The 576,716-nt window shown below is 40.1% G+C and overlaps 1 protein-coding gene across 2 annotated transcripts; it reads left to right on the forward strand.

The window, feature by feature from the left end:
* The first annotated feature begins 55,415 nt into the window (after positions 1–55,415).
* LOC117427084 (contactin-associated protein-like 5) lies at positions 55,416–455,752 on the forward strand. Of its 2 annotated transcripts, XM_034045447.3 has the most exons (24): positions 55,416–55,646; positions 123,017–123,127; positions 127,191–127,384; positions 225,573–225,720; positions 225,895–226,098; positions 226,625–226,812; positions 233,320–233,463; positions 257,985–258,249; positions 258,733–258,876; positions 269,347–269,518; positions 324,731–324,837; positions 345,987–346,106; positions 348,222–348,422; positions 370,008–370,164; positions 370,625–370,752; positions 378,269–378,439; positions 378,901–379,119; positions 379,876–380,115; positions 390,739–390,963; positions 397,349–397,482; positions 422,064–422,151; positions 432,072–432,290; positions 436,442–436,507; positions 452,541–455,752. In XM_034045447.3, exons 1-24 carry the CDS (start codon positions 55,562–55,564, stop codon positions 452,735–452,737), a joined length of 3,927 nt encoding a protein of 1,308 aa, XP_033901338.3. In that variant the 5' UTR covers positions 55,416–55,561; the 3' UTR covers positions 452,738–455,752. The 2 variants fall into 2 exon arrangements, with proteins under 2 accessions (XP_033901338.3, XP_033901339.3); XM_034045448.3 differs by lacking the exons at positions 397,349–397,482; positions 422,064–422,151; positions 432,072–432,290; positions 436,442–436,507; positions 452,541–455,752 and adding an exon at positions 391,636–392,049.
* Positions 455,753–576,716: the final 120,964 nt, after the last annotated feature.

Raw genomic sequence — 576,716 nt, forward strand, 5'->3', positions numbered from 1 at the left:
CCAAAAGAGGGAAAGAACAGTTTAATAGGCAACTTCACCACACTAGAAGTAGAAGTACTTGGCCCACCACTGGCCCGCCTGGATTCATCATGTTTTACTTGGGTCACTTCAAATCCTTTAGACTGGGACTCCAAAACTTTAACCCTTTGTGGTCCACTTATTCAGCGCGTCTCAGGCGCGTCGGGTCCAACTTATTTTCACACACGCAGTTTATTTTAGACGTGCTGTTTAAAAGTATTTTTTTAAAACTGGTTTAAAAGGCACTGCATATTAACAGGACACTCAGTACTGCATCTCCAGCCCTCTTGGTAGTAGTGCATACCAATAAATCATCTCCTGATCACTCGTTTTATCACCAAACTCTTCAATAATGTGATCCAAGTCATTATTTTATTATTATAACATCTAAAAAAAGCTCTGCAAATGTCTGTGGTATTCTTTGAGCGCTGGATGCAGAAGCAGCTATCTTGTTTGTTTATGTCCGTGTTATCTATGTGATGCCGGGGCTATCTGTATTCATGAGATACACCCCTTTTTTTCGGCTTCTCTCGGCTCCTATCGATCTCACTCAGCCATTGATTGGGTTTCTCGTCTTTTTCCGGAGAAAAAACAACTAGAGACCTGTTTTTTTAGTCTTTTTGATTATGTTGGACAGGGTCCGACATTGGACCAGAAAGGGAAAATTGCAATGTCGGACCAGGTCCGACATAGGACCGCAAAGGGTTAACAATTTAAGTGATTAATAATAAATAATAATCGTAACGTAGGCCCGGACCAAATCAAAACTTTGACCCACCCACTAATCGCAAATTACAAGCCCCTACAAATGACGGGTTCCCTCTGAGGTAGAAGGAATATCCCTCTGACAAGCAAAAAAAGTCGCCATCAGTACCAGGCTTGTAAGTTGCATGTGGGTCAAAGTTTTGATATGGTTTTGTTATTGCTGCTGCTCCTGATGTTTCCTCATTGCCTGCAAGAGGTGCTGCTTCCTTCCGCCTGATCTTGTGCATTTCTTAGCCACAGCAAGTCCTGTGCTATTTTTGTCAGAGGATTCTGGTGTACAGCATCTAAAATATCAATTTAACCACAATGTAGCTCTAACAGAACCTTGTGGACACAAAGTTATTAGAGACTTATTTTTTTAGAAGGAATAAATACTAAGTTATTAAATAAAAAAATCAGACTTGTCAAGACTACTGAATTGGGATAGCATGCTATCTCACACTCCCACGCATCCATAAGCTTAACTCACGCATTTTTAATAAATATGTAAAGATATAAAATACAGTAGGCTCCAGATAACTTGAATATCCATGGACTCTGTGACAACTTCGACTTAACTTCAACAACATATCTGAAGTTACCATTCTGACCCAAAACTACAGTGTAATTCCCCCACCCTAACACCAACCCCCACATCATCCCCTCTCACTCTCACCCCCACCACCCTCACACACCTCCTGACCCCCTCCATCTCACTCCTACCTCACCACCGTCGCAACCATCAGGAAAATAGATTACAGTAGTACTAGTAATTATTTTTTTTCTGTTATCATGTACTTCAGAACTCTGTTTACTTCATAATATCCTTAACATAACATTTATTTAACATATCATGCAGATTTACTGCTCATTTGTTCTGCCATAATTCTGAGGACAGCGGTTGGAATATCCACTCCACCAATGGTTCCAAAGAAGGCAGTCTGACAAAATCAAAAAGGAGAGTAGTTGGCTTGGGGTTAAGTTATGAGCTAGAATGACCTGTTGCTATCAGCATGCTTGCAAGACTGCAAGTGTTATGATGTGTTAGTTCTTATATAGCTAAAAACAAATATCCATCTGTAGTCAGGTGCAGTGGTGCAGTAAATAAATCAAGTCCACACAATCCTTTCTCCCAAAACAGTCTGTGGGTTTTAATAATAATAAAAATAATAACAAATAACACAAAATAAGTCCACCCCTTTACCAGCGATGGTCTTGGGGGGTACACGGCAGCTCTCTTAAAAAAATAAACAAAAACAGGACTTTGTCCGTCCCCACGTTCTCTGTGCACGCAGTGCTCTCGCTCCAGAGCAGCGTGGTGCCGTGAGTGGTGCGGTGCGGTGCGGTGCTGTGCAGTGCAGTGCAGGGACGTGCTCTTTATAATTGCCGGTCCGCGGCTCACTCCTCCTCTGCAACACGAAACACACGTAATCCAAAATCATAAAAACAATACAGGCACCGGCCATTTGTGTTTCATTCTTAGCGCAAGGGGAGGTTTTGACATAGCTGCTTCCAACGCGTTGCCATGATTTCTCCAATAGAGGGCTGCCCCGCAGCTGACTGCAATGGAATCGTCCTGAGTACTTGCAGCTACGCGCCCCTCCTAATATGGTCACCTTCCGGTTTTCACCTACCACGAAGGTGGTAGATCTAGGAGGCAGCATACCTTCCCCCTTACACGGCGCCCTTTCTAATCGGGAGGGAGATTTGCAGCATCGATCCTTTCTCTCTCTACCACACCATCTTATACACTAAAGCAGAAATTAAATATGGTTTTAAACGTAAGACAGCAATGTTTCTGAGATGTGCTCCCATAAAAAATATATTTTTGGTATTATCAGTCGACATTTTTTTCTAAATTTGTCCCTAACAGTGGTTGGTATAGTATTTAACACTTTGCAAAGCTAAGTGTGAATGGATTTAAATGTAACCGCTAAACAAGAAGGTTTTGTTAGCAATACATCATTTTGTTTACTCTATCTATCAGTTGCTCTATCTATCAGGTGAAGCTTGGTTCAGGTGGGATTTTTTTTTAAATTTGTAGGATTTTCTACTGGTATATCACATAACTTATGTGGTATCATAATTTTTATAATGAATATTACCATTTGGTCCTTGCAGCTCTTTTCTTCTCAAAGTTGTTCAAGGCTGTCCACATGTTCAAATGTATTCAGTGGCAGGGAGACATAATCTGGCAATGCCACCTCAGAACCGCTGTTGAACTGCTTTGCTATATTTGACACCATCCTCTTCACAATAGTCAGCTCACTTTTGATCGCCTCTAAGGAGGTCACAAAGTGATGGTTCCTTGCTGCAGAATTCAAAACTTTTATTAGCTATGTAACAGTTTTCACTTATGACTGAGCATTGCTTCTCACAATATGAGCCACCTGGTATGTGAAACTGTGTATAGTGTGGAAGCTACTAATCCCACAGTAATCATTTGAGATAGCAGGCAATTTGGTGTCATCAACTTCAATTTTTAAAAAAGCAGTCACAGATTATTTAAGATTTGTTTTTATCTAAAAATGGTTTAGTACAGTGACCCTGAAGTGCAAAACACAACTGCAAATTCAAAAACACACAATTGCAAATGGTGGTGGTGTTGGTGGTGGTGGCGGCACAGGAATTGAGTCCTTTTTCCTTCCTACCGGTGCTCCTTCCTCACTGTCTTCTGTTACGTCTAAAAAAAAAAAAAAAAATCATTAAACAACTGTGTGGAAGGGTGGGGGTATTCCCTGACACGGGAGACAGAAGATTTTATTTGCAAACACCGCACAGGTGCCCAGATTTATTTATTTTCTTTTTATTTATTTTAGCCCGCAGAGGGTGCTGTTGTCCGTGGCTTGTATACTGCCGACAGTAAAACAGGACCACAGGGTTACCAATACAGGTATACCATTCCGTGCACCTACAAGTGCTCGAAAATAATAATGAAAACAGAAGGCGAAAGAAAAAGGGAAAATAAAACACAGTAATAAAACCTCAAACAAAAGTGCTGCTTGCCGCTAAGCCGGTCAGAACGGGTCTCCGTCCTACACTCAGTTGTTCCTATACACTGGGGTTGGCCAGGGTTCCCCGTATATCTACACACTTCCCCTCGGGTATGTAATTATTTCTTTTACTTTGTAGATTTATTTTTAAGGAAGGCTGTACCCCTCAGCCGGGCTCGCCTGATCCTTGTTTCACTCTGGCCTCTTCTGCCAGTGTCGCTGTATATCCCCGAACACGGCCACCCGAGTGCACAACCAAGCGCAGTTCTTATGGGCCGAGCAGTCTCCCAAGGCCTGCCTCTCAGCCACTCAGAGAGAGGGAAAGCACACACACCCTCTTCCCCACCTCTCCGTGTCATCGCCATGACCGAAAGGCGGATCATACGAGACTGCTGCCCTCTACCTGCAGTCCCACGCATGTGTCAGATAGTCAGTCCAGATCTCCCCTGTTACACATCTTCCCCCTCAGAATGGCACCACCGGTCCATTCGAAAATCCTACAACCCCATGCCTTCCTAAGAGAAAAAATCTGCATTTTGATGCAGTTTCCCTGCTCGGTGGACTACCCTGAAGGCATAGGGCTGCAGGGCCAAGTACCACCGCGTGATTCTGGTGTTGTTATCCTTCCTCCGGTGACGCCATGCTAAGGGGGCATGATCTGTAATCAGGGTGAAGTGTCGCCCCAGGAGCTAGTACCGGAGTGACTCGACTGCCCATTTTACTGCGAGACACTCCTTCTCGATGGTACTATAGTTTTTCTCGCGGGGAAGGAGCTTCCTGCTGATATACAGGACCGGGTGCTCGCTTCCCCGCACATCCTGAGACAACACTGCCCCGAGACCTGTCTCTGACGCATCCGTCTGCAGGGTGAACCTCCTACTAAAATCAGGACTGCATAGCACTGGCTTGCTACACAGCCATCGCTTCAAAGCGAGAAAGGCTACCTGGCACAGCTCCGTCCACTGAACCATATTTGGGGCAGCCTTCCTGGTGAGGTCTGTCAAAGGAGCAGAAAGCGTGGCGAAGCGCGGGATGAACTTCCTGTAATAGCCCGCTAGTCCCAAGAAAGAGCGCACCTGGGTTTTGGTTGTAGGGACCGGCCAGTCAGCCAAGGCTTTCACCTTAGCAATCAGCGGTCTGATCTGGCCGCTCCCTACTCGATACCCCAAATACTCCGACTCACTCTTCCCAATGGCACATTTCTTTGGGTTAGCCGTGAGCCCAGCCTCCCGCAAGGATTGCAGTACCGCCGCCACCTTACCTAGATGACTTGGCCAGTCCTCACTGTGGATAACCACGTCATCTATGTAAGCAGTGGCGTACTGCTGATGGGGCCGCAAAACGCGATCCATCATCCGCTGGAAAGTGGCAGGGGCTCCGTGCAACCCAAAGGGCATGGTCCTAAATTGGTACAACCCGAAGGGAGTCGAAAACGCCGTCCTCTCTCTGGATTCTGGGGTCAGGGGTATCTGCCAGTACCCCTTCGTTAAATCCAGTGTCGTCATAAAATGAGCCGTGCCAAGACGCTCCAGCAACTCATCTACCCGGGGCATGGGATAAGCGTCAAACCTCGATTTCTCATTAAGTCGCCTGAAGTCAATGCAAAACCGAGTGGACCCGTCTGGCTTATCTACTAAAACTATCGGACTGTTCCAGTCACTTTGGGACTCCTCTATTACACCCAGTCTGAGCATCTCGTCAATCTCCGCCTTTACTACCTGCCTTTTGCGCTCAGGTATGCGGTACGGCCTCTGGCGAACTAGCGCCCCCGGATCAATCTCAATGTGATGGTGGGCTATTCGATTCTGCCCCGGGACAGGAGAAAACACATCAGGAAATTCCGCCACCAGCGTCCGAGCCTGACATTTCTGTGTTGGTGTCAGATTATCTGCAATCTGTACCAACCCCTTTTTCGCCAACACAGAAAGATCATGTCCCAGGTCGGTGACGTCATCTGCTTGCGTCACTAACAAAGCCTCCTGCTGTAACCAAGGCTTCAACAGGTCTACATGGTAAATGTGCTTTTCTCTCCGTCGCTCCGGCTGGCAGATCTCATAATCCACCCTCCCAACCCGGCGTGTAACCTCAAACGGTCCTTGCCACTTCTCCAGAAGTTTGGACTCAGAGCTGGGTAACAATAGAAGCACCTTATCCCCCGGCTGAAACGTGTGCAACCGGGCCCCCCTGTTATATTGGGTCTCCTGTCTGTGCTGAGCCTGTTGCAAATTGTCATGTGCCCATTTCCCACAGACTCAAGACGTATGTGCAGGTCCAACACATACCAGACAGTATTGGTCGAATTGTCCTGCTGTTCCTCCCACATCTCTCTGACCAGATCGAGCACACCCCGGGGTCTCTGCCCATACAGCAGCTCGAATGGTGAAAACCCCGTAGAAGCCTGGGGTACCTCTCTGATAGCAAAGAGAAGGGACAGAATCAGCTGTAGTAGCGCACGTCACTGTTTATAAATCTACACAACATGTTTTTGAGCGTCTTATTAAAACGCTCCACAAGACCATCAGTCTGGGGGTGAAAAACCGAGGTCCTAATGGTCTTAATCCCCAAAAGTTTACATGTTCAGCGGACTAGCCGGGACATAAAGTTGGTGCCTTGGTCGGTCAGTATTTCCTTGGGGATCCCCACCCGGGAGAAAACCTTCACAAGCTCATTGGCAACAGATTTAGCAGATGCAGATCGGAGGGGAATGGCCTCTGGATAACGCGTAGCATAATCCAAAATGACCAATAGGTGTGTGTATCCTGCCGCACTCCTTTCTAGCGGTCCCACTATATCTACTCCAATACGCTCAAATGGAGCTTCCACTAGGGTCAATGGCACCAGGGGAGCTAGTGGGACGGATCTAGGGCTAGCTTTCTGACATTCCCCACAGCGTTCGCAAAAAGTCTGACGTCACCATCCAGCCCCAGCCAATAGAACCATGTCACGAGCCTCGCTTTAGTCTTGTCCCTTCCCAAATGACCAGACAAACCCAATTGTACTCGCGACACCTGCTGGCCAATTTTCAGATTTACATACATTTTGGGATAAGTGCACACATCCCCATGAATACATTTTATATGCACCTGTCCCGTTATTTGCTTATGCCCCGGTGAGATTAAGCTCTCCTGTATTAGGGACTGACTACACCCTGAATCTAAGAGAGCCTGGGTTTGTGTATCATCCACTGACACAGGAATCACAAAACCCGTCTGCTGGAGTGACTGATGGAATGGAACAGTCTTACCTGGTCAAATGAGGTCACATCCCATAGCGGGGCAATCCCGGTCGATGTGGCTCACCTCCCAGCTTGTTCCACACATCAGTGAACTGTATTACAAGTTCCTATTATCTGAAAAACACATTCATTTGACAAAAGTTGGAAATGGGTAATTTCTAAAACACTATGACAACAGTTATTAATGGTTTATCTCTGTTTAACATTGACAAAAAACAAATACACAATTCTCTGTAGCAACTTTTAATTGTACATTTTGCTTAATGCAAAACAAAAATAAATTAAATAAATTGCACAACTATATACATTACTTTCTAGATCATTGATTCCACTGCAGATCGTCAACGTCACTCTGCAGATCAGATTCCACCTATGCTTTGGCTGCTTTTCTTCTGGCCTTCTCGTAGTCTGCTGCAAGACAAATAATAAGGCATTACTGATGTAGGTGTCTAAGTGTGTTTTCCAATGGAACTGTGTGAAGGCTGTGATTTTTAAACTAGCAGTCGTATATATGTATGAAAGGATTAGGGGTTTTAAATAAGATAATAATAATAAAAAACTTGACCGGTAATGGAAGTGGTGGCACAAGTGGTGTTTTAGTACAAGTATATAAGTCATGCATGACAATCACCTTATGGCAGTATCTGATGGCCACAGATTCTGTCAGTATCGTAGGTAGAACGATGGGGCTTAACAGCGCCATCAAGTAGGTGTTTTCAATACTTTTATTTTATTTCTACTAGTATGGTACTAAACAATTGATATATTACTTAGGATACTTCATTTCAGTATAATTAATTTTGATATAATATGTAAATTATTTTCTAATAGTTTCCTAATAAACATGTATAAGGGGATTGTAACTGAGCATTACAAATGTATATTAAGTATAATAATCTGTTTTGGTGTGGGGGAACTGAAAGTTTAAACTTTTTGCCTCACAGACAGGAAGCTAACACTCTCATTCAGATGCGTCTCTTGAAGTCATTTATTGCAGAATGAATTAACCCAAACAAAAAGCTACAAATATATAGTTGTTTAGTAACATAGTATAGATTTTACTTTGTTGCCTGATTTTGTCTTGTACAAAGTAATACAGTTGCTGTTATACAAATAAATGAAGCTAAACAGATAATTTGTGTAGGCTGGGGGAAAAACCTAAATAAGGAAAGATCCCTTCTGACCTCCTGGGGAGGGCAGCACCTTGACAAACTGCTAGTCAAGCAAGATATTTTGCAACTCCTTATAAATAATATGAATTTAACAAATTAACCAAAAAAAATAAACTTTCAGAATGTTCAATAGTTTAACACATTTGCCAGCTACAGATATAATTTATCAATGTAGGTTTGTAAGTTTTTGTTCTTGGTTTAAAAATGAAGTTTACCTGTTTCAGCCATACAATGCACAGAGTACATGCTCCATGTGTTGTCATCAGGCTCTTCATGTGTAAGGAGGGCCTTCCGCAGGCAATTTGTGGACATGTATGGAGGCCAGAAGCATTTTCTTGCCCCTCTCATCCATTTGCTGCTTATGACTGCCACCTCATTTCTTCCAATGAATTCTGCTATTTTTGTACATTTCCATCTGTTTAAACAAATTGTCCTTAATTTAGAAAATGAAAAGAAAAAAAATGTGTAAAGGCCTTTTTATTCACGCCGGGTAAGCGTGTGTGTAAGTGTGATATGTTTTTATTTTCACAGATTACTTAGTGTTCACAGATAAAACAGATACTGTGATGAAACAATTCACAAAGTCTCTTCTTTCATTTAAAGCTGATTTGAAAATGCTAGCTGCTGTATTGAAGCATTTCAAGCCCTTTCAGTCACCCCAGGTAGCCTTTTCAGTTAACCTCAGAGACTGAACATTCTACCGTGAAACTGGTGCTCATTATTTAAGTCCGACTAGCGAACTTCAGAACATTTCCCCCCATCATTCTCCTGCTCAAGTACCTATGGTAGGGATGATGGGGAATGTAGTGCATTTCAAGCAATTTTAATTCATGTCGGGTATGTGTTTACGTCCACAGTAGCGTATATCGAACATCAAGCTAACTTTACCTCGGTCCTCCCCTGCTGTACTGAAAAAAAGACTGCTAAATACGCTACACTGACACATTTGACAAAAAGACACTTGAACAGCTGTTGTTATTTAACACGGCACACATAAATTACACTGTCATAATTTACAGTTTTCAAGTTATATAGCTATACATTTACCAATTAAAGTATACAGTATCCGTACCTTGAAAAACATTGTCTCTTTTTCTGGCGTTTTTTAATAATATAAAAAAAACTAACTAAATCTAACTACCTATGTAAATCTAACTATCTATCTAATCTACCTATGTGTTAGCTATAATCTATTAAATCTGTCTATCTATGTTATTAAGATATTATCACTCACTCTGTCCTCCTCTCTCCAACTGTCACCAAAGTCTGCGAATTCGCTTGAGCATCACCTTAATTTAAGCAACTGGAGACGAATACACCCAAATACATTTAATACTTATTTAACAAGCTGAGCCTATTTAATAATGCTTGAGAGTTTACAGTTTACACTTGCAATTGCAATGTTTAGACAGTCAGCGAGCGCCAAAGCTTTTTTTTTTTTTTTTTTTTTTTTTTTAATGGGAAAAGTGGAGGTCAATGAAACAAATCAGTGAACGGCTAAGAAAAAGCCTTTAAAATAGAAACTATAATGTATGTATCATTCTAATTTAGTCCTATTTGAAGTACATTTGTACTTTAATTTTGCTGTTATATTATAATGTTATTTTATAGTGTTAGTTATTGTGCTTTTGGCATCAGAAAAAATCATATAAATATGTGAATTAACACACGTTTTTTTTCTACCGTAGTTATAGCTTCAGTTTTAGTGTGTACTGGCCCAGCATTGACTCAGCTATGGTGGCTGTATTCTGCTGTACCTGAATTGGGCCAGTGTGGGTTTTGCATGGGCTGAACATGCCCATGGTGCCCATGTTTTGCCCTCTTGGGCCCATACGTAAATGTCTGCTGGGCCGGACTACACACTAACAATTCATAATATAAAATTATTTTCTTCGTAAATTTGGATTTAACAATGCCACCTGTGGCATCCCAGAAAGCAGGACTACTGCATGTTATTCATGCCATAACCGTATACCCCCTTTAGTAAAACATATAGCCTAACTTTAAGTGGGACCACTTGTATAATTTGTACAAAGCCTTTAAAACACATGCATTTTTTTTTTGCATTGTAAGTGCTATTATTTCATTGTTATCAGTTAATGTGTTGCTACGATCTGATTTCATTTTTCTTAAGACATCAGCATCTGAACCAGTCTGAATTTAATTTGATTGCAATCATGAATATTACTTTTAATATGTGCTGTCTGTTTTAAAGGGTACTCTTTTTGTTTTCCTGTGAAAGTAAAACCTGTATGTGCTGCAGTTACTTGTAACTGACATGTCTCTAAACTAGACAAAACCAAATGAGTCTGTGCTACTATCTTTGTTTAAGAGAATACCTAAGCAATCAAAATGGCACCACTGGTTACAAATGTCTGTTACTTTTATTGGGTGATTTACAAACACAAAATAATTTCTTTTTTTAACACTTGTTCTGTGATCCACTCATCACTATCTTTTTTATAAATTTTTCTTTTAACTTTTTGGTTTCTTTGACATTTCTCTTCAGTTTCTTCATAAAATAAAACATTTGTGTCAATTTCAACATGTACTAGTTGAAACTACATCTACTAACATTGTCAACATTATTTTCTGATTTTAAAATATTCACCTCCTCTACAAGTGTGTGTATGTTGTTTCTATTTTCTTTCCATATTCTAGACAGCAGTACCTGACTACTGAAAGCTGCAGGTCGTGTGTGTGGCCAATTGATTTTGCTACAGATTGCCAAAATTCCATGTTATTTATGCCTATATCAGTAGTTTCCTTTATGTCATGTATTGCATTCGCTATTTGTTTGTAATCCAAATTATTTTTCTTCCCATTACATTTCTTATGTTTAATACCACTGCCTCCTTTTAGTTCAGACAAAGTCTAGAACAAAAATCTGGATTATTAATAGAATTATATTTTGTTTTACCATCTCCACATCGTGCCTCACCTTCTCTCCGTCCTGCCACACCTTCTCTCTGTCCTGCCTCACCTCTCCGTCCTGCCTCACCTCTCCTTCCTGCCTCACTTCCTCTCCATTCTGCCCCACCTTCTCTGCCTCCTGCCTCAACTCTCCTTCCTACCTCACTTCCTCTCCATCCTGACTCACCTTCTCTGCCTCCTGCTTCACCTCCTGTCCATCCTGCCTCACCTCTCCTTGCCATCTTACCTGCTACTATCCCTTCACATCTACCTGACTTTATCTGAACTGTCACACTTCTCTTTTTCTCCTCTCTTTCCCTTCTCCTTTCCCTTTCTCTCCCCTCTCTCCTGCTCTGGCACCTCTCTCTGACCTGGCCTGTATGCCTTAGGGTAGCACACGACATCAACGTCAAGGATACTGCAAACATTGCCACCATTCACATCCTGAAAGTGGACGAAAATCATAACTCTCGATGGTAAAAACAGAAAATAGATATAACACACTTTAATAAAAGTGAGATTTATATCAGACACACTTTTAATTATATAAAAAAAGACAATAAAAATATATTACTGATAAGCATTTTTATTGATGGCATTTACCATGAAAAACATAACAAGAAAAACAAATAGCACAACAAATATAAAAGCTGTAGAATTAAAGGATGATAAAATATATTTCCTGTTATTGTAAAGTATTGGATTTTTTTTCGATGACATGAATGTGTGCAGTTTAACTTTTGTATTACAAAAACACAAGTTAACATTAATGTTTTTATTATAAAAAATATGACATAGTAATCCAATCAATTAATTTATTTTAGCATGTGGTATGGGCTAAAAATGATTAATTATAATTAACGACATTTCAACTGACATAAATCTTTCTTAATACAATATCTTAGTGCAAAGAATTTAAAAAAATGTATGTTATACTTACAGAGTGGAACCGTCTGCAATTACTATTCGACGTCTTCTTACTCTGTCCTCTTGTCACCTCAGCCCATGATTAAGGATCTCGTCTCTGTGGTGGTGCAGCTGGTGTCCCTCTCACCACCAGCCACGGGGTCACTCTGCGGATTGCTAATTGGCGTGGGTTATTTAAATGTCAAAAATATTCACAATTGCTCCTACATACCTTACGTTCATGCTGGCTGCAACTCGATGGTACTCTTGTCGCAACATGTCTTGATACGGGAACTCCACTGTCAGCCGGTTTGGAAAATCAATTACCACTACCTTTTAAAAACAGAATAATAACAAATGTATTTATTTATTTTAAAAAATGGATTAAAATAATAAAGTGTTCAATTTATTACCTTATTCCATCTACCCTGGGCTGAACGGATAAGGCTGGCAAACTCCTTCCCTGCTTGATGGATGGTGTTTTTCGAGAGGTTGTTCCCTGGTGCAATGAGGCACACCAGGTCCGGCTCTTCAGGTAGGGTTTCATTCAGCACCTCTTTACGGAGTGCAGCTGCACAAATGCCTGGAGTGCAGCTCTATCCAAAGTGCAGGTCACTCTCGGGCATCTGAACGTGACCATCTACCAGGCTCCTCAGATGCGAGTCGCCAAAAACCATAACAAACTAAAATAAAGAACACAAAATGGCCAAATCATTTTATTTAAAAACAATCTCTAAATAAAAAATTAATTGATAGATTATGCTCGTTCTTTAAAAACCTTTGAGTTATTTCCTGCATTCTCAGGGAAAGCTGCCTTGTGGTAGTGGTTGGTGACTGCTGATCTTGGCCACTGTTGGTCTTGTGCCATTTACCACTACCATACAGCTGATGAATATCCATAGCTAATAAAGTACAGAAAAAGTTAGTTCTTTATTAGTAGCATTCATTATACAATGCAAAAATGGATGGATAAAAATAAATTAAATAATAAAATAAATTTGATGTACACAAAGTTTAATTTATTTATTTAAGGAAATGATATTTATTGTACTGCATTTTTATTGCATATACATATAATCACATACAATTAATACAATTTAAAGTAGATATTTAATATAAATTTCAATATAACAATGAAAATAATATAATATATATCATATAAATATAAAATATAAATAGTCGTTTTAAAATATGTAATTACCTTGTACGGATTATTGTAGACCTTCCACGTAGACTTGAAATATTGCTATTTTTGTGCTGTTATTTCTCTTCCAATTGGTAAGTGTGCTGTTATGTTTGCTGCTTCTTTCTCCTCCAACCGTTAACTTAGAGTTATATGAGAGAAACTAGACTTTTATCTGGGGGGGAAAAAAATGCCGCTTCTGGAGTGAGATGCGGAAATAAGTTTTACCGGAAGTTGCTGCTGTTGCTTATTGTTGCTAGCTTCACATTCCTGCCGACTTCCACCTAACCCTTGGAATTAATTGTCTGACCATCCAGTCGGGGGCACTCTGTTCCTTTTACTCAGCAACCTCAAAGTCGGGAGGGAGATTTATAACCAAGATTCATTCTTTCTCTGTCACATATCCCAAGCTCAGAGTGGAGCCAAGGGAACACTCAGCGAAATTTACTTTTCCCATTACTTCCCCGTCCCGGGAAAAATAATCCGCATTTTGGTTCCCTGCACGGTGAATCATATAATACACGAAGGGCTGCAATGCCAGATACCACCAAGTTATCCGGGCACTGCTGTCCTTCATTGTGCTTAACCACTTGAGTGGGGCGTGGTCAGTGACAAGATCGAATGAATATCCCAGCAGGTAGTATCGTAAAGAGTGAGTAGCCCATTTAATGGCCAAACACTACTGAATAGTTGCGCTCCCAGGGGAGCATATTTTTACTGAGGTACATGATGGGGTGTTCTACTCCTTCTACCTTTTGGGACAGAACCGCCCCCAGACAAACATCTGAAGCATCGGTGTGGAGGATGAATCTCTTGTTAAAATCTGGCGTGATGAGGGTGGGGGCCTGGCAAAGTCTCTGCTTGATAGTATCAAACACCCCCTGACATTCTCCGATCAAATTTAGAGTGCTCTTTTTAGTGAGGTTTACTAAGGGATTGACCACTGTGGAATACTCGGGGATAAATCTTTGGTAATAACTGGCCAACTCCAATAGAGACCTTACCTGGGATTTGAATTTGGGGTGTCCATCAAAGCCTGGACTTTGGTGACAACGGGTTTCACCCGTCCATTTCCCATCATAAATCCCAAATATTGAGTTTCTGGTTTGGCAAACGTACATTTTCTCAAGTTGTCTGTCAGCCGGGCTACCCTTAGAGATTGAAGGATGGCCGTAATCCTAGCCAGATGCTCTCACCAGCTAGAGCTGTAAATAACCACATCATCAGATTATTTTAGCATGGTTAGTATAGGAATGATTTTGTCCCAGTGGTTTTGATCACTATATGGGGTTGATTCTTATATCAGAGATTCCTATAAATGGAGTGCACTTTATATGAACATAAATATGGAATACCTAAAATAAATAGAAAACATTGGATTTGTTACATTTTGACTTATCCTCAATGCAATTTGAAAAGAACAAGCTCCAGTCATTTACTTAACACGATTCATCAGAACTGTCCTTTTGGAAGTGTGGGCTTTTTAATGAATTGCTTTACTGAAGTCTGAATACTTAATTCGCAGCTTGTTGATGGCATACACTAAAAAAAGAAAATAAGCATATATTAGTTGTATTAGTTATGACAGTTTTAAATCACTTACATTTAATAAAATTACTTTCACTTACATTTTAATGCTGGTATTACAGGATTTTTCACCAACATTGGCTGGGTTTACATGCATGTGAAAATCGACTCTATAGTCATGACTGTGTGATGTTGTCACGTGAAACAGCAAAAGGATGTCCTTTTGGCAGCGCGACTTTAAGGGCAGGGTCAATCGCTTTCTCACGATAAAAATAGCTGTAAAAACCCATGTGAACCTGAGCAGGAATCGTGCTTGTGATTCGAGATTTCAGCAGTGAAGATCCAGTTCTTCTGACAATCTCACGTAATCTCCAGCAGAAAGGCCATACAAAACACACACACACAAATACAAAATGTACATTTATGGAATACTGTAACGCTAGAACCGCCGCAGTTATACTCATACCTACAACCACCAATGGCAGTCATTATCACGATACATTTTAAACATCATCAATATTAAAATGAAAGACAAACTATCGGATACAATTCAAAAGTTTTATTCAAGCACATCATATCAAACGTCTGCACAGCCGAAACACCATATTTAAATGAACAATTAAACAGAAAAGGGTTTATTTTCTAACTTACCACATATAAAGCACTACTTCAAAAAATGAAAAACTATAATAATGTAGTGCGCCTGCTGCTGCCATCTGCAGGGCTGACAGGGAACTGTTGCAGTGGCGTCCCAGCATGCCGTGCGGTCGAGCAAACTGCACTGTCCTTGTTGTTGTTGTTGTTTATTAATTATGAGTTATTGAATGTGTTTATTTGGTTGCCTTTGATGCATTTGTTATCTGTTGTGTCCCCGTGTCCCCCCTACCATGTGTGTTTCCCAGTGTTGCCCTGGCCAACCCCAGCTGGCTGTCTCCGTTCAGGGGTGGCCTTCCCCTCTCATTTCTGTGTGTGTATCTCTGTCACTGCCTAGTTCTAGTACTTATTAGTGCTACTGTAAGCACATGTGCAAAAGTGCTGCTTGGACAGCTTAATAAAGAGCAACCATTGTTAAGAATCTTGTTTGTTTCCTCTGCTTGAACTACGCCAGCGCACTGGGCGCTTGTGATGGAAATATGAGTTCTGGTTGTAAATCTCCCTCTCGACCTGTGTGGGTACTAAGTAGCGAAAGGGAAAGGCTTTGGACAGGTTGGCCCGACAGTTCATTCCCTGGGTCGGGAAGTCAGTCAGCCTGAAAGAAGGCGAGACTCCGGTGCAGGAACGTATTGACCTGGAAGGTAAACGAGGTAGCAGCTTCAGGCAATAGAGTCAGCTGTAATCGTTTACCAAGGAGTCATTATTAATCGCATAAAAGGGGCCCAAGAATTGTAAATCTTTTCCTTCGCTTTGGTTTCAGAGATACGAGGAGACTGGAAGGACCGGGAGATATCCCCAAAATAAAAATAAAGAGTTTGTGAGTGTTTTGTTGGTATTTTCTGTTTAGTAACTGTCTGTGTTTTTTTTTGTTAAATAGCACTAGACGGCTAAACACAATTCCGGAGCTTTAATTTCACCCGTATTTTGTTGTCTGTTTGTTATTGGAATTACTGCATCCGCACTGCACCTGATATACACCTGCAACCAATCTACCACTTTGCCACAGTGCTACAATAACATAAACATTTCAAAAGAAACTAGTGTGTAAACAGGTTTATGTACATACAAAACTGTAAAAACAAAAGTAGTTTTTAATCTAAAATGAAAGTAACAAATTATTTCTTGTGTGTGTATGTGTGTGTTGTAAGACAGCAGGGAGGGGGTTAAATCCTCGCTGAGGAAAACATGTGAATATGCACGTTTGTTTATTGTTTAATTGTTTTGCTTTGTTATTAATCAGTTTTTGTTAATTGTTTTATTGTTTAATTATTTCCTGCACCTGGGCGGTAATTGGGAATTGGGACCAGGTGCAGGGTATTTAAGAGAGGCAGCTAGTATGCTCGGGACTGCTGAGTAGAAGGAGGCAGATGAGGTGCTCTGCTTTCGAGCAGTCCTTTAGAAGTAAGTGCTGTGAACCCTGCGTAGTTTTTGTTTGTGTTGTGGTGTCAGGTAAACGGCTTAGCCATCCTGCAAGTTAGAGAGGGAATAACCTGTTTATTTAGCGCTCCAAAACGGAGCTAGGTGTTTGTTTTGTGTTTTGTGTTTGTTTTGTGTTTGTTTTTCTTAATTAAAAATAGCGCGTCAGCGTGAGAAAATCAATTTCTGTGTACTGGGTCGTATTTTTAAAGGGGCACGAACCCGTGAGTGGTGCGAGTCTTTTACAGTGTGTGTGTGTGTGTGTAATGTTTCTGCTGAAGCACTGTGGCTAGCTTCAAGATGAAACCTCTCCTACTGATATTTTCCCTGGTGCATTTCTTGTACAAAATGAAGGAATCGATGGCTGCTAGGTCCAGTAGAGATAACAACAGGCGTAATTCAGAATGTGCGCGACAACGCGTGAATTCATTTCTCTTGTTAAATGTTATTATCTTCATGGCAACGCATGAAGCTCTCCTCACGATATTCATAGTCATTGTTTTCCTACTTGGTAAGCAGACACGGACATTTAAAGATCCCCTCCCCTAAATGACTATGAATTGAGTAATCTGCATTGGTAAGGCCGATTTTTTTTTCCTAAATCAGAAATGCATAGCAAAGCATTTCCTGAAAAGTATGGCAAACACGTCATGAGGAAAACTGTCATGACTTGTGCATGTAAACACCGCCATTGATGAAGTTTTCCCTGATCAAAAGCTTGGTCCTTTCTGTTGACACTTAGCAAGCGTTCCTTGGAGCAATGGTTTTGAGACAGCCAGTTCCGTTGATTCAATTTCCTCATATCCCTGAGGACATAAGTCATCTTGTTTTAGTATAACCTGAAACATAGTATGCATGTGATTAGATATATTTACTGCAATAAATATACTACATGCAAATTAATTAAGACACTATTAATAACTAACATTGTATTTTAAAAGCATCAAACTAGAAAGCGAATTGTAAAATGGAAACTATATGCAGTGGACATTAGTGGGCATTTCAGACTGCTTGGTTGGTTTCTCTCGGGCCCTGTTACACCCAAGCAGTCCATAATGCCTGGTAACACCTGAATATTATTATTTATTATTTATTTATTAGCAGACGCCCTTATCCAGGGTGACTTACAATTGTTACAAGATATCACATTATTTTACATACAATTACTCATTTATACAGTTGGGTTTTTACTGGAGCAATCTAGGTAAAGTACCTTGCTCAAGGGTACAGCAGCATTGTTCCCCACCTGGGATTGAACCCATGACCCTCGGGTCAAGATTCCAGAACTCTAACCACTACTCCACACTGCTGCCCTAGGAGTTGCTCTATATAATCATGGTACATAACAGTGTTTGTAAAACTGCAAAAGTTTATTTGAATAAACAGAACAATGATTGCAAAAATAATTATGTGCATGTGCACACTTTTCATTTTAAAAAGTATTTTCTTGGTAATGGATTTATTTCAGGGATTATATCCCTCTGTTCAGCAAATCTGAGTGCAGGAAATCTAATACAGTGTAATACTACAGCAGAATAATTATGTGTGGGGGGTGGTACTTAACATCAAATGTACATCTGTATTTTGTTTAAGTTACAAAAGAAATGAAGAAATACAGAGGTCTGTAAATCTCCATATTTTAATGTTTGGATGTTCACAGACACAATGTCCTTTTCACCAGTAACATCCACAAAATAACACATACGTTACCACTAGAGCTTTCCTCCGCATTTAATTTGGCTGCTGCTTCCAAAACTACTGTTTTGGTTGACACATCCATACTAAAACAAACAAAAAATAAGATTTGTATATAATATGTATATCAATCTTGTTAACAGCAAATCTGACATTGAGATTGGTGGATACACATACTTAGTTACATAATAATAATAATAATAATAATGATAATAATAATACAATCGTTAATTTATAAGTGACATATAAATTAAATGTGAATCTGACCTCCTTTTCTTTCCCTCCTCCTCCCCCTCCTCTGATCTCTCTATCTCTGTTCCTCTGGAATCTACCACACTCTCTCCCTCTTCCTCAGCTAAGAACCTTGGAGTCACCCTGGACCCCTGCCTCTCTTATTCCCAGCACATCTCCACTCTGGCACGCACTTGCCGATTCTTCCTGAGCAACATCCGAAGAATCCGACCCTTCCTCACCAACTATGCTACCCAGCTCCTGGTCCAGGCCCTGGTACTCTCCCGCCTAGACTACTGCAACTCCCTCCTGGCTGGCCTCCCTGCGTCCGCCACCCGTCCTCTCCAGCTCATCCAGAACTCTGCTGCCCGCCTGGTGTTCTCTCTGCCTCGCTTCGCCCACGCTACTCCACTACTCCACTGGCTCCCGATCACCGCTCGCATACAGTTCAAGACTCTTGTACTAGCCTACAGATGCCTTGACCAGACTGCACCCAGCTACCTCCAGACCCTCATCTCTCCCTACACCCCCACTCGACCTCTCCGCTCCGCCTGCACTAGAAGACTAGCTCTACCTCCGCTACGCTCCCCTGCCTCCAGAGCCCGCTCCTTCTCCATCCTTGTTCCGCAGTGGTGGAATGACCTTCTTATAGATGTCAGAACTGCCCAGTCCCTGACCACATTCCGGCGCCTCCTCAAGACTCGTCTCTTCAAAGAGCACCTGTAGAACTCCTCTGTTTGTATCCTGGGACACTATCACCCTTCATGTAAATGTGCTTTATTTTGCTCTTATCTGCCCCCTATTTTACTGCATTTAATCCTGTACTTCAGAATAATGTAATCTGCCAAGTGTTTAACCTGTAGTACTTTGTATTTAATCACATCCTGATGTAACTATCACTATTTAATCATATCCTGATGTAACTATCACTATTATCTGCTGTATTATTGAATTGTGGTTTGTCACACTTGTACTTTGCTTGAACAAAAGTTATTGTATTTCTTGCTCTTATTGTATTACTTGTATTGTAACACTTGAAATGTATTTGCTTACGATTGTAAGTCGCCCTGGATAAGGGCGTCTGCTAAGAAATAAATAATAATGATAATATATATATATATATATATATGTGTGTGTATATATATATATATATATATATATATATATATATATATATATATATATATATACAGTACTGTGCAAAGGTTTTAGGCAGGTGTGAAAAAATGCTGTAAAGTAAGAATGCTTTCAAAAATAGATTATATTTATCAATTAACTAAATGCAAAGTGAGTGAACAGAAGAAAAATCTAAATCAAATCCATATTTGGTGTGACCACCCTTTGCCTTCAAAACAAGCATCAATTCTTCTAGGTACACTTGCACAAAGTCAGGGATTTTGTAGGCATATAGTCAGGTGTATGATTAAACAATTATACCAAACAGGTGCTAATGATCATCAATTCAATATGAAGGTTGAAACACAATCATTAACTGAAACAGAAACAGCTGTGTAGGAGGAATAAAACTGGGTGAGGAACAGCCAAACTCAGCTAACAAGGTGAGGTTGCTGAAGACAGTTTACTGTCAAAAGTCATACACCATGGCAAGACTGAGCACAGCAACAAGACACAAGGTAGTTATACTGCATCAGCAAGGTCTCTCCCAGGCAGAAATTTCAAGGTAGACAGGGGTTTCCAGATGTGCTGTCCAAGCTCTTTTGAAGAAGCACAAAGAAACGGGCAACGTTGAGGACTGTAGACGCAGTGGTCGGCCAAGGAAACTTACTGCAGCAGATGAAAGACACATCATGCCTTCGCAATCTGAAGATGTCCAGCAGTGCCATCAGCTCAGAATTGGCAGAAAACAGTGGGACCCTGGTACACCCATCTACTGTCCGGAGAAGTCTGGTCAGAAGTGGCCTTCATGGAAGACTTGCGGTCAAAAAGCCATACCTCCGACATGGAAACAAGGCCAAGCGACTCAACTATGCACAAAAACACAGGAACTGGGGTGCAGAAAATGGCAGCAGGTGCTCTGGACTGATGAGTCAAAATTTGAAATATTTGGCTGTAGCAGAAGGCAGTTTGTTCGCCGAAGGGCTGGAGAGCGGTACACGAATGAGTGTCTGCAGGCAACAGTGAAGCATGGTGGAGGTTCCTTGCAAGTTTGGGGCTGCATTTCTGCAAATGGAGTTGGGGATTTGGTCAGAATTAATGGTCTCCTCAGTGCTGAGAAGTACAGGCAGATACTTATCCATCATGCAATACCATCAGGGAGGCATCTGATTGGCCCCAGATTTATTCTGCAGCATGACAACGACCCCAAACATACAGCGAAAGTCATTAAGAACTATCTTCAGCGTAAAGAAGAACAAGGAGTCCTGGAAGTGATGGTATGGCCCCCACAGAGCCCTGATCTCAACATCATAGAGTCTGTCTGGGATTACATGAAGAGAGAGAAGCAACTGAGGCTGCCTAAATCCACAGAAGAACTGTGGTTAGTTCTCCAAGATGTTTGGGCCAACCTACCTGCCGAGTTCCTTCAAAAACTGTGTGCAAGTGTACCTAGAAGAATTGATGCTGTTTTGAAGGCAAAGGGTGGTCACACCAAATATTGATTTGATGTAGATTTTTCTTCTGTTCACTCACTTTGCATTTAGTTAATTGATAAATATAAACTATTAACATGTCTATTTTTGAAAGCATTCTTACTTTACAGCATTTTTTCACACCTGCCTAAAACTTTTGCACAGTACTGTATATATGTGTGTATATATATATATATAAATATATACATATATATATACTGTATATACTGTGGATGGAGACGCATATGGATCACATTAGTTTACTGTAAAGCTACGTCTTAGTTGGTGCTTATCTTGGCGAGAGCCGAGTTCAAATCAGCATGAAGTTTTAACATCTACTCTCGTGTAATGGAAATCATTATATATATATATACACACACAAATGTACTACATTTTAAAACAGACTATATACACTATATTAAAATGTTGTATATTTTATAAATGTACTCAAGCTATGTAAACTCACCTGTAAACTGGTCTGATTCATGCCTTTCCAACAGAAGATGCGCAAGCCGTGTTGAAGCTCTTCTCCTTGAATCCTGTACAGCTCATGCAATCTGCCCAAGACCTCGTAGCTCACAGAATCTGTTCGAATTGATGTTCAACTTTCCTGCACTGCGACCCCCTTCTAGCAATAAAAATGGCTACGCGAGCCCATCTGTCCTGTGTTATTGCAGAATAGTTAGTATTGATAAGTAAAACATGCATGCATTGCAAGACAATATCAACAAAACTAATATATAACATATCTGTCAGTAGAGATGTTAAAATATCTATTTAGTTCAACTCAGCATTATAAATCTGGAGACTGAATACTGGTCCCCAGTCGAACTTCTTTTTTGATTTTTTCTAATTCTTAGATTTTTTGGACTTATTTGCATAAAATGAATGTCCATATTGTTTTCTTTAAGTACATTAACCAGCCCATGCTGTAGTTTTTTTTCAATCTTTGTTTTCTTCTATTTCATTTATCTGTTCCTCATCTACTGTTATGTTTAATCTTGCTTGTACCAGTTATGTGGAGTTTCATCCCCAAATATATTAAAGGAAATAGGTGAAATGTCACTAATTTTTGGCTGTGTTTTTGTAACTAATAACAAATGAAATGGCCGTTTGTCATGGAATTTAGAATGTAGTGATTTATTCAGTGTGAAGCGGCTCATTAGTATGCAAGCCATGCTATCTATCTATCTATCTATCTATCTATCTATCTATCTATCTATATGTGTGTGTGTGTGTGTGTGTGTATGTGTGTTACTACATATCCCATTAATAAGTCGGTTTCATTTAGCTCAGTTGCTTACGCCTTCTAAGGGAGACGTTAATATTTTATCAATTAAAATTGTGCATTTAGTAAGGAGATAAATAATTTAGCTAATTCAATTACATTGGTTTTTTATAAGGTATTTGTAAATATTTCTTGTATTCACATAAATGTTTTGTCCTCCACCCAGATGGAACATAAGCATTTTGACTTGGAAATAAACTGTTTATTTTGAAATTAATTCCTGGTGTTGAATTTTCTTATTGATATACAGAATAACTCAGTGTTTTTGAACTGATGCTTGAGTTCTAATGAGCTCTAATGTCAGAAAATAGTATATATATATATATATATATATATATATATATATATATATATATATATATATTCAAGAACAAATCCCTTCAAAACTTTTCACATTTAAGAATCACAGTTACACTACTTAGGATATCTTCCTATTATTATATAAAATCAGTACCACATATATTTTCTCATAAAATCATTGTTAACCAGAAAAAAAAACTTAAAGGTTAGCCACTAGTGGCAAACAGGGTTGTGGGTACAAGCACAGAGCACAGTTATTGTATTAGTCAAATGCTTCAGACCAGACATAGCCCAGTCCCACAGTTCTATTCTTATAGCATAAATGTCACAGAATCAGGTATGCTAGTTAAACCGCTTTACTCCAGCACAGCTCTCCGAGATATTCAATAGTAGTAACTATTACACCCTATGCTGCTTTATGTGGAGGACATGCTTCACTTACACACTGGCAATGTCCCTTTGAGTCTCATGTGATGCTGAATAATGCTCCTGCTTTGACACTTGGTGGTTTAAGCTGTGGAAACAGTTACCTGCATTCAGGTTTGCATGGTACAGTACAATAGGCACTTTCTGTACTCTGTTTAACAGGATTCTGTTCCTTTCATGGTGTTTTTACACAACATAAAAAGATGTACAGTTCTATTGTAAAGTTTTGACGATCCCATTGTGATTTATGATATCTGTGTCCATTCCTGTGTGTGTGTTTGACAGAAATAAATATAAAGCAAGGATGCTGTGAGCTGCTATATTTCAATTTAGATGCTTTGTATATTGTTCCAAAGTATCTTTTTTTTTTCTTCTCCTTTTGTTTGTGTTTGTCACACGGCTGGCTGAGTGGTGCCGTCAGATCCAGGAAATGAATACACAGAGACAGGACAGATGAGGTGAAATGATGAAAGCGCTGTTGTGCGGTTTATTATAAATAAAAGGTTTAAACAAACAGAAGACAGGTAACGGCACTTTACGCCAAAATAAATAGACAAACAAAACAGACTAACACTTAAACAAATGGTGGATGCACAGACAAACGAACACGGTGAGTTTTAAACAAGTATCAATTATTATTTTAGTTTATTTCCCTTAACTTTACCTCCTTCTCCACACCCGTTCTCCACTCACCGAACACACAACCCCGAGTGAGTAAAACGTGCATCTATATATACTGTTGTGCTGGGATTCAATTACTAATTAATTATTCACTTGAATCCCAGCACGTGAATTAATTATGTGCAACCTCGTGCTCACATATTAAATACTTTAAATGCATGTGAAATGATGTGCCATCCTCGTGCCTAAATACAATTATACATTTTAAATAACTCGTGCTGCACACACCCATTTATATCCCGTGCAGCCATCTCTATACACCAACATTAACACACCACATGCAACATTCAACACAGAAATGCACACAGGGGCGGAGCACATTGCCACAGTGTTGGACAGCCATTTATTGTGGACAAAAGGCTGCACTGGAGGAGTCTGAAATTGAGTAATGATGAGCTTGTGTAACTACCTCTATTTACAAAAATAATACTGTACACTTCTGTATAGGTGTATGACAAGCGGTTGGATTGCATACTTCCCTGTATTTTGAAACACATACATTGTTTAATTGCAAATCTGGTGCATTGCCTTTCCTATACAAAGTCATAATTAGTCATTAAAATGTTGCCTCATACTGGGCTTGTTTTTTGTTCTCTTGTTCCATTTCTTTTAAAGAAGAAAACACCATTTTGAAGTTAGAAGCACTTGGGTTAAGCTCTGAGTTTTCTTACTTAAGCAGTAGAACCTGGAGAAGGCTTGACCCTCTGGCCTTTAAATTGTATTTTCAGTAACCTCAGCAAGTATTCTCGTGAACCAAAACTGTTATATTGGAGTACAGAAAACTGAAGTGCAGAGGAATCAGATAGAAAAATAAGGGCTGGTGAAACAGGTTTCAATGAAGACTTTGAGTCAGATCAAAGAAATATGTTTCTCTTAAAGAAAAAATATATATACACTATAAAGTTCAGCCATTATATTCAGAGGTCAGCCTTTCTGTTATTACTCAGTAACAGAATGGCAAATAAAGCATGGCTGAGAATGTGACACTAATTAATGACACCCGTTCTAAAACCATTGCTTACTCTGATGAATTGTTTCAAGCACCAGTCTCAAAGGTTAACTCTTTCAGTGGACTACAGTGATTAGCTCAGACAAACAAAGTTAAATAAACAATTTTAAAAAGCGGTAGTATAATAGTGATAGTGGCATTCCTGTGTTGTGTTCTTGGTAATAATGGAACTGACTGGAGAGTGCCATTATAATCTTGTAATCTTCCTTCCCTCAGACCAAGGCTTTTCATGGCTCAGCAAGACTTATTTATGGTTAAATGATTTGTCTGCTTGAATACAAGATTCCCCTGTGCCTGAAAACTGATAACAATTATGTAAGGTCAGGAGGAAAGATTAATTGGCACTGGTACAGGGCCCAAAGCGGTTAAGATAACTTCAATGAGAGAATTAAAAAACTCAAATATGAAGGAGCAAGACATTAACACATCTCTTAGAATTTCTAAATGAACCTTTTTGTTTTTTAATATTTCATACTAAATATTTTTATAAAATGTACAGTATGTTATTTCAGAGTGTCATTCAATATATATATATATATATATATATATATATATATATATATATATATATATATATATATATATATATATATTTTCATTGTTTGAAACTGGTTGTGGTTATTTACAGTTGCTCAACAGATTCCAAAGCTGCTTCTAGAGCTGAAATAGTCGATTACTTCACTATTAAATGGCCATGGTTGGGGTACTAAATGTTGGGGGTGAACTGAAAAGTATCGCAGAGACTCCATTTAGGTTTCTTAATTCGTACTGACTGGGGTTGTAACTGTAGTCTATTGGCAGATATGGAAGAGTTAGCTGTCTGACTTCGTTTAGTGGGTGTTTGCTTTGCATTGGTCTACAGCAAGGGTGTCAAACTCAGAGGGCTGCAGTTCTTCTGGCTTTCGTTCCACCCAAGCTCTTAATTACTTAATTGGTCTAATTATTTGATTAAATGGATTTGGTTTCGCTCCCTGATTCACTCTCCTTCAAAAACCTTCAAACCAGGACTGAAGTTTGACAACCCTGGTCTACAGTATTAGGAGAGAAGCCTATCTGGCTTCTCTCCTAATGATTTAGTTTCATAATGGGTTCAAGTATGTGCTCTAAATATTAGTTTGGCAAATTAACCTTTGTTATTTTTCTGTAACCCCAATAGAGCTTATATTTTGACAATTTCCTTTTTTTTAAAATTTAGAATGACAAATTATTATTTTGTATTTATTTCCCCCCAATTTGAAATGTCCAATTATGTTTTTTCTCCTCACCACAGTGAGTCCCCGCACAGCACTGACGTTCTCAGGGTGTGTGAGTGTCCTCCGATCTCACAAGCCTCAAGCCAGAATCGTAATCCAGAGCAGAGGTGGCTGGGCTACTAATCCTGGAAGAAAGAGATCAGCCCTGCTTCTTATTCACTCTGAATATGCTCGGTGTCTGGCCAGTAGAGTTTGCTGTTGCGCAATGAGGAGGCTAAGTCTTTGCCGGTTTCCCATGCCCACCTCTGGGAGCATCAGAGCCAATGTGACACCCCCTTTGGAGTCCCCAGCAAAGTTGGCCTCTTTGCACAGTCTGGACGTGAACCAGCGCCAATCCAGCTGTATGACTCATCCTGCACTCGCCACTGCAGCGCTTTAACTGGATGAGCCACTTGGGAATCCCTCAACAACTTTCTTTATGGTGTTTTTATATCTAATAGTCCCAAAATGTTGGTCTACTTTTTGGAGTCATTTTGGAGTCATATTTAGTACATATATAGTCCAGTGTTTAATTGTGTTTAAAATTAGATCATAATATAAATCAAGCTCCCTAAGCACTCTCAGGTTGTTTGTTTCTCATTTTGTAATATCAACAGGGAATTTCCTTCTTTCAAAAAATAAGATTTAGCGAAACACGTTTTTCAGTTTAATGAATGAAAAATATGACAATAGTTGTAGTCAAAAGTTTACATACCCCAATGGAAATTTATCATTTCTAGAAATTTCTCGCAAACAAATTTTAGGAAAAAATCTTTTGTAGCAAAGGTTTTGCATTTATGGATGAGGAAAAAGTTACAAGAAATAGATGTCTACAATTATTTATTTCAGCAATTTTTTTGCAAAACTTCAAAAATGCTAATTCAAAAGTATTCATACCCTTTGATGCTATGATAGTATTGTCTACAAGGTGCTAGAAATTTCAATATGATAATGCAGAACCTAATTCTAGAAAAGTCTAGAAAATACTGGATTGTAGGTGAACATTCTTAGAGAGTATAAAAGGGTTAGGCATAGGATGATTGCTGTCATTACCAATAAGTCAATATGGGAAAAAGTAATGAGCTCTCTGAAGACCTTAGGCAGAACATTATTATTGTCATAAAGCTGGAGAAGGATACAAGAAGATTTCCAAACATTTGAGTATCCCAATTTCAACTATTGTTTCTATTACAAGACTTGTACTGGTACTGTCACAACGTTCCCTCTGTCTGGAAGAAAGAAGGTTATTGGAGGTGGATGATGTCACAGACCTGGAAGGAACACACAGACAGGCAGTACTGAGGTTGAAACTGAGGCGCTGCGGTGCTCAGTGTTTTATTAATTAAACAAAACAAAATAAAAGGTTTAACAAAACACAAAAGAAAAAGGCTTGTTGGCTACACAAACAAACAGACGATAAACAATAACAAGTATCGTGCTGGTTTATAATTCAGCATGTTTTAGCAATTGTTATTCTTTGTTTTAAATCAATTTACCTCCTCACTCCACTATCGTTCTCCACTCTGAACACCTCAACTTATGCAGGTGAATTGCAGGTATTTTATAAATCTGTCCGAGGGGTTAACTAGCTTAGTAATTATCTTATTGCCCTTCAGCCATAATCTGCACGAGTTTAATAAGGATGTGTGACTGTCAGCTAATTAAATACTCAGTCGCTGATCAGTCACGCTTCCTCACAAGGTTTCTTAAAATAATAAAACAATAACAAATAATGACAGACAGCTTTTTGCCCCCCCTGTAAATAATAATATATTATAATACCAGCTTTTTGCCTGTCATACATTTACAATAAATCATAATACACAATACACATACACAGCAACAACAATAATAATAATAATAATAATAATAATAATAATAATAATAATAATAATAATAATAATAATAAGTGCACACACATTTATACACAACGGGATGGGCAGTTTGCCACAGGAAGGTAATAACAATCCAAGACTGACTGCCAAAGATATTCAAAGTGAATGGGCTGCAAGTGAAACTGGGGTTTCCATTTCAACCATAGGTCGAGTATTGCATGGTGAAGGTCTCAATGGTCGCAGGCCAAGGAAAAAGCCACTCTTAGGAAAACGTCACAAGGACAATCGCTTAAAGTCATTTGAATGATTGATATACGTTTTGGTAAATGTTTTGTGGAGTGATAAAACCAAAATCGAGCTATTTGGTCACGCTGATAGTCGTTACATTTGGTGAAAGTCTGGTGAGGCATAAAAAGAAAAGAACACTGTACATGGAGGTGGTAATATCCTTCTATGGGGCTGTTTTTCCTCTAATGGCACAGGACATTTAGTTCCAATACATGGTAAAATGGATTCCATAGCATACCAAAAGCTATTGGTCAATCATCTGAAACCCTCTGCTACAAAACTTGGTTTAAAGTGCAACTGGACATTCCAACACAACAACAATCCAAAGCACATGCCAAAATCTACTTCAGAATGGTTCAAGAAGAATAAAATCAAGGATTTGGAATGGCCTCGTCAAAGTCCCAATCTAAATCCGATTGAGAATTTGTGGTATGAGTTGAAGAAGGCTGTGCACAAGAGACGTCCTCAGAATTTGAATGAACTACAACAATTTTACATTGAAGAATGATCAAAAATCACTAAAGAATCATGCCAAAAGCTCATTGACAAATATCCTAATTGTTTAAAAGAGGTTATTATTACTAAAGGTGCCTCAACTAGCTATTAATTTCATTTTCCTTGGCAGGCTATGAATACTTCTGAATTTTCATTTTTGGAGTTTTGCAACAAAAATTGCTGAAATAAATAAGTATAGATATCTATTTCTTGTAACTTTTTTTCCTCATCCACAAAAATAAAACTTCTGCTACAAAAGATTTTTCCTATAACGTTTGTTTTTGAGAAATTTCTAGAAGTTATAAATTTCCATTTGGGTATGTAAACTTTTGACTACAACTTTATATACTTCGATTTGATTTAAAAGTAAACCATTTTTAAGTCGCAACACCTCACAACACTCAACACTGCCCATTACACTCCCCCTTTAATCTCATCCCATTACTCTTCCTCTTAAACTCGTCCCATTACACTCCCTCTTTAACCTCGTCCCATTACACCCCCCTTTAACCTCGTCCCATTACACTCCCCCTTTAACCTCGTCCCATTACACTCCCTCTTTAACCTCGTCCCATTACACTCCCTCTTTAACCTCATCCCATTACACTCCCTCTTTAACCTCATCCCATTACACTCCCTCTTTAATCTCGTCCCATTACACTCTGATATCCAGGTCACAGTACAAATGTAATAGGCAGAGGCTGGGTGTGAACTACCGACCACACACACCACAAACACGCATTTTAACCACTATGCAAAAGAGCCGGGCTTGTCTGCATTCAACTCACCAACTGGGGCCAGAACTGGTAGAGCACACCACTGCCCATTACATTACCCCTATTGGCTGATATTTGTTCAGCCAGTAACATGCTGTGACACCAACATGACCAAGAAAGTGCAAGTGTAACAGAATTCCTGAGAGAAAGGCATGGAAACTGTGAACTTTCTTTAACCTAGTGTAGTACCAGATATCATTTTTTAAATGAAAACATTCCTTTTAACTGTCTGTTTTGACCATATTTATTGTTGTGGTCCTTGTATATGAAGCAACAGCACAATGCAGTAGAGTTGTGAAACAATACATTTGATAAACATTTTCTCTACCCAATTATTTTTCTGTGTTACAGGTAATAGGACCCAAGATGAGCCTTGTACTTGATTTATATGCTTTACCAAAAGGCATGGCGAGTCCTGTCAGAATGGTTAGTGAGCCAAGCTGCAGTAAAATAAAACTTCCTGCCTCCCTTTTTGTAATTTCATTCCAAATAATATATTACAAATGTCAAAACTATGTCTTTCTCTATGTATTCAGTTGAACACATTAAGAGAACATTTTGTGAAATAATTGTATATATATTGTGGCAGACTAGGGGGAATAGGGGACAAATGTAGTCCAGGAGAGGCCAAAAGACTACATCCCCCAGAATGCCATGGGAGAGAAAGACAGGATGAGGTTCACCTGGCTCTAATTGAGAATGAATGCCACCTGCCTGCAATTAGCAGGCAGGTATATAATTAAAAAAAACAGTTTGTTCTGAGCTGTCTCCAGTATGTGTGAAGAGAGGCTGGCACAGTGAAGAGACCTATGTGGTCTGGAAAAAAAGGGACTGTGTGGACCTTTTCTGTTTGTGTTTTTTTTTTATTTATTTTTTTATAAATTTAGTCGTCGCCAATTATTTTTACCCCGGTTTTCACCCCAATTTAGCATGCCCAATTATTATCTGTATCCCCGGCTCACCGCTCGCAACCCCCCCGCCGACTCGGGAAACGGAGGCTGGAACACGCGTCCTCCGAAACGTGCTCCTTCCAAGCCGTCATTTTTCGCACTGCAGATCCACAGCAACGCCACCAGACCTATAGTGCCGGAGGACAACACAGATCTGGCGGCTCCGTTGCAGAGCCACAGGCGCCCTATCGGCCACAGGGGTCGCTGATGCGTGGTGAGCCGTGGATTCCCCTGCCGACCTAAGCCCTCCCTACCCGGGCAGCGCTCAGCCAATTGTGCGCCGCCCCCTAGGAACTCTCGGTCACGGTCAGCTGTGACATAGCCTGGATTCGAACCTGCGATCTCCAGGCTATAGGGCACATCCTGCGAGGAGCGCCTTTACTGGATGCGCCACTCGGGAGCCCTTTCTGTTTGTGTTGTGTGTTTAAAAATGTTTTTTGTTTAATCAGGCTTAGTCGTCAGGTTTTAGTGAGGGATTAAAAACAGTTCAGTTAATGCTCCGTGTGGGAGTTAGGTTTTTATTTAGTTTTATTTTGTTTTTGTTATTGTAAATAAAAGTGCGCAAATGCGCTGAAAATTGTGTGTCTGGGTCTATATTTTAAAGGGGCAAAACAAACCTCAGCTACAAGGCTGTGTTACTATATATATATATATATATATATATATATATATATATATATATATATATATATATATATACTGTATTAATATAAACGTGGAAAAATAACAACCTGATCACATGACCAATGTATATATAGCATATACGTGCAGCTTGCATATTATTGAGCTGCTTCCCAATCAATATGAACAACAAATTCCATTCCATGATTTTATTTATTAGCTATAAAACCACTGCCACAAAATGAGTGACATTCCACCCATTTAATATATTTAGGGATGAAACTCCAGAGAACTGATACAGCAGCAACTTTCCTAATGAAGACAGTAATCCACCTGAAAAAAGTAAGTGCTACAGAAACTGTCAACAGTAGACACATAAGATTAAATCACAGCTAAATGAAATAAATGAAAATAAAATGAAAAACATGAAAAGAAATACTAAAAAGACTACAATGTATGTATTTATGGCTTAAAGAAAGAAATACGGACATTCATTTTAAGGAAGTATGTCCTGAAAACCCCAACAACATTTTGAAGGAATTATATGCCACTGCAAGTACTTCAACTGGCGACCAGTATTCAATCTCCAGTTTTTTAACACTGAGAACCCAGTTGTACGGTGCAGAACTTTATTGGTCAAAACACCCTCCCGATGTAACAGCCTTTTACCTGCACCCACTCAGAGCTCCTCAGTGAGTCCTGAACACTAGCCCTTTGCAGTCAATTTATTATGTGCACGTCAGGCATGTCAGGTCCAATTTATTTTCACACGCGCAGTTAATTTTAGATGCGCTGTTTAAAAGTATTTTCTTTCCACAGTCAAACAGGTTTAAAAGGCCCTGCATATCAACAAAGCACTCACTAGGCATCTCCAGCCCCACCCCACCCTTTTGTTCGCTATAGTTTTCACATATGCTAAGAAATAAATAATAATAATAATAATAATAATAATAATAATAATAATAATAATAATAATAATAATAATAATAATAGTCTATGTGACAGTCTGGCTCGCAGTGGTGAGGTGGATGACGTCACGGACCAGGAAGTAACTGACACCAAAACAGTGGATGGGCGGGTGAAGCTGAGTGCAGTAGCACTCAGCGTATTTATTAACAAACAAAATAAAAGATTTAAACAAAACAACAAAACACAAAACAAAAGGGCACAAGGACCAAACGAATTAACAAACAAACAAGTAAGTGTCGTGCTGGAGAATCCAGCACGTTTTAGCAATTGTTTTTTCAAATGTGACTCGCTCTCTCCGCTCCCCGTACTCTCCTCTGTACACCCAACAACAAGTGCAGAGAGCTGCAGGTTTATATACTCTGGCCGAGGGATTAACTAGTTGGTAATTATCTTATTATCCCTCGGCCAGAGTCTGCACGCGTTTGGTAAGGATGCATGACTGTCAGCTATTTAAATAATCAGTAGCTGATCAGCCATGCATCCTCACGGGGTTTTTAAATATAAAATAATAAAAGACGCGGCGCTTTTACCCGCGCCGTAAACAAAAATACAAATAATAATACATAGAGGCGGGACACTCCGCCACAGTCGTACATACCGATCAACTCCTGATCACTCGTTTTATCACCAAACACCTCAATAATGCGATCCAAGTCATTATTTTATTACTATAACATCTGAAAAAAGCTCTGCAAATGTCTGTGATATTCTCTGAGCGCTGATGCAGTCACAGCCAGCTTGTTTCCTTATGGCCTCCATTATCAGATGCCAGGGGCAAGTATGACTATTCATGAGATATGCCCTTTTTTTTTTCGGCTTGTCTCGGCCCCTACGCCTTGCGTCTTTTTGATGATGTCGGACAGGGTCCGACATTGGACCGGATAGGAATAATTGCAATGTCAGACCAGGTCCGACATAGGACCACAAAGGGCTAGACGCTATTGGTAATCCTGTGAACCGATGGGAATACATTTCCTCAGCGAAAAGATGCCTAAACTAGCAACAAAGCCAGTCTCTCGCAACGCTGTACAAACCACTGTTTGAGAAGAACAGCTGGGCCATGTACCTACTTTCAGAAGCCAGGCTTGCATCAAGGGAAATAATGTCTGCAACCAGACATCGTTCTGAAAGCAGTTTGCTAAGCTACTGGACTCCAACACTACAAAACAGAAAACAGCAAAGTTCAATTTTATCACCAAACTCACCTCTAATCCGATTCCAGACTTCATTGCAGCTGTGCAATTTCCTTCCTTAGTTTAAAGAAACTCCACCCAGAAAAAAACATTGGTTGTACAGTATTCTGCCCTCTACTTATGAGATGCTGCTTTCGTTACAGAAATTCACAATAAATGGAAATGTGCAGTTTATTAACAAGTACAATTTAAAACAAATTATTGAATACAAATTAAATGTTTTCTCCTTTGGGACTATATAACACTGTGGATGTACACATAATGAAAGTGTATTGGTTTTCATATTTAAAAAGTGTTCTAATTATTTTTCATACCCCAAACGACAATTAACTTGGAAATAGCCATTTTATAAGTGGTATAAACCACTTCAGCCCATGCAGTTCCCATGAAATATGCACACTTCTGGGTGGTTAAAGGTCCTTGGCTTCGCAGCGGGCCTAATCACCACCCAGGCGTGCATATATTTCATGGTAACTACACGGCCCATCGTGGTTTATACTATATATATATATATATATATATATATATATATATATATACACACACACACACACACACACAGTTCCACAGTACCCGTGTGCCGGTTGCAAGAAATAGATGTCTACAATTATTATTATTTATTTCTTAGCAGACGCCCTTACCCAGGGCGACTTACAATCGTAAGTAAATACATTTCATGTATCACAGTACAAGTAATAATAAAATTAAGAGCAAGATAAATACAATGACTTTGGTTCAAGCAAGTACAAGTGTGAGAAAATACAATTCAATAATACAGCAGATAACAGTGTCAGTGATAGTTACATCAGGATATGATTAAATACAAAATACTACAGATTAAACACTTGGCAGATTACAATACTCTGAAGTACAGGATTAAATGCAGTAAAATAGGGGGCAGATAAGAGCAAGTAAAGCACATTTAAGGAAGGGTGATAAGTGTCCCAGGGGAAAAACAGAGGAGTTCTACAGGTGCTGTCTGAAGAGGTGAGTCTTGAGGAGGCGCCGGAATGTGGTCAGGGACTGGGCAGTCCTGACATCTGTAGGAAGGTCATTTCACCACTGCGGGGTGAGGGTGGAAAAGGAGCGGGCTCTGGAGGCAGGGGAGCGTAGAGGAGGTAGAGCCAGTCTTCTAGTGCAGGCGGAGTGGAGAGGTCAAGTGGGGGGGTGTAGGGAGAGATGAGGGTCTGGAGGTAGCTGGGTGCAGTCTGGTCAAGGCATCTGTAGGCTAGTACAAGAGTCTTGAACTGGATGCGAGCGAGGGTTGGATTCTTCGATGTTGCTCAGGAAGAATCGTCAAGTGCGTGCCAGAGTGGAGATGTGCTGGGAATAAGAGAGGCAGGGGTCCAGGGTGACTCTGAGGTTCTTAGCGGGGAAAGAGGGAGAGAGTGTGGTAGATTCCAGAGGAACAGCGATAGAGAGATCAGAGGAGGGGGAGGAGGAGGAGGGAAAGAAAAGGGGGTCAGATTTAGAGAGGTTGAGTTTGAGGTGATGCAAGTGCATCCAGGATGAAATAGCAGACAGACAGGTAGAGATACAGGAGGGGATGGTGGAGTCAGAGGTGGGGAAGGAGAGGAAAATCTGAGCATCATCAGCATAGAAATGGTATGAGAAACCATAGGATGCGATGAGGGGGCCCAGGGAGCGGGTGTAGAGAAAGAACAGGAGAGGACCCAAGACTGACCCTTGGGGGACTCCTGTTGAGAGAGGGCGAGGTGTGGAGGTTACTCCACGCCAGGTTACCTGGTAAGTGTGGTTGGAGAGGTAGGAGGAGAACCAGGCCAGAGCAGTGCCAGAGATCCCCAGGTCAGCGAGAGACGATAGTAGAATAGAGTGATCAACAGTGTCAAAGGCAGCAGAGAGGTCGAGGAGAATTAGGACAGAGGAGAGAGAGGCAGCTCGGGCAGACTTTAGTGAGTTGGTGACAGACAGGAGGGCGGTTTCAGTGGAGTGAGCAGAGCGGAAGCCAAATTGGAGAGGGTCGAGCAGAGAGTGGTTGGACAGGAAAGCAGAGAGCTGGCAATGTGCAGTCCGCTTGAGGGTTTTGGAGAGGAAGGGTAAGAGGGAGACAGGACGGCAGCTCTGGAGGGAGGTGGGGTCAAGGGTAGGTGTTTTGAGGAGGGGAGTGATAGAGGCTTTTTTGAAGGCAGAGGGAAAGAGACCAGAAAGGAGAGAGGTGTTGAGAAGGGAGGAGATGAAGTGAAGTAGAGCAGGAGCAGCAGCTTGAAAGAGATGAGCGGGGAGGGGATCCAGGGCACACGTGGTGGGTTTGTGACCCTGGAGCAAGGAGGAGAGGTCAGAGTCTGAGAGGGGCGAGAAGGTGGAGAAGGAGGGTGAGTTAGTAGGGGATGTAGTGGGTGTAGGGGTTGGAGCAGGAGGGGGTGCGGGGGAGGGAGAGGTGTTAAAGAGTTTGCGGATATCTGAGATTTTAGAAGAGAAGAAGGAGGCAAAGTCATCAGGGGAGATAGAGGAGGGAGGAGGAGGGGGAGGGTTTAGGAGGGAGGAGAAGGTAGAGAGTAGTTTACATGGGTTGTTAGTGGAGGCTTGGATTACAGATTGGAAATAGGTACATTTAGCAGAGGAGAGAGTAGAGGAGAAGGAGGAGAGAAGAGTGTGGTAAAGGTCTAGGGCAGTAGGGAGTTTGGTTCTCTTCCATTTCTTTTCAGCAGATCGCAGTGTGATTCTTGCTGAGCAGAGCGCAGAGGAGAGCCAGGGAGGGAGTCGAGGGAGGAGGTGAGGGAGGAAAAGAGGGTGGAGGTAGCAGAGTCTACGGAGAGTTGTGAAAAGGCGTCGATAGGAGGGAGGTGAGAGAGAGCAGTGGAGGCAAGGACAGAGGGGGAGAGAGAGCGAAGGTTACGGCGAGAGGTGACAGTGGGTGTAGGAGGAGCAGGGAGAGAGGGGAGAGACAGAGAAAAAGAGATGAAATAGTGATCAGAGAGGTCCAGGGGGTGACAGAGAGGGTGGAGGGGCAGCAGGCCATGGAGAAGGTTGGAAAAGGAAATGATTTAAGCTTTTTTTTTGCTAATTCAAAAGTATTCATACCCTGCCAAGGAAAATGAAATTACTAGCCAGTTGAGGCACCTTTAGCAATAATAACCTCTGTTAAACGAAATATTGGTCATTGAGCTTTTGGCATGATTCTTTAGTGATTTTTAACCATTCTTCAATGTAAAATTGTTCCAGTTCATTCAAATTCTGAGGACTTCTCTTGTGCACAGCCTTCTTCAACTCATACATAAGAACATAAGAACATAAGAAAGTTTACAAACGAGAGGAGGCCATTCAGCCCATCTTGCTCGTTTGGTTGTTAGTAGCTTATTGATCCCAGAATCTCATCAAGCAGCTTCTTGAAGGATCCCAGGGTGTCAGCTTCAACAACATTACTGGTGAGTTGGTTCCAGACCCTCACAATTCTCTGCGTAAAAAAGTGCCTCCTATTTTCTGTTTTGAATGCCCCTTTATCTAATCTCCATTTGTGACCCCTGGTCCTTGTTTCTTTTTTCCGGTCAATGAAGTCCCCTGGGTCGACATTGTCTATACCTTTTAGGATTTTTAATGTTTGAATCAGATTGCCACGTAGTCTTCTTTGTTCAAGACTGAATAGATTCAATTCTTTTAGCCTGTCTGCATATGACATGCCTTTTAAACCAGGGATAATTCTGGTTGCTCTTCTTTGCACTCTTTCTACAGCAGCAATATCCTTTTTGTAACGAGGTGACCAGAACTGAACACAATATTCTAGGTGAGGTCTTACTAATGCACTGTAAAGTTTTAACATTACTTCCTATGATTTAAATTCAACACTTCTCACAATATATCCGAGCATCTTGTTGGCCTTTTTTATAGCTTCCCCACATTGTCTAGATGAAGACATTTCTGAGTCAACATAAACTCCTAGGTCGTTTTCATAGATTCCTTCTTCAATTTCAGTATCTCCCATATGATATTTATAATGCACATTTTTATTGCCTGCATGCAATACTTTACACTTTTCTCTATTAAATTTCATTTGCCATGTGTCTGCCCAGTTCTGAATGCTGTCTAGATCATTTTGAATAACTTTTGCTGCTGCAACAGGGTTTGCCACTCCTCCTATTTTTGTGTCGTCTACAAATTTAACGAGTTTGCTTACTATACCAGAATCTAAATCATTAATGTAGATTAGGAATAGCAGAGGACCTAATACTGATCCCTGTGGTACACCACTGGTTACCTCGCTCCATTTTGAGGTTTCTCCTCTAATTAGTACTTTCTGTTTTCTACCTGTTAACCACTCCCTAATCCATGTGCATGCATTTCCTTGAATCCCTACTGCGTTCAGTTTGAGAATTAATCTTTTATGCGGGACTTTGTCAAAAGCTTTCTGGAAATCTAAATAAACCATGTTGTATGCTTTGCAATTATCCATTGTCAATGTTGCATCCTCAAAAAAGTCAAGTAGGTTAGTTAGACACGATCTCCCTTTCCTAAAACCATGCTGACTGTCTCCCAGGATATTGTTACCATATAGGTAATTTTCCATTTTGGATCTTATTATAGTTTCCATAAGTTTACATATAATAGAAGTCAGGCTTATTGGTCTGTAGTTACCAGGTTCGGTTTTGACTCCATTTTTGTGGATCGGTATTACGTTTGCTATTTTCCAGTCTGTCGGTACAACCCCTGTGTCAAGAGACTGTTGCATGATCTTAGTTAGTGGTTTGTAAATAACTTCTTTCATTTCTTTGAGTACTATTGGGAGGATCTCATCCGGCCCAGGGGATTTGTTTATTTTAAGAGCTCCTAGTCCCTTTAACACTTCTGCCTCTGTTATGCTAAAGTTATTTAAAATTGGATAGGAACAGGTCGACATGTCGGGCATGTTGTCCGTGTCCTCCTTTGTAAAAACCTGTGAAAAGTAATCATTTAATATATTTGCAATTTTTTTTCCTTCATCTATGATTTTGCCATTTGTGTCTCTTAGACATTTAACCTCCTCTTTGAATGTTCTCTTGCTGTTATAATATTGGAAAAACATTTTGGAATTGGTTTTAGCCCCCTTAGCAATATTGATTTCTATCTCTCTCTTGGCCTTTCTAACTTCCTTTTTGACTTGTGTTTGCAGTTCCAAGTACTCTTTCTGTGTGCTTTGTTTTTGGTCCCTTTTAAACGCTCTGTAAAGTACCTTTTTTCGCTGAATATTTTTTTTAATTGATCTATTAAACCATTTTGGCCATTTTGTTTTAGATTTAGATTTGTCTACTTTTGGGATGTAATTGTTTTGCGCCTCTAATTCTACATTTTTAAAAAACAGCCATCCGTTTTCTGTGGATGTTTTCTCTATTTTACTCCAATCTGCTTCTGTTAGTCTCTGTTTCAAACCTTCATAGTTTGCTTTTCTAAAATTGTAAACCTTAGCTTTAGTCATTACTTTTGGGGTTTTAAAAAATATTTCAAATGAGACCATGTTGTGGTCTGAGTTTGCCAATGGCTCTCTGACCTCTGTTTTAGTTATTCTGTCTTCATTATTTGAAAAGACTAAATCAAGGCATGCCTCCCCTCTAGTCGGTGCCTTGACAAATTGCATTAGGAAGCAGTCATTTGTCATTTCCACCATTTAAATTTCGTCCATCGTGCCCCCCATCGGGTTTTCCCATTTTATAGAGGGGAAGTTGAAATCCCCCATTGGTATGGCTTCTCCTTTTCTACATGGATTTCGAATGTCATTGTATAACAGATTATTTTGATCAGCGCCTGAATTTGGCGGTCTATAGCATGCTCCTATTATTATGCCCTTTGAATTTTTGTCCATTATTCTGACCCATATTGATTCTGCATTGTTTTCTTTGACCTGATTTAACACCTGGGCTTCAAGACTATTTCTTATGTATAGCACTACCCCTCCGCCTCTTCTGTCCTGCCTGTCATTCCTATATAGTGTGTACCCACTAATATTATATTCGTCTCCATCACTCTCAGACAACCAAGTTTCTCTTTGTTTCGGAGACTTCTAGCATTAAGATAAATACATTTAATAGTTGTCTTACCTGAGTTGTTGCCCTTGTTTTGATGTGGTCTCCCTTCTGTTTTTTTTTGTTTTCTCCCCCTTCCTTTCTAGTTTAAATGCTTCTGGACTTCCTCAAGGATCCTTTCTCCGAGTAGTTTTGTTCCCTTTCTGTTTAAGTGCAGTCCGTCCCACCTATATAGATAGTCCTTGTTGTAGAATGTGCTCCAATGTTCAAGAAAGGTGAAGCCTTCCTGTGTGCACCACGATTTCAGCCATGCATTTTGATTTTGTATTTCCAGCTGTCCATATGGTCCTTTGCAAGATGCCAGCAGTATCCCAGAAAATACCACAGTTTTGGTCTTGTCTTTTAATTTCCTTCCTAGCTCTCTGAATTTGTTTTGCTGGGATCTTGGTCTATTTCTTCCAATGTTGTTTGTACCGATGTGGATGACTACTACCGGGTCGTCTCCTGTTCGTTCTAGGAGCCTGTCCACATTCTCAGTGATGTGCTTGACAGAGGCTCCTGGAAGGCAGCACACTGTTATAGTAAGGGGGTCCAAACTGCGAAGTGAACTTGCTGTGTTTCTCAATATGGAGTCCCCAACAATCATGACCTCCCTTCTTTTTGCTGCCTGGCCAGCACTGTTTATAGGGTCCTGGATATTGTTTCTTTCATTCTCTTGTTGGTTTTGGTCATCTAAATGTTGAATTGGCTCACATGTTGGATGTCTGGATTTCTGGTGGTTGTGTTTGATGAAGTTTCTTTTTTTCCCTGCTTCTGCCTATCTGAACCCAGCTGTTTCGACTCTCTTCCATCTCCCTGGTGGCTTTCAGTCTGCTAGTGGTGCAGACTTCCATGAATTACGGGTGTGTCAGCTCCTCAAGCTCCTGTTGCTGTCTCATTTCCTCCAGCTCCTTTTCTAACAGGCTTAATCGTTGAAGCAAGTCCTGGATCATGCGGCACTTTACACAAACTTGGTTGAGCTCTGTTAGGTTTTCTCGGATTTCCCACATCATGCAGTTGTCACAGATTACTGGCTTGAAGACCATGGTTTTTTTTTTTTTTTTTTTTTTTTTTGGGAAGTTTAGTTTAGCTTCTGCAGCTGTCAGCCTGCTTTCAACTGCTTCTAAATGCGTTGTACTTGTCCACTAGTACTTCTCCCACGATGTCGCTTCTACACGCTGTCGCTGGGAAAACAGCCTGCCTTTTGTTTGTTTGTACTGCGCGCTCCGCCCCAACCCCGTGTCTCAGAACGCCACGGAATTTGAATCATCTGCTCCGAGTTTCAGCTTGTTATTTGAAAAATACACGCAGCTGTAAGGCTTTAAGCTGCAATGTTTTCTGATTAAAGCAACTCCAGATTTAAAGATGTAATTCCTCCTTTCTGCTTCTAACTGCATTGTCCACTTGTACTTGTCCACTTGTACTTCTCCCACGATGTCGCTACCAAAGATTCTTAATCAGATTTAGATTAGGACTTTGACTAGGCCATTCCAAATCCTTGATATTATTCTTCTTGAACCATTCTGAAGTAGATTTTGGCATGTGCTTTGGATTGTTGTTGTGTTGGAATGTCCAGTTGCACTTTTAACCAAGGTTTTATAGCGGAGGGTTTCAGATGACTGGCCAATAGCTTTTGGTATGCTATGGAATCCATTTTACCATTAATTGGAACTAAATTTCCTGTGCCATTAGAGGAAAAACAGCCCCATAGAAGGATATTACCACCTCCATGCTTGACAGCAGGTACGGTGTTCTTTTGTTTGTACACCTCACCAGACTTTCACCAAACGTAACGACTATCAGCGTGACCAAATAGCTCGATTTTTGTTTCATTACTCCACAAAACCTTTTATCAAAACTTATATCAATCAATCAGATGACTTTAAGTGACAGTCCTTGTGACGTTTTCCTTACAGTGGCTTTTTCCTTGGTCTGCGACCATTGAGACCTTCACCATGCAATACTCGACCTATAGTTGAAATGGAAACCACAGTCCCACTTGCAGCAAATTCACTTTGAATATCATTGGCAGTCAATCTTGGATTGTTATTAACCTTCCTCACAATTCTTCTACTTGTTCTTGGTGAAAGAACCTTCTTTCTTCCAGACCAAGGGAGCGTTGTGACAGTATGTGAATAGGATGGCTTGAGCGGTAACGTCAGACACTGGAAGAGAAACACACAACAGGCAGTACTGCGGTTGAAATTGAGACGCTATGGCGCTCAGCTTTTAATAATCAAAATTAAAGGTTTGAACAAAACACAGAACACTGAACAATCAAAACGGTACAGTGGCCAAAACAAAGAGACAAACCGAGTGAACGAACACTAAACAAACAAGTACCATGCTGAGGTGGTTTAGCACCAGTAGCAATTGATCACAAACTGAAACTCTGAGCAGCTGGTTCAAATTAAGCGCCGTTATGAGACAAGGGGAAGCTACCAGCACAACAGAACACAACAAAGCGAGGCAGTTCTTCCAGCGACAGTGTGGGAGCGACGTCGTGTGAGAAGTGCATCGTTTTAAAAGTGCTGAGTAGTTAGAAGCAGTTTGATAGCAGGTTGACAGCTGCAGAAGCTAAACTAAACTTAAAAAAAAAATTAACATGGTCTTCAAGCCAGTAATCTGTGACACCTGCATGATGTGGGAAATCCGAGAAAACCCAACAGAGCTCAACCAAGTTTGTGTAAAATGCCGCACCATCCAGGACTTGCTTCAGCGATTAAGCCTGCTAGAAAAGGAGCTGGAGGAAATGAGACAGCAACAGGAGCTTGAGGAGCTGACACACCCATAATTCATGGAAGTCTGCACCTCTAGCAGACTGAAAGCCACCAGGGAGATGGAAGAGAGTCGAAACAGCTGGGTTCAGATAGGCAGAAGCAGGGAAAAAAAGAAACTTCGTCAAACACAACCACCAGAAATCAAAACATCCAACAAATTTCAGCGACTTCAAAATTTAGATGATCAAAACCAACAGTTCAGATCGCAGTCTGGACCCCCTTACTACAACAGTGTGCTGCCTTCCAGGAGCCTCTGTCACGCACATCTCTGAGAACATGGACAGGCTCCTAGAACGAACAGAAGACGTCCCGGTAGTAGTTGTCCACGTTGGTACAAACAACATTGGAAGTGACAGACCTAGATCCCTGCAAAACAAATTCAGAGAGCTAGGAAGGAAATTAAAAGACAAGACCAAAACTGTGGTATTTTCTGGAATACTGCCAGCACCTTGCAAAGGGCCATATGGACAGCTGGAAATATAAAATCAAAATGCATGGCTGAAATCGTGGTGCACACAGGAAGGCTTCACCTTTCTTGAACATTGGAGCACATTATACAATAAGGACTATCTATATAGGCGGGACAGACTGCGCTTAAACAAACAGGGAACCAATCTACTTGGAGAAAGGATCCTCGAGGAGGTTCAGAAGTATTTAAACTAGAAAGGAAGGGGGGAGAAAACAAAAAAACTGAAGGGAGACCACATCAAAACAAGGGCAACAACTCAGGTAAGACAACCATTAAATGTATTTATCTAAATGCTAGGAGTCTCAGAAACAAAATGTTAGAACTTGAAGCTACTGCACTAACAAGTAACTACGATGTGATAGGTGTTACAGAAACTTGGTTGTCTGAGATTGATGGAGACAAATATAATATTAGTGGGTATACACTCTATAGGAAAGACAGCAGGACAGAAGAGGCGGACGGGTAGCGCTATACATAAGAAATAGTCTTGATCTGGACAAAGAAAACAACGCTGAATCAATATGGGTCAGAATAATTGACAAAAATTCGAAGGGCATAATAATAGGAGCATGCTATAGACCGCCTGTGAGAGGGGAGGGATTTGGACTGACCGTCAGGTGCATGCGGGAGCCTGTAGGTGGTTCGTATTCTCTGTGTATTCCCACACGTCAGGCAATGTTTTGTTGACAGGACTCAGCTGTGAGGAAATCAGCTGAAGTTCTGTCATTGGCTGGGGGTTGGGACTACACGGGGTGAATGGGGGGCGGCAGCCATTTAGACGGGCTGTGGCTGCGGGAGCTCCCGGTCCGAGAACTGGGACGGGGTGGGCTGCCCCACGGCCGATCGCAGTGTCGGGCCAGGGTCTCGGGCGGCCACAGCATCATCGGAGCCCTTTGATTGCTCCAGTCTTTCAACCTCTGGCAGAGGCTTCAGGGAGAGAAAGCAGACAACCGAGGTGTTGGACATGCCACTACCTGGGTCACCTGGCTCGCGACTGCCCCGCCATGGAGTGTGACCTCGCTGGGTCAGGTAAGCATGTTCAATTATCTCAGTCACTCCAGCAAACAAGTTTTGTTCTTCCTGTGACAGTGGAAGAAGGGACACAAACTTGGGCTTTCTTGGATTCAGGGTGTAGTCAGTCTCTGATACAAGAAGGGTTGCTCTCACCGGGGCACAAGCGATTGTTGGGACGGGTTAACATTAAATGTATACATGGGGATATTCGCACCTACCCTAAGGTCTGGATAACACTGGAATGTGGCACTGAAACAACACGCATACAGGTAGGCTTGGTTCCTCAGTTGCCACATTTTGGGGCGGGACTGCCGCAGTTCAATGATTGGGTAGTGGTTGCGGTTGCCCCGCCTTCCCCATTTGGTAGAGAAGGAGGAAGTAATTGGAGATATCTTTCCCTTCCGCGACCCAGCTTGGTTTTGCCACAGATTTAAACCCTGTAAAACAAAAAGGGAACGCCGGGCCGCTAAGAATGGGGGGCTGGCAATGGAGGAGTCCGTTCGGGTGGGGGCGGTTGGTGAAGATTCTGGGGGGGGGGTGCAGGAGACAGCACAGGAGCCTGGTCCTTCCGCCTCCGCTCGGGATTGACCCGACCCAGAGTTGGAAGCCATGGGAGCTGATTTTTTAGTTTGCTCCAGTGAGAGTCGACTTGAGCAAGGACTTGACGACGCACTAGGTCGGCTATTTGATCAAGCGGTGGTGGTTAATGGTCGGGTGGTTGAGCCTGGTCGTGTCGCCGCGTACCCACACTTTGAAATTGACTGTGACCTGTTGTATCGGGTTGATAAATTGCACCAGACCGCAGAGGTGCGTCACCAGTTGCTTGTCCCAAAGCCTTTTAGGGAAGATTTATTGCATTTGGCTCATGCTGTTCCCGTCTGGTCACTTGGGTAGGGACAAAACTAAAGCAAGACTTGAGGCACGGTTCAATTGGCTGGGGTTGGATGGCGACGTGAGGCGGTTTTGTGAGCAGTGCCCAGAGTGCCAACGTGCCAGCCCCAAAGCCGTGCCACGAGCCCCCCTTGTGCCATTGCCACTTGTGGAAGCTCCGTTCGAGCGTATTGGGGTAGATATAGTCGGACCGCTGGAGCAAAGTGCGTCGGGATACAGGCACCTGTTGGTTATTCTGGATTACGCTACGCGTTATCCAGAGGCCATACCACTCCGCTCTGCCTCCGCTAAATCTGTCGTTGACAAGCTTGTTAAAGTTTTCTCCCGAGTGGGGATTCCCCGAGAAATGCTTACCGACCAAGGATCCAATTTTATGTCACGGCTGGTCTGCGAATCATGTAAACTTTTGGGGATTAACCCTTTGCAGTCCATTTATTAAGTGCGCGTCAGGACCAATTTATTCACACGCGCAGTTAATTTTAGACGCGCTGTTTAAAATGTATTTTTTTCCACAGTCAAACGGGTTTAAAAGGCCCTGCATATCAACAAAGCACTCACTAGGCATCTCCAGCCCCGCCACACCCTTTCGATCGCTATCGCTTTCATCTATGTAAGAAATAAATAATAATAAAAATAATAGTCGTACATACCGATCAATCATCTCCGGATCACTCGTTTTATCACCAAACTCCTCAATATTGCGATCAAAGTCATTATCTTATTACTATAACATCTGAAAAAAGCTCTGCAAATGTCCATGATAGTCTCTGTGCTTGTTTACTATGACCGCCCCATTATCTGATACCAGGGCCATATGTATGACTATTCATGAGATACGCCTTTTTTTTTTTTCCGACTTGTCTCAGCTCCTGTCGCTACCACTTGGCAATTGAATGGTTTTCTCGTCTTTTTCCGGAGAAAAAACGACTAGAAACCCGTTTTTTGCATTGCTATAATGATGTTGGACCCAGTCCGACAAAGGACCTGAGAGGAATAATTGCAATGTCGGACCCAGTCCGATAATGGACCGCAAAGGGTTAAGACTATCAGGACATCAGTTTATCACCCTCAATCTGATGGTTTGGTGGAGCATTTTAACATAACTCTAAAAAGCATGATGCGTAGGTTCATTGAAAGCGATGTGCACAACTGGGATAAGCTGATTCCTCCCCTCCTTTTGCGATTAGAGAGGTACCGCAGACTTCCACAGAGTTCTCCCCATTCGAGCTGCTGCATGGGAGGAGACCTCGGGGCATGCTCGATCTCGTCAGAGAGATGTGGGAGGAACAGCAGGACAATTCGACCAATGCGGTCCAGTATGTGTTGGATCTGCGCAGACGTCTTGAGTCTGTAGGTCAATGGGCTCGTGACAATCTGCAGCAGGCACAACACAGGCAGGAGACCAATTACAATAGAGGGGCCCGTTTGCACACATTTCAGCCGGGAGATGAAGTGCTTTTATTATTACCCAGCTCTGAGTCTAAACTCCTAGCAAAGTGGCAAGGACCCTTTGAGGTTACACACCGGGTTGGTATGGTGGATTACGAGGTCTACCAGCCAGGATGAAGGAGGGAAAAGTACATTTATCATGTGAACCTCCTGAAGCCTTGGGTGCAACAGGAGACGTTGTTAGCAACACCCACAGATGACTTCACTGATTTGAGACCTGATCTTTCTGTCTTGGCGAGGGTGGGGTCGGTTCAGGTTGGTAATAACCTGACACCAAGACAGAAATGTGAGGTTCACAATCTGGTGGCTGCTTTTCCTGACATGTTCGCTCCAGTCCCGGGGCAGACTCGAGTAGCCCATCATCATATTGAAATTGAGCCGGGGACACGAGTTTGTCAAAGGCCATACCGCATACCTGAATGTAAAAGACAAGTAGTGAACGCGGAGATTGAGGAAATGCTCAAGCTAGGGGTAATAGAAGAGTCCCAAAGTGACTGGATTAGTCCAATCATTTTAGTAGATAAGCTAGACGGGTCGACATGATTTTGTATTGATTTTAGGAGAGTCAATGAAAAATCAAAGTTTGATGCTTATCCCATACCCCGGGTAGATGAATTGCTGGAGCGTCTAGGCACGGCTCACTTTATGATGACACTGGATTTAACAAAGGGGTACTGGCAGATAGCCCTGACCCCAGAATCATGGGAGAGAACAGCGTTTTTGACTCCCTTCGGGTTATACCTGTTTACTACCATGCCCTTTGGGTTGCATGGAGCGCCGGCCACTTTCCAGCGGATGATGGATCTCATTTTTCGGCCCCATCAGCAGTACGCCGCTGCTTACATAGATGATCTGGTTATCCACAGTGAGGACTGGCCGAGTCATCTGTGTAAGGTAGCGGCAGTACTGCAATCCTTGGGGGAGGCCAGGCTCACTGCTAACCCAAAGAAGTGTGCATTTGGGAAGAGTGAGTCGGAGTATTTGGGGTATCGGGCAGGAGGCGGCCAGATCAGGCCGCTTGTTGCAAAGGTGAAAGCCTTGGCTGACTGGCCGACTCCTACCACAAAAACCCAGGTGCGCTCTTTCTTGGGACTGGCGGGATATTATTGTAAGTTCATCCTAAACTTTGCTACTCTCGCCGCTCCCTTGACAGACCTAACCCGGAAGGCTGCCCCAAATACGTTCCAGTGGTGGAGCCATGTCAGAGGGCCTTTCCGCCTTCAAGAGGAGACTGTGTAGCAAGCCAGTGCTGTGCAGTCCGGACTTTAGTCAGAGGTTTACCCTACAGATGGATGCATCTGAGACAGGTCTCAGAGCAGTGTTGTCTCAGGAGGTGTGGGGAAGCGAGCACCCGGTCCTGTATATCAGCAGGAAGCGCCTTCCCCACGAGAAGAACTACAGTACCATCGAGAAGGAGTGTCTCGCAGTAAAATGGGCAGTCGAGTCACTCCGGGACTACCTCCTGGGGCGACACTTCACCCTCATCACAGATCATTTCCCCTTGGCATGGCTCCACCGAATGAAAGATAACAACGCCCGTATCACATGGTGGTACCTGGCACTGTAGCTCTATGCCTTCAGGGTTGTCCACCGAGCAGGAAAACTGCACCAAAACGCAGATTTTTTTCTCTCAGGAAGGCATAGAGGTGTAGGATTTTCGAATGGACTGGTGGTGCCATTCTGAGAGGGAGGATATGTGAGAGGGGAGGGATTTGGACTGACCGTCAGGTGCATGCGGGAGCCTGTAGGGGGTTCGTATTCTCTGTGTATTCCCACGCTGTAAGGCAATGTTTTGTTGACAGGACTCAGCTGTGAGGAAATCAGCTGACGTTCTGTCATTGGCTGGGGGGTGGGACTACACGGGGTGAATGGATTAATAAAAAGGCGCTGTTTTGTATCCTTTCTGGCTCATACAGGAAACATAGGGAGCGTGACTTCAAGGCCGAATCCTGAAAAGTCAGAGGCTTTGGAGCAGCGACTCGGAGAGACGGAGTGGCAATTCAGCACGAGGCTTACAGACCCGAGGTGCAAGCAAGCCACACGGGTTTATTTACTGTGAGACTGTTTTTAGTTAGTGAGTTTAGTGGGCCTGAGCCGTCCCACAGTGTATGAGAGGGTGCAGAACAGTGCCTGTTCGTCAGGGCTCCCACCACTAGAGGGAGCAACGAGCCGCGGTAAAAACCCACACACTTTATTTTGTAGTTTTTCCATAAAGTATTTTGTTTTCCTTTTTCCTTTCGCCTTTTCACTTATTGTTCCTTTGGATTACACATCTGTGTGTGTTGTATGAAGACGGGGCACAATACCATTGTTGGTAGAGTGCCCCGAACTATAACAAAACACCTGCCAACCAAGCTCACCCTAATAAATCTGGGCGCCTGTGCTGGCATTTCATATTTGAACTTTGTATCTGTCTTGTGTCTTCCCACACCCTACCACACTGCCAAATTCAGACACCGAGCAAAATAATCTGTTATACAATGACATTGGAAATGCGTGTAGCAAAGGAGAAGCCATACTAATGGGGGATTTTAACTTCCCCCATATAAAATGGGAAAACCAGGTGGGGAGCATGACGGACGAAATTGAAATGGTGGAAATGACAAATGACTGCTTCCTAACGCAATTTAAGGCACCGACTAGAGGGGAGGCATGTCTTGATTTAGTCTTCAAATAACAAAGACAGAATAACTAAAACATTTGATGGATAAGCTCATTTATTGCACGTATGTATTTGGTTTACAATACAACCCCAGCTCCCATTCAATCAAACACATAGAGGAAAAGCAAAGGCCATATGAGTGTTCCTCAAAATTTAAAAGGACATTAAAATCCAGATGTATTACATAGTGGTAGATAGTAATGAACCCCTACCAACCTAAGTTCCCCTACCAATACATCAGTATTGAAATATTACAGACTATGTCAGCTGCCATCATAAACACACATTTGCGCACGGGCACAGTTGAGCTGTATACTGTGCCTCATGTTGCGCCAGAGGCTGTTACAATGCTTCATAAGAGGTCTTAAAAAGGCCCATGCATTACTCTCCAGAACTTCTTTAAAATCAATCAAACATGAATGTTCAAAGTTTACTCTTTAAAGCTACTCCCACTCTTACACCACCATATTGAAATGAGCAAAATGTATAATTTTTTGTTAATTCTGTCTCAATAGACTATTAAAGGGGTGATACAAATTGAGCCTTTAGTATCATTGCTGTAGATTATTTTCATTTTGACTACAGTGTAAATCAAGTGATTAGAATTAAACATAAAGGGGTCCTGTGACAGGCTGGCTCGCAGTGGTGAGGTGTGGTGACGTCACGGACCAGGAAGTAACTGAAACCAAAACAATGGATTGGAGGGTGAAGCTGAATGCAACAGCACTCAGCGTTTTTAATAAGTAAACAAACCAAAAACAAAAGATTTAAACCATCAACAAAACACAAAACAAAATGGCACAAGGGCCAAACGAATAAACAAATACTGTTTAGCAGTCGTTTTTAAATGTCGTTATTTTTTCGCTCGCTCTCTCCGCTCCCCGTACTCTCCTCTGTACATTCCAACCCCGCAGCACGGGCAGCTGCCGGTTCTTATACTGTGGCCGAGGGGTTAACTAGTTGTTAATTATCTTATTACCCCTCGGCCAGAGTCTGCACGCGTTTGGTAAGGATGCATGACTGTCAGCTAGTTAAATAACTAAAGTTAATAGCTCTCCAGGCGATGCGGAGCAACAGGCAGCCCCAGGCGATGCGGAGCAACAGGCAGCCCCAGGCGATGCGGAGCAACAGGCAGCCCCAGGTGATGCGGAGCAACAGGCAGCCCCAGGCGATGCGGAGCAACAGGCAGCCCCAGGCGATGCGGAGCAACAGGCAGCCCCAGGCGGTGCGAGGCAGGCATCCTTGGGCGGTGTGAGGCAGGCATCCTTGGGCGGTGCGAAGCAGGCATCCTTGGGTGGTGCGAGGCAGGCATCCTTGGGTGTTGCGAGGCAGGGCAGGAGCAGTCCTTCCCATGACGGTGGATGTGGAACCAGCAGGTATTCACCCTCTGCTGATGGAGGTGAGAGGGGAAAGCAGTCCTCCCACGGCGGCTGAGGCGGAACCAGCAGGCATTCACCCTTTGCTGGTGGAGCTGGGAGCAGCAAGCAGTCCTCCCACAGCGGTTGAGGCGGAACCAGCAGGTATTCACCCTCTGCTGATGGAGGTGGGAGGGGCAAGCAATCCTCCCACAGTGGTTGAGGCGGAACCAGCAGGAATTCACCCTCTGCTGGTGGAGCTGGGAGCGGTAAGCAATCCTCCCACGGCGGTTGAGGCAGAACCAGCAGGCATTCACCCTCTGCTGGTGGAGGTGGGAGGGGCAAGCAGTCCTCCCACGGCGGCTGAGGCGGAACCAGCAGGCATTCACCCTCTGCTGGTGGAGCTGGGAGCAGCAAGCAGTCCTCCCACGGCGGTTGAGGCGGAACCAGCAGGTATTCACCCTCTGCTGGTGGAGGTGGGAGGGGCAAGCAATCCTCCCACAGTGGTTGAAGCGGAACCAGCAGGAATTCACCCTCTGCTGGTGGAGCTGGGAGCGGTAAGCAGTCCTCCCACGGCGGTTGAGGCAGAACCAGCAGGCATTCACCCTCTGCTGGTGGAGGTGGGAGGGGCAAGCAGTCCTCCCACGGTGGTTGAGGCGGAACCAGCAGGTATTCACCCTCTGCTGATGGAGGTGGGAGGGGCAAGCAATCCTCCCACAGTGGTTGAGGCGGAACCAGCAGGAATTCACCCTCTGCTGGTGGAGCTGGGAGCGGTAAGCAATCCTCCCACGGCGGTTGAGGCAGAACCAGCAGGCATTCACCCTCTGCTGGTGGAGGTGGGAGGGGCAAGCAGTCCTCCCACGGCGGCTGAGGCGGAACCAGCAGGCATTCACCCTCTGCTGGTGGAGCTGGGAGCAGCAAGCAGTCCTCCCACGGCGGTTGAGGCGGAACCAGCAGGTATTCACCCTCTGCTGGTGGAGGTGGGAGGGGCAAGCAATCCTCCCACAGTGGTTGAAGCGGAACCAGCAGGAATTCACCCTCTGCTGGTGGAGCTGGGAGCGGTAAGCAGTCCTCCCACGGCGGTTGAGGCAGAACCAGCAGGCATTCACCCTCTGCTGGTGGAGGTGGGAGGGGCAAGCAGTCCTCCCACGGTGGTTGAGGGAGAACCAGCAGGCATTCACCCTCTGCTGGTGGAGGTGGCGAAGGCAGAGGCAGCTCTTGCTGCTCTGCTCCTGGTGGTGGTGGAGACAGTGGCGTGGGCTCCTCACCCTCTAACGCTGGAGACGGCAGCAATGGCTCCTCTACCTCTGGCGCTGGAGACAGCAGCAATGGCTCCTCTCCCTCTGGCGCTGGAGACGGCAGCAATGGCTCCTCTCCCTCGGGTGTTGGAGACGGCAGCAGTGGCTCCTCTCCCTCTGGCACTGGAGACGGCAGTGATGACTCCTCTCCCTCTGGCGCTGGAAACAGCAGCGGGGCCCCTCCCATATCTGCAGCCAGGTAGTTGAGCACCATGGCTGCGATGTCTGGGAGGGATGCTGGGTGGTGTTCCTATTCCCAGGCCTCCCAGCGCTCCCCATCTCTCGCCCACAGGAGGTTGATCACCTATTATTATGCCCTTTGAATTTGTGTCCATTATTCTGACCCATATTGATTCTGCATTGTTTTCTTTGTCCTGATTTAACACCTGGGCTTCAAGGCTATTTCTTATGTATAGCGCTACCCCTCCGCCTCTTCTGTCCTGCCTGTCTTTCCTATACAGTGTGTACCCACTAATATTATATTCGTCTCCATCACTCTCAGACAACCAAGTTTCTGTAACACCTATCACATCGTAGTTACTTGTTAGTGCAGTAGCTTCAAGTTCTAACCCGCTGCTGTTGCTGCGCCTCCTGCTGCTGTTGTTGTTGCTGCTGCTGCTGCTGCTTTCTCCTCCGGCTACTTTTCCCCATTTTTTTTTTTTTTTTTTCAAAGAAACACACAAAAAAAATACTTTTTGAAAAAAAAACCAAAAAATGTCCTTTTCCTTCCTGGTCCGACTGTTGGAGGCGTTGTTTTGTCCCACGCAGGACACCATATGTGACAGGCTGGCTCACAGTGGTGAGGTGTGGTGACGTCACGGACCAGGAAGTAACTGAAACCAAAACAATGGATGGGAGGGTGAAGCTGAATGCAACAGCACTCAGCGTGTTTAATAAGTAAACAAACCAAAAACAAAAGATTTAAACAATCAACAAAACACAAAACAAAAAGGCACAAGGGCCAAACAAATAAACAAATACTGTTTAGCAGTCGTTTTTAAATGTCGTTATTTTTTCGCTCGCTCTCTCCGCTCCCAGTACTCTCCTCTGTACACTCCAACCCCACAGCACGGGCAGCTGCCGGTTCTTGTGGCCGAGGGGTTAACTAGTTGTTAATTATCTTATTACCAGAGTCTGCACGTGTTTGGTAAGGATGCATGACTGTCAGCTAGTTAAATAATCTGTAGCTGATCAGTCATGCATCCTCACGGGGTTTCTAAATTATAAATAATAAGAAATATGCGGCGCTGTTATCCGCGCCGCAAACAATAATACAAATAATAATAATAGAGGCGGGACACTCCGCCACAGGTCCCGAAGTATCTCTCCCGGTAAAATCATGGTAGTGTGGGTCATACAGTCGGAACTCAGTACGCATCCTGGCTGTGTGAAGTCGCTGCTCTTCTCTGGGGATTCCAGGTGGAGCATCTCATTGGCTCTGGCACTCCTGTGGGTTATGGAGCACAACAGTGTAACCTATAGACCAGGTGCCTGAACTCAAGCAGACAGCTACAAGGCTGGTCTTTGTCCTCCAGAGGCGGATAGCCCACCGACAGCCACTCTCGACTTGGGTGTAAAGAGCCAATTGGCTTGGTGTGGGATGGGAGGACGCCCACTGACCTTCAGTTCTCCAGAGCTGTTGTAAGGATTTGAAATACTGAGGGAATGTTATTGAACATTTTTATTTGGGCAGTAGTCACTAAAATGTGTTTATAATATGTTGCATACGATTTATGTTTAATTTGTATTATTGGTATAGGTACCTCATCTAAAGCCCATATATGTGCAGCACATAAAGTGAGAGTGGACATGGTGCTGCTCATGGAATTAATGCAATGTGTGGTGAAAGGACAAATGAGCTTTGCCCCAGTAACATGTAAATGATCTATAGCAAAATGATTAGGGTCTTGACATTAAGTTGTTATGCTAATGAGGGGTCTGTAATGTTTTTAAATGACTTGATTATTATCCATGTAAGTAATTAATAAGATTCAATAAATTATTACAAGCAAAATTTCCAGATATGTGTAGTTAATAGAATAAGTTAAATATTAATAATGGATATGCTGCTGGGTACAGTAGTTAATTAAGTAGTCCTGAACAAATGGTTCCTCATATTTTGATTAATATTTTTATGAAGAGCGTCAGTGCTGACAAACTTATGTGAGTGCATGTGTATTTAGTCAGATCAGGTGGACTTGGATACATGCAAGAGAACACAAACCATAACATTCTCAAAAATACAATGATGGTGTGCAGATACTTTGCATACTCATTTACATCAAATACGTACAGATATTACAGATGGACACAAAAAGAATGCACAACGAAAAGGAAAAGTGAAGGAATCACAAGTTGCTAGCTTCTGTCTTGTGTAGGCTGAACTTTTAAATTATATAATAATATAATAAGGTGAATTCATTTAGTAACAGAGAAATGTACAGTGGAAATAATACCCTACAAACCGTTTTGAAAAATGCCATCTGTCAAGATGTGTGTGACCCTGTGATATTGCTTCACTTTACTGTTACTGTTACTTCACATTAATCTGGACAATGAAACCCTATGTTAAGACAAATTGAGCTGTTATTGCAATATCACTTAAAGATGGCAGCTATGGGCCACCTCATGACCCACGGTTACCCATTATCAAATCCATCCACTCACCTGACAAGCTTAATTGTATTGTGTTGAATCCTCAACAATTGCCAAAGGTGGCCAATTAACTGTACATTCCACTAGCTATTAAACTCATTTTTATTTAGCTTCAATCAGTAGTTCACTGTATTGGCACTCATAGTCTTATTGTGTGCATTAACGTTTGTGATAACATACTGGTACCTATTTACAAAGCAGTTAACACTGTGCTATGTAATACCGGTTGATGTTAAAAAAGCTTCATATAAAAAAAAAAACTAAGGGGTTAATGTAGCAGATCTTACATGTAGTTGTTTTTCGCTAGTTCTGTAACATTACCCCTTAAAAAAAGTGGTGCAATTATAGCATGATGTTATTTTATTAATATGGACCTATAGCTAGCAATGCCCAGATAGGGAATAATCAACATAAATACAATAGACAGCTGTATTGCTTTAGAGCAGTGGTTTTCAACCCCAGTCCTCGGGGACCCCTGTGTCTTCTGGTTTTCTTTCCAAATGAGCTTTCAATTACTTAACTAAGCCCTTAATTTAAATAATAATTAGCTTAATTAGGCCTTTTTAGTTGTTCTCAGCTCCTAAAGTTGCAGATTTCAAGTCAGTTATAACATTTTATAGTTAAGTTGACATCTCTAACTATTTAAGAGCTGAAAGCAATTAAAAAGGCCAAATTATGCTAATTATTTCTTCATTAAGGGTTTAGTTAAGGAACTGAGAGCTCAGTTGGAATAAAAACCAGAAGACACTGGGGTCCCCGAGAATGGCTATCTTTACTCCAGTTCTTTATTTCCACCATGCTTCAGCTTATAGCCTCATCTTTCTTGTACTGGTGTTGTTAAATGCTATTTGCACATTGTTCTGCAGTCTTGCAATTCAGAAGACTTGCACCATATGAAACAAATCCTCACGTTACATTCAGAGCACTTAATACAATCCTCTGCTGGGGACACAGCAAACAAAAGCAGACCTTTACTGATACAATGTACAGCGTTCCCTTTTTATTCCATTATTTCATATAATAACGGTAGCCTTAACAGTATTGTAAATGCGCCCCTGTCAGAAATGCGAATATACAGAGCTCAAGTGCTTTTATTCGAAACGTCGTGAAATAGATTTTTTTTTTTTTTTTTTTTTTTTTTTTAAATCATTAAACATTTTGTGTACATATTCAATTATTAAGTAGAACCGCATTGTGTGGTAATACAAGTTAATGTGAGCGCCTGTGCATATGAACAGTACATGCTGTACAGCGCATACAGGTACAGGTATATTTGATTACATATTCTTTGCTCGATATCCTCCCGTGCTGGAGAGCAGCCTGGATCGTTCCCCTCAGCCAGAAGGTGTGTTTGCTGTTTCACAAGCAGGCTGCACCCTGTCCGCCGTGAGGAGCTGTTCATTGCCTTGGTGCTGAGCAACAATCTGAGCCAGCGAGAACACTCGTTCAGGGGTACGCTGTTCGGGAGGAGCTACGTCTTTAAGAGGGTCTGGGGGAGGGTGGGGGGAGTGGCTTTGCTATTTCATTAGCGGCTGCCTGACTGCAGGGTAAGTAAACGAGTCAGTCTAACTGAAAGGATAGAGAACAAACCCAGTGGAGATATTCCTTCCCAGACTGAGGATTACATTTGCCTGGTTATTCATAGTCCCTGGCAGCGAAGATGGAATGTCAGTCCTCGCCTTTGCCCTATGTCTTCAGTTTGGTGGTGTTCAGTCTTTGCAGCCTTGCGCTGGCAGCTAACAATTGTAAGTACTGTTGAGATGTAACATATTACCAGCCCAAAGCAGGTGCCTTTGCTCTTAAATATCTTGCTAACTTGTAACTTAAATGTTTCTTAAGTACTCTACCCCCCCCCCCCCATAGTTGTTACGCATTAAAAAGCATATATTCGTATGATATTTATATAAAAGGGAAAAACGGAGAACTGTTTTACTTCTTTTGCATAGACTTTTACTTGGGAATACAAAAAAGAATCGTTTTTTTTATGTTTGTGCATGTTCTTATAATCTTGTTATGCAGTAAAGTATTCATAATTGTGGTGTTTTTTGTGCATTTTTTAACTAATGCAGTTATATATGAAACATGAAAAATCATATATTGGGAGAATCTCCTGATAACTGTCCCGACAAACCCTATGGTTAGTGTAGTTATGATTGTCAGACGTTTAAGCAGCTCTGGTTGGTTGTCGCGTTTTAATGTAACGTCTTTTATTTGCAATGTCCCAGTTTATTGCTAAAAGCCCTGTTTACATTACATTTTATTTTGAGTGTCATATAGACGACACACCTGCTTTACAGATATCATTTGAACTACATTGATTAATAACCTACTCTATCTGTAAGCGAACTGCAATTAAGAAAACACTACCGTTGTGAGGAAAAGGTTTGTACATTGTAATGCTTTTTAATGTTTTGTGTTTTGCTTTGTGGAGTGCTATGAGTGAAATACTAAATTGAAGACATATAGTTAGGTATGGGATTAAGGCAGAACACGGATAGTATTGCTTGAGTGATTATAACTGACAGTAACTAATCAATGTACAATAAAAATATTAGATATATGAAATTGCCAAAATATCCCTTTGAGGTATACTGCATAGTTTTGTGTAATATTTTTTTTTTCTTTTTGCATTGTTAAAAAAAAAAAACTCTGTAATTTCCTGTGCAGAAAAGTTACCTCAAAGTGAGTTTTAAGTAACATGGATGGATTTACTAACCATTTATTCAGACAAATAAATTCCACATATAATGGTAAATTGTCCTTGAAAAAGCTGAGTAAACCAGTCCTATTATCTCACAGATAAATGCAAGTCATACATACTCATTAAAGGCAGTAGGTTTGCTGTCTACTTTATACATTACATGGCATTAAATTGTTACTGTAATAATGTATTACGCAATTACAGTATGTTTCGTAGATTAGCATTTCCAGATTATTAATGGAAATGTGTCTTGAATAATTGACAGAAAAAGTGTAATACATTGCAGTTCCAGATACTGGCATTGCTGTCACTAGAGGTCAGTCTACTCCTGTGCATAATGCAGTACTCAGTCTTCCTTACCTGACATTGTTGGTAGAACTTGGTGTATATATATATATATATATATATATATATATATATATATATATATATATATATATATACATATATATAAAGTAATACTAAGCTAAACTTGACATTCCCTTTCATTGCCAATTTGACACTTACAAGGTGATAGGGACATATATCATAAAACCTGTTGGATATATATATATATAATTTTGCTGACTCCAAATGTATTGATTTATTTCTAACCCAACACACCCAGCTAAAAACCAACACCCATCTTAAAAACTGTTTAGGCCAGAGTCTGTATTTGTATCAGGAATAAAAATGCACCATGTATGTTCCATATAACTATCAATCCAGTCTTGGAAACAATTTTGTACATAGCGACAGAGGTTTCATATGTTAGGTACTCTAAATACGCCAAACAAATATACAGTCATTTATTATTATTGCACTGTACTTTCATTAGGACTAAGAGAGCTTGAATGATTCTTATACACACACACACACACACATATCTATCTATCTATCTATCTATCTATCTATCTATCTATCTATCTATCTATCTATCTATCTATCTATATATATATATATATATATATATATATATATATATATATATGAATCAGTCCTTAGAAGCTCTGGCATGTGATTGGTTAAAATCTCATCACATGTCCAAAAAAAGATCTACCCATTGTCCTGTGATGCTGTTTTCGGTCAATCATTTTTTTCTCCCTCCCTCAAATAACGTCATCACGCTGAGCGTCCTCCTCTCCATGCACAACAAAGCAAAATGCCGGACAAACCCACATCTGGAAATCGATTTTGTGACATAACAGAAAGTGAATTACAAAATATACTACAAAACAAAGATGCTGCAAACACTAAAATCGCCATTAAAAACCTTGCTTTCAGTGTTTTCTGACTTCCAAAAATCTAAACAAAGCCAACTCGACAATGTAAAAATACAATGCAATGAGAAAGTCAGACTGACAGTTCTATGGCAAAAAAAAAAAAAAAATTGATAATGTACTATTTAAAACTAAAGCTACAAATTATTGTAATTTACTTGAATGATTCATAAAACAAATATGGACTGCAGACCTTGGCTCATAGTGGGAAACTAAAGGTTTCTTGGGAAGAACTATACTTACCTCCAGGGGACAATGTCTTCAGCCTGCGGCTTCTATATATCTATAAATAGTATAATATATGGGTCAGAATATATTACCACCCAAAAATATGTCTTTCATAATGCCACTCGTGAATTATGGTAATATATTCTGACCCATAGTATTATTATATACATTCTATGTTTCTTTTTTTAAAAATTTCAGAGTGACCAATTATTATTTTTATATTTTTTTCCCCCAATTTGGAATATCTGGTGTAGTGTTAGAAAGTGGTACATCATCAGAAATGTGGTACGTGCACCAAAACTTGACATGTGCAATGCCAGAAAGTGGTACGCTGTCAGATTTTGATACAGGTGCAATCAATTGCGATCTGATGGGTGTTTTCCTACTGTCAAAAAGAGGTATATTTACCATTAATTATACATATTTTTTTTTACAAACTTAAATTGGAAACAGACAATCAATTTCTCTAAAAAGGAAAAAAAAAATCACAAGTCCACCACAAAGTTGCGCAAGTAAAAAAAAAAAAAGTAGAAGCTCGAATGTATTGCACATGATAAATATTGCATACTATTTTCATAATGGTGGAAAAATATGATCAATTACATTAAAACAATGTAAGGGACTGGAAAATATGATCAATTCTATTTAAAAATGCAAAACACAAAAACAACATAATGTACCAGATTTGAATGGGCGCTTCCCTGCTTTCTTAGTGGAAGTTGTTTAGGTGAGCAAGCGCAGTGCGCTGAGTACCACTTTTTAATGCATACCTGAAAATAACATTACACCGATAAGAAATTATATTTACTTTCATCTCCGACTATAGTATCTACTTTGACTTGAATTCGGGTAAACTCCGCCAATCTGATTTAGACACTGCCGGAAGTGTATATATTGTGGTGTTTTTGGGTTCTTCTGGGACAGAAATGAGTGTAACGGTGAGTAAATGAAGGCTCAAGCCATATATTGTTGTACAGCAATTAATGAATAAAATAAAATCAAAAAGTAGGGGATGGGAACTGGGAGTCAAAAATGAAAATAAATTATTAAAATTTTCCTTTACTCTACCCTTTCCAAATCTATCTCTCTATCTCCCCCAAACACAACCTCTCACTCTCTTGTCTCCCCCAATCTCCCAGTCTTTTCCATGCACCCCCTTATATCCCCTTGCTCCCTCCACCCCTTACTCAGACCTCCACCCCCACGTCTTTTGTGCCAAACCTGCACCCCAATTCCCCTACACACACACGCAACATGCAACCCCTGCATGCATACACCCACCATGCAACCCCTACACACATCAAACCCCTGCACGCACATACCACCATGCAACCCCTGCACGCATACCTCCACCATGCAACCCCTGCATACACCAAACCCCTGCACACACATACCACCATGCAAGTCCTGCACGCACACACCACAGTGCAACCCCTTGCATGCACACACACCTTCTATATCCTGATTCTCCCCCCTCCTAGCAAGATCACTACAAAATACTGTGTTCTTAAATAGTACAATTAGTATTATTTTTATTATTTGTTTTGCAAAACAGAAACATTATGTTTCACTTTCATTGTATTTGCACTTTTATTAAGTCCGTAATACAATGATGCATTTACGAGATTGTGCTTCAGTTCCTTTGATTTCAGAAATGTATTTTTTTTATCTTTTCTCGTTTACACAGAAACATACTATATGTATTTCCCCTTTGTGTAGATACATAATGGAATTAAAAAGTGAAGTTCACACAGACAGATTTCTAGCTTGACGCTGCATAGCGTATTTTTAATGTGTTTTCCCTGCATCCATAATAAATTATTTTCATTTTGATAAATGAAGTGGTATTAAGTTATTCTGTCGTTCTTTTTTTGCTATTAATCAGTCCTTCTGTCATATCAGTCTAATATATCTGCCTGTTTGACGGTAGGCAATTTTCGATTTTAGACTTTAGTGCCTAGTTTTACACTGAATTTGCCAGGTGAATTCATTAACGTTGCTTACAAACAGTGATTGCGTGTGCTGGGAAAGAGTGGAGATTAGAAGCAAAGCACAGAATATTTAATCACACTGACTTTCTGATATGAATTGAGCTCTAAAAGTATGAATTTAACTTATATGATTATTTTCTTTAAACTGTTCTATTTTTTTCGTGCAAACAAGTACATTATATTCCAGAGATTCAGGGAGCTCAGCAAAATGAAATTACATATTTTTCAAGAATGCAGTTTTAGAAACGTATTTCTACAGTGCTTAAAAAACTTAGAACACAGTTTAAAGTAGTAAAGAGAAAGGCTTGTTAAAGCCAAATAATTGCTTACTTGTTTACCATTCTGACATTATTTATTGCTTATAAAACTTAATGCAAAAAAGAGAAAGAAAAAAAAAACTTGGTCTGCTGTGGTCGCAATTGGATTTGTGTGGGGGTGTCTTTATGCTACAACTCGTTTCCAATTTCTTATTCTTACTATGATTGGCTGCAAAGACAACAGGGCTAACCAGTGATTGGATAATGTTTTGTTGGGTGGGGTTATATTGTGCACAGTTTCCTAGTAACTGTAACATTACTTGTGTAATAGAAAATAAAAAGGACTCGTTAATATCTCACAGTCACAGAACCCAAATGTTTGAATCCGAGTCGAGTCTGAGTCTTTTGAGGCCGTGACGAGTCCAAGTCCGAGACCGAAAAATGCGACTCGAGTCCTACAAGTCTGCTGTTTGCATAAAGTCTGCTGTGTGCATAAAAGGCCAGTGAGTGAAGTATATACAGTACATAAAATGCCAGGACTATATTAATCAAATGCCAGGGAAGATAACTATATAAAAAATCCAGGGAAGTGAACACGTGTCTTTATTTTTCAGTTACTGTCATAGGCAAGCTGGCTAAAATGCTAACAATCTGTTAACTTCTCCTCATCTTAAGTTACATTCTCATTTTCATAGAGTTGGCCAGATGTGGATTTTCCAAATCCAAATGCAAATAGATTTGACTGTTCCTTCAGTTTCTTTTACATTTTATTTAGGCTAAGTAAGAGATAGTTTGAGAGAATGTTTTTTTTTTATTTTTATTTCGCATGCCTTCTAAGCTGATCAACCGAGCATGTCAGGGAACCTCAATGACCTGTAGCGCAGCAGCGCTCCTGCAACACAGAGAATGTTTTTAAAGCTGTGTGGTTATTTTAACCCCCCTGTTTGTGCCTTAAGGCAGCAGAGACACCTCAACTCTCCTTTCGTCCCTTGTTGTTGTTGGGGTGAGGGGAGTCTACTTATTTTTAAAGTTTTTTAGTTTCTTAATTTTCTTTAAGTTGGCAATAGCTGTCTCTTCCGAACTGCAGACAATGCAGGATGAATTCGGAATGATAATTCCCGCTGTTCTACCCTAACTTGATTGGCTGTTGTGCATTACTATGGAAACAAGAAAAGGGGTCTGGTTCCACGAAAGGATTAGGTCTGCGAGATCAACAGGGCGGTGCAGATTCTGACAGTTAAGCAGAAAGCCTTTATTACAGAACCGAAGTTATATACTGTAAATGGTTAGTCCCCAAAGTGGTAAAATCTACTGGCCATATTAAAATTGAAGTTTGCATTTGGCGACCGGGCGACCTGATTTGAACCACCTTACGCAATAATATGTCTCGAGTTTTGAGCTGCAATGCACAAGATACATATTTTTGTGTGATAATATATTCTGGCCCATATATTATTCCCTAGATATTTTATGTTTCTTACCTTTTAATAAACTGTGGCGCACTGCTGTAGAAAGTGCTCCATTCATAGGTATGTCTGTGCAGGTTACGCTGCTATGCTTCTGAGAGAAATGTGTTCAAAGTCTTCCAGATTTACTTATTTTTTTACAGACAAGATAAAATTCAAAAGGTGTATGTACAGTATGTCCAGGTCTTTTTCAGGTAGCTGGTGAAATGATCTTGTTTCTCCCACTGAACGCAAAAATACGACATAGTGCACTTTACAGGCTTGTTGTTAGTTATAAATATGGCTGCTGTTGACATTAAGCAGAGCAGGCAGTTATGACATAGGAGTCTGTTAAAAAATGGTATTAGCTATGTACATACATATATGGCAAAAACTGTTAAAGGGGAACTGTAATCAAAATAATAAGGCTCTCTAAATGCTCTATATTCATAACAAATGCATCTCGCTGCGCCAATTTTGTTAAAAAGTAAAGCGTTTGACCAGTTTTTCAATTTTTTTGTCAGCTTTCTGGGTCAGCTGGAAATGCAGGCTGCCACCATATCAGAACCTTTCTGGCACCGCTGTTACGTCATATCGTTGACAGCCACCCACACCAGTGAACGACACCGCCAGGGTGAATTATGTCGGAATACAAAGCGTTCGGGTGCAAAAATAACAAAAGGAAAAACAGTAACAAAAAGTATTTCCTAGAAGAAGAAAGTTTACAAACGAGAGGAGGCCATTTGGCCCATCTTGCTCGTTTGGTTGTTAGTAGCTTATTGATCCCAGAATCTCATCAAGCAGCTTCTTGAAGGATCCCAGGGTGTCAGCTTCAACAGCATTACTGGGGAGTTGGTTTTTGTGTGCCTAAGTCTTAAACCAACAAACGGCAGCCATAACAAAACAATGGCTACATAATATAGCAACGGGACATACGTGCAATAGAATACTATGTGTGACTATAGAGTGAGTTAACGACAGGACGTCACACAAAGCGCGACAGAAGAGAGCTCCAATACATTCAATGTTAATTTGTTTTAATGGTTTTTATACGATATACTGCTCAAGGAGAGTCTGAAAATGCATCAAAAGCTTTAGTTAACATGTTTTCTATTGAAATGGTTATATATTCATTTGCATTACAGTTCCTCTTTAAAGTAACGTTAAGATTTGGTTGCAAAAGTCAAAAAGGTTAGTTAATTGCAAGTTAAGGTAGCCATGCAACCTTAACTCTGCACCCTTATGTGTATGTTTTCCGTCACACTTGACATCACATATGACATCATCAATGACATCAGCAATGACATCACTAAGCACATGACAAATTATCCATGAAGACTGGCCATACAAACTACAATGTATAACAAACCAATGGAATTCACTCTTATTGACAAATAGTCAACACCCACGGTCACTAATTAAAAATATACCTACGGGACAACTCCTGAGGGTGAAAAGAAACTGCAGTATGGAGCTGCAGTTTAATGAGAAATCATTAGAAATGTGTTCCATGTCAAGGGTGTATGATGATAATACCATATTAATGGCTGTAGAGAGAGCAAAAGGAACCAATAGGAATCTGCTCCTCAAAAATAAAAACAAAAGTAACATTGAAAATCAGGGGAAAGAAAATTAAATGATAACCTTTTCCACGGAATATAGTCATTTAGCTAATGATATGAAAAGAATAATCTTCTGACACTGGCACATTTTGAAGAGTGGTAATTCGTTAAAGGGAATAGTACAGGACAGAACTCTGAGGATAACATTCAAATGGGCAAGAAATGTAAAAGATAGAGTGGTACAGTCGTTTAGCCCCAGAATAGAAAATAGAACATGGTTATCAAATATCCCAGATGGGAAATTGAAATGCGGCCACTGTGTAAACCGTTCCAGTATGACCAATACAAAATTCTTCCACATCCAAGATCAGGCAGAAAGAGTAAGATCAATGGTTTTATTAATTGTAATACCACGGGTGTTGTTGTCTTGTATACATAGAGCAAACAAAGAGACCTCTTAAGATACGCATAGCGCAACATAAAGCTGCAATAAGAAATAGTAAAAAAGATTACTTGAACGCAAAACACTATATTCGTGCTGGGCATGCAGCATCTCCACACTCACTACACTATGTGGGTATTGAAAAGGTTAATATATCTGCTAGAGGGGGGAATATAGTTAATCAACTTCTACACAGAGAAGCATATTGGATCACAATGTTACAAACACTGGAACTGTATGGATTGAATGAGGAACTCAACCTATGTCCTTTGATTTAATGTGATAAAGCTTGTGGGTGAAAAGACTGATATAGCATATATTAAATCGCTAATTAATACTAGTTCTGTTAACTATATGGCCCTGCTTTTAAACAATATCATTTAATTGAGGATCTCTGAATAATACTTAATGTTGAATGAATCAAATGAAATATTTATTATAATTGATTTATTGGGAACCAAATGTTCTGAGAAACTGACAGCACCAGAGGGGATGACAGAGGAAACCGCTTCAGCAAGTACAGTAGAATCTGCCAGAACTGACAGACGCTGAATCTACTAGGTTGGATAGTAATGAGAGCATAAAAAATACAAAAGAAAAACGAGGGAAAGCAGATTTTTTCAGCAAAGCTGGGGAACTTTGTATGAATGGATTTGAATATTCGGTTTGTCAGAGCCGCCAGTGAATGTTTTGCTATTAAAATGGTACTATAGTACTGTATTGGTATAAGAGAAGGGTGTCTTAAAAAGTAATTTCAGCTTCCAATCACTTAAAATATGCTGACGATAATGTAAACAACATAAGAACATAAGAGCGTAAGAAAGTTTACAAATGAGAGGAGGCCATTCGGCCCATCTTGCTCGTTTGGTTGTTAGTAGCTTATTGATCCTAGAAGAAGCTTCTTGAAGGATCCCAGTGTGTGAGCTTCAACAACATTACTGTGGAGTTGGTTCCAGACCCTCACAATTCTCTGTGTAAAAAAGTGCGTCCTATTTTGTGTTCTGAATGCCCCTTTATCTAATCTCCATTTGTGACCCCTGGTCTTTATTTCTTTTTTCAGGTCGAAAAAGTCCCGGCCCAGGGGATTTGTTTATTTTAAGAGCTCCTAGTCCCTTTAACACTTCTGCCTCTGTTATGCTAAAGTTATTTAAAACTGGATATGAACAGGTTGACATGTGGGGTATGTTGTCCGTATCCTCTTTTGTAAATACTTGTGAAAAGTAATCTTTTAATATATTTTTTTTCTTCGTCTATGATTTTGCCATTTGTATCTCTTAGACATTTAACATCCTCTTTGAATGTTCTATTGCTGTTATAATATTGGGAAAACATTTTGGAATTGGTTTCAGCCCCCTTAGCAATGTTGATTTCTCTCTCTTGGCCTTTCTAACTTCCTTTTTGACTTGCGTTTGCAGTTCCAAGTACTCTTTCTGTGTACTTTGTTTTTGGTTCCTTTTAAACGCTCTGTAAAGTGCCTTTTTTCGCTGAATATTTTTTTTAATTGATCTATTAAACCATATATACACTGCTGTGCAAAAGTCTTAGACATGTTGCATTTTTCTACTCTGATGCATTATGAGCATCAACAATTTACTCAAAGCCTCCACTAGTGTTTTCTACTATTATAACAACCTTGACTTGCATAAAGATGGGAAAACATTGAGTGAAATAGCTTTTATCAATTGATTTTCAAGGTGTGGTATCCGAAGCATAATCAACAAGTACAGAGAAACATCATCTTTTAATTGACAAACCCAGGAATGATAGACCCAAAAAGCTGTCTAACAGGAAGGAGCAATACTTGAAGATAATATCCTTAAGGAATAGAAAGAAGACAAGCATTGAATTGACAACAGAACTGGCAGAAGGCACAGGTGTTGTTGTCCATCCATCAACAGTCCAAAGCATCTTTGACCATTGTTCCATAGTCCAATTTCTGTGTTCTTGTGCATATTTTTCCCCTTTCTTAACAGAGGTATTCTTACTGCAACACATCCTTTAAGTCCTGATTTCAAGAGTGGCCTTCATACTGTTGATTTGATGGACAGTACGAAGGATATTATCTTCAAGTATTGCGAATGAAGAAATTAAAGGTTTGCCTGGGGATAACACAAGCTGGTGGGGGGGACGGGGCGCAGTTTTTGAACACATCACTAGTCATTTCCATTCCTTAGTTTAACATAAAATCCTCTACTTTGATTTTCAGTCTTTCTCATTGAAATAATATATGGTGTTATTGTTATGTATACTGTATGTGTTGTTTAAAATGTAATTAACATGCCTTAAGTTTATTGTATTGTAGTAGGCAAATAGAAGATAGCATTGGCCATGGAGGAACTTGTAATTCATTTTTATATGTACTTTTTAATTAACTGGGCTAGGGTTTGTCCTTGGGTAAAATGTAAGCTTCAGCAAAAGGCTAGTGCTCCGTATGACATGGATTCATTGTTGTATGAATTTTTGTGTCATAGGAGGTGATTGATCCACCTCTATTAATTTATCTTCTGGCTGTTTAATTATTTCCCATCCATCTTGTACAGTTGATTAATCTCACTGATGTATTTAGTTTGTAGGTGACAGCAAGTTTATCCCTGTCCTCTTCCAGACCCATCTTCAATCTTAGTATGCTCTCTTTTGATGCAGTTTGTATCACCCTGTGTTAAGAATTTAAAACTGAACTTCCCTTGTACAGTTGGCCACGATTGCTTGCTGACATCACCATTGTTTTTCTCTGATTACAATGTCAAACTTCCTTCCTCTCCCCAGATGCCCTTTTCCAGGGCAACTTACAATTGTTACAAGATATCACATTATTTTTACATACAATTACCCATTTAAACAGTTGGTTTTGTACCCTTGCTCAAGGGTACAGCAACAGTGTCCCCAACCTGGGATTAAACCAACGACCCTCCGGTCAAGAGTCCAGAGCCCTAACCACTACTCCATATTGCTGCCCTATGGACCAGTTTGTACCATTGATATACAGAATGTTTTAAATGTTTGCATTTCATAGGAAAATCCAAATGATTAGAAACGTGTTGACAGTTCTTATTCCATATGACCCCGTCGCTGGTTAATGTATATGTCAGGAACGCTCTCTATGTCTTATTGGAGTGGGAATTACACTGTGTGAGGCAAAGCCAATCAAAGTGGGAGCTATGTGGAGGGGGATAGTGGATCTTCACAATAATCATTAGACACATAACCACAATACACTTTACCAATGAAGCTGCTATTGAACACAACCAAATGTGTGACAAAAATAATGTAGTAGTAGTAATAATAATAATAATACTTGCTAAAGATCGAGAAAGGCAATAAACCCTGCCCACATATGTACGTGATATGTTTATACTGTGTGTTCTGAAAGCTCTAGTATAGAAAAAATGTAATGGGGAAGTCCATGTGCAAGCTGTTCTTATGGAAGCTACATTTCAATTCCAAAAACACTGTCCTGTTTTTTTTTTTTTATTTAGGCTTTTCCAAATAACTACCTACAGATAATCCAATTCGCTTGAAAAACTCTTCTCCTTTTTCCAAACATCCTTCCTTTTTGAGTTCAGATTGTATTGTAATAAAAACTTGACAAGGACCAGTTTCACAAGGAGTATAATCAACTGCCAATGGTAGAACGTGGCGTTTACACTCCTTAATACCCCGCTGTGATAGAGAAAGAATTAATCTTGGTTATAAATCTCCCTCCTGACCTGTGAGGGCGCTGTGTAAAGGGAACAGAGTGCCTCGGACTGGATGGTCTGACAATTCATTTTAACAGAAAGGTGGAAGTCGGCCATCTAGAGGGGGTGGAGCTACGGTACACCAAGTCATCACCCCAGAAAGGAAGCGATGTGGCAATCGCGGATTGGAGGAGAAACGGTTGCACTCGCTAACCAAGGGGGCGTGACTAGGTGATCTCTTCCTTTTGTTACGGTTAAGATCAAACCGAGAAAGGAGAACTGTAAAATAACCGTGAGTGGTTTTTTTGTTTGTCGTGTTTTAATTACACTTGTTTGTTCTTGTTAGACAGCTAACACGATCCAGAGTTGTCACTTAAGGCCAGCACCAAACCCGGACAACACTTAAATAAATTGTATTTCACTTTAGCACTCACTCTGGTCTTGTGATCGTGTGTGTGTGTGTCTTTGTGTGTGTTTTACTGTGTATATTCTTTCAGGACTGTAACACATTGTTTTGAAACAGTGCAATACACATTGATGTGTATTGCCTGGGATTATTCTTTGCGGTCACCAGACGGTGATTATAAATACACGTTTCTGTTTGGATCATGAACTTTGTTGTCTGTCTTCTGTTATGTAATCACATCACCCCTACACCTGCGCACTGCAAACCACTTTGCCACACCCACATAATACCCTCATGGTGTGATATACATTGGGAAGTCTGCTGGTAATGCGCTGGGTAGAAAGGTTAGTTGTGTGCATAGGAGCCTCGTGCTCATCAAGGGGTTCATCATGCGTAAAATAGAAACAAAAGTGACCAAAATACTGTAATATATCTTGCACCTTTTATTTATTTAAGTATTTACATTTTTATAGTGCTTAGCCAAGGCACTTTACAAATGTATAACAAAAATGGTACAGTCAAGAAAACTGGGTGAAGAAAGAGGGTAAGTTTATTGGGCTAGGGTGATGAGATACAAATGTGTTGCTTTAGGAGATCAGAGGGCCAGAGGCAAGGTCAGGGTCGGGGCAAGCAGAGCCATAACAGGAAATCGGGGACCAGGAGTACCAATAGGATGGGCTAGGGAGTAGAGATGAGTTTTGAAAGAGGAGCGGAAACTACGTAGTGTAGGTGACTGTTTTATGACAAGTGGAAGTTTATTCCAATGAAGGGGAGCAAGAAGGGACTGGGTACAGGGCGAGGATGATAATAGACAGGGAGCCAGTGTAGTTGGAGGAAGAGAGGGGAGGTATGGGAGGAGCAGGGAGGTTGAATATGATACAGACAGAGGCATTCTGAATTTGTTGTAATGGTACAAAGGCGCAGGAGGGGAGGCCAAGGAGGAGGGAGTTACAGTAGTCGAGGCAGGTGAAGATGAGAGAGTGGTAGTAGCAGAAAAAGAAATGGAGGGGTGTATTTTGTGGATGTTGAATAGGTGGAGATGGCAGGTGTGTGTTATGGCTGAGATATGGTCAGAAAGGGAGAGGGTAGAGTCGAAGATGACGCCGAGGTTACGAGCAGAGAGGTGGGGCAGGGTGGGGGAGAAGAGGGGGAAGGAAAGAAAGATTTAAGTTTTTGATGAGTTGATAAGGCGATATCCACACGCCATTTGAGATTGGATAGCAGCCAAGCAAGCTGATATACAAGTGGCAAGGTCGGGGTTAAAGGAGGGAAACAAAAAGGAAATCTGGGTGTCATCAGCAAAGAAATGATGGGGGAAGTTAAATGAGGAAATTAGAGCTTCACGGGGTGAGGTGTACAGGAAGAATAGCAGAGGTCCGAGAACAGAGCCCTGGGGGACATTGACAGTTAGATGAATGTATTTTGTTTTGAGCACAGACATCGCAAAGAACATTGTGGATTGTACACAAGATTTAATTTTCCATATAACACCTTGTGACGGTGTGGTGGTGGAACAGACGTCACAGAGTCCCGGGTACAGGTGCAAACAATCCCAATACCAACAGTGGTAGAGAGGCGTACTTTATTGATGAGGAACACAGTCCAAAGAAACAAAAACATAAATCATAGGTCTCAATAGAGCAAGTCCCTCTCAGCTCTTTGGTGCACTTTCGGTGTGGTGAAAAGTGCAGGTGCTCAGGTGCTGAAGTGTCCAGTTCAGTAGTGTGAGGTGTGTGATGTTCAAGGTGAAAGTGCTGGCAGTAGTGTGGCAGCTCCTTGGCGTGACAGATCACTCTGACCCCGGTCCTGATGATAAATAAGCAAACACACGTAGCACACAAACAACCACATGGTTCAGCAACACAGGTTCAGTGTTACATCAAAGGCCCCGCACTTACAAAATGACAGCCCGTATATACTAGGAGACTCCATGATCAGCGCAACTCAGCACACCTGCCTATTGTCTAATGCAGCACAGCTGATCACAGTAATCTTGTCCCCTAATATAGTCATTCCGCCCTGTACTAAGATGGCCGACTTCCGTTTCTGCCTCTCTCCAAGCCGCCCCATCTCGGTACAGGTGTGTGAGTACCTCTGCTTAGCGCCCTCTTGAGTCGGGAGGGAGATTTGCAGCTCCCATCCTCTCACTCACTGTCACACACATTTAAAAAATGAACACAATGCAGGACAGATAACATTATTTATGTGAATTGTCTAATTGTTGTAGTAACATAGATAGTTCATACACATATAAGAACATATTAAAATTCCATATACTAGTACAACATTTTTGTGGTACACTAGATGGGTAAAAAGACAGACGAGTACATTATTAATAAGGTTGAGAACTTAAATAAGAAAGATGGGGAATAAGGAAATTCGCCTGCCAGTGCATAATTACCATACTTGGTTGTGTATTCATAAAAAAGCCCTTTTTGGTTGGCAGTACATAGTCTCATTTATAGGAGACTAAATTCACACAACCGTAATATTTATCAACCCCTGGGAATTGAATATATGATCCTGGTAATAACATAACACTTATTAATCTGTTGAGTGGCCTTCGGTATTTTAAAACTCCTCTGCCATAATTTTGTTGATAAATTAGGTTTGTTACTGCTACCCCATCTTTCTAATCTCATGGCTGTACTGTATTTCTATCACTTGATTCAACCAGAGGGTTAAAAAGCAAGATGCTGGATTTGAACTAAGTACTGTACTGCTGAAGTGTTCCTTTATTAAAATGATTTGTACCTCTGTTAGCAGTGGTTGGTGTGGGCGAACCTGCTGCAAATTGTTTTACCCCTCCTCTCACTTTCAGTTTATATTTGTTACCTTTGAATAGGAATGTCTTTAAATGATTCATTCAGAGCCCAAGTTTGCACAAGTCATGTGGAGCACAATGAACAAAGATGATCTGGTTCTGTATAATAAACTGCAGTCTGGAGTATAAATGACTTACTGAGACGACCTTGACTGTGTAAACAGAAGTGATTGCAAAATAATTGCTATGTTATTTTTTGCAACCCCATACAAGTGGCAACTTTAAAATGGGTCTGTTGGACAGTTCGAATGCCAAGGATGATGGTAGGACAAGGTCTCATTTATTTTGTATTGTATTGATTTTCTGCCCTTGCGAGTGAGACTGGAATTTGGTATGCTATATTCATTTTATGCTTATGAATCCAGGCAGCTGAAAATATATACTGTAATGCAAATTGCATATTACACTCTTAATAGACTTGTGTTTACACAATGAAATACCATGAGGAGTGCATAAAATACCATGATATCACTTCCCTTTTAGATTAATCTATTTGTTTTGAGCCAAAACAGGTTCTTCATTGAAAAGTCTTGAATAATAACTTTTCATTGAAGTAAAGATGCTAATCATATGTAATGTTCACTACCCGGGGAGCTAACCTAACTTGATAGTGAAAGATGTGTAATAATCTAAATTAATAATTTAAGGGGTAGATGTACTAAGATGGGCCAGTCACAGCGCAAACATACCACAATTTGAATTTTCGTTGCAACAATTTGCAAAGTGTACATTTTGTCATATGTACTAAGAGAAAAAATGTTAATGAAAAGAGTTGCAATATACTCATTTAAATATTAGTTGCGTCTTCTTAGCGAGATCTCTAGTATACATTGGCAGTTTAATCCCATCAGATTCTATAGTGGGGCCCCAACCTTCACCCCCAAAAAGCTTTTCATAACCATACAGTAGCCCCTCGCTAAACCGGACACGTTTGTCTGACATAAGGAGGTGTCGGGTTTAAAAACAATACAATAAAATCGCACACACATTTATAGTTCTCGATGTATTTTAATATAAATCATTGCGCTGAAATAACACCAATGTGCCTTGGGTAGGCTACACATTACATTATGTAAAAATATAAAGCTGTACAGTATTTATCATTATTATTATTATTAATTTCTTAGCAGACACCCTTATCCAGGGAGACTTACAATTGTTTCAAGATATCACATTATTTTAACAGTAGGCCAATACAGTATACAGTACAGTAGTAAAATCAAATGAATACCTAGCACACTTTCTTTTTACTATAGCCTACTGGTAACACAAAATAAATCATGCTGCTGCATTGTGCACATTGGTGTAAAAATGTCTAATTAAGCAAATTATTAGTTCAATTAATATTCTCTAAAATCTCATTATTCATCCATGGCGCCAGTGAAATAGAAAAGGAATCTTCTGCTTTATGTACTTCATTGAACTGCAGAAATCTGTAATTCTACCTAAACATTTCAACGTCATAATTGGCTTCCAGCCATAAGATTATGTTAGCAAGAATTCTTACTGAACTGTAAAGTTTGAAAGAAGAATGGGTAACAGTGCAAAAATAAAATGAATAATAATACTGTAGAAAATGCAGTGACTCCTTTTGCCATGTGAAACAGTGTAGTTCATACAAGAAAGCCAATGTTGTGGATTCCAGTATTAGAGTTTGGAGAAATATGGCTTGTGGAAGGTCCCAACTAATTAATTAGCTCTACTGTATTCTATGTTAATTGGTTTTATTTAGAACACTGGAGAAATAATGAGCTTGACAGCAAAGATTGTTGGAATGCAGTTACTGAACATGTTACCAATCACAATGACTTCCGTATGGCCAGTCTTCGGGGAGAATTTGTCATGTGCTTAGTGATGTCATTGCCCATGTCATTGATGATGTCATATGTGATGTCAAGTCTGACAGGAAACATACACATAAGGGTGCAGAGTTAAGGTTGCGTGGCTACCTTAACTTGCAATTTCCTAACCTTTTGGACATTTGCAAACAAACCTTAACATTACTTTAACGAAGTTTTTGCCATTGAAAGTAATAAGCTTTGTATGTGTGTGTATGTGTGTGTTACTTATACTAACTGGCATACTCATTACGTTTACTTGTTTAAATTCATTACTTGCCAGACACCTCATTTTACCCAGTCCAAAAATAAAGATGAACAGACACTTGCAGCACAGGGGATCTGTCTGACTAGGATCCAGTTTCTTATACCCCTTTTCCACTAGCCACGCTTGAGTGCACCTCGTTAAGTCCGTCTGAGTCCGAGGTGTTTCCACTCAGTCTCAGGTACACCTCCGCATGGACCCAACTGGTTTCAGGAGGTACAGTTTCGTATATCGCACCCACTGAGTCCCACTTAAGTACCCTTACGTTCACAGACGTCACTGCATTTTGAAATTTTAACTTCAACAATGGCGGACGCAATCGATGTGAGAGGTGATACTTTTTTTACCAAAAAAAAAAGAACATTTGTGTTTACCTTGGGAAGACGATGAAATTAGAACGCTTATTAATGTATGGTCGGAAAATGCCATACAGGAGCAATTGCTTGGAGCAATAAGAAATTTAAAAAAGTGTTTGAAAAGATTGCGAAAATCCTACTGGAGAAAGCACTGCATCGGACTGCAATACAGTGCCGTGACAAAATAAAGAAACTAAAAATACAGTACAAAAAGGTTAAAGACGCCAACACAAAAATGGCAAAGCATGTTTGAGGCAATGGACAACATACTGGGTGCCGTCCAGTACACGCTCTGGAAGGTATTGTTTGTTCCAGACCAGCGGAGGACAATATTGCAGGTATGTGGACTTTGCAGTTGTTATTCTACAGCTTTTTTTGTTATGTAACCTTAAACAAAACTACATGTTTATTATTATTTTAAAATCTGAGCTGTGTATAGCAATGTACTTTTACACAGTGTTGGTGTAAAAGTACATTGGATTTGGTGATTTCGATGCCAACTACCTGCAATTTTTTTTTTCCTGATACCGGAAATTCCATGTTTGATATCAGTATTTTTTATCACATTGTTGATATCAAAAATGGAATTGTTGATATCAGAATTTAAATTGTTTATCAAATTCTATGTTATGTGTTCCTTGTTCTTAAATGTGGTTGTTTCTCTAAAATGTTTAATCTGTTATTAATATATGTATATACAATAAATATGTTTTTAAGTATTAATCTCCAGTATTCATTCCAATAGTGACACATTTCTTTATTTAAAGACGCAAAACATTTTTTTTTCCAAATACAACAATAATATATTTGTGGAGAAGTGGTAGGGCTCTGGACTCTTGACCGGAGGGTCGTGGGTTCAATCTCAGGTGGGGTCACTGCTGCTGTACCCTTGAGTAAGGTACTTTACCTAGATTGCTCCAATAAAAAAAAAAAAAAAAAAAAAAACTGTATAAATGGGTAATTGTATGTAAATAAATAAATAAATAAATAATGTGACATCTGTATAATGTGATATCTTGTAACAATTGTAAGTCGCCCTGGATAAGGGTGTCTGCTAAGAAATAATTCATAATAATAATAATAATAATGTAATATAAAAACACTAGCATTAAAACCGAATAATTACAAAAAATTAAGTACATCCACTACAATGCTAAAGTAATGCCCTGCTGCAAGGTGTAATGGCAAAACATGTCTGCTGTCCACTTGAGAGGTATCTTGGTTTTCTGGCATTACATACACTGGTTGCTGCAGCTGCTCAGAGCGGGTGAAGCTTGACCAGTCCTCAAAGTACTTTTCCCCTTCCTGCTCACAAATGTTTGTTTTTACAGATTGAATTTTCTACATATAATCTATTGAAAAGTACTAAAAATATATATATATATATATTTTTTAAAATTTTCAGTGTTTAACATTTAATTAGATTTTTTTTTTTTTAATGATTTATATTTACATAAGCTTTAGATGCTGGATGAGAACACTACGTTTCACATTGAGGGGAAGACAAAATGCAGAAATACACGTTATTTTTCTTTCAGACCACAGTTGGAATGTCTAGAGGGATAATCCATCCACCTTTTCCAGAGTGCTAGGCAAATTTAAGGATACTAGCATAACTGATGTTGGCTGAGGCTTTCCCAAACAACGTTTCATACTGAGTGAACTCAGCCATAAGAAGAGGACTTTGCTGCCCTTCCTCTGACATGTTTTTTGGTTTGTATTTTTGTGCTCCACAAATGTTATACAGTGATTACTGCTCTCTGTACTCCTAACTGGAAGGGCAGCACTAAATAGACCGATGCACTCATTGAGACCCTCATTATCACAATTGCAGTTCATTATTTGTGCCTGTTGAGTAATTTGCATTGCTCTTAAGCTTACATAGGGCCCAGTGCAAAATAATTACATCTACCCCTAAATGTCACATAAAGTAACTACAATTTATTTTATTCCATATTTTTAAGGCAATATTGCTGAACTGCTCTCGTTGACACACAGTCAATCGCAGTATATCATTTTTAATGGCTTTCATTGTAGCACACTTCCATTGGTTCATTTAATATAACTAAAGGCTGCTACAGTTTTGTATTTTTTATGTTTTATTAATCTCTATGCACAGTCTTACCAGACTACTGCAGTAAAACGTTATATTTGGTGCGATATGGAACACATTGACAGTTCTTTCTACAGCTCTTTAATCAATGATGCATATCATATGCTGTGTTATTGATCCCATCATGGGCTTAAATGATTCCCATGTAGCTCAAGGCACCATCAGTACCATGCTGCATATTATGTAACATAAACCTTTTGAAAAGTTTGATAGCATGACTCATTTATTATGTTGAAACAATCAGTAATGGTTCTGCTTTGAATTTGCTCATCATTTTAAGGACCCATTCACTGTACAATGCTAACAATGCTAACTTCTCAGGAAAATCAATCTATTAGTGCTGAATGCCAACAAAAGCAGCCTCAGTCTCATGTCCCTGGTGTCAGATGTTTACTATTTTAAGGGCCTGTGACAGGCTACCTGCAGGGATGACGTCAGACCAGAAAGGAGTACACAGACAGGCAGTAGTGATGAGTGAAACTGAGCCGCAATGGCTGCGTTCAGTACATTTATTGCAAAATAAAAGGTTTAAACAGAAAACAGGACACGGCATTTGAGGCCAAAATAAATAGACAAACAAAACGGATTAACACTAAACAAACAGTGGACGGACAGACAAACAAACACGGTGAGTCTAAACAGTTATTCTTCTTCTTCTTCTTCTTTTTATTCTCGTATATTTTACCTCCTCTCCACACCCGTTCTCCACTCACCGAACACACAAACCCGAGTGAATGAAACGTGCATCTATATATACTGTTGTGCCGGGATTCAATTACTAATTAATTATTCACTTGAATCCCTGTCCAAAAATGTAATATCTCCCACACATGTAATAACCATCTGCCCACAAATGTAATTACTGCCCACAAATGTAATAACCACCTGTTTACATATATAATGTGTCCCACAAATGTTGCATCCATGGTAATGCCCATGAATTACTTAGTACATATTTATGTATGTATTTAAATAACAGTTTAAATGCTCAAAAATAAAAATGTAATAAAAATATTTCTCAAAAAGATATGTGTCAGAATTAGTGGCACCCCTAAAGATAATTATAACTAAAATCACACAAAATTAAATCTGCATAAAACATTCTACTTCTTTACGTTCATCTTAGTCTTAAGGAACTGTATTGTGGCCTTCCATGGCTTCCTGTTTCACTGGGGTATAAAAACGAGGTAACACGCATATGAAATCCATTTGTCATCCATCACCATGGGGAAAGGCAAAGAACTCACAAATGAACAGAGACAAATGGTTGTTGACCTTCATAAATCAGGCAATGGGTACAAAACAATAGCTATAAAAACTAAATATACCACTTACCACTATTAGGGCAATAATTAAGAAGTTCAAAACCACTGGAACAGTGGTAAACTTGCCTGGTAGAGGACGCAAGTGTATCTTGCCCCTACGCACACTGAGGCAGATGGTTTGGGAGGCAAAGGGAAATCCAAGGGCCATAGTTGGAGAATTACAGAACTTGGTTTTATCTTGGGGTCACCAAGTCTCCAAATCTACAATTGGACACCACTTCCATGCCAATAGGCTATTTGGAAGGGTTGCCAGCAACCAACAAATGTAAGCACCTGGAGTTTGCTAAACAGCATTGGCACTTCGATTTGAACCGGGTGCTATGGTCAGATGAGACGAAAATAGAGCTCTTTGGCCACGCACACCAGCGGTGGGTTTGGCATCGAAAGAAGGATGCATGTGCAGAAAAGAACCTCATACCTACTGTAAAATATGGTGGTGGATCTTTGATGTTATGGGGCTGTTTGGCTTCCACTGGTCCTGGGGCCCTTGTTAAGGTCAACGGCATCATGAACTCTACCCAGTACCAGGACATTTTAGCCAAAAACCTGGTTGCCTCTGCCAGGAGGTTGAAACTTGGCCACAAGTTGATCTTCCAGCAAGACAATGACCCCAAGCACACATCAAAATCCACAAAGAAATGGTTAATTGACCACAAAATCAACATTTTGCAATAGCATCTCAGTCTCCAGACTTGAACCCCATTGAAAACATGTAGTTTCAATTGAAGAGGGCAGTCCATAAGCGCAGACCGAAGGATATCAAAGATCTGGAAAGATTCTGTATGGAGGAATGGTCTAAGATCCCTCCCAATGTGTTCTCCAATCTCATTAAACATTATAGAAAAAGACTAAGTGCTGTTATCCTTGCAAGGGGAGGGTGCACAAAGTACTGAAAACAAGGGTGCCAATAATTGTGACACTTCATTTTTTTTGGAAATAAATTTATAATTTGAGAAATGTGTAATTTTAGTTTATTCCATTGAATCATTAATAAAGTCAGATATATTCCACATGTTGGAAAATTACAATATAGCTCAGTACTGGTATTATTTATTTTATACAGTCTTTTTTTGCTCATCTTGATCAAGGGTGCCAATAATTTTGGAGGTGACTGTATATTAAAAAAAAAACAACATCTTATACGACTAAGCATAGACGTAAAAAGCTAGTGTTTCTCCCTCTGTTACATTGTCTATTACAAAGGCAGACACACAGTTTAAATCAATGCCATTCTTCACAAGTGTCTTAATAACAGCCTGGCCTGCTGTGTGGTTAACAGAGTCAAGATGCAGTGTATCTACTAAGTAAGCAGTAGATTCAAGATTACAAGTTGAGCAAATCAAAATCCCACCATCTACATGCAACGTCCCCTTTTCATAGCTCTGAACACGATCTTCTGTTGAAATTATTTTAGCTGTTTTTGATGTGTCAGCTGTCTGCCTTTTTAATGTTAATCATGCACTGCAAGCTAATAAATCAACACAATCTAAACAACCATTTAAAACATCCCGCCTCTGACTCGCATGTTACATCATTGTACAGTATGAGGAATTCACCAATCATGAAGCCGGTGTTTGTTTGACCCCGTTGCCATAGTAACCAAATGCTTGCCATTGATGCCTTCTTACTGTGTTATATGTAATCAAGTGGTTTTTGATTAGTAAAAAAAACATTGTACCATAATAATGCAAATATAGACTAACCCTCACCCTTAACCTAACCTTAACATTAGAAAAAAGTGTTTACTTTTCAACAAAACAAACCGTGGCAAAAGTACGGAAGATGAATTGCCAGACCACCTGATTGCATATAGTACAATAAGCATGGGATGCAGAAGTTTATGGGATGCAGAATATTACACAAGACTGCACCGTGTACAGCTACTGTAGCACTGCTTATACTTGATAAAAGTATGACATGAAGGGTAATGTAAAATACTGTAAGGAAAATAAAATGCATATTTTTCATGGTAGTTTGTGAAATTCGTGATATTGTGAATTTTCCGGGGCCCTACATATAATGCTAGTATGATCTGTGCTCAATCTGTATCTTGTTATTACTTCCTCCTCACACAGCCCTAGTAACCTGGTCCTTGATGCTTATTCTCGCTCTCCTCTGCAGCTCTTCTGCTGGTTCTATGACACTGCCTGGTTTCAATAAGCTGTACTTTTAACACACGCTGAGGCACCTAGTAAAGTTAGCATTATTCATCATATTGGTAACACTTTATATTAAGGTACTGCTTATTAATGATTTATAAATGTTTTATATGCTTAATAACTATGTTATAGAGTGTTAATAAACCATTGTAGATGGTTTATAACCATGTGTGACAGAAATCAAATTATTCTTGGTGTGAGATCTCCCTCTCGACCTATGAGGGCACTGTGTAAAAGGAACAGAGCACCCTTAACTAAATGACACGACAATTTATTCCGTAGGGTAGGTGGAAGTCGTTCATTTAGGAAAGGGGCAAAGCTACGGTATCCAAACTCAGTGACCCAGACGGTAAACGGAGTGGCATCTGAGGATTGGAGGAGCGGATGTGCTCGTTAACCTAGGGGTCATGAGCGAGGATATAAATAGGGGTCATAGCTGACATGATCTGTTCTTTTTGTGAATGGTTAGGAAAGAACCTAAAAGGAGTCCCTGCATGTAAAAACCATGAGTGTTCTGTCTGTCTTGTAAATGTTGTTTGTTTGTTTCGTTTGTCTAAAAGATTACTAACACGATCCGGAGCTGCACAAGCACTTAAATCACGCACCATAGGAACTGTGTATGTTTCTTTGTGTTTTGTGTGGGTGATTGTGACAGCGATGACGAGTGGTCTGACGTCAGGGCAAAAACAGGAACACAAACGACAGAGAGAGGTGGAGTTTGGTGGAGCTGAGCGAATGCTTTCGCTCAGCATTTAATGAATAAACAGACAGAAAATAAAAGGTTGGAATACAAACACAAAAAACAGGACACGGCACTTGAGCCAAAATAAACAGACAAACAAAACGAACTACACAGACAAACACGGTGAGCTTCTTTTACTACTTATTTTACTTTTACAATACCCTCCGTCTCCTAACCCGTTCTCCACTCACCGAACACCAAAACCTAGTGAGTGAAAACATGCAGCTTTTATGCAGTTGTACCGAGATTCGATTGCTAGTCAATCATTCAATTGGAATCTCGGTACAACTGCACGTGAATTAATTAAAGTGCAATTCCCCGTGCTCACATATTACTTTTTACTTGCACGTGATGTGATGTGCCATCCCCGTGCCTAAATACAAATATACAATTTACACACACGTGAAACACAGACCGCTTATATCCCGTGTACCAATGCCTAAACACCAACATTTACACACAACACGTAACATATAACATACACAGGGGGGGCACTTTGCCACATATACCCCCCCTTGTGCAACGCACACATGGCCTCAATGGCCACCTCCCCCCTCAGTCCCAAAGTCCCGGAAGAGGGGGAAGCAAGTTGTTTCTGGGGGTGGCCATGGTGGAATGTCTGGCACCCCCCAATTCTTCGTGGCTGGCAGCTCCCTCTTCCGGGGCTTCAGCCACACTATCTCCTGCCGCGAAAGAGCAGCTGGGGGAGCTGGTCTCCTGACCTCCCCCCCCTTCTTCATGGCCGGCAGTTCCCCTCCGTGGGGCTCCGGCCACCCAATTTCCAGCAGCGAAACTGCTGCGGGGGGAGCTGGTCTCCTGACTTCCCCCCCCCTTCTTTGTGGCCGCCAGCTCCCCTCCGTGGGGCTCCGGCCACCGTGTTTCCTGCCACGGAAATGCGGCTGGGGAAGCTGGTCTCCTGACCTCCCCCTCTTTCTTTAAGGCCGGCAGCTCCCCTTCATGGAGCTCCGGCCACAGTGTAGCGACCCGAGGCAAAGCAGAGGCCCCGGCGACCCCAGGCGAAGCAGGACCCTCGACGACCTCAGGCGAAGCAGGATCCCTGGCGACCCCAGGCGACGGCAGCAGCAGCGGCCCCTCGGGAGGAGACGGCAGCAGCAGCGGCCCCTCGGGAGGCGACGGCAGCAGCAGCGGCCCCTCGGGAGGCGACAGCAGCAGCAGCGGACCCTCGGGAGGCGACGGCAGCAGCAGCGGACCCTCGGGAGGCGACGGCAGCAGCAGCGGACCCTCGGGAGGCGACGGCAGCAGCAGCGGACCCTCGGGAGGCGACGGCAGCAGCAGCGGACCCTCGGGAGGCGACGGCAGCAGCAGCGGACCCTCGGGAGGCGACGGCAGCAGCAGCGGACCCTCGGGAGGCGACGGCAGCAGCAGCGGACCCTCGGGAGGCGAACTTGGGAGGGGAGCCCCTGGCCATAGAGGCGGCAGCGGGAGCTCCACTTCTCCCTCGCACCCTGCACCCTGTGTGGAGCAAAAGGCAGCCCCAGGCGATGCGGAACAGGCAGCCCCAGGCGATGCGGAGCGGCTGGCAACCCCAGGCGATGCGGAGCGGCTGGCAACCCCAGGCGATGCGGAGCGGCTGGCAACCCCAGGCGATGCGGAGCGGCTGGCAACCCCAGGCGATGCGGAGCGGCTGGCAACCCCAGGCGATGCGGAGCGGCTGGCAACCCCAGGCGATGCCAGACAGACATCCTTGGGCGAAGCGTGGCGGGCATCCTTGGGCGAAGCGAGGCGGGCATCCTTGGGCGAAGCGAGGCGGGCATCCTTGGGCGAAGCGAGGCAGAGAGTCAGGACAAACTGGGGTGCGGGTGTTGGCCCGCTTCTCGTCCTCTGCGGCCGGGCGGTTCTTCCCCATGCTTCCCTCAGCAGCCTATGCAAGGGCTGCTGAGGACCGCCAGCATCTAGTCCTGGTTTTTCTCGTGAAGGGAGAGGTAGCTCCTGCTCCTCTCCTCGTGACGGTGGGGGAAGTGCTACCAGCAGGCATTCATCCTCTACTGGTGGGGGAAGTGATACCAGCAGGCATTCATCCTCTGCTGGTGGGGAAAGTGATACCAGCAGGCATTCATCCTCTGCTGGTGGGGGAAGTGATACCAGCAGGCATTCATCCTCTGCTGGTGGGGGAAGTGATACCAGCAGGCACTCACCCTCTGCTGGTGGACAGGGACCCAGCAGGCATTCACCCTCTGCTGGTGGACATGGCGGAGGCAGAGGCAGCTCCTGCTCCTCTGCTCTTGGCGGTGGTGGAGGCAGAGGCAGCTCCTGCTCCTCTGCTCCTGGCGGTGGTGGAGGCAGAGGCAGCTCCTGCTCCTCTGCTCCTGGCGGTGGTGGAGGCAGAGGCAGCTCCTGCTGCTCTGCTCCTGGCGGTGGTGGAGGCAGAGGCAGCTCCTGCTGCTCTGCTCCTGGCGGTGGTGGAGGCAGAGGCAGCTCCTGCTGCTCTGCTCCTAGTGGAGGAAGCGGTGGAGGTGGCGGAGGCAGAGGCAGCTCCTGCTGCTCTGCTCCGTCCGGTGGAGGTGGCGGAGGCAGAGGCAGCTCCTGCTGCTCTGTTCCTGCCGGTGGAGGTGGCGGAGGCAGAGGCAGCTCCGGCTGCTCTGCTCCTGCTGGTGAAGGTGGGAGCAGCATGTAGTCTCCTGCCGATGGAGGTGGGAGCAGCGTGTAGTCTCCCCCTTTTCCAGGGGACTGGTGCTGCTCTGCCTCTCTTGCAGGGGACTGGTGCGGCTCCGCCTTTGACGGGGAAACCAGCAGACATTCTCCCTCTGCTGGCAGCTTGGGTCCTGGAGCTGTGGAAGCCCCGACTTCCCTCTCTTCGGTCTGTGGACGCACCGACTCCTCCCTTTTGGGCTGTGGACGCACCGACTCCTCCCTCTTGGGCTGTGGACGCACCGACTCCCCCCTCTTGGGCTGTGGACGCACCGACTCCCCCCTCTTGGGCTGTGGACGTTCGGGCTCCCCCCACTCAGGCGTAGGACGTTCGGGCTCCTCCCACTCAGGCGTAGGACGTTCGGGCTCCTCCCACTCAGGCGTTGGACGCTCAGGCTCCTCCCACTTGGGCTGTGGACGCTCAGGCTCCTCCCACTTGGGCTGTGGACGCTCAGGCTCCTCCCACTTGGGCTGTGGACGCTCAGGCTCCTCCCACTTGGGCTGTGGACGCTCAGGCTCCTCCCACTTGGGCTGTGGACGCTCAGGCTCCTCCCACTTGGGCTGTGGACGCTCAGGCTCCTCCCACTTGGGCTGTGGACGCTCAGGCTCCTCCCACTTGGGCTGTGGACGCTCAGGCTCCTCCCCTTCAGGCATAGGACGTGGCAACAAGGGCTCCTCTTCTTCATCCTGCATGGGGCATAGGGCCACCGTGTGCCCATATGCCCCACAGCCAGGGCACCACTCCCCCCATCCCAGTCTTTGGGCCATTGCCTGTAGGGTCCTGTGGACAGAGCAGGGTATGGTGGTGTGGCTAGTTTGGCCACAGTCGAAACACCACAGCCCTGCTTCCGCCTTTCTCCCTTTGCCCTCCTGTGCTCTTCTCCAGCCTCTTCTCCCCATTTCTTCTCCTTTTGTTTTTTTTTGTTTTTTTGTTTTCCAAAAAAAAAAAAAACTGCGGTTCCCGCTCTGGCCTGAGCCCTGGAGGCGCTGTCATCCCACTTCTGACACCACGTGTGACAGCGATGACGAGTGGTCTGACGTCAGGGCAAAAACAGGAACACAAACGACAGAGAGAGGTGGAGTTTGGTGGAGCTGAGCGAATGCTTTCGCTCAGCATTTAATGAATAAACAGACAGAAAATAAAAGGTTGGAATACAAACACAAAAAACAGGACACGGCACTTGAGCCAAAATAAACAGACAAACAAAACGAACTACACAGACAAACACGGTGAGCTTCTTTTACTACTTATTTTACTTTTACAATACCCTCCGTCTCCTAACCCGTTCTCCACTCACCGAACACCAAAACCTAGTGAGTGAAAACATGCAGCTTTTATGCAGTTGTACCGAGATTCGATTGCTAGTCAATCATTCAATTGGAATCTCGGTACAACTGCACGTGAATTAATTAAAGTGCAATTCCCCGTGCTCACATATTACTTTTTACTTGCACGTGATGTGATGTGCCATCCCCGTGCCTAAATACAAATATACAATTTACACACACGTGAAACACAGACCGCTTATATCCCGTGTACCAATGCCTAAACACCAACATTTACACACAACACGTAACATATAACATACACAGGGGGGGCACTTTGCCACAGTGATAAAACTGGACTTTTTTGTTGCGGGTCAAACCCGTGGGATTTTACAAAACCGAAGTGATACACGCTGCTGTAATCACTTCCAGCATTATTATTTACAGGTGTTTTGCCTTAAGGCTCTGGACATTGTAGTAATTTATCAATAAACACCCTTGCACCTTTTAGTAATTGTCCGCGTGATTTGTACCTGCACTGCACTCACTGTATCTGCTCACCACTTTGCCACACCATGCAATAGCCATAGACAGAATTACAGTTTTATAAAGGGGGCAGTTTCTAGCCAGCTATTCTACTTTGGGGTGTTTAACCATACAACAGCCATAGACAGAATTACGTTTTTATAAAAGGATAGTTTTTAGCCACCTATTGTACTTTGGGATGTTTAAACGTAATTCCATCTATGGATACTGCATGGTTATAAACCACCTATAATGCTTTATTAATACTCTATAACATAGTTATTAAGTATCTATTATATATTTATAAAACATCAATAAGCAGCGCCTTAAAATAAAAGGTTATCATTATATTTAAATGACTCAAACGTGGTACTTTTTCCACACGCTTTTTTCCAAGCTCTAGGTTGCCTGCCACAGGATAGTGAATACAGCAGGTATACAAAGCACTCAGTAAAGGGGATTACTGCATGCAAAACACCATTTAGTGCCTAAGTGAGGTGTTTTTCAAGAAGTGCACATGCCAAGCTGCTGAAGTCAACTTTCTTGAGGTAGAGATATAGTCTGAATTGGCAGGGGACAAGTTAATGCAAATTGCTTATACCTCCACATCAGAAATTACCAGTGATCAGGATCGGTTACTGGCAAAACTGCTCTATAATATCAGGTCATTCATGGTGTGGTGAATATGCCATTTTATTTATGTTTTGTATTGTTTTTGATGACTGTAAGGATTTGTATTGTTCCACTGGGGGATGGTTAATCCTTAAAAATATTTTATATTTATCCTTGTGGTGCATAAGGATTTAACTTCCAGGATTATGGACCCGTTTTTAGCCAATACAATTGTGAGTTTTCCAGCTGTTTACATTTAATTAAAACTCAGTTATTACTAATTGTACATCTGATCACTGATGAGATTATGGAGATAGTGTATAGTCACTAAAATGAAATTCCTTTAACCCCTTGTCTACTGAGGCCCTTTTGATGCTGCGGGCCACAAGAATTTTGTGATTTTGTGAGTCTGCTGTTTTACACCAAAATTACCATATGCTCAATTTAACACTAGAACGGCAGTCATTTTGATGGTTTGAGGTTTTCAAATTGAAATTACTCTGTGTGTCTGAAAGTTATACAGTTGTCCGTTTAGGAAGTTATAATCCCACCCACCTAGAAATGCCAAAGCAGTCACATTGACTGCCTTTTACAATACATGTTTTTATTTTGAATATAACCTACAATATTCTAATTTTTATATACAAGCCTGTTGTTATCGCTACTGGACCTGGCAGCCATCAATTCCTTTGTTTTATACAAGGAATGCACCGGGGAAAATATCAGTAGGAGAGATTTCATCTTGAAGCTAGGCACAGCGCTTTGGCAGAAACATTTCGATCAGAAAACTGCAAAGCAACAGGCTGCAGCACCTCATTCAGTGCTTCACCGAGTGACACACGCAAGAGAAAACATGTTACTTTCTTTTTAAATATATATATATATATATATATATAGTTCTGTATGTACATATACCTGTTTACACACTAGTTTATTTTGAAATGTTTATTTTTATAGTTTTTCATTTTTTGAAGCAGTGCTTTATATGTATTAAGTTAGAAACTAAACTATTGTGTGTTTAATTGTTCATTTAAATACAGCGTTTCCGCTGTGCAGATGCTTGATATGAGGTGCCTGAGTAAAACTTTTGAGTTTTATCCAATAGTTTGTCTTTCATTTTAATATTGATTTGTGTAAAATGTAACCGTCCTAATGACTACCAGCGGCGGTTTTAGGTATGAGTATAACCGCAGAGGTTCTAGTGTTAAGATACCTCAGGGAAGCTATATATATTGAGCTTTTCACTGATGACACGTTTTTGTGAACAGTTTTTCATGAAATGAATCATCCTTAGTCCCTAAAATCCTTATGTTTGATGTAAGATTTTAGACTTTTAAGCTGCTTGATTAGCCTTTGTCTTTATGTAAATCTTTGTATTCATTTTGGGGGTATTACGTGCTCTAGGCTGACACCAGGCCACTTTGACTTTCCTACTTCGAATTATGCAGCCCATGCTGTATATTACCCACCCCAATTTCATGTGCCCAGTAAGCCACCAAAGAATGAGATACTGTGGCAAAGTGGTTGCAGTGCGCAGGTGTAGGGGTGATGCAGTGTTCAAGACAATGACAGACAACAAGGAACTGGTGAAATGGAGGTTTATTTTTATAATCCAAAGTCTGATGACAAAACAGTAAACCATAATGATAACATACAATACACAATGGTTGGCGTATTAATCTGTTGTAATCTACGGGTTGGCCCCGAAATAATATTCCCGATCTTTAAACACCCAGACATAACACAAACACGATCCCAAGTCCACAGTGAGTGCTATAGTGCTTGTGGTGCAAATACAGTTAATCGTGATACAAGTGAAATGTTGTCCATGTTTGGTGCTGGCCTTTAGCGACAGCTCCGGATCATGTTAGCCGTCTAATAACAACAAACAAACAATTTTTAGACACGACAAAACAAACAAAACACTCATGATTTACAATACGGTTCTCCTTCCGGTTCACCGTTAACCATAACAAAGGAATGGATCACTTTGCTACGCCCCCTTTTATACCATCAATCATGACCCCTTGGTTAACGATTGCAACCACTCGTCCAATCCATGGCTGCCACATTGTTTCCTTTCCAGGTCAATGATTTAGTGTACCGTAGCTCTGCCCCCTTTCTAGATGGCCTACTTCCGCCTAACGCTAGGAATAAATTGTCTGGCCATCCAGTCCAGGGCACCCTGTTCCCTTTACACAGCACCCTCACAGGTTGTGAGGGAGATTTATCACCAAGAATCATTCTGTCTGGTGAGATCTGGACCATGTACATGCCAAGCTTCTTATACCATGCCATGGTCTTCCTTGCAGCATTGTACGGCTCCAGCATCTGGTCTGACCTATCTGCGCCTCCCATGTATTTGTTGTATTTTTTTTTTAAATAGATGAGGACACAAAAATACAATGAAACCAACAATTACAATCAATTTTTTTTAAGGGAGAAAAAAAGATACCCTGAAAGGTTTAGAGGGCTGGGGGAGAGAAGAAAAAAAAAATCAATAATTACAAAATACATTTTGAATAAAATGGTTAATTATATGTGAATTACTATTAAAAAAAAATACAAATGGGGGATGGTAGACAAACAAAATTACATCAAATATAAAATTATAAAAAATAAAATAGTCAAAAAATTATATTTTACAAAAGAAGATCAATCGAAAATTAGCTGAGCTCGTTTCTCTCCAACATCAACTCAACTAGACTCAACAGAGTCTGAGATACAAGGTTGCAAGTACAGGAACTAACAAAAAAATATGTGGTTCCTTTGAGCCTTTGTTCGCGGACCTCAAATGTCATTGGAGAAAAAAATTATGAAGCCACATCATAGAGTATCTTTGGCCACATGTTTCAAGTGCCTCCCCACACAAGTGAGAAGTTTTAATAATGTCGACGTGACAACCTCTAAAGTAGGAGAGTCGTTCTGTATTGTCACATCAACAAAAGAGAATGCAGTGCCAGTGCAGAGAAATGCAAGTGCGTCACTGCAAAGCTAATTCCACGAAACACAATCTGGTAACACGATTTACGGATGCATCATAGGGGTTTTGTACCCGCAAATCACTTTGCACGTATCCTTACATCCCCCATTATCTGTGAAAGCTTCTCGATCGACCCAAGTGAAAAATCCAGCTTGTTTTAAAAACATGTTTTTAATTAGGATGTAACTCATGCATTAGGCAGCACTGAGCGAGAGTTTTTGAGGACGAAACTGTTACGTTAGGCAGCATCAACTAGTCCTCACCAGTTTTAATTTGCCTTGAGCGAACGGGCAAGCGTAAGTTTCTAACCCTGAATGAAATTTCTTTTAACAGTATTTTGTGTTGAACCCCTAGAGCCAAAGTACTACTTCATGCACATATTTAAATGTTTTAAAGTCTGGCAATTAAGATAACTTTAAAAATCAATTCAAATAAGGATTGTTTTTCCTTTTTTCAGACATTTTTAAAGTGTCAATAGCAATTTTTTAAAGGATAAATAACACCCTTTGAAGTTACAGACTGGAAGCAACTAAGGAATTTAATTAGGTATTGTAAGTATCTAATTTTGTAATATTAACTTTTTTATATTTTCGGTAGGGATGCATCGAATCCAAGTTTTTGGGATTTGGTCGAATACTGAATCCATCTCAAAAGATTCGGCCGAATACCGAATCTACAAAATTGAAATTGAAATTGAAGAAAATTGAAGGAAACTGAATGAAAAACAGACTGGCAGCTACTAACAAGGGATGCGCACAATCTATAGTTTTGAGCCTTTTAGTTCATAGTATTTTTATTAACCCTTTGCAGTCCATTTATTAAGTGCGTGTCAGGTGCGTCAGGTCCAATTTATTTTCACACGCGCAGTTAATTTTAGACGCGCTGTTTAAAAGTATTTTTTTCCACAGTCAAACGGGTTTAAAAGGCCCTGCATATCAACAAAGCACTCCGTGTTATTGTCTGTGCGCTGATTCAGTAACAGGCAGCTTGTTTCCTTATGGCCGCCCCTATCTGATGCCAGGGGCAAGTATGACTATTCATGAGATACGCCCTTTTTTTCTTTTTTTTCCGCTTGTCTCAGCTCCTGTCGCTCCCACTGGGCAATTGAATGGTTTTCTCTGCTTTTTCCGGCGAAAAAATGACTAGAAACCTGTTTTTTGCGTTTTTTTGATGATGTCGGACAGGGTCCGACATTGGACCGGATAGGAATAATTGCAATAGGACCGCAAAGGGTTAACAAATGGAAATATATCCCTGAATACGATTTCAGTTTGAAACATACACAATTTACTGCTAGCTCCCTCCCCCCACAACAGAAACGTCAAAATACAGAACTGTTTACTTTACCTTTATAAGAAAGGAGAGCTACATCTTTGCCTAACCCACTATTTTCTTTAATGATGTTTCAACCTGTATCACCTGATCTGAGAGCTATGAGGAAGAAATTACATGATGAGTGACCTTAATTTTCCTGCGAAATAAAACCCACGTTGATTTAAATGCTATGGGGTGCCATGTGTAAAAAAAGCGTTAATATTTTTTCCCAGATTTAACTTAAATCTTGTATTTTTTCCACAGATTTATAAATGTTGTGAAAATAAATAAATCTTGTTTTAAATGTGTACATTCAGATATAATTTATAAATCTCGTTACAAGATTTAACATTTAGCTAAATATTGAACTAAATATTAAATCTCTTAACAAGATTTAACATTTAGCTAAATATTTAACTAAATCTTAAATCTCTTAACAAGATTTAACATTTAGCTAAATATTTAACTGGCTAGCTAAATCTGGAGTTTGTATGCAAATGAGCCCCGCCCGCTTTGTGCTTTCACGCGATTTGATTTGTCAGAATCTGAACTCTGCTCATAAAGTAGGTATTCGGGCTGAATCCGAAACTGAATCCTGGATTCGGTGCATCCCTAATTTTCAGAAAAAAATGGTGCTTAAGGGCACTCGAGTAAATGACTTTGTAAAAAATATAAAATCTTGAAAATGTGACTTTTATTCATTTTATAAAAAGATGAACATGGCAGGTGAAGTTCAAAGGATCATTGGAAAAGGATAGGTATATGGCTGCTATGGATGGCACAAAGTATAGTTGAGCCTTAATTACTATCTGACATTTGTTTTCCACAGTTTGTCATGATCCATGCATAATTAATAGAATTTTCAGTCCAAGTACAAGAACATAATTAATCACCGGTAGCAACCTTCTTGGACTTCAAATACATGTAAGACTGCATTTGTTTTGTGCATTTACTACATTAAAGCACATAAACATGTCTATTTATAATATATGAAACTATAAATTGTTTATTGATTTGAATCACTTTGCAGTACATTAATTTAAATTGAAGCACAAGGGATGTTTTTACACATGTAGAGTAGTAATAAAAAGAAACAAAGTCAATTTAGACAAACATTTTACTGATAAGGCTTTATTTGTCTTGATCTAAATCCAATTCAGAATCTTTGGTATGAGTTGAAGAAGGCTGTGCACAAGAGAAGTCCTCGGAATTTGAATGAACTGGAACAATTTTGCGTTAAAGAATGGTCTACCCAGTCACAAGAGTATTAAACATTTTATTCACTTTGTGGATTCACATTTATTGATTGGATTAGCCTGGATTTGAATAATTTGTGCACTGTTATTGATCAAAAGAAGGAGAATGGCCGCAGTTTGAGATCAGAAAATGCCAGCCTTATAGTAATCATAAGATTCAAATGAAAGATTGACAGTGCCAGGGATTTTGGTAATGTAACCATGTTCCAAAACCCTGTAATTCTTACAGTGTCCCCTGAAGTGCTGAGTCAATAATTTTAAGACTAATGACTTATAGAACAATCTTTTGTTTAACTGGTGTTCTAGTTGTCCTTTTGGTTTGTAAACTACCCGTGGTCTCAGTTTGGCTCCCCCGATATGACACAAAGCAGTTCCAACTGAAAGGAGGAAGTTGGCAGTTATTGCAGTACAAAAGCAGGGGGAGAGGATGAGGCGTGTCAAGGCGGTGTCCTAGGATAAGCAGGGAGAATGGATGAGATGGAACAGCATAAGATTGGCTGGCGAGACCTGTGGACAATGGAACAGAGGAGGATCCACTTCCTAATCAGGTCCACATATAATGTGCTTTCATCACCGCAGAACCGGAATGTGTGGGTAGGAGAGAATCCTGCATATCCTTTGTGTTAATCTCCGGCTACCCTGAAGCACTGGATGTAAGGTGGCTCAGAGCCAGGGTCACTTCATTTGGCATCATGGCCAGGTGCTGCAATGCTTGGCATTAGTACTGTAAGAACGCTATAATAAGAGCAATAGCTCATCTCCAATATCAGCAATAGCTGCACACAGAGAATGACATTCCTCCATCCAGGAGAGCAACCCACAGGAAAGGTTATAGAACTAAGATTTGCTGGAGCTCAGGAAAAGAACTAAAGGCTCATATATTACAGTGAAGATGCGTCTTGGTTGGTGCCACAACTACTGTGCTATCTAATTTGTGCAATATTAGCATGCAGTAAATAACAACTACTCTAATGTAATACAAATCAATATACACTAACATAAATACACCGTATTTACTTGAATTTAAGTCGCAGTTTTGTGGCCAAAATAAAAGTTCAAATTTGAGGGGAGAGACTTGGATTCAAGGTTTTTAGTTAGGGCACCAATTTACATTTGCGCATGTAAATTATTCTGGTCCAATTGAACAAGACCAACTGTACACAGTACTGCCCACTACTCTTGGTACAGTACCGGTATATTAAAATGGCTGCACAGCGAACTTCATGGACATTTTTTGATGCAGCTTTTAAAAGAAAAGTTATTTTGTTTGCTGAAGAAAAGAGAAACTGCAGCATCTGAGATGTGTCAGAAGATGGAGATTCAATCGAAATGCTATGTAATACTATAATATTACCAGTACAGTATTTGTTGAAATGATCAACACGGGTCCGGCTTCAAAATGAACAATCATTTATTTATATATCTTTCTTTCTCTATCTGGAGGAGCACGAGAAACAGGAACACTAAAGTATGTACTCTCCATCGCTCTCTGATTATCTGATTTACTCACTGTTATTATGGTCTGTGTCTAGTCTTTTTTTTTTTTTTTTTTTGGTGTCCGTATTTGGCAAATGTAACAAAAGGTACTAAAAGTCACTTGTTGTCAAGGTCATATTACCCATTTATAAAATCCTTATCTTGTGCAAAATATGTACTTATATATACTTATCTTATTATTTGGTGGAGTAGTGGCCATTTGAAATCAGGGTGGGTACAATAGACCATAGGCTGCGTTTTTCAAAGTGGCAAATTAAAAGTGGCCTGGTATCTGTCTAGAGCATGTAAACCCCCCAAAACCAATGAAAAAATGTCCACATAGGCACAGACACATCCAGCATCTTAAAAGTTTCTACATTCTTACACCAAACATTAGCATTTTAGGGACTAAATGTGATGCAGGTATAATACATTTTATGAAAAAGTTACATTTTGTTTACAATATAGCTGCATTTTTTGGTCACATGACCAAATAAACCACTAAAAGCACCAATAGAAACTTCAGAGTCTGACAAAAAAAATATATAGTTTGCCAGGGGTACCTGAAAAGGAACATAGAGTAATTTTGATGTAAGCCAGGAGAGTCCCAAATTCAAAAAATGCCTGTAGTACAGGGCGTTACAAGGGCCTCAGCAGAGAAGGGGTTAACCAGCGCTAATGAGCGGTGAGAGACAATGGCGCAGTCAGGCATTATGAAAGATTTGAAATAGAGTGCATCTCAATCCTGATTTGAAGATATAAAAAAGTTACTGATAAACGCAGCAGACAAAGCTGAGGCCCTGCACATGTACCTAGTGCAGGGGTGTCCTATCCTGGTCCTCGAGGGCCGGTGTCCCTCCTGGTTTTTGTTCCAACTGGGAAATGCACTGTTGACAAGAAACTCATTCATTACTTCTCGTCTTAAATGTGCACACAGCTCTGTGGTAAGTGAAAATAAACAATGAGCATGTATTTACAACTAATGTAGTAGGATGAGAGCGGGATACATCAGATGAGAGTGGAAGATTTTTGTATGTTTACTGTCGTGTGCATACACATTTTAACAACACTTTTTTTTAGTATTAGGCAATGTTCAGCCTAATAGATTGTTGTTCAACTTATGTTAAAATTCGAGCTGTTACCGGAATCATACAGTGCAGTATAAAAATTACTTTAACTCAATGTAAAAATAGTAAATAGTTTAGAATATGTGTTAGCATAAAAGTATATCGAGAGTGTGTCAGTAGTTAAGCTAAAGCCTTAGTCTAAAGAACTAACCTGAGACGTTCAGTGGGAGTAGCACTCTCACTCTCGCAGTGGAGTCCCACACCCTTTTACAGTTTGTCTACTTGCTGTTTAACTAACATCCGGAATAACCCTTATTGTTAACCTCCTCCTCTACAACTGTCCACTCTAAATAATCAGTTGTTCCATCTCAGTGGTTCATCAGCCTAACATAATTCTACATGAATGCAATGCCACAGTTTTGTGCAGAGTGGAGAAAGCATATCATAAATCAGTTTGTTTTGAAAATGAGAAAAGGACTTGGAAAGGTGCTGACTAAGGTTACATTTTCTGTTTTGAAATCATTCATTTTTATGTCATTTTCAATTTGACATTCTAATTATTTAATGGCAAGTTGAGTTAATGTAGAGTGAAATTGTGTTGGAAGATGTTTTTATTAAGGAATGATAATGTAAGTGGTTTCATTTGTGGTCATTCATTTGTAAAATGCAATGTCAGTAGAAAAAATTACTTGGAAACAATACAGAATAATTAATGTGTTTGTGCTGTGGAATTGTTTTTTACAAAGAAAACCCTCCACAGAGATACATTTACTGAATGCACTGAGAATCACTGAAATTATCATGCAGAACACCAAAGTCAAATTCACCATAGATTCAGGAGTTTCAGTGAATATCATGGACAAAGCCACGTATGACAAACTACAGGAAAAACCAACACTGAGCAAGGTCAAGACAAATATTTACTCATACGGTTCAGAATAGCCATTACCGGTAATTGAACATTTTGACTGGTGGAATCAAAACAGAAAATATGCATAACATTCTTTGTAATAAAGGGTGGCAAAGGATGTTTTCTGAGCTATGCAACAGCAAAAACCCTTGGTCTAATTAATATAGTGCAAGCAGTCAACAGTAGCAATTCACAGTTTGAAAGTGAAAATCTCAGAAAGGAATTGACTTCTCTTTTTGAAGGAGTAGGCAAATTAAAATACTGTCAAGTTCACTTTGGTCAGTGCGACCCATTGCACAAGCACAAAGTCGGATTCCATTTCACTTGAGAAAGCAAGTTGAAGATGAATTGCACAGTCTGGAGGAACAGAATATAATAGAAAGAGCATCTGGACCAGCTCAATGTGTGTTCCCAATTGTGGCCATTCCTAACCCTAAGGAACTAGGAAAAGTGTGAATCTGTGTGGATAGGAGACTGTCTAACACAGTGAAAAAGTGTGGAAGACTTATTTATCCTACTGTAGATAACATTATTCATCTTTTAAATGGAGCAACTATCTTCTCCAAAAACCAAGGGAAGATAGAGAGATCAGAGAAAGAGACTACAACAAAAAGAACCAGACAAAACTATATGCTGACACAAAGAGACATGCTAAGGCCTCGTACCAGAAATGAACAAACAAAGCTTCAACAGTGTATTATGATTTATTGTATATAAATGACGGCGAATAGCTGTGTGTGTTTTTGTTATTGTTTGGCAGCATGGATAGGGTTAAAAGCCCCATCATAAAAACCTTGTTTAGAAGGTGACCATCTCCCATGTTAATTCAATGATTAATTGTTGCTAATCGGGAGATGGTCACCTGTATAAAAGCCTGCAGTTTTCTGCACTCTGGGTAGAAAGTAGTGGAGAGAACGAGAGTGAGAGAAGGCGTCTGAAAACAAAAGAAACTAAGAAATCAAGGATCAGTGATGGCTACTTATATTCCTTAGTGTTTGGGATTTTGTTTTGTTTGAATATTTATTTTTACTCTGTGTGTTTATTTTTGTTCAGACCTTTTATTTGATTGTTTGGAAAATAAACGGCGCCGCAGCGCCTTTTGCCCTGCAGCACTTGCGTCTGTGTTTGTTCCTGCATCTGGCTTGACATCACCACTCATCTATTCCTGTGACAGTTACATACAGTTAAATATATACCGTTTTTTATTTTAAACTGTAGAAGTGAGCAAACAAAAGAAATGTTAACTTCAGTTTTTGATGTTAAAAAAAGAAAAAAGAGGGATGACGTACAGGAAATGGGTGGGTTATAGGAATAGATATGAGTAGACAGAGAAATGGGGTTATCAGCCTAGACATGTGAACTACATGAAAACATATAAATAACGTTCACGTTCAAACAACAAGTCTACATTTGTATTATTTTGTGTAAAAGAGAAAACAGAACATTACAGCTACCACTGTACACTCTAGATACACACAGAAATAACTGTCACAGTTAAAATGACAAACATACTGGTATTTATTATTGTATACAGTGCCGTGAAAAAGTATTTGCCCCCTGTCTGATTTTCTGCATTTTTGCATATTTTTGACACTGAATGTTATCAGATCTTTAACCAAAACCTAATATTAGATAAAAGGGACCCTGAGTGAAGAAATAACAAAAAAAATGATACATATTTCATTTATTTATTAAAGAAAGTTATGCAACACCCAATTCCCCCGTGTGAAAAAGTAATTGCCCCCTTAGACTCAATAACTGGTTACGCCACCTTTAGTAGCAATAACTGCAACCAAACTCTTCCTGTAGTTATTGATTAGTCTCTCACAGCGCCGTGGAGGAATTTTGGCCCACTCCTCCATGCAGAACTGCTTCAACTCAGTGACATTTGTGGGTTTTCAAGGATGAACTGCTTGTTTCAGGTCCTGCCACAACATCTCAATGGGGTTTAGGTCTGGACTTTGACTAGGCCATTCCAAAACTTTCAATTTCTTGTTCTTCAACCATTCTGATGTAGACTTGCTTGTGTGTTTCGGATCATTGTCTTGCTGCATGACCCAGCTGCGCTTCAGCTTCAGCTCACGGACGGATGGCCTGACATTCTCCTGTAGAATTCTCTGATTCAGAGCAGAATTCATGGTTTCTTCAATGATGGCAAGGCGTCCAGGTCCTGATGCAGCAAAGCATCCCCAAACCATGACACTACCACCACCATGCTTGACTGTTGGTATGAGGTTCTTTCTGTGGAATGCAGTGTTTGGTTTTTGCCAGACATAACTGGGCCCATGTCGGCCAAAAAGTTCCACTTTTGACTCATCTGTCCATAGAACATTGTTCCAGAACTCTTGAGGATCATCCAGGTGCTTTTTGGCAAACTTGAGACGAGCATTCATGTTCTTCTTAGTGAGCAATGGTTTCCGCCTTGCTACTCTGCCATGAATCCCATTTTTGCCCAGTGTCTTTCTGATGGTTGAGTCATGAACACTGACCTTAGCTGAGGTGAGAGAGGCCTGCAGATCCCTGGATGTTGTTCTAGGGTTCTTTGTGACTTCCTGGACGATTTTACGCCTTGGTCTTGGAGAGATTTTGGCAGGACGGCCACTCCTGGGAAGATTCACTACTGTCCCAAACTTTCTCCATTTGGACAATATGGCTCTGACTGTGGTTCGGTGGAGCCACAGAGCCTTAGAAATGGCTTTGTAACCCTTTCCAGACTGATAGGCATCAACAACTTTTTCCAGAGGTCTTCAGGAATTTCTTTTGTTCGTGGCATGATGTGCCTCTAGAACCTGTGTGCTGACAACTTCACTCTGATGGTAAGGGCCAAAGTTAGTCAGATTTACAGTATATTGGGCAGGGCTGGCCCAAATCAGGTCTGGTTGTTAACCAAAATAATCAAACAGCTGACCCTAACTATCCCTTTAATTGGGTTGAGTTAACTGGGGGGGGGGGGGAGGGCAATAACATTTTCACACCTGAAGATTGCATGTTTAATTACCTTGCACACCAAACAAATGAAAGAAGCACCAAACTTTGGTGTCATTTTTTCTCTCAGACTCCCTCTATATACTACTAAAACCCACAAAAAAATCTGACCAAATACAATGTGAAAAATGTGCAAAATGGCAAAAAATCACACAGGGGGCAAATGCTTTTTCACGGCACTGTATATTATGCTGCTGAAGTAAGTTACCTTAAAATCACACAATATAGAATACTATAAAAATACTATATCAAACTGTTATTTAAACTAAAGCTTGAAACAAATTATTCCACATTGTGATTTATCAGTGCTTGTATTTCTTGTCAAACTGGTTGCGGTCTTGCAGAGCTCGGCATGTGACTCAAGTCTGCACAGAGCGCACTCTTCTCTGAGTAAAACAGTTTCTCCAGGGGACAATATTTGGTACAAAACCAATGTTTTTAAAAGATAAACAAAGCTTGCATTAAGAATACTGCTGTGGTTAGATGCTAAAGAGTTGTATCATTTTTAATTTAACAATTATTTTAATGTTCTAATGGCCAAAAAAGAAACTAAACTAAATACATCTGAGAAAAGTTGAAATGTGCACAAAATATCATACCTATCTATCAACATTTACTTTAATAAGTTGAAACTTTGGAGATTATTTAAGGAATGTTTTTTAAGGCTGTTTTAAAAGATCTGTGAATTGAATTGACTACACTATGTAACACAATTTTTGTTCCTGGGTAGTAAGTGTTATTTCCTAATTGCTTATGCCTCAAAAGTATAGAAAATGGCTATTCTTCCCCACAAACTTTGCTTTTGTGACCAGGACAGTGATATTTTGAAATTTACCTATTTCCAATGAGAAAACGGGCGAATTTGTGTCTTTTCGTTCACATAAAGTCAGAAAAAAACAACATATGAATCCAAATTAACATGTATTTATACTAAAGTAATACAAAAATGACTACAAAAGATTTAGAAGTGAGTAGTTTTTCGAGATTTACGATTATACTGTAAATCACTTTCACGAATCAGCCCCCAAATGTAGTCTCCCATCATGTTCTCGTTATACTGTCCTTGGTAGCGGCGTTCAAAGTCCAGTATATCCTGGTGGAAGCGCTCGCCTTGCTCCTCCGAGTACACTCCCATGTTCTCCTTGAATTTATCAAGATGAGCATCAAGGATATGGACTTTGAGGGACATCCTACAGCCCATTGTGCCGTAGTTCTTCACCAGAGTCTCAACCAGCTCCACATAGTTTTCGGCCTTGTGATTGCCCAGGAAGCCCCGAACCACTGCGACAAAGCTGTTCCAAGCCGCTTTCTCCTTACTAGTGAGCTTCTTGGGGAATTCATTGCACTCCAGGATCTTCTTTATCTGTGGTCCGACGAAGACACTGGCTTTGACCTTTGCCTCAGACAGCTTAGGGAAGAAGTCTTGAAGGTACTTGAAGGCTGCCGACTTCTTATCTAGAGCTCTGACAAATTGTTTCATAAGGCCCAATTTGATGTGCAGTGGTGGCATCAGCACCTTCCGGGGGTCCACCAGTGGCTCCCACTTGACGTTGTTCCTCCCCACAGAGAACTCGGTCCGCTGTGGCCAGTCCAGCCTGTGGTAGTGCGCCTTGGTGTCCCTGCTGTCCCAAAGGCAAAGATAGCAGGGAAACTTGGTAAAACCGCCTTGGAGACCCATCAGGAATGCCACCATTTTGAAGTCTCCTATGACCTTGATGCCATCTCAGAAAAATGCAGATATGTATCCACTTAGGCAGCTGGAACTAAACTGAACTGGTGGGCTTAAGGCCCCTGTATTTATACTACTATTTATATTACTGGAAAGTTCTAGAAAGTTCTAGAAGTTACTCCAAGTTTACTCAGCACTGAATCTATCTGGAATGTTCTGGAAAATAGGTACATTTCAAAATATCACTGTCCTGGTCACAAAAGCAAAGTTTGTGGGGAATAATAGCCATTTTCTATACTTTTGAGGCATAAGCAATTAGGAAATAACACTTACTACCCAGGAACAAAAAAAATAAATAAATTTGTTACACGGTGCTATTTATCAAAGGATGGTGTTTAGATACTGTAGCAAGCAAATTAAACTTCTGCGGTCCAATGAACACTAGCAATTAGCTCTCTGTAACGTGTAATTGGGGATTGGTAAAACATTATATGATGGGTTATATTTAATCCCATTTGTCATTGTTTTTTTTTATAATTGACTTGTATTTTTGCAGAGCACATATCATCATTGATTTTAATGTTTTCTTAAAAATAATTTAATTAGTGAAGACGTTTTACAGTAATTACATCCTCTAATCATCCCACAACTAATGGTGATAACAGGCAAGCTAACAACATTGAAACATTGACTGTTTTTAATGATGTCTCAGAATGTTTTGGTTAAAGTAATTAAGGACACAATAATATGTAAGCTAGAACCGCCGCGGTTATACTCATACCTAAAACCACCGTCGGTAGCCGTTATGACGGTTACATTTGAAACAACATCAGTGTTAAAATGAAAGACAAACTATTGGATACAACTCAAAAGTTTTATTCAAGCACATCATAGCAAACATCTGGACAGCCGAAACACCATATTTAAATGAACAATTAAACATAAAAGGGTTTATTTTCTAACTTACCACATATAAAGCAATATTTCAAAAAAAGAAAAACTGTAATAAAATAAACATTTCAAAATAAACTAGTGTGTAAACAGGTGTAAACAGATATGTACATACTAAACTGTAAAAACAAAAGTAGTTTTTAATTTAAAATGAAAGTAACATATGTTTTCCCTTGCGTTTGTGTCACTTGGTGCAGCACTGAATCCAGGTTGAGCTGCTGCAGCCTGCTGCTTTGCAGTTTTCTGATCGAAATGTTTCTGCCGAAGCTCTTTCTTGCAGCTGCTTTACCGTAGCAACTAATTTTTCTCTTTTGTCATTTTCCAGAGCCCCTTCACATACCTCCTTTAACATCGGGAAATGCTCAAGGTCTCCTTCTTTAATCTGAGCGATGTACACTTCAAGCTTGATCTTAAAACTGGCAACAGCGCACATTAACTTGTCAATTACTTTTCCTTCACACTGCAGTTGCAAATTCAGCTTGTTTAGATGCCCAGTGAGGTCGGCAAGAAATGCCACGTCTTCCTTCCAGCTGTCATCTTTTAATTCAGGATATTTATCCTCCTCACCAATTTCAGAAAGAAACTGCACAATTTCTTGAAGTAATGCAACAAATCTTTGAAGAACCTTACCTCGACTTAGCCATCTTACTTCTGTGTGTAACAGTATAACGCAGTATGACGAGTCAATTTCTTGAAGCAAAGAAACAAAACGGCGGTGTAGTAAAGGTCGAGCACGAATTAAGTTTATTACTTTCACAACTGTGTCCATTATTCCCTTCATGCGACCGTCTCCTAACTTGCTGCAGAGATGGACAATACAGACAAACTGAAATGACAACAAATGTGGATGCTCCTTTGTCATTTCAGCAAGTAGTCCCCAATGTTTACCAGTCATACACGGAGCTCCATCTGTTGTTACAGAAACAACTGAATTGAGCAGAACATTCATTTCACCGCAGGCTTGGCGAACAGCAATGTATACATCCTCCCCAAGAGTGCGATTGTGCAGTGATTGCAGCAAAAGCAAGTCTTCCGTAATTTTAAAGTTGACTGTATCAATGCATTGAATCCAAATGCAAAGCTGGGCCACATCTCCTATGTCTGTTGATTCATCAACGGCTAAATTTAAAGCTGCAGCAGAGGCAATCTTTGCTTTAAGTTGGGTAGCCAGTTTTTCCGAAAGATCTGAGATGCGCGACATACTGTGTCATTACTTAACTGCAGATTTTTTATCCTTCTTATGACTTTGTTTTTGTTTCTCAAATCATTAAAGAGACTGCGGATTCTAAAAAGCATTCTTTTGCTAGCTCCACATCACTAAATGGTTTCCCGTGTTTGGCAAGCATCCAAGAAATTTTGTATGATGCGTCACAGCGTCTGCTCCAGTAAATGTGGTACGCAACACTTGTTCATTATTTTGCGATTTCTCAAGATGACTAATTTTCAACATTCTATCTTCAGATTTCTCTGCATATTTAGTTTGAAAGTCCTGATGCTTCGTCTCAAAGTGCCTTTTTACATTGTACGTTTTGCACACAGTGGGGTCTGTATGACATAGTAAACAGAATGGCTTCCCATCTCTTTCTATAACTGCAAACATTTATTTCCAGTCATCTTTTACCTTTCTGCCTTCTACTGCCAAACTGCGATGCTTCTTTCCTTCATCTGCCTTTTTGCTTTCATTGTTTTCTGAAGCCATGCAAGGTTGTTTCTCTCCACAAACAACAAACTGATTTTTTTCTCATCTAGACTACTCAACTGCTCTGCTCGAAAAAACTCCAACTTTTTGTTTTGTTTTTTTAGCAGGCTGTCACATGGGTTGCAGCTGTGTGCTGATTGGGCCGTGAGTTGAGAACCACTGCTCTAGTGCATGCCAGGATTGAATGAATGTAGTCATTGTTTGAATATAAAATGAATCCTGGAACCGCATTATGTAGCAAAGCACTCAAACTGAAGGACGTGAATGGGAAGTTTATTTTTAAAGAACTTTCTGACGGTTCATTGGATAGACGGTTCATTGGATCTGCTGTCAAAGTGAGTTCCAGTATCACAGAAGTGCATCTAGTCTGTTGTACCACATGTGTGCTGCTAAACATGCTTTCACTTCTCAAAATACACTTTCTAGTAGTTCTTCTGCTAGAGACAACAACAATACAACAACAAAGGAAACCCGTCAGTTTCGACAGTCGATAGCTACCGACTGCAGACCCATTAACACTGTAGCTTTGCTTTATTTCAACAACCACAATATTATTTACAATTATGGAGGATATAACCGTTACCGTTATTTTATGTTTTATTTAGGCAATTTCAGTTATTAATAAAAAATAATTTAAAATTATTATTATTATTATTATTATTATTATTATTATTATTATTATTATTATTATTATTATTATTTAAACCGCAGTGAAAAACATCAATTTATGAGTAAAGGAAACTGTAAAGGAAACTGATTATTTTAAATGCAGTAACGTGAGTAATAGACTCAATTGTGATTTAGTAGTTGGTTCAAACAATTTAACAACAAATGCTGGATTGTAAATAAATATAAAACTATAAAGAGTAACCAACAAATAGGATCCAGAATCCAGACATAGGAAAACAGGATTTTTATGCAGTTTTTTTTGTTTTGATAATAATAATAATAATAATAATAATAATAATAATAATAATAATAATAATAATAATAATAGCATCAGTAATAAAACAAACTTAAATTAGATGGATGCAGTAATTGTATCAATTACATATGCGATTAAAATCAAGATTCATCGCGATTCATTGTTTTGATCGCTTGACAGCCCTAGTTTTTATGATTAGGTCAGGGGTCGGAGTGTTCTGTGAAACGTGCTGAAGTGCTTCATGACCTAGTCATTTGATAATAAGGACATGGCTGAAATAAAGACCTGGGTTGGAAGTGCCAGAACATTTCCTCAGACAGGGCTGCACAAAAATGGCAAATCACTGACTATTGTGTTAACAGGTTAATGTTCTACTACGCCACACCAATTTTTTTGTGCAGGAGAAACCTAAAACAAGTTTTAGTACATCCCCTAACACACAGGCTCGTTACGAGGCAAATTATTTATAAGAAGGAGTGCTATACCAAATAATACAATTCCAGGGAACATAAAAGAAGAAAAACAATATTAATATTGAACTGTTTTTATCAGGAGTCATAAATCAGTTATTCATTAATATGATATAATCCTCAATTGGTATTCAATTGTTTGTCTCCCCATGAATAGATGTATTACATTTAATACCCCTTATTAAGGTTATGATCTGATTTAAGTGATGATAGTTACATATCTAATTACAACAAATGGTCAATAAGTATAATGAGCATGCCAGACCCACAGGAAACCTTAATAACAAAAACTGGTGTGGTTTGCTTTTTTAGTTCTAGAACTTTTTTAGCAGAGATTTACTCAACATAAATTTAAAAGCTGTGGAAATATTCAATCGATTTATACCCTGCCGGAAGTGCTAGATTTTATTTGAGGACTGTGTAGCTAACCCCTATGGTATGTGGTAGTGGTACTTGTAACATTGCTTTTTTACTGAAACATATTGGCAATGTGTCATCAGCCTTTCCATTTAAAAATGTCGCCTCATGTCATCTCTCTGACTGGAAGTTACCCTTCACATGATGAATACTGTAACTGGCTTGATTTTGCACCTCTCTTCATCAAACTGCACACTCCTAGCCTCATATAGACATTTCAGATAGATTTGCCTATAATCCAATACATAATACAAATATTTTTTACCTGTACAGTCACTCCTTCACATTCTTAGCATTGCGATTAGGAGGACCAGCACTGTTTACAAGTAGTAGTGGCATGTTAACTTCTCCTTCAGTCCACATTAACACACAGATCTGTCTTATTGAGTCTATTCTTTGATCTCTGTATGCTGCTGATTAAATCTGAACCACCCATGTTTTTATTGTAAATGAGGCCTCCGTCTCAATGGGTAAATCTCCTGGTTAAACATACAAATAAATTAAATAATAATAAACACACATTTTGTATTAGAATTTACAAATAAAATCTATTGCATGTATAATAATCACCACATTAATGACCTTAACAAGACACAATATAAAAGGAAAATTATACATCAAAGTGCTATTTAGAATACAACTTGAAACAAATTGTTCTCCATTGTGATTTATCAGTGCTTGTATTTCGTATCAAACTGGATGCATTCTTGCACAGCTCCATATGCTCTGCTCTGAGAAGGTAAAAACTGTAGTCAACTGCACAGTATTATGCTAAGTAAAGAAAACTGGGGTGTTTTGATGCTCAGGCATTAAATTGTGATTTTAATTTTCAAACGGACAATAAGAGACTAAACAAAACATCCGAGAAAAGGTGGAACGTCCACAAAGCAAAGGCCAGCAAAACAAAAGTGAACTTTCATACCTATCAACATTTACTTTCAGGTGGAGACGGTTTTCTTTTTAAGTCAAGTGAACCGTGCTGTCTAATTAATATAGTGGAGCACATTCAAGAAGCTTTTGCTGATTTCACATTAATTAGTCAGAAGTGCACTGCAATCAACAGAATGAGAGAACCCCCCCCCCCCCCCCCCCCCATTCTAATTAAACCTCTTCTCTTTGCGTCAGTTTTTTTAAATTGAAAATTACCCAGTTGATATCTTTGGTCACCCTTAACATGTAATGCCATTAAAATATCCTAACCTTGGCTAGAGTTTGCTTATTCTACCTTCATGTCAATGTCACAGGCTGTCAGAGTTGTGAAATAACCCACCAGTAACCTGTAACTCTGTGAAAGGGTTTCACTTGAGAGCTTTGTCATTGGAGTTAAGTGTATTATAGCATCACGGTCCTAATTAGCTAGAGTGCTTGCCATCCAATACTTAGCTTCACTCACCTGGGGAACTCTTCTGACAACAGTTTCAGGTTAGGGTGGTATACAGAGTTTCAAATTGGTGGATCCCAGGAGGGACCATGAGGACATATAGGGCAGCAGTGTGGAGTAGTGGTTAGGGCTGTGGACTCTTGACCAGAGGGTCGTGGGTTCAATCCCAGGTGGGGGACACTGCTGCTGTACCCTTGAGCAAGGTACTTTACCTAGATTGCTCCAGTAAAAACCCAACTGTATAAATGGGTAATTTTACGTAAAAATAATGTGATATCTTGTAACAATTGTAAGTTGCCCTGGATAAGGGCGTCTGCTAAGAAATAAATAATAATTAGTATTTGTTTTTTATGTACAGTATGTACAGTATAAAGAGGTTTCCCTGAAAAGAGTTTAAGTATGAGTTTTTAATGGGCATGACAAGGGAGCTAAAACTATTCACGCAGCAGGTGGTAAACACAACAATGCATTTCTAATATATTCAATTATAGAATTCAAGAGACAGGGCTGGTAGAAGGTTGGTTGTGTGCTTGGCTGACTTCATTTGGACCAGACCAGTAAAGAAAATACCCACCTGAGGTGAGGCCAGAGAATCATGTGGAACACCAATATGTGGTGAGAACTAGGGGGACTAGCTTTTCAAACGAGACTCAGGACTTAAGCCTATAACATGTTCAGCCTATAACTCTGTTCAGCAGTTTCTCTATTGCTGTAAATGTTTAAAAGGTATCTAGTCTTTGTACCACTGATTGCAGGCTATTAGTTATGGCCTTTATGAAATGTGTTCCATCATCGCTGTCATACCCCTTTCTATAAATCCATGGCTTCACTTACTAGATACATGTCGTACCTCATAGCCTGCAATCAGCTATTCTCCGCATAGAACAGCAGTACATCAAAATATGGATATACAAGTCTATTATAATGTATTACATTGTATAAGAGACACTCTACTCCCGATGCATTGACTACTGGTTTTGTAGCTTTGGACTGCTATTATACATAGAAAGTGTTGAGCAGTATGTTTTATACACAGGATGAGATTTACTGGAATTTTCACAAAACCATAGCAGTAATTGGTTATAATTATTTTGCAGAAGATATTGTAGTAATCGGTACAACACAGCATGCAGCAATGGTATGTAATCTGTTTCATTGTACAGCGTGCTCAGTTATACTTTAAAGGTTAAAACAATAAAACCCTAAGATTAATTTAAAGACACACAGGTGTTCTTAAGTTGTATGTTTCTTCTTTCAGTTTTCTCATTTAAAGTCCTTGATAAATCTGCTCCACGGTTGGTTATTTTGACGCTCATTGTTTCCAGTGTGCAGATTTTTTGAAGTGCGCAGTAAATGTGTGGTACTCTATAATAGGAAAGCCTTCAAGAAAATTATTTTCAGGTTAATGCAGCTGTGCACATCACGCTGGCAGGAGATGTCAGGAGGCACCCTTCCACTCATTTAATAAATAAAGTGTTTAAAGATGCTGCATGCTGTGGTTGCGGCTGTTCAGCTGAAAGGCAGGAGACAGATTCTTTGAAGCACATCAGTTCCGAATGCATTAAAAGATCAAGAAGACTCATACAGTATGAGTGCCCAGGCATTTTTATTAGAGTGGCAGTAGCTGAAGGATTCATTGCACTTATTTAAGAGGTCCAGAGAAGTTGGAAGCAGAAATATTAAAAGCAAGTACATTCATTAAAAACAGATAAGTAAAAAAAAATCAATAAGACTACAGTTTGGAGACAGTTAGGAGGTCAACTACAATTATAATTTACAGAAAAAAACAATATGTAGACATGTAGACCAACAATACAAAAACTCACTTTCTGCAATGCTTGTCTTTCAAATTGTTGATAAAAAAAAACAGATTTTGATCACTTTTACCCACATTTTGTAACACTAGAATGACCAAGGCGGTCATTTTGACCGTTTTTGGAATTTAAATTTAAATTGCTGTGTGTGTGTTTAAGATAAGGAGCTGTGCTTTCTTGACTTTTCCTAAATATATGTACTAATTACCCTGACAAAGAAAGAATCACGCAGCTGCAGATTGACCACTACATATAAAACATATTATAACAATTAAATGTTGCTGTATTATTTGTATTTATCAGTCAGGACATGCCACCATGTATTGAAGTTTGATTATATCAGTCTGCATTCCTCAAGTGAGCGGTCTTCTAAAATTTCTATTGTTTCAATGAGCCTCCTGATAGCCCATCAATCAGCTTTGACAGCTCACGGCGTCTGGCTGTCTGTCTGTGTGATACTATCACCTGTGTGAGCCACTACTTTTCTCCTCTATGTTTTAGGTGCACTCTGGTTACTATGTAAGTCACTTGTTTTTCTAGATAAGAAGTCGGCAGCCTTCAAGTACCTTCAAGACTTCTTCCCTAAGCTGTCTGAGGCAAAGGTCAAAGCCAGTGTCTTCGTCGGACCACAGATAAAGAAGATCCTGGAGTGCAATGAATTCCCCAAGAAGCTCACTAGTAAGGAGAAAGCGGCTTGGAACAGCTTTGTCGCAGTGGTTCGGGGCTTCCTGGGCAATCACAAGGCCGAAAACTATGTGGAGCTGGTTGAGACTCTGGTGAAGAACTACGGCACAATGGGCTGTAGGATGTCCCTCAAAGTCCATATCCTTGATGCTCATCTTGATAAATTCAAGGAGAACATGGGAGTGTACTCGGAGGAGCAAGGCGAGCGCTTCCACCAGGATATACTGGACTTTGAACGCCGCTACCAAGGACAGTATAACGAGAACATGATGGGAGACTACATTTGGGGGCTGATTCGTGAAAGTGATTTACAGTATAATCGTAAATCTCGAAAAACTACTCACTTCTAAATCTTTTGTAGTCATTTTTGTATTACTTTAGTATAAATACATGTTAATTTGGATTCATATGTTGTTTTTTTCTGACTTTATGTGAACGAAAAGACACAAATTCGCCCGTTTTCTCATTGGAAATAGGTAAATTTCAAAATATCACTGTCCTGGTCACAAAAGCAAAGTTTGTGGGGAAGAATAGCCATTTTCTATACTTTTGAGGCATAAGCAATTAGGAAATAACACTTACTACCCAGGAACAAAAATTGTGTTACATAGTGTTATTAATAGGCAAATATTTCAATCACAAGGCCCTTGATGATAAAGCAGAAGATGGAGAGTGTTGCCAGGTGCAATTAATAATAATTTATTAATCAGAATAACACGGTCCCTGTTCGGGCCAAGACCACGCCACTAAAACAATAAAAAGACCCTAACTCCTTCCTTCACCCACTGACCCCCGCTTTCACTTTCTCGAGCTCTCACTCTCCCTCGGGCTCTCACCCCATGTCACTCCCAGGCTTCAGTGTCTCTCAGTCTCTCACAGGCCCAAACTCACTGGCTATCTCTCACAGGAATTCTGATTGCTCAGTCCCTCCAGACATTCAGCGCTCGAACCTGCCTAACTTTGAACATATAAATCATGAAATAATTCTAACCTATAATCATTTGTTTCGTAAAACATTTAATCATAGCAGAATAGCATGTACGGTAATGATGCATAATAAAACTAATTAATGATTTTCAGACACTTTAAGTGATTTTTTAAAAATAAATGTTTTTAACTGATCTACTCACCATTTGGCCATGTTGGAAATGATATGATCTCTTTTCATGATCACATGCTCAAAGGGCTGGCCTAAGGCATATTTTCACTAGGGGGGCAATACACTGTTTGTTAATGCATTGAAAACTGGGGACAGGTTTTAAATGGCTTTTTATTCAAAAATAAAAACAATATTTTAAAATACTAGTTCAACATTATACTATGATACAACATTTTTTTTAAAAAATGTTCTAATGTTTTAAAATGATTCCATAAAATACCTTTGTTTTGATGTGAAAGTATAAGAGCTGGAAGTGGGGACACTGCACTTTTATATAAAAAAAATAAACCCTTAAATGTTTATATTGCATAAAAATAATTATGCATATTAGCTAAATGTTAATGAAAACAGCTAAAGGATTAAATGTATATTGCATCTGACAAAACATTTTTTTTAAAATATTTCTAGTTCTTCTGCAGTTTAGAGTAGATCTCAGGGGGCAAACTGGAAGTGCTCAGGCCAGTTTTCAGTGTTAAATCATGGTCTAGACTTACAGATGATTATGTCTTATGCACGATTATTCTTAGCACAATTGGCACACAGGCATCTTAGAATTGCAGACTGTAATTCTAAATTACAGTAGGCCTGTTATGCCTGTGGTATCAATAATACAACAACAACAATAATAATAATAATAATAATAATAATAATAATAATAATAATAATAATAATAATAATAATACTGTAATTAAGAAGCAGCAGTCTTTTAAAAACAAGTGAGCACTCAAACATGCAAAATACAAACCCATCAGTAGGACATGCGAGTAACATTATTTTGTATTTTTCTTGTAATAGTCTAATCAGAATAAAACACAATGACTTTTGACTCAACGGAGCCCATCGCTACACTGCAATGTATTGTTATCTTGCATGTTTTCAACGTCTTGATTCGCCCTCTCTATCGAGCCCTTGGTTTGGCCGTGGCGAGGTTTGCCGTGAACGATTTTCATTTGTGGCCACATCTCGCACAGGGAGGAAACAACATGATTGCAGAATACCCTGCCATTATCAGACTGCAGAACTGAAGACGGTCCGATTATACATAATATGTCCATGAGATGATAAGCGACTTCCTCTGCTCGCTTACTTCTCAATGGACTGATGAAGACGAATTTAGTTAAATGGTCCTGATAAACCATTATGAATTTAAAGTCCTTATCGAGCTGTGACTGCATGTCAATTAAATCAACTTGGCCTCTAGAATTACATTCTGTGTACACCATTGGTCGAACAGTAAGACCCTTTTTTACTCTTTTTCTTTGTCTGGCAAGGTATACAAAGGGACAGATAGAGCATAGTCACCTTTCTCGGTATATTGAGGTACTTATCACTTAAACATTTTTCAAGTCTGTTTCGACCGTCATGGCCGATCGATCGATGTGCTTCATGAATTATACCAAAGACCTCCATGTCATGAGCGAAGTACTTAATTGATCAATTTGACTGACCTTTCTTTATGCCGCCATTCATCAAAATGCTGAATCGCTTGCTGCTTCTGCGAAGCAGCTGCCATCTGTTCAACTTCCTCTATAAGGAGTACTATCGGCAAAACAGACCTGAAGTTTTCATCTCTGCCAGCTGTACTCAGATATTTCTGTATTTGTCAATTAAATTCTACTCTAATGGTATTTTCCTCATCATTTTGAAGAGAATCGATTCGCACCAAAGCCATCTTTACTCCTCTCACACACTGAAGCCTACTTGCATGCTTTTTCGTGCAGGTATTGTGAATGGGTAAAAGTTGGACTAAGACAAAAGCTGCCAGAGTAAACCAACTCCGATCGTCCCAAAACCCGTGTACAGATAATTCACGTGTAATAAAAATACATGATCGACACCTTACAGTCATAACCTGTTTAAAGGTTAACCCTTCACCAGCTGAAAAACAAATGCTATAAGGAAAATTAAAGGGGTGCAGAAGGCATACATAGACACCAAACAAAAACGTCGGTTTACAAAAGTAGAAACAGACACATAAATACTTAAAACGTTCTTTATTGATCTTACAAACAGCTTTTTTAAAACATGTATCTGTGTGCAGGATGCTTTGTACCACTCAGAAGCATGATCTTCATTCTTGGTTTTGTTTAGTTTAACCCACATCTCTGCTCAGTAAATATAGGCCTTTTTGTATTATTTAAAAGATAACCGCCTTTCTTTCTAATCAAACTAATATATAGTGACAAAGATGTAACATTTAGTCTACATGTCAATTGTTGCCTATTTCTTTTAATCGTAGCCTCTATTTTCATAAGGATTGCTACGCGTATGATCACGTGACAGTACAGGGCCGCACTTTCTCATAGGATGCAGTTTCTCATGCTACACCAGCACCAATCGACTCAGCCTTGCCCGCAGCTTACATAGAAACAAGAACCATATCTTCATAGCACTTATAGTTTGTTTTATTCATTAAAATGCACCTGGACTAAGACAAAACCCGCTGGACTGAGCATTTAAAGGGGTCCTAAACCCGGCACCAATTGACTCCTCCTTGCCCCACAGCTTACATAGAAACAAGGTAAACTTGCAAGACAGATGCAAGGCAGCCCAAATTCTCTCTGCACATGGTGCTGAAAGAACAGCTCTCCCGAATCAAGTCCGATCAAGTAGTGGGGTCTATTTCATTTTCTTTACTTTCAACATGATTTTTTTCCTACGGATGCGTCCCAGTGCCAATGAAAAAAAAAAAGTTAAATCTTCTAATTAGGACTTTTTTATCTCCCACGTTGGACTTGTTATCTCCTAATTCTTTTAAACTCCTACGTATGACTTTTTAGTCCTAATTAGGAGATACAAAGTCCTACGTAAGAGATTAAAAGTCTTACAAGGAGATTTTTTTTTTTATTATTTGGCACTAGGACGCTTCCGTATTTTTCTTACTTTGCTATGGCTTTAGAATTTCTGTATTATTTAGTATTTCGTTTGTGTTTTGAACCTTTAACTGTCCGATAGTGTACCAATTTGATAATAAAAGCGCACTGAACTCTCGGTTGTTACATTTTTACATTTTTATTTTCTTTCTTTGGTTTTCGTGGCTACAATGTTGCAAACTTATAGGCTTTAACAATGTCGCAATGACAACGTTGAAACTTCACTTCTGTATGACTAAACTACAGAAAAGAAAGTGTTCAGGATGAGTAAGCTCTAGGAGCCTAGCGGCGTTGAAACTTCACTTCTGTATGACTAAACTACAGAAAAGAAAGTGTTCAGGATGAGTAAGCGCAGGAGCCTAGCGGCGTTGAAACTTCACTTCTGTATGACTAAACTACAGAAAAGAAAGTGTTCAGGATGAGTAAGCGCAGGAGCCTAGCGGCGTTGAAACTTCACTTCTGTATGACTAAACTACAGAAAAGAAAGTGTTCAGGATGAGTAAGCTCTAGGAGCCTAGCGGCGTTGAAACTTCACTGCTTTATCCCAAAAGGTATAGAAAGTTAATTGCCGGTTTGAATAGGTTCAGTCTGTTTCAACATAAAACCCACTGTCACGCTAAAGTACCTGTTTACATGATATCATTTTTAGTTTACATGGTGTACTTTCAGAAATAATGCTAGTGGTGATGACATGATTTATAAAAAATATTAGTGGTGCAATCGGCACCCTCATTTCATATTCGATTATCGTATAGACATTTATCAATGATAATCGATGTATTGATGTTTTATTTTTCAAAATAAACAGAAGATCCAATAACTAAAAACACTGTTGTGCATAATAGTTAAACAAAAAGGCACAACTTTTATTCAAATTAGAACATTTCCGATTGTAAAAAAAAGAAATACAAAAGGACTTAACAACAAAAGAATATAGGTCCCTCTACATCAGATGTCCCTTTAAACAGGGCCGGGCTTAGTCTGTGTGGGGCCCTAGACTTTTTATATAGAAATTCTTTTGATATAAATCTAAAATTATATTTGACTGATCTACTTATCAAATCCACTATAACATTTCACATGTGGGTACTGCACATACAGCTGCAGTTTTGAGTGCACTTTCATTTTTGCTGTGTAAGTGACACTAAAATAATATGCCCAACAAAACATCATGATGTTTTTTTTCAGAATATTCTAGCCATGAAGCAGCTTTATTTTATACCACGCTGCATTTACGAGTGTCAGACCTTTGGTGTGGTGGTCCGTCTTACTTTAATACACACAATTATCTATTAATAGTAGCCTACTCACTTTAAGAAGTAAAACTTTAAAAGATGATGCTGCACTGTCCTGCGCCGTGTCTTGGTTTTCTTCGGTGGAATGTAAAGAGGGTCAGGCTATTGATTAGCTTATCAGACAGCTAATCTTTAGATGTTGCATTTTTTAAAATTAATTTCTGTAATGCTTTATATTGCGTTGCATAATCTTAAATGGATATGCAATTGCATATTACATTAATATTTAATTAATATTTAACAAATATGCAATTGCTGGTTTCTTGCTAAATGTTGACCAAATGTCGATTGAAAATTTAATTGCATATCACGTCCATTTATATTACGTTTTGTTACCCTTGGAAATATGTAATTATTTCCCATTGTTTACATGTTTTTAATTGAAAATACAGTTAATCTGACTTAAATGTTAATGGAAAGTAACAAGGAATAATTTAACGTAAATGTTATATGCAATTGCATATCTATTAAATATTAATTTATGTCACGCAATATAAAGAGTTACCTAAATTTCTTATGATCGAGTACACTCACATGAGGACGTACACTTTTTCAGTCAGAAAGTGCAAATGTGGTAACGTTACATTGGTAAGCAGAAATCAATATTTTGGAGATGATTATTGTGAAGAGTCTGAATCAGATTCATTTGCTTCCCGAAGCAGGTTTTTATTTGCCGGTTTGTCTAGATACGACAGCAGAGCCCCTTGTTGCCGCTTGACTTGAATTTCTTTATATATTTTTATTTTCCTTTTACAATGGCCCGACTCGTACTTGAGACGGGGCCGACATAACACTCGCGAGACTGTTTCTACTCTGGAGACGTCATACAATTTGTGACGCGCGCGGGGCCCCCTTAGGTGTGGGGCCCTAGGCCACCGTCTTGTCTGGCTGGCCCTGCCTTTAACATTGTAGTAATAATAATAAAATACTATATTTTAACAGAAGTAATTTTTATCTGAACTATGGTTGTGCATTACTGTTAACATTTTATGTCCAAAAGAAAAGCAAAACATTTGAATTAGTCTCACCAATCCTGACTAATTTAACTATCATACTAAATTCCGCTTCTTTTTATATAATATTGGCATATAATCCAAACACAACATGCTTTGAAACAAAAGAAGGTAAGAACATAAGAAAGTTTACAAACGAGAGGAGGCCATTCAGCCCATCTTGCTCGTTTGGTTGTTAGTAGCTTATTGATTCCAGAATCTCATCAAGCAGCTTCTTGAAGGATCCCAGGGAGTCAGCTTCAACAACATTACTGGGTAGTTGGTTCCAGACCCTCACAATTCCCTGTGTAAAAAAGTGCTTCCTATTTTCTGTTCTGAATGCCCCTTTATCTAATCTCCATTTGTGACCCCTGGTCCTTGTTTCTTTTTTCCGGTCAAAAAAGTCCCCTGGGTCGACATTGTCTATACCTTTTAGGATTTTGAATGTTTGAATCAGATCGCTGCGTAGTCTTCTTTGTTCAAGACTGAAGAGATTCAATTCTTTTAGCCTGTCTGCATAAGACATGCCTTATAATCCCGGGATAATTCTGGTTGCTCTTCTTTGCACTCTTTCTAGAGTAGCAATATCCTTTTTGTAACGAGGTGACCAGAACTGAACACAATATTCTAGGTGAGGTCTTACTAATGCATTGTAAAGTTTTAACATTATTTCTCTTGATTTAAATTCAACACTTCTCACAATATATCCGAGCATCTTGTTGGCCTTTTTAATAGCTTCCCCACATTGTCTAGATGAACATAAACTCCTAGGTCTTTTTCATAGTTCCCTTCTTCAATTTCAGTATCTCCCATATGATATTTATAATACACATTTTTATTGCCTGCATACAATACTTTACACTTTTCTCATTAAATGTCATTTGCCATGTGTCTGCCCAGTTCTGAATGCTGTCTAGATCATTTTGAATGACCTTTGCTGCTGCAACAGTGTTTGCCACTCCTCCTATTTAATCAGTAGATTCAACAGATTTAAAAAAAAAAAAAGTATTGCCTTAATTTTTAAATCAAGAAAACGTGAATACAATAGGCCTACTTCTGATTTGGCTTGGCCAACGCGAATGTAGAGGCCTAAAGTGTGTATCCTAGCAATGCGCTAACCTACCGTACTAGCACTAAAAGCAGCACACTCTCACACACTCAATGCGAACCAGCAACAGGAGACTTCAAACTGGGTTCTAATTTGTTCCATCAATTCACCAATATGTAATCGAAGCTCGGGAAATTTAAGGACAGATGATCAATAATCGATGCATCGATTAATTGTTGCACCCCTAAAAATATATATACTAGGTGTATTGAACTTCAACAAAATGACAGCTACATTTGGGAGTACCCAGATATTTTATAAGCATGTTGAAGCAATGTCACAGCACCATGAACCATGGACGTGCGTCCCTTACCATAGTTAATCATTGCCATGCTTTGCATATGGCTCTGCAGCCAGACCTTCATAACACCAGCCAATCAAAGGCTCATTCAGCAGTTCCTGAGCATTCGGATTCAGAGATGTAGCCCTTCTATTCTATACCTCAAACAGCCACCCAGCAGGGCCCTGCTTTCCTGTCCACTCTTCCCTCCATTCCAGCGGTCCAGCAAGTCCCTGCTTCCTGTTACTTTCCAAACTCACAGCAAGCACCTGCTTTCCTTGCCTCCACCTTGAGTTCCCAGCAAGCCCCCTCAGTAGGTTCCGTGTTCCCACCTCAGCCGGGCCCAGCTCTCATCTTCTTTCCTTACGGCTATGGGAAGTCCAGCAATCCCCCATAGCCGCTCTCTCCTCCTACCCCGCCTTCTTAGCTGGCGCCCCCCAATTCACCCCAGCGCCGCAGTTTTCAGCTGTAGTTCAGTGTGCCAACCATTCAGTTACTCTCAAAACCTCCGACCCCTAATTATTCAAAACACTCACCATTTCCAAGTTAATTTTAGCTTTCAGCCAATTCAGGGACATCATTTGCAAAATCTGTCCCGACCACCGGCGTGAGCTGGATGATTATTTGTCCATAACTCTAGATCTGTCAGTTTTGGAAGTTCCCATTTTCTTGAATATCACAAAGCCTTTTCTTGCCAAAGCCCCTGCCTCCAACAATGGAACCAGAGGATCTACTGGGGTACCCTGGACCAAGACCTATTCACCTGTTTTTTTTCACAGGTCTCCGGCTCCTAGCATGCTTCGTATGCAGTTCCACTGCCCACTCCACTATTTCCTGCTCACTCACTGACCCGCCGCCCCGTCCCCTCATGTCAGTCCCTCGCAATCCTCCTCATTCTTTCATCCCCTCCAGATTAATACTAGCACCCCCATAGCCGCTTTTTCAATTCAAATTTAAATATCTCCGCATATGTGAATATCTCGTGCATGTCTGTTTTTAAGTGTTACTAAATATTTGAATTAAATACTCATACGGTGTTTCAGCTGCAGAATTGTTAAAATGAATAAGTTATAAGCGCTTGCTTCTTCAACCACCAGAGCCGCAGTTTATGTTGCATATTGAAATCAATACAATATAGCCGACAATTTAGTCTGGGCTTTGTAATAAAATCAACGTCATTGTGAAATAACGTATTATAATCCTGTTGAGTGCTTGAAACACGGATAAAAGTCATTCTACACATCATATATTATTATTATTTACACTACATTTCTCAGGCAGAACGACTGTGCCACACTGAGTGTGACGGTGCAAAAAAAAAAAAGAATGTGCGTATTCTAAGCTCTGCACAGATCAGTGACCACTGGGACTGATGCTAAATGAAAGCCAGAGACTGTTGCATTTTACAATGCAACGAAGTACAGTGTGGATATACTGGATCAAATGGCACGGCTGTATTCTGTCAAAGGTGGTACTCGCAGGTGGCCTGTGTCTGTTTTTTATAATGTTTTGGACCTGGCAGCCATCAACGCTTTGGTTTTGTACAAGGAGTGCACCAGCAACACAATCACTCGGAGGGACATCATTTTGCAGGTAGTCCTGGAGCTACAGCAGCAAATGCCCCTCAACCTTCAGCCAGCGCTATGCCCACTGGCACACAGAATAAAAGGCAATGCCAGGTTGCTAAATGCAATAAAAACAGAACATTTGATATCTGCGCCCATTGTGAAAAGGCAAGTCTGTGGCAAATGCACTGGTACAGTTGAAAGTGTGTTTTCTGCGTAGATTGTACTTAGAAAGCTGTAATAGAACTCTGAACAGACAGACAGCCTTTGAACTCTGTTTCACTCAAAGCACTTTCACGTTGCATAAGTTATGTTATATTTTTGTTTTATGCTATTTTTATAACTAGTTATTTATGTTTTATAATTTTATATGTGCATACAGATTTCTACACCTTTACACATAAGTTTATTGCATAAAGTTTATTTTATTACAGTTTTTCATGTTTGTGTATATGTGCTCTTTTTGAAAAAAATAAGAAAAAAGTTAAATTTTCAATGTAAATACTGTGTTTCTGCTCTGAAAATGTTATGTGTGATGTTCATAAATAAAAATATTAAGTTGTATCCGATTGTTTGTTTTTCATTTTCATATCTAAGCCATTTTAAAATGGAGCCCCATATTTTGCGGGTGTGGCGTTTGTATGTAGTCAGAAATCTCAGAGGTTCTAGTGTTAAAAGACGGCCAGGGACGCAATATTATATTCTCCTGTGGCTGCCAGATTTATAATAATTTCAGCAAAGGAATCTGCTCCTATCCTGCCTGTAACTTCCTTCATATATGCAGCCATTGCGGTGAAGCCCATTCCCAATTAGTATGTCCCGCAAGCCCAAAAAAACATCTCAAAACCAAAAAAACACTGCTAACGTTCCAAAATGACTACTGAAATTTTTGTCCACACCTATTAATATTCAAACCCTAGCCTCAGAACTACACAAGCACCCTGACCCTTCTTTGTGTCTTTCCTAATTAATGGTCTCACTAAAGGGTTTTCTACCGGTCTTTTTTGTCTCACCTATTCCACTTATAGCAAATACCTCCAATCTGCCATCTTAGACCCCGAATCTGTTAATATTTTACTAAAGAAAGAATTAGACAACCAGTTTATGATACAGATAGTGGACAAACAAATGGAAACACCAATGTAAAGTCACTTAATAGGGTGTTGGGCCACTATGGTATCCCTCTCTGTGGAGTTCTCGGCGGACCGTTTTTGATAAAACTGGCTGCTCTCGCCCCAGGTTGAAATTTGCAGTCAATTGATCTGCAGTTGCTCGCCTGTTTTGCCTTGCACTTCAAATTAATGCACGGATATCACAATCCTGGAGTATGTGCTTCCGCCCACTGTTGCCCTTTGCTGATGATGTCTTTCCCTCAGAGTTCCATGCCGACATCACCTTAGACACCATTGCTTGTGAAACATCAGCAAGTTAAGCTGTCTTGGTCACTGTCCCAAACTACTGAAACTGTATTATTTATTTTGTTGCTATTGTCAATTACCATGCTTCCTAACAATCCCAGCAAAGTTTTCAACTATTCAGCTTCGCAAAAGACTCCTGGGCCTATATGTATCAGTCATGTGTGCAAAAGTATTCCCTTCTAAATCGTGATTTATCAGTGCATTATGCTAAATAATAACGTTCTCATTAGGTTTATGTTATTAATTAAGTATTGATTAAATTGTTTGTTGCATATAATTATTTCATAAATGATTGCCGTTATATACCAAATATGATATTATTAATATTTTTATTAATATTTAGGCAGTAGTATCATATAAATGTTAGTTACCGCCACCATGATTATTACTTAATACATTATCGCTAAACCACTGTATATAAATATTTCATTTTTGTTTAGCAGCTCAACGGTTACAGTCTCACTATATTTTCTAAATTATCATTCACCTGTACGCATGCGCACGCCCTGGATAAGGGCGTCTGCTAAGAAATAAATAATAATAATAATAATGCGTAATTGTCTGTTGAAGTGAAGATAATAGCGAGGACTATGTTTTAAATGTAGAACATGAAAATGGCATTAGCAAAATAAAAATTGGAAGGGGGATGTTTATGTGGAAGTGAATTTGTAATTATGGAAACTTTTTTTTATTTTTTATTATGTTAATAATGTTATAATTGAAATGTGTAGTACTAAAAATGAACCAATTGTTGTAATGATTGTTGCATAATTAAATGATATTTGCTTTTCTGTTGAATTGTTCTGAATGTGGTTTGGTTGATGAATCAACAGTTTTCTGTGGATTCGTAGCACAAACTGGATTTGTTAATCAACAATATATCTGCCTGTGACAGGATGATGAGTGGTGACAGAAGCAGGAACCAAAAACTGACACCAGGTGCGCCGTTTATTTCAAATAATACAAAAATAAATAAAAGGTTCAAACAAAAACACTGTGCTCACAGAGCAAAATAAAAGTTTAAACAAAATAATCACGAACACCAAAACAACCCTTACGGTCCAGCTGGGCAGTAGTCTCCACGGATCCCTTTCTCCTCGCTCTCGATCCTCCTCTCAAACACCCACCCGGAATGCAGAGAGCTGCAGGTTTTATACAGATGACCATCTCCCAATTAGCAACAATTGCACAAATAATTAAACTCGGGAGATGGTCACCTTCTGCACAAGGTTTTTAAATTACTGTGGATGGGCTTCCCATCCACGCTACTAAGCAATACAATAACAAAACAACGCAGCTACGCCGTCATATTTAAATACATAAATCATAAAACAAACAATAACACGTCGTCAAATACAATAACTAAATCATAATACACAAATACAAAATAACACAGGGGCGGAGGGGTACCCCGTTCTCAAAATAAACAAACAATACATTTAAACAGCAGGGCTTTCTACCACCCTGCTACACTGCCCCACATTCCACTTCTCTTCAAAGCCACACAGTCACTTTTAGTTAGAAGATTTGTAGAATTAATCAATCAAAATATCAAAGGGTGACGTTGTAGACATGTTTTAAATATAACATAAATGTACATTAGAAACATATAAAAGGCGTCTGCCAAAATAAATAAAAAGTAATACCTTTAAATGTGTTCCTTTGATTGACATGGGATTTTTTTATTTAAACACAGCAAGAAATTTGTTCAATTAACAAGCCTTCAGTGTTGAAGTGTTGACTTGTTTTTGTGTGTATCACACAGATTTGACAGTACCTAATACAGTAGGTCTATACATCTGTATAATTAAAAGTATACATTACAACTATGACAACCTAAGAGATCAGCACTTCTCACTGTTCATGAAGGTTTCAGCACTGATAGAAAAGTGTCTGCATTGCAAGTAGGCACTATCTCCATGTTATTACTATATAGGCTATATCCTGTCGTTCAAATAAATAACTCTTAAAACAATGCAGTTTTAATTTATTTTGTGGTACAGCTAAAACAAATCAGACAAAAGCTTTGGATATGCCTTTTTTAAGCGATAGTGCCCATTGATGAAGGCTCTACAGTGTGGTAGTTGACTGCCACTGGGGTTATGCGTCCCAAGGCAAGGGCGCTAATGAAAGTCAAGGTCAACTACCAAATGGTAGAGCCTTCATCTAGAGAGTACTATTGCTATTAGAAAGTGATTTTACTCATTATTTTCTTTAAAACTAAGATTTCCCTTGAACTTTTAATGATTCGCCAGGTAACCTTCCACTGAGAAAAAGTTTAGGAAAAAAGTTTTCAAAAAATGTTCATAAAGGATCACATACATAATTAGAGAAAAAAAACAAATACCTTTAATAAACAAATCACTTTTTTCTTGTCAGAGCTGCTTATAGTTTATCTGGACAGTGCCAGAATGGAGCAATATTACTGAATTGTTTGTGTCTCAGTTTGTTATTGTTGAAAGATTCTGAGCTCCAGTCGAACTGACAGGCTGTGAATGGCTGATTCAGTAGTTGCAGTTACAGAACTGGTAGTTTTCGTCGGTACAAAGTATTGAAAGTTTTGGTGGAAAATTAAATATATTTGGACTAATTGTGTCTTTGTTTAGTATTTGCTGTCCAATTACTGCAAGTCAAAATGAAGAAGCCGGCACTTGATTTGACAATGCTGTGACATTTCAGCGAGCATCATCTGGAAGGTGATTGGCTGATGGTAGTGAATCACTTACCTAATTGTAATAAAAGTTGAATGGGTATTCTTTAACTCCAGTTGTTGAGAGTATCATAATCTGGGGGTCTATAGAGGCTGTGGCTGTCTATGTGTTAGTCTGTCACACATATATGTCCATGGAGCAGCAGTGTGGAGTAGTGGTTAGGGCTCTGGACTCTTGACCGGAGGGTCGTGTAGTGAAGAAATTAAGCTGACAATGGTTTGTGATTCAAAAACACTTTATGTACAAGAAAGGTATACCTCCAATACAATCATATACTGACTTTGGACAAGGCCTCAGTACAGCTCAGTGCATATGTTTGTATTAGAAAGCACAGATATCCATGGAGTCAATTCGAAAGAGATGAAAAGACTGACAAAACTTTACAATGTTTGGCATTTAATCCTTTGTAAGCAATTGTTGACTCCACTCCCATTTGTCTTACTTCTGTCCAATGATAGGTGTTTCCACTCTATCATTGTACATTCCCTCTGCGGGGGAAAAGGGGGGGGGGGGGTTGAATACCACATTGTACCTAGCAGGGTGCATCCCTCTTGTCATTCAGTTCCCCTCCCCCATCTCACACTATCTCTGCTAATATCCTGCCTTTTGGCGTTTAGCTCAGACACTTATCTGTGACTTTTAGTCGTGTTAGGCTATGCCAAACTGCACATAGCTGGTTTTGCCGATGAAAAATAAAAGAACTCGAAACTTACACAATACTGTATAGAAACTTAATATAAAAGCATATTAAAGCAACTGAATAAGTACAACTTATAATTAATAACATAATTAATACCTCATGCAGAAAGCCATCACTACAGTCGTGGGTTCAATCCCAGGTGGGGGACACTGCTGCTGTACCCTTGAGCAAGGTACTTTACCTAGATTGCTCCAGTAAAAACCCAACTGTATAAATGGGTAATTGTATGTAAAATAATAATGTGATATATGTATAATGTGTATAATGTGATAGCTTGTAACAATTGTAAGTCGCCCTGGATAAGGATGTCTGCTAAGAAATAAATAATAATAATAATAATATGTATCGAGAGAACTGCTTATTCAATAGCATTGAAACGTGCTAACAACATTCTTTAGCTTTGTGAAAAAGATGGCTTGTGGGTGACGTCAAACCAGGAAGAAACTGACACCAGTACTGCGGGATGGAGCGCTGCTGCGGGTATTTATTGTTAATAAAATATTTGAAGACAAAACAGAACGCTGCACACCAAACAAAACGGCACGATGGCCAAAAGAAATGAACACATACACAACACAGCGAACAACTATCGTTTAAAGCCAGCATGAGTAGCAATTGTTTACTTTTCACTTATGTTCCTCCTCTGAACAAAACCCAACAGCAACTGAGAGGTTCCTGCCTCATTTATGCAGCAGTGCCTGAGCTTGATTGCTTGTCAATCATTCAATCAGGCTCAGGCTCATTCTACACGTGAATTGATTTGGCAGGGGAGGCAAGTAACCCTTCCCTGCCAACCTAAAATAACAGTGCAACAATAAAATATATTTAAATCATAATACAGAAATACATATACAACATAATACAAAATACGCACAGGGGTGGGGTGTATCTGTCACAAGCTTCTTTAAAATATAAGATTTAGTATTGTTAAAAGGGCACTCCATTAAGTTTTGTGGCTGTCTTCAATCAAACTCTCCTACCTACGCCAGTACCTTTCCCCCCTGTGTTACCAAGACATTGGGGGTGAAATCTCAGATGACCAGAAAAGGCTACTTCTCATTGGGATGCACATTGAAATGATTTATAGCTAACAAAATACTTCCATAAATCTTACCTGTCTGCATTACCATTCACTATATACACTGCCTGACTACTTTATTAGGACCTGCCTACCCAATTGGATTTGGCATCGTCCTGGTGTGGGACATGTTATAGCCTGTGTCCCTTGATTACTCTGAAAAGCTGACAAAATGTTGTAGTTTACTTACGCCTCACAACAATGCTTCACATGACCCTGATAGCTCCTTTCAAGATGATAATGTACTCATCCAGTGTGTGTGAATAGTTTGAAGAGCATGACAGAGACTACAAGCATCTCCCAAGGCCACCACGATCCCCAGATCTCAATCGATATGACTGATATTAGTCATGTGTGGCCAGACAGTATATGTATCAAATTTGAAACACTTGTCATAGGAACATGCATTTCCATTAAAAAAAGATATATCTGGTACTCAGTAGTCTTGTACTTCCTTTGTCATTTCATCTGGAGAGTGAAGTTGTCCCGACGGGATCAATGCAGGCTTTCCTGTCATTAACCAGCCAGCTGTTTCTAATGACTGAACATACTGCTGAGATGAAATGACTCAGTGATTGGATAGTTTGTTTATTTGGCGGTGCCCGAGTCCAAGTGGAGTGTTTTCCCATTGGCTGTTCTCGTTCTGAGACGGCCCAGCATTCTCAATTGGTCCGCTGTTTTGCCCCTGTCGGCTGTATTTATGAGGTGACTGTTTTCTGTCCGAGGTGTCAAAACATTCAAAACCGTCTGGTTTGTACCCTCTTGGAAGACACCCCTGGTGCCAAAGGATTTATTCAGCGATGGTGAAGATAAAACCCTTGTCCAGTATTTAGTTTACAACTCTTTTTTAAAAGCATTCTTTGTCAGTGGGGGAGTTTGTGATAAGAAATCAAGCAGACACAGAGCATGGCTTAGGACACCCCTTCCCTGTATATTCAATTTCTGTTAATTTCATAAACAGAATGATAGTATGACCCAACCTGATGCATCCAGAAATCATTACAAAAAATGTAATGCCTTCAGTATAGCATGAATGCAAGTGCATGACCGGTAAGCTTTATGCAATAAATGTGTTAGCTGGAACCACTTCAAGACACAGCCACAAATAAACAGGCAATCTAAGTCTTTGGAATGGGTTTACTGATTTGCAACTACTTCAGATTCAGCCTGAGGTGTGCCTGTTGCAGTCTTCAGTACCTAGGGAGGCCTGTGCTGAATTTGCTGGTGTCGAGGGATTTCCAAGGTGTATTGAGCTGAACCTCATGCCGTGTGTCTCTCTTTCTTCACACACAGATAACTGTGATGATCCGCTGGTGTCAGCATTGCCTCAGACGTCCTTCCAAAGCTCCTCCGAGCTCTCCAGCAGCCACTCTCCCCGCTTTGCTAAGCTCAATAGAAGAGAGGGTAAGACAGCAAAAGGAATTTGTCTTTTTTTTTTTTAAAGAACAAGTAGCTTCAAATTAAATGTCCAACTAGCTATTAATTCTGAATGTTTCTGTGTTTAGGAGCAACTCTTCAATTCAAGCTGCCTGCCATAGATATATGCAACAGGGTCTAGATCAGCCCAAGTGACTTTTTATTAGTAAATGCCTGAACCACCTAGTTCACAGCGAAAATAAAAGCAAACTTGAACCACAGTAGCTGATCTAGATGGCATTTACCTCTGTAAGGATATAGAAATACTAAATTACAGTTAATAAATTCAAAGACAAACGTCTACCTTGAAATGTATCTCAGTGATATATTACGTTTCTTTTAGTATTTTTATGTTTGCATGTAAAGACACTTTGCTGATCTATAATACTGATTTCATACCTGCTGCTTCTGTACTGCGTTGGCTGAGCCGCTTCTGAGCTCAGTCCTTTTTAAAACGACACAAACAGAAGGAAGCGTAAACTTTAAATTCAACATCACCTGGTAACCTCAGGAATGATTACACTTTGCCAGTTCACATGATGTTTGATAATGCTGGCCATGTGTAAATATTCCCTCACTACCCAGGTGCTGCTACTTCATTATTCTGTTGACTCATCTTTCAGATCTTTCTTGTGTGTTTATAGTAGATACAGTGCCTTGCGAAAGTATTCGGCCCCCTTGAACTTTGCGACCTTTTGCCACATTTCAGGCTTCAAACATAAAGATATGAAACTGTAATTTTTTGTGAAGAATCAACAACAAGTGGGACACAATCATGAAGTGGAACGAAATTTATTGGATATTTCAAACTTTTTTAACAAATAAAAAACTGAAAAATTGGGCGTGCAAAATTATTCAGCCCCCTTAAGTTAATACTTTGTAGCGCCACCTTTTGCTGCGATTACAGCTGTAAGTCGCTTGGGGTATGTCTCTATCAGTTTTGCACATCGAGAGACTGAAATTTTTGCCCATTCCTCCTTGCAAAACAGCTCGAGCTCAGTGAGGTTGGATGGAGAGCATTTGTGAACAGCAGTTTTCAGTTCTTTCCACAGATTCTCGATTGGATTCAGGTCTGGACTTTGACTTGGCCATTCTAACACCTGGATATGTTTATTTGTGAACCATTCCATTGTAGATTTTGCTTTATGTTTTGGATCATTGTCTTGTTGGAAGACAAATCTCCGTCCCAGTCTCAGGTCTTTTGCAGACTCCATCAGGTTTTCTTCCAGAATGGTCCTGTATTTGGCTCCATCCATCTTCCCATCAATTTTAACCATCTTCCCTGTCCCTGCTGAAGAAAAGCAGGCCCAAACCATGATGCTGCCACCACCATGTTTGACAGTGGGGATGGTGTGTTCAGGGTGATGAGCTGTGTTGCTTTTACGCCAAACATAACATTTTGCATTGTTGCCAAAAAGTTCGATTTTGGTTTCATCTGACCAGAGCACCTTCTTCCACATGTTTGGTGTGTCTCCCAGGTGGCTTGTGGCAAACTGTAAACGACACTTTTTATGGATATCTTTAAGAAATGGCTTTCTTCTTGCCACTCTTCCATAAAGGCCAGATTTGTGCAGTATACGACTGATTGTTGTCCTATGGACAGAGTCTCCCACCTCAGCTGTAGATCTCTGCAGTTCATCCAGAGTGATCATGGGCCTCTTGGCTGCATCTCTGATCAGTCTTCTCCTTGTATGAGCTGAAAGTTTAGAGGGACGGCCAGGTCTTGGTAGATTTGCAGTGGTCTGATACTCCTTCCATTTCAATATTATCGCTTGCACAGTGCTCCTTGGGATGTTTAAAGCTTGGGAAATCTTTTTGTATCCAAATCCGGCTTTAAACTTCTCCACAACAGTATCTCGGACCTGCCTGGTGTGTTCCTTGTTCTTCATGATGCTCTCTGCGCTTTAAACGGACCTCTGAGACTATCACAGTGCAGGTGCATTTATACGGAGACTTGATTACACACAGGTGGATTCTATTTATCATCATTAGTCATTTAGGTCAACATTGGATCATTCAGAGATCCTCACTGAACTTCTGGAGAGAGTTTGCTGCACTGAAAGTAAAGGGGCTGAATAATTTTGCACGCCCAATTTTTCAGTTTTTTATTTGTTAAAAAAGTTTGAAATATCCAATAAATTTCGTTCCACTTCATGATTGTGTCCCACTTGTTGTTGATTCTTCACAAAAAATTACAGTTTCATATCTTTATGTTTGAAGCCTGAAATGTGGCAAAAGGTCGCAAAGTTCAAGGGGGCCGAATACTTTCGCAAGGCACTGTATATGCACTCAGATCCATACTCACTTTTGCTTTTCATTAAATCCATAGACCTCATTTTTAAATGTTGGTCCCCATGTTGACTTATGGACCGCTTATTTAATAATAACATTAAGAACTCTGGAATTCTACTACAGATCAATGTAAATACTGTAATAGCTAATTCATTACAATACAAATGAGCTGTGTCTGTAAACATCATTGTTGAAGCTGAGACTATTCTTTGGCATTCAAAAACATGTATTCATAAATGGAAAAGTTTTAAATGAGCTCCCTTTATATCTGTTTTTTTTCCCCCAAGGATGCAATGTCTGGCTGTAGATAAGCAAATAGGAAAGTGAAAGGCCTTCCACAGGACTGTTGTCAATACCTCCCCGATTAGAATAAATCTATCATTGGGGGCTCAACACTGTCATGTGGGAGCCAAATGTTTGATCACAGCTTTAGAAAAAAAATCTATGTAGCTGAAAGCCAGCGAGTTTTTATCAGGAAGCAAAACAGCTAATTCAAATGCAAAACTTATGTGGGTGCTTATGGGTAGACCCAATCTCTATGTTAGTTGAACATGTCTGCTGGGATAGCAGATGTTTCTCTTACCAGTACTGATAGTAAAATCCCAGGCTGCTAGTTGGGGAGAGTTGAATTAACAGACTAAACATTAAGTACAGTAACATTTAAACACAAAGGAGCTGTTCATTTTCAGGGATGTCCAGAGGCTTAAAAATCAGTTTTTTTACACATTATCATGAGCTACATAATCACTGGTCCCATCATTGTGATGATTTGAGATGCACAGCCTTGCCACTTTATTAAGACATGTTTACCCGATTAGACTTGGCATTGCCCTGGTGTGAGGGGCATGTGCTCTTAGTATACCCTGGAAAGATTACCCTGAAAATGCCAAATAAATTACATAGTTTACTTAAGTATTTTAGCAGATTAAGTTCACCCAATACTGCTGCACTGGTATCCTGGTGGTGAAGGCTACTTTCTACATGATCGTGCCATTATCCACTATGCCTAAATGATTTGAGAAGCATGACAAATACTTTCAGCATCTTCCATCCTGCATCTCAAACCTATTGAACAGATAAACTTGAATGCATTCATCATCACAATCCTCAGTCTACCTCTCTCCACCAGTTGCATGAAATATTAATGACTGAATGGTACAGGTCCTGGCCAGGCAGTGTATACATTTTTCAAGTAAAAAAAAAAAAAAAAAAAAAAAAAAGTAAAGCCCCCTTAAAAATTAAAAGAACTGTTAAATTCTTCGACTAGTTCGAATATCAAGGGATGAATCAGTAAAGAGGTTGATGAAAATTAGATTTTTTTATTTACCACGGAGGATACAGAATATATATATGACACTATGCCACTCAACCCAGCTTGTGCACACACATAGCTAATTAAGTTTTAGTTTAAGTTTTAATTGGTATTGATGAAGACGAGTAAAAGCAAATTCAGAACAGGAGGTTATAAATGCATGGACTAGCCTTACAGGTAACTCGTAAATCTCTTTTTTCTGGCCTTGATTTGGATAGCGCCCTTGTGTATTGGCACTTACTGCCAACACTTATTTCATATATGAACGGTATTTGAAATTACCATTGCTAATATGATGGTTGTGAAGCCATATTTATTTTAAAAGTTCACTGAACCTCCCTTAACAACCCTTAACAACCCATCTTTGGACCTTTTCCTGTAGGGCAATTGTTTTATGCAGTATTATACTATTTGTCTAATGGCCTGTTTGCATGACCTTTCTGCCAGGTTTTGGAGGCTGGTCTCCTCTGGACTCAGACAAGTACCAGTGGCTGCAGATTGACCTGCGGGACAGAGTGGAGATCACAGCGATAGCCACACAGGGACGCTATAGCAGCTCGGACTGGGTCATTAGCTACCTGCTGCTGTTTAGTGACACGGGGAAGGGCTGGAAACAGTACCGGCAGGAAGACAGCATCTGGGTAAGTGGCTCCTCAACATTTCCTTTAGAACAGCGGTGATAGCGTAAGAAAGAGACTTCCTTTTGCCATTTTATATCTTATGAGGTGTAATGAGTTTAAATGTGTACTCAAAAAAACGTTGCTGCTATATGTATACACCACCCTAGACCCTGCTTGCACTGTAGATTATAAAATGAATATTAACTAATATTTAAAAATGTCTTATCTTTTATTAGCACCACCAACATTATTACCAGCAACCACCCTTTTCTCCTGTAAAATATCTTGATTAATATTGCCAACTCCAGGTCCATTACTGGGTGATAATAGACCTCAAATTATGGAGTGCAGTAAAGTGAAGGTGCCAAGTGAACTATGAAATTGAAGGTCCATTATCGCCAATAGTGAAACTGTTTTGCTGTTTCAGTCTATATACGGTGCCTTGCAAAAGTATTCAGACCCCTGAACAATTCTATCATATTACTGAATTACAAATGGTACATTGAAATTTTGTTCTGTTTGATATTTTATTTTAAAACACTGAAACTCAAAATCAATTATTGTAAGGTGACATTGGTTTTATGTTGGGAAATATTTTTAAGAAAAATAAAAAAACTGAAATATCTTGCTTGCATAAGTATTCAACCCCCACACATTAATATTTGGTAGAGCCACCTTTCGCTGCAATAACAGCTTTAAGTCTTTTGGGGTAAGTATGTACCAGCATTGCACATAGTGTCGGAGTGATTTTGGCCCATTCTTCTTGGCAGATTTGCTCCAGGTTGTTCAGGTTGGTTGGACGACGCTTGTGGACCACAATTTTCAAATAGTGCCACAGATTCTCAATGGGATTGAGATCAGGACTTTGACTGGGCCACTGTAGGACATTCACCTTTTTGTTCTTGAGCCACTCCAATGTTGCTTTGGCCTTGTGCTTGGGATCATTGTCCTGCTCAAAGGTGAATTTCCTCCCAAGCTTCAGTTTTTTAGCAGACTGAAGCAGGTTCTCTTGCAGTATTTCCCTGTATTTTGCTCCATCCATTCTTCCTTCAATTTTAACAAGATGCCCAGTCCCTGCTGATGAAAAACATCCCCACAGCATGATGCTGCCACCACCATACTTCACTGTAGGGATGGTGTGTCTTGAGGCATGGGCAGTGTTAGGTTTGTACCACACATAGAACATTGAGTTTTGGCCAAAAAGCTCTAACTTGGTCTCATCTGACCACAAAACCTTTTCCCACATCGCAGCTGGGTCACTCTCATGCTTTCTGGCAAACTCCAGTTATGCTTTCAGATGGTACTTTTGAGTAACAGCTTCTTTCTTGCCACCCTCCCATACAGGCCAGTGTTATGCAGAGCTCTTGATATGGTTGACTGGTGCACCATTACTCCACTCCCAGCCACTGAACTCTGTAGCTCCTTCAAAGTGATTGTTGGCCTCTCTGTGGCTTCTCTCACAAGTCTCCTTCTTGTTTGAGCGCTGAGTTTTGAGGGACGGCCTTTTCTTGGCAGTGCCTGGGTGGTGTGATGCAGCTTCCACTTCCTGATTATTGATCCAACTGTGCTCACTGGGAAATCCAAACACTTGGATATTATTTTGTACCCTTTCCCTAATCTATGCATTTGTATTACTTTATCTCTAACTTCTGTAGAATGCTCTTTGGTCTCATTTTCCTTCAGATTCACAGCCTGACCAATGATCCTTCAACAGTGGGGTTTTTATCCAGAAAATGTGACAGCAACTTTAATGGTTCACAGGTGGAGGCCAATGGTAAGGTAATTGTGTCCTCGTTAGGGCAATTTCTTTCATCTGTGTAAACTGGGAGCTTCCACAGCACAGGGGTTGAATACCTATGTAAGCAAGATATTTCAGTTTTTTATTTTTCTTAAAAAATATTTCCCAACATAAAACCAATGTCACCTTACAATAATTGATTTTGAGTTTCAGTGTTTTAAAATAAAATATCAAACAGAACGAAATTTCAATGTACCATTTGTAATTCAGTAATATGAGAGAATTGGTTAGGGGTCTGAATACTTTTGCAAGGCACTGTATGTATATGGTGAAAGCTTTTAGATTAATGGTGGTTTGAACTTCTGGGTTGCCTGAAAATGCTGAGTTATAAAATGACTTGTGCGAAACTTTTCATCATTACAATTGTATTGATCTGTATGCTGCTGAAGCTGTCTTTTTAGTTTGCTTACAGGGAGCACATGAAAGGTAGACAGAAATATGATTCTGTAATCACATGGAACTTGGTGATATCACCAATCTAATATCATTAGATATTAGAAACCTGGTCAATTACTATCATTTTAATAAACAGATGAGAATTATTTTAAGACAAAACAGAAAATATTTAACAATGCTGTGATGTTAATTGTAACAGGGTGATGTGCTGAGCTTACCCCCACCCTCAATCACATTATTTACTTAGAAACACAGAGGTCTTTAAAATGCAGGGAAACAGCAACGTGGTAGTGTTCACAGATATAAATATTTATTTTGGCACTGGATACTGCACACAAATTACAACTGACTAACATTAGGTGCTTTCACACAGAGGAGTTATGACAGTTCAGAACCGCCACTGAAGCGGCTTATAGGTCCGTGTGAATTGCCTATAATGCCACAGAACCGTCATATTTTATGCCTTCTCTGAACCACCTCACTGAACCGTCATAACTGCCTGTGTGAAAGGCTATACCGCCACTGAAGCGCTATAGTGGGTGTGGTTTCAAAGTCAACATGCCACGTCACTATAGCGTAGGTACCTCTGGGCATGCAGAGGGGCAGCAGTGTAGAGTAGTGGTTAGGGCTCTGGATTGACCGGAGGGTCGTGGGTTCAATCCCAGGTGGGGGACACTGCTGCTGTACCCTTGAACAAGGTACTTTACCTAAATTGCTCCAATAAAAAAAACCCCAACTGTATAAATGGGTAATTGTATGTACAAATAATGTGACATCTTGTAAGTCACCCTGGATAAGGACATCTGCTAAGAAATAAATTATAATAATTGTCATTATTATTCTTTTGTCCTTAACTATTACTATTAAAGGCTGAAAATTAGCATTACCCCTTCTATTGGAAGATTCCCGAACATATGGCTATAACAAAACCCTTGGTCCACACGTATAGTTACGGCAACCTCATTAAGGGAAGCACCTTAATCTAAATACAGCAATACACCGTCATATATCAAACACACTTGATCAATGGCATGCAAAATACATAATAAACCACAGCTCTATTGCCAGTAGAATAACAATCACAATAATAATCACAATAACAGACAGTTCAATATAACAGTGAGGGTCTCACATCATGAAAGGTGTTTGATTAAGATGCTACCAAAGCCATACTTTATAGTTATGGCCATGCCATTGTTTTGATTGAATCCAGGCTAAATTGGTTTTAAAAGAAAAATAAATACATACTGGAAGCAGGATAGCCCACACAGTTGCAATGTGTACTTGTTTTAAACAAGGGCCCTGTGAGTTTTGTTGTTTCTTATAAACCGCGTGGTTAAAAAGTGTCTTTGTATATACTGCATTTTCTCAATTACAGGAAAATGCAGATGTATTTTCTAATGAGCCTCACCATGTTGATTAATGAGCAACAGAGTGCTTTTATCCAGGTTGTAGGTGAAGATTACATAGCACAACCACTTTATTCGATGTGTAGTTCCTATTGACAAAAGGATTTGGACGTGCACAGTGAGCATATTTGTGCATGATGATTAATTCTTAAGTCTGTACACTCACAATATATGCATAGAGCTTTTGTATATGAGCTTTTTGAGTATGTGTGCAACTTCGCTGTTCAAACAAGAAAACAAATCCAATGATAAAGCACTTAGAGACTGAACCAAATTGGAGATCCTAGGGGTTTTGATATAGGAAAAAAGAAAAAAAAGCTTTTATGAAAACTGGCTGATTGATGTGTTATGTACAGTAAACGAGTTACATTCTCTGAGTTGCATCCTGTAATATGTAAAGACTGCATCCCTCTGTTACAAGTCTATTTCAGACACAATGGGCAAGACAGCAGGTTGGCCGCTGTGGAACCAATACATACTTATGTTTCATGAGGTCAAAAGTAATTTGTTCCATTATTTTAACTCACTAGCAACATTATCACTGCTCCTCTTGTTTATTTTGCTGCTGATCGTTTTGTTCCTTGCTCATACAGTATTTATACTATATATATGCATTGTGTGTAGGGTGTCTCTTACTCTCATGCAGTATGGGTAAGAGGTCCGTGAGCGAAGCTGAGCAATGAGAACTGATCTCTGATATAATAAGAGACACCTTACATGAAATATTCATGTATAATAAATCACAAAAACAAACACTGTACTTATGAATGACTACTTAAGATAACAAAGAGTTTTACTTACACTAAAGGCACCAGGATACAGCAGTGTATCTTTAGTTGCCTTTGATATAGTTAGTATATCCGAATTACACATTAAAATAAGTGAGGAATCGAAAGTATTTTTTGTATACCTTCATAATATTTGGTGCCATTTCTGTTATGAAAATGGAAGGCAAGCCTGTTTGGTAGCAGCCAATGTGTCACTTGCTACTGTGGATTTTTAGGAATGAGGCAGAGAACCACAGCAACGCATTACAACATTAAACAAAATTTACTATGTAGTCCACACTACACGGATCATTACCCATTTGTGGTTCTGGTATATTGTTCTTGTGCTATAAAAAAACTAGATCCTTTTGCATGGAAAGCATCTGTTGTATTGGTGAGAGGCTGTTCACTGGGACCAGATTCAGCTGCAATGTGTTTACCCACTGATGACGTAGATGAAAAAGTAGGTTGGAAACCCAGTGACATGAAAAATAGTGAATACTGGCCTACTCCTGTGTTCTGGATGGGGGGAATACTTAAAATTGCCCTTTGTAACCAAACTGAAATGTATGAAAGAAACAGTTATTAGTCCAGAGCGATTGCTTCTGGTGGTGAAAGGCTGATTTTGACTAGAGAGGATAAGCACAAGTCTCTGGTAAAATGTGGATTTAACAAATGCCAAAGTGGGTTGTCAGTGATAAAGCCAAGACCTTGCTCAGCCTGTAGCCATATGGTAAAGCACTGCTGAATGCTATTTGAGTGTAGTGGCCCTGAAGGAATATCATTCTCCCATTTAAATGCTGACAATGTGAGAATGTGTTGGTTGTGAAACTGATCACACAGTCAAATAGGCTCATTTGGGTAAACTGGAGTGTAAAGAGGGATTCCCTGCCAAACTTATCTATTCATAAAGGGTTAACGCCTTTCGAAATGAGAAAACAGGAGTACATGATCGGATTTCATCCATAGCCGCTTATTTAACGGAGGTAATTCAGATGCGTCATTAAGCCCCAATGATTTTCTTCAAATAAAGCATGTTTTTAACAAATTGAGAAAAAGGTTAGTGATTACATCATTAGCATAAAGTTTTCATCAGTCCTGAGTGTCAACCTGCTATTCATAAGAGTGAACGACAGCAAAATGCTGTCGATAACTAGGAGTTATTGAACGCTTTCTACAGTCAAGTCTAAACTAACGACAGCATCGGCAGACTATTTATTAAAGACATATTTTATGACTACACTTGCTGTGTTATACAGTTTGACATACCCGTGATTAACACTGCCTATTTTGAAAAAAAAAAATCTGTAGCTTTATATAAAGAAAAATGTTTAATATGAATATATACTCACACAAGACATTCTCTGGCGTAATCATTTTGAAACAGCTCTGTGAAGCGGACAGCAAGTGAGAGACTGAGAATAGAGTTATTTTATTATTATTATTATTTCTTTGCTGTGATCCGCGGCTGACAGCGGTCCTTTTCTTTTCATTTCTTTTACCTGTGTTCACAATAAACAGTTCGGACAAATACTGCCTGTGTGAACTTGTTTATTTTCATAGAGCGTTACAATATACATTATACCAGTGCTGTTGATGCAGTAAGTGGGAAATTTGGGCTTGCTTGGTATTGCAAAAAGGTCAATTTTGTGTACAGTGTGCAATACGACGTGAAACTTTCACTGATTCATAAACTTGCCCCTGAATGATTCCCTGCTTTAAGTGGGGTTTATTATTATTATTATTATTATTATTATTATTATTATTATTATTATTATTATTATTATTATAGTTTTCAAACGTCCGCCTACAGTGCTTTTTGGTTAATTTCTTTTTTTGGTCCTGCAGTTAATGGAAATCTTATGTGTGTATATGGAAATGTGTTTACCAGTGTTTTGCGACAGTCGCCCGTATTCTCAGATCATTTTATGAATAGCAATATGGACGACTTTCGTTATTTTTAAACGGAATTCGTTTTATTATGGCATATATGAATAGGGCCCCAAGTGTCTTGTAGGTATCAAGTGAAGGCTGCTGTCACCCACACCTGTGATGTGAAAAGATGGCTGTCTTGCCAGGTTGTAGTTTTTATAGAACCACTCAGAGCTGTAACAGAAAGGGAAGTTGAATCTTGTTGGATTCAGGCTGATTTGCTGGACATGAACTGGATGCTGTAGATGAACTGTTGACATACACTGCTTAGAAATATGTTATGATATACTCTGTATTAGTTTATAGTAATATTGTAGTTCTATATTCCTTTTTAAATATTCTGAGTAACACGTAGAAAATATTATTAGTAGAACTGTATAGAGTCTGTATGGAAGGTCCATTGCATTGAAGGTCGTGTTAACCTGCTGACAGTTCCAGGCTTTTCTTATCAGGTGGAAGAATCTCTTTGGCTGGGTTTACATGCATGTGAAAATCGACTCTACAGTCATGACTGTGTGATGTTGTGACGTGAATACATTGTGAAACAGCAAAAGAACGTCCTTTTGGCAGCGCGACTTTAAGGGCAGGGTCAATCGTTTTCTCACGATAAAAATAGCTGTAAAAACCAATGTAAACCTGAGCAGGAATCGTGCTTGTGGCTCACGAGATTTCAGCAGTCAAGATCTAGTTCTTCTGACAATCTCACGTACTCTCCAGCAGAAAGGCCATACAACCGCCGATGGCAGTCATTATCATGGTACATTTTAAACATCATCAATATTAAAATGAAAGACAAACTATCGGATACAACTCAAAAGTTTTATTCAAGCACATCATATTAAACGTCTGCACAGCCAAAACGGCGTATTTAAATGAACAATTAATCATAAAAGCTTATAAAGCACTACTTCAAAAAATGAAAAACTTTAATAAAATAAACATCTCAAAAGAAACTAGTGTGTAAACAGGTTTATGTACATACAAAACTGTAAAAACAAAAGTAATTTTTAATCTAAAACAAAAGTAACATATGATTTCTCTTGTGTGTGTGTGTGTGTGTGTGTGTGTGTGTCACTTGCAGCACAGAATCCAGGTTGAGCTGCTGCAGCCTGCAGCTTTGCAGTTTTCTGATTGAAATGTTTCTGCTGAAGCGCTGTGGCTAGCTTCAAGATGAAATCTCTCCTACTGATATTTTCCCCGGTGCATTTCTTCTAAGTACAAGCATGACTTCATGCGGTGGATTTGGAAAACGCTTACAGTAGAGTTTCATGTTAATTAAAACTAACCTTGGCAAGAGAGCAGGTTGTCTGAAACCTGCTTGAACAGGGGATTTTTAAAAACAGGGAGAGGTCAAGCTTAGTTTAAGTGAATTGAAAAGCTAATATGAGACTGTTACATTTAACTATGTTTTCTATAGCCTGGATTTAAATGAAAATAAATGGATCTGCAACTGTAGACTTAGAAGTTTGCCATGAACCTTCTAACAGTCTTTGTCCAGTAGTATTTTGTTAAAACACATCTATACATATAACAAAGCCAGCCTATTGAAAATAATGTATTTGATGTTGAGGGAAATATAAAAATATCTCTCTATATACAGTATATTATCAATCTATGTTATCTATCTATCTATCTATCTATCTATCTATCTATCTATCTATCTATTTATCTATCTATCTAGCTCTCTGAGCTATATATATATATATATATATATATATATATATATTTTAGCTCAAAGAGCCAGCTGCCCAACGTTTCGATATGTTGTACATATCTTTCTCAAGGGAGCCTGTGTTTGAATCCAAACATTGGAGGTATTTATAGGTTTTTGACGGCATGACAACTACTTGTTATTGTTTACATTCAAATTCATGATTTATTCTTACATGATGTAATGGTGTTCTATATATTGTGACATCATTTTTACTTCTATCTTTGAATCTGTATTAATTCTAATTAACACTACTTTATATAAACTTATATTTTTATTATATCATGCAATGCTGGCTCTGAGGATCAGTCTAGATTTGGCCTCCCCAGCGCATCAGCATGCACAACTTTTGAATGAACTTTGTTTATTTATTTAAATGTTATATATTTATTGAAGTTAATTAGTTCATTCTTTTCTGTTGAGTCCCGCTGGCATAATCGTGTTCAGTCTATTTATCCATTTACTTTCTTTTATTCGTCTATATGTCGCATTGTCTAATTTGAGCTGTTCTAATACTACAAACTTTACATCATTTATGTCATGTCCCTGACTGGTGAAGTGCTGTACTATTGGTTCATTCATTTTTTTATTTCTAATTAATGAAAGGTGGTTCTGAATTCTTTTATATAAAGTAGTTCCAGTCTCTCCAACATATTTGATTTCATCACATTTTTCACAGGCTATTCCATAAACAACATTGCTATTTTTACAGTAGGTATTAGTTTTTAGTGGATATGTGGTGTTCTTATGTTTAATTATATTTTTACGTTTGTCTATGTATTTACACACTTTACATCTACTAGTGCATATGTTCGTAGAACCTATTTTGTCAATTATTCTTTTATGTTTACTGTGAACTAAAATATCACCTAAATTAGCTTCTCTTTTGAATGCTACAACTGGGGCCTTAAGAAATACTTTTTTTAATTTTTCTGAATTATGTAGAATCCGCAAGTGTTTCCAAACTATCTTAGAAATATTGGGCAAAAGTTTAGAGTAAGTCATTATTAATGGGACTCTTTTGACCTTTTTATCTCTATTTTTATAACCTAGTAGATCATCTCTTTTTAGTTTATCCACTTTTCTTAACTCCGTCTCTATAATTCTTTCTTTGTATCCTCTTTTTTTAAGATTTGTTTTTAATACATTTCTTTGTTTTACATAGTCACTTTCTTTTGAGCATATTCTTCGTATTCTTATTCCTAGACCCTTTGGGATTGCCCTTTTAGTGTGTATCGGATGTGCAGAGGACATGTGTAAATACTGGTGCATGTCAGTAGGTTTACAGAAGAGGTCAGTCTCAATTGAACCTTCTTCAAGTTTTACTATGGTATCTAAAAATTCTATTTCTTTCCTTGTCCATCGAAGGTCCACCTTAATATTACTGTGTATTTCATTTGCCATTTTATGAAACTGGAAAAGAGATTCTTCTCCATGTGTCCAAACCCCAAAAATATCATCTACAAACCGAATGTATTCTAAAGGTTCTCTTTCCGATTTTCTAAGTAATTGTTCTTCCCATTTCCCCATGTATGTACTGGCAAAATGCATTCCTAATTTAGATCCTATTGCGGTACCATCGTTTTGTTTGTAATTCTTATCAACAAATGTAAAATAACTGTTTTCTAAAACTATGTTGATCATGTTCAGTACCTCTGCTGTAGGTATTGATTTATCTAGTCTATTATCTAGTGCTTTTTGACAAGCTTCTAAAGTTTCTTTACGAGGGACACTTGGGTACAAGGATTTTACATCCATGCAAAATAAAATTGTATTCTCTGGAAGGTTGTGTTTTATTGATTCAAGTCTTTTTAAAAATATATATATACGCACACTTGTATTTTATTTACTTGTATTCTATTTAGTATTAAGGAACTCCATGGTACCGAGGAAAATAACTTGTGCTTCAGTGGTGCAAACAGATTGATACACGATGGTGCAATTGACAGAGCATTGTGTTTTGTGAATTGTGAATCATATCTTCATAAATAACGGTCCGTGTGTACCAGTGGCAAGCCTGTCGCATACCAGTAAACGTACACGTACCACGGGTTGAAAACCACTGGTCTAGCCGGACAAGTCAAGTCACTCCGCTACAACAGGTTGCGTGGAAAACTGAGACATTGAATTTTAGCAAAAATATTTAAAATCTTTATATATTTACTCAAAAAGGGCTACGGTTACCTTATATAGGCAAGGCAGATTTGACATTGACCATATCTTATTTAACTTTGTTGTTAATCACGGATTTAACTGCAATTAATTGACACCACCAACATTTACTCAAAATGCGTGAGATAATCTTGTAACGGTTGCTAATTTGGGGTGCCAGATAGACAATTATGACTACCAAAAAGAAAAAAAGTTAAGTGCAACATGCTACCAGGACTCTATTTAACAGGCCCAAACCCCACTCACAAATAACTCTAAACCAGGGTAATATGAAATTAAACTTACATGATTTTATTAGTAACATTGCACATTCTAAGTTATATTATATTTCTTAAAATATATATATATATATATATATATATATATACAAAAATAAAATAAAGACATAGTACCTACTTGATTGATTCAGATTCTCAGACTAACAAAACAAAACATATAAAAAAAACACTATAGCATACGATGTATGATGTATTAGATTATCATTGCAAGATTATATATATATATATATATATATATATATATATATATATATATATATATATATATATATATATATTCAATACAGTGCAATATAGTGCTCAATATGGTATAAGCGCATAGCAATAGAAATACATTTGATAATATAGCACTCAATATATCATATTTAGTATTCAATACACAATATAATATTAGACAATATTATATGATCAGAATCATTTATAAAATATGCTACAAATATTGTATATATGTGTTTTAAATAAAAAGAAAACAACTAAAACCCTTTTTCCTTTACACAACTGCTGAAAATGATCTTTCATCAGTCTATTGAAGTCACAGGTTCCAATTCTACAATAAGATAATGAATAATGCATTTACATTCATAACAGCAATCATATTGTACACGCAACCAAACGTGCAAATATGCAATTAAACTGTGTTGATAAATAAGACATTCAAATTCACACAGTAAATCCCATCTATTAATATGCAACACATTCAAATTCACAAACAATGACTATATCACATTTTAAATCAGATTCGTACAAAAATAAGCAATCATAAGATATACAGACGTGCTCAAATTTGTTGGTACCCCTCCACAAAAAACGAAGAATGCACAATTTTCTCTGAAATAACTTGAAACTGACAAAAGTAATTGGCATCCACCATTGTTTATTCCATATTTAATAGAAATCAGACTTTGCTTTTGATTTTTTATTCAACATAATATTGTAAATAAGAAAACAAATGAAAATGGCATGGACAAAAATGATGGGACCGCTAGCCTAATATTTTGTTGCACAACCTTTAGAAGCAATCACTGCAATCAAACGTTTTCTGTAGCTCTCAATGAGACTTCTGCACCTGTTAACAGGTAGTTTGGCCCACTCTTCCTGAGCAAACTGCTCCAGCTGTCTCAGGTTTGATGGGTGCCTTCTCCAGACTGCAAGTTTCAGCTCTTTCCATAGATGTTCGATAGGATTCAGATCAGGACTCATAGAAGGCCACTTCAGAATAGTCCAATGTTTTGTTCTTATCCATTCTTGGGTGCTTTTAGCTGTGTGTTTTGGGTCATTATCCTGTTGGAGGACCCATGACCTGCGACTGAGACAGAGCTTTCTGACACTGGGCAGTACGTTTCGCTCCAGAATGCCTTGATAGTCTTGAGATTTCATTGTGCCCTGCACAGATTCAAGGCATCCTGTGCCAGGCGCAGCAAAGCAGCCCCAAAACATAACCGAGCCTCCTCCATGTTTCACTGTAGGTATGGTGTTCTTTTCTTTGAAAGCTTCATTTTTTCGTCTGTGAACATAGAGCTGATGTGACTTGCCAAAAAGCTCCAGTTTTGACTCATCTGTCCAAAGGACATTCTCCCAGAAGGATTGTGGCTTGTCAATATGCATTTTAGCAAATTCCAGTCTGTTTTTCTTTCAAAAGTGGAGTCCTCCTGGGTCTTCTTCCATGGAGCCCACTTTCGCTCAAAAAGCGACGGATGGTGCGATCAGAAACTGACGTACCTTCACCTTGGAGTTCAGCTTGTATCTCTTTGGCAGTTATCCTTGGTTCTTTTTCTACCATTCGCACTATCCTTCTGTTCAATCTGGGGTCGATTTTCCTCTTGCGGCCGCGCCCAGGGAGGTTGGCTACAGTTCCATGGACCTTAAACTTCTTAATAATATTTGCAACTGTTGTCACAGGAACATCAAGCTGCTTGGAGATGCTCTTGTAGCCTTTACCTTTACCATGCTTGTCTATTATTTTCTTTCTGATCTCCTCAGACAACTCTCTCCTTTGCTTTCTCTGGTCCATGTTCAGTGTGGTGCACACAATGATACCAAACAGCACAGTGACTACTTTTCTCCATTTAAATAGGCTGAATGACTGATTACAAGATTGGAGACATGTGTGATACTAATTAAAGAAACTAATTAGTTTGAAATATCACTATAATCCAATTATTTATTATCTTTTCTAAGGGGTACCAACAAATGTGTCCAGGCCATTTTAGAATATCTTTGTAGAATAAGCAATAATTCATCTCTTTTCACAGCTTCTTTGCTTTATTCTATGACATACCAAAGGCATGCAAGTATACATGATAAAATAGCTTTTAATTTCATCACTTTTCAGGAGGAATGAAGCATTATTTCAATGAGCTGTAAGGGTACCAACAAATTTGAGCACGTCTGTATGTCATTCATGTGCAATAAAGCTATTGACGAATGAGAGTTTATGTAGAAGAGAAACTGCATTAGTAGGTGACGTATTTAGACAGCTTTTCTTGAATCTGAGTAGAGTTATATTGAAGAAAGAAGAAAATGGGACTTGCACACAAAATAAGTATCAGGACTAATAATGGAAAATCTTGAACCATAAAGCAAAACATAAGCTAGCAATACCAAGACTTAAACAATCAAGGCCAGTATCTATGCTATTACTAAAGAGCATTGAACAACAAGGCACGTAATAGTCTAACAAGAATATTGAGGTTTGAGAATCATGATGATAATTGTCAGCAATACTAGCTGAGGCTATATTAATAAAGAAAGTAGCCATATAATCATAGTTTATAAGATTGAGCAGAAATATGGTTACTAAATTAAAAAAAACAAAACAAACACAGCCTCCTAGAATCCCTGTAGTAATTAAATTTTCATTAGGATAACACTTACATTTTAAGTCTCACTATAATTGTCAGTACTCTTACTTAGAATACATTTGCATTACAGCCGTGAAATAATTTACAGCAAGCCAATACCCAAAAGTCAACACATTCTGCAACATCAAAAACAGTATCTAAACAAACAAAAAAACGAATGTTCAAGATTCAATCTCTCCAATTATAGAAACACAACGAAAACAAAAAGTATAATATCTAGGTTTTCCATCTCGTTAGCATCACAGCATCCAGGGAAAAGAAAAATAATATCCCTGAAATAGTCGCTAGTTTTATTTAACAGACAAAGAGGAAAATAATAATAATAATAATAATAATAATAATAATAATAATAATAATAATAATAATAATAATAATGTGCAGCTTTAGTTCTTTGGAGCCTATCTTGCTCGTTTGGTTGTTAGTAGCTCATTGATCCCAGAATCTCATCAAGCAGCTTCTTGAAGGATCCCAGGGTGTCAGCTTCAACAACATTACTGGGGAGTTGGTTCTAGACCCTCACAATTCTCTGTGTAAAAAAGTGCCTCCTATTTTCTGTTCTGAAGGCCCCTTTATCTAATCTCCATTTGTGACCCCTGGCCCTTGTTTCTTTTTTCAGGTCAAAAAAGTCCCCTGGGTCCACATTGTCTATATCTTTTAGGATTTTGAATGCTTGAATCAGATCACCCCGTAGTCTTCTTTGTTCAAGACTGAATAGATTCAATTATTTTAGCCTGTCTGCATACGACATGCCTTTTAAACCTGGGATAATTCTGGTTGCTCTTCTTTGCACTCTTTCTAGAGCAGCAATATCCTTTTTGTAACGAGGTGACCAGAACTGAACACAATATTCTAGGTGAGGTCTACTAATGCATTGTAAAGTTTTAACATTACTTCCCTTGATTTAAATTCAACACTTTTCACAATATATCCGAGCATCTTGTTGGCCTTTTTTATAGCTTCCTCACATTGTCTAAATGAAGACATTCCTGAGTCAACATAAACTCCTAGGTCTTTTTCATAGATTCCTTCATCAATTTCAGTATCTCCTAAATGATATTTATAATGCACATTTTTTATTGCCTGCGTGCAGTACTTTACACTTTTCTCTATTAAATGTATTTGCCATGTGTCTGCCCAGTTCTGAATGCTGTCTAGGTCATTTTGAATGACCTTTGCTGCTGCAATAGTGTTTGCCACCTCCTATTTTTGTGTTGTCTGCAAATTTAACAATTTAACAATACCTATAATATATCTTTTAATTGATCTATTAAACCATTTTGGCCATTTTGTTTTAGATTTAGATTTGTCTACTTTTGGGATGTAATTGTTTTGCTCCTCTAGTACTACATTTTTAAAAAACAGCCATCCTTTTTCTGTGGTTTTTTTCTCTATTTTACTCCAATCTACTTCTGTTAGTCTCTTTTTCATACCTTCATAGTTTGCTTTCCTAAAATTGTAAACCTTAGCTATAGTCATTACTTTTGGGGTTCAACACTTTTGGTGTTTTAAAACAATCTTAGGAGTGCGTGTGAGCATGAGATAGCATGCTAATGCGTGAGTCTCACGCCCAATGCGTAAGACTTGACATATCTGCAGGAATGAAGACAAAAGTGAAGTTTGGGAAAATAAATTGATTAGTCTCTGTCGTCGCTCTCAGGATAAAAAAAAATAGTTGTATTCCATGGATAGTTTAATTTGATCAGGATTTTAGATAACTGGATACTTTCAGGCTGGAAAATGGCAGATTAGGGTAACTATTCTGTTTCGAACAAACCACATGAGTGAGGTTTCCCTGTCTCTTCTTACAGACTAGAAAACTTTCCCCTCAAACACACCATTTCAAAAACACGCACGCACCAAGTAAAAACCCCACACGCCTCTCAGGAAGTAACCATCATATTCAAAGAGCACACAATTAAGGTACTTACAGCAATAATGATAACGATTAAGCCCAATAAACCCTTTGCAAAGGTGATTAGTAAAACACCTGAATCTAATCAGGATTTCAATGTGGAAGTTAAGGAAAGGTTCATTCTGTTAAAAAAGCGAGAGAGAGAAGTGCAGCGATAACCCATTAAACAAAAGGAACGGAATACTGACACTAAATTTATATAACTTCACCTAATTTAACCTTAGGAATCTGAAAAGCCCACTTTAACAACAAGGACATATTATGTCGCACACTAAATATAGTGCTTCACACTATGGTAATCAGAATGACCTTCGATGGACAAGAAAAGAAATAGAATTTTTAGATACCATAGTAAAACTTGAAGAATGTTCAATTGAGACTGACCTCTCCTGTAAACCTACTGACAAGCACCAGTATTTACACATGTCCTCTGCACATCCGATACACACTAAAAGGGCAATCCCAAAGGGTCTAGGAATAAGAATACGAAGAATATGCTCAAAAGAAAATGACTATGTAAAACAAAGAAAGGTATTAAAAACAAATCTTAAAAAAGAGATCTCAAAGAAAGAATTATAGAGACAGAGTTAAGAAAAGTGGATAAACTAAAAAGAGATGATCTACTAGATTATAAAAATAGAGATAAAAAGGTCAAAAGAGTCCCATTAGTAATGACTTACTCTAAACTTTTGCCCAATATTTCTAAGATAGTTTGGAAACACTTGCGGATTCTACATAATTCAGAAAAATTAAAAAAAGTATTTCTTAAGGCCCCAGTTGTAGCATTCAAAAGAGAAGCTAATTTAGGTGATATTTTAGTTCACAGTAAACATAAAAGAATAATTGACAAAATAGGTTCTACGAACATGTGCACCAGTAGATGTTAAGTGTGCAAATACATGAACAAAAGTAAAAATATAATTAAACATAAGAACACCACATATCCACTAAAAACTAATACCTACTGTAAAAATAGCAATGTTGTTTATGGGATAGCCTGTGAAAAATGTGATGAAATCAAATATGTTGGAGAGACTGGAACTACTTTATATAAAAGAATTCAGAACCACCTTTCATTAATTAGAAATAAAAAAATGAATGAACCAATAGTACAGCACTTCACCAGTCAAGGACATGACATAAATGATGTAAAGTTTGTAGTATTAGAACAGCTAAAATTAGACAATGCGACATATAGAAGAATAAAAGAAAGTAAATGGATAAATAGACTGAACACGATTATGCCAGCGGGACTCAACAGAAAAGAATGAACTAATTAACTTCAATAAATATATAACATTTAAATAAATAAACAAAATTCATTCAAAAGTTGTGCATGCTAAGATGCGCTAGGGAAGCCAAATTAAGACTGATCCTCAAAGCCAACATTGCATTATATAATAAAAATATAAGTTTATATAAAATAATGTTAATTAGAATTAATACAGATTCAAAGATATAAGTAAAAATGATGTCACAATATATACAACACCATTACATCATGTAAGAATAAATCATGGATTTGAATGTAAACAATAATAAATAGTTGTCATGCCGTCAAAAACCTATAAATACCTCCAATGTTTTGATTCAAACACAGGCTCCCTTGAGAAAGATATGTACAACATATCGAAACGTTGGGCAGCTGGCTATTTGAGCTAATATATATATATATATATATATATATATATATATATATATATATATATATATATATATATATATATACAGTGCCTTGCATAAGTATTCACCCCCCTTGGACTTTTCCACATTTTGTAGTGTTACAACCTGGAATTAAAATTGATTTAATTAGGATTTTTTGTCACTGATCTACACAAAATAGTCCATAATGTCAAAGTGGGGAAAAAAATCTACATATTTTTCAAAATTATTTACAAATAAAAAACTGAAAAGTCTTGATTGCATAAGTATTCACCCCCTTTGCTGTGACACCCCTAAAAAAGCTCTGGTGCAACCAATTGCCTTCAGAAGTCACATAATTAGTTGAATGGAGTCCACCTGTGTGCAATTAAAGTGTCACATGATCTCAGATTAAATACACCTGTTTCTGGAAGGCCCCAGAGTTTGTTAGAGAGCATATCTAAACAAACAGCATCATAAAGACCAAGGAGCTATCAAAACAAGTCCGGGATAAAGTTCTGGAGAAGCACCAATCAGGGTTGGGCTATAAAAAAATATCCCAAACTTCGAACATCCCCCGGAGCACCGTTAAATCCATTATTAAAAAATGGAAAGAATATGGCACAACTGCGACTCTGCCTAGAGAAGGACGTCCACCAAAACTCAGTGACCAGGTAAGGAGGGCATTAGTCAGAGAAGCAACCAAGAGGCCAATGGTAACTCTGAAGGAGCTGGAGAGATCCATAGCTGAGATGGGAGAAACCGTCCATGGGACAACTATAACCCGGACGCTCCACAAATCTGGGCTTTATGGAGGGGTGGCGAGAAGAAAGCCATTGCTGAAAAAAACCCATATCAAATCCCGTTTGGATTTTGCCAAAAGGCATGTGGGAGACACAGCAAACATGTGGAAAAAGGTTCTCTGGTCTGATGAGACCAAAATTGAACTTTTTGGCCTTAGTGCAAAACGCTATGTGTGGCGCAAAGCCAACACTGCTCATCACCCTGAGAACACAATCCCCACGGTGAAGCATGGTGGTGGCAGCATCATGTTATGGGGATGCTTTTCATCGGCAGGGACTGGGAAACTGGTCAGGATTGAGGGCAAGATGGATGGAGCCAAATATAGGGAAATTCTAGAGGAAAACCTGTTTCAGTCTGCAAGAGACCTGGGACTGGGGCGGAGGTTCACCTTCCAGCAGGACAATGACCCTAAACACAAAGTCAAAGCTACACTGGAGTGGTTTAAAAACAAGAACCTGAATGTCTTAGAATGGCCCAGTCAAAGCCCAGACCTCAATCCGACTGAGAATCTGTGGCAAAACTTGAAAATTGCTGTTCACCAACGGTCCCCATCCAACTTGATAGAGCTTGAGCAATTTTGCCAAGAAGAAATGGCAAAAATTGCAGGATCCAGATGTGCAAAGCTGGTAGAGACTTACCCAAAAAGACTCACAGCTGTAATTGCTGCCAAAGGTGCTTCTACCAAGTATTGACTCAGGGGGGTGAATACTTATGCAACCAACAAATGTCTTTTTTTTTGTTTAATTAACTTTTGTGTCACAATAAAAAATATTTTGCACCTTCAAAGTGTTAAGTATGTTGTGTAAAAATCCCAATTAAATCCATTTTAATTCCAGGTTGTAACACTACAAAATGTGGAAAAGTCCAAGGGGGGTGAATACTTATGCAAGGCACTGTATATATACATATATATATTATTATTATTATTATTTATTTCTTAGCAGACGCCCTTATCCAGGGCGACTTACAATCGCAAGCAAATACAAATACATTCAAGTGTTACAATACAAGTCATACAATAAGAGCAAGAAATACAATAATTTTTTCAAGTGTGACAAACCACAATTCAATAATACAGCAGATAATAGTGAAAGTTACATCAGGATATGATTAAATAGTGATAGTTACATCAGGATATGATTAAGTACAAAATACTACAGGTTAAACACTTGGCAGATTACAGTATTCTGAAGCATAGGATTAAATGTAGTAAAATAGGGGGCAGATAAGAGCAAAATAAAGCATATTTAAATGAAGGGTGATAGTGTCCCAGGATACAACAGAGGAGTGTATATATATATATATATATATATATATATATATATATATATATATATATATATATATATATATATATATTGTGAGACAGCAGGGAGGGGGTTAAAACCTCCCTGCAGAAAAACATGTGCGTAAGGCACATTTTTGGTTTTTGTTTAATTGTTTAATTGTCTTTTGTTAATTGTTTGATTATTAATCATTACCTGCACCTGGCTACTATTGAAAATTGGAGCCAGGTGCAGGGTATTTAAGGAGAGCAGTCAGTCTGCTCTGGGCGGCTGCTGAAGAGGGCAGAGGCCCAACTGTGCTGGTGTGGGGACAGCTGTAATTTGTAAAAGGTAGAGTGAAGCCTTTTTGTGTGTGTGCTGTTTTGTTTGTTTATTTTTGTACAGGTAAACAGCTTAGCTGTCCTGTTTAATTTAGGTTCCTGTTTTGTTTTAGTTAGTGCTCAAAGAGAGCTAGGTGTTTGTTTTGTTTATTTTGTTTTTGTGTTTATTAAAAATTGCGCAACCGCGCTTAAAAATCCATTTCTGTGTGTTGGGTCGGTGTTTTAAAAGGGGCAACGAACAGTGGTGAGTGTGATTCTCTCACAATATATATATATATATATATATATATATATATATATATATATATATATATACAGACGTGCTCAAATTTGTTGGTACCCTTACAGCTCATTGAAATAATGCTTCATTCCTCCTGAAAAGTGATGAAATTAAAAGCTATTTTATCATGTATACTTGCATGCCTTTGGTATGTCATAGAATAAAGCAAAGAAGCTGTGAAAAGAGATGAATTATTGCTTATTCTACAAAGATATTCTAAAATGGCCTGGACACATTTGTTGGTACCCCTTAGAAAAGATAATAAATAATTGGATTATAGTGATATTTCAAACTAATTAGTTTCTTTAATTAGTATCACACATGTCTCCAATCTTGTAATCAGTCATTCAGCCTATTTAAATGGAGAAAAGTAGTCACTGTGCTGTTTGGTATCATTGTGTGCACCACACTGAACATGGACCAGAGAAAGCAAAGGAGAGAGTTGTCTGAGGAGATCAGAAAGAAAATAATAGACAAGCATGGTAAAGGTAAAGGCTACAAGACCATCTCCAAGCAGCTTGATGTTCCTGTGACAACAGTTGCAAATATTATTAAGAAGTTTAAGGTCCATGGAACTGTAGCCAACCTCCCTGGGCGCGGCCGCAAGAGGAAAATCGACCCCAGAGTGAACAGAAGGATAGTGCGAATGGTAGAAAAAGAACCAAGGATAACTGCCAAAGAGATACAAGCTGAAGGTACGTCAGTTTCTGATCGCACCATCCGTCACTTTTTGAGCGAAAGTGGGCTCCATGGAAGAAGACCCAGGAGGACTCCACTTTTGAAAGAAAAACATAAAAAAGCCAGACTGGAATTTGCTAAAATGCATATTGACAAGCCACAATCCTTCTGGGAGAATGTCCTTTGGACAGATGAGTCAAAACTGGAGCTTTTTGGCAAGTCACATCAGCTCTATGTTCACAGACGAAAAAATGAAGCTTTCAAAGAAAAGAACACCATACCTACAGTGAAACATGGAGGAGGCTCGGTTATGTTTTGGGGCTGCTTTGCTACGCCTGGCACAGGATGCCTTGAATCTGTGCAGGGCACAATGAAATCTCAAGACTATCAAGGCATTCTGGAGCGAAACGTACTGCCCAGTGTCAGAAAGCTCTGTCTCAGTCGCAGGTCATGGGTCCTCCAACAGGATAATGACCCAAAACACACAGCTAAAAGCACCCAAGAATGGATAAGAACAAAACATTGGACTATTCTGAAGTGGCCTTCTATGAGTCCTGATCTGAATCCTATCGAACATCTATGGAAAGAGCTGAAACTTGCAGTCTGGAGAAGGCACCCATCAAACCTGAGACAGCTGGAGCAGTTTGCTCAGGAAGAGTGGGCCAAACTACCTGTTAACAGGTGCAGAAGTCTCATTGAGAGCTACAGAAAACGTTTGATTGCAGTGATTGCTTCTAAAGGTTGTGCAACAAAATATTAGGCTAGCGGTCCCATCATTTTTGTCCATGCCATTTTCATTTGTTTTCTTATTTACAATATTATGTTGAATAAAAAATCAAAAGCAAAGTCTGATTTCTATTAAATATGGAATAAACAATGGTGGATGCCAATTACTTTTGTCAGTTTCAAGTTATTTCAGAGAAAATTGTGCATTCTTCGTTTTTTGTGGAGGGGTACCAACAAATTTGAGCAAGTCTGTATATATATATATATGTGTGTGTGTGTGTGTGTATATATATATATGTATATATATATATATATATATATATATATATATATATATATATATATATATATATATATTCCTGTATTTTTTATTTTAAAACCCACAGTGATAGTGCAAGACGTGGTTGAGGGATTTTCTGTTTTGTTTATAATTTGATTTAAAGAAAAATAAACTTGCAGTTCTTCAGTCCTGAGTCTCTTTTCTGCCTCCTGACCACCATAGACACCCGGCCACATTACCACACTTCCTTATTTTAGTGATCATATGTGATCAGGTGGCTTGAGTGGTGCGTGTGGATGGTGCCGTCATACCAGGAATTCAAACAATAACAATGGTTGTACGGGCAAAACGGCGCTGCTGTGCTCGTATTTAATAATTAACAAAATAAACACTTTAAACAAAAGAACACACAAAACAAAGCAAAGGGCACTCTGGCCAAAGTAAAACAAACACTAACAATTCTAAACAAGTATATTTTAGATATAACAATTGTTTCTCTATTAATTTAGACTCACGTCTCGCCTCGGATGCTCTCTCCTGGAGCACAGAAAGATGCAGGTTTTTCTACAGATCTCCCGATTAGCAACAATTAATCAGTGAATTAACTCAGGAGATGGTCACCTTCTGCACAAGGTTTTTAAATAAATAAACAAAACACAAACGCATGGCTTTTCGTTGTCATCTTAAATAATAAATAATCATGTCGGATGGCTTTCATCTACCCGCACATAAACACAATATGTTTATATAATAATAATAATAACTAGATGGTAACTTTACAAGTAAAGTTGTGGGGCTTGCTTTATTGGGAAAGTGGTCAAAGTAGCTGATTTGTGTCAAAAGTCACATTGTTTACTAATTGTCTCATGCTTAGAATGTACTATAGTTATAATTCAACAGTGGGAAGTAGCCTACTGAAAGAAGTTGATGTGGTTACTAAAACAGCTGTACCTCTTGATTGGTAGACGCCATTCCTGTTTTGATTTCATATTTGAATAGCTGAGAAGTAGAGGAAGATTTCATTTCTCTAAGGCCCTGTCCACACTACATAACCGATCTCGAGAACCGTACTCGAAACCATTCTAATTAATCCAGCTCAAAGCGTCCACACTGAAGTACCGTTTCATGTTTAGTCAGGCTTAATGCGTCCACACACCATTAGAATAGTTCAGTTACAATTCTCAGCAGCTCAACGAACCGTGGAAATTAATATGACACTATCCCACCATGCACTGTATTTTATTTTAAAATAATTTGTTAACAGAGGTCCATATTAACAGAGGTCCATATTGCTAAAAAGAAATATAACAAGTATTGTGGCCAAAACAACATTGGAGTGGCTCAAGAACAAAAAGTTGAATGTCCTACAGTGGCCCAGTCAAAGTCCTGATCTCAATCCCATTGAGAATCTGTGGCACTATTTGAAAATTGCGGTCCACAAGCGTCGTCCAACCAACCTGAACAACCTGGAGCAAATCTGCCAAGAAGAATGGGCCAAAATCACTCTGACACTGTGTGCAAAGCTGGTACATACTTACCCCAAAAGACTTAAAGCTGTTATTGCAGTGAAAGGTGGCTCTACCAAATATTAATGTGTGGGGGTTGAATACTTATGCAAACAAGATATTTCAGTTTTTTATTTTTCTTAAAAATATTTACCAACATAAAACCAATGTCACCTTACAATAATTGATTTTGAGTTTCAGTGTTTTAAAATAAAATATCAAACAGAACGAAATTTCAATGTACCATTTGTAATTCAGTAATATGAGAGAATTGGTCAGGGGTCTGAATACTTTTGCAAGGCACTGTATATATATATATATATATATATATATATATATATATATATATATATATATGAAAAATGAAAGGCAGTTTAATCCCATCAGATTCTATAGTGGGGCCCCAACCCTCACCCCCAAAAAGCTTTTCATAATCATACTGTAGCCGAGGTGTCAGGTTTAAAAACAATACAATAAAGTCACACACACACATACATTTACAGTTCTTGATGTATATTAAATATAAATCATTGCTCTGAAATAACACTAATGTGTTTTGGGTAGGCTACACATTACATTATGTAAAAATATAAATCTGTACAGTAGACCTATACAGTATACAGTACAGTAGTAAAAACAAATTAATACCTAGCACACTTTCTTTTTACTTTAGCCTACTGGTAACACAAAATAAATCATGCTGCTGCATTGTGCACATTGGTGTACAATGCAAATAAAATATTATTTTAAATTCATTGATTGATTTTAGGGTTTTTTATTTTGTTGTTGTTATTATTATTATTATTATTATTATTATTATTATTATTATTATTATTATTATTATTATTATTATTATTGGCCTACTTAGTAGCCTAGACAGTTAACACACAATAATAGATCATGGTCCTACACAGATTCTCAGAATGAGTGCAGTCTATTGCTTGTAAGTACACCCTGACTTGAGTGAAAATTAGGTACTTGGGTGTTCATCTCAAAAATACATTGAGCACATCTGGCAACACACGAGAAAAAGTGGACTGGGAAATGCCAGCAACAAATGCGACTTTTTAAAACATGCTTTCAAAAGTTCTTAACAAATTGATGCAATTGTAAGTGTTGCAATTGTCGGTAGCTTTAGTACATCTCATTATAATATTTGAGAACCCTCATTTGCACCATCTCTGCCCCCTTTTTGCAAATGTGCAGGAACGCCCATAATTACATATTCATCTAAGGTTGAACCGCAAAGAAAAACTGCTGACGCAAAGCATTCCCTAAAAGGTCACTAAGTCATTTCACCCTAGACTTCCGACTCATTTGCAACTGGTTTGCGATTATTGCGACAGGCGCAACACTTTAGTAGACCTACCCCCAAGTGTCATCTACTGATCTACTTTCCCATTGCATTGTTGGCAATACACAACTGGACACTAGATGGTGATGGTGCTTACCAATATAAAGACATATGTTGAGCTAGCCTATGATACAATTTCTATGGCAACTAGAACTGAAGAGAATCTATTTAAGTCAGGTAAAAGCACAACAGGTTACCTTTGTAATTGCAAAACAAACCACTCAGAGGGATAGCAAACATTGTAAAGTAAGGGAAAGTAACAAAAGCATTTTGAAAAAGTATTTGAAAGCGTATTAAAGATATAAAAGTTGAATTCAATCTGCTGAATACAATACAAATGTTGACAGTGCTAGTTCACTACTATACCCTTTAAATATGCAAAACGTTACTATGTTGCTGCTGCTGCTTGGAAATTGAACTGTGTGATTAGTCGACCACCAGTTTCTGCGGTCAACCACCACTTTTCTACTCTTTCCTAAACCAGCACAGGTTAAATGTAATACTAGTTATTGCTGGAGAGGTTTAAGCAGCTTTCAGCCATGCGCTGAATCCTGTGTACTCAAATCCATCCTTAATGGGATTTCTGAAAGTGGAACGGAGAAAGGGGGAAGTAGTGATGACATTTTGATTGACTGGTGAAAATTAGGGTCATTACTATTTTAACCAAAGCTGGACCTGCTGTATTCAAAACCTGCTGACTTCTTGACAATGTAGATGAGCTTTCCTGCTCGGGTGTCACTGCTATTGATAAGATTGGAAAACAAAGTCACACTATCTCTCCATTCACACTTATTTGCCCTTAAAACTAGTGCATTCTAAAACTGTACATACGGAGGTTGCAGACCAGCAGGGGAAGCAGCTGTTAGAAGCCCTTGCTTCTGCAGCCTCATCCGTGGGAGGACCTTGCCAATGTCACCCAGCTGTCTTTACTCAGCTTTAATTCAGCTCCTCACTCACAGTATTCAAATTATCTGACCACTGAAATACTAAAGAATTTGCCTACCGCTTCTCTGACCTGAGGGGGAGGAAAGGGGTTATTAAAATATATGTACATTGAGGTTAGTTAGTACTACTTAAATAAATCAATGGTTAATTGAATTAGCCACAAATTATAATAACAAAAATCCCTATTCACTCAATATACAATCAACTGCTTGATGAATGTTAATCATGTCATTGGCATCTAATTGCCTCTCTCTCAGCATGTGTGCATATTCTTTATTTAGAGCTCCCAGCACTAAAACCCAGAGCATACTGTGCTTTAAAATGCAGTCAAAAAATGAAAGCAGTGCATTTAGACAGACTACACGATTTTCAAAAGGGATTAGAAAGGGCTTAACATTAGCTATGTATTATATCTGTATGTCAATCTTAAACATTGTTCAAGGTTTCATTTTTGGACATAAATGATGTGATCATATACCTTGGAATGTGGAGTGCCTTGCTTTCTCTATTGACTCACTCAGCGCTCCTAAATGTTGTGACAATTTCACATGTGCAGTCTTTGGCATTTTGACTGTTGAGCCGTGCGTCATCTATATGTGGGTGCTTGACCTGAGGTAAAACTACAGGATAATATGAAACAAATATCTCTTAAACACAACTTAACACTAATGAATGCAAAAGGAAAAATACCCTTCAGCAGGAAGTCTGGCCCTTCAAATCCAGGTATTTGTTTAAACCATATCCTTGATTGTTTTAATTAAATCATTAACCATTCAGGTCCCAAAGCAGTATATTATTTAATTGTACCTGATAAACCTGATATAGAATGGCCCTCCAGGACCAGAGTTTCCCATCCCGCTAAGAAACCGCTTCTTACGGGACTCCTGAGTGGTGTATCCGGTAAAGGCACTCGAGTGGCAACCTATACAGTATCTTGGAGATCGCCAGTTCGATTCTAAGCTATGCCACTGCCAAACGTGGATGGGAGTTCCCAGGGGGCGGCGCACAATTGTCCAAGCGCTGTCCAGGTGGGGTAGGGGTTAGGGCAGCTGGGGAGTCCTTGGCTCACCGCACACCAGAGACCCGTGTGGCTGGCCGTGCTCCTGCAGGCCAGCCTATACGCAATTCAGAACTGGGTGGTCCACCGACACTAAGTTCTGATATGGCTGCACGGCGGGCTTGCAGAGCAAAAGAAGCGGACAGCTGACGGCACTCATTTCAGAGAACGCGAGTGCTCGTCCTCATCTCTCCTGAGTTAGTGCAGGAGTTACAGCGGTGAGCCAGGTTGAATAATAATTGGACATTCCAAAAATTGGGAGAAAAATTGGAAAATTAATAAAAATAATTGTTAAAAAAAAGAAACTGCTTCTTACAATAGCTCTCAGACAATAACAGTGAAGAAGCCATACACTGAAAAGTTGGTCTGTCTGAAGTTATGGATAGCGCTGCAGTGTCGTCAGTGGTTATCGATCTTCACAGAGCATCTCAATTTAGTACCATGCCTGTTAGTGTTTACAATGGGTGGGGAACAGTTAGCTATAGGCCTAACATGCTGACTTGTTTTAATTTCCATTGAGATTTATAGCAACTCTGGTTTTGATGATGGCATTATTCTAATAGTCTGCACTAACGTTTTCATTAGCCTATTATAATTAGGTTTATTGCCTTGCGTAAATATTGTGGAAGTCTTTTAAAATGCCTCAGCAGTATGTAGTTCCTCCTGGGGGCCTTTTTGTAAAGGAAACAGGTCTCATCAATTCTGTTAATGGTCCACATGAAAGATGTTTTATCTTGTTTATATTTTTAGTGCATGTGCTTGTTTTTTCTCTGTCCTCACACAGTTTTTGCTTATTTTATGGCCGTTTATCTTGGAGACCCAAGAGGGTGTAGTGTGTTTGGTATACAATTTATTTAAAATTAAAGAAGTCTCAGTTGCCCACCTGGGGACGTCAAAATGTAACAAATGAGATATATGTACCTTATGAGTTCAGTATCATGCAGAACCATAATTCCCTTAACAATAATCGACATTCACACAACGTGTCAGAAATATAAAACAAGATTTTATTTAACAATAAAAAGAGTTCACAACTAATCTAATATTACTAAGGGTGCACAACTAATCTAATATTACAGCTCATTGATACCTTAGTCAAACGATTACAACGACCACAACATCATTAGCATACTTGGCTAAGATACTAATATTAATTATGGTTAATCACAAAGTGGTGTACTTTGCGTTAGTATTTTCAATACTCGTTTCTCGTTTTAATCAATCATATTTCATATCAAAATGCACGAGAATTAATTCATCTTCCCATTCAGAACGGAATCCAACATTCCAATAACTAATTTATCAAATAATTTAGATGTGATCTACCAAACTGACAATATGTTATCAACCTCAAATTATTCTATATGCAAATTAACTCAGAAATGGGGCAATGATCAAATTATCTGCATTTATTAGGCAACTCCTTTGAATTACACATTTCAACAAACAAAATACATTTCTTGCACACTCCAAAACAGGAAGTTATATGCCTAGAACAATGTATCCACTAACTTGATAGCATTAGCTACAGTTAATTTCTCGAGTCATAAAATGTTTTATATTTGATATGTTGAATACATTGATTTTCAACAAAGAAGTCAGCCTTCCTGGGGTGATGAGAACACTGCAGTTTCTCCCATCTCTCTCTATCTGAAGTTCCACCGAAAGAAAATGAGACGGTTGTCCTTGGGAATTAGGCATTATATTGTGTCAGCTCTCATCAAAACAATAGTTCTTTTCAAAGGGAGACAGCTGTTGATTTCTAATAGTCTTGCAACATTATCTTTGACTTGTCAGAAGGCTTCCAACTGGAAATAGTTCCATTAATCAGATGTAACTAACAGTGCAAGAATGCGTTGCAATTGAAAAGTTAAAGTGTTCTTGTTGCAACTCTTTTCTAACAGGCTACGGGACCTTTCAGAGGCACAGCTGCTGGCCCCTTGCTTTAGTTCGTTCCGTGATTTCATGCAGCGAAATAAAACAAAGACCCGCTTTCAGATCAATGCAGTGTCCTGTTTCCTGGTTCAGTCTCTCGCAGGGAATGGAGCAGGGCCCTCTTCAGAGCTGATTAGTTAGTTTTATTCATCCAGTAACACTCATTTACACAGGCCTTGATCCACAAGCGGACCAGGAACCCTGCTGTTCCCTCCATTCTTAAGAGAAGATAGAAGCTGACTTGCCACTCTTCCTAGAGTGTGCATTTATCTTATCAGACTAAAGTATGAGTTTTATGGCCTTTTATGGACAGATTTTACTCTGGAAAGTAAGGTAGGCATTAAAAAATGTGGATAAAAAAAAATGCTGTTTAAATGAGGAATGGAAAACTACATCTCCCTGCATGCCATAGCTATTCAAGAACACTGATTGACTTGCAATCAATTAAGCTAATACACCTGTTTGTAATTTAACAAGCCCGGCAGGTATAAAATAACAGGTTTCAAAGACAAAAGCTGTCTGTGTGAAGGTAAGGACCTGAATACAGCCCTGAATATGGCGTACGCAATCTGTGATTTATGACTAATCTAATTATAGTTAGTAAACCAGATCAGCGGTCTGACTGAAAGTTAGGGATCCTGTTAAATTTAGTTAGTGCTCCAAAACACAAGCTAAGATTAATTTTGTTTTGTATTGTTTGTAAAAGAACCATGTTCCCACTGGTAAAGGGACACCGCAGAACAAATTTAAAAAAAGGTACCGTCCTGTTTAAAAACATACTTTGTTGTCGAGAGTGCTTTATCCACCAAAGACAGTGTTAGGAACCCAGAACTGTGTTCAAGACTGACCAAGTCATGTTTACTAATACCATTAATAATAATAATAATAATAATAAAAAAAAAATCCATAATAAAAATGTATTTCTGCAGCAGCACCCAAAACTATCAGACAATAACAGTGCACTGACATCACAACCTGGATTCCATATTTAAAACTACCCCTGAATAGCTAATCTCCCCGTATTCAAATACAGTTTTGCAGACATTTAATGAAGAACAAATGCTCCATCAAAGTCTTTCTACATTTATTTATCTGTCCCAATTCTTGTTGGAGTGTATGCTGTGTGGTAGAGTAGGTGTTTCTGACCTTCTTTTGAGGGTTTAGGACCCTGGGGGTGTTGGGAGACATCTACTCCATTTGGTGTGGATGGCTGCAAGAGGTAGCCATCTTGGGAAGGTAATTAGGGTTATTGTGGAATTAGCTAAGGGGTTAATTAGCTAATTAAAACATCTGGGCACTCTTAGCCCCTGCATAAAAGGAAGGGAAACCCTGTAGTGGGTGGGTGCTGTGTCGAGGCTAAGGCCTGTGTGTGTGTGTGTGTGTGTGGGTGTGTGTGGGTGGGTGGGTCGGTGGGTGGGTGTTTGCGTGCGTGCGTGCGTGCGTGTGCGTGTGCGTGTGTGCGCAGACCTGAAATAAAAGGTATTTAATACTTCTGCTTGAGTAAGTTTTGGGTTTTGTGACCGGTAAACGGTTTAGCTGTCCGGTATAGTTAAAACTGAAGAAAAGTTTAGTTTAGCACTCCTGGAAGGATAGGCTTTTTGTTTTGGTTTTGTTTTATTTTGTGTTTAATAAAAAGTGCACTTACGTGCTTAAAACATACTTGGTGACTAGGACTTGTTTATTGGCGCACCCAAATAAAACAGTGGTAAAGTCCTGGACTATACCTGACATGAAGGGGCTTTGCCACAGCTGGTAGGGTTACTGTATAAAGTGAATTCCCCAGCACAGAAAAAAATCTTGGGTAGATTTTTCTTTAGTAAGTAGCTTCAAATGTCATTATAATTACTATATTGTTATTTCCCTTACTGTTTTGTAGTTTGCAGTAGTTTGGCATGGTTCTGGTTCTGCTGTTACAATATTGAGTATCTGCCAGCCCCATCTATTCTCTTGCTATAGAAATGAAGATTAGGTGGGGTTGGCAGAGGTGAAAGGTCACTGTCATATGGTGAAATTAATCTCCTAATGACTGTGTTAATAATACTCATTTCAGCATAAGAGCTGTATTTACCTCTCGACTACAGAGCCTGCTGTTTAATTGAATGGCAAGACGTTCGTCTTTGAACTGTGTGGTTTGCTTCCAGCCCTTGCCTTTCAATTCAATGGGCTGAGATTCCGTTTCATTACAGTTGTGCCCTATGTGAAGAATCCTGATGCTTGTAGTTGAAACAGGTCATTAATTATCCTTGTTCTTTGGATTATTATAGCTGTAGCATATGAGCTGGCTTGTAAGACACATGATTCTAAAGTCACTCCAAATCCTTGGGGATAGTAAGTGGTTGTTGAAAGCCCCTCCCTGAGCCTAGGTGGATGCGCACTTATGTTTATGCCCGAGGACATTCCTTGATTAAGATGGGAGAAAAATGTCATGAATCTCCTCCTAGCAGCTGATGATTTATTAATACTGACATCAGTACAAGACTCTGCCTTTCTATTCAATTCAAAAGTTTCAAACAAATCAAATATAGATAAATAATAACTCACCATTGCAAAACTAGTCAAGGATTAAAAAAATTCAGTGTAGATATAGTATAAATAGGTTCCCTTTCCTAGCTCGGTGACTCTGGAAACTAGTGAAAATTCTCAGTAGGTTTTGCAGCACAAACACCTCCATCAACCCGGCTAATTACATGGTGAGCTGCGTTCTATTTTGGGTTAGGCTGCTAGTCTCAGAGTTCAGGGCTTTGGGAAAACAAGCAAGGTGCGTCAGTGGGAGTTTAAAGGGGGTGTCTGCCATAAATGTGACTTCAATATCAAAAAAATAATGATCCTAATGATCAAATTTAAAGTGTGAAAGGCTGAGGGGCTGGGGAATAGAGACCGCACTAAACATCTCAATGTCAGGACCTGGGAGGAGAGCCTGACATCAGAAGTGAATTTGAGAATTATGGGGTCTGGTAAAAGGAGGCCTAGCTTAATAGCAGGCTCTGGTAATGATTCTATGTAATAGTATGTTAGATGTCAGTAAGAGGTTTGAGTGCGTTATTATATTTTAGTCTTTTACTGTAACAACAAATGTAACATAATTGCTAAGATACTTTTAGGAAGTAGTGGGTTATTCTATATTCTGTTAGATGCCAGAATCATCAATGCTAGGTTAGTGCAAATTGGTGGAAACATATTATTAAACTAAAGGATTCATTTCTCTCTACGGCTACACACTATGCTTGATGTACATGTAGGTTACACCTGGCAAACATAGGGGTCGGCAGTACAATGAGTGTTGTTGTCAGTTTTAAAAACTGATAAATTGGCCATGAACAAAAACAAAACATGCAGATACTGTATGTTTTAATACTGTATTTATTGTGAAAAATAGCTTTGTGATACAACAAATAGAATTAACTTTAGTGGTTTATTTTAAGACTGACTTTTCTGGATTGTGTTGCAAAGTGTCAGCATGACTGTGTGTGTGTGTGTGTGTGTGTGTGTGTGTGTGTGTACTGTACTGTACTGTATGTGTGTGTGTGTGTGTGTGTGTGTGTACTGTACTGTATGTGTGTGTGTTTTAGACATTGAAAGACCACAGGGAGAGGGTCATTGGTTTCAAAGACAGATAGCAACTTACATCTGTGCATAAATAACTTAGCAGTGCCATGTCTGTGTGTAATTGTGGCAAAGTGGTTAACAGTGTGCAGATGATCAATAATCAGACAAACAACGATAATCCAGGTGCAATGACGGTTTAATTGTATAATCCAATGCCTGATGGCTAATAGCAATAAACAATAACAATGTTAATGAACCAATACAGCGGCATGTATTGCTTATTTACTGTATAATCCGCGAGTTTGCCCAGAAATAATAACAGTCCCGTTTCAGTTCACCCATACATAACACATACACAAACACCAGTCCACAGTGCGTGCTCTAGTGCTCGTGGTGAATACAGTTCTTTAGTGACAACAAAAGTGCAGTGGTGTTGAGCCGGGTTTAGTGCTGGCCTTTGGTGACAGCTCCGCATCGTGTTAGCTGTCCAAATAATTACAAACACTATTATTAACGACAAACAAAAAACTCACGTTTCGCAGCACAGGTTCTCTTTCGGTCATTTAACATAACCATTCACAAAGGAACAGATCACATCACTACACCCCTTTTTTATAATGTCACCCATGACCCCTTCGTCAACGAGCGCATCTGCTCCTCCAATCTGCGGATGCCAAGCCTTTTCCCATCCGGGTCATTGGTTTTGTGTACTATAGCTCTGCACCCTTTCTAGATGGCCGACTTCCACCTAACCCTGGGAATAAACTGTCGCGCCACTTAGTCCAGGGTATTCTGTTCACTTTATGCAACTGCCTCGCAGGTCGGGAGGGAGAACTAACACCAAGAATCATTCGATCTCTGTCACAGTAATGCACAGCAGTTACAAATTCTGACCCCAGTCGGTAAGACAGGTTACAAGCTTTATACAACTACACAACTAATTCGCTTTTGCTTTAATAGCTTCTGAATGATGATACTGACAGATATGTGTATTATAGTTGACCTATTTACACTATGTTTGTAGTACAGTAATACTAAAATATTTTTTTCTTTGACACACCTTTTGACTATGTACCTTCTAAATTAAGGATACCCTGCTAGTAAGGCTACATTTTGTTGGTCCCTTGACTGGCCTAGTAAGGTTTCTGTGTTTATAACATGGTCAACCCTGATGTAAATATTTGTTTTTCAAGGGAAAAAAGTATGTACTCAACATGGTAGGGATGGGGTGAGACTCCCATGCCTGCTAAATGAGGTGTGCAGTGTGGCCATGTGCTAATTGGTTTATTTTCCATTCGCCCTGGCCACATTGTTTAAAAGAGGAGCCAGTTCATTTGTCCTGTTGAGTTGGTTAGTTTAGGAAGAGGCCTGGGAACAGCCATTTGGGCTCCCTGTCAGTACACTGAAATAGCATGTGCTTGGGTGGTTCTTTTCTTTATGTTGGATGTTTTGTTTGTTTAAAAAAATGTGTTTGATTTATACAAATAATAAAATACCTTTTGAACTCTAGTCTCCATCTCCTGTCTCTACCATTGCAGTGACCACAACGCTACCCTTCCACAGGCCGTCATTCATAGCTATATATTACCAGACCAGGCTTACAATCACAGTCACACCATATTTAATTCAAAACAAATTGCCATTGTCCAATATAGTCCAGCGGCATAGCTAAATTTTTTAAGAGAATTGTGCACAATGTGATACCAACATGCCACTTGGTACATTTGAAGAGGGTCATAAGACAATCTTTTTCTGATATAGTGCCAAGCTGGAAAATTATTGGTTGCCATGGAAACATGTTTTCAATGAGAACACCATAATACCTTCACTACAGATACACCATTACAGATACACCATTATATATCAATCACATTTTTTTAAAGTAACTTTTAAGATGTTAAATAAGTTGTGGTGAGTCAAGAAAGATGTATAGCTATGAAATAATAAATAACATCCACTTTTTTAAATTGAATTGAACCATAATACGTTACTTTAATGTGTGTGTGGCGGAGTGTCCCGCCCCTATTTATTATTATTTGTATTTTTGTTTGCGGCGCGGATAAAAGCGCCGCGTCTTTTATTATATTTAAAAACCCCGTGAGGATGCATGGCTGATCAGCTACTGATTATTTAACTAGCTGACAGTCATGCATCCTTACCAAACGCGTGCAGACTCTGGCCGAGGGATAATAAGATAATTAACTACTAGTTAATCCCTCGGCCAGAGTATATAAACCTGCAGCTCTCTGCACTCGAGGTTGAGTGTAGAGGAGAGTACGGGAGAGCGGAGAGAGAAAGAGCGCGAGGAGAATAAGACGTAATTAACAATTGCTAAAATGTGCTGGAGTATCCAGCACGACACTTACTTGTTTGTTTGTTTATTCGTTTGGCCCTCGTGCCCTTTTGTTTTGTGTTTCGTTAAAATCATTTGTTTGTTTATTAAATACGCTGAGTGCAATAGCATTCAGCTTCACCCGCCCATCCACTGTTTTGGTGTCAGTTACTTCCTGGTCCGTGATGTCATCCACCTCACCACTGCGAGCCAGACTGCCACATATGGTGTCCTGCGTGGGACAAAACAACGCCTCCAACAGCCGGACCAGGAAAGGAAAGGACGTTTTTTTTTTGTTTTTCGAATAGTGTTTTTTTTGTGTTTGAAAAAAAAAAAAAAAAAAATGGGAAGCGGCCGAAGAAACCAGCAACAGCAGCAGGAGGCGCATCGAGAGCAGCGCGGGCCCGGTCACAGGTCCCGTCGCGTCTCTACTACGCCGGATGTTTGCCTTGCCTGTCTGGATGAGGAAGGGTGGTGCTTCCTGTGTGGCGAGGTCAGGTATCTTCCACTCAGCCAGAGCTACGCATGGCAGGAGATGGAGGAGCCTGAGCGTCTGGCGTCAGGGGGAGAAGGCCCGCTGGCTAAAATGAGTTCACTCTCCTCTGAGGGAATCTGGGGCTGGCTGGTGGAGCCTGGGAGGAATGCTGAAGAGGTCCTCCCCGATGTGATCAACCTCCTGTGGGCCAGAGATGGAGAGCGATGGGAAGCCTGGGAAAAGCAACACTACCCAGTGTCCCTCCCGGAGGTTGCGGACATGGTAATCCGCTACCTGGCTGCAGATATGGCAGGGCTACCGCTATCTCCAGCTCCATCGGGAAAAGCCCAGCCGCTGCCATCTCCAGCGCCAGAGGGAGAGGAGTCATCGCTGCCTTCTCCAGCGCCAGAGGGAGAGGAGTCATCGCTGCCGTCTCCAGAGGGAGAGGAGCCATCGCTGCCTTCTCCAGCGCCAGAGGGAGAAGAGTCATCGCTGCCTTCTCCAGCACCAGAGGGAGAGGAGCCATTGCTGCCGTCTCCAGCGCCAGAGGGAGAGGAGCCATCGCTGCCTTCTCCAGCGCCAGAGGGAGAGGAGCCATCGCTGCCTTCTCCAGCGCCAGAGGGAGAAGAGTCATCGCTGCCTTCTCCAGCACCAGAGGGAGAGGAGCCATTGCTGCCGTCTCCAGCGCCCGAGGGAGAGGAGCCATTGCTGCCGTCTCCAGCGCCAGAGGGAGAGGAGCCAGTGCTGCCGTCTCCAGCGTTAGAGGGTGAGGAGCCGTTGCTGCCGTCTCCAGCGTTAGAGGGTGAGGAGCCCTCGCCTCTGTCTCCACCACTGTCAGGAGCAGAGCAGCAGGAGCTGCCTCTGCCTCCGCCACCTCCACCAGCAGAGGGTGGATGCCTGCTGGTTCTGCCTCAACCGCTGTGGGAGGACTGCTTACCCCTCCCACCTCCACCAGCAGAGGGTGAATGCCTGCTGGTTCCGTCTCAGCCACCGTGGGAGGACTGCTTGCCGCTCCCAGCTCCACCAGCAGGGGGTGAATGCCTGCTGGTTCCGCCTCAACCGCCGTGGGAGGATTGCTTGCCCCTCCCACCTCCACCAGCAGAGGGTGAATGCCTGCTGGTTCCGCCTCGACCGCCGTGGGAGGACTGCTTGCCGCTCCCAGCTCCACCAGCAGAGGGTGAATACCTGCTGGTTCCGCCTCAGCCGCCGTGGGAGGACTGCTTTCCCCTCCCACCTCCACCAGCAGAGGGTGAATACCTGCTGGTTCCACATCCACCGTCATGGGAAGGACTGCTCCTGCCCTGCCTCGCACCGCCCAGGGATGCCTGCCTCGCTTCGCCCAAGGATGCCTGCCTCGCTTCGCCCAAGGATGCCTGCCTCGCTTCGCCCAAGGATGCCTGCCTCGCTTCGCCCAAGGATGCCTGCTCCGCATCGCCTGGGGCTGCCTGTTGCTCCGCATTGCCTGGGGCTGCCTGTTGCTCCACATCGCCTGGAGAGCCACCAGCTACAGGGAACGAGGGAGAAGTGGAGCTCCCGCTGCCGCCTCCATGGCCAGGGGCTCCCCTCCCGAGTTCACCTCCTGAGGGTCCTGTTTTGCCTGGGGTCGCTACCAGTCCTGCCATGCGGCAGGAAATACTATGGCTGGAGCCCCATGAAGGGGAGCTGCCGGCCACGGAAAAGGGGGGGGGAGGTCAGGAGACCAGCTCCCCCAGCCGCACTTTCGCGGCAGGAAATACTATGGCTGGAGCCCCATGAAGGGGAGCTGCCGGCCACGGAAAAGGGGGGGGAGGTCAGGAGACCAGCTCCCCCAGCCGCACTTTCGCGGCAGGAAATACTGTGGCTGGAGCCCCGTGAAGGGCAGCTGCCAGCCATGAAGAAGGGGGGGGAGGTCAGGAGACCAGCTTCCCCCGCAGCAATTTCGCTGCAGGAGAAAGGGTGGCCGGAGCCCCACGGAGGGGAGCTGCCAGCCATGAAGAAGAGGGGGGAGGTCAGGAGACCAGCTTCCCCCCGCAGCAATTTCGCTGCAGGAGAGAGGGTGGCCGGAGCCCCACGAGGGGAGCTGCCGGCCATGAAGAAGGGGGGGCAGGTCTGGAGACCACCCCCAAAAATGTTTTGGCCAGAGGAGCCGGCCTGTGCGCGGGCCATTGGAACGCTACGGCTGTTTGGGTGGGAGGAGGACATCCCACCGTGGCCGCCACCTTTGGCCCGTTGCTGCCCCTGTTCCTGCGCCGGGACTGCTAACCGGGACTTTAGGGAATAAGGGGGGAGGTGGCCGAAAAGGCCATGTGTGCTGCGCACAAGGGGGGGGCATGTGTGGCGGAGTGTCCCGCCCCTATTTATTATTATTTGTATTTTTGTTTGCGGCGCGGATAAAAGCGCTGCGTCTTTTATTATATTTAAAAACCCCATGAGGATGCATGGCTGATCAGCTACTGATTATTTAACTAGCTGACAGTCATGCATCCTTACCAAACGCGTGCAGACTCTGGCCGAGGGATAATAAGATAATTAACTACTAGTTAATCCCTCGGCCAGAGTATATAAACCTGCAGCTCTCTGCACTCGTGGTTGAGTGTAGAGGAGAGTATGGGAGAGCGGAGAGAGAAAGAGCGCAAGGAGAATGAGACAGTTAAAAACAATTGCTAAAACGTGCTGGAGTATCCAGCACAACACTTACTTGTTTGTTTGTTTATTCGTTTGGCCCTCGTGCCCTTTTGTTTTGTGTTTCGTTAAAATCATTTGTTTGTTTATTAAATACGCTGAGTGCAATAGCATTCAGCTTCACCCGCCCATCCACTGTTTTGGTGTCAGTTACTTCCTGGTCCGTGACGTCATCCACCTCACCACTGCGAGCCAGACTGCCACAGTGTGTTACTGAGAAACTGAAATAACGCAAGTTATTCGGTTATATAAATTCTTTAAATGCCCTGACATAGTAAATTGTACACAACTATATCAACCTGCATCATACATGTTTCAGCAAAAAAATATCTTTGGGCTTCAGGTATCATTGTCATGTCTTAGCTCTTAAAAGCTACCTTAGGTGCCACATTTAAAAAACACCAGATAAAAATCATCCCTTTAATTTTAATTAAAAAATCATAGTAACAATGAACATAAAACTGTATAATCTCTAGGACACTGTCCATTACAGGGGTGCATGGAAGAACAGCCATGATGCACTTGCAGCGGGATCCACACCCCTTTTTACACTCACAGTGGACCAATTCATAACAAGATTTGGCAGCCTTTGGTAGGGTGGTCCACTTAGGTAGAAGTTCCCCATCTGCCAGTATCCATCCCCAGTCTGTGGGATTTGGCAGTGCTGGCATCATTACAGTAGATTGTCCCCACACATGTCCGCCCTGGTAAGTTGCCCGCCGAATGTGTTGCAGAAGTGCGGCCTGAGTTGGTGGGAGTCCTTCAAGTGAACAGGTGCATTCTAGCATCATTGACCTGTAGCAAATTTAAGTTTTTGATAAATAAAGTGGTGTTTTCCGTAAATCTGGTGTCTTGAGTAAATTGCAACAATACAAATTATTGTTTACAGCCATTAAGGCATAAATAAATGAAAAGCCAGAAAATGTATTGAAACCTAGGAAAATAAACCATTGCTTCTCAACTTACTTTATTCAAGGTGCTTGTTCTGTCATACATCAGCACCACAAATCTTTCAAGAGTTGCCAGGCACTCTGCTGATATTTCTGAGGGACCCTTAGCAAGCTCCAAAAATGCGCCAGTAACATCAGGAAAGCTCTCCCATGTTGTCATTGCAGTTTTTTCCCACATCCACAGAAGGATGAGGTTGTGTCACATCCACTAATGGCATGGAACACTGGAAGAGCCTTTGACCTTGCCAGACCCAAAGCCGCAGCGTATGTATGGGCAGGCAGCATTCTGTACTTATTTCCTGTCCCAAATGCAACCCAGAGCTCCTGCACACCCAGATTCTGAACAGCAGCCACAGCCAATAACACCACATCAGTATCTACTGTACGGATCAGCACACTGATGTCCTGTGGCAACTGCATCAGCTACATGGACCATCATGCAAGAGTCTGCTTCTTCATGTGAGCATGGTGACAGTTTGGAATGGCCATTATGGGGTGGGAAAGTAAGAACATCCTGCTCATCTGTTGCCACCACTTCTTTACCGTTATCCTCAAGCTTCTTTGTTTGATAAGTGAGGAATTTAAAGAGCTCTTGTTTTCCTCAATCCTCAATCTTGCCAGTTGCTTGGGAGTGGTGCAGAAGGTAGAACCCATCTTCTAGTACCCTTTCCTCTTTTTGATCTTGTGGATGCCTTTAGACTGGTAGGAAGGTAGGAATCCCAGACTATGTCAACTCTGATAACTTTCTCCACCCACTTAGACAGGTATGGTAGGAAGATCTGCTCACTGTACTCTTCAAAAGCCCTACATGCTGCAGGCTTGAGCATCTGCACCAGAGCAGCACCATCTATATTGGCTACAGTGGGTCTTGGATTGTCTTCAGTAATTTCAACCATTTTATCCAAACAGGGTAGTATCTCACTCTTTGTCCCAAGCCTCAGTGTTCGTCCTTCAGACAGAGAGGGTGGGCAACCTTGTTTTTTATCTTGAAGGTTTCCATCAAGGTTTTGACAGCCAATGTAAAGTTTTGAAAATAACTGGCAGTTATTCTTTTATGACGAAAGCTTCATCTTGTCTTTTGTCACTGTCTTTTGAGGACGTTTTTTGAAGACAGGAAGTTTGTTTTGATGGATTGTATCTGTCAGTGGTTTTGATCCGACAATAAGCCTCTGCTCCACAAAGGTATGGTACTGGTGTTTTTTTTTATCTCTCTCACAGTAGCATGGACTGAAGGATCAGCCATTTCCTTTGTTCTAAGTGTGAGGAGATCTCTTGAAATGTGTTTCTCATCTCTTCAATGGTTTAAACTAATGAGTCCACGTGAGTCTTAAATCTTTCCTGATTTGCTTCTGAATTTCATGGTGGACTGAGCTCTCATGTTCTTCCTGCTTTCTAACCCCTGCTCAAATTCTTTCACAATTCTGGCAATCTCTGGTCCAGCCACCATCCATCGCAACAGTGCACTGCGATTTTCAGTCAAACCAATGGCTCCTCCGTCTCCCTTGACCATTTAATTGTTTTGCTCATTTGCCTAGTCTAGAAGAATTGCAGAAAATACAGGTGTAGACTTATGAACAGTAAATTTACCGTTGTTGAACTCTTCATGTAGGCCAGAGTGCTTGTGTGGTAGTTCAAGCATGTCTCTGATATGCACTGGTAACCATCTGGCATAGTTGGTATTATCAAGGCCAAAAAAACATGGGGCAAGCTCATTCAGTGCTGCAGTGTACAGTGTGAAGTTTGACTCCCTTAATGATCTCACAAAAGTCATAATAAGCAGCTCTAACTCAAGAGTGAGATACCAATACTGAAAGTGTGGACTTTGTGCGGTTCTTTGGCTACACCATGCAGACAATGATATTACCTCTTCATTAGCAGAAGATTCAACATACTTGTTGTAAGCAATCTGCTGAAGCTGGTACAGACTTGCTGTTGTGACCTGATGCGCATATCTGGTGCATGTAACGTGTGAAGCCTGTAAGAATGAATCTGCCTTTCCAACTGTTGTCACTTCAGCAAGGACCAAAGCATCTGTCCAACCACTTCCATCAAGCCATGTCCCAAGGGCCTTCAGGCCAGCCATCTCTATATGTATCCCACCTAACATGACTACCATTTGGTCCTCATCAAAGTTGTCTGGCCAGGTCCATTGTATTTTCTTTGATATTTCCTGAAACAATTACAGTTTGGGCAGAATCAGTTTACCTGCTTATCAACCCATGTTGAGCTCTGTGTGTCTGCTGCTGTCTCTAGCTGTCTGCTGAAAAAAAACTCACAGACACTCCAGACCCCCTCCCCTTTCCTGTCAGGGTTTGACCCATGAGAATGAGTCCCTTGGAATACCAGAGAGGTTCCTAGTACCCAACTATATATGCTTTGTCTCCTTTGATCTTGCTCTATTTATTTAAAGTGAAAAACTGCTTTAAACAGTGTACCTGCTAATATCTTATTTACACTTAATTACTATCCTCCATTTCAGGTACCAGTTTGGGTAACAATGCTCAAAATTGTCAAAAAGTGCCCAAAATTTGGTCGGAAACTGAATTTTCTGGACCGCTCGATCAGCCACTTAATTCTTTTTGAGTGAAAACTCACTTTTCAGTATCAAAATGTGCACAATTTGTCACCTATGCGCTAGACTAATAGTGGGATATCAGAACACATAGTACATCACTACCAGTTATTGTTATATATGGAGACCATTAAATAACTCTGGTTGCTTGGATAGTACAGAATAAGCTTGCTGTTGTGACAAATATATATATATTTTTAAACATGCTGGCATTATATGCACTAAACAAATAAACCATCTATAGTATAAAGACAATTCTTGTGTGTGTTTTTATTACCGTAGCGTAATACACAAATGTGTCTTAAACATAAATGTGTCAGTGTCCTGAAAAGACGCCCATAGTTTTTTATACCACCATGTATCACCTAATATTTACAAGCTGTGTCTAACCAAGCTGTTTGTAGTGTTCACAGTGATTGGTAGGATATTTGCCTTTTAAAACTAATGGTGTAATGTGCTGCATATAGTGTAGAAAGAATTTAGATGAAGCAGCTCTGTGCTTTAAACCCTGGTCTGATGGTGCTTTGTCCACTCTTCAAATACATGCTAATGATTTTAATGAGCCAGTCGGTTAAAGAACAGTGGTATCCCAGCATGTCAACCATTGATTAGGAATGACTGACGTTATACAATACGTTCTGGTACTGGTTGTTTCAGGGTAACTGTCCTGGAAGATGTCCATTATGGGGAGACCCCCACTCTATAAACAGCGGTGAACAGTCTCAGTCACCATTCTAACTTGCAGATTAAACACAAACGTGGTATGTATATGAAATTTGTGAGATGGCAACTCACATTTGCTGTAATTCCTTAAAATGTTGTCCATTTTCTAGGAATACAGAACAATTGTGTGGGATTGTTTACTAAATATCTTTCTTGAGCACTAACTAAACACAACACAGGAACCTAACTATAAAACAGGACAGCTAAGCTGTTTACCTGCAACACAAACATAAAACATTCAAACAAGTGGGAAGCTGACTTTACGTGCATGGCATATTCTAAAATTGGAGGCAGTGAAAGTGTTAAACCCTTAATTCTAAAATCTGAATAAAACTTAAAACAAAAAACAGACCAACAGGGACAATGGTATAAAACAAGCAAGAAACAACTTCATAATTGTTACGACAACCATTAAAATGGGGTTAATGCTTTTGCCTTTGCACTTGCTTCAAAATAGGTCAGTTTATGTTTACCCTCAGGAATCAAATAGCATAGGCACTGACATTCAACACTACTGTCACCTGCCTGTTAAAAGAACAGCACTGTTTGTTATTTTGGTGTACTTAAAGCCTTTGTTGTGTGCTTGTTCCAAGTATAATATTTCTTATGTCATGCCAGCTGCCATAGTAAACAAGGCACTAGGTCTCAGATGGTTTCCTCCTGGCCAAATGATTCTAAATATACTAAATAAATAGCAGAGGTGACGCTGTCACCAGGGAGGAGAAATCTTTAATGAATGGCAGGAAGAGAAAGCACTGCCAGTTCTTATACAGTACCAGAGCAGAAATGATTAAGTCCCTGTGGAAAAGGTGTCATCATGAATGGGTACAGGGCTGTTTACACTACACGAGAAGTCAACTGCATGATCAAAGCTAATTGTAAGGATTTGATGAAGCATTTAAATAAAAAAAAGAATCAAATTAATAGATTTAGCACAGTAAATTTGCATGGTAATGTTGCAGTTTTTCCATGGTTATTATACTATGTGTGTTTACCATTATTTGCCATGTTTTGTGATATACCTTACCTCGCTCTCTGGGCTTTCTAATGCATACCTATAACTTTACTTTTCTTTCAATGTGCTTTATTACACTAGGCATTTACCATGGTAAACTTTCATAAGGAAAATCACCATAAGCAGTTTCCAGACAGGTGTGTAAGAATTACCCCAAACTATGAAGTTATGGCATTTACTTTGCTAACTACAAAATTATAAAAGAGGACCATCTAGCTAAATAGCATCTGGTAATATCAATCTACAGGTATTTGCTCAATTAATGGAAGTACTATTGTTGATACTAATAATTTAGTCAAACAAAATTAACATTCGGTTATACAAAGAGTACATCTTTCCCTTTGTTTTGGGTAAGTTTAGCTTTAGAAAACTCTGCTTATTAAAGATACATTTTAGGATCAATTTTCAAAGGCTGCAGAATTGTACCACGATGTAATGTTTTGAGATTATATCCCATTACATATCAGCACCAGTAATCTGCTGTATCAGGGCCAGTCTGAAATATCTGTTCTAAATCCATTGGGTGGTCACTGCTGCTAGTACTCCTGGACTATCTATTGTTTCTTTAGTTTCTATTTCTTAAATGCACACATGTTAAGTAACAGTACTACTTTAATTGGCAAAATAAACAGTAAATGACAAGAACATATGACCAGAATTGGCTATTAAAGAGAAGTATAACAACAAAATTATCGCCAAAGTAATAATGCACACTTGCTTGACATACTTGGAACGCAGGCAGAGTATATACTACAGCATATAACTATGCACCTTGTCACTACCTTATCTCAAGCATTAGAAATTAGTCTTAATGAAACTGAATTCAAACAGACTGTTGGTCAACTAAATAGTGCAAACAAGAAGCCCAGCCCTGTCATCTTGTGCATGTTAAATGAGTGTAGAGCTCTACAGTTTCTTCAGGATAGAATTGTAATTGCACCCCAATGGAGAACTCAAGCAAGTTTATCCAAAGCAGACTCCATAACACAGGAGGTGGCTTGAGGTCCCCGAACCTTTGTTGAGGAGACAGCCCTTTTGTCTAATTAATTCTGTACTGTTGAAAATGAACATGGTTTGAAGAGCTTTCTGATTTGGGTTTCAAAAGCTTTTTGAAAGCCATTACCAATGTTCTTTCCCTTCCAAATGTGTGTCTAATAAAAGCTTCAGCAACTAAATCTTTTCTATTTTGACCCGGATTTATAAGTGAATAGAGAAAGCCCTTGCATTAAAAAAAGACTACACATGACAAACACAAAAAACGCTGTAGCTATCTTCTCAAAAGTCAGATATTCCAAAGACATATTTCAAATGCTGTACTTCTGATGTAAACACTATAAACTGTCAGGGCAATGGCTCTTGCTAGTGTGAAAAGCAGAAGAGGCTATTGGGTTAACACACTGTGGGCCTCATTCACTAAACAGCGTTAACTTGTTTTGCACACAGTAAGCCCCTTTACTGCATGCTTTGTGCACCTGCTGTATTCACTAACCAGTGGCAGACAACCTAGCGAGTGGAAAAAAGCCAGTGGAAAAAGTACTGTGTTTAAGTCATTCAAAAATAATGATAATGATAATGGGGAGAAATGTATGCAAATTACGCCACAAAATACCGGGAGGATTTGATATGCAAACCATATTCACTTAAGGGTGCTAACTTTACTAGGTGCCTAAGTGTGTGTTAAAAGTACCGCTTATTGAAACCAGGTGGTGTCACAGAACCAATCCATCAATCAATAAATCAATCAACCTTTATTTAATACAGCACCTTTCACAAAAGCAATAAAACCTAAAAAGTGCTTTACATGGCTAAAACAGAAAATACAAGCAGGAAATACAATAATCACAGTAAATGAAAATACATGAGCAGGAGAGCAAATGCATAATTAAATAGTGTGAGAAAGTGTAGTCCTGGGGGGGAAAAGGACTACGTCTCCCAGAAGGTCACAGGCTTAATTTGTTTAATTGTTTAATTTCATTGTGTTAATTGTTTGATTAGTAATGATCCCCTGCACCTGGCTATCACTGTAAATTAGAGCCAGGTGCAGGGTATAAAAGGGAAGCAGTCAGTCTGTTCTGGGCTGCTGTGTGGAGAGCCTGCTTGTTATTGTGCACAAGCGTATGACCAGAAAAGGTAGTGTAAACCTGTTTTGTTTTGTTTGAATGTTTTATTTTTGTGTTGCAGGTAAACAGCTTAGCTGTCCTGTTTTATAGTTAGGTTCCTGTGTTGTGTTTAGTTAGTGCTCAAGAAAGAGCTAGGTGTTTGTTTTGTTTATTTTGTTTTTGGTGATTATTATTTAGAAAAATAGTGCAAAAGCGCTTTAAACCTCCATTTCCTGTGTCCTGGGTCTATTTTTAAAAGGGCAAAGAACCCGAGTGGGTGCAGTTTTGCTATAATAGATAAAACATAAGTAAATAAAAACAAGATCAATAAAACAATAAGAATGCAATAAAATTAAATGCATAAATAAGTAGATAAAACATATCAATAAAAACAAGATCAGTGAAACAATAAAACCATAGACGATAAAAGAAAACAATCATTTTAAGATAAAAAAGATTATAAAAATGTGTCTTCAATCTTATTTTAAAAGCTGCAACTGTTGGTGCTTCCCTTACAGAAATTGGCAAATCGTTCCATAATTTAGGGGCCCTGTAACTGAAAGCTCTGCCACCAATACTAGTTTTTAAAATTTTGGGAATAGTGAGCAGCGTAGCATCCTGGGATCGGAGAGGCCGCCTCGGAACGTATGGAATTAGAAGATCATTCAGGTAAGAGGGAGCCAGATCATGTAAAGCTTTGTAGGTTATGAGCAGAAGCTTGCAATCAGCCCGAAACAGAACTGGAAGCCAATGTAGGGCTGCCAATACCAGTGTAATATGGTCATACTTTCTTGTTTTGGTTAAAATCGTGGCAGCAGCATTTTGCAAACGAGATAAAAGTTGACTTGGAATGCCGGAGAATAGACAATTACAATAATCAATTCTAGATGTTGCAAAGGCATGCATCAGTCTCTCTGCGTTTTGTAGTGAAAGATAACGTCTTATTTTGGAAATACTTCCAAGATGAATGAAAGACACTTTAGTTACTCTCCTAATATGAGGTTCAAAAGAAAGAACTGGGTCAAAAAGTACACCCAAGTTTCTCATTTCAGCCTTCAGTGCAAAAGGGAAGATGTTTCCAGTAGATGCACAAAGGTTGGTCTTACTTAATAGTTTTTTTGAACCTAGCAACATTACCTCTGCAAATATGCTAGACCAGTGGTTATCAACCTGGGGTACACGTACCCCTGGGGGTACGTGATCGTCTCCTAAGGGGTAAGCAAGCTAACCTACATATTTGTTAAGTTCGGCATGTAAAATATTGTGAATATCAAAAATACAAACGAAACTTTCACAAAACGTATGGCGCTTCTATTAAGTAGATCGGTATATACGGTATTTTAGGGTAACGTAACTTACGGCTTACGTAGTTGCGTCTGTAACCAGGGTAACTGGTGAGGCGACGTCACTTAGCTAGTTTGTCACATGCTGTGTACGTGTTTCCAATTGTGCACTACTTTAATCTAATTAGCTAGCTAGGTTCTGGTGAAATGGATACATTTTTAAAACCCGGTGCTGGGAGCAGTAGCAGTGAAACCAATACACCGGATTTGGAAAACCCCAAAAAAGTGAGAACAGAAACAAAACACCGTCAGTTTCATGAGGATTACATTAGATTTGGATTTACCTCCACAACTGCCGATCCACCTCAACCGTTATGTTTCCTCTGTGGAGAAATTTTGTCAAACAGCAGCATGAAGCCAGCGCATTTACAAAATCGAAGAAGCCATAAACAATTGCAGAGGAATTAATTTTGCCCGCTGCTGTGGCGCTAGCAGCAACACAGACAATACAAGTGCCGACATTGAGGAGCATATACTGTTCTGCAAAAGTTTAAAAGCAAAAGCGACCGGAGAGGAAATCTTTAACCTGATTAATGATTTTTTCTCTGAACTCAGTTTGAGTTGGAATTCGTTGAAATATGTCTGCTTTGACAGGGCTGCAGTGATGACAGGGAGAGTGAACGGTGTCATAGCTCGGTTCAGAAAAGAAAATCCTTCTGTGTAGTGGTTGCACTGCATTATACACAGAGAAGCGCTGGCTTCTAAAAAGATGAGTACTGAGCTTCACGAAGTGTTAAATGACGCCATAAAAATACTCAACTTCATCTAGTCAAGACCACTTAATGCTCGGCTGTTTCACAACATGTGTGAAAACATGGGATCTGAACACCAGCAGCTGCTGCTCAATACAGAGGTGCGCTGGCTTTCCAGAGGGAAGGTATTGCAAAGGCTGTTTGAATTGCGAGCTGAAGTGAACACCTTCCTATCAGAACATTCATTCTCTCTTGCCTCTGTGTTTTGAAAACACTGAGTGGTTAGCGTGACTCGCCTATCTTGCTGATGCATTTAGAAAGTTGAATGACCTGAACCTGTCCTTGCAAGGCAGTGACACCAACATCCTGAATCTGTATAATAAAGTGTGTGGTTTTATCAAGAAAATTGAATTCTGGAAGACAAAATGTGGAGAGGGGGATTTTAGCTGTTTTCCTCAGCTTGATGCTTATCTCTCCGATGGGGAAATCGAGAGAGCAAAAATGTAACCAATTGTAGAAGCACATTTGGCCCAACTGACTTCTGAGTTCAAGTCATACTTTCCTGACATTGAGAAAAAATCTGCCCAACTGGATTGGGTCCGAAACCCCTTCCTTTTGCCAGACACCAGCAGCAGTAACTTACCTGCCAGCCCGCAGGAAAAACTTCTGGAGCTGTCCTCAGACCGTGGCCTGCAAATGAGGTTTGCTGACTCCACACTAACACAGTTCTGGTGTTTAGTCCAGAAAGAATATTGGGAAAGCATGCTTTGGTTCAACTGCTACCATTTGGATCAACTTACTTGTGTGAAGTGTCATTTTCTGCAATGTCCCAATTCAAAACAAAACACAGGAACAGACTAAATTTGGAAAAAAGCTTAATAACTGCTGTTGCCTCATTGCACCCCAGGATGACAAAGCTCATCAGCAAAAGACAGGGTCAAGTTTCGCACTGAACTGTATTGACTATTTTTCAATCACATAGATGAGGGACTATAAGAAAAACAATGTTAGTATTAATATGTTGCTGTACTTTCTTGTGCATCTATTCACATTATCAAGTTGTTTTGTGTGTGGTAATTTAGGGGTACTCAAGATGAACCAGACAAAAGAAAGGGGTACAGTAATCAGAAAAGGTTGGAAAACACTGTGCTAGACCATTTAACTACATGGATTTGTAATATAGAAAGTTAAACATGTGAAAGACATAACTTTGCAATGCACAGATTTAGTTTAAATTGGATTACATTTATAACATTTAAAAAATACTTAATATTATATAGATATTCACATTACCTGCTTTTTCAGTGGCAAATGCATTAATCCAATGTTGTACAATAACATTCTTTACAAATTATTAATATGTAAAATGTTGTTATTATGACTTTTTGACCCCAAAGAAATACTACAAAAAATGTTGCATAATGGGTATAATTATAGTTTTGTAACAGACAAATAAATGCCCTTTTAAATGCATTTTTTTTTTGCTGTACAGTGTGTCTCGGTGCCACGCCCTCCTGACAGTCTTGGCAGAGTGACAGATGTGTTTTTAGGGGTAGCATAATAATAATAATAATAATAATAATAATAATAATAATAATAATAATAAAAGATCTTTCAATTTAAAATCACAGTCTAGCTTGGAATGAATTTTTCTAATGAAAAGTTTCATTATTTTAGTGACATCTTTTATTTTTTTAAATTCTAACAGCTAAAGTCAGTAGAGTGCAAAACTTAAATCCAAGATGGCCACCAGGCAGGAACTGTAGTCGAATTTGGTGCGTAAAAAAAGCATTTTTAAACGTTTTAAAACTTTTTAATTTTATTTTAATTTCAGATATGTTTAAGTTAAGTAAAAACTATTGATAATAACCTATTTGGGGTTTTGTTTGTTGAAATCTTTGCCCACCCTAGTAGAAGCAGCACTACAGTAGCTGTACACGGTCCGGCGTGAATGCCGTGCATTTGGTTACTACGGCAACGGGGTCAAACAAACACCGGCTTCATGATTGGTGAATTCCTCATACTCTACAATGACGTAACATGCGAGTCAGAGGCGGGAAGTTTTAAATGGTTGTTTAGATTGTGTTGAATTATTAGCTTGCAGTGTATGATTAACATTAAAAATGCAGACAGCTAAAAAATCAAAAAAGATCAATTCATTTCAACAGAAGATCGCATTTAGAGCTACAAAAAGGGGACATTGCATGCAGATGGTGGGATTCTGTTTTGCTCAACTTGTAATGTTGGTACTATTGACAAGCATCTTGACAGCGCAGTACACAAAAACAAGAAAATCAAACTTGAAGTTCAGGCTAAACAATTACCGAACAAGCAGGTCACAATCTCAGGATTGTTTAAAAAGAGCACAGAAAGTGGAGAAACACGTAATGTCAACACGTTTTAATAAGTGGAAGCCTTTAGTGCAGTGAACATACCGATTCAATGACTAGTCAATGAAATATTACAATGTTTTTTTTAAAAAAAATCCCAAATTATGGAGCCATGCCTAACAGTAACACACTCAGACGAGAGTATATCCCTAAAGTGTATGCAGCCTACGAAGAATATTTAAGTGGCAAAATGAACTATTCTGAGTCTGTTTGCACTGTATGTGACGAGGCCACTGATGACCAAGGCAAAATGTGTTTTGTACATTATTTTCATCCCACAGCGCTTTACAACTGCTAATTCAGAGGAACTTCCTGCTTACCTAGTAGATGCGCTGCATCTTGACTCTGTTAACTACACAACAGGTCAGGCTGTCATAAGACGCTTGTGAAGAATGGCATTGATTTCAACTGTGTGTCTGCCTTTGTAATAATAGACAATGTAATTGTATGTAAAAAAATAATGTGTAAAAAATAATGTAATTGTATGTAAAAATAATGTGATATCTTGTAACAATTGTAAGTTGCCCTGGATAAGGGCATCTGCTAAGAAATAAATAATAATAATAGTAATAACAAAGTTCATTTGGCGACCATAAATAATAATCGCTGGCAATGTATTGCACAGTTTAAACCACAGGGTTCAGTCCCGAAATAATAAACCCAGTATAAACACACACAGAACACAAACACGATCACAAGTCCAGAGTGAGTGCTTTGGTGCAAGTGGTGGAATACAATTTATTAGTGAACAGTAGTGCAGTGCTGGCCTTTAGTGACAATTCTTGGCTAGTGTTAGCCATCAAACAACGACAGTTAGAACAACAAAACAAACAAAACATGGAACACACACGGTTATTTATCTCTGTACTCTCAGTCATGCCCCCTTCGGTAGCGAGTGCAATTATGTATCCTCCAATCCATGACTGACACATCACCTACCACATTAAGGCGATGACTTCTAGTATTGTGGCTTCGCCTCCTTCCTGGATGGCCGACTTCCAACTGACCCTAGAATGAACTGTCAAACCATCCAGTCTGGGGCACACTGTTCCTGTTATACAGTGCCCTCACAGGTCAGAAGGGAGACTGTTGACACAGATTAATTCACTCTCTGTCACAGTCTGCTTGTTACTTTTTTTTGCAGCCAACACAGACCATTTTAAATGACTCTTGTTTCCCAAAAACCAGAGTGTTTCAGCCTTGGTTTTTGGGTGGTGTTCTTGATGAAAAGAATAGAAAATGGCTATTATTCCCCACAAACTCTGCTTTTGTGACCAGGACAGTGATATTTTGAAATTTACCTATTTCCAATGAGAAAACGGGCGAATTTGTGTCTTTTCGTTCACATAAAGTCAGAAAAAAACAACATATGAATCCAAATTAACATGTATTTATACTAAAGTAATACAAAAATGACTACAAAAGATTTAGAAGTGAGTAGTTTTTCGAGATTTACGATTGTACTGTAAATCACTTTCACGAATCAGCCCCCAAATGTAGTCTCCCATCATGTTCTCGTTATACTGTCCTTGGTAGCGGCGTTCAAAGTCCAGTATATCCTGGTGGAAGCGCTTGCCTTACTCCTCCAAGTACGCTCCCATGTTCTCCTTGAATTTATCAAGATGAGCATCAAGGATATGGACTTTGAGGGACATCCTACAGCCCATTGTGCCATAGTTCTTCACCAGAGTCTCAACCAGCTCCACATAGTTTTCGGCCTTGTGATTGCCCAGGAAGCCCCGAACCACTGCGACAAAGCTGTTCCAAGCCGCTTTCTCCTTACTAGTGAGCTTCTTGGGGAATTCATTGCACTCCAGGATCTTCTTTATCTGTGGTCCGACGAAGACACCGGCTTTGACCTTTGCCTCAGACAGCTTAGGGAAGAAGTCTTGAAGGTACTTGAAGGCTGCCGACTCCTTATCTAGAGCTCTGACAAATTGTTTCATAAGGCCCAATTTGATGTGCAGTGGCTCCCACTTGACGTTGTTCCTCCCCACAGAGAACTCGGTCCGCTGTGGCCAGTCCCGCCTGTGGTAGTGCGCCTTGGTGTCCCTGCTTCCCAAAGGCAAAGATAGCAGGGAAACTTGGTAAAACCGCCTTGGAGACCCATCAGGAATGCCACCATTTTGAAGTCTCCTATGACCTTGATGCCATCTCAGAAAAATGCAGATATGTATCCACTTAGGCAGCTGGAACTAAACTGAACTGGTGGGCTTAAGGCCCCTGTATTTATACTACTATTTATATTACTGGAAAGTTCTAGAAAGTTCTAGAAGTTACTCCAAGTTTACTCAGCACTGAATCGATCTGGAATGTTCTGGAAAATAGGTCAATTTCAAAATATCACTGTCCTGGTCACAAAAGCAAAGTTTGTGGGGAATAATAGCCATTTTCTATACTTTTGAGGCATAAGCAATTAGGAAATAACACTTACTACCCAGGAACCAAAAAAAAAAGAAAATTTGTTACACGGTGATGATAACACATAGGCAACTTACATCAGTAGACTATAATGTAAATAGAACATTTGTTTTCTGGTGAGTTTCTTTAATAATGCCAGTTTTGTACAGCAGGTACTGAAAGCCCTGTTAAAACGCACGAGGAATTATATATATTATCCCAGAGAGACAGATGCTCTCCATGATATAAAAGTGGCCTTTTACGAAGTGTCCGCTTTCCAAATGTATTGGGGGCTATTGATTGTACCCACGTATCACTGTCATCACCCCAGGATATAGAACATATTTTTCGTAATAGGAAGCATTACCACTCCATTAATCAAATGTTTTATGGTGTGTGATGCGAAACTGAGGGACTCTGTGAGTCTTTGGGGCAAATAAGACACCACCCCACCACCCTCGCTCATTGTGACAAACTCAGAACCATACTTACCTTTTCTTTCAAGCACCCTTATATACTATAATAAAGTGTCTAAACCTTGTGCATAATTTTGCATGATATGACAGCTTGCAAATGAATCATTTAGCTCACTTTATTTGTGCATATACAGTTGTAGTCAAAAGTTTACATACCCCAATGGGAATTTATAATTTCTAGAAATTTCCATCGAAAACAACGAATTTTAGGAAAAAACTTTTGTAGCAAAAGTTTGCTAATTCAAAAAATGCTAATTCAAAAGTATTCATACCCTTTAATGCTATGATAGTATTGTCTACAAGGTGCTAGAAATTTAAATATGATAATGCAGAACCTAATTCTAGAAAAGTCTAGAAAATGCTGGATTGTAGGTTAACATTCTTCGAGAGTATAAAAGTGTTAGGCATAGGATGATTGCTTTCATTACCAATAAGTCAATAAAGCTGGAGATGGATACAAGAAAATTTCCAAGCATTTGAGTATCCCAATTTCAACTATTGTTTTTATTATCAAGAAGTACAAGACTCATGGTACTGTCACAACGCTCCCTCGGTCTGGAAGAACATGTAGAAGAATTATGAGGAAGGTTGATAACAATCCGAGATTGACTGCCAAAGATATTCAATGTGAATTGGCTGCAAGTGGGACTGGGGGTTCCATTTCAACCATAGGTCCAGTATTGCTTGGTGAATGTCTCAATGGTCACAGGTCAAGGAAAAAGCCACTCTTAGGAAAACATCACAAGGACAATAGCTTAAAGTTTGCAAAACGGCATTTGAATGATGCATATGAGTTCTGGTCAAAGATTTTGTGGAATGATGTGTGACGGGGTGCCCGCTTCCCCCTATATATTTGTATTATGATTTATTGTTATTGGTTGTATTTTGTATATTTTTCTGTTTTGAAAAACGGCTGTGTATTGGTTCAAATGCAGTTGTAATAGTGTTTGGCTAGGATGGGGTTAATTCCCATCCAGGGATGATTGTTCAGGTGCAGGTGGTCAGGAGTTTACTGATTGTTAATTGTGCAATTAACTCCTAACCACCTGCTATATAAACCCAGCTCCAGGCTCATTAGTTGGGTTGGAGTGAGAAGAAGGTACATAGACAGAGTTTGGAGAGTTTTGGAGAGTTTGAAGGAGATAGACAGCACAGCACTGTGAGAAAACGACTGCTACCTTTGTTTTGTTAAGGTATTTGTTCTGTTTATTACCTGTATTGTAGCTTTGTTTTTTTTTGCCCTTGTGCCCTTTTATTTTGTGTTTTGAAGTCTTTATTTTATTTAATAAAAAAACTGCGTAGCCACGCAGTGTTTTGCCCCGCATTCTGCCTTTGGTGTACTGTTTTCCTGGTACCTGACATCATATACATCACCACATCAGCCATCCTGCCACATGATGAAACAAAAATTGAGCTATTTGGTCACACTGATAGTCGTTACGTTTGGAGAAGTTCTAGTGAGGCGTACAAAGAAAAGAACACCATACCTACTGTCAAGCATGGAGGTGGTAATATTCTTCTATGGGGCTGTTTTTCCTCCAATGGAACAGGAAATTTAGTTCCAATACATGGTAAAATGGATTCCATAGCATACCAAAAGATATTGGCCAATATCTGAAACCCTCCGCTACAAAACTTTTAAAGAGAAACTGGACGTTCCAACACAACAACCATCCAAAGCACATGTCAAAATCTACTTCAGAATGGTTAAAGAAGAAATCAAGGTTCTGGAATGGCCTAGTCAAAGTCCCGATCTAAATCCTATTGAGAATCTTTAGTATGAGTTGAAGAAGGCTGTGCACAAGAGAATTCTCAGAATTTGAATGAACTGGAACAATTTTGCGTTGAAGAATGGTCATGATTCACTAAAGATCATTGACATATATCCTAATCATTTAAAAGAAATTATTATTGCTAAAGGTGCCTCAATTCATTTAATTGTCCTTGTCAGCGTATGAATACTTTTGAATTAGCATTTTTGAACTTTTGCAAAAAACATTGCTGAATTGTAACTTTTTTCCTCATCCACAAAAGCAAAACTTTTGCTACAAAAGATTTTTTCTATAATTACAGTCTAACTTCACTATAACGAACCCTTCTGTGACAGACTGGCTCGCAGTGGTGTGGTGGATGACGTCACGGACCAGGAAGTAACTGACTCCAAAACAGTGGATGGGCGGGTGAAACCGAGTGCAAAAGCACTCAGCGTATTTAATAATAATCAAACAAAAGATTTAAACAAAATACAAACAAAAGGGCACGAGGGCCAAACGAATAAATAAACAAACAAGTAAGTGCCGTGCTGGATAATCCAGCACGTATTAGCAATTGTTTTTTAAATGTTATTCCTTCTCTCCGCTCCCCGTACTCTCTACTCCAACACCCCAACCCCGAGTGCAGAGTGCTGCTGGTTTATATACTCTGGCCGAGGGATTTAACTAGTTGGTAATTATCTTATTATCCCCCGGCCAGAGTCTGCACGCGTTTGGTAAGGATGCATGACTGTCAGCTATTTAAATAATCAGTAGCTGATCAGCCATGCATCCTCACGGGGTTTTTAAATATAATAATAAAAGACGCGGCGCTTTTACCCGCGCCGCAAACAAAAATACAAATAATAATAAATAGGGGCGGGACACTCCGCCACACATGCCCCCCCTTGTGCGCAGCACACATGGCCCCAACGGCCACCTCCCCCCTCAGTCTTAAAGTCCCGGAAGAGGGGGAAGCAAGTTACTTCTGGGGGGTGGCCATGGTGGAGTCTCTGGCACCCCCCCATTCTTCGTGGCCGGCAGCTCCCTCTTCCGGGGCTCCCGCCACACTCTATCCTGCCGCGAAAGTGCGGCTGGGGGAGCTGGTCTCCTGACCTCTCCCCCCTTCTTCATGGCCGGCAGTTCCCCACCGTGGGGCTCCGACCACATGATCTCCAGCCGCGAAAGTGCGGCTGGGGGAGCTGGTCTCCTGACCTCCCCCCCTTTCTTCATTTCTGGCAGCTCCCTTTCATGGAGCTCCGGCCATCGTGTAGCGACCCCAGGCGAAGCAGGATCCCTGGCGACCCCAGGTGAAGCCGGACCCTCGACGACCCCAGGCGAAGCAGGATCCCTGGCGACCCCAGGCAAAGCAGGATCCCCGGCGACCCTAGGCGAAGCCGGACCCTCGACGACCCCAGGCGAAGCAGGATCCCTGGCGACCCCAGGCGACGGCAGCAGCAGCGGACCCTCGGAAGGCGACGGCAGCCGCAGCGGACCCTCGGGAGGCGAACTCGGGAGGGGAGCCCCTGGCCATGGAGGCGGCAGCGGGAGCTCCACTTCTCCCTCGTACCCTGTGTCCTGTGGAGAACAAAAGGCAGCCCCAGGCGATGCAGAACAGCCATCCCCAGGCAATGGCGATGGTGGGAGGGGAGCCCCTAGCCATGAAGGCAACAGCAGGAGCTCCACTTCTCCCAATGGTGGTGGTGGTGGTGGAGGCAGCTCCTGCTCCTCTCCTCTTGCTGGTAAAGGCGGCAGGGGCTCCTCCTCTTCTGGCAGCCAAGGCGGCAGGGGCTCCTCCGCTTCTGGCGGCCAAGGCGGCAGGGCTTCCTCCCCTTCAGGCTGCCAAGGCCGCAGGGCTTCCTCCCCTTCAGGCTGCCAAGGCCGCAGGGCTTCCTCCCCTTCAGGCTGCCAAGGCCGCAGGGCTTCCTCCCCTTCAGGCTGCCAAGGCCGCAGGGCTTCCTCCCCTTCAGGCTGCCAAGGCCGCAGGGCTTCCTCCCCTTCAGGCTGCAGTGGGGAAACCAGCAGGCATGCTCCCTCTGCTGGTGGTGGCGAGGGAGGCGGAACCAGCAGGCATATTCCCTCTGCTGGCGGAGGCGGGAGCAACACATAGTCCTCCCACGGGGGTGGAAGTGGCACCAGCAGGAACTCACCCTCTGCTGGCGGAGGCGGGAGCAACACGTCGTCCTCCCACGGCGGTGGAGGCAGAACCAGCAGGAATTCGCCCTCTGCTGGCGGAGATGGGGCCAGCAGGCATTCTCCCTCTGCTGGCAGCTTGGGTCCTAAGGCTGTGGAAGCGCAGACTTCCCCCTCTTGGGCTATGGACGCACCGACTCCCCCCTCTTTGGGCTGTGGACGCACCGACTCCTCCCTCTTGGGCTGTGGACGCACCGACTCCTCCCTCTTGGGCTGTGGACGCACCGACTCCCCCCTCTTGGGCTGTGGACGTTCGGGCTCCCCCCACTCGGGCGTAGGACGTTCGGGCTCCCCCCACTCGGGCGTAGGACGTTCGGGCTCCTCCCACTCGGGCGTAGGACGTTCGGGCTCCTCCCACTCGGGCGTAGGACGTTCGGGCTCCTCCCACTCGGGCGTAGGACGTTCGGGCTCCTCCCACTCGGGCGTAGGACGTTCGGGCTCCTCCCACTCGGGCGTAGGACGTTCGGGCTCCTCCTCCTCAGGCTGTGGAGGCGAAACCAGCAGGCATTCTCCCTCTGCTGGTGGAGACGGTAGCGATGGCTCCTCTCCCTCTGATGCTGGAGACGGTAGCGATGGCTCCTCTCCCTCTGCTGGTGGAGACAGAGGCAGCTCCTGCTGCTCTGCTCCTGGTGGTGGTGGAGACAGAGGCAGCTCCTGCTGCTCTGCTCCTGACGGTGGTGGAGACAGAGGCAGCTCCTGCTGCTCTGCTCCTGACGGTGGTGGAGACAGAGGCAGCTCCTGCTGCTCTGCTCCTGACGGTGGTGGAGACAGAGGCAGCTCCTGCTGCTCTGCTCCTGGTGGTGGAGACAGTGGCGAGGGCTCCTCACCCCCTAACGCTGGAGACGGCAGCCATGGCTCCTCTCCCTCTGGCGTTGGAGACGGCAGCAATGGCTCCTCTCCCTCGGGCGCTGGAGATGGCAGCGATGGCTCCTCTCCCTCGGGCGTTGGAGAAGGCAGCGATGGCTCCTCTCCCACTGGCGCTGGAGACGGCAGCGATGGCTCCTCTCCCTTTGGCGCTGGAGACGGCAGCGATGGCTCCTCTCCCTTTGGCGCTGGAGACGGCAGCGATGGCTCCTCTCCCTCTGGCGCTGGAGACGGCAGCGATGGCTCCTCTCCCTCTGGCGCTGGAGACGGCAGCGATGGCTCCTCTCCCTCTGGCGCTGGAGACGGCAGCGATGGCTCCTCTCCCTCTGGCGCTGGAGACGGCAGCGATGGCTCCTCTCCCTCTGGCGCTGGAGACGGCAGCGATGGCTCCTCTCCCTCTGGCGCTGGAGACGGCAGCGATGGCTCCTCTCCCTCTGGCGCTGGAGATGGCAGCGATGGCTCCTCTCCCTCTGGCGCTGGAGACGGCAGCAGCCGGGTCTCTCCCATATCCGCAGCCAGGTAGTTGAGCACCATGGCTGCGATGTCTGGGAGGGATGCTGGGTGGTGTTGCTGTTCCCAGGCTTCCCAGCGCTCCCCATCTCTTGCCCACAGTAGGTTGATCACTGCAGGGAGGGCTTCCTCATAATCCCTCCCCGGCTCCACCAGCCAGTCCCAGACTCCCTCAGAGGAGAGTGCATTCGTCCTCTTTGGAGGATGCAGGTCCTCCCTCACTGGACGCTCTGGCTCCTCTTTCTCCTGCCATGGAGGGGGTTGGTCGGGTGCTATGTGACCCACCTCCCCAACAGCGAAGCACCACCCCTCACCTTTCAAGCAGGTGGGGCAGACGTCCAGCATGGTTGAGCTACAGTGGGACCTGCGACCGGCCCCACGCTGCTGTAGCTGCTGCTTCCTCCGTCCGCTTCTTCCCATTTTTTTTTTTTCCAAAAAACACACAAAAAACACTTTGAAAAAAAAAACGAACAAAAAAACGAGCTTTTCTTTCCTGGTCCGGCTATTGGAGGCGTTTGTTTTGTCCCACGCAGGACACCATATGTGACAGACTGGCTCGCAGTGGTGTGGTGGATGACGTCACGGACCAGGAAGTAACTGACTCCAAAACAGTGGATGGGCGGGTGAAACCGAGTGCAAAAGCACTCAGCGTATTTAATAATAATCAAACAAAAGATTTAAACAAAATACAAACAAAAGGGCACGAGGGCCAAACGAATAAATAAACAAACAAGTAAGTGCCGTGCTGGATAATCCAGCACGTATTAGCAATTGTTTTTTAAATGTTATTCCTTCTCTCCGCTCCCCGTACTCTCTACTCCAACACCCCAACCCCGAGTGCAGAGTGCTGCTGGTTTATATACTCTGGCCGAGGGATTTAACTAGTTGGTAATTATCTTATTATCCCCCGGCCAGAGTCTGCACGCGTTTGGTAAGGATGCATGACTGTCAGCTATTTAAATAATCAGTAGCTGATCAGCCATGCATCCTCACGGGGTTTTTAAATATAATAATAAAAGACGCGGCGCTTTTACCCGCGCCGCAAACAAAAATACAAATAATAATAAATAGGGGCGGGACACTCCGCCACACCTTCTTATAATGAACCCACGTTTTTAACGATCCAAGCAGCAAGAACAGTTTTTTTTTCAATGGAAATTAGCCCCATTAGAACGATCGCTTTTACAAAATCCACCCGGATAAAACGATCTCGGTAGTGACTGACATTGAACATTCTTCAGTGTGAATGTGTTGTTCTCTCAGTGAAAACAAAGACCTTGGTAGGCTAATTCGAACATAAAGCTGATTCATAGATAACTTATTGTAGTGCGAATCATGTGTGACAAATGCAACTGTTGCCATCTTCACACAAACTGCAACCATGGCAACAGGCGTGACTCAGGTGACAAGATTGAAACAGCGTGCATTGAGAATAACATGAAAAATATGAAGCAATCTATGCTGGATATGTTTTTTCAAGAGAAAGAGCACGTAATTACTGTATTCAGCGTGTAAGTGTACTTTTTATTTTTTTCAATTCTTTACTGTTTTCCTTTAAATATACAGTTTAAATGTTGATCAACGTGAAGTTGTCTTGAAAGAACTACTGTAAACTGTATAAAGATGTTCAATTCAATTTGGGCATTTCTTCATTATTCTGATACAGCAAATTGCCAAACCCTATTATAGTGAATAACCTGATATAACAAACATTTCTCTAGGTCCCAGGGGGGTTCGTAATAATGAAATTAGCTGTTTTCGAGAAATTTCTAGAAATTATACATTTACATTGGGGTATGTAAACTTTTGACTACAACTGTAATTAGCTTATTGAGTGACTGCTGCTTCATTTTTGTGTGTGGTGTGGCTGCCACATGGTAATTCTGGTCATTTACCGCTGTTTAGTGAATGAGGCCCTGTGTCTCTTACCTCCTTGGGTTACAGTATCTTTGTTTATAAATAATGATGAGGATATACTGTCTCACTGGTAATTTTGGGAAGGAATTAAATCTGACTATATTGGCAGTTGAGAAAAAAATCTGCAAATTATTATCTGCCAATTTGACCACAATAAATAGAATATTGATGCTGAATAACATTGTGACAGACATACAATGATTCTTGGTTGTAAATCTCCCTCCTGACCTGTGAGGGCACTAAGCAGCGAAAACAGACTTCCCTGGACGGTCTGGCCTGACAGTTCTTTCCCAGGGTTCAAGGGAAGTCGACCAGCTAGAAAGGGGGCAGGACTCTGTTGCAATAACACATTGACCCGGAAGGGAAACGACGTGGCAGCGGGTTGGGCTGGCACTTTCCACAGCACCAGCCTCTACAGGAACACCAGCAATGTCGGCACAGAAGGCTCGGGCAATGAAGATGTCAGTGGAGGATGACCCAGAGGCGTACCTGGTCGCGTTTGAGCGGATGGGCACCACCGCGTCATGGCCGCGGGAGTTCTGGGTGAGCTAGCTGGGACCCTGCCTGATCGGGGATGTTCAGGCAGCCTACCAGGCTATGAGCGACCTCAACGCCGCCAGTTATGACCTGGTCAAGCTGGCCATCCTCCGTCGCCTCAATATTACGGCAGAGACCCACCGGGTACAGTTCAGGGAGTACTGAAGATCCCTGGAGACACAGCCCAGGGTGGTTGCAGAACGGTTGTGTGACCACATGGTACACTAGTTGACCCCCGTGAAGAAAACCAACCTGCAAATGGGGGAAGCAGTGATTGTGGAGCAATTCTGCCATGTGGTCAGCGCCGATACCCAAGCTTGGATACAGCGCCACAACCCCGACACCCTGGAGGATGCTGTGAAACTGGCCGAAGATTTCGAATACTAGTCTCCGCCCGGACAGGGATACTGTCGGAGCAGCCAAGCCCTTCCTCTCTCTCCTCCAAAACCACCACCACCATCAGCCCCGGGACCCAGACCTCCGAGACCGCCGACCCCAATGGGCCCCCTTGCCTCCCCTTCATGGAGACCAAGGTTGGCCCCCAGCTGGGGTAGAGGTGCTGCTCCTGCCCTGTTGCCATACCAGCAATGGGACAGATATTTAACCATTGCTCCCTCTGTCCCCCCAACTTGTTTTAGGTGCAACCAACTGGGACATCTGGCCAGGTCATGCCCCATTGCCATGGAGTGTGACGTGGCCATGTGTAATTCGGCACCTGAGATAGGTAAGCGCAGGGAAAATGGTCGGGACGGGCCTTGTATGATCGATGTGGTTTTCGGGAATGTGACAACCCACTCATTAGTGGACACAGGGTGTGAGCAGACCTTGATTAGAGCAGTTCTCTTTGGCGGTGTGTCGTGGTGGCCACGAGGTCAGGTGGCCATCTCCTGTATCCATGGAGACACAGCGGCATACCCCACACTAAAAGTGTAGTTATCGATAGGACCGGTAAACGTCACCTGGTAGTAGGGATGGCGGAAAGGTTGCCACACCCAGTTATTCTGGGCCGAGATTGGCCAAAATTTAAAGAATTAATGCAAATAATGGCAGTCTCAACCGCACATGTAAACATGGCAGAAAAAAAGAAAAGGGAACATATTGGTGATATGTTTCCTTTTCAAGCTGAAATGTTTTCTCCTATTTTCCGTCCTAGAAAAATGAATAAAGAGAGAAGGACCACAAAATGGGAGGGAGTATCACTGAGACAAGGCTGGGGTCTGGTGGGAGAGCGATCGGATGGTAACAAACGCCAGTCAAAGGGAGTTGGAACGTAGTGTGACCGAGAGGGCGAGGTTACTGTGCCATCTAGGGCAGATGTTACTCCCGCCCCTCTCAAAATACCAGACATGTGGTACTCAAGCGCAGACATAGTGTGGGGCCAACATAATGACCCGTCACTAGTGCACGCTTGGGGGCAGGTCTGGTCTATTGAAGGTAAAGATGTTGATGGCGTTGGGTGCTAGTATTTCCACACTTCAGTATCAAGGGGCAATTACTGTATAGGGTAAACCTAGCCGCGGGCACAGGAACAGTCTGTAACACAATTATTGGTTCCCCCGTCTTGTCGGATCAAGGTCATGAGGCTGGCGCATGATATCCCTTTTGCGGGGCACCTAGGAGCTGACAAGACAAGGGAACGGATATTTGCTCAATTTTATTGGGTAGGTTTTTATACCGATGTGTCGAAATATGTAGCCACATGCCTAGACTGCCAGCGAGTAGCGCCGAGTCGAGTGCGCCCCATCCCTTTGGTGGGAGGAGCACAAAGGCTTGTCCAAAAATGTAGTGAAGCATGTGCTCCTACTTTTAGATCGCCTGGATTTGGTCGGTCATTTGGCCCAGGACAACCTCAAATCAGCTCAGCACCGGCAACAGCAGCATTACGATAAAAATGCAAGAATTCGAACCTTTCGACCTGGAGACAAGGTAATGCTGCTGCTTCCCTCCTCAGAATCAAAATTATGTGCTAAATGGCAGGGGCAATATGAAGTGATTCGGGCTATAGGAAAGGTGAATTACGAAATTAGACACCCCGATCGCCGAAATGAACGTGAAATTTATCATATACATTTATTAAAGTCCTGGCAGGCAAGGAGTAGTATGGGCAGCAGTGTGCAGTAGTGGTTAGGGCTCCTGACTCTTGACCGGAGGGTCATGGGTTCAATCCCAGGTGGGGGACACTGCTGCTGTACCCTTGAGCAAGGTACTTTACCTAGATTGCTCCAGTAAAAACCCAACTCTATAAATGGATAATTGTATGTAAAAATAATGTGATATCTTGTAACAATTGTAAGTCGCCCTGGATTATGACGTCTGCTAAGAAATAATAATAATAATAATAATAATAATAATAATAATAATAATAATAATAATAATAATAATAAAGGGAGGCCCCAGGCAATGTAGGGGATGATTTAGGCCCCTGTCTAGAGACTCCTAGCACTAAAATAATTTCGATGCAGGAACAGTTGGTTCCGTATCAGCAACGGGAACTGTGTAAGCTTATTGAGGAGTTCAGTGATGTTTTTTCTGACTTGCCCGGCAGGACTAATTTAGGTGAATATGACATTATCTCTCCCTCAGGTGTCACAGTACGAGAGAGACCTTACCGGATCCTGGAAAGTCGACGAAGTGGCATTCGCAAAGAGGTATGGGACATGCTCGAACTTGGGGTGATTGAGCTTTCCAGGAGCGAGTGGTGCAGTTCAATTGTCATAGTGGCCAAGAAAGACGGCACCAACCGGTTTTATGTGGACTTCCGGAAGGTAAACGCTATTGCCAAGTTCGATGCATACCCTATGCCTCGGGTCGACGAACTTCTAGATGGACTGGGAAAGGCGAAGCTTATCTCTACTCTGGACCTGACAAAGGGATACTGGCAGATCCCCTTAACCCTCAGTTCTAGAGAGAAAACCGCATTTTCAACACCAGAAGGGCTGTTCCACTTTAAAACTATGCCGTTTGGGCTACATGGTGCACCCGCTGCCTTTCAGAGACTGATGGACCAGGTTTTACGCCCACATCATGAATATGCAGCAGCGTATATTGATGATGTGGTGATTTACAGCTCCACCTGGTGATAGCATTTGGCTAGGGTTACAGCTGTCCTTCAGTCTCTAAGGGTAGCCCGGCTGACAGCTAACTTGAGAAAATGTGCGTTTGCCAAGACAGAAACTCAATATTTGGGATTTTTTATGGGAAATGGAAGGGTGACCCGTGGTCACCAAAATCCAGGCTTTGGTCGATGCAGCGATCCCCAATACCAAGACTCAGGTGAAGTCACTACTGGGATTAGCCGGTTATAACCGCCGCTTTATCCTTGAGTATGCCACAGTGGTTAACCCTTTAGTAGACCTCACCTAAAAGAGTGCCCCAAATTTAATTAAGTGGTCAGCTGAGTGTCAGGGGGCGTTTGATACTATTAAGTGTAAACTTTGCCAGGCCCCCACCCTTATCACACCTGATTTCACCAAGAGATTCATCCTCCACACCGATGTGTCGGATGTGGGTTTAGGTGCTGTCTTGTCTCAAAAGGTAGACGGAGTAGAACACCCAATACCGTTCATCAGTAAAAAGATGTTACCTCGGGAGTGCAATTACTCCGTAGTCGAAAAGGAGTGTTTGGCCATTAAATGGGCTACTCACTCTTTACGATATTACCTGCTGGGACATTCATTTGATCTTGTCACAGACCACGCCTCACTCAAGTGGTTAAGCACAATGAAGACAGTAATGCCCGGATAACTCAGTCGTATCTGGCGTTGCAACCCTTCATGTACCACATGGTACACCATGTGCAGATTATTTTTCCTGGGAGTGGGGAGTAATGGGAAAGATAGATTCAAAGTGTTCCTTTGGCTCCACTCTGAGCAGTGGGATATGTGACAAAAATACAATGATTCTTGGTTGTAAATCTCCCTCCCGACCTGCGAGGGTGCGAAGCAGCAAGAACAGTTCCCTGGACGGGCTGGCCTGACAGTTCTTTCCCAGGGTTCAAGGGAATTCGGCCAGCTCGAAAGGGGGCGGGAACTCTGTTGTAATAAAGCATTGACCCTGAAGGGAAACGGCATGGCAGTCGCAGATTGGAGAGGCGGTTGCACTCGTTTACCAAGGGGTCATGTGTGACAGCATAAAAGGGGACGGAGAATCACAATCTGTTCCTTCGCTTTGGTTTGTGTTTTGAACCAAGAAGGACTGTGTGACAGAAATATAATGAGTTCTGGTTGTAAATCTCCCTCCCGACCTGTGAGGGCGTGAAGTAGCGAAAGAGAAAGGCTTTGGATGGGTTGGCCTGACAGTTAATTTCCTGAGTCGGGAAGTGGGTCAGCCTGGAAGAAGGCGAGACTCCGTTGCAGGAACGTATTGACCCGGAAGGTAAACGAGATAGCAGCTGGAGGCAATAGAGTCAGCTGCAATCGTTTACCAAGGGGTCATGCATGATTGCATAAAGGGGCCGGAGAATTGTAAGTCGCTTGGTTTTTATTGAGAGACTGGAAGGACTGTGTGAGATGCAAAGAAAGCGTACGGAAAATATTTGTGAGTGTTTTGTGTGTTTGTTCTTGTCTGTTTAGTAACTGTCTGTGTTTTTGTTATATAGCACTAGACGGCTAAACACAAATCCGGAGCTGTCGCCAAGGGCCAGCACAAAACCGGATCAACACTGCACTACAGTCATGATTAACATTGTTATCTGCACTTGTTCACAAGTGTAGAACATATTATATTGTACTTCACCATCAGACCATTGGATTAATAATCATTAAATCAACCATTTCACCTGTACATTGTTGTCTGTTTGTTATTGGGATTACTAAATCTGCACAACACCTGCTATACACCTGCTACTAATTACCACTTTGCCACAGACTGTGAGAGACCCTGTGTATTGAGAACAGTATTGTGAGTGTTGTATTTTGTTTGTTTGTAATTGTCTACATTACCAGACAGCTAACACAGTTCCAGAGCTGTCGCCAAGGGCCAGCACTAAGCCGGAACAGCACCACACCAATTGTCACTAAATAAACTGCACGCACCCAGGAATGGTGACCGTGTATGCATTATTGTGGGGCGGATATTATTGTTTATTAGTTGGGATTGCAACCCCGTTGTTATTTACACCGTGCAGTACACATTGTTGTTTTGGTCACCAGACCTTGAAAATAAAATAAAAACATTTCCAAACTGGATTAAAATTATCTCTGTCTGCTATTTTATCACTCCTGCACCTGTTTCCACTCAGCCACTTTGCCACACATATAATTTTTTTTTATTATTATTTGTTTATTTAGCAGGCGCCTTTATCCAAGACGATTTACAGAGACTCAAAGGTCTGTGTAATCTAAGGTCTCTGTGTCTCATAATACCAGTAGGCAAGCTGGCTTCAGAAATATCAATGGCTTCAGTGCAGAGCTGCATTTGTATAATAAGTCTGGTTTAAAATTGCAGACATGCTGTTTGCTTACATAATAGGCTTCATAATTTATACATACAAATAACCACTCATCAACATTTATTTTAAATGTTTGTGCCCGTTCCTAAATGTAACCTACTTTTGTGTGAGTTCTGGCCTCTGATTGCTTAGGCTGATCATTTTTTCAGTAATATAAAACCTTGCATTGTTATGCTTTAGCTGTGGAAACCAGTGATCTTCTTTTTCATGATACTGTTACCTGTAATGTTTCATTTAAACCCTTTCCTTCATTACCAATACCGTGTTTTCATCTTCAACATTTTGAGCACCACAATTTAAAAGGCAAATTCAGATCCTGGATGCTACTACAGCTCATGAATGTGATGAAAAGTCAGATGTTTTGGCTTGTGTCATGTGCCACTCTAGTTCATTGGTGCTCAACCTTTCAGCTCAATACCACCGGAGATCCCATTCTCCAGTGAGACTGCCTGTCACTTTGACCAGTGACCGTAACTGATACTCTACTTAGGAAAGAAAAGAAAGCTGTGATGATCCAAATCACCCTAAATCTTATCTGTAGTTGTCCTGTGTTAGAAATGAAAGTCCGTCTAGAAGCATATTTTCCGAGAACGGGCTATTAAGAAGCCCTTCCGGACCTAGAGGCAGAGAACAGCCCCCCTATGGCATCACACTGTGGAAGGGCAGGGTAGGGGTTCAAAACATTGGTTTCCATAAAGTGTAGCTGTGGAGTGGTCAGGAGACAAACTTTTGGGAATATTACATACCATACTGTATTGATCTGGCATCTCAGCCCTTGAAGCTAGGGTTAGGTGTAAATCACTAACCTCACTGTTTAAAGATGAACGTCCTGCCATTCAACTAAAGAGTCAGCTCTAATGCTGATGCCAGTATTATTAACTCAATACCCACTAGGAGGAGATGCATTAAAATACAATCCAATACATCATCATCACCATAACTACATTAAAACTAGTCGAGTCCAATCCTGGTTACTAGCTACATTTTGTTATAGTGTTTCAGAGTGTTCCCTGTCACTTCCACTATGTTACGGTATAGACGGTGTAACATGGTGTAAAAAGGCATTGTGTCTACCGATGTGCTAACAGCTAGACAGGCTTTCAAATCATCTCATTCTTCTGCAGGTCCGCAGGTGCCTTGCTTTTTGAAGTACTAATTACTATTCTTTGATCATTTGTAGCCACCCAATTGAGCCCAGAAAGCCATCTTGTCTAACTAATATCCTCTTTTCAGGGTGTGTGTAAACTAGCATGTAAACTATTCATGTAAACAAAGAAGACTACGCGGTGATCTGATTCAAGCATTCAGAATCCTAAAAGGTATAGACAATGTCGACCCAGGGGACTTTTTTGACCTGAAAAAAGAAACCAGGGGTCACAAATGGAGATTAGATAAAGGGGCATTCAGAACAGAAAATAGGAGGCACTTTTTTACACAGAGAATTGTGAGGGTAAGGAACCAACTCCCCAGCAATGTTGTTGAATAAAGATTGTAGATTTTCTACATTTTTTATTATTATGGGGTCTATTTTGATGATCTCAACAGTGATTTATTTTAATACCAGCTCTCTAACACTCATTACGCAGCTCTATCAGAGACCTCTTATGTAATGCTCCAGTTAGACCCCACTTCATATACTGTGTCCAATTTTCATCGCCTCACTTTTAAAAAAGACATTGTTGCACCCGAGAAGGAATAGAAAGGCAACTAGGCTGATACTACTGGCACTCAATGGCATGAGTTATGAGGACAGGTTAAAATAATTAAAACCCATCAGCCTAAAAAAAAGACAGAAAATAGAATATTTATTTGGAGTTTATAAAAGGGGCCTAAATGGAAGCTGAGTAAAAGTGTATAAGTGTATATGAATCACTTTTGTTATACAGAGAGATGTACAGTGCATGGAATAGTCTACCAGTTGAAGTAGTAACATCTAAAACATTAGCGGCTATCATATTGGACCCCCCTTAGTAGTGATGAGCCAAATCTTATGTTCTTTTTCTACTGTATTTATGTTTGTATTTAGTGATGATAATTGGGGGAACCAGCAGGATATAGGGTGGCAGTATTACAATAACCCCTATATCTTGAAGGGCCCACCTTTAAAAGTAGGTGTTTTTTGTGGGGACAAATAAAGACTAGTTGTTTCAGGGTTTAGATTTTCTTTTTAAGTAACTAACAGATACAATTGTATTTCATGTGCTTATTAAAATGGAAAATAATTTTTAGTTTGGAATTGCAGCCTCAATCTGCCAGGTAGATCATGTTATCTGGGTAAAACAGTGAATTAAAAGAAAACAAGGGCTGTTAGGTTATTACAAGCTCACTGAGAACAGTAAAACATCAATAACATTTTACTTAAAAATATGTAATGTCTGAAGGCCTTGTACAAACATACCTGTACATGCTTAATGAAATATCTGTCCTTGTGACGACTCATCTGCAGAAAATAGGATGCCAGATGGAGTCTGTCTCCTCCATTCAATTGTGTATTGATATAAATATTGTTTACACCTTCTATACCGTGGCTGCAACCTCAGTCTTCCGTGTTGTGTAGCAGTCAAATTAGAATGAATTGGTTTCTATATCCCTCAGCTCAATTACCATGGGATGTTTTGAGAAGAGCTGATGCTCTGGCTTGCGATCCATCTTTTCATTAATCTGTAATAAATATAATTATTTATTTAGCTTGTCACTGGCGTGTAATCTGTTGCAGAGTAAGTAGGTCATCAATCACTTAGTCACATGGATAGCAAATAATGTCTCATATGTATTTAAGCCTCCCTGACTTTCATGCCCCTATTCCCAGCGTATGTTACTTCATTGAAATCTTGGATTTTTTTATGTGATAGTGCTCTTAAAAGTGCTAGTATGCAATTTTAAATTATATATTACATCAATACAAGACGTGTATTTGTTTTTTTCCCCAGAGAAGGAAATATCAAATATTTATAATTATATCCACTGACAGTCCAATTCTTTGATTGATTCTAGATATTTATAGTTGTGTTCTGTAAGTATTGTTATTTTTATGAAGATTCTTATCAAAAATATACTAAATACTAAATAATAATACTTTATTTTAATTGTTTGTATTTTGTAACAGTTACAGCAGTTAGAGAAAAAAGTTAATATCAAATAATTATACTTAAAACATATTAAAATGTAGGGGTCCCTGAGCTACAGTGAACCCTGCTGGCCAGGTGCCCAGTGAGCTCAAAAACGTACACCTGCAGGGCTGGCCTTTGTCCTCCACAGGTCGGTAGCCATCCACTCACGAGTTCCTGGGTGTAGAAGAGGAAGCTGGCTTGGTTGTGGGATCGGAGGATGCCCACTGAACCTTCAGTGCTCCTGAGCTGTGTGGGGAATTGCTGTGGTGAGGGGAACAAAATATTGGACATTCCAAATTGGGGAGAAAATCAGGGGTAAAATAATTGGGCACAATAAATAAATAAAACAAAATAACAATTAGATTTCACTTTCTGTATACCAACATGTTCTAGAAGAAGGAATGAAATAAAGAACCCTTACCTCCAATTAAAGTAATACATGAGTTTTATATTTCAGAGACCACAATCCCACACAGTATTTCTTTAGTTTTGAATGTGTACGTTTCCACAAGACACAGTATCGAATCCTGCTGTAGTGGAATTCCCCTTATGGTGTTCTCCATCATCCCCATGAGTTATTTCAAGCAAGTTGGTAAGGAAAGAGAACAACTTGTCATGACCCTGAGTCATGACAAGTGGACATCCTCCATCTGAAAGTGAAGTAAGAAAATGTGTGAGCATTTAAGTAAAGTTAAGAATTAATTAACTAAAAATCAATCCAAGTTTCTCATTAACATCAGCAATTAGCTCCACAAATACTGATAAAAGAGCCATTTATCTCCATAGGAGTTGCATAATTGCCTCTTACTGTATATTTGCAAGCTCACATGGTTATTTCTTTGATTATTATTATTTTATTATTTGTTTATTTAGCAGACGCCTTTATCCAAGGCGACTTACAAAGACTAGGGTGTGTGAACTATGCATCAGCTGCAGAGTCACTTACAACTACGTCCCACCTGAAAGACAGAGCACAAGGAGGTTAAGTGACTTGCTCAGGGTCACACAATGAGCCAGTGGCTGAGGTGGGATTTGAACCGGGGACCTCCTGGTTACAAGCCCTTTTCTTTAACCACTGGACCACAGTGGTGACCTAATTTAGATTGCATGTAGATTGTATGTATCTTACCTAAACTCTGCTACCTTGGTTAACTGCATTTTTTATTTAAATCTTGGTATCCCCCCTCAAACTTTTAGTTTGTGTAAACTTATATACAGCATCTTAGAGTTTTTTTTCACTGTCCTGATTAAGAGACACTGCTGCATCTCAGAATCCTACTGGAAAATGATGTATTGTGGTGGAGAGTTAACACGTGCATCATACAATACCCCAAAACAGGGAATGAATACTGGCCAAAGAGATGGGCTGCGATTTGGAGCTTGACACTGGCTGAATTCATGAAAAGGGAATGTGGTTTGCAACAAAATGGAGAGAAGCAGGCTGTAGGTCACTTTCACTATATATATGGCTGTTTATTATGCAAACACTTAACAGTCAAACAGAGACAGCGACAGAGATGAGAAAATAGGGCGCCTCATGGCTACACTTTTCACAAACAAGTTTAACGTTGCCCAGCTAGGCCAAAAACAAATACCAAAGGATGCTGCCTTTTTAATCAAGCGGCTGCGGCTCACTTTAGTCTCAGCACCCTGGAGAGCGGTTTCCACTGTCTTTCAAATGTCAGCACCGCAGCCTTGCTCCGCTGTGCTGGACTCCCTGACTGTTTCCTGTGGGACATATAAAAGGGAGAGGACCAATCAGGACCCCAATGGGGCTGTAATTGCATTCCGCACGGGGGCCCCAAGTCAGTCCATTAACTCTGCATTCTCACACGGGGACGGCCAGTATATCTAAATTCAATTAAACAAGTTGGTTCAGCCACAGTTCAAGAAGGTTTTAGGAATGGAAGACAAATCTCTGCTCTGACTTCTATGTAGTCGTGTTGTTTTTACATAAGCAACACGAAGGGTACAAGATGCTGGGTTCCTTCAAAGCTTTGTGAATAGCACAGCAGCACATACTTGTTTGCCATTGCTAAGAATACAAAATGAGGTCTTGAAATAGGCGATCAAAGCAGGAGATGGCAACAAAAGGGGTCTGGGCTCAGACTTTTAGTGTGGAATGCATTTGAAGATGCTAAATCTCACACTTCGCCATACATATGACTAGACAGGATCTGCATGCTGAAACTCCTCTAATTGAATTGGATTGTTGTTGAATTGTCTTCATCATTATTCTGCATCTTAAAGTGGCTTATCACACAAATTATGGATAATTAGAGGAAATATCTATATCTAGTTTGCTTTTTCAATAATTCAGTGTGTCTAAAAAAAAAAAAAAAAAAGAGAACACTCAGGAGACAGATGCATACCAGTGATGGTTTAACAAGAATCTGTATCTACAGTTTCAAATAGATTTAGAAAGGGCATCTGAAAAATGTGCTTTTTTAACCTGAGTGAAGCTATACATATCGTACCTGGTTGCTTTTAATAATATTTCTGGTCATTTTGTGCCAAGGTCATTTACATGACCTTGGCACAAAATGTTCCAGGAAGCATTCCTCAAGAAGCTTTCAGTGTTTTCATTTGTTACTTAAAGAAGTAACTGTACAAGACCTTTTCACTTTTGCCTGCAGCCAATATGGATGACATTATTAATCAGAATAGTGCCTGAGCTTGAAGCTATATTGATTTATCCCCTATGGCTTAGAGCCTCCTCGTTCCTTTAGTTTTGCCACATTGACATCCTGTGGATATAAATACTAAATAAATCCAGCTAATTCAATGGACTGCATGTTCAAAAGACCTTAATCTTCGTGTACGGAGGCTCCTTGAATAAAAACATTAATGAATACCCGAGGAAGAATACGATTGATTAAAGTAATCCTATCTTACCAACAGTTATTAATCTCCCTGCTTCAAAAACAGCCTCTGAATGTTTGACCCCAAACTAGAAAGGAGACACCCACAAGATTTGAAATGAACAATTCTTTATTGCATTTGACAAATGACTATGCCCATATGTGACAGAGATTAAATGATTCTTGGTGTTAGATCCCCCCCCCCCAGCGAGGGCGCTGTGTAAAGAGAACAGAGTTCCTTGGACTAGTTGGCCCGACAATTTATTCCTAGGGTTCGGTGGAAGTCGGCCATCTAGAAAGGGGGCAAAGCTATGGTATACTAAACCATTGACCTGGAAGATTAACAGTGTGGCATCCGCGGATTGGAGGAGCAGATGTGCTAGCTAATCAAGGGGTCAAGGTTGACGGTATAAATAGGGGATAGCTATGCAATCTGTTCCTTATTTTTGGTTATGCTGAAACCTAGAGGACCGTAGTGTATAAAGAGAACCGTGAGTGTTTTGTTTGTTTTCTCTGTCTGTGTAATCACTGTTCATTGTTATTTGTTCACCTAGACTAGACGGCCCACAGCCAGCACTAAACCCGGACAACATTTCACCACTTGTTCACCAGTAAATAGCACTATTGTCTTGTACTTCACCTCATGCTCTAAGAGCACTCACTTTCGACTTGTGAACGTGTGTGTCTATTTGTGTGTTTAGTACCGTGCTTATTATTTACGGGACTGCAAACCCTGTTTTCATTACCATTGCAATACACATAGCTGTATATTGCAAAACTCCTTGTTATTTTCTGCTTAGTCAAAAGACCCTTGGATTACAAAATAAAAACAAACCATTTTCACCCGTACTTTGTTGTCTGTTTGTTATTGGATTACTGCACCTGCTCTACTCATTACCACTTTGCGACACCATAACATAATTTAATTTGGCCCATGGCCTTGTTCATTGGAGCTCGATAGCCACCCCTATACACTGACCGAACTATGATGTAATGTATATTGATTCAATGATAACTAATGTCAACTACCTAGAGAATAAAAACTAAAAACGAGAATAAAAACTGTAAATAAAATGCCAAACCTATCTTGTCAGTGGGTAGATGTGTGGCACTATGGGCCACCTACCCTCAAAAGGATGAAATACAAAATCGCACAGCTCATGATTATGATAAAGATATTTTGTAAATATGGATAAAGAGGAGTTTTTTTAAACTTATTGATGAATTCATTCAGGGTCTGATCACTGGATCCCAAAATACAGACCTGCTTAGAAAGAAAACATTTGTTTGGTCCCGGCCTGTCCACTGGAGCTTGACAGCCACATTTTTTCTGGCCAAACTACCTAATAAAGAAAAAGAGAGAAGAAAAAGAGGGAAAGAAAACTGCAAATAAAATGCAAAACATATCTTGCCAGTGGGCAGGACAAGCGAAGCAATTCCACTTTCCCCCTGGACAGGCCAACCTCAAGCTCCTTCGCCTTGCAGAATTAAACCACCCAGTAAGGGAAAAAACCCTACTCACCGAAGGCAACAGGAGGAAACGTTAGAGAATCCATGTCCGACAGTTACCCTTCCTCCGGGTTCAAAACAGAATACATTTTTTTAACATTTATTTTTTTTGCACTGCTAAAATGTCTAAGTCATTTTTGCGTATGTAAAGTTTGTATGCCCCAATGTCTTGATCAAGTGCAGAGAAATGTTCCTTGAAGCAGCTGAAGTGGCGGCGCCGGAATGTCTGGAGTAATTAAAATCGGGAGGAAATCCAGGCATAGGAGAGATGCACGTAGATGGTCACAGAACCAATTCCTGGAAACGACTGATCCTTCTGGGGTGAGAAAGAGGGGTTCCGGTGAGCTTGCGCCCGGGTGCGTAGACAGGTAGCTGGAAAGAGCAGAGAAAGGACACATGACATAATTTGTTTTAAATAAATACATGTGTACCCCTTTTCTTACCCAGTCAGTCTTGGAATTTTTTAAAATATAAGGAATTATTATTAATAATTGACATATTATAGGATGCTTGGAAGATGATTAGCCATTGGAATACATAACCTGATGATGAAGATGGAGATCACTGATGCAGGTCAGAAGAAGGATCGAAAGCCTCAGTCCGGGAGGTGATTTCGCCGCACCGGAGGAATACACAGTATGCAGAGACTAACATTGCTTTCAGGAGGGTGTAGTGTATGGGGTGAAGCAGTCGAAGTGAAGAATGTTGACAAGGGATTCCAGGACTTCTTTAGCAATGGGCAGTATGGGGGATGGGCGACTGGAAGCCGATGGTTGGATGTCTCGTAGCAGCATTTGAATCCATGAGTAGGAGGTTAGAGGGAAAAAGAAACTGATTAAACGAAAGTGAAATTGTAATCCTGATGAGTAGCGCCATATGGTACGGAACAATAGCCTCTGAGTTATAGGTTGCAGGTACTTTGAGAAACAGAGTTAGCCATTAGAATGGGGGCTGATTCGGAAATAAGGACACTAGTTTAATAGAGGATGAGATCCTTGAAGATTGAGCATGCCAGTGGTGTGTCTCTGAATGGGTCTATGATTCACACATGAAGTTCTTGGCAATGGGCATGAAAACCAGTAGAGACTTGTGGTTGAGCCAGTATGGGCCCTTCATAAGGAAAATAAATAAATAAAAAAATTAAGACATATCTGGCCAGCGCCAGCGGCAGTGATACAATTGAGGTGTCCCAGATGCGAAGAGTTACTGTTTGAATGGTTCGTTGATCCCCAGTCTCGTCCTAATGTTTTTATTTTCAATTCCCTACTGGTAAGTTATACACCATATTATTTCAAAAGAAATTTAAGTGAATCCAGTTCGAACCTGACCTTGCTAAATAATGCAAATGACGATATTAAAATGCCCAGGGAACGATGAGTTACTATTTGAATTATTTGTTGATCTGGAACAATTGAGTGTGAATGAGTGGATACATGCGGTGAGGCGGCTAACATTTAGAAAAGCAGGCATCTGGAAAGAAAATGAGTGTCACTGCAATAGCTGCATGTATGATTTTGTTTGCTGAATGGATTGTTTGATCTTAACTTTGCTGTTTCAGTAATATTACATCTGATCTGAGGTAGGAAGGTGTTGGTGGCCACACAGCGCTGCCCCACACAGCACCACACGACACAGAACAGTACTGCACGGCCTGTCATAGCGCCACACAGAACCCCACACACAGCATAGCATGATGCAGCACAGGCACCTGCCAAAACCTCTAAGCTTGTTTGTGTGGTTACACTTCAACAGTACTCCAAAGTCTGGCCAGCCTATTATCAGCCGTGGAGAATGGAAGAAGGTAAACAAGACTGGTGTGATAAGTTTCCTACATACTGCATGCATGCCGACAGTCCCTATATGGTCAGGCAGTCCTGATTTCCGAGCAAATATCCCGCATCCCAATGCATTAAATATCCCGCATCCCAATGGAAATTATTCACAGCTGTAGGGCGTTCGCTCTTGCGCCCATAGTGGTTTATTTATTTTAATTTATTTTTCTGTCTTTAGCACTGCCGACCGTTGTGCATTGCCTGCAGGGATTGTGTTCAGATGACCCAATCTCAGATTGAAGTCTTATTGGAGAGTGTGACAGGAATGGCGTCAGATGCAGGAACAGAAAAAAACACCGACAGGTACTGCAGGCAAAAGACGCGGCGTGCGCCGTTTTTTTTTTAAATTTAAATAAAAAAAATAAAAGATTTAACCAAAAAACCACTTGCTCAGAGCGAAATAAAAGGTTTACACCAAAACAAAAGTCACAAACACAAACCAAAACAGACCTAAGGTCAGGCTGGGCAGCTGCCTTCACTGTTCCTTACTCTTTCGTTTCAGTTTCGTTTTCCAACTGCTCTCACATTCTCTCCTCTAGAACACAGAGAGCTGCAGGTTTATATGCAGGTGACCATCTCCCGATCCGTGAGTGCAGAAACACAGCTTGTAATTATAAAACGCAGTTTGTAACTGTAAAATGGGGAAAAAAATACATTTTTTTTTATCAACCATTGATCGAGAGAGAGACTTAACTTCAGTTTATTGCAGTGTTTGTAAAAGCTACAGAGACGTCCGGCCTCCAGTTTCACCAGCCGAAATCCCAACAGCTAACTCCCCCGTTCACCAACCTGGATCCGCAACAGAGTAGCTTTCCTTGCCGGTAGCCACTCTCCGTTGCACTCGTGTCGGCTCCGCTTATCACCAGCTCCACTGTACAATCTCAGCTCCGCTCTCCCTCTACACACCCCCGTCTCACGTCTTCTCAGTCCGAGTACTGCCTTGTTTCTCTCTCCTCCCTTGCTTTCTCTTTTTCTCAATTATTTACAGGTGTTTTTATACCCTACTCATCTCCCTCTCTCTCAATTAATCAATCTGGGCCGAATGAGCATAACATGTACTTCATCTATAATGACGGTGCAATCTCATTATACAATTAGTCCATCACAATATCATAAAACAAACAATCGAAGAAAACAAACAAAAAATGTATCCTATTATACTAATCTTCTTTAAATCCTTTAGTAATGCTGCCTAACAACAAGAAACAACAAAAAATGTACTTATTTACAAAACTATGTTATATCAAACCCTTTTTGAATGATATGGGGAGTCGTCATGTGACCACCAAACACAACCAGGGCTTCAAAATAGAATCGCTGTAGCAAATAGAGATAATAAGCTGTTTCCCTTCTTTTTCTATTTACATGGTATACTAACAATATAACAATATAAGTACAACATGTTTTGTATGTATTTGATTGGTGTGTGTACACTTGAACAGATTTAGAATGCTTCCAAGATCCCACTGACAGTTTCCAAATGTTGGCAAGTATGCATACGGAGCTGAAACGAGTATGAAATGGCAATTTGAAAGTACAATGCGGTGTTTGGAAAGACTGCTTGTATAGATGTTACGTTGTGATCTTGTGCTTGCATCGTTCTCGCATTCGGCTGGCATAACACACTGATGTATTCCTGACGGCACATTAAATATGTGTCATGGAGCTGACTTTATGAACTAAACTGAACAAATTCTGGAAGACTTACTTTTTGCACAAGCAAGGTGTCGCAGTCCAGAACTCAATGTCATAAATTTCGAGGAAGAAGTAACAATATGACTATATTTACATTCCTACCTTTGTGAATTTGAGCATGAAGTTTATTCGAACAAGGACATTCGGCAACAGAGTTGCTGGACTAGTAATCGTTGGTCTACCAGAACTGGATGAAGAAACGCAGCAGAATGAAATTACAGCACTTGGAAATTAATGTTGTGCCCTCGGTCTACAATTGCAGAGTCGAGTCCATAATGCTAAGGTAAGAGACACCACCAACGAGGATACGATAAGAAACCAACCAAAAAAAAAACAACAAAGAGGTATAGACAAGAGGGCTATTTAAAGGAACAGTTTGATTATATATGTGATTAGTGGGTGGATTCTCCTTTCAGAAAGACAACATAGTTTCTAAAGAACTCGCCAGTCTTTCTTTTTTCTTTTTGGTCAAAGTTCGAAGGTAGATGTTTTTTTTCAATATGAGTAAACATGGTTTCTATGGAGCCCAATATTTAAGAAAGTGCAAAGGCACATTTTATGAGAAGCATAGAGCAATTGTAACAATATAAAACTACCAACTTGGCTGCAGGCAGGAGCAGTTCAATTATTGTTCTAAGTAGTTTCTTGCTAATTTTATATTTTGCAATATTTGTTTGACCCTACTGTATATCTAAATCAGGTTGTAATGTTCATACGCATAATAAATACAACCAGATGACTCTATATATATATATATATATATATATATATATATATATATATATATATATATATATATATATATATAGTGACGTTTCCTGGGGCGGGTTCTTTGTAAGGTGGGGATTACACATAAAACCACACAACACAAGTGGCTTTGGGAGTGTTCTTGATAAATGAAAACAAAACAAAGTAAACAATCAGCCAACAGGTGGAGGTCTTTCAGTCTTTGTCGTTTCAGGCCGGGTTCATTACCGAGGGTAGTTTTCATACAGATGTATTGTCCAAGTGCCGTTCGGGTTCTCCAGTCCAGTCCTAGTTCGTCATTGGGTGTTCAATCCTTGGTGTATTTCCTTTTCTTTCTTTCTCCAAAACCTCCTCTCCACAGTGTGCTCTCTCTCCAATGCCCTCCTATTCCCTCACCTGCCAGGATCCAAAAAGACAAAGAAAGAAAACCCAGGGTGCGGTTAAATAGAGCAAACTGATTGGTATCACCTGTCTGCAGATTTGCCTTGATTACAACTGAAGACAGGTATTGCTGTTCTGTTGCAGTCTGAAAGTTTCCACTGAGCTGTCCGTGGTCCTGACTCTGTGGAATCATTTGCATTGCTGTCCGTGGTCCTGGCAATCAAAAAACAAAGAAACCTTGCAGGCACATAATGTCCAACCACAACACAACCCCTGAAACCGCTACAATCTATATATTTTTTATAATCAATTTTATCCCCAATTTGAAGTGCCCAGTATGAATGTCTCCTCACAGCTGCAACGCACTTACAAATCAGGAGGATTAAAGCTCAGTAAACAACCCCTGTTTCCGCTGTTACTGAAACCTGGGGGCAATGTTTAATGAATAATAAAATCAATATAAATCTGTGCCCTTAAATGTCAATGGAATGTTTCAATAAATGAGTAAAGTTATGCTAAACAATGGTAATACGTTACAAAACACCTCCAGACTCAGCTGCTTGTAATCATCCAAGGGGTTCTTGAATGAGCCTGTATGGGTTTCATTACATCATTTGGGAAAATCGTGTTAGATATATTATTATTATTATTATTATTGTTATTATTATTATTTATTTCTTAGCAGATGCCCTTTTCCAGGGCGACTTACAATCGTAAGCAAATACATTAAGTGTTACAATACAAGTAATACAATAAGAGCAAGAAATACAATAACTTTTGTTCAAGCAAAGTACAAGTGTGACAAACCACAATTCAATAATACAGCAGATAATAGTGATAGTTACATCAGGATATGATTAAATACAAAATACTACAGGTTAAACACTTGGCAGATTACAGTATTCTGAAGTACAGGATTAAATACAGTAAAATAGGGGGCAGATAAGAGCAAAATAAAGCACATTTAAATGAAGGGTGATAGTGTCCCAGGATACAAACAGAGGAGTTCTACAGGTGCTGTTTGAAGAGGTGAGTCTTAAGGAGGCACCGGAATGTGGTCAGGGACTGGGAAGTCCTGACATCTGTAGGAAGGTCATTCCACCACTGCGGAGCAAGGGTGGAGAAGGAGCGGGCTCTGGAGGCAGGGGAGCGTAGCGGAGGTAGAGCCAGTCTTCTAGTGCAGGCGGAGCGGAGAGGTCAAGTTGGGGTGTAGGGAGAGATGAGGGTCTGGAGGTAGCTGGGTGCAGTCTGGTCAAGGCATCTGTAGGCTAGTACAAGAGTCTTGAACTGGATGCGAGCGGTGATCGGGAGCCAGTGGAGTGAGCGGAGTAGTGGAGTAGCGTGGGCGAAGCAAGGCAGAGAGAACACCAGGCGGGCAGCAGAGTTCTGGATGAGCTGGAGCGGACGGGTGGCAGACGCAGGGAGGCCAGCCAGGAGGGAGTTGCAGTAGTCAAGGCGGGAGAGTACCAGGGCCTGGACCAGGAGCTGGGTAGCGTAGTTGGTGAGGAAGGGTCGGATTCTTCGGATGTTGCTCAGGAAGAATCGGCAAGTGCGTGCCAGAGTGGAGATGTGCTGGGAATAAGAGAGGCAGGGGTCCAGGGTGACTCCGAGGTTCTTAGCGGAGGAAGAGGGAGAGAGTGTGGTAGATTCCAGAGGAACAGAGATAGAGAGATCAGAGGAGGGGGAGGAGGAGGGAAAGAAAAGGAGGTCAGATTTAGAGAGGTTGAGTTTGAGGTGATGTGAGTGCATCCAGGAGGAAATAGCAGACAGACAGGTAGAGATACGGGAGGAGATGGTGGAGTCAGAGGTGGGGAAGGAGAGGAAAATCTGAGCATCATCAGCATAGAAATGGTATGAGAAACCATAGGATGCGATGAGGGGGCCCAGGGAGCGGGTGTAGAGAGAGAATAGGAGAGGACCCAAGACTGACCCTTGGGGGACTTCAGTTAAGAGAGGGTGAGGTGTGGAGGTTGCTCCACGCCAAGTTACCTGGTAAGTGCGGTTGGAGAGGTAGGAGGAGAACCAGGCCAGAGCAGTGCCAGAGATCCCCAATATACACACTGTATGTAACTGTGACAGATACATACTGTATTAAACAGAAAAAAACTATGTTTTACTTGATGGTAAGAGCTGACAATTCAGAAAAAAATTGTCAGGTAAGGGCGCCACTGCGCCCTTACCTGACCCATGTTCTGACAAGGTTTCCAGCACACACTGCTTAACTGGTACAGTAGGTGGGTTCACTGCAGACAACATGTGTACTCACCAGTGGGCAGGTGAGGTCATGTCTAAAACCAGAACAACCATGGTTATTTTCATGTTGTCATAGATTTATATGTGAATTGGAAAAGCTAATTAGAATAGTTGGAATATTAACACATCTGGAGTGACACAAGTTATTTATTGTGTACTTTTCCAAGTATACAAATATTTATAACTGTCATAACCATTTCAGCTTTTTTTCTTTCTTTTTTGGGATTTTGGTTTTGTTGATGAAGGACATAAAAACATGTGTTTGATATGCTGGAAAATAAATGTGATGAATATCTGGCATAATAATCTATGGAACCCCAAAGGTACTTGGTGTAAAAATTAAAATGGGAGGCTACTATGTCGTGCGTACAACTTGCTATCTCGTGCGCAGGACACGACTTACTATAATATCTCATGTGCACGAGATAGTAAGTCCTGTGCATGAGATAGTAGCTTCCCTTTTTAATTTACACTATGTGCCTTTAGGGGTTCCGTAGTAATGAAATCATTGAAAGCAGACAAATAACATGTTACAAAAGCATTTTCCAACCAATTAATCCATGAACTTTATAGATCTTTCTTATCATTTATGACAGTGACTGTTCTAAACTTCTAAAGGATATCTATTAGGCTGTTTTACAGAACTTTTGAATCATCAGCAACCCACTGGTGACTATACATGTTGTCTGAAGTGAGCCCACCTATTGTACCAGTTAAGCAATGTGTGCCGGAAAGCCTTGTCAGATCATTGGTCAGGTAAGGGTGCAGTCAGCTCTTACCATCAAGTAAAACTTATTTTTTTGTGTTTAACATCCATTTTTTCACTGGAAGGCTGATATTTATATGCAATGGAAAGTAGATCTCTCCATTTAGATTGTAGTCCTCTGTGTATATCTTAAAGGCCAGGTTTTTGATTTGCTATTTATTTTTTTATTTGTGGTGCAACTATTAGTTTTTGTATAACAAAAATGATCTGCTATTATAACAAACATTCCCAAGTAGGACAACATTTTAGATAACGTATTATTTTGACGAGGAACTTATTTTGGCTTTATTGGTGGTTTTGATTGGATCGCCAATAATTCTTCCACCAATCAGAATGTGGTATACAGTGAGCGATCCCACCCTCTGACAGACTGGTATGCAGAACAGGCTAAAGCGCTGAACAAGGGAAAGAATGTCTCGGATGTCAAAGTGAATATGAGAATGGCAGTGATTGATGAAATCAATTTGCTTGAAAAAATTAAAAGCAGACCGGACATTTCCATCAATGGATTTACAAAACCTGGAATTTATGATGCGATCAGAAACTCTGAGTGTAAACTGCGCCTGCTAGTGTGGTACCTGTAGGACTGTTCTTCACTATGTTAATAAGTTTTGTGTTCTTTTTTTTTAAAATGGAGTAATTAAGTACTGTAACAACCAAATAGTTTATGCCAGACTTGTTAGAAAGTCTGTAAGAAAATGGGGCAAATTTGCTTTGGATCGTTATTGTTGATACAGTGTATATACTACTAAGAGACCCACCGTGCAGGTATCACAAAGTCCCTAAACAATATGTTAAAATAAATTACTTCTGCACCATATAAAATCGCGCTGATGTTGTCAGTGCTTGCTAGTTTATTAACTAGTTTTAAATTTAAAGCATTTTCGTTTCAGATGTATTGTTAAAGTTTTCACACGTGACAATACAGTCCTACACTTAAAAAATGATACTGTGATCATTTCATTGTGTTATCTTAGTGGACCACAGCTGTTTTAAAACTGAGAGTTAGCAAATGCCTATCGTTAAAGTATACTGCAATTAGTAATCCTTTCCAATTACTAGTGTCTTACAATTAAGAAGGCCTTCTTTGTTGTTCTCGAAGTTGCTGCAGTGACATTGTAGATGCTATAAGGAGTTACTGTAAATGAGATACTGTTTTAGCAGACAAATTTCATTAAGTAAACATGTATTTATTTATTTTTTAAATTAAAAGTAGAAATACAATTCTGTGGCATTTTTCTTTGTGAACATGCTAAGTAAAAACAGCAATTCAAAAACCGTCAAAATCTATCAAGGCAGCAAATCCGCAGAATTTAATACCAGCCAAAATTTCTCATTATACGGTACCTTATACACATATACTGGTACATAGACATGTCATACATAAAACAAGCTATTATTATTATTAGGCTATTACATTTAACAGTTAAAAACAAGAATACTTTAGTTATGTTTATATTAGGCTAGCTATCTGATTGATTATTAACAACATCAATATATTCATAAATATATTTATATTTATATTAATAACTTGTTTAAAAATGTATATTGATTCAAAGAGTGTCATTAGGAGGAGAATAACACATTTCCATACAATCGATTCAACCATTTAATCGCTTAATGTAAACAAGATAATAGGTTAATAATCATGAACAACAGGATCTCCCGGATACTTGTAACTCCATTAACTAGGGATTTCAACATGTAAGCAAAACGCTGAGGTAAATCACATAGAAAAAAAAAACAGAAAGGCACTTTTTTAAAGCACTGCCTTTACTTTGTTTGTTTTTAGTTTTTTGTTCAACTGCAACTACCATGGTGTATTCACAAGTATACTGTATGTGTTGTGCGTCACAGTTCACACAGAAGGAGGGCTGTGAACATAAATGATCAGTCAAATGCTACAAATCCATAATTGTTCGTAAGCAATTTACTATGTGATTGTTGTGTTCAGAAACAAACCCTCATACATTTGGTAATATTAATTATCATGCACTTTATATTGTTTGTAATACGTTATCGTACTGTCAGATTCCACATATTCCTTTTATTGTTCTGAGCACACTCTTAAACTCAGGGGAGATGTTTAAGGAGGACACAGAGATGTTTTCGACTGTAGTGGATTGTTTGTGCACTGGGCTTGTAACGTATCCAGACAACTTTTAAAGAAAATCACACAGACTCATTTAATTTAATAAATATAGTAGTCGCCAATTAATTTGACCCCGTTTTTGTCCCAGTTTGAAATGTCCAATTGTATTTAGGCTCAGCTCACCGCCACCACCCCTGCACTGACTCGGGGGTTAATCAGCCAATTGTGAGCCGCCCCCTGGGAGCTCCCATCCATGGTCGGCAGTGGAATAGCCTGGACTCGAACTGGTGACATCCAGGCTATAGGGCGCATTTTATATAACTTTTTCTCCATTTAATGCATCAGAAGTCTTAATTGAATCAAAACATTTACTGTTTTGACAGCTCCTACCTTTAAGTGAACAATATATCTAAAAAGTATTGGTGACTCCTTTTCTAAAATGAAATGGACATGATCTCATGTTCCTCATGTTCCACCCCTCCTTCTTCTAAAAATTAGGTGAACTGGAGTTCACAGGGTCCTTGCTACAAATATAATACAGGTATATGTGTATATATATATATATATATATATATATATATATATATATATATATATATATATATACATACAGTATATTTGAGAGATGTTTTTTAATATATAACACTGTGGCGATGTGCCCCGCCCCTGTGCGTATTTTGTGTTTTGTGTTGCGTGTGGTGTGTTATTGTTGGTGTATATGTAACGGTGCATGGGATATAATGGGGCTATGTAGCACAAGTGATTTAAAATATATAGTTGGATTTAGGCATGGGATTGCACTTCACGTGCAGATAAAGTATGTAATAGTATGTGAGCACGGGGAGTGCAAATTAGTTCACGTGCTGGGATTCAAGTGAATGATTAATTAGTAATTGAATCCCAGCACAGCAGTATATAGTCAGTTTTCATGCACACAGGGTTGTGAGAGAGAGAGCGAGAGACACAGAGAGAGAGAGAGACAGAGAGACTTCTAGGAGAGGAGGAGCGAACTGTAAATCTAGCAGCACAGTATGTGTCTGCCTGCCACAACCTGAGGGACAGTGTGTAGACACCCTGCATACATGACCATGGGTTACTGTTGATGAGGAGGGAGGGGGGGTGGAATGGAAGGGAGGTAGTTATATTGTTCAAAGGGAAGGGATCAAAGGTTTTTGTGTTTGTTATGTTCTGTAATTTTATTTCTGTTTTATTATTTCAGTTTTGTATTATAAAAGCTTTGGCAATACCTGAGCGCTCTCGTCATGCCAATAAAGCATTTTTGAATTAGAATTTGAGAGAGAGAGAGAGAGAGAGAGCGAGAGAGAGAGAGAGAGAGAGAGAGAGAGAATAGAAAACAATTGCTATTCGTGCTGAACTGTTTCGGTTCGTCCCATATTTGTTTTGGCCCTTGTGCCCTTTTGTTTGTGTTTTGTTAAAAGTCTGTTTGCTTGTTTCACCATCCGTTTATTCTTTAATAAATACTGAGCGCAGCCATTGCGACTCAGCTTCACCCCATATTCACTGTGTGTTTCTGTTCCGGGTCTGACGTCACCACTACAGCCATCCTTGTGACAAACACCTACTCTGTTTAATTATTCCAACCTGGGTTTAAATATATATATTTCCCTCTTAACATCAAAAACATTATTTTCAGTAGTTTGGGGTTGTTTCATGTATAGATGTGTGTTAACAAAATAATATTGGATAAGGATTGTTTTGAGAGTTCATGACAAACTTTTGAACCTATAATTACGGACCCAGTTATTTTTAATTTAAATCCAGGCTATAGAAAACAGTTAAATGTAGCAGTCTAATATTGGCTTTTTTTAATTCTTGAACTAAGTTTGACCTCTCTCTCTGTTTCTAAAAATCCCCTTTGCAAGCACATTTCAGACACCCTGTTTACCTGCCAAGGTTAGTATTTTAATTAATATGAAACTCTACTGTAAGCGCTTTTCCAAATTCACCTCATGAAGTCATGTTTTGGCCGGATTCAAGAGACGACTCAGACCAGTATCTCTACAGATAAGAAAAAAAAGCTTACATCCTATTTTTTTATAACTAACCATCTGTTGACAGGCATTTAGATTCCCCAAAAAGAGAAAGGCGGAAATCCAGAGCAGTAATGCAACTGCTTTACTTGGGAAGAAACAAAAAACGATGATTTCCGTATTCCAAAAGTCCACTTATTAAATTTTGACCTGACAGAGGCGTGCGTTTGTGCAAATATCCCTTTCTGAAAAATTGGCCAACCAAAAGTTATGGAAATTCTTCAGACAGAGTGTAGCAAATGGTGGAGTGATTCCTTCATCAGCCCAGCTGAGACGTGAATACTTACCTCAAGTTGCCGAGTATCACAAGCAGGAGATTATGGAATTGGTAAAACAGTCTGGTTGTTTGTCAGTGGTCACACTGATGAGTCGACAGATGCACAAGACACAGTATGGGTTACACATTTTATTTGTTTTGCAAGACCTAAATGGTGAACATGCACCTGATGTACTGGAACTGAAAGCTGTCCTTGCAGATACACTTTACCTACAGGCTGTTAATTACAACACTGTTTCACAAGCTATTGTAAAGTGCTGGAGTAACTTTGATCTTAATTTTGATGTCAGTGCATTTATCTGTATATTTGCTGTTTTAAAAAATAATAATAATCTGTACACATAATTTATTTTATATTTCCATGCACATTCCGCAAAATATGATAATAAGAATCAAGCCTACCTACTTTTCTAAATAATAAACTTGACTATGAATATACTCTCAAGCAAATTAGGTACTTGTTATAATGTTAAAATAGGTGCAACACTTCTTTTTAGTTTCAAATATCATTCTATCCTAGAAAGGGTTACTTTTTTTATTTTGTTATACCTTGGCTCTGTGTTTAGTTCTTTAAAAACTATGACTTAATTTTCAAGTTAATTAAATGAGATGCCTCCTTTGGCCAAGGTTACAGGCTTCCACACGTGATAGTTATCATTAATTTAAAGATAGGGGAGGTTCTATGTTTAAGTCTGACCATCTTCCAAGAATTTATATGCACTCAATAACAAAGGCACACAGACAAGCTTTTTTTCTAACATTAACACTTGTTCAGTTTTTTAGTTCAAATCATTATCCTGCTCATAATTTGCTGCAATAGTATTTCTACTAGTTTTATATTCTTTAAAACATGGTACAGTTATTATAACATTTTAACACACAGCTTCACAAATGTTCAATTTGTATCCCAAAGATCAGCCTGCTTCCAGTAGTGGTGCAAGTCTTGGGTCAGTTTCTTCTCTCAGTGAGTCTGTCATAGCCAAAAATATAGATTTTTATGCTTATGTCTTAAAGTGCATGTAATGCATATAACCTAAATATATACTGACTAATAAGTCCCCATTGGAGATAGTGCTGTCAATCATGGTACTGCATCCGAGGTTTAGCTTCACAGGCTGAGTTAAGGTCGGAAGCATTTTTTTAAATAATTAAAATAAGTCGTAAAAAATGAAATGGATAAAGTCAGGATCCACAAGATCCACAAGACATAAGTGACCTAAGGAATTCAAATTAAATTACCCACAGAGAATTATTAAACTTACGAATACCCACAAACTTACTCTTCGTGGTGGAGCCCAACTGTGCGTGTGTAACTTATCAGAACTTAAACCGTGCATGCGCGAAGAAAAATAAATACAACTTGCTAAATACTAAATAATTTTTTTGGTTCCAAAAAAAGCACTCCTAGCCAATGAGTACTATTCGCCTGCCAGATATGGTTTATACACACAGCTGTTTTTGTTATTTTAGTGCAAAAAACAAGCAAAAAAAAACTGACTAATTTGTCAAAAACAAATTTTTTCACGATTCTGTAACTTACCACAGATTTTTGCGAAACTTTGACAAAAAAGTTATTCGTCACAGCATGTGAATTGCCGTCCTGATAAGTTTTGAAATGGCTGAGGAAACATACACCTCAAAAATTATTATTATTATTATTATTATTATTTATTTCTTAGCAGACGCCCTTATCCAGGGCGACTTACAATTGTTACAAGATATCACATTATACATTATTTCACATTATACAGTTATCACATTATTTTTACATACAATTGCCCATTTATACAGTTGGGTTTTTACTGGAGCAATCTAGGTAAAGTACCTTGCTCAAGGCTACAACAGCAGTGTCCCCCACTGGGGATTGAACCCACAACCCTCCGGTCAAGAGTCCAGTGCCCTAACCACTATTCCACACTGCTGATTAAAAATGAGTTTAATCAAGGCTCTGCCAGCCACTCTTACCTATAACGGCACTATTGCACCATTATAATATGTGTATGAGTGTGTTAATGTGGTCAGGCTGAATTATTGAATTGTATTGAACACCATAACATTCTATAAAAGCAATATCTGAAAGTATTATCCTGTTATATGGATACATGTGAGAGAGTCAGTGGTATAAAAGCATTAATTCCCTGAACACTTTTTTTTTTAGATCTATTAATGCGTGAATAGAAGACAATATGGTTCTGAAAATAATCAATGTAAATACTAGCAAGACTGAAGAATAACATTTACACATTGATGTTGTTGGAAAGAATAAGGAGGTCATAAGCATACTTTCTGACAGAGAGCTGTACAAATGCAACTCTAAAATGACATAGCACTGCTTCTGTACAACAGGACAATGCTAGCTTTAGGGCAATTCAAATGGCATAAGCAATATCAGGACTGCTGTAATTGCTGTATGGCTTTATCGCTTGTAAGGCTGTGGTTCTCTCATGGGTCTGAGGTCATATTATATTTTATAATACAGACATTATGCAAAATTGTATTTTTTTGTTCAGTAAGGTTTGGTAATCTGCTGTGAAGAATAGGTTTGGAATGCTAGACAAATCCCAAATATTCAGACATATTGTGGGCAATAATGATAATACTAACATGGTTCATTAGTCTCCATTTACCATCAGCCTTCACCTGGGACCAGCATTGTAGCGGATGCTCTTTCTAACTGAGCCCAACTGTACTGGTCAGTCCCGAAAAAAACTAAAAGACATTTATTAAAGGCAGGTGCACTTGACAGAGCATAAACGGTTGTTTCTTTAACTGCAGATACCAAAATAATGCCATACAGTTTACCTGTTTTGCATTTCAATTAGCTACATACTGTAGGTCTGAACTGTGCAGTTTTGAAAGAAACATGTGTTGTATCAACCATATATTTTTCCTTTTTGAAACATGATATCTAGCACTATCGATGAAAGAAAGTTTTCAGTATCTTTGCCTTATTCTTAGTTGTGACAGGGTGCTTGTGTCGTGTGTGGGTAACCGCTGCTTAAGCAATACAGAGAGACAAGGGAGGTAGAGTTGAAACATCATCACAGGCGCGCAGGATTTATTAATACAAAACAGAAAGTAAATAAAGGGGTCATGTGATGTTACCAGTGATGGTAACGCACAGAGGACACATACAGCAAGCTGTACAAAAATACAAAATAAAACACAGTACAAAAACTACAAATAAAAGGTGCCACAGAGGGCGAGCGCTAGCCTTATAAAATGAGGCGTCCCGCTCCAGGAACCGGCTACACTACATAACGCTCGCTGTACATTACTTCCTATCCCCTAAACTAACCTACTTGTGACCCGGTATTCATACGATGACTCTTGTTGCTTCATACGGCCTTGGCTGGGCATTGCCTTCACAAGCACCGCTTGCAGTCTCAGGCTTGCGTAGCTGTCGTTCCTGCAGAGCGAACCCCACCCTTCCGAATATACGCAGCTCCCCTCTGGAGCATGGTGTTGCAGTCGCCCTGAGCAATCTCCACTGGATGTTTATAAATGGATGGACACTCTGCCCACCTGCTGATTGAGGACCGGCACAGCCAATCATCCACTGCCCCTCCTCTCAACCAAACCCAGCAGGCAGCAAAGTCTCAAACGAGCGCCCATCTGTAAACAATAATTTAATCACATAAATCAACTCCAAAAAGACACACAATAAACCCACTTCCCCATATAAAATTACACCAACACTAATTTACACATGTGCAGGAAATCTGTTTTACTTGCACTTCCTGGGCCATTTCACCTCAACAGTGTCTTCTTTTAGATGTTGAGATAGAATTTCAATTTCCTGGGGCCATATACTGTAAAATCATTAATTTTTTAAAAGACCTCCGAATACAAGAGATGATGCGTCTGTAAATAAAGCCATGTAGTGCGTTGCTGAGATTAAATCGTCATAAAACATGGAAAAGCCGTTCCAGTGCTGAATAAGAGCAGACAACATTTTAATATCTTTCCTAGCTTCTGATGAAATATTTATGTAGGAGTCCAAGTTTTTTGTTGTAGTCAATATATAAATGTCCTCCCTTGGGGAATAATACGAATTGCAAAGTTGAAGTGACCCAGCAATGAAAGCAGTGCGCGTTTTCCGATTGTTTTACTAATCTGAAAGTTCTGAATAAGAAATTGAATGTGCTTGAGTTTGGAAGGCTGACACTGAATTTTTCCGTGTCCAGTATGATTCTGAGAAATTCCAGAGAATGAAGGGGGCCGATAGTTTTTTCCTCTGAGAGCGGGACATCAACTTCTAAAAACAAACTCTTAAGATTAGTAATTGCTTCTGCTGGCGGATCTGATGGAGGGGAGATCAATAAAAAATCATCAAGCAGGTGGAGCAGAAATGGAACATGGTAGGCATTGAGAAGTATCCAGCATAATGCTTCTGACAGAGTGTCGAATATCTTTGGGCTGCTGCGGCAGCTGAAAGTTAATTGATTGGCAAAGTAAACAGGTGGCGGAGAGAAGGATGGATTGGCATTACTTTAAATGCCTCTGATATATCTGCTTTTGCTAGCCAGGAACCATGACCTGCTAATTTAATTGAGTGAATCGCATCTGAAATAGTAATGTAATGAAGAGAGAATTGATCTTGAGGAATAAGCGAGTTGATACTGCTGATGCTTGAACCCCGCGGCGCTGATAAATCAATGATAAGATGCTTTTTTCCTGACGTTTTCTATGTTGCTATGCCAATAGGATTAATTCTATAGAATATATTCTTTAATCTGTCAATAAAAGTAATTGGTGAAATTGATGTCAGGATGATTTTTTAATTTATTACATAATGCCGGAATGTTTATGGGAGTGGTGACTATGAGCATCGCAGAAAGTCACTTGTGATTTAAAAGGCAGATTGTGTTGGCGTGAGCATCTCCACAAGTGCTACACATGTGAATGAAATTACATTGCCTGTTTGAACAGAGACTGGTGTTGAAGTTATTGCAAATTTGTCTTCCTTCTGCGAATCTGATTCTGTAACCGTATTTATCTTGTCTTGTGGATTGATCAGGAGGAGCTGAAGAATGTATAGGATTGTGAAATGAGGATCTGTTTGAATAATTAGGGGTGGTATCAGGTGCTGCTTTAGAAGTTGATGCTATAACAGCCTTAGAGCAGCAGGATGTTGAGTGACCTGTGGAAGTGCAAACCCCACATGTGTTAGTTCTGAGACTGCCGAAAATCATGTTAAACAAATCTGGATCAGTTTGAGCCCAATTGATTATATGATTATCAAATGCCAATATAGCTGCTGCTTTTGCTGAGAATGCTTTATGACACTCGAAGAACATAGTCCTTCCATATCTGACTGACAATTCCACTATATAATATTCGTAGGATTCTAATTCAGCTCTGCGGTTAGGATATCCAGAACATAGCACATCTCTAAATATGAATTCTCCCAATGTTAGATTTTTGAGTAATCTGGGATCTCTGGTTACTGACAGATCTCCACAATCCACTACTCTGTGATCTGGCATTATGTAATAAATTTATATATATATATATATATATATATATATATATATATATATATATATATACAGTACTGTGCAAAAGTTTTAGGCAGGTGTGAAAAAATGCTGTAAAGTAAGAATGCTTTCAAAAATAGACATGTTAATAGTTTATATTTATCAATTAACAAAATGCAAAGTGAGTGAACAGAAGAAAAATCTACATCAAATCAATATTTGGTGTGACCACCCTTTGCCTTCAAAACAGCATCAATTCTTCTAGGTACCCTTGCACACAGTTTTTGAAGGAACTCGGCAGGTAGGTTGGCCCAAACATCTTGGAGAACTAACCACAGTTCTTTTGTGGATTTAGGCAGCCTTAGTTGCTTCTCTCTCTTCATGTAATCCCAGACAGACTCGATGATGTTGAGATCAGAGCTGTGTGGGGGCCATACCATCACTTCCAGGACTCCTTGTTCTTCTTTACGCTGAAGATAGTTCTTAATGACTTTCGCTGTATGTTTGGGGTTGTTGTCGTGCTGCAGAATAAATTTGGGGCCAATCAGATGCCTCCCTGATGGTATTGCATGATGGATAAGAATCTGCCTGTACTTCTCAGCATTGAGGAGACCATTAATTCTGACCAAATCCCCAACTCCATTTGAAGAAATACAGCCCCAGACTTGCGAGGAACCTCCACCATGCTTCACTGTTGCCTGCAGACACTCATTCGTGTACCGCTCTCCAGCCCTTCGACGAACAAACTGCCTTCTGCTACAGCCAAATATTTCAAATTTTGACTCATCAGTCCAGAGCACCTGCTGCCATTTTTCTGCACCCCGGTTCCTGTGTTTTCGTGCATAGTTGAGTCGCTTGGCCTTGTTTCCACGTCAGAGGTATGCACCCAGTAGATGGGTGTACCAGGGTCCCACTGTTTTCTGCCAATTCTGAGCTGATAGCACTGCTGGACATCTTCTGATTGTGAAGGGAACTAAGCATGATGTGTCTTTCATCTGCTGCAGTAAGTTTCCTTGGCCGACCACTGCGTCTACGGTCCTCAACGGTGCCCGTTTCTTTGTGTTTCTTCAAAAGAGCTTGGACAGCACATCTGGAAACCCCTGTCTGCCTTGAAGTTTCTGCCTGGGAGAGACCTTGCTGATGCAGTATAACTACCTTGTGTCTTGTTGCTGTGCTCAGTCTTGCCATGGTGTATGACTTTTGACAGTAAACTGTCTTCAGCAACCTCACCTTGTTAGCTGAGTTTGGCTGTTCCTCACCCAGTTTTATTCCTCCTACACAGCTGTTTCTGTTTCAGTTAATGATTGTGTTTCAACCTACATATTGAATTGATGATCATTAGCACCTGTTTGGTATAATTGTTTAATCATACACCTGACTATATGCCTACAAAATCCCTGACTTTCTGCAAGTGTACCTAGAAGAATTGATGCTGTTTTGAAGGCAAAGGGTGGTCACACCAAATATGGATTTGTTTTAGAGTTTTCTTCTGTTCACTCACTTTGCATTTAGTTAATTGATAAATATAATCTATTAACATGTATTTTTGAAAGCATTCTTACTTTACAGCATTTTTTCACACCTGCCTAAAACTTTTGCACAGTACTGTATATATATATATATATATATATATATATATATATTAGATTATATTGATTTTTATAGTATTACTATGCAGGACAGCCGCTAAAATATCGTTACCTTTATTAAAAATGTGCACGGATTAATCTACCGATTAATCAACTAATGCCCATAAATTAACCGATCAAAAATTTTAATCGATTGACAGCTCTGAGATGTATATATATATATATATATATATAAACACGGCTTGGATAAATAACAATATCTGATTGGTTAAACAGCATCAGATGACTGTGCGTGTATGTATATATATACCGTATAGCATGGCTTGCATACTAATGAGCCGCTTCACACTGAATAAATCACTACGCACCACTACATTCTAAATTCCATGACAAACTGCCATTTTATTTGTTATTAGTTACAAAACCACTGCAAACATGAGTGACATTCCACCTATTTCCTTTAATATATTTGGAGATGAAACTCCACATAACTGGTATAACACCAACTTTGAGTGAAGACAGCAGTCCATCTGAAAAAAAATAAAATAAAAAAATAAGGGCACCAGCAAGAGTAGACACATAACAGTAGATGAGGAACAGCTAAATGAAATAGAAGAAAACCAAGATTTAAAAAAAAACACAACACAAAAAAAACAGCATGGGCTGGTTAATGTACATAAAGAAAAAAGTATAGACATTTATTTTATGGAAATAAATCCAAACAATCTCAACAATATTAAGGGAATTTTATACCAGTGCAAAAAATTCAACTGGGGACCAGTATTCAGTCTCCGGTTTTATAACGCTGAGCTGGACTAAATACATATTTTAACAGTAGAAGTTTTAACATCTCTGCGGACAGCGAGTTTAAAACCAGCAATAATGTATTCCTGTCAGCCAGGAAAACTCTTAGAAAAGCAGGTAAAGACAAGGCCAGACACCACCCCCTGAATTACTGGCCTGGATTTAAAGTGCCTGCGGGAAACGGAGGTACTGTCCCCTGACACCGCGGTCAGATTGGTGCGTAAAGTCTGGTTCGATCGTCAACTTAATCTGGTATGACTTGGCTGCGAGGGTGTCCGACAACTAACAAAAACATCTTTTGAGGGGGGCTTCCGAGTGGCGCATCCAGTAAAGGTGCTCCACGTGGAGTGCAGGATGCGCTCTATAGCCTGGACGTCGCAAGTTCGAGTCCAGGTTATTCCACAGCCGACCGTGGACGGGAGCTCCCAGGGGGCGGCGCACAATTGGCCAAGCGTCGCCCGGGGGGGTTAAGTCGGCTAGGGTGTCCTCGGCTCACCGCGCACCAGCGACCCCTGTAGTCTGGCCGGGCGCCTGCAGGCTTGCCTGTAAGCTGCCCGAGAGCTGCGTTGTCCTCCGACACTGTAGCTCTTGGGTGGCTGCACGGTGAGTCCGCAGTGTGAAAAAAAGCGGTCGGCTGAAGGCACACGCTTCGGAGGACAGTGTGTGTTCGTCTTCGCCCTCCCGAGTCACAGCAGGGGTGGTAGCGGTGAGCTGAGCTTCAAATCATAATTGACCATTCCAAATTGGGGGAAAATAATAAAAATAATTAGCAACGGCTAAATTTATGAAAAAAAAAACCAAAAACAAAACAAAAAAAAACACCTTTTGAGATCCAAAAGGATGCAAACCTACTAGAATATGTGTGCCTTACATATAATGAGTTCACAAACTCACCTCAAGATCCGGCTTCAGTCTCCATCGCAGCTGCTCCCCTTAGTGTCATTTGAAACTGCCCATCATCACAGCTTGTGCTCAGTCTCTTAGTTTCTCGTGAGATGACACTTTCGATGCAGAAATTCACAATAAACGAACATGTGCAATTTATTTTTAATAAGCAAGCAATGAATTCAATTAAATTAAATCTGGGACTATATTACACTGCGGATGTATACACAATAAAAGTTTCTGGTTTTGTAATAATTTAAAATGTGTTTTAATTATTCTAATTATTTTTCATCCCCCAAATGACAGGTAGCCGTGTTATAAGCGGTATAAACCACTTCGGGCCGTGCGGTTCCGATGATATATACCACTTCTGGGGTGGTTATCACTACCCAGGTGTGGTATATATCAAGGGAACCACACAGCCCGTTGTTGTTTATAACTTACATATATTAATGCCCAAAAGTATTAACACCTATCTTTTTAATGTTCCAATTCACGCTGATATTATTACCACTTACAAAATGTGGATGAACTGTATATGAGAACTGCAGTTTTCTCAATTCTGGTATTTTAATTTACACAATATTTATTTTCCTAATTGAAGCCAAGACATATTAAAAATACATTTCATATCTAGTGCATATGTATTCAAATTTGTTAAGCATGAAGCAACACAATGAACAAATAGGAGGGTGTCAATATTTTTGGTCATATATCAAATAGTATTTACTAAAGCACAACGAGATGCTGAAAACTTACAAATGGCAATATGTAGTGGAAATAAACTACAGTGATAAACCCCATTAATGTACGGTGCAGTGTGGACAGAAACAGTGGACACAATGCTGCATTCCTTTTTGGTTAATCAGGAGCACAGAACTTTAGGAGAGCCAAACCCTCCTGCCACATCTCAGGAAACCATACATTACCTTTAGCATTGCAATTATCTGCAATGCTCACACCGAGTAAGCTTTCTTTTTTCTCGCATAATTGTCCATTTTCATTTTTAAAAGCAGATACTGCAGAGTCTGGGAAGTGACAGTTCAGTTGTCTTCCTCACACACAGTTAGACGGAAGGCTGGCTCTTGGAGGGACACATGGAAAAATACATTCTGAGGCAAGAAACCAATTGACAGCATAAAACACGGACTCGAGAAATAAAAAATGATCACAAAGCGGACTCAGTTGTTTGCTTCCAGATGAGTGAGAACAAAAAGCAAAATAACTAAGGGCTTAATTTAATGAACTATTAGCTGGACAAAAGCATTTCAGGAAAATGCACTGCATGCAGTAAATTAAGTCAAAGAGCAGCAGTATTTATAGTGATTCGATTAATCAAATAATCATTCGAAAATATATCTGAGATTTCTTTTTACCTGATTGGTCAATACGAGGGTTTAACTCTTTGATAAAGGACCTTGAATGTTATCTTTCAAAGTATGTTTAAATCACTGTTCCAAACCAATCATCCTGAAAACACATAAATACAGCATTTGTGTATTTTACCTTTTTTCTGCTTGTTGAAAGAACATCTCTGTTCTTGTACACGCCCTCTGAATGTTGGTGTTTTTCAATGTACACTATTCTGCTTCCTCGCTGTCCTGTCTATCTATATAAATTTAGTAAAGCAAATAAAGTAAAATAAATAATCGAGAATAGTGTTTGCTGTCAGTGGCAATATAGTAACCACAATAGCAGCTAGTCTCTGGTTTGAATGACGAGTTGAAATCAAACAACTGGATGCAATCTGATTACTTTCAGCAACTTTATTTAAGCATATCACAGTAACAACACAGGCACGTCGCATCCTTTCTAAAGCCAGGAGAAGGAGGCTTTGACTTCATGAACACACGCTGTGAACAAGTTCCTGAACAAACAGCACGATCAGGATTAACACATACTGCAGATCACTGTATATTTGCAATTACTAAAAAATGTTATTTTAGAACCTAACGTGCACTCAAATCCAAAAAAAAATATATAAGTTTGCTGTACTTTTATTCTGTACATGTTTTACAAACAGTTCACAAACCATGTTCGCTTTTCTGTACCAGGTACATGAACTGAAGAACAACTCCATGTAAGGAAAGCTTCTTTTTATTATTTGGCAATTGGAAAGACCCACGAAGCGTCCACCACTGGGATGAAGCCTGTGTGGCTACGACGAGACAGGTGGAATTCGGAGCAAACCGCATTACTCACAGAATAATGAGGAAAATGTTTGTATTCATTAGCAACAAAAACTAGTGCTGCATAAAATCACGAAGAAAAAAACAGAGCACAAAAAATGAAAATTATATATATATATTTTTTAAGTATCCATTTTCTAATAGCAATAGAACCCTCATAAGAGGGCTTTATCATCTGGTAAGGCCTTCTCATTATGTTAAATGACTTCGCCTTTGGCTCAGGCAGGCCTTACCAGTTGATAATTGCTTAAATAATGATAATAATACTAATTTCTATGTTTATTTCATTTGTGTTTTCCTAAAACGCCTTCTCCTAGAGAAAAGTGAATTGATTTGGGCCCTGTGTCTGTTTATAATAAGCTCTGTGAGAAACCTGACTTTTAAAAGTTATTATATGTTGTCTGTCATTGGAATGATTGATTCTTCAATGTGTGTCTGCTTATCACATTGAATTCATTGGCTCCCTGTGTCTTGCATTGCTTGTGTCTTTGTAAATATAGCTTGGAGAATGAGCATGTGAAGACTATAAATACCGCTGCTTTTTGTTTTTTTTATTACATTTACAACTTGGAAATTCTTTACATTTGTATTTTATACCACATTATATAGCGGAAATCCACAAGACCATATTAATGCCCCAGGGCTTGAATATAGATTTACATTACAGTAGTATTATTGCACGTATTGCAGTGGTACATTTTCAACACAATCCCCACTGTTTTTATATTTTATTCATGCATCCTGGGTCAGCTTTTCTCTGGAGCATTTGACATGAGAGAGGATTTGCTGTATACATGCAATTTATGTATCCAGATCCATATTTGCCAGCTTTAAGGTTGTATTCAAAGGGCTCTATGGCCTGTGGTGGAAATTCAATCTTTCCCTCAATTAGACATATTAGAGACTGACAAAAGACAGAACGAATAGAACGAGATTAATTACCTTTTATTGATTGCAATCAGGAGCGTTCTACAGAGCGACGTAGTCTCTGTTAGCAATAGCAGAATCGCACACCGAGCCGTTTCTGGCTCCTCAATATATAGTCAGCCTAAACAAGCTTAAGGCAGGAAACTAATCGTCCTGCCCTTATATGGCACTTAATGCAGTTTAACTATGTCTTAGCAGAGGAAGTGTATACCATTTTAGGTAACAGAGAATAGTAAAAAGAGGAAGTATGTAGGGTGCAGCTGCATAACAAGTTTATGCTAGACATGACAATCTAAAATTAGTTTAGACTGGTTGTTCCTCGTTATCTGTGGAGCTTGTTTACCCCATATCTGATTGGCTGGGGCAATCGCTCCACTTATAGTCGAGGTCTGATTGGTTGTTACCGGGCAGACTTTCTGGAACCTTCCTCGGCCGGGTGTGTGGCGTTGTGCCAAGTAACACTTTATAACATCCTTATTATAAAAGTATATAAAATAAAATGAAGAGATAAACATGCACAAACTGTTTTTTCTATCTCACTTCAGTTCCCAGTGTCCTAGAGATACCGGGCAGGGCTAGTTCTTACCCTCATTGTTCCATCTATAAGCTCTTTGTACTGTTAATGCCGTGTCTAGCTTTATTGAGTTATTTAATGCCATTTAGGCAATACCTTATAAGAAAATAATCCACTACAGGCCTTACATGTTTTTCAGTCTACTGCATTTCTAGTACAGTGATCTATGTCAGAATTCTATTGAGCTTGTCCATGTAAGTGATTTAGGGAATCCGGTGTATCTGACTAAACTTCCTAAACAAACCTTGTTTACTGGTTTTACAAAAGCAACTGTATTCTGGGTTACTGTATATAACATTACATTTGATTTATGCTATAACACTTATTTTAATTCAATGCTATTATTTTGATTTGAGGGCAGTATTTACAGGCTTCACCTTCAACTCTGGTGGAGAGATTCTGTGAACAGGTTTTAAAGCCATGTTTAGTAATTCATGAGAAGTGTTAGAATTGCCTTGGGTCCTTCCTACCCACTTGTGCTGCAGTCTCAAGACAACTCCTTTAGCACTACTTTGATTATTTATATAACCTGCTGGCCACTGCAGTACAGCATCTAGGGACTGTGATCAATAACACAGTGTGTACATAAAAATAGATATTTATCTATCTATCTGTCTGTCTATATCTGACTGCTTGTCGGGATATCCCTTGGAAAATTATTCTCAGTGGCAATGCAGCAGTGGCACCATTATAGCAATGCAATGGTTTTGTATTAAGGGACAATGATATTAGAATGGTAGCTACAATGGACTGAGCAATAACAAGCAATATTTCAACCACAATACACTACCCATATGTTCTGTAGACCATGGTATCATTGTTGACAAGGATTGTTGCATTGCATAACAATGAGGTTGTAACGTAAGAACATGTTTTGAAATGGTCTGACAATGAAAATGAGTTGAAAATATTTTAGAATGGTTAACCCCCAGTCATAAGATCTTTCATTTTAACAGTAAACGAAGTGAAAAAAAAAATAAAATCTCAGATCCTGTAAGCCTAGAATAAAAAGTATTGAAAACATTGTTTAGGCTACTGAATACCAATATAATTATTATGTTTGGCATATTAAATATGTAGACTTACTAACTAAATAACTCTTCTAATGTACACCTTTTTATTTAACAAAGAACTTTCTTATGTTTATTTCTTTTAACACAGATGTTGACAGCTTCCTGTCCACTTCTTTTAAATCCCATTTTACTCCCCAATTACTCCTAAATCCCCCCTTCCCTCTCTCAACAGGCTTTCCCAGGGAACAACAATGCGGACGGTATTGTGCATCAAAAGTTCCTGCACTCCATCAGGACACGATTCCTGCGCTTTGTGCCTCTGGATTGGAATCACAGTGGTCGGATTGGGATGAGGGTGGAAGTCTATGGCTGTGTGTACAGTGAGTGTCTCAGAGAGGCCCGGCTATCTGACAGCTACATCCACTAGATAGCATACTAGTTAGAGTATTATTTTGTGATGTCCATTGTATTAGTTGAAGGTTGAACTATGAAAACACCATTGTGAAACAATGCAAAAATCATGGTCCCCCATTATATTCCTCTGTGTTTCTCAGAATCGGACGTGGCAGACTTTAATGGCAGGAGCTCTCTGCTGTACCGGTTCAACCAGAAATCCATGAGTACATTGAAAGATGTGATCTCCCTGAAGTTTAAGAGCATGCAGAGTGATGGAGTTCTGGTGCATGGAGAAGGGCAGAGAGGAGACTACATCACCCTGGAGCTGTACCGTGGCAAACTCGCCCTGCACATCAATCTAGGTTAGTGAGCATCACTATGATAATCATTCAATTTGCTGGGTTAAAAAGCAGGATTGAGCAGATAACCCACTCTCTAATTGGGGAAGAGTTAACAACATTTGGGAATCAAACAGAAACTGCTTTTACTGTCCATCAAGAGTGCCCAGATGAGGATCTTGCCTTGTGTTGCCAAACATGAAAGCTATGGCAGTGTGTCCTCTAAAGTTCAGGTAAAATATATGCTCATTTTCAAAGGCGTTCTGACATTAATTTGAAAGGGGATGCCAGTCACTAGTTACAAGGTACAGTAAAACCTTAAGAAGCTATGTCAAGACTCTTATAGTTTTATTTCAGAGCTCGTGGTTGAGGGATTAACGGTGTAATACTTATAATACAGGTAGTGCAAGTTAATTCATTTGTTTTATTTATTATGAGTAGTTTCTTGCTAGATTTAAATTGTTATACATTGTTGTTGTTATTTGCCTATTTGCAAAGTGTTTATATTCATGGAATGAACTGATCCCCAGTGTGACACTCCCCCTTGCAGATGATGCTAAACTCAGATCCAGCAGCAGCAGCCGTGTGTCAGTGACCCTGGGCAGCCTCCTGGATGACCAGCATTGGCATTCTGTCCTGATCGAGCGTTTTAACAAACAGCTGAACTTCACCGTGGATAAGCACACGCAGCACTTCCACACCAAGGGGGACTACGACTCGCTGGATATTGATTATGAGGTGCGTTTAACAAGCGCTGAGGATTGCTGTTTGTTCAATGTCTGTCTTTTGTTATTTATTTATTTACCCATGTAATTGAGACCGATACCTAATTTTTAATGACAATTTAATTTGAGTATCCATCCTTAACCCATGTATTGGCAATGTTCTCATTTGGAAACTCTTTTAAAATGTTTATTATAATGTAACAATAGTTCTCGCATTGCTTTATCACTATTTTCTTGTCAAGGATGGATTGAGTTACAACACTTTCTAGCAACTTGAGGTGCTTGCATTTCATCCAAAAATGTCAGATATGTGTAATGACATTTTAAAAGCTCTGATTTCCATTACATGAGAATAGATGTTAAAACATCATGCTGATATTGGACTCAGCTCTCACCAAGATAAGCACCAACTAAGACATACAGTAGCTTCTTTTACTGTAAACTAATGTGATCCATCTGCGTTTCCTTCCATATACCTGGTGTTGATGGCTGAAGTGTAATGTTGGCTCCAGGGATCAACCACAGTGCGGCCTCCTTGGCGCATCAGCCTGACAACCGTCTGGACTGAGCTGAGTAGGGTACTTCTCTGGGGTCTTCAAGTGGGAACCTTCCATCCTTGGTGTTTCGTCGACTAGCCCATGACACCTTACGAGGGCTCGACAGTGATTCTGGCGTCCCAGCATCACCCCCCTCCGTCCCCCACTCGGCTAAGTCCAGCTTACTTACCTTCCTTTACATCAACTTTTTTTATTTCTACTGTGCTTGAGGTCCCCAACCAGAATCTTTTTGTCTCAACCTGCTGCTTCAGATACGTTCTTCACTATGCGTCTCAACTCTTGACCACTGAATCCGATGTCTCTGAGAAACCGGGTTGTGGAGTGTGCCACAAATCCTCGACAACCCACCTCCACTGGGTAAACCTGGACTCTCCATCCTCGCTATTCTGCTTAAGCAGCTAGTTGAGCATCCCACAGTTTCTTCCTTTCGTACGCCTCATCCACAGTATCCTCCCATGACACTGTTAACTCTATCAGGTAAATAAGGCGTGCTGATCCAGACCACAAGACCATATGAGGTCGAAGGTTAATTGTGGTAATCTCAGGTGGGAAAATAAGCCATTGTCCAACATCTGCCAGAATTTTCCAGTCTCTAACAGCTTCCAGTTGTCTTAGACAAGTTTTAATACCTTTTCTTGGAGGTTGCTCCCCCCTGGATGGAGGAATGTTCTTCATGTGTCACATATTGCTGGCATTGGTGGCAACCTGTTGGTCATGATGTGCTTGTCTTTCAATGCTAAGGCCAAACATCACAGCGTCTGGTCATGACGCCATTAGCCATGTCCTTGGCTAAGACCCACCTTACATCCAGTCAAAATGTGTCTTAATGTAGCTGGCAATGAACACAAAGGACACCATGGATCCTCTGCTACCCACAGATTAAGGTTCTGTGGTGATCGGAGAACATCATATGTTGACCTGATGAGGAAACTGATCCTGCTCTGTTACATTGTCAATAGATCTCGCCAGCCAATATTGCGTTGTTCCACACTCTCCCATCTCACCCATTCTCCCTGGTTGGCCTGGGGAAACTGACTTTACACCTCATCCTCTCCTCCTGCTTTTGCAACTCGTTGACTACCAGCTTCCTCCATTGAGCTGGGGCTGCTTTGTGCCATGTAGGAGGAGCCGAATTGAGACCAAGGCCTCCTCTTCCATGCTGTACTTGCCCCATGATATCACTGATATGAAGGGCAGCCTTTGCATCTTCTACAGCTTCCTTTGCACTCCACTTTCTTCCAATTTTCAACACAGGTGCTGCCTCCCTCACACATTCGTCGTGTGACTCTGCCAATGTAATTTCCAGTCGAACCATGGCACACTTAAACTCCTCGGTTAGAGCTGAGACTGGCAGCTGCAGTATCCCTTTACCATACAGTCCCACTCTGCTGAGGCAGCGTGGAACTCCTAACCATTTCCTGATGTATGAACTGATTAACGCTTTCAGCTTCTCCACTGTTGTCAAGGAAACCTCATACACAGTGAGTGGCCACAAAAGTCTTGGCACTAGACCAAACTGAAAGCACCAGAGTTTATTTTCTCAGTAAAGTGCTGCTGTCAATGCTCTTCAACCCTTGCACTGCTTGTTGTCTCACTTCTCCCACATGAACTGTGTCCTTTAGGTCCCCGTCATACCATCTCCCAAGACTTTTCACAGGCTTCTCAGACACTGTTTGTATTATCTCACCGTTTATGTAGAACATCTTATCCACTACTTTACCATTAATTATAGAGATGCTCCTTGACTTAGTGGGCTTGAATTGCATTCGTGCCCATTCAGTATAATTGATTAGTTTGCCCAATAACCGATTAGTGCAGGCTACTGTTGTAGTCATGACTGTCATGTCATCCATGTATGCTCTAATTGGTGGCAGTTGCATTCCAGAAGCCACTACCCATTTTGACGTCCTAATAATTACTTCCATTGCCACGGTAAAAGCCAGTCGAGAAATGGTGCATCCTGCCATTATTCCCATTGTTAAAAACTAAGTTGCAAATCTCCAAAGTAGGCTTTCACTAAGTTTGATACTGTCCTCAGTACACTGAAAAAATCAAATGCTGCCCAAAGAAGCTCATGTGGTACTGAACCGTATGCATTAGCTAAATCAGGGAATGTCACATGGCGCTCCTTCCTCTCCTTTTTAGCTGTTTGAATTTGCTGCCAGATCACACTGGTGTGCTCTAAGCATCCTGGGAAACCTGGAATACTGGCTTTCTGTATTGAAGTGTCAATGAAGCAGTCCTTCAATAGGTAAGCTGACAATCTCTGAGCAACAATGCTGAAGAAAATCTTGCCTTCCACATTTAACAAGGAAATGGGGTGAAACTGACTGATACTTTTGATACTTTGGGTATAAAGACCCCACCTACTCAGCGCCATGCTCTTGGTACAACCAGTTTTTCCCTTGCTATTTTCATCAATTTCCACAGGATTTGTAGAACACCAGGGGCATTCTTGTACACTCTGTATGTAACTCCATGAGGCCCAGGAGATGATGACGTCCTTGTATTTTTCACAGCTTGCTCTACTTCTGTCCACTTAGGTGCACAGTGGATTGATAGGTGGGATGTCTGAAGGAATTGACATAGGCTCCTGCCTTTTTAAATCTGTGTGTGTTTCCTCGCAATATCTCACCAGCTCAGACTTAGTTGCTTTTAGTGTACCATTTTTCTCCCAGGTGAAAAACTCCTTTTTGCAGCATTTCCGTAGGTGCTCAGCTCTGTGCATTGTTGTAAGGGTCTTTTATGACCCTTTGTAATAGATTGAGTGCCTCCTTCTGACTTTGTTCTGCTAAGCACTAAATCTCCTGCTGCTGTCTAGACTTTACAGGAATAGTTTGTACTTTCTCCTTTCTTTTTTCAACTCCAAACCTCTCGCTTCCATATGCGTAGATGGTATCCCCTAATGGTATCCAGTTACTTTTCGACTGTTCCACCAAACCTTTCCAACGCAAAACAGATCCGTGTTTACTGTGTCCCACGCTGTTTTCTCAGAAGCTCTTGGTCATTTAACTCCAGGCTTGTGCCCGTTGAGGTTCTTTTCTCTCTTAAGCTGTATCCACACTGGACACGAGCGATGCAAGTGAATAATTTAGAAGTCACTGCAGTCAAATGGGAGTATCCACACCAGCAGCGAACGATGCGAGCGACATCGCTTTGAGAATTTCGCGTCGCTAAAATAGAACCTGTTTCTATTTATTTATTTTTTCTGTTGCACAAATGAAACTGGACAATTAGAAGCAAGGTTAACACCCTTGACACACCTCAAACACATGCCTCAAAATACGTCACGCCTCGAAACAAGTTAATCATGGACGACAAAGTAAAATTTATGAGGCGCAGCAGTATCCATTATTATATGATTGCAAACTGAACGACTGCAAAGACATCCAGAAGAAAGACAAATGCCTGGGTGGCTTGCTGGTGGTGCATTTAGCAGCACCGAGACATTTTCTTTCCAATTTTAAGGTTTATTAATTAGTGAAAATAAACTGGACCATACATGCTGTCTACATATCCAACATTTAAATGAAAAATCTGCACATTTGCTGGCTTTTAAAAATGACACAAAAAAGGTCCCACATTCACACAACTTGGACATGTGACCTATTTTAAGCTATGGCTTTTTTTGGTTTGTTTGTTTGTTTTTATGATAACAATTTAGTGAACAAAACGTTATTTCTCTGGCACAAATCCGTGACAAAAAGGTGGTCTTTACATATGCATAAAGTGAAGTTTTGTGGAGATTCACCAAACAAACAAAAATATTATTGAAGTCCTACTATTCTATATGTCGTAAAACAAAGCTAGCAATGTGTTTGTATTCTGTTGATACATCCTAACATTACCAAGCTCATACATAGTTTTGACGATTATGAGCCATATTTATAAAGCATTTTCTGCAAGTTCACCTGACTGTTTTAAAAGGAAAAACTAAATAAAAGTAAATACTAATACAAGGTAAGTGGTGACTTGTACATAATAGCATGGATAATATTAATAATAATAATAATAATAATAATAATAATAATAATAATGAATATGGTGATTATGTAGTGCATAACAACAACGTAATAATAATAATAATAATAATAATAATAATAATAATAATAATAATAATAATGTTGCACTTTAAAATACTTAAAAGTTAATAATCAAAAAGAATCAAAGAAGGAATTTGTGAAGAAACACAATTGAGATTGCAGTAAGTTGTATATACAGCATATATAAATGTATAACAATAAAATAATTTTGTTGAAAATATTAGTTCAACCATACTACTATTGTCCAGCTGTCTTCTGACGTACCAGGCTTCAAATCAGACTACTATGACTACTGGTACCACAAAAAAAAAAAAATACTACGACTACAACTGTACAATTACTACTAATAATAATGATAACAATACAACTGTTGGATATACAGTATAGGGATGTTCAATATCTCTGATCTATAGATTTTACAAGTCTAACCTTTATTTTACAATGGAGATCAGGATGGTAACCTTTTATCAAAACAAGACCTGTTTTGTAATGGGACAGCCCATCTCTAGTATGTCCAATAGGAATGCATGGGAGGGGTCATGTGTTTACTTCCAGTCTTTTGGATCGTTTCCAAGCCGCGTCTGGTGTGGATTGACATTCAGCGACTTCGCTCACGTTGCTCTGTCCACTGTGGATGCAGCCTTACGCTGGTTCATCTGACTGGGTTCACAAGGATCATTAGGTTCATCACTAGTTGTGTTTATGCAAGTACTCCTCTCATTTATGACAGGGGTGCTGATATCCTGCAAACTGTGGTTTGCTTCCTGACGCTGGATTTCATTCGACTGACTTGTCCCTTCTCCCTCAAGCATTTCATTGTCCCTTGATAAATCTACAAACCCCTAACCATTGCCACTTTGCTCCAGCCACAGACACAAACCCGGAGTTCAACCTGAAATAGTGATGGAATTGGAGTAAGCACTGTTTCCAAAAACAGAACATACCGTATTTTTAAAACTGTCCATTAAATATTGGAATACGAATAGCTAGAACTGACATTCTGAAAGGAAATGGAATACTTTATACATTTAAGTAATGTCCTTATTAGCTGATATATTGTAATGCAAGATTAGTGTTTGTGTTGATATTATTCACATGTTTTAGTATTTATGTACCTTGACAATTTAAATGTAGACTGAAACCAAACCGATTCCCCTGGATATGTTTACAGACGCTGGGCTCACACCGTAGAACACATCAGCTGAGAGTCATTACTTTGTAGTGTATTCAAAAGAATCCCTTTCCTACCAATTTGATTTCTTTAGTGTGACACTTATTGACCTAAGTATTACACAATGATGTGTCTACAGGGTAGAGAACACACTGAGATGTGGCAAGTTGTGCACAGGGGGGGATACTGTTGGCACCAGCCATTTACCTTCTGTCACCAACACAATAATGTGCTTTCTTGGATGGTGACGGTGGGGTAGCAAACTCCTGGGTAATGGTGTGTGTGGGGGGGTGGGCTCTAATTGTAATCACAAAAATACTGGCAAAATAAACAGGCTTCGTAACTTTGCTTTCTGGCACTACAGTTTTAATAAATAAATACATTACATTGATTACATTACGTTGATTATATTTAGGCCGAATGAATGACAACTGACCGTATGATCATGTGACAAAAAGGTATTGTTGTATATTTAATTTCATTATGCTTTACTAAGATTTTACTACGGTATTGCACACTTTTATAGGAACCCCTTAAAACACAGGTGTCCCTGGTGAAATTGAGTACAATTCCTTGAACTGTAGACATTTTTTTCCTTATCAAATGTTTATCCATTGAAATCAATATGAAATCAATATTTTGTTTAGAATGCACATGGGAGTCTAAAGACAAAGACAGATAGCTTCAAGCAAACTAGTTGATTTGTGGTGTTGTTGTTTTTTTTCATATTTTTAAATTTTATTTTACAGCTCAGCTTCGGTGGGATCCCACTTCCAGGCAAACCGGGGACTTTCCTGAGGAAGAATTTCCACGGCTGCATTGAAAACCTTTACTACAACGGAGTGAACATCATCAACCTGGCCAAGAGACGCAAGCCTCAGATCTATACCGTGGTAAGGGTTTCAGTCCCTGTCCCTGTCCCTAACCCTAACCCTAACCCTAAACCTTTACTACAACGGAGTGAACATCATCAACCTGGCCAAGAGACGCAAGCCTCGGATCTATACCGTGGTAAGGGTTTCAGTCCCTGTCCCTGTCCCTAACACTAACCCTAACCCTAACCCTAACCCTAAACCTTTACTACAACGGAGTGAACATCATCAACCTGGCCAAGAGACGCAAGCCTCAGATCTATACCATGGTAAGGGTTTCAGTCCCTGTCCCTGTCCCTAACCCTAAACCTTTACTACAACGGAGTGAACATCATCAACCTGGCCAAAAGACACAAGCCTCAGATCTATACCGTGGTAAGGGTTTCAGTCCCTGTCCCTAACCCTAACCCTAACCCTAAACCTTTACTACAACGGAGTGAACATCATCAACCTGGCCAAGAGACGCAAGCCTCAGATCTATACCATGGTAAGGGTTTCAGTCCCTGTCCCTAACCCTAACCCTAACCCTAAACCTTTACTACAATGGAGTGAACATCATCGACCTGGCCAAGAAATGCAAGTCTCAGATCTATACCATGGTAAGGGTTTCAGTTGTGAAATAGTTTAGATGAACAAAACTGGACTGAGATTAAATCTGTGTCTTTGTGAGATAACAGTGTCCTGGTTGGACGACGTTATCACCACTAAAAAAACTATAAGAATATACATAGAGTGGGTATTATTCTAACAAAGATTTTAAATAGCAAAACATTTTTAAATTTAAAGTAAGAAAAAAAACAGTATTGTTTTTCTTTCTTTTATCCTTTTTAAATACATTTTAATTTAAGATTCTAAATGGTTTTAAATTAATGTACTTTAATCTGATTGCTGTTATTAGTTCTGGGATGAACATGGGATTTTCATGTTCGGATATTTGCTCATAATTTAAATATTTATTTGAATATTCATTTGTCTTTAAAAAAGTAATAAAAACCATTATATTGTTCTGTATGCAGGCAGAGACAGCATAGCAGTAGGGGCAGAGGGCGTGGCCGTGGCCCTGTTGATGTGCACCTTTTATTTTACAGCAAGACCTTACATGATGTAACACATTAAAATAGAAAAGTATCCGAGGAGTAAAGAATAAGTTGTGTAGGCCTTACTTTACCCCAGTGAATTATCTACAAAACAAAGGATGCCAAACAGCAGTTCAAGTTAAACGTTATTTTATTTATTTTTGAAATAAGTAGTACATAAAGTTGACAATGCATTTTAGTTATTTATTCCTTTTTTTTCATTCCTTGCCATTGCCGTTTCTTCACAGTAAACAGTGGCCATCGACACGTTTTCATAAACATGAGGTTTACTTGTGCCTTTTTGTAACTGAAAAAGCAAACAAAAACTGAAATTTAACTTTAACACTTCAAATAAAACAAACGTGGAAATGGAGTTGTAAAGTGACAGGGAAAATAACTCACCGTTTTGGTTCTCGTTTATTACATTCCATGTAACAAAGTCACTAAACAAAAATAATAAAATAAATAAAAACCTACCTACTGTTTTAAATAGACTGAATAACCCAAACTATCACATAGTAGGCCTATATTTAAATCAGAAAGTATTTATCGAAACCACCTGGTGCTCAACTAAGTAATGGAACGATAGGTTGCGGATGCAACCACGGTTCCCTGAAAGAGAAAATAACCATCAAGGTATGGGATATTGCCGTCAGGCAGTAGGGATTGGCTGAGCTTTTATAGCAAAGCTGCCGATAGGCCTCTGCGCGAGCTGCCGTGTAAGCCCGCCCCTTTGGGAGCTTACTATACGCAGTGCGCAGAGACTCACTTCCTCTTTTGCTCTTCAGGCCGTGAAGGCTTCCGGAGCGACCCCGCGGCTTGAAGGTTATTTTCTCTTTCAGGGAACCGGGGTTGCATCCGCAACCTATTGTTCCCTTTCAAGTCGAAAATAACCATCAAGGTATGGGAACAGTGTGCCCAAGCCATCGCGAGGGAGGATTCTCGGCAATAGGACAGACTTACGTCATAACGCAACTGCGTAGGCAATACATCTACGCATATGCGGACCCGCGCCTCACCGTCTACGCTCGCAATGACACCTGTCCTAAGGTGGAATAGTCAACACCATATTGTCAACCACTCTATATGTCCGCATCCTGAGGCGTCATAAAGTGTAGCACAGATGCTCCAAATAGTGGAGCAGAGGAATCAAGTACATTCAACCGGTAAAACCTTGTAAAAGTATGCGGTGTAGCCCAAATGCCTGTAGCGCAAATGTCAGACACCGGCACCCCTCTAAAGAGGGCCCAGGATGTCGCCATACCCTTAGTGGAATGCGCCTTCAACTGCCCTGGTGGCGGAAGGCCTGCAGATTCATACGCTAATTTAATAGCATCCACTATCCAATGGGAAAGGCGTTGTTTAGACAACGACTGACCCAAAGTCCTAGAAACATGGCATATGAACAACTGTTCTGTTTGCCTCACAGTCGTTGTACAGTCAATATAACAACTCAAAGCCTGCACGGGGCAGAGCATGTGTAACCGTTCTTCCTCTGGGGAAGAAAAAGGAGAAGGATGGAACGCCATCAACTCGACTGGTTGGTTCATATGAAACGGGGATATGACCTTGGGTAAAAAGGCCTGATTTGGACGCATGGAGACTTTAGAACCGTCTCCTGCGAAACAAGTACATGATGAATGCACTGATAGTGGATGTAACTCACCCACGCGTTTGGCTGATACCACTGATAGCAAAAACGCGGTTTTCATAGACACGAGCTTCATATCCACACTGTGGAGAGGCTCGAACTGTGCCTTGGTAAGGGCTTCTAGCACCACGTCAAGGCTCCATGACGGTAAACTGGTCGTCATAGGAGGTCGTAAGCATCTTGCGCCCTTTAGGAATTGAGATGCCAGAAAATGACAACCTGGTGATAACCCGTCAATGCGTACATGACAAGCCGATATGGCAGCTAAATACACCTTAAGTGTAGAGGGAGATTTCCCTTCATCTAACAGAAACTGTAATATTTCCCTTCATCTGTAGAAACTGTAATATTACTGCCATAGGGCAGGATATTGGGTCATGGCCCTCAGCCAGACACCAATCTTGAAACAACTGCCATTTGTACGTATATTGTGACTTAGTAGAGGGCGCTCTGGCACTCGGAATGGTCGAAATCACTGCCGTCGAAAGCCCTAAGGCTGACAGGCGCTCCCGCTCAGGGGCCAAGCCCATAGCTGCATGAGCTTGGGGTTCGGGTGCCATAGCCCTCCTTGGGCTTGGGACAACAGGTCCGCTCACAGAGGGAGCTCCCTCGGGTGACCATGCAACAACTGTACCAGACTCGGGAACCATATTCTCCGAGGCCACCGAAGAGCGATCAGAATCACTGTCGCTTGCTCTACCCTGACCTTCTCTAAGAAGGCGGGGAGCATCGGAATCAGTGGAAATGCATATAGGAGCCCTGGCGGCCATTCGTGAGCCAGTGCATTGCCTCCTAGGGAGCTGTCGAGGTCCTTCACCGAGAACCAAAGGGGGCAGTGCGTGGTCTCTCGCGAAGCGAAGAGATATACTTGCGCTGTGCTGAACCATTCCCAAATGCGCTCTACCACCTGAGGGTGAAGACGCCATTCGCCCGCAAGAGGGCCTCCTCTGGATAGGAGATCTGCTGCCCGGTAGGTGAACTGCACGCAGAGAGGTTAAACGCGGTTGTGCCCATAGCAACATCCGTGTTACCATCCGGTGAAGGCCGAGAGACCGCAAGCCGCCCTGGCGGTTGATATACGCCACAACTGTGAAGTTGTCTGACCGCACTAACACGTGCTTGCCTAGAAGCACTGGCAAGAAGTGCCGAAGGGCGAGGTCCACCTCTCTGAGTTCCAGAGCATTGATGTGGGCTGACCTCTAGGGTCCTGACCACACTCCACAGGTCCCTGTCCCATTCCAGACTGCTCCCCAACCTCGGTCTGTTGGCTCGGCATGAAGCGGCTCTTTTCTGAACTGACCTTCAGACCTAGCCGCTGAAGATGGTCTGTAATCATCACTTTGTGCTGTGCCAACTGCTCCTTCGACTGCGCGCAGATGAGCCAGTCATCCAAATAGTTCAGCAGTCGGACGCCTTGAGCTCACAAAGGAGCTAGAATGGCATCCATACATTTCGAAAAGGTTCGAGGAGCTAGTGACAGGCCGAATAGAAGGACACAAAACTCGTATACCCTGCTCTGAAATGCGAACCGCAGATACTTCCTGTGACCCGGGCAGATGGGAACGTGAAAGTACGGATCTGTCAGGTCCACTGTGGTGAACCAGTCACCATATCGGACTGACTGGATGATGTTCCTGTGCGTACGCATCCTGAACGATAACACCCGCAGGTATTTGTTCAGTACTCGCAAATCTAGAATAGGACGGAGCCTGTCGTCCTTCTTGGGCACCAGGAAGTATTTGGAATAGAACCCCTGGTCGATCAGAGCAGGGTCTACTTGTTGAATGGCATGCTTCCTGAGCAATGCCTGAATTTCTGCATTCAAAGCTGAGGACTGAACCGAGTCCTTCACTGCAGTTACTACCACTCCCCGAAAGGGGGGGGTTTAACCGGAACTGAAGGGTGTACCCGGTGAGTATAGTTTTGTGCACCCAGATGTCGGCGGTGCAATGTTGCCAGAACTGGAGCTGTGGAACAGTGTAGTGGTGGGTTAACAGCTGCCTGGAGTTCTCAGGGCTGTTTTGACTGTGCTCGTTCGCGAGGGGCCTGGACTGAGCCATGAGGGTGTGGCCTGCCACCTCCTCTAGGGCACCACCCTCCGCGCTGCGGTCTTACAAACGCGGGTTGGCCACACTCTGATGCACCTGAAGGGGAGGTTTTAAGAACATAAGAAGAACATAAGAAAGTATACAAACAAGAGGAGGCCATTCAGCCCATCTTGCTTGTTTGGTTGTTAGTAGCTTATTGATCCCAGAATCTCATCAAGCAGCTTCTTGAAGGATCCCAGGGTGTCAGCTTCAACAACATTACTGGGGAGTTGGTTCCAGACCCTCACAATTCTCTGTGTAAAAAAGTGCCTCCTATTTTCTGTTCTGAATGCCCCTTTATCTAATCTCCATTTGGGACCCCTGGTCCTTGTTTCTTTTTTCAGGTCAAAGAAGTCCCCTGGTTCGACATTGTCTATACCTTTTAGGATTTTGAATGTTTAAATCTGATCGCTGCATTCAAGACTGAATAGATTCAATTCGTTTAGCCTGTCTGCATACGACATGCCTTTTAAACCCGGGATAATTCTGGTTGCTCTTCTTTGCACTCTTTCTAGAGCAGCAATATCCTTTTTGTAACGAGGTGACCAGAACTGAACACAATATTCTAGGTGAGGTCTTACTAATGCATTGTAGAGTTTTAACATTACTTCCCTTGACTTAAATTCAACACTTCTCACAATATATAGGAGCATCTTAATGGCCTTTTTTATAGCTTCCCCACATTGTCTAGATGAAGACATTTCTGAGTCAACATAAACTCCTAGGTCTTTTTCATAGATTCCTTCTTCAATTTCAATATCTCCCATATGATATTTATAATGCACATTTTTATTGCCTGCATGCAATACTTTACACTTTTCTTTATTAAATGTCATTTGCCATGTGTCTGCCCAGGTCTGAATGCTGTCTAGATCATTTTGAATGACCTTTGCTGCTGCAACAATGTTTGTCACTGCTCCTATTTTTGTGTCGTCTGCAAATTTAACGAGTTTGCTTACTATACCAGAATCTAAATCATTAATGTAGATTAGGAATAGCAGAGGACCTAATACTGATCCCTGTGGTACACAACTGTTTACCTCACTCCATTTTGAGGTTTCTCCTCTAATCAGTACTTTCTGTTTTCTACTTGTTAACCACTCTCTAATCCATGTGCATGCATTTCCTTGAATCCCTACTGCGTTCAGTTTGAGAATTAATCTTTTATGCGGGACTTTGTCAAAAGCTTTCTGGAAATCTAAATAAACCATGTGTATGCTTTGCATGTATCCATTGTCAATGTTGCATCCTCAAAAATGTCAAGTAGGTTAGTTAGACACGATCTCCCTTTCCTAAAACCATGCTGGCTGTCTCCCAGGATATTGTTACCATATAGGTAATTTTCCATTTTAGATCTTATTATAGTTTCCATAAGTTTACATATAATAGAAGTCAGGCTTATTGGTATGTAGTTACCTGGTTCGGTTTTGTCTCCCTTTTTGTGGATCGGTATTACGTTTGCTATTTTCCAGTCTGTCGGTACAACCCCTGTGTCAAGAGACTGTTGCATGATCTTGGTTAGCGGTTTGTAAATAACTTCTTTCATTTCTTTGAGTACTATTGGGAGGATCTCATCCGGCCCAGGGGATTTGTTTATTTTAAGAGCTCCTAGTCCCTTTAACGCTTCTGCCTCTGTTATGCTAAAGTTATTTAAAATTGGATAGGAACAGGTCGACATGTGGGGCATGTTGTCCGTGTCCTCCTTTGTAAAAACCTGTGAAAACTAATCATTTAATATATTTGCTCTTTTTTTTCTTCTTCTATGATTTTGCCATTTGTGTCTCTTAGACATTTAACCTCCTCTTTGAATGTTCTCTTGTTGTTATAATATTGGAAAAACATTTTGGAATTGGTTTTAGCCCCCTTAGCAATATTGATTTCTATCTCTCTCTTGGCCTTTCTAACTTCCTTTTTGACTTGTGTTTGCAGTTCCAAGTACTCTTTCTGTGTACTTTGTTTTTGGTCCCCTTTAAACGCTCTGTAAAGTGCCTTTTTTCGCTGAATATTTTTTTTAATTGATCTATTAAACCATTTTGGCCATTTTGTTTTAGCTTTAGATTTGTCTACTTTTGGGATGTAATTGTTTTGCGCCTCTAGTACTACATTTTTAAAAAAACAGCCACCCTTTTTCTGTGGATGTTTTCTCTATTTTACTCCAATCTACTTCTGTTAGTCTCTGTTTCATACCTTCATAGTTTGCTTTTCTAAAATTGTAAACCTTAGCTTTAGTCATTACTTTTGGGGTTTTAAAAAATACTTCAAATGAGACCATGTTGTGGTCTGAGTTTGCCAATGGCTCTCTGACCTCTGTTTTCGTTATTCTGTCTTCATTATTTGAAAAGACTAAATCAAGGCATGCCTCCTCTCTAGTCTTTGCCTTGACAAATTGCGTTAGGAAGCAGTCATTTGTCATTTCCACCATTTCAATTTTGTCCATCGTGCTCCCCACCGGGTTCTCCCATTTTATACGGGGAAGTTAAAATCCCCCATTAGTATGGCTTCTCCTTTTCTACATGCATTTCGAATGTCATTGTATAACAGATTATTTTGCTCAGCGTCTGACTTTGGCGGTCTATAGCATGCTTCTATTATTATGCCCTTTGAATTTGTGTCCATTATTCTGACCCATATTGATTCTGCATTGTTTTCTTTGTCCTGATTTAACACCTGTGCTTCAAGACTATTTCTTATGTATAGCGCTACCCCTCCGCCTCTTCTGTCCTGCCTGTCTTTCCTATACAGTGTGTACCCACTAATATTATATTCGTCTCCATCACTCTCAGACAACCAAGTTTCTGTAACACCTATCACATAGTTTTATTACCTTGTGGTTGCGCCTGCTGCTGTGGTGGTGTCTTGCGCCACTGGTGTTCCTGTGACCACTTTGGCTGGAAACGCTTATTCGGCCACATCCTAGCTATTTGCTGAGATGCTTCACGCGCTTTGACGGAGCGTTGCAGCATCTCCTCCACCGCCGGGCCAAATATGTGCCCCGGTGTGATTGGGGCATCTAGCAATGGGGCCTTGTCAGACTCCTGCACTCTCGCCTGTGAGAGCCAGAGCTGCCTTCTGGCCACCACCAGAGATGCAATGCTCCTGCCCTGAGCTCGCGCATTCAGCTGGGCAAGCTTTACCAACAGCTGAGCGACCGTCCCCAACTCGGTCCTGAGGGCTGCGGAAGGGCACTGAGGTAGATCTCTTATGAGTGTCGCTTGGTAGACCGTCAGCAGGCTGGCCACATTCGACAGCCTGACCGCCTCCGTGGCTGCAGCATACCTTTTTTTAAGGTGCACTTCTGTGATCCTGCATTGCTTATTGGGGCATGCAGGATCCTTGGTCAGCCCTGATAACGTTGGCGTCTTCACCAACGCGACGAACGCAGCGTCCACCGGTGGGAAGGACGCCAACCCAGCCTCGCTTGCCCCCTGCATATTAAAGGCCAAGGCCTTGCGAGAAGTCACGGGCAGAGGCCGGAGCTCCCCAGGTGGACTGCACCTCTTTAATAAAGTCTGGGAATGCCGGACCACATAGGGTCGTTGTTATCCAGCACCTCAAGCTTGATGTCCTTCTCAGAGTGCTGGGAGGCTACCTCACCCTCTATATGCTCCTCTTCCAAAACGTCAGATGCGTCTCTGGAGACTGTATCGACATCCCACACTCCTTGAGATTGCATTGGAAGGACAGGGACCGGTGCCGGTTGTGGAGGAGCCACTGGCTGGCTAGCAATGGGCCTGATCGGTTGTTCTGAGACCTGGGGCGCCACATTTGCCAAGGACATGAGAAGGGACTGCTGCCCTATCATGACCTCCATGAACTCCGACATCTTTGAAGTTAATTCCGCCACCCCCGATCTGTCTCTGTAACGCCTGTCCCGACGAGGGGAACAAAAGCGTCCCCTCCAGCGAGGCGATCTGGAGTGTGATCCAGACTCCCGACGGGAGCGTACCCTACGAGGGGAGGGGCTGCGGGAGCGTTCCCGAGCGCGTCTAGTGGGGGACCTCTGACCAGCTGTGAGCTGGGAGGACGGACTCCTGGAGAGCTGTGGCCGCACTGGCGGAGTCGCCGATGGCGGGGCAGACAGGGTGTGAGACAACCCTGAGGAGGGGGAGTGACCCCCAACAGCTTTCTTCGCCCTCTGGCGAAGACTGCGTGTCTGAAAATTGCCGCACAATGCGCAGAACGACCTGTCTGCCAAGGCAGATGCAGCATGTTCTGGTCCCAGGCACGCCACACAGTCCTCGTGAGGGTCGTTCGCCGGCAACTTGGCCTGGTGCGTGTACTGCGCCGATAGGCACCAAACGTCGAGCGCAAAGCGTCGAACGTCGAGGTGCATGCACTGAACGTCGACGCAACGAGCGTCGAGGGAGCATGCACCTAGCGCGAGCACCGAGGGGCGTTGAGCACCGAAGCGTCGAGCACCAAGCGCCGAGCGTCGAGTGCCGACGGTGCGTGCGTCGAGCGCCGAGGCGTCGAGCACCGAGCGTCGAGCACCGAAGCGTCGAGCGCCAAGGCGTTGAGCACCGAGCGTCGAGCGCCGAAGCGTCGAGCACCGAGCGCCGAAGTGTCAAGCGCCAAGCACCGAAGGTGCGTGCGTCGAGCGCCGAGCACTGACTGAGGCGTCGAGCACCGAGCGTCGAGCGCGCCCTGAAGCACCAAGTCCCAAGCGCTGAAGCGCTAAGCACCAAGCGCGGAAGCGTTGCACAAAGCGCCGGAGCGCTGCACCAAAGCGCCGAGGCGCTGCACCAAAAAACGCTGAAGCGCTGAGCGCCAGAGTGCGAGTACCAAGCATAGAGACGCTAGCACGAGACGCCTAGGCGTCAGCTGACCCACACAGCAGAGACGCTAGTGCTGGTACGGTGTCTGGTGCTGTGCAATACTTACCTTAGGTGCTTAAGGGAGTATGTGCTTGGTGGTTGTCTTCCTCACGCGGCAGGGTTAGAACACACCACAGTGGCAGTATATGGGAGACTGCAGTGCAGGCTCACACATGCGGTCTAGCCAGAGACAAGACCGAGGCTGCAGATACACGCGTGGCCAAGGCCAACGCAACGCACGTCCTTCACAAATACATACAAATATATTTTACAATTTTATTTACAAAAACCCCAAAAACACAACAATAATAATTATAAAATAATTATTAATAATTATTAACAGAAGGGAGACCACATCAAAACAAGGGCAACAACTCAGGTAAGACCACTATTAAATGTATTTTTTATCTTAATGCTAGAAGTCTCAGAAACAAAATGTTAGAACTTGAAGCTACTGCACTAACAAGTAACTACGATGTGATAGGTGTTACAGAAACTTGGTTCTCTGAGAGTGATGGAGACGAATATAATATTAGTGGGTACACACTATATAGGAAAGACAGGCAGGACAGAAGAGGTGGTAGCGCTATACATAAGAAATAGCCTTGAAGCCCAGGTGTTAAATCAGGACAAAGAAAACAATGCAGAATCAATATGGGTCAGAATAATGGACACAAATTCAAAAGGCATAATAATAGGAGCATGCTATAGACCGCCAAATTCAGACGCTGAGCAAAATAATCTGTTGTACAATGACATTCGAAATGCGTGTAGAAAAGGAGAAGCCATACTAATGGGGGATTTCAACTTCCCCTGTATAAAATGGGAAAACCCAATGGGGGGCACGACGGACGAAATTGAAATGGTGGAAATGACAAATGACTGCTTCCTAACGCAATTTGTCAAGGCACCGACTAGAGGGGAGGCATGCCTTGATTTAGTCTTTTCAAATAATGAAGACAGAATAACTAAAACAGAGGTCAGAGAGCCATTGGCAAACTCAGACCACAACATGGTCTCATTTGAAATATTTTTTAAAACCCCAAAAGTAATGACTAAAGCTAAGGTTTACAATTTTAGAAAAGCAAACTACGAAGGAATGAAACAGAGACTAGTAGAAGTAGATTGTAGTAAAATAGAGAAAACATCCACAGAAAAAGGGTGGCTGTTTTTTAAAAATGTAGTACTAGAGGCACAAAACAATTACATCCCAAAAGTAGACAAATCTAAAGCTAAAACAAAATGGCCAAAATGGTTTAATAGATCAATTAAAGAAAATATTCAGCAAAAAAAGACACTTTACAGAGCGTTTAAAAGGGACCAAAAACAAAGCACACAGAAAGAGTACTTGGAACTGCAAACACAAGTCAAAAAGGAAGTTAGAAAGGCCAAGAGAGAGATAGAAATCAATATTGCTAAGGGGGCTAAAACCAATTCCAAAATGTTTTTCCAATATTATAACAACAAGAGAACATTCAAAGAGGAGGTTAAATGTCTAAGAGACACAAATGGCAAAATCATAGATGAAGAAAAAAAAGAGCAAATATATTAAATGATTAGTTTTCACAGGTTTTTACAAAGGAGGACACGGACAACATGCCCCACATGTCGACCTGTTCCTATCCAATTTTAAATAACTTTAGCATAACAGAGGCAGAAGTGTTAAAGGGACTAGGAGCTCTTAAAATAAACAAATCCCCTGGGCCAGATGAGATCCTCCCAATAGTACTCAAAGAAATGAAAGAAGTTATTTACAAACCGCTAACCAAGATCATGCAACAGTCTCTTGACACAGGGGTTGTACCGACAGACTGGAAAATAGCAAATGTAATACCGATCCACAAAAAGGGAGACAAAACCGAACCAGGTAACTACAGACCAGTAAGCCTGACTTCTATTGTATGTAAACTTATGGAAACTATAATAAGATCCAAAATGGAAAATTACCTATATGGTAACAATATCCTGGGAGACAGCCAGCATGGTTTTAGGAAAGGGAGATCATGTCTAACTAACCTACTTGACTTTTTTGAGGATGCAACATTGAAAATGGATAACTGCAAAGCATACGACATGGTTTATTTAGATTTCCAGAAAGCTTTTGACAAAGTCCTGCATAAAAGATTAATTCTCAAACTGAACGCAGTAGGGATTCAAGGAAATGCATGCACATGGATTAGGGAGTGGTTAACAGGTAGAAAACAGAAAGTACTGATTAGAGGAGAAACCTCAAAATGGAGTGAGGTAACCAGTTGTGTACCACAGGGATCAGTATTAGGTCCTCTGCTATTCCTAATCTACATTAATGATTTAGACTCTGGTATAGGAAGCAAACTCGTTAAATTTGCAGACGACACAAAAATAGGAGGAGTGGCAAACACTGTTGAAGCAGCAAAGGTCATTCAAAATGATCTAGACAGCATTCAAAATTGGGCAGACACATGGCAAATGAAATTTAATAGAGAAAAGTGTAAAGTATTGCATGCGGGCAATAAAAATGTGCATTATAAATATCATATGGGGGATAGTGAAATTGAAGAAGGGAACTATGAAAAAGACCTAGGAGTTTATGTTGACTCAGAAATGTCTTCATCTAGACAATGTGGGGAAGCTATAAAAAAGGCTAACAAGATGCTCGGATATACTGTGAGAAGTGTTGAATTTAAATCAAGGGAAGTAATGTTAAAACTCTACAATGCATTAGTAAGACCTCACCTAGAATATTGTGTTCAGTTCTGGTCACCTCGTTACAAAAAGGATATTGCTGCTCTAGAAAGAGTGCAAAGAAGAGCAACCAGAATTATCCCGGGTTTAAAAGGCATGTCGTAGGCAGACAGGCTAAAAGAACTGAATCTATTCAGTCTTGAACAAAGAAGACTATGCGGCGATCTGATTCAAACATTCAAAATCCTAAAAGGTATAGACAATGTCAACCCGGGGGACCTCTTTGACTTGAAAAAAGAAAAAAGGACCAGGGGTCATAAATGGAGATTAGATAAAGGGGCATTCAGAACAGAAAATAGGAGGCACTTTTTTACACAGAGAATTGTGAGGGTCTGGAACCAACTCCCCAGTAATGTTGTTGAAGCTGACACCCTGGGATCCTTCAAGAAGCTGCTTGATGAGATTATGGAATCAATAAGATACTAACAACCAAACAAGCAAGATGGGCTGAATGGCCTCCTCTCGTTTGTAAACTTTCTTATGTTCTTATGTTCTTAAATACAGGAAAGACGAAGACCACGAATTAAACGAAACGCGATGCCAAAGCAAAGCGTGAAGGAAATATATAAATGTAAAATACAAAATATATAATCCTTAAAATATAATAATAATAATTACTCCAAAGAGTGTAACTGAAATAAACTCGGAGAAGGGGCAATAGCCAGCTTCTCAAGCCTAAGCTTAATGAGTACAATCAGTTAACAAGCTCTATTTACCTACCGCTACCATGCTGAAAAGAGTAAGTGAGTCTCTGCGCACTGCGTATAGTAAGCTCCCAAGGGGGCGGGCTTACACAGCAGCTCGCGCAGAGGCCTATCGGCAGCTTTGCTATAAAAGCTCAGCCAATCCCTACTGCCTGACGGCAATATCCCATACCTTGATGGTTATTTTCGACTTGAAAGGGAACTAATGCAATTCCTTGTCAATGTATTTTTTTTTAACCTTAAGTTCAACAAGAATGCAACCATATCTGTCATCTAAGCCTTTGATATGCTATCAATACGGTTAACCAGGTTATGTTTCATCAGTGCAAATTAAGTGGTACGAAATTATCCTTTTATGTCTTCAGTTGTTGAGTGAGATTTTGGTAACTAACAAATCATACACACCTATAAAGACAGCGTGTGCCACAATACTGTTGAGTCCTGCCTTGTATGACTCATAAGGTTACAACCACAACAGAGCTGTTTTGAAAGTGAAAGCTAATTCCACCACGGTACCGCTGCATTTAAATGATTCATTCAACGTGTTATAATGACTGGTGTGTTCATAAATATGTATGCTCGCACCCTGCCTTTTCACTGCATTTTTAAATGCTGTACACTTTTGAAGAAATTAACTAAGAATTAATAACAGAATAAGAGATATCAACCAACAAGGTTTTAAAAAAAAAAAAAAATACGCTGGGTTCGTTTTATTAAACAGTGACATTAGTTAGGTATGTGTGTAAGGTAAAGTTTTTATAACATTGTTTGTTAAAGCACGTGTTTCACTAGTTAAACAGGAGAAGTATGCAAGGTAGTGATAATCTATTATAAGAAGATTGTATTTCGTCTAGTATTTGTACTGATAAAGCAAGGAAGACGTTACTTGGATCATGGTAACGTTATAGCTAGCTATTTGCTCCTGTTTTTTTGTCTGTTTGTTTTTTTTTTTGTTTGTTTGTTTTCGTAGTCAGAATTGATAAAGTAATAATTACTACCTATTATTTCATTTATAGTGTGGGTGAAGCCAGGGTTAACATTATAACAAAATAATCTCCATGACAGATTAAATTAGCATTTTATAGGCACTGAATAAACTTAATGTCCTATTATCTTATAAAATCGTAATGTAACAATTATTTAATTTTGGTCTATAAAATAAACTTCATACCTTTAAATTGTATCCACGCTGTTCTGTACTGTAGGTATTTGTAATCCACTGTCCAATACGATTGCATTGTGGGCCTCGCACGTATCTACATGGGGCGGTACAAATCTCAGTCATCTATCAGGAAGCTCTAATAGCAATGGTTTCCCGCTTTATGTTAAAAAAAAAACAACCTAATACCCGTAATTATGTACATGTTCACTCAAGGTCGGCCACATATTGCAGCGTAAGGTATCAGAAAAATGCTACTGCATAAAAAAAAATAAAAAAAAAGTAGCAAATTAAGAGTTTTGGGTAGTAAAATGCTACCAAATATACGTTAACTTCGAGCTTTGATATACAGTCTATATAAAAATCACTACACAACATTTTTAGGAAGTATTCACTGGCAGTCGCCCGTATTTTGGACCCATCCCCTGGACATCTCCAGGGATAGTTTTTCTCCCATATTTTGCTCAAAACTCTACTGTTAAACCCCCTTATGTCAGCAAACCTTTTAATGTCTGCAAAATTCATGGCCGTCTGTGGTTACTGCAATCCCCATCTGTACATGGCAGGGTTTAGGACCCAGGGGAGCCCTGTGGCAGGCATGCATTCAGTGTGCGAGACAAGTTCACATACTTAGCCACGCACTGTATTAATCTTACATATCACATGGAGCTCTTTTTCATTTGCCATTTTTTTTTTAAACTGTCGCGCAAATTCTGGTGAGACACTAAATAAGTGCACGGTATTTTTGTCATTTGTAGTGAATACGAACTGATTTTGTATCCGAATACATGTCAAAAAATATTTATTCGAATATTTGGATATTTGTCCCAGCATTAATGTGTGTGTGTGTGTATATAGAGACACACACACACACATATATACACGTAGCTGGCTCTTTGAGCTATATATATATATATATATATATATATATATATATATATATATATATATATACACACACACACACACACACAACACATTTAGTAATTACCCTACAGAACACAGCTGTTGTATTGCTTAATCAGCATGTTTTAACAGAACCGTAAAGGTATGAGAGAGATCCTGGAGCAGAAGAAAACGGTGACATTATTAGACCCAGGAAGCAGCACGCTATTGTAGCTGTCTGCTCGAAGTTCATATAGTGATACTAATGCTTTAAAATCTTAAAATCTTTTTCAGCATTTATCCTGGACTTATCAATGTGCTGTGTTTGGACAGTACATTTTGTACAGCACAATACTACAGATTTAAAACTTGCTTCCTGTACCTGCACTCTATCACAACCATGGTGTGGGGTACAACCCAACAGTTTACATTTCCTTTAACTCTTCAGTGCAGTCTTTTAAACTTTAGCATCCTGTCACTGTCCTGTCACTATTATAAATGTTATTTATAATAACAGGCCTTGACTTGCATTAAAATATTCCAAAGGCCCCCCAACCAAAAGGCAAACACTGCACTTTGCTTCAATATATACCGTTCTGTAAATTGAGGTTCATTGTCACTCAGTAACCTGGAGCTGGCTATTTGATCAATGTAATTCAGAAATGCAGTGTATAAAAATGAGAGAGAGCTGTTATGACTGGGAACAAGGGACCAAGACTAAGAGAGTGGGGAAAAAAACAAAAGTAGATAATTAAACCCACCAAGGAGCTCATAGAGCCAATATGTGCAATGGGAATGGAAAATATGGCGCATCCTGCATGTTATTATAAGGTATTATTAGAAGTGTGTTGCATCACCCTCTTTTGTGGACATAGCTTACACACTAGTCTAATAAGGTAACAGCTTGTTCTTCCTCTGTGATAGGAAGGGAGATGGGCCCAGTGGGCAATGAACAGTTGGCCTTAAGATTTCCCTCAGCACGCACTGAGTATATATTTACACACCTACTGACTCTGAACTGGGTTGCTATGATTTGTTGTAAATTATCTGGGATGACCATGCAGCTTGTTAAGGGGGTGTCTGTAAATGTCAAGGTGTAATAGCAGTAGAAGGGGATTATTTAGGGAGTGGAGTAACATTTTTAAATATTGTCACTATTGTGTTATTGTATTTTTTTGCAATCAATTTCAGTGCAAAAGCATAATATTTTGATAATGGTCTGCGGACCTCTCACCCATCCAAAGTGCTCATATAAACAGAATATTTTATACAATAAGGTAGGGGTTTCCAAACCCTCAAAAAATATGTTGCCCCAATTCTCACCTTCTACAGTGCTACACTGTTTCTGATTTACGTGCGCTAACTTTTCAGTCTCCACTGAAATTATTAGTAATGGCTCCATTATACCTAATAAAAACTGAAATGCTTTATGCAAAAAGCTGCTATACAATATCATTTATTTCATGCTATCTGATTTATATATAGTAAATTCAGCTAGAATGTATCACTCAAGATGCATCAAAACAAAGTTCAATGGGTAGTAACCTAGATTCTTCCTGTACCTCTCACCTGCATACCAACATTCCCAGCAAGTCCCTTATTGTTTTGCTGGTGATATCTTTTGTTTTCTAGACTTTTTTTCACTTTTTTTCAATTTATCCTGGAAATAAACAATTTACCGAAGTTTACCATAGTAAAAATAAAGTGTAATAAAGCATAGGTAATCAATGTAAATTTCAGAGAGGTATGGTAAATGCATATTATATCCATGGGAAAATTACTGTGCAAATTTACCATGGTAAACTTTAATAAGAACATAAGAACATAAGAAAGTTTTCAAACGAGAGGAGGCCATTTGGCCCATCTTGCTTGTTTGGAATAGCGTAGATCCCAGAATCTCATCAAGCAGCCTCTTGAAGGATCCCAGGGTAAGGGTTGGGACTCAACCTGAGCCTCACACTCAGTTTCTGGGTCAGGTGAAATCTGCAGCATCTATTTTAGCAATCACGTTTAATTTTTGTAGTATCTTTCTTACTAATTATTTCCAGCTGAACTGTTGTCCTTAACTTGATTAACTTTAAAACATGTTCAACAACACTGTTCAAGAACTTAGCCATGTTCAATTTAAAATGCTCAGATAAAACTGTACTTGAAAGCTAAGTGTCTTTGGAAGTTCATAATTTCTCTAAAGTTCATGATCTACACTACTTGGTGAACTTTAGCACATGTTCATGTCCCTTCAGTTAAGCATGTTCATTACATTTTTATGGCTATTAATGTCAAATCCATTAACACTGAACCTTGATTCTACTTGCTAATTAACCTACTTGCTCACAATCACTCAATTAACTAATCTACCTGCTTGCTATCCTTCCTTGCTAAGCATAGCTCTACCTCTCAGTAGGCAAAAACCTAATAGACTAAACATTAATGACTACTGTGCTGCCTTCTGGGTATTTAACACTAGTTGCCAACGGTTACAGTATATATTGTGCAATTAGAGATAACTTGACTTTTATCTATTTTTATAAATGGATTGATTCTCTGGAGCTTTTTTGTCCAATTAGTGGAAACAAGTGGAGTAGAAAAAAAACACATCACTGGAATACAGTCTTTCAACTTCTCAGTGCTAAAAACTAATTGCTATAGATAGGAATCCTTGTTTTTTGGTTTTAAATGATAAAACTCCAACAAAAGGAAAATGATTTTCCTTTAAAAACAAATCCTTATATCTACAAACTGTAAAAGTATGTGGATGGCAAACTAATATTTGTTAAACAGGAATGAAATGTTATGATGTTATTTGAGAATAAAATGGCCTGTCTGGAGCTTGAGTCTACATATGCTACTCAACTTTTGCTGGGGATCAAAATGTTCAATAACGTATCATACTGTTGTGTTACCATACAGTTTAACCTGTGGAAAAGGATGCATAACAAAAAGAAGGTTAAAAAAGTAATCAAATAGACTGTAAGTACTAGTCTAATTAATGACTTTAGGAGCCTTTATTTTCCACAAGTTAAACAGCAAATTAACACAATCAGCCATTCAATAAATAGCACCGTATGAAACTCCTCTTTGCTGAAAATCAGTCAGAGAGCTTAGGTAGAGCTATCTGAGTTGAAAGGGTGCATTGTCACATGATTTGAATAGCATGAAGAAGGTTGTTAGAAGCAAGGTAAAGACAGATTTAGATGGGAAAATAACTATATATTTTGAGAATATGGTCTAAGGAATCTATTCAGTTGGTAGTGGATGGTAGATATGTAAATACCACCATCCTTTAAATCACTAAATAAATCACCCTCTTTATAACTTTGTTTATAGACAGAGGCACACATAAATTGTCAGATGTTTGAGTTTCACAACCTTGGTACACAAATTATTTTTCCATCACTCTTTAGATCAATTGAATGGACACCCATATCTCCAAATGGGGCTTGCTTTAGTTGGAGAGACATATTTAACTTGCATCACATATGCATTACATTGATTGATGGAATTCATTTTATATAATTCACGTGTGATACATTCATTCATTTCTGAAAAGGAAATGATGATGCCCCTGATTCCAAACATTAGACTAAAGACCCTTTTGTGAGTTGAACCCCCTCCCCTCTCAGATTACCAAAAGGCTTTACTACTTTTCCAGAAGACAGAACAATGGAATACAGTAATTGATTCCCTACACTTACACTGCCTTCAGGAGACAAATACTGCTTGGAGACCTTTTGCTTAGCAGTCAAGTAAAATGGATCAGCAGCCAATATGTTGCATCGGTTTCTTCCTCTCAACTGACTACTGTGCCCTGGAAAACTGGATAATTGCTGTTTGAGATAGACGTCGACATTACAGGCATTATCAAGCCTGACATTTCGGGGCGCCTCTCAGGACACAGCTGTTTCCCATCATAATGCATTTTGTCAAAGATGACAGTGAGGCAGGGAAAACTGAAGTGGTTTTGTTTGTTTTCTTTAGTCTGAGTAATACTTCTTTTATTCTCTTTTCCTTTACGTGTTTGAAAGGGGGCAAATATTAGGCGCCTATCTGTCACCATGTGTCTAAAGGTAAAAGCATGTTTTCTAAAATGCATAACATCATTTTAATTGTGCTATAAACAGCTTAGTTGCAGGTTGGAGCAATCCCTTTTTTGTTCAAAGTACTGTATGTATATATGTATGTACAGTATGTATGTATGATTAAAAATAGAAAACACATCTACACATTTCAACAAGAAGTGCCTGTTGGCACTATATTAAAGTACACATTTTCTTTCAGAAATAAAATAATTTCAGCTAAACTGATCAGAACGAAAATTGAACTTCTCATAAGTTGTTTTTTGTTAGGTTTGTATTGTTAAAACTGTTTTATTATTCCCAGAACATATTTTACACCTGCTTCAGAATATTGCCTTCGGCACTTTGTTTTATAATGTAGCACACGTGTGCTGTGCTGTCATTCACATGACAGATGTATTTGTTATGAAAATGACCTCTTCTCATTTCCAGCTGATGGCCGGCTAAATTGCCGTCTACTTTGCCAGATGAGCCGCCTAAAATAGTTATTTCAAAATATAATAGCGGCAATTTCCACAATTCATTACATATGCAATTCAACTAAAACATTCCTTCTCTGAGGGCATTTCATTTCCGGACTTATGTTTCCATGGACACAGTGAATCGCGATGGACCAATCAGTTTCCAACTTACAAGCGATGTTGGTGATGAAGGCAGAACTGTACAATCATATACCTGAGTCAGTAACCGTACAGCAGAGTTATGAAATTATATAACTTTTTTTTTTAAAACAAACAACCTACGTTTTCTGTGTAAGATCGTCTTTTTTACTTGAAGTGTACAAAATACAGTCAGTATATGTTATAGCATTGTAAAATGTCTCATGCATTGACTTAGATCGATCTGAAACCTATCACTATATGAGCTACAAGATGTACTGGTCAGATCTTTTGTTGCATAATCAGTTGCTGTAAAACTGTGGTTAAGTAGTATTATTGACAGTTTACAAACAAAATACAGATAAAAAGTACACACTCACACACACACAATCACACACATACAAATACACATAAACACATACTGTGATTTTATATCTATGTGTAAATAGGTACGGTACTTAAGATGACTAAAGACAAAGGTTAGTTATTTTTAGAAGACTCTCTAAATTCCCTTTTTAAGAAGTTCAAGTCAAATGGAAATGTATGTTCAAACTTATGTACAGTACGAATCTCTTCTTCCTCCTCCTCTTCTGTTGATTTCACACTTTCCATGTCTTCCCAAAACACAGCCATATTTTCTTTGTATATTAGGCAAGAGCAACAATGGGGGTAGGGAGGGTATTTTCGTGCTAAATGTAATGCTATAAAGTACTTTTTTTTACCCGGGAAAGGGAACTGACGCTTGGGTATAGATTCGGTGGTCTGGCATAGTCTACTGCGTGTCAAAAAAAAAAAGCGACTTGATGCGCTAGTGCGTCCAGACCTTTAGGGTTCTAAAAGGCACGGTGCAAACATAAATACACAGTATAAAAATGTAGGCATTAATGAATGGGTTAACTCTGCGTTTGCTTTCACTTTGAAACTTTTTACTCCTATGCACTCACCAGCTGATCATCATCGATCGGAGTGCGCAGCGTAAAGGAATATCCCCTAGAAAGTGTCCTGAGGACACTAGATGATTCTAGGCCATTTGGCATTTACTCCCACCTTTCACTTCCAGAGCTCGGCAACTCTACGAAATCAAGCCACCCTGTCCCTAACCCAACCCCAACCCTAACCTTAAGCAACCCCTGCCCTAAAACCTAACCACAAACCCAATACCTAACCCTAAACCTAACCATTAAGAACCATCTGATGCCCTCAGGACACTTTCTAGGGGATATTCCTGTGCTACATCTGAATGCTTCTCAGGACAACACGCTCTGGCTAAATTGAGCTACAACAATATTACATTGAAAGTCCTAAATAGAGTGTATATACAATCCACGTTAATAACTTTTAGCCTTGTCCAAGGTACTAAATCAACATTAATGTGATTTCTACAGTAAGTAGTCATACTTTAATTTAATACAAATGTAATACAAATTAAAGCTAGTAAGTTTTGTGTCAGACTGCAAGCACCAGACAAAAAGGGAAGCTGCTCCAGAAATCTTATAGTAGCTCATGCTAATCTCCTAAAGAAGAGGTATGTCGGTTTGTGTTAATCTGTATTAATAAAATGAATAAGAAATATCCAAAACCATTTGTGTATGTAATTTGTACACCAAAGTGATTTTCCGTTTCAACATTACTCTTTTCCATTTGAAGTTGTTTCCATGTTTTTCCATTTCATATACCTCTAACGTGATATTTATGTACTAGACTTTTACTTTAAGTAAATGCCAATACATTATTTATTGTTATTTGTGTTTGTTTTAATCAAGCACAAGTTAACAGAATTAAAAAAAACAAATAATATAACTTACAGTACAAATCGCATTAATGTTACAGAAAATGCAACAGAAACGAACTTCTGAAAACAAATCAAGTGTTCAAAATCGCAGTTCTCGCAAGCGCATTTTTTAAAATCTTTGTATTTATTTATTAATGTACTTGCGCATTCTCGGACTCGGTAGTTAATAAGAAATGGCGGCAATGGGAAAGTCTGTATACTTAGAATCTTGGCAGACTAAAAATAAATGTAAAGACTGCCTCTGCCTCTGCCACCTCCACTGCTCCGCATCGCATCGCCTGGGGCTGCCTGTTGCTCTGCATCGCCTTGGGCTGCCTGTTGCTCCGCATCGCCTGGGGCTGCCTGTTGCTCCTCATTGCCTGTGGAGCCACCAGTTACAGGGTACGAGGGAGAAGTGGAGCTCCCGCTGCCGCCTCCATGGCCAGGGGCTCCCCTCCCGAGTTCGCCTCCCGAGGGTCCGCTGCTGCTGCTGCTGTCGCCTCTCGACGGTCCGCTGCTGCTGCTGCCGTCGCCTCCCGAGGGTCCGCTGCTGCTGCTGCCGTCGCCTCCCGAGGGTCCGCTGCTGCTGCTGCCGTCACCTCCCGAGGGTCCGCTGCTGCTGTCGTCGCCTCCCGAGGGTCTGCTGCTGCTGCCGTCGCATCCCGAGGGTCCGCTGCTGCTGCCGTCGCCTCCGGAGGGTCCTGCTTCGCCTGGGGTCATCGAGGGTTCTAATTCGCCTGGGGTCGCTACCAGTTCTGCCATGCGGCAGGAAATACTGTGGCTGGAGCCCCATGAAGGGGAGCTGCCGGCCACGAAGAAGGGGGGGAGGTCAGGAGACCAGCTCCCCCCGCAGCAATTTCGCCGCAGGAGAATGGGTGGCCGGAGTCCCACGGAGGGGAGCTGCCAGTCATGAAGAAAGGGGGGGGAGGTCTGGAGACCACCCCCAAAATTTCCTTGGCCGGAGGAGCCGGCCTGTGCGCGGTCCACCAGGACGCTACAGCTGTTTGGGTGGGAGGAGGACAGCCCGCCGTGGCCGCCCCCGGAGACACCTTGCTTCCCCTGTTCCTGGGCCGGGACTGCTAGCCGGGACTTTGGGGACTAAGGGAGGAGGTGGCCGAAAAGGCCATTTGAGCTACGCACAAGGGGGGGCATGTGTGGCGGAGTGTCCCGCCCCTATATATATATATATATATATATATATATATATATATATATATATATATATATATATATATATATGTGCAGTGTTTAATTATTATTTGTATTATTGAAATTTGTTTTCGGTAGGGGGCGTTGCAACCTGCACCCGCACTGGGGGATGACCCCCATACCCCTCTGCCTACTGCGCTGGGGAGACCGCACTGTGGTTGATCCCCGGAGCCAGCATCGCAGCCATTGTGTGTGCTGATGCGCTAGGGAGGCAAATAAGCTGATCCCTGGAGCCAGCATTACACTTCAGCCATCAACACCAGGCAACAGGATATCTACATCATCATATGGAAGGAAGCACAAATGGATGGAGACACTTATGGATCACATTAGTTTACTGTAAAGCTACAGTCTTAGTTGGTGCTTATCTTGGCGAGAGCCGAGTTCAAATCAGCTTTAACATCTACTCTCATTTAATGGAAATCAGGATTTCTAGCCTCCTACTTTAAATGAAAATGAAAAGACTGTATAAGAGCCACCTGTATTCAGTTGCAGTCACAACAGGCAAACCTTGATTAGCAGGTGCTGTGCTTCTGTGTCCATATCTGGTGAACTAATAGGCCATTCTAGGGAAACATTCAAACACTGACCAGACTTCTCATGTTGACAGAGTTATATGGCAGATGTTTCTAATGTATTGTCCAAACCCAATATGGTACTTTTTTCTATATATTTTTTGAGTGCTATTTAAAAAAGTTACAATTTCGGTTACTTTCTCATAAAGCACATTCCTAATACTGACACAGTATACTAAAAAGAAAATGCAATTTTAAATTGACACACAATGATATCAGAAGGTAGGCATTTAACACATGGTCAGTAGGGAGACAGTTTGAATTTAAATCTGAGTCCTGAAAGGGTCCTGAATGCTTGGGGAGCTGCCTGTGTAAAGGTCACCCTCTTGAGTGACAGCACTGAGAGTTCAAAGCACATCTTGACCTTACAATGAAATGCCAGGGTTACTCATTATGAATCGTTTACTTGTAACTCTTTACTTCAAAAATACAGTGGGCCCAATTCATCCTTGTCTTATTATTTCCAATAAGCATTGCTTCCAATTCACAAAGCTGGTACCACCAAATAATCAGACTTAAAATCTCAATTGCAGCATTATAACAACAGTGCGACAAAAAGTCATATCACTTTTTAGAAATTATTTTTTGTGCTACAGATTTGAAAGCAGACACCCTTCAAACTCCCATCAATGCTAGATCTAGTACATATACATCAGAAAACTTGCGTTGCAAATTTTCAATCACGTCATACCGGGTGATTGATGTGGTAAACTTACTTCCTATCTTCCACTGTTTCGGGTGCTAGTTTGTATCGCTGTTATGTGCATTATTATCTGTGTACTTCATAAGCAGAATAAATCAGTTCCTTACTGTAACATCAACAAAGAAATAAATACTGTACCCTCAGCTCATTCTATGTAGCTAGCTGGCATCCATTTTTTTAGTTGCAGCTGTGCTATGTATGTATGGGCCGGTCTGTCAGGAACATTTTTTAGGGACTTGGCGAAAAACAAAACTGCAGACTATTATACAATATAGTTTTCTTATTTATTCACTGAAGCATGTCAAAAAGGCATGTTAAACTGAGCAGCTGTACATATAACCCCCTGCATGCTATACTCATGGGAGTAACACATTTGAACTTGCGCTCCACGTGGAAATCATGGGATATGCAGCTGGGTGGTTAAGCCCTGGCCATTTAAAGCAACTTTAAGCCACTCTTTCAATTATTTCAAATTTAGTTTGTATTTAATTTGTTCTTTGTATCTCCAGGGTAATGTCACCTTCTCCTGCTCAGACCCTCAGATGGTTCCTGTGACGTTCCTCAGCTCCACCAGTAGCTACCTGCTGCTGCCGGTCAATTCCCCAGCGGACGGCCTTTCGCTTCGCTTCCAGTTCCGCACCTGGAACCGGGACGGGCTCCTGCTCTCGTCGCAGCTTTTCAATGAGCCGGAGCGCTTACTGCTGTACCTCAGCAACGGGAAACTGAAACTTGCCCACCAGAAATCCCTGCTGGAGAAAACAGAAATGACAACAGGTACATAACCCCATCCAATAGACTTCTGGTAATCTAAAATATTTTGCAATGTCACCCCTATTTTAAATGTGATGAGTTTAGTGCTAGTAAAAGTTGTTGTTTGATAGACAGACAACAATGCTGAATTTAGCCATCAGAATCATGGTACAAATGCAGCATTGTTGGGTGTACTTGACCAGCAATTGCAATGTCAGTTGTTTGCTTTCAGAGTAATCAAGGGACCCAGGGTGTACCAGGAGAACCACTCCAGGGCAATGCCAAATCCAATTGGGTATAGAGGTCCTTTTAAAATAAATTAGCACAAAATAAAACAAAATGTATTAAAACAGATAAATGGATAGCTCTACATGGATGTACAACTGAACTTATTTCACCGAATCTGTTAGCACCAGATGGTAAGAACAGAGAGGAGCACCTCAGATCACACAGTGCTATACCCTTCTTTCTTGTCTCAATGACAGGTTCTTGGTTCTTGGTTTTCAGGTCATGGTCTCAGTGATGGGCTCTGGCACACTGTGAGCCTCAGCACTCGAGGACTGCAAGTCTCCCTCACATTGGACAACAATGCCTCCTCCACCATGGAGGCCAACATGCAGATCCATTCTGGAGACAGCTATTTCTTTGGAGGTATGGCTTCTGCGGGAGGGGCCTGCCAGTTCCACATAGAGCTGGGATCATAATTTGTTCCTGGGTTTTTATGGAGATAATATGGTTGTCAACTTTGAAATACAAGCCTATAAATTACACCCCTAAACTTGTTTATATTGAACAGCCAGATGTTTGCACAGTTCTCATAAATGCACTAAATAATGAATTAGCGTTTTTATTGGCATTAACAATGATGGACTGCCAGATAGATGGGATGCCAGAATTTATAGGAAGAGATCAAGATATATGGATATTTAAGGCAGAGCCTGTTGTGTTCACTTACTCTAGGGGTATTTAGCTGTGTGGAAAATCAATGAGAAGGAAAAAGGAGATGGTCCTTTTACTTAAATAAAACATGCTTAGTGTAACACCCTGTGGAAGGGTGGTGGGCAATTAACTGACACACACGGGAGACAGAAGCTGTATTTGAAAACACAGCACTGGTGCCCAGTTTTATTATTTTAGATGTTTTTTCTTTTAGCCCGCAGAGGGCGCTGTTGTCCATGGCCTGAGTACCGGCAACGGTACACAAGACCACAGGAATACCAATACTGGTAACAGTTAAAAGCTGGCACACTCACAGGTGCTCAAATGAATAATGAAAACAAAAGGCGAAATGAAAACGGAAAATAAAATACAGTAATAAAACTACAAAACAAAAACTGCTGCTTACGCAGTGTCCCCACTGCCGCTAGCCGGTCAGTACGGGCCTCCGACCTACACTCAGCTATTTATTTCTATATACTGGGTTGGCCAGAGGGCTGCTGCCCTCTTCCTGCAGAAACACGCATACGCCAGGTAGTCAGAACAGACCTCCCCTTTTACACACCCTAAAAAGTAATCCGTCCTTCACATGACAGTTCTGCCATATGCATCCCTGACAGTAGCATTGTAAATGAAAGCTGCATGTCCTTTTGGTCATGATGGGCAAGACAGCTGATTTGTCAGACTTTGATAAAGGGTTAAAAATGGGTGCTTGGTAGGCAGGGGCTTCTGTGATTCTTTTTTTTCAGGTTTTTCAATATTGCATGCAAACAATTTTAAAACAACTTAAAAAAATGTTAAGGCTCTAAGTGGAAAATAAATAGATGTAATTGCATCCCTTGGTTTACAGGATATTAGCACACAAAACCTGAGGAAATGTAATATGCAGGGAAATGGACTGAACAGCAGTTACTCTAATGCGTGACTGTAATTATGCCTGCCAGTTAATCACTGATTTTTACATAGTAGGATCAGCCTGCACTTCTACATTGCCAGCAGCAAACAAAACTGCCACCAGTCAGTGAAATCTACAAGCAGGTAGATTAAAGCCAGTGTAGAAATATATTAACTATTTTATATTTAAATAACTGTTTTCAATATTACAATGATTGCTGTGAAACTTAATTTGCTAGTAAAATGATAATACATTTAATAAAGGGAGTTGAGTAGATTCATGTTTAACAAGTGTTTAATACAGGGGTCTCAGAGTTGCTCATCTGGTTAAGGCAACACCATGTGCAGGGTGAATCATGCAGTCAGGGAAGTGCAGGTTTGTTTCCAGCTTGTCCAAAGTTGACGTTCTTTGCTTTGGATTTCACAGGAAGCGTTGCATTGGCACTGATGCTCCCACTGGTTAGACAGGTAAAATCACTGGGTACTGTTTCTGCTTACCTCTGTAGTAGAGTCTAGTGGGCAACTACCCTGTCAGCTTTAAGCAGACATCTTCATATCCCTTATGTAAAGAGGCAATTGGCTTGGGGATCAGAGGATCCCCACTAACATTCAGTGGGATATCTTCCTGGTCTATTGCCATATTTGTAGAAGCGCTGTATTGTGTATAATAACATCGAACCTGCTTCTTGCGTGAGCAAAGAATTCAGTGAAGCGCGGGCAGCAGTTAATTCCCTAGCAATCTTTTTATTAGGAGACGCTATCATTTTCTTTTCTAGATCCGCTATTTTTTTTTCAAAATCTGTCTCTTGTATTTTCTGTTGTTTTTTCTTGCGGGAAGAGTATGATATTATCATCCCCCTAGCATAGGCCTTAAAAGTTTCCCAAAGCAACAATGGGTCTGTATCAGGCAAGTCATTGGTCTCTAGAAATATTTTAATTTTATCTTCCATGTAAGAAATAAACAAAGGGTCCTTAACTAAATGGGATCTGAAACGCCATAAGAACACATTGCTCTCATAATTAGAGTGTCTGTATGATATAGAGATAGGTGCATGGTCTGATATTATTATGTTTCCTATAGATGCCCTAGTAATTTTTTCTAGAGACTTCTCTGCTGATATAAAATCATCTATTCTTGAATGAGTCTGATGGACTGTTGAAAAATATGTAAACTCCTTGCTTCTTGGATCAAGAAGTCTCCATACATCTAGAACAGTGTTGCACAAAGTTTTTAAATGCCGCCCCCCTTTTTTAGCATACGTTTTGTCGCACCCCCCCCCCCCCCCCATATTAAAACGTTAGACCATAACTTTATATTTTAAGTTTTTTTCCCTGATTTTGTGTAAATTGCATATTTTTTCCTTAACCACAAAAAAGTCCAGGTTTAGCTAAATACATATGCGTATCACAAATTCAACATTTAAAATCAGTCTAGAAATCTTTTTTTTTTGACATGTTAAACCTGGGTTTCTAACAAATAAATCAGTGAATTTAAATATTTTGTTTACACTTGGCAAGTCAACATTTAGCTAACATTTCTAACAAATAAATCCGTGGAAAAATACATATAGCTTAACTCTTTTTTGTTTGTTTTGTTTAAACATGACGATTCAAAAGGTACCTGACAGATATATCTGAAAAACATTATCGTTCAGCAATTAAATCTTAGGTTTTCACAAAATACAGTACGAACATCGGGAGCGAAGCGAACGACACGAATACAGCACGAGTACAGAAAAAATGTAGCTAGTCATAAAAAGAAAAGTTTTGCTCCTTTTGTGCAGACGAAATAAAATAAACACAGAAGAACATGGGAACACCACACACTGAGGAAACAGTTTAGGGAATACCACCAGCTTGTGAAAGAGCTAATGTGATTATTATTATTGGTCAACATTATTAAAACAAAGAAGCATCATTTTACAGAAATCCGAAACCAGTGTGTGGCGCTCCCCATCACTTTGACTAAAATTAAGGTGAAATAAAGAGAGATAGACATACCATCAATTTCCAATTATTCTGCTATTTCTTGACATGTGGCGTCCTTCTTTTTATTGTCTTTGACCACGGACACCGGCATCATAAAGAACATTAATAATTCAATTCTCATTGATGTCAATTTTTTTTATTTCTGTGGTAATGTCTGCGTGAGCAAGACACTGACAGTCTTACAGCCACTATCTTTGACCTTATTTCTAATTGGTCCATTGCGACGTGAACAGCGCGTAGCAAAATACAAATAAAACAAATATATGTATTTCTATATTTGCTCACTTCATTCATGCCGCTTGCTTCGCTTGCGTTGTGCATTACTCAATTTAAATCAATAGTTTTAATTATTTTTGCTCACATCCGGTGTGCATAGCTCTTTTAACATGCAAGCCCATGCCCATTGACGCATTTGATTTGGCATTGTATGTTGCAGAGCTGCGCTTACTCTCTGACTTTTAGGAATGTGTTTGTTAACATTCATGTATTTAGCTTTTTTTTATCCATGGCCCCCCAGGGGTGCGCACCCCCCAGTTTGCGCACCACCGATCTAGAAGACCAAACTCTTTACAGATCTCTTTTATGCAAGGGCCTCTATGGCTCAATATTACATGGGATCTATCTTGTTTAATATCCCAGATGCTGCTTAAATCCCCCCCAAGTATAACGTTTGCACAGGAAAAATCCTTTACCTTGGAGAATACATCCATAAAAAAATTAACATCAAAATTATTTGGGGCATATATATTTCCCAAAACATTTGACTCGCCATAAAGAGAGTATATATCTACCCTGTGTGTCTTTTACACACTCTTCAATAATAAATGACACATTTTTATGCATTAAAATGATCACTCCTCTACTTTTAGATGTATACGAGGAGTAGTAGATTTGCCCGAGCCATTCTCTTTCAAATTTCTCATGTTCAATGTCACTTAAATGGCTTTCTTGAAGGAAAGATATGTGGACATGTTCCTCCTCAAGAAAATGTAAAATCTTTTTCCTTTTGATGGGATGATTGACCCCCCTCACGTTCCAGGAACACATGGTAATTCCCTTAAAATCAGCCATTGTTAGTTAGCGTAGTTTGTATTACGGATAATATATAAGACATTAAATCAGTATTGTATATGTTCCTGAAATGCCCTGATCCAGTAACATCTCCCTCTTCTGAACTGCTCTTTACATATTTGCCACATGTATCCATGGTAGATTGAAAATTTCTTATAACAAGAACGAACAAAACGTGAAAACAACCATAAACAACACAAACGATCAACAATATAGTCTGAAAAACAAAAAAGGGGGGTTGCAGCCCGTATTACAAAATAAAAAACAGAAGTAGTTTAAACTTTTTTTCCCGCACTCGTCTCTAGGACAGTGCAATCTCACGGCTGCAGTCCAACAGAGTATGTGACAAAGCAAACAGGCCCACAGTAAAACATATGCAGGCATCCGTACTCTGCACATCTAGGGAATTTAATGCTCCCCGATCGCCCGACCACTTATTAACTGTATATAAAATATAAACATATTTTTCTTAAATCTAGATCCCTGTCGATATACACAGCAAAAAAAAATAATAATCTAACTGTATGTGTCAATGTCTAAGGGTAGTACACCGTAAGAAAAAATATACATTATTAAAATAAAGTAAACATTGTCTTGAAAATGCTATTGTACAACTTAAAGTGAAGTCCATAACTAAAGCGATGCAGCTCAACTGGCATGTATTATCTTATTCCAATGTTCAAAGTCTCACTTGACAGGCCCAGAAGCATGCAGTTCATCTAGGAAGGCCTGAGCTGATTGCAGAGTTTTGAAGAATCTTGGTTTTCCATCCTGAAATATTCGGAGTGTGGCAGGGTACAGCAAAGCAAATCGAATATTGTCATCTCGTAGTTGCTTGTGTATCGAGTCGAACTGTCGGCGGTTCTTCTGAACAGCAAACGAAAAATCCTGGAAGAACAATATTTTCCTCCCGTTGAATCTCAGATCGCCCTTCTTTCTTGCAGCCTCCAATACGGCTTGTCTATCCCTGTAGTTGTGGAATCTCACGATAATGGGTCGCAGTCTTTCTTCAGCTCCAGGCTTGGGTGTGAGCGAGCGGTGAGCCCTCTCTATTTTGAGGATTCCATGCTTGGCTGTAATGTCCATTTGTTCAGGTATCCATTTTTCAAAAAAGTGTATGGGTGATTTACCCTCTGTGACCTCAGGCAGACCTATGATTCTTACATTTTTACGCCTCCCCTTGTTCTTGGTATCCTCCACTCGCTCTTGTAGCTCTTTTATCGCCTTCTCAGCCATCACTATACGCTTATCTCGATCAGTTTCTCTGTCCTCAAAAAAATATATACATTCTTCTTTTGCTTGAATCCTTTTACCGGATTCAGTAATTTCTGCCTTTAACCCTTTGCGGTCCATTTATTAATCGTGCGTCAGGCACGCCAGGTCTAATTAATTTTCACACGCGCAGTTAATTTTAGACGCGCTGTTTAAAAGTATTTTTTTTCACAGTCAAACGGGTTTAAATGGCCCTGCATATCAACAAAGCACTCACTAGGCATCTCCAGCCCCGCCCCACCCTTTCGTTTGCTATAGCGTTCACCTATGTAAGAAATAAATAATAATAATAATAATAGTCGTACATACCGATCGATCATCTCCGGATCACTCGTTTTATCACCAAACTCCTCAATAATGCGATCCAAGTCATTATTTTATTACTATAACATCTCAAAAAAGCTCTGCAAATGTCCGTGTTTTCTGTGCGCTGATTCAGTCAGCCAACTTGTTTACTTCAGACCGCCCCCGTTATCTGATACCTGATACCATGTATGACTATTCATGAGATACGCCTTTTTTTTTTTTTTGACTTGTCTCGGCTCCTGTCGCTCCCACTCGGCAATTGAATGGTTTTCTCGGCTTTTTCCGGAGAAAAAACGACTAGACACCCGTTTATTGCGTTGCTATAATGATGTCGGACCCAGTCCGACAATGGACCGCAAAGGGTTAGAGTGTCGACTGAGCTGATAATTCGTTCAAGCTTTGTATCCAGTATACTTTCGATTCATGTAGGGACATCTTGAACTATCTGCGAGATAAAGGCTTCAGGTATACAACAGTGGTCGCCAAGTTGACCGTCATCATGTCGAGTAGCACTCCTGGTTTTGGGATTTTTCTTCGTTGATTTTGTGGTTATCTCGGTCGAATTCGTCCAATATTCATCCAGGGACATTGTTACTGAAGGTTTAGTATTTGTTACTGGCGAAGTAGAACAAGAGGGGGTCAAATGGTGGCAAAATATGATCAGGTTATGCGGAGCTCGTCTCTTTCACACCACTCAGTTTAAGCGTCACGTGATCCCCCCACAGTTGTCTATTTAACATTAGACCCGCCAAGTGGGTCACTTTGACCCATACATTATTAAACTGCTTCATTATGAAAATGAAAGACATACTATCGGATACAACTGAAAAGTTTTATTCATGAACATCATGTCTAACATTTGCATTGCAGAAACACTGTATTTAAATGGAAAATTAAACACAAAAGGCTTTGTTTTCAAAATGAGGGCATATACAGAACAACTACAAAGAGTGCAAAGAACAACTACAAACAGTGAAAAAATATAATAAAAGATACATTTCAAAAGAAATGGGTATGTATATATACCTGTGTACAGGTGTAAACGGGTATAAGAACATAAGAACATAAGAAAGTTTACAAACGAGAAGAGGCCATTCAGCCCATCTTGCTCGTTTGGTTGTTAGTAGCTTATTGATCCCAGAATCTCATCAAGCAGCTTCTTGAAGGATCCCAGGGTGTCGGCTTCAACAACATTACTGGGGAGTTGGTTCCAGACCCTCACAATTCCCTGTGTAAAAAAGTGCCTCCTATTTTCTGTTCTGAATGCCCCTTTATCTAATCTCCATTTGTGACCCCTGGTCCTTGTTTCTTTTTTCAGGTCAAAAAAGTCCCCTGGGTCGACATTGTCTATACCTTTTAGGATTCTGAATGTTTGAATCTGATCGCCGCATTCAAGACTGAATAGATTCAATTCTTTTAGCCTGTCTGCATACGACATGCCTTTTAAACCCGGGATAATTCTGGTTGCTCTTCTTTGCACTCTTTCTAGAGCAGCAATATCCTTTTTGTAACGAGGTGACCAGAATTGAACACAATATTCTAGGTGAGGTCTTACTAATGCATTGTAAAGTTTTAACATTACTTCCCTTGATTTAAATTCAACACTTCTCACAATATATCCGAGCATCTTGTTGGCCTTTTTTATAGCTTCCCCACATTGTCTAGATGAAGACATTTCTGAGTCAACATAAACTCCTAGGTCTTTTTTCATAGATCCCTTCTTCAATTTCAGTATCTCCCATATGATATTTATAATGCACATTTTTATTGCCTGTGTGCAATACTTCACACTTTTCTCTGTTAAATGTCATTTGCCATGTGTCTGCCCAGTTCTGAATGCTGTCTAAATCATTTTGTGTACACACAAAACTATAAAACCGAAATCATTGTTTCTAATACTACATAAAAAGAAAATATAACACTACTTCCGGTATGGCTACATTCACGATGCCCGATTTTAACCATTTTTATGTAAACATTAAGCTAGCTTTCTAACATTACCAGATATTTCAACACAAACAGTTCTCCGCCAGATTGTCACAATCAAGAGAGCTGCAAACAACACTTTACAGGCAAGGGTCTCTTATCGACAGACAGCTGCACCTGCACTAACCTGAGCGTTTGAAATGGAAGGATCGTCACACTCTCATGCTGTTAATAACATTCTGAACTACAGAAGAGTCAGGTTCAGTTTCTGTTGATGTCTCTGGCATTGGTGGTTTAGCTTTTTTGTTGTAGAAAAACTCCAAACATAGCTGTCTTTTTGCCATTTTAACGGAGCTCAAATTCACTCAGTTTTTAGCACATTTTCGCTGACTGAAAAAGTGAAAGTCACACACGAGAACAAATATAACGGTGAAGGGTCTTAGACACTCTTTGGTTATGTTATTAAGTTTTGAAAGTTAGAAATAAACTGCGCACTTACGTATTTTTAAATAATAAACCCTGGCAACAGTGGCGTAGCCAGGATTTGTTTTCGGGAGAGTTTGGAAATGGTAACTTCTTTAAGGTGAGTAGTCACAGTGGTGCAAATGGCAACCTGATTTCTTATTAGTGCATTGACGTTTTATTTAAAAAAAAAAAGAACAATCTTTTTTTTTTTTTTTACAGAAGATCCAGTAACCAAATACACTCTTGTGCAAAAAAAAAAATTCAGTTTAGAACACTTCCGATTAAAAACAAAAAAGGAAATAAAAAGCAAAGGACTTGAACTTTTAACATGCGCATCAGATTTCAATTTCACATTATGATAATAAATAAAAAATAACTATATATAATTTAATAAGATTTTGTGTTGAAAGCAAAGCAAACCATTTTATTTAATTTCACAAATCCTGACTAATTTAATTACCGTTTGACTGACGCAGGACTGCCGGTGATACCTAATCTTCTGGAGGTTCGGGGGAGGAGTGCACACAGTTGCATTAACTACATTGTATAACTACAGCACCTTAAAAAAAAAATGTACGAACAGCTGATCCAACAAAAAACATTGGTTGATTGACAGCAAATCCAGACCACTCATTTGTATGGTATCACACTGCACTGACATTTGCTGGCCTATCAGGCTTTGTTGAGCTGACAGACGCGCTGTAGCCTAAACAAATAATGAGAATGAAAACTAATATGTAACCGATCTCAGGAATTGAAACATTTTTGCCGTTTCTCTCTCAGCAGCGTCCAGAACTGTTTTCATTCAGATTTATTTCTTTAGTTATTCAATTAATAATAGGTTGTACATTTACCGCTTCATCTCCAAGACCTGGATGGACTTGGTTACCGTCCCTTGATGAAGCTGGCTGCACAAGCCATAAAAAATGATAATTTTAGTAGGCTGGCCGCTGGAGAGGTCAGCTGGCAGTAAGATATGTCGAGAGGCGAGTGCATTCCACGTAAATACATAGGTTACTAATACATAGTAGATGTCCTCTACCCCATCGATGTGTGTAGTAGCTAGGCTACATAGCATATACAGTAATCATAGCCTATATGTTACATGCAACTGTGTGTGGGGTTGAGCGAGTGCAGCTTGCTTATGTATTCTCATTGGTAAAAAGTTCGCTCCGTGAGCGAAAAGAAAAATCAGCGCCACCCGTGCCACGTCCGCCCCGCGTCCTGTGTGAACACACAGATAGACTATAATAGGAAAATATAACAATATTGCAATTTCTTTATTTCTTACACATGTTCCAGTGTGAACGATCCTAACGCAGTGGCTAAGCCACTGCCTGGCAGAAATCTGGGGGGGCACATGACCAGGCGTGCCCCCCCTACGCATCGCCACTGGCTGCATTGTGCTCTATGGAGGAGCGTACGTGTCTTATAAACACAGACGCAGTTCCATTGAACACTATTGTGTAAACACATGTAAACTGGTACATACAAACCTGTAAAATCGAAATGTTTTTTTTTCTAAAAGTAATATAAAAAACGAATATATTACATATGTTTCATATTAGGCACATAAGTTGTTATCCTACCTGTCATTTCAGTTTGCTGTATGCATCTGAGTGCAGCTTGCCGTATTCCAATCAAAATGACTACTTTCAAGATTAAATATTTCCTTCTGATATATTCCCAGTTGCACTTGTGGAACAAAACCAAGGATTGTTGTCTCCAGGTACATTGAAAAATAAGCAACTAGGCTTTCACTGAGTTGGCATCTTGACAAATCCACAATCATAGCAATCACTGTCTCATAGTCAGTCTACAAACAAAAAAAGGCTTGAAATAAAAAAAAACATCTGTGCTAGGAGGAGGGGGCGTGTCTTGTTTGCTGCATTTACAAAAAAAGTAGAATATCTTACGTTATATTAAAAAAAGACATGTATTGTAATGCATGGGTCACATTGACCCACGTGGCGGGTCTAGGTATAACATATATATATATATATATATATATATATATACGATTTACAACGGAAGAGTAATTAACATTTTAAATGCAAAATGGGTCAAACTGACCTGCATGGCGGTTCTAGTGTTTAGTCTCTGATGCAGCTGTCAATACACAGGAACCCCATTTCCTTTTTCCCTTCTCTCCAAGGTAATGATGAGGTTCCAATCATTACAATTTATCTCGAACCCAAGCCTTTGAGCAATCCAATAACCTGGATATTTAACACTTCATTCTTGGTTTATATCCCTTCCCAGGATGCCCTTCTACCATGAACAACCTTGGCTGCAAAAACCCAACGCTTGCTTTCCAGGGCTGCATGCGTCTGATATTCATTAACAACCAGCCAATGAATCTCATCCAAGTGCAACAAGGCCTGCTGGGAAATCACAGTGACCTGCAAATTGACATTTGTGGCATCAGAGACAGGTAATATAATATCTATAATATATGGGATTTTATATGTAAAAATGAATACATTTTAAATATTCTGCTGGTCCTCATTAAATATTGGAAGGTTATACGGATAGGTTAAGGGAATTTAACCTATTGAGCCAAGAAAACAGAAGGCTACAGGAGGACTTGATCAAAGTTTTTATAATCATGAAAGGGATCGACAGTCACCCTCAGTAACTATTTCAAATCTGGATCAGGACCAGATGACACATTTGCAAGTAGACAGAGAATAGGAGGTATGTATTTATGGAGTGTATTACCAAGCATTTTTTAGCTGCTGGTTCATTAGTATTCTTCAAGAGCCAAGCTGTTCTTGGATCAATTAGCTTTTAGTAATGGGACATGCAACGATGGGACGAATGGCTTCCTCTCACACAGGAATCAGTGCTGTAATCAGATGCAACTGAACTTTCAAACTATCAAACTCTCAAATACCTATAGGCAATGTGTCAGTAGAGGGTTAAATTGAGCCTGGGAAGCGTAGAGTAGGTTCATACTTCCTTTGTAGACATACATTCTGGTCTCTGATTTGCAGCTGAAAATAATTTACTGGTATTGACCTCATTGTCAGTCCTTTTATTGGAAGTTAATGCACTGCAGGTCTTTGCTATTAGTGTTCTACCTGTACTGTGGAAATGCTATGAACTTTATAAAAGCTGTGTTTAAATAAGGACTCCACAAAGAAGAAAGCATATCATTATAATTATATAAGAGAGTAAGCTTTTTGTTTAAATTGACAATTTGATTGACTCAGCCAGGGTCCAATATGCAATAAGCTTTATATTAATATTTACAATTTCATGATGATGATGATGAAGAAGAAGTGGCTTCTAGCTAGCTCACGAAATTGCTTATGGACTTCAGAAAGAGAGTGGTTAACCAATCTCAGAGTGTCTTATTCCATTCACGAGAAGGCTTATTTGTATGTGTACTCATGCTTTGTAAAATTTAGTCAATACTTACTTCATAAGGTCTATATCTAAAATGTATATGCTCCTGTAGACAGGTTTAATGGTGTCATTACAAGAGCATTGCCACCTGTAAACACAAGCGTGAGCCACTAGGTTCCAGTCAATGCTTATTTACCCTATACAATACTGTCATTTGTATATTTGTAAAAGGCATGTATTTGATTATATATCCTTCATATACAATGCTTTCCTAGTGCAGAATTAACAGTACAAGTTCAATTATGTGCTTTGTGTTATCTCAAATATTGCATTGAGCTCTCTACACTGAATCTGCTTGCTCTTATCTTCATATTGGATTTAGTTTGTTGTCTCCATGATACCCAGAAATGAGTTCCTGTAAGTATTGCTTTTATCTAAATGACATTCACAGCACTTATTATGAATTAACGAATCAGTGGTCTTTTCCAATTGTAACGGGTATATCAAGTGTCAGTAACAAGCATACAAACTTAGACAAATAGTGGAAACAAAGTTAAAACACCTAACAGTTACCTGACTTTGGTGTCTTACACTGTAGCTTTAACTCGGATTATACTACAAGTGGAATGTTGCTTCCATTCTCTTCCTTTAGGCACAAAAGTCAGGTTTGACTGTGAGTTAACTGCCCTACACTACCCATAGCAAGTTGAGGCACTAGAATCTTGGGATGTTGGAATATTTGATATGAGCTGTACGTCTTTCAAACAAACAAACAAGGTAGAACGCTGGCCAGAAATGGAAATACAGTTAAACATCAGTTTGAGTTCAGATATGAACTTCAGTATTGAAGTAATATTTTACTGTGCATAAGAGGAATCCCGGCGACAAGTATAAAGATAAAATAAAAGGATAATTATTTGTGTGGCATCTTGAAATTCCTAAACCATACAGACGAGCATGCAGCTTAAATTTTATTGTCTTGCAAGAAATATACTTTATTTGTTTAGTCTTGCATAAAAATCTAAGAATAAATGCGGGACTAAATATGGTTGCTAATAATTATTTCTACAATAGTAATCCAAGCCAGGTAGCTTATACGTGTGAAATTGTGACCTTTTAATTGTTAAAGTAAATAATAAAGTACAAATGTGCTAATAATTAAACACATCTCTTAAATCAGGTAATTAAAATGTGTATTATGGTCGTAGTCATCATGCTAATAAAGAAAAAATTCTAATTAGACGTATGAAACCATTAACTGCAGAGAACATGACACCATTTTTGCAGGAGGAACTGAGGGCTGTTGATTCCACACTACAGCTTGCTGTTCATTCCACACTGCAGCTTGCCGAGTTAGTTAATTTGTATAACTCTTGTGGCAGGATGGCTTGCAGTGGTGAGGTGTGGTGATGTCACGGACCAGGAAGTAACTGAACCAAAACAATGGATGGGTGGGTGAAGCTGGATGCTACAGCACTCAGCGTGTTTAATAAATAAATAAACAAAAAAAAAAGATTTAAACAAAACAACAAAACAGAAACCAAAGGGCACGAGGGCCAAACAAATAAACAGAAACAAGTAAGTGTCGTGCTGGCTAATCCAGGACGTTTTAGTAATTGTTATTTTAAAGTCTCCTCTCTATCTCCCCGTACCTCCTCTCTGTACACCCAACCCCGCAGCACTGACAGCTGCAGGTTCTTATACTCTGGCCGAGGGGTTAACTAGCTGTTAATTATCTTATTACCCCTCGGCCACAGCCTGCACGCGTTTGGTAAGGATGCGTGACTGTCAGCTAGTTAAATAATCAGTAGCTGATCAGCCACGCATCCTCACAGGGTTTTAAATTATAAAACAATAAGAAAAGATGCGGCGCTTTTATCCATGCCGCAAACAAATACAAATAATAATAAATAGGGGCGGGACACTCCACCACACTCTTCACTTACCAATGCTCCCAAAAAGTGGATTTGTCCCAGGTTTCTCTCCCTAAACTCTGGTTCACACAAAACCTGATTATTTTTAATAGACAAGTACACTCGGATGAGCACCATTGGCATAAAACAAATCTATTAGCTGACAAAGTCACTCTGAAATTGATCAGGAAACAATTTCACCAAGCGGTAATTTGTCATGCCTTTCTTTCATTTCTTGACAACAAAATACAAGATCTTAGAATGTCCATTTCCAGCACCTCTGTTCAAGCCCCCTTTTCAGGAGAGAGCTCCACAGTCTCAGTCTCTGCACAACTTCAGACAAGTTACTTTGTCTGAGCTCATAACAAACCTTGCTAAGATGAAGCCTACTTTCTGTGACAGCGACCTGCGTCCTTCCGTACTGGTGAAACAGAGCTATTCTTTTCTGCAAAAAGTCATTAATCAATCATTTTCTCAGGGCTCCTTCCCTCAGAACTTGAAACTTGCATCAGTTTCCTCATTGTTAAAGAAAGCTAATCTGGACCATAATGCGTTTAATAATTATTGACACATATCAAATCTTCCATTTTTAGGCAAACTCATTGAAAAACATGCTGCTCAGCAGCTACAAGAACATTTGTCCTCCTGTGGACTCCTTGACACTAATCAGTCTGGATTCTGACCCTTCCATAGTACTGAGACAGCTACATTGTGTGTTGTTGATGAGTTACTTAGCATGCTAGATAAAGGGGGTTCGTCCATTTTAATCCTGTTAGACCTTTCAGCGGCCTTTGAAGCAATAGACCACAGAGGGTGGAGCAGGATATTACATATTGCTTGGTTATTACAAGTACAGCATACAAATAAGCTGAAAGCTATATGTTTGTATGTATGTAATGAACACTGATGACATACAGACAAATCATTTTTACCGTAAATAAATAAAACAAATAATTATGTTTTATTTTGTCATAGGGAAAGGTTTTGGCTAGAAACTAACAGACAATAGTAGACAATAAAAATAAATGAAAAACAATAAAAAACAGGTTGGAACAACCACAACAACACATCCTAACAAAAAAAGGGCTGAACTAGAGAGAGAGAGAGAGAGAGAGAGAGAGAGAGAGAGAGAGAGAGAGAGAGAGAGAGAGAGAGAGAGACACGAATAAATCATATCCGGGTAAACAGGTTGTGGGGGCGGAGGGAGTGAGAGTGTCTAATGCTTCAGCGTATGATACTCCTTGAAGCATGGAGAAATGCACAGAGCTTGGTTCCGCCACTTCACTGAACGCCTGTCACTTGATGTTGATGGTAAATATTCTTCACTTATGTCTTCACTGGCACACTCGCTGACATCCGATTCAGTGGAAGAATTGTATGTATTTGAATTTAAATCGGAATATGAATTCAGTATTATTTCTAATACCTCTTTCTCACTGAGCAGTTTTTGCCAGTTTACAGACGTCGCTGACTTGTGATGGTTTATTGTATGTAATTCAGTCAATATCTAACAGAGGGTGCAAGAGACCAATAAAAGGTGTTACAGAAACCTAGTGTTACAATATCTTGTTATCAGAAGTTTTGTTAATTTAAGGTTTAAGTTGCAGAACGTACTGGTACATTCATACTCCCTGGGGACCAGAGAGCAGTGAATGTACCGGTAAGTTCGTACTACTCAAAGGGTTAGTACTCTGTCCGCTTGTCTGTCTGATATTAATAGCCAGGTGTCTGGCAATTGGTTGAAACTTAACCCTGACAAAACAGAGTACTTTCTGGTTGGGTCAGAGGCTAAACTTGGCGATCTGAGGCATATGGCATTGTCATTAACTGTCAATTGAACTTTTCCCCTATTAGTGAATAGGACTAGGAGTCTGGGTCTAGTGTTGGACAATTCTCTGTCATTTCTGCCTCACATAAAACAAGTAGTAAAAACTTGCATGTTCCGGCTACGGACAATCAAAGAGATTAAATCATTTCTCTCTGACAGAGACTATGCTACTGTTCTGAATGCCCTTGTAACATCTCGTCTCGACTATGGCAACGCCCTGTATGTGAGTCTGCCTCGGTGTCATACCAGACCGCTCCAGGGCATTCAGAATGCCTCAGTTCGATTCTTGATTGGTCGATCCTGTCGGGACCCAACTTCCCAAATTTTACTGGATTTACATTGGCTCCCAATTGAGCTTCATGCACAATTCAAATTACTGTGCTTAACCCTTTGCGGTCCATTTATTCAGCGCGTCTCAGGTGCGTCAGGTGCAATTTATTTACACATGCGCAGTTTATTTTAGACGCGCTGTTTAAAAGTATTTTTTTCACAGTAAAACAGGTTTAAAAGGCACTGCATATCAGCAGGACACTCAGTATTGCATCTCCAGCCCCACCCCACCCCTTGTTCGCTGTATTTTTCTTCATAGTAGTGCATACCGATAAATCATCTCCCGATCACTCGTTTTATCACCAAACTCGTCATTAATGAGATCCAAGTCATTATTTTATTATTATAACATTTCAAAAAGCTCTGCAAATGTCTGTGATATTCTTTTGAGTGCTGGATGCAGAAGCAGCTATCTTGTTTGTTTATGTCCGTGTTATCTAAGTGTATTGCGTGTGGAAGCGACATCGTGGGAGAAGTACGAGTGGACAAGTACAACGCAGTTAGAAGCAGTTTGAAAGCAGGTTGACAGCTGCAGAAGCTAAACTAAACTTCCTGACACACCCACAATTCATGGAAGTCTGCACCCCTAGCAGACTGAAAACCACCAGGAAGATGGAAGAGAGTCGAAACAGCTGGATTCAGATAGGCAGAAGCAGGGAAAAAAAGAAACTTCATCAAACACAACCACCAGAAATCCAGACATCCAACAAATGTGAGCCAATTCAACATTTAGATGACCAAAACCAACAAGAGAATGAAAGAAACAACATCCAGGACCCTATAAACAGTGCTGGCCAGGCAGCAAAAAGAAGGGAGGTCATGATTATTGGGGACTCCATATTGAGAAACACAGCAAGTTCAGTTCGCAGTTTGGACCCCCTTACTATAACAGTGTGCTGCCTTCCAGGAGCCTCTGTCAAGTACATCACTGAGAATGTGGATAGGCTCCTAGAACGAACAGGAGACGATCCGGTAGTAGTCATCCACATCGGTACAAACAACATTGGAAGAAACAGACCAAGATCCCTGCAAAACAAATTCAGAGAGCTAGGAAGGAAATTAAAAGACAAGACCAAAACTGTGGTATTTTCTGGGATACTGCTGGCACCTTGCAAAGGACCATATGGACAGCTGGAAATACAAAATCAAAATGCATGGCTGAAATCGTGGTGCACACAGGAAGGCTTCACCTTTCTTGAACATTGGAGCACATTCTACAACAAGGACTATCTATATAGGTGGGACGGACTGCACTTAAACAGAAAGGGAACCAATCTACTTGGAGAAAGGATCCTTGAGGAGGTCCAGAAGCATTTAAACTAGAAAGGAAGGTGGGAGAAACCAAAAAAACAGAAGGGCGACCACATCAAAACAAGGGCAACAACTCAGGTAAGACAACTATTAAATGTATTTATCTTAATGCTAGAAGTTTCAGAAACAAAATGTTAGAACTTGAAGCTACTGCACTAACAAGTAACTACGATGTGATAGGTGTTACAGAAACTTGGTTGTCTGAGAGTGATGGAGACGAATATAATATTAATGGGTACACACTATATAGGAAAGACAGGCAGAACAGAAGCGGCGGAGGGGTAGTGCTATACATAAGAAAAAGTCTTGAACCCCAGGTGTTAAATCTGGACAAAGAAAACAACACCGAATCAATATGGGTTAGAATAATGGACAAAAATTCAAAGGGCATAATAAGGAGCATGCTATAACCACCAAATTCAGACGCTGAACAAAATAATCTGTTATACAATGACATTCGAAATGCATGTAGAAAAGGAGAAGTCATACTAATGGGGGATTTCAACTTCCCCCATATAAAATGGGAAAACCTGATGGGGGGCACGATGGACGAAATTGAAATGGTGGAAATGACAAATGACTGCTTCCTAATGCAATTTGTCAAGGCACCGACTAGAGGGGAGGCATGCCTTGATTTAGTCTATTCAAATAACAAAGACAGAATAACTAAAACAGAGGTCAGAGAGCCATTGGCAAACTCAGACCACAACATGGTCTCATTTGAAGTATTTTTTAAAACCCAAAAAGTAATGACTAAAGCTAAGGTTTACAATTTTAGAAAAGCAAACAATGTAGGTATGAAACAGAGACTAACAGAAGTAGATTGGAGTAAAATAGAGAAAACATCCACAGAAAAAGGATAGCTGTTTTTTTAAAAATGTAGTACTAGAGGCGCAAAACAATTTCATCCCAAAAGTAGACAAATCTAAAGCTAAAACAAAATGGCCAAAATGGTTTAATAGATCAATTAAAGAAAATATTCAGCAAAAAAAGACACTTTACAGAGCGTTTAAAAGGGACCAAAAACAAGGTACACAAAAAGAGTACTTGGAACTGCAAACACAAGTCAAAAAGGAAGTTAGAAAGGCCAAGAGAGAGATAGAAATCAATATTGCTAAGGGGGCTAAAACCAATTCCAAAATGTTTTTCCAATATTATAACAGCAAGAGAACATTCAAAGAGGAGGTTAAATGTCTAAGAGACACAAATGGCAAAATCATAGATGAAGAAAAAAAAATAGCAAATATATTAAATGATTACTTTTCACAGGTTTTTACAAAGGAGGACATGGACAACATGCCCCACATGTCGACCTGTTCCTATCCAATTTTAAATAACTTTAGCATAACAGAGGCAGAAGAGTTAAAGGGACTAGGAGCTCTTAAAATAAACAAATCCCCTGGGCTGGATGAGATCCTCCCTTAGTACTCAAAGAAATGAAAGAAGTTATTTACAAACCGCTAACCAAGATCAGGCAACAGTCTCTTGACACAGGGGTTGTACCGACAGACTGGACAATTGCAAACGTAATACCGATCCACAAAAAGGGAGACAAAACCGAACCAGGTAACTACAGACCAATAAGCCTGACTTTTATTGTATGTAAACTTATGGAAACTATAATAAGATCCAAAATGGAAAATTACCAATATGGTAATATCCTGGGAGACAGTCAGCATGGTTTTAGGAAAGGGAGATCGTGTCTAACTAACCTACTTGACTTTTTTGAGGATGCAACATTGAAAATGGATAATTGCAAAGCATATGACATGGTTTATTTCGATTTCCAGAAAGCTTTTGACAAAGTCCTGCATAAAAGATTAATTCTCAAACTGAACGCAGTAGGGATTCAAGGAAATCCATGCACATGGATTAGGGAGTGGTTAACATGTAGAAAACGGAAAGTACTGATTAGAGGAGAAACCTCAAAATGGAGCGAGGTAACCAGTGGTGTACCACAGGGATCAGTATTAGGTCCTCTGCTATTCCTAATCTACATTAATGATTTAGACTCTGGTATAGTAAGCAAACTCGTTAAATTTGCAGACGACACAAAAATAGGAGGAGTGGCAAACACTGTTGCAGCAGCAAAGGTCATTCAAAATGATCTAGACAGCATTCAGAACTGGGCAAACACATGGCAAATGAAATTTAATAGAGAAAAGTGTAAAGTATTGCATGCAGGCAATAAAAATGTGCATTATAAATATCATATGGGAGATACTGAAATTGAAGAAGGGAACTATGAAAAAGACCTAGGAGTTTATGTTGACTCAGAAATGTCTTCATCTAGACAATGTGGGGAAGCTATAAAAAGGCCATTAAGATGCTCGGATATATTGTGAGAAGTGTTGAATTTAAATCAAGGGAAGTAATGTTAAAACTTTACAATGCATTAGTAAGACCTCACCTAGAATATTGTGTTCATTTCTGGTCACCTCGTTACAAAAAGGATATTGCTGCTCTAGAAAGAGTGCAAAGAAGAGCAACCAGAATTATCCCGGGTTTAAAACGCATGTCGTATGCAGACAGGCTAAAAGAATTGAATCTATTCAGTCTTGAACAAAGAAGACTACGCGGCGATCTGATTCAAACATTCAAAATCCTAAAAGGTATAGACAATGTCGACCCAGGGGACTTCTTTGACCTGAAAAAAGAAACAAGGACCAGGGGTCACAAATGGAGATTAGATAAAGTAACTCCCCAGTAATGTTGTTGAAGCTGACACCCTGGGATCCTTCAAGAAGCTGCTTGATGAGATTCTGGGATCAATAAGCTACTAACAACCAAACGAGCAAAATGGACTGAATGGCCTCCTCTCATTTGTAAACTTTCTTATGTTCTTATGTTCTTCTTATACTCAGATCCGCCCCTTTTTTCCGGCTTCTCTCGGCTCCTACCGGTCTCATTCGGCCATTGAATGGTTTTCTCTGCTTTTTCCGGAGAAAAAACGACTAAAGACCTGTTTTTTACGTCTTTCTGATGATGTCGGACAGGGTCCGACATTGGACCGGAAAGGGAAAATTGCAATGTTGGACCAGGTCCGACATAGGACCGCAAAGAGTTAATTCACAAAGCACTTTATCAGCAACTTCCTCACTATCTGACTGAGAAATTGCAGGTTTATAATCCTATTAGGAGTCTGAGGTCCTCACTCACCATGTCCCTGTGTCAGCCACATTTTAATCAAAAACGTTTTGGAGCTCGTGCTTTTTCGTTCCTTGGGCCACAGATTTAGAATGCTTTGCCTGCTGAAATTCCCCCTTTTAGGAAGAAACTAAAAACATTCTTATTTCACAAGTTATGCTAATTCAATCGGAAGAATGTACTGTCAAATGTTTTGACACTGATACTTTATGCTGTGTGCTGTTTTTTGTATATGTATGTGTGCTGTGTGTTTTTAATTTTTTTTTTATGTATATTCATGTCATGTATAGCACTGTGAAACCACTTGTGGTCTGCTGCGCTCTATAAAAATGTTTTAAATAAAAAAGAAATTAAAAAGTAATACATTTTCCAATGTGGAGAGTAATATTGCATTTGAACACAGTTGTGGGGAAATTGCTTGGAAATAGGGGTTGAGTTTGAAATTGTTAAAGAAGGATTGAGTTGGACCACAGAAGAACAAAACAGATGATGGTTTTCTTTGACTGGTATTCAGAAAGCACTTTTGTGGGACATTTGACGGACTATATTTTCAGAAAGCAAAGTCAGAGATCCCTTTATGGAGTGTAACCTCAATACTTGAAGCCATTAAGTTTTTGTTAGGTTTGTGGAGAGATATGGCTCTGCTGCTCAATATGCTATACGTGATTGCGTATACCCGCTCAGCCAATCGGAAAGTAGGATTTATTTCCATTGTGGTTGAATATACATCGAATTATTGCAGCTGACTTCTGAAGAATCAGGAAAAAAAGAAATGGCAATAACATGGCAGCCAATTAAACTGAGCAAATGAGAAAATATATTTGTAGAAAAATCTGTAAATACTACGGGGTAGGTGTACTAAAGTGTTGCGCCTGTCGCAATAGTCGCGGACCAGTTTCAAATGAGTTGCAAGTCTTGGTGAAATGTATTAAACAAGTACAATGCTATTTGTGTCTTTTTAGGGAATGCTTTGCAGCAGCAGTTTCTGTTTGCGGTTCAAGCGTAGATGAATATGTAATTATGGGCGTTCCTGCATAAATTTGCAAAAAGGGGGCAGAGATAGTGCACATGAGGGTTTTCAAATATTATAATGAGAAGTACGAAAACTGCAGGCAATTGCAACACTTAAAATTGCATCATTTTGTTAAGAACTTGAAAAGCATGTTTTAAAATGTCACAATTGTTACTGGCATTTTTGGAGCTTTGCAAAAAAAAAAAAAGCTGAAATAAATCATTTTTGACATCTATTTCTTATAACAGTGCTCTTTAAATTAATTTGCTCTTATTTCATTTCTAAAGAAAGGCCAAATTTGCATGTGTAGTAAAAATAGTACATGTAGTTAACAAAGTAGAACGCGTAGTGTAACGCAGTACTACACGTAGTAATTTATTTGAAACATGTAATAACAGCACACGTTTTTGACCCAGATGGCCTTCCAAAGAGTTCTGGGGGAGCCTGTAAACAATGTAATCACTGAGACACTCGCTCCTGTTTGAACTACAGCTCCCCGAATGCATACCAAACGGCTTGATATGTATTTTGTTAGAACAATGTGACAATACTTTCACAAACGCAGCAGAGCATCCGATTTTACTTGTCGTAAAAACTAAAATAAAAAATGTGTCAGTCAGTAATGCAAGGTGAATCAGCATTTAAATATATCCTGTACACAGAGGCTGCGGAGTGCCACTTAATGTGAGGGCAGCAATAAATAACTTAGTGAAATGTTTAATCCCTTGCTATATATATATTAAATGAATGCTGGATTGCCGTTATATCGCTTGGGATCACTCATCGAGAAGCTCTTACTGATAATACGGGGTCGTATTTCCAATTTCATTATGTTACACAGATAAAAGGTATTCGATGTAACACAGTTTTTAACCAAATGTATAGCCTGCTTAAATGCTAGCGCTCTGATACACCCAGGAAATTTAAAACAATCTGCGTGAAGCTTTTGTTTCTGTTCAATGAAAACAAAAAAAATTTTGCTTATGAGATTTATTACTGTCTCACGTTTCACGAATTAAAATTCCAAATTAAAACACTAGGCTGATTGCCTGTCTTTACTTGTAAGTCAGTTTCTTCATTCTTTTCGTCAGTTAAATCCTTTACATTTGAACATGGTCTCATTAAGAAAAGTGTTAAGGAATAAACTTTTTTTTTTCCTGTTAGCAACACTGGTACCTCAGCAGAGTGTGTCTTTATAACAAAACAAAACAAAAAATGCAACTTACCCTCTTTAATAGACACATTTTCTTGTGACATGTTCAGCAGAGATGCAGAATCGATTGCATTGTAAGTGCAGTTTTAGATTACATTTAATAGAATCACTTTGTAACTGCAGGTTAACACCAAAAAAGCAATACAAAAACACACTGCAACTGCAGTTTAACAGTAGCCTGTAATAGAATCACATTGTAACTGCAGTTTTACACTAGACTGAAATGATCATTGTAACTGCAGTTTAACACGACAATGTGGTAAAATTCCATTGGAACTGCAGTCTAACTCCCACTGCAGTAAAATCACACTGTAACTGCAGTTTAACATTACATTTAATAGAATCACTTAAAAAAGTTCTAACTTTAGTGAAAAATGAGCAATATGTTAAGTACATTTGTTTCATGTTCATTAATTTTTTTGTTACTGTTAATGAAGATTGCATTATACATGTTTAATTAATAGATGATAATTAAATAGGTTTTTATGGACACAACATAAGAGGCATTTTGAGACCTTGTGAAATTAACCTTATGTCTTGTCCATTAAAACCTGTTTAAACAGACATAAAGGGCTACTACATTACGTTAAGTCACTTATCTTGTCTCGTGTGATTCCACCTTAAGAGACACTTCATTTCTTACCTTACAATTATGCATCATAGATTTTAAAAACTATGTAGATCAACATTGTTTTTTCTGTTTTGCTAGAATTATTGAATTTGTACTCTTTGCATTAACATGTCTAATAAAATGTCATAAAATGCAGAAGTCATGTATGGAACACCTCCACAGAAGTGGTGTAGTTGTATAATGAAAATAAAAAGAGTCTCCTCATAAAGCAAGGAAAAAAAATGCAAAAGTATTTTTGTAAAGTTGATACGGTTCTGCAGCCTGAAGTGGGTGTGCATGCGTTGAAGTGTACATGTATAATCATTGCTACAGCATCGGTGGACCATGATGACGGATGTGTCATCTGGAAAGAGTTGCATGTTCTTTGTCTTACCTGATGTCAGCAGTCTGCGGTTGCTTGTGTTGTCTGGTTCCTTTGGCTGCTTGTGTGGGGGTGGGAATTGTGCGTTAAGGTTAAAAACCCTAATGCCACTTTTGTGGCAATGAGTTCAACCCTAACGCTTGCAATGATATATATTTTAATACTGTTATTATATATATATATACATTGTACAGATAACATTTACATTTAACAAAAACAATGTCATTTTGATTCTTGCACCCTTGCATGTTATCCTTCTGGCACCCTCTGCTGCAGCAAACCAAAACTCAACTCCCGCTATTTATTTGAACAATGTCGTATGACTCTCGCAATAGAGATCTCACTAAGACGACGCAAGAAATATTAAAATTAGTATATTGCGGGTCTTTTCATTACCATATTTTCTCTTAGTACATACGACAAAATTTATACTTGCTAAATGTTGCAACGAAAATGCAAATTGCGGTATGTTTGCGCTGCGACTGGCCCATCTTATTACAGCTACCGCTAATTGTATTATCTTGTACAAATAATGAGCACGCCCACTATAAAAATAATGCAGTATTATTGTGCTTGTAAAACTATCCACAATGCTTTTTACTTGTCTACACTTCTCCCTGGCCAGATGGCAGTGGCTCAAGTTGGACCAATATTTCATTTATATTTCTTGTGCTTTCCTGGTTGCAACTAACCCGTGAGAATGAATCTAATCTTAATTTCCTATTGATTTTGTTGGTGTGCCATTTATCCACTCAGCTACAGCAGCTTTTCTGTTCACTTTTACAAAAGTATTACATCCTGTTTATTTGCCTAGCTTGAAATTAGATAGCACTTTTCAGTTCAAATTTAATGTAAATTCTTGTACAGATACTAACTGGGCTTTTCTTCATTCTGAAAATATGAATTTATTTCCTAGATACGGTATCAAAATATCTCTCAAATGTGTTCTTACATCAATTTTCAGACATGTCAATTGTCAATGAATGAATTCTGAATCTTTACCCATGGACATATAGAATGGAAGTTTAAAGAAGTTTTGACAAGCAGCTTTGCATTCTGCATGCTCGGTACAATAACAGTATGTGTTTAAGCAACGTTTTTGTTATATCACTGTGCATTTTAATTTACACTGTTATGGTATTTGTTTTGCTGTTTTATTACACCTTAGTCTGACACCAGCTCACCTGGTAAAGGCACGGCTGCGTGAAGTTATGGGTGAGCCATGCAGTCATGGGAGTGGAGGTTTGTGTCCTTGCTGTGTGAAGTTGTCGGTCTTCGCTGGGTATTCAACAAGGAGCGTTGCTTTGGCTCTGGGGCTCCCCAGGTTAGGGAGACAAAATTGATGGCACTGTTTCTCCTGATCGTGCTAGAGAGGACCCCACAGGCTAGATGCTTGGTGTGCTCATAGCAGACACTCGCAGGGCTAGTCTTTGTCCTCCAGGGGGCGGTAGCTCGCCGACATCCACCGTAGAGCTCCTGAACTTTAGGCAAATGTAAATGTATACTTTATTGTAAAAAGCATTTTAAAATAGCCCTACAAAGGTATGTTTAATCAAACAATACTATGTTTCCCAGTTTACAATGTCACAGAAAGGAGCATGACAAGTTCAGACATTTCAAGCCAGCCAGCAATTAAAGGCTGAATAGCTCACCTGGTAAAAGCATGGCTGTGTGATGTGCAAGGTGAGCCATAGTCAGGGGAGCGCAGGTTTGTGTCCTGGCTGTGTCAAGTTGTCAGTCTAACAGGGAGCGTTTCTTTGGCTTTGCTGCTGCCCCAGGTTAGGCAGCACCAGAGGACCCCACTCATAGCAGACACTCGCAGGGCTGGTCTTTGTCCTCCGGGGGCGGTAGCTTGCCGATATCCATTGTAGGGCTGGTTTTAAAGGAGCAATTGGCTTGGGAATTAGAGGACACCCACTGACCTTCAGTTCTCCTGAGCTCTTGTGGGGAGATGTTGGTGAGGGAACATTTGAGAGAAAAACTAGGCTCACTAAATTTATATATACAGTGCCTTGCGAAAGTATTCGGCCCCCTTGAACTTTGTGACCTTTTGCCACATTTCAGGCTTCAAACATAAAGATATGAAACTGTAATTTTTTGTGAAGAATCAACAACAAGTGGGACACAATCATGAAGTGGAACGAAATTTATTGGATATTTCAAACTTTTTTAACAAATAAAAAACTGAAAAATTGGGCGTGCAAAATTATTCAGCCCCCTTAAGTTAATACTTTGTAGCGCCACCTTTTGCTGCGATTACAGCTGTAAGTCGCTTGGGGTATGTCTCTATCAGTTTTGCACATCGAGAGACTGAAATTTTTGCCCATTCCTCCTTGCAAAACAGCTCGAGCTCAGTGAGGTTGGATGGAGAGCATTTGTGAACAGCAGTTTTCAGTTCTTTCCACAGATTCTCGATTGGATTCAGGTCTGGACTTTGACTTGGCCATTCTAACACCTGGATATGTTTATTTGTGAACCATTCCATTGTAGATTTTGCTTTATGTTTTGGATCATTGTCTTGTTGGAAGACAAATCTCCGTCCCAGTCTCAGGTCTTTTGCAGACTCCATCAGGTTTTCTTCCAGAATGGTCCTGTATTTGGCTCCATCCATCTTCCCATCAATTTTAACCATCTTCCCTGTCCCTGCTGAAGAAAAGCAGGCCCAAACCATGATGCTGCCACCACCATGTTTGACAGTGGGGATGGTGTGTTCAGGGTGATGAGCTGTGTTGCTTTTACGCCAAACATAACGTTTTGCATTGTTGCCAAAAAGTTCGATTTTGGTTTCATCTGACCAGAGCACCTTCTTCCACATGTTTGGTGTGTCTCCCAGGTGGCTTGTGGCAAACTGTAAACGACACTTTTTATGGATATCTTTAAGAAATGGCTTTCTTCTTGCCACTCTTCCATAAAGGCCAGATTTGTGCAGTATACGACTGATTGTTGTCCTATGGACAGAGTCTCCCACCTCAGCTGTAGATCTCTGCAGTTCATCCAGAGTGATCATGGGCCTCTTGGCTGCATCTCTGATCAGTCTTCTCCTTGTATGAGCTGAAAGTTTAGAGGGACGGCCAGGTCTTGGTAGATTTGCAGTGGTCTGATACTCCTTCCATTTCAATATTATCGCTTGCACAGTGCTCCTTGGGATGTTTAAAGCTTGGGAAATCTTTTTGTATCCAAATCCGGCTTTAAACTTCTCCACAACAGTATCTCGGACCTGCCTGGTGTGTTCCTTGTTCTTCATGATGCTCTCTGCGCTTTAAACGGACCTCTGAGACTATCACAGTGCAGGTGCATTTATACGGAGACTTGATTACACACAGGTGGATTCTATTTATCATCATTAGTCATTTAGGTCAACATTGGATCATTCAGAGATCCTCACTGAACTTCTGGAGAGAGTTTGCTGCACTGAAAGTAAAGGGGCTGAATAATTTTGCACGCCCAATTTTTCAGTTTTTTATTTGTTAAAAAAGTTTGAAATATCCAATAAATTTCGTTCCACTTCATGATTGTGTCCCACTTGTTGTTGATTCTTCACAAAAAATTACAGTTTCATATCTTTATGTTTGAAGCCTGAAATGTGGCAAAAGGTCGCAAAGTTCAAGGGGGCCGAATACTTTCGCAAGGCACTGTACTTAAAGTTTTATTGACACTTTTTTCCAGTATATTTGGGTTCACAATTAAGGGCCTACATTGTGGGGTAGATGTACCAAGATGGGTCAGTCGCAGCGCAAACATACCGCAATTTGCATTTTCGTTGCGACAATTTGCAAAGTATACTTTTTGTTGTATGTACTAAGAGAAAATATGTTAATGAAGAGAGCTGCAATATATTAATTTAAATATTTGTTGAGTCCTCTTTGTGAGATCTCTAGCATTGAGAAATAATGAAAGTCATTTTAATCGCATCAGATTCTATAGGGGGTCCCCCACCTTCATATACAAATATAAAATGTGTTTTTATCAAAAAGCTGTTCATAATCATGGAGTAGCCCCTCGCTAAACAGTACATTTATATAATGAAATAACACTAATGTGTTTTGTGTAGACTACACATTACATTCTCAAAATTTAATTTGTACAGTAGGCCTATACAGCATACAGTACAGTAGTAAAATCAAATGAATACCTAGTGCACTTTCTTTTTACTTTACCCTGTAGACTACCGGTAACACAGATGTACAATGTGAATAAAACATTATTTAAAATTGAAAAAAAGTATTATTATTGTTTTTAACGGCCTACTTAGTAGCCTAGACAATGAACACAAAATTGATCATGGCGCCGTATTGACACTTGATACTTCCAGGAGGACAGTCAATTCTCATTAATATAGCAGTGTGGAGTAGTGGTTAGGGCTCTGGACCGGAGGGTCGTGGGTTCAATCCCAGGTGGGGGACGCTGCTGCTGTACCCTTGAGCAAGGTACTTTACCTAGATTGCTCGAGTAAAAACCCAACTGTTTAAATGGGTAATTATATGTAAAAACAATGTGATATCTTGTAATAATTGTAAGTCGCTCTGGATAATGGCGTCTGCTAAGAAATAAATAATAATAATAATACAAATTTCAAGGGACCAGCAACAAATTTTGCATTATACCACTAATTTGTATTAACATGAGTGGCCTATAAGCCAAATATATGAGGTCAATTTTTATTTAAATTAGTCAGTGGTGCAGTGCTAAATTGTGCACAATTAGAAACCACCTGTGTTTCCTATATGGAGATGCTCAGAATGAGCTAGAGGGGTTAGCGGCATATGTGTGCAGTCTATATAGCTCTCAACACATTGGGGAAACCAGAAATGTAATAGAAATGTGTTTTCAAGGCTGTACGTACGCCCTGCTTTTAGTGAAAAAATAGGTATTTGGGTGTTAGCCTAAAAAATGCATGGAGCACAACTGGCAACGCACGAGAAAAAGCAGAATGGGAAATGTCAGCAACTGGTGCCACAGTCCCCTGAAAGGACCCAGAGGAAAGATAATGCAGGGTGGACAATAGTTTTAAATCCGACAGCAGCTGAAGAATTATGTGGCTGCCAAGCTTGTAACTGTGCTTAATTTAGTCTTCATTTAAATCAATGAGGGTAATGTGGGTACGAAATACCCTTTCTCTTCTCATCCTAAAAATCACTCGTTCTTGCTGAAGACAATGTGCAATCACAGTGGCCATGGTTAGAGGGTAGTTTTTTTCATACTGACTGTTTAAAACGTGCTTTCAAAAGTTCTAAACAAATTGATGCAATTGTAAGTGTTGCAATTGCTGGCAGCTTTTGTACATCTCATTATAATATTTGAGAACCCTGGGGCTCCTGAGTGGCACATCCAGTAAAGGTGCTCCGTGTGGAGTGCAGAATGTGCCCTGTAGTCTGGACGTTGCGAGTTCGAGTCCAGGCTATTCCTATGCTGACCAAGGACAGGAGCTTCCAGGGGGCAGCGCTCAATTGGCCGAGCGCCGCCCGGGGAGGGAGGGTTAGGTTGGCCAGGATGTCCTCGGCTCACCGCACACCAGTGACCCCTGTAGTCTAGCGCCTGTGGGCTTGCCTGTAAGCTGCCCGAGAGCTGTGTTGTCCTCCGACGCTGTAGCTTTTGGGTGGCTGCATGGTGAGTCCGCAGTGTGAAAAAAAAGCGGTTGGCTGACGGCACAGGCTTCGGAGGACAGCGTGTGTTCGTCATCGCCCTCCCGAGTCAGCGCAGGGGTGGTAGCAGTGAGCTGAGCCAAAAATAAATTAGCCATTCCAAATTGGGAGAAAATAATAAAAATAATTGGCAACGACTAAATAAAAAAAATAAAATAAATTGAGAACCCTCTTTGCCCCCTTTGTGCGAATTTATGCAGGAACACCGATAATTACATATTCATCTAAGGCTGAACCGCAAAGATAAACTGCTGCCGCAAAGCATTCCCTAAAAAGTAACTAACAGCATTGCACTCGTTTAGTATTATTTCACCCTAGACTTCCGACTCCGTGTCTCCTCCTATGTCTAGAAATTTTATGCAGTAGCATCAAAAGACAGGCAAATAGCATGCTTCAGAAAATGCTGCTTTTTTGCAGTTTTTTTCATTATATCCACAGCTGTACTGTTTTCTGAGAAAAAACACAAAAGTGTTAAAAGAGCTGTGTTATATTTGGTTTTAAAAATGTTTTATAAGCATGTGTTAATATTAGCTTTCTATGTGTTCCTTGTAACATTACCAGTATAGAAAACAAATGAAACAATTTTAGATGAGATGTTTATTTCCTTTGCTTACATTTTTGTTTAGCTTCTCATAGCTTAGCATCCATACCCCCCTGCTGCTGTAAGTAGCATCTGGAGGATGACTGTGTAGTTCACCGAGTGGCAGAGTGGCCAGAAAGCTTCAAGGAGGGAGGAAGCTCGTGTGTCTGATTAATGTATTATAATCCTGAAGCCGCTCAGACAATCAAACACCACATTTCTTATTTTGCTCATTTTGTGTATGGAAGGCTTCCAATTAAAGACAATTAATAAGATTACATGTGATTACAACATTAACTATGTATTGTGTTCTTTCCTTTTAATTATTACATTAATATGTACAGCTGATCCTGTTTCTTGTAGTATAAGAGTGTCTGATTAATGCAGAAACATTGATCAAGGAATCATTTTAGTGTAAAATTGTACTTGATTGTGGGACATTGTAACTTTACAATGAAGGGGCTTGCCTTTCTTAAAATGTATTTTTGTAGGTTGAGATCTCCTCCACCCCACCTTCCTCGTCTCCATTAGTATCGATAGTTCATATTACTGACCCTTCATTGATAATAAGCAATGTACACATTCAGTAACCTGCAGTCTGCAATCACAAATGTTTTTGAATTCATGAGCAGGCCCATTCTAATGTGACTGTCAGGAACCCTTTCATATAAGGCAATATTTATGCTGGAAGCTTTGCCTTATTTCTCAGATCTTAACAAATATTCCTGGCTGTTTCAGAGATCCTGACGTGGATGAGTTTTTTGAATGGCATTAGAATGCACAGCCACCCACAGTGATTTTTGTGTTGTGTTTCCTGGCTCTGTGAATCCGGGGCTGACTTTCCTGGCTGTCATACAGCTTTCAAACTACCTGTTAAGAGTCACAATGAAGGGATAGTTCCCCTGTACATACTGGGCATTAGTGAGAAGTCTGTCAATATATTTTGTGTTAAGTGGAGTGGCAATGGCACTATATGTAGTGTTTGTCTATGACAAGTATGATAAAGTTGTCAATTTTGAGTCTTTTCGTCCAAACGAGGCAAATTTCTAGGTGGAGTTTGGAGACGGCTTTGAAGATGAAGTATTTGTGAAGAAAACTTTTTGTTATGTTAAGCTGGTGCCATGAATACTTTATCCTTTGCAAGAGCATTGCTGTATAGGGGTGTGTGCATTTCAGAACAGTGAATCTGCTTATTGTAGCTCAAATGCCATCACTAGGAAACACCATATGTAAAACGGTATTACATGTAATGAAAGTGCTTTCCCTAGTGGACAATACTAAAACAGAAATCACCACAGACATGTTCTCTTGGTACACCCTGGATGTGCTGCAGATCTACCCAATAATGCATCACTTGTACCATGACAGCAATGACTACTTTGAAGATAATAATGCAGCCATCCACCATTCCAGAATTGCGTGCAAATGGTTTCAGGAGCATGACAGAGACCTCAGGTGTCTTCCATAGCACAATTCACAGATCTCAGTCAAGTCTGATGCATTCACTATCATGATCTGCCTATCCCTGTACCTTCTGTTAAAATCTACACTGAAAATAATGCCTCCAGAAACTTGGAATAATCCTGGAAAAAATGCTTGGCTGCAGGGATAGAGTGGATACATATATCCCTAGAACGCTGATCCAATTGTGATGAAACTTTCTTCAGCACAAGTTATGGAGAGGATGTGAATCTGGAGAATATGAAGGAACCCTGCCTTTGTCTGTCCCTCTCTCTTTCTGTCTATCACACTTTTTACAGCATATCACCATGGGTCGACACTTTTTTCAAAAATGGGCAAATCACTGGCAAATACCCATACACCACTAGAATTTAAAAACAAGAATGGCAGAAATATTGGAATTTATCGCAATAAACATGACCGACGAGATTTATGTAAATGTTGAAATTTTGGGAAACCGAAGTGTACATGAGATATTGAATGAATCTGAATCGGAGACCAATGATTAATTAAAGTAGTGAAAAAAAGGAAAAGTATTCAAATAAATTCAAAACTCGCCATTCTGATCACTCTGTTCCTTCTCCCTGAACTACGGCTTCTCCCTATCCCATTTTGAAAATAAATAGTTTAAAAAATATCTCTTAAACTTTCAGCTTTTCACAAAAGATTTGGGTCCCTCTTAAAAGAGACTTTGGGGTTAAAATATGTTTTGTTGCCGTTCTTCAGTCTGCCTGCCTGCTGCCACTGGACCCACCCCCTGCGCAGCTGTGTGATCTGATGCTGAACATTTATAAATTCATCTCAACAATTCCTGCCATACCTTTTAAATGTGTCCAGGTACGATGGTATCATGTCTTCTGCTGTGCCCTGCATTGTTTTAAATTGTTTCTTAACACTGGCCCAGTAGTTCTCCACATTGCCAAGCTGTAAACTGCAAAGTCAGTTTGATAAGTAACCGGGTATTCCATGCACTGTGAAGCTGTAGCACAAATCTGGTATGGATGCCTCCTGTTACTACCCCAGATAACAAAGGATGATTAAAAAAAAAAACACACACACTCTCACCTGATACTATTGCATGTCTTGTGAGGAAGGGTCTGTGTGATTTAAAGGCAGACTCATTTGTGCTGTGTCATGATGAAAATGGACAGTAATATTTTACTTTATTATTATTATTTATTTTTTAGCAGGCGCCCTTATCCAGGGCGACTTACAATTGTTACAAGATATCACATTATTTTTACATACAACTACCCATTTATACAGTTGGGTTTTTACAGAGCAATCTAGGTAAAGTACCTTGCTCAAGGGTACAGCAGCAGTGTCCCCCAACTGGGACTGAACCCACGACCCTCCGATCAAGAGTCCAGAGCCCTGACCACTACTCCACACAAATGTAATTAATAAACCCATTAATAAACCAAGAATTACAAGAAGTGTAACAAATCAAAACTGCACTTTCAATGGCAATGTTCAATTCAACATCTGAAATTATTTTTTAATTAATGCATTTTTGGTTTTATTTTTTATGTTTTAAGGGACTATTTTTTCTAAGGTCAGGCAGAGGTGGAAGGATATTTAATAAAAATGACTTTTTTGTTAATTAAAACATGTTTTTACGTGGGATATACTCTAATATCCACACACTTCGCCTCGTGACTTATAACACACCCGGGGCGTGTGGATATTAGAGTATAAGTAAATAGAGTAAATATTTCGAAGAGCACAGAGGCTATAGATATCAGCAAGATTTGGGAATGTATGCACACAACGATAGAATGAAATGCATTTTATTTTTGCAGCAAAGCAACATGTAAAAGAGCCTAAATAAATAATTAGTATGGTGTCTCATGGCTGGCTACGACCTTGGTATAGTCATTTAGGTTTAAGTTTACATAGGACTAGTGTTTGCAGACAGCAACTTCAGAGAATGTGTCAGTGTTGCTTTATTTTGTCGTGGTACAAATACCAGGTGCCAGATTGCATGTGCTGTAATAACACGCAAGCGTGAGAATTAGTTGCCCTGTTTTAGAGCCTGCAGTCTTTTTTTTCTTCTCTTTTCCCGGATTTGACACTATTCGTTTATAATAAACAAGCCTTTGAAGGATAATTTAAGAAAGCAGTACATTATAGCTACAGAATGGCTGTCTGGTGACACTAAGAGAATAAAAATGACACAAGTGACACAAGTAGTGAAGAACAGGAAGAAAAGTCGAGAAACGAAAAAGGGAGATGAACAAATGCACTACTTTATTTACCGGTGACTTTTTATACTAATTGGTACTGTTCCAGTGTTTTATTTGGAAATGCGGAAAACTGCAAGTCTATTAAAACAAGGATGGCAATACATTGACTATGGCAGCGGTTCTCAAACTGTGGGTCGCGAATGGAGTTGTGAATACTTGTGCAATTAAAAAAAAAAAAACTATTTTAGTTTAAGAAACAGGTACATTAATTTATTATTATTGGCACTTTCTACTCCGAATGGGTCCTCATTTTCTCTTCCTACCATTGTCTGAACATTCTGAACTGGTAACCTAGCAACCAACTAAGGCTTTTTTCCGCTGTTACATGTCAGCCAATCGGCACTTCTGTACCAGTCTTGCATGTCAGCCAATCAGCGGAATACACTTCTGTAGTGTTAACTCAACTATATTTGCTGTGAAGGGAGTTCAGAAAGTTTTACAGAGATGGAAGTGAGGACAAGTAAAACAAGTAAAAGGAGAAGTTAAAAAAAGCTGAAAACTGGCAGGAATCAGGGATCCACTTCCGTGTTGGATTTTTGCTCAGGAACCCAAATTGAATAACGTTAAGATTCAGATTACACCTGAAATTAGAATGTACGCCAAATAACAAGTGAACTTTAACTGCTGGTTTCACAAACCCAGAGATGCCAATACTTGAGAGTGAATAAAACGGCACCTGCTAAGCAAATTTTTATTTCTGCTATAGTTATAATGGGTGCATATTCTGCACCGGGACTGACCCCTGGCCAGCACGGGAAGGGTGCACACAGGACTTGGTGTGCACCTGGTGGGAGCTGATTAAATATTTTAGTTGTGGGGTGGCTGTGGGGTATTAGGTGAAATCTGTGTTCCACAAGCCAGTTCGGAGATTGATGGGAGCTTCTGTCCGACTGGAAAATGATAAAGTGCAGTGTACAAGGCTGTTTTGTTAACCCTTTTTATTCTATTGTGTGTTTTGGTGCATACCTACTTTTATTTTCTATCCCTCCCTACCCAGTATCTGTCCGTGTTCCTTCTTCGCCATAACAATATTATTTTGCTACAGTGTTTTAAAATGGAGCATTTTCTGAAGGAGTATTGGAAACGGTACTAATGAAGGGGAGTCGAGAAGCACTGCAAGCAAAACAAGTGCTGACAACAAGGATCTGATCAAATATTTGGAATACGGTCTTACCTGGTTTGGTTCTGAAGAGGAGGCATGGCCACAGTGCATGGTGTGTGGTGAAGTGCTGACTAAGGAGAGTTTAAAACCATTGAAAATGTTGCGGCACTTGTAGACAAAGCACGGTTCTCTTCAAGGGAAACCTATCGATTTCTTTCAGTGAAAGTTGACAGAGCTAAGGGGCCAGACAAAAGTACTCAAGTTGGCGGCTACAACTAATGAGCTGTGTGGTCCAGTGGTTAAAGAAAAGGACTTGTAACTAGGAGGTCCCCGGTTCAAATCCCACCTCAGCCACTGACTCATTATGTGACCCTGAGCAAGTCACTTAACCTCCTTGTGCTCTGTCTTTCGGGTGAGACGTAATTGTAAGTGACTGCAGCTGATGCATAGTTCACACACCCTAGTCTCTGTAAGTCGCCTTGGATAAAGGCGTCTGCTAAATAAACAAATAATAATGAGAAGGCTCTCTGTGCATCTCTTACTGTGTCACACTGGATAGCCAAAACTGGTAAACCCCACAATATTAGATAAACTTTTTTTTTCTACCATGCGCCAAGCAGGGGTTTCAATTATGATGGGACAAAGTGCTGCCAGATAGCTTGCTTCATTTCTCCTGTCTAATGACACTGGTGCCAGGCTTATTCACAGTATGGCTATTGACTTGTATGAGCAAGTGATCAATGAGCAAAGTATATATATATTTTTTATTCTGAAAAAAGGGACTAAAATGGTGCATTCTGCCGCATGTTTGCATGGTTTAAGCATGTGCTATAGTAGTGGTCTGCTTATAGTGTCTGACAAAGTACTGCATCAGTGCAACGAGGAGCTTTATTTCAGCACTGCTCACAGCAAGGCAAGACCAACAAGAAGAAAAACAGACTTTGAGCGTCAAGCCCCTGCAACACAAGACTGGCTGAAAATGTGTGTGGAATTGGTGACCGCAACTTTAATTGTGTCCACTTGTAAAATGGGAAACAGCATGCTTTGGCTCACATGCTCAGTGTTAGTGAAGTCCTGATCTGAAAGCAAGTACAGTATATATATATATATATATATATATATATATATATATACACTACCGGTCAAAAGTTTTAGAACACCTCAATTTTTCCAGTTTTTATTGAAATTTACGCAGTTTAATGTCTCAATGTACTCTGAAATTAAAGCATAGAACAAATAAACAATTGGAGATAAAAAAGAAATCATGGAATCATTTTGTTTAACAAAATTTAATCTAAATTTTTGACTCGTCAAAGTAGCCACCTTTTGCAGATATAACAGCTGAACACACTCATGGTATTCTTTCTACAATGGAAATCAAATATTGTTCGGAAAGTTCTTCCCAACACTGTTGCAGAAGTTCCCACAAATGTGTTGCACTTGTAGGTTGCTTTGCTTTCACCCTTCTGTCCAGTTCATCCCAAACCAGCTCGATGGGGTTTAAGTCTGGAGACTGTGCTGGCCATTCCATGATTTGAAGCCTACCGTCTTGTTCTTTTCTTCTAAGGTAGTTCTGACATAGCCTGGAGGTATGTTTTGGGTCATTATCTTGCTGTAGGATGAACCCCTGACCAACTAGGCGTATACCAGAGGTTATTGCATGGCGCTGCAAAATGCTGTGGTAGCAGTTTTGGTTCAGGGTGCCACTCACTCTGTGCAAGTCGCCGACTCTGGATCCAGCAAAAGAGCCCCAGACCATCACGCTTCCTCCTCCATGTTTGACAGTTGGTGTCACACACCGAGGAACCATCCTTTCGCCTACTCGACAGCGTACAAAAACCCTGCATGATGAACCGAAGATTTCAAATTTTGATTCATCGGTCCATAAGACCTTCTTCCAGTCTTCAGTAGTCCACTGGCGGTGCTTCATGGCCCAGGCAAGCCTCTTTTTCTTATTTTGCCATCTTAGCAATGGCTTTCTTACTGCCACTCGACCTGTCAAACCTGCAGCTCGAAGTCTTCTCTTCACAGTTGAAACTGAGACTTGCTTACTGCGACCAGTGTTAAGCTGTGCTTGAAGCTGTTGTCCTGTGAGCCGCCTATCACGCAAGCTGTTGACTCTCAGAAACTTGTGTTCTGATTCTGTTGTGGCTTTGGGTCTGCCAGACCTCTTCCTGTCAGAGTTTCCTCCAGTTTCCAAGTGCCTTTTGATGGTGTAGGAAACTGTACTCACTGACACCTTGGCTTTCTTTGCAATTTCTCTAAAGGAAAGACCTACACTTTTAAGGGTTATAATGGTCTGTCTGTCTTCCTTTGTTAATTGCCTTTTTCTCGCCATTATGAGAGCAATATACTACTTCCTGCAGTACAATACTGTCCAAATAATGCTTAAGAGGGTGTAGTAACACAGTCTGTTCCAACACTGCTTTTATACAGACAGAGGGTTTGTAAGTAATCAACAAAAGTTGGGACACCTGTAGGAATTGTTAGCATCAACTTTCAAGGCTTAATTTACTCCCATTGCTGCAGAACAGCTGTAAGTTGTTGACCCATTACTTGTTCCCTGAAAAAGGCCTTTTTGTATAACTGAAATGTACATTATTTTTCAGTTTTTGGTAACCTAAACTTTTTTTTTTTAACCTCTGGCAGTTTACCGCTTACCTTTGTACCATTTCAGGTTATTCACTGGACTTGAACTGCTTAAATTTCAATAAAAACTGGAAAAATGGGGGTGTTCTAAAACTTTTGACCAGTAGTGTATATATATATATATATATATATACACACAGCTCTGGAAAAAATTAAGAGACCACTGCAAAATTATCAGTTTCTCTTGTTTTACTATTTATAGGCATGTGTTTGGGTAAAATGAACATTTTTGTTTTATTCTATAAACTACTGACAACATTTCTCCCAATTTCCAAATAAAAATATTGTCATTTAGAGCATTTATTTGTAGAAAATGACAACTGGTCAAAATAACAAAAAAGATGCAGTGTTGTCAGACCTCAAATAATGCAAAGAAAATAAGTTCATATTCATTTTTAAACAACACAATACTAATGTTTTAACTTAGGAAGAGTTCAGAAATCAATATTTGGTGGAATAACCCTGATTTTCAAGCACAGCTTTCATGCGTCTTGACATGCTCTCCACCAGTCTTTCACATTGATGTTGGGTGACTTTATGCCACTCCTGGCGCAAAAATTCAAGCAGCTCGGCTTTGTTTGATGGCTTGTGACCATCCATCTTCCTCTTGATCACATTCCAGAGGTTTTCAATGGGGTTCAGGTCTGGAGATTGGGCTGGCCATGACAGGGTCTTGATCTGGTGGTCCTCCATCCACACCTTGATTGACCTGGCTGTGTGGCATGAAGCATTGTCCTGCTGGAAAAAACAATCCTCAGAGTTGGGGAACATTGTCAGAGCAGAAGGAAGCAAGTTTTCTTCCAGGACAACCTTGTACTTGGCTTGATTCATGCCAAAGCTGCCCGATTCCAGCCTTGCTGAAGCACCCCCAGATGAGTCCAATTTTCAGCTTTGCCCAACACCTGGTCGTCTAATGGTTAGAAGGAGACCTGGAGAGGCCTACAAGCCACAGTGTCTCGCACCCACTGTGAAATGTGGTGGAGGATCGGTGATGATCTGGGGGTGCTTCAGCAAGGCTGGAATCGGGCAGATTTGGCATGAATCAAGCCAAGTACAAGGTTGTCCTGGAAGAAAACTTGCTTCCTTCTGCTCTGACAATGTTCCCCAACTCTGAGGATTGGTTTTTCCAGCAGGACAATGCTCCAAAACTAGAAAATCATGCTAGAAAAACGATTGAGTGCGAACAGCCAATCAGCTTCCATATCGAGAACTTTTAAGTGCTTAACTGTGAATTCAATTTTAAATAAATCCACGCATAAATACCAGCTTTTCCCCGTAACATTCTAATCTACAATTAATCTGATAACATAAAAAGCTATTTAAACATTGATACTTTCTAATATTGGTCTAGAGATAAGGGAAATCATGTCTGTGACAGGACACCGTAATGAAGGCTCAATTTGCAGCTACTGGACAGCAAATCAACAGGAAAGACACGACTGGTCCACAATTCTGTCATCAGCTGGATCCAAACAACACCTGCCTCAAAACCAGCCAGTCAACTGCCAACCCTGTTTTTGTTCTTTCCGTACCAGCCAATCCACTCCCTGCCAGCTTGAATGACACCCCACAACAAGTTTCGAGTCCGACTCTGTACTTACTACATGGACTATTCAACAATTGTACAGTTAATTTATCTGGTAATGTCCAAATAAATTATAATAAGAAAGAGTAAGACCCCAATAAATAAATATGTTAGCCACATAATAATAATAAAAAACGTTTTCTCTATGTGTGTGTGGTTTTCCTCAGCAGAAGGTTACCCGGCGAAATATCAGCAGTTCAAAGTAAATATAGGTGTCACAAAGACGGCCGGAGTGAGTGGTGTCAGACCAGATCCAGGAAATAAACAACAGAGAGAGGTGGAGTTTGGTGGAGCTGAGCGAATGGTCTCGCTCAGCATTTAATACATAAACAGAACAGCAAAATAAAAAGGTTGTAACACAAAACAGGACACGGCACTTCACGCCAAAATAAAGAGACAAACAAAACGGACTATACAGTAAACAGACAGTGCACGGACAGACACACAAACAAACACGGTGAGTTTTAAATAAACAAGTATCGTGCTGGTCCTACCAGCACGTAATAGCAATTGATATTTAAACTAACTTTTATTTCTCCTTCTCTCTCACCCGTTCTCCACTCTCGAACACCCAACCCCGAGTGAGTCAAACGTGCATCTATATATACTGTTGTGCTGGGATTCAATTACTAATTAATTATTCACTTGAATCCCAGCACGTGAATTAATTCTGTGCAACCCTGTGCTCACATACTATACTTTAAATGCACGTGAATCCCGTGCCTAAATATAATTATACAATTTAAATACTTGTGCTGCACACACCCATTTATATTCCATGTACCAATGACTATACACCAACATTAACACACGCACGCAACATACAACACATAACACACAAAATACACACAGGGGCGGGCACTTCGTCACAATAGGTTTTAAAGTTTTTTTTTAATAGCGATAGAGCCCTCTCGCCTATGGCTCGGGACGCATAACTCTAGTCATGGTCATCTACCACATGGTAGAGTCCACAGCGATGGGCTCTATCGTTTAATTATAAGTGTTAGAACAATGGACACATTTACCACATTGATAATTACCACACATATCAGATTTATGAAGCCAATTACTTGCATCAGATGGCAATTTGTACATTTGTCTTCAATATTTCTTCCTCTTCTAAACCAAATCTTTGATGAAGTTGTGGCTAAAAAATGGAGTTGGGATCACACGTCAGCATATTCCAGTATGTGTGTGTGTGTGTAGATATATATTTTTTTTGTTTGTTTTTTAAATACCATCTGCCACATATCCAGACAAGGAGGCTGTGTGGTCCAGTGGATAAAGAAAAGGGCTTGTAAGCAGGAGGTCCCTGGTTCAAATCCCACCTTAGCCACTGACTCATTGTGTGACCCTGAGCAAGTCACTTACCCTCCTTGTGCTCCGTCTTTCGGGTGAGACGTAATTGTAAGTGACTCTGCAGCTGATGCATAGTTCACACACCCTAGTCTCTGTAAGTCGCCTTGGATAAAGGCGTCTGCTAAATAAACAAATAATAATAACTTACACGCAACAAAGGTGAGCACCAGGGGGCTGTGAAAAAGCCACATCAGTGGCATTTTCCTGGGCGTTGTCTACCTTTTAAACAGAACCACTGTGAATGAAAGCCCTTGATGCACTGGAGCATTGACCTGCTATTCAAGAAAGTTATTAGTTGTTACCTGTAAGCCTATGTTGAAAAAATAATTTGATAACAGCATTTTGAATTATTTTTTATTTTTGTTTATTAAAATGTATTTAGATTCCTTTGGAATATACAGATAAATGTATTATATAATCTGTTGTAGTTGTCGTAGAAGGCGAATGTCCATTTAGCGCAAGGATGAAGTGAAGCATTTATTGACCCCCTTAGTAACTTCATCAAACTTCACGGAAACCAACATGTTTATAAACAACTGTTTACATAATTTAAATAGACTAAAATACAACCGTAAATGAATACATTTATAATCAGCTAATACAAAATCAACACCGATTTACTGGGAATTATGTTAGACTCGTATTCAACATTTGACCCAAATAAATAGGATTCTGCAATGGTGACTAGTCAAGAAATTCAATGACATTGTTGCATAACCCATTTATTGGGGTAAAATGCAGTACAAATGTCCCACCCAGTCACACAGCATTAGTAATAAATAAACAAATATTTGTTTACAGCTGCACTAGTTTTTTTCAAGAGGGTGCAAATTCCTCTTTCTTTCAATCCATTTGCAAATTACATCATACAAATAAAAACAGTTAGATTTGTTGTTTAGCTTATTATAAATAGTAAATATTTTCTAGAAACATCCCTAGTATAATATGAATGAACAAAAACTCTATGTTGACGATGTACTGCGTGTGTGTATGTGGTGTAGTGTTTGAGGGCATGTACTGTACCACACTTTAACACTAGAACCACCATGAGGGTCAATGTGACCCATTTTGGATTTAAAATTGTAATTACTCTTAGGTTCTGAATCGTATTTCTTAAATATGTGACTTAAATATCCTGACAGCGTTTGACCACCAGATTTGCAAAAATAACATTTTTATAAGCATTTCTACCTAGAAACACTACGCGGGTAACTTTCAGCCATGTATTACAATACATGTTTTTCTTTTTAATATTGTCGACAATCTTGCCTGTTCTTTGCATTACAATAAATCTCACAATAAGGGGGCGTGCACATGTGTATTCTAATCCTTGCAAGCACATGAAAACTTGCAAGAGTACAGTATCTCTGATGTCATCACGTAGCTACTTTGCATAGCAATTCATTGTTACAAGTACAGACAGAGAATAGGCAGGAAAGTAAAATGGCTGAAAGACGAAGATTGAGAAGAGAACAGGTGCTTGAAATGCTCCACACTCTGCCTGAAGATGTGTCTGTTGTAGGGGATCTGAGTGACAATGTCAGCGACCATTCCTGGGTTCTAGAAACCAGCAGTTCCGAAAGTGAAAGCGAAGACGGTGGGACAGAATTGCCAGCAGGTCTTCCACAAACAGGGTCCACCAGGCGCAGAGGTCGAGGTTGTGGACGTGGCAGAGGTTTCACTTTCAGGCAATTACCTGTGGTGCCAGGGGTGGCTTTGCCGTCTGCAGCAGCAGCTTCTCAAGCGCCAGCTTCTCAAGTGCCAGCTTCTGGCCAACCAGCACCACGGACAACGACAACGGCTGCATCAGCTTCTGGAAGCAACATTCAGGAGACAGGGAAAGACGGGACTGTTTGGAACATTATAAATCCCGGTCGTGAGGCTGTGGGAAGACGTGCATCTGAAAATGTTTTGACTGAAACATCAGGTCCAACACCACACGCAAAACGCAACATTGATACCCCACAGTGCGTTCCATTGATCAATATGCCAGTGCAACTGTATATTCAACACTGTGCATTACGGTAAAAAATGATGATTCCTGGACATTGTCTGTGGAGGAGTTACAAGCGGCCATTGCAATCCTGTATGTTTGTGGTGTGTACGGGGGCAAAAGCCAGTACTTGGAGATTTACTGGTCAACACAGTGAGGGATTTTGTTTTTTAGTGAGACAATGTCTAGAAATCACTTCCGTGAAATTCTCAGATTCGTCTGTTTTGATCTGAGAGCAACGAGGAGTATGCGACTGTCATAAATAGCTGATAGAGTTGAGTGGAGGTGTAAAAATAATAAAGTCCAGACAATGGTGTGATTTTCCACAGTTTCTTTTCTTTTCCTTTTTTCCTGCCTACTAACAATAGTAATTAGGACAGGACAATAAACAAAATAAAATGTCCAAACAAAGGAGAAACGCTAACTGAAATGTGGAGAGACAAAAACAAATAAACAACAAAGTAAAATTATCCAGGCTCTGGGTGGCTGTTCTCACCTTTCTGGCCATTCTGGTGTTTGGCCTCCTGGTTGGTTGTCTCCCATCTAAAGCAGTTTGTTCAGGTCTGCCGAAAGATCACAGTTAGCTTTTGTTTTATAACCCTCAGCACCTCTCCCACACTTCGTAGTTTCAAAGACCAGCCTCGACTGCTACAGCACGGCCCCCTAATCAGCGGAACACCAATCAACGATCACCTTTTTAATCGCCTCCCAATTCTCAACAAAGATGGCGACCGTCCTTTCGGGACTTCCGCCCCAAAGGTGGAACTGCCACGTCACACAATCTCTGTTGGGGCCTTCTAGGCTGGCTCACAGCCCCCTGGCAGCTGGGAGGGTGGATTACAGCACGGGATCGCTTTACCTCGTCACAGCGACCTTGAGACAGATAAATTTGCCCTGGCTTCCAAAGTCTGGAATGGCTTTATTGAAAACATCATTGCCTGCTACAAGCCAGGAGTAAACATCACAGTGGATGAGCAGCTGTTTCCCACTAAAGCACGGTGTCACTGGACACAGTACATGTCCAACAAACCGGACAAGGTCAGAAGAAAGTTCTGGCTGGCAGTGGATGTTGATTTTAAGTACCTGGTGAATGGGTTCCCTTACCTGGGAAAGGAGGAAATGCGCCCTGCTAGTCAGAGACTGGGAGACAGCGTTATGCTCAAACCTATGGAGACATACTTAGGGAAGGGACGAAATGTCACCACAGACAATTTCTTCACTTCACTCAATTTGGCCAGGGAGTTGAAGAAGAAAAAAACAACTCTAGTAGGAACAGCGAACAAGGCGAGACGCGAGTTACCACCATCTGCTCAAGCCTTGACTGCACCGCTGTACTCCACTGCACTGCTCAGCGTGTACAGGTGCAAGAAACAAAAAATGTGCTGATTCACAGCTCTTTACACAGCTCAGTGGCCATTGGGACCGATGGGGAAAAAAACCCCACTGAATACTACATATGCCACCAAGTACGGCGTGGACGTATTGGACCAGATGGCACGGCAGTACTCTGTCAAAGATGGTTCTCACAGGACTGTGGGTGTTTTTTGCAATGTTTTGGACCTGGCAGCCATAAATGCCTATGTTTTGTACAGGGAATGCACCGGTGTCAACATCAGCAGGAGGGAATTCATTTTACAGCTAGTCACGGAGCTTTGGCTGAAACATTTGGATCAGAAACGGGAAAAGCAGCTTTCAAATGCCCCTCAGCCTTCACCCAGTGCTGCACCCGCTGGCACAAGCAAGAGGAAAAGGTGCCAGGTAGCAAAGTGCAATGACAATAAAACTGTGGATGTCTGCGCCCGTTGAGAAAAGGCAGTTTGTGGTAAATGCACAGGAAAAATTGAGAAGCATTTTTTTCTGTGTGGACTGTGGTCTGTCGAAAAATGATACAGAAGCTCCATTGAACAGTGTTTTGCACAAAGCGCTTTCACTTTCGATACTGGAAGTTGTGTTTATAACTTTTTTATGTTATTTACAAAAATAAATAAATCATTTTTACAATGTTCTATATACATATACATGTTTACACCTGTTTACACTATAGTTTCTTTTGAAATGTTTATTTTAATATAGTTTTTCATTTTTTATAGTCATGCTGTTCATGCGCTACTTTTGAAAAGAATGCCTTTTATGTTTATTTTTTCATATAAATATGGTGTTTCTTCTATTGAAATGTTAGATATGTTCATGAATAAAACTTTTGAGTTGTATCCGGTAGTTTGTCTTTCATTTTCATAACGAAGCAGTTTAGAAATGTATGGGTCACAGTGACCCACGTGGCGGTTCTAGGTAGTTCGAAAATCTGGCGGTTCTAGTGTTAAGATGCACTGTGCCAGAACAGCCAGCAGGCTCAGGAGAAGCAACACTTTAAAATAAATGTGGGAAGAGCATGATATAGGAAAATTAGCTATAAATAATTAATTTGTATAATCAAGGCCTCCTGTGGCCCTGTAGGAGCTGCTGAATGCACAGACGCTGTACCTGCATTGAGTGCTAAACACTACATTAGACAAACATTAAACATCACCACCCTGCTCACCGGCATTTACTTAGTTTCTCAAAGAACTATCGAGGGTGCTGGGGAGCTGGTGGGTAATTAATTATTTTTTGGATGTTTTCCAAGCCTGTATTGAATGTTTTAAAACTGTCAAATCAGGTTGATGCCAAGATAATGGCAGCTGTTCATTAATGGTTTAACATGGCATGTCTTTGACGTGATTTGGTATCAATATGCACCAGGGTCCCGTAGTAGGAAACAAGAGAATGGAGTGCGCTTCTTTGACAGTGTAAACACAACACTACAAGGGCAGTTACTAAGTGTCCTAATTAACATCTTGAATTTCACTGAAGCATGAATGTTTTATCCTGTAAGTGTCCCAGGTTCTTGGCTCACTGCATATTTGCTTGTGTTTTTATTTTTTCTACATTTTCTCAGCAGCCACTTTCCTTACTTCTACCTGCCAATTTCTGGGATGAAAGAAAACAGTTATATCTGTCAGTGCAGGGCTGCATGAGAAGCTGGGAGACGCAGTTTGATTGGCTGGTGACAGCTTATTATAAAGCCCCCAGGAGCACTGTTGAAAAGCACATTCTGAAAAATTCTGGAAGGGTTTATGTTGGGGTAATAAACTGACAAACAATGCTTCTTTTTTCCAATTTGAATTATATCCGATGGTTGAACAAAAACTTGGAGCCATCTGCCACAGATACTGTAGAAGACACATTTAGGTAAATTAACTGTCCCTATGATTACATGCATTCTGTAATATATCTCCTTGTCTGTTTGTCACATTGGACACTATGGCACTTCTCCGACTTTGTTCAAGAGCTGATTGGAAGTGGATCTTGTACAGTATCTCAGGCTGCACAAATGACTGATGTTTCACAAAGGTGATGGCTCTCTGTGGACTCTATTTAACACAAATGATTGCATGTGAATACACAAAACTCAGTGTTTGCCAATTGGCACAGATTAAGAATAAGAAAAGCCGTTTGTAATAAGAAGAGCATTTGAATTGGTCTTGTGGCCATGGGCAGGGATACTAGCCAAAGGAAGCTTGTGTTAAAAAGTGGTTTATAGTTCCTGTCGATTACTTTCATTCCACTAGGTCCATTTGGATATACGTTTTTTTTTTTTTTTTTTAATGTTTTCTGTTTTATTTTTCTGTGTAATTTAGTTTTGCATGTAAATAAAAGAATAAGTAATGGAATCCTAATTATTGGTTGCTTCAGGTTGCAAACAGCTTGCATTCACATATTGGTCTTGCTTCTCAATAGGGCCCTAATCACCGCTTTTTATTTAAAGTGCATGCTCTTTAAAGATGAACCAAGGTGGAAAAGAAGAGAGTAGAAAGAGGGCTGGAGTGTTGAAAGGGAGAAGATGAAAGGGGAAGTAAACAAAGTCATCACAATTCAGGTGCCCTTTAGTAGAGGTCTCACATTCACAAAAATGTTCTGTTTGAACTTCAGCAAGCTTCTAGTTAAACAACATTGTGTGGGAGCAGCTATTCTCCCAAATTAAATACTAACTAGAATAACCTTCACCTTTTATTTCTAGTTCAAACAAATGCATTCACACAACCAACTTATTGCAGGAGACAGATCCATTTAATTGTGTTTTGCCAAGCAGCAATCCAAAAGTAGCAAATGATTCAGTATTTGTTAGTGCAGGGCCCCCTTAGCCATAGATGCTACTACAAATTCATGATTGTACAGTTGCATTTACACAAATATATTCAATGGAAGCAGTGTGGCAAACATTGTTTCCAACAACGAATGAAAACCATAAATGTACATAGCTTGCAAAATGCGGTAAGGTGCTTGCCTGTGGCTACTCGTGTCACTTCTGGAAGGAATATTTGCATACTGTAGCTCTGACCGCTACAGAACTGTGCGGGACGCTGGGACACGTTTCCCCCCCGGAACTGTTGTGTGTTGTTTACCCTCGAGACTATTTGTTTGCGGGACCCTGTTGCAGCTAAGGTGAGCGTGCAACTCCAGGACTCCAGGACTGCTGCAAGCTTGTACCAGCGTTGACCTTCCCCCAGGCTCAGGAAAAGGGATACACAAGACTTAGGGTGCACCTGGTGGGAGGCGGAGGCAGGTTTGGGATGGGGGGCTGTGATTGACCCCAGCAAAGTGCGGGGATAGTTTTCAGGGCTGGGCTATAAATAGTGGTGGAAAAATGTGTTAAGTGTGCGAGTTTGGAGGTTGGTGGGAGCCTGCGACACCCACTGAGAGAACAATTGAATAAAGTGTGAAAGACCTATTTACATTTACTGCATGCTTTTTGGTTTATCCCTTCCAGTTTCCAGTTGTTTCAGCTCCCGCTGGACAGAAAATAAAGCAGCCTGCCAGCTATTGATTTATTCTTTCTTCATCATTTGCTACAATACTTAAGCCAAAGACTAAAATGAAGAAAATCACAGACTTTTTTTTAATGTGCGCCACTAGGATCCTCGGGGAAATGGCCTCGATCTCCATCAGAATAAACGGCAGAATGAAGTGTAAATAAATGCAACAAAATGACAATGTGTGAAAAAAATATTGTTGGTTTATTTTGTGGTTATCAATTAAGAACATAAGAACATAAGAAAGTTTACAAACGAGAGGAGGCCATTCAGCCCATCTTGCTCGTTTGGTTGTTAGTAGCTTATTGATCCCAGAATCTCATCAAGCAGCTTCTTGAAGGATCCCAGGGTGTCAGCTTCAACAACATTACTGGGGAGTTGGTTCCAGACCCTCACAATTCTCTGTGTAAAAAAGTGCCTCCTATTTTCTGTTCTGAATGCCCCTTTATCTAATCTCCATTTGTGACCCCTGGTCCTTTTTTCTTTTTTCAAGTCAAAGAAGTCCCCCGGGTTGACATTGTCTATACCTTTTAGGATTTTGAATGTTTGAATCAGATCGCCGCGTAGTCTTCTTTGTTCAAGACTGAATAGATTCAATTCTTTTAGCCTGTCTGCATACGACATGCCTTTTAAACCCGGGATAATTCTGGTCGCTCCTCTTTGCACTCTTTCTACAGCAGCAATATCCTTTTTGTAACGAGGTGACCAGAACTGAACACAATATTCTAAGTGAGGTCTTACTAATGCATTGTAGAGTTTTAACATTACTTCCCTTGATTTAAATTCAACACTTCTCACAATATATCCAAGCATCATGTTAGCCTTTTTTATAGCTTCCCCACATTGTCTAAATGAAGACATTTCTGAGTCAACATAAACTCCTAGGTCTTTTTCATAGTTCCCTTCTTCAATTTCACTATCTCCCATATGATATTTATAATGAACATTTTTATTGCCCGCATGCAATACTTTACACTTTTCTCTATTAAATTTCATTTGCCATGTGTCTGCCCAATTTTGAATGCTGTCTAGATCATTTTGAATGACCTTTGCTGCTTCAACAGTGTTTGCCACTCCTCCTATTTTTGTGTCGTCTGCAAATTTAACGAGTTTGCTTACTATATCAGAGTCTAAATCATTAATGTAGATTAGGAATAGCAGAGGACCATTAGGAATAGCAGAGGACCTTTAGCATTAAGTGACAGTGATCAAATTATTATACTGAAAGACTGCTGTACCTTACAAGTTCCCCGTGCCTGACACGGTAGGCCACAAAAAAGAGAAACACAGTTTTCAGCACAAATGGCTGCTGCAGTGGCAGTGCATCGCAATCGGTGGAATTTTGTAGAGAATGTGCTTGACGCTCTTGCACCCTCGCCTGACACCTTGATTTTGTTCTTAAATATTTTCTGGACCTCTGCTAACCTGAGCCCCCCTGCCTACCGTCAAGACAGTCCATCTAGGAGGAAGCATACCATCAACCTTACACAGCACCCTTTTTGGTCTGGAGGGAGATTTACAGTTCAAATTCTTCCTCTCTCTGTCACAGGCTGTCTGGTTTTCGTGGGTGAAGAATTCATCCAGATCTCCAAATCTTGTTTGACAGGAGACATACAGCTGTGAGAAGAGATTGCAGTCATTCTTTAATGCTGCATCTTGCATCTTTTGTTTTGAAGGCGACTTCATGGATGGGCGACTGAATAGTGGTAACTTGTTCTTGGGCAATGCATCTGTTATAGGCTTTGTAGACTGAACAAGCCTTTCCTCAACAAATTTGTTGTACTGTTCCTCACCAAGGGCTTCATCCTTTCGCACCTTTTCTGCCACAAAGATGTCAGGACCATGAGATCTTAGCTTTCTTCCAAAAATTGGTTTCCCATCTCTTCAATCACTGCGGTCAGTGACCTGACATCTTTCAGGAATGCAGCTTGTACCCAGGGATGCTGTTCATGATGGCGATGTTCGATGTCACAACTGCGTGATCCCACTGCGTAGTCCTCGAATTCTGTGAGTATTCTCACAATTTCTGGACCACCCACCATCGAACGTCTCAGTGCCTTGGGATTGTCCGTTAGTCCAACCGCTCCTCCGTATCCTTTGATTGTTGAATTATTCTGTTCATGACACTGGTTGATTTATCATTGCTGAGAACTTGTTGTTTGTTTTGTGCATGGCAAACTTTCCTGCATGGAATTCTGCCAGGTTCTCTGGATGCTTCTCAGAGAGTACCATCATGTCACAAATGTGTACTGGTTGCCACCTGGAGTAGTGTGTGTGGTCTAGAGCAAACATCCAGGGTACGATCTTTGTTAGCGATTCCACGTAGAGTTGAAAATCACCTTTGTGAAGAGATCTGACGTACAGCAGCAAGACGATCTCCAGTGATAGCGTTTTCAGCCAGTAATCGAACTGGACACACTGCTGTGCTCGCATTGCACACCATTCTTCCAGCATACAGCATATTCAGCATACGCTCTGGTGCAGTAGTGTGTGGTTACTTGCAGCTGTTACTTGGTGTGCATGCAGGGTCTTTGTCACATGGCTGGCTATGATGAAGGAATCTACTGTACCCGCAATTGCGATGTCGGCCTACACTAGAGGACTTGTCCATCCGCTATCATCTAGCCCAGTCTCCCATTACCTGCAAATTAATGGAGCATTAAGTTAATTTGCTCCCACTGTTGCAGTATTCCAGGGTGAGCATGTTTGATCAAAGGATTGTTAATGTTGTTGCTGCAGTTATAGTTTGCTGCATTTCTTACTGGTTTCTACATAAGACAGAAATCTTCTGTCATTGCTTAATCATCTTTGCTTAATGTGGTGTGTTTATTAATCATGGGACTTACCTTCAAATGGCCATCTTGATGTGTTGCCCACGAACATCACCACAAGGTGGTCCTCTCCAAGGGTGGTTGGCTAGGTCCACTGGATTTGCTTGGCAAGGGCGTACAGTGGTTGGTCAGCAGCAAGAACAGGGACTTGACCAGGGTTAAGGTGCTAAACAGCTGCTTGGACAGTGGCCATGGAATGTTTGATCCTGGCCACTGAGTGTGCATTGTCCAGGAACAATGACAACAGTGCATTGATTGCTCCAGGCGGGATAACTGTTTCCTGGATGTCGGCATGGTAGATAGCCCAGGATACTAATACATCCTGTCTAACTTCTGCTTCTTGAGAGCTGCCATCACTGTATTGAGCCACTTGGATTTTGCCTCTGCAGCCTGTGTAATAGTCTGCAGGTTGGGGGGTATCACAGTAGAATGAACTGCTTGGTGTTCACGGCAGCTAGCAGCACATTTCTGTACTTTAGCGGCTGAGGAGCAACTGACCTAGTGGAAGATGTGGTTTAATTGATGATCAACACACCACGGTCAAGTCCTGCAAACTGATGGGATGGATGCTGCATAAGTGAAATGGCAACACCATGAAATGAATCCTTTGCTGGTGCAGAACTAGGATTGTAGTCAATGTCAATGTTGTCAACTGCTGCTGTCGTAAAGAGTCCTTTGGTGGATACACAACGTCTGGACATCTGGCTATGTCAGATGTCAGTTGCAGGAGATGGTCATACAAAACACACATCCCCAGGCTGTATAGTATGTCAATGAGGGTTCTCTTGCATGTGAAAACATGGCTCTTCAGTGCAATGTACAGTGGACGTGGTGTTTCGCGGTCACGGTTGTGATGAACTGTACCAAAGGAATCTGCATTTCGTGCATGTTTCACACTGTTGAACATCAAGAGCTGAGAAATAGAGAGAGCTGCTGTTGTGCTGGTTGTGTTGACAACCTTAGTGTGATGCTTGATGTTTGGACCCTCCTGTAGCAAGTTCACAAGAGCCAACAGTGATGGTGGTACAGCAGCTTGCTGGGATCCTTGTTTGAATGACCCATTGAGTTCTGTCGAGCATTTCTCTTTGCATGACTTGTGCTGTTTGTGCCAAATGCATTGCATCACTATCATGGTCACAGGCCTTCCTAAGAGCACCACCAATGTCGTCATCAAATGTGAGAAGTACACCTCTCCCCTGTGAATGTGCCCAAGAAACATAGATAGTAATCTGTTTTTCAGTCTCGTAGTGTGAATTCGGCCCTCAACAACAGCACCCTGCTGTTCAAACGGGCCTTGTACATGTGCCAGATCAGCTAGCTGGAAGAATGGGGAAACAAATTCTTCAACAAATGTAGTGCTGTGGAGATGAGCATCAGGATCCTCATCAGCACCTCTTGCGAGCTTAGCCAGCAGAGCAGTGTCTTCTAGTTTCATTGCACATCTCCGAACCCTTGAATCAATGTCACAGGTGGAAGCTTGGTGGAGGCCTGCAGAGCCAGTTGGGGCAAACACTGGAAAATGTCATACTTTTATCACGAAATGCACAATACTTTCATCTTTTTGAGCTTATCCGCTGTACTACGAGGTGAGGCCGCTGATGTACCAGGTTAATCATAACGATCATCACCTCTGATTGGTGGAGCTATGGGGAAAGGCGGGCAGGGAAGAGTCTCGGGTATCTGCTGCCACAATGACAGTCACTATAGCTTTTATAGCAACCGCAGCAGGGACTCGGGTTGGGAGTATATAGGCAAACCTTTAGCTTTAATTTTACGTATTATTTAGTAGTGTATTTTTATGTAGTCGTTAGAATGTCACTAGACTTTATTCAGAGTAACTAAATTAGCTACTTGTCGCATTCACATTTATAAAATCTCCACTGTGTTTAAAGAGTCAATACACATTCATGTATTATCATATTCAGGGAATATGTCCCCAATTACAACATTGTACAGTACATAACAACTAGCATTCAATTGTGTTCAAGGATTACGGATAATACTGCATATATTTGCCTTTTAATAGTGTTTTACCGGGTATTGTCAATAGTGTGCAATTCCTGCAGTATAGTAGTAATAAAACGTGGTTAATTTGTTTACAAACACCCCTGTCTCCTGCAGATACCTACAGTACCAACTAGATGGTTTGTTTCTTTTTAAAGGGTGGTCAATTGAGCAACAGCTACAATACATCAGCAATTAGCATTTTGTCACAGGGTTTTATGGCAGACCCAAATCACTTCAAAGGGGGTCTCAAGTAAAAAAAAGTTAGAGAACCATTTACCTTTACTATGTTATGTAGACCAGAGTGAAGCATTACTGCTGTAAATACTCAGCACCTCTCAAGGTTTGCTTCATATGTCTTGCAGCCCCATTCAAAATGTTATCAGGGTTATGCTAGACACAGTCATTTATATTAAGTAATTATCATTTATTAAAGGCACTGCATTATGTATTTGGGTCACCAGTCAGTGAGAATCTTCTTGCATTTTGTATTTAAAGTTTTAAATGCACTGACAACCATATATATATATATATAATTTAACATTACAAAGTGTTTGGGCAAAGCCAAAAAACATAGTTTTGTCTTGTAGTGTGGCTTGTGACCTGGATGATGTCTCTGGAGTTGGACATGGCTATAACTGGAAGTGCCACGAATGCATTGCTAGCACTGATTTAATGCAGAAAGTGACTAGCCAGCACTGTAATACTGATCGTGAACACCTAGGGCTAAATGCAAAAAAGTTGCTATGAAATGCTCCAAAATGCTTGCTGTGTCCTGGCATCTCTCCAATTTTCTTGAAACACAAAAGCAAACCTGTGCAGCATCTTCAAAGTTGCTCAGGTTAACATGTTAATGCGGACACACCCTGATTATGTGACAGACACCTGGCGGTAGCGCCGGTTTGAAATGTGCTAAGCATGGTACTAAAGTCAATCATTGCATTAGAATTGGTGTCTTGCCCTGTGATCAAAATTGGGCCTTAATGTGAATTAAGTCAGTCAATGAAAAGTCCCTCCTCCTTCTTGCATGGATTGACAGTAATCATTAACTTACTGTGACTTGTAACCGGTTTAATCCACTTTTTACATAAAATTAAAATATGCTACATAGAGTTCAATACACTGAAAAATTGCTAAGCTATAATGGACATACTCTTGTTTCCGTCACATACTGTATAAACACAGCCATTTGATGGATAAACAGGTCATTGTTCACCACTCATTATGTATGTTTCATGCACCACTGGACCCTGAACATTACTTTTTGGTGAATGGAGAGACTTATATATTGCTGCCCTGTCATTACAGTGCATCCTACTTTGTGTATTTTTTACATACACTGGGGGCTGTTGTGTGAACATGTATTTGTCTTGGGAATATATTTTGTGTCAGCAACCACAGTGACATGGTTTTCTTCTGAACACGAGTGTTTCTCATCAGTAAATTGAACAGACTTGGATGAAACTGACACATAACAAGAATAGGCAGCCTTATACTGACAACAAACCAGATATGCCATTAGTCATATGAGGTTTAGCCAAGTTACAAGTGTTGCTACATTTTATTTTTCCACTTTTTGTTCAGCTACTCAATATTATTTTATCTTTTTATAATCAGCAGAACCATTGTGTCTGTTTTAATATAGTTTCATGAACCATTTTATTGCAAGGGACCCAAAGCCAATCCGCTATTTAATTAACATAATTGTATCACCCTGTGACCGAGTTGTTGAGTGGCGTGTGGGTGGTGACGTCACGGACCAGGAACAGAAACCAAAACAAGGAATGGCGGGTGAAACTATAGCGCTACGGCGCTCAGCTTATTTATTAATAAAACAAATAAAATATTTAAACAAACAACACACTGAACAAAAGGGCACGTTGGCCAAACAAACTGAAATAAACAAATAAGTATCGTGCTGCTCTGCTCCTTAGCGGTGGAGGTGGCAGAGGCAGAGGAAGCTCCTGCTGCTCTGCTCCTGGCGGTGGAAATGGTGGAGGTGGGACAGCAGGCCTTCTTCTTCTGCTGGTGGACATGAGGACAGCAGGATTTCTTCCTCTACTGGAGGAGATGGGAACAGCTGCCTCTCGGGCTTTAGATTGCCGCAGTCCCCCCGTCTGGGCGCTGGACGCTCGTGCTCCCCCATTCTGGGCGCTGGACGCATGGGCTCCCCCCTTCTGGGTGCTGGACGCACGAGCTCCTCCCTTCTGGGTGCTGGATGCACGAGCTCCCCCCTTCTGGGCGCTAGTTCCTCCTCTTCATAATAGCGGAAAGGACAGTTGGCAAACCGATGTTTCTGGTCGCAGAGGGGGCACACCTGCGATGGCTATATCACCCTGGATGTCTAACCATTAGGCGACACTCCTCCTCCCTGTCCTTCCTCTCCTGAGCCAGTTCTTCCTCCAGTTCCCCGCAGCCGTCTCTCCAGCCTTCTATTTTTTTCCCCCAAACCAAAAGACGAACAGCAAAAAGAAAAAAAAATGCCCTTTGCTTTCCTGGGCCGGCTTCTGGAGGCGTTGTTTATCCCACGCAGGACACCATACGGAGACCAGAAATAGAAACCAAAACAAGGATGGCAGGTGAAACTGTAGCACTACAGCGCTCAGCTTATTTATAAAATAATAAAACAAACAAAAGATTTAAACAAACAACACACTGAACAAAAGGGCAAGTTGGCCGAACAAACTGAAATAAACAAATAAGTTTCGTGCTGGGATAAAACCAGCATGCTTAGCAGTTGTTTAGGTTTTAATCTCTCTCCTTGATCGCTCTCCCGTACTCTCCTCTGTAAATTCTCCCCCTAAGCGCGGACAGCTGCAGGCTTTTAACTAGCTGTTAATTATCTTATTACCCCGTAATATAAACATAAATCATAATATAAATAAATAACAAAACAAAGGGGCGGGACACTCCGCCACACATGCCTCCCCTTGTGCACAGCACACATGGCCTTAAAAGCGCACCTCCCCCATAGTCCCCAAAGTCCCGATTCATAGTCCAGGCCCAGGAACAGGGGCAGAAACGGGCCAAAGGTGGCGGCCACGGTGGGAGGTCCTCCTCCCACCCAAACAGCTCTAGCGGCCAGGCTGACCGCACACACTCCTCCAGCCAAAGCAATCTTGCGGCCGCCTGGCGGCCTGTGGGGGTGGTCTCCTGACCTTCCCCCCCACTCTCTGTAGCTGGCAACTCCCTCATCTGGGGCTCTGGCCACCGAATTTCCTGCAGCGAAACTGCTGCGGGGAAGGTGGTCTCCTGACCTCTACCCCCATCTTCATAGCCGGCAGCTCCTCTCTATGGGGCTCCAACCACAGTATTTCCTGCTGCATGGCAGGACTGGTAGGCACTCCAGGCGAAGCAGAGCCGGCAGCGACCCCAGGCAAAGCAGAGCCTGCAGCGACCCCAGGCAAAGCAGAGCCCGCAGCGACCCCAGGCGGCGATGGCAGCAGCGGACCCTCGGGAGGCGACGGCAGCAGCGGACCCTCGGGAGGCAAACTCGGGAGGGGAGCCCCTGGCCATAGAGGCGGCAGCGGGAGCTCCACTTCTCCCTCGTACCCTGCAACCGGTGGCTCCACAGGCGATGTGGAGCAGCAGGCAACCCCAGGTGATGCGAAGCAGCAGGCAACCCCAGGCGATGCGGAGCAGCAGGCAACCCCAGGCGATGCGGAGCAACAGGCAACCCCAGGCGATGCGGAGCAACAGGCAACCCCAGGCGATGCGGAGCAGCAGGCAACCCCAGGCGATGCGGAGCAACAGGCAACCCCAGGCGATGCGGAGCAGCAGGCAACCCCAGGTGATGCGGAGCAACAGGCAACCCCAGGCGATGCGGAGCAGCAGGCAACCCCAGCCGATGCATGGCTGGCATCCTTGGGCGGAGCGAGGCAGGCATCCTTGGGCGGAGCGAGACAGGCATCCTTGGGCGGGGCGAGGCAGGGCAAGAGCAGTCTTTCCCATGGCGCTGGAGGTGGAACCAGCAGGTATTCACCCTCTGCTTGTGGAGGTGCCGTCTGGATGCAGGACGCTTGCGATCCTCCCGTCTGGGTGCTGGACGCTCGCGCTCCCCCCGTCTGGGCGCTGGACGCTCATGCTCCCCCCGTCTGGGCGCTGGATGCACGGGCTCCCCCCTTCTGGACGCTGGACGCATGGGTTCCCCCCTTCTGGGCGCTGGACGCACAGGCTCCCCCATTCTGGGCGCTGGATGCACGGGCTCCCCCCTTTTGGACACTAGATGCATGGGCTCCCCCCTTATGGGTGCTAGTTCCTCCTCTTGATAATAGCGGAAGGGACAGTTGGCAAACCGATGTTTCTGGTTGCAGAGGGGGCACACCTGCGATGGCTGGCTATATCGCCCTGGATGTCTAACCATTAGGCGACACTCCTCCTCCCTGTCCTTCCTCTCCTGAGTCAGTTCTTCCTCCAGTTCCCCGCAGCCATCTCTCCAGCCTTCCATTTTTTATCTCACTCCTTGCTCGCTCTCCCCTACTCTCCTCTGTACATTCTCCCCCTGAGCGCGGACAGCTGCAAGCTTTTATATTCTGGCCCAGGAGTTAACTAGCTGTTAATTATCTTATTATCCCTTGGCCATAGTCTGCACGAGTTTAGTAAGGATGCGTGACTGTTAGCTAGTTAAATAAATCACTAGCTGATCAGTCACGCATCCTCACAAGGTTTTTAAAAATACAAAACAATAACAAATAACAATCGGCTTTCGCCATAATATAAACATAAATCATAATATAAATAAATAACAAACAAAGGGGCGGGACAAAGGGGCGCCACACACCCACTAGTGCATTTTTACATTAATAACAAGGCCTAGGCAGCCATAAAACCATTGTTCGAAGAAAAATTGAATTGTGTGTTATTGCTTTGGCTATGATTACGGTCTCTCCTGTGATCCTATTTTCAAATAAAATAACAGGGTTAAATAAATAAACACAAAGCAAATTAATAAATAAGAGGTTGCTGTTCAGAAGTAGGATAATGTTTTTAGGTATCCTACAATGAGCTTAAAGTTGAAAATAAAAATGGAATGTATGCTTGAATGGGTTGTAATTATCCTATGAAAGCACCTTGAAGCATGGTAATATTGCATCTCCAAGACTATACATCAAAAATGTGTCCAAGCAAAAAATGCAGTCATCAGCAAATGTTCTAGTCTGGTCATTTGCTGAAACGTGCCTTTTTTTTCTAAAATATATTTGCTGATGGATTTCTAATTCCACACAGGGATTTTGGACATACAATTATAAACACCTGCCATACCAATATAAATATGGTGTTCAACTGCAAAGTCAATTCAAAACAGTGACAACCCAATCGGTCACTTACCTCACTTAATGGTATTCTCTTCATCAATATTTTTCATTTTTTCAATGAAAATCACAATGGACTAAATAAACATTGGTCATGAATGGAAGACAAAGCTGGATTGTATATTAATAATAAAGAAGTATATAATAGTTATAGGACTGCACATGTCTGCATTTGGGTTATATCAGCACAGTTACGATTTTAATAGCCTTTTTCCATTTATAGTCCTGTTTCAAAGACTTTACAACCATAACAATATGAGTATTGCTTTAGTGTACTGTAACCTTGTATTTGCCAGATTAAGAGTGTAGATAGCAGGCATACACATTTATTAAAACCATTGAAAATTCATTTTCAGAATTAGACAATTCAGACTTGCGTAACTCAGAGGTTATACAGTACATGTGACCCAGTAGGGGAGGTAACACCTTAATACATTAAGTGAATGGAGCACACAAGAACAGCTACTTCTCCTGATGTCTTGAACACAGTCCTGAAGCCAGAAATGGGTTGGTTGGATACATATATTCTTATTCTGTATCTGATCTGGTTTTAATATAAGGTGGTACTCCTCTCTGTGCCCCCCCCCCACCCCCACCACCTTTAAATGTTGAATCATACATTAACATATGATAACACACACAAACAGTCTATGCATTTACAAAAAAGTACTTGTAAAACATGCTTTACTTCATTTCCAGATATCATTAATATGTATACCTATTTTACAGACCCCTATTGCCCTGCTGATACCAGATGTTATTGATTAATCAATGGTGTAGAGAATGTCAACATCTAATTCATCTTCCTCTGCTTTTTATAAAAGACAATAAGCCATGGGGTTCAATTAATACTGAGTCTGCTGTACCAGAAACTGTTGGGACTATTTTAATATCCAGCTTTATATATATACAGAACTGTGCAACAGTTTTAGGCAGGTGTGAAAAAATGCTGTAAAGAAAGAATGCTTTCAAAAATAGACATGTTAATAGTTTATATTTATCAATTAACTAAATGCAAAGTGAGTGAACAGAAGATAAATCTACATCAAATCAATATTTGGTGTGACCACCCTTTGCCTTCAAAACAGCATCAATTCTTCTAGGTACACTTGCACACAGTTTTTGAAGGAACTCGGCAGGTAGGTTGGCCCAAACATCTTGGAGAACTAACCACAGTTCTTCTGTGGATTTAGGCAGCCTCAGTTGCTTCTCTCTCTTCATGTAATCCCAGACAGACTCAATGATGTTGAGATCAGGGCTCTGTGGGGGCCATACCATCACTTCCAGGACTCCTTGTTCTTCTTTACGCTGAAGATAGTTCTTAATGACTTTCGCTGTATGTTTGGGGTCATTGTCATGCTGCAGAATAAATTTGGGGCCAATCAGATGCCTCCCTGATGGTATTGCATGATGGATAAGTATCTGCCTGTACTTCTCAGCACTGAGGAGACCATTAATTCTGACCAAATCCCCAACTCCATTTGCAGAAATGCAGCCCCAAACTTGCAAGGAACCTCCACCATGCTTCACTGTTGCCTGCAGACACTCATTCGTGTACCGCTCTCCAGCCCTTCGGCAAACAAACTGCCTTCTGCTACAGCCAAATATTTCAAATTTTGACTCATCAGTCCAGAGCACCGAAGGGAAGTAAGCATGATGTGTCTTTCATCTGCTGCAGTAAGTTTCCTTGGCCGACCACTGCGTCTACGGTCCTCAACGTTGCCCGTTTCTTTGTGCTTCTTCAAAAGAGCTTGGACAGCACATCTGGAAACCCCTGTCTGCCTTGAAATTTCTGCCTGGGAGAGACCTTGCTGATGCAGTATAACTACCTTGTGTCTTGTTGATGTGCTCAGTCTTGCCATGGTGTATGACTTTTGACAGTAAACTGTCTTCAGCAACCTCACCTTGTTAGCTGAGTTTGGCTGTTCCTCACCCAGTTTTATTCCTCCTACACAGCTGTTTCTGTTTCAGTTAATGATTGTGTTTCAACCTACATATTGAATGATCATTAGCACCTGTTTGGTATAATTGTTTAATCATACACCTGACTATATGCCTACAAAATCCCTGACTTTGTGCAAGTGTACCTAGAAGAATTGATGCTGTTTTGAAGGCAAAGGGGAGGCCTGCGCTGAGACGCTGTTCGACTAGATCCGAACCTAATGGGGCTCTAGAAGAAGCTATCTACTAGTCGGGTCTGTACCCTCCACCCTACTGCTCCTACTGTGCCTTTTGTCTTGCTTGTCCTGCTATGACTGTCTCTCACATCCCTGTTCTGTCCTCCCGTCCTCATCCTCTGCCGTCCCTCCACTGCTGCTCCTCCAACCCATCTAACCTCATTTCTCTGCCTCTCCCCCCCTCCCACACACTCTCTGGTGCACTCTGGAACTGTCACTCTTCTGCTAACAAAGCTGATTTCATATCTGCCTTTGCCTCCCACCTCTCGCTCGATTACCTTGCTCTCACTGAAACCTGGCTGTCCCCTGATAACACTGTTACTCCTGCTGCCCTGTCCTCTCTCTACGTCCTGTCCCATACCCCGCATCTCACTGGACAGGGAGGTGGGACGGGTCTTCTCCTCTCTCCCTCCTTACTCTTTTCTGTCCCCTCCGATCTCTCCTCACTCTCTGTCAATACCTTTGAATTTCATGCAGTCCAACTAACCTCTCCCTGTCAACTGCTCATTGTTCTGTACTGCCCCCCTGAGCCTCTCACTCACTTTCTAGATGAACTCGACTATCTACTCTCCTCCCTCCCCTCTCTGTCTACCCCGACTGTCCTGTTGGGTGACTTCAACATCCATCTCTCCAACCCTAGCCACTCTGCTGGATTTCTCCCTCTCCTTCACTCCTTCGACTTCTGTCTCTCTCCGTCCCCTCCTACCCACAAAGCTGGCCGTCAACTGGACCTCACCTTCTCCAGGGCCTGCTGCCCCTCCACCCTCTCTGTCACCCCCCTGGACCTCTCTGATCACTATTTCATCTCTTTTTCTCTGTCTCTCCCCCCTCTCCCTGCTCCTCCTACCCCCACTGTCACCTCTCGCCGTAACCTCTGATCTCTCTCCCCCTCTGTCCTTGCCTCCACTGCTCTCTCTCACCTCCCTCCTATCGACTCCTTTTCACAACTCTCCGTAGACTCTGCTACCTCCACCCTCTTCTCCTCACTCACCTCCTCCCTCGACTCCCTCTGTCCCCTCACCTCCCGACCTGCTCGCCCCTCCCCTCCCCATCCCTGGCTCTCCTCTGTGCTCCACTCGGCAAGAATCACACTGCGATCTGCTGAAAAGAAATGGAAGAGAACCAAACTCCCTGCTGCCCTAGACCTTTACCACACTCTCCTCTCCTCCTTCTCCTCTGCTAAATGTGCTTATTTCCAATCTGTAATCGAAGCCTCCACTAACAACCCACGTAAACTATTCTCCACCTTCTCCTCCCTCCTAAACCGTCCCCCCTCCTCCTCCCTCCTCTATCTCCCCTGACAACTTTGCCTGCTTCTTCTCTTCTAAATTCTCAGATATCCGCAAACTCTTTAACACCTCTCCCTCCCCCGCACCCCATACTGCTCCAACCCCTACACCCACTACATCCCCTACTAACTCGCCCTCCGTCTCCACCTTCTTGCCCCTCTCAGACTCTGACCTCTCCTCCCTGCTCCAGGGTCACAAACCCACCACGTGTGCCTTGGACCCCCTCCCCACTCACCTCTTTCAAGCTGCTGCTCCTGCTCTACTCCCCTTCATCTCCTCCCTCCTCAACACCTCTCTACTTTCTGGTATCTTTCCCTCTGCCTTCAAAAAATCCTCTATCACTCCCCTCCTCAAAAAACCTACCCTCGACCCTACCGTCCTGTCTCCCTCCTACCCTGCCTCTCCAAAACCCTCGAGCGGACTGTACACCGCCAGCTCTCTGTTTTCCTGTCCAACCACTCTCTGCTTGACCCTCTCCAATCTGGCTTCCGCTCTGCTCACTCAGTTCTCTCAGTGCTCAATCAGGACTTTGACTGGGCCATTGTAGAACATTCTAATGGCCAAAAAGCTCTATCTTGGTCTCATCCGACCACAAAACCTTTTCCCACATCGCAGCTGGGTCACTCTCATGATTTCTGGCAAACTCCAGACGTGCTTTCAGGTGGTACTTTTTGAGTAACGGCTTCTTTCTTGCCACCCTCCCATACAGGCCAGTGTTATGCAGAGCTCTTGATATGGTTGACTGGTGCACCATTACTCCATTCCCAGCCACTGAACTCTGTAGCTCCTTCAAAGTGATTGTTGGCCTCTCTGTGGCTTCTCTCACAAGTCTCCTTCTTGTTTGAGTGCTGAGTTTTGAGGGACAGCCTTTTCTTGGCAGTGCCTGTGTGGTGTGATGCAGCTTCCACTTCCTGATTATTGATCCAACTGTGATCACTGGGATATCCAAACATTATTTTGTACCCTTATCCCTAATCTATGCATTTGTATTACTTTATCTCTAACTTCTGTAGAATGCTCTTTGGTCTTCATTTTCCTTCAGATTCACAGCCTGACCAATGATCCTTCAACAGTGGGGTTTTTATCCAGAAAATGTGACAGCAACTTTAATGGTTCACAGGTGGAGGCCAATGGTAAGGTAATTGTGTCCTCGTTAGGGCAATTTCTTTCATCGGTGTAAACTGGGAGCTTCCACAGCACAGGGGTTGAATACTTATGCAAGCAAGATATTTCAGTTTTTTATTTTTCTTAAAAATATTTCCCAACATAAAACCAATGTCACCTTACAATAATTGATTTTGAGTTTCAGTGTTTTAAAATAAAATATCAAACAGAACGAACATTTCAATATACCATTTGTAATTCAGTAATATGAGAGAATTGGTCAGGGGTCTGAATACTTTTGCAAGGCACTGTATATATATATATATATATATATATATATATATATATATATATATATATATATTAGCTCAAAGAGCCAGCCGTCCAACGTTTGGACAGCATGACAACTACTTGTTATTGTTTACATTCAAATCCATGATTTAGTCTTACATGATGTAATGGTGTTCAATATAGTGTGACATCATTTTTACTTCTATCTTTGAATCTGTATTAATTGTAATTAACATTACTTTATATAAACTTATATTTTTATTATATCATGCAATGCTGGCTCTGAGGATCAGTCTTGATGTATTCTAAAGGTTCTCTTTCTGATTTTCTAAGTAACTGTTCTTTCAATTTCCCCATGTATGTACTGGCAAAATGCATTCCTAATTTAGATCCTATTGCTGTACCATCAATTTGTTTGTAATTCAAAATAACTGTTTTGTAAAACTACGTTGATCATGTTCAGCACCTCTGCTGTTTCGGTATTGATTTATCTAGTCTATTATCTAGTGCTTTTTGACAAGCTTCTAAAGTTTCTTTACGAGGGACACTTGGGTACAAGGATTTTACATCCATGCAAAATAAAATTGTATTCTCTGGAAGGTTGTGTTTTAGTGATTCAAGTCTTTTTAAAAATTGTGTCGTATCCTTAACAGGGTAAATTCTCAACGTGTGACCTAAGTTGTTTTTCTGCTATTTCAGCTATTATGTGTGTTGGATTATCAATTGTATTGACTATCATTCGCAAAGGGTGATTTTCTTTGTGCATTTTAGGATTTCCTCTTGCTAGGCCTGTTCTTGCATTATGTGGCTGCATGTATTTTTTCAATTCTTTTGATATAATGCCTTTATTGTATAGTCTCTCCACAATTTCCTTAACCTCTTTTACCGATTATTGATCTTATTGCTTTTAACTTCTTCATATGTATATATATTTGTTTTTCTACTTTAGTTGCAAAACGACTCTCTCCTGAATTTAACAAATGATTACTTAGTATTCAGGAAGCATTTAAAGAGCACAGGAGATCAGGGCATGTGTTTTTTTCTAAACCTTCAGGAGCTCAGATGCTCCCTTGAGGGTGCATAAAAAGATTGCATACATTGTCAAAATTATGGATGTTGTGGATGTTTTGAAGCAAAAGGAAAATTTCAGAGAGGAATAAAACAATATAATAAACCTAGTTTAATGTTCTGTGGTGTTAATATTCTGTGGTGTTTCCTGCTGGTTTTTTTTTCTTTTTACTGTTCAGGATTTTCATTCCTGTCAGTAAGCTTGCATATGCTTCAGAATAGAATCTGTAACCTAGTTGCTGCTCCATGCTGCTCCAACTGTGCCCACTGAGACTTGTGGGCAATACCTCTTAATGTGGAAGAGCAGTGGCCAAAAAAGGATTTTCAATATTTATTTATATTCAACTAAGTGACTGATACGGATAGCCCTAAATCACAAAGTGATTCATAGAAAAAAGTTGTTGCTCTTTATTAAAAGACAAGGGATTGGTCAAGCAACTCCAAATATCTTTTTGACTGTCCAGTAACTGCTTTTTTAATGTGTTTTTTGTTTTGTACATTTTGAGTTTTTCTTTTGTTTTCTTATTTTCACCAAACAATAACCAAGGATTGATTTTACTATCTGTAATAATAAGAAGAAAAACACCTGCCACTTCTCAGGAACGCCGAATTGTAATTTTTTTCAAGTTCAGCATTTTTTATTTTCTTTTTTTCCTTCACGAATAAAATCAGAAGTAGATTGGAGTAAAATAGAGAAAACATCCACAGAAAAAGGACGGCTGTTTTTTAAAAATGTAGTACTAGATGCGCAAAACAATTACATCCCAAAGTAGACAAATCTAAATCTAAAACAAATGGCCAAAATGGTTTAATAGATCAATTAAAAAGAATATTCAGCGAAAAACTGCACTTTACAGAGCGTTTAAAAGGGACCAAAAACAAAGTACACAGAAAGAGTACTTCGAACTGCAAACACAAGTCAAAAAGGAAGTTAGAAAGGCCAAGAGAGAGATAGAAATCAATATTGCTAAGGGTCTAAAACCAATTCCAAAATGTTTTTTTTCAATATTATAACAGCAAGAGAACATTCAAAGAGGATTTTAAATGTCTAAGAGACACAAATGGCAAAATCATAGATGAAGAAAAAAAATAGCAAATATATTAAATGATTACTTTTCACAGGTTTTATAGAGGGGGAAGGAGACAACATGCCCCACATGTTGACCTGTTCCTATCCAATTTTAAATAACTTTAGCATAACAGAGGCAGACGTGTTAAAGGGACTAGGAGCTCTTAAAATAAACAAATCCCCTGGGCCAGATGAGATCCTCCCAATAGTACTCAAAGAAATGAAAGAAGTTATTTACAAACCGCTAACCAAGATCATGTAACAGTCTCTTGATACAGGGGTTGTACCGACAGACTGGAAAATAGCAAACGTAATACCGATCCACAAAAAGGGAGACAAAACCGAACCAGGTAACTACAGACCAATAAGCCTGACTTCTATTATATGGAAACTCATGGAAACTATAATAAGATCCAACATGGAAAATTACCTATATGGTAACAATATCCTGGGAGAGAGTCAGCATGGTTTTAGGAAAGGTAGATCGTGTCTAACTAACCTACTTGACTTTTTTGAGGATGCAACATTGAAAATGGATAATTGCAAAGCACACGACATGGTTTGTTTAGATTTCCAGAAAGCTTTTGACAAAGTCCCGCATAAAAGATTAATTCTCAAACTGAACGCAGTAAGGATTCAAGGAAATGCATGCACATGGATTAGGGAGTGGTTAACATGTAGAAAACAGAAAGTACTGATTAGAGGAGAAACCTCAAAATGGAGCGAGGTAACCAGTGGTGTACCACAGGGATCAGTATTAGGTCCTCTGCTATTCCTAATCTACATTAATTATTTAGATTCTGGTATAGTAAGCAAACTCATTACATTTTCAGACGACACAAAAATATGAGGAGTGGCAAACACTGCTGCAGCAGCAAAGGTCATTCAAAATGATCTAGACAGCATTCAGAACTGGGCAGACACATGGCAAAAGACATTTAATAGAGAAAAGTGTAACGTATTGCATGCAGACAATAAAAATGTGCATTATAAATATCATATGGGAGATACTGAAATTGAAGAAGGGAACTATGAAAAAGACCTAGGAGTTTATGTTGACTCAGAAATGTCTTCATCTAGACAATGTGGGGAAGCTATAAAAAGGCCATTAAGATGCTCGGATATATTGTGAGAAGTGTTGAATTTAAATCAAGGGAAGTAATGTTAAAACTTTACAATGCATTAGTAAGACCTCACCTAGAATATTGTGTTCAGTTCTGGTCACCTCGTTACAAAAAGGATATTGCTGCTCTAGAAAGAGTGCAAAGAAGAGCAACCAGAATTATCCAGAGTTTAAAAGGCATGTCGTATGCAGACAGGCTAAAAGAATTGAATCTATTCAGTCTTGAACAAAGAAGACTACGCGGCGATCTGATTCAAAATCCTAAAAGGTATAGACAATGTCGACCCAGGGGACTTCTTTGACCTGAAAAAAGAAACAAGGACCAGGGGTCACAAATGGAGATTAGATAAAGCGGCATTCAGAACAGAAAATAGGAGGCACTTTTTTACACAGAGAATTGTGAGGGTCTGGAACCAACTCTCCAGTAATGTTGTTGAAGCTGACACCCTGAGATCCTTCAAGAAGCTGCTTGATGAGATTCTGAGATCAATAAGCCACTAACAACCAAACGAGCAAGATGGGCTGAATGGCCTCCTCTCATTTGTAAACTTTCTTATGTTCTTATGTTCTTATGTTCTTTCTTAAAACATAGCAATCCGCCACTGTTTTGTTACTGAAGGCCAGTATTTCTATTTTCAATGATGTGTCCCCCTACAGTCCACTTTCATGCACCCTGGTTTTTAAATGTTTCTCCTATCAGGTTAGCAAACAGGTGTAGTTAATAGACACATTTAAAGAGACAAGCATCTCTTTTTTTAATATCCTTTTGTTTGGTTTTCTTTATTTCTAAATGTCCCAAGTGTTCTTTCTTTAGATGCTTACCAAACGACTGTGAGCACGGGGGCCAATGTTCCCAGTCCTGGAGCACCTTCTACTGCGACTGTTCAGGAACGGGCTACACTGGAGCCACCTGCCATAACTGTAAGTGGGAGAGTATCCTGATTTATTATCTGAGCAGATAGGGCACATTTAAAACATGAATTTAAAATATAGGGCATCCAGCTCTGCTCGGGTAAGAGAGTGTCTGTAAAATATATATTTGTTATTGTTATTATTTTGGAGCTGCCTTCTATTGCATTGCATGCATTGTGTATTAAAATAAAAAGCTAATGGTATAACTATTACTTACAGTTACAAAATTGTACTGTTTCACCAACAGTAATTTGCAGTGTATTTGAAATATTCCATATCCTAAATCCACGTCTCATTTGCAGTAGCATTTACAACCAGGCTTGTGTCCCTGAAACACAGAGAGGCATTAGTGTGTCAAACCGCTATACTTGCTTATTCAGCCTGTATTCAGTAAAGCAAAAGATAAATTAAGCCCCACGTACTTTGTTTCCTCTCATCTGTCATACTGCATTATATTGCAGTATGTTTTCCCCTTAGAACATCTAAAGAATACACAGAATGAACAATTGTATGGCTATTGAAGCACACTAGGAAAATTAGCATTGATAATTATCATGAGCGTGGGTATAGATGTTCTTGTTGGCGTGACTGTCTTCTAACTCGATAGGTTCAGTAGTTATAGACAAACATCAAGCTTACACTCTAAAGATGACTTGGCTATGCCAACCACATATGCTGGACTTGGATGGATAACCTGACTTTTTTTCTGTCATTTGTAATTTTGAAAATGTCATCTAAGGTTTGGTAAAATACAAACAGATCAGTCTACTAACTTTTTGCAAAAGGACAGAGCCCCCTTATCAGGGGTCTAATTAAGGGATCTTGTCACATCCCTGGAGTTCCCTTAAAGTTGTTATAGCTAGTAAACAAATATAGTTGCACTTTAGATTAAGGGACATACATAACCATGCAATAACATGGTAATAACTGGGTAGCTACAAACATGTCCTGCTTGTATATGGTAACTACTGGTGAAATAAGTACAATTACATATAAATGCCCTGTGCCATGGTGTTACCATGCACTTTATGTAAAAAAGTCCATGTAATTATATAACTGTTACCATGTGGTAAATATATGACAATTGCAGTGTTATTACAATGTAATTACATGGCTATCGGTAGTGCTACTAATAATCAATTCTATAAACTGCAGCTGTCATACACTTTGATTTGTTGTGCAGATTTCGCGGGTGGAGTTTCGAGAGAAGCATGTGTCATAGGAATCATGTATTACTCAGGTTGCATGTCTTATGTTTAGGTAGTTGGTCATGTCAACTTAGCAATCTCTTTGGTTTGACATTTTTTGCAGCCAATGAGATTCTTTGACTGCAAAGACAATGCTATAAAAATGATCTAGTATGTGCAAGTTTAACAGAAAGTATATAACAGACATCTTTCTTTAAGCTTGGTACCAGATTTTATATATATATATATATATATATATATATATATATATATATATATATATATATGTTTACTGTAATGTAATTTATGGTAGGGCTGCTACTATTAAACCGAAAAAAATGTTTTGTTGATCGATTCCATTCCGGCGGCATTTGTATAATTTTTACAAATCCCATATGGCCACTGAACTATGTGACTAATCCACTTCTGTTGAACAAATCTAAATATAGGTCTGTGACAGGATTGACCGAGGTTTGAGACTCAGAGACAGTTTTAAAGTTCAAAATAAAGCTTTTTAATAAACAAAAATACCAAATAAATAGGCACAAGGGCCAAACAAAAAGGTTTCAACAACACAAAACAATCAACACAAAACAAAACTTACAAAATAAAGCTTCCAGGCTGGGTGTTGCCTTCACTGGTTTCAATAACTCAGCACAAACAAAAACACTCTTCTTCTCCTTCCAGAACTCTCTCCCAAATGGGAGGCTGAGGCCTCCTTTTATGCCAGGTGGCTGGGTCCTTAATTGAATGATTAATTGTTTGATTGCTCCCACCTGATGCAATCAACCTGGGCAGGGAGGAGAATTTAACTCCTTCCCTGCCAGTATTTCTAAGGGCAGAGCCCTGCTCTGCCACAAGGTCATAAAGGTAGTCTGTGCCCCAAGTTTCACATCTCTACCATAAGCAGTTTTAGAGAAGAAGATTTTTTTAAATTGGCAAAAATTTGCGGAAAATCCAATATGGCCACCAAACCATGTGACCTTTTACCTTCGTTTTTGCCCTAAACCAACATCCCTTAGGCCTATACCACCCTACCAAGTTTCGTGATTTTTCATGCAATGGTGTTGATTTTACACACATTTGAGAATTTTGGCGGAATAATTTTTTTTCCATACATAAAAAGAAGACTCAAAACATTTTTTGTCCTCAGAAAACAGAATATCTTTTCAACAGGTGCAGAAAAAATATTGATATGTTTATAAGTATGCATGTTTATACATTGACCATTAAAATTATGGGATGAACTATACATTTTACTGAAATTCTACTAGAAAGGCAATACTATACATAACCCATTGACTTATGTAACAGCTTCTGGAGAAACTTCGTCTGTGTTGTAAAACACGACAGGTCAAGGTCATTTTTGGATATGGCATACTTGGTTTTCTATACAGGTGCTATAGTAAACATGACTATCTGCAGTGTTTAAGGAGCACTATACTGTCAAATCTGCAGTTACAAGATTTGGCCACCAGAGGGCAGACAGAGAAAGTTGGAATGTGGCATTACTCTGGGCACTGCGCCCACATTTCAAAATGTCCATCTCTGGCTCTGGGAAGGTCATAGGTCAACAAAACCTGCGTTGACTTTTAGGAAATGAATGGGTTTCTATACATGTTCAATAGTTTGTTAGTTGCCCTGGATAAGGGCGTCTGCTAAGAAATAAATAATAATAATAATAATAATAATAATAATAATAATAATAATAACCCTATCTTGCTCCTAAAAGGAGTTATAACCTGTTTAATTTTTGGGGGTCATGACCTGTTACCCCCAAATCCAACAGTCCGATCGCCACCAAAAGTAATAGCAACTCAAATGAGATAGAGTGCAGTACTTGTGCAAAGTTTTGAGTTGATCAGTTCAAAGCTCTAGGAGGAGATAGTGCAGACAGAGAAAGTTGGAATGTGGCATTTTTCTGGGCACTGCGCCCACATTTAAAATCCGATCACTACAAAAATTAATAGCAACTAAACTCAAACATATTGGAAGAGCTGAGCAAAAAAATAGAGTTGATCGGTTGAAAACTGTAGGAGTAGGAGCTGTCCAGTTTTTAGTAGTCATTCTTGAAACAGCAATATGTCCATATCCGGCTCTGTGAAGGTCATAGGTCAACGAAACTCATGTAGACTTTTAGAGAACCGATGGGTTTCTATACATGTTCAATTGTAACTATGACCCTATCTTGCTCCTAAAAGGAGTTATAAGCTGTTTAATTTTTGGGGGTCATGACCTGTTACCCCCAAATCCAACAGTCCGATCGCCACCAAAAGTAAAAGCAACTCAAATGAGATAGAGTGCAATACTTATGCAAAGTTTTGAGTTGATCACTTCAAAGCTCTAGGAGGAGATGCGTGCGGAATTTTGTCAGAAACTGGAATAATAACAATAATAAAGAACCGAGAGAAAACAAGGTCTGCGTTTTACAACGCAGACAATAAAGAAACTGAGAAAACAATGTCTGAGTTTTACAACGCAGACAATAATAAAAAAACCGAGAGAAAACAAGGTCTGCGTTTTACAACGCAGACAATAAAGAAACTGAGAAAACAATGTCTGCGTTTTACAACGCAGACAATAATAAAGAAACCGAGAGAAAACAATGTCTGCGTTTTACAACGCAGACAATTATAGAGTATGTGCAGCTGAGATTGCAAAAAAGGGGGGATATTTTGATAAAAGAAAAATAAGAAAACAAAGAAAAGCAATTTTTGAAAATTGAATTGTCATACAAACCAAGTAAAACATAAATTATAATCCAAAAATGTAGCGCGTGTTATATTTTAACATGAGAAGGAGCTTCACGTTGTCTTCAGTCAGGCTTCGTCTGTTGTCTTTCAGGAGGTCTGAATAAACAGAAATGTAGTTTCGACATCAGAAGTGCTCACTGGTAGCCAAATATATCTTTTTGCAACTGTTGCAAGTTCCATCAGTGGCTCATCCTGAGTTTTCCCACCATGTTGCTATGCTGTAGTCTGCTGTGGTAGTTTCTGCAACCTTTTTGTAGGCATGTGTGGCAGTGTGACCCCACCTTGTGCATATTGTTTGTTTATATGTTGCATGTAGTGTGTTAAATGTTGGTGTATAGTCATTGGTACACGGGATATGAATGGGTCTGTGTAGCATGTGTGATAAAATGTATATTTGTATTTAGCCACGAGGGTTGCACATCACTTCACGTGCTGATTAAAATGTAATGCTATGTGAGCATGGGGAAGGACACGTAATTAATACATGTGCAGTTGTACCGAGATTCTAATTGAATGATTGATTAGCAATCGAGTCTCGGTACAACTGCATAAAAGACACACATTGTCACTCAGTCGGGTTGGGTGTACAGAGAGGAGGTACGGGTTGATAGAGAGGAGACAGAATTTAAAAATAACAATTGCTAAAACGTGCTGGATTAGCCAGCATGACACTTACTTGTTTGTCTGTCTGGTTTGTTTGGCCCTTGTGCCTGTTTGTTTTGTGGTTTGTATAAAAACCTTTGATTTCATTATTATTTAATAAAGAAACCGAGTGCATTCGCATCTCAGTTTTTGCCCCAGCTGCTGTGTGTTTGCGTCTTCTTCCGGGTGTGACGTCACCACTGCAATCATCCTGCCACAGCATGCCATTCAAAATTAGAAACAGCTGAAAGGGCAGGAATCAGTCTTTGTCTCTGTCCATTTGTGGCAACTGGTGAGGATCAAAAACACGTGCTGCTTTGTAGGTAGCGATGGATGGGTGCCTTTGCAAAACCACCCTGAGCTTTTCACTACTTTCACCTTGACACTCTTGAAGAGCTGGACACATCTCTCTCTTTCACTTTCAGAACATGCTGCCAACCTTTCCACTGTTTTCTGCCTGTAGTCCTCTGCTCCTGCACTGGCACAATAATCAAGAAATAACTGCACAATTTGCACCCACTGGTATAGATTGTGATCCTGAGGCACAGCTGTTGCTTGAAGTTCTTCAATCAGTTTTACCAGTTCAGATGAGTACTCCATCACAAAGGTAGCTTGGGATAACAATTCTGCAAATTTGCTGTTCAGCAGTGCTGACAGCTTTTTGAAGGATTTTGCATTTTATTCAGTTACCTGAATAAATTCTGTCATAACATTCAAATATTCTGACAAATATGCAACAGATTTCAACCAGGAGCATCATCGGGTCTGAAATGCAAAGACTGGCATACGTGGTTTACTCCCATCCTTCGCCTCCATAAATTCTAAGTACTGATGCTGACGCATTGGACTCAGAAGACATTCTTCACCATAGACACCACTGTGTTTAATTCCTCTAGTTTAATAACACAGATTTCCAACACCAAGTTCAGAGGATAGGCATGAATTGCATGTGGAAACAGCCCTTTCAGAATGGTTTTATATGCCCTGTGCATGTAGCTTGCACTGTCTGTGACAACTGCAAGGACTTTATCAAAGTTAACCTTGTTGTTTTTTGTGGGACATATTCCCTGACTAAGATAATAATACATGAATGTGTATTGGAAATGTAACTGGATTAATTAATGAAACTGTGTGTCTTGAGAAAGAGGACAAACTGCTGTGTCTTGAGAAGAGGGCCTGTTTCTTGCAGACATACTGAACTATGAGACCTAATGAACAAGGTGACCGGGGCTGGGTGGCGCCCGAACTGGATTAGGCTGAATGTACAGTTGAATTATGTACAGATAATTCACAAGTGCAACAACAATCGTTTTGATGCAAGGAAGACATAATCTAGTGATGTCCCAGTGGAAAAGGACAATAAAACATCAAAGGACTGGGAGTTTAAAAAAAGACAAGATACACAAATGATCTCTTGAAAGTGGCTATTTAGCAGAGTGAAAAAGACTATAAATATCCAAGCAAAACTAAATACATTGCACCCCACATCAAATGCTAATCAAGGTGCTGTCACTCTGCTAAGCAAACCTGCAACTCTGGGACTCTGCCTAAAAATGGACCCAAGATGGGACCCAAGAAGAGGAATCAAGCTGAAAGCGAGTCAATACCACAAGCAACGAGACTGAGGCCCGGCGACTGTTATCAGACACACCAGTCTGGGTCCAAAAGAAACTGTGCCCTGCTACCTGCGTAGCTAAAAGATTCAACGAAGAGGACAGAGCGGACGGATGCTTTTGTGGATCCTATACTGAGGACTGAAGACTTTGTTGCAGCTGTTTGTTGATTATATCAAGAATTGAAAGCTTTGTTGCCGAGTTTGATCCAATGTAGGATTGAAGACTTCATTGCTGAGAGGAGAACTTTTGTACTGGAAACTTCAACAGATTGAGTTTCCAAACCAGCGGACCAAGTCTAAGCTTCAAGGAACCGTTAAGTATAATTCAAGTTGCATTTTCCTTTCATGGAACTAAATTAATTAATTGTAACACATTTACATAGAATTGAACTGTTAATTTAGTTTCCACACTTTGCGTGTGAAATAGCTTTTAGTGAAACTTGATGAGGTAACATAAGTAATCTACCTCATATTGTTGTATGAAGAATTTCTTTAAAAGTAAACTTGCCATATCCTTAATCTATATACCATTAATAAGCTTAATGTGATTTATTCTAAGATTGTCTGCATCATTTCAGTTGAGGCTGTGCTTGTATGTGCACATGTGTGTTTGTGAGCAATTTACTAGCTACGTCACAGCTTGCTTGTGCTGCTGCAGCGGCTGCATTGTGTGTGAGGAGACAGTACATAAGTAGACATCACTTTTTTTCTTTTTCATTTCTTTTTTTATCCCTGCCATTGTAGTTTCTTTGCATTAAACAAAGTAGCAAATGACACATTTTCATAAAATAATTGTGTTTACTTTTTTTAAGCTGTGCATGCAATAAACTCTTCACCAAATTATATGTGGAAAAAAGGGACATTGCACAAAGAAAAAAAAAACACCATTTTGTTTTTTGTTTATTACTGTCTTCATAACATAAAATAAGGATCACAGCAAAACAAAATGTGGATCACTATACAGTGCCTTGCATAAGTATTCACCCCCCTTGGACTTTTCCACATTTTGTAGTGTTACAACCTGGAATTAAAATGGATTTAATTAGGATTTTTTGTCACTGATCTACACAAAATAGTCCATAATGTCGAAGTGGGGAAAAAAAATCTACATATTTTTCAAAATTATTTACAAATAAAAAACTGAAAAGTCTTGATTGCATAAGTATCCACCCCCTTTGCTGTGACACCCCTAAATAAGCTCTGGTGCAACCAATTGCCTTCAGAAGTCACATAATTAGTTGAATGGAGTCCACCTGTGTGCAATTAAAGTGTCACATGATCTCAGATTAAATACACCTGTTTCTGGAAGGCCCCAGAGTTTGTTAGAGAGCATATCTAAACAAACAAGTCTGAGATAAAGTTCTGGAGAAGCACCAATCAGGGTTGGGTTATAAAAAAATATCCCAAACTTTGAACATCCCCCGGAGCACCGTTAAATCCATTATTAAAAAATGGAAAGAATATGGCACAACCACGACTCTGCCTAGAGAAGGCCGTCCACCAAAACTCAGTGACCAGTTAAGGAGGGCATTAGTCAGAGAAGCAACCAAGAGGTCAATGGTAACTCTGAAGGAGCTGGAGAGATCCACAGCTGAGATGGGAGAAACCGTCCATGGGACAACTATAACCCGGACGCTCCACAAAGCTGGTCTTTATGGAAGAGTGGCGAGAAGAAAGCCATTGCTGAAAAAAACCCATATCAAATCCAGTTTGGATTTTGCCAAAAGGCATGTGGGAGACACAGCAAACATGTGGAAAAAGGTTCTCTGGTCTGATGAGACCAAAATTGAACTTTTTGGCCTTAGCGCAAAACGCTATGTGTGGCGCAAAGCCAACACTGCTCATCACCCTGAGAACACCATCCCCACGGTGAAGCATGGTGGTGGCAGCATCATGTTATGGGGATGCTTTTCATCGGCAGGGCCTGGGAAACTGGTCAGGATTGAGGGCAAGATGGATGGAGCCAAATACAGGGAAATTCTAGAGGAAAACCTGTTTCAGTCTGCAAGAGACCTGGGACTGGGGCAGAGGTTCACCTGCCAGCAGGACAATGACCCTAAACACACAGCCAAAGCTACACTGGAGTGGTTTAAAAACAAGAACCTGAATGTCTTAGAATGGCCCAGTCAAAGCCCAGACCTCAATCCGATTGAGAATCTGTGGCAAGACTTGAAAATTGCTGTTCACCAACGGTCCCCATCCAACTTAACAGAGCTTGAGCAATTTTGCCAAGAAGAATGGGCAAGAATTGCAGGATCCAGATGTGCAAAGCTAGTAGAGCTGTAATTGCTGACTCAGGGGGGTGAATACTTATGCAACCAACAAATGTCTTTTTTTTATTTAATTAACTTTTGTGTCACAATAAAAAATATTTTGCACCTTCAAAGTGTTAAGTATGTTGTGTAAATCAAATGATAAAAATCCCAATTAAATCCATTTTAATTCCAGGTTGTAACACTACAAAATGTGGAAAAGTCCAAGGGGGGTGAATACTTATGCAAGGCACTGTACATAACATTTACCTTGCTGGTTTGGCCAGTGTCTGGATAGTGTGAAGCATTTTAAGCTAGTTTTGCATGGCATATAGAGCATATAAGGCTGTGTGGGCCAGTGGTTAAAGAAAAGGGCTTGTAACCAGGAGGTTCCTGGTTCAAATCCCACCTCAGCCACTGACTCATTGTGTGACCCCTAGCAAGTCACTTAACCTCCTTGTTATAATTTTATTATTATTATTTATTTATTATTTCTTATCCAGGGCGACCTACAATCGTAAGCAAATACATTTCAAGTGTTACAATACAAGTAATACAATAAGAGCAAGAAATACAATAATTTTTGTTCAAGTGTGACAAACCACAATTCAATAATACAGCAGATAATAGTGATAGTTACATCAGGATATGATTAAATAGTGATAGTTACATCAGGATATGATTAAATATAAAATACTACAGGTTAAACACTTGGCAGATTACAGTATTCTGAAGTACAGGACTAAATGCAGTAAAATAGGGGGCAGATAAGAGCAAAATAAAGCACATTTAAATGAAGGGTGATAGTGTCCCAGGATACAAAAAGAGGAGTTCTACAGGTGCTGTTTGAAGAGGTGAGTCTTAAGGAGGCGCCGGAATGTGGTCAGGGACTGGGCAGTCCTGACATGTCCTTGTGCTCCGTCTTTTGGGTGAGATGTAGTTGTAAGTGACTCTGCAGCTGATGCATAGTTCACACACCCTAGTCTCTGTAAGTCGCCTTGGTTAAAGGCGTCTGCTAAATAAACAATTCATAATAATAATAATGGGTTCATTTGTGTGATCTATAGTAACTGTGACACTTTCTGAACTGAAGTTTGCATTTGAGCTTTAGCAAGGTAATATGTCATCCAACGTGGCCGCCATGTTTTTTATTGTAGGAACTTTCCTTGAACAGCCTTTAAAGACAACCACACTAGGATCATGTGTGCCAATTTTTGGTTCAATCAGACTAGCGTTTTCAGAGACAAAGGTTTTTTAAGCCAGTTTTGTATGTTGATGACATCATCCAACGTGGCCGCCATGTTTTTTTATTGTAGCAACTTCCCTTTAACACCTTTTAAATACAACCACGCTACAATCATATGTGCCATTCTGGCTTGGAAGCCTAATTAAAAAAAATATTTACAATAACAATAGGCTTCCCAAGCCAGCTTGGAATCCTAATAATAATAATAATAATAATAATAATAATAATAATAATAATAATAATACTAATAATAGTAATACATGGCTGGAAGTTTATTAACAAAATATTATAAAAATAATTTATAATGTATTTATATAATTTGATATCCGCTGTTTTTTTCTTGCGGAACGAAACGTCATTAATAAGGTGATTGATAAATGTGTAAAGAATTTTTTTTTTGTATTTATGAAATTACAGTATTTAAACACTCGCTCACCTTCTTTCTCTGACAAGTATTTATAACGAACAGTTCTGACACTACGCTAGTCTCCCTGTATGTTTTTGTTTGTGACGCTGTTTTGTATGCATTATGGGAGCTTTAACAGGAGGGCAGGTCTCGAGGTTCTTGCCCTACAGATCCCAGGGTGAGAGCAGCTTCAGTGGCTGCTTGATGCAAACTGCTGGAATTCAAAGTGGCTGGGATGCGGAAGTAACTTTTAATTTAATAATTGGAAATTAACCGTATTTTCGTAATCGCACATCACTAGTAGACAGAAAGCCACTAAACAAAGAATTACAGTGATCGACAATTGAGGTTACAAACAATCCAAGCTATAGGCAAGTCACCTCTGAGGTTGATCTGAGACGGTTCTCTCTCTAAAATTCCAGAACATTGCAGTCAGGCATGCAGTGTTGGTGCCATCAGTTTGTGAACCATAACAACATGCATTCATTAGCACCTTGGTAGAGGCCAATTACTGCATTTGTCTGAATACTGAACTGGAATTTCCAAGAGCACATTCTTTGACTTAATTAAGAAAATGAAGAAAAGAGGGGTTTTTTTTTAAATATACTGTTACACTAAGATGCCAATGCACCTGAAAAAAACAGCTTTTAGGCTGTCCTCACAAAGTTCTTAGTACGGTAAATACAAAAAATGTGCAATAAAGCACAAATATTCCAAATTTGGAGTGCAATCTTATGTCATTTTGCTGAGACTGCTTTCTTTTCAAAACAGATTACAAGCAATAATTAATCTACAAAAATAATTACACCTTGAAAAAAAGTCTGGGTTTTGTTTTGCAAACATTTAACCGTTTTTCAGGACCAAGCAATTTTCAGTGGGATGCTCCCCCAGGACCAGATGTTTTTTGGCTGCATTTGACTCTTCCTATAAAAATTCACAAAAATTCAATTTTTTACAGTAGCATCTTGGAAATGGTATATATATAGTGTTGAAAAAAAAGTGAAAAGTCATATATATTATTTGTTTATTTAGCAGACGCCTTTATCCAAGGCAACTTACAAAGACTAGGGTGTGTGAACTATGCATCAGCTGCTGAGTCACTTATAACTATGTCTCACCTGCAAGACAGAGCACAAGGAGGTTAAGTGACTTGCTCAAGGTCACACAATGAGTCAGTGGCTGAGGTGGGATTTGAACCCGGTACCTCCTGGTTACAAGCCCTTTTCTTTAACCACTGGATCACACAGCCTCCTTATATTAATGTAAAGTATTTTTGTTATGTATACTGCTTAAAGATACATGTACAAAATGTTTACGACCTGAGACCTTGCAATACTTCCTGAAAGTTTTGTTGAATAACATTGATGTTTGGGCAAATTACAAGACATTGTTTCACCTGAGTGATAGCAATGCCATAATACACGTTTATTCTCAGGGTCTGTATAAACAATAATGGATACTACTCTTGATGCATTTTCTTAAAATAAATATTGATAAATAAAATAACAGTTACTCATTCCATTATTATCAGAGAAAAACAATTACCTTATAAATTTAGTTCATGAAATAGTATCTGCTTATATATATATATATATATTAAAACACATGAGACATAATAAATGTTCTAATATAATTATGTCACATACATCGGATTTACAGCATTTTTCCGTGTCTTTCTTACCTTTTGTCTGAAGCAGGCTGTGACGTATTTTCTGTCCACACTGCCAAAACTTTCTCCGCCCTTTAGACACTACCCCTCTCAGTGACGTCACAGGAAGTGAACGTCAGTCCCTCCCCTATCCAATGATATGGAGGTATGACACAGGCCCGGTTTTTGGGATGGAACCGCATAACAGTCTCGCGTTTTGATTGGTCCATGTCTGTCACATGAATATGTCGTCACACGAGTGGAAAAGCGTGCAGGCATTTTTAACATTGTGATCAGATAGAGAGAGTGATCTGCTTTCCACAACCTTACCATTAAAATATAATGTGGTATTACACTGTACTGATATTACAAACTATGAGGAATTACTTTATATAAATTATGATGTTATGCATGAATGTAAGAATTGGCTTTCTGTGGTGGTGTACTTTTTTCTTTCAAGTAGCATATATCTATAATCGTTTTTGCGATATATTTTAATATAAAACATATACGCTATTGCAGTTTTGTTACAGGATACATTAGTTTATCTCTAATGTAATCACAGTTTTACATTAGACTGCCCCTGTTTTCATTTACGTCGCAAATTCTGGGCCGCTTTACTTTTCAGATAATGTCCCAAATTCTGGGCCGATTTGGTTTGCAGATAACATCCCAAATTCTGGGCCGCTTTGGTTTTTAGATAACGTCCCAAATTCTGGGCCGCTTTGGTTTTTAGATAACGTCCCAAATTCTGGGCAGCCTTGGTTTTTAGATAACATCCGAAATTCTGGGCCGCTTTGCATTTCCGAATTCAGCCCAGTTTTGGGGAATCAGCTGACAGCCGAGTTTCTAAGTCATGCATGCACAGTTTACCATAAACTGGATCGTGAATTCATTTGAGAGTAACCCTTAGTACATTAATCAAAGTTCATGTATTTTTTACTCTTCCCAGAAATCTTTTTTTTTTTTAATGAAAAAAACAAAAATGTAAATGTTAAAAAACGTATTTCTTATTACATGAAGAAACTACATTGCACTGAAATAGATACATGAAAATTAATTTAAGCAGTCATTTTCCTTTATTAAAGGCTAATATTAAAACACATTTTTGGGAAGGAACATGGTATTCCGAAAAAAGGACATCTCGTTTTCTTATGTAACGTCCATCAATATATTGTAGTGTTTCAGGTTCTTTTTGGACAGAAATGAGACTGCAACTGTGAGTAGATGAAGGCCGTTTATTTTGACAATAATTAAATAATCACAAAATAAAATCATAAAGTGAGGGAAAGGAGACTGGGAATTCGAAAGTGAAAATAAATGATTGTAGTAATTTTTCTTTTACCCTACCCTTCCCAGTCTTTTCCCCGCCCCTCTTGTGCGCAAAACCTGAACTCCAATTCCCCTCCACACACGTGTACCACCATGCAATCCTGGCACGCACACACCACCATGCAACCCCTGCATGCACACACCCACCATGCAACCCCTGCACGCACACACCACCATGCAACCCCTGCACGCACACACCACCATGCAACCCCTGCACGCACACACCACCATGCAACCCCTGCACGCATACACCCACCTTAGCAATTCTTTGCAAAATATATTTTCGGGTATTCAGCCCCATTCATGTCTATGGCAGTGTTATAAAACACATTTTCAGGCATATCTCTCGAACCCGAGCACGTAGAAACACCATTCAAAGTGATATAGACTCAGGGGAGCACCCCAAACCACCCCCTAAAAAGGTGTGGTGGTTCACCCAAAAACTCATGTCATGACGAAAAAATTCACTTTGCCAAGCCGTCCTGGCATTTGAACCATGAAAATGGGGACTCCTTGTGCGGGGCCCCATGGGGCACCAACGCAAAAAAAAAATCAAGTTCCTAACCCCCACAGAATCCGAGATACGCCCTGTCAAAAATGTCCAAAAACTACCCTTTTCAGGGTCATCTCTCCATGACCCCGGGGCCTAGAAACCGGGTTGAACTTCCTAGGGTCATGTCTGGGGGCCCTGTTTCACAGGGAGCAACCCGTTTTCAAATGCTACATTTTCAACAAATTTTCACATTTTCAGCATGATGGCACGTCAAGGTTGCATTTCCAATAGCTTTTGAGCTCCAGGTTGGCAAAAAAAGTCTAAACTGGTGTCCTTTCTAGCTGGGGACACATCACTTGGAGGGATAGACAGGGGCCCCGAGGTGGACCTCCATACCGATTTTCAAGTCTTGGGGACCCCCGGAACCCGAGATACAGCACCCTGAAAAATGTCTATGGGAAATCCCATTATAAAACCCCTTTGGGGCAACGCCCACCATCTGGCGGTGGGGTGGCGTTTGAACCCGTGGCTGATGTCTTTCTTTAGCTAAGACTCTTGTGCACACAAAGAATGTCCTTCTGAGTTTGTTGGCCCAGGGGTCGTGGAGATACGGGTACGATAAGAGACCACCCCCTTCCCTATGGCAAATCCCATTATAAAAACACCATCGGGGTAAGGCTCAGCTAATGGCGGTCGTGGGTCTTACGAACTCAAAGGAACCCATTTTCTTTAGCTAAGATTGTTGTGCATCTAAAAAGAGTACAGAAGCACCAATTTAAGTCCATTCCAAGTGTTTTGTGATCACAGTATCAGCCTGAGTGTATTGGAGCACAGTTTTGCACCAAAAGCGAGGGGAGGCGAAAAAAAGCACTATATACCCTATTCTTTAAGATATCACTTTGCACTGCAAATTTGAGGAACGCAACCACTTAGCAACTTGCAAATTGGTACTGCAATTTAAAGACCTGTAGTGCCTAACTGATTCAAGTGTTTTTGGAATGATTCTTGCAAAGACTGATTTATAAGAAAAAAGAGAGATTGACAAACAGCATTTTGCTTTATATGCAGAAACGGGCAACTACAAGAGGGTGTCAAACAAGCTGTGAATGTCCCAGGAGGCTACAGAGTACCTCTGAGTATGAATCCAGATGCTCGCAGTACCTGTTCTTAGATGTCCGAAACCACTGTATCGCTGTATAACTGTATACCCTATAAATATCACTTTTTATTGTGTATTTGAGGAACACAACCAATTACAAACTTCATTTGAATTGCTGTGCTATCAGAATATCAGTGTATAACTTTGCTGGGTATCAAAAGGCCTTCAAACTTTTACAAAAGGCCGTCAAAGTTACAAAAAAATAGGTGTGCTCTTAACCCAATACTTGTCTTTTTAATTCTGTGCATCCAAATACTTGTAGTTAAAAGTTTAAAGAATTAAGCTTACTGTTTGTTGTTTTGTCCTAAACCAGCAGTTTGTCACCCAGATTTATTAAATAAACGGGGGGGGGGGGGGGTCATCAGATTATTCTCTATTTTATTGTAACTGAGGTACCGTTCAGTTGAGCGAAAATTGTAAAGGGGTACTCGAGCTGAAACCTCCAGCTAGAAGGGCTACAGTTTCAAAAAAAGGTTGAAAACCCCTGACCTACAGTATAAATGATCAGGAATAGATAAGGGAAATGCTGACTAATACAATACAATAGGATTTATTTGAAGTTGTTGAAGGGCACTGGTCTCTTAAACCCAGAAGTTCTGATAAACCCCTATGCCTCACTATATATTGATGGACATTACATAAGCAAATGAGATGACCTTTTTTTTTTTTTTTTGGTATACTATGTTCCTAAATGTTTTCTGAGGAGAGTAAAAAATACATTAACTTTGATTCATGTACTCTTAAATGAATTAACGGTTCAGTTTATGGTAAACTGTGCATGCATGACTTAGAAACTCGGCTGTCAGCTAAGCAGAATATCTCAAAAACTGGCCTGAATTCGAAAATGCAGAATTCGGAACGTTATCTGAAAACCAGAGCAGCCCAGAAATTAGGATGTTATCAAAGCGGCCCAGAATTTGGGACGTTATCTAAAAACCAAAGCGGCCCAGAATTTGCGACGTTATCTAAAAACCAAAGCGGCCCAGAATTTGGGACGTTATCTAAAAACCAAAGCGGCCAGAATTTGGCATGTTATCCGCAAACCAAATCGGCCCAGAATTTGGGACATTATCTGAAAAGTAAAGCGGCCCAGAATTTGCGACGTAAATGAAAACAGGGGCAGTCTAATGTAAAACTGTGATTACATTAGAGATAAACTAATGTATCCTGTAACAAAACTGCAATAGCGAATATGTTTTATATTAAAATATATCGCAAAAACGATTATAGATATATGCTACTTGAAAGAAAAAAGTACACCACCACAGAAAGCCAATTCTTACATTCGTGCATAACATGATAATTTATATAAAGTAATTCCTCATAGTTTGTTATATCAGTACAGTGTAATACCACATCATATTTTAATGGTAAGGTTGTGGAAAGCAGATCACTCTCTATCTGATCACAATGTTAAAAATGCCTGCACGCTTTTCCACTCGTGTGACGACATATTCATGTGACAGACATGGACCAATCAAAACGCGAGACTGTTATGCGGTTCCATCCCAAAAACCGGGCCTGTGTCATACTTCATGATATGTGTTTCAAGCCTGAACTGCAAAGTACGGTGGCCCTGTAAGTCATCAAAACAAAGTGTGTTTTTTTTTTTTATTGTGTTACACGATCACAGTCCTAGAAGCCCACTTCAATAGGATTGTGTTAACACGATCCCGGTTCTTAAAGGGCTAATTACATCCTCCAGCCTATGTAGGGAAAAATAAAACTGACAAATATATGTTTATTTATATAGCTTAGAAAATAATCATTTTAAATGGACAGAGTTATAGGCTCCGGGCTACAGCAAGATTCAATTGAGCTCCGAGAAATACATTCATGCAGTATTATAACTTTCAACACACAACCTTGCAGTGACATCATTTATGACCCCTCCTTCCTCTATTTCCTACAAACGTGGCACTATCTATTCTTCATAGGCAATACAGCCAAACCTGCACAGAGACATTCCTTTGCTTCATAAAGAGGCCCCTCTTGCATTCCCAGCTCAAGCACCCATCTTCTCAATTTTCTGTTGTAGAAAAATAACACTGTAAAGAAATGGTTGTTCTAATATATATATATATATATATATATATATATATATATATATATATATATATATATATATATATACAGTATATATATACACAGTCACCTCCAAAGTTATTGGCACCCTTGATAAAGATGAGCAAAAAAGGCTGTATAAAATAAACAACACAGGTAATGAGCTATATTTTATGCTCAAATATATGGGAAAACCATATTCTTTTATTCATTCACAATTGATCAGAGAAAAAGTTTTTTTTTATTAACAAGTAATAAAAATGTTTCTCAAAAAGACAGGTGTCAGATCAAACAAAATTAAATCTGCATTAACATTTTACTTCTTTAAGTTCATCTCAGTCTTAAGGAACTGTATTGTGGCCTTCCATGTCTTCCTGTTTCACTGGGGTATAAAAATGGGAAAAGGCCAAGAACTCACAAATGAAAAGAGACAGATGGTCGGTGACCTTCATAAATCAGGCAATGGGTACAAAACAATAGCTAAAAAACTAAATATACCACTTACCACTATTAGGACAATAATTAAGAAGTTCAAATCAAAACCACTGGAACAGTGGTAAACTTGCCTGGTAGAGGACGCAAGTGTATCTTGCCCCCACGCACAGTGAGGAAGATGGATCGGGAGGCAAAGGGAAATCTAAGGGCCACAGTTGGAGAATTACAGAACTGGCACGCCACTTCCATACCAATAGGTTATTTGGAAGGGTTGCCAGAAAAAAAGCCTTTATTGAGAGCAACCAACAGTAAGCACCTGGAGTTTGCTAAACGGCATTGGCACTTCAATTGGAACCGGGTGCTATGGTCAGATGAGATGAAAATAGAGCTCTTTGGCCATGCACACCAGCGGTGGGTTTGGCGTCGAAAGAAGGATGCTTGTGCAGAAAAGAACCCTCATATCTACTGTAAAATATGGTGGTGGATCTTTGATGTTATGGGGCTTCCACTGGTCCTGTGGCCCTTGTTAAGGTCAACGGCATCATGAACTCTACCCAGTACCAGGACATTTTAGCCAAAAACCTGGTTGCCTCTGCCAGGAGGCTGAAACTTGGCCGCAAGTGGATCTTTCAGCAAGACAATGACCCCAAGCATACATCAAAATCCACAAAGAAATGGTTAATTGACCACAAATCTCAGTCTCCGGACTTGAACCCCATTGAAAACCTGTGGTTTCAATTGAAGAGGGCAGTCCATAAGCGCAGACTGAAGGATATCAAGGATCTGGAAAGATTCTATATGGAGGAATGGTCTAAGATCCCACCCAATGTGTTCTCCAATCTCATTAAACATTATAGAAAAAGACTCAGTGCCGTTATCCTTGCAAGGGGAGGGTGCAGAAAGTACTGAAAACAAGGGTGCCAATAATTGTGATTTTTTATGGAAATACAGACGTGCTCAAATTTGTTGGTACCCCTCCACAAAAAATGAAGAATGCACAATTTTCTCTGAAATAACTTGAAACTGACAAAAGTAATTGGCATCCACCATTGTTTATTCCATATTTAATAGAAATCAGACTTTGCTTTTGATTTTTTATTCAACATAATATTGTAAATAAGAAAACAAATGAAAATGGCATGGACAAAAATGATGGGACCGCTAACCTAATATTTTGTTGCACAACCTTTAGAGGCAATCACTGCAATCAAACGTTTTCTGTAGCTCTCAATGAGACTTCTGCACCTGTTAACAGGTAGTTTGGCCCACTCTTCCTGAGCAAACTGCTCCAGCTGTCTCAGGTTTGATGGGTGCCTTCTCCAGACTACAAGTTTCAGCTCTTTCCATAGATGTTCGATAGGATTCAGAACAGGACTCATAGAAGGCCACTTCATAATAGTCCAATGTTTTGTTCTTATCCATTTTAGCTGTGTGTTTTGGGTCATTATCCTGTAGGAGGACCCATGACCTGCGACTGAGACAGAGCTTTCTGACACTGGGCAGTACGTTTCGCTCCAGAATGCCTTGATAGTCTTGAGATTTCATTGTGCCCTGCACAGATTCAAGGCACCCTGTGCCAGGCGCAGCAAAGCAGCCCCAAAACATAACTGAGCCTCCTCCATGTTTCACTGTAGGTATGGTGTTCTTTTCTTTGAAAGCTTCATTTTTTCGTCTGTGAACATAGAGCTGATGTGACTTGCCAAAAGCTCCAGTTTTGACTCATCTGTCCAAAGGACATTCTCCCAGAAGGATTGTGGCTTGTCAATATGCATTTTAGCAAATTCCAGTCTGGCTTTTTTATGTTTTTCTTTCAAAAGTGGAGTCCTCCTGGGTCTTCTTCCATGGTGCCCACTTTCGCTCAAAAAGCGACGGATGGTGCGATCAGAAACTGACGTACCTTCACCTTGGAGTTCAGCTTGTATCTCTTTGGCAGTTATCCAAATATATAGTATATCTTTTTCTACCATTCGCACTATCTTTCTGTTCACTCTGGGGTCGATTTTCATCTTGCGGCCGCACCCAGGGAGGTTGGCTACAGTTCCATGGACCTTAAACTTCTTAATAATATTTGCAACTGTTGTCACAGGAACATCAAGCTGCTTGGAGATGGTCTTGTAGCCTTTACCTTTACCATGCTTGTCTATTATTTTCTTTCTGATCTCCTCAGACAACTCTCTCCTTTGCTTTCTCTGGTCCATGTTCAGTGTGGTGCACACAATGATACCAAACAGCACAGTGACTACTTTTCTCCATTTAAATAGGCTGAATGACTGATTACAAGATTGGAGACATGTGTGATACTAATTAAAGAAACTAATTAGTTTGAAATATCACTATAATCCAATTATTTATTATCTTTTCTAAGGGGTACCAACAAATGTGTCCAGGCCATTTTAGAATATCTTTGTAGAATAAGCAATAATTCATCTCTTTTCACAGCTTCTTTGCTTTATTCTATGACATACCAAAGGCATGCAAGTATACATGATAAAATAGCTTTTAATTTCATCACTTTTCAGGAGGAATGAAGCATTATTTCAATGAGCTGTAAGGGTACCAACAAATTTGAGCACGTCTGTAAATTTATAATTTGAGAAATGTGTAATTTTGGTTGATTCCATTGAATCATTAATAAAGTCAAATATATTCCACATGTTGGAAAATTACAGTATAGCTCAGTACTGGTATTATTTATTTTATACAGTCTTTTTTGCTCATCTTTATCAAGGGTGCCAATAATTTTGGAGGTGACTGTATGTATATACAGTATATATATATATATATATATATATATATATATATATATACAGGTAGTGAACAAAAAATGGAAATACCAATGTAAAGTCACTTAATAGGGCGTTGGGCCACTATGGTATCCCGCTCTGTGGAGTTCTCGGTTCACGCGCCCCAGGTTGAAATTTGCAGTCAATTGATCTGCAGTTGCTCGCCTGTTTTGCCTTGCACTTCGAATTAATGCACGGATATCACGATCCTGGAGTATGCGCTTCCGCCCACTGTTGCCCTTTGCTGATGATGTCTTTCCCTCTGAGTTCCATACCGACATCACCTTAGACACCTTTGCTCGTGAAACATAAGCAAGTTGAGCTGTCTTGGTCACTGGAGCTCCTGCCAAACGCGCCCCAACAATCACCCCTCTTTCAAAGTCATTGAGTTCTCCTCTTGCAGCCATGTTAGCCATAATTATAGGCAACCAGGCCTGTCCAGCATGACCCTAAGCATGCTGGGATGTTATTTGCTTAATTAACGCATGAGTCACACCTGTGTGAAAGCTCTTGCTTTCAATATACTTGGTGTCCCTCATTTACCCAGGTGTTTCCATGTTTTGCTCACTACACTATTACAAAATCCCCACACCTAATTATGTGAGAATATAAATATTAACTTGGTCTGGCAGTGCATAAGCAAGTGCATTTGATATCTGTATACAAAGGGATGTTTTCTCATTGGAAGCGTGTTTGAATAAATGATAATGATCATATCATACCAATTTATTATTTTCTTTGTACGTTTTAATCAGGGTAAGCAGCCAGTCAATTTTCTGCCTAAAGCAGATTCAGATACAGTTTTTATATTTGAGTCATTTAATTAATTGCACCCTATAATATTTCATGGCCACTGAAGTGCTTTAATATTTAATTTAAATGTGTGAGCAATACTGTATTTCCTATATCTGTTAACCATTGTACCTGAAACACATATAAAAAGAGCTACTCTGTAATTATAGAACAAAACAGGCTGTATTTTCCGCTCACATGACTTTTGGCTTGTTTTCACACTGAAGCATAATAACAATAATAATAATAATAATAATAATAATAATAATAATAATAATAATAATAATAATAATAATAATAATAATACTTGTCTGTTTTATATCTTTTTTAAACCTAATCTTTGATATGCAGCAATCTACGAGCCCTCATGTGAAGCCTACAGACACACAGGGAGCACGTCAGGTTACTTTTCCATTGACTCAGATGGGAGCGGTCCATTGGGTCCCACCCTGGTCTACTGCAATATGACAGGTAAGCAGTACGTATAGGATACGTCTGCATGGTGTACTTGATTAACATAATTGTAAGATATTTCAATTAAATCATCATGTAAAATACAGTGTAATGTACTGGCCACTGCTTTTGCTTCTGTGTGCATCTACTGTACAATATCTCCCTGCTTGTGAAATACGTCCATCACAGCTGTCCTGCACTTCCATTAGTTATGTAGAGCTCACAAGTTAAGTTTTAAAAGAAGTTAAAGCAAAAAAAAACTTGTAGAAGGGGTGGGGATATTTCACGCTCCAGATATAGGAAATCTAAGCATAATTGACGTAGGGCATGCAGACTGAACTTTCTTTCAAAACAGCACATGTGATACCTATAAAGCAAATGGAATTTCCAGACAGGTAAGATGTATCAAATTATTGCGCTAGCTATAACTAGGGCCTGTAGTTTTGCCTGACTTTATACACTGTATGACCACTTTATTATGACCTGTACTTAATATTAGGTTGGGGCCACTGTTTGACCCGATCACAGCCATGACGTGACGTAGCATGGACTTCACATGGTGCTGGAAGGTGTATCGAGGGATGTTAATATATTCAGTCACTGATATTTCACGCAAAAGAAGTAGGCAGAGGATTGTGATGATGAATGTGTCATTCAAGTTCATCCCAAACATGCTTGTTGCTAGCTATGGAAGTTATGCTTCTCAAACCTATCATGCACAATTCTGGTTTGATGAACGGGTGCTTTATCACTGTCTGCAAACAAGTGCAGCATTGTTAGGAGAACCTGATACTAGGGGTGTGTCGAATACTAGTTCATTGTACTCGTTATTGTCTTTAACAGGTATTTATCGACAGGTATTCAATAAATCCATTCATAATGTGTTGATTTCAATTGAGTACCAGTCAATGGCAATTAGTCAGTTTATGACCTTGGTACGCTAGTAGAAATGTCAGCACCCTGGATGAGAGGAAAATAATCATCCAATCAGTTTTTAATACACTCAGTGTGGAATTTAATTGCAATTGATTGGTACTCCATTGGAAATGTGAGGGAGGACAGCTTTTCTTGTTTTGATTGGATTTATTAAATACTTGCCAATAAATACTTCTTAAAGACAATAATGTGTATATACACAATTTGGCAATGACAAATCTAAGCAGGTAGACATGCCCTAAACAAGTGGCCAGGCAGTGCTGAATCAGATAGATTTTCTGAGGTTTTCCACAAGCCCACCTCAGTGGTCATATTTTAAGCTGGTTACTTTACTTTAGAGGATCACATTAATGGTCCTCCAGTCAATTCCTAGGTAACTGTGGAGCTAAAGAATTCAGCAGTCCAATACTCCTTGTCGCCTTTTTTAAGCTTTCACTACAAGGCTGTTCCGTCATGGGACTTTAGTGTGTTCCTTCTCCTGTAAATAGGTTCATTTAACACTAACAAATCATGCAGTAGCTGGTACTGAAAATAAGAATGTGGCAGCTCATTAATCAGAGAACTGACATATCTGGATTAAGATCGATAAGGTTTCCAATGGCATGCCTTATGTTGTGAGGTAGGCCATATACTGTAGTTTTACGATTGAGGACTTCTTTCTACCCTCAGCTATCTAGATGAATTGTGAATAGCACAGAGCTATTATACTTTTTTGTCTTTTTGTCTGAATATATCTAAGCAAAATAGATAAATTAGATACATAAAAAGCATAAGAAGGTGAACATACTTGTAATGCCTTCATAAATATCATGACGGTATTAGTCAAAATGTTTGTTTCTCTATGAAGTTAAAAAATGAAGTGAAAATAAGGTGCAAGCACATTGTGACAGCTAATGTATGCAGCTCGGGTATGCAGATTAGCTCACATTTTAACAAGGAAATAATACAACATTAGCTGTAATATATTTAACAATAAATTGCTCCTAATTATCAGAGCATTAATAGCGTAAGCCAGAATTAAAACAATGTTGGTTTCTTATGTTTGAGAAGATAGGTAAGGGTTTTATGGATAAGAAATACCTGCTGTTTCTTAACAAAAAGCAGTCTGTGCATGGTTAATCAAACCCATTTTTTAAAATTGTGGCTTCACAGGGGTATTGTTTATTTTTAAACTGTTTCCTGTGCCTATCATTGTAGATGATAAAGTGTGGACTATGATGCATCACAACAACATGGAGCTGACCAGGGTCCAGGGTTCGAGCCTGGAGAAGCCGTATTCCATGCAGTTCAACTACAGCACCAGCCGAGAACAGCTGCATGCCATGGTGAGCGGGGCGGAACACTGCGAGCAAGAGATCGTCTATCGCTGCAAGAGATCCAGGCTGCTCAACACCCGCGGTAAGCAGTCAGGAGCCTGTCCCTTTACAGGGGTTTCTCAGGGTTGTGTGTGATCTTGCTTAGGCTCTCTTTGCTGTTCTGAAAATAAATGTGTAGGGGTCTGTTCAGCTGGTCTAAGCAACAGCAGATCTAAATGAGATAGTTACAATTTTTGTACCAAGGTTATGCAAATCAAAGATTAAACAGTGTAGGTCTCTTCAGTACATTTCTGTCTGTACAAATATGTTAAATTGCAAAGAGGGTCCTGCTTAGAGATTTAAAGGACAGTGTTATTTAACCATTTAGATCAATTGAATAGGCCCTATAGAGTATTACATACTGGACGTACAGATCTGTAACCTAAGTACAAAATGAATGGGATGGAAGAAGGGAAGGAAGAAAAGGCTCTTGCGGTTATAGTGTTAGATCGGTTACAGTCAGAATTTGAAATGGTTAGCTAAAAGTAGGCATAGACATAGACATTTCTGAAGGTATCAAAGTCGATTTGGGCTATATTTCTCCAATAAGAACAGCCTGTTAACCATTATTACAAACCCTGACATACTTCATGTTACTTGCCCTTTTACAGCCCCCCTGTTTAAAATCACCATGCAGCCGAGGCTCTCAGACACTTGTGTTCAGTTCCTTGGGGGCAAACCCATACATAGCTTGTTGTGAGCCAGAGAACCAATCAGAAATTAATCCTTCTGATCTCAGTCCCAGCTTTCTTATCGTATTGAAATTCTGAATGTACTATAGACTGTTGGCTAGCTAGAAACTGTTTTAAAAACAACATTGTACCCGTTATATTCTCTTTCACCCGATTATTATTATTTATTTATTAGCAGACGCCCTTATCCAGAGTGACTTACAATTGTTACAAGATATCACAATATTTTGACATACAATTACATTACTTTTTTTTTTTTTTTTACATACAATTACCCATTTATACAGTTGGGTTTTTACTGGAGCAATCTAGGTAAAGTACCTTGATCAAGGGTACAGCAGCAGTGACCCCCATCTGGGATTGAACCCATGATCCTCTGGTCAAGAGTCAAGAGTCCAGAGCCCTAACCACTACTCCACACTGCTGCCCTGAAATGCACATAGCAGTGTTCAGTGGCCACAGATAATATCTTTAATAAATTAACACTGCTGAATATGGACTACTTGTTAATGGATGAAACAGGCTGTATAACATAAATTGCAATACACTAAAAACTTGATAATCCGTAATTTGTCTTGTTCTGAACAGTGCTCTTCTCCCCTGTTGTCATAGAAAATGTGATTTTCAGCTCCCTGGTATTTACAGAACAGTGCAGTACTGTGTGTTATATATTTATTGAATCATATATTTTAGGAGGTTTCTTCAATGGGAAAGTAATTAGAACAATTTCACAGTTGATTTGATAATCAAAAAATGTGATTATCCATACTTCCCCTCACCCCCAATTAGTTCACATAACAGAGGTTTTATAATACTTCATCAGTATTCATTTAATATAAAAATATAATGTAAATGTACATAATAAGTTAATGTATTTATTTATTCATGTATTTATTTATTTATTTATTTATTTATTTATTTATTTATTTATTTATGTATGTATTTATTTATTTATTTATAATTAAACATATTTATTTATTCATTTTTAAAATTGGGCACAAAATATCCTCTACATGTTTAACCCCTGTATTTGTTAACAAATGGTTTGCAACTGATTGATAATCACTAACCATTAGTCGGTGGAAAGAAATCCAAGCATTGTTTTGAAGTGTTAACCCAAAATCAAAATATGATAGGCCTTCTCTCTACCAAGGAGATGCCTTTTTTTATAAATATATATACACTGGAGGTCAAAATTATGGGGACACTATTCACCCTCTAAAAGAAAATGCAACAGGGAATATGCTTTGCTGGCATTTTACTGCAAACTTTTCTCATCAAAATACCCCCCTTGTTAGCAATCACAGCTGCACATACTAGGCATTCTCACACAAATTTAACATTGTATCTCCATCTATTTTGTCCATTCAGTCCTAATCATCTCACAGAGCATATTTATGCTGGCTGCCACTCTTCTTTTTCACTCTCCTATCAAGCTCATCCTATAACATTTCAATGGTGTTAAGGTCAGACGACTGGAGAGGCCAGCGCAACGATTTCAAAACCTATTGTTCGTCTTTCTGATTCATGTAATTGAGGTTTCACATGGCGGAGCTATGCCACCTGATAGTGTTTATTGACAGAGTTAGTAAACATATACACATGGAGAGAGGGGCTCCGCCTCTTCAAGGCCCAACATTTACTTGATCGATAGACACGATAAACAGGAGGGGTGCCACCGTCTTTGCGGTGTCCCGACATACGAGAGGGGCACCGTCTCTGAGGTTACCTGACATACGAAGAGGCTCGCGAACCGGAAAGAAAAACATGAATTAGTATTGATAACACAAAAGAGGTTCCGGCTCTTCCTGACCCAACAAATACAGTAGGGGGGTTCCGTCGTTGAGGAGACCCGACAAACAGGAGGGGGGCCACCGTCTTTGAGGTGACCCGACATACCAAGAGGGGCACCGTCTCTGAGGTTACCCGACATACGAAGAGGCTCGCGAACCGGAAAGAAAACATAAAGTTAGTATTTGTTAAAACATATAATGCGTGGTGTTCCGCCTCTTCGAAGCCCAACATAATAGAAGGGGGGTTCCGTCGCTGAGGAGACCCGACAAACAGGAGAGGGGCCACCGTCTTTGAGGAGACCCGACAAACACGAGGGATGCCACCGCTTGGGGTCCCTCACATAGAGGCATCAGACCTGAAAGAAGAATCCCAAAAGAAACATACATGCAGATGGAAGGGTTTGGCCGGGGGTCCCCTCTGACTCATGGAGAACCCTCCTCTATGAGGTAAATGAAGCGGAGCTTAACAAAGGGTTGGAGAAAGTGGAATCACTAACCCCCCAAAAGATGGACCCCCTGCTCCCCGCTGACGCAACGTGAAGAAAAAGAGAGAACCGCCAATGCATAAGAAAGAAGAAAAAAGAAAACATTTAGACGAAAAAAAACAAACACTTAACGTGACAAAGGGGTTAGTAGACTGTACCCTAATGACTATGTGAAGACCCTCTGCACAGTGGAAAGAAAAAAAACCCTTTTAATTTAATTTCTTAGGGGGAAATCTTTGGTGGCCCAGGCAGAAAGGTCGTCCCCACTCCGGACATACTAGCAATGGACTGATGTGCGGAGGATATTTCAGATGATGAAGAACGAATATAAGTTTCAACTGCTGATGAAGTCCAGCGCCCCATATTTTTAATTAAATGCTGGTTAATGTTGGCTTTTGCAGCTGAAGTAGCTGCCCTTATTCTAAATGAATGAGGAGTGTAGAATTGCGAAGGAAGACCTGCTCTGGATACCACGGTGGAAAGGTGTGTTGAAAACCAATGCCTTGATACAATGAACCGGCTTGAATTGATAAACAAAGGGTCGGAGGATGAAATGGCCTTGCGTTCTGCAATGTACTTCAACATGGAAGTGAAGGGACACAGAGGAGAGTTGATCTTAGAAAGCTGAATACATTGTCCTTGCCACAGTTGATCTGTTTTTGAAATGCGAAGAAATAAGATGAAATGAGAATCTGGGATGAGCTTGAGGTCACTGCAGCGGATACCGAGGGTAGGAAAGCTGGCAATAGAAGGAACTGTATATTCAGAACATCTCAAAAACCGAAAAAATGCAGATAGACATATGACTTCCATAGTTAAATCATCAAATGGAGAAAAACAGCCATGGCGGAGAATTGAAATCAAGTTACTGAGAATGTCTATAGAAATAGGCAGGCGAGCAGAAGAAGGAGCCGGAGAGCCCTTGGAAATTCCTTGTAAAAGGAGACGAACCGCTGGAATTGATAATAGAGTTGGGGAATTGATGGACATCAAGCGAAATTGATGCTGAATTCCTGACAAATATAGTCTGAGTGTAGCTGGTGCCAGATGTAGAGAGTCATTTGCATGCACTATGAACGCCATGATCCAGTCCTGGTTGAATGGAGTAGGATTAATCCTGCTTTGTAAACAGAAAGTTACATAACATGCCCAACCTATAGAGTACGAGGACCTGGTAGATGGGGCAAGTGCTGATGCCATGTAATCTTGAGCTGAAATAAGAAGTTTATTAATAGTTGGATTTAGTTGAAAATCAGCTGATTGAACTGTGGCGTTGCTGCTGGATATTGCAGAGCTGTAGGCAGCAAACTGTGGAATTTGGAAATCTGTAAACGAGAAAGAGCATCAGCTGCATTATTAAAAATGCCCGCTAGGTGGCGAGCTTGTATTAGGAAATTATTAGAGACTGAAATCCATACTAGCCGCCGCAGCAATTGCATGATAAGAGGGGAAGAGGAACGTCCTTTATTTATAATATGCACTGTAGTTGAATTATCACAGTAAAATAGTATTGATTTCTTAGACCAGAGATGACCCCATAGCTGGGCAGCTGCTACTATTGGGTATATCTCTAGCAGAGCTGTGGATTTTAGATGAGGAGATATGTTCTCGATTTCCTCAGGCCATGTACTGCAAAACCATTGATTGTTAAATAGACCTCCGAATCCCAGAGATGAGGCATCAGTAAATAAAGCCATATCGTGTGGAGCTGAAATGAAATCATCATAAAACATAGAGAGACCGTTCCAGTGCTGAATAAGCGCAGACCACATTTTAATATCTTTCCTAGCTTCTGAAGAGATATTTATATAGGAGTTCAGATTTTTTGCTGTTGATGCCAGCGCTAGCAGTCGAGATATAAACGTCCTCCCCTGTGGAATGATAAGTATTGCAAAGTTAAAGTAACCCAGCAATGAAAGCAGTGCCCGTTTTTTAATTGTTTTACTGATCTGAAAATCCTGAATGAGCAAATGAATATGGTTAAGTTTAGACTCAGGCAGGCTGGCTTCAAACTTTTCTGTATCTAGAATGATTCCAAGGAATTCCAAAGAATGAAGGGGACCGATTGATTTCTCTTCTGAAAGCGGAACGCCAACTTCAGAAAATAAGTTTTTAAGATTTGAAATCGCTTCTGCTGGTGCATCTGAAGGAGGAGAAATTACTAAAAAATCGTCCAGCAAGTGGAGCAAGAATGGGACATGATAGACATTAAGAAGAATCCAGCATAATGCTTCCGACAGGATATCAAATATCTTCGGGCTGCTGCAGCCGAAAGTCAATTGGGTGGCAAAATAAAACTTCCCTTCCCAGCATATACCAAACAGGTGACGGAGAGAAGGATGGATTGGCATTACTTTAAATGCGTCTGATATATCTGCTTTTGCTAACCAGGAACCACGACCTGCTAATTTAATTGAATGTATTGCATCTGCAATAGTGATGTAATGCAGGGAAAATTGATCTTGGGGAATTAATGAGTTAATGCTGCTGGTGCTTGACCCCCGTGGTGCTGATAAATCAATAATGAGACGCTTTTTTCCTGACATTTTCCTCGTGGCAATGCCGATAGGATTAATTCTATATACTGGAAAAGGAGGAGCTAAAAATGGACCGACTATAAATCCTTTTTTAATTTCTTTTTCGATGAGAGACTGCACTGATTTTTGCTTTTGAACAGAAGAAGGAATTTGAGTAAGACCGGTTGAAAAACCATTTTTTAATCCGTCGATCAGGTAATTAATTAAGTTACTGTCGGGATGATTCTGTAATTTACTTGATAACACCGGGATGTTTATAGGAGTAAAGACTGTGAGCATCGGGTAAAGTCACTTGCGTTTTAAAGGGCAGATTGAATTAGCGTGAGCATCTCCGCAATTGCTGCACATGTGGATAAAATTGCATTGCCTATTCGAACAGAAGCCAGTATTGAAATTGTTGCAGAAAATCTAATACTGCGCCCGTATTTGTCTTTCCTTGTGGATTGATCGAGGGGAGCTGAAGAATGTATAGGATTAGGTACTGAAGATCTGTATGAATTAGCGGCGAAACCGGGTGATTTAGAAGTTGATGCAATTGCAGCTTTAGGGCAGAGGGATGTTGAGTGAGCTGTTGAAGTGCAGACCCCACATGCGTTAGCTCTTAGACCACCAAAAATTCTGTTAAATAGATCTGTGTCGGGTTGTGCCCAATTGATGATGTGATTATCTGCTGCCAATATCGCTGCTGCTTTTGCAGAGAATGCTTTATGATACTCAAAAAACATAGTCCCCCCGTATCTGACAGACAGCTCCACGATGTAGTATTCGTAGGAGTCCAATTCAGCTCTGCGGTTAGGATATACCGAGCATAACACATCTCTGAATATGGAGAAAGCAAGAACAAATTCCCCTAATGTAATATTTTTAAGCAGTCTGGGATCTCTGGATTTTAGAGTTACTGCCAAGTCTCCGCAATCGACTACTCTATGGTCCAAGAATTCCGAAGTCGTCATTAATAGTGAAACAAGATTAATGTCCTTACCTTCGAGAATGTTACGTCTGATTTGTGGAGATATAGTGTGACGTCTAGCTGCAGTTGGAGAGGAGGATCTGTATGTAGATGCAGTAGCGAGGTTGTATTTTGGAGGATCTGCTTCGCTGGCTGAAATTAGGGCTGGACCGGAAGAAGCTGTAGGCATCGCTGCAGTATTTGATGCTGGAATTAATGACAGCGCTGTAGATTGTTTTCCCTGTTCCATAATAGACACCCTTTTATCTAGATCCAACAGTTGAGAACTGACCGAAGATAGAGTATCGGAAAAAGGCTGCATAAATGATTTTATCTCGTTAAATATTTGCGAATGTTGGATTTCAATGGCTGGCTGCTGGTTAGCGGTGCTAGTTGTGGGGGTGATTAGATCCGGAATAGACTGCCTGCTGTCTGTTTTAGGACGCTGAATGGCTGGGCACGGCTGATTACGTTTTTTCGGTGGAAAGACTGGTTCTGCTGAGACTGAATTGAAAAGAGAATGAAAAGAGACTCTCTATCACTCCCTGCTGGAATCGCATTACCGTTTTTAAGGAGGGTTTTTATCAATTTATTCATGGGCCAGTCCTTCCAAAACAATCGATCCGGAGGGGCGTCCTGAGGCCGAAGACGCTTGGATCGGCGCAGATGTTTGGGTGGCAGGAACGGTAGGCAACATTTGAACTGGAACCTGGTCGAGAGCCTGATCAGGAGCCTGATCAGATGTAACTGACCCTGGATTGAAGCTGGAGGAGATTGATCTGTTAATGACAGAAAATCCTGGGAATCCTCTGAATCCAATGACAACTGCTGTAAGTACTCCATTATTGAGGTATGCAAAAGTTGATGGGTCTTGAAATCGCTTAGGTTTATGCCAAAACGAAAAATCACAAGACAGCTAGGTAGAGGTGACTAATGTTTAAATAAGGTAGATTTAATTGATGACAGCAGATGATAGGTTGTTGGTGCCTAGCTCCGCCCCCTGAACCCCACCTATAGGTTAACATTTAGTCTGGCTGTGTGTTTAGGGTCATCATCATGTTGAAAAACAAACCCTTCACCTACTAGTCACATTTCTGATGGTATTGGAGACTGTGTGGTCCAGTGGTTAAAGAAAAGGGCTTGTAACCAGGAGGTCCCTGGTTCAAATCCTGGTTCAGCCACTGACTCATTGTGTGACCCTGAGCAAGTCACTTAACCTCTTTGTGCTCCGTCTTTTGGGTGACATATTGTGACTGCACCTGATGCATAGTTCACACACCCTAGTCTCTGTAAGTCGCCTTGGATAAGGCGTCTCCTAAATAAACAAATAATAATAATGCATGACGTTGAAGAATCTAATGATATTGTTCCTTTACAAATGTACATTCTATTTTTACTACAAAACAACTCTAAACCGTCATGTTACCACCATTATGTTTTACTGTTGGCACTACACAGCATCCTGACAATCTCTCGCCTGTTTTTCTTCTAACGTACTTTTCTCTTGGAGCTGAAAAGGTCAAACATTGACTCATCTGTCCATAACACTCTTCTCCATTGCTCTTTTGCATTTTTGACGGTTTCCTTGTCTGCACAAAGGTTTTTGAGCAGCAACTCCCCCATCATACCAGATTCTCAAAGAGGTCTCTTTACCATTTCCTTTGATATAGTGACTTTTGATGTGAAATTGAAATCAGCAGCAAGTTGAGTGCTGATTAGGAAACAAGTAGCCTTGGACTTGCACACAGTCTGTCATGATTTTTACTTGTTTTCCTCTTTCTGCCTTTTCACATGGCTGTCCCAGATTTTCACATGGCTCTCTTGTCTCAATTAGTTCAGGTTCTGAAAGCTGTCAGTAGCCTTGTGACTGAGAGGGGAATGTTTTCATGGGAGAAACTGAGGTAGAATGCCAATAAAATGTATCCACTGTTAAATGGAAATGGTTTGCATAAGCCAATGGTTTAGGTATAGTTTTCCTTTCTTTGTAGGATTTCAGTAAGATTTACAGGTGTCCCCATAATTTTGACTGCCAGTGTGTGTGTGTATATATATATATATATATATATATATATATATATATATATATATTACAGAATGTGTCAGGCTTATGCATCAGAAATCAACCAGCCTTTTGCACAAACATGTCTGTTACATATTGCAAGCGTTCCTATTTTTTTTGTCACATCTTGTGGTATCTAAAAGCACTCATTGATTGCTCTTGGTGGAGAGTTCATGGGAAAATTTTGAGTCATTTCATAAAAAGATTACATTTACTGACTTTCTATCAAACTGAAATATCAGCATTACATAATTATCAAACCATCTCCAGAGGGGTGATTTGAAAGTTGTGGCCCTCGTAAGATGTTAATACAGTATTAACTCACAATGTATTGATAATCGTGAGATTATTACTAAAGAGGTCAAGTATAATAAAGACACTGCATTGTCAACGTTTAAATTCAACCCAGCTATTAAATCTTATTTTATGTAAATCGATGTGGGCTGGTGTTGCCTTCTCTAATGTCAATAAGTGTGCTTATTTATTGGATCTTTGATTTTCTGGCTAGACCTTCAAACTGTTATCTCAAATCTTGCTTCCACTTTTTCTGAACATTAACACCATAAATTATACAGCGGAGAGCAACATGGGTTGGATAAAAAAAAAAAAAAAATCTGAAAAACCTGAAAACACTTGATATTTAGCACATATGTTACTTGAATGTCCATCACATTATTGGTTCCTTTCAATGTCATCCCTCATAAAGTATTGTGAGGGATTGAGACCGTGGGATGTGTGGAGAGCATCAGGAGTGTGGTTTTCCTGGTAAAAAAACTCCCATAATTCAGCAGGAAGTAGGAAGCTAGCTGACCTGATAGACCAGCAGATATAAAAAGTGAGCCATGCCCTAAGCAAACGTGGGTGTAGGGGCTTGGAGTAAGCCAGTGATTGTGTTGCTGAAAGAACGTCTTTTTCACTCCCAATTCCAAGCCAAAGGGAATTGGAAGAACAACTAGAAAGAACCTTTGTCAACTACAGGTTTCTTGTGTATATGGAACCAAACAGAATGACAAAGGAAACAACGTGTGGATCCAGCTGAAAGGAAATGGTGTGTATTTTATCCTGTTGGATTATTACAAACAAGCAGATACTTACCGTCTCCCAAACTGAAGTGCATCACCTGGGAACAAAGTATAATAAAGCAGCGACTGTGAATATGAAGTAAACAAAGGAGCGACTGTGAGTACAACAATCTTTTAATTATTATTTTCACTTAAGTGACCCGTAGCGTTACCAGGAAGGGATCGCTAAAACTGCAGTGTTTATTTCATTTGAAACTAAGGCAGTTTTGTGAATGGACTGTGTTTTAATCACTTAGCTGTGCTCTGGCAGTAAATAAACAGGCCTAGCACGCTTTGTTAAGCTGCACTGCAGCGAAAGTAGTTCCGTTATTATTTTTGGAAAATGACTTTTAGAACACAGCACTGTTTGTTTTGATAAAATGATTGTTGTACTGTGCCTGGACAAAGGGTACTAAAAGGACTGTGACCGAGTAGTAACCGTGGCTATTTTTAACAGTGTAATTTCCTGAAAAGGACAGTGTGCAATAATTGAAAAAGGGATACTGCAGAAGGCAACATGGTTGTGAATGGTTCTCTCAGTTTATTTAAGTGCAAGTTCAGAAGAACCAAACAGTAGGCCCTGGTTACAGGGCTGCAGATATCAGTGTCTTCCACAGAGGGCGCTCTTTCCTGGAGAACAAAGAGAAACACCGTGAGGCAGCGAACACGAGTGGTTGCAATAGTAAGGAGGGAAACGCAACCTTTTGTACTCACCTGGTTGGACAAGAACAGCTTCTTCAAGTCACCTAAACGATCCATACACCAAATATTGGAAACTTACCGGGGGAGCACTTGAAGACCATGCCTGTGGAAGAAAAGCCAATCACAAAAGGATTACAACTGGAACCAATACGATTACTTACCTCGAAGACCTGGACATTGTAAACCTCCTGAGGGTGAACCGTTTAACCATTAACCCTGTACCGCCAGCTCTACTGGACTTTCAATAAGTGTGGTAAAATTACCACAGTGTACTACATCTTTGTGGTTTGAAGTTAATGTAATTGTTTTTTTTTACCTGCTCGATGGTTAGCTTCAGCAGGGCTAGACAGGGAAAGCAGGAAAGTGTAGTTAGAGCCCAGAGGGCAGGTTTTCTTTTCATTTATTTATTTCACTTGCATTTACTGAACTTTGTAATCCAATAAAACATACCTTTGATTCAGTACTTCCATCATCCCGACTCCTCTTTTGGAAGTACACGACCTGTAAGACGTACAGAATTATTTGTTAGCGGCAATCATTTTAAGTAATGTATAAAAGTCAGTAGGGAGAGGTAGTAGATCTTACAGGCTTTAATAGAGGGCTGATAATAGACAATCTTCTGGCAGAAGCCTTTTATGTTTATTGCATTTTATCAGTTCTACAGCAGATCCTTGAGAACGCAAAACAATATTAGTCACTTATGGACACTTATGGACACTTATGGACTGCAGCATTGTCATTGCACTGTAAACCATGTAAACAAGTGATTTTCTTTAAGGGACGTTATAATGACCAGACCTGTTAAAAACTAAGGACGGGTTTCAAGTGACGTTACAATAAGCAGACCTATAAATTGTTGACGCAAGCTGTGGCTGGAACTGAAAAGCTGTTTTGTAAAACGTCCAGTAAAAAAACATTTTATTGAACAGCATCAGTTTTACTATTACAGTATACTGACTACATGTCAGAAATGTCAAGCAATAGTTGCATGTAAACGTGTAATCCTACCCCAAACAGTTCATAAACAAAGACAGTATGTGCTTAAATAGACAAATTGGACATTGACACAACTCCACAGTTTATCTAAACTTTATTTATTTCCGTACATTTGAAGATGTAATAGTTGACTCTTTGGGTAATAATATTTAAGAGCCTGCTAAGGTACTTAATAATAGCTGTTGCTGCTAAATATTATTTAGTGGAATGGGTAACATATATCTGCTCCAAGCAACTTGCCAAGTGCTTAGAAGCACAATGTGAAACTGGCCCCTGACAGTTGGCATCCCAGATGACCTCTACATTAACACAATTAAAACAGATGCCAGCAGATGCCCATGGCGCTGATTTCTTCATATGCCAAGACCACAAAAGTGACCCTGAGACAGAAGATTCCGGGTTAATGGGAAGCACTGCCAGCTGTCCCTAGCAGTGCCAGGTAAACAATACACAGGGTGGCAGGGTTCCAAGGGCATCTGGGAGGCATTATGTGTCAGTCCATAAGTGAGTACATTTGAGCCTGTTAAAGTATAGCTTTGGCTTCCCAAAGTTATTATCTGAAAGGTTAGTTACAAGCACTGTGATACTGTATATCACCTGGCTGTCTGACCTTTTCAAAGAATATGAAAGAGTCAATAGCATTAAATGACACTTTCATTGTTTTTTATATTTCCCTCATGGCCAGGGTAAAAAACAGAGCAGGTCTTGTGATTTGATTCATTACATTTTGCTTGTTTCTACCACGTCCTCAGTTTTCTGTTTTTCTTTTCTTTTTGTCATTTATTGTTTTTTTAAATTGATTTTAACATATAACTCTTTCATTACAAAGTAACTTTATAGAAAGACTTCCCTGGCACATCTAATTAAATAATTTAAGTGTCTGAAATTATCGGGCAGAAATAAATATTAGTTTACATATCTCCTGGACAAAATTAGTCATTATGGTTTTCAAATGTTTATTTTGTCATCCATAATTTCAAAAACCCTCAATCAGATATCACTTCAAGTGGACAAACATTTCCTCTTGAATAAACAGTGCACTGTTTATTCAAAATGCCTTTTCAAATATATAGGAAATTGTATTTCTTCGGAATACTGGCTTGTAACCATATAGTTCAGGTTCTACTAAATGTGATACAGCAAACTTTCACATCTTCATATAGTACAATGTACGCCTCTCTGAAGCTGAGCTGCATAAACTGTCTTATTTATAAGAAAGCACTGCTAATGGTTTACCAACCGTTCACCGCTGTACCATAATTTACTAGTCAGGTATAACATGTACTATATCACAGGAGTTTGACTCTACAATGCTGTTAGAACTGTTAGATTTACTAGTAAGAGGAGTTGTAATTCAGTAGTAGCTCCTGTATGGCCTTTTTTGTGTGTAACCTTAATTTAATCATATTCATTTGGCTTCAGATTGTACAGCCAAAGGCTAAAATTTGTGGCATTGAATTGACAACAGAACCAGCAGAAGGCACAGGTGCCGTTGTCCATCAAATCAACAGTACAAAGATCACTCTTGAAATCAGGACTTAAAGGATTTGTTGCAGTAAGAATACCTCTGTTAAGAAAGGGGAACAAGACTAAAATGCTAAAATATGTACAAGAACACAGAAATTGGACTATGGAACAATGGTCAAAGGTGCTTTGGACTGTTGATGGATAGACAACGACACCTGTGCCTTCTGCCAGTTCTGTTGCCAATTCAATGCTTGTCTTGAAATGTATTTTTGTTTACGACTGTAAGTCACCCTGGATAAGGGCGTCTGCTAAGAAATAAAATTAGGAAAGGGAGATCGTGTCTAACTAACCTGCTTGACTTTTTTGAGGATGCAACATTGAAAATGGATAATTGCAAAGCATACGACATGGTTTATTTAGATTTCCAGAAAGCTTTTGACAAAGTCCCGCATAAAAGATTAATTCTCAAACTGAACGCAGTAGGGATTCAAGGAAATGCATGCACATGGATTAGGGAGTGGTTAACATGTAGAAAACAGAAAGTACTGATTAGAGGAGAAACCTCAAAATGGAGCGAGGTAACCAGTGGTGTACCACAGGGATCAGTATTAGGTCCTCTGCTATTCCTAATCTACATTAATGATTTAGATTCTGATATAGTAAGCAAACTTGTTAAATTTGCAGACGACACAAAAATAGGAGGAGTGGCAAACACTGTTGCAGCAGCAAAGGTCATTCAAAATGATCTAGACAGCATTCAGAACTGGGCAGGCACATGGCAAATGACATTTAATAGAGAAAAGTGTAAAGTATTGCATGCAGGCAATAAAAATGTGCATTATAAATATCATATGGGAGATACTGAAATTGAAGAAGGGAACTATGAAAAAGACCTAGGAGTTTACGTTGACTCAGAAATGTCTTCATCTAGACAATGTGGGGAAGCTATAAAAAAGGCCAACAAGATGCTCAGATATATTGTGAGAAGTGTTGAATTTAAATCAAGGGAAGTAATGTTAAAACTTTACAATGCATTAGTAAGACCTCACCTAGAATATTGTGTTCAGTTCTGGTCACCTTGTTACAAAAAGGATATTGCTGCTGTAGAAAGAGTGCAAAGAAGAGCAACCAGAATTATCCCGGGTTTAAAAGGCATGTCGTATGCAGACAGGCTAAAATAATTGAATCTATTCAGTCTTGAACAAAGAAGACTACGCGGCGATCTGATTCAAACATTCAAAATCCTAAAAGGTATAGACAATGTCGACCCAGGGGACTTCTTTGACCTGAAAAAAGGAACAAGGACCAGGGGTCACAAATGGAGATTAGATAAAGGGGCATTCAGAACAGAAAATAGGAGGCACTTTTTTACACAGAGAATTGTTAGGGTCTGGAACCAAGTCCCCAGTAATGTTGTTGAAGTTGACACCCTGGGATCCTTCAAGAAGCTGCTTGATGAGATTCTGGGATCAATAAGCTACTAACAACTAAACGAGCAAGATGGGCTGAATGGCCTCCTCTCGTTTGTAAACTTTCTTATGTTCTTATGTTCTTCTTATGTTATTATAAGATTCCTTAAGGATATTATCTTCAAGTATTGCTCATCCTTGTTAGACAGCTTTCTGGGTCTTCCAGTCCTGGGTTTATCAATTACAGATGATGTTTCTCTGTACTGTTTCGGATACCACACCTTGAAAATCACTCAATGTTTTTCCTTCTTTATGCAAGTCAAGGTTGTTATAATAGTAGATGTTGATGCTCATAATGCATCTGAGTAGAAAAATGCAACATGTCTAAGACTTTTGCACAGCAGTGTATGTGTGTATATATACAGTGTATGTATGTATATACAGTGTATATATATATATATATATAATGTGTGTGTGTGTGTGTTACATATCCACGGTGTTGAACCATTTTTTGTAGATCTCACTATTTTATATGGTTCATACCCTTTCTCTAACTTGTAAATTAAATGTCATATGTCATTATTGGCTGTTTGTGTCCCAATGCCCACCACCCCTCTTGCCCAGTGCCCACAGTTTCTCTGCAGCAGTATACTATTTGACAAGTGGTAAAAGTAAGTTATTAGAGGCAAGTAGAAAAGCAATTACCAGATAGGGCCTTATCTCAGATTCGCCAATGATTGATCAATAGCTTGACATTGGAAATGATTGCACAATCATTCCTGCTGAAGAAGTAGACCAGCATTGAATCTTTTAAAAATAGTTGTTAGAAAAATGAAGAGCAGCAACCGGAAATCAATAGCAGAATTTGTTTAAACAGTTGTACGACAGAAAATAAGTAATTTGTATTGGTTACACTGTTAAATTACAGGTTTGAATTAATGCATGTTTGCATTTGGACTGTTCGGGTTGCCATATGTTGATTGGGGCTGACTTTTATGTTGGGAATACAGGAAGTGAGAATGGGGGTGGTTCATGCTTCAGACTCCTACATCATTTCTGGTTGGAGTTGAGGGCCTCCAACCCTGTACCAACAACGTCATATTTAATTTTTTTAAAAAACCTTTTGTATAAGCGGTACAAACTCAGCAGATCTCATAAAATTCCAGTTATGCAGATGCAGTCTGTATTGAAAGTATGAATGGCAGTTGACAGTCAAAAGGGCTGTGACACGATGCGTCCTTCGTACAGCAAATAGTGAAGCTGCAGAGCTAAAGCTACAGAGCTGTCTGCACCTGACGTATCGCATTCATCTACGACAGAAGTATGAACCAACCCTAAGACTTGTAAGCAAGACTAAACAGCTACATTATACTGTACCACTTTGCTCTGTACAGCTCCGTGTACTCCCCCAATAAATGCTTTTGAACACACTTATTGTGTATCAACAATTAATACAAAAGCCTTATACAGTCTTCTCAAAGCCAAAGGAATTAGTTATGAGAAGATGTCTCAGAAGAACAGTTAACTGCTGTTTCTGTCAGGATTGGGTAAGTTTAGCAGCGGTTGTTTCGTAATGGAACATAAAATAGCAGAATGGGGTGAACTGTATGTACTCCAAGTCAGAGCAGTTCAAAATAGGTACGGTCCACGCTCAATTACACTAAAAATACACTTCCTACGGGAGTGTTATCAAGGAGGTTATTTGCAATTACATGTCCTGAGTGCATTACATTGTTTGTTTTAATTTCTTGATTAAATATAAGCATATGTTGTTATTGCCTTTTAGTTACTGAAAACATTTGAAAAAAACAATAACTGCATCTGCATGGTGGCAGATGTTGGCACATGAGTGATGTCAACATAGTGTATCATAGGATTTCCTACTGTTTTGTAGTTTCTGTACTTTACTAATTAGTCAAGATTAACAGGTGTTCCAGATCATTATCCATTGATGACATAGACACCTAGAAAGCCCGTAGGTATTTTTGCATGGCATTTTTGCACTTTTACCATGCTTTTTCCATGGTAATACCATGTATTAACCATAATTTACCCTGGTTTACCATGCTTATTAATATTCTTTACCATACCTCACTGTTCTTCACACTGATGTCCTATGCTTTATCTTGCTTTCACTATGCTTTATTATGCTTTGCTATGCTTTTATTATGGTAAGCTTTTATAAGGGCAGGGTTGGAGACCCCTGTGTTAGCAAATGCAGGAAGCACTGTCCAATGTATCAGCAATTGTATCTCACCCAAGAACAAATACCATCTCAAAACATCAGCTGAGCCACCAACAACCACAGCAGAACTGTCCTGGTTATTGAAGACGATCAAGGGTATTGTTGTTGGCTGAGATGTTAGCATGCTCACTCTGACTGATATTGTTAATAGAAGGAGAAACCCTGTGACTTTAAAACCAAGCTCTTCTGCCTGAGCAATTCAAGAAACCCAGCTCTGTGAAGAGGCTGGAACATCTACTTGAGTAGAGAGAACACCTGCCACATACAAGATAATCCTGCAGATTTAGTACTGACAGCACAGCCATCCAGATGACTCGGTAGGCCTGTTTAACAACTAGACACTGCACAGGAATTCCTTTTTTAATTGAATTCCTTTTTTTATTTGAATGATTTCTGTGAATTTTGGTCTTAAGCAATTATACATATAAATATACAGCACAATGTGTCTAATACCGTTTATCACTAAAAAAGGCTCTCTGGTGCTAAACTTTCTAAACAGTTTAGCACCAGAGAGCCTTTTTTAGTGATAAACGGTCTGCATTTTCAAAACGGTTTGCACCCCTGTTATGTACTGACATAAAAGAGAGCCAATGAAAGAGTGGGGACAATTTCACTCTCCAGGTAGAATGACCAAGCAAGTGCGACACTATCAGGAAGAACTGATATCAAACAGAGGTTTCTTTTACCAAGGTTTACTATAACATGTTTTTTTTTGTTTTTTTTTCTTTCAAAACTGGACATTTGAGACATACAGTATAATATAACAAATGGATGTGAGCAGGTAAGATCAGTGGAATTATATTGTTAGTCACAATCACTTTAAAGATATATTTGATATCATCTACATTTTCCTAATATTTCATTTATCACCTGTTTAATCCAATATCCTATTGCAGGGGTTTTCAACCTTTTTTTGAAACTGTACCCCTTCTGTCTGGAGTTTTCAGCTCAAGTACCCCTTATACAATTTTCAATTGACTGAATGGTACCACAGTTGCAATAAAAAGGCAGAATATTCTGATTAACACATTTCTTTTTTCCCTGTTTTATTTAATATATAATTTATGTCACAACAGTTTGGGACTGCTGGTTTAGGACAGAATACCAAACAGTAGGCTTAATTCTTAAAACTTTTAATTTGTCTTTGGGTGGACAGAATTAAAAGACAGTATTTGTGAATCTCTTTGGAAACACTCTATTCACTTTCTATTCGGCAAAGTTGTTATAAATAATACAATACAGTCTGCACTGTAAATGTTTATCACATGTACTTACCATCTCAGCATAAATATGTGCCATTTAAAATGTTTACAATAGCAACAAAATTAACAAGACACAACTATAATAATACCATTGATAAACTTTGTTTTTATTAAAGCCAACGGAAACAATGATCCAAATGCATTCGGTGCATTTGTGTAAATTCTGTCACTTTGCACATTCTGTGCTCTTGTGTAAATTCTGTCACTTTGCACATTCTGTGCTCTTGTGTTTTCTACCTTTTTGTTTTTCTTTTGCAAGTAAGAAATGCAACAATTTCAACCAACCGCTGTTTCAAAAAATGCAGCCGCACCTAATAAATAAAACAAAAACCGTTAAAGTATGAGTATTGTGATTGTTATTTATGTTTACCAGAACGTTTATATTTTTTAAAAAATGCTGAAATATTGGGCTTCACTGATTTAGTATTCAATAAAATGACATGTTGAAAACGGCAAAGTTATTGAGCAGCACAGAGCGCTCTCCATAGGCAGAATCACCAGACCCATATATGAGAGTGGAAATCCACTCAATTGAAAAATCACGGACAGCCGTGATAGATTCTGTTTTTGTTTTCATCTGCAGTTCACTTTGAGCTGCTAAACAAAAGTGAAATATTTATGCGCAGTGGTTTAGAGATAATTTATAATACTGTAAAAAATAAATAAATAAATTCAATTCAATATCATTCTTTTTTTTATTTTAAACTCATTTTTATTTGCATTTCTGAGTCATTCTGCGAACCCCCTATGACCCATAGAAGTACCCCCAGGGGTACGCGTACTCCTGGTTGAAAACTCCTGTCCTATTGTATGCTTAACAGTTCAAAAATCACTGTTAGGAATGCACAGATTTTGTATATTTTCCAAGTCATGAAAAAAAGTCAGGGATGTTGGGACATATTTTCAAATAGTTTATTTCGGTCTTTAATTAACTCATATTTGATGAAAATTCAACAGGAATGTACAAAACTGAGAAACAAACAACTTGGGCGAGATTGAGAGACCTCCAATTACATGACATGGTGATGTTTGGTACGAGTCAATACGTATTTTTCTCCTTTCAAAAAAAAAAAAGTTTCTTAAAGACTACTGGAGTAAACTGTATGAAAACGTCGCCCACTGTGTGTAATTACCAGCATTTTGCATATCACAATACCATCATACAGTGAGAAACCTTATATACAGTGGTGTAGTCCTAAATATGTACCACATAAGTACCAGAACGACAATAAAAAATAGATTTTCTTAAACAAAAATGATTATACAGATTCACGTTTTATTTGTACATTGTACTTGATATAACACATTTAATAGGTACAGTGCCTTGCATAAGTATTCACCCCCCTTGGACTTTTCCACATTTTGTAGTGTTACAACCTGAAATTAAAATGGATTTAATTGTGATTTTTACCATTTGATTTACACAACATACTTAACACTTTGAAGGTGCAAAATATTTTTAATTGTGACACAAAAGTTAATTAAACAAAAAAAAGACATTTGTTGGTTGCATAAGTATTTACCCCCCTGAGTCAATACTTGGTAGAAGCACCTTTTGGCAGCAATTACAGCTGTGAGTCTTTGCACATCTGGATCCTGCAATTTTTGCCCATTCTTCTTGGCAAAATTGCTCAAGCTCTGTCAAGTTGGATGGGGACCGTTGGTGAACAGCAATTTTCAAGTCTTGCCACAGATTCTCAATCGGATTGAGGTCTGAGGTTTGACTGGGCCATTCTAAGTGATTCAAATTCTTGTTTTTAAACCACTCCAGTGTAGCTTTGGCTGTGTGTTTAGGGTCATTGTCCTACTGAAAGGTGAACCTCCGCCCCAGTCCCAGGTCTCTTGCAGACTGAAACAGGTTTTCCTCTAGAATTTCCCTGTATTTGGCTCCATCCATCTTGCCCTCAATCCTGCCCAGTTTCCCAGGCCCTGCCGATGAAAAGCATCCTCATAACATGATGCTGCCACCACCATGCTTCACCGTGGGGATGATGTTCTCAGGGTGATGAGCAGTGTTGGCTTTGCGCCACACATAGCGTTTTGCGCTAAGGCCAAAAAGTTCAATTTTGGTCTCATCAGACCAGAGAACCTTTTTCCACATGTTTGCTGTGTCTCCCACATGCCTTTTGGCAAAATCCAAACAGGATTTGATATGGGTTTTTCTCAGCAATGGCTTTCTTCTCGCCACTCTTCCATAAAGACCAGATTTGTGGAGCGTCCGGGTTATAGTTGTCCCATGGACGGTTTCTCCCATCTCAGCTGTGGATCTCTCCAGCTCCTTCAGAGTTACCATTGACCTCTTGGTTGCTTCTCTGACTAATGCCCTCCTTAACTGGTCACTGAGTTTTGGTGGACGGCCTTCTCTAGGCAGAGTCGTGGTTGTGCCATATTCTTTCCATTTTTTAATAATGGATTTAACGGTGCTCCGGGGGACGTTCGAAGTTTGGGATATTTTTTTAAAGCCCAACCCTGATTGGTGCTTCTCCAGAACTTTATCCCAGACATGTTTTGATAGCTCCTTGGTCTTCATGATGCTGTTTGTTTAGATATGCTCTCTAACAAACTCTGGGGCCTTCCAGAAACAGGTGTATTTAATCTGAGATCATGTGACACTTTAATTGCACACAGGTGGACTCCATTCAACTAATTATGTGACTTCTGAAGGCAATTGGTTGCACCAGAGCTTATTTAGGGGTGTCACAGCAAAGGGGTTGAATACTTATGCAATCAAAACTTTTCCGTTTTTTATTTGTAAATAATTTTGAAAAAAATGTAGATTTCTTTCCCCACTTCGACATTATGGACTATTTTGTGTAGATCAGTGACAAAAAATCCTAATTAAATCCATTTTAATTCCAGGTTGTAACACTACAAAATGTGGAACAGTCCAAGGGGGGTGAATACTTATGCAAGGCACTGTAATACATGTGTCTCTTATGCAACTTTTATAGGCTACTCCCCCTTGATTAACCTCCCCCAGCTGAGTCAGAGACAAGGGGATAACATCAGACACTCATTCTTCCTGTCCCAGCCCACCGGCACCTCATTCCTCCCCTCAGGGCACAAAGTGCCATACTAAGCCAGTTGCAAGGGCAGTCGCTCATTCCGATCCCCGGGTATCTGCACTGACTGATACACATATCCAAAGCAACTTTAAAGTAACAGGTAATTAACAAAACAAAGCTGTGTTTGTGTCCACAGTCATAGTTGATGCACTTTTACTGTCTTCGTCAGCATTTCTACAATTGTTTAGCCTTCTTAAAGTAGTAGTTTGTAATAGCTTCCTAATGTTCTCTTCATTGCATCAAGAGGACTACTGAATCAGACAATTGTGCAGGAGATGTGTGTGACTCTGTCTTGACTCTGCCAACATGTAAAATACACGCCGGTTATCGGAGACTCAGATTCGGACTGTACCATCAAAAGTGTCCCGTAGGGAATCAGACATCGATTTATTTTGTTTCAAGTGCCTATTCAATGGCAAGGAAAGACTAATTTAATTTTTCCCATGGAAAGAGATTGTTTCATTGGTGCCCAGGCACCGACATTAGAGCGGTCAGGCGCCATATAAGCATTTTCATAACAAATCGGTAAAGAATCGTAAGCTCATCTGGTCAGAAAACAATACTTTTGAAACTAGATCTGTTTTTTTCACCTGTTGCCAGGGACGGCATTTGCATCTTGGAACTCTGATATAAACAAGAAAATGGGGAGTTATTTTTAAACATGATTATAGGTACCTGTAAAGTGGTTGTGGGACCCGCTGGCACAGTGTGAAAAAGACAAAGGTTGTATTTGAAACGGCACTCAGACACACATATTTTATTTACACAATCACAGGTATTGCAATACAGTAAGCTCTGATGACATCCCGAGCACACAAGAAAGTGGCTTTTTTTAACACCAGAAGTAAGAACAGCTACCAGCTTTGTTATTGCGGTTATAATGACTGTAAAGATGTTGTCTTTCAGATGGCACTCCCTTCTCATGGTGGGTGGGCAGGACCAGTGAGAGGCAGACCTATTGGAGTGGTTCCTTGCCTGGGGTCCAGCAGTGCTCCTGTGGACTGAATGAGAACTGCATAGACATGAACTATTTCTGCAACTGTGATGCTGACAGAGATGAATGGTAATGACATGAAGGAATACTGTAGAACAGAGGTTGGCAAAGTTGGCCCTTCGAGTGCAGATCTTTGTTCCAACCCTGAACCAATTAAACCTCCACCCAGGTCCTGTAGTAGTTAACTGTTTTCACATTACCTATAAAACCTGGAGTGGAATGGTTCTCCAAAACCATAATTTGGCACCCGTGTGATAGAGGCATGGTGAACAACAGCATTATTGCGGTTCAAAACCCAACAGGCAGATTTAGTTAACAAGTACAGATAACCATGTGTCTTATGGTGTATGCAAACTTTATTAAATATATTGTACATATTTATTTTACTTATTTTATTTTTGGTCGTCATGACATTTTTTGTCAGCTGACTGTTTTTCAAGTGTTTTAGAAATGGCACTAAGGCAAACTCCACTTAATGGTATCAAATATAATTGCCATCCCTTGTTTTGTATCTGCTGTCTGTTTGCAGGGCTAATGATACAGGCCTTCTGTCCTACAAAGAACACTTACCTGTGAATCAGATGGTGATTGGAGACACAAGCAGAACTGGCTCAGAAGCAGTGTACAGAATAGGGCCTCTGCGTTGCTACGGTGACAGTAAGTGGAACCATTTACTCAGTGCTACACTGACACTTTCACTCACTGAGGTTTTGCCTGTCAATTTTTTGTGAGATTATATAATGTTCTTGTACTGAGTAGATACTATATATATATATATATATATAATGTTTCAGAGAAGGTAGAACTGCGGTGTACAAAAATGAAGGTTGATAAGAAGAAAAATATTTAAAAAATAAAATAAAAATAATGTACACAAAAGGTTTAAATGATTAAAAAATCATTTATTTCAGGACGTTTGGGGAAAAAGCCCTTCTTCAGCTGCGTAAAAAGAAAAGTAACACAGTGCAGTAAACTTGCTGATTTTCAAAAATCCTGAGCATTATGTTAAGATGGTGTCAGAATAGAATGTTCATTCCAAGAGGCTCCAAAGTTCCAAGTTTGAAGATAAGATCACATTCTCTTTGCTTCCGAGTATAATTTGTACCAAAACACTGACTGATTCCACAGATGGTGATGTCTTCAGCAGTGTGATTATTGCTGTTGAAGTGTTGGGCTCTGGAAATGTCAAGATGTTGATTCGAATGCTTCGTAAATGTTCCACAAAACGATCTGCTAAACGTCTTTTAGTTTCCCCAATGTATAATTGGTTGTATTTTGTGCAAATGATGCAGTACACTACTCCTTTAGAAGTACATGTAAAGGGCTGGTGGATGTGGAGTGATGATCTAGGGCCTCGGATCTCAGTTTGGGAGTTAATATATTTGCATGTTGTACATCATGGTCTGTTGCATGGGACTGTGCCTATTAAAGGTTCTGCAGAATTAGTTTAAATTCTTGTCTCTTCTATAGGATATTAGAGGAGGATTTTTAAAATAGGTGCTGTAGGTGGATCTTGGTGTAGAATTTAAAAATTTCTTTGTACAATTTTCTGTAGTTCTCTGTTGGTGGGATGGTAAGTGAGGACTAGAGGAATTCTGTTCACTGTGTTTTTTAGTGGTATGTAAAACATGCTTTCTGTCTAAACGAAACATGGGACATGAAAAAGTCTTGATCATCATTGCAAATACGAGTCTTAAAAGTTGGGAATAGGGAATTGAGTCACGGCAAGCCTTTGGGTGTGAGGAGTCATATTGTAGATATGAATGAGAGTTGGTAGGTTTGAAGTGAATAGTGGTGTTGATAGTGGAATTCTCAGCTGTGATGGAAATGTCTAAAAACGATATACCGGTGCCGGCCTCTGAGATGTCCCATGTGTATTCTAAAGCTGGGCTGGAATTTGATGCTGACTGAATGAACTGTTTCAAATCTTCATAAGAGTGAGTTGAAATTCCAAAGATGTCATCAATGTATCTGAGGTAGTTTCGGTGTGTTCCCATTGTATTACTGCAAAAATGTGTTCTCAACTGATCCTACGAAAAGGCAGGCATATAATGGTCCCTTTTAGTTCTCATGCTGACACCTCTTACTTGAGTGTACAAATTTCCATTAAAAGAAAAACTATTCAAAGTGAGCAGAAGTTCAGCTAGTCTCAAAAGGATATCTGTGTGGGGCTCCTTCACTATCCGTTCATCAAGGAAGTGTTTTAAAGCTATTAAACCTTCACTGTTGGGGATAACAGTGTAGAGGCTTTTAATGTCCATTGTAAACAGAATAGGATTATCACAGTGGTGGTGTTCTTTGAAATTGTCCAATATTTGTAGAAAATGTGTAGAGTCCTTTACATATGTAGGCAGTGATTCAACATTGGGTTTGAAGATATCATCAAAAAATTTGGAGATTAGTTCAGTGATGTGCTGCAGTGATTGGTGAGAGTGGGTCGGGGGGTGGGCTTAGTCTGGGGGGTAAAAGGCAGGGGAATACGTCATAGCAGGAGAGTTATGAATGAAAACAATTGAGAGCAGACAAAAAATGTAGAATTGCAGTAAACAAGCCTATGAGGGTTAGCCAGAACGAGCTGGGTAGTGGCTGTGAGAGCAACTGGAGTAGGAACGAGAATAGAGGGAACAGATACTGACAGGCTATAGAGACAAATTATATAAGCAAGGGGGTTTATTGTTTTGGCGTGGTCTCAGCCTATAGGGACAGAGTGTCTAAGAGAATAAAAAGCAGATATAAAGGACAAGACTAAAGCCTGAAGGACAAGTCTCTCTGCCGTGTGATATGCTTACCAACCTCTCAGCAACACCAATACTTTCAGCTCAAACAAGCCCTTACTCAGGCACCTGTGCTGAGGTTCTTTGATTCTGACAAGCAAATCACAATACAACCAGACGCATCGAAAGACGATCTTGGAGCAGGTCTTCTGCAAGAGGGGAGGCCAATCGCATATGCCTCCTGTGCTTTGTCTGTTTCCGAACAAAACTACGCTCAAATCAAAAAAGACCTACTGGCCATTGTCTTTGCAGTAAAAAAGTTCCATCAATATGTTTTCAGAACACCAGTGAGGGTTCAATAAAGACAGTAAAGCTGATGCTTAACCCTTTGACCTGGTCCGACATTGCAATTATTCCTATCCGGTCCAATGTCGGACCCTGTCCGACATCATCAAAAAGATGCAAAAAACTGGTTTCTAGTCGTTTTTTCTCTGGAAAAAGCCGAGAAAACAATTGAATGGCTGAGTGGGAGCGACAGGAGCCGAGACAAGCCGAAAAAAAATAAAAGGGCGTACCTCATGAATAGTCATACTTGCCCCTGGCATCAGATAACAGCGGCCACAAGGAAACAAGCTGGCTGTGACTGTATCAGCGCTCAGAGAATATCACGGACATTTGCAGAGCTTTTTTCAGATGCTATAGTAATAAAATAATGAATTGGATCACATTATTGAGGCGTTTGGTGATAAAACGAGTGATCAGGAGATGATTGATCGGTATGTACGACTATTATTATTATTATTATTATTATTATTATTATTATTATTCTTGGCATATGTGAAAGCTATAGCGAATGAAAGGGTGGGGCAGGGCTGGAGATGCCTAGTGAGTGCTTTGTTGATATGCAGGGCCTTTTACACCCATTTGACTGTGGAAAAAAATACTTTTAAACAGCGCGTCTAAAATTAACTGCGCGTGTGAAAATAAATTGGACCTTGACGCGCCTGACACGCACTTAATAAATTGACTGCAAAGGGTTAAAAAAGCAGCACAAACAGGCATGGAACTACATTTGGCAATGCTCACTTTTGAGGAACACTCCAATAGCAGGCATGGAATACTCTCCTGCACAGATGCTTATGGGTCGAGTCTTGAAGTACATTGACAAGTTCCAGTGCACTGCTGCAACTTTGCACACCTAAAAGAGTTGACGCCAGGCTGAAACATCTTCAAGCAAAGCAAGAACAAAACTACAATGCAAAAGCAAAATCTCTCCCAGTGCTGCTGCCAGGCAATAGAGTGTACATGGAGAGTGCTCAAAGTTGGAAACCAGCTATTGTCTAGGCAGAGAGGTCAGAGCCAAAATCCTATAATGTTGTATCTGCATCAGGACAGTGTTACAGAAGGAACAGGCGACACCTGAGGATGGACCGCACCAACTCTAAGGAGAGCATAAAGGACGAGTCTGACCTACAAGAAATACCTGAACAGAACACAGTTCAGGATCCAGAGCCACAGTCCAAACCAGTGCTAGCTGAAGCACAGAAGAGTGCAGGACCTGAGAGGTTACAAAATAAAAGCCCAACTGAGTATACAAGAAGTGGAAGGGCAGCGATTACTCCTTCCAGGTTCACTTTTACGTGAGCAAACCGTAAAGGTTGTGCTCTAGTGGGTCAAGTGGTAGTAACCTCTGACCCAGAAACAAGCACAGATGCACAATTCTGTGGATGTTTTCTTGGTTCCATGTTAAGGGGTCGAAACAGGTTCTTAGTTGCATTTTGAAAAAAAATAAAGAGAGAAATGTGAGGAACATCAAAATTGAAAAGGGGATAAAGAGCATTACATGTATACGGGTTAAAGGGCATTACATGTGTATAATGATGACGCAGATTGTAGGCAACATAATGATTGCTAGTGAGTGCTCTTACCTCATGTATATGCATTTCAGTAATAAAGTATACAGTTCTGTTTTAAACACTTTCTTGAATTAGTGGTCTCTTTCATTTAGATAAGTCTCCTGATAATAACAATATATCAGATACAGTATCCATTTTAATAAAAATCAATTTACAGTAACTGTCTTCAAGAAAATATTAGTTTAATATATATTATTCTGTGTATTACAGTCCAATTAAAGTTCCCAGTAAAGCTAAGTACCTTTAATTTATTCCATTACTGAAGACGGTAAGTAAAATAAATCGAAAGTCACAGTACTGTAGTTACTCCTGCCAAGTTAGAATTATGACTGGAGTAACTGTGACCTTGTATATAACACAAACTTTATAGGAAAACTATTGTCACAACCCAATACTAGAATGCCAGTCTATGTTTCTGTACAGACCTAGGACTCTAACACCACAAAACAAGATACTACCATGTTGATAGATATGAGAAATAAGCAATCAAAAAGTGGAAACAAGGTTTTTGTTCTTTCTGTTCTCCATGTTAAGCAAAAACATAAAGGAAATGAAGATGGATCTGCGTGGATATTGGCATCCAATTTAAACTGTTACTCCCCCCCAACCCCCATGTTTTTTGATTGATTGTTTTATTACCACGATGGTCTTAGAGGGTTATTAAACAATGTTTTGATATAATCATAAAACACAGATTTGGGAAGTCAGCCTGGCCTAGTAGTCTATAGTTTTGGCTCACACTGAGACATGGATCCAGATCCCAGGACAGTTTTCATTTACAAAAGGTAAATGCTACATAATAAGAAGTGATTTTTGACCAAAACATTTCCCAGTTAGAAGATGAGATATCTACCCAAGGGTTCAGTTTTGTACTATATGTCTGATGCCTCCATTATTAATTGACTTTTTTGTACATCTGAAATGTGTTTGTCAGACAGTATACAGCAGCAAAAGGTTAAAGGCAGTAACACTTAATACAGAATGAATGCTACAGCTGGAGAGACAACTTTTTATACACATTAAATCTGTAATATACTGTATAAAACATATCTATACCATATATCCTAACTTCACTATATATATATATATATATATATATATATATATATATATATATATATAGCTGAAGTACCCGCCGTTGCCTGGGGAAATTCAATATTTCAATATTTCATGGATGACAAATTGGGGAACGGCAACCTTATGGTTTCCTATAAGTTACAGATCTTGGGTGTTGTACAATGCATTCTTTTTATTTATTTTTTTTGTTTTGTGGGTTTCTTTAATTTGAGATACATGGCTACTGCAGTGATCCAGTAATGGGGTTACTAAATAAAGTACCCCGGGGGTCAAAATTTGGGATCCAAACATAGCCCTTGACCTGGATGAAAGAGGAGGCTGTGCAAAGTTTGGTTGCATTGGCTCCTGCGGGGTCGGAATGCATAAAGGAACAGACAGACAGACAAATTTTCTTCTTTATATATTAAGAAGAAGACTTTTATGCATTGAGTCTGTTGGGATAGGTCTCTACCAACTTTGCACACCTAGATTTGGCAAAACTGTTCAAGCTCTGTCAAGTTCCTTGGGGAGCGTTGATGGACAGCAATCTTCGAGTCATGTCACAAATTTTCGATTGGATTTAGGCCAGGGCTCTGACTGGGCCACTCAAGGACATTTACCTTTTTGTTCCTTAGCCACTCCAGTGTAGCTTTGGCTGTGTGCTTTGGGTCGTTGTCATGCTGAAAGGTGAACTACCGTCCCAGTTTCAGCTTTCTTGCAGAGGGCAGCAGGTTTTCCTCAAGGACTTCTCTGTACTTTGCTCCATTCATTTTCCCTTCTATCCTGACAAGTGCCCCAGTCCCTGCCGATAAGAAACATCCCCATAACATGATGCTGCCACCACCATGCTTCACAGTAGGGATGGTGTTCTTTGGGTGGTGCGCTGTGTTGGGTTTGCGCCAAACATAACGCTTTGCATTTAGGCCAAAAAGTTCCATTTTAGTTTCGTCAGACCACAAAACTTTTTGCCACATGGTTACAGAATCTATTGAGTGTTTTTTTGCATACTTCAAACGGGATTCAAGGTGGGCTTTCTTGAGCAATGGCTTCCTTCTTGCCACCCTACCATACAGGCCAAATTTGTGGAGTGCTTGGGATATTGTTGTCACATGCACACTTTGACCAGTCTTGGCCATAAAAGCCTGTAGCTTTTGTAAAGTTGCCATTGGCCTCTTGGTAGCCTCTCTGATCAGTCTCCTTCTTGCTCAGTCATCCAGTTTGGAGGGACGGCCTGATCTAGGCAGGGTCTTGGTGGTGCCATACACCTTCCACTTCTTAATAATCGTCTTGACCGTGCTCCAAGGGATATTCAAGGCCTTTGATATTTTTTTTATACCCATCCCCTGATCTGTGCCTTTCAATAACTTTGTCCCAGAGTTCTTTTGAAAGCGCCTTGGTGCTCATGGTGAGTCTTTGCTTTGAAATGCACTACCCAGCAGAGGGAACTGCTGAATTTATCCTGAAATCATGCGAATCATTACAATTTAACACAAGTGGAGGCCACTTAACTTGGTGTGTGATTTTGAAGGTGATTGGTTAGGATTGCTATTACAAGGGGGGTGGATACTTATCCAACCAAGCTATTTCAGTTTTTATTTTTAATTAATTTTCTACAAGTTTCTAGAATATTTTTTTCACTTGGAAGTTGTGTGGTAGGATGTGTAGATAAATGAAAAAAAAAAAACTATTTTAATGCATTTTAATTCCAGGCTATAAGGCAACAAAAGCTGAACATTTTGAAAGTGGGTGTAGACTTTCTATAGGCACTGTAAGTTAGGATATCTGATGTATTTACATGAAGAGCTTTTGAGATGACTTGCTATATTTTAGTTAAGTACATATTAGCATGTTTAGAGTGATGGTTTAATACTATATGTAGACTGTTAGATATGTAGGGTTGTTTAAACTAATTTCCTGTTACAGTTCTAAGCTACTAGTGTGATGCCATTATTAGCTCTTGATATTTAGCACACATCAGAAGGCTTAGTTTTGTGTTTGATATTTCTGTCTTTAATATTTCTGGATTCAATAAACTGTGACCATTTTTTAAACCTGTCTTGTGTCCAGTTTTGGGTGTTCATCAGTAATTCCTCGCTCTCTTGAACGTCAATAAGTTCTGAATTGGAACTTATTTCAATAAAGTATATTTCACATTATAAACTAACCTATTGTTCATACAGCCCCTTCAAGGGCTTATTTCCTGTCATAAACCAACCAGCTGCTTCCCCTATTGACTGACATGCTTTCAGTCAGTAACGTGTTTTGACCCAGAAGACACTGCTGAGGTGAAATGACCAGTGCAAGTGTAATAGACGACATGAAAAAAGGCATAGAAACTGGGAACTGCCTTTAACCTAAAGGTTAAGTTAAAGTAGTTCAGTTTTTTTCTTTTAAGTTGCAGTTCCTCATGTATAAACTTTTGACTCTCAGGCAATGATTTATTTAAGATTTTTACTGGAACAAACATTAAATTATTCATTTTTTCAGGGAACTTTTGGAATGCAGCCTCCTTCAACATGGAGACCTCTTACCTCCACTTCCCCACGTTCCACGCACAGCTCAGTGCCGACATCTCCTTCTACTTTAAAACTACAGCCAAGTCCGGAATCTTTCTGGAAAACATGGGGATTAAAGACTTCATACGCATCGAATTAAGTTGTAAGTATAATACTTCAAATCATTTACAGTGGCAACAACTATTATTCAGAAACTTCTATACGTTTTAATACCTAAGGTTTTGTAATTTTATGTTAGGTTCAATTGCCAATATTTTATCAATACGCCTGTCTCCATGCATTGCCACATTTTTCACATTGCTCTAGCACTACCTCCCTGCCCACTGGGATAGGTATAGCTCAGTAATCGATACTGTTCCAGAGTTAGGCATGGCAATCCAAATCAGTAGGGAGTGGCTCACCTGATAAAGGCACAACTATATGATGTGCAGGGTAACTTATACTGGCTGTTACACTTTTTATAAGTGTAAATATGCTATATAAAATGTCTATTTTAGGAAGATTCGCATGCTTTTTGTTACCCTTTTTGTCTGTTTTAATAAAACACCAGTTGGTAGGTTGCAGTTTTTGTTTTCTAGGTCTCGTCTCATTTTTTAATTTCAGCTCCGTCTGCGGTGACCTTCTCCTTCGACGTGGGGAACGGGCCTATCGAGCTCACAGTTAAGTCGCCCACCCCTCTGAATGACAAGCAGTGGCACTACGTCAAAGCTGAGCGCAACACCAAGGAGGCGTTGCTCCAGGTCGACCAGTTACCAATCAGGTTCCTGGAGGCTCTGCCTGACGGACACTTCCGTCTGCAGCTCAACAGCCAGCTGTTTGTAGGTAGGGACAAGTCAAGGGATTTGTAGACACAGTTAAGAAGCAAGTTATCTTCAGCGATGCCAACATTTTCTAGCATAAACAGGACTTGTAGTTTCCCCAAAGTATGTCACCTGTCTAGTCTGGTCCTGTATCAGTGTAATGCTATGTTAGAAAGGACACTACTGCTTAAATGGTCCATAACGAGTCTACAGGGCTGGCATAAAGTCACTTGTGGATTACAGCCATCTGTTAAACCAGGCTTTTAACTTCAGCTTCTAAGCAGTTGGCCAAATAACAATATACAATTTAGTTATTTGGCCAAAAATGCCTTGGGGAACACAATAATGCAATGAAAATGTCAGTATTGGATCTGTTGATTGTCCAAAGCCCTGAGTGATACAGTGCTAAATTAATGAACTGAAGCTTTTACAGCTTTTCATAGTTATTTAACCATGTGTCATCTGTATAATAGAATACCCAAGTCAATTCACTTCATGACCACCCTGTATTTTTGTACAACATTCTGAAAAATATTATGTTTAATTTGTAAAATGGTGACTATATATATATATATATATATATATATATATATTTTAGCTCAAAGAGCCAGCTGCCCAACGTTTCGATATGTTGTACATATCTTTCTCAAGGGAGAAACTTAATAACATTTTTAGGCAGTTGTTTTTTAAATTAGTCATTCCACAAAAACATGACCGTGCAACACTAAATAAGCAAGCAAATGAGATGTGAATTCAGATTTATTCATCTTTTCTTCAGGAGGTACAGCATCAAGGCAGAAGGGGTTTCTGGGTTGTGTTCGTTCCTTGATGCTGAACGGCTTGACCCTTGACCTTGAGGAACGGGCGAAGATGACCCCAGGGGTCCAGCCGGGCTGCCCTGGTCACTGCAGCAGTTACGGCAGTTTCTGCCACAATGGAGGAAAGTGCATTGAAAAATACAATGGCTTCTCCTGTGATTGCATTCACTCTGCCTACAGGGGGCCCCTCTGTAAGAAAGGTATCTGTTTTATTCATTTTATTATTTTAATTCAGCATCTCCAGCGGGTATAGCGTGGAGCCGGCCATTCGACTGTATAATGGCTTTTATCTTGAGAATGACTTATTCATCTTTTAGCAGTTAGACTGTAGGTTATACACATAAGGGTGGCTAATCTATATGTGGCATATGTGAGTGCAACTGAAAGTGAGCAACATCTGGGTTGCCTGTCATCTCATATGTTTATTTCAGTGGTTGTTATTTATTAATACAGAACTCATTCATTTAAACATAGTTCAATTCAGTCAGCTGTGTTTTCAGGGTGTCTGGTATGACTATTCATGACATTTCTATGCATATATACTGTAGTTTATTGGGTGTGCAGATGATGTTAAGTACAGTATTAACTAGGGGTAGCACCTGATAATTGACTAGTCTGGCGACTAATCCCACGCCACGTGATTGTGAAATAATTATGAATCTTGCGGATTCAGATGGAGTGTGGTTGCAATTCATTAACATATAAATTACATTTTAGAACATTTATAAATAGTTTAAAAAAATCCCAAGCAGTTTTAAAATGTAGTTCACAAACTGCAAAGTCTTATGAAACATGCCATTCACAAATAGAGTACCAGACATTATCAAATTATGATTTATACATATTTTTTAAGTGATTGGTGGACTTCTTAGTTGAATTTTACCTCAATTATTCAACTCAATTTAGTCAAATTAGTTGAATATTAATCAATAAAAATAAATATGCTTTATAGTTTAGCACTGCATATGCTTCTGTCCTACATTTTGGAGCTACAATGGCATTGGTCTGATTGAAACATTCTTCTAAAAAAAAAAAACGCTTATCCAGTTTTGATAAAATGAGAGCTGAATATGTGAAAATGATTGTAGCTTACAAAATAATTCCATAAATTGTAGCTACAATCACTTAAATGACACAAGCATACGGCAGAATAAAATCCAGTCATGTATTTTTATTTATCAGTTAATGTATGTTTCTAAAGAGACTGTTGTTGCCCCAATATAGTCAGCATTATGTTTTTCCATGCTGAGAATTGTTTTTATTTGAGAAGTCTGGGGAGGGTGTCAGAAGAAGGGAGCCATGGTTGATCCCTTGGCTTTTCTGAATCCACTAGTTGACTTGTGAGGGATTACTGAATACATCTGTCTGGTCTTTTTGCTGCTATGAGTGCATATCTGTGAATATGTATAATACCATGTAACGGGAGATCTGGCACATGCGTGGTACTGCAGGTAGAGGGCAGCGGTCTCATAGGATCCGCCTGTCAGTCATGGCGATGACACGGAGAGGTGGGGAAGAGGGTGTGTGGGCTTTCGCTCTCTCTGAGTGGCTGAGAGGCGGGCCTTGGGAGATTGCTCGGCCCATAAGAACTTCGCTCTGGTTGTGCATTCGGATGGCCGTGTTTGGAAATACACAGCGACACTGACAGAAGACGTCAGTTTAAAAACAAGGACCAGGCAAAATAATTTAAAGAAAAATAAAAGAAATAATTACGTACCCGAGGGGATGTTTTTAGCTGTACGAGGAACTCTGGCCACCCCAGTGTATAGGATAACTGAGCGTAGACCAGCTTAGCGGCAGTGGGGGCACTGCGTAAGCCTCACTTTTGTTTGTAGTTTTATTACTGTGTTTTATTTTCCCTTTTTCTTTTGCCTTTTGTTTTGATTATTATTATTTTCGAGCACTTGTATGTGCACTGGACTGTGTACCTGTATTGGGGCTGTAACTCTGTGGTCCTGTTTACTGTTGCCAGTATTCAGGCCACGGACAACAGCGCCCTCTGCGGGTAAAAATAAATCAGTGCGCCTGAGCGGCGTTACAAATAAAGTTCTGTCTCCTTTGTGTCAGTGAATTGCCCACCACCCTTCCACATACCATTTTTAAATAAATACATAAATCAGCCAGGGGTGCTCTGACAATGAACAAATAAACACTACAGACCCCTCAGCCCCCATCTCACCTTTCAATCTAATGAGGGCATGCACTTTCGTCAATGTGTGTGAACCCAGGGGGGATACTGAATGTAATCCCAACCGTGGTGTACCATATTAAAATATAGTGATTGTGTACATTATACTGGACAAATAAAAGGTCAGTCGAAATACATCCTTCATTAATTCGATGGCCTGTTGTGTCAAGTAAAAGCAAAACAAGGCCAAACTGCAATGCAGAAAGGTAATGGCCATACACTAAACCACAAATGACACGGGAAAAAAAGTTTTAAAATACCGCTCCCTCCCTTGCCACCACATGTTTACATCAGTACTCTCACAAACAATATGATGAATTCTTTCTTCTTATTATATTGTGACTACTGTACGGTATATTGATTTTTATGGCTAAGTAATAAATAACTTGGCTCTGAAGTAAAGTTTTGTCATCTAACTGGTTTATAACTTGGAAAAAGCATCCAAACTGTTTAGCAAAGCACAAATCACAAGAAAATGTTAAATCAAAGAGGTTTTTAAGACTCACTTTTACTGGTAGCCAAAATAGACAATTTATTTTGTATCAGCTGCATCTGTGTGCGTGGCAATCAGAGAGCTGCATTAATCAACCCTTGAAGGAAAAGCATGACTTCATACACAGTGTCTGCTTGTAACTCTTGCCCTGCAAGGATACCTGCATTTTGTGGTGTTTTTTGTGTATAGGAATAAGTCCTTTGTCCAGTTTCATAAACCACTTCTTAGTAGCTGTCTGATAAATCCAGTTTAATAATAAGAAAATAACATTTATATTTTTATAATTTAGACTATACTTTTATTGAAATATTTATTTGTCCCTTATAAAGTTTACCACAGCAAAAGCATCACAAAGTGTAATACAGAATAGTGAAAGCATGGTAAAGCATAGGTAAGCAGTGTAAAGCACATTCATCAACATGGCAAAACAGGTTATACTGTGGTAAATGCGTAGTATAACCATAGGAAAATACTGTGGTAATCTTTTGTAAGGGGTAATACAGGTATAAAGAGGACTGCTTCTACACTTAGAGGACTGCTAGCTAGCAGTCCTCTAAGTGTAGAAGCATGTTGTGAGACACTAGTCTGTCTAGCCCTGGTGGATCTGTTCATTGTTCTTGATCATCTACAGTAAGATCATTCTTCAGTGAGAAGCTGTCCTCGATTTCTCAGTACTGGCCTTAAATGAAGCGAGTGTGTGCCTACGACAGAAAATGAAACCTGAAAAATAGTGTGCTTTTCACCCCCCAAACTTCATGTCGGCTCAGTTTCTTAACATCTAGCAGCCCGATCAACAGTATCCTCACCTTTACTCATTGCACACTGATCACCCTACTCCAGGGGTTTTTACATTTATTACTAACAACGTCCTTTTTATAGCTGTGCTGTGTTTTATCCATTCTTAAATGATGCATTGAGTATGTTATATAAAAACATATAGAGCACTGTATGAACTGAAAAGAATTTGGAAAAAAGAAATGATCAAAACAGACTGACTTGCACCTACTGCTGCCCCCTGTCAGGTTTCAGGGCTGTAAATGTGGCCCTTTTAAAATTCATGTTTGAGAACCACTGCCCTACTCCATTATTAACAAGCTCAGTACATTCCCATTTCATCTGTCTCTCTGACATCATTACAGTTTGTGTCTGGCAGTACTTAGGATGCAACATTGATAAACATCTTTGATGCTGACATCTTTCATGGACATGGGCAGTAAAAATGGAGATGTGTCACTGTGCTAATTTGAAATGTAGTGTTGCTTGTGTCAATCTGTGTTCTCTTTACCTGGCAGTTTAATAAAATGCCGCCATGTTATGGGAAGAAAAGTTGATCTTATAGCGGTCAAGAATAAATTGAGTCACAATTAAGCATCATCATACAGTTCATAAGAAAATAAGAACATAAGAAAGTTTACAAATGAGAGAACATAAGAACATAAGAAAGTTTACAAACGAGAGGAGGCCATTCAGCCCATCTTGCTCGTTTGGTTAGTAGTAGCTTATTGATCCCAGAATCTCATCAAGCAGCTTCTTGAAGGATCCCAGGGTGTCGGCTTCAACAACATTACTGGGGAGTTGGTTCCAGACCCTCACAATTCTCTGTGTAAAAAAGTGCCTCCTATTTTCTGTTCTGAATGCCCCTTTATCTAGTCTCCATTTATGACCCCTGGTCCTTTTTTCTTTTTTCAAGTCAAAGAAGTCCCCCGGGTTGACATTGTCTATACCTTTTAGGATTTTGAATGTTTGAATCAGATCGCCGCGTAGTCTTCTTTGTTCAAGACTGAATAGATTCAGTTCTTTTAGCCTGTCTGCATACGACATGCCTTTTAAACCCGGTATAATTCTGGTTGCTCTTCTTTGCACTCTTTCTACAGCAGCAATATCCTTTTTGTAACGAGGTGACCAGAACTGAACACAATATTCTAGGTGAGGTCTTATTAATGCATTGTAAAGTTTTAACGTTACTTCCCTTGATTTAAATTCAACACTTCTCACAATATATCCGAGCATCTTGTTAGCCTTTTTTATAGGTTACCCACATTGTCTAGATGAAGACATTTCTGAGTCAACATAAACTCCTAGGTCTTTTTCATAGTTCCCTTCTTCAATTTCACTATCTCCCATATGATATTTATAATGCACATTTTTATTGCCCGCATGCAATACTTTACACTTTTCTCTATTAAATTTCATTTGCCATGTGTCAGCCCAGTTCTGAATGCTGTCTAGATCATTTTGAATGACCTTTGCTGCTTCAACAGTGTTTGCCACTCCTCCTATTTTTGTGTCGTCTGAAAATGTAACGAGTTTGCTTACTATACCAGAGTCTAAATCATTAATGTAGATTAGGAATAGCAGAGGACCTAATACTGATCCCTGTGGTACACCACTGGTTACCTCACTCCATTTCGAGGTTTCTTCTCTAATCAGTACTTTCTGTTTTCTACCTGTTAACCACTCCCTAATCCATGTGCATGCATTTCCTTGAATCCCTACTGCGTTCAGTTTGAGAATTAATCTTTTATGCGGGACTTTGTCAAAAGCTTTCTGGAAATCTAAATAGACCATGTCGTATGCTTTGCAGTTATCCATTTTCAATGTTGCATCCTCAAAAAAGTCAAGTAGGTTAGTTAGACATGATCTCCCTTTCCTGAAACCATGCTGCTGTCTCCCAGGATATTGTTACCATATAGGTAATTTTCCATTTTGGATCTTATTATAGTTTCCATAAGTTTCCATATAATAGAAGTCAGGCTTACTGGTCTGTAGTTACCTGGTTCGGTTTTGTCTCCCTTTTTGTGGATCGGTATTACGTTTGCTATTTTCCAGTCTGTCGGTACAACCCCTGTGTCAAGAGACTGTTGCATGATCTTGGTTAGCGGTTTGTAAATAACTTCTTTCATTTCTTTGAGTACTATTGGGAGGATCTCATCTGGCCCAGGGGATTTGTTTATTTTAAGAGCTCCTAGTCCCTTTAACACTTCTGCCTCTGTTATGCTAAAGTTATTTAAAATTGGATAGGAACAGGTCGACATGTGGGGCATGTTGTCCGTGTCCTCCTTTGTAAAAACCTGTGAAAAGTAATCATTTAATATATTTGCTATTTTTTTTTTCTTCATCTATGATTTTGCCATTTGTGTCTCTTAGACATTTAACCTCCTCTTTGAATGTTCTCTTGCTGTTATAATATTGGAAAAACATTTTGGAATTGGTTTTAGCCCCCTTAGCAATATTGATTTCTATCTCTGTCTTGGCTTTTCTAACTTCCTTTTTGACTTGCTTTTGCAGTTCCAAGTACTCTTTCTGTGTGCTTTATTTTTGGTCCCTTTTAACTGCTCTGTAAAGTGCCTTTTTTCGCTGAATATTTTTTTTAATTGATCTATTAAACCATTTTGGCCATTTTGTTTTAGATTTAGATTTGTCTACTTTTGGGATGTAATTGTTTTGTGCCTCTAGTACTACATTTTTAAAAAACAGCCACCCTTTTTCAGTGGATGTTTTCTCTATTTTACTCCAATCTACTTGTATTAGTCTCTGTTTCATACCTTCGTAGTTTGCTTTTCTAAAATTGTAAACCTTAGCTTTAGTCATTACTTTTGGGGTAATTCGACCCATCTTGCTCATTTGGTTGTTAGTAGTTTATTGATACCAGAATCTCATCAAGCAGATTCTTGAAGGATCCCAGGGTGTCAGCTTCAACAACATTACTGGGGAGTTGGTTCCAGACTCCCACAATTCTCTGTGTAAAAAAAAAGTGCCTCCTCTTTTCTGTTTTCTGTTCTTATCTCCATTTGTGACCCCTGGTCCTTGTTTCTTTTTTCAGGTCAAAAAGTCCCTTGGGTCGACATTGTAAATACCTTTTAGAATTTTGAATGCTTGAATCAGATTGCTGCGTAGTCTTCCTTGTTCAAGACTGAATAGATTCAATTCTTTTAGTTTGTCTGCATATGACATGCCTTTTAAACCTTGGATAATTCTGGTCGCTCTTCTTTGCACTCTTTCTAGACCAGCAATATCCTTTTTGTAGCGAGGTGACCAGAACTGAACACAATATTCTAGATGAGGTCTTACTAATGCATTGTAAAGTTTTAACATTACTTCCCTTTATTTAAATTCAACACTTTTCACTGTATATCCGAGCATTTTGTTGGCTTTTTTTATAGCTTCCACACATTGTCTAGATGAAGACATTTCTGAGTCAACATAAACTCCTAGGTCTTTTTCATAGATTCCTTCTTCAATTTTAGTATCTCTCATATGGTATTTATAAAGCACATTTTTATTGCCTGTGTTATTAAATGTCACTTGCCATGTGTCTGCCCAGTTCTGATTGCTGTCTAGATCATTTTGAATTACCTTTGCTGCTGCAATGGTGTTTGCCACTGCTCTGTAAATTTAACAAGTTTGCTTACTATACCAGAATCTAAATCATTAATGTAGAGTAGGAAGAGCAGAGAATCTAATACTGATCCCTGTGGTACTCCACTGGTTACCTCGCTCCATTTTGAGGTTTCTCCTCTAATCAGTACTTTCTGTTTTCTACATGTTAACCACTCCCTAATCCATGTGCATGCATTTCCTTGAATCCCTACTGCACTCAGTTTGAGAATTAATCTTTTATGCGGGACCCTGGCTATTGTCAGCTGGTGGTGCATCACTCCATACGTAGTAACTATGCTAGTTAATGTAATTAACTCATATTTACAGTGTTAAATTAATGGAGCAATAACCAGCCTTTTAAAATAATTTTGTACTGGCACTAACACTATACTGCTTTGTGCTGGAGTTAATTTAATTCCTACCTTGTTTTGTTAACTCTTAATTCAATCATTTTTCAAAATGTCGCTTTATAGTTTCTTGTCATTAATCTTGCTATATGCTACAGTTGACCGGGGTGAGCTACAGCACAGAAAATGAAAAGTAGTAAAAAAAAACAAAAAAAACTTTAAGCCAACAAACTTCTGCAGTTTCCCGTGCCACCTCCTAGCTTGTCATTGCCTCTGAGTCAGGACACGGGCATGCTCTCGTTGTGAGCCTGGATCAGGTCCCCTAGGAACATGCTCTCCACTGAGGCCATGTGAGCACTGTCCATGCTGTTCTTACAGTTCAGCTGGAGGAGAAATCAACAGGGGTCAGTCATTCAGGGAGGGTGTCAGACGCTGATCAGTCTAAAATACTTCAAACTCAGCAGGGACAGATTATACCAGTATATTGAAATAAAAAGACATCCATATAATACCATATACAACAAAACTTATTACTATATTTAAAATACTACAACACTGTCCACTTTTAGTGATACAAATGTATTCAGTGTATTCCATTACTAATGAATGAATGGTGAATTATGTCCATAAAAGGTTAATGCAAAAACACATTTAGATTTCAGATACTTAACTACATCCATAACTATAAATACTTAAAGAAATGTAATAAATCCAATGACAAACATTTCAACCAGAGTTAAATGATGTTTGGATGTATTTAGTTTCTTTTAGTATTTCTAGGTTTCAGATACACTTCAGTGCCCTCTGATGACCCTTGGGGTAATGCTAGAATCTTGGGGCTGGTCAACTGGTGCCTCCCCCTGTTGTGTGGTGAATATTTGTTTCACATTTTTACCAGCTGTATTACATACTGAATTAATTTATAAATATTTCTTTGCTCTGTGGAATGAAGTTTTTTAAATCTACGTTTATATTTGAGCTTACCTGCTGCATAATGCAGAGCCGCGAAATGTAAAAGGATAATTAATGCCACCAACTTCTGACTGAGAAAGAAGTTAGGTATTTACAGAATTATTCTGTACCATAGTCCTAAAACGTGAGCTTTCCCTTTATTCAAAGACTTAAAACTTTTTTTCATAAACAAGACTAACAAATATGAAATATATTCAGTCTTGTTTTGCCCTGCTAAGAGTTTAGAGTAGACACACTGTTTCTGGAACTGTGATGGTAAGGGACACCTCGTCTCTGCTTACATACCCTGTGGCAAAGTGGCTGCTGAGTAGAATAGGTGCAGAGGTGATGCAGTGCAGGAATAATCACACAAAAGGAAACTGTAATCTGGTTTGGAAAAGGGGTCTTTATTTTGTATAAATCCTGGTCTGGCAACCAAACAATAATCCTCCGGCAATACACACCAATGTGTAAAGCTCGACAGGAAATGATGATAATGATTTGCAAAACCAAATAAAAAATAACACGTCCTTGGGAATGTTAATATACACACTTGATTTTCATACATACACATCAGATAACAATAAGTGGAAAAGTCACTTTTTTATTTGGTCATTTCAATGAGAGATTTACCCCAAATATATATTTTATAACTTTGTATATAAAATAAAATAAAAAACAGAGCGTACACATACCATGTACTGTAGATCGTATGCCCTCTAATTGTCAGCACCAGCTGTCTAGCACTTCTTAGATGACTTGGCCATGTGCATAACATCCTTTCTGCCGATGACATCACTGTAGAACTCCTTGCAGCTCATGCTGAAATTCATTTGTACTTGCGTTTCACACCTCAGCAGTGCAATACTGCTTCTATTCCTGCAACCTTCTATTCACAGTCATGAGACCGATAGGAATGTTGGTGCCCAACTGTGTGATACATTTGGGTAAGCTTTGTAGCAACAACTTGGGTACCCAACGTTTCATTGGGCTTGCTGAGAAGTTTGAGACAAGGGTATTCTGTTTTGCACATGTTGCTCAGTCCCTGACCACCTTCAACACACCTGTTCAGACAGCATCTGTAAACCTCACAATTCTAGACTATACTGGACTGTATGGCACTATTGGTAACCGTATTCACATGTTTTGAAATCGTTCTTATCCATTTATTGTATTTACTACTTGCTCTTAATGGACTTTACTCTTATAAGCACATATTTACTATTTGTGTAACTGCTCTTAGTCGAAATCACTCTCAAACATAATTATTCACTGTTTTTTATTTTTTCTTCTGCTAATAAAAAATAATAATAATATGTTGTATCCCAACGGCGTGATGCTTCACATCCGACTCGCCGCCGTGACTGATGCCGCATTCTTTGTTACACAATTTACAAAATGCCTTTGTAACACAGTCATATGATTGAATCCAGGTGTATTTTTTTTTTTCTCACTCCATTCAGTACTTTTTTGCTTTATAGTGACAGGTTTATCAACAACACCAGCCATCATGACACTACATCAGTAAAACCGTGCTGAAGTATACGCACGCCTGGACCCCCCGGACGCATCCCGCATCATATGACTGCAGGTTAATGTGATTGGATAGCTGCATATATACAAACAACATGCCCTAAACTAGTAGAGTATTCTGTTGCACCGCAAGACAGTACAGCAGCCACATACGGAATTTCCTAACAAGAAAATCTAAATGTCACCTTTTACGCCAGGTTTTTCAACATTTACTCTAAAAATCTGGACAAATGGTGTCCCGACAGTACCTCGATCGGGACGTGGGACAAAGCCCCTAATATCGGGATGATCATGATTTTATTGGGACGTCTGGTCACCCTAGTCGCAAGTCACAGTTTTGAGTTTTGCATGTATCTAAAAAATGCCCCATCCAATTGTGAAGAAACATTTATGGGGCTATATGTGGTCTGTTTGTTGTCTGACCATCTGTCTGCATCTCACACTTTTTATATAAAGAGAGGGAGTGAACTGTTTTTCCAATTGGGATAAAACTTACTAATTTTTTTTTTTCTAAATGTTTTTTTTTTTTTTTTTTAATTGAATTTATCTTGATGTTATCAAATTAGAATGGGTCCAGACTCTCGCTACAATGATATACTGTCACATTCTAAATTTAGCAAAAAATAAAGCAAAAGTTATTTTGCATGAGTGGAAAGTTTTCATTAGAATAGGTTGTGACTATTTTTAATATATTTTTTTAGCAGGAGACGTCAATATTGTATGGTGGATGTCATGAATGGGGTTTGTTTGTGTCATACCATATATAACACCCAAACTGTGTGTGACTAGATGAAAGCGCTCAGATATAGCTATGACCTACAGTACCTGCCACATCAAAAGCTCTCATTACCTGGATTATCAGTTTCTCTCACCAGAATTGTGGTTTGACATTACAGAAAACCTTGCTTATATCTCTTTCTCTCTTTTTCAGAGGTTTCTCTGCTCTTTGAAGCCGGCTCCTCAGTGACCTACACCGTCCAGGAGCCTCTCTCAGTCAGTAGCAATAAAAGCAGCCAGTCCTCTGCCATCTACACTGAGATGAGCAAGTCACGGGAAAATATTGCATTCAGCTTCCTCACAACACACACTCCGGCCATGCTGTTATCTGTCACCACTTACTATCACGAGTACTTGGCTGTCATCTTGTCTAAAAATGGTAAGTTCTTGTATAGCTGTATATTGCTTGTATAGCTGTCCATAATCCATTGTCACGTTAAGAATATTCTGGTGTGGTTCAAGACGTCCCTTTTGAGCGCACTGTAGTTGGTTGAAATAAACAGGCCAGTTGAAGACAATAGCAGGTTCGTTTTCAACATTGATTCATATGCTTGTCCACATCACTGCTTTTTAGTGGGTAGGGTCAGAAAGAGGCTGGTGTCAGTCACTGAGGCCTTTGTGTGCATCCAAACTTGTTTAATAGCCCTGGAAGCAAAAGCAGTAACTGAGGTCTGAAAAAAACTTTCCTCATGTTGCTTCCAATACAATTGAGGGCCAGGCTGTAATTCTAGTCTCATCCTTCCACTGAGTGACAGCGCTTCCCTGTCCTCAGAAACCACTTCATGTACTGTTTAACGCATCTGCTATATGGAAGATACTGGGATATGCTACTAATGCTGGCCAAAAAGTCATCATTAACTGAACATTTCTGTAGTTAGAGATTTGCAAAACATTTAGTCACAGGAAAGGTGCTAAGTGACATAAAAACTAGGTACCGGTAGTTATGAACTTATTATTAATAGAGGACCTCAGTTCATCTCTATGTTAAGAGCCAATATATATGCATATATTTACTGATACATTTCTCTGGATGTTGTGTGTGTGTGTACAGGGCAAGATCTTTGCTGGCTATCTGACATTTGTTATTCCTCAGCCCCGCCCATCCAGAAAGAACAACAGTGACAGCCCTGGTCGTGAGGGACTGGAGAAACAAATAGGGACATGCAAACAAGGCTGAGGAAGACAGCCAAACTGGAGAAAAGAAACATAGAAAAATAATTGTAATTACGTACCCGAATCGGGACATGTGTAGCTAGCAGGGAAACCCTGGGCAACCCCATAGAGTATAGTAGGGGAATAGCAAAGCGCAGACTGAAGACCAGAGCCGTGCGGTTAGTGACGGTGGGGGAATGCTGCAAGAGCAGCACCTTTTATTTGTAGTTTTGTTATTGTGTTTTATTTTCCTTTTTACGTTCGCCCTTTTGTTTGTAATATTATTTTGAGCACCTGCGTGTGCACCGCGATTGAACAGCCAACCTTTTACCATTGCTGGTATTGGGTTGTGCTCTGGAAACAGTGCTACAGTGCCACCTTGTGGCGGAAATAAATCAGTGCGCCAAGCAGCGTTTTCAACTAAAGTTCTGTCTTGTGTCCAGTGAATTCCCACACCCTACCACAGCATGCATATGTTTTTCTTCCTAATTACTAAAGGTAACTGTCAAAGCTCAATGATTACATTGAAAACTGGTAGCAAATATTCCGAATCCACACTCCTAGCTAATGGCTGTTGAGTTTTAAAGAGCTACACATCTTCTATATGGAGGTGGAGGTGGTACCTGGGATCCATCTTAATTAATTGCGTCCAGTATCTCAATTCCCTTTGCAGCTATCATTCAGAACATGTTACTGTCAAGTGGTTGGAATTGTGCTTGGCAAATGTCTTTTTAAGGGTGTTAAACTACCAGCCTAGGCAGACAGTAAATAAAGAGGTGCTTTCGCAGCAGCTGAGGCAGAAGTATTTACAGACTGCTATTAGAGTACTTGTGAAGTAGGTTTATCTCCCTATACCTTTGAGGTTTCATTGGCACATGTTTACAGTGGAGGTATTTTGAATTTCTAAAATACGATTTTATAATAATTTGGAAGCCTTTTGAGCTAAGTTGCATGTCTTGTAGTCACATAATATAGAGTTATTTTTGTTTTAAAAATAACTACTAAAAAGGCTTTATGTAAAACATTTTACTGGGTTTGAGAGCATGTCAGATACACAGTAGTAAGTTCCTATGATAAATAATTTGTTTTCCTTAATAATTATATTCCACAAGCAATATTCCGTTGTCATACGTAAATAAATCACTGCTACAAAATATTCCTTATATCTCCTGGGAATATTTGTTTCACCCATTTCAAACAATGCAGGCATAATAGACACACTTGGTTAGGAGACCCTTGGCCACCAGTTGGTTTTGCTGAATGTAATATGTTATTACAAAAGTGTGCTGATTTGATTTGGAAATAGATCAGATGAAAAAAGGCTGACTGGTAGCAATATTCCGATATCTTTATTTAATATAACCTTTTCTAACTTTATTTGTAGCTCTAACACATTTACATTGCTAAACATTTTATACTTACTTGACTGTTTTTGTAGGAAATGTTTTCATGACCAGGATTTATATGTATTTTATTGATTTGGTTCAAAAATCTATCCTGGAAAAGATCCATTGAGATGAACTATGTTATTTACAAGGGTGTCCAGGAAAGTGCAAGGCTCATTTATACATTTCATTTCATTACATTAATTATCCAACAATACAGTACCCATTCACATAACAACTGCACAACATGAATCTGCACATTTTAGAAAATAGTAACTGAAACAATTCTATGAAGCTTTGTGGCAAAGTGGTGATTGATTACAGGTGTGTGCAGTGCAGAATGGATACAAGAACACACAGACAATGTTTTTTCAGGTGCAAGGGTGTTTATTGATTTATTAAACAATGTCCAGAGCCTTATGGCGAACACCTGTAAATAATGAATGTTGAAAGTGATACAACAGCGTGTATCACTTCGTTTTTTAATCCTCGGGTTTGACCCGAAACCAAATAACAAAAAGTCCAAGTTCTTTCCTCACCCACACGTAACACATTATTTAGTGCGTGAAACTAGTGCTCGTGGTGAAAAGTACGTTGTGAAACAGGGAAGTGCTGGTGTCCGGATTTGTTGCTGGCCTGTGGCTGCAGCTCCAGATAGTGTTAGTAGTCTTAAAATGACACAAACAGAACAATGTTACAAGACAGACTAACAAATACAACACTCACTGTTCTCACAATTGCAGGGTTTCCTTTTAGTTCTTTCTCTAACCATTCATAAAGGAACAGATCACTTACACTGTCCCCTATTTATACCCTCGCTCATGACCCCTAGGTTAACGAGCGCATCCGCTCCTCCAATCCTCGGATGCCACGCTGTTTACCGTCTGGGTCATTGAGTTTGGGTATCGTAGCTCCACCCCTTTCCTAAATGACCGACTTCCACCTACCCTAAGGAATAAATTGTCGTGTCATTTAGTTAAGGGTACTCTGTTCCTTTTACACAGTGCCCTCACAGGTCGAGAGGGAGATCTAACACCATGAATCATTCGATCTCTGTCACAGGCTTTCAATTGTGTTTCTAGCTATCTTAATTAAACTAAGCACCATTTGTTTCGGTGCGTATTCATTTTTGTAAGCAGTATTCCTAACTGGGGGCTACGATCACCTGAAGGTAAGCCACTCGTCATGTGAGAGGGGTCACCTACATAGGTTTCGTTATGAGTCGATTACTCCATCATTATAGCAGCCAGGCGGAAGGGGGTCTGTGGTCGAGCAGCTGTTGAGTGGCGTGTGTGGTGACATCACGGACCAGGAAGTACCAGAAACAAAACAATGGATGGGAGGGTGAAGCTGAATGCTACTGAGGTCAGCGTATTTATTAAATAATAAAACAAAAGATTTGAACAAAACAAAACAGAAACCAAAGAGCACGTTGGCCAAACAAATAAACAGAAACAAGTATATTTAAATATAGCAATTGTTTTTCGCTCTCCTTGCTCGTTCTTGCTCGTTCTCCCGTGTTCTCCTGTACTCTCCTCTGTACACTCTTCCCGCAGCACGGACAGCTGCAGGTTCTTATACTCCGGCCGAGGGGTTAACTAGTCTGCACGAGTTTAGTAAGGATGTGTGATTGTCAGCTAGTTAAATAATCAGTAGCTGATCAGCCACGCATCCTCACAAAGTTTTTAAAAATACAAAAAACAATAACAAAAGACGCAGCGCTTTTATCAGTGCCGCAAACAATAATACAAAAACAGTGCACAAATATATAGGGGCGGGACACTCCGCCACAGGGTCATATTGTTCTTAGAATCTCATACCAAATGTTCCCGTATACGTAGTTCAGAGAGAAAACTACAGCCTCTAGAATGCAATAGTACAGTCCTGTGAGACGTGTTGGGTCAGTGGGTGCATTTCAGTGCTTTGACTGAAAAAATACAAAGCCCAGCCAATCGGATTGGCTATCTTTTGAAAGGACAGGCTTAGCCATGTCCAATGCTGTTTGTCTTGGTTGTCTAGCTAGACAGAGTGTGAGAGATAGTTGTGATTGGTAAAAGTGCTAATAAAACAGTTGTTTTTCACACAATTTGTTTCATTTTTTCCCCCATGTACATTTCATATTGAAGTTCAATGGTGCAGTGTTTTTTTGAGTCATCTATGAATACAAAATATACAGCAGCGACCAAACATCATTTCTTTTGGAAAAGTGTATTTATTTATTGTACATATATTCTCATCTCTACCACATATAGTATGCCTGGTCCTGTTGCAACTTGTATAATATGAAAGGAAATTGTGTGGCCTTTCATTTGATATACGTTACAAGGATGCAGCACAAACTATCTGGTATTTAAACATACATACAGTGCCTTGCATAAGTATTCACCCCCTTGGACTTTTCCACATTTTGTAGTGTTACAACCTGGAATTAAAATTGATTTAATTGGGATTTTTACCATTTGATTTACACAACATACTTAACACTTTGAAGGTGCAAAATATTTTTAATTGTGACACAAAAGTTAAAAAAACAAAAAAAAAGACATTTGTTGGTTGCATAAGTATTTACCCCCCTGAGTCAAGTACTTGGTAGAAGCACCTTTGGCAGCAATTACAGCTGTGAGTCTTTTTGGGTAAGTCTCTACCAGCTTTGCACATCTGGATCCTGCAATTTTTGCCCATTCTTCTTGGCAAAATTGCTCAAGCTCTGTCAAGTTGGTTGGGGACCATTGGTGAACAGCAATTTTCAAGTCTTGCCACACATTCTCAATCGGATTGAGGTCTGAGGTTTGACTGGGCCATTCTAAGTGATTCAAATTCTTGTTTTTAAACCACTCCAGTGTAGCTTTGGCTGTGTGTTTAGGGTCATTGTCCTGCTGGAAGGTGAACCTCCGCCCCAGTCCCAGGTCTCTTGCAGACTGAAACAGGTTTTCCTCTAGAATTTCCCTGTATTTGGCTCCATCCATCTTGCCCTCAATCCTGACCAGTTTCCCAGTCCCTGCTGATGAAAAGCATCCCCATAACATGATGCTGCAACCACCATGCTTCACCGTGGGGATGGTGTTCTCAGGGTGATGAGCACCACACATAGCGTTTTGTGCTAAGGCCAAAAAGTTCAATTTTGGTCTCATCAGACCAGAGAACCTTTTTCCACATGTTTGCTGTGTCTCCCACATGCCTTTTGGCAAAATCCAAACGGGATTTGATATGGGTTTTTTTCAGCAATGGCTTTCTTCTTGCCACTCTTCCATAAAGCCGAGCTTTGTGGAGCGTCCGGGTTATAGTTGTCCCATGGACGGTTTCTCCCATCTCGGCTGTGGATCTCTCCAGCTCCTTCAGAGTTACCATTGGCCTCTTGGCTGCTTCTTCTGACTAATGCCCTCCTTACCTGGTCACTGAGTTTTGGTGGACGGCCTTCTCTAGGCAGAGTCGTGGTTGTGCCATATTCTTTCCATTTTTTAATAATGGATTTAACGGTGCTCCGGGGGATGTTCAAAGTTTGGGTTATTTTTTTATAACCCAACCCTGATTGGTGCTTCTCCAGAACTTTATCCCGGACTTGTTTTGATAGCTCCTTGGTCTTCATGATGCTGTTTGTTTTGATATGCTCTCTAACAAACTCTGGGGCCTTCCAGAAACAGGTGTATTTAATCTGAGATCATGTGACACTTTAATTGCACACAGGTGGACTCCATTCAACTAATTATGTGACTTCTGAAGGCAATTGGTTGCACCAGAGCTTTTTTAGGGATGTCACAGCAAAGGGGGTGAATACTTATGCAATCAAGACTTTTCCGTTTTTTATTTGTAAATAATTTTGAAAAATATGTAGATTTTTTTTCCCCACTTCGACATTATGGACTATTTTGTGTCGATCAGTGACAAAAAATCCTAATTAAATCCATTTTAATTCCAGGTTGTAACACTACAAAATGTGGAAAAGTCCAAGGGGGGTGAATACTTATGCAAGGCACTGTAAATGAAAGCATTGAAAAACAAGCAGAAATAGGGCTGAGTTTAAAGAGTTAATAGATGGAGGCTGGAGGCATTTTTAATTCAATTGGGAGGTCGTTCCAAGCAAAGGCCACCCTGTCTGAAGTAAAGAGTAACCAGTGTAGTTTTTACTCCAGGAGAATATTAAGTGTTGTGATGTTGGTGATGCTTTCAAGATGAAGCTGTATAATGTGTGTATATTTTTACTTTGCCGGCTCTTCCCCCACTCCACAGGGAGCTTGCAGATCTGGTACAAACTAAACAGAGGGAAAGAGCCAGACATCTTCTCCACCAGCACCACCAACCTGGTCAACGGACAACTTCATAAAGTCAGAATCAACAGAGATGGAAGGGACGTCTATGTGCAGGTAAACAGGGCTATCAGGCAGATGTTGGGATCTATTCAACTGATCCAAACTGTGAAAGATCCAAACAATGACAATCAAAATAGGCCCTTTTGAATGTAACAGTGCAGCTGAGTCCATTTAGTGTATTTCTGTCAAAGATTAGTGAGGGTCCTAATTTAATCTAATTTAATGAATGGCAGTATTTCGATCTGTCACCATTTTAATCATTTGAATAGATGGCATTGACTTCGATAAGTGGAAGGCATCAAGATGACTGTGGGATATGAGGCAATTTGTAGCACCAAGTTGTATGCAGGAATGTCTGTCACACTACTTCTTCAATTGTTCTGCAAATTAGTTCCCTGACATGTATACTGCAATGTATAAAAGATGCACTGCCATGTACCAAGTCACTCACAGTGGGCAAGACAAGCGGATCTGACAGACTGGCTATTCTGGAGTGACTGCAGATTTCTGCCCCCTTGCTGAAATTAAAACATAAATATTGGATTATTGGGGGTACATTTTTTATATATATATATATATATATATATATATATATATATATATATATATATATATATATATAATATGTCTGCACAGTTGCGCAGACATAGTTTGAATGAAGGTCCTATTTTTTTTTTTAAATTATGGACACTTTTTTATGCACCTGATTCTCAAAATGTATAGCAAATTAAGGAAGCACGCTCGGCATACGCATAGTCCCGGGGATGTAGATGTGCAACCTGATATTAATGTATTTTGGTGGGGTCCTATTTTTACAGAAATTTAACCTCAGAGATAACGGTCTGACATCACTGCTGTCGTTGCTAGGCAGAGTGACTTGCGACCGTTTCTTTGCACTGACTAGGGAGACATGGAATATATAGTTCAGCACACACAGGTCACATCTGTGTTTCTGTCTGGATTAAAATTGGTAATCAGCAATAATGTTTTTTGTGTTTGTGACTTCAACACTGGGGAAACTAATAATCTTTTTTTTTTAATTTAGGAAGTACGATTTTCATTTTCCCCCTCTCACTTTTGTTGTTATGGTATGGTCAGGAGTTCAGTTATACCATTCCATTCCACAAACAAATCTGTGTTGCTCTCAGTATTAAAACTGTTAACTTCTCAATAATAAAACGTGAAAAATGAAAGTGACCCTGAGTATAGTGTTACTTATTATACAATTAAGATTGAATTCAACTGCTGGGGACGCAACCTCTAGCATGTAGCTAGTACAGCAATTGCAAGCAACGACACTGACTGTTACAGTACAGATTTCTTTCTTTCAGAGGTAGGTACTGATGTCCACATTTAGCAATTTTAACAATAACAAAATGTTGGTTGACAACAAGACATAAATGATAACATGGTCCTGTTTACAGTTTTTAAAAGAATATTCTGAAATGAAAATGTAAAGACATGAATGCATCTTATATGTTTATTCCTACCGGAAATTACTTATTTGGAATGTTACTTGTGCTGAGTTAGAAAGAAAAAAAAACATACCGCTCCATATCACCAGATTTATATAGCGCCATTTTAAAATTCAAACACAGAATTAATTATCCCCCATATTGTTTATTAGTTTATTAAAATGATATGATATCGCTATTAATACAGCACTTGCCAATTTCAAGCATTACAGAGTTGTAATTGATAGGAAAACATTTTCAACTCTGGCAATTATGTTCCATAAAGGGAAAACCATCAGCCATGGTCACTATGTTGCCTGGGTGCGAAAAGATGAGCAATGGTTTTAATGTAATGATACGCAATGCACACAACGCATCAGACTGCCTAAAACCTGCATGATTCCTACAGGATCTTTCTAAAGAGAGTGGACAAAGTCATATAAAATTAAGAATAATTGCCCTCAGCACTACTGTTCAAATGTGTCCCCTCCTCTCCAGCCTCAGGTACAGTCGTTCTGTCCCCTCCTCTCCAGCCTCAGGTACTGTCGTTCTGTCCCCTCCTCTCCAGACTCAGGTACAGTCGTTCTGTCCCCTCCTCTCCAGCCTCAGGTACTGTCGTTCTGTCCCCTCCTCTCCAGCCTCAGGTACAGTCATTCTGTCCCCTCCTCTCCAGCCTCAGGTACAGTCGTTCTGTCCCCACCTCTCCAGCCTCAGGTACAGTCGTTCTGTCCCCACCTCTCCAGCCTCAGTGGCAGGGATTAACATTTGTCACATTTGATTTGGCTTCAATAAATCTGGCTTTTAAAAAAAAAAACTTTACAGACTTGGTGCATGTCTATTTCTTCTGTGCTATTTAGTGTCCCAAGTTGTGTTTCCACCACTGCATTATGTGGCAGATATGGATGTTTGATTTTCCAGGATGCCTTCTGCAAAACAATGGAAATTCAATGGCAAAAACTTTGTTAAAGTAACATTAAGGTTTGGTTGCAAAAGTCCAAAAGGTTAGTAAATTGCAAGTTAAGGTAGCCACGCAACCTTAACTCTGCACCCTTATGTGTATGTTTCCCGTCACACCTGACATCACATATGACATCGGCAATGACATCACTAAGCACATGACAAATTCTCCCCAAAAACTGAACATACAGACATAACACTGGGAAATCATAGTCCTTGTGATTGCTAACATGTTCACTGCATTAGCATTCCCACAATGTTTGCTGTCAAGCTAATTATTTCACCAATGTTCTAAGTAAAACCAATATACTCAGAATACAGTAGTGCTATAGAATTAATTAGGGACCTTCCGTGCATTACTGGAACTAATGTTAAACAAGTCATATTTCTCCAGACGCTATCAGCAATATTCATGCAAACCATATTTTCTGTATCTGGAATCTGCAACATTGGCTTTCTAATATTAATGTTAAACTTTGGTGAAATTCAGGAGGCGCAAACCAGGGCTTCGCTATTTCCTAATTTCACATGTCTATCATCATTGACTCCCTATTTAAACTCAGTCACAGCTCAGCTCTTTCTCTTGCGTTAGCTTTTTTGCCTGTATAGAGAAAGAGAGAGAGAGAGAGGGAAAGAGAATATTAAATTGATTATTGTGAATGAAACCTTGCCTGTCTGACTCTCTGGTTCTATTTTCGACTCCTGAACTTTGACTACCCGATCCGACTTTGACCCTTTTTTGTACGACTTCCCGATTTGGCTTTGACCTTGCAGCATGACTACCCGACCGATTATCGAATCAAGACCGGACCCGACACCAAACATGGATTTTCCTACCTCTTCTTCTTCCGACCTTGAAAATCCACGGGACATCCCGATCCCTCCAGTGGCATCTACCTCCATTGCTTCAGTACCGGACCCCAGCTTTCCCAGCCACACCGTTCCAGCAGGTGGGAGTCATTCCCGTGACCCCCGCCTGCTTAAAAATGTGTCCCTTGGAAAAGTTTGTTCTTGCATTCTCCATCTGTCGAGACATCCTGTGTGCTGCATACAGATTTATTTAACCGCATTTTCAGTGGGGTCAGGGTGAACGCATGCATGGTATGCGCATCCACTGCGCACTCATCCAATCTGTGCTCAAAAGTGGCAATGGTAACCCCATCCACATCAGTCTGCAGTTTTTGCAGGGATGCGCATTCCAAAACCATCTGCCCAGCCAAACAACAATCAGTATTATTTTCATCTGCACTCCCATCAACATCCCAACCCTAGCCAACGCACACCAACTCCACCCAGATAGACAATTCGATGCTTATCTGATCGACAGCCTACAGTGGCTTTTCCACTGGCCTTTCTAATCTCCCCTCTGTCCCATTTATATGCAAAAATCTTTTTTCTGCTTCCTCCGAGCCCAGAATCGCCGAGGCTCTAATTCAAGCTGTGGACAAAGGATTCATGGCCGGCCCCTTCCCAGCTCCACCATTCCCCGTCTTCAGGATTAGCCTCATCGGAATAGCAACCCACAAAATATCAGGAAAAAAGCGCCTAATTATCGATCTTTCTGCCCCGAGAGGCAGTTCCACTTCCAGCCTCAATGCCCTAATTCCCCACAATCAATTCTCCCTTCATTACATTAAGGTTTCTGACGCTATCAAATTCATTAAAGCAGCAGGTCACGGCGCCTGGCTCACAAAAGCGGATATTTCAGATGCTTTTAAAGTCATGTCCATTCACCACCTGTTCGGAATCTGCTGGGAAAGTAAATACTTCTCCATCTCCTAGATGACTTTCTCCTTATATGCCCCTCTTCGGACCCCCCCCACTCAAGCATTTTCCAAACTGCAATCCCTATTTTCTTCAGTAGGCATCCCACTCTCTGAAGATATCTAACCATTTGCCCAGTAACCCGACTAGAATTCCTCGGAATCACCCTGGACACCATCAAATTCGAAGCCAGCCTCTCACTCGACAAACTGGAGCGCATTCATCAGCTCATTAACAATTTTCAAGTATTAAAATCAATCTCTAAACACAACCTGTTAGCTCTCCTCAGCCACTTCAATTTCACAATCCGCATCATTCCCCAAGGCAGAACATTCTTCTCTTTCTCACCTCAACAGCAAAAAACCTGGACTCTCACGTCAAAGTCTCCTCAGAAGCAAGGAAAGCTATCAGAATGTGGTACACATTGCTGCAGCACTGGAATGGCCTCTCATTATTCTATGATGATTAGATCTCAGCCCCAAATGATCTCTACTGACACTTCATCAGGATTCGGGGGTTTTCTAATCAACGAGTGGTTCTATGGTACTTGGTCCCCCGAAATTCAAAACTTATCTCCCCACCTCAAGTCCTCAGCTCTGTTTGAAATTTACCCCAACGTCGTAGCAGCACATCTCTGGGGGCACTCTTGGTCCAGAAAATCGACACTATTTTTTAGCGACAACCAGTCAACCGTGCATATTATTAATAAAGTCAGATCATCCTCCCCTCTCATCATGCAACTACTTTGTCATCTAGTTTGGATATCAGCTTCCCATAATTTCCTTATTCAAGCTTGCCATCTTGCAGGTAGCCAAGTTTCACAGCCTGGTTCCAGCAGCAGTTCCATCCCCCCTCCAGGTCCCACCCTTCCAACAGCTCATCTTCAATTAAACAAAACCCTCTCCAACCTCCTTCGATCATTAAGAACCTATATGTTAGCAGCTCTCTCCCCATCCACCCGCTCCTATTATGCAACAGGTTGGGCAGCTTTCTCTACCTTTTGCGCTCAGAACAGGATATCCCCCACTCCTTTTAATGAAAACTAGATTATGGCTTTCATCGTTCACGCTCGGGACCCACTGCATTTATCCCCAACCTCTATAAAAACCTACATATCAGGAATTAAATTCCACTTCCGCAGCATGTCCATCCCCTCGCCGACCCTTCTCTCCATCCCAGCAGTACGTCTAACGCTCCAAGGAATCTCCAAGAGCCTCCCTCCTGCATCTCCTTCCAGACTCCCCATAACCACCGATATACTCAACACCCTAATATCAATCCTCAGGTCAGGATGTTTCAATCCATTCGACCATATCGTCATGGAAGCAATATGTCTAACTGCCTTCTTTGGATTGTTGAGAAGTTCAGAATTCACAATCCCCATACCATCCAGTTTCCCGGCCATAGGCATCCACACCTGCAACCTTTCTCTAGTTCCAGATCTACATTACATCCTATTCCTGAAAGCATCCAAGACAGACCAACTCCGCCAAGGTCAATTAGTCCAAATATATCTGCCCTTTCTCCTCTCTAACTAAGTTCATATCTATTAAAAGACCTTTCAGTTTCTTAGACCCCCTCTTCATTGATTGCTCCAAAAGCATCATTATTAGACACTGGTTCTCTTCCTACCTCTCCGCTCTCATCACCAGAGCAGGTCTTTCTCCCCAATTCTACACCACAAACTCCTTCAGGATTGGCGCAGCCTCTTCAACAGACAGAGCCCGCATCAGCCATCACCTAATCAAGACCATGGGGAATTGGTCCTCTTCAGCAATCAACTCCTACATCCGATTGTTACCACCCGATATTACTGCCGCACACCAGGCTATAGCTAGCATGCCCGGAGTGGGGACGCCCTCACTGCCAGGACCACCAGAAGTTTTCCCCTAATAGAAGGGTTTTTTTCTTCTTTGCTGAGCAGATGGTAGTCACATAGCCTGTCCCACTAACCATCTAGCTTTAGATATTTGTTTGTCATGTTTGTCTTTTCTTGCTTTTATGTTATACATTGGCACGCAGTCTTTGTTTGTATTCACAGGTGCGGTTTCAGCAGGAGCCTGTGGTCCATTCTTTGGGGGGATAGTGAGTCTCACTTCCCTGACCTAGAGTTCCAGTAACTCCACAGGTTCTTTGTGCGGTCAGAGGGGACCACCGGCCACACTATTCTTTCACAGCTCATGTGATTGATCTTGCCTCATGAAAGAAGGCTCTGTCTTACTTCCTCCTTTACCCTCCTGGGATGTGGCCCTCTTACTCTTAGTGCGCGAGTCCCGTAACTAACTATTATTTGTGTTCTTTTAGATTCTCTTTTCTTCCTTACGTCAAGGCTTCGTATGAGCCGTTTCGTCCGCTGAGGGTCAAACACGGTCGCGAGGCAGAGCTTATAACAACTCTCCGAGAAGTCAGAGGACTCTATGTTTCAGTGGCCTAGAGGCCGATAGGGCCAGTCTCGACTCCATAGGGAAGGCTCTCTCGATTGGAGTCCGGCCCATCCTTTTCTCTCTCCCCTGCTCTAGAGGCCGAGCCTCGAATCCTAAGTTGCAAAACACTCCCTTCCTCTCGCAGCCCTGGTTCCCGCCCCATGAAACTGCATTATTTCATGTGGCAAAAGGAGTCACTGCTTTTTCTGCAGTATGTGTATGTTCGCACTGTGATTAACCATTCTTCTTTCAAACTTTACAGTTGACTATGAATGCTTGCTTACTGTTATGCTGGAAGCCAATTATGATATTAAATGTTTAAGTACAATTGTTTCTGCAGTTAACCATTGTGAAAATTTAACGGTACTCAATGAAGTACATAAACAAGAGGTGGATTGTAATGCGTGGCTGTTATACCTACAAGAGACATAAAACACTGCTTCGTGTACCACAGCATACATGTGTCAACAATATACCATACAGTACTAACTGTAATGGAAAGTGTTAACATACATGTAGGGTTTGATATATTGCATGTTCCATTTGTTTTCAGGTACTCCTTTCCAAAAATCTAATACTCATCACTACATACCTCAACATGAATTACACATTTCTGAGTACAAGGAATTTTGTTGTTCGATAAAGCACACATTGACAGCAAATATTGTGGGAATGCTATTGCAGTTACTGAACATGTTACGAATCACAAAGACTATGATTTCCCAGGGTTATGTCCGTATGGCCAGTGTTCGGGGAGATTTGTCATGTGCTTAGTGATGTCATATATATATATATATATATATATATATATATATATATATATATATATATATACAGTATACAGTACTGTGCAAAAGTTTTAGGCAGGTGTGAAAAAATGCTGTAAAGTAAGAATGCTTTCAAAAATAGACATGTTAATAGATTATATTTATCAATTAACTAAATGCAAAGTGAGTGAACAGAAGAAAAATCTACATCAAATCAATATTTGGTGTGACCACCCTTTGCCTTCCAAACAGCATCAATTCTTCTAGGTACACTTGCACACAGTTTTTGAAGGAACTCGGCAGGTAGGTTGGCCCAAACATCTTGGAGAACTAACCACAGTTCTTCTGTGGATTTAGGCAGCCTCAGTTGCTTCTCTCTCATGTAATCCCAGACAGACTCGATGATGTTGAGATCAGGGCTCTGTGGGGGCCATACCATCACTTCCACGACTCCTTGTTCTTCATTACGCTGAAGATAGTTCTTAATGACTTTCGCTGTATGTTTGGGGTCGTTGTCATGCTGCAGAATAAATTTGGGGCCAATCAGATGCCTCCCTGATGGTATTGCATGATGGATAAGTATCTGCCTGTACTTCTCAGCATTGAGGAGACCATTAATTCTGACCAAATCCCCAACTCCATTTGCAGAAATGCAGCCCCAAACTTGCAAGGAACCTCCACCATGCTTCACTGTTGCCTGCAGACATTCATTCGTGTACCGCTCTCCAGCCCTTCGGCGAACAAACTGCCTTCTGCTACAGCCAAATATTTCAAATTTTGACTCATCAGTCCAGAGCACCTGCTGCCATTTTTCTGCACCCCAGTTCCTGTGTTTTATTCCTCCTACACAGCTGTTTCTGTTTCAGTTAATGATTGTGTTTCAACCTACATATTGAATTGATGATCATTAGCACCTGTTTGGTATAATTGTTTAATCATACACCTAACTATATGCCTACAAAATCCCTGACTTTGTGCAAGTGTACCTAGAAGAATTGATGCTGTTTTGAAGGCAAAGGGTGGTCACACCAAATATGGATTTGATTTAGATTTTTCTTCTGTTCACTCACTTTGCATTTAGTTAATTGATAAATATAATCTATTAACATGTCTATTTTTGAAAGCATTCTTACTTTACAGCATTTTTTCACACCTGCCTAAAACTTTTGCACAGTACTGTATATATATATATATATATATATATATATATATATATATATATATATATATATATATATATATATAAAATCAAAAAATGGTTTGGGAGATATATGCGTCCTGATTGGCTGATAGGCATTCCAAGCCATTGAATTATTACAGTACAACCAGTCTCAGACTTTTGACAAACAAATATTATTGCGCCGAGCATTTAAGAACGTTTAAAAAAAATAATTTTGAATTGGCCACCATTTTTTCCCCCAATAAAAACTATAATAATACACTTCCTCCATGTAAATTTGAACTTGTTTGGTGACCCCAATGTCCACACATTCCTGGAGGATTTAGACCGCAACAGTTCGGTAACGGAACTGACAGTAATAATTTTAAAAAAAGGTCAGGAAAAAAATTAAACCGTGAGTACTACAAGACACCTCTCTCTCAGTACTGCTGATATACTAAAAAAGTAACTGCTTGTGCTGTGTCAGTTTTTAATGATTGGTCAGCACAGACAAAAAATAATGTGGATTGGAAAACTGCACCTAAGACTGAAATAAACACAGTTTTAAGAAGTTTCTTTGCTGAAGTGATAACATCAGCTGGCACACAGTATTCAGTTAGCAGCTACAAAAGCACAGTGGGGTGATCTATAAACCTCTTTCAGACAACCACTTTAAAAGAGCAAACAGCGTCTTCATTTCTCCTGAAAAATTACACGTGACAACAAAAAGACAAGTCACAACATCACCCTGCTGTATCCCAAACAGACTTAAACAAACTTAAGTTATCGGTACTCAGGACACAGATATCTACCAACCCATTTTCTAAGGTAGTTTAAGAAGCTATTGGGCACCAGCTGAGAAAGACAGGAAGTCCTGGAGTTGCATCCTCTCTGCAGTACCATCAACTCATAAACAAAAGGCAGAAACAAACTCCCTTACTCACCAAACAGTGCCACCATCTATGTAAGCAGCCATTTAATTAAAAAAAAACTGTACATTCCCTGGTACAGTCAACTTCATGAGACAAATACTGAAAATATTCAGATAATTCAATTTATTTGAATTTATTTAATTTATTATTAAAAATAATTTGTTTATCTATTAAATTCATTAGAACTATTACATTTATTGGAACTATTTTTCCTAGCATAGTAATATATGTAGGAAAAAATAAACCTATATTAATTTTTAAATAAAAATGTATCTATATTTCTAAAAAGTAACCCATTTTATAAGCGCAGTAAAACACTCCAGGGTGTTGGTTGTGCTAGAATAACCGCACTTCCAGGGGCTAAAGGCACTCTGCATACAGCCTTGTGCCTTACTACACCCCCTGGGCGTGCGATTATTCTTGCACAACCAACACCCTGTTGTGTCTTATTGCTTATATATATATATATATATATATATATATATATATATATATATATATATATATATGTATATATATATATATATATATACACAGTGCCATGAAAAAGTATTTGCCCCCTGTCTGATTTTCAGTATTTTTGCACATTTTTCACATTGTATTTGGTCAAATTTTTTTGTGGGTTGTAGTAGTATATAGAGGGAGTCTGAGAGAAAAAATGGCACCAAAGTTTGGTGCTTCTTTCATTTGTTTGGTGTGCAAGGTAATCAAACATGCAATCTTCAGGTGTGAAAAAGTTATCGCCCCCCCCCCCCCCCCCCCCCACCCTAGTTAACTCAACCCAATTAAAGGGATAATTAGGGTCAGCTGTTTGAGTAATTTGGTTAACTACCAGACCTGATTTGGGCCAGCCCTGCCCAATATAAATCTGACTAACTTTGGCCCTTACCATCAGAGTGAAGTTGTCAGCACACAAGGTTCTAGAGGCACATCATGCCACGAACAAAAGAAATTTTTTGTATTGTGTTTTGTTGTTTGGTTAAATCTGTTGTTTTTGTTTATTTAGTTAATAAAAATCAGCTGAACGCCGTTGCGTTCAGTTTCACCTGCCCATCCATTGTTTTGGTTCAGTTACTTCCTGGTCCGTGACGTCACCACACCTCACCACTGCAAGCCATCCTGCCACAGAGAGACTAATCAATAACTACAGGAAGCGTTTGGTTGCAGTTATTGCTGCTAAAGGTGGCGTAACCAGTTATTGAGTCTAAGGGGGCGATTACTTTTTCACACGGGGGCATTGGTTGTTGCATTTATAAAGCATATTTATAAAGCAATATGAATTGCTAAACTAAACACAACTGATCACTATTAAATAATACAAAATATAGATTGCATATATATATATATATATATATATATATATATATATATATATATATATATATATATACAGACGTGCTCAAATTTGTTGGTACCCCTCCACAAAAAACGAAGAATGCACAATTTTCTCTGAAATAACTTGAAACTGACAAAAGTAATTGGCATCCACCATTGTTTATTCCATATTTAATAGAAATCAGACTTTGCTTTTGATTTTTTATTCAACATAATATTGTAAATAAGAAAACAAATGAAAATGGCATGGACAAAAATGATGGGACTGCTAACCTAATATTTTGTTGCACAACCTTTAGAGGCAATCACTGCAATCAAACATTTTCTGTAGCTCTCAATGAGACTTCTGCACCTGTTAACAGGTAGTTTGGCCCACTCTTCCTGAGTAAACTGCTCCAGCTGTCTCAGGTTTGATGGGTGCCTTCTCCAGACTGCAAGTTTCAGCTCTTTCCATAGATGTTTGATAGGATTCAGATCAGGACTCATAGAAGGCCACTTCAGAATAGTCCAATGTTTTGTTCTTATCCATTCTTGGGTGCTTTTAGCTGTGTGTTTTGGGTCATTATCCTGTTGGAGGACCCATGACCTGCGTCTGAGACAGAGCTTTCTGACACTGGGCAGTACGTTTCGCTCCAGAATGCCTTGATAGTCTTGAGATTTCATTGTGCCCTGCACAGATTAAAGGCACCCTGTGCCAGGCGCAGCAAAACAGCCCCAAAACATAACTGAGCCTCCTCCATGTTTCACTGTAGGTATGGTGTTCTTTTCTTTGAAAGCTTCATTTTTTCGTCTGTGAACATAGAGCTGATATGACTTGCCAAAAAGCTCCAGTTTTGACTCATCTGTCCAAAGGACATTCTCCCAGAAATATTGTGGCTTGTCAATATGCATTTTAGCAAATTCCAGTCTGGCTTTTTTATGTTTTTCTTTCAAAAGTGGAGTCCTCCTGGGTCTTCTTCCATGGAGCCCACTTTCGCTCAAAAAGAGACGGATGGTGCGATCAGAAACTGACGTACCTTCACCTTGGAGTTCAGCTTGTATCTCTTTGGCAGTTATCCTTGGTTCTTTTTCTACCATTCGCACTATCCTTCTGTTCAATCTGGGGTCGATTTTCCTCTTGCGGCCGCGCCCAGGGAGGTTGGCTACAGTTCCATGGACCGTAAACTTCTTAATAATATTTGCAACTGTTTTCACAGGAACATCAAGCTGCTTGGAGATGGTCTTGTAGCCTTTACCTTTACCATGCTTGTCTATTATTTTCTTTCTGATCTCCTCAGACAACTCTCTCCTTTGCTTTCTCTGGTCCATGTTCAGTGTGGTGCACACAATGATACCAAACAGCACAGTGACTACTTTTCTCCATTTAAATAGGCTGAATGACTGATTACAAGATTGGAGACATGTGTGATACTAATTAAAGAAACTAATTAGTTTGAAATCCAATTATTTATTATCTTTTCTAAGGGGTACCAACAAATGTGTCCTGGCCATTTTAGAATATCTTTGTAGAATAAGCAATAATTCATCTCTTTTCACAGCTTCTTTGCTTTATTCTATGACATACCAAAGGCATGCAAGTATACATGATAAAATAGCTTTTAATTTCATCACTTTTCAGGAGGAATGAAGCATTATTTCAATGAGCTGTAAGGGTACCAACAAATTTGAGCACGTCTGTGTATATATATATATATATATATATATATATATATATATATATATATATATATATATATATATATATAATCACTGATAACTAAAGAAGTGGACAGGCTTTTAACATTTACATTTTATCTTTTAAACTTCCATATAATTTCAATATTATTAAAAAAAAGAAAAAAGGCACCATCTAAATACATTCTGTCAATTATACATACTATCAACACTCTGACATATTAGATTTTAGTTTCAATATACACAAAAAGTCTTCCTTGATGGGTGTCTAATATTTATATAACAATCCAATTATTGGATAAAATACATTAATGCAATACTCAGTCTGTTTTTATTTTTTAGTCTTTTCTCCAAGGCCTCCAAAGAAGGAAAGTCCACAATAGGCTGTGTCACCTCTTCGGGCATTTCATCCACATCCGCTCTGTTCTGCATCTGAGTGTGACTTATTATTTGATTTAATAATCTGGTGTTATGGTCAAGCTTTTCCTCTATGTCCACCATCATCTTAATGGTATGCCTTTCTACAGCTGCAAAAACAAAGTATTTTGCAGTTTATGTAAAACATTCTGAAAAAAAAACACTGCCTCAATTTAAACATACAAAGCACTGTATAGCTAAATTATATTAAGAGTGATGTGTTTTAGCCTAGTAGCACAATTGATGACAGACAGCATTTTTTGTCTAAATAAGATCACTGCTCAATCAAACTGCCTAACAAAATAAAGCCTAGCCTTCCTCACCTCTCATAACCATATAATTAAAATAATTGGGCCCTGAGTGTTTGAAGTTTTGAGTAAATTAATTATAACTGACATGTTCCAGGCAGATCTGTTGTTGAGGTCCTCATAGGAGTGTATCATGGAGGCCTTATCTCTGTGGTGCACCAGGCCTGGGGAGAGTCATTGATAAAACCTTCCTCACTGGAGCTACAGGAGGTAGCAGGACAGACGGAGGTGGAGGTGGTGGCACAGCAATGGGCTCATCCTCAGATTCAGGGCTTGACCAATATTTTCCGTCTGGTCTGGAATAAATAACATTAATAATATACATTTAAATGATGATGTAACCATATGGAACATACAGAGACTTGACATAAGTAAACAGACATCCAAGTTTGAAAGAACATCTGTTTATTCTGGAACCATTGGCAAAATATGATTCAAAAACACTTATGTACAAGAAAAGTATACCTCCAATACAATCATATAAGCACAAGATTTAAACTAACTTTGCACAAGGCCTCGGTACAGCTCAGTGCATATGTTTGTATTAGAAAGCATGGATATCCATGGAGTCAATTCGAAAGAGATGAAAAGACTGACGAAACTTTACAATGTTAGGCATTTATACCTTTGTAAACACTTGTTGACTCCACTCCCATTTGTCTTACTTCTGTCCAATGATAGGGGTTACCACTCTATCATTGCACATTCCTGCTGCGGGGGAAAAGGGGGGGTTGAATACCACATTGTACCTAGCAGGGTGCATCCCTCTTGTCTTTCAGTTCCCTTCCCCCCATCTCACACTATCTCTGCTAATATCCTGCCTTTTGGTGTCTAGCTCCGACACTTATCTGTGACTTCCAGTTGTGTTAGGCTATGCCAAACTGATAGTAGCTGGTTTTGCCGATTGGAAATGAAAGAACTCGAAACTTACACAATACTGCATATTATAACAAGAAACAAAACACATACACACTCAATTTAAACATAATGATTAAAAACAACTTAACTATAAAAGAAACACACACACATAATGTAAAACTTAATTAATAACATAATTAATACCTCATGCAGAAAGCCATCACTACAGGGACACCATATGGAAGCAGGCAGATTGTTCATATTTATGTGCTTGAAGCACCAGGGCTTCTGAGATTTGCCAATCGCTAGCAGGGGTAGTTTGTGGCTTCCAGTGGCATTGCTATATGCTAGCACAGTCAGTCTCTCCTTATTTTTCTTAAATCCAGGGGCATGCATTTCAGACCCCGCGGCAAGAGTTTTCTCCGGGAGCAGTTTCCAATAGGTACCTTTGTCAGCATTATAAATCTGCTGCTCAGTGAGACCCTCACGAAGCATAATTTCTTTCAGTTTTTCTGAATGGGTCAATTGAGTCAGAAGCGGAAGATAGGCTTCAAACAGCAATTGATAGCTGGCGGATTCCATGGCTGTATTTAAAACGGTCCAGCCAACCTTCGCTTGCTGCAAAGCCTGGATCATCACCCATTTGCTGGTTCAATTGCCTTGCTTTCTCCTTTAAAATTGTGCCAGAAAGGGGGATGCTCTTAGTCCGATTTTGAATCCCTGAATGTATGCGTTGTTTTGCGAGACAATTTCCATTGATGCAGCAAAATCTCTTATTTTGTTCTTTTGCCTGGCGTATATCGTAAACTGTTGTACAACATCCACTACCTTTTCTCCATAGATATGTCTAGTACAGTTCTCTTTTGCTTAGCCATGCTGTTTTATTGTCCTAAAAAGACACAGCACTACATTGTACACGTGCCATTAGCTCATGTGGCAAAAAGCTACTTAACCAGACAGCTCGTGGGGACACATTCAACTTTCAGATAACTAAAGGTTTCGCTTTTCTGGGGTTTGTAAAAAACGGGGTTGTATTGTGTATATATCTGAAACAAAAACACATTTTCAATGTGAAAAAATGGCAAGTTATAAAAAGGGACAAGCCATTTAAAATGGAGATATCAAAAACACAAGCCAAGTTTCAAGAAACTATGGGGGCAACATTACCCAGCACCAAGCAAATAGGCACAACTGTAAAAGCGGTGGGGGTCAAGGTTGCCCCAATTGTTTCTACTAACTTGGCTTTTGTTTTTCAGGCACAATAAAAGCGGATTGAACTTGCATCAAAATCACAAGCCCAGTTAGCTTTTTTTCACATTTCCAATGTGTTTTTGTTTCAGATATATATAATGGAGGTACTGACAGCAGTATGGACTGATCGATAAATCACATACATTTGTGTCGTGTCCCATGACTGTTCGAACTTTGTACAAGACATAGGGGCAGATGTACTAAAGTGTTGCATCTGTCGCAATAGTCACAAACCATTTGAAAACGAGTAGGGTGAAATGTACTAAACAAGCGCAATGCTATTAGCAACTTTTTAGGGAATGCTTTGCGGCAGCAGTTTTTCTTTGTGGTTCAGCCTTAGATGAATATGTAATTCTGCGAATTCCTGCATAAATTTGCAAAAATAGGGTGTAGATGAGGGTTCTCAAGTACTGTAATGAGATGAACTAAAGCTGCCGGCAATTGCGAAACTTACAATTGCATCAATTTGTTAAGAACTTTTGAAAGCACGTTTTAAACATTCGCATTTCCCAGTCCACTTTTTCTCTGCGTTTCCAGTTGTGCTCAATGCAAACACCCAAGTACAGTACCTAATTTTCACTAAAGGCAGGGTGTACTTACAAGCTTTGTTGAAAAAAATTTCTATGATATTTCTGGTTCCCCAACATGTTGGGAGCAATAGACTGCACACATGTGCCACTAACCCCTCAAGCTCATTCTGAGCATCCATATAGGACCATGATCTATTTTGTGTTAATTGTCTAGGCTACTTAGTAGGCCAAGTTAAAAATAATAATAATAATAATTAAAAATAACGCTAAAATAATTTAATTTCAGTTTATAATAATATTTTATTTGCATTGTACACCAATGTCTACAAGGCAGCATAATGATTTATTTTGTGTGCTAGGTACTTGTTTGATTTTCCTACTGTACTGTATACTGTATAGGCCGACTGTACAGATTTATATTTGTACATAATGTAATGTGTAGCCTGCCCAAAACACATTAGTGTTATTTCAGCGGAATGATTTACATTTAAAATGCATTCAGCTCTATAAATGTATGTGTGTGCAGTTTTATTGTATTGTTTTTAAACCCGCACCTCCTTATGTTGGACATAAATATCTGGTTTAGCAAGTGGCTACTGTATGATTATAAAAAGCTTTTTGGGGGTGAAGTTGGGGACCCCACTATAGAATCTGATGGGATTAAATTGCCTTTCATTTTTTAAAATATTTTTAGCAGTATTAAAATAGGTAAAAGAAGACAGAACAGAATGCACATTTGTACAGAATGTACATTTAACGAAAACAATGTTATTTTGATTTTCGCACCCTTGCATGCATAGATGTTCTAATTCAGGCACCCTCTGCTGCAGCAAACCACAACTCGATTCCTGCTATTTATTTGAACAGTGTTGCACGCAATGCTAGAGATCTTGCCAAGAAGATGCAACAAATATTAAAATTAGTATATTGTTGATTTTTTAATTAACATATTTACTCGTGGTACATATGAGAAAATGTATATTTCGCTAATTGTCTCAACGAAAATGCAAACTGCGGTATGTACAGTATGCACTGCGACTGACCCATCTCAGTACATCTACTCCATAGTCTCTAATGTGGATGTTTATTGAACTTTGACATCAGAGAAAAAAAAGTAATAGAGAAAACTAAGTGAATTATTGTGATTCAAGAGGAATACACAAAATCTATAAATTAATAAATTCAACATTACTTATGGTAAAGGTCACACCAGTAAATCTACACAGTGATAAATGAACTTCCTCAAAGGTCTACTTTGTAGAAGAATATATTTCTTTAATTGTTAAATACCATATTCTATGTGATCTGTATAATTCTCTATTGCTGTTTCTGTTTAGATCATTCTTTAATCTGCTAACTGCCTTATGTATTTTTTTTTAACTATGAGGCTACTTTTATTATTATTATTATTATTATTTATTTCTTAGCAGACGCCCTTATCCAGGGCGACTTACAATCGTAAGCAAAAACATTTCAAGCGTTACAATACAAGTAATACAATAAGAGCAAGAAATACAATAACCTTTGTTCAAGTAAAGTACAAGTTTGACAAACCACAGTTCAATAATACAGCAGGTAATAGTGATAGTTACATCAGGATATGATTAAATAGTGATAGTTACATCAGGATGTGATTAAATACAAAGTACTACAGGTTAAACACTTGGCAGATTACAGTATTCTGAAGTACAGGATTAAATGCAGTAAAATAGGGGCTGATAAGAGCAAAATAAAGCACATTTACATGAAGGGTGATAGTGTCCCAGGATACAAACAGAGGAGTTCTACAGGTGCTCTTTGAAGAGGTGAGTCTTAAGGAGGCGCCGGAATGTGGTCAGGGACTGGGCAGTCCTGACATCTGTAGGAAGGTCATTCCACCACTGCGGAGCAAGGGTGGAGAAGGAGCGGGTTTTGGAGGCAGGGGAGCGTAGCGGTGGTAGAGCTAGTCTTCTAGTGCAGGCGGAGCGGAGAGGTCGAGTGGGGGTGTAGGGAGAGATGAGGGTCTGGAGGTAGCTGGGTGCAGACTGGTCAAGGCATCTGTAGGCTAGTACAAGAGTCTTGAACTGGATGCGAGCGGTGATCGGGAGCCAGTGGAGCGAGCGGAGTAGTGGAGTAGCGTGGGCGAAGCGAGGCAGAGAGAACACTAGGCGGGCAGCAGAGTTCTGGATGAGCTGGAGCGGACGGGTGGCGGACGCAGGGAGGCCAGCCAGGAGGGAGTTGCAGTAGTCTAGACGGGAGAGTACCAGGGCCTGGACCAGGAGCTGGGTAGCATAGTTGGTGAGGAAGGGTCGGATTCTTCGGATGTTGCTCAGGAAGAATCGGCAAGTGCGTGCCAGAGTGGAGATGTGCTGGGAATAAGAGAGGCAGGGGTCCAGGGTGACTCCAAGGTTCTTAGCTGAGGAAGAGGGAGAGAGTGTGGTAGATTCCAGAGGAACAGAGATGGAGAGATCAGAGGAGGGGGAGGAGGAGGGAAAGAAAAGGAGGTCAGATTTAGAGAGGTTGAGTTTGAGGTGATGCGAGTGCATCCAGGAGGAAATAGCAGACAGACAGGTAGAGATACGGGAGGAGATGGTGGAGTCAGAGGTGGGGAAGGAGAGGAAAATCTGAGCATCATCAGCATTGAAATGGTATGAGAAACCATAGGATGCGATGAGGGGGCCCAGGGAGCGGGTGTAGAGAGAGAACAGGAGAGGACCCAAGACTGACCCTTGGGGGACTCCAGTTAAGAGAGGGTGAGGTGTGGAGGTTGCTCCACGCCAGGTTACCTGGTAAGTGCGGTTGGAGAGGTAGGAGGAGAACCAGGCCAGAGCAGTGCCAGAGATCCCCAGGTCAGCAAGAGATGATAGTAGAATAGAGTGATCAACAGTGTCAAAGGCAGCAGAGAGGTCGAGGAGAATTAGGACAGAGGAGAGAGAGGCAGCTCGGGCACATTTAAGTGAGTTGGTGACAGACAGGAGGGCGGTTTCAGTAGAGTGAGCAGAGCAGAAGCCAGATTGGAGAGGGTCAAGCAGAGAGTGGTTGGACAGGAAAGCAGAGAGCTGGCGGTGTACAGTCCGCTCGAGGGTTTTGGAGAGGAAGGGTAGGAGGGAGACAGGACGGTAGCTCTGGAGGGAGGTGGGGTCGAGGGTAGGTTTTTTGAGGAGGGGAGTGATCGAGGCTTTTTTGAAGGCAGAGGGGAAGATACCAGAAAGTAGAGAGGTGTTGAGGAGGGAGGAGATGAAGGGGAGTAGAGCAGGAGCAGCAGCTTGAAAGAGGTGAGTGGGGAGGGGGTCCAAGGCACACGTGGTGGGTTTGTGACCCTGGAGCAGGGAGGAGAGGTCAGAGTCTGAGAGGGGCAAGAAGGTGGAGAAGGAGGGTGAGTTAGTAGGGGTTGCAGTGGGTGTAGGAATTGGAGCGGGAGGGGGTGCGGGGGAGGGAGAGGTGTTAAAGAGTTTGCGGATATCTGAAATTTTAGAAGAGAAGAAGGAGGCAAAGTCATCATGGGAGATAGAGGAGGGAGGAGGAGGGGGGAGGGTTAAGGAGGGAGGAGAAGGTAGAGAATAGTTTACGTGGGTTGTTAGTGGAGGCTTGGATTACAGATTGGAAATAAGCACATTTAGCAGAGGAGAGAGTAGAGGAGAAGGAGGAGAGGAGAGTGCGGTAAAGGTCTAGGGCAGCAGGGAGTTTGGTTCAGATCGCAGTGTGATTCTTGCCGAGCGGAGCGCAGAGGAGAGCCAGGGATGGGGAGGGGAGGGGCGAGCAGGACGGGAGGTGAGGGGACAGAGGGAGTCGAGGGAGGAGGTGAGTGAGGAGAAGAGGGTGGAGGTAGCAGAGTCTACGGAGAGTTGTGAAAAGGAGTCGATAGGAGGGAGGTGAGAGAGAGCAGTGGAGGCAAGGACAGAGGGGGAGAGAGAGCTGAGGTTACGGCGAGAGGTGACAGTGGGGGTAGGAGGAGCAGGGAGAGGGGGGAGAGACAGAGAAAAAGAGATGAAATAGTGATCAGAGAGGTCCAGGGGGGTGACAGAGAGGGTGGAGGGGCAGCAGGCCCTGGAGAAGGTGAGGTCCAGTTGACGGCCAGCTTTGTGGGTAGGAGGGGACGGAGAGAGACAGAAGTCGAAGGAGTGAGGAGAGGGAGGAATCCAGCAGAGTGGCTGGGGTTGGAGAGATGGATGTTGAAGTCACCCAACAGGACAGTCGGGGTAGCCATTTTAGAAATGAAACTGTAATTTCTACCTTTGTAGCTCAGGGTCATTTTTAAAAACCACTCAATTCAGAAATCAAGCCTTTAGAAGCTGTCCGTTGTGCTTCCATTGCTTGAGTAGTATGGCACAGTACAACACTGTGTGCTTTCTTGAGTCAGGAATATGCGACAGAATAACACAGTACACGTTGACTCGTACATGTTTTTAAAGAGTGTCAGATTCCATAAACTTTATATATATATATATATATATATATGTGTGTGTGTATATATATATATATGTGTGTGTATATATATATATATATATATATATATATATATATATATATATGTATGTATATGTATATGTATATATGTGTGTGTATGTATATATATATATATATATATATATATATATATATATATATATATATATATATATGTATTTGTATATATATGTGTGTATATATATATATATATATAAAGTTTGAGAAAAAGGAAAACTACTGTGTACCAAAATGATCCTCTTATGCCTGTCTTTTTTATGGGATGGATCGAAAATAAAGTTTTTCAACAGTACAAGGGACATACACCAAATGTTATATCTTAGATACATTGACGACATATTTGGCATCTCCGATAACACCAATGAAGATTTAATGGATTTCATACATTTTATTGTTTCATCCAGCTCTAAAGTATACATGGAACATTTCTAAACAAATTTCTTTCTTAGACATTACCATCACGGTTTCTAATTGTATCATCAATACTACAATCTTCTACAAAGAAACAGACTCTCTTTCATATCTAAGATAACAAATAAAAAACTGAAAAATTGGGCGTGCAAAATTATTCAGCCCCTTTACTTTCAGTGCAGCAAACTCTCTCCAGAAGTTAGGTGAGGATCTCTGAATGATCCAATGTTGACCTAAATGACTAATGATGATAAATAGAATCCACCTGTGTGCAATCAAGTCTCCGTATAAATGCACCTGCACTGTGATAGTCTCAGAGGTCCGTTTAAAGCGCATAGAGCATCATGAAGAACAAGGAACACACCAGGCAGGTCCGAGATACTGTTGTGGAGAAGTTTAAAGCCGGATTTGGATACAAAAAGATTTCCCAAGCTTTAAACATCCCAAGGAGCACTGTGCAAGCGATAATATTGAAATGGAAGGAGTATCAGACCACTGCAAATCTACCAAGACCTGGCCGTCCCTCTAAACTTTCAGCTCATACAAGGAGAAGACTGATCAGAGATGCAGCCAAGAGGCCCATGATCACTCTGGATGAACTGCAGAGATCTACAGCTGAGGTGGGAGACTCTGTCCATAGGACAACAATCAGTCGTACACTGCACAAATCTGGCCTTTATGGAAGAGTGGCAAGAAGAAAGCCATTTCTTAAAGATATCCATAAAAAGTGTCGTTTACAGTTTGCCACAAGCCACCTGGGAGACACACCAAACATGTGGAAGAAGGTGCTCTGGTCAGATGAAACCAAAATCGAACTTTTTGGCAACAATGCAAAACGTTATGTTTGGCGTAAAAGCAACATAGCTCATCACCCTGAACACACCATCCCCACTGTCAAACATGGTGGTGGCAGCATCATGGTTTGGGCCTGCTTTTCTTCAGCAGGGACAGGGAAGATGGTTAAAATTGATGGGAAGATGGATGGAGCCAAATACAGGACCATTCTGGAAGAAAACCTGATGGAGTCTGCAAAAGACCTGAGACTGGGACGGAGATTTGTCTTCCAACAAGACAATGATCCAAAACATAAAGCAAAATCTACAATGGAATGGTTCACAAATAAACATATCCAGGTGTTAGAATGGCCAAGTCAAAGTCCAGACCTGAATCCAATCGAGAATCTGTGGAAAGAACTGAAAACTGCTGTTCACAAATGCTCTCCATCCAACCTCACTGAGCTCGAGCTGTTTTGCAAGGAGGAATGGGCAAAAATTTCAGTCTCTCGATGTGCAAAACTGATAGAGACATACCCCAAGCGACTTACAGCTGTAATCGCAGCAAAAGGTGGCGCTACAAAGTATTAACTTAAGGGGGCTGAATAATTTTGCACGCCCAATTTTTCAGTTTTTTATTTGTTAAAAAAGTTTGAAATATCCAATAAATTTCGTTCCACTTCATGATTGTGTCCCACTTGTTGTTGATTCTTCACAAAAAATTACAGTTTCATATCTTTATGTTTGAAGCCTGAAATGTGGCAAAAGGTCGCAAAGTTCAAGGGGGCCGAATACTTTCGCACACTGGAAACTGTTGTGCGTGAAAAACCCAGCAGCATTGCAGTTCTTAACACGCGCCTGGCACCTACTACCATACCCTGTTCAAAGGCACTTACTGTAAATCTTTTGTCTTGCCCATTTACCCTCTGAATGGCACACATACACAATCCATGTCTCAATTGTCTCAAGGCATAAAAATCCTTCTTTAACCTGTCTCCCCTTCATCTACACTGATTGAAGTGGATTTAACAGGTTACATCAATAAGGGATCATTGCTTTCACCTGGATTCACCTTGTCTATTTCATGGAAAGAGCAGGTGTTCCTAATGTTTTGTACACTCAGTGTGTATATATATATATATTTCCAGACAAATTATTAAGAAGATCACACAGACTCATTCAGTTTGAAATTAACAAATCAGAGTAGTATTAATACTTGTGATATGAGTGTATTCCAGCTATGCATTCATCACTGTTTACTGTCCCCATGCCTGGTTAACAAACAGAATTAAATTTTATACATAATATTTGGTTGTGATACATATTAATGTGTTTTAAAATGATTAGTAATGTACTTACCACTATACTTACCTGCAATAGAGCCAGGTGCTTTTAGCCTGTGCGAATGTAGGGCCTGGTTGGAAAAAAAGGGGATAATCGAGTTTTGGATGTGGTGGATATTTTGTGTGTGGTGCAAGTGATGGGTGTACATGTTACTTGCGGGTGCATGGGGGGGGGGGGGGTTATCAGTGAGTTTTTTTTTAATGTTTGGTTGGCATTGAAAGTGTTTGTGTTTACAAGCCGGTGAGGTCGTGGGCGCAGCCATGGTTAGAGGGGCGTGCGTGCAAAAACTAATTGCTGTATAGCAAGGGATGCGCTCATTGTAGGGCTATTCAGGTAATAGACTCCTCCGACCTGGAGTCAGGGTTTTATTCCAGGTACTTCCTGGTGCCGAAAAAGGAATGGTGGCCTACGGCCCATTCTCAACCTTGACCTTTCTCTAGCCCCTCGCACCTTTTCAAAGTGCATGGAGGCTATCCTGGCCCCTCTGAGGCTACAAGGCATCAGAGTGCTCAACTACCTGGATGACGCACACAGAACTGGTGACCGCTCACCTCGACAGGCTCGGCCTGATGGTGAACTTGTCAAAAAGCCAGCTGGTACCGTCCCAGACTACCAACTACCTGGAAACCTGGGTGGGGCTACACATAAACGACCTGGAGCTGCAGGCAGTTTTTCTGGCCTTGCAAAGTTTCTTCCAGGATGTGCAGGAGACACATGTTGATCAGGACAGACAACACAACCATGGTGGCTTACATCAACCATCAGGGCAGACTGTGCTCGACCGTCTCCATCGCATAGCCTACAAAATCTTATTGTGGGCTCACAAGCACCTGCTCTCCCTGAGAGTGATACATCTGCCAGGAGCAGAAAACTATGACGCTCCTATCAAGGGGAGTCCCGTGTGCAGCCCAGAGTTGAGGCTCCACCTGGTCCCTTGTTCCACAGAGTGGTGAGGGTATGGAATGGGTTACCTAGCCATGTTGATGCTGAATTATTGGGGTCCTTTAAGACCTGACTTAAGATCAATAAGCTGCTGGGAATATAGTTCATTATATCTAAAACAAGTTTCTGGTTTATTTAGAGTATCTATCTGTCAGTTTAGCAGTAGACCAGGAACCTAGAGTAAAGCCATGCCTGTAAAGATCTTTTTGTTTACAGTTTCAGTGTAATCAAGGAATTTCCCAAGGGCAAGCTTGCCTGAGTAATGGTTAAATAACCAACATATCCTTAAGCCAGACTAAAGCCTAATTACAAAATTTACTTGCATTTCCAAGAGCCACAGCAGGCAGAAAATATGAATACCAGTAAAGATGAGACCCACTGAATTGCCTAATATCGTTTTAAGGGTTCCTTCTTGTTTTTAATTAAGCCCTTTCGTCATGGTTAACAATACCACACCATGCACTAGTGTGAACACTGACATATGATTTGGTGCATTTGCAGACATATTTCTGTCCCTTCATCCATATATCACACAACTCTTTTGATTCTTTTTAACATACTGTATAGCTAGAAAACCACCATACCAGGATTTGTTAAGGTTGATATTTAGGACTAAATATTTGAATATCAGATCATGAGGGTATATAGAGGCACCTGTCAGCCCATCTGGAAGTAACTTGTATGTGATATTATTCATGGATTTGTTATAGATATTTTCTTAATTATTGGGTAATGGTATTTGCCTAAGATGTATACAGGAAAATAATCATATATTTCTTTGTAGAAGCTAATTTATAATTTAAACAGTTTTTGTGTCTGTGTTATGTATAATTTAATTGTAGATCTAAAGCAGCATTCACATCTAACTATTGTTTTTTTCACCCCCTTAGATTGACCAGAACGTAAACACAAAATACAGCCTTACCTCAGACACAGAGTTTAATGCTATCAAATCTCTAACTTTGGGCAAAGTCACAGGTAAGCTATTTTTCATAAAGATTAATTCTGCCAAACAACAATTGCTTTATTTTTATATCAAGCAATAAAACCAAGGTCATGATTTGAGACTCATTCAGTGCTTCAAGTTGTAATGGGGAAATAGGAAAGGCTTTGATGTGTAAGTCAGACTTACAAAGCCTAAGGATGTCCTATCCTATTGTGATTGGTGTGGACATTCCCATATAACTCTAACATCCTGGTTACATATTAAATAATAAAGTAATCTATCTATAAAAGCAAAACAGGAATCACAAACTAGAACAGTGAATAAGTAAATGGGGTGCTCTTTTATTTACAAGAATATAACAATATAAACAACAAAACAAAACAATTTATGTCCCCATAAGGAGCAGTGACAAATCATTAAAGATAAAGCTACCTCGATGACCTGGACATACTGTATAACACACTGAGAACTAACTGAGTTGCTACCCCTGCTTCCCTTTAATACATGTGACCAGGCTAAATTGTCAGTTAATTACACTATGTAACACAATTTTTGTTCCTGGGTAGTAAGTGTTATTTCCTAATTGCTTATGCCTCAAAAGTATAGAAAATGGCTATTATTCCCCACAAACTTTGCTTTTGTGACCAGGACAGTGATATTTTGAAATTTAACTATTTCCAATGAGAAAACGGGTGAATTTGTGTCTTTTCGTTCACATAAAGTCAGAAAAAAACAACATATGAATCCAAATTAACATGTATTTATACTAAAGTAATACAAAAATGACTACAAAAGATTTAGAAGTGAGTAGTTTTTTCGAGATTTACGATTATACTGTAAATCACTTTCACGAATCAGCCCCCAAATGTAGTCTCCCATCATGTTCTCGTTAAACTGTCCTTGGTAGCGGCGTTCAAAGTCCAGTATATCCTGGTGGAAGCGCTCGCCTTGCTCCTCCGAGTACGCTCCCATGTTCTCCTTGAATTTATCAAGACGAGCATCAAGGATATGGACTTTGAGGGACATCCTACAGCCCATTGTGCCGTAGTTCTTCACCAGAGTCTCAACCAGCTCCACATAGTTTTTGGCCTTGTGATTGCCCAGGAAGCCCCGAACCACTGCGACCAAGCTGTTCCAAGCCGCTTTCTCCTTACTAGTGAGCTAGCAGTGGTGGCATCAGCACCTTCCGGGGGTCCACCAGTGGCTCCCACTTGACGTTGTTCCTCCCCACAGAGAACTCGGTCTGCTGTGGCCAGTCCCGCCTGTGGTAGTGCGCCTTGGTGTCCCTGCTGTCCCAAAGGCAAAGATAGCAAGGAAACTTGGTAAAACTGCCTTGGAGACCCATCAGGAATGCCACCATTTTGAAGTCTCCTATGACCTCCCAGCCATACTCATCATACTTCAAGGCGTCCAGCAAGGTCTTGATGCTGTAGTGAGCCAGGGGAAGAGACGGGTACTTGTTACCATTATGGAGCAGCACGGCTTTGAGGCTCCTGGATGAGCTGTCAATGAAGAGGCGCCACTCATTCTGGTTACAGGCGATTCCGATTGCCTCGAACAGACTGGTCACATTGTGGCAGAAGCAGAGCCCATCTTGATGGGTGAAGAAGCTGGAAAAAGGTTGGTGACGCTTCCTCTGATCTGCGACTTGCACACTTTCATCCAACAAGTTCCACTGCTTGAGCCTAGACGTCAAAAGCTCGGCATTGGACTTGGTGAGACCAAGATCTCTAATCAAGTCGTTGAGGTCTTTTTGGTTGGGGTAGTATGGGTTTCTCTCCTCAGCTCCACCTCTGAAATTGTCATCTTGATCTTCAACGTCTTCCTCGCTCTCTGACTTGCTGCTCTCTTCTAAAGATGGCTGCTCTCTCTCCGGAGGAGGAGTGGGTACGGGGAGCTCATGGCAGTGTGGCACCGGGGCGATGGATGAAGGAAGGTCCGGATACGTGATAGCAGGTGCATTCTTGCCAGTCCGACGTTTGGAAGGGTCCACCATGCAGAAGTAGCAGTTGCTTGTGTGGTCAGTGGGTTCCCGCCAAATTCTTGGGATAGCGAACTTCATGGCTCTCTTTTCCCCTCTGTACCATCCTACAAAAATACATTTATTTCACCCATGACTAATGTGTAAGAGATTCTCGCAACATTTTTCATATATGATATATTTTTTCAATAACATTGAAAATTGTAAAACATTTTAAAATTAAAAACTTTTACAATTTTAAAAATGTTAACAAATTTTATAACATAAAATTCCGAGCAACAATTGTCCATCTTACCTTCCAGAGTTTTTTTGCAGTGCTCGCAGGTGAAATGAGGTGCCCAGGGTTTGTCTTGATCCCCAACAGGCATGCCGAAATATGCCTTGTAGGCCTCACACATCTTAGCAGATGCTTCCACTGAGTACTTTTTCGCTCTTGTCTTGATAAATTGGCCGCAGACATAGCAAAATGCGACTGCCGGATGCTTGCAGCCTCTCAGAAAAATGTAGATATGTATCCACTTAGGCAGCTAGAACTAAACTGAACTGGTGGGCTTAAGGCCCCTGTATTTATACTACTATTTATATTACTGGAAAGTTCTAGAAAGTTCTAGAAGTTACTCCAAGTTTACTCAGCACTGAATCTATCTGGAATGTTCTGGAAAATAGGTACATTTCAAAATATCACTGTCCTGGTCACAAAAGCAAAGTTTGTGGGGAATAATAGCCATTTTCTATACTTTTGAGGCATAAGCAATTAGGAAATAACACTTACTACCCAGGAACAAAAAAAAATAATAATAATTGTTACACGGTGTTATCATCCAGTTTAACTTGGCTACATTCTCACAGAATTTTCTAGCTCCCCTCCAATCAGGTGAGACATAAACTTGTCCAGCCACATTTTCACATAGCTGGCTAATCTGCCTGTTAGAAGGAAACTACCCAAAATGCACGTAGAGCTCAGCACACAGTCAGGCTAAAGAATCAAGAAGTGCAGTTAACATATTTATTGACTGTTTTCTCATTTTAAATATGTTCACAAAACAAACAATAAACTTTAAAGCTTCAGTGTGTCGTACAAAAGCACATCATGAAAGATCACATAGGTGAAAGACTAGAATAAAAGTCGCTAGATTTCAAAAATATATAAACACATGACATTTTAGGTCCACTAAAATAAAGGACTTTACATAATATCTGTAAGAAACAAATTCCAAGTGAGGAGCATCTGTCTGCTTGCCTGCAATACATTTGAATCTGTATTGGTCCAGAAGGATTGTATTGTACACAACCCAAAATAATACATGAACAAAGTAACAGTATAGCATTAAAATGTTAAAAAATGCCTCAGTTACAAGCTCTTGCTAAACATTTAAAATACATTCAAAATATAGATTGTAGCATAACAGGAAAGTGAAATCAATCAGGCTGAAAATTGTGTTTATTATCTGATCTGAAACCGACGAACTCCACATCTTCGTCATCTGAACCTTCATCATTGATGATGCAAGCAATTGTCTGAATCATTCATGTATAGAGCAACTACTAGGCAGTTTTTTTCACATGAGTCATGATATTTCCCTTCAAGCATTATTTAAGCGTAATACAATGTGTAATACAGCAGGGAGAGGGTTAAAATCCTCCCTGCCAGAACTGTAATTGTTTGTTCATTGTTTAATTGTTTTATTAGTTTAATTATCACCCACACCTGGTTAATTGTAAATTAGAGCCAGGTGCAGGGTTTAAAAGAAAGACAGCCAGTCTGTTCGGGGCTGCCATGAAGTAAGAAGCCCGATTGTTGGTGTAGTCAATCGTAGTGAGGAAAAAAAAAGTAACTGTGTGTTCTTTTTGTGTTTGTGTTAAACTGTGTGTGTTTTGTTTTTAGCCGTTGTGTAGTGAGCACTCCTAAACGGAGGTAGGTTTTGGTTTCATTTTTGTTTATTTTGTTTATTAAAAATTAGCGCAACCGCGCTGTAAAAATCAATTTCTGTGTGCCAGGTCTGTTTTTAAAGGGGCAACGGACGACAATAAGTGACGGCCCGTGTACACATGGTTATTAAAAACTGGAAATTGATAGTGAAATTTTTACTTTCAGCTAAAAGGTGTGTGTGTTTGGGGGGGGATCGTTCAAACCCAGGCGTTGACTCTGGTATTTATACTATTTACAATTCTCATGTGACAGGGAAAGTAGACCAAAACAATACAAATCAAGTCAATCTGAACAGTGAGGCTGCACTCAGGCTCATTGTTAAGCTCAAACTATGCAGAAATCCGTATTTTCAAATCCCAGTAGGGATCTTTCAGGGAAAACTGACAAGAATACCTCAGAGGAAAATGGAGGAAAAAATGGCTAATCGTGCAGCATTTTACATTCTTCAAAAGAGGTTTCATAAAACAAATGTCAGATTTTAAGGTTACTGTAGCGTGCAGCTTAAGGCTTTTTAACCTGCTGCCAGTGACTTTTTCAATCCTTGCTATTTGCATAATGCCAAAGTGTTTATCCCTGTGACACATGCAAATCCAACCTGCCTGTCTAGTACCAAGCAGGCCTTGTTGACAGCCCAGTTGCTGTCTTTATCAAACCCTTTTTCTGCGAGTTTTGATAGTGAATTCCCTGCGGTTAAGCTCTCCCTGTAACGGCAGAGCTTATGCCATTGATCAAAAGAGCCACTGTGGTCTTGCAGGTGCCCTTGTCTACAGAGGGTCCGTCCTGTTGCATTACTGTACAGCGGTGTTACTGCTTGAGCAGATGCCCCCTTGAGGGCAGCAACAGTACTGTACACTAATGTACCAGCCAGGTGCTACAGGCACCAAACTGGTACCAAACCGACCCAGTACCATTCCGGTACAGTCCCAGTTCCGACCTGCTACCGACCACGGTTTTACAATACCCAATCTGGTACCAAGCAGGCCACGTTAACAGTCCAGTTGCTGTTTGTAGGAAGCTGAGGCAGCAACTGTACATTCTTACAGTACATTGCTTGCTATTTGCATAATGACTGGGTTTTATCAATGTGACATATGAAAGGCCAGCCTGCCTGTGGACACGCAGATGTTCTTCCTGTCTGAGGCAGCAGCACGCAAGGAGACACTGGTAAACTGCATTGCTGCAAGTTTTATGTGCATTCTCCAAACGTACGTTGGAGAAACGTTTCTCCTGCAGCTCTACAGAGCACTCTGCATCCCTCACCTGTAAAGCGCTTTTCCCCATCACCCTCTCATAAAGAGGTGTCTGAGTCCTCACTCCATGGCTCTGTGCCAAGTGAGAGCCACGCATCAGGCACGCGTGTCTGATGGAAACAAAGTTTGTTCCATTGCGTTTGGTTCCGGGCCACTACTGACTGGTGTTCCCATCCCAGTCTGGTACCAAGCAGGCCTTATTGACAGTCCTGTTACTGTCTTTAGCAGCTGAGGCAGCAATGTACATTGCTTGCTATTGCATATGCCTGGGTTTTTATCCCTGTGCCAGCAGCTTCAGGGACCAGCACAGCCAGCTGCGCCTGCGGCCAGACTGCCTCCCGGCGCCGAGGCAAGAGCCTGAGGCCAAGCCACAAGGTGTTTATTTATCAGACACCTTTATCCAAGGCGACTTACAGAGACCAGGGTGTGTGAACTATGCATCAGCTGCAGTCACTTACAATTACGTCTCATCCGAAAGACGGAGCACAAGGAGGTTAAGTGACTTACTCAGGGTCACACAATGAGTCAGTGGCTGAGGTGGGATTTGAACCAGGGACCTCCTGGTTACAAGGACTTTTTTTTAACCACTGGACCACACAGCCTCAGCAGTGGCCCTAGGGATTTTCTGCCACAGGTCCAGGGCCCCTTCTCAGGGAGCCATCTGGAGTATTGGCGTCAGTGCACCACAGACATCTGGGTGTTTATTACTGTTAAGACTGGCTACTCGCTGCAGTTCAAGCACAGTCCCCCTCCCTTTCAGGGTGTGACTGCAGCATCAGTCACAGACCCACAGGACACCACTGTGGTGTCTCAGGAGGTAGAAGCTCTGCTGCAATAATGGGCTAGTCATATGGTACGCCCCCTCTAATTGGAGGACAGGTTCTACTCCATGCTCGAGCGGGATGGTGGCCTCAGACCAATCCTCGACCTCAGGCAGGTCAACCTGTTCTGAGCCGAAGGAGGTTCAAAATGTGATGATGCAACAGCTAAGCTGAGACTCAGAGACATCAGAGTACTTAATTACCTGGACGACAGGTTCATTGTGTTCAGTCTCCATTACAGGCAGAGGCCCATGCGAACCTTGCCACAGACCACCTTCATCGGTTGGGCCTGTAGGTGAATTGTCCAAAGAGCCAGCTCAACCCTTGCAGACAGCCTCCTATTTGGGAGTGCGTCTGAACTCCAGATCCATGCTGTACACTGTCAGATGACAGGGTGCAGAGAATGGCCGCTTGTCTGAAGCTTTTCAGTGCCCTCTCCAAGCCTTGTTCAACAGCAAGGTTTTCAGCCCGCATTGAACCGTGGCCGTCTGGTGACAGTGTCTTGTCACTGTCTGAAGGCGTTTTCTTGGTGGACACAGCCTGCCCACCTGAGCTGAGTAGGGTACTTCTCTGGGGTCTTCCAAGTGGACACTTTCCATCCTTGATGTTTCATTGACTAGCCCACAATACCTTAAGAGGGCTTGACAGTGATTCTGGCATCCCAGCATCACCCCCCTCCGTCCCCCACTCAGCTATGCCCAGCTTACTTACCTTCCTTTCCATTGAGGTTGCTTTCTTTTTACTATGCTTTAGATCCCCAACCAGAATCTTTTTTTCGTCTGAACCAGAGCCAGTTGCTGCTCCTCTCTGCTGCTTCAGATAAGTTCTTCACTATGCGTCACAACTCTTGACCACTGAATCCGAGGTCTCTGAGAAATCAGGTTGTGGAGTGTGCCACAAATCCTCGACAACTAACCCATCTGGGTAAACCTGGACTCTCCATCCTCACTGTTCCACTGCAGCAACTAGTTGAACATACTGAAGTTTCTTCCTTTCATACGCCTCATCCACAGCATCCTCAAATGGCACTGTTAATTCTACCGTGCTGATCCAGACCACAAGACAATATCAGCAAAGGTTAATGGTGGCAATCTCAGGTGGGAAAATAAGCCAACATTTTCCAGTCCCTAGCAGCTTCTAGTTGTCCTAGACGAGTTTTGGATTTAATACCTTTTCTTGGAGGTTGCTCCTCTGGATGGAGGAATGTTGTTCTCTGTATGTCATTGTGACAGAAATACAATGATTCTTGGCAATAAATCTCCCTCCCGACCTGTGAGGGTGCTAAGCAGCTAGAACAGAGTTCCCTGGGTGGGCTGGCCTGACAGTTATTTCACCGGTTTCAAGGGAAGTCAGACAGCTGGAAAGGGGATGGAACTCCATTGCATTAACACATTGACCCGGAAGGGAAACGACGTTGCAGTCGCAGATTGGAGGGGCGGCTGCACTCGTATACCATGGGGTCATGTGTGACGGCATAAAAGGGGACAGAGAGACGCAATATGTTCCTTCGCTTTGGTTTGTGTTTTGAAACCTGAAAGGTCCGTGAGAGACTCTGTGAAATTATACGTATCGTGAGTGTTTTGTTTGTTGTCTATAATTGTCTTGTTTGTGATTATTAGACGGCTGACATGTTCCGGAGCTGTCGACAAGGGCCAGCACAAAACCTGGAACAGCAATGCACTACTGTCACTTATAAACCTGTATCACCCACCACGAGCACTACTGCACGCACCCAGGACTGGTGACCATGTTAGTATATTGTGGGGCGGATATATTATGTTTATTATTTGGGACTGCAACCCCATTGTTATTTACTCCGTGCAATACACATTGTTGTGTATTGCTGGGGGATTATTGTTTGGTCACCAGACCTGGATATAAAAAACAAACAACAATAAAACCTTTTTCCAAACTGGATTATAAATATCTCTGTCTGCTTCATTAACACACTGCATCACTCTTGCACCTGTATCCACTCAGCCACTTGACCACAGTCATATATTGCTGGAATTGGTGGCAAGCTGATAATACACTGCTCCAAACCATTAAGGGACATAAAAAACGGTACTCATTAATTCCAATACGGTATAGTCATTAATATATTTTACCCTTTGCGGTCCATTTATTCAGCGCGTCCCAGGCGCGTCGGGTCCAATTTATTTTCACATGCGCAGTTTATTTTAGACGTGCTGTTTAAAAGTATTTCTTTCACAGTAAAACTGGTTTAAAAGGCACTGCATATGAACAGGACACTCAGTACTGCACCTCCAGCCCCGCCCCACCCCTTGTTGGCTGTATTTTTCACATACCTCTTCACAGTCGTGCATACCAATAAATCATGTCCTGATCACTTGTTTTATCACCAAACTCCTCAATAATGCGATCCAAGTTATTATTTTATTACTATAACATCTCAGAAAGCTCTGCAAATATCCATGATATTCTTTGAGCCCTGGATGCAGAAGCAGCTATCTTGTTTGTTTATGTCCGTGTTATCTCTGTGGTGTCGGGGTTATGTGTATTGCTCAGATCTGCCCCCTTTTTTTTCGGCTCCTATCGGTCTCACTCGGCCATTGAATGGTTTTATCGGCTTTTTCTGGAGAAAAAAACGACTAGAAACCTGTTTTTTACATCTTTTTGATGATGTCTGACAGGGTCTGACATCAGACAGGAAAGGGAAAATTGTAATGTCGGACCTGGTCTGACATAGGACCGCAAAGCGTTTATAATTAGTAACATGGCTTAACAAATGTTACAAAGATACAGTACAGATACAGTATGCTGCAATGGTGTGGTATATTCATGTCAACATGTTTTCATCATTCAGTTTCCAGATACTGCTTGAAGTGTATGATGAGTTGTAAGAGTGTAGTTCAAATCCCGGCTGGGGACCAACAGGGCATTGTCCTTAACAATCCTGCTGGGCTAGAGAGAACAATCTACTAGGAATAGCTCCTCTTCGTCCTTTAGTGGCCACTGTTGTTGTGGGGCTCAATACATCCAGGAAGAGGCTTACAGTTCTTCCACGAGTGTTCGGTAGCTTTTCAACATCAGTTGCTTTGGTTCAGCAGATGAAAAGAAGGAATTTGCTTGTCATCGGGAGCAGAGGTCATCTGTTGATGTCATCAGTAAGTTGTGTGCAGTGGTGAGGCATTATTATTATTATATTAAAATTATATTTTTTGTTGGTTGAGTGTGGGCTGCTGTACTATATTGGGCCAGCAGTGTGGAGTAGTGGTTAGGGCTCTGGACTCTTGACCGGAGGGTCGTGGGTTCAATCCCAGGTGGGGGACACTGCTGCTGTACCCTTGTGCAAGGTACTTTACTTAGATTGCTACAGTAAAACCCCAACTGTATAAATGGGTAATTGTATGTAAAAATAATGTGATATCTTGTAACAATTGTAAGTCTCACTGGATAAGGGCGTCTGCTAAGAAATAAATAATAATAATACCTCAGGGTAAATGAATCAGATTAAATAGGATGGATATGTTGGTTATATAACACTGATGGTTTTTTGAGGTTGGTCACTGTGCGGTTTGGGCCTCCATGTTCTCTTTTCCAGGGCCCACTGTAAATGGATGTAGGTCTTTATTTTTTAATTTCTGTGTTGTACAGCACTGGTGATGTTTAATGAAGGGCACTTTATAAAATATACGTTGTAGAAAACCTGGCTAATTAACACTGCACAATTCAGCTTGTAGGAGCTCCTGACACCACTCCTCTCACTCCTTTCTAGGTGTACATAACCATGTGATACAATATGGATTTAATATGTGTGAGAAAGCTAACTAAATGAAGTCATTGTAGTGTGCAGATGCTGGGTATGTATACAATTGCAGTACCCAAACACCTGGAAACTCATTTAATAGCTTTTAGGCGTGGTTCATATAGACAGACAGACTTTTCTGTTGGTGATGCTTTCAGAAGCTGCTCCATGTTGAAGTGTTTGCTCTCATTGTGTTGGCAGGCAGCCCCGGTCTGGATGAGGAGGTCAGAGTGGCGGGGGCACAGGGCTTCATCGGCTGCCTCTCCTCGGTCCAGTTCAATCACATTGCTCCTCTGAAGGCGGCCCTACACCATCACAGAAGCACTGTCGTTACAGTGAAGGGGCGGCTTGTGGAATCCAGCTGTGGCTCCACAAGCATGGCTGACCTAAACACTATCACAACAACGCACTCCCTGTCAGGTAACACTCGAAATCAAACACAATTAAAAACGTATGCAAGAAACTGCAAGTTTCAATTAGGGCTGCAACGAAGGGTACATTTTGACCTTCGAAGGTTCGGAACACATTATAGACGGAAGGTTCAAATTTTCAAAGTCAGGTCAGACTGGGCAATCGCTTTCACTGATTGTGGCAATGTGCTCCGCCCCTGTGTGCATTTCTGTGTTGTATGTTGCGTGTGTTAATGTTGGTGTATAGAGATTGGTACACGGGATATAAACGGGTCTGTGTTTCACGTGGTATTTAAATTGTATAATTGTATTTAGGCACGGGATTGCACATCACTGCACGTGCATTTAAAGTAAGTAATATGCGCGCACAAGGTTGCACGTAATTAATTCACGTGCTGGGATTCAAGTGAATAATTAATTAGTAATTGAATCCCAGCACAACAGTATAAATAGATGCACGTTTCATTCACTCGGGGTTGGGTGTTCAGGGCGAAGGAACAGGAGAGAGTGAGGAGATAATTAAAGTAAAAAGTAAACAATTGCTACGTGGTACGTGTTTGTTTAGTGTTTGTCCCTGTGTGTCAGTGTCTGTTTGTTTTGTTTATCTGTTTATTTTGGCTCAAGTGCCGTGTTCTGTTTTGTGTTTAAAACCCTTTTATTTTGCAATAAACCTTCTGAACGCTACCATTGCGTCTCAGTTTCACTCACCACTACTGTCTGTCTGTGTTTCTTCCGGGTCTGACGTGTCACCACTCAGCCAGCCTTGTGACACTGATCCTGTATTTTTAAGCACACTCTGCTTGCTCTTGCTCTCGTTCTCTCCTCTGGACACCCACACCGAGTGCAGAGAGCTGCAGGCTTTTATGCAGGTGACCATCTCCCGATTAGCAACAAATGAATCACTTAATCAATTCAGAAGATGGCCACCTTCTACACAAGGTTTTTACATACTACTGGCAGTTGACGAGCTGCCGACCTCACCTCTGCCACAACACATTTAAATGAAAATAACAAAAACATACAGCTTCACCATCATATTTATAAATAAATAAATCATAACAATAATAATAATAATAATAATAATAATACAACAAAACCAATACAAAATAATAAATTGCACAGGGGTGGAGGGGTACTCAGTTCTAAAATAAATACAAAATACATTTATGGCAGGGTTTTGCCCTGTCCACTTTTCATGTACAGGGCTCCTGGCCCTGTTACACACTCCTATCTATGTTTTCTTTATCATGAGAAAAGCAAAGACATCAACTGCAAGTAACTGAGTGAATCAGAAACTAAATATACAGATAGTTTTAGTCCAAAACTGATAGTGGTCCATGGATAATTCCTTAAAAGCTAAAATGGTCCTTAACTTTGCAAAGTTTCTAATAATAGAGAGTCCGCAATCCGCAAATGTAACTACGTCATGCCTTTGTGTGGATATCTCTACAAAACGTCAGGAGAGGCAGCAATTTGAGTCTAAAAAACTGCATGCCATAGTTCTGTTAACGTAGGTTTCTGTCATGTTTTATTTGTCGTTCATTGTTTTGTCTAGTCTAGTCCCAATACATTTTTCCACAGGGCCATAATCTAAGGAAATCAGGGAATGAAAGGGAAGTTTTCACAAGTTGTTTCCGGATACATTTGCGATATAACACAGCTTAAAGTTCTAACAGACATTTTCCAACATATATTTCAAGTGTTAATGGGCTGTATTTCCCACTGTGCTGTAATGATAAAGTATGACTTTTTACTTTGGTAAATTCATCCCAAAGTTACAAAACTAGTAAGCATAATCATGAAATACAATTCAGCCAAACGTATAGTAAACTGGAGCCTTTGTTTACAGAGCGCTTATCATTTATTTCGTTTTGATAAAAAAATATATATATGTGTGTTTGGAATTATTCTATGAGCTAATAACAGCCTGACAAACACCCAATTACCCTTTTAATCAGAGTGCACTATTTGTTTCTGAATTGAGGGACCGGTTTCCCTCCCCATATGCCCTGTGCAAAGTTTATCAAAGCCTAAAAACTTTCTTTGGGCATCAGTTGCTGAAACCTCTTGGCATGACTCACGTCATTGGAGTACAATGGATCACACACTAAGAACACAGCACTCTAGGGCACATTGTCTTAAAAACCAAGCTGTCACTGTCCAGTCTCAATGAAAATCCAGTCCACATTCATTCTTTTGCTATCTGTTCCTACCAGAGACAATCTCAGCTGGCTTACCACCGTTCATCATCTCTTGCAAAGAATAGATGGGAACAATACATACCATCTGTCCCGTTTAACAGTATTGTCAGTAAAAGCAAACACTTAATGCTGTACCTAACAAAAGCGAAATATTGCTATACATGCCTGTGGCCTAGTGGCGGGCGGTCAAGGCTGGTCAGTGGCAGAAACAGCAAACACAAAACTTTAGTTTATTAACAATAACAAATGAAAGGTTTAAACATAGCTCTTACATTAAACAAACTATCACAAATAAACAAAATGGCACCCAAGCTACAGCTATCCCGGTGCAGGGCAGAAAGCACAATCTGCTGCTCTCAGCCCTTCTCTCTCCTTGTGCTCTCCCCAAACAAACATGTCCTTGTCTTTTTATAGGGTGCGGCCAGGAGAAATTGATTTAAATCATTCAATTGCCCACCTGGCCGCATTCCACACTGTTCTAATTAACTAATAAACCAATTATACAATTAAAATATTAAATTGACCTATGGCTGTGCATATGTAAGGCTATAAAGTGGGGTGTGAATAAAATGTAATGTCACCTCCCTACCAATGAGGAATGCAACAGTATGGTCTGACTACACTACTTCCGAATTAGAGGCAGACGATCCCCAAAAGATTCCAGAATTTATAGGATACAGACTTTCTGTGTGTATATTTCCCAGAATGCACCAGGCAGGAGACCAGAATGCAAGCATGAGAGTCAGTGTACATATTTACATAATGCACGTATTTTCAAAACACACAAACACTGTTCAGGTAAAATAAGAGTCATACCGGTTCTAAAATAGCAGAGTGCATTCAAACAGGGTTTAAAGGGCAGATCCCGGGTTCCTTCCTATAACAAATGTGCAGGTGTGCTTTTAATTAAAGACACTTAACAGATTCACCCCTGTGCAGAAGGAGGATTTACAATAAAAACAGACAGCACAAGAAACGTCAGCATGCAGCTATTTAAAATCAACTTTGGTAGAGTACCAACCATCTAATTTGAGCATGCCGTAATTACGCCTTAGATACTCTTAGCTAAGATACTCATACCTCCAAAACACAGAATGCACAACAGCGTTGCATACATTCTACAAGTCAGATATGGGGCTACAAGACTCCAACTTTGAGATAAAATAGAAAGTAAGCCACCGTGTTCCCTTGTGCTGAACTGTGATCCTCTCTGCTCACTGTGAGTGAGGCAGCGTGAGCTTATATGTGGGTGTCACTTGTATCTGAAACAACGGGAGAGGAGAAACACAATGAGGGACAGCTGTCATTCATTTGGATTCCCATTAACAATTTAGGGGGGTGGGGAGCAGCTTCATCTAATAAACAGACCAAACGTGCAATTAAATTCATCAGTGATAACCAAGGTAAGAAAAGAAACAATACATGCACAAATAAAGTGACACTCAAAACAAAATAATAAAAAGTGTAATCAAATAATTAATATTTAAAAAGAAAATATAAAAAGAAAGTGTACTTCTTACATATATACAACCACAAAACATACACTTTGCTTGTGCAGGGCCTCTGCCTGGTCCAATGCCAATAAACACCAGAAGTCAAGATACCAAGAGATATAACTTTATTCTGTGTTTTAAGGTCGTTACTTTGATTTACACTATAGTGGGTAGACTAAGACGTTGATTTTGTCTTTTTAAGTGTTAAAGATGTTTTTCAAGTTTCTTCTTGTTGATATCTGTCATATATTCCAAAGATTTGCATCTACCTTATTTACCTGCTCTTTTAAAATTTCTACAGTGTAGAGTCTGTTACACATGATGTTCATTTAATTATTCTCACTGTATATTATTTTGATACCCCAAACTAATCTTACCTTTATTGAATGTCTGGGATGAATGAAATATGCATGTCAGTAGTTTAGCTGCTTTGTTAATTCTTTTCTCCCTTTTTCTAATAATTACAGATCATTTAGAAAAAATCAACGAGAGGGAACCACTGGCAATACAAAGTGACTCAGTTGTCATTGGAGGCAAGTCCCCTTTATTTTATTTCAACTGTGTGAAGACTGGAGGGTTCAAGCTTCTTCCGTTTTCATTTAAGTCAATAACACACTTCATACAACTGAGCATATGTTAATAAAATGCCCTGTTCTGGAAATAACTATTTTTTTATGCTGCATAGATTGCAACATCTTATTTATACTGCCAGCCATACTGCGTTTGACTTTCAACCTCTTGCACAGAATAAATGTGAACAGTACATATGATTTCTTAAGTTTTACAGCAGTATATCACCAGTAAAAACATTATAGACACCAACAAATATTACATGTATTTAATTCTGAACAAATACTAAATATTGTTCAATATGCTATTGACTAATGAAAGGCAAGATGACAAGATATATAAGTGTATTGTTTTGCAGTATGGTGCACAGTTTCACTGAGACAAATCAGGGCTCTGCGTTTAGATTTTTAACTACTGGCCCCTTGGGCCACTGAGCTAGTGTTTTTACTGGCCCAGATGCAATTTTATCTGGCCCAATATATTTAAATATATTTTTTCATGATGGTTTTTATTTTCAGTATGTTTCTAACTGTGTATGGTAATCAAAGAGAGCCCACGTCTCTAAAGAAAGTGGCTAAACAAAGCCTTTCAATATATGTTACTTCATCCATTTAATATGCACACATTTGTGTGCTAGTCAGAAAATAAAAATACTGTATTCAAGATTTGAAAATGTATGAGTACAAATGATACTCATTTTTTCACAAGCAAACCTGCAACCGAGCTGTTACCATATGGTCACAGCAACGCTAAAACTTGTGGTTTGCGCAATATTATGCTACTGTTGCTTTAATTGGAAGAGATTCACGCTGTGACATTGCTGCTCATTGAGTTCTCACTCATTGAGGCACACTCTACAACCCGGTTTCTCAGAGATGTCGGATTCAGTGGGCAAGAGTTGCGTCGCACAGTGAAGAACTTATCTGAAGCAGCAGAGAGGAGCAGCAACTGGCTGTGGTTGAGACGGAAAGATTCTGGCTGGGGATCTCAAGCACAATAGAAAGAAAGAAACTCTGATGTACAGGTAAGTAAGCTGGGCTGAGTTGAGTGGGGGATGGAGGGGGGTGATGCTGGGATGCCAGAATCACCGTCGAGCCCCCGTTGAGGTGTCGTGGGCTAGTCGACGAAACACTGAGGATGGAAGGTGCCCACTTGAAAACCCCAGAGATGTACCCTACTTAGCTCAATCCAGACGGTTGTCATGCTGATGCGCTGGGGAGGCCACACTGTGGTTTATCCCCGGAGCCAGCATCGCAGCCGTTGTGTGTGCTGATGCGCCAGGGAGGCAAAATAAGCTGATCCCTGGAGCCAGCATTACACTTCAGCCATTAACACCAGACAGAAGGATATCTACATCATCATATGGAAGGAAGCGCAAATGGATGGAGACACATATGGATCACATTTGTTTACTGTAAAGCTACGTCTTAGTTGGTGCTTATCTTGGCGAGAGCCGAGTTCAAATCAGCATGAAGTTTTAACATCTACTCTCGTGTAATGGAAATCATGTATATTAATTCAGTAAACAAAAGGAAAAACTTGTGCCTAAGGAAATAGGGTATTGAATGAAGAAATCTCGTCTTGGACATTACTTGTACACTTTGTGAACCCACTAAACTTTACCGGCTTACGCTGTTATGCTGTCTGCTGTACACACGCATTTGCCTTTTATTCTTGGTAGCATAAGGGACCAGAGTTCGGGTAATCGAATACACAAAAAAGGTGCACCCTGTGTATTCAAATAGGAAACTATTCGAAATTCCCATCCCTAATCCTAATAACAAATACTATTAAAACAATATTCATAATACAAAATAATAACAATCCTTATCAGAGCGTTCTCGCTTGTGTAGCCTCTCCCAAGTCAGCACCAATCTTGCTGAGTGACACCAACGAGTCCTGGAAAGATTGAGAATAACATTTTTGACCTGAACACATCGGATCCCAAATCAAAAAGTTAGACAATTTGATCGTGTATCTGTGTATCCATCGGGACATCTTACTGTGAGACTGGATATGATGTAAACGAAATGTTGAATTCACAACAAATAAAGCTGCTGTTTTATCTGCAAGTCTGGGAAACTGACGCCAACAAGGCAGAACATTACACTGTCATAATGAAGCCTCCACTCTAAATTGGTTGCTTAGTTGTAGAAAACCTGATTTGTAAAAGATTTGCCATGTCATGGGAACGAGTACCAACACAGCAATTCGGTATGTAGTCTCAGATTCTGACTGTACAACAAATATGACGTGCAGTGGGAAAGTTAGGATTAGTTCATAGTTATGTTTTTAAAAAATGGTTTGTAAATTAATTTTCAATTTTGGCACACTGGCCCATTTTCCTGGATTCATGAAATGGAAGCCAAGTGCACTATATCTATCTATCTATCTATCTAGCTATTGTAACACAGTGGGGATGGGATTGGAGTCATCCCCGCAGTAAAATGTGTGGGTTTGTTTTGTTTGATTGTATTGCTTTATTGTTTAATTGGTTTTGTTAATTATTTTATTGCTTAGTTATTCCCGCCACCTGGAAACAATTGTAAATTAGGACCAGGTGCAGGGTACTTAAGAGAAAGAGTTAGTTTGCTCGCGGCTGCTGAGAGAGAAGGAAGCAGGATAGGTGCTCTGCTTCCGAGCAGTCGGGTGAAGAAAGGTAGTGTAAACCTGTGTGGTTTGTTTCATGGTGAAGATTTTGTTTTGTGTTCCAGGTAAACAGCTTAGCTGTCCTGATTTATAGTTTAGGTTCCTGTTTGTTTAGTTAGCGCTCGTAAAGAGCTAGGTGTTTGTTTTTGTATTTTGTTTATTTTTGTGTTTATTAAAAATTGTGCAACCGCACTTAAAAATCCATTCCAGTGTGTTGGGTCTATTTTTAAAGGGGCAACGAACCGAGTGAGTTGCAATCGTATTACACTATCTATATATCTGTCTATATATATTGTAATGGAGTGGGCTTTCTTATTAAAGATATAGAGGCTTTAGGACCCTGGGGATTAGGAGAGGACACTCCATCTTGGTAACACTGAAGTAACAGGAGGCCATTTTGCTAAAGGCCTCCTAATTGGGTTAAATTATTTGTTAATTGTTTTGGCAGTGGGTCTGATTGGGGTAAATTAGAGTCAGCTGCCCACACTTATGACTGTGGGGCATATAAACCTCACAGTTGGTTAATTCAGGGCTGTCAGGTTGGAGAAGGCAGTCAGGTAAAGTGAGTACTGTGTGTACTGGATTGTATGTTTGGGTCGGTAAGCAGCTTAGCTGCCCGATGCTCAGTCAGGGACTGTATTGAGTTTAGGAAGTACTCCTGAGAGGAGTTAGGTTTTGTTTTGCTTATTGTGTTTGGCTGTACTTACAAATAAAGATACAGGCACTGTCCTGTTCAACTGAGAACAAAGTGTGGAACTGCTTTATTTTGTATCAGAATACGGGGCTGGTAAGAGCGGACACCTGGAACAGTAAATACAGAGGGGTGACTTTATCACATATGGTACCAGAAGTGGGGCTTAGAAGAGCCCAAGAAAGCACAAAGGGAGTGTGAACCCCAACAGCCTACCGAGGCGCTGCTGAGGGAGGAGAAAATGGAACAGCGGGCCGCCCAAAGGACAGATCCAGAAGGAGAAGCACCTGTCAGTGGTGTGAATGGTGTGGAAACCCGGCCCACCGCTGGAGAGAATGCCCGGATGTCCCGCCAGACTGGTGTGGACTGTGTGAAGGGTTTGGACACGAGTGGCAAGAATGCCCAAACCGAAAACCAAAAACGGGGCGTTACCAGCCTAAGAAGAGAGAGGACAAGCGGTACAGGTTGACCCGGGAGGCTGCACTAAAGTTTTCCTGGTGCCAAGAGGATGGACACGAGGAAGCCAGGAGGGAGCTGCTACTACAGGAACCAGAAGTTTTTTGGGGAGAAGTACACACTGTGAGGGATTGTTAGCCGCCACAGGAGACGCTGCTGAGGAAAAGACAGTGTGACCTGCAGCTACACATACAAACCCAGGATGATGGGAAGAAGCGGTTACAAGCTCAACGGGAGGAGCAGCAGAAACTGAAGAGCCAACTGCAGGAATTAAAGAAAAACATGGAGATCCTTAACCAGGAGAAGACAACTGCTCTTGACGAGGCAGAGCAGTGGAAAAACAGGCTTTCAGAGTGGAAAAAGAAGGCAGAAACCAAGTTCTTGCAGAACCATAGCGCTGTAATGTCACTACAAGGCAAGTTGAAAGAGCTGGAGAAGCAAGTTTGTGGAAAAGAGGAACAGTTAAGCAAGCTCACAAGGAATGTTGCTAAACAGCACAGAAGCAAGTCCGAGAGAGACCAGGTGCTGGACAAGAAAGAGAAGAAAATCGGTGAGTTAACTGCTGAGCTACAAAACTGTGTGTTCAAGATAAAGGAGCTGGAAAACCAGCTTGAAAAGAGTGAGGAACATGAGTGTATTATAGTAGAGCTGCAGAAGAAGAATAAAGTAAAAGGGGCAGAAAACAAAGAACTGTTTCTGAAACTTCAACAAGCTCAAGTACAGTCTTCTGAAATGGGTAACAGAGTTAAAGAAACTGAAGATCAGTTGCATACTTTGAAAAGAGAGACTGAGCGTTTGAAACAGGAGCTTGAACACAAAGAAGAGGGTTTTGAGAAGTTGAAAATAGAAGCGCTAAAGAGTAAAGAAGAAATGCACTGAGCAGCAGAGAAATGCAGTGCGGATGTACAGCAGATTTTAAAGGGAAAGAACAGTGAAATACAAGAAGTGCAGAACTTTCACAGAATCAAGCAGAAGGAGATGGAAGAGACAGTTAGTGAACTGGAGAGGGAAGTCCAAAGTCTTGTGCGAGAGTTACAGGTTGTCCAAGAGAGCAAGGGGAACCAGATTGCAGAGCTGAAGAAAAGCGCTGATTATTTGAAAGCTGAGTGGGAAGAAAAGTTAGTGTGTTGTGAGTAAAATGAAACGGGAGAAGTTCGAACTTCAAAAGAAATATAGGGAAAGTAGTGAAGACGCAAACTCTCACCTGTCCCAGCTAGAGACCCGAGTGCAACAGCTGACAGTGGAAGTTGAGGATAGCACCTTGCAGTGTCAGAAACTGACCCAGGAGAAAGTAGTCTTGGAGCAACAGCAAGTGAACAGCATTACAGAGCTATATGAGGTTAATCTAAAGTATAATGCCATGTGGGAAGAAAAGGAAGTGCTTGGAAAGAAGCTTGTAGAAGCAAATAAAGAAGTTGAAAAACACTCCACTAGAGTGAAGCAGCTTACACAAGAGAAGGAGAGGTTGCAGAAACTGTACAAGATGAAGGAAAGTGAAGCTGCCGGAGGGAGCCGGGAGAGTGACACTCTGAAAAAAGAAGTCCAATTACTATGCAAGTAAGTCGAAGTGGGCACAAAACAAGTTAAAAGAAGAAGTTATTGCACATACAGAAACCAAGAAGAGACTGGAAGATACTGCCAGCAAACTAACTCTAGTGAGAGGAAAAGCTGAACAGGAAAAGTTGAAGGTACACCAAGCTGAAAGCAAAGAGCTTGATACTCAGAAGAGAGCCTTTAAAGAAAGACTTTGTGCTTTGAAGTCCCACGTAAAGTGCCTGGAAGCTGAAAAGTTAAGTACTGAGATTGAATTTGCAGACTACAGGAAGGTTGTCCTTAGACAGAAAGTTGAACTTCAGAATCTACGGGATCAAGTAAAAGGGGTACAGAAACTTGAAGGACAGGTTAAGCAACACGAGTCTGTCCTACAAGAAGAACAAATGAACAGAGGAACGTTTCAACAGGACCTGCAGAAATGGATGAAACAGAGTTCAGATATGGAGCGCCAAGTGAAGGAAATCTGCAAGCTGTTTGAAGCGCGAAAGGGAGTTGGAACTGCGGTCAGAGAGGCACTGCGAAAGATATGTACTGTTCTTAAAGAAGCAAAACAACAGCGGACCAAGCAGGAGGAAGGCAAAGTTAACCTGAAGCTGGACTTGAGGAAATTGAATCGGGAGGCAAGGATGCATCAGGAGGAACTGCGCAACAGAGCTCAAGCCTTGATGGGAAACCTTCAGAAAACTCATCAGGAAAACAAGTTCATGTTGAAAGATATAGAAGCCATGGAAGAGAATCGGTCCAATGTCTCCCAGTGTCTGAAGGAGTTGCAGACACAGCTAGAGAAGCAGAAACAGAGCGGAAAGGAAGCCTTAGTAAAATAGAACCTGAGCAGACGGAGCTTGTGCAGCTGGAGCCGACGCAGGGGTATCCTCAGCAGCCACCGGAGATGCTGCGGAGGAAAATAGAGCATACAATGCTGGAGTACCTTCTATTGTTGGCAGCATTACCAACGGTAAACCGTGAGCTTAGGCTACTGCTGAACCCGCAAGAATGGACAAAGGGGACGCTGGGTTTAGGGGGTAGGCCAGAGGTTAGAAGTGCACCCCCTTATAGAAGCATGGAGCTGATGAGAGGGTCAGCTCACATCAGAGGCCTGGTCTTTGATCGGGGCCGACTGAGCCGCAATAGTCCCTGTCACCAGTCTGGAATGAGTACAAGTGGACTGTGAAAAGGTGTTGGCTAAAAGAAAGCTAACAAAAAGTGGAAGGACATCATAAACAAACTGGCAGGTAAACAAAGTAACCAAGTAATGTAATGGATTTTGGCGGGTATTAAAACTAAAGACGGTGTAATGAATAAGTTTGTAAATGATAACGGTGTGTTAATTAAGGGAAAGTAAATATAGCATAGAGTTGGTATGCCCGACCCCACAGGATCGTGCAGAGGGGGAGGATATGTAATGGAGTGGGCTTTCTTATTAAAGATATAGAGGCTTTAGGACCCTGGGGATTAGGAGAGGACACTCCATCTTGGTAACACTGAAGTAACAGGAGGCCATTTTGCTAAAGGCCTCCTAATTGGGTTAAATTATTTGTTAATTGTTTTGGCAGTGGGTCTGATTGGGGTAAATTAGAGTCAGCTGCCCACACTTATGACTGTGGGGCATATAAACCTCACAGTTGGTTAATTCAGGGCTGTCAGGTTGGAGAAGGCAGTCAGGTAAAGTGAGTACTGTGTGTACTGGATTGTATGTTTGGGTCGGTAAGCAGCTTAGCTGCCCGACGCTCAGTCAGGGACTGTATTGAGTTTAGGAAGTACTCCTGAGAGGAGTTAGGTTTTGTTTTGCTTATTGTGTTTGGCTGTACTTACAAATAAAGATACAGGCACTGTCCTGTTCAACTGAGAACAAAGTGTGGAACTGCTTTATTTTGTATCAGAATACGGGGCTGGTAAGAGCGGACACCTGGAACAGTAAATACAGAGGGGTGACTTTATCACAATATATATATATATATATATATATATATATATATTATCAGGGGCGTAGATTTTTACTGAGGCAAAAAAAAAAAGTTGAATAAACCTTTTGCAGATTCTGTTCATGTTCATGTACATGTACAAAGGGAACAGTGGAAGAAAGGCTAATTTTCGGAGACAGTGCCAGCGTTTTTTCATTACAGGTGGCTATGATGTACAAACACAAGTTACACAAAAAAACGACAAAGGTTTTTTTTTTGTTCATTAAAAAAGTTGTATTAAACAAGATAACATATTCAAAACATGTTGTATAGCGAAAAAAATGTGTAATCCCTCGAGAATAATTGTTGTTTTTGAAGCAAAGGAACTCAAACCAGTATGCTTGAAAGAAGGCATCCAGGCATTAGCCATATATTCCAATTTACTGTATTCGCTTGTGTGTGTGTGTGTGCGTTTCTGTATGTACAACTGTTTTTTTTTTTTTTCTTTAATGTGTAGTTAATTTTGGTAATTTTTATTTTTTGTTTGCTTTGTATTTCAACTCCGTATTTTGATATACAGTACATTTGTAGGTTACAGTATATATTAGTACATTGTTATGTTAGTTAATTTAGTTCGCTTTAGCTGAAAAACATTTGGGGAAAATACAAATGTAAAAAGCAAATGTAAAAAGCAACGTGTTTTGAGCTTGAGAGTGTTTTGAAAGTGAGCAGTAGTGTACTACTACATCAGTGTATTGCCTGTGCATGCACTGTTTCAGAGTGGGAGCGTAAACATCAAGGAACAAGTGACTAAGAAAATGATGAAAGAAAATGTAAGCGGCGCCCAAAAACGTGATGTGTGAAAGACAACTTCTGTGTCGATCCCCTGTCTTTCACAATGGTTCCACAAATGGGGGCTGACAAATCTGTTTGGCGCCAGGCCCACAAAATGTTAATCCGGCCCTGGCTGTGGTAGTCGCAGTTAGAGGTATGACACAGGCCCGGTTTTTGGGATGGAACCACATAACAGTCTCGCGTTTTGATTGGTCCATGTCTGTCACATGAATATGTCGTCACTCGAGTGGAAAAGCTTGCAGGCATTTTTAACATTGTGATCAGAGAGAGAGAGAGTGATCTGCTTTCCACAACCTTACCATTAAAATATAATGTGGTATTACGCTGTACTGATATAACAAACTATGGGTAATTACTTTATATGAATTATCATGTTATGCACAAATGTAGGAATTGGCTTTCTCTAATGGCGTACTTTTTAGCATATATCTATAATCGTTTACGCGATATATTTTAATATCAAATATATGTCTTCCACACTATTATAGTTTTGTTAGAGGATGTATTAGTTTAGATCTAATGTAGTCACAGTTGTACTTATAGACTGCCCATGTTTTCATTCACGTCCCAAATTCTGGGCCGCTTTGATTTGCAGATAACGTCCCAAATTCTGGGCCGCTTTGGTTTGCAGATAACGTCCCAAATTCTGGGCCGCTTTGGTTTGCAGATAACATCCCAAATTCTGGGCTGCTTTGGTTTGCAGATAACGTCCCAAATTCTGGGCCGTTCTGATAACATCCCAATTTCCGGGCTGCTCTGGTTTTTAGATAACGTCCCAAATTCTGCATTTTCGAATTCAGGCCAGTTTTTGAGATATTCTGCTTAGCTGACAGCCGAGTTTCTAAGTCATGCATGCACAGTTTACCATAAACTGGACCATCAGTTCATTTAAGAGTAACCCTTAGTACATGAATCAAAGTTAATGTATTTTTTACTCTTTATGCAACCCCTGCACGCACACACCACCATGCAACCCCTGCACGCACACACCACCATGCAACCCCTGCACGCACACACCACCATGCAACCCCTGCACGCACACACCACCATGCAACCCCTGCACGCACACACCACCATGCAACCCCTGCATGCACACACCACCATGCAACCCCTGCACGCACACACCACCATGCAACCCCTGCACGCGTACACCCACCGTAGCAATTCTTTGCAAAATATATTTTCAGGTATTCAGCCCCATTCATGTCTATGGCAGTGTTAAAAAACACATTTTCAGTCATATCTCTTGAACCAGAACACCTACAACCACTGTTCAAAGGGTTCTAGACCAGCCTGAATGTAACATGCCCAGTTTCGTAGCAATTCTTTGCAAAAAATATTTTCAGGGTGTTCAGGGTGTTCAGCCTCACTCATGTCTATGGCAGGGTTGAAAAACACATTTCAGGCATATCTCTTGAACCTGAGCATGTAGAACCATCATTCAAAGTGATATAGACTCAGGGGAGCACCCCAAACCACCCTCTAAAACGGTGTGGTGGTTCACCCAAAAACTCATGTCATGACGAATAAATTCACTTTGCCAAGCCATCCTGGCATCTAAACCATGAACATGGTGACTCCTTGTGCGGGGGCCCCGTGGGGCCCTGCCGCAAAAATAAAATCAAGTTCCTACCCCCCACAGAACCCGAGATACGCTCTATCAAAAATGTCCAAAAACTACCCTTTTCGGGGTCATATCTCCATGAACCCGGGGCCTAGAAACCGGGTTGAACTTCCTATGTCTGGGGGCCCTCTTTCACAGGGAGCCACCCGTTTTCAAATGCTACATTTTCAACAAATTTACACATTTTCAGCATGATGGCATGTCAAGGTTGCATTTCCAATAGCTTTTGAGTTCCAGGTTGGCAAAAAAAGTCTAAACTGGTGTCCTTTCTAGCTGGGGACACGTCGCTTGGAGGGATTGACAGGGGCCCCGAGATGGACCTCCGTACCGATTTTCAAGTCTCGGGGACCCCCGGAACCCGAGATATAGCACCCTGAAAAGTGTCTATGGGAAATCCCATTATAAAACCCCTTTGGGGCAACGGCCACCATCTGGCGGTGGGGTGGCGTATGAACCCGTGGCCAATGTCTTTCTTTAGCTAAGACTCTTGTGCATGCAAAGAGTTCGTTGGCCCAGGGATCATGGAGATACGGGTACGATAAGAGACCACCCCCTTCCCTATGGCAAATCCCATTATAAAAACACCATCTGGGTAAGGCTCGGCCAATGGCGGTCGTGGGTCGTACGAACTCGAAGGAGCCTATTTTCTTTAGCTAAGACTGTTGTGCATCTAAAGAGAGTACTAGCGAGTTTGTTGGCCCAGGATTTGTGGACTCATGGGGTACGACAGGAGGACCCCCCCCCCCCCCCCCCCCCCCCGACCGCGGTTTCTTATAGCAAAATACATACAAAAAATGTCCATTATATATAAGACCTGAAATGTGCACATTTTGTAGTGTATTTATGCAACAGAAGCACCAATTTAAGTCCATTCCAAGGGTTTTGTGATCACAGTATCAGCTTGAGTGTATCGGAGCATAGTTTTGCACCAAAAGCGAGCAGAGGCGAAAAAAAGCACTATATACCCTATTCCTTAAAATATCACTTTGCAGTGCAAATTTGAGGAACGCAACCACTTAGCAACTTGCAAATTGGTACTGCAATTTAAAGGCCTGTAGTGTCAGACTGGTAGTCCCTAACTGATTCAAGTGTTTTTGGAATGATTCTTGCAAAGACTGATTTATAAGAAAAAAGAGAGATTGACAAACAGCATTTTGCTTTATATGCAGAAACGGGCAACTACAAGAGGGTGTCAAACAAGCTGTGAATGTCCTAGGAGGCTACAGAGTACCTCTGGGTATGAATCCAGATGCTCGCAGTACCTGTCCTTAGATGTCCGAAACCACTGTATCGCTGTATAACTGTATACCCTATAAATATCACTTGTTATTGTGTATTTGAGGAACACAACCAATTACAAACTTCATTTGAATCGCTGTGCTATCAGAATATCAGTGTATAACTTTGCTGGGTATTGCAGTGTATGCTGGGTATCAAAAGGCCTTCACTTTTACAAAAGGCTGTCAAAATTTAAAAAAGGCCGTCAAAGTTACAAAAAAATAGGTGTGCTCCTAACCCAATACTTGTCTTTTTAATTCTGTGCATCCAAATACTTGTAGTTAAAAGTTTTAAGAATTAAGCCGACTGTTGTTCTGTCCTAAACCAGAAGTTTGTCACCCAAATTTATTAAATAAACGGGGGGGGTTCATCAGATTATTCTCTATTTTATTGTAACTGAGGTACTGTTCAGTTGAGCGAAAATTGTAAAGGGGTACTCGAAACCTCCAGATAGAAGGGGTACAGTTTCAAAAAAAGGTTGAAAACACCTGACCTACAGTATAAACTATCAGGAATAGATAAGGGAAATGTTGACTAATACAGTACAATAGGATTTATTTGAAGTTGTTGAAGGGCACTGGTCTCTTAAACCCAGAAGTTCTGATAAACCCCTACGCATCACTATATATTGGTGGACATTACATAAGCAAATGAGATGTCCTTTTTTTTTTTGTATACCATGTTCCTAAATGTTTTCTGGGGAGAGTAAAAAATACATTAACTTTGATTCATGTACTAAGGGTTACTCTTAAATGAATTGATGGTCCAGTTTATGGTAAACTGTGCATGCATGACTTAGAAACTCGGCTGTCAGCTAAGCAGAATATCTCAAAAACTGGCCTGAATTCGAAAATGCAGAATTTGGGACGTTATCTAAAAACCAGAGCAGCCCAGAATTTGGGATGTTATCAGAGCGGCCCAGAATTTGGGACGTTATCTGCAAACCAAAGCGGCCCAGAATTTGGGACGTTATCTGCAAATCAAAGCGGCCCAGAATTTGGGACGTGAATGAAAACATGGGCAGTCTATATGTACAACTGTGATTACATTAGATCTAAACTAATACATCCTCTAACAAAACTATAATAGTGTGGAAGACATATATTTGATATTAAAATATATCGCGTAAACGATTATAGATATATGCTAAAAAGTACGCCATTAGAGAAAGCCAATTCTTACATTTGTGCATAACATGATAATTCATATAAAGTAATTACCCATAGTTTGTTATATCAGTACAGCGTAATACCACATTATATTTTAATGGTAAGGTTGTGGAAAGCAGATCACTCTCTTTCTCTGATCACAATGTTAAAAATGCCTGCAAGCTTTTCCACTCGTGTGACGACATATTCATGTGACAGACATGGACCAATCAAAACGCGAGACTGTTATGCGGTTCCATCCCAAAAACCGGGCCTGTGTCATACCTCGTTATTAGAGCTCTGGACTCTGACGGCTGGGTTTAAGCCATATAATGGCTGTTCGTGTACAATATTTGTATTTGTATATCTATATTACTTTGACAAGGTATTCATCAAAAATAACCACAATAATAATAATAATAATAATAACAATGTGATTTTCCCACCTCTGAACGCTAGATCTCTTTTGAACGTTTACACAGTTTCTCACTCAATTCTAATATTCTTTTGTCAATATAAATCGACGATAGGAAGTAGTACAGTACTTCAGGCGTTGGAAACCGGTCGCAGAGGTCCCGGTGCTACCTAGCACACAGGCGGGGTCGCTATAGATGCAAATACACAGCCACTATGCTACAATAAAACGCTGTGCTATGGCAGGTAGGGTGATACTTGGACAAGCTGACTGTCCAGTTAAAGTGACGAGAAAAAAAAAAAAACCATACAGCCAGCTATCCCGGTTTAGCTACACATTTAATGTCATCATAAAAACAGGTACTTGGATTTTTGCTGTGCTGGCGTTAAATGATAAATGATAACATCATCATCCAGGGGACTTAATATTGCTTTGCAGTTTGCAAAAAGTCTCCAGGCTTTGTAAGATGATAACTTTTACCTTTGTAACATGATCAGGATCTGCAAGAGATTTGTTCAACTTTTTCTTTTTTTTTTTGCCTCAGTAAATATCTAATCCTAGATACGCCCCTGTATGTATATATATATATCAATCAATTTTACACGCTTAAAAAATAAAGTGGGTACGTTTTTTTTGTTTTGTTTTTTTAAATTTTTTTCGTCTTCACAATTAAGAATTGAGCCGATTTTTACCGAGGCGGTCACCTCGGCTACCTCAGTGGACGCTACGCACCTGATTATACTTGTTAAATGTAACCGGCCTGTGGTGCTTCATAACTACAGGCCAAACTGCGATCTCTACCGGCCCCTCAGTATGCGGTTATCTCATGTTAACCCACCCCCTGGAGTGCCTTAATGCTATTATAAATCAAATTAAAAATTACTATATTTATTATACTTTTTAAATTAACACAGCAGATTAAAAAAATATGTTCAATAATAGAAAATATCACTACGTACAAAAAAATAGTTCCAGTGTAATGTAAACAAATGTTGTTTAAACATGTTTATTTTTATATATTAACATACATTTAATTGTAAATATAGCATGTATTTATTAAAATGTTAAGTACATTTCTATATATCAATTACATTAACCTATTATACTAATTAATTAATGGCCATATATGACTTTGTAAATTACAAAAATAAGTCTAACACATTTTTTTTTTAGCTTGTCCAGGTCTGCAGGTGTTATTGGGGGATAGTGTGTTGCTTTGTCATTTCCACTTCATCTCAGTTTTATAATTACTGCTACAAATACATTGTTGGCTGTGTTAAATGCTGCATCTTTTGATAAATTAACTTTTCTGCTGTACAGCGGATCATTCAAAAAGAAAGCGATTGCTACCAGCTCGCAGACTGATAAAGCTGGAAATGCTGTACTGCTCTATATTTGTTACGGTAGCATACAATTCCTGAGAAAGTAAATGAAAGGTAACAGGTTTACTTTTTTTCTTGAAGCCAGTTTTTTTATGCTGTTCACAGCCCAAACGTTTTTATTGTGGTTTTTTTTCTTGTTTCGTTCAGGTTTGAGTTGATTGTTCTGTTATTCCACTGTGCCGTTTTTCTTTTAAAGTAAAGTTAATTACTGTTTCCGGTTCTTTGTCAGATTCGGGAAATTGATCTTCATACCATTCGCCAAATGTTTTTCATTAAAAAGGTCAAAATTTGATGAATGATAATTTGCAGATATTAAACGTTATAGAATAATGGCTTATGAATTTAAATTCAAAGTTTTTGGTGATGCGTCTGTGTTGAATGGTTGTGTGGGATTAACATATGGCTGATAGAATGCAGCTAACCAATCAGAAAGCAGGATTTTTCCAAGCAGGTTTATAATTGAACATAAATCACTCTATATATAACTGTAAATCATAATGTATAGTTCAATTAAATAGTTCCCAGAATGTTTCTGACACAGCACACCAACTGCATGTTGAACAGTGCAATGTTTTGAATGTAATTATATTGGAGAAATAGAAATTCAGTAGTGCAGTACAATGTAATTCAGTAGAGCAATACAATGATAATAATAGCAAACAATGCTAATTCAATAATGGTGTTAAGACAATGTTCCCAATTTGTACATTACTGAGATAATAACGTGATTTATTGTCCATTTACTTTGTTGCCAATACACTACTGTGTTTATAACACATTGAGCTAACTGCACTTTCAGCCATGGTATCCTTACATTCTACTACCAGAGTTTGCATATATTTTTTATGATAAATGCCAGCAATTTTCTGCTGTTGTATGACAGGAAACATATTTGCATTAAAGCATTTCTTTATTAACGCGGACCTCTCAGATTACAAATGCTACCTGGCTCTTTGAAGCAACAGCAGTTGATTTGCTGATCAGAAGAATGTATTTCCACACAGCCTTAATTATGAATTGTGATTTATTACCGGGGCCACATATTTAATTTTGTACTGCATGTTCTCATATCTAGATTTAATATTGATCTTTAGTGCAACATCTACCAAGATCATGACTTCTCTATATCACTGTATAGGTTAAGTGCAAGTCCACACTTAAAACTGAGCACAAAGATACAAACTGCCTCTACCTTCTTGATTTTGATCAATTCACATAAACCACAACCAAGGATAGTCAGAATGTGTACATGTGATTTAATAAGTACAGTACAAGGGAAAACAATTGAAGTTTGCTTAATGTAGAATTTAATGGCTGTTACTGAAAACTCCCTCCCTCTCACAACCAACCTGGGACCATTCTGTGACCTACAGTCTTTTTTTGTACCTTCACCACTCTTTTCAATCGGAGCACCAGCACTGTTACAGGAGGGATCACAATCCTGATACACTCCAAACACTCCAGAGTAAAGTTGAGAAATGTATTCCCCAGTTGATTTCTCACCATTGAAGTGTGAAAATGATATCAACATAATCACGATTATGTTAAATAATATATGGTTGCAATACGGACAACATGAGATACAGCAAACATAAACAAATGCATTTCTTGTAAACACTGTAGGGTGTTCTGTAACGCCTTAAGTTCACAAGCATTTCAGAGGAGGCAGTGTGGTCCAGTGGTTAAAGTCCAGGGCTTGTAACCAGGTCACTGGTTCAGATCAGACTGCCACTGACTGACTCACTGTGTGATCCTGAGCAAGTCACTTAAGCTCCTTGTGCTCCATCCTGTGGATAAGATGTTAAATCAATGTCCTATTGTAAGTGACTCCCTAAGAGCCTAACTCTGTAAAGCACTCTGTGATGGTGGTCCACAATGAAAGGTGCTATATAAAAATAAATATATTATTATTAGCCTAAATGTTGTTTGTCTCTGGAACCCAACATTTCTTAAAGCAATGCTACATCAAACTAACCTAACCCCACTAAAATTGTTTATTTCTTCCTTATTAATAAACACTTTATTTTACTCTCTTCCTCACAGGTATCATCGCTGTGGTGATATTTATCACGGTCTGTGTCATTGCAATAATGACGCGGTTCCTCTACCAGCACAGAAAGGGCCATCGGACTGGCACTGAAAAAGACAAGGAGCACCGAGAGAACCTGGAGTACTCCTTGAGGAACCACACTGATCTCCATGACTCAGTCAGCGAAAGCAAGAAAGAGTATTTCATCTGAGCCTTTTACTTTCAGTTCCCTGATTGTTTGCCTACCTGTGATGAAATGCATGGCCCTGTAAGATAAGGAGTGGGTTGGCCCCTTAGAATAACTGCCTTCTCCACAAGAGCTACCAACTGGACAACTCTGTTTAAATTGAACTTTTCATTTCTAGTGGGAGGTAAAAGAGCGACATGGGTAGCAGACTTTTCTACCAAGGTTTTTTTTTTTATTATTAGTTTCATGCAGAAAATAAAATGGTTGAGACTTTAAAAGGTTTGTCTTGATAAACAAGCAGGAAGTTAAATCAGTATAGCCACAATGGAATATATTGAGGACGAAGGGCACTGCTAGGGAGATATGAACCATGTTTTTAATTTTATTGAGGAAAGACTGCAGGATTCAATCAAAGTTGCAGTGCTGTTTTTCTCAATACAGATATATACTTATAACTAAACAGCTTCTTGACTCTTGGAATTATTTATTTTTATGACAAGTTTTAAACCCTTGAATTTACTGTGCATAACTTCTGGTTTGAGGGAGCTGACGTTGATAAACTGACACTTTTTAAATCTAAAATGTTTTTCTTGAGCTTTTAACTGGTTGTCAAAATGCTCTGCAGATGTTTGCACTGTAATTCATGACGTACAGTGCTTTGTGATGTCTTGGCATGAATAGCGCACTATACATTTTACTGTTACTGTTGTTTCATGGCTGATCAATCAAGTATTTCACCCTTCTGCAAAATGCTACTGAGATACAGTTGGAAAACAAGTAGTTAAAAAAGCCATAGGCACAAGCTATGTCTCGAGAAAGGCCATATACAGTAGCCTTTTATTCACTAGTAATTGACCACTTAAGGCCGGCTCTTAATTGAGACCAATGGTAGTAAAGAAACTCCACTGTAGATGGTTCATATATGAAATTAATTGTAGCAAGCACATTTGAGCACTTTGATGCTTACATATCATCTCCTGACCAAATACTTTACATACTAACTATATCTAATATTATACTTTTTAACAGTCCCCCGCTTACTAAACCAAGGAGTATTCCACAACACACAGTTAAAGAGTAAGAGAGAGGGCAGGCAACATATGAGGGGATCTGTTAACACTTTTTATTTACTGTTATATTAGCTATTTTTCTGCTGGGAAAGAGGCAGGGGAAATGCCTTTTCCTTCAGAAGTGCAGTATCAGCAGAAATTGAGTGTGCAGAATAAAGTAGACAATGAGGGAACTGTTTAAACCATTGAGATAGTTATAACGGAACATCAAGGTAGTTATGGTTAAAACCAACAAAAGCAAGTGATATCAGTGCTTTCTGTAGTACCGCTTTGTCAAGCTACCTTTTGTAATAGTGGAGCAAATTGGTGGGCTGGTTTAACTTTTTGATTAATTCGAAATGGATGATTGAATCCATTTTGTATGTTCTTGTCTTGAACTACGCTGACACCCAGTTTTTGAAAGGTAAAAAATATTTATATTATAAACTTAGCCTGAAACAACTTAATTATAGGTATCATGTTTTATAGTGTTTCATAACCTTCAAAATGGGGTACCCAATGGCTTAAGTTGCTTAGAAATCATTTAGGACGCTGATGAAGGTATAGTGCACAAACTTAGCTAAACAGTAAGCATTATTTGCAATGAAAATGTATCCTGAATAAATAAAGGATGTGTATCCTTGGGCTGCCATAACCTGAACCTCACCGTGACCCACCCTACAATAGATTGTATTGCTATGTATGTATTTATTGATATATTTGTATTCTTTTTCTATCGCACTAATGTAGCCCCCTTCTCCATCTTAAAAAAAGCACACTTTTGTATGAAATATTGTACCTGGTCATACTCAATATTATTGTCTATTGTGATGTATTTGAAGTAATGGGCATTCAGCTTAACTTCAATGGATTTAGGCAATAGGTTAGACCAAGATCACTGGACATTGTACAAGTTGTTAAGACCTATCCCTGTCGCTTCAGAGCAAAGATTGAATTGAAAAAAAGGAGAATCTTCCTTCTGTTAGACAACAATCAGACCAGGGTTAGCTGCTCAGTTAGTGGCATGCCCATTTTCACATTTTTAACAAGTGTTTAATACATTATGATTAAAACAATAATGAAACAAGAAGAACACCTATGAATTAAGCCAATAAGGAAGGGACTGGCTGAATGTATTGTATCTGCAGGTGCTCATACAGTAGTTCTGCTGCTGCTTACAATTTAATGTGCTCGTGAGCTGCCCAGTTCAGTCACACTATCACTGGGCAGGTCAATGCAGAAAATACTTCAAAATATGCCAACAGTATAGTGTTTTATGTGATTGGATCCAAACTATGCCTTTTTTATCCTGAATCCGAGTTTTCCCAAATCTGAACAGAATATGACAAAATTAACATGTTAAAATAAATGTTCTAGTATCCGTTACAAAACCTTACTGCTCAAACTGAAGTATGCGCTGCCTTAATCGTAATTTATATACAAGGTGATTAATAAACAATGCACCATGTGAAAAAAACGCATTACAGAACATGTTTGAATTAAGCACAGCCATTGGCCTGGCACAAAATATCACAGCTACACAGGACACTGTGTGTGACTTGGCTTTGGTGTGTACAGATACTCTTCATGGAAGGCTTCTGTTGTCCTCTGAGTACTTTGCCCATGACTTGCATGGACACTAACGTTCACCAACATTGTGTTCCTGTCTACCGTGACTGTACTTAAAATGAAAAAGACATGTTCTGTAATGGTTCTGCGATTTTTTAAAATCTCCATATATATACTATAAAATAGCAATTTATGCTGTCACTGACATAATACATTTTCTTTTGTCTACTTGGAAATAATAACTACCTGTTGCCTGAATACATTGTTTTGTAAGTATATTAAGTAATTGAACAAGTTATATCAAATGTGCAGCCTCTGCTATTTATTTTTGTTTTGTTTTATATGGCTGTAATTGTACAGAATATGTTATTATCTTGTAAATAGTGTATATTTATTAAAAAGTCATTTTTACAGCTGTGTGTGCAGAAATGCTGAGTGCAGTATGTTTATTTCATATAAAGGCATACAGGACTCAAGTTCTCTCTTGCAATGGATCTTAGTTTGTATTTATTACATAATTGCAGAATAAAATAATTGAAAGTTCAGTATTTATGAATATACCCACGGAATAGAAGTAGATTATAATAGTGAACAATATAAAATTAAGTGCAACTTGTTAACCCCTTTGTAGTAGAAAACCCCAATCTCAATTCCAATGTCCTGTTCATTGCAGGAGCCCAGCAGCAGGACATATTGTACATTGTATAAACTGCACCAAATCATGCTCAGCTACAAAGGTTACAATAGCAGAAGCCCATTGCTGCTGCAGATACTTCAGTATATCTCATCTGAAACAAAAACACATTGGAAATGTGAAAAAAACCTGCTAAGTTATCAAAAGTGCCCAGCCATTTAAAGTGGAGGTAACCAGAATAAAGATGCTCAGACATGTGTCAAGGAAAGTGCTCAACACAGACTGAAGTGTTCTTGGTTATCCTTACAAGCAGTACTACAGAGAAAAAGACAGACAGGGAATGGGAGAGGCGCACATGGACAGATATTTAGCCCATACATAAAAGAATACCTCAAAGAGCATGAAGCAGTATATTTCCAACAATGAAGATGATGAACAAGACCAATAATGGCAACGACTGCAAGGGATAATGAGAATGCAAGGTAAGTGTATGGGAAGTGACAGTTGATGGGGCAGGCATTGCAGATCCAGGGCTGGGGTGTTGGAGCATTTTTTTTTTTGGTTGTGCATTGTCAATGTTTTTTGTTGCAGATGACTGATAAGGGAATGGTCACAATCCACTTGAAGTTGTACAAAGAGCATTTCAATGTAAAGTGGAGCGATCAAAAAAAGAAGCAATAATTGTGTGAATTGTGGGCCCCAGCACCTTTCCAATTGTGCCTATTTGCTTGATGCTTGACCAGGTTGCCCCAATTGCTTCTCCTAACTTGGGCTTTTGTGTTTGATATCACCACTTTAAACGGCTGTTGCATTTTTCTAACTTGTTTTTTTTTACATTGACAATGTTTTTGTTCTAGATATCACTTCCTTTTTTACTTCCTCAAATAGCATAGAAGTAGTTCTCTGGGTAGTCTTGTACACTGTCTTGTACGGAGATAATGGAGTACCGATTTACAAGTGCTAGACATGTAGCAGGTAATGTGATGACCAGCTTTGTTAAGCCTGCCGCACACAGCCCGACTAAAGCCGTCCCGACTCATCTCATCTCATCTGGCCGTACAGAGTCTGGATTAATCGTAGCAGTGTGCGTGCCTTTAAAACCAAGATTATGCAGATTTCAGTCGGGATGTCTTCAGATTTGAAGATTGAACATGTTGAATTTTTTTCAGGCACTTTCGTTCAGATGTGATCAGTCTGTCTGTGTGCGGCGGTTGCCGACCAAGACTGACTGAGATCGATTAGTCATAAGGGTGTCAACCAATGGTGAAGCTGGTTTAAGTGACGTAGCTTGTCATGTAACTTGTCATACAAGATGCCGGAATATTGACAGTTTTTTTAGGTGGTTACTTAAATATGCATACATAGTAATCACCAGTATCTAGTTGTGGTCAGTAATTCAGTCTTAGCAGTGTGCGACACCTAGTCGGGAAAAACTCAATTGTGATGTCAAACCAAAACTGAGCACAACTGATTGCAGAATCTGTGCATACTCAGATGAGATGAATCGGGACGGCTTGAGTCGGGCTGTGTGCAGCGGGCTTTAGATGCGTGAAAAGCCTCATTTGCACAGTCATCAAATGTGTCCATAAATGCACATGCATGTTTTGGGTCTGCTGAAACAATGCTTTGAAGGATGTTCAGTACACAAGGAACAAGAGAAGAGCTTGAGTCAATTCGATGTTTTTATGGCACTGCCATGTGTGAGCTTTGTTTTTCCTTTGCTTGCCCTCGTTCTTCACTGTCATCTTCATCTGGCAATGGCTGGAGCTGAGCATGCTTTCTGTCCTTTTTCATTGGCACATCAGGGAAAATCTGGCACTGGCCTTTCTCATTAATGGGAATGCATGACAGAAGAGTGCTATTATATGTGGCTCCCCAAAAGTAGGCCTCAGTGTGTGATGACTTGTGCCACATATCATCTTTGCCTTTTGGGAGACATTGTCCTGTACAAATATTTGATTAAGAAGGACATGTGTGTTGCTTTATAGTGTAGTAAACAGATGTTGTAGGCCAGGGGTCTCCAACCCTGGTGCTGGAAGGCCAGTGTCCCTCCTGGTTTTTGTTCCAACTGTACCCTAAATTAATTAATTGGACCAATTAAGCTTCTAATATGCACTTAATTGGCCCAATTAAGTAACAGGGTACAGTTGGATATATTTGTCAGCATAATATGCCATGCACAAAGTTTTTTTTTTGTTTGGATTGTGATGGTATTGTCTTTTCTTTGCAGTTGTTTGTAAAGAAGGATTTGCAGCTCTGGATTTTTATTGTAGTTTTGGCGTTCCCAAAGTTGTTTTGGCTCTGGGTTTTTATTGTAATTTTCATGCTCCAGAAGTCGCTTTGGCTCTGGGTTTTTATGGTAATTTTCATGCTCCAGAAGTCGCTTTGGCTCTGGGTTTTTATTGTAATTTTCACGCTCCCGAAGTCGCTTTGGCTCTAGATTTTTATTGTAACTTTCGTGCTCCCGAAGTCGCCTTGCCTCTGGTGGAAGCTGTTGTTGTTGCCTTTCTGTTTGGATATGTGGGTCCTTATCATGATGTTGTAAATGTTTTCGTTGTTTTGGTTCTGGGTTATTTGGGTGACATTACCGCAGTTGTTGTTTTTGGTCTGGCTGTGGTTTGTAATTTCCTTGCTGTTCTGTTTTAAACATTGGGGCATGATTGGTGTGGTGTTATATTGAGGCATTATTGGTATGGTGCTGTAATTTAAATTTCTGTGGTTCTGGTTCTTGATAAAGTCATGATTTCTGCTATTGTGTTTTGTGCTGTGTCTCCAAGTAATGCAAATCTGGTGTTTGTGAATAAATTACATGTCATTTTCCTGTTGTTGAGTTTGTTTGTTTAGCTGTTGGTCCCAATGGCGTTGTTCCTGCTGCTGTTTGGGTCTGGCCTGTCGCTCATTGTGATGCTTTTTCTGCTGGTTTGCGCAACGGCATTCCTCAATGGGCCGATTTCGTTCTGAATATTTTACATTGACAGTTGCATGATAATAACTCTCAACGGGCTGTGGTTGGCCAGGAGATGCTACATGGACAGTTGCACGATAGTAACTCTCAACGTGCTGTGATCGGTCTGGAGTTTGCTGAAATTGTGGTTGTGTCTGTGTCTCTGGTTACTGATGTGTTTTTGTAGTTGTTGTGAGTGGGCTGCATATTTGTTGATTCTTATCCTGTCCTATCCTGTTCATGTAGTATTTATGTTGTTGTTTTCTTTGTTGTGTCGTGGTGGAAGGCATGATGGTTCCAGTGTTTCAGGCTGGCTATAAACCCCCTGTATGAAAGAAATTGTAATCATTAATATTGAGTATCCATAAGCATAATGTGATATAAACAAACATGGGGTCAAATGCATTTAGATTTAAATGCAAATGACTGCATGTATTTGTAATCTGAATTTGCTCAATGCAAATGCAAATGCGATACATTTACTACCAAACTAAATACAAATGCAAATGTGTGACAAATGCTAAATGCATTTCAAATACTTTCCCATACAACATATGTTAATTGACTGATTTATTATCATGAATTTGGCAGAGGCCTTTATCCAAGGTGACATACAAGGAGAACAGTTTATATGATAGCAACTGAAACACAGTAATCACGTTGTTAATAATAATTAACAGGTATGTACCAATATAGGAAGCAAGTTACATAAAACAGTGTTTCCCAATCTTGGTCCTGAGCACCCAGTGTTTGCTAGTTTTTGTTCCAACTGAGCTCTGAATTACTTAACTGAACCCTCAATTAAATGAATAATTTGTCTAATCAGAGCATTTGAATTATTTTTAGCTCTTAAATGGCAGGCTGCACAGGCCTAATGTTAACTCAGGTAAGGTAGTCCAAGATTAGTGCTGATCAGGGTTTGTGAAAGCAGCCAAAAGAGTTGGATATTTCAAGTAATGTCTAACATTGCATAAAGTAACTAATTGTTAGTTCAATTGGAGGATCAATTTGATAATTGAGAACTTAGTTGGAACACAACAGTGGGTCTCCGGACCAGGTTTATGAAAAACTGACATAAATGATTATATATATATATATATATATATTGTAATATAGCAGTCCGCTTTCTTCTTCTACTTGCAACTTTATTAAGCCACGGTCCGAATCAGTTTTTAACACAGCAAGGAGTATCACTTCTTCAAAAAAATACAACTCAGGTTTTTTTTCTGCTCACAGATCTAGCATTTTTAGTTGTATTTTCTTTATTTTTTTCCATATGTAGCAGTTCACTGTTATCACACGTGCACAATTCCTTTTTTTACTCTGCCTTTTACACTGTGACCTTCCACCTCCCTACGTTAACTGTCTACGTCTTAAAGGTACAGTGCTCCATTACACACTAATTTGAGTCTGGCTACTGTAAACAACAGGTATTGTATGTGTCTTTCATTTCTGCATGAAGGTTTTAAATACATCAACTAATGCCCAACATTCATATTTTTATTCCTAGCATTTTCTAGGGCTCAACATGTGCATTACACAGTTTATTCTTTTCACTTGTTTTGATTGTTATGTTTAATAAACATGAAGTTGTGAAGTTGTGATGGGTAATTGTATGTAAAAATAATGTGATATCTTGTAACAATTGTAAGTCGCCCTGGATAAGGGCGTCAGCTAAGAAATAAATAATAAAATAATAAAGTTCTCAAAAGTGTCCTTTAGGTTGCATCTTTCAGGTTGATCAACTTTACCAGCAATACTGAAAAGTCTCTTTACTTTATTATGAGCATTGTTATTGAAAAGTGTTTAAATGCATTTGAAATTGAAATATGTTTGAAGCTATCCCATGATTTTAAATTCACATGCAAATTCTTATATTTCAAAATATACAAATACCAAGTCAAATGCAAATAGTTAAGCAGATTGCATATAAATTATTATTATTTATTTTTTAGCAGACACCCTTATCCAGGGTGACAATTGTCACAATTATATCACGTTATGTTTACATACAATTACCCATTTATCCAGTTGTTTATACTGAATCTAGGTAAAATACCTTGCACAAAGGTACAACAACAGGGTCCCCCACCTGGTATTGAACCCACGACCCTCCGGTCAAGAGTCCAGAGCCCTAACCGCTATTTCACACTGCTGGCCCCAAGTCTGGATACAAAGTAATGTGTAGATTTAAACAAAAGTAATGGTTTTGCAGACATTTTTGTAGGGAAAACTGATATTTATAAAGAAAAAACTACTTCAAATAATCCAAGAAAACAGAAAAACTGTTGAAGCACAGAAAGTACAGTGGCTAAGATAAGAGTGTGTAATGAGCAAAACCAGTGTCTGACCTTCATGCATTTGGGTAAAATTTTGTGTTTGTGAAATAATAGAACGAAAAATATAAAAGCTACACTGTAAAACCAAACTGTAAAACACTTATTTGTCACACTTTTCAAACACATCACTTGGCTTATGATTTTAAATGTGTTTAGAAATTAAACACAGTGTGGTGTTTATTTTATAAACTCTTGGACATGTTTATGATTTTTAACACTTTTTAAACATTCATACCCGTTTATAACAGGGCTGGTGTTTAAAATCTAAACGTTAAAGTATAACAAAAATGGCACAGATTAAACACATAACGTTTAACAATTATTTAGTGTTCCACATGACTAAACATCAGTGCTATACCAAATTACCTATAAACACTGCTTTTTAGGAATAGAGCACTTCTATTTTTTATTTTTTTTTACTATAGACACATCCCATTTAGATATTAAAACGTTTCACACATTCTGTGGTTTTACAGTGTAAATGTATGAAGAAGACAGTGGTAGCCATAATACAGTCAAATTTAATGTCACTTCTGTTAATGTCACACACTGCTTATTATCATTTTTTAAATGTATTAATGGTCAATGCAGTGATAAAATAACCGCAACTTTTATGCATGCTTTCCTGTTTAAACATGTTTAAATTGTTTATATCGATAAGGCAGTGGCATTGATATATTAATAGTATTTTCATCATGATTTTGGTTTAATACAGTATATGGATTGGAACTAAATAAAATACGTATACAGTATATTAATGCCTAAAAGCGTATGTGTCAGTTTGTAGAATTGTGCACATTGTAAACTGAAAGAAAAGCTGTTTGGGGTCTTCTTGTAATTACAGAAGCAGCATAATGCCTGTAATTGTACTTTAAATGAATAACATCTGATAATGTCCCAACTGTGCTTACTGGCACCGTTTGCAGTAAAACGTGTAAAACGACTGAAATGGTACATTTTTCCATCAACAAATATTTGCGTTTCTGCAGTGCTAGATTACACTATCACAAATTCACAATAAATATATGGCACATTAATAATGCAGACTTATAATAAATGCAAAATTAGCAAAATGCTTAGCTGGTACAATTGTCTTGTTTTACAGCAATATAACCTAGCAGTATCAGAATAAAATCGAACACAGTAAACAGTGAGAAATTTGTGAACTTACTGTGTGTTGCTGCTCGACATAAAACTGGTAGAATCCAGAAAATCCCTGAAGTCTTTCCAGAATCTCCACAGTTTCAATATAATTCATAAATTGTACTTCACGTCAATCCAACGAAGCTCAAACCTGCTTGATTTTTTGGAGGATGCAACATCGACAATGGATAATTGCAAAGAAAGCTTTTGACAAAGTCCTGTATAAAAGATTAATTCTCAAACTGAACGCAGTAGGGATTCAAGGAAATGCATGCACATGGATTAGGGAGTGGGTAACATGTAGAAAACAGAAAGTACTGATTAGAGGAGAAACCTCAAAATGGAGCGAGGTAACAAGTGGTGTACCACAAGGATCAGTATTAGGTCTTCTGCTATTCCTAATCTACATTAATGATTTAGATTCTGGTATAGTAAGCAAACTTATTAAATTTGCAGATGACACAAAAATAGGAGGCGTGGCAAACACTGTTGCAGCAGCAAAGGTCATTCAAAATGGTCTAGACAGCATTCAGGACTGGGCAGACACATGGCAAATGACATTTAATAGAGAAAAGTGTAAGGTACTGCACGCAGGCAATAAAAATGTACATTATAAATATCACATGGGAGATACTGAAATTGAAGAAGGAATCTATGAAAAAGACCTAGGAGTTTATGTTGACTCAGAAATGTCTTCATCTAGAAAATGTGGGGAAGCTATAAAAAAGGCCAACAAGATGCTCGGATATATTGTAAGTGTTGAATTTAAATCAAGGGAAGTAATGTTAAAACTTTACAATGCATTAGTAAGACCTCACCTAGAATATTGTGTTCAGTTCTGGTCACCTTGTTATTCTTCTTATTATTATTAATTTCTTAGCAGACGCCCTTATCCAGGGCGACTTACAATTGTTACAAGATATCACATTATTTTTACATACAATAACCCATTTATACAGTTGGGTTTTTACTGGAGCAATCTAGGTAAAGTAGCTTGCTCAAGGGTACAGCAGCAGTGTCCCACATCTGGGATTAAACCCACGACCCTCTGGTCAAGAGTCCAGAGCACTAACCACTACTCCACACTGCTGCCCACAAAAAGGATATTGCTGTTCTAGAAAGAGTGCAATGAAGAGCAACCAGAATTATACCGGGTTTAAAAGGCATGTCATATGCAGACAGGCTAAAAGAATTGAATCTATTCAGTCTTGAACAAAGAAGACTATGCGGTGATCTGATTCAAGCATTCAAAATCCTAAAAGGTATAGACAATGTCGACCCAGGGGACTTTTTTGACCTAAAAAAGAAACAAGGACCAGGGGTCACAAATGGAGATTAGATAAAGGGGCATTCAGAACAGAAAATAGGAGGCACTTTTTACACAGAGAATTGGGAGGATCTGGAACCAACTCCCCAGTAATGTTGTTGAAGTTGACAGACTGGGATCCTTCAAGAAGCTGCTTGATGAGATTCTGGGATCAATACGCTACTAACAGCCAAACAAGCAAGATGGGCTGAATGGCCTCCTCTCGTTTGTAAACTTTCTTATGTTCTTATAATAAGTGCCACTTTCTTGCAAACTTTCCCACAACATAGCCTAGTGTGATAAAGAACTTTTGTTTTCATAGCAAATCCAACAAAGCAATCCAGGCATTGCAGGTCTTATCAAGAATATTTTTTTCTCTGGGCCAAATGAGAGTATACTGATTCCTTTGGGGCCATGACTAATTAAAATAAATATATTACCACTAAGATATACACTATACAGGCCTATTCTCAAAACAGCACGGCTAAATATTTAAAATAAGTAGACAATATTACTTATTCATTTTTTTTATCAAATGAGCCACCTTCACAATATTAGGAATCTGTCATCCACCTAACATAGCCTACCTTATATAACAAATGTGTCTGTTTCATTTATTTTTTTAACCAACGGTGGATAATGCATTGCTGAGTTTGTTGCGCTCACATATCAGGAGGTGTGTCCCATGCAAAGTGTAGATATGTTTACACAAATAGAAAAACAGTTGAACATAAACTTTGCAAGCTTGCAAGAAATAGGCATACCACTACCACTGACTCAGATTCACATGTTGTTAGGAGAAGGTCGTCAATAGAACATGAAGTTAATTATAAGAAGCAATACTTTGTATGTGGAAAGACACAAAGAGCTAGGTGATGAAACCACAATACATAAATTACAAGGTTTTGATATGATCGCAATTGAGTTTCTGTACCACCACTCTTGTCTGAATGCTTACATGATTAAAAAAGCTACTAAAATCTGTGGTGAAAATATGATCTCCCAAATTGATGGGCTAATCTTTAAAGAGGGAAGTGTGTTTTCCATCACAAAACTCCTTGATTAGTATCATCATTGGTTAGTTCAACATGACATCGAAAATGGCAAGTGTTACGGGTGCTCTGGTCTTAAAAAACGCCTTGAGAGTTACTATCAAGCACCTGCTGATTGTAGAGTGATGATTGTACCGCAAAAAGGAACATCGAGTCTCTTGTGTTCATCAGACCTTAGTGTAGGGAATTTGCTTTATGAAGTACAAAAGCTGAAGAAAAGTTTAGATCAGTCTGAAAACTTTGAAGAAAGTGAGGATGAAATGGATATTGACACTCCAGCACAATTTAACTCAATGTCCTATCACTCTGCAAAAAGCATTAGGTCAGGATTAAAAGATAAACGGAAAGCAGACAGACAGCAGAAATATAGGAAAGACAAATTGCAGCGCAACACATCTGATCTACACAGTGCAGTTAACGTCTCCTTTTCACACAATTCAGCTTCAGCGTCTCATGAGCACTGGGAAGCTGAAAATGACCCTGAGCCACAGCTCACGACAAAGGAGGATTAGTCTCAACTTCCCACAATGGACATTTCATACGCATCTGCATCTGAACATGTGAGCAATAGCCTATACAATCACGTAGCATGGTTGGTGACAGATGAGTCTTCAAAAGTTGGTGAAGATGGGAGAGTAAACCCCCAAAAAACACAAGCAAGTACTTAATCTTACTCAAGATATCTGCGCAGCTGTTTCAGGTATTCCAACACCTAAGCATGTAGCTACTGCCCTTCATATACTTAAAACAACAAGAAGTAAGGAAACCATCACACTCTTGAATAGATTTGGTAACAGCATCAGTTATCAAGATGCACAGAGATATGTAACCACAGTAGCAACAGCCATTGATGACCAGGTCTCTCAAGATGGGATCTTCATATCAGCAAATTTGAAGTCAGGTAGATTTACACAGTGTGCTATTGACATCTTAGATTTTCATGAGCGCACATCAGATGGCAGATCAATGCATGGCACTACACACTCAGTTTATCAGTACTTGAATGGAGGTGAAGAGACGCAATCTATGGCTAGCATACCACTACTTAAAACACATGATAGTGCTATCAAAGATCCAAAAGCATTTCTACCAACAGCTACCTGACCCTGAAAGATCGGCAAAAGAGTTGATCCCTAGCTGGTATAGCAATAGATGTTAAGCACCCCGATGATGCAAGTGAGCCACTGGATCACGCCAGCTGCCTGTGGAACCTGGTACAGATCCGCCCCACCCTTCTCTTGGATTTAACAGTGTGATTTCGTGTATTCTACCTGGAGTGCATTTTAGGATTTTCTGATCGTGGCGGACGTTCAAGCAACTGTCATTGGATATGGACCTGTTTTACCACTGTCACCTACCAATCCTGATGTTGTTGAACAGTCAATTGAGTACTGTATGAATGTCTCCAGAAAAGTGTGCCAAGAATTCACAATTGTTACATCAAGCCATTTATGAAATTGCCCTTGGTTTACAACAAAAGAAACAGGAGAAGTACAGCAAGGTAATACTTTGTATGGGTGGCTTTCATATTGCCCTGAACTTTATGGGTCCCATTGGATACCTCATGAAGAAAACTGCTTACAAGGTACTGCCAATAAGATCATGGAAGGCAGAGATTATTATGCAATGCTGAGGGCACATAGCTTGATTCATAGTGCTATGTTTGCATTATTATTATTATTATTATTATTATTATTATTATTATTATTATTATTATTATTATTATTATTATTATTATTTATTTCATAGCAGACACCCTTACCCAGGGCGACTTACAGTCGTAAACATAAAATACATTTCAAGAATCACAGTACAAGTATTAATACAATTAAGAGCAAGATAAAATACAATGACTTCAGTTCTAGTAAGTACAAGTATATGACAAAATACGATTCAATATCGGAGCAGATAACAGTGTCAGTGATAGTTACATCTGGATACGATTAAATGCAAAATACTACAGATTGAATAACACTTGTGGCAGATTACAGTACAGTACTCTGTAAAGTACAGGATTAAATGCAGTAAAACTGGGAGCAGATAAGTGCAAGTAAAGCGCTTTAAGGAAGAGGGAAAAGAGGAGTTCTACAGGTGCTGTCTGAAGAGGTGAGTCTTGAGGAGGTGCCGGAAGGTGGTCAGGGACTGGGCAGTCCTGACATTTGTAGGAAGGTCATTCCACCACTGCAGGGGGAGGGTGGAGAAGGAGCGGGCTCTGGAGGCAGGGGAGCGTAGAGGAGGTACAGCCAGTCTTCTAGTGCAGGAGGAGCAGAGAGGTCGAGTGGGTGTGTAGGGAGAGATGAGGGTCTGGAAGTAGCTGGGTGCAGTCTGGTCAAGGCATCTGTAGGTGAGTACAAGAGTCTTGAACTGGATGCGAGCGGTGATCGGGAGCCAGTGGAGTGAGCGGAGCAGTGGAGTTGCGTGGGAGAAGTAAGGCAGAGAGAACACCAGGCGAGCAGCGGAGTTCTGGATGAGCTGGAGCGGACGGATGGCAGAGGCAGGGAGGCCAGTCAAGAGGGAGTTGCAGTAGTCTAGGCGAGAGAGTACCAGGGCCTGTACAAGGAGCTTGGTGGCATAGTTGGTGAGGAAGGGTCAGATTCTTTGTATGTTGCTCAGGAAGAATCGGCAAGTGCGTGCCAGAGTGGAGATGTGCTGGGAATACGAGAGGCAGGGGTCCAGGTTGACTCCGAGGTTCTTAGCTGAGGAGGAGGGAGAGAGTGTGGTAGATTCCAGAGGAATGGAGATAGAGAGATCAGAGGGGGGGAGGAGGAGGAGGGAAAGAAAAGGAGGTCAGATTTAGAGAGGTTGAGTTTGAGGTGATGCGAATGCATCCAGGAGGAGATAGCAGACAGACAGGTAGAGATACGGGAGGGGATGGTGGAGTCAGAGGGGTGGAAGGAAATGAAAATCTGAGCATCATCAGCATAGAAATGGTATGAGAAACCATAGGATGCGATGAGGGGGCCCAGGGAGGATATGTAGAGAGAGAACAGAAGAGGACCCAAGACTGACCCTTGGGGGACTGCTGTTGAGAGAGGGCGACGTGTGGAGGTTGCCTGGTAAGTGCGGTTGGAGAGGTAGGAGGAAAACCAGACCAGAGCAGTGCCAGTGATTCCCAGGTCAACGAGAGAGAATAGTGTGGACTAGTGGTTAGGGCTCTGGACTCTTGACCGGAGGGTCGTGGGTTCAAGCCCAGGTGGGGGACACTGCTGCTGTACCCTTGTGCAAGGTACTTTACTTAGATTGCTCCAATAAAAACCCAACTGTATAAATGGGTAATTGTATGTAAAAATAATGTGTGATCTTGTAACAATTCTAAGTCGCCCTGGATAAGGGCGTCTGCTAAGAAATAAATAATAATAATAATAGTAGAATAGAGTGATCGACAGTGTCAAAGGCAGCAGAGAGGTCGAGGAGAATTAGGACAGAGGAGAGAGAGGCAGCTCGGGCAGAGTTTACTGAGTTAGTGGCTATGTTTCCATTAAGATATCGAAGCGAATAACGTCTTATGCACATTTTAAATTCGGCAAAAGTAATGCGCATAATCAACCTAAAATTGGGTTTCCATTCAAATCCATTTCTAGCGGACAAACTGGCCGACGTGATGACGTTGTGGGCGGAGCTAAAATGATTTGCATCGAAAACTGAAATATGCTAGAAAAATAGTGTGACAGACCGTTTCCACTCTTTTCCCTGATTTTACTTTACAAATGTATGCGATTTTACTTATACAATGACGTATCACATCTAGCGAATAACCCCAGATTACTAAACAGCAGTCTACTGTCCATCACTTCCCACCAGTTTATATTCACAAAATAATAATTATTCTGAAAGTATTCTCGGCTGAAAATCTAACCATAATATTTAACCGGTGTACTTGAATACTATACTTTTTGTATTGTAAAATTCAGTACGTTAGGCTACCTACAGCTTGATTTGTTTTATCCCAGAAGAATCTTAATTAACTGATATTTTGGTTATAGCCTACTATAAGGGTAGCCTACTATTTTCTCATAAATTACAGGAGCATTTTCACCTTTTCTTGTAATTTATGGGAAATGTTAAATGTTTAATAAGCACACACTTTTCATATTATGTTTTTCTTTCTTTTCCCTTATTTTTTTCTCTTAATAAACAGGGAATAAAAACGAAGTTAAGCATTTGACTGATTTTTATACACAGTCGTATATGGAGCAATTGTTTCAGTTTGTGTAAAATCAAGAGAGAACATTACAAAGGGGGTTTCAAACTGTTTTATGTAGGCTAATGTTTAATGTCACTATACTTCTAAATTGCATGGATTGCAAAAGAAAAAGGGGGGAAAGGCAGAATGCTATACATGGTAAATTTTCTTTGTAATTAATTACATTTGTTACTGAATTTTATTTATATATTTACAATAAGATATGCATTAAAATGTATGAGTTTATCAGAGTCATTTTTATATTAATAAAATTCATGCCATAAAAGCAAGGAATTTATTTGTACAGGAAGGATTGGTTTTCACGACGTGTGACGTATAGATATTAAAATAGGCTACATTATTCTGTTCAAACTGGAGAATTAAAGCCATTGTGCACGTGTTCTCTGCAGCGGTTAACTTTTCAGCAGCAAAATGGTTTTAGCAGAAAGAACTTCATTTCAGGATGTTCTTGAACAAGGCCAAATAATACTGATGCTGTTACTCCAGCTTGCTTCAGCAGTTATCAGTATTGTTAGGAGACAGAGAAGATCTAGAAGGCAGCTGTATCACCTGGAGCGGTTACTACTCACAACCACAAAACGTAATCCACCTCGAAAGTGGGTGTACAAGCTTTGCAATATATTTTGGGAAAATATCGTGCAAGATCATTTTAATGATCACCGCTGGCGTACCCATTTCAGGATGACCAGGGAAGCTTTTAATGAACTGTGCACTAAACTTGACCCATATATTGCTCCAGAACAGTTCAGCCCTTTATCACCTATAGCAACAGAAAAGAGAATCGCTATCGCTGTGTATAAGCTGGCTAGCTGTGCAGAATATCAAGTTGTTGGGGAGATGTTTGGTGTGAGCAAGACCAGTGTTCATCTTTGCACTTACACCGTCTGCAGAGCTATCCGAGATCACATGCTGACAGATTACATATTTCTTCCAGGTAATACTGAGGCTCAAGAAATAGCATACAGGAATGTTTTGTCTTACCACATTCCCCAAATTTATGCTGCTGTGGATAGAAGCCATATTCCTGTTTTAGTTCCATCAGATGGCTACCGTGATTTTGTTAATCGAAAGGGATGGCCTTCCATCATTCTGCAGGGACTTGTGGATGACAAAGGCATGTTTCACGACATTTGTGTTAGGACACTGGAAAGTGCACACGACGCAGCCGTGTTCTGTTCCTCGCACCTGCACCCTGAGCGCCACCCACCTTGCTTGTGGCAGGAGTGGAGGTGCCAATGATGATTGTCGGCGATCCAGCTTACCCTCTCCTACCATGGCTTGTGAAGGATTATCCGGGAAACAACCTGCCACCAGATAGGGAGATGTTCAACACACTTCTTAACAGAATCAGTGTAAAAGTGGAACAAGCCTTTGGGAGACTGAAAGGACGCTGGCGTGTGCTTGGAAAAAGATCTGAAATCGAATGTTCTTTCATGTCCACATTGTAAAAGCTTGTTGTGTGTTACACAATTACTGAGAGGAAAAACACCCGGGCTACTGCAGACAAAGGAAACTGCAGGCACTACAAGATGCTCGCCAGTACCAGCAGCCAGATGCGCGTCCACCAGCATGGCGACCTGACCAAGAAGCTGTCAACACTCGCAGCGCACTGCTTAGTTGTGTTCAAGACATGATTGCCAACACTTAAAACCTCCCGGGATTTGAGTGTATTTTTTTAAAAATGTTCCTTTCACTAACAAAGTGAAGATATGAACCAGAACAAAGCCTAATACTTTACCAACAATTTACAAGTTAAAAAAGCGAGACTTTTGCCAAAAACGATTTTTATTTTATTTTTTGTACAATTCAATTAGAACAGTGATTTATATTTTGTGTTCAGTCTTTTTGTTTAAAATATATCTAAACACTGTAACACAGAGGTTTGAACCTGAACATAACATTTCAAAGTTTTTCAATAAAAAAAGAGAAAAGGTTGCCAACTTCTGTTTGTAAATTATTGATAATTCAATTTGAACAGTGTGTTGTACAATAATAACAATAAAACTAAACTGTATATTTATCTCACATTGTGAAATAACAGAAAAGTAAACTGAGATCTGTAATCTTATTTTTTTAGTTACCTTTCTTAAAAAATAAAGAAAAAATACTTTTGCATATTTAGTTTACCTTACAGGCCGTTTTAGTTACCATAAGTAAAAAAAAAAGGCACAGCATCTTATCTTACATTTTATTAACCTTTTTAAAACAAGTAGGTAAGTAGCCTAACTTATCTTATTTTTTAATCACCAGTAATAACATAACATAAGCCCAGTAGCATGTAGATCTTACGTTTCAGTAGCCAATTTTTAAATAACAAAAAAGTTCAGAAGGCCTAACGGTAGTTTTTTGTTTATTTATCTTACGGTTTATTTTGGCCTACCATTAATGAAATAACAGAAAACTCAAGTCTTTAGTCGTTCAGTCGCACTTACGCAAATAACATACAAGTCACTCTGTTTTGTTAACTTTTGTAAACCTTAAAGTTATTCAAAGTCTAATTGAAATTTACACAATTTGGAAAGCATCATGTTGTTTTATTATTTGTTTAAAATAACAAACTAAATTAATTTATAACAAGAGTCCCCAATCCTGGTCCCGTAGGGCCGCAGTGTCTGCAGGTTTTGTGCACGTAACTACCTAATTTGACCACTTAGTTATGAAGGTTTTGTCATTTGGGGAGATCTAGAAAATCTGATGGACTGCGGCTCACCGGGTGCAGTTTTGGGGTAAAGAAAAAAATCTCTGAATATTTGTTTTTAAAAAAATGTTTTCAATCATCAGCTTCCAGCATTGACACGTATGACTCCTGATGAATGGTTGTAGAACCGTATACACCAGGAAGCTGTGGCTCCACTTGAGATGGAGCAGGTGATGGGTAAGTGGGCCGTGCAGGGATTAGGCCTAGTTGCGGCATAGGAGGAGGATGGTTGTAACCATGATATGCCGGCCTGTAGATGTACTCTGTAGTCTGTGGCCCTTGAAGATTGTAACGATCACCCGCTTGAGCTTCCAATGCAGCTGCCTGGTGCAACGCTCAAAACAACCAACTGCAAGTTCAACGGACGAGGCAATAGATTGCAGAGTTGTAGCATCTCTCTGTGCATGGTTTGAATTTCTAACAGAGCAGAGTTAGATTGCTGTTTTTTTTCCCAGAAACTCACCATAACTTGGTGGGGTTTTTCTTAGCAGATTGGTCTACCCCTACATTGCTTCCACTAGAGTCAGACTCTTGTGGACAATGACCACTTGAAACCCCCATCGCATCCAAACTATCTCCAGGTGAGCTGGTTCTGGCATCAAGGTCTGGCATTGATATTTCCACCTCCTCATTCTCCATTTCCACAAACAGTGACCCTGAAGGCAGAATACAATATTTGAAGACATGCCTCATTATGCCAGGTCTATTGGGCAGAAAGATTGCATCAAATCATAATAAGAACTTTATACATGGTGCTATCCGAAATCGTAATTTTATACATCAATTTAAACAAATAGTCATTTATAAAACACGTTCTGAATTCTGTTTTATCGTGACAAATCAAAGTGTATAACAGGCCATTTGTATAACGCCTTTTAATATTACAGTTTTTATTATTATTATATAGATTCATAGAGATTTATTTATTTTTACCTATGGTGTTATCATCATCATCAGGAAAAGGGATGTTTTGACCAGTTTCTCCATCTCCTTGATCGGGTTCATCTGGATATAAATTAAAACAATATATTTAAAATGTAGAAGTAACAAAAAGTACGAAATTTACAAAGAAAATAAATCTGTAACGTGTGCTTACCTCTGGAGGTGTCGATGTTGCTGTGAGTGGACACAACTATTGGACGATGACCCAATATTTGATCCATTTCCTCAAAGAACCTAAATTTAATGGCACCACCATGACCACTTGTTGAGAGGTTCCTTTTTTCTTTCAGGTAGGAAACCTTAAGGGATTTCCACTTAACCCTTATTGCTTCCAATGGTTTATAAAATCCCCTTATCGCTAGCTCCTTTTCTAGATTTTTAATTTGGGCATTGTGCTGCCGTTTCCCATCAAGGGCACTAGTGACATGCAATTCGTGAATAAGATCTAAAAAACACACCATTTCTGCAGTCTCCCAGTTGCACCTACTGCTAGTCGCCATTTTTTCCTCCCAGTAAGGAACTTCCTTAGGAGCTGCAGTGCACTTTGGGGGATTCGCTTATTTTATGCAAATAAAATTGTTTCCATTTAAAGTTATGCGCATTAAGGCACCTTAATTCGCATTTTCTGAAAATATCGACTTTCCTAAAACCCTAAGGTCTAGGGTTTTTAAAAGTTCGAATAAATGTCACGTTTTTGCGAATTATACCCATTTCCATTGAGCTTGTCGCATATTTTTTTAAACCGTAAACTTTTAGCGAATAAATCCACTGCAATGGAAACATAGCCAGTGACAGTCAGGAGGGCGGTTTCAGTGGAGTGAGCACAGCGGAAGCCAGATTGGAGAGGGTTGAGCAGAGAGTGGTTGGACATTATACTGGGAGTCCTTTGAGAAATGATTGGCAAGTAGAGTAGACAAAGACCTTGAATGTTTCTCATTGTTTTCTCACAGCCTCCTTCAACTCAATGAGGCATTTTCAGAAAAGGATGCAGAGTGCATCAGAGCCTTTAAAGAAAATACAGAGTTTGATGACTGAGTTTAATGAAGAGCAATGCAAATCTCCAACTACAAAACTCTGGCTTATGCACATGGACATGGTAATGATTTTAAAGCGTTACATTCATGCTGAATGAGCTGGCCTTTGGGAGCACCACCTGGGTGAAGTTGAGAAAATGCTTCCATATTTGGTATCTGCAAGGCATTTCAGGTATGTTTCATGTATTCCACATTACCTGACTGCCATGGGAGAACTGCTTTCCATGGCTCCTGATGTTGCCAGTGCTTTTAGAGATGGACACTTCACAGTGCGACAGACATCTGCAAAGTTCAATGGTGTCTGGACTGATATGGCCCTTGAGAAAACTTACAACCGTGATGCCAAGACCCAACTGTTCAATGGTGTAAGTCTGCTGCCAGCTGCAGTGGAGAAGTACATACAAGCACTGCCAATATTAACAGCAGTCTCTGAGCAGACAAAAGCAATGGCATGCCTGGGTCATTATGATCAAAATCACCATGAAGACTCGGCTTGCCAAGCAAAGAAAACTGCAGCAACCATCAGGAAAATACAATCAGTGGTTCAAGGGAAAATGATCAACTCATTCAGTTGTGGTGTGATGGAATTACTAAATATCTCCACTGGCCAAAAATGTGAATCAGATGACCTGGTAAGAGCCAAAGACAAGGGACTTCCCACTTTAGTTTCTGCACAAAAGAAGTTCAGTGGAAAAGTTGAAGCTGTAAAACTTCAAACCTTTGCTACAAGTGCTCAAAAGCCTTGTTCTGCAGCACAGAAAGTAAAATCAATTTATAGTGAAGCGTGCACAGTTGTCAGAAATCTGTACTTTGCCCAGGACCTCAATGAGGAGAAGAAGCTGTCTGTCTTTAGTCATGAGTGGACCAATTATCCACCGTCCCTATTTGAACCTGACCCTAACCTTCAGCAAGGCTATGCTATGCGAAAAGGGAACAATTACTTGGCAGCTCTTCAAAAACAGTTGGGAGAATCATGGACACAGCAGAATACATTACCAGCACACTGACTGCATTACATTTCATGACTTGCAGAATTACTATTGGAAGAAACTACGACACCTTAAACCTAAGCTGTGTGACTGCATTAACTGTGTTGGTGACAGATATGATGTCAGCCCATTAACAAGCCTCAAATATGCAGAGACGGAGAGAAGAACACAGACCCAATTAAAGTGTAGAGAATATGAGCCGTGTGATACTCTTCCCATTCCAGAAAGTAAAGATATTCCTCCAGAATGCTCAAAACAAAGCAACTCTTCTCAACTATCTAGGTGAAGCACGGACCAGCCAACATAAGAAACTGCCTTAAGATTGTAAATTGGTGATTGGAGGTGTTTTCAAGGATCCTGGATATGCAGTTCAGCTTTCTTCAAAGGAAGTCAAACATATACCAGACCTTTCATGTGAGAAGCATGAAGAAGCTGACACACACATGTTCTCTCACATTGGATACTGTGTCCAGAACCTCAGATACAAAAGAATTATAGTTCAAGCCACTGACACTGATGTCATCCTTATGTGTATCTACTAGAGCACACACATTCCTGGCCTGAAGCAATTATGGATACAGAAAATGAATTCATTTATACCATGCCATGACATCACAGCAGCTCTTGCCAGAAGATGCACCATGGATGCTTCACTTGTTACTTCCATTCTACCCAGTGCCTATGTTGGTTGTGACACTGTGAGCTATTATTATTTGTTTATTTAGCAGACACCTTTATCCAAGGTGACTTACAGCGACTAGGGTGTGTGAACTGTGCATCATCTGCAGAGTCACTTACAACTACGTCTCACCCGAAAGACGACTTTCAGGGTCTCAGGGTCACACAATGAGTCAGTGGCTGAGGTGGGATTTGAACTGGGGAACCTCTTGGTTACAAGCCCATTTTTTTAACCAGTGGACCACACAGCCTCCTATAGGAGGTACCCCTATAAAAGGGGAAAGAATCGAGCTCTAAGAATTGTGTTTGAAGATGCTGTAAAACTAATGCTGCTTGCTAGGTATGCTGAACCAGGAGAGTACCTGCATGTAAAATAAGACATTATAACATTACAACACTATAACAGCTGCCAGACATTTCTTCATCTCACTGTATGACTTAATAGGATATTGAGAGGAACAGTAGTTCCTCGTACAAGTTAGAAAAACTTGTTTGAAACTCTATACAGCTCAAAGAGTTTAGCTGTTTTTAGCATGTTGCAGCGGCAAAACTAAATCACTTAGAATTACCATCTATAACAGTATCAAAAGTCTGAAACTTTCTTACATCAAATGTGAAAAAATAAACGTACATACCTCTTTTACACAATGAGATATAAGTCCTCAGACTAAGGTAAAATTGTTATTCTCCTCCTTCCATCTAATTTTTAAGGGTGTGTAGTGACTATTCAAACAGAAAAGCTAAATAACTGGACATCTACCAATCATGTGATTCCACATGTTGGTCAACGTCAAAACAAACCAGGGTACGCAAGCAGTTTGATATCCACACCATTTATATTAAACAATTTATTTATGTTTTAAAACAACACATATCACAGGAAAAAAAAATATATGGTTTGAACATGCAACATGACATTCTTGAAGAGTACACAACATTAGCCTGCTGCGCCACTGCACAGTTGTTGAAATGCATTCATTTTTTAAGCTTACATCCATTTTCGCTGAAAACCTGAGGGTTCTGCTCGATTCTAGAAATTTTCGATTTCCTGTTTCAAAATTTCTAGTTTCCTGTTTGTTTGGTAGATAACATAGAATGGAACTGTACACAAGAGTGGCATGTAGCTTCCTTGTCTAAATCTCTGATCTCTGATTAAAAATAAATAAAGGAATAATTTATTTGGTAGAAATAAATAAATGATTTAAACAAATGCATAGAGGAATAAATACATTTAGAAATAAATATTTTTAAATAAATAAATTTAGAAATTAATACATGTTTATATTATAAATGTATAAATAAATTAAAAAATAGCAAGCTAGAAAACTACGTCATTGGTTTGGCTGATGCGTTTATCCACAGCAATTGACATTTATATACCTATATAAAAAGTACAAATTTCATGTGTGTAAATATAGAGAGGAACGGTAGTTCCTCGTACAAGTTAGAACAGTTTTGCTGTTTTGACCATGTTGCAGCGGTAAAACTAAATAACTTATTAGTACCATTCCACTTTAAACATAAAGTTTGAAGCTTTCTAAGATAGAATGTGAAAAAAAACGTAAATACCTCTAATACACACTGAGATATACGTTGTCAAACTAAGGTAAAATTGTCATTCTCCTTTTTTCATCATCATCATCATCCGTTCCTTACTTGCGAGAGAAAAAAAAAAAAAAAAAAACCTTCGGGGTTTGAAGCTGCAGCATGACAATCCTACGCTGATAGAGACACACTTTAGCCTGTGCGCCGCGGGTCAGCTGTTGGATTGCCCCCAGTTTTGAAACTTACATCCGTACTTGATGAGTTTGCACAAAAAAGGATCTGCTCGAGAGAAAATCTCCAGCTTCCGGTTTTAAAATCAGCAGTTATCCGATTACATTGAGAAAAACGGCCTGACTCGATTTCACATGTTGGTCTACATCAAAATAAACCAGGGAACGCAAGCACTTTGATATCCATACCAGTTACACTAAGCTATTTATTTATGTTTTGAAACAGCACATGTCGCACAAAAAAAAAAAAAAAAAAAAAAAAAACCTGAGGTTCGAACTTTAACCCGTTGCGCCTCTGGGTAGCTGTTGAAATGTAGTTAATTTTTATTTAAACTGACATAAATTAATAAATGGCAAGCCAGGAAAATGCATGTCATTAATTGATTTAGTTGATGTTTTTATCCAGAGCAATTGATATTTGTATAGGCTTCCCATATATTATATTAAAAAAAAAAAAGTCGTTAAAAAAAATATATATACCGATAGCCTATTTATCATACAATATGACGCTCGTGAGATATCACTTAGTGCTTGCATTTGGCATTATAGGTCAGTGGTGTAATGGTTAGGGCACTTCACTATGTACTGGAGGGTCATAGGTTCAATACCAGGTGGGGGATACACTGCTGTTTTACCTATTGCTATTGCTACTTTAAACATAAAGTCTCAAGCTTTCTTAGACCGAATGTGAAAAAAAAAACGTAAATACCTCTTATACACACTGAGATATATTAAGATATGAGTCGTCAAACTAAGATAAAATTTGTCTTCTTCTTTATCGTCATCATCATCATCATCACCACCATCATCTTCCATTCCTTACTTTGTGTATGTAGTGATCTTGGAAACCAATAACTAAAGCACGGGATATGTACCAGTCATGGCATTTCACATGTTGGTCAACATCTAATTAAACCAGAGAAATCAAGCACTTTGACATACATACCAGTTATATTACATTATTTATTTATGTTTTAAAAAAGCACATATCGCAGAAAAAAAAAAAAAAACTCATTTATGTATTCATTTATTTATTTTTAATTTTGGCAGGGAATAGCCTCCATAGCATAGGCCTACCCATATAAAAGTAAAAAAAGTGGCTGTATTTGTAATATACGTCATTGGTGTAATGGTTAGGGCACTTCACTATGTATTGGAGGGTCATAGGTTCAATCCCAGGTGGGGGACACACTGCTCTTTTACCTATTGCTCCAGAAAAAAATACATTGGTAATTGTATGTAAAAAAAAAAAAAAATGACACAATTGTCCTGAATATTGTCTGCTAAGAAATATATTAATAATCTTCAGGCCTGGTTAGTGCTTGGTTTTAAATACCAGCCCTGTTATCAACGTGTATGAACATTTTAAAAGTGTTACAACTCAAACAGGTCTAAGAGTATACAAAATAACAGCCACAAGGTGTTTAATTCCTAAACACATTTAGAATTATAAATTCAGTAACATGTTTGAAAAGTGTGACAAATAGCCTCCGTGTTTCAAAGTTAAACACCCGCTTTATAGGCTATGTCTTAGTGATAATATATATTTCAATTCATCATATAGCCCCAAAGGAATCAGTATAGCATTTGGCTCAGAGAAACATATTCTTGAAACACCTATCATGCCTGCTGCCATGTTTTGTTGGATTTGTTATGCAAACAATGTTGTTTCTCAAACCACATCATGGGAAAGTTTGCAAGAAAGTGGGCGCTTCTATGACTTCTTCACTGCAAGCTGGATATTACACATTTCTTCGTTGGAATGATGAAGTAAATGTATGAATTGCATGGGCACCGGAGATTCGGTGAAAAACGTCAGGGATTTTCTGCATTCTACCAATTGCATATCAACCTGCAACATACCGTACGGTAAGTTAATAAATATATTCCTCACTATTTACTGTGTTTCATTTTATTGTGCTATTGCTAGGTTATGTTGAAATAAAACAAGACAATTTTACCAGCAAGGCAGTTTGCATTATTTACAAATTTGTTACTTCATGCAATGTTAGACATAACTTGAAATATCCAACTCTTTTTGTTGGTCCACAGACCCTGATCAGGACTAATCTTGGACTACCTTACCTGAGTTAACATTAGGTAGTCCAAGATTAGTGCTAATTGGGGCCTGTGCAACTAGCCATTTAAGAGCTAAATATCATTCAAAAGCTCTGATTAGGCAATGAGTTCAATTGAGGGTTCAATGAAGTAATTCAGAGCTCAGTTGGGTCAAAAACAAGCAGACAGTGGGGCCCCTGGACCAAGATTGAGAAACACTGTTTTATGTAACATGCTTCTGATATTGGTACATACCTGTAAATTACTATTAACTACGTGACTATTCACTGGTCGCTTACAAGAGCTTGATTAGTGCAGAATAAGGGGGATTTAATTTGAGGAACGGGGGTGCTTGTGTAACACAGAATTAGAGACATAAAGCTGGATAGCTTGAGATGAGAAGAGCTGGACAAGACAATGACACATAACACTCTGAACTCTCACGTCTCACCGGGTCAGGCAGCAACTGAGAATGAGAGACAGAACAAATAAGGACAAAGGTCGGAATCAGGCGGCGTCTCTTAGCTGCTGGACGAACAAGGAGAATGAGAAGACAAACATAAAAGACACTCTCGATGACAGACATAAAAGACAAAGGGATAGATCCATCACTACTCGGGTCCGCGTTGGAGAGACGAAAATAGAGAACCCCCCCCCCCCCCACCGTGGCGGGGCCTAGCTCGGCAGGTGGAGACTCGGCGAGCCAGAAGGGGCAGAAAGGTGCTCGGACCTGAAAAGAAACGAGGTCGATGGGATAGCAAGGCTGTGGCCTTGGTGAGGCTAGTGCATGAGCTGCAACAGCCTGAGGTGAGTGATGAAGGAGAGGAGGTGCTGTAGGTCGCAAGAGGAATGATAGATCCGATTTTTCTTGCAAAAGTGAGTAACTGAAGACCAGACAGTCGAGTAGTAGGAACGGGTAGATGGGGCGAGAGCGTTCTCCATGAATCCATGTGCTGATTGAAGGAGGCTGGAGAGAGAGTTATTCAGTTGAATATTGTCTTGCTGAAGGGGGGGGGGGGGGGGGGGGGGCTGGAGGCAGAACTGGTGCTGGATACCTGTGAGATCATTCCTGATGGATGAAGGGGCCAGGTTAAGGGATAGCCTGAGGTCTGTGATAAAGGCAAGGAGGTGCTGAAGGTTATAGGGGGTGAGAGAGATCCGATTCTGGGCACAGAATGTGGTGAAGGAGGACCAGGCAGTAGAATAAGAAGAGCGAGTGGAAAGGTTCTCCCTGAAGCTGCGGGCTGACTGGTGGAGGCCGGAGAGTGTGGAGTTTAGGGAACACCAGTAGACTGAAAGGAGAAACTTGCCGTGGGTTGGGGTCTGCTTCTGGGACCAGGCTGTGAAACTTGTGGACCATCACACAACCTCCACGATGTTTAACACTGGGCATGTTTTTTTTTTTTTTTACTGCAAGCTGTAGTATTCTGTAGGGGGGGGCGGGCTCTTGAGGATCTCTTGAGTGTCAAGCAAACTGAAGGGACGGAGATGAGGCGGCAGAAATACTGAATTCCGGAGATGTAGGCTTTAACGGTAGTGGGGGCTAAGTAAAGAGAATCCCTTGCATGGGCGATGGAGGCTACAATCCATTGTTCATTAAATCGGAATGGGATGTATTTTGTTTTGAGTGCAGAAAGTTGTAAATGTTTTCCATCCAGTGGTAAATGAAGATTTGGTAGCTGGGGCTAAGGGTGTGGCCATGTAGTGATGAGCAGATTGCAGAAGGTTGGAGAGTGTTGTATTTAGTTAAAGGGCAGATTTTGGTGTTGCAGAGTTTGATGAGGGCTGAAGTGGCAGCTGGACCTGAACAAATATATGACATCGACTGCTGAGTTGTTTCTGGAAACGAAGGCAGAAAGATGAGTAGCCGACCATCGTGTTAGTTAATACAGGATCAATCGGCGGTTTGCTACCATCCTGTCTGCTAAGAAATAAATAATGTCTGTTTGGAATGGAAAAGGTGAATTTTTAATCAGAGGTTTGGGTTTCACAACTCCAGTCATTCTCCTAATAGTGGAACTCCTTAAATCATAAATCAAAGCAGATTTCCAGTCTCGTACCGTGTATTAAAGCTTGTAGTATCTGAGAGGATGAGCGGACATGAGACTAAATTGCTGAGGAAATCAAGCACGCCGTGTGTCTATATATATATATTTTTTTTAAAGATCCAGGTATTGGAGGAAAGCTGGAGCGCTGGAAGCTCTGGAGGAGAGCAGTTGCAGATTTGAACAGTAAACTAAAGCAACTTTGTATTAACAGTAGAGGCAAGATCTGCTGAACGGGCAGAGATCTGAGGGAGTAAATGATGGAATGCTGTCAGTAGTGTGCAGTGGCCTGCTGTAGAGAGCAAAGAGCTGCTGAATGCAGTGGAAATTGGTATTTGAGAGTTAAGGCGTTTAAGATGATGTCGGAGATGGGACTGCCTTTGGGCAGAGATGAAGAATGCGTAGATCTGAGGCCGCTGCAGAACCTGAGAGGAAGAGAATGCGTTGCTCGGAGGCTGCTGCAAAACCTATTGATTTGATCAGGAGCAGTCTAAGAGTATTGTCTATTATGGTGTAGGAGGACGCTTTGACTGAAATGTTGATAATCGTAGGACATAGTTTCCGTATGTGCCTGGTAGCTCAAATTGAATGAAATGGACTTTGAAAATTGTATTAGCCTTGATGAAGTTGGGGACAACTGAGGAAGTGCAAATCTGGGAACAAGAAGGTTGCAGGAATGGCCTGATGCAAGGAAGCTGGAAAATTAATGTGACGGTGGATTCTTAACATCTCAGAAAGCTGAAAAGCTTGACTTCATGACCAGGTCCTCGAGGGGAGGGGTTTGGATTTGAAAAATTAAAGTTAATATATGTAGCAAAAGAGGTTGAGGCAGGAGGGGACTGAGAATCCCTCGGAGTGACAACGAACTGCAGGAATTGATAGAAAGTTTGGAGTGTGTGAGATTCACAGCGATAGCAAATTGGCTTAAATTATGTAGCGCTTGTGGTGTTATGCTGCCATCTAGAGGTTGTGATTGGAATTGAAACAATTGGCTTCAGTGAAGCAGGGTAGCATATATTTAGTTATTGCGATTAAAATCCTTGTCTATGTGTATAAAACATTTGCTTTAGAACAGTTAGTGATGATATAAGTAAGTTAACATAGGTCTAGGAGAGGAGCCTACGGTATTTAGATGTCACAATTCGGAGTTGAAGCTCTCATGTTGCGAAAGCTCGGCAGCGGGAGCCAGAAGATTGCAGTAGTGAAGCACAGCCTTGCATTGCCTGTTAAAGCTGCCTGGCAACTTACCACTCCCAGTAGTCACTCGATAAGGCGTTGCCGTGGAAACCATGGTCTGTGACGCGCTGGTGTGAAAGAGTTGCAGTACAGCGGTGACGTTGGAACAGTCTTGATGAAAACGCAGACCAAGTTGAGAATGGCACTGCGCTTTGAACAGTGCTGTAGCTGGGCTGCAGACTGGATGGAGCAGAAAAAAACGTTGGAGCTCCTGCAGAAAAATAGAAAAGCTGAATGATGAAAAGAATCACCTGAGCAGGTAGGAAAATAGCTGATACTATCTTGCCAGCGCTGAGCAAAGAAATGGCCTGCAGTGAAAGGAGCGAACAAAAAAAAAAAAAAACAACACAGACGAAGGGCGGAAGCCATGCTGGGTGTATAAATAGAAAAGAAGGAGAGATTGACATGCAAGCTAACTAACGGGATTGCCCATACCGCTAAGGTCACGCCCTATTTTACCACCAAACAGAGCAGCGCGAGCTAATGGCAGAGAGACTGGAACTTGAGAAACTGAGCTGCCCCGCCTCCCCCCACCTGGAAGTAATTTGCATGGCTAATCCCAACCCCGCTGAGAGCTGCCAGGGGGCTAGAGAAGCCAAATTCATACAAATTGGAAGCTCTGCGAGGGAGCGCCCTCTACAGCATCCACCGAATTACACCTAAAGGTTAACATCTGTGTTTATGTTGCCGTTATATAAACTATACTCATTCTAAGTCACCTTGGTAAAGGCCTGTGTCAAATTCATGACAATAAATTGCTCAATTAACAAATGTTATATGCCATTTGAAATGCATTTAGAATTTGTGACATATTTGAATTTGTATTTAGTTTGGTTGTCCATACATGACTGTGATAAGCAGCCTAGAGTGGTGACGTCAGACGCAGGGAAATAACACAGACTGGACGGAGGGGTATGGTGATTGCGCTGCTGCGCAGTTTAATGACAGACAGTAAATAAAAAGGTTGAAACAGACATAAAAACAGGACATGGCACTGATGCCAAAATAAACAGATAAACAAAACAAGACACAAGACTAAACACTAACAAGTATCGTGCTGGCCCTCCAGCACGATAGCCATTGCTTAAATTCAACCTCTCTCTCCAGTACCTCCTCGCTGTACACCTCACCCCCCAGTGCGTGAAAAGGTGCGCTTTTTATACATCTGTACCGAGACTCAATTGCTAATCAATCATTCAGTTGGAGTCTCGGTACATCTGCACGTGAATTAATTAAGTGTACTCCTGTGACCACACATTACATTTTAACCAGCACGTGAAGTGATTTGTGCCATCCTCATGCCTAAATACAAATCTACATTTTTAAACACACGTAAAACACAGACCTGTTTATATCCCGTGTACAAATGCCTATACACCAACATTAACACAGCACACGTAACATATAACAGACATGGGGGCGGGCACACTGCCACAATGACATTTGCATTGAGCAAATTCCAATTTTCAAATACGTGCAGTCATTTACATTTAAATGTAAACGCATTTGACTCCATGTCCATTTGTATCACATTATGCTTATGGATACTCATACAATGATATTAAGGACTTTAATTTCTTTCCTACAGGGGCTTATAGCCAGCCTGAAATACTAGAACCATCATATCTTTCACCAGAAAACTACAAAGACAATGACGTGAATACCACTTGAACCACCAAAAGGATATGGATCCCTGTCACAAAGATGGCCGGAGTGGGTGGCGTCAGACCAGAAGCAGGAAATAAACAGACAGAGACTTGTGGTTTGGTGGAGCTGAGCGAATGCTTTCGCTCAGCATTTAATAAACAGAACAGAAAATAAAAGGTTTGAAACAAAAACACAGGACACGGCACTTCACGCCAAAATAAATAGACAAACAAAACGTACTAAACACTTAACAACCGGTGCACGGAGACAAACAAACACAGTGAGTACAACACACTTATTATTATTATTACTTATTTTAACTCCTTTCTCTCTCCCGTTCTCCACTCTCGAACACCCAACCTCGAGTGAATGCTACGTGTCTCTATATATACTGTTGTGCTGGGATTCAATTACTAATTAATTATTCACTTGAATCCCAGCACGTGAATTTATTCTGTGCAACCCCGTGCTCACATATTACATTTAACCAGCACGTGAAGTGACTTGTGCCCTCCTCGTGCCTAAATATAAATCTACCTTTTTAAATCACACGTGAAACACAGACCCGTTTATATCCCGTGTACCAATCTATACACCAACATTAACACACACACGCAACATACAACACATAATATGCACACAGGGGCGGGGCACATTGCCACAATCCCAAACACAATTTCAGCAATCTCCAGACTGATCACAGCACGTTGAGAGTTACTATCGTGCAACTGTCCATGTAGCATCTCCTGGCCAATCACAGCCCGTTGAGAGTTATTATCGCACAACTGTCCATGTAACATATTCAGAACGGAATCCACCCGTTCAGGAATACCATCGCACAACTATTCAAGTAAGATCTCCAGAGCGAACACAGCACATTCAGGAATATCATCGCACAACTGTCTGTAACACATTCCAGCAGGATCAGCATCGCAATGAACCACAGGCTGGAGTCCAACAGCAGCAGGAATAACGTCATTGGGACCAACAACTAAACAGACAAACTCAACAACGCAAACAGCCAGATTAGTATTAATTGGAGACACAGCACAAAACACAACAGCAGAAAGTACAACTTTATCAAGAACTAGAGCCGCAGAACTTTCTATTCCAGCACAACACCAGTCGTGCCCCAATACAACACCACACCAGTCATGCCCCAAAGTTTAAAACAGAAAAGCAAGGAATTTACAAACCACAGCCAGACCGAAAACAACAACTGCAGGAACATTGCCGAAATAACCCAGAACCAAAATAACAAAAACAATTACATCCCAACCATCAGGACCCACATATCCAAACACAAAGGCAACAAGAACAGCATCTATCGGAGGCAAAGAGACTTCGGGAATGCGAAAGGTACCATAAAAACTTAGAGGCAAAGCGACTTCAATAGCGAGAACGTTACCAACAAAACTTAGAGGCAAAGCGCCTTCAACAGTGGGAACGTTACCAACAAAAAGCAGCGGGAAAGCAACTTCGGGAGCGTGAAACCTACAAGCAGCCCGCAGATCCAAAAAGAAACAGTGGAAAGACAATACCATCAGAACCCAAACAAAAAACTTTGTACAGACCATATTATGCTGACAAATATATCCTTGTAAGAGCTAAAAGAAGACACAACTACAACATTTGCTACAAAGTGAAACAATTGGTAAACACATACAAAAGGAAAAACATACGACTAGTGAAAAACTTAAAAGGCAGGAGTCATGCTTCAAAACTCATGACACCAACATATCTTGTTGACCATTCCATCAAGGTCTCTTTGAAAATGCAGAACAACCTACAACGTCTGTTTACTGCACCAAAGCAGCACATGTGTCTTAAACAAATTCTCGCACAGGACAATGTCTCCCAACAAGCAGAGATGATATGTGGCCCAAGTCAACATACACCTCACACTGAGGCCTACTTTTGGGAAGCCACATATAATAGCACTGTTCTATCATGCATTCCCATTGATGAAAAAGGCCAATGTCATATAGAAATGACAAATGGTCAACCATTCCTGGTAGCAAATGTAAGCAATGCAACACTTCTCCAGTCGTGAAACTTGAACTTATTCAATCAGCAAGAACAATGGTTGCAGTCCAACTTATGCTTTGGGAAACCAAACCAGAAGGGACGGTTACAAAGTGACACCATGCTAAGTTTACTGCTTTGGAGAAGAGCAAAATTACTGTGGACAACAAAAATGACCAATTCTCTTCCATTATCATACACCAGGGACAGGGTGTTGATTCAGTGGGTGCTACTGGAAAATGGGTGTATGCAAATGACATACTCATTGAAGTCAAACCATGGCTAAATAATGCAAAGGACATGTATATGGCCTTTTATGAAGAGATCTCATGCATTACAAATTACTTCTATTGGGCTAAGTTCATAACTCCAGTATATCAAGGAGAATACTGTTTTGTTTCAAGCATTATAATCTCTTAGTATACTGCCCTTTAGCACTGACATTCATACAGTGCCTTGCGAAAGTATTCGGCCCCCTTGAACTTTGCGACCTTTTGCCACATTTCAGGCTTCAAACATAAAGATATGAAACTGTAATTTTTTGTGAAGAATCAACAACAAGTGGGACACAATCATGAAGTGGAACGAAATTTATTGGATATTTCAAACTTTTTTAACAAATAAAAAACTGAAAAATTGGGCGTGCAAAATTATTCAGCCCCTTTACTTTCAGTGCAGCAAACTCTCTCCAGAAGTTCAGTGAGGATCTCTGAATGATCCAATGTTGACCTAAATGACTAATGATGATAAATAGAATCCACCTGTGTGTAATCAAGTCTCTATATAAATGCACCTGCACTGTGATAGTCTCAGAGGTCCGTTTAAAGCGCAGAGAGCATCATGAAGAACAAGGAACACACCAGGCAGGTCCGAGATACTGTTGTGGAGAAGTTTAAAGCCGGATTTGGATACAAAAAGATTTCCCAAGCTTTAAACATCCCAAGGAGCACTGTGCAAGCGATAATATTGAAATGGAAGGAGTATCAGACCACTGCAAATCTACCAAGACCTGGCCGTCCCTCTAAACTTTCAGCTCATACAAGGAGAAGACTGATCAGAGATGCAGCCAAGAGGCCCATGATCACTCTGGATGAACTGCAGAGATCTACAGCTGAGGTGGGAGACTCTGTCCATAGGACAACAATCAGTCGTATACTGCACAAATCTGGCCTTTATGGAAGAGTGGCAAGAAGAAAGCCATTTCTTAAAGATATCCATAAAAAGTGTCGTTTACAGTTTGCCACAAGCCACCTGGGAGACACACCAAACATGTGGAAGAAGGTGCTCTGGTCAGATGAAACCAAAATCGAACTTTTTGGCAACAATGCAAAATGTTATGTTTGGCGTAAAAGCAACACAGCTCATCACCCTGAACACACCATCCCCACTGTCAAACATGGTGGTGGCAGCATCATGGTTTGGGCCTGCTTTTCTTCAGCAGGGACAGGGAAGATGGTTAAAATTGATGGGAAGATGGATGGAGCCAAATACAGGACCATTCTGGAAGAAAACCTGATGGAGTCTGCAAAAGACCTGAGACTGGGACGGAGATTTGTCTTCCAACAAGACAATGATCCAAAACATAAAGCAAAATCTACAATGGAATGGTTCACAAATAAACATATCCAGGTGTTAGAATGGCCAAGTCAAAGTCCAGACCTGAATCCAATCGAGAATCTGTGGAAAGAACTGAAAACTGCTGTTCACAAATGCTCTCCATCCAACCTCACTGAGCTTGAGCTGTTTTGCAAGGAGGAATGGGCAAAAATTCCAGTCTCTCGATGTGCAAAACTGATAGAGACATACCCCAAGCGACTTACAGCTGTAATCGCAGCAAAAGGTGGCGCTAAAAAGTATTAACTTAAGGGGGCTGAATAATTTTGCACGCCCAATTTTTCAGTTTTTTATTTGTTAAAAAAGTTTGAAATATCCAATAAATTTTGTTCCACTTCATGATTGTGTCCCACTTGTTGTTGATTCTTCACAAAAAATTACAGTTTCATATCTTTATGTTTGAAGCCTGAAATGTGGCAAAAGGTCGCAAAGTTCAAGGGGGCCGAATACTTTCGCAAGGCACTGTATGTACATTCTGAACCATTCATAACATTTTACTTTTGTACCTGCGTAAAAATCAAGTTACCAAAATATACATATTGTTTTAACCAAAATAATAACATCTTTACTCTTAAAACACTGTTAAAAAGTCCCTTATATACCACAATCTTATTTTCAAATCTGTTCTCATTACTGTTATTTTATTTGTCTTATTACTCTTGTGGCTTGCCTGTCTGTCTGTCTGTCTGTCTGTCTACCATACACATTCTCAAATATCTTTCCCTTGCTTTATTCATTATTTTTTTAAATAAAAAAAGAAGTGATATCTATAACAAAAACATTGTCAATGTAAAAAAACAAGTTAGAAAAATGCAACAGCCGTTTAAAGGGGTGATATCAAACACAAAAGTCCAAGTTAGGAGAAACAATTAGGACAATCTTGTCAAGCATCAAGCAAATAGGCACAATTGGAAAGGTGCTGGGGCCTAAGATTCACACAATTCTTGCTTCTAACTTGGCGCCTTTTTTTGATCGCTTTGCTCCACTTTATCACTCCACTTGAAATGCTCTTTGTATGACTTGAAGTGACTGAGACACACCCACACACACACTGAGACACACTCACACACACACAGTGACACACACATACACACTGAGAAACACACACACTCTGAGACACACACAGACACACTGAGACACACACACACTGAGAAACATACACACTACAACACACATAGACACAGACACACTGAGACACACACACACAGACACACTGAGACACACACACACACACTGAGACACACACACACACTGAGGCACACACACACACAAACTGACATACACACACACTGAGACAAACATACACTGAGACATACACACACACTGACACATACACACACTGAGGAACACACACACATACTGAGACATACACACACACACACACTGAGGCACACACACTGAGACACACACACACTGAGACACACACACTGACACACACACAAACACAGTGTGTGTCTCAGTCACTTCAAGTCATACTAAGAGCATTTCAAGTGGAGCAATAAAGTGGAGCGAAGCGATCAAAAAAAGGCGCCAAGTTAGAAGCAAGAATTGTGTGAATCTTGGGCCCCAGCACCTTTCCAATTGTGCCTTTTTGCTTGATGCTTGACAAGATTGGCCTAATTGCTTCTCCTAACTTGGACTTTTGTGTTTGATAGCACCCCTTTAAACGGCTGTTGCGTTTTTCTATCTTGGTATCTAACAAAAAACATGGCATCAAAAACAAACTACTTTCATCTGTTTCATCATATCATTCCCACTTATAGCAAACTGCTTGGTTGTGAGATTTAGAAACTCCTTTCGATGAGCAGACTAAGCATTAACAGATAGGCTGCATAACACACAGGTCTCTTTATTAATAACAACTAAAAGAAAATACTGCTATAGACTTACATTTTTACTGTTGTAGAAAAAATACTATATATTATAGCTGCTTCCAAAACATCAACATACCATTACTGCAGTAATGGTATAACCTGATGACGAGCTCACACATCGTTCTCTTAGAGGGCACTATTATACAGTAGTATAATAGTGGGATATTCAGACAGAATATCTAACAGTATTGTTTAATATTCTTTTTGGTCTCTCTTTTGTTAAACAATGTAGCATTTCTAATAGGATAAGATGACCCCACCATTAGCCTGTGGTATATGACATTTTCTTCACCCCCAAAAATATAGTTTCCTGATTGTACTAAGCAGAAGCATGTTTGTCCAACTGTGATGCAACTAATGATGTCACAACATTCTGACTTTCATCCACCATTCAGGAATTTCCATTAGAGGGCATACCAAGGAACATTCAGATAGCATGTCTAAAAGTACTGTTTATAAGTAAATACCATTATGTGCAGGGTGACACCATACACACAACATATTCATTTATTATAAATCTCAAAAAAACAAAGATTGTAATCAGGAACTACTGTTAATAAAAAGGTGGTGTTGTTTAACTCATGGCATAATGTATCTAATAATGTTTCTAATAGCAATAAAATCCTGTCTGGCAAATACAATACTTTTTCAATGTGTTCAACTACCAGAGACTGATGTGCTGTAGTTAAGTTGTATTGCTTCAATTACAGCAATGCAGAATGCTGCTGAGAATGGAATGAAATGACATCCCCACAAATAAGTTTAAACTCAACCTACTTTTTCACTGTACCTGTGGTATTGGTTTCTTGGAAACCACTTGTCTGGTTTTGCTGAAACTATGCATGGATTGTTATGAGATCCTGTTCTATGTGCTGTTGATTTAGGTCATAGTTGCCAACATCTTCATAATGCTGTGGGACATATTCCCAGAATATGATAATACATGAACGTGTATTAGAAATGTAACTGGATTCATTAATGAAACTGTGTCTTGAGAAACAGGGCAAACTGCTGTGTCTTGAGAAGGTTGCTTCTGTCTTGCAGACATACTGAACTATGTGACCTACTGATTAGAGGACCGGCGCCTGAACTGGATTAGGCTGAGCGGACAGTTTAATTATGTACAGATAATTCACATGTGCAACAACAATCGTTTTGATGCAAGGAAGACATAAACTAGTGATGTCCCAGTGGAAAAGGACATTAAAAACATCAAAGGACTGTGAGTTTAAAAAAGGCAAGACACACAAATGATCTCATGAAAGTGGCTATTTAGCAGAGTGAAAAAGACTTTAAATATCCAAGCAAAACTAAACATTTTGTGCTCCACATTGAATGCTAAACAAGGTGCTATCACTCTGCTAAGCGAAGCTGCAACTCCTGGACTCTGCCTAAAAACTGAAATAAGATGAGACTCTGCCTGAAACGGACCCAAGACGAAGAAGCAAGCTGCAAGCGAGTGAACGGCCACAAGCAACGAGACTGGGGCCCAGCTGGAGGACTGCCGTAAAACTTACAGAAACTGTTATCAGACAAACCAGTCTAGGTCTGCTGTACACCTAAAACCACAGTATCGAAAAGAAACTGTGCACTGCTACTTGCGAAAGATTCAGCAAAGAGGACAGAGAGGACAGGCGCTGTTGTGGATCCTATACCGAGGACTGAAGACTTTGTTGCAGCTGTTTGTTGATTCTATCAAGAATTGAAAGCTTTGTTGCCGAGTTTGATCCAATGTGGGATTGAAGACTTCATTGCTGAGAGGAGAACTTTTGTACTGGAAACTTCAACAGATTGAGTTTCCAAACCAGCGGACCAAGTCTAAGCTTCAAGGAACCATTAAGTATAATTCAAGTTGCATTTTCCTTTCATGGAACTAAATTAATTGACTGTAACACATTCACATAGAATTGAACTGTTAATTATTTAGTTTGCACACTTTGTGTGTAAATTAACTTTTAGTGAAACTTGATGAGGTAACTATATGTAATCTATACAATAAGTAAATATTGTAGTATGAAGAATTTCATTAAAAGTAAACTTACCATATCCTCAATTTATATACCATTAATAAGCTTAATGTGATTGTGGCAATGTGCCCTGCCCCTGTGTGCATTTCTGTGTTATATGTTGCGTGTGGTGTGTTAATGTTGGTGTATAGATATGGCTGCACGGGATATAAATGGGTGTGTGTAGCACGAGTTATTTAAAATGTATAATTGTATTTAGGCACGGGGGTTGCGCTTCACTTCACGTGCATTTAAAGTACTTAATATGTGAGCACAGGGTTTTCACAGATTAGTTAATGTGCTGGGATTCAAGTGAATAATTAATTGGTAATTGAATCCCAGCACAATTGTATATATAGATGCACATTTAATTCACCCTGGGTTGTGTGTTCGTGAGTGGAGAACGGGTGAGAGACAAAGGAGAATAATATAAAATAACAATTGCTATTGTGTGCTGGTAGGACCAACACAATACTTGTTTGTTTATTTTTACTCACCGTGTTTGTTTGTCTGTTCGTCCACAGTTTCAGTGTTAATCCGTTTTGTTTGTCTATTTATTTTGGCCTCAAGTGCCGTTTCCTGTTTTCTGTTTTGTTCAACCTTTTTATTTTCTGTGTGTTAATAAAACACTGAGCGCAGCAGCGTCTCAGATTCACTACCAACTACTGTCTGTCTGTGTGTACTCCTTTCTGGTCTGACGTCATAACTGGAGCTAGCCTGTCACAGTGATATATTCTAAGATTGTCTGCATCATTTCAGTTAGTATGTGGGCGTCTATGTGTGTGTGCAAGTCACCAGCTCCGTCACAGCTTGCTTGAGCTGCTGAGTAGCTGCTTTGTGTGTGAGGAGACAGGAGGTGTCATATTTAAATTGCCTGCTAGCCAGCATGAGTGCAGTGAGAGTTTTGAATTGTGTTTTGCGCTTAGAGACTAAGATTTATTTTCAGACTTTTCTGATTTCTGTTTATTATTTGTGTACTTAATAAAATACTACTGTTGATTAAACATTCCTTGTGTCTGCGAGTGTATGTATGTTCATAGTAAATGCTCGATCTTTGTAACACATCAATTAAATATTATTAATAAGAGAACTAATCAACCCAGACAAACATTAAATTATTGAGTTGTTCCTACAATGCTATATGAAGGAAAATATGTGTCCATAGTATCCCAATGCAATACAGCTAACATAAATATAATACTTGCCTAGAACATTGTTATTTATTTGGATGCTTTTGAATCCATAAATTATTTTTGCTAGACAATCTTTCACTGCCAAAAAGGATGTTTGTCAGGTTGATCAGATTGCTTTCAATTTCTGCAAATGTTCCTTTGGAGACAGGAGTTTAGAATGTTTTAATTCCTGATAAATTCCATGACACCATAGACACTAACACCCACTAATACCCTATAATCTTTATTGCAATGTCACAATAAGACTGATGACATGCTTTCAAAGGTTATCTGTAGCTTACCAGGTGGATTTAAAGAATCACATTAACTCTTATAAATGGTGATGTAAGAAATAACCCACAATGAGCAGTACTGTAATGCTGAAATTGCCTGGGTGTGAATGCCAGTGCCTACAAGATTATCAGTCAGTACTCACCGCCGCAACAACCCCAGATTTTTGTTTCATGTTTTCTCAATGTTTAACAGGCAGTGTTGTGTAATGGACTGCGGTTTTAGAGTCTGACCCCTGTAGGTGGGATAAGGTTAAAAGCTATATAACCACATATGCAAACTCTTTTGCATAGTGATTGAGTTGTTATTTTATTATTATTTATTTCTTAGCAGACCCTTATCCAGGACGACTTAAAGTTGTTACAAAGTATCACATTACAAAGTATCACATTACAGATAATTGCAGTTATAGAAGACAATAAAATCAGTAGTAAGTAAGAGCAAGTTCAAATGAGAGAAAATAAAATTTACAGTAAATAATTGTGTTTGAGTGATAGGACTAAGAGCAGTTAAACTTACAAATATTTGGTTATAAGTGTCAATTCCATTAAGAGCAAGTAGGAAGTACAATAAATGGATAAGAATGATTACAAATAAGAGCAATTAAAAAAAAAAGTGAATACTTTTACCTTTAAGAGTAAAATCAAGTACAAGATACAGAAAGCATAATTATGATTGAGAGCAGTAGTAGAATACAGTAAAGTGGAGCATTTAAGTGTACAAGATGATGCAAGTACTGATACAGTTGCGTGCCATATAGTCCAGTATAGTCAAGAGTTGTGAGGTTTCCAGATGCTGTCTGAACAGGTGTGTCGTGAGGAGGCGCCGGAAGGTGGTCAGCAGTCCTGATATTCTTGGTAAGTCGTTACAGTCGCAAATGAAGAAGGAACGGGCTCTGGAGGTTTGGGAGCAGAGGGGGGTTCCAGCTAATCTGCCGGTGGCAGAGGAACGGAGGGGGCAAGAGGGGGTGTAGGGAGAAATAAGAGTGTGGAGGTAGGAGGGTGCAGAAAGGTCGAGACAGCGATAGGCAAGAACAAGAGTTTTGAATTGGATGCGAATGGCGATAGGGTGCCAGTGAAGGGAGCGGAGCAGCAGAGTAGCATGGGAGAAACAAAGAATGGAAAAGACAAGGCGAGCAGCAGATAGCGGAAGCAGGGAGGCGTATCTTGCTGAGTAAGTTGCTTGTTTGTGGTGTGCAGGGTCGTTGGTTCACTTCCAATCTCCACCCTGTTAAATTGATGCCGTGACCCGGATCTCATATTATTATTATTATTATTATTATTATTATTATTATTATTATTATTATTATTATTATTATTATTATTACTTGGGGCTTTCTACATCCTTGCTCAGAACAAATCCGTACTTAATGTAGGAGGAATCGTATTTTCGGTTGAACACAGAACGTTTTCTTGTCTTTTCTGACCCTTCTTCCTTTTCATTACCTTCCTCGTCACTACCATCTCTATTACGCTTCACTGTTACCAATTCCAAAAAATCGGTCCAAAGGCAGCTGTTTTGACAGTGACATGTTTTGACAAGTTCACTTTCTGCTGTCTACCACTACTAAGTACTGTGAAGATGTGCGCGCCAACTGCAATGGGCAGCACCATGGCATCTGCAGTCAACCCAATTAAGGCACTTCAGAATGTAAGCATGTTTTTTTATGTACTTATTTTATTTTATTTTTAAATCCCACGGACTGGTAAGGAAGCTGTCACAGACCGATTAAAAAAAAAATAAAAAAAAAACATCACAACAACTGCTCTGGCTTTTCCATACCACATCATGGATCGTTATTGCTGTGTTACCATTTTGGCCATTTTGAAAAGAGCTTTGAAACAGACTAAAGTTAGTATAAAAAGTCCACCTGCACCCGCCACTACAATATTAAATAACTGCATTACAAGTTCTCATAACAAACACATGTACGTCTCAACAAGTGATGCACTGAATTTAATAAAGTTCAGACCCAAGTTCGATACTGAACAAACTTACCTGCTACCGTTTTATTATTCCTTTATTATTCTTCACATCGGTATGCATAGCAGATAGGCGATGCACACAATCATTTCACAGTCAAGGTTGTTTCTCTTCAATCCAGAAGTACAAATGAGCATGATGATTTTGAACACGTACTGTATGTATGTCTGAAGTATGCTGTCAGTGTATTTTCAAGTCCCTCTTGAACTAATTAGCTTTCCTGTCATCAGATTGTGACACAATACTTTCATCAACTGGGACCCTCAGTACTACAGCAAACACCAATCAATGGAGTCTCTTAATAATATTGTTATAAGCTTAATCAGCATCGAATGTGTGTGTGGCTTAGTGCTGCACTACGCTCTGCTTCACTATATTGTAATTAGAGACTCAGGACAATGACACTGGATACAGGCATGGTGCAAGCAGGTACCATGAGAGGCCCCTTATAGCTCTGTGAGTGCACATCATGGTATGACAATGATCGGTTCCCTCATTAAATACAATATGCAACCTTATTTTGAAACGCCATGGTCTGACAATTTTGTATTTGTTTATGCCAACTATTACCAAAACCCAAGATACAGGGAGCATTCTTTTGGTTAACAAGATAAAGAATAATAAAACATTTGTTCAGTATCTAACTTGGGTCTGAACTTTTCAAACTGAGTGCATCACTTGATGACACTTACATGCGTTTGTTATGAGTTGCAATGCAGTTATTTAATATGTATAGGAGGCAGTGTGGTCCAGTGGTTAAAGAAACAGCTTGTAACCAGGAGGTCCCCGGTTCAAATCCCAGCTCAGCCACTGACTCATTGTGTGACCCTGAGCAAGTCACTTACCTCCTTGTGCTCTGTCTTTCAGGTGAGATGTTGTTGTAAGTGACTCTGCAGCGGATGCATAGTTCACACACCCTAGTCTCTGTAAGTTGCCTTGGATAAAGGTGCCTGCTAAATAAACACATTATAAAATGTGCCATGGCTTTACCAGGTGAGCTACTCTGCGACCCGATAAATCTGTAATTTATTGTCATTTTATTTTACATTTTAGAATAAGTAGTCAACCTTATGAGAAATACACAAATGTGCTTTTAGCCAAAAAACTTCAAGGGCAACTGTTTTTTACCTACCCGTATTTCTTTTAATGTAGTAAAAATTGGCTGATATTTATAGTGATCCAGGTAAAAAAAAAAAAAGAGTTTCAGTTTACTAGAAAAAGAAATAGGTTCAACAAAATGTTATAAGTAAAATTATTTTTCACTTTTCTGTGGATCAAGCAAAAATTTGGTAAAAAAAAATATTTGTTCAGTATATTATTATTTGATTATTTAGCAGACGCCTTTATCCAAGGCGACTTACAGAGACTAGGGTGTGTGAACTATGCATCAGCTGCAGAGTCACTTACAACAACATCTCACCCAAAAGATCGCGTACAAGGAGATTAAGGCTGAGCATTTGAACAGGGGATCTCCTGGTTACAAACCCTTTTCTTTAGCCACTGGACCACACAGCCTCCTATATATTTGATCAAAAGCCTAATTAAAGGGATAATACATTGCGTATTGAATTTGCGTTAGCTATCATTGCAGCTTGTTCATGTGTGACACCAACACGCAGCAGTCATTTTTTTCGTACGTACAAATACACATAGCAATTTTGCTGCACAGCTTGTCAGCCTCTGTTCCTACCTCCCATAAAACTTTCACTAACAACTACATCTCCCAGAATACAATGTCTTCAGTTACTAGGAAACTGTACACAAGAATAACAACCCAACAAACATTATCCAATCTCTGGCTAGCCCTGTTGTCTTTGCAGCCAATCAAAATAAGAATAAGAAAAAAATCAAAGCTACACAGGTTGAAGTGTAAACACCCCAGTCCAGCTCAGGGGAGTAATGTACACTGAGGCAGCTTAAAAATCAGCTAGGTACTCCCAGACCCAAAACCTTATCTGGAGCGCTGCCAACACGTTCATATGGCGGCATGCAAATGATTGTGGCAGCTTGGTTACAAGCATTAGATAAAAAGTGGAAACCACTCCAATACGTAGAACACAGAGACTGTCCCACATAACCTTTTCAGAAGTAATTACAATGCTTTGCAGATGTCTAACACAGAATCCATAAAGTAATAATCAGTGGTTGACCCATACTTCACGGGGCAGAGCTAGGCCACCTGCTGTAATGTGTAGGACATAATGTTAGTAACAAATAGAACATATAAGAACATAAGAACATAAGAAAGTTTACAAACGAGAGGAGGCCATTCAGCCCATCTTGCTCGTTTGGTTGTTAGTAGCTTATTGATCCCAGAATCTCATCAAGCAGCTTCTTGAAGGATCCCAGGGTATCAGCTTCAACAACATTACTATGTCAGCTTCAACAACATTACTAAAGAGGCTCCATCCCTCAAAGGCCCTACACATATAAAGGGGGGTTCCGTCATTGAGGAAAACTGACAAACAGGAGGGTGGTCATCGTCTCTGAGATGACCCGACATACGAAGAGGGGTCACCGTCTCTGAGATGACCTGACATACGAAAAAGCTCACAAACCAGAAAGAAAACACATTGATTAGTAATATTAACACGTAAAAGCGGTTCCAGCTCTTCAATGGCCCAACATATGCAGTAGGGGGGTTCCGTCGCTGAGGAGACCCGACAAACAGGAGGGGGGCACCGTCTTTTAGGTGACCCAACATACAAAGAGGGGCACCGTCTTTGAGGTTACCTGACATACGAAGAGGCTCGCGAACCAGAAAGAAAACAAGTTAGTAGATGTTAGAACATATAGAGCGGGGTATTCCGCCTCTTCAAAAGCCCAACATTATAGAAGGGGGGTTCCGTCGCTGAGGAGACCTGACAGATAGGAGAGGGGTCATCGTCTTTGAGGAGACTCGACAAACAAGAGGGGGTTCTGCCGCTGGGGGTCCTCACATAAATAGAGGCATCAGAACCTGAAAGAGAAGAAGACAAGGGATCATGCATCCTACAGGAGGGGTTGGCCGGGGGTCCCCTCTGACTCACGGAGAACCCTCCTCTATGTTGTAAATGAAGCGATGCTTAACAAAGGGTTGGAGAAAGTGGAATCACTAACCCCCCAAAAGATGGACCCCAGATCCCCGCTGAAGACGTTTATGTGAAGAAAAAAGGAGAACCGCCAATGCATATAGAAAAGAAGAAAAGAGAAAACATTTAACACAAAAGAAAAAGAAGAAAACACTTAACGTGATACAGGAGTTAGTAACTGTACCCTACTGACTATGTGAAGACCCTCCACACAGTGAAAAGGAAAAAAAACCCTTTCATTTTTATTTCTTTCCTTTTTTAGGAGGAAACCTTTTGTGGCCCAGGCGGATGGTTCGTTCCCACTGTGGACATACTAGCAATAGACTGATGGGCAGATGCTAAGCTTCGACTGCTGATGAGATCCCGCATCCCATATTTTTTATTAGATGCTGAAGTGGCTGCCACGATTCTGAATGAATGCAGAATGTGGATTTGCAGGGGAAGACCTGCTCTGGAAACCAAAGTGGAGAGCCGAGAAAAAAACCAGACCCGCTTACATTGATGAATAGGGAGTCGGAAGGAGATTTGGGTTTACGTTCTGTAATGTATTTCAGCATGGAAGCACATGGGCATAGAGAGAGGTTTTTTTTTTTTTGTTACAATTGACCAGCTTGTAACAAAAGAGCAAGTAAATTGAAATATGAAATGTCCGACCTTGGGGAAAAAGTGAATTACAAATTAAAATGGTCCCGCAAAGACAGCGGTGCGTGTTTGTTGATCTGAAAGTTCTGAATAGGGGAACGAATATAGATGAGTTTACATATAGAGGGCTTGCTTAAAACATCCAGTGCCAGTATGATTCCTAGAAATTGCAGTGGCTAGATCGTTTCCATCACTAGATCTTGAGAGATTAAAGTATCTCAGAATGGTAAAAATGACAAACAAGGAGAGGTAGATGATGGCTCTTAAAGATCCCACACAGGTGAAGATGAACAGCTGGAATGGAGTGAAGTGTTGAAGAACGGATATTACATAATACTGATGTTGGATTTCAGATAAGTAGACTTTGATAGTGAAAGAGTCCTTTGAATGAACAATAAAAAGTGAAAAATTGTTGAGAATAGTACTCCAGTCGGTGGTGTAGGATGATCTAGTTGAAGGGTAAGTAGATGCCATGTATCCTGGGCTGAATCCAGGAGATTACTAAGGAGAGATTTAGTTGAATAGATGATTTGATTGTGAAGCTTCCAGAGCCGTTGGATGAGCTGCAGACTTTATGATGGAATCTGGATATCTGTACCTGAGCTAACGCATCGGCCATGTTATTATGAGTACTGGGAAAGTGGTGTCTTGAATAAAAAGGATTGGAAACTGAAATCCATATTAGTCGATAGAGAAGTTGCATGACCAGTGACAAAGAGGCCGGGCAAGAGGGCTGAAGACAGATAAATTATACAAATATTGGGGCACATTTAGGCAGATTGATACAACGTGTGCGGTGGACGTATCCCTGCAGGTGTTTGCTCTGAGGTTGCTGCAAGACGTAGATTTGCTGCAAAACCTGTTGAATTGATCAGGAAGAGTCTATGAATGCATTATCCATCGTGAGGTAAGAGGATGCTTTAAATTATATTAATAGTTCTTCAATGTCTGCTGGCAGCTCCGCACATTAATTATTAGCCTTTCAAAGTAAACATTTCAAATTAAGCACCAGGTAATAATTATTTGATTAGAAAATACAAGGCTTTCTTACACAAGATAGGATATGGAGCTTAAACACACAATTTGTGGTGTTATACTACCCTCCAATGGTTACAATTAAACATGCATGAGACCGCTTCATGATAGCAAGAAGGTAAACTACAAGAATGCATTGTAAAACTAGGGGTGGGAAAAATATCAGAATATCCGATCGAATATTTTTTTACATGTATTTGAACACGAAAATAAAATATTTGTATTCATCAAAAATGCGCATTGTGCGTTTTTTTTTTTTTTTTTTGCTAAGTAAAAAGTACATAATACATCGTGTAGGTTTATGTTAGTAATAGGCTACTGTAATAAAATGTTAAGTTTCTGCTGCGAGAAATTACATTGCTGAATTTAAATTAAATCAGAAGGGAGTGATTTACCCGTTGTTAGACAGACAAAAACTTTGATTAGAACTGACCTGGAGAATCGTTTCCTTAAAAATATCAATCCAACCTCTGTGCAAGTGCTAACAGTTGCTGTCGATACCCGATTTAAAATGCTTAAGTTTCTTTCTGATGTCCAAAAAAAAAAAGAAACCAAAAGAGAAACTGAGTCCAGATTACGCGCACACAACCCACAGCTGGCAGATACTGCTCAGGTGCTGTTTTGGATTTTGGGAAGCGAGACAACATCAGCATTGGCTTCTGTCCGCAACACTAATGCAATTACCACAGAAAATACCCGCCATGGCCATGTAGGTGAGGAACTGGACACCGTGGATGACCGATCTCAGTACGATATTTTTTTGCAAGAACCCAAACTATATGTCACAGAAGACCCGTTATTATGGTGGAAGCAACATGCCTCGCATTTTCCAACACTGTCCCAATTTGCAAGGGAAATGTTATGCATACCGGCAACATCGACTCCATCAGAGGGTTTTTTTAGCAGCCGGTAACACCGTTACAAAGTAGCGGGCCCGCCTAAGTGCATAAGTCGCAATTCTGTTTTTTAAAAAAAAAACTGAACTTTTAAAAAAACAAAACCTTTTTTTTCTGATTTTGTTTTTAAATTATTTTCTGTTGGACTGTAAAGTGAACAATGCAAGGGTGTGTTTATTTAAATTCTATAAAGCACTTGAACATGTATTGCAAGTTTTTGTTGTTTTACAGATTTTTAGTTTTTCAGATTTTTTTGTTTAAATGTCATACGCAATAAATATACTCCCTGAGTATCTCTCCACTTAAAATAAAGTTTTTCATTTAATGGCTTTTTCTAAATTTCCAAACGAATATCTGAACAAATCTATTTATTATATCTGACGAATATCCGAACATAAAAAAAACATGTTCGTCCCACCACTATGTAAAACACAAAACCAAGACAATTTCGCGTAAGTAACTTTTTTTTTTCCTCAAAACAAGCTGGGGATCCTGAGTTGAATGAGAATTTAATCTAATTAATGTCCTACCCATAATGATTTTGTGTCTCAGTTACTGAAAGAAAGTAGCAATGGATCGCTGCAGCTGGGAGATTGTATGGAAACAGTGCAACATGATGACAAAGAGATCTACAGATCTACTGCTGATATGGGTTTGGAGAGACAAGGCTGTATTGGCATCTGCAATGGCAACAAGGTAAACAGAATTGGTAATGCTGATAATGAGTGATTCCAGGCGATTGTGCATTGAAGGGCATCGTTGAGAGCTGAATTAAAGCTTGCTGTCTTTACATATTATAAAAGGGGAGAAAGATAACACTGTGTAACAAATTATTATTATTTTTTTTTGGTTCCTGGGTAGTAAGTGTTATTTCCTAATTGCTTATGCCTCAAAAGTATAGAAAATGGCTATTATTGCCCACAAACTTTGCTTTTGTGACCAGGACAGTGATATTTTGAAATTTACCTATTTTCCAGAACATTCCAGATAGATTCAGTGCTGAGTAAACTTGGAGTAACTTCCTAGAGCTTTCCAGTAATACAAATAGTAGTATAAATACAGGGGCCTTAAGCCCACCAGTTCAGTTTAGTTCCAGCTGCATATCTGCATTTTTCTGAGATGGCATCAAGAGGCTGCAACCATCCGGCAGACGCATTTTGCTATGTCTGCAGCCAATTTATCAAGGCAAGAGCGAAAAAGTACTCCATGGAAGCATCTGCTAAGATGTGTGAGGCCTACAAGGCATATTTCGGCATGCCTGTCGGGGATCAAGACAAATCCTGGGCACCTCATTTCACCTGCGAGCACTGCAAAAAAACTCTGGAAGGTAAGATGGACAATTGTTGCTCGGAATTTTATGTTATAAAATTTGTTAACATTTTTTAAATTGTAAAAGTTTTTAATTTTAAAATGTTTTACAATTGTCAATGTTATTGAAAAAATATATCATATATGAAAAATGTTGTGAGAATCTCTTACACATTAGTCATGGGTGAAATAAATGTATTTTTGTAGGATGGTACAGAGGGGAAAAGAGAGCTATGAAGTTCGCTATCCCAAGAATTTGGCGGGAACCCACTGACCACTCAAGCAACTGCTACTTCTGCATGGTGGACCCTTCCAAACGTCGGACTGGCAAGAATGCACCTGCTATCACATATCCGGACCTTCCTTCATCCATCGCCCCGGTGCCACACTGCCATGAGCTCCCCGTACCCACTCCTCCGGAGAGAGAGCAGCCGTCTTTAGAAGAGAGCGGCAAGTCAGAGAGCGAGGAAAACATTGTAGGTCCAGATGACAATTTCAGAGATGGAGCTGAGGAGAGAAACCCATACTACCCCAACCAAAAAGACCTCAACGACTTGATTAGATATCTTGGTCTCACCAAGTCCAATGCCGAGCTTGTTAACATATGATGAATAAAACACAAATAAATGACTTAAACTGTGTTTTTCATTAACCCTTTATGCTGCTGTGTACTACAGACCCATACTCAATATAGAGATAAAAACTTTTTTTTTTTTAACAATGAAAACAAAAACGCTGCTAATACGATAATAACAATAATAATCAGTAAACAGTAATTATCAAATAAAAATCAAACAACATCAAAACGTGTGCCATTAACGACTTGCTCTGTGCAATTTATTGAAATGTTCAATACAACACAACCCAGGGTTGCCTTCACAACCACTGCACATTTTTCTTGTGTCTTTTCTTTTGTTTTCATTTTTGTAGCAGACCCTGTACCTTTTTTACGGTGTCTGCTTCGCTTGTGTTGGAGGGATCATCACAAATGCGTGTACACAGCTACTTTGCGCAAGCATTGTGATTGATCTGGCTGCCACATTGCCTACCCAGTGCTGTGTCTTGATAGTATTTCGTCACAGTACTGCCATTTCAAACCAAACAACTTCCCATTTGCAGCTGGCTTACCTGTAGAGTAGCTGCATGCTCTTCTGTTTGTACAGTTTGTGCTGTTCTTGGCTCCACATCCTCTTCATCATCATCGCTGAGTGATAAGTTAGCATCACTGTCGCTGGTATCAAAATCCTCCGAACCAACTTCACTCTTGTTGCACATTATAGAAAGACCACGTACGTTGCCATGTTTAGCTTTTGCTAAAAACTATATAAACTATAACTAAACAAGTAAAACTAATAATAAATAAAAATAATAATAATTTAAAACACTATATATATATATACTTGTAACCGTTGAATGGCTTCCTGCAATACATCTCAGCCTTCTAAACACCCACAGCTAGACTGGAATCACTACATGACATGCAATTGGATACAAATGTCACCTGACCTCCCCCAACTTTCATTGCATATTCCACAGTACTAGCACTGCTTTAGAGAATGAAACCTGAAACGCTAGACTGAGAAACAGCTCAGAGAATACAATGGGAAACTTACGTATGCAGGTACGGCATGGTACTGTAAGTGGGTTTTCATTTGACATACGTGCGTACGTCATGGTGTTGAAGTGGTTAAATCGGAATCTGAATTCAGTATTATTTCAGTATATAATTTACAGACATCGCTGTCATTTTTGTGATGGTTTATTGTATATAATTCAGTCAATATCTAGCAGGTGTTACAGAAACCTAGTGTTACAATATCTTGTTATCAGAAGTTTCGAAGGCTCAGTAATTCAAATTTAAAGCTGCAGAACATACCAGTATGTTCTTACTCCCTGGGGACCAGGGAGCAGTGAACGTACCGGTACGTTTGTACTACTCAAAGGGTTAATTGATGGAAGAAGATGATAGGGCGCAGGGGGCCTAGCTCCACCCCCCGAACCACACAAAATAGGTTAACATATGTGTTCCTTTCTTTCTATTGTGCTTGAGATCCCCAACCAGAATCTTTCCGTCTCAACCACAGTCAGTTGCTGCACCTCTCTGCTGCTTCAGATAAGTTCTTCACTGTGCGACACAACTCTTGGCCACTGAATCTGACGTCTCTGAGAAACCAGGTCGTAGAGTGTCCCACAAATCCTCGACAACCCACCTCCACTATAAGCTGACTGTAAACATTAGCTCCTTGCTCTCTGATCTCTGGCTACCCGCTCTCTCCGATTCAAAGAAACAAGGAAACTACAAGACTGCACCTCGAGCTCTCGGCTCTCAGTATTTATTGAGATCAATGCCCCTGACACACGGGAGGGGTCATATGCAAAAAACACTATCATATAATAATAGACGTATCCCCTCAACTCAACACCACACGACCAGCATGACAGTAAACATAGACACAATGAAGCATTCTTACCTTTGTATAAGGTAGTGATCAGCAGATGTGTCAGCCGCACAAAGAGCACAGCGTGTGGTTTTCACTAACTCTACTCTAATTAAGGAATATTCTTTCTTTGATATTTTAGTTTTAATAGTTTATTGTTTCTATAAATGTATATTATACAGGTAAAGAGAAAATTGAGAAATTAAACACACTGGTGTAATGGCTAGCAATACTGTATTTAAATACCCTGATCTAAATACTACTGCAATTTAAATAAAAATATGAACCTTCATGAGGTTTTTCATATTTGTATTAACTGAGACAAAATAAAGAGTTATTTCTGAATGTTTGATTTTCATTAACCTGGGTCCTTGTGTCCTTTATCTTGGTGATAAATCTCCCTCCTGACCTGTGAGGGCGCTGTGTAAAGGGAACAGAAATCAGCTAAGAAAACCTAACTGTCTGAATTGTCTAGCAGGCAATGATCACTGTGGAGTGTTCAAATTGCTTTGAGGGAGTGTTACAGAGATCAAATGATTCTTGGTGTTAGATCTCCCTCCCGACCTGCGAGGGTGCTGTGTAAAGGGAACAGAGTCCCCTGGACTGGATGGCCAGACAATTCATTTCCAGGGTTAGATGGAAGTCGGCCATCTAGAAAAGGGGGCGGAGCTACGGTACACCAAGTCATCAACCCGGAAGGGATACGATGTAGCAGCCGCGGATTGGAGGAGCGGTTGCAATCGTTAAGCAAGGAGGCTTGATTGACGGTACATAAGGGGACGTAGCGAGGTGATCTGTTCCTTTGTATGGTTAAACACTGAACCGGAAGGAGAACGTAATTGTTATCGTGAGTGTTTTGTTTGTTTTGTCTTTTCTAAAATCTACTTGTTTGTTCTTATTAGACAGCTAACACGATACAGTTCTGTCGCTACAGGTCAGCACTTGACCCGGACAATACTGCAGTTATTCACAATTAATTGTATTTTCACCATGAGCACTACAGCACTGTTTGTGTTTATCGTGTGTGTTTCAATACCGTGTTTATTATTTCGGGACTGAACCTGTGAATTTAAACGGAGCAATACACATCGTTGGGTATTGCCTGTTCTCTTTATTGTTTACTGTTGTCATCAGACTTTGGATTATAATAAATAAACCATCATTTTACCAGTACTTTGTTGTTTGTCCTTGTCTTGAACACTGCATTACCCCTACACCTGCGCACTGCAAACCACTTTGCCACAGTCCTTTATTAATTATTTAAACAGTAGTGGTATTCTGATCCACCACTGTTTAGATGCATTGAATATTCCATGCTTTTACCTTGGATACCAGTAGCTCTGTCCCTCTCTCTCCAGTGGTGCGTCAGCTGATCAAAGTCAAGTTGCTGCATTACGTTTCATGATGATTGAATGAGAAATCCAGTCAAACAGGCTACAGTCAAAGTTAAGGTATGTTTTGCCATTTACATTGAAAGCGGGAAAGCTTACTAATATTGTCTCAAGTTCATACCATACAATAATGATTGTAAACTTTACAGTTCTAGGATTTACTGTGATTATTCATGGACAATGGAGGCAAAGACTCAGGTCAGCTCTAGCTCTTGTCATTCCTGGCTTTGCTTCGAAACCCCCACTGCTGTGTACTCGACAGTCAGGATGTGAGTGGAATGCAGGAAAAATACTAGAGAAGGTCTGGTTTCTGTATTAATAATAGGATGCACAGAAGGCTGGAAGAAAAAGTGAATACTGACTTTGTAGGGCACCAAAGGTCTAAAAACCTCTTCTATTAATCTGTTTTCTTACTAATTAGAGAGTGATCAACCTTACCACAAATCTGTGTTTCATTGTGATGAAAATATTTTGGTTCTTTATTTGTGTTTGTGTGTTTTACACTATAATAAGAGATCTAGATTAAAAATATATTAAATAGTTATGGTTGCTTCCTGGTACCTGGACTTCCTGTGCTGTAGGTTACATATTCCGATTTCTGATAAAAAAAAAACAATTAAAGAACCAAAAGATTTTAACCAAAAAAAGGGGACGAGTACCATTAGAAAGATAACATACTGTATCTCTGTGATACCAGCAATGTGGATAAATGGAGGGGACTTGAAAGTACAGTCAAACCTGTATTAAGAGACCACTCAAGAGACAGTCCTCTTAACACAGGTTGTCTCTTAAAAGAGGGCCCATAACTTATGAATTTTCTGTTTGTCTCTGACATGCTTTCCTGTAATTATGTATGTCTTACATACACTGTAAAAGCCAGCAGATGTAATATAAACAAAAGGAAGTATGTAATTTAATAACATTCATTTAGATAACGCATTTACAAAATGTTGTGAAAGTAATGAATGCTTGCCTGTCTCAGATCACACAAAATATTTTAACCCTTAGCGGTCCATTTATTCAGCGCGTGTCAGGCGCGTCAGGTCCAATTTATTTTCACACGCGCAGTTAATTTTAGATGTGCTGTTTAAAAGTATTTTTTTCACAGTAAAACAGGTTTAAAAGGCACTGTATATCAACAGGACACTCAGTACTGCATCTCCAGCCCCGCCCCACTCCTTGTTCGCTGTATGTTTCACATACCTCTTCATAGTAGTGCATACCGATAAATCATCTCCTGATCACTCATTTTATCACCAAACTCCTCAATAATGCAATAATGCGAGTTCATAGTAAATCCTCGATCTTGGTAACACGTCAATTAAATATTATTAATAAGAGAACTAATCAACCCAGATAAACATTAAATTATCAATTATTGAATTGTTCCTACAAGCTATTTGATTATAAAGATAAAAATTTCAAAGACATTGGTTAGGGGTCTGTTGAATGATCCAAAACAAATACTAACCACTTACACCCCACATTAATCCATTTACTTGACATCCTGTATCATTTGTCAGATATACACATCAATAACCAGTTGCCAGCCGACTGATTATTGTGTATACAATTGCGAAGAATGTGATCCCTTTTTTCCTTAATAATAGCAGCTCCTATACAATGTATAACTACAGATACAGAACCACAGTCCAGTCTTGTTAAGTGAGGTGCTGGATATATAATAGCTGTTTCTTTGTAGAAAAAGGCTTTCACATTGTATCCCAAAATAAATATCATATTTTACATACATATCCTTAGGTAAATGAAAGGCAAATATTTCTGAGTGGTGTTCGGATAAAAAAATCTGGAGATGGACATGATCGTTTATTCTGGGTTCAAGCAGTAAAAGTTCAAGAATGACATACATTTTAGGGGTTGTTGTACAGTGCTGGGAGGTGGTGGGTGGTCTTTCTTTTTTTTTATCGCCGCTTCACAACATCGATGTGTGTCCACCAAGCAAAGTGGTATTGCCACATGCCACCCTGCTTCGCTCCCTGCAAGCGGTGCCGCGCCGCTCATGTGTAACCTAGGCTTTAGACAGGTGGTCGCTTAATACAGTTCAATAAAAGCACAAATATCATTGGGAGGAATTTAAAGTGGTCGCTTAGATCAGGTGGTCGCATGAGCAGGTTTGACTGTACTTTCAGTCTGGCACATTTTTAAAAGCAATACATACATATTAAAAAAAACAAACTTAAAAACCATAAAATAGTTCCTAACTGCAGCTGTCCTTGGCACAGTTACTTCCAGTGCTGCATAGTCGCTTCATTGGCTCTGTTTATTAGAGATGCTTCTGGACAGATTGATTAATCACAGTTGATCTGGCAGGGCAATGCTGCCACCTCAATTGTATTCTCAGGAAAGATCAGTGCTATCTGAGTTCTTATGTAGTTACAACACTATATTATACATTATTTAATGTTTACAGACACAGACGGCTCCTTCATATATCTGAACCATCTTTTCTACCAGTCTTAAATCTCTCTTTCCAGCACCCCATGCTACTTCCTTTGCCCATGTCCTTGTCACGCTTATCTGAGCTGCCGTGGCAGTAACCTGTGATTTGTTTGACAGCTTCTAGCCCACAAATACACGCCACACTTCAGCATATATCTTTCCAACCCGTGAGCTCTGCAGTGTGGAGAGGTAGAAACTACCAATGATGTTTTCACAGAATATATATATATTGCTTTCCCTCACCTTTAATTTGCAATTGTTCTGAGTGCAGATGCTCAAATCTTTTTGTTGTTGTTGTTGTATGATCCACAAAGCAGCCTGAATTTCTCATTTCTTTTGCACTTCCTTCATGATTTCTCAAGTTGACTATTAATTAGATGCATCATTTAATTAGTGTTATCACAGCTTTTTTTATAACACTAATACAATATAATGTCATTTACAGCCACTTGCTCTTAAAGTGAGTATTTAAAGCATATAGTACCAGTTTAGAGATGGTTCACGATGTGTGGCTGAATATATATATATATATATATATATATATATATATATATATATATATATATATATATATATATATATATATAACGTCTGCAATATTTTGGGCCTCATTCACTAAACAGCGTTAATGTGTTTTGCACACAGTAAGCCCCTTTACTGCATGCTTTGTGAACCTGCTGTATTCACTAACCAGTGGCAGACAACCTAGCGAGTGGAAAAAAGCCAGTGGAAAAAGTACCGCATTCGAGTCATTTAGATATAATGAATAATGTTAATGTGTGGAAATGCATGCAAATTACATCACAAAATACTAGCCTTATATGTAGGGCCCTGGAAAATTCACGCTATCCCGAATTTCACAGAAATCATGTATTTGACTGCCTACCATGAAAAATATGCATTTTATTTTCCTTACAGTATTTTACATTCACCTCTCCTTTTTATGTCTGTGGCAATGCGCCCCGCCCCTGTGTGCATTTGTGTGTTATGTGTTGTATGGTGCGTGTGTTAATGTTGGTGTATAGATTGGTACACGGGATATAAACGGGTCTGTGTTTCACGTGTATTTAAAAAGTGTAGATTTGTATTTAGGCACGAGGAGGGCACAAATCACTTCACGTGCTGGTTAAATGTAATATGTGAGCACGGGGTTGCACGTAATGAATTCACGTGCTGGGATTCAAGTGAATAATTAATTAGTAATTGAATCCCAGCACAACAGTATATACAGAGACACATAGCTTTCACTTGGGGGTTGGGTGTTCGGTGAGTGGAGAACAGGTGTGGAGAAGGAGAAACTAAAATAGTAAAAGAACGTAAATATAAGTATCTGCTCACCGTGTTTGTCAGTCTAGTCCGTTTTGTTTGTCTTTTTATTTTGGCCTCAAGTGCCAAACAACCACCGGCTTCATGATTGGTGAATTCCTCATACTGTACAATGACGTAACATGCGAGTCAGAGGCGGGAAGTTTTAAATGGTTGTTTAGATTGTGTTGATTTATTAGCTTGCAGTGTGTGATTAACATTAAAAATGCAGACAGCTGACACATCAAAAAAAGCTAAATTAATTTCAACAGAAGATCGTGTTCAGAGATATGAAAAGGGGACGTTGCATGCAGATGGTGGGATTCTGTTTTGCTCAATTTGTAATGTCTTTGGATCATCTAAGAAAAGGTACTATTGACAACCTTCTTTACAGCGCAGTATGCAAAAATAAGAAAATCAAACTTGAAGTTCAGGGTAAACAATTACGGAACAAGCAGGTCACAATCACAGAATTTTTAAAAAGAGCACAGAAAGTGGAGAAACATGTAATGTCAACACGTTTTAATTAGTGGAAGCCTTTGTGCAGCGAACATACCGATACAACAGCTGGTTAATGAAATATTACTAATTTTTTTAATGAAAAAATCGTGAATTGTGGAGCCGTGCCTATCAGTGACACACTCAGACGAGAGTATCTCCCTAAACTGCATAGGTGCAGATCACGGGGGGGACGGGTGGGTCAAGGGTCAAGTCCCACCCACTCTTCACAATGGGGGAACAGTACATGTATTTGTCCCCCCACCACTTTCACAACCCCAACAATATTTTTAAATGGTTTTATGATTCAAAATACTTAAACAAAATATGGGTAGCTTGTTTTGTTGGTACTGGAATGCACCAGATTCTCCACCCCTCCTTATTTTACACAATGAACTGGTCCTGTTAACGTGACACACAGCATTGCTTGCACGCATGTCATTGCTTTAGTCGATGCATACAATAACTGTGCAACATCTACAATTATTAAACAGAATCTCAGCAAGAAAACACTGTGTTTCCAATCCAAATGGTTCACACGTTATCCATGGTTGCATTACGAGGAGTCGGTTCAGGTAGTACTGTGCTTTTTCTGTTCAAAGGCATGACAAATGAAACAAATTTGCAGAGGGGTCATTTTTGTTTGAAGGGTTTCGCAATTGTAAGAAAGCACTGGAAATTTAAAGGCCATGAAAAATCATTCACTCATAGACTGGCATCTCAACTAAAACAACATGAACAATCAAAGCCAAATCGATGCATTGGTCAGTGACCAGATGCTATGTGAGCAAGCGGTTGCATGAAAGTATCTCAGAAAAATATTCACCTCAGTATGGTATTTAGCTCATCAAGGACTTGCCTTTCGTGGTCACGACTCAAATGAAGGAAACTTTAAGCAGCTGTTGTCATTACGATGTAAAGGTGAACCACAACTAAAACAATGGATAATAAGAAAAACGAGGATGACATCAAGCGATGTTCAGAATGAAATATTACAGTTGCAAGCTCATTCTGTAATACATGCAATCTGCCAGACGATTCGCACTAGCTCACAGTTTTTTCAGTTATTGTAGAAGGCACACAGGATGTCAGTGGAAAGGAGCAAGAATCGATATGTATTAGATACACTGATGAAGAGCTTAATGCTCATGAGGCCTTTCTTGGCTTGTACGAAGCACCTGGTTCATGTGGAAAAACGATTGCAAATATTGTGCAGGATGCTCTACTTCGACTCCAGTTACCAATATCCTACCTGCGTGGTTAGATGTACGATGGCGCTTCAAATATGTCTGGAGCCTACCATGGGTGTCAGGCAGAAATCAAATCAAAGCAGCCTTTAGCACTTTATGTGCACTGCAGCGCTCATTCCTGCAATCTTGTGGCATCAACTGCCTCTGCAATTATTAAAGATGCTCTTCAATGGGTTCAAGAACTTGGCAATTTTTACAGCGCATCAGACAAATATAAGGAAATATTTGCATCTGTTGCTAGCATTGAGGACGTAAACAAGGTAATTGAACAGTATGATTTACAACAGTTAACAATTCCAAGATGGCGCTAAACACCTGCAAGGTACACTGGAACTGCTACGGCTTATCATGCTACAACCGAACTGGAAGACTACCAACCACAGTATCTCAAGTTTATTGATTGTGCAAAATCTGAATTGTCAAAGCGATTTGACAGCAACGACTTTAGCACTACCAAGCGTTAGAAAACGTACTCAAGCAGGATTCACTAATGATCCAATTTAGAATGTTTAAACATCAAAATCACTACAGATCTTCTGCAGAAGCCGCAAAAATAATGGGAGAACTGACAACCGTAAGGAGACTTTTCCTACAACTTGTACGTTTGCTGCTAGTTTCACCAGCATCTCCAGCCCAAGCAGAACGCAGTTTCAGCAGCCTACGACAGCTGAAGTACTGGCTGTGCAGCAGTATGACACAAAGCAGACTGAACTCTGTAACAGTTTGCCACACACACCAAGACATTCTGGATAACATCAATCTGCCTGAACTGGAAAAGGAATTTTGTTCCAGATGAGACATAAGAAAAAACCTATTTGGAAAATATTAGATGAGTGACCTTATTCCTTCATAAATATATTTGTGTCTAAATGTTTTTTTTCCTTCTAAATACCATAGTTATTAAATCATCTAATTTGTCAAGTAAAATGTGATTAAACATAGCGTTTCTAAAGCAGATTAGTTTAGAGTTAAAATATACATTAAAACATTTCTTATCACCATTACCATTTTAATACTCGCCATAATGTGTTTATAAGAATGTGTTGTGACGTCATGCCTTATTTTCCTAAATTGTCACAGGTTTTGTCCCGTCTCCCCCCCCCCTTACAGTAGAGATCAGCGCCCTTGCTAAAGTGTATGCAGCACACGAAAATTATTTAAATGGCAAAATGAACGATTCTGAGTCTGTTTGCGTTATATGCAATGAGGAAAATGATGATCAAGGCAACTGTGTTTTGTACACAGAGCTTTACAACTGCTAATTCACAGGAACGTACTGCTTACTTAGTAGATACACTGCATCTTGACTCTAACCACACAACAGTAGTAGGTCAACATATCATTAAGACGCTTGTGGAGAATGGCATTGATTTCAAGTGTGTGTCTGCCCTTATAATAATAGACAATGTAACAGAGGAAGAAACACTAGCTGTTTACATCTATGCTTAGTCGTATACAATGCTTTTTTAGTTATTTTTTTAGGTTGATAGGCTCTAGTGGCGTATATGATCACTATGTATACAGAGTGCGAGTTGAGGTGCATGTCATAAATACAAGCAGTCAAATGGCATATGTTAAAAAAGTGACATTTTGCCAAACACCATTTGAAATGTAAATAGTGAAATTTTGAGAGTGCTTTGCTGACTTTTGATTAATATTAAAAAATAAATCAGAGGGAGATCAACTTAAACAAACAAATATGTATTTAATTTGCAGAGTTAAACATAAGTGTTCCATTAACAATTACTTTCTCTGCTTTGACTGTCTCGCAGGACGCAGTGATTTGGGACAAGACCCACGACCTCCTCCTATGGAGTGCATTTATTTTGTCCTTAATGTTTCATTGAAGTTAATGTTTTCACTAATTCAGAACCAAAAAGCCTTTCATAATCCCCCACCACTTCTTCTGCTAATACATTTAGCTCCTGGTCTGTAAACTTTAGATTCCTCACACTGTCCTGCTTGGTCGCTGTCATTGTGACAAACTCAGAACCGTACTTACCTTTTCTTCCGAGTGCCCTCTTATATATATATATATATATATATATATATATATACAGTACTGTGCAAAAGTTTTAGGCAGGTGTGAAAAAATGCTGTAAAGTAAGAATGCTTTCAAAAATAGACATGTTAATAGATTATATTTATCAATTAACTAAATGCAAAGTGAGTGAACAGAAGAAAAATCTAAATCAAATCCATATTTGGTGTGACCACCCTTTGCCTTCAAAACAGCATCAATTCTTCTAGGTACACTTGCACAAAGTCAGGGATTTTGTAGGCATATAGTCAGGTGTATGATTAAACAATTATACCAAACAGATGCTAATGATCATCAATTCAATATGTAGGTTGAAACACAATCATTAAATGTATTGTATTGTTTTATTTATTTCAGAACGGGTGATTTAATTAATGGCTGTAGTGTACTGTATTATTATTTAAAACAAATGTATCGTCTGTTGGGTGATTTCAACAGGGGATGTTAATGTGTTATGATTAGGGCTTCTGTTTTTTGGGTTTTATTAATTGTATTTTTCGGGGCTTTCGTTTTTGATATATTGTATGAAATTAGTGTTTTTGGTTACTTTCCAAAATGCTTGAGTGTTACTAACTCAACAGTACTTGCACACTTAAGTTGTACCTTCTTAACTGTGCTGTCTTCCACAATGAAATCCCTATGGTCACGGGCACATTCTTCGGGGGTTTTTGGTGTAGGCATTTTTTTTACATTTCGCCACAATTCTGTTTTAAATCCTCCATATCTTTACTGTAATACAGCTTTAAATCCCACTAACAAGCCTCCGTTCCTGATTGTAAATTCGCAAGCGGAGTCTCCAATAGAAATATAGGAATGTGCGGTCACTCAGTCAGTAGTTTGGTGCGGGTTTAAAGTATTCAGAATGAATCAAAGATAGATACAAATGAGGAAGGAGGGACTTTGCCCAGCAGCAATGGGGAATGTATTTATTATTATTTTTGTAGTAGGTTTTAATTTTTTATGGGAAAAGGGTAAAGTCAATGTGAATTGATTAACCAGTTCCACAGTTTTCCGGTGTTTTTTGGCTATCCACCGATTTCATTTTTTTTTTGTATCGGGGGTGTTTTATTGGGTTTTATCAGTTAAAACTGAAAATCAGAAGCCCTAGTTATGATTTAAAGGTATTTTGTGTTTAGTTAAAAACACGCTGTTTTGTTATTGTTTGGCAGTATGGATGGGGAAGCCCCATTCCACAAAACCCCGTGCAGAAGGTGACCCTCTCCCGATTTAATTGATTAATTTCTTGCTAAACGGGAGATGGTCACCAATATAAAAGTCTGCAGCTTCTTTTGTTCCAGGTGGAATGGTGTGTGTGTTCGAGAGGAGCGAACGTGAGAAACGGGAGTGGAAAAGAAACTAAAGTAAAACTAAAAACAATTGCCACGCATGTAGGAAGCACATGTTCATTTAGTCTTTGTCTGTGAGATTTGTTTTTGTTTAACTTTTTATTTTCGCTCTGTGAGCAGTGTTTTTTTGTTACAAATCTTTTCTTTTTGTTTAAAAATAAAAACAGCACTGCAGTGCGCTTTTGCACTCGAGTATTACCTGTGTGTGTAGTTCCTGTTTCTGGCCTGACGTCACCAACAGCCGTCCTGTCACAGGCAGGATACATCTTTTATTAACCCTTTGAGTAGTGAGTTCTAAAATGCACTGCCGGTCCTACGAGACTGCATGTGCTTGATCATTACGAGTACAGCGTACAAACAAGCTGAACGCTATATGTTTGTATGTATGTATGTAATGAATACTGACGAAATACAGTCATTTTTACCATAAATAAATAAAACAATTTTTTTTTTTTTATTTAGTCATAGGGAAAGGTTTTGACTAAAAAATAGCATGTAGGCAATAAACAACAAGGTGGAACAACCACAACAACACATCCTAACAAAAAAAAAAAGGCTGAACTAGAGACAGAGCAAGAGAGAGAGAGCGACATGAATAAATCATATCCGGGTAAACAGGTTGTGGGGGCAGAGGGAGTGCGAGTGTCTAATGCTTCAGCGTATGATACTCCTTGAAGCATGGAGTAATGCACAGAGTTTGGTGCCGCCTCTTCGCTGTCACTTGATGTTTATGGTAAATATTCTTCGCTTACATCTTCACTGACACACCCGCTGACATCCGATTCAGTGGAAGAATTGTATGTATTTTAATTTAAATCGGAATTTGAATTCAGTATTATTACTAATACTCCTTTCTCACTGAGCGATTTTCGCCGGTTTACAAACACACATTTTTGTGACTGGAATACTTATATGTAATTCAGTCAATATCTGGCAGAGGACGCAAGAGAACAATAAAAGGTATTACAGAAACCTAGTGTTGCAATATTATGTGATCAGGGCTTTTGTAGGCTCAGTAATTCAAGTTTAAAGTTGCAGAACGTACCGGTACGTTTGTACTACTCAAAGGGTTAATTTGGTGACCCCTTATTTTTTTATTTCTGTGTTAAATTGACGTATATTTACGTATAAGTATATTTTATCCTACAAAGTTTGAGAAAAAAAGAGACAATGGAGTACTCATATTTAAGATGTATGCTATTTGTTGCAAAAGTGTGATAGCTATATAAGGTATTTTGTAAGTATTTTACTTTATCACTGCTATTAGTTTAATAGAAAAAACACAACACATTAATAAAAACATGTTTTTCCTTCAGCAAAAGAGGCAAAGGATCAGGTATCAAATTACAGAAAAGTAGATTATGAAGGAACCATTTAATAAAAGACATATAATGTTTTCATACAGGAAGGACCTGATTTGCAGACTGGACCCTGGAGGACAGAATAGAGAGAGAGAAAGAGCCAGACTTCTTGAAAGTGGAAATCAGGGAGAGGAGAAGATGTAGTTTCTTAGTCAGAAAAGGGACTAGATTTCCAGGAGTGAGTATGGACACTGATAGAGGATAGCACAAAGAGAGAAGTTTCTTAAAAGTACAAATAAATGGAGAGATAAAAGGGAACATCTTGAACATGCTTTATAAAAGCAAAAACTGTAGTTAAGTGTTAAGTAGTTAATTTTAAGAAATTCTTGGCCTGTGTTGTCATTATGCCTAAACAAAAGTGTGTATTCAATGAAGAACTGAAAAAAAGAATTCATGAGGAGAGCAGCATCAACAGATTCGTGGTTTGTTTGTCCATGGGCAGCTGTCTAGGTTTCAAGCCATCATCCTGAAAATTGAAAAGCACACCACTTCAGCTGTATTTCTGACTTTGGAATTGGAAAATATAAACAGTAAACTGAAGGAAAGCAGTGTGGAGTAGTGGTTAGGGCTGTGGACTCTTGACCAGAGGGTCGTGGGTTCAATCCCAGGTGGGGGACACTGCTGCTGTACCCTTGAGCAAGGTACTTTACCTAGATTGCTCCAGTAAAATCCCAACTGTATAAATGGGTAATTGTATGTAAAAATAATGTGATATCTTGTAACAATTGTAAGTCGCCCTGGATAAGGGCATCTGCTAAGAAATGAATAATAATAATAAAAGTAAAGGAGATCTGAAAGATTTGTTGAGATGAAGGTGAAGTTCATGTTGAGGGTCCTGGAAGACCGGGGTGAAGTCAGTCTGACTGAGTTAATGAAAACCATTGATTATTTCTATGAGACTGCTCTTATTAGGAGAACTGGGGAAAGCTATACCAAGATTTGCATAACTTCACATGGGTTCTTCTGAACAAGTTCCATTGTGGTTAGAAATACAAACGGCTTATACAGCAATTTCTTCATTTACACCTCAGTATCCTACTGATATTAAAAAATCTGTTTGATGAAGTAGCTTGCGTTAAAGCCAAGACTCCTGAAGATGAAAGACGGACTCACATGTTTAAACATTTTGGCAGCAACCAGATTACCTACAAGAACATCAGTGTGATTGTGGAGCTCATTGTTGCTGCTCCTGGAACAAATGCCCCTGTAGAGCGTGTGTTTTCTTAAATTAACTCAATGTGGTCCAGTGAAAAAATGCAACTACAAGTGCCCACTATCAAAGCCATGCTGATCACAAGACTCAGCTTTCAGGAGACTTGTTCCCAGTTTTAATGACAAGATTGCACAAAATAAAGATGTATTCTATAAGATTAATTCTGCTGATAACTATGCAAAGCAAGATTAACCACTTAAGGACTGTGTATGCATACACAAATACTGAATATGATTGATCTCCTTGGCTTCCTGAGCTTTGTAGTTCACTGCAGGGTCACTTTATGGCTCATTGGGGGGTGGGGGTTAAGTTGACCTAACAGGTCAAATTAACTAATTTAGGACCTGATTAGACTCAGAGTAAAGATCTGAACTGAAATGGATCTCGAGGGCCAGAGTTGATCAACACTACCGAAGGTAGATTTTACCCAGTTTGGAAGTTAATCACAATATTTCCATACTGTCCCAGTTTAAGGATTTCAAAATCTGGTCACCTTACATTTCAGAAGCAACAAAAAACACTTGATTAGCATAACCATTGAACACAGTTAAAGAAGAGGCTGATGATGAAAAGGTAACCATTGTTAAATATTTTTCTTCTTTGAATCTAGTTCACTTAGATCCACTTGACATTCTTTGAGGTGGTGTTTAAAGTTCACCCTTTTCTTTGTTTTAAGATTCCTTCCCTGCCTCTCTCTACAGCAGCTTATGCCTTCCTGTGGCAAAGTGGTTAACAGTGTGCAGGTGCAGGTGATCCAATTGCCTGATGGTGAAACAGCAGTAAACAATAACAATGTTAACAGGCAATACAGCGGCGTGTTTTGCTCTGTTTTAATCCATGGGTTGGTCCCGAAATAATAATAGTCCCGTTCTTTTTCACCCACTTGTAACACAAACACAAGTCCACAGTGCGTGCTCGAGTGCTCATAGTGAAAATACAGTTCTTTAGTGATACAAAGTGCAGTGATGTTGTCCAGGTTTAGATCGTGTTAGCTGTCTAAATAACAAACAAGTACAATTTAGACACTGTAAATGAATCGACCCTCTTCGCGGTTCTAGCCCCTGTAAATGAATCGACCCAACACACTGGAATGGATTTTAAAGCTCTCTGCTGTCTCACAATACAGTTCTCCTTTCGGTCTAGCAATAACCATAGCAAAGGAACAGATCACATCACTACGTCACCTTAAATACCGTCAACCATGACCCCTTGGTTAACGAGTGCAACCGCTCCTCCAATCCGCGGATGCCACATCGTTTCCCTTCTGGGTCAGTGATTTAGTGTACTGTAGCTCCGCCCCCTTTCTAGATGGCCGACTTTGACCTAACCCCGGGAATGAACTGCCGGGCCATCCAGTCCAGGGTACTCTGTTCCCTTTACACAGCACCCTCGCAGGTCGGGAGGGAGATCTAACACCAAGAATCATTTGATCTCTGTAACACTCCCTCAAAGCAATTTGAACACTCCACAGTGATCATTGCCTGCTAGACAATTCAGACAGTTAGGTTTTCTTAGCTGATTTGTATTTGTTGCCTGTATGTGCTTTTTTTGTATGTTATTATTATTATTATTATTATTATTATTATTATTATTATTATTATTATTATTATTATTTATTTCTTAGCAGACACCCTTATCCAGGGCGACTTACAATCGTAAGCAAATACATTTCAAGTATCACAGTACAAGTAATAATACAATTAAGAGCAAGATAAATACAATGACTTTGGTTCAAGCAAGTACAAGTGTGACAAAATACAATTCAATAATACAGCAGATAACAGTGTCAGTGATAGTTACATCAGGATATGATTAATACAAAATACTACAGATTAAACACTTTGCAGATTACAGTACTCTGAAGTACAGGATTAAATGCAGTAAAATAGGGGGCAGATAAGAGCAAGTAAAGCGCATTTAAGGAAGAGTGATAAGTATCCCAGGGGAAAATCAGAGGAGTTCTACAGGTGCTGTCTGAAGAGGTGAGTCTTAAGGAGGCGCCGGAATGTCGTCAGGGACTGGGCAGTCCTGACATCTGTGGGAAGGTCATTCCACCACTGCGGAGCGAGGGTGGAGAAGGAGCGGGCTCTGGAGGCAGGGGAGCGTAGAGGAGGTAGTGCCAGTCTTCTAGTGCAGGCGGAGCGGAGCGGTTGAGTGGGGGTGTAGGGTGAGATGAGGGTCTGGAGGTAGCTGGGTGCAGTCTGGTCAAGGCATCTGTAGGCTAGTACAAGTGTCTTGAACTGGATGCGAGCTGTGATCGGGAGCCAGTGGAGTGAGCGGAGTAGTGGAGTTGCATGGGAGAAGCGAGGCAGAGAGAACACCAGGCGGGCAGCGGAATTCTGGATGAGCTGGAGCGGATGGGTGGCGAACGCAGGGAGGCCAGCCAGGAGGGAGTTGCAGTGGTCTAGGCGGGAGAGTACCAAGGCCTGGACCAGGAGTTGGGTGGCGTAGTTGGTGAGGAAGGGTCGGATGTTGCTCAGGAAGAATCGGCAAGTGTGTGCCAGAGTGGAGATGTGCTGGGAATAAGAGAGGCAGGGGTCCAGGGTGACTCCGAGGTTCTTAGCGGAGGAAGAGGGAGAGAGTGTGGTAGATTCCAGAGGAACAGAGATGGAGAGATCAGAGGAGGGGGAGGAGGAGGAGGGAAAGAAAAGGAGGTCAGATTTACAGGTATGTGATACATCTTGTGTATGTATCAATTAACAGAACAAATAGTCCAGAGAGATTTATGTCCATTTCCAGATGTCATTTCTCTTATTTTAAGACCTGCATTTGAGACTAGCTGTGGTGAATGTATTGCAGTGATTAGTGGATCTGCATTATATTTTTTACATGGATGCAGTGGTTGCATCTGTTTCACTTTCATGTCAGTGAGGTTGCTGGAATTGTATTTATATAGTTTGCTTGATTGGCTGAGATGATCTTTGAGGTTTATAATTCCTTGTTAAAATTTGTAAGTAGTATCAGATTATTTATATACAGTATTTACTCACCCCTTTTCTGCTTCTTAATTGAAAGCAGATTATTCTGTACTAACAAATGCAATGGATTTTTTATATTGTTGGACATTTGTACTCAACACCCTGTGTCGTGTTTTTCATCCTCTTTGCTTGAATGTAAGGAAATTGGGGTTGACTTCTTTAAGAAATCCTACTGGTTTATTCGCAGAAGCGCATAAGTAGGTTGTTTCCCAGAAGGAATGAGGAGAGAGGAAGTAGGAAATAGTGAGTTCCTGCCGCATAGGAGACCAGCAATCTCATGGTTCAAACGTAAGCTCCACTTGTAGGTGTTCAGAATCCAACTTAAAAAAGGATATGTTTGTTTTATTTGTTTTTTCAGACATTTGTAGTGAAAGTATATATTATTATGTGCTTTCATAAACTGAAAAGTTCAAAGGATTGCAGAGATAACCTTATTGCTGGATTTCATGCTGATACCTGGAGATACAACACAGCTTTCTCACTGACTGACTCACTGTGTGACCCTGAGCAAGTCACTTAACCTCCTTGTGCACCATCCTGTGGATAAGATGTTAAATCAATATCCTATTGCAAGTGACTACATATAATGCACAGTTCACAGCCTACTTCTGTAAAGCACTTTGTGATGGTGGTCCACTGTGAAAGCTGATATATAAAACTATTATATATATATATATAAAAAAAGTTATTACCTCGAACTGGACTCCTTCCAAGTAGTGTCTCCACTTTTCCACAGCCCATACGACTGCCAAGCACTCTTTTTCGGATGTAGAATAGTTCTTCTCTGGTTTGGTGAGAATCCGAGATGCAAAAGCCAAAACACATTCCTCCTCCTCCTCTCGCTCCTTTTTTTATGTGTGGCAGCAATACGCTTCCGTAGCTACACACTGTAGGCCTAGTGTGAAAGTTAAGAGTGTTTGTTTTCAATTCGGAAAAAAAATATGGATCGTTGGCTAAAGACAAAATTAAATTAGCAAAATTAGCAAAGGGTGGAATACATAGGGATCAGCAGGAGCCCAGTGCAACCACAGTTTCAGCTGATTCAACTACAACTGCTGGCTGTAGCAGTGTGAATGCAGAGGAGGCCTCGCACGATTTACAAGTTCAACCTGGGAAGTGTTCAACCTGGGAAGAAAGGGCGTCAAAAAAACGCAAGTATGATGAAAGTTACATTGAACTTGGATTTACATTGACTGGGGACGTTGGATATCCTCAGTCACAGTGTGTCCTATGCTGTTAAGTTTTATCAAATAACAGTCTTAAACCGTCTCTTCTTCGCCAGCACCTGGAGACTAAACACAACCAATTGAAAGACAAATCGGCTCCGTTTTTTAAACGCAAATTGGAAGAGCTAAAAACCAGCAAAAAAAATAACGCAATTGAATTCTTGCATTGAAAATATAAATGCACTTCGAGCTTCATACCTAGTGAGTTACCGGGTGGCTAAAACAGAGAAACCACACACTGTTGCCGAAGATTTAATTATACCTGCTGCGAAAGACATGGTGAGGTGCATGCTCGGTGAAAAAGCAGAAAAAAAAACTTGATATCATACCCCTCTCCGATAATACAGTGTCGAGCCGCATTGATGATATGGCTGAAAATGTCCTTTCTCAGCTTGTGAATTACGTTAGAAACAGTGACTATTATTCTCTGCAGCTAGATGAGTCCACGGATGTAGGTAGCCTAGCTAATCTTTTGGTTTATGTTCGTTATATGTACGAAAGTACCATGCACAAAGATTTTTTGTTTTGTCGTTCTTTGCCTACCCGAACAACAGGAGAAGACATTTTCTTATTGGTTGATAACTTCATGCGTGAGCACAGAATTGACTGGTCCCGCTGTGTAGGGATTTGCACCGATTTGCAAAGGATGGAAGATTACCCGGACCTGTCAAAACGAGCTGTCAAGTTTCTGATGCCCTTCTCCACAACCTACCTTTGCGAGACTGGATTCTCTGCCCTCATGGCGATCAAGACCAAGTACAGACAGAGATTAAACGCCGAAAATGACTTGAGACTAAAGCTATCTCCAATTTTCCCTGCCATCAGTGATTTGTGTGATAACAAGCAGGGACATCCATCACACTGAAGGTAAGCGTTTTATTATTATTTTTAATTATTTTTAACATCAATAGGCCTGCATGACTCAACAAGAATGTAAAATGTATTTTCGTATTACAAAGGTTAGCTATAAATGCATGAATAGTACACTTTTCTTTGCATCCTTTTTCTGTACACATATTTTAATTATCAACAAAAATACATGGTCGCCATTTTTAAACTAGGTTGTGTGTGAATTGATTGAGACCAGCACGCAGGCTTCAATTTAATGTTTCCAATACTAATGTAATAATAATTGTATGGTATGTGTGCTTGTGCGCTTTGTTGTATCGTGTTATTGTACCGTTTAAGTATACCTATATATATATATATATATATATATATATATATATATATATATATATATGCTATCTCAGATGGGGGTACGCTGTGGACTACATTATTTGGAATGGGGTACGCAGCGTAAAAAGTTTGAAAACCCCTGCTCTAAACAATTTCTAGTAAAGCCGCCTTTAGGTTTTCAAAACTTGTTTGGCATTCATCAGTCCATTCCCACTTCACCCTCTTCCTCTTAAGATGGTTGAGAGGGCCTGCAATATTTGCAAAGCATGGAATAAACTTGTCATACCAGCATACCAGGAATCTCTGAACCTCCTTGAAATTGGTAGGCGCGGGGTAATCTTGAATGGCACCGAGTTTGTTGGGATCCACTGATATTACGTCTTTGTTCACCACATGTCCCAGGAATGAAAGTGTGGACCTGAAGAAATTACATTTTTTCATGTTCAATGTCAAGTTTGCAAAAAACGTTTCCCAAATCTGAAAGATGTTGCTTTTCAGAGAAGGAGTAAACAATGATATCATCAATGTAGACGAAAAAACATTGGGTCCTTAACTCTCCAAAAACTTGTTCCATCAAACGCTGAAAGGTTGCTGCAGCATTTTTCAGTCCAAAGGGCATCACTCTAAATTGAAACAACCCAAAGGGTGTGATGAAAGCAGTCTTCTTGCTACTTTCTTCCATGGTAACTTGCCAATACCCTGAACACAGGTCAAGGGAACTGAAAATAGAAGTGCCATGAAGTGACTCGAAGATATCGTGAATATAAGGCATTGGATATGCATCAAAGTGTGTTTTAGCATTAATGCTACGAAAGTCTAAACAAAAATGAAATGTTCCATCTCGTTTTCCAGTAAGTACGACTGGAGTTGCCCAGTAAGATGAAGAGGGTTCGATCACCCCGTCCTTGGTGATCTCATCCAGATGTTTCTTAATGAGCTCTTTTTTTAAGGGTGATACGCAGGCACCTTGTCAGCAGTATGAATGGAATGAAGAGTGACATTTGTTACCCAGGGTGTCAGAACACACTCTGTGCCATTTCTTTCTTCATTAGCTTGACTAACTGCTCTCGCTGAATCTTCTTCTCTGCAGGCAAGATAAAAACATCGGAGGATACCTCCATTGTTCTACTTTGTACCAGAAAAACACTGTTTGGTATCAGGGTAGTTTGTCATGTGACAGCCACGTACAGACTGGTAGCCTCAACCTGCCTAGGCCAGGACACCTCCCAGTCAGCTGGTTTTAGGAAAGGGTAAGAACATAAGAAGGTAGAAGGCATAGCCATTGTCTTGCTGAACGACATACATCTTCTGTAGTAAATCCAACTGAATGTGTGATTTGACTAAAAAAATCGAGACTGAGAATGAGGGGGAATGCCAAATGTTCATCTGCCATGAATGTATCGATAAACCAGAAACTCTTATGAAAGGAATATGTTAAGTGTTTTTTCCCCAGGGCCCCATGTGAGACTCCATCTGCCAACACAAATGACTGTTCCTGGCACAGGATAAGCTCTTCACCTGGCTTCTTTATCTTGTTCCACAGTGACTTGTTTATTAGTGTAAATGAAGATCCAGTATCCAGCAAAGTTTGTGCCTGAGTAGTTTGCACCTCAAAATGTGTTACTAATAAGGTAAGAACATCCAATGTATTGTTTTTTAAGACTAGGTTTATGTATTTTTGAACAACACTCACGTCTGCTGTTTTCTTATTGGTTCCACGGGTTGTCTTCTTTAAGGATTTATCTGCTGAATTTTGACTGTTGACTTTGGCCCAGTAATCTTTCTGCGCCGCTGTCTCTCTCCACCATAGTTCCTCTCCTCACCAAATCCGCCACTGTAGTAAGCGAACCATGAAGACAGCTTGCAAGTTTAGGATTTATACTGTTAAGAATCCTCTGAACCACTTCTGCTTCTCCCATATCTGGTTTCCACTTTAGTGCTCTGTGATCATAGGCAAAGTCACTGATGCTCTCTCCAGAAGTCTGCACCCGGTCTCGAAGCTGGTTTTCCACCTCGGTAATACCTCTGTGGTAAGAAAGGCTTTAGAAAAAACCTCTTTAAACTGTCCCCATGTGTTCACCTTTTTCCTTTCTGCCACCCACCAGCTTTTTGCTGGGCCTTTTAAAGCTGATGATAATGTGACCATTACCTCTGGATTGGACATGAGTCTAATTGCTAGAAAATCTTCACATGGATCAGGAAAACCCATCGGTTGACATTCTCTGTTATCATCGGTAACATAGGGGTGCTGGTTCGCAGTTTGGTTTTCAACTGTTCTTTCTTCCACACTGCATCTCGCCTGAACAAACATTCCACCACAGCATTCTCCAGCTTTGCTATGGAGTTCTCCACTAAAGTGTACACTACCTCAAACCTCTGTTCCATGCTGTGCCGCAGAACCTCCTCTCTATTGAGGTTAGCCTCTTGAACCATTCTAATGTCACTTTCTGAAGCTTGCACTCGCTCAGACAACTGCATCCAAAGTTCATTTAGGTTTTCCATGACATGTTCTTCATCCAACTGCTCATTAACATTACCCTAAGTTACATCAGTTATATACAACTCACTTAATCTAGGCATGGTCTCCTTGCCTGGATCTCTGTAAGTCACAAAGGGACCAGCAGTAAAATCGAAATCTACCCCACCTTTGGGTTCTGTTGTCATTTCATGCACATACATGGTGAAAGCCTTTAAACAGCACACAAGTAATGCTTTCTGTAATAATGGAATTGATAGTATTTGAATTGTGTGTTTTATGATTTGTTTCAATGTGGGAGGCCCACCCAAGGACACCAGTTCTGTAACGATTCAGACCTTGTACCAATATTGCACTGAGAATTTTGCATATATGTAACAAAATTCAATGTCAACCCAGAACAATAAAAGACTGAAACATACAGCGAGGTAAGGTGCGCCACACTTCTGAAATGTATACACATTTATTAACACCCAATTCTACTCCTTTAAAAGCCAGAGCGAAATATCATTACAGAAGGCAAACAATATAGAAGTACTAAACAAACAATATGATATGCAAGGGTATCAACATCATTTTTGTACTGGAGGAACTAATACATTACAGTCCCAAAGCAAGTAACAATAAAAGGATATTGTCCCGGACAGGCTTAGCGAGTCCCAGGCTTATTTAAAGTCCCAGTCTTTAAATATTCCAGCCCATCAAAAAAAGAAACAATGAGAGCAGGTGTATATCCAGTAAGAAAATGTATTTGTAATCCAGAGGAATAAATCAGGCTTGATGTGCAGCAACACTGGCCACAGTGAACCAACACGTGAGATTAGAAATAACCCATTGGAAAGATCACCCAGTTTAGCAGGCAGCGGATCCAAAACTCTGGCACGGTTGATGGTAACTCGGAGTTTGGATCCAGTGTTCCTGAAAGCTGTGTTGTATGTTGGTTACAAAAAGGATATTGCTGCTCTAGAAAGAGTGCAAAGAAGAGCAACCAGAATTATCCCGGGTTTAAAAGGCATGTCGTATGCAGACAGGCTAAAAGAATTGAATCTATTCAGTCTTGAACAAAGAAGACTACGCGGTGATCTGATTCAAGCAAAACCCTAAAAGGTATAGACAATGTCAACCCAGGGGACTTTTTTGACCTGAAAAAAGAAACAAGGACCAGGGGTCACAAATGGAGATCAGATAAAGGGGCACTTTTTTACACAGAGAATTGTGAGGGTATGGAACCAACTCCCCAGTAATGTTGTTGAAGCTGACACCCTGGGATCCTTCAAGAAGCTGCTTGATGAGATTCTGGGATCAATAAGCTACTAACAACCAAACGAGCAAGATTGGCTGAATGGCCTCCTCTCGTTTGAAAACTTTCTTATGTTCTTATATTCTTATGTATCTCCAGGTATCAGCATGAAATCCAGCAATAAGGGTATCTCTGCAATCCTTTGAACTTTTCAGTTTATGAAAGCACACAATAATATATACTTTCACTACAAACGTCTGAAAAAACTAATGAAACAAAAATATCCTTTTTTTAAGTTGGTTTCTGCAAGTGGAGCTTACGTGTGAACCATGAGATTGCTGGTCTCCCATGCGGCAGGAACTCACTACTTCCTCTCTCTTACTTCCTCTCTCCTTCTGGGGAACAACCTACTTATGCGCTTCTGCGATTTCTTAAAGGAGTCAACCCCAATTTCCTTACATTCAAGCAAAGGGGATGAAAAACACCACACAGTGTGTTGAGTACAAATATCCAACAATATAACTAATCCATTGCATTTGTTAGTACAGAATAATGTGTTTCAATTAAGAAGCAGAAAAGGGGTGCTTACTTGCCCGGAATTGTATGGCTGGTGCCACAAGGTTGTAAGAGTTTTGAGGCGCATGCAACCTGAAACAATTGAGAAGCTTTTGAAAAGATTTACTGATAGCAGAAAGCGGTGATAGTGGAAGAAGCGAAAAAATGAAAGTGACCAAAAAAAAAAGTTTTGCCAGTTTTGTGACGATTATATTGCAATTGGATTTACAGCTACAAATAGTGATCCCCCTGAAGCATTGTGTTTCCTTTGTGGAGTGACATCTGAAGACAAAACACGCTGTGCATGTTGGTAAGCCACTAGGTTTTTTTCAAAGAAAGTTTGCTGAGATCAGACTAGTCAGTTTAAATTGAAAAATGCTTCAACAATTTCTTGTAAATCACTTGAAGATTCATATGCAGTCTCCCTTCTTCTAGTGAAGTCAAAGAAGCCGCACACAATTGCAGAAGATCTTATTCTTCCTGCAGCTGTAGCTATTGCAGAAACCACGATTAAAAAAGCAGCCAATACTATCAAGAAGCGCCCTTATCAAATGACACAGTTTCTCGTAGAATTCATGACATGGCTGAAGACACTGTAGCTCAAGTTGTTGAGAAACTTAAAATGGCACAAAAATGTGCGCTTCAACTTGACGAATCCATGGATATTAGTGGAGAAGCTCAGCTAATTGCTTATGTTCGATACCCTGAGTCTGATGTCATCAATGAGCACATAATGTTTTACAAAAGTATACAGGCTTACTCGACTGGGGAGGACATTTTCAAGCTTATTGAAAAAAAAAAATTGTGAAAATGTACTAAGCAGCAATGACAGGGAGAGTGAATGGCCTAGTTGCTAGGATACGGAAAGAAAATCACTCAGTGCAATGGGTGCACTGTATCATTCACAGAGAGACGCTTGCTTAAAAAAAGATGAGTTCTGAGCTGCATGAAGTTTTAAATGAATCTGTCAAAGCAGTCAACTTTATCAAATCCAGGCCACTCAATGCTCATCTGTTTTGCCTTTTGTGTGAAGAGCTGGGGGCTGAACATCAGCAACTATTGATACACACAGAGGTAAAGTACTTCAAAGACTGTTCGAACTGTGCATAGAAGTTCACATGTTTCTTGTTGATCATTAGTGCACACTTTCCTCTGTGAATACCATGTGGTTAGCTCAACTTGACTACCTTGCACATATATTTAGCAAGGCAAGCTGAGTGATTGAATTTGTCTATGCAAGATCATGAAACTAACATTCTAAATCTGTACGACCTAAGTTAATGCTTTTATAAAAAAAAAATCAAATTGTGTAAGTCCAAATGTGGAGACGGAGACTTTACCTTTTTTCCGTTGCTTTACACGTTTCTCACTGAAGTTTATCCACTGAGCAGAATAAAATTAAAACAACAATAGCAGACCATTTGACACGCTTGTCGTCTCCGTTCCAGTCATGCTTCCCCAACATTCAAGAGCAGAAACCCATTTGTTTCGTCAGTTGTCAGCAGCTGTAACCGCTCTTCCAGTCAACAAGAAAAGCTACTTTACCTGTCATCAGACCGTGGTTTACAAATTAAGTTTAATGCTTCCACTCTACCACAGTTCTGGTGCTCGGTATAAAGGTGTACACCAACCTTGATAATCAAGCTTTGGACGTTCTGTTACCATTTGGTTCAATATACCTGTGTGAAGTGTCAGTCTCTGTGATGACTGCCATCAAATCAAAGTCAGCTAAATGTACAGAAAGACTTAATTGTTGCTGTGTCTTCATTGCCTCCCAGAATTTCAAAACTCATAAGTGGAAAACAGACTCAAATATCACACTGAAATGTAGGTACTGAATTTGTGTGAATATGTTTTTTTTGTTTGTTTTGTAATTATATGGCAAATAAATTTGAAAGTAAGCAATTACTTGGTGATATAATGCTTTGTTTTGTAATTATATGGCAAATAATTGTGAAAGTGATGTAAGACTGGGGGTACACGACAAACCTTTCCAAAAGGGGTACAGTAGTCTGAAAAGGTTGTGACCCAGTGATCTAAGTCACCTTAAGCTAAACATAATCAGTGCCACTAAACTGGGCATCTTAAAATTACTTTATTTCAGTCCACACTGTATTGTGGAAGAAAGCACTGCAATGGCAATTAACTAGTAAAAAGCAGACCAAGGTAAAAAGAAAGTGTATACAAGTGTAGAAAAATGGGTGTTAAAGTAATTATAACTAACAAATCTAGTCATTATATAGGTCTCAAATGTGCAGTTTGATGTATTTTCATTTTAAAACGTGATATTTGGTAAGGCCATGCGTTTAGACTGTCTTGCACATCTTCTGTGATTTCACCCGGAGGCTGAAAATGTCACACCCCTTTACTGGCTTCTTTCCTGTAATAGCCAGTCAGCTGCTTCTCCTATTGGCTGATATCCTTTCAGCCAGTATCATGCTTTGACCCTGAAGACACTGTTGGGGTGAAATGACCAAGGAAGTAAAGCAGTCACAAACTTCCTGAAAGGAAAGTCTCAGCAATCTAGCAACATTCTTTAACGTAGTGTAGTACTAGATCATTACTATAACATGTGTTTCTTTAAAAACTGCACAGTTGAGACCTATGTAACTAATGGAGATGCAAAATGGGTATGATTTACAGACCTATTTTGTTAGCTACAATTACTTTACAACATGTGTGATGGAGTTTACAGACATAACATACACTTCACCCCGGGGGGCCGGTACGCATTATGTTTCTCACAGTGCTGATGTATTGTGGGAAGGCTATTTCGCTTTACAAGGCCAACTTTGTTGAGGGCAGGCTGATTAGATTGGTTTAATTACACAATTTACAATCCTCCCAAAAGTTGTGAGGAATGCTGCAGCCCAGCCAATCAGAGGCAGTCTATCTTCAACATCTTAATAAGCCAAGGAGTATAAATTGGTAAATTAAGATAGACCATGTTAACAGTTCATGGTTTAACCATGACAAAACATGGCATAACATGGTTTAAACACCCAAGTGGAACCCATTGTAAATCTGTGTAGTGAAATGAGCAAAAGGATGAAATCTGTGTAGTGAAATGAGCAAAAGATTGAAATCTGTGTAGTGAAATGAGCAAAAGATTGAAATCTCTGTAGTGAAATGAGCAAAAGATTGTCTGTATTCTGTTTCTTAAGAATTCCCCAAATCCCAAAGATGCAGAATATGAAATTTGCAAAGGAATAGCCAGTTTGTTTGTATAAAGATGTCTGTGTTGGCAGTTTTCATCAACTGGCCTGTCAGATAAAAATGTCCAGTTAAGGTATTTCAATTATTGAAGTACATTTACTGAGAGATAACCAAGGCTTTTTCTTACCTTGACCTGTTTAAATTTTTTATTTGAAATACATCATATTCAGTAAAGGACATGATTAGGTACTAGGAAACATTGGCAACTCTACAGCAACTTATTGAGGACACGGGGGAAAAAATAAAAATGAGTCATGTCAAGATCACAAAATAATGTATCCCGTGATAAACAACCATTGTTACCATTACTAATGCAATTTATCTCATGGTCTTGACATTAACGGTTTGAAATGTCAAAATCCTACACTAAGAAATGTCCATAAATTCAACATAAAAATATGGTAGACAGTGAAGGTAAAATACCATCAAGTATAAAATGGTAAGTTACCTTAAGTTTAACAGCAAATTACTTTCATGCATTATACAATACATTATGTTTATTTTTACAGAACAAATGACATAAAAAACAGTAAAATATGGCAAATAGTGAAGGTAAAATACCTTCAAGTATAAAATGGTAAGTTACCTTAAGTTTAACATCAAATTACGGTAATGCATTATATCATAAATTACATTTATTTTTATAGAACAAATTATGTAAAATAAATGGTAAAATGTGGTAAATAGTGAAGGTAAAATACCTTCAAATATAAAATGGTAAGTTACCTTAAGTTTAACAGCAAATTACGTTCATGCATTATACAAGAAATGTTTATTTTTACAGAATAAATTTTGTATAAAAAAACCCATTGGAGAGCAAGTGTGTGAAATGTTGGTTTGTGCAAATGTTCACTATATGTTAAAAGAAATGCATCAGACTTCCACATTTGCCCACAGACTCTTGAAGACAACGGCAGAAAATTATGACAATACTATGAAAAATATGGTTTTATTCATGTTTTAACTGTATTTAAAATTATTTGTTTGATCTTTTTGCAACATAGAGAACCCATAAAAGATCACTATTTGTACATAAAATATCGGTAGACAATATTATATGTTGAGGTTTAAATGTATGTATTTTTGCATGTTTTATTTGTATGGGTTTTTTTGCACTTAAAAATGCCACAGATATTCTACTCTTGACAGCATTCGGGGTGTTAAAAGTCGAATACAATGTTGCTGGTTATGGTGAATGAATTGTTGTAAATATAAACAGTAGTTTATATTTCATGATTTTGTTTTCTAATTGTAATATAAAACTTTGTGTTTACACTTAGAACAAGTAATTTAAATGATGGTTAAACGTGGTTAAAACTTGCATTCAGATTTATAGACGGATGTTTCCGCGCATGCTAATGGAATAGCTTTAATAATTGTACTTTTTTTTTCAAAACACTACCAGTTATTAAACGATATGCCATAAATTCATTATTAACAAGTTAATTTTTTTTTTGGATGGGATGGGGCTGCGAGAATCTGTCACCCTGCGTCATTGTCTGCGTGCGCGTCCGTTTGATACTGTTGAAGGAGTGCCCTCTCAATTCAAAAGTTGCAGTGTTAGACGACGATAGTGTGCAATATTATTTTGCCGCTGTCTCTCATTATACTTAGGTAAGTAAGCTTTGGGAGTGAGCATTTGGAGTGAAACACTGTCTCAAGCATATTCAAACTGGTAGAAAATGAATAAAAATATTAAATTAACATCTAAAACATTTAAGTATAGTAATTGAAGAAGACATAGCATGTGCAATGTAACTTATTTTTGCTTGTAGTACTTTCTCGTAGTGATCTCAAAACAACGCATCACGGCCAAACTTACGGTTGATGAGTTCTTGTCGATTTTGATTCATGTTTGTGTAATAAATTAAAAGTAGACAGCCTAAGCTTTCTGTCAGTGTAGGCCCTTAAACGTACGTCATACAGAAGGGTGTTTTTTTCGTTTTATTTCCTTTACGCGATGATTTAAAAACCTAAACCAATCAGGTCCGAGCTAAGACTTACACTATTGGTTTTTGAATGTGTCTATAATAAAACGTAATTTAAATCAAGAGCCAATCATGGTCGACATTTTAGATATTAGGGCGTTAACATTATACGCGCTTGGTGACAAGCTTGTAATTTTCGAACAGTTGGCTGTGATGCAGCAGTGATGCGCTGTAGAGAGAGATTCGAGCATTCTGACAGCGAATAGTGTATGGGAGCAGCAGATCAGTAGTTATTGTACGGAATTAGGAATAGAGTTAGTTATTTTTAAATAAATAAACAAAATACACCCACCCCTGCACTCCACTAGTGCAGAGGCAGACAAAAATAAAACAAACAAAAAATGATTTTTTTTTTCTTTTTTTCTGTCAAACTATTTTTTTTTTTTTTTTAAATAAATAAATAAATAAAAATCACGCACACACCCCTGCACTCCAATAGTGCAGGGGCACGAAGGAAATCAAAAAATAAATCAAAGTTTAAAACAAAAAATAGATTTAAACTTAAAAAATCAAATAATCAAAACTAAAGGGCAAACAATGGAACACACGGCCTGTGCTCCCTGCCCTTCCGACACTCTACACACAGCAGAGATGGGGGATTTTTAAAACAAAACGATTTTTAAAACTAAAACTAAAAACAGTTTTATGAATAAAAATAATATTAATAAAAAGACAAAAATAAAACCTTTAAGGTAAAATTAAAAGTTTAAAACATGAGTGTTTTCAAAAAGAAAGAAAAATAAAAGGAGGAAAAATCTCTCCTGCACTTGCTTAAAAGGACAAGTCCAGGGAGAGAAAGGAAAAACTAAAAAAAGTGTTTTATATAAAAATAAAACAACTAAATCAAAATGCTTTTAAACCAAAAGGTGCACTACTACTTTAGATCAATGAAAATGTAAAAAGATTTGAAAAATAAAAAGTTAAAATAACAGTTTTTTATAGTTTTTTAAGTGCTCACTGAGGGCTCCACAAATGTGTGACCTCTCGGTAGTCCTATTTAACCCTCTGCAGTCCATTTATTAAGTGCGTGTCAGGCGCATCAGGTCCATTTTATTTTCACACGTGCAGTTAATTTTAGACGCGCTGTTTAAAAGTATTTTTTTTCCACAGTCAAACGGGTTTAAAAGGCCCTGCATATCAACAAAGCACTCACTAGGCATCTCCAGCCCCGCCCCACCCTTTCGTTCGCTACAGCTTTCACATATGCTAATAAATAAATAATAATAATAATAATAATAATAGTCGTACATACCCAGTCGTTTAGAACGATGAAGATTAGCTCCTTAGGTAGCTGGTGTACCCTGAGAATCTTGGTTGAGAGGCAGCTATTCGGATCTCACAGAGCCACTGAACGGAGACAGAAATGGAGGGGTGATTTGACCCTGATTTGAAGCTGCAGGAGAATGTTCTGCTACAGACACAAAATCCGGGGAGTCGTCAGAGTCCGAAGAGAGTTGGTGCAAGTACTCCATTTTAATGCTCTTTGCTGGTTTAGGAGCAATTTCACAGTATGGAGTGTTATCCAGATTTCATATATAGCCAAACCCATAGCAACCTAGACCCCAACCAAACATTGCAACTCAAAGTAGGCAAAAGGTGTGAAAAGAAACATAATCAAGGTGTAAATCCAGAACTCAGTCAGGAATACTGTCAGCCTGTGCAAATATAAGCAGCTAATAATTAACACTTACAATGTTGAATGTAATATTCTGGGAAATTCAAATACTGTATATAAAAAAATAGACAGTAATTCATTAATAAAAAAAAAGTTATTCATTTTAATTCCGTGAAGCACTAATTATTGTTTTGTCATGCTGCTTCTATTAACATAGCAAATGTTTACTTAAGGAAACTTTACAAACCTGTCTGATCTATAAGTGTCCCGGAACTATGGAGACTGTTGGCAACCCTAATCACACACCCAACCATAGCTATTTCGAAGAGTGTAGATTATGTAGAATTTGAGGCAAGTAGAACTGTGTGGCGGAGTGTCCCGCCTTTATATGTATGTGCACTGTATCGTTATTATTTGTATTATTATTGTTTGCGGTGCGGACGAAAGCCGCCGTCATTATTTGATTTTAAAACCTCATGAGGATGCGTGACTGATCAGCTCGTGATTTGTTTAACTAGCTGACAGTCACACATCCTTATTAAACTCGTGCAGACTGTGGCCGAGGGGTAATAAGATAATTAATTAATCGCTAGTTAACCCCTCGGCCAGAATATAAAAGCCTGCAGCTGTCTGCGCTCAGGGAAGAGTGTCAGAGGAGAGACGTAAGTCTGTGGAAAGAGAAATAAACAATTGCTATGTATGCTGGTTTCACAACCAGCATACTACTTGTTTAGAGTTTGTTTGTTTGGCCCTTGTGCCCTTTTGTTTAGTGTTTTGTTTTGTATATATATCTTTATTTCCTTTATTATTTAATAAAGTGCTGAGCGCCGTTACGCTTCAGTTTTGCCCCGCCATTACTTGTTTTGGTTTTGTGTTCCTGGTCCGTGACGTCACCACACCTGCGCACGGCAACCACTCGTTTACAAGCTGTTAGCACATTATCTCTCAAAACATGCATAACCTGTGTGTTTATACTTGCATGGTCACACATACAGCCTCAGCCGTCACATGGTGAGCCATCATGGAACCATAGCCATTGGCCAAGTGTGGCAAAGTGGTTTGCAGTGCTCAGGTGTACAGGTGATTCAGGTGCTCCAGACAAAGGACAAACACAAAGTTCACAGTTCAGGTTCTTTAATATCCTTGAAAAAGGTTTTAAATAATAAAGCTGGCTCTACCCAGCAATGGGTATTGCCAGCGCCAAAAACAAAGGGTTGCAGTCCTGAAATAATAATTCAAACACAAAACACGTAACACAGTCACAAACAACATGTCTCCAGACTGTGTGCTCTGGTGCAGGTGCGGTGCTCTGAGTGATGGTGCTTTTGTGCATTCAGGTCCGGGCTGACTTCTCGCTGAAGCTCCCGGCTTCGTATCAGCCGTCTGGCAAAGACAAACACAGGCGTTTTTATCAATGGAACAATACTTCATTCAAGGTTCCCGTCCTTGTTTCCTCCCATTAACCACAACAAAAGGAACTGATTACGGTGTCACATCCCCCTAAAGGACCCTAAGCCCTGCCCCCTCCAATAGCTAGTTCAATCACGTCTCCTGCAATTCACGACTGAAACTTCACTCACCGTACTAGGGCGATGGCTCCAGGTACCGTAACACCGCCCTCTTCCTGAATGGCTGGCTTCCGACTGCCCCCGGAATGAACTGCCCAACCATTCAGTACGAAGCCCGCAGTTCCTGTTGTACAGTTGACTTCTCTGTCTGCTCTGTGACACTTTCATTTTGTTTCTGCACTCCCTTCTCCCTCATTGTTCCTCATCTGCCCTCTGAATATTTCACTCCTCTCTTCCCCTTCACCTTCTGTCTTTTTCTGAATTTAGTTCCTGTTTGTTTGCTACTTCCAGTACTGGGAAAAAATACAAGGACCATTTCAGGTGACACTTCCCCTCAATTTCTGCCTGATCTCCACTCTTTTGACAAAAACATCCAAAAGACTAAATCACTCTGAGGCGTCTACTTCCCCTAAAAACACTTTTGGGGGGTGTAACAGGGCAAGGAGCCCTGTACATGGATTTTGTTTATTTTTAGAACGGGGTCTCCCCCTCCACCCCTGTGCAGTTTATTCTTTTGTTGTATTATTAATATCGTTATGATTTATTTATATATGACGGAAAAGCGCCACAGGTTTTGTTATTGTTTTGTATTTTAATATGGTGGCGAAGCGCTGTGTGTTTTGTTATTGTTTTTATTTTAAAACGTGTTCTGGCAGAGGCGAGATTGGTGCTCGTCCTCTGCCAGGAATAATGTTCCAGGTGGGTGTTAGAGCGGAGAGAGCGAGCAAAGAGCGAGAGAAAACGAAACTAAAAGAAAAAACGTAAAGGATCAGTGAAGGCTATTGCCCAGCCTGATCGTGTTGTTTGTGTTCGTGATTTTGTTATGTTTACCTGTTTTATTTTCGTTCTGTGAGCAAATGTTTTTGTGTTTAAATATTTTATTTATTTTTGTATTTGAATAAAATGGCGCTGCCGCGTCTTTTATTTTTGAACTGCAGTATTTGGTACTGGTGTGTTTACGTTCCTGCTTCTGCCTTGACGTAACCACCCAGACACCCTGCCACAGTGGGGTCCTAAATTGTGAGGCAAAATCACAACACATTGGTAATTACAAACTAGGTAACACAAGTACAAATTAAAACTAAAACATGAGTGAATATACACCTAAAATATAGCTGCAAACTTATAGCTGTATCCATTTAAAGTAATGATAATATATAAAATAATTATAAAATATGTTTTTTTTGATCACTGCTAAAAAAAATAAGTAGGAGAATAACAAAATGTTTACTACAGACAGGACAATCCAATCGTCATGAGTGCGTTCCTGGCCTAGTTACACCAGTACAGACTTAAAAGATCTAGGGAACAGTGTATTGTCACTCAAGAAGCCTGGCATGTGAGTCTTGAATGAGCTCTCCTAGCGACAGGCATTTTGATATTTTTAAATCTTTAAATGTGAGCTCCAGAATGCATCACACACAATAAAAACAGTACACAATCTTAATACCAATAAAGAAATTGAGTGTTTAGTACTGATAATTACATTTTCATGAAATGGTCCAGTGGTTAAAGAAAAGGGCTTGTAACCAGGAGGTCCCCGGTTCAAATCCCACCTCAGCCACTGACTGATTGTGTGACCCTGAGCAAGTCACTTAACCTCCTTGTGCTCTGTCTTTCGGGTGAGACGTAGTTGTAAGTGACTCTGCAGCTGATGCATAGTTCACACACCCTAGTCTTTGTAAGTCGCCTTGGATAAAGGCGTCTGCTAAATAAACAAATAATAATAATAATAATAATAATAATAATAATAATGGTGGTAACAAAAACAATAATAATGTTACTAATAATAATGGCCCCCTAATAATATTAATGAAGCACCAACAGCAAGCAACAGAGTGATATAAACACTGTAAAATGTATTTTTTACCATGAAATACATGACAAAAATCTCACATTCTGTGGCATTGTCATTTTGAGATGGGACATGCATCAATACAGCAGGCATAGTTGTAGGGGAGAAAAGTTATTTTCCATGTGTTCCCACATGTCTGAAAGGTACCTACAATGATGTGTTCCAAAAAGTCAACAATAAAATTGGCTCTATCAAAATAATCTTTATTCTTACCTCTACCCTGTCACACAGATGAAAGAGGAAAGTCAGTACTAGTGCAGATGCAAAAGTGCAATACTATACAGAATAATAGAAGCTTGAATTGACTGATTTGAGTTCTAGTGATTTTACTCAATCATCCATAACCATGATTCTTACCATGTATGTATTGCAAGCCATACAACTAGTTAAGGCACAAAATATGATGTGCTGTACTGTACTGTAGCACGATGAATGTGCCTTAATGAGGCAGACAGACAACCAAACTCCCACTCCCCCCCAAAAAAATAAGTTAAGTGTATTGTAGGGTGCATATGATGTCACAAAATATTTCATAACATTGTTAAAAACATTCCATGCTTTGGATAAAAGACAATAAATGCACCTTCTTAGATTATTAATAATCGATTGACCGCTTTCCAGTGCTGGGTTTTGGGAATCCAACATTAGTATGCAGGAACTGCAATGAAAAAATACATTTAAAGAGAGACAGAGAGAAAAAGTATTCAGCCTGGATTCGAACCTGCGATCTCCAGGCTATAGGGCACATCCTGTGAGGAGCGCCTTTACTGGATGCGCCACTCGGGAGCCCTGAGGATAGTAGAATAGTGATCGACAGCGTCAAAGGCAGCAGAGAGGTCAAGAAGAATTAGGACAGAGGAGAGAGAGGCAGGTCGGGCAGAGTTTAGTGAGTTAGTGACAGACAGGAGGGCGGTTTCAGTGGAGTGAGCACAGCGGAAGCCAGATTGGAGAGGGTCGAGCAGAGAGTGGTTGGACAGGAAAGCAGAGAGCTGGCGGTGTACAGTACAGTACAGGTTTTTTGAGGAGGGGAGTGATAGAGGCTTGTTTGAAGGCAGAGGGAAAGAGACCAGAAAGGAGAGAGGTGTTGAGAAGGGAGGAGATGAAGGGAAGTAGAGCAGGAGCAGCAACTTGAAAGAGGTGAGTGAGGAGGGGGTCCAGGGCACACGTGGTGGGTTTGTGACCCTGGAGCAGGGAGGAGAGGTTAGAGTCTGAGAGGGGAGAGAAGGTGGAGAAGGAGGGTGAGTTAGTAGGGGATGCAGTGGGTGTAAGGATTGGAGCAGGAGGGGGTGGGGGGAGGGAGAGGTGTTAAAGAGTTTGCGGATATCTGAGATTTTAGAAGAGAAGAAAGAGGCAAAGTCATCAGGGGAGATAGAGGAGGGAGGAGGAGGGGTGATGTTTGAGGAGGGAGGAGAAGGTAGAGAATAGTTTATGTGGGTTGTTAGTGGAGGCTTGGATTATAGATTGAAATAAGAACATTTAGCAGAGGTGAGAGTAGAGGAGAGGAGAGAGCAGTAGAGGTCTAGGGCAGCAGGGAGTTTGGTTCTCTCCCATTTCTTTTCAGCAGATCGCAGTGTGGTTCTTGCTGAGCGGAGCACAGAGGAGAGCCAGGGTTGGGGAGGGGAGGGGCGAGCAGGTCGGGAGGTGAGGGGACAGAGGGATTCGAGGGAGGAGGTGAGGGAGGAGAAGAGGGTGGAGGTAGCAGAGTCTACAGAGAGTTGGGAGAAGGAGTCGATAGGAGGGAGGTGAGAGAGAGCAGTGGAGGCAAGGACAGAGGGGGAGAGAGAGCGGAGGTTACGACGAGAGGTGACAGTGGGGGCAGGAGGAGCCGGGAGAGACAGAGAAAAAGAGATGAAATAGTGATCAGAGAGGTCCAGGGGGGGTGACAGAGAGGGTGGAGGGGCAGCAGGCCCTGGAAAAGGTGAGGTGCAGTTGACGGCCAGCTTTGTGGGTAGGGGGGGATGGAGAGAGACAGAAAGCGAAGGAGTGAAGGAGAAGGAGGTATACGGCAGAGTGGCTGGGGTTGGAGAGATGGATATTGAAATCACCTAACAGGACAGTTGGGGTAGACAGAGAGGGGAGGGAGGAGAGTAGATAGTCGAGTTCATTTAGAAAGTGAGCAAGAGGTCCAGGGAGACGGTACAGTACAATTAGCAGGAGTTGACAGGGAGAGGTTAGTTGGACAGCATGAAATTCAAAGGTGTTAACAGGGAGTGAGGGGAGGTCGAAGGGGACAGAAAAGAGTAAGGAGGAAGAGAGGAGAAGACCAGTCCCACCTCCCCGTCCAGTGAGATGCAGGGTATGGGACAGGACGTAGAGAGAACAGGGCGGCAGGAGTTAGTGTTATCAGGGGACAGCCAGGTTTCAGTGAGAGCAAGGAAATTGAGAGAGAGAGAGGTGGGAGGCAAAGGCAGAGATTAAATCAGCTTTGTTAGCAGAAAAGTGACAGTTCCAGAGTGCACCAGAGAGAGTGCGAGGGGGGAGAGGGTGAGAGGGGGGAGAGGCAGAGGGATAAGGTTAGAGGGGTTGCAGGAGCAGCAGCGGAGAGAGGGCAGAGGACGAGCGCGAGAGGACAGAACAGGGATGTGAGAGACAGTCATAGCAGGAAAGGTGAGAAATAGGCACAGTGGGTGGGAGCGGGTGTGGGGGTACAGCCCTGACTAGTAGATGGCGTCTTCCAGAGCGCTACTAGGTTTGGATCTTTTCCGACAGCGTCTCGGCGCAGGCCTCCCCTTGCTGGACTCCCACAGCTAGACTCCCGGCTCTTTTGTTGTGAGGCGCTTCAGTTGGCTGGCGCTTCGTGCTGGCGCACAAAATAGCCTGCCTGACTAATATAACAACTGGATGGAAAAAAAACAGTGTGGAAACCAATTAAATAGCAAATCAACCTCTATTCAATTTAACCACACTCACCTGGTACTAATCACACACTACCTCACCTAATTCAAACACCACCTTACAATGCTACTTAATGTTGTTAATTTAAAGTTACTTGAAGCAGAAACACTTACCTATCTGCCTCAGACACTGGTTACCTGTATACGAGTTGTAATGGAAAATATCAATACAATACCCAAGTAATATTACTCAGGCACAGATGAACATTGACAAGACAAACTTTCAAAGCTATTTGCTCCACTTTTTCTAATTCTAAATAATAATAGAAAAGATTTTGCTTTGAAATTCTCTCATAAATGTCAACACTGCTCTTATTGTAGTGTGACCTGCTCTTATTGCACTTTGATTATTCATATGTGTGTATTTTGTGACAACCGTAAGTCACCCTGGGTAAGGGACACTGTGGTAATGATGACTGGTGCAATGCACAGAATGTAATGCCCAGGCTGCCGTTTCCCAATAATAATGATCTTTCTTTTATTAAATCCAACACAAAGTTCATAAATAATAATCCACCAATGAGAAAAAATAATAATAAGCCCCGCTACCAACGATGGTATTGGGGCAAAAACAACAAAAAGGTCTGAGTCCAAAAAGGTAAACAAAAGACACTCCGTTAGCCACAATCCTCTGTGCACGTAAACTGTGCCCTTTTCCTCCAGTGGTTAACACAAACACACGTTGTTCCCAGTTGCACATGATCGACTAAACATTATTAGTAATAGGAGGCTGTGTGGTCCAGTGGTTAAAGAAAAGGGCTTGTAACCAGGAGGTCCCTGGTTCAAATCCCATCTCAGCCACTGACACATTGTGTGACCCTGAGCAAGTCACTTAACCTCCTTGTGCTCCGTCTTTCAGGTGAGACGTAATTGTAAGTGACTCTACAGCTGATGCATAGTTCACACACCCTAGTCTCTGTAAGTCGCCTTGGATAAAGGCGTCTGCTAAATAAACAAATAATAATAATATGCACAAAAGGAGTTGTTATATTTGAAATACAAGTAAAAAAGTTGTTTTTTATTTTGCCAATATTTGATAGCTAAGCTGATACGACTCTAAAACACATTGTTTACTGGATAATACAATTAATAAAATGTTGCAAATGCGACTATGAATTAGAATAAATATCTTTACTTTCACAAACTCTTTTGGTCTTTTTGCAGTTTTTCAAATTTGAAAGAAGACGATTTTCCCTCCAAGCAGAATCTGACGGAAGGCAGTTTGTAAGCACACTCCAATGATTGATGCATATTTAATCAAAAAATTAATACTAATAAATAAATAATATTAATATTTTAAATTAGTATTAAGGGCGCTTTCATACAGTAAGGATCACACGTTGTTTGCAATTAAGTATTTTACACTTTAAAGGCACGAATGGTAAAAAAACAACAACAGATGAATGAATAGTTCAATAAGTGAAAGTACTTAATACAACATAATTACAGACAGTATCGTACATTTAAAAAAAATCTTAAATCTGCCGATGAACAAAGTCACAGAAGAACAATCCTTACCATACGCACGCACGCACAGTCCTGCAAGTTATTTTGTTCTGTAATTGAATCTCCCACTGCCGTCAACTGCAGAAACACACAGAGGAGGGGCACACAATGTCTCCCCAGCAATAAAGTGCAACTTGGCGGCATATTATCTGGCATCGGAAGCGGGTAAGAGATGGGGAAATGGTCGGGAGGGGCCATGTATTGTTGATGTTGTTGTCAGTAAAATGAGTACCAATGCATTCGTGTATTCAGGGTGTTTGCAGACCTTAATTCGGACAGCTCTCTTGGGCGGTGTGTCGTGGCAGCCACAAGGCCAGGTGGCGTTTTCCTGTATCCATGGAGACATGGTGACATACCCCACACTAACAATATATATATATATATATATATATATATATATATATATATATGCTGTGTATATATATATATATATATCGGTAGGACCGATGCAGCGTCACCTCGTAGTGGGGGTGGTGGAAAGGCTATCACGCCCAGTAATTCTGGGCCGGGACTGGCAAGTGTATAAAAAGGCACTCCCGACCGTACACGTAAACGTGGCAGATAAACAAGGGGAAACAATTGGTTAGATTTTCCCCTTACAAGCTGACTTGTTTTCTTCCATTTTTCATCCTAGAAAAACAAAGAAAGAGAGAAGGTCGAAAAATGGGAAGGTGCATCAAGAAGACGAGGTTGGGGTATGGTGGGAGAAAGCTCGGCTGATATCAAAGACCAATCAAAGGGAGTTGGTACGCAGTGTGACCGAGAGGGCGAGGTTACTGGGCCACTCAGGGCAGATGTTACTCCGGCCCCTCTCAATATACCAGACATGTAGGACCGAAGCGCAAACCTAGTATGGGGCCAGAGCAACAACCCCACACTGGTGCACACTTGTGGACAGGTCTTGTCTATTGAAGGTAAGGATGTTGAAGGCGATGGGGTGCTAGTATAGCCGCACTTCATTATCAAGGGGAATACAGCCTGTTAGAGGACAGCCTCTAACACAATTGATGGTTCCCCAGTCTTATCAGCCCAAGGTCATGAGGCTGGCGCATGAGATCCCTTTTTCGGGACAACTGAGAACTGATAAAACTAGGGAAGGCATATTTGCCCAATTTTATAAGGAAGTGTCGAAATATGTAGCCACATGCCCACACTGCCAGAGAGTAGCGTTGGGTCGAGTGCGCCCTGCCCCTTTGGTCCCACTGCCAATAATTTCCATTGTAGGCCCTTTGCTACCTTCTGACTCCAGGTATACGCATATATTAGTAGTGGTAGATTATGCAACGCGATACCGGAGGCAGTTCCATAGTGGTCTACTAGTGCTGCTGCAATAGCCAAAGAATTACTGCAGATTATGTCTAGAGTAGGGATCCCCAAAGAGATACTGACTGATCATGGAACTCATTTCTTGTCTTAAACGTTACAGCAATGTGAACTAGATGGCTGTAAGGTGATGTCAGACCAGAAATCCAAACACACACAAGTACTAGTGGGTGAAAAATGAGACGCAAACAAATAAACAATCAGCAACAAATAGTCTTGTGCTGGTGCAAAGTCAGCACGTCTAGCAATTGTTATCTTTTAACTCCAATTTTACCTCCTGTCTCCACTCGTTCTCCACTCTTTCCCCGAACAAGATGTAGGCACAATTCAATAAATGATCATTTAATGTTTATCTGGGTTGATTAGTTCTCTTATTAATAATATTTAATTGACATGTTACAAAGATTGAGGATTTACTATGAACACACATTCACGTGCAGAAACAAGGAATGGTTAATCAATAGTAGTATTTTATTAAGTACACAAATAATAAACAGAAATGAAAAAAGTCATAAAGTAAATCTCTTAGTCTCTAAGCACAAACACATTTCAAAAACTCTCAATGCCTTAACTTGACTAGCAGGCAATTGAAATATGACATCGCCTGTCTCCTCACACACCAGCACCAGCTTCAACAGCAAGCAGGCTGTGACGTAGCTAGTCGCTCACTCACACACACACGCCCACATGCAAGCACAGAGTAAATCTGAGATAATGCAGACAATCTTTGAATATATCACATTAAGCTTATTAATGGTATACAGATTAAGTATATGGCAAGTTTACTTTTAAAGAAATTCTTCATACAACAATATGAGGTATATTACTTATAGTTACTTCTGTTGAAGTGTCCAGTACAAAAAGCTCTCCTCTCATAACAAAGTCTTCAATCCCACGCTGGATCAAACTTGGCTTTCAATTCTCAATAGAATCAACACACAGCTGCAACAAATTCTTCAGTCCTCGGTATAGGATCCACAACAGCGTCCGTCCGCTCTGTTCTCTTTGCTGAATCTTTTAACTACGCAGGTAGCAGGGCACAGTTTCTTTTGGATACTGTGGTTTTAGGTGTACAGCAGACCTAGACCGGTTTGTCTGATAAGTCTCTGTAAGTTTTACGGCAGTCCATCAGTCAGGCCTCAGTCTTGTTGCTTGTGGTCGTTGACTCGCTTGCAGCTTGCTTCCTCCTCTTGGTTCCGGTTTTAGGCAGAGTCCTGGAGTTGCAGCTTTGCTTAGCAGAGTGACAGCACCTTATTTAGCATTCGATGTGGAGCGCAAGATGTTCAGTTTTGCTTAGATATTTATAGTCTTTTTACTCTGCTGAGTAGCCACTTTCATGAGATCATTTGTGTATCTTGCCTTTTTAACTCACTAATCTTTGAGATTTGTCCTGTATTTGCTTCCTTTCGTCTAGCAGCTTGTTGTTGCAGTTGGGACTTGTTGACATCCATATTTTATGTCTTCCTTGCACCAAACCACTTGTGTTTGCAGTTTTGCAGTCTCTTCACTGTCCTTTCAGCCTCACCCAGTCCAGATGCCCCCCTCCTAGCCCTGGTCATCTTCAGTTCAGTATTCCTGCCAGGAACCAAGGGGCTCTTTTTCTTAAGACACAGCAGTTTGTTTTTTCCTAAGACACAGCAGTTTCATTAATTAGTCCAGTTATATCATTAATACATGTTTGGGTATTAATATCATATTCAGGGAATGTCCCACAAAGAAAAGCTACAGGCTTTTATATTCTGGCCGAGTGGTTAACTAGCTATTAATTAATTACCCCTCGGCCATAGTCTGCATGAGTTTAGTAAGGATGCGTGACTGTCAGCTGGTTAAATAATCAGTAGCTGACAGTCACGCATCCTCACAAGGTTTTAAAATCAAATAATGATGGTGGCTTTCATCCACGCTGCAAACAATAATAATACAAATAATAACAATACAGTGCACATACATATAGGGGTGGGACACTCCGCCACACATACGTTTCATATTAGGCACAAAAGTTGTCATCCTACCTTTCATTTCAGTTTGCTGTATGCATCTGAGTGCAGCTTGCCGTATTCCAATCAAAAATGAATACTTTCAAGATTAAATATTTCCTTTTGATATATTCCCAGTTGCATTTGTGGAACAAAGGATTGTTGTCTCCAGGTACATTGGGAAATAAGCAACTAGGCTTTCACTGAGTTTGCATCTTGACAAATTCACAATCATAGCAATCTCTGTCTCGTTGTCAGTCTACAAACAAAGAAAGGCTTGAAATAAAAAAAAAACGTGTGCTAGGAGGAGGGGGCGTGTCTTGTTTGCTGCATTTACAAAAAAAATAGAATATCTTACGTTGTATTAAGAAAAAGACTGCATGGGTCACATTGAACACTCAAGGTGTGGTGGAGGCTGTGTGGTCCAGTGGTTAAAGAAATGGGCTTGTAACCAGAAGGTCCCCAGTTCCAATCCCACCTCAACCTCAACCTGACTCATTGTGTGACCCTGAGCAAGTCACTTAACCTCCTTGTGCTCCGTCTTTCAGGTGAGACGTAATTGTAAGTGACTCTGCAGCTGATGCATAGTTCACACACCCTAGTCTCTGTAAGTCGCCTTGGGTAAAGTCTGCTAAATAAACAAATAATAATAATAATAATAATAATAATAATAATAATAATAATAATAATAATAATAATAATAATTGACCCACATGGCGGTTATAAGTAGAACTGTTTATAACTTTATAATTTTTGCGATTCCGTCTATCAAACGCCGTCTGGATATTTAATTCATATATTTAGAAAAAGTAAAAAACGGACACACATACGATTTACAATGGAACAGTAATTAACATTTTAAGTCCAAAATGGGCCAAATTGACCCGCATGGCGGTTCTAGCGTTAACTAGCTAGTAAATATCTTATTACCCCTCAGCCAGTCTGTACGAGTTTAGTAAGAACGCGTGACTGTCAGCTAGTTAAACAATCAGTAGCTTATCAGTCACGCATCCTCACAAGGTTTTTAAAATATAAACAACAACAGATAATGGTGGCGACTTTTTGTCCACAGGACAAACAATAATAAAATGCAAATACTGGCTTTTCGCATAAATCATAATCATAATAATAATACAAATAATAATATAAACAAAGGGGTGGGATACTCCGCCACAAGCAAGTATATAAAATATTAAAAATACATCCCATCCGGACATCTGTTTATCATCCACAGTCGGAGGGTTTGGTGGAACGTTTTAATCAGACCCTAAAGCAGATGCTGAGACGGTTTGTTAACCAAGAGCAAAACGATTGGGCAACAATCCTTCCCAACCTCCTTTTTGAAGTGTGAGAGGTGCCGCAGAGTTTGCAGCATCCTCGATCTGTTGAGAGAGGGGTGGAAACAGCAAAAAGGCTTGTCCAAAAATGTAATGCAGCATGTGCTCCTACTACGCGATCGCCTGGATTTGGTTGGTCGTTTGGCCCAGGACAATCAAAAATCAGCTCAGCACTGGCAACAGCAGCAGTACAATCAAAATGCACGCATTTGGACCTTTCGACCAGGAGACAAGGTACTGTCACTTCCCATGTCAGAATCCAAACTGTGTGCTAAATGTATGTATGTAGGGCTGTATGAGGTGATTCGAGATATAGGGAAAGTGAATTATGAAATTCGGCAGCCCGATCACCACAATGAGCGTGAAATTTACCAAGTAAATTTATTGAAGTCCTGGCAGGCAAGGGAGGCCTTATTTATAGCCCCAGCTGAGGTAGAGGATGATTTAGAAGGTATAGAAGCCCCTAGCACTCAGAGCATTTCAATGGGGGAACAGTTACTTCCAGATCAGCAGAGAGATCTGCGTAAGTTAATTGAGGAGTTCAAGTATGTTTTTTATGATGTGCCCGGCAGAACTAACCTTGTTGAATATGACATTATCGCTCTCCCAGGTACCACAGTTCAAGAGAAACCTTACCGGATCCTGAAAAGTCGACAAACGGGCGTTAGCAAAGAGGTGCGGGCGATGCTCGAACTTGGGGTGATTGAGCCTTCCAGGAGCGAGTGGTGCAGTCCAATTGTGATAGTCACCAAAAAGGACAGCAGCAACTTAAGCCCACATCATGAGTATGCAGTAGCGTGTATTGATGATGTGGTTATTTACAGCTCCACTTGACGAGAGCATCTGGCTAGGCTCATGGCCACCCTGCAGTCTCTGAGGGTAGCCCGGCTGATAGCCAACCTGGATAAATGTTTGGGATTTATTATGGGACATGGGCAGGTGAAACCCATCGCCACCAAAGTCCAGGCTTTGATGGACATAGCAATCCCAAAAACGTCCCAGGTGACGTCTCTCTTGGGGTTGGCCAGTTATTACTGACGATTTATCCCTGAGTATGCCACAGTGGTCAACCCTCTAGTAAACCTCACTAAGAAAAGTGCACCAAATTCAATTAAATAGGCAGGCGAATGTCAGGGGGGCATTTGATACTATTAAGCAAAGACTATGCCAAACCCCTACCCTTATCACACCAGATTTTAATAAGAAATTCATCCTCCACACCAACGCTTCGGATGTTGATCTGGGGGCAGTCTTGTCCCAGCAGGTCGACGGAGTAGAACACCCCATCCTCTATATAAGTAAAAAAAATGCTCCCCCGGGAGCATAACTACTCTGTCTTTGAAAAGTAATGTCTGGCCATGAAATGGGCCACTCAGACCATACGCTATTACCTATTGGGACATTCATTCAATCTTGTCACTGAGCACGCCCCACTCAGATGGTTAAGCACGATGAAGGACAGCAACGCCCGGATAACTTGGTGGTATCTAGCGCTAAAACTCTTCATGTATTTTATGACGCACCGTGCAGGGAAAGAGCACCAAAATGCAGATTACTTTTCCCGGGAGGAAAGTAGATTCAGTTGAATGTGCCTTCGGCTCCACTCTGAGCGGTGCGATATGTGATAGAGGGTGAATGAATCTTAGCCAACAGTCTCCCTCCCAACCTGTGAGGGTGCGGTATAACAGGAACAGTGGATGTGATGATGCAATCTGTTCCTTTGTTACGGTTATGAAAGGACCTGTAAAGGAGTGAAGCGAAAAAGAACCGTGAGTGTTTTGTTTTCTAGTATTAACTAATATTTGTTTGTCATTATTAGACGGCGCTATAAAGCCACTATAAAGCCAGTACTACACCATTGTTCACTATAAACTTGTATTGCACCACCTGCACAAAGAGTACTCATTACTGGATTAAGTGATTGTGTCTGTATTTGTGTGTGTCTTGTTTCGTGTCTTATTATATTGGGACTGAACCCTGTGGTTTAACTGAGCGATACACATTGGTCAGTAGTGTAGTCCTAAATCTGAAAGTACTTGAATGCCAATAAAATATAGATTGAGCTTGAGGTAACATTTGACAGGTAATGCATGCATCTCACATGTGACTTTTATAGGCTACTCCCCCACTCAGTGCTGCCAGATTGGTAGTTTTCCAGTGAAATATGTCTTGTTTTGAAAGCATCTAATGGGAAAAATACTGTCTTCGGTGATTTGGTTATTTTTATCATGCATGTTCTTTTTCTATTCCTTTCAATTATGAGTAATCACCATGATGCCCCTGTGACAGGCTGGCTAAGTGGTGACGTCAGGCCAGATGCAGGAACAGAAAAACAAAGGCAGTACTGCAGGCAAAAGGCGCAGCGCACGCCGTTGATTTTTAAAACACAAAAATAAAATAAATATTTAAACACAAAACACTGCTCAAAGAGCAAAACAAAAGACGTAAACAAAAACAAATCATGAACACAAAATAAACAGCCAATACAGGTCAGGCTGGGCAAATGCCTTCACTGATCCTGTATATTTATCTATTTTTCTATTTTAAATTTCTCTCTCGCTCCTCGCTCACTCTCGTTCCTCCTCTGAACACCCACCACCAGTGCAGAGAGCTGCAGGTTTATATATCGTGGCCGAGGGGTTTAACTGGCTAGTAATTATTCTATTACCCCTCGGCCACAATCTGCACAAGTTTATTAATTACCCCTGGCAGAGGACAAGCACTAACCTCGCCTCTGCCAGAACACGTTTTAAATAAACAATAACAAAACACACGGCTACGCCGTCAAATATATACATAAATAAATCATAACAAACAAATACAAAACCATAACTTGCACAGGGGTGCAGGGGGAGACCCCGTTCTAAAAATAAATAACAAATAACTGCACAGGGCTTTCTGGAGCTGTGCATTCAATAAAATTACGAATCACACAAACGCTGTTATTTTTTATTCATCACCAATTTAAGAACTGTATCTGTACAATTACAATTGTTTTTCAATTTATTTTTAAAGAATGTATCTGCTGACAGTTCTGGACAATTTAACTTTACACAGTATTCTGAATAATTTTTTTTTCCTGAACCTGCTGCATTTGATCTGATCAGATTAAAAAAAAAAAAAAAAAAAAAAAAATAATGTTGTTCTGGTACTGTACTGTAACTTGTGAGAAAAAAAAACAAGCAAAGCAGATAAATAAATATATTGTTTTTAACATTACTGTGTTTTTTTTTTATTTTAAATAAATGCATAGCACTTATTTATGGTTTTGTAATATACTGTATATTAAATCTTAAATGTTAGTGTGTTTCTTGGCTGGAATTTGGCTACTTCTTCGTCAGCATTTTTACTAAAAAAACATTGCTAGCCTTAATAAACTTTAGTACTGTAATTTGTAATAGATGTTCCTAATGTTCTCTCATTGCATCACAAAGACGACAGACTGAATTATACAATTGTGCGGGAATCAGATGTCTGTGACTTGACTGCAAACATTTAAAATACGCGCCAGTTATCAGAGACGGTGACTCCGATTCGTGTACCATCAGTAGTAGCACGTAGGGAATCGGACACTGATTTTTTGGTTCCGAATGCTTATTCAATTGCATGGGATCACTTCATCGGTGCGCATGCATCGAAATTACAGCAGTTGGGCGCTATAAAACCATTTTCATAAAAAAAAAGTTAAAGATTCTTAAGTTAATTCTTAAGTCAAGGTTCTGCCTATTGAACAAAGTACCGGAACGTTGGTCTGGCGCGTTCCGACTCGACTACACCCCTGACATTGGTGTGTAGAGCCAGTTATTATTAGTTATTAGCCAATAAACAGCTGTTTAACCGTGAACTGTGTTGTTTCAAATCATAACATAAAAAAATAAGAAAGTTTACAAATGAGAGGAGGCCATTCAGCCCATCTTGCTCATTTGGTTGTTAGTAGCTTATTGATCCCAGAATCTCATCAAGCAGCTTCTTGAAGGATCCCACGGTATCAGCTTCAACAATATTACTGGGGAGTTGGTTCCAGACCCTCACAATTCTCTGTGTAAAAAAGTGCCTCCTTTTTTCTGTTCTGAATGCCCCTTTATCTAATCTCCATTTGTGACCCCTGGTCCTTTTTTCTTTTTTCAAGTCAAAGAAGTCCCCCGGGTTGACATTGTCTATACCTTTTAGGATTTTGAATGTTTGAATCAGATCGCCGCGTAGTCTTCTTTGTTCAAGACTGAATAGATTCAATTCTTTTAGCCTGTCTGCATACGACATGCCTTTTAAACCCAGGATAATTCTGGTCGCTTTTCTTTGCACTCTTTCTAGAGCAGCAATATCCTTTTTGTAACGAGGTGATGAGAACTGAACACAATATTCTAGGTGAGGTCTTACTAATGCATTGTAGAGTTTTAACATTACTTCCCTTGATTTAAATTCAACACTTCTCACAATATATCCGAGCATCTTGTTAGCCTTTTTTATAGCTTCCCCACATTGTCTAGATGAAGACATTTCTGAGTCAACATAAACTCCTAGGTCTTTTTCATAGTTCCCTTCTTCAATTTCACTATCTCCCATATGATATTTATAATGCACATTTTTCTTGCCCGCATGCAATACTTTACACTTTTCTCTATTAAATTTCATTTGCCATGTGTCTGCCCAATTCTGAATGCTGTCTAGATCATTTTGAATGACCTTTGCTGCTTCAACAGTGTTTGCCACTCCTCCTATTTTTGTGTCGTCTGCAAATTTAACGAGTTTGCTTACTATACCAGAATCTAAATCATTAATGTAGATTAGGAATAGCAGAGGACCTAATACTGATCCCTGTGGTACACCACTGGTTACCTCACTCCATTTCGAGGTTTCTCCTCTAATCAGTACTTTCTGTTTTCTACATGTTAACCACTCCCTAATCCACGTGCATGCATTTCCTTGAATCCCTACTGCGTTCAGTTTGAGAATTAATCTTTTATGCGGAACTTTGTCAAAAGCTTTCTGGAAATCTAAATAGACCATGTCGTATGCTTTGCAGTTGTCCATTTTCAATGTTGCATCCTCAAAAAAGTCAAGTAGGTTAGTTAGACATGATCTCCCTTTCCTAAAACCATGCTGGCTGTCTCCCAGGATATTGTTACCATATACGTAATTTTCCATTTTGGATCTTATTATAGTTTCCATAAGTTTACATATAATAGAAGTCAGGCTTATTGGTCTGTAGTTACCTGGTTCAGTTTTGTCTCCCTTTTTGTGGATCGGTATTACGTTTGCTATTTTCCAGTCTGTCGGTACAACCCTTGTGTCAAGAGACTGTTGCATGATCTTGGTTAGCGGCTTGTAAATAACTTCTTTCATTTCTTTGAGTACTATTGGGAGGATCTCATCCGGCCCAGGGGATTTGTTTATTTTAAGAGCTCCTAGTCTCTTTAACACTTCTGCCTCTGTTATGCTAAAGTTATTTAAAACTGGATAGGAACAGGTCGACATGTGGGGCATGTTGTCCGTGTCCTCCTTTGTAAAAACCTGTGAAAAGTAATCATTTAATATATTTGCTATTTTTTTTTCTTGATCTAAGATTTTGCCATTTGTGTCTCTTAGACATTTAACCTCCTCTTTGAATGTTCTCTTGCTGTTATAATATTGGTAAAACATTTTGGAATTGGTTTTAGCCCCCTTAGCAATATTGATTTCTATCTCTCTCTTGGCCTTTCTAACTTCCTTTTTGACTTGTGTTTGCAGTTCCAAGTACTCTTTCTGTGTGCTTTGTTTTTGGTCCCTTTTAAACGCTCTGTAAAGTGCCTTTTTTCGCTGAATATTTTTTTTTAATTGATCTATTAAACCATTTTGGCCATTTTGTTTTAGATTTAGATTTGTCTACTTTTGGGATGTAATTGTTTTGTGCCTCTAGTACTACTTTTTTAAAAAACAGCCACCCTTTTTCTGTGGATGTTTTCTCTATTTTACTCCAATCTACTTCTGTTAGTCTCTGTTTCATACCTTCATAGTTTGCTTTTCTAAAATTGTAAACCTTAGCTTTAGTCATTACTTTTGGGGTTTTAAAAAATATTTCAAATGAGATCATGTTGTGGTCTGAGTTTGCCAATGGCTCTCTGACCTCTGTTTTAGTTATTCTGTCTTCATTATTTGAAAAGACTAAATCAAGGCATGCCTCCCCTCTAGTCGGTGCCTTGACAAATTGCGTTAGGAAGCAGTCATTTGTCATTTCCACCATTTCAATTTCATCCATCGTGCCCCCCATTGGGTTTTCCCATTTTATATGGGGGAAGTTGAAATCCCCCATTAGTATGGCTTCTCCTTTTCTACATGGATTTCTAATGTCATTGTACAACAGATTATTTTGCTCAGCGTCTGAATTTGGCGGTCTATAGCATGCTCCTATTATTATGCCCTTTGAATTTGTGTCCATTATTCTGACCCATATTGATTCTGCATTGTTTTCTTTGTCCTGATTTAACACCTGGGCTTCAAGGCTATTTCTTATGTATAGCGCTTCCCCTCCGCCTCTTCTGTCCTGCCTGTCTTTCCTATACAGTGTGTACCCACTAATATTATATTCGTCTCCATCACTCTCAGACAACCAAGTTTCTGTAACACCTATCACATCGTAGTTACTTGTTAGTGCAGTGTTTCTGAGACTTCTAGCATTAAAACTGTGGACGACTGCTATCCGGTCGTCTCCTGTTCGATCTAGGAGCCTGTCCACATTCTCAGTGATGTGCTTGACTGAGGCTCCTGGAAGGCAGCACACTGTTGTAGTAAGGGGGTCCAAACTGCGAACTGTGTTTCTCAGTATGGAGTCCCCAACAATCATGACCTCCCTTCTTTCTGCTGCCTGGCCAGCACTGTTTATAGGGTCCTGGGTGTTGTTTCTTTCATTCTCTTGATGTTGGTTTTGGTCATCTAAATGTTGAAGTGGCTCAAATTTGTTGGCTGTCTGGATTTCTGGTGGTTGTGTTTGACGAAGTTTCTTTTTTTCCCTCCTTCTGCCTATTTGAACCCAGCTGTTTCGACTCTCTTCCATCTCCCTGGTGGCTTTCAGTCTGCTAGGGGTGCAGACTTCCATGAATTGTGGGTGTGTCAGCTCCTCAAGCTCCTGTTGCTGTCTCATTTCCTCCAGCTCCTTTTCTAGCAGGCTTAATCGCTGAAGCAAGTCCTGGATCGTGCGGCACTTTACACAAACTTGGTTGAGCGCTGTTGGGTTTTCTCGGATTTCTCACATCATGCAGTTGTCACAGATTACTGGCTTGAAGACCATTTTTGTTTTTTGTTTTTTTAGTTTAATGTAGCTTCTGCAACTGTCAAGCTGCTTTCAAACTGCTTCTAACTGCGTTGTACTTGTCCACTCGTACTTCTCACACGATGTCGCTTCCACACGCTGTCGCTGGGAAGCCTGTCTGCCTTTGTTTGTTTTTGTGCTGCATGCTCCGCTCCTCCCCCGTGTCCCAGAACGCCGCAGGATTTGAATCAGCTGCTCCGAGTTTCAGCTTATCAGAAAAATACATGCAGCTGCAAGGCTTTAAGCTGCAATGTTTTCTGATTAAAGCAACTCCAAATTTAAAGATGTAATTTCTCCTTTCTGCTTCTAACTGCGTTGTACTTGTCCACTCGTACTTCTCACACGATGTCGCTTGGATTTTCTTTTGCTCTCGTTGCTCGCCCGCAACTAGATCCAGTTTCGAGATCAGCTTCTGAACAGTCGATATCTGGATCATCAAGTCGGCTCTGAGAGCAGAGATCTTGGTTTTGAAAAGCAAGGCCTGTTGCTCCATTGACTGAGAGAGCAGCTCGGCCATCTTTGCTAGTTCAGGCGAATCAAATTCCATTAATTTCTTCCCTGATGGAGACGCGGACGGCAAGGGAACCAGCTTCCTACGAGCACTCGACATTATGGGTGAGTTATAAATGTGAAATAAAACAAAAATAACTAGGGGAAATATAAAATATGCTAAATAAAGGCAGTGGGGAGTAGGAGCTCTAACTGTTTAGTACCATCCCGCTAAACAGGTCACGTGATCTCCTACATAATACGTTATTGAGATGTTTTGATTTTAAACACAAGAAGTTTCGTTTCGACCTTTCTGTTGATAAAGGAAGGGGATGCAGTATATCATACTCCGTTGTTCAATGACGCGTTTGGTCACGTGACTGTACAGGCCCGCACTATCTCATGGGATGCAGTTTTTCATGCTACACCTGCCCCCTTTGCTAATGACATCTTTAGTCAGGGTCGTAACCAAGTGTAAATCTCCACATTTTTGTAAAATGATTTTACACTTACTTCTAAAGATGCAACGCGTTTCCGTGAATTAAAACAATAAACTTTGCATCCCGCGCAGACGGAGAACACAAAGTATAAACACCATTAAGTGGGGTTGGCATTGCAAGGGAGGTTTCACAGTTCCGATCGAGTGACAGTTTTCTAGTCATTATTTATGAATGCTTATTCACCATTGCTACACCCCGTTAGAAAATTGACTTAGTTGCATTTTTTTAAAAATTATTCATCATTTAATTATAAAATCACAATTTACAAGATTAAATGAGCTACTATACCTCCTGGTCGCTGCCTATAGGGTCACACGACTGCGATACTGCACGTTGATTGGCTCAGTGGATATATCGGATTTTGCTAAATTAGAAGCCTGGCGTAAAGCGTGTTATGGAAAGAAACAATCATTTGAGTTGTATTTAACGTGGTGTATATCGTGTTTTGAGGACAAAGGACTTTGAACATCAGAAAGCAGGCACTGTGAGATGAGTGATCCTGCTTTTAGCTCAGTTTTGGTGCGAAAGGCACATACAGTATATCTCGATTACTTTCTCTTTCATCAACAGCAAAAGACCTGGACTCCTACATCAATATTTCATCAGAAGCTAGGAAAGACATTAACCCTTTGCGGTCCTATGTCGGACCAGGTCCGACATTACAATTTTCCCTTTCCGGTCCGATGACCGAGAAAACTATTCAATGGCCGAGTGAGACCAATAGGAGCCGAGAGAAGCTGAAAACAAAGGGCGGATCTGAGCAATACACATAGCCCTGGCACCACAGAGATAACACAGCCATAAACAAACAAGATAGCTGCTTCCGCATCCAGCGCTCAAAAGATATCACAGACATTTGCAGAGCTTTTTGAGATGTTACAGTAATAAAATAATGACTTGGATCACATTATTGAGAAGTTTGGTGACAAAACGAGTGATGAGGAGATGATTTATCAGTATGCATGACTATGAAGAGGTATGTGAAAAATACAGCAAACAAGGGGTGGGGCGGGGCGGGGCTGGAGATGCAGTATTGAGTGTCCTGTTGATATGCAGTGCCTTTTAAACTTGTTTTACTGTGAAAAAAATACTTTTAAACAGCGTGTCTAAAATAAATTGCGCGTGTTAAAATAAATTGGACATGGCGCGCATGGAGACACGCTGAATAAATGGACTGCAAAGGGTTAAAATGTGGTCTACTCTCATATAGCATTGGAACAGCCTGTCCATTTTCTATGAGGGTTTCATTTCAGCACCGCACGATCTGGCTTTATTTACAGACGTCTCATTTTCATTCAGAGGTCTTTTAAACAATCAATGGTTTTCTATTGCATGGCCACTAAAAATCAAAAACCTATCACTGCATCTAAAATTCACTTCTTGAAATGTACCCAATAGTCGTGGCAACACATCTATGTGGTCACTTTGGTTAAAGAAACCAATACTTTTGCGATAACAAATCTACAGTTCATATTATCAATAAAGGCCATTCCAGTTCACCTCTTATGCAATTACTGTGGTGGTTAATATGGATTTCAGTGTCAAATAATTTTCTAATCCTAGCACATCTACTGGGCATTTATAATAATGCAGCTGACACTCTTTCTTGTCTACAGATTTACAGATTTCACAGTCTGGTCCCTACAGTTCAGCCAGCTCCAGCAGTGACACCACAATTCAACAGACTACTCAATACAGTGCAAGTATACATGGCTGCAGCACTTGCACCTTCCACCAGATCCTCTTATTCTACTGGCTGGACCACCTATTTGAGTTTCTGCTTTCAAAGCAGGATTAATCTGACCCCATTCAACTGGATTATGGCTTTTATAGTACACATAAAGGACTATTTACATCTTGCACCAGCTCCAATCAAATCCTATCTGTCAGGAATACAATATTAATTTCGCTTGATGTCCATTACCTCCCCAACTCTCCTATCAATACCAGCGCATCTGTCTCCTCCTGTGCGGAATCTCTAAGAGCTCTCAGACTACTTCTCCTTCTTGCTTGCCTTTCTCTATAGATATTCTGAGCAATTTGATTTCAATTCTCCATCAAGGCTGCTTCTCTACATTTGATGACCTAACAATGGAAACTATATGTCGAAATGCATTTTTTTGTTTTTTAAGATGCTCAGAATATGCAATTCTGTGACAGTGAGGGCTGCAGTGGTGATGTCAGACCAGGAAATGAAAACCAAACACAAAACATACGGGGCTAAACTGAGGCATTATGGTGCTCAACTTTTTATTAATCAAACAAACAAACAAAAAAGTAGTTTAACCCCTTGCGGTCCATTTATTCAGCGCGTCTCAGGCGTGTCACGTCCAATTAATTTTAATGCGCGCAGTTTATTTTAGATGCGCTGTTTAAAAGTATTTTTTCCCCAAAGTAAAACAGATTTAAAAGGCACTGCATATCAGTAATGCAGTATCACTCAGTACTGCATCTCCAGCCCCACCCAACCCCTTGATCGCTATATTTTTCACATACCTCTTCATAGTCGTGCATACCGATAAATCATCTCCTGATCACTTGTTTTATCACCAAACTCCTCAATAATGCGATCCAAGTCATTATTTTATTACTATAACATCTCAAAAAGCTCTTCAAATGTCCGTGATATTCTTTGAGCGCTGGATGCAGAAGCAGCTATCTTGTTTGTTTATGTCCGTGTTAGCTCTGTGTTGCCGGGGCTATGTGTATTGCTCAGATCCGCCCCTTTTTTCGGCTTCTCTCGGCTCCTATCAGTCTCACGCAGCCATTGAATGGTTTTCTCGGCTTTGTCCGGAGAAAAAACGACTAGAGACCTGTGTTTTACGTCTTTTTGATAATGTCGGACAGGGTCTTGTAAATCTTGACAGGTCTTGTAAATCTTTACAAGACGAGTACCTTTGTTTGCTTATGGGTAGCATTCGCTCTTGGTGCACTCTTTCTTCTCCAAACTCTTCCCCGTGCAGCTAGACTGCATATCTTTTATAGTTGTGACCAACGGACTGGCTAACAATTAACTTATTATCCCTCTGTCACATTTTGCATGGGTTAACCAAGGATGCGTGATTGTCAGCTAATTATATACTTGGTAGCTGATCAGTCACACATTTCCACGAGCTAATTACAAAATACAACAATACGATATAGCGGACGGTTTTCATCTGCCCACATATAAATAAACACAATACCATTAAGAGTAATAATAATAATAATAATAATTCCATACAAATAATATAAATGAAAATACATACTGTGAGCAGGGAGAGGGTTAAAATCCTCCCTGCTGAAGAAAACCACGTGCAAATGCACATGGGTTTAATTTAGTTGTTTTGTTTAATTAGAATTGTTAATTGTTTTATTATTAATTATCCCCTGCACCCAGTGATCATTGTAAATTAGAGCCAGGGTATATAAAGGAAGCAGCCAGTCTGTTCAGGGCTGGTGTGTATAGAAAGCCCGCTTGTTAGTGTGTTCAAGCGTACAAAGACTAAGGTACTGTGTAAAACCTTTTGGTGTTAGTGATTTAAAAACTGGGTGTTTTGTTAGCGGGCCATGTAGTGCTGACCTCCGCAGATGGGGCATAGTTGGGTTCGCTGTCCGAGGGGGTACCAGGGGCAGTTGGTCCTGGAATGCCCAGGCTCAGCGCAGCAGTAACACCCGGGCTGCTGTTGCTGTTGTTGCAGCTGCTGCTGTCTGCAGCTCCTCCTTATTCCTCCCATCCTTCCTCTTCTTCCTCCCATCTTCCTTCCTCACCTTCCTTTCTCCACACTCACTGGAAAAACGAAAAAACGAAAAAAAAACCTGCAGTACCCCACTTCTGCCTGAGTCTAGGAGGCGCTGGTGATCCCACGCTGGACACCACGTGTGACAGCGATGACGAGTGGTCTGACGTCAGGCAGAAGCAGGAACAAAAATACTGACACCGGGGAAGTACTGCAGTTCAAAAAGGCTTGCACCATTTTTTATTAAGCAAACAAAAATAAAATAAATATTTAAACAGAAAACACTTTGCTCAAAGAGCGAAAATAAAAGGTTTCAACAAAACAAAATCACGAACACAAAAATACATAAACAAAGGTCAGGCTGGGCAGATTGCCTTCACTGTTCCTATGTTTCTTTTATTAAGTTTCGTTTTCGTTTTTACTCGCCGTCTCTCTGCTCTCTCGTTCCTCCTCTGAACTCCCACCTCGAGCTAGAGCTCTGCAGGCTTTTTATAACAGGTGACCATCTCCCGATTAGCAACAAATTAAATCACCTAATTAATTCGGGAGATGGCCACCTTCTGCACGAGTTTACTAAAATCCTGTGTGGATGGGGCTTCCCATCCACGCTACTAAATAATAACACAAACGGCTACGCCGTCACATCTATACATAAAACAATAACTAAAATATATGGCACTCGCCGACATATATACAATAATAAATCATAATAATAATACAAAATAACACAGGGGCGGAGTGGGACCCCTATCTAAAAGTAAACAAACAAAACAATGTACAGGGCACCTCGCCCTGTTACATACAGGTAAACAGCTTAGCTGTCCTGTTTGGTAGTGAGGTTCCTGTATTGTGTTTAGTTAGTGCTCAATAGAGCTAGGTGTTTATTTTGGGTTTTTTGTGTTTATTAAAAAAATAGTGCACAAGCACTTTCAAAACCCTCTATTTCTGTGTCTGGGTCAGTATTTTAAAGGGGGAAACAAACCTGAGCCGCAAGGCTCGTTTACAATACATATATATCGCCAAGGGGCACCCCGTCACAATTTCCTTCTATTGTCAGCATTCCTATGTTAAGTATTTGCTCTCATCCTAGATTCCCATTTTATCCTCTTCCTGCGCATTTCCAAAACGGATCAGCTTCGACAAGGTCAATTTATTCAGCTATCAAAAATTGACTCGCTTCCATGCAGAAATATATCACAGAACGCAAACCTATTTCAAATTCTGACATCCTGTTCTTCGATTCAAACTGGACTGTTATATCCAGAGATTGGCTCACATCACATCTGTCTACATTGATTAACCAGCATCTAATTAAAAATATGGGGCGCTGGACCTCATCAGCAGTTGAATCATACATACGTTCTTCCCTATCTGAGATATCTTCTGCACATCAGTCTATTGCTAGCGTGTCTGGAGTGGGGACGACCCTTCCGTTAGGGCCACCAAAGGTTTCCCCCTAAAAAGAAAGGGTTTTTTTCCTTCACATAGTCAGTAGGGAGCCAGTTCTTCTTTGTTGTTTTAAATGTTTTCTTGCTTTCTTTGTTTGTATATGCATTGGCGGTTCTCTTGTTTGTCTGCACATATAGGAGTCTTTATCGGGGAGCCGGGGGTCCATTCTTTGAGGTGTTAGTGATCTCACTTTCTCCAACCCTTGGTTAAGCTCCGCTTCCTTTACCTCTAGAGGAGGGTTCTCCATGAGTCAGAGGGGACCCCCGGCCAAACCCAACCTTTTAGCATCTCATGATCTACCCTTGCAATCTGAGGAGCTAAGCTTATTCTTGCTAAACCTCGCTGTAGGAGCTCTCCATTCATAACACAAGGCTGTCTTCTCATTTCAGGTTCTCTGGGGGTGCCTCTCCGTCCCAGCTTTGGAAATCTATAATGCACCTCATTGAGAGCAGCTCTCCGAGCCAAAGTTCCCCTTTTCTTCCTTCCTTTCAGGTTCTTAAGCTTCTATTTATGTACAGGCCCCCCCCCAAGAGATTCAATCTTTACTATCTCTATGTTTCTGATGGTGGCGTGTGCCCAGCCTTGGAGGTTGCCTCACCATGACGTGGTCTCACTTAACTGTGGCGGTGACTTCACCATGAAGTCCTGCCGAGGGCTTGGTCCTAACTGTGGGTGGCTCTCCAAGAAGTCAGGCCCTGTGAATTATGAGAGCGAGAAAGAACTAAAGCATAGATTGTATTCATTTAAATCAGGAATGAGTTGGTCAACCTAAAGACCAGTCAAAACATGACCCTAGAGATGATTGTGGAAGGCAGAGATTCAAATTACTAGAAGTCAGCAGCCAGGTCTAAAGACTAGACATTACTATCTAAATGAAGCTGGTTATGTACTGCATCTAATTGCATCTAAAAGAGGATGCAGTTTCAGTCTATGTAAGCCGATGACAGCAGAATGCCAAGACGATGCATGTCAAGTAAGGGAGCATCAGTTGCACTAATAATATATTTAAACAAACTGAGATTAAATACAATTTGGTTGATAATGTAAAAACAGTAACAATCGTGAAAATGCAGAAAAATAAGCTTGACACAGGTGGAAACGCAGTACGGTCCACAATGGGTAATAGTTTTCTTTCTAGTAATTCCCCTCAAATTGACTCAATCACAGTGTCTGACTGAAGGACGATGGAAGTGCTAGAACCAGTCAAGCGAATCCCTGTTAGGCTGATACCTAGGGACAAGGGAAAATACAGTAAATAACATATATTAAATGGCACACTTTTCCACGAATTTATCTTTCCATCCGCAGCTTTTTTGCCTTGTCTTGTTTTTGTTCATTTTGACTCTCCCTCTCACCTATGCTAATTCTTTCTATCCTTTCTTTTGCTGTCCCTATCCTGCCTGTCTGCTCCTTGGCAACTTTCTTGACCCTTCCATCTTTTTACTGCTTTTAACACCTTTTTTACTGCTTTTAACACCTGCCACTCATCACCAGGTACCGCTTGTTTGTTCTGATTGCCTCGTCCCCTCTGTGCTTCACAAAAAAGATTTTTACTGCTTATCCAGCTGATTTATAAAAGCCCATTTCTATAGATACTGTATAGCTGGTAATTTTGGAGAGGAAATACATTTAACTATATTGTCGTTTGAGAAGAAAGTCGGCTTCAATATTTCATAATTGAACTGTTTTTCATATCATCATGTTTTTAAAATAAAACTGATTGACTGCCCTGATTAAAAAATGAAAACTCAACAAGCCGGCAACATTAAATAGCACTTGTTTCATCCATATCCATGTCAAAACTTTTGTCACTAAATTTAAGTTTATTTTCGTACTTTTTCATAATTTAACTGTTCATCATATCAGCATGATGTTGAAAAAAATATAGTGAAAACTGGTGAGACATATCTCCTTTAACAAAAACAGTGATTTACTGCCCCTAATGCAAAATTGACACATTTTAAAATAACACATATGTTTGTGGTAAACACTAAAAAATTTAATAATCACTAGAAATATTACCCGCTATACAGTAGATACCATAGATTTATTAGATACAGTGGTAGCCAAGGCCAGCTATAAAAATGGCAAAATATAGCATGTTATGTTCCATGAAAAAATGTAGGTCAATATGATATGCAATTTAGTTAACCTGTCAAGCATCTTCTGCACGCTAGAGGCTATTATCTGACTACAGACAACTGGTTTGCCACAGATTACTACTTTTTCCAAATAAAACTTTGCTGACTCCCCATCAAAAAACATTTAAAAAAACTAAATCGGGAAACCAGCACTTTGATGAATAGAGGACAGTGTGCATATATATATATATATATATATATATATATATATATATATATATATATATATATACAGACGTGCTCAAATTTGTTGGTACCCCTCCACAAAAAACGAAGAATGCACAATTTTCTCTGAAATAACTTGAAACTGTCAAAAGTAATTGGCATCCACCATTGTTTATTCCATATTTAATAGAAATCAGACTTTGCTTTTGATTTTTTATTCAACATACTATTGTAAATAAGAAAACAAATGAAAATGGCATGGACAAAAATGATGGGACCACTAACCTAATATTTTGTTGCACAACCTTTAGAGGCAATCACTGCAATCAAACATTTTCTGTAGCTCTCAATGAGACTTCTGCACCTGTTAACAGGTAGTTTGGCCCACTCTTCCTGAGCAAACTGCTCCAGCTGTCTCAGGTTTGATGGGTGCCTTCTCCAGACTGCAAGTTTCAGCTCTTTCCATAGATGTTCGATAGGATTCAGATCAGGACTCATAGAAGGCCACTTCAGAATAGTCCAATGTTTTGTTCTTATCCATTCTTGGCTGCTTTTAGCTGTGGGTTTTGGATCATTATCCTGTTGGAGGACCCATGACCTGTGACTGAGACAGAGCTTTCTGACACTGGGCAGTACGTTTCACTCCAGAATGCCTTGATAGTCTTGAGATTTCATTGTGCCCTGCACAGATTCAAGGCACCCTGTGCCAGGCGCAGCAAAGCAGCCCCAAAACATAACCGAGCCTCCTCCATGTTTCACTGTAGGTATGGTGTTCTTTTCTTTGAAAGCTTCATTTTTTCGTCTGTGAACATAGAGCTGATGTGACTTGCCAAAAAGCTCCAGTTTTGACTCATCTGTCCAAAGGACATTCTCCCAGAAGGATTGTGGCTTGTCAATATGCATTTTAGCAAATTCCAGTCTGGCTTTTTTATGTTTTTCTGTCAAAAGTGGAGTCCTCCTGGGTCTTCTTCCATGGAGCCCACTTTCGCTCAAAAAGCGACGGATGGTGCGATCAGAAACTGACATACCTTCACCTTGGAGTTCAGCTTGTATCTCTTTGGCAGTTATCCTTGGTTCTTTTTCTACCATTCGCACTATCCTTCTGTTCAATCTGGGGTCGATTTTCCTCTTGCGGCCGTGCCCAGGGAGGTTGGCTACAGTTCCATGGACCTTAAACTTCTTAATAATATTTGCAACTGTTGTCACAGGAACATCAAGCTGCTTGGAGATGGTCTTGTAGCCTTTACCTTTACCATGCTTGTCTATTATTTTCTTTCTGATCTCCTCAGACAACTCTCTCCTTTGCTTTCTCTGGTCCATGTTCAGTGTGGTGCACACAATGATACCAAACAGCACAGTGACTACTTTTCTTCATTTAAATAGGCTGAATAACTGATTACAAGATTGGAGACATGTGTGATACTAATTAAAGAAACGAATTAGTTTGAAATATCACTATAATCCAATTATTTATTATCTTTTCTAAGGGGTACCAACAAATGTGTCCAGGCCATTTTAGAATATCTTTGTAGAATAAGCAATAATTCTCTTTTCACAGCTTCTTTGCTTTATTCTATGACATACCAAAGGCATGCAAGTATACATGATAAAATAGCTTTTAATTTCATCACTTTTCAGGAGAAATGAAGCATTATTTCAATGAGCTGTAAGGGTACCAACAAATTTGAGCATGTCTGTATATATAATCAAACATATGAAACTAAATAAATATTTAGGCTAAACAAAATAAAGTCAGCTTTCCTACAAAACCAGAAAATAACTAATTTTGACTAACAATTGAAGGCAGAATAAAAGCAATTGATTTTCCATTCTTCTTTAGCCTAGCATCTATACAGGCCCTAAACATATCAGCTATAAAAATATGCAAGCCAAGAATCAACAATTCATGTTCACAAAACTTGGCAACTAAGGTTTTATTTCGTCAAGTAAAATCCACAGTCCCGAACTTTTAGTAATTGGCATTGTATAGTAATTAGCAGCAAAAATCACACAGTCCCTAAATTTTAGTTCGTCCACATTTTGAAACAAAAAATAAATAGTCTGACCTGTATCCAAGGAAACTTCAGTTAAACCTCAAAGCACAGAACTCGTCTCCGGCATTCTTCAGCTGCTTCACAGCCAGCCTGGCAAGCAGTCCGTCTCCAGTACTGAATATTCTTCAGCGCATCACGGCCGTTTAAACGCCAGGAAAGCCCAGTAGTGTATAGATAATTTGTATTGCGTCCAGCAGCCAGGTACAACCAGTTCCGTGTTCCGTGTTGCTTAGTACTTTTCTTTTTAACACACAGCAAAAACCAGCAGCTCCGTTTTACTAATATTGCATTTGTTTTCCCACAAACAACCTAAGATTGCGATACGCTGTTTTAGTTTAAATACCTCAGACTGCAACAACATGTTGCTAATAAATAGTAAACATTCAACTTTGTATAAATCTGCACTTCAATTAACAAAGAAAAAAAACTCTGCTGTTTACTTTTTAAGGGTGTGTAGCCACTTTTCAAACAGAAAAGCTAAATAACTGGACATCTACCAATCATGTGATTCCACATGTTGGTCAACGTCAAAATAAACCAAGGAATGCAAGCAGTTTGATATCCACACCATTTATATTAAACAATTTATTTATGTTTTAAAACAGCACATATCGCAGGAAAAATAAAAGTAAAATAATTATCGTGGTTTGAACTTGCAACATGATGTTCTTGAAGCGCACACGACCTTAGCCCGATGTGCCACTGTGCAGTTATTGAAATGTGTTAATTTTTTAAGCTTACATCCATGCCTGACCAGCTTTCGCTGAAAACCTGAAGGTTCTGCTTGATTCTAGAAATGTTCTATTTCCTGTTTGAAAATATCCAGTTTCCTGTTTGTTTGGTAGATACCATAGAATGGAACTGCACACAAGAGTGGCATGTAGCGTCCTTGTCTAAATCTCTGATCTCTGATAAATTGTAGTCCCTCGTTTAATTAAAAATAAATAAAGGAATAATTTATTTGGTAGAAATAAATAATTTAAACAAATGCATAGAGGAATTAATACATTTAGAAATACATATTTTTAAATAAATGTAGAAATGAATACATGTTTATATTATAAATGTATAAATTAATTAATAAATAGCAAGCTAGAAAAATGTCATATTAATTGATTTGGCTGATGCACTTATCCACAGCAATTGACATTTATATACCTATATAAAAAGTACAAGTTAGAAAAACAAGTAAATAAACAAGTAAATATATACGAAGTAGTTCCTCGTACAAGTTAGAAAAACTTGTCGGAAACTGCCAAGATTTAGTTATACAACAAGACACTAGTGAGTCGTCAGATTGTAGCATCTGTGGAGTAGTGGTTAGAGCGCTGTGCTTCTGATTGGAGGGTTGTGAGTTCAATCAGAGGTGGAGGACACATTGCTGCTTTACCTAGATTGGTCCAGTAAAAAAAACAAGCTTATAAATGAGTAATTGTATATAAAATAAATAACGTCACAATTGTAAATTGGCCTGGATAAATTAGTTATCTAATTGAATTTGAAGACGCTTTCTCATTATTATTGTTTGGTACTGAAAAAATGCGTACATTTCAAACTTTGCATATGATTCGTATCAAATTAGCTTTATATAGGGCTTATTTGTATCCAAATATCTCATAGGGTTCTCAAAGCAACCCACGAAGACATATGAGTGAGTCGACAGGGCTGACGGACCACTCTGTACTAGTGTATGAACTATTCTTAAGAGTGCAGGAAATATAAACCATGTTCACAGCACTGTATCGTGCATAACCGTAGAACTGTATAAGAACAATAACAGCAGACAGATGGACACACACACACGGATGACGTTTCTCCCATTTTTATATGGCACAAATGCAGCTCTTGTTGCTGGGTCATTTAATTTTGCTATTCGCAATATCCCCCAAGATTTGACATTTACAGTAAATGTCAAATCTTGGGGGATAATGCAAATAGCAAAATTAAAATGACCCAGCAACAAGAGCAGTTTGCGTTTCCTGATTGTTTTATTGATCTGAAAGTTCTGGATAAGGGAACGAATGTTATCAAGTTTAGATACGGAGAGGCTGGCTTCAAACTTTTCTGTTTCCAGTATGATTCCTAGAAATTCCAGTAAATGAATGGGGCCAATTGTTTGTTTTTTTTGAGAGTGGGACGCAAACCTCTGAAAATAAACTTTTAAGATTGGTGGCTCTGGGGGAGGAGATATTAAGAGAAAATCATCAAGTAGGTGGAGCAGAAATAGAACATTGATAAGTAAATATGAATTGATAAGTAACCATTAAGGAGGCTGTGTGGTCCAGTGGTAAAAGAAAAGGGCTTGTAACCAGGAGGTCCCCGGTTCAAATCCCACCTCTGCCACTGACTCATTGTGTGACCCTGAGCAAGTCACTTAACCTCCTCGTGCTCCGTCTTTCGGGTGAGACGTAGTTGTAAGTGACTCTGCAGCTGATGCATAGTTCACACACCCTAGTCTCTGTAAGTCGCCTTGGATAAAGGCATCTGCTGAATAAACAAATAATAATAATAATAATAACCAGCACAAAGCCTCTAAGAGAGTATCAAATACTCCAATTTATTTCCAGCATATCCCAAATAGGTAGTGAAGAGAAGGATGAATTGCCATTACTTTAAATGTGCCTGATGTATCTGCTTTTGCTGACCAGGAGCCGCGACCTGCCAATTTAATTGAATGAACTGCATTCAATATGATAATGTACTGTAGAAAATTGATCGTGAGTAATGAGCGAGTTGATGCTACTGGTGCTTGATCCCTGTGGTGCTGACAAGTCAATTATGAGATGCTTTTTTCCTGACATGTTCCGAGTGGCGATGCCGATGGGGTTAATCCTGAATATTGGAAATGGGGGAGCTGCAAACAGGCTTACCATAAATCTTTTTTTTTTTACTTTTTCAATAAGAGATTGTACTGTCTTGGGCTCTTGAGTAGCAAAATGGAGGTTTTTGCTTTGAAAGGAGGAGGGAGGGATTTGACTGAGTCCAGTTGAAAAACCTGTTTTTTAGTCTGTCAAGTAAATAATTGATGAATATTTTATCTGAATGATCCAGAAGTTTTTGTTTCAATTTGGGAATATTAAATGAGTGTTGCAGAAAGTCACTTTGGAGCTACTGGGTAGATGGCTTTTGAATGAGCATCCTCGCAGAAACTGCACATATGGATATTTTTGCATTGCCTCATCGAGCAGATACCGAAATTGAAATTATTACATATTTGCTTTCCTCCTGCGTATCTGATTCTTCGCCAAAGTCTGTCTTCCCTTGTAGATTGCTCAAGTGGGGCAGAAGAATGGATGGAGTTGGGGATTGAGATTCTGTTAGAGAAATGGGGAGGAGTGATGCAGACTGCTGATCTGGAGGTTGATGCTATAGCAGCTTTAGGACAGAGAGCGGTTGAGTGGCAGATGGAGCCACAGACCCCACATACATTGGCTATGAAAATCCTGTTGAATAAATCTAAATCAGGTTGTGCCCAGTTGATGATGTGGTTATCTGTTGCCAAAATAACTGTTGCTTTTGCTGAAAATGATTTGCAGTAATCGAAAAACATGGTCCTTACATATCTGACAGATAGCTCCACTATGCAGAATCCAGTTCTTGTCTGTGGGTATACTGAACATAGCACATTTCTGTAAATAGCGAAGCCAAGGATGAATTCCCCCAGAGTTTGATTTTTCAGTAATCTGACATCTCAGGATTTCAGTGTGACTGATAAATCTCCGCAATCCACCAGTCTATGGTCCAGAAATTCAGATGTAGCCATTAATGGATAAACCAGATTAACGTCCTTACCTTCAATTATGCTGCACCAAATCTGTGGGGATATTGAGTGATAGCAGGCAGTGGTTGCGGCAGTGGAACCATATGCTGTTGCAGATGCAAAGTTGTAGGCTGAGGGCTCTACTGTAGTGACCGAGGTTAGTATATAACCAGAAGTGATGGTAGCTGCTGCAGCGGCTGTCCAAAATGTGTAGGCCTTAAAAAATAAAAAAATTAAGTTTTTCTACAGCCTGACGATGGAAGTTCACTTTTGTGTATGTGTGTGAAAGCATTCACGACACACACCCTTGTCACAGGTAGCACATTTGTATGTTGTTCTTCTTCGCTTTCCTTTGCAATCACTGCAAACTGTGCAATCTTTCTCCAACTGACATTTCTTGCCAGAAGACGTTGTGGTTATTCCCAACTTTTCTATCTTACATCCAGAACACACCAGTTGCGGGATCGAAGCAACTTTCCCATTGTCACACACACCTTTGCAGAAGTCATCAACAAGTGAGGCTAAAAAATTCCTTCTGCTGAGTGGGGGCAAGTGTACAGCACTTTCCATTTGTTTCCGTTGTTGAATTGTGCCTTGATAAAGGATGTAACTATTCAGCACCAACCTGTTGATCACATTGAAAAATATTTTCATGTACCACTGTACCATTGTACGATCACCTTTCATTCTCATAAGAATAAATCTTCTGGTCTGCCAAATCTACACCTCCCATTTTTCGATTGTACATTTCAACACACTCCGGTACTGTAACATCTTTACCTGCACATCTCACTTTTACTTCAGTGGCTGTGTTCCTTATGCTGAGCAAGAGAACTGGCTTTCTCTGGCTTTTCTTTTGTCTGAAAGCAGTATACAGCAATCTCCCTGACCTGTAAACCACCTGTTCACCAACTTTGCATTTTGGAACCGAAGGTAAGTATTTTCTGTTGCCACGCAGTGTACCAACAAGCTGGGTTTCGTGCTGATAAGTGAAAACTGAAGCGAGTGGTACGGATGTGTAAAAATTGTCAGTAATCAAAGTATGTCCCTTATCCAACAGACCATCCATGAGAGACATAACAACATCACAGGGCTGGCCAAATTCACTCTTCTCTGTGTCGTTTGAAGCACCTGTGTACACTTTTAATTTGTATACGTACCCGTTTGTACTGTCAGCAAGCACCCACAGCTTTATTCCAAATCGGTGATGTTTTTTGTTTGGAAGGTACTGCATAAGTGACGTTCGGTTTTTCAATCCAACCAGGCTTTCATCGATTGCAATGAATTCATTTAAAACGTAGTACTTCGTAAGAAGAGACTCCACTTTAGTAAGTACTGGTCGCACTTTGAATAAACTGTTGTAACCAGGTTCGTCTTTTTTCTTTTGGTTTTTGTTGTTGTTCAAGTGCAGGTTTGCAAGACAAAAAAGAAACTTGTCGCGGGACATTATTTGCGCGAATCCTGGTGTTGCTTGTAGTGCATCTTTCGTGTTCCAGTATTCTTTCATGTCAGGCTTCCACACTAACCCCATATTCAGCCACAATCCTAAAACAGCACGTAATCTATTTCATGTCATACCGCCAGACACCGACCACCATGAAAATAGCCTCTCATACGTTTTAGATTTAGCATTTCTTTCCCTGTATTTGTTGTTAATTTCTAATGCGTATATATTGGACTCGTTGCAGATGTGTTCTTGGAGCTCCGTTGAAAACAACAGCTCAAAGAATTCAGCAGACCGGGTTGCGCTGCGTGGAATAAATCTCGGACCACTAACCTCTGTGTACTTCTTTATGTTCGATGTTATTTTCTGTTCTGGCAATTCTGTTACTTGGGTCCAAATCGTTCAGCAACCGAATTAAAGGCACGTCTTCGTCTGTACTGTCGTCACCTCCTCCTCCTCTTCTGTACTATCGTCCACATCCTCCTCCTCTTCTTCACCCCCCTCTTCATCCTCCTATTCTCCATACTCCTCCTCTTTTAAATCGCTGTCATCACTATCCACATAGCTATACAGTCCCAACCAATTATAAGTTTTATCAGCCTCAGAAGCCGTAAAACCTTCAAAACATTCTCCGTCCGAATCGCTTAAAAACTCACTCTCTAAATCCGCCATTTCTCAACTCTCAGCTAGCCTAGAAGACAGGGTTTTCTTTTTAACCAATAAAAAAGGTGTTCGCTTTACAACCATTTTAATTGGCTAATATTAACACCAAAGCCCTCTGCTATTGCCTGACACAGTTTGTTGCTAGGTAAAATTGACCAATACAACAATAACAGAGAGCAAATGGGAGGGCAGACCTATGTCTGAGGGTTAAATAGGAAGTAGACTTGATTGAAGATAGGAGATGAAAGGATAGGGTGGAGCCCAGCTCCCGCCTCCCCGAACCACACTTAATAGGTTAATGGGATATGCCTGCCTATTGGTAGATAAGCTCTTTATGTCAGAGCTGCTGATAAACCTCTTCCTGGGTTGACATCCTCGGTCCCGCCTACTAAGGGATTAAACAGACAACCCACGGAGGCCATGTTCTCTTTTTGCCTCTCAAGATGGTAAGGTAAAACCTCTGTGTTTAGAACTGAGCGTATTTTGAAAGATCTTTTCCGAGTTGACTGCAGTTCCCCTGCATTCATGCTGAAAGCTAGCTTGCCACTTTCGTGGAATCAGCAGCTCTAAAATAAAGCCTCTTTTCTTCTCCTTTCTTCAGCAGCCTGCCACGTTTGCATTGCAGACTGTCTGTATTTATTGTCTGTCGTATGTGTGCGACTGCCTGTGCAGTATTGATTTAAAGGAGTGCGTGTGTGTGTCTTTTCAGCCTACACTCTTGGGGAGAATGCATTTCCTCCGCCGGGGCTAGGCTGATAACGCTGGTCCCGGAGCTGACCCCATCTGCACCAGTGGTCACCCTGGATGTTACAGAACCAGATGTCAGCATTGCTGCCAATGACAATGATGCGATTTCGATCACGGCCTCAGAGGAAACTGGCTCCTTCCTTCTGAAGCAGCCCCTAGAGGTGCAGTCATTATGATTTCCCCCGACAACGTGATTCTGTGCGTTTTACGGTACATTGTCACTACGTTGGGGCTTGTTAAGCATCTTTCTGACCACTGGAGGGCAATACCTAGTTAGAAACTGCTTTGACTATAGATTAATAGCAGGGTCGAGGTGACGTGCTAAAACTAACAAATAACAAAAGGGCAAAGCTAACTTGTAGTAAACTCTTTTGTGTAAGGCAATAGCCCAAAATAAATAAACTGTACAGTAGCATATATCAATAAGCTAAAGCATGCTTTTTCTTAAGAAATGGATACATGCATTATGCACGTTAAGGTGGCTTTACATTTTCCTAGTTATTATAAAAAGTAAGTTGTCGTTTTTTTTTTTTAAGAAAACAAAAATATACGGTAGGCTACTAAAACCATTCCACAAATATTTGCTTATATCATTAATAGCTAATAAAACAAAACTCGGGGTAGCCTACAGTTTGACACGTAAAAACAGAATTTGATTTCTAGTTTCCCAAGACATTCGGCAACTTTAACTTAAAATAAACATGACAAGAAAGGTTTGTACTTACTGTTCATAAGCCACTTCTCTTGTGCGATGTTTTAAGAACATATTCTGTGGTAGAAAGGTAATCCTTATGCAGCAGTATATTCTTTATGATGCAGTAGCAATATTACGACCTTGGCCAAACTGAACATGCAACGCAATTGTTTTGTTTTTACACATTGCAGACAAAAAATACAAAATAAAATAATCATTTGGATATAATTTTGGGATCTTGCGCCATTTACCGTTTGCTTCAATCATGTGTACATCCAAAGTTATTAAACTTTAAAGTTGACAGTTGAACTTTTATTTGAAATACAAACCAGCGCTTGGCGATTGCATCATTCAGTATGTTAAATACCGTAGCCTAAGTGTCGATGTTTTTGTTTTTAAACACATTATCTTACGCTTTTTTCACATTTCCACATTAAACATTACATTATGACTCATTAGTTGGCTAGTCTTCTATCTAAAACTATCATTGAGACTGAAAAGAGATATTCAGGATAAAAACAAGAACATGATTAAATATCAAAAGAAAATAACATGTTGATGAATTAATCCCTTAGTCTTTCTTCTCACACTGTGGTGATAAGTTTGCCCTTAAGTGTCCTACATTGGATATGAACCGAACAAGACTGACATCATTATTGGAACACTGAAACAGGGCAGCAATGTGGTTCTCCGAAAGAAGGGAAAAAAGAAGGAAACTTTTCCTGTGACAATTATGAAGCTTGGTGGTAAACGTTTTTTATTTTTTTATTTTGCTCACAAATTATATTTTATTGTTGAACACTGGGAAGCTCTCATTTTTTGTATGTACTGATGCAATTCATTAATCTATCTTGTACTTTTTATTTTATCAGATGCCAATAAACTCGCTAAATCAAAGGCGGAGTTGGAGAGACAGCAGATCAAAAATGACGTTCAGAAGAAAAGAAAAATGAAGCTTTGTAACAATGAAAGCTGCCATCAGATGAAAAGAGGAAGCTTGTCAATAAGCCAAAGGTACGATGTTATAGGCTACAAATTTTGTATTTATTTATTTTACCAGGAAATGTACCCATTGAGACTAGGGTGACCAGATAGCAAGAGTGAAAAATCGGGACACTAGGTTGGTGAAGGGAGGAAAGAAACCTTGTGAACTACTGTAAAATGCAAGCGACACAAACTACGTATCTTTCTTTTGTAGATAGGCTTTTTTTATTCCTTCGCCTTCCTGTGTGCATTGCACTTAGGCAAAAACACAAACTTAGAGAAATATAATTTAAAAAAAATAAACACTCCAAAGTGATTAAGGTTGGTTTATACTTCCGACTGCGACCCAATTTTTGGTCTCAGTCAGTGGTCTCCGACAGTCGGAATGACATCATCCGCACTGCTGCGAGTTGCGTCTTCCTTGAAAAGTCGTACAGCCTTTTCTTGTGTGTCTGTGACCGCAAAATGCACAGGGTCGGATGATGTTGAAAACACTTTTAATCAGCCTATCAGTGTGTCTGTACTGGATTTTCTGTGACCTGCTGTACTGTACGTAGCAGGTGGGACAAAGTCAGTGCTGCATTATTTTGATTTAAGTTGCTAAAATCTAGTTTTCAGCATTAGACGTAAAAAAACAAAAATGGATGACAAAGCAAAACAACAAAGTACAGTGCTTTGCATAAGTATTCACCGCCCTTGGACTTTTCCACATTTTGTAGTGTTACAACCTGGAATTAAAATGGATTTAATTAGGATTTTTTGTCATTGATCTACACAAAATAGTCCATAATGTCAAAGTGGGGAAAAAAATCTACATATTTTTCAAAATTATTTACAAATAAAAAACTGAAAAGTCTTGATTGCATAAGTATTCACCCCCTTTGCTGAGACACCCCTAAATAAGCTCTGGTGCAACCATTTACCTTCAGAAGTCACATAATTAGTTGAATGGAGTCCACCTGTGTGCAATTAAAGTGTCACATGATATCAGATTAAATACACCTGTTTCTGGAAGGCCCCAGAGTTTGTTAGAGAGCATATCTAAACAAACAGCATCATGAAGACCAAGGAGCTATCAAAACAAGTCCGGGATAAAGTTCTGGAGAAGCACCAATCGGTTGGGTTATAAAAAAAATATCCCAAACTTTGAACATCCCCCAGAGCACCGTTAAATCCATTATGAAAAACGGAAAGAATATGGCACAACCGCGACTCTGCCTAGAGAAGGCCGTCCACCAAAACTCAGTGATCAGGTAAGGAGGGCATTAGTCAGAGAAGCAACCAAGAGGCCAATGGTAACTCTGAAGGAGCTGGAGACATCCACAGCTGAGATGGGAGAAACCATCCATGGGACAACTATAACCCGGACGCTCCACAAAGCTGGGCTTTATGGAAGAGTGGCGAGAAGAAAGCCATTGCTGAAAAAAACCCACATCAAATCCAGTTTGGATTTTGCCAGAAGGCATGTGGGAGACACAGCAAACTTGTGGAAAAAGGTTCTCTGGTCTGATGAGACCAAAATTGAACTTTTTGGCCTTAGCGCAAAACGCTATGTGTGGCGCAAAGCCAACACTCCTCATCACCCTGAGAACACCATCCCCACGGTGAAGCATGGTGGTGGCAGCATCATGTTATGGGGATGCTTTTCATCGGCAGGGACTGGGGAACTGGTCAGGATTGAGGGCAAGATGGATGGAGCCAAATACAGGGAAATTCTAGAGGAAAACCTGTTTCAGTCTGCAAGAGACCTGGGACTGGGGAGGAGGTTTACCTTCCAGCAGGACAATGACCCTAAACACACAGCCAAAGCTACACTGGAGTGGTTTAAAAACAAGAAAGTGAATGTCTTAGAATGGCCCAGTCAAAGCCCAGACCTCAATCCAACTGAGAATCTGTGGCAAGATTGCTGTTCACCAACAGTCCCCATCCAACTTGACAGAGCTTGAGCAATTTTGCCAAGAAGAATGGGCAAAAATTGCAGGATCCAGATGTGCAAAGCTGGTAGAGACTTACCCAAAAAGACTCACAGCTGTAATTGCTGCCAAAGGTGCTTCTACCAAGTATTGACTCAGGGGCGTGAATACTTATGCAACCAACAAATGTATTTTTTTTGTTTAATTAACTTTTGTGTCACAATAAAAAATATTTTGCACCTTCAGTGTTAAGTATGCTGTGTAAATCAAATGGTAAAAATCCCAATTAAATCCATTTTAATTTCAGGTTGTAACACTACAAAATGTGGAAAAGTCCAAGGGGGGTGAATACTTATGCAAGGCACTGTACCTATTAAATGTGTTATATCAAGTACAATGTACAAATAAAACGTGAATCTGTATAATCATTTTTGTTTAAGAAAATCTATTTTGGCTGAGGATCGTGTCAAGACATTTCCCAAATAAACTGTACATGCAGATGGAGGTAATTGTTTTGCACATCTTGTAATGTAACTTAAAGAAAATACGATCGATCACTATAACTTCAGAATCACACATTAGTTAAATTAGCACTACATGTACAATCAAGCACAGCTACCTCGGTTCAAACAACCTGCTGTTTACTTTGTAAACGCAGTTAGAATTTTAGACCCGAATAGGCACGTTTTCTTTGTTTTGACTCGATACTGATAAAATAAATTCCTGGAAGGGACAAATAACATGAAAATGAACGTGCTGCATAGATGGACTTTATTAAAGAATGCAAGATACCTTTGGGTAACCTGTTTCTAATTGATTTCCACATCTGTATTACTTGGCAAAGCTTTGCCTTACACTTCCAACCAATTCAGTGGATGCAGACGTGCAGTCTCAATGTATGGGCAAATCCACATCAGACAGAGAATGTCGGCAGCAACTGTTGGGAGATGTTGCATGTTTGCCTTTTAACAAATGACAGCAATCTGTTTTAGTAAGGAAGCAAGTACCACTATTTTAGGCTTTTATAGTGCTCTGAAATATTAGGTGTATTTAATGTTTAAACAGGTCCACAAAATGTCAGTGAAATCCTAATTATATCCCTAATTCTAATTGGATGACTTGACCATGGGCATATGATTGAATTCATTTTTTCCCCACTGCATTCGGTACTTGTCTTTTTTGTTTTTTAGTGACAGGCTCGTCAACAACACCAGCAATCATGACAATTCGCCAGTAAAACCAGACGCACCAAGAAAAAAAGAAACACATGACGCATACTGCATCATATGCAGGTTAACGTGATTGGATAGCCGCTTAGATGCAATGCATACAACTCACTCAAACAACACACCCTAAACCAGTAGAGTATGCTGTTGCACCGCGAGACAGTACAGCAGCCACATATACGACATTTCCTAACGAGAAAATAAAAATTAAACATTTTACGCCTGGGTTTTCAACTTTTACTTTAAAAATCGGGACAAATGGCATCCCGACAGTACCTCTATCGGGACGCGGGACAAAGCCCCTAATATCGAGACAATCACGATTTTATTGTGACATCTGGTCACCCTAGTTGAGACAGAGGCCTAATTTACAAGGGGGTCCTGGAACACTGACAAACACATTAATACTTGTGTGGTACAACATTTTTAAAAGATACTAAGAACAATAAAATATGTAGGCTAAATGTAGTGCTGAGGTTGTTTAACTCCAAAATAAGCATTAAACTCCCTTTCAAGCTTGTGCTATTTGGAAAGTGTGTGCTACTGCGCATACTAAAATGTTTTATTTTCGTACACAGGCAAATGTCATCGCACAGCTCCCTTCGTCGCAACTACCCGACCGCATTTCACCTATGCAGCAGTGAACCCACATTGTACCTGCTCACCCGGCAAAGAACTCTATTCTGAAAAAGCTTGTGGAAATCCATGTCTTGAGCCGAGGAACCGTGGAAAGATATGCTGCATTGTTGTTCAGGGCGCTTATTACAACTGAACTGTATCACGAGTGGGGATACTTGCACAGGCAGTTGGTAACTATGCTACCCAGCTCCTGGTCCAGGCCCTGGTACTCTCCCGCCTAGACTACTGCAACTCCCTCCTGGCTGGCCTCCCTGCGTCCGCCACCCGTCCGCTCCAGCTCATCCAGAACTCTGCTGCTCGTCTGGTGTTCTCTCTACCTCGCTTCGCCCACGCTACTCCACTACTCCGCTCGCTCCACTGGCTCCCGATCACCGCTCGCATCCAGTTCAAGACTCTTGTACTAGCCTACAGATGCCTTGATCAGACTGCACCCAGCTACCTCCAGACCCTCATCTCTCCCTACACCCCCACTCGACCTCTCCGCTCCGCCTGCACTAGAAGACTGGCTCTACCTCCGCTACGCTCCCCTGCCTCCCGAGCCCGCTCCTTCTCCACCCTTGCTCCGCAGTGGTGGAACGACCTTCCTACAGATGTCAGGACTGCCCAGTCCCTGACCACATTCCGGCGCCTCCTTAAG

This window comes from Acipenser ruthenus, chromosome 11, assembly GCF_902713425.1.
Source record: "Acipenser ruthenus chromosome 11, fAciRut3.2 maternal haplotype, whole genome shotgun sequence".
Taxonomy (NCBI): domain Eukaryota; kingdom Metazoa; phylum Chordata; class Actinopteri; order Acipenseriformes; family Acipenseridae; genus Acipenser; species Acipenser ruthenus.

Excerpts from the sequence above, each read along its gene's own strand:
- LOC117427084 (XM_034045447.3), top strand. The coding sequence starts at position 55,562 with ATGGAATGTCAGTCCTCGCCTTTGCCCTATGTCTTCAGTTTGGTGGTG. Across the intron at positions 226,099-226,624 it reads CGCCCTGCACATCAATCTAG|ATGATGCTAAACTCAGATCC; the intron begins GTTAGTGAGCAT and ends TCCCCCTTGCAG. Across the intron at positions 348,423-370,007 it reads CAGGCTGCTCAACACCCGCG|ATGGCACTCCCTTCTCATGG; the intron begins GTAAGCAGTCAG and ends GTTGTCTTTCAG.